Raw genomic sequence first — 559,432 nt, 5'->3', positions numbered from 1 at the left:
CTGTCCTCATGGCAACGGAGAGTGGGCGGGGCCTGTCGTCATGGCAACGGGGAGCGGGCGGGGCTCGCCGCGGTCTGGACCCTGATGGGGGACGCCAGGACCCTCATGTCGCGATACCGGCCCCACAGCAAGCCGCACTGCCCCATACCGTGCCAGCGTGTCCCACAGCAGCTTTAACTGCCCCACATTGCATCCATAGGCTGGGGGTGCTGATGGATGGAGCTGAACGCGAGCAGCTTGTGCCCAGGCAGCCAGGGAGCCCCCAGCATCCTGGCCTGGATCAGCACCACTGCGGCAGCAGGACCAGGGCAGGGATTGTGCCCCTGCACTGGGCACTGGTGAGGCTGCACCTCGGATCCTGGGTTCAGCTCTGGGCCCCTCACTGCAAGAGAGACATTGAGGTGCTGGAGGGGGCCAGAGAAGGGCAGCGGAGCTGGTGCAGGGCCTGGAGCCCAAGTGTGATGGGGAAGGGCTGAGGGACCTGGGGGGTTCAGTGTGGAGAAGAGAAGGCTCAGGGGGGACCTGATGGCTGCCTACAAGTGCCTGAGAGGAGGATGGAGCCAGGAGGGGCTGGGCTCTACTCCCAAGGAACAAGGGATGGGACAAGAGGAAACGGCCTCAAGCTGCACCAGGGCAGGTTTAGATGGAGCTGAGGAACAATTCCTGCCCCAGAGGGTGCTCAGGCATTGGAACAGGCTGCCCAGGGCAGGGCTGCAGTCACCGGCCCTGCAAGTGTTCACAACCCATGGAGATGAAGCCTCAGTGCCATGGGGCAGTGGTGGCCTTAGCAGTGCTGGGGTAAAGGTTGGACTGGATGAGCTTAAAGGGCTTTTCCAGCCCTGTTGATTCTATATGAACCAATCTGCCTCATGTCTACCTGCCTTACACTGTGTCAAGCTGCATCAGGACAAGTCAACCTGTCCCTCAACACATCAACCTGCCCCATATCACACCAGCGTGCCCCACAGCAGACCAATTGGCCCCACATCAGGCCAACCTGCCTCATATCACACCAGCCAGCCCCACAAAAGACCAACCTGCACTATAACAACCCAACTTTCCCCTCTCCATGCCAACCAATCTAGCATTACACTAACGCATCCCACATCACACCAATCCACCCCACACCATGACAACCCATGCCACATCACACCAACCCATCCCACATCACACCAACCTATTCCACATCACACCGACCCACCCCCCCACCATGCCAACCCATCCCACATCACACCGACCCACCCCCCACCATGCCAACCCATTCTACATCACACCAACCCATTCCACATCACACCAACGCACCCCACACCATGCCAACCCATCCCACATCACACCGACCCACTCCACACCATGCCAACCCATCCCACATCACACAAACCCATCCCACATCACACTGACCCACCCCCCACCATGCCAACCCATCCCACATCACACCAACCCATCCCACATCACACCAACGCACCCCACACCATGCCAACCCATCCCACATCACACCAACCCATCCCACATCACACCAACCCACCCCACACCATGCCAACCCACCCCACATCACACCAACCCATCCCACATCACACCAACCCATTCCACATCACACCAACCCACCCCACACCATGCCAACCCATCCCACATCCCACCAGCACGCCCCACATCAGGCCAACCCCACTGCCAACACACACCAAGGTCCAACACAGCCACCCCTCTATCACCCACCTCCACCCCACCCCACATCCCACCAGCACACCCCACATCAAGCCAACCCCAATGGTCCACCCAACCAAGGTCCAGGAGAGCCATCCCTCCATCCCACCTTGTGCAGGCACCGTGCACCCGTTGCAGAAGGCCCGGCCCCACGTACCGTACCGCACTGGGAGCGCCAGTCCCGTCCCTGTGCCCTGCTGCTGCCACCCATCACCGCGACGCCCTGCAGCGCTTGCCCAGCGTAGGTGGCCACACTGGAGACGCTGGTCCCCATCCCACTGCAGCGCAGAGGCACCGGGTCCTGTGCCACCGGGAACGCCCATCCCACCGCCCCGGCACTGGGAACGCCTGCCCCGGCGCGTGCCGCAGCACTGGAAATGCCTGTTCCCACCGGGAGGGGTGGATCTGGAAGGGCTGAGTGCGGTGTGCAGTGCTGGAGAGCGCTGGCTTCCTCTGCTCCTCCTCTTCTTCTTTCTTCCCATCCTCAGCGTCGTGTGCCTTCAACACCATGGAGGTCGTCCCAGCTGGAAGCTTTCATTCACCTGCAGTGCTCATGGGTTTGCAGTATTCGTGCTATGTTGGTGTGTGTTGTACTGGCGTTGTCTATAGCATGCAGTTTGGTCTTGGTTATTCATAGAATCCCAGACTGGTTTGGGGTGGAAGGGACCTTAAAGCTCACCCAGCTCCAGCCCCTACCACGGGCAGGGACCCCTTCCACTGGAGCAGCTTGCTCCAAGCCCCTGTGTCCAACCTGGCCTTGAACACTGCCAGGGATGGGGCAGCCACAGCTTCTCTGGGCACCCTGTGCCAGCGCCTCAGCACCCTCCCAGGGAAGAGCTTCTGCCTAAGAGCTCAGCTCAGTCTCCCCTCGGGCAGGTTAAAGCCATTCCCCTTGGCCTAGCCGTACAGACCCTTGTCCAAAGCCCCTCTCCAGCTTTCTTGTAGGCCACAATCTTGACATTAAGATCTTTTTTGTCATTCTAAATGCATTTTTCACACCTTGGTAGAAAAAAAAAAATGCCCCATATTTCACTTTAAGAAGCAAGGTTCAGTCCTCCAAGCTGAAGATGGAAAGTTCAAAAGGAAGGAGCACGTGTATTGTAATGAAGCAGTAACCAGGAGATGAATCAAACTGCTACAACAAGTCCAAAATGACTACGTTTGAAGCTCGTGATCTCCACAAGGTCTGGTAATAGTACACTGTGCTATTGAAAACACTGCAAGAGTAGGGCTTCTTTTCATCAGAAGGAAAAATGAAGATGTGCTGGTTCCCAGATCTTCCAGTAAAAAAGCTAAATTCAACCACAACTCCAAAATGCACAAAATTTAAGCTCAAAGTGTTGAATTTACTTGGCTCCCACTTACAGGGTGGGTGAAGGTTTGGTGAAGAAGCCCATGTTGATGTGTCACCATGTGTTAAACTGAGGGGAGAAGTTGGGTAGCTCTGTTTCAACCCCTAGGAAGTGCCTTGGAGAAAGGCAGACCATGGTGAGTGGCTGCAGGGGAAGGAGGAGGATAGAAGAGGATGACGTGTTCAAGGATGGCCATCAAACTCCTGGAAACCTGAATTTTCCTCCAATTTTCATTAGTATTTTCATGATTATGAATGAGTTGACCATTGAATGTTTGAGGGTGCTGAGGCGCTGGCACAGGGTGCCCAGAGAAGCTGTGGCTGCCCCATCCCTGGCAGTGTTCAAGGCCAGCTTGGACACAGGGGCTTGGAGCAAGCTGCTCTAGTGGAAGGGGTCCCTGCTTGTAGCAGGGGTTGGAGCTGGAGGAGCTTTAAGTTCCCTTCAACCCAAACCAGGCTGGGATGCTCTGATTTTACAATTAAGATGTTTGGGAATGCTTTCCAAGTGTGAAGCTCTTTAGATAAGCTTAATCTAGTGAGCAAAACTAATTCTAGCTCTGAATTGCATATAAAATCTGAGAGGATCACAGTTGTAAGACACAGGTTTTGCTGAGATAAATCACTAAAATCAGTTTATGGGAAGAATATGAAGATGCCACTGATTTTTCACCCAAAATATCAAAGGATTTTTAAGAAAAAGTTGATTTTTGGATAATACTGACTTTCCCCTGACTAACTTTCCCCCACTCCATCACCTTCCCCTTCTAAACATAGCGTGTTATCAGCATTGTTCTCATCCTAAATCCAAACCACAGCACTGTACCAGCTACTAGGGAGAAAACTAGCTCTATCCCAGCCAAAACCAGGATATTAACATAGTGATTAGGTGAATTTAAGGTCTGTATGACATTACCATAGTAGGAATTCCCTATTTTTCTTCCTTTCTACAGCAGCAGATGGCTATCTGTAATTCTAAGATCTTAAAATACTGCTGTAGGCAAAGTCACGAGTTCCTCATCATAGCAGCTCGCAAGCCCTGTATATGGAGATTACACTTAATTTGCTGCTTAATGAAGGCTAAGAGCTCTAACCTATAATTCAGGGACTAAAAAGCACCATTTTCCCCAGAGGAAAATTCAGATATGACCCCAAATCCCATGCTGATTCATTAATGATTAATGTAGCAGTGGAAGTGATAGAGCTCCACAGAAATCCCTATGGATTTCCTGCTCACGCTAGGTAAGTTTTTTGGCCTCATATTCTACATTTTAGACTTATCTTTGCTTGTTTTGCCATTTAATGTGACAAGGAACAGCTTGCAGTGGCATTAGAAAATAAGGAGTTCATAGGGATAAGGTTTTGGGTTTACATTTGATTTTCATGGCTTTTGAGAAGTCAGCACCATGCCTTGCACAGTTCATCACGGTGACCATTCAACACGATGAGCATCGTTTAATAACCCAGATTGTGCCTAAATTTGAGCAAAATAATCATCTCTTTGGGGGTTTAGAGTAATTACTTAATGAATTAGGATTGGTGGGATAGTTTAAGCAGGGTATATCCAAGATGCAGACATGGAGCAGCTCCTGGTTTATGAACAGTCACTCGAGCAGTGCTGCCGATCTCAGCCATAGACGTGGCATTACGTAGGACATTGTAATTTACTGAGGCCTTAGGAAACTGCCATTTAAATCTTCTAACCACATCAAAAGGCTGGTGTTATCTGTCTGCATCACTTTGAAAATGACAGCATGACCTTCATTATGTCCCTGGGGATGTTTCGGAGGCTGATTATCATAAGAGATGAAATTCCTGTGGCTGCAGCAAGTGCATGGATGCAGGGAGTGCTCCTACATCCATAACCAGCCCAACTGCCCAAGCTATGTGCTGTGGTCAGCACACTGGAGGGAAGGGATGGGATCCAGAGGGACCTGGACAGCCTGGAGAGGTGGGACTGCGTGAACCTCATGGAGATCAAAAAGGCCAAGGGCAAGGCCCTGCCTCTGGGTCAGGGCAACCCCAGCACAAACCCAGGCTGGGGGAGCCTGGATGGAGCAGCCTGAGGAGAAGGACTTGGGGTGCTGGGTGAGGAGAAGCTCCCCATGACCTGGCTTCAGTGTGAGCTTGAGCCCCGAAACCCCCCGTGTGCTGGGCTGCACCCCCAGAGCGTGAGCAGCAGCTCAGGGAGGGGATCCTGCCCCTCTGCTGTGTGAAGGGGAGACCCCCCCCTGCAGCCCTGATCCAGCTCTGGGGCAGCAGCACAAGAGGGACGTGGAGCTGTTGGAGCGAGGCCAGAGGAGGCCATGGAGATGCTGCGAGGGCTGGAGCAGCTCTGCTCTGGAGCCAGGCTGAGAGAGCTGGGCTGGGGCAGCCTGGAGAAGAGAAGGCTCCTGAAGGGGAGACCTGAGAGCAGCTCCAGTGCCTGAAGGTGCTGCAGGAAAGCTGGAGAGGGGCTTGGGACAAGGGATGTAGGGCCAGGCCAAGGGGAATGGCTTTAACCTGCCCGAGGGGAGACTGAGCTGAGCTCTTAGGCAGAAGCTCTTCCCTGGGAGGGTGCTGAGGCGCTGGCACAGGGTGCCCAGAGAAGCTGTGGCTGCCCCATCCCTGGCAGTGTTCAAGGCCAGGTTGGACACAGGGGCTTGGAGCAAGCTGCTCCAGTGGAAGGGGTCCCTGCCCGTAGCAGGGGTTGGAGCTGGAGGAGCTTTAAGGTCCCTTCCAACCCAAACCGGGCTGGGATCCTGTGATCTCAAGTTTTCATGAAGTGAATCCAACAGGAAACAGGGAAAAACCAGAGCTTTCAAACCCACAACCTGATTACTGACCTTGTCTTGTTTTCACATGTGCCCTACACTCACCCCAGCAGCTCCTCACTTTGACCTTATAGCAAGCCCGAAGCAGTTTATTCTGGCCATTTTTTGTGTAAAAGAAAGCCAGAAAATAATGACCGTCAACAGAACTCAAATGCAGCTTTAACCTTGTAGGTTAAACCATCCTGCAGAATAAAGCATGAAATGCCACTCGAGTACCATCCAAAATGCTGTTTGAAGACTTGGACACCATCTCTTGAAGCAGTACTGTGTCATTTCCTTTCTGCCTGGCTGCCCTCAGTTTGAGACCCATGGGCTAGACAACATGTGGTGGTGAGGTACTGCCTGCAGGTCATTCTGCAGCTTATTGAAGAGACCTCACTGGAAGTTTTGGCACGTTAGAACTTTGGGAAAGGAAGCAATGACTTTGTGGCTAACAGTAAGTGCTGCTTCTGCCACGGATCAGGTCAAATATGCTTCTTATTGAGGTATGAGATCATTCCGGAATCACTCAAATGAGCAAACAGGCTTCACTGATGGATGGAAGGATCCCAAGTGCAGCACAAAGTGCCTCCAGTTTGTGAGCTAGTTAAAAAGGAGGAAAGAGCTCAAGTTTTGCCACTGAATGCCTGTTAAAGAATGGAATTATAGGGGGTTAAAAGACTTTGGTTCGCTTTGCCCTTGGAGAGATCAAACTCAAGCTAGAGACTAAGCAAGAGATTGGGTTTGGCGGCACTAAACCCTGGGCCCTTTCACATCCAAGGTGTTTCTGAGTGTCTGCATTTCTAGTTGCAGATGAATACATTTGCTCCATCCCCAGAGGTGGTTTTAATCTGCTTTAAGATACTCGCAGCTACCTAAGGTAGACTTCGTTGCACTTTAGACATCATCATCAAGCTGTTCTGGTCACATTATGAGCACAGTGGAAATCCCTTTTCAGTAGAAGACATCTTCAAGTCAGCTTATAACCATTAGACAACGTCCATGGAGGTTATGGAAGGGGATTCCTGGTGGTTTGGAGTGCAGATGATGCTTAGAATATCTATTACTATCCTGGTGCTAAGAAAAACTATTATTTTCATGGAAGAACTTCTTTCTTATACTGAAATATATATTTTAAACATCTATTTCAAGTGAGATAGGGAAACAAAATCCATTTTAAATGAGATAGAGCTGTGAAGGAAATGAGCAGCGCTAACTCAGAACAAGGTGATCCCCACATTAACCTTTACCAACCAGTTTTATTCACAAACCTAGTAGGTCGTACAAGAAGTAAGTGGTAATTTTGGTCCTTTCTTTAGGCACTGAGGGTCTTTTGCTATGGAAAGCTTCTCATTTGGCACCTGGGCTCTTCCCTGTCGGAGGCTTCATGGCACAATTGCAAATCATGAAGCAACAGCCCATAAACCAAACCTAATTTCTGGGAAAACACTTACACCATATTGCTTTAAAACCATGGGTATGATTTCTTTGAAGCCTCCAATACACTAAACCATTGTGGTTTGGGGGAAAGGGCGGTGTTTGTTTTGCTTGTGTTTCTGGGTAGCTTGAGAAACGTGTTGTTGGACTGAGTCATCCAACCAAAGTAGCCTGATCTCCCATCCACTGAAGCCAACAGATTACATTTAAGCATCTTTGGTGGGGGTTTGATCAAACTTACAGTGAGGTCCTCATCAAGTCATGCTGGGGTGGGATGAGGTTCACCCAATGTTCAGGACACCACAATGGATCTAAGGAAGAAGTTCTTTACAGTGAGGGTGCTGAGGCACTGGAATGTGTTGCCCAGGGAGGTTGTGAATGCTCCATCCCTGGCAGTGTTCAAGGCCAGGTTGGACGAGGCCTTGGGTGCCATGGTTTGGTGTGAGGTGTCCCTGCCCATGGCAGGGGGTTGGAACTGGATGATCTTCAGGTCCTTTCCAATACTAACTGTTCTATGATTCTATGCAACTCAGGTCAGCACTGAATGCCGCAGCAGTAGTTGTACTTCAGTCAGCCTGGACCCACTCTGTTTTCACCCTTTTCTAACCGATTCAGCCTTTTCTAACCAACCGTATCCTGGGCTGCATCCAAAGGAGCGTGACCAGCAGGGCGAAGGAGGTGATCCTGCCCCTCTGCTCTGCTCTTGTGAGACCTCACCTGGAGCATTGTGTGCAGTTCTGGTGTCCTCAACATAAAAAGGACATGGAGCTGTTGGAACAAGTCCAGAGGAGGCCACGAGGATGCTCAGGGGATGGAGCAGCTCCTGTATGGAGCCAGGCTGAGAAAGTTGGGGCTGTTGAGGGTGGAGAAGAGAAGCTGCGTGGAGACCTCAGAGCAGCTTCCAGTGTCTGAAGGGGGCTACAAGGATGCTGGGGAGGGACTCTTCATCATGGACTGAGGCAATAGGACAAGGGGTGATGGGTTCAAACTGACACAGGGGAAGTTTAGATTGGATATAAGGCAGAAGTTCTTCCCTGTGAGGGTGCTGAGGCACTGGAATGGGTTGCCCAGGGAAGTTGTGAATGCTCCATCCCTGGCAGTGTTCAAGGCCAAGTTGGACAGAGCCTTGGGTGCCATGGTTTAGTGTGAGGTGTCCCTGGCCATGGCAGGGGGTTGGAACTGGCTGATCTTAAGGTCCTTTCCAACCCAAACCATTCTATGATTCTATGAACCTGTGATGGAGTTGATCTGTTACAACCTCAACTATCCCAGTATGTTTTTATTTAACAGCAAATACAGTCTTTTCTCCTTCTGCCTCCAAAACCTGTTGTCATTTGCCTTATTTTCAGGCTGTGGTGGATACATGAATCTAAGTTACTGTCAAACTTCAGGGATATTACACTCAGTTTTGCTATGAGAATGTGATTATGGTGGAACCTGACCATGTGAACCTGATTGCTTTCCTTTGTAAGAGGCATTCCAGCATGTTTACTCCTGCGAGGAGCTTGCCAGTGACTTTAGAAGCTGGTTGAATTCGCTTCTTGACCAACGCAAACAAAAGCTGATTGCCCAAAGGAGCTGGAGGGGGGTCAAGTGGCAGGGGGTTGTCAAAACTGCCTTGGGAAGGCTGTTATTACCTCATCACCGGGGCCATAAAGAAAAGCTTTTACCAGGAAAAACTTTAACAAGTTCAATAAACGTTCAAAGAAGCCCACAAAAGCTTCCTGGTTGGGGAACAGCATGAGCCATGTTATGCGTTGTGTCCGGTAAAAGAGGATCCTCGGAGTCCTGCCGTGATCTTCCCGGGGTTCCTAAGCGAAGCCAGGCCAGGATGGTTTGGGATGAGGATGTTTTAAAAGACCTCCTGGAAATGGTCTTTGGGATTAAAGCCATGAGCCCCAGCGTGCTTACCCAGGGACTTGTCTGTACTAAGCACAGGAGGGTTTGACCTCACTACCCGTGAGCTTTGAGTGAGGGACGCTTGCAATCTGCTTAATCGTGGCTTGGCAAGTGCTGCTTTGCCTTCTGAACTGCTGCTGCAGTGCTTGGGACAATGTTGTTTCAGCTCAGACATAAAACCAAAGCCCCCCTGCCGAGTCCTGACCCAGCTCTGGGGCAGCAGCACAAGGGGGACGTGGAGCTGTTGGAGCGAGGCCAGAGGAGGCCATGGAGATGCTGCGAGGGCTGGAGCAGCTCTGCTCTGGAGCCAGGCTGAGAGAGCTGGGCTGGGTGAGCCTGGAGAAGAGAAGGCTCCTGAAGGGGAGACCTGAGAGCAGCTCCAGTGCCTGAAGGGGCTGCAGGAAAGCTGGAGAGGGGCTTGGGACAAGGGATGTAGGGCCAGGCCAAGGGGAATGGCTTGAACCTGCCTGAGGGGAGACTGAGCTGAGGTCTTAGGCAGAAGCTCTTCCCTGTGAGGGTGCTGAGGCGCTGGCACAGGGTGCCCAGAGAAGCTGTGGCTGCCCCATCCCTGGCAGTGTTCAAGGCCAGGTTGGACACAGGGGCTTGGAGCAAGCTGCTCCAGTGGAAGGCGTCCCTGCCCGTGGCAGGGGTTGGAGCTGGAGGAGCTTTAAGTCCCTTCCACCTCAAACCATTCTGGGGTTCTATGATTAAGGTTATCAGACAGCAGTGTTTGCCTTAAGGGATCCACAGTAAGAGTGGTTTAGGGATGCTAAACAGTGGCAGTAGCCACAGAGGCTGATATTTGTCTTGATCAAAGAGAGGAGGGCCACCCTGCCCTATGTAACCTCCATCATATCACAATGGAAAGCAGAGAGGCAAAGCCAGGAAGTATTTTGGGACAATCTAATGAGTGAAAATCAGCCAGCAATGGGAGGGTCAGATCTGCGAGAAAGCATGGAACTGAAAACGATCAGAGCATGGATGGGGATCAGATTCCCACCAAGTTTCTCTTATGGCCTTTTACAGCCTGTTAAAACATCCTCATATCCAGATGTGCCAGCCTAGAAGGCTTAAAGGTAACCACAAAGCTCTGCATCAGCATTTTCTTCTTGCCCTTTCAGCTGCAAAAGGTGGTCCCATAGCAGAAGTAGGCAAGAAACTGCCCATTTGGACGATGCTCTGGATTTTCCTTTAGGGGAAAAACCTCATTTAACTGAACTGTTGCCAAATAGCAGCAGGATTCCAAGGATCATTTTCCAGCGTGAAGCTCAGAAGGATTTGCACTGTAGAAATCCATTTGTTATTCCATGTGGTACAGCTTCTTGGGCCGGATTGACTAAAGATTTACCCAGAGGGTAACACATCCATTACTACTCGTGTTTCCTCCTCCTCGTAAAGGGCTGCTCCAGTCTGGCTTAGTGGTTTCTCCTCTGGCATCTCCCCAAAATGCTTTTCCTACCCTGGAGTTCCTGACAGGCACCTCCTGAGGGCAGCATGGCCTCGCTTTTTATCACCTCTCATTCGGCTTCCAGACTGCATCATAAATCACTGTGCACGTACCACAAATAGCACTGTTCTGCTCATGCTGCTTTAATTAATGAGGGTCTAAAAGCGAGCTGGTGACATCCCACCTCATGACATGCGGGTGCTAGGGGAAATATTGGTGCCCAGCTTTGCACATAGGGAAAAAGCAGCTAAACTTAAATAAACCCAGGTAACAGAATCCCTATAGAATGGTTTGGGTTGAAGGGACCTTAAAGCTCCTCCAGTTCCAACCCCCTGCCACAGGCAGGGACATCTGCCACTAGAGCAGCTTGCTCCAAGCCTCATCCAACCTGGCCTTGAACACTGCCAGGGATGGGGAATCCAATCCCTATGGCTGGCAGTCAAGGAGGACTAAACCATTACAGGGGCCTGCACCCAAATGCCATGCTTTTGCCATCATTTTGGTGATGCACCCTTTTGTTCCAGTTCTGTTTGCCAGAGGGAGAGCTCTGATTTCAGGCAAAGGGGAAGGTGTCCCTGCCCATGGCAGGGGGTTGGAACTGGATGAGCTTTAAGGTCCCTTCCAGCCCAAACCAGCCTGGGATTCTATGGAAATAGAACAGAAACTATGTAAACGCATGAGGAAAAAGGTGACAGTGGAATGTCCCCCTCTTCCAGCCTGTAAGGTGGCCCCAACTGTTAGAAAACCAGGTTGAAAGGCCCCAGAATACTTCCCTTCCCTTTTTAACAGGACACAGGGGTTTGTGAGCCCAGTCCCAGTGAGAAGGGAAGAGAAATGCATCCGTCAAGAAGGGGCAAATAAGAGTACAAGAAGACTGGAATACAGAGGAAGAGACAGATTTGTCAGGACTCTTGCAGGTATAATGAGGAATGTTAGGAGAATAGGGAGATCTTAAAGCACTGGAAAATTGCAAGCACACTTAATACCAAGCTAAGCAACAGAAGAGGAGGGGAGGTTGCTGAGCTAAAGGCAAGACAGGTCAACAGGAAAGCAAAGATGCCCATTTCCCAAAGAGACTGTAAGAACAGCTTTCTCAGACCTTGTCTATCATGGGCAGGAGCCTGCCTCTTATTATGGCCAAGAGAAGATACCTGGACAATAAGGTGACAAGAGCATAGTGATGCCACCCTGAGTGTTCCAGCAACATGGAGCATGGTCGTCACTGAGTCAGAGGTGCTAACTTTAACTTCTATTAACATTTAGGTTAGTTTTACGTTGTCTTCTTGTTCTGGAGGCTGCTGCATCAAAGGCAGCCCCTGTGGTATGGAGTCAAAGGCTTAAGTAGGAAAGCGTAGGTGCAGGAGAATGTACCTACAGTACTAGGACACCCCCAGTGAGTGGGTAATCACAGCCATTGAACACACCACAAGCTACAGATGGATTTTAGGTAAGGCTCTTGCTCCTAATATTGCCAACTGCATTGAAACAGCTCACAAGGGGTCATTTGTATATGGGCTGTGCTCAGATGGGTGGTTGGAACTTGTATGAGTCTGGCATATCCCGGGCTGGTACTTTGGGTACAAGATGAGATCGAAGGAAAAGTCCCCTTTTATAGGTGGTAAATCAGTAAAAAAGGGCAACATTCAGTGGCAACCTCACGTTAGACCTTGATTAAACCAAGAGTTTTGAGCAGAGTCAGTCTGACCTTGCAGTATGGAGCACTACAGGGCATTCATTAGAGCAGTGCTTGGCAGGAATGGATCCTTACTTGAAATAACTCCCTCCATCCTCTGCTTTAGGGGGATTTGCAAGCAGTTTCAATATAAAACTTGATAATTGAAAACAGTGCGAGAGCTGATCTCCAGTTTGTGCCAAGGGTGGTTTCATAGAATGGTTTGAGTTGGAAGGGACCTTAAAATCATCCAGCTCCAACCCCTGCCATGGGCAGGGACACCTGCCACTAGAGCAGCTTGCTCCAAGCCCCTGTGTCCAACCTGGCCTTGAACACTGCCAGGGATGGGGCAGCCACAGCTTCTCTGGGCACTTACCTAGTGTCCAAAGTGCCTTCTCTGGCCACACACTGTCAGAAGCATTCATGGCTTTTCTTGCTGTGCGCTTCCAGACACATCACTGCAAACCCAGCCTTAATATTTACTAGCAGAAAACAGAGGACCAACTAAATTCTAAGCTAAAAGGGGAAGCAAGCAAGACAACACCAGGTTTATCTTCTTTTCAAACTCCGTTAGCCAAGCCTGCAAAGGGCAAAGAATAAGTCTGGCTTTCACCTTGAGGAAGAGCAGTGTGAAAGTCAGCTGCAGCGATGGACCACTGCCGTCGCTCATCGCCCAGCCTGACAGATAACAGGCTAACCCCTCACTTGTTACTGAAGGAGCCCACATGAACTTTTCAACTCGGAGTGCTATTTCTGGAGCACTTTGCACCTCCAGTAGTACAAAGCTGGCGGCTCTGACAAGAGCTGGAAGGATTCATAGCAGTCTTCCAGTGCCTAAAAGCAGCTACAAGAAACCTGGAGAGGAGCTTTAGACAAGGGTCTGTAGGGCCAGGCCAAGGGGAATGGCTTTAACCTGCCCGAGGGGAGACTGAGCTGAGCTCTTAGGCAGAAGCTCTTCCCTGTGAGGGTGCTGAGGCGCTGGCACAGGGTGCCCAGAGAAGCTGTGGCTGCCCCATCCCTGGCAGTGTTCAAGGGCAGGTTGGACACAGGGGCTTGGAGCAAGCTGCTCTAGTGGAAGGTGTCCCTGCCTGTGGCAGGGGTTGGAGCTGGATGAGCTTTAAGTCCCTTCCACTCCAAACCAGACTGATTCCATGATTAAGGCTATTAGACAGCAATGTTTGCATTATGGAATCCACAATAAGAGTGGTTTTGGATGCTATGTAATGGCAATAGGCAGAGACTGATTCTTAGCTTGGTCAAACACAAAAGGGGGGCAATCCTGCACTATGTGTCACCTCCACCACACCACATCAACCCAGACGGGTCTGTTATTCCCTCAGTTGAGGACCAGGAATGGAATCCAGCTCTGTGTGCTCAGCTGCAATGAAACCCAAAGTAACTTGCTAAAAGGAGCAATAGGGCATGAAGTTTTTCTGCTGAGTAAAGCAAGTCCATTAATGTATGATGCCTTAGCTCCTTATATACCCACAGGCAAAACCCCATCCATAAACCACATCTATTGGCTTATCCTGCCCTGGGTGCCCCACAAAGGAACAGGGCAGATCAATGAGAGCCTGCTTTGGACAGACCAATTTTCTCCCCCTAAAACCCAAGGCACATCTATAATAGCAGCCTTCCAGTATCTGAAGGGGGCCTATAAGGATGCTGAAGAAGGACTCTTCATTAGGATCTGTAGCAATAGGACAATGGGTGATGGATTCAAACTGAAACAGGGGACGTTTAGATTGGATATAAGGCAGAAGTTCTTTACTGTGAGGGTGCTGAGGCACTGGAATGGGTTGCCCAAGGAAGCTGTGAATGCTCCATCCCTGGCAGTGTTCAAGGCCAGGTTGGACAGAGCCTTGGGTGCCATGGTTTGGTGTGAGGTGTCCCTGCCCATGGCAGGGGGCTGGAACTGGATGATCTTAAGGTCCTTTCCAACCCAAACCATTCTATGATTCTATAAGCACACAGACAATTGCTCCAACGTGAACTCAGCCCCAGCCCACTGCACCCCCAAAGAGACCATAGCAGCCCCCTGGTTTTGCCCAAGTTTATTTCTATAAATTTGTACAAAAAAACCCAATACTCTGCAATATAATAATCTATCAAATATGACAGATGAACATTTGTCTTTAGAGAGGCAAGACTCCAGGAATGTGAAGTACCATCCTCTTGCTTGGAAGAAAGGCACATTTTGGAGCTCAACCAACCATTGGAAAGGCAGGTCAGACATGCAAGTAGTGCAATGTTTCAGGTTTACACACAAACACGTTGTACTCTGAAGAGATCTCACTACAGGCAGCATTAACAACCAGGTAAACATCTGATAAAACACTTGTAAAAGTCACTCGCTGTCGATCCTACACGAGGCAAGGCTACTTACTCCTTTACATTCACTGGACGGAATAGTTAAAAGCCATCTTTGGGCAGAAGTTACTCTTAGCTTTCCCCAAATGCTTTTGGGATACAAAACTACTTACCCCTATGGGTTTGCAACACCATTGCACCATCCCACTGCTCCCATAGAACTTGCCTTTGGAGTCTTGTGGCTGTGAAGCAGTCCCCTATTTCCAGCTATGTGCAAGCAGCATAGGGGCAGACCTGCTTCTAGCCTGACATTCAAAGTACAAGTGGGGAAGATACAGCCACCAAAGTATCTACCACATAATGAAGGTCCATTGGACTCATACCCTTTGGTTTCCCTGCACCATCCATGGTAGGTGCCACAGCAGGCACCTTCTGCTTGTGCTGTCAGAAAGGGTTTATCCAAAAGCAGAAATACCCTTGTGCAACAGAAGCACATCTCAGCATCACCCTTGTGCAACACGCCTGTAATACATCTGGTCAAGTCAACCAGATGGATTCTACTCTCCCAAAATAGCCTGTGCTAGTGGGGACAGTAGCTGTGGGAATGCTTCTAAACCCATTGCTGGCAATGCAACAGCGCTGTAGAGCAGATGGCAATGGCAATCATTTCCCCCTATCCAAATCCTCACAGCAATGGGGAGTTGTGCTTTTGTCTCTGGATAGAAAGATGTTGGTAATGGGGTTTATCTAAAGTAAAGCCTTTCTTTATTTTTAAAGTGGTCTAGCAATACTTTAAACACTTTCTTGGAAAGACACATACACCCACACATGCTTTCAAGTACACGATGACAGCTTGGATTCCTGGAGAAGATGGGTTGATTCCGAGAGAAGGAGGTGATGCTCAACCAGTCCCTTCAGTTCACTTCCAAGACCTCAGTCTCTGGCAGGCCAAATTTGCTCTTGTACTTGTCAAAGAGTTTGATCAGGGAGTCCACATACATGCTGTGGTAGAAGTCCACTTCCTTCTGGGTTGGATTGCAGATTTTGGGGATGGTGATGGGCTCTCCAACTGATAAAGAAAGGGAAAGAGCCATGTGTTAGGTTGAATGCTCCTGTACAGCCTGGAGGTTTGTCCTGTGGCCACAGCTATGGTGGTTCAGCACGTCCACAGCTGGCCATTACAGGAGATGTTTGCCTGGTTCCTGGTTTTGCTAGGCTCCGAAGCACAACTGCACCACCACCACCACCACCAACCTCGTCACATCTGCAGCGATGCCCAAATCCATTTCAGCTACAGAGCAGAGCCTCTGCTGTGTAAAGGCTTGGGAAGTCCTACTTGCTTCTGTTTACAGTGACAAATCCCTCCTCAGTTAACAGGAACCAAGACCACAAGCTGCAGTTCTTGTGCATTCCCCCGTACCCACCACATAAATCAACCAGCTCTTTTCTCTTTCCCACAAAGCCTTGCTGCTTTGGGTTGGAAGACTCAAAGGCAAGTTATAGCTGACTCTTAAAGCCAGCCCAAAGCATCACAATGCCAGTCCTAGGAGGGAGAAGCAGACAGCTCCTGGCTTTAGGTAGCCAAGAGCAGAGAAGGTGGCAGCTGCAGCATCTTTTCCTCCCCAAAAGAGCTTGCTTATAAATCTGTCTGGCAATAGAGCACAATACAAGGCTTGTAGCCTCTGCAAACTCTTCTAGCTCACTCTCAGCTGTGCTGCAAGGCTTTATATACAAGGGAAAATAGAGTTTCACGGTCAAGACTCAAGCTAGAGCAGGGGTATGGCATAAAGTACGCCACTACCTAAAGAAGAACGCATAGCACATTTATACCAAGAGCTTACCAACAGTGGTGATGGGCTTGGAGTAAGGTAACAACCCCCACGTGTTGGAAGAGAAGAGACCACGGCCATGGAAGATGCATGGAGCAAAACCGATGTGCTTCTGGAACTTCTTCTGAACCCATCTTCCCCAGGAGCCCTCCTCGAAGATCACTTGCTTGTACACTTCGTTCTCCCCGAAGGAGTAGACAGGAACCAGGTCCGCACTAGAAGATGGAAAGATGTTAAGACCATACACCCCTGGTCTGTGGTCAGTACAGCAGCACCTCACTGACTCACGGGTGCTCTTTCAAACTGCAGGTTCTATTGGCCAGAGCTTTGTTTGCAGCACAAGGCACTGACATAAGTCAGACTTGATGTGATACGGTAGATACAAGGCACACAGAAGAACTGAACTGGCGATGGGCACACAAAACACTTCCCAGTCAGATATTGATTATCATAGAATATCATGGGAAATGGTGGAGTTACCATCCCTGGAAGTGTTCAAAAACTCATGTAGATTAGGCCCTCAGTGACATGGGTTAGTGGTGGCCTTGGCAGTGCTGGGGAATGGTTGGACTTGGTGATCTTAAGCATCTCTCCCAACCTGACTGATCCTATGGTTCTATAGGATGGTTTGTGTTGGAAGGGACCTTAAAGCTCATCCAGTTCCAACCCCCTGCCACAGTCAGGGACATCGTCCACCAGACCACACTGCTCAAAACCATGCTTCCCTATATTCTCATGTCTGATTTTTGATGGACATCCCATTTCAGACACATGGGATCTCGGGAGCTGCATCAGCGATGTCCCATGCAGGTTACAGTCACCTTGCTCTGGAAGCCTTCTGCTGTCTTAGGCGTCTTCCTACCCCTGTCCCCTGCTCAGAAGCCAGAGGACAGACTCATGTCTGGTGCTCTGGGCATTTATCCACACAGCACAGCAAGTGCAGAAAGGAGCATCCATCGAAGACACCAGCTGCTTTAGGGGATAAAACCACCTTCCACGTGCTACCAGCACTGCTCTAGCACTGCGGTTGCCTCTTACCCGTGCCGTAGGGCCAGTTTGACAAATCCCTTCCTGTTTTTCAGCGTCACCGAGTTCTTCCCTGGGGTGCAGTTCAGGGACTCTGCTGCTCCTCCAACCACGATGATGATGGCGTTGCCGCTGCCGTTCTTGGACAGGATGTAGTCTATGCTGTCACGGTTCACAGGACATATACCTGCATAGCCAGAAGAGACAGAAGGGTCAAGACACAACATTAAGATGATCCTGAAGCCGTGTGTGTAGCAAGAGCTTTGTGCCTTGGCTGCGAGTTGTTCAATTCCCTATGGCCATCGAGGGTTGGGTGTATGATCATGCAACCTGCTCCTCGGCTAAGCAAGCAGTTAATAGACCTGGACAGCACTAGACTGAGTCAAACTCCAAAACCAACCCTCTAATAGTTGCCTTAACACAAGACTTCCGCAAGGATCTTCTGAGTTTAGTGATGCCAAAGGCAATAAATAGGTTTAAGATAATCTCCCTCCAAGTAAACATTGCAGTAAGAGCTGGTTTATGCTTAGGGGGAAGCAGAGCAGTTGTATTTTGATGAGTAAGAGTCTGAATTTGACTAGTTCCTCAGCAAAACCAAGTAGTGGAATAGGCTGTTTTTTGACTTTAGTGATACAAAGAGTAAATGGACAAATCTATTATGAGATCATTTGGAAGATGATTCATTTTCTTAGATAACACCAAGCTCCTGCATGACAACAGCAGAATCCTTTGCTGTCCTGGGAAGAAAGAGATGTACAGGACAGAGTGCTCAGTAAATCCATACTCTGAGACAAGCGATTGGGAAGGTCTTTCCCTCTATCCCAGACTGGGATAGGGCTGCACTCCCAGTCACAGCACTGCAGCTTTACAAAGCGGTCCCTACCTTAAAGCACCAATCCCCACTCCACGATCTTACCATTCAGCCCAGTGAAAGAAGATGCCTTCAATTTCTGTTCTACTGCTCTCAAAGTGCTAAGAAGTTTGATTCTCTCCTCCTAAAACTTGTGCTTTTACCCTACAGTTATTGTCCGAGCTTGCTCATGCCAGGATAACCCAGGAGAAGCGATGCCATCGCTCCCATTCCCATCCACACAACACGCCCGTGTTGAGCGCTTTCAGGTCATTGCACTAGGAAGGGCAGCATTACTCAATTTAATTTGAGCAGCTGATTGTGCACATCTCCTGGCAGTCATCGCTTGAGCCATGAGCTAAATGATGAATGGCCTCCATGGAATTACACAGAGCAAGCCGGCAGGCCTTCATCTGTATCCAAGCATCAAGGTCACCGCCTAATCCCAGCTCCAGGCTTCCCCTGGGACAGATCAGCTGGATTTGAAGATGAAAAGCCCATTTCTTTCAGCACAGCTACACTTCTGACCGTGCTTCCTTCGGAAGGCTCAGCCTGTGCTTGCTGCTCCATAGGACCACCAGAACCCTTTGGACTTCTCCCATTCTCCACACCAAAGCTCACACTGACTGCATAGCACCATCTTACAGGGCAGCACAGATTTATGTTGAGGCATTTCACACTTGGTAGGAGGAGCTTACTACTGCTCACAGCACTGAAATCCTTCCTCCAGCAAATGCAATGAGACATGGAGCCATTGCTAAGTTATGCTCTTTAGCACATTTACGCAGTATATAGGATTTTCTGGCCATCTAATGGCTTAGAGGGTCCCTGCTGCAGCTTTAATCTCTAGCAGGCTACAAAACATTGTCATATGCAGCAGTACTAAGCCAATTCAGTGATCCTAACACATATGACTGCCCCAATAGACATATTTCAGTGGTTCATCCGTTAAAGAGGATTGAGGAAACTACCAGCACTTCCCAATTGATGTTAAAGCCTTTGCAGTGACATCCTTAAGTTCCAGTAGAGGGAAGTGAAGACAAATTGTGACTTTCAGAAAAGTAACTGTGTCCATGAGATCACTATGAGCAAGATCACTGTTTAAGCAAGATCCTATAGTCTTGCTTCAGTCCTAAGTGCAGAGGAGCCAGAAACTCCCACCGATTCCACTGTAATGCTCAGGACTAGCCAAGCCAGCAATGCTGCTGCTAACAGCTATTCCCACCCTCATTCCAAGAGGAGGGAAGCAGCTCTGGCTGCCCACAAGACTTGGTTTAAGCAGATTGAGCATGGTTTTGTATTTAAATATAGAAAGGCTGATGCTGCAGGGCAACTGAAGCAACACATGGAAGTTCACAGCCAATAGACTGGGAAGCAGATCCCGACTTCTCACCCGCTGCTGTCCTGTGGAATTCCCAAGTGATGGGAACTACAGACTTCACACAGCAAGTTCAGTGCAGGAAGATGGAAACCAGATGGAGATACTGCCCCTCCTAGGGACAAACACCTTTTCTGCCCTAGAACCAGTCAGTTTCCTTCCAAATGAAGGCAGTAATGTTGGAAACAGTCAAACCTACCAAATCAGAGCCAAGTGCAGCCACTCCTATCCCCTCCCTAGCCCGGAGTCAAGATCCAGCCAAAATGTTATAGTAAGATACCTGTTTTAAAGCCATTTATGGGTGAATCTGTTCCAGGAAGAGCAAACAGGGCACTGGGGGGTTCAATTCACCGTCTAGAAATGTTACTCCCCCATCTCTATGTAACCTATGAGCATCCTCGCTCTGAAAAGGAAGCTCAGGTCATGCAAGAACAGTGTTTCTGGAGGCTGTCAACACTCTTTCCTCTGCCCAGTCCTAACATACAAGCCCTCCATCATTAAAATACTGAAATCCTTTAGAACAGACTATTAAGATCATTCAGCAAACTTACATCACTGACTAATCCTTGTCATCTATAGGAGTACATTCAGGGAAGAGGCTCTTCTGAACATCAGAAACTATGTAATACCCCAGACTCTTTGCTCCTGATATGCATCTAAAGATGTGGTTAGATGAAGAGGGTATTTGTCACCACTATAAGACCCTGATGCATGACAGCTCATGTAGTAGTAAGCCCAGGAGCAGAGCTAGCCACAGTATTTACATTTCAAAGGCAACTTGGAATCATAGAATCACAGAATAGTTAGGGTCGGAAAGGACCTTAAGATCATCTACCAGAACTTCTTAACGATAACCAGGACAACTTGCTTCCACATCGCCATCTTCCACACTACAGATGCCAGATAGCTTTACTCTGCCTTTGGCCAGGAGCATCCTTGAGTTAAGAAGGAATGCAGAGGAGCAATGGTCCCCCACAGCTTAAGACAGTCATATCTATTCAGAGCTTCCTCTGGAAGACTATAGGGAAGCAATGTTTGTGATACTACCAGAGTGGTTACATGAGTTTCTGACAGCTTTTCACTTGAAAGCAGGGAAGAGAGCTTAGAGACAAGTCTCTGTTCCCAAGGAACAAGGGATGGGACAAGAGGAAATGACCTCAAGCTGCACCAGGGCAGGTTTAGATGGAGCTGAGGAACAATTCCTGCCCCAGAGGGTGCTCAGGCATTGGAACAGGCTGCCCAGGGCAGGGCTGCAGTCACCATCCCTGCAAGTGCTCACACCCCATGGAGACGAGGCCTCAGTGCCATGGGGCAGTGGTGGCCTTGGCAGTGCTGGGGATGGTTGGACTGGATGAGCTTAAAGGGCTTTTCCAACCTGGTTGATTCTAAGCAGGACCACAGTGCACTTACCACCAGACATGAGGTAGTCCCTCAGAATGGGCATCCTGAAGTTCCCAGCCAGGGTAGCAAGGTATGGCCGGATCCCAGGGAATTTCTGGCCAACACCGGTGGCCTCTGTGCTGAAGTTGCAGAAGGCACCTAAGCCCATGATGCCGTGTGGGTGGTACCCAAAGATGTAATTCCTGGTGGTGAGCAGGTTGTGGGTTTTAACCAGCTGGGAAAGAAAAGAGCTCACATGAAGACAGACATTTACGGGTAAGAAGACCTCAGAGATAATAACAGCTTTAGATAATATGTCTATATAATACATATAATAATAGATAATAAGAGCATAGGCAATAAGAGCTTTAGACCTCATAGAAGCCTTCCAGTATCTGAAGAGGGGCTACAAGGATGCTGGGGAGGAACTCTTCATCAGGGACTGCAGTGATAGGACAAGGGGTGATGGGTTCAAACTGAAACAGGGAAAGTTTAGATTGGATTTAAGGAAGAAGTTCTTTACTGTGAGGGTGCTGAGGCACTGGAATGGGTTGCCCAGGGAGGTTGTGAATGCTCCATCCCTGGCAGTGTTCAAGGCCAGGTTGGACAGAGCCTTGGGTGCCATGGTTTAGTGTGAGGTGTCCCTGCCCACGGTAGGGGGGTTGGAACTGGATGACCTTAAGGTCCTTTCCAACCCTAACTATTCTATGATTCTCTGAATAAGGAAAAGTGGAGATAAAGCCAAATTCCTTAGTTTTTGTTTTTCTTCTCACCAGGAAGAGCAGCCTAAGGGCTGGGATATGAGCTATCCTGGGTTACAGAGGCTGTGGTAAGAGCAGCCACTTCGACTTCAGTCCCCCAAGCAGAGGGAGCAGCATAAACAGGCTGATTTAACCACAAGGCAACTGCCAGCCAAGCAGGAATAAGGGGTTGGGTTGCAGCAGCCTGTGCCCTTTGGTTCCCTATTCCTCCCAAGGGTATTCATCCTCGCAAGCCTCTTCCCCAAACCAACCACGTTCTTCATGGCCCTGTAGCCACAGCTACGCCTCCTTCCAGGCCCTCTCTCTCAATGGCTCTCATCCCAGTACGTGGAAGGAAAAACACCGTAAAAATCAGTGTCCCATAACAAACCTGAGTTTGCTTAACACTTGAAAACAGACCTAACCACTTAATGCTCCTCCTGGGCACCTTCCAAGAGGGAAAGTGTGCTGAAAGGTGGCTTACCACTGGAAACCAGCCCTCCTCTCACAGCAGGTTTTGCTCTGACCTATATGCCAAAGCACCAACAAGACATCTCGAGCAATCCACACAGTGCTTTGATTGCTGCATGGCTCCAGGAACACTGATCATACTGGTTTGGGGTTGTGCAATATTCCTAACCCTTTACTCATCTGTTTCCAAGGCTGTTTTAGCCATGTACAACCCAACCCATGCCTTGGTTCCACTGCTATCAGCGGTTCTTGATGCTGCAAGTAGCAGCACCCCATGCATCAGAGCATCTTCCCCAGCAGCACACACGGATTGCTGCATCACCCTATATAAAGAAGTTGGGACCAACTTTAACTTGTTTCACACTGCAACGGTCCCAGTTTCGCTGCCTACAACACCCCAAAAGATTGGGGCAGCACCTACAAGCCCTTACACGGCACTATTGGGATGAGGTGTTGAACAAGCACACCCCATCCCTCAAACCGCACAGGCAAAGGTCAGTCTGTGCGAGCTCCTATAGGAAAAAGTACAGCTTTCCAAGACATCACATCAGCATTACACACCCCCTGTGCTTTGGCAGCAGGCACTTGTTTGACTCCTGTGCTGTTGAATCACGCCGGAGCAGCATGCCCAGAAACCTGATTCCCTCCTCCCCACGGTCCCAACGCTGTCTTTAGCTGTGCTATTGCAGGCAGCAGCTGCCGGACAGACATGACACAGCAGCGGGTTAAGCAAGTTGACTACCCCATCTTCACCCTTCCCTTGAGGTCTCGTAGAGCTCCAGGAAGCATGTGTGGATGGATGCCTGTGGTTGCAGTGGCTCTTGAGAGCCCCAAGGCTTGTGTCACACCAAGTCATCATTCCTCCCCTTTCCCTTCTTGCCCGATTAATAGTGACTTAGCTTTCACTGCCACAGTGGGAGGGGTGTTCCTCAGCCAGTTCGGACCACAGCTCACAGGATATAGACTGGAAACCATGCTCCAGGTTGGAGAGAAAGAAGCAGCAATATGGAAGCAACCCCTTCATCTGTCAGCTCGACTCAGTTGGAGGAGAAGCTCAAGGCTTGGTGACCACAAACACATGTATTGGATGGATAAGAAGCAACGACGACTCCTTATAGCTCCTTAGGACTACTGAGATCCAGAGAAGGGTAATGGAGGTGGTGCAGGGCCTGGAGCCCAAGTGTGATGGGGAAGGGCTGAGGGAGCTGGGGGGTTCAGTGTGGAGAAGAGAAGACTCAGGGGGGACCTGATGGCTGCCTACAAGTGCCTGAGAGGAGGATGGAGCCAGGAGGGGCTGGGCTCTGCTCCCAAGGAACAAGGGATGGGACAAGAGGAACCAGCCTCAAGCTGCATCAGGGCAGGTTTAGATGGAGCTGAGGAACAATTCCTGCCCCAGAGGGTGCTCAGGCATTGGAACAGGCTGCCCAGGGCAGGGCTGCAGGCACCAGCCCTGCAAGTGTTCACACCCCATGGAGACGAGGCCTCAGTGCCATGGGGCAGTGGTGGCCTTGGCACTGCTGGGAAAGGGTTGGGCTGGATGGGCTTAAAGGGCTTTTCCAACCTCACTGATCCTATGATTCTCCCGTCAGGACAGGGTGGTGGTTTCCAGGCTCCAAGCCTCATCCCTTTACTTGCCCCAAGCACAGTTGCTTCCAAAGGAACGCGACTGAAGCAGAGGGTTTGTCCTTGTCACTGGAGCACGAGGTGCTCGTGAGCCAAGCTTGGCAGAGCCACATCTCCCTCATGCACAAGACACGCTGTTCTACTACCAGCGCCCTGCTCCAGCCCCTCCACCACGTGCCAGGACACCCAGTTCCCAGTGGAGCCCGTTGCTTGCATAACCCGTATGAGCCCAAGCCAAGCTCCAGCCTTATCACTGTGTTTGCTCTCCAAGACCTCCTGTTACGGAGCCACAGGGCTGGTGATGCTCTCCATGCTCATAAGTAGTGTGGGAGCAAGGCAAGGGGTGGGCAGGGAACCAACTCACTACATACTCCCCTTCTGCCCTCCCATGGATGGGGTATCTGAGCATCACTGGAGACTCAGTGAGCAACAAATAGTGGTTTACAGGGATGAGAGTCAGCCTGGTGTGCAGACACATGTGCTTGTACCCAGTTTATCCTATGTAGGCTGAAACTACCCTCCGCAAGCTGTCCCACAGTAGATGAGTTAACAGAAGTCTTCCTCCAGCCAAGTTGAGCCAGAGCAATTGCAGACTACCAGGCATCAGGCAGGTTTGTACACCAAGGTGTGCAGGTCCTGAATCCCTTCCGACCTGGTATTCTGTGATTCTTAGATCTGCTAATGCATAAGCTCATGGTCAGAGCTGACAACAGCAAAGGCAAAGCCTTTACATCTCCCTCAATGTATTTAGAAGGAGGAATTTCAAGTGCTGTAATAGTTTATGGCTGGTCTCAAGTAAGATGGAAGCTTTCCATGGGAAGAAATCACTCTCCACTACTCATAGCATCCCAGACTGGTTTGGGTTGGAAGGGACCTTAAAGCTCCTCCAGCTCCAACCCCTGCCATGGGCAGGGACCCCTTCCACTAGAGCAGCTTGCTCCAAGCCCCTGTGTCCAACCTGGCCTTGAACACTGCCAGGGATGGGGCAGCCACAGCTTCTCTGGGCAGCCTGGGCCACCCTCACAGTGCTCCCCTTGACAAGCACTGAGCTACCTTAGGCTGGACGAAGGAATTGCTGTAGCTGCCATTTGACATCACCTTTGCAACTGTTCTGAGCCTTCCTTTTGCCTTCAAGGTGTCCTCCAGCCCCAGCTCCTCGAAGCCTCAGTGCTCACCCAATGGTTCAGAAGCAGCACATCCCTGCTGCATCCCAGCTGGATGATTACAGTGCTGGGACCAACGCTGGACCTTCACCCCACTGCCTTAACACGTCTGTTCCCAGCTGCTGGCTGCCACCAAGCCTGTTCCAGTGGGAGCAAAGTCCATCTTTGAGCTTGCAATAACGGATTTCTTTTAACAGATATAAACCTGCCAACAGAGGCAATAAAACGGAGCAATGCTGGTAAAACAGCGATACTGAGTGCCACTGTGTCCAAAGAACTGCACTGCCAACTTGATTTGTAGGAACAGGATAAGTAGCACATTCAAGCGTGGAGGAAGGACACTGCTGCTCAGCGCAAGGAGCCAAAGAGCTGGATGGAAGTGAGTGCTCTATGTGGGTGCTCAGCCTCCCTGCAAACAGAAAGTTGGATCTCATCCTGCAGGATCCAAGCAGTGAGCACATAAGCTTGCAAAATTACTGAACAATTGCAATTAGCTGCGTCACACCCAGCTATGGAACAAATTATCTCACCTTCCCTGCAAGGCAGGCCAGGACCTGAAGACCCCTCCGGGCTATCAGTGTTACCACTGTGCTCCATAGAGCCCTAGAATGGTTTGGGGTGGAAAGGACCTTAAAATCATCCAGTTCCAACTCCCTTCCATGGGCAGGGATGCCTTACACTAAACCACATCACTCAAGACTCCAACCTGTTGCCCAAGGCTCCCTCAATCAGGCACAGGAAGCAAAAGCCTCCATTGCCATTCTGTAACTCAGCTACGTTTCCATTCTCTAAGTTATCTACAAGAGCTTCAAGAGAAGCTTGGCCACGAAGGCACAGAGTGCAAGACAAACACTGCACCCAAGTCAGCAGCTTGGAGCAGCACCTGCTCTAACCATCCCCACACCATTAGTGACATGGCTCAGTGATGGGGTAAAGGTTGGACTTGATGAGCTTAAAGGACTTTTCCAACCCAGCCGATTCTATGACCTCAGCATGAGGCTGAGCTCTTACTTTGCACATCTGAGTCGCTTGACAAAGGTGAGCCAAAGGTCTGCAGCCTTCGCTATCTGAAGTGCTATTGCCTGCGGAGATAAGCAGTGTTCACATGCTCAGGTGATGGCTTCTCTACCTAGGAGACCTTTAGATGCCAACATCACACCCGCAGATCAGCAGGGGACCTGGCCTGCCTCTGCGGCAGCCCCATGCAAGAGCTTGGGCTTTATCTGGCACTGCAGCACCAGGATTTAGCTCCCTGGAGGCTTCCTCAGCTGCTTCACGCACTGCTAAGCTTAAAGCACTGTTTTGCAAGGCCAACCACTAAGCAGCAGACACATGTAAGCTGCCAGTGCCCTAAAATAGCTGACCACTGTCAGAGGAGCTGCATGAAGCCCTCTGCCTGTGGATGGCCTGTGCTCAGGCTGAGGAGCTGAGCAACATTCAGGCTGGCTCCCAAATCCACCTGCATTGGCCAGGTTGGATGGGGCTTGGAGCAAGCTGCTCTAGTGGAAGGCATCCCTGCCCATGGCAGGGGGCTGGAGCTGGAGGAGCTTTAAGGTCCCTTCCAGCACAAACCATTCCAGGAGCCTATGAAACGCAGCCACAAGCTCTAGCATATGGCTGAGGTCAGCACTGATGGCATTTCAGTCTGGTCAGAGCCAGCCCTCATCCTCAAGACTGACTCACACCAGCCAGGTACGAGAAGGTACAAGGAGTACAGGTAGAGCTCAGCCAGGTACAAACCTGGCCTTCAGATCTGCAGCCACTGAGGACATTAAACCAAGAGGCCTCCCCTCTCAAGTTGATGGAAAGCTGCAGTCACCCAGTGGGTCCCTCTTGCCGGGAATGTGGCCTTAGGGCTTTGGGAATGACATCTGCAAAACTGCTTCCTATTTCTTTCCAGGAAAAGGAGTAACATCTGAGCTAATGTCCTAACGCAGGTGGCACCTGTGCTGATATGGATGCGAGCAGCACAGCTCTATACACAGAGCTTGAAGAAGCAGAGTTTAGCATTACAAGTGGCACTGGTGAGATTGTCACTGCAGTGATTTGCCCTCACAGTGCCCAGTGGATGCAGCACATGACTACCTTAAACCATGAGCCAGGGACACAAACTGAGCCCTAAGCCATTATAGAGACAGTTCAGGGTACAGTGAAGGTGAATTTTGCAGACAGGTTTAAACAAGTGAACCCCTCTGGACCAGTCTCCCTATTAACCTGATACAGGCCAATAGCTTATCCAAGTTGTTCCCATGCTCTCAGCAAGTTCACGCCCAAGCCATTCCAGTGGTTGGTACCACTCCTTATAGTGATAATATTAATGGATCAACCTGTAAGATCAGTCCCATGACTGCAAACAACCTCCAGCACCTCCCAGTCCCACAATCCCTATAGCAGCTTTTAACCATGCACTCATACCTGAGCCTGGCAGTGTTCAAGGCCAGGTTGGATGAAGCCTTGGGTGAGATGCTTTAGTGCGAGGTGTCCCTGCCCATGACAGGGAGTTGGAACTAGGATGAGCTTAAGGTCCTTTCCAACCCTAACTCTTCCATGATTCCTAGCAGGGGCAGGAGTTATCCATAGGCTGTGAGCCCTCATGTTCTGCTCTCCACTACTTACCAGTGGGCTCTCAACCTTGCACAACTCCACCCCCTTAATGACAAAGGAGTTGCAGCCATAAAGGGTTCTCCTGAATGGACTGCATGAAGTAGCAAGTGTTTACCTGAAACCAGCAGAGAATCTGAGCCTATTTGAATAACCCATTTGTTAAACTTCAATATCATCTACAGTGAGCTGACCCCATGGCTGGTGCACAGCATGAAGACGGGTTAAGACACCAAAGGAGAGGTGAAACAAGGGGACCAGCCATTACTGGGACCCTCTTGAATCAAGCCCCAAGGAAAAGCTCTCCCATTTTAGCCTTAAACATCAAGGCAGGGTTTGTTGCAATACTGAGGACTTTGCACCAGAAGACCCCACATTTGAGACCCGTCGTGGACACTAGAGCACGCTCTCTTCTCCATTAGCTACGAGACCACAGCCACTTGCTGCCCGTGCTGCTGTGGAGCATTTTTCCATGTCCACTTGCCAGGAATTACCTGTTAATAGCAGCAAGTTCACCAACACCATGTTCAGGCACCTTGAAGGCTCCAGTGACTTTGCCAAGGAGGAATGCAGTCTATGCCACTTTGGCTTCCTTTTGGAACTGGATTCCCTGCTGCTTTGAGGCAGGACTATCTTAGGGGTGAGTAGCTCATTACAAGCCCATAGCAAAGTCCCTCCCTGTTGCTCAGGCTGAGTAGGACTTGCCAACAGCTTTATATAATAGTCCTTTTGACTGGTGTCCTTCCAAAGGGGATCGAGTTCCCGCCTCCCTAAATTTGGACCCTGCTCCCTTCCAAGTCCCTCAGCTCATTCTGCAGTCCTCAGCCCTGTGCTTTGTGTGCAGGGAAAATACAAGAGAGACCTGAGAGCAGCTCCAGTGCCTGAAGGGGCTGCAGGAAAGCTGGAGAGGGGCTTGGGACAAGGGCCTGTAGGGACAGGCCAAGGGGAATGGCTTTAACCTGCCCGAGGGGAGACTGAGCTGAGCTCTTAGGCAGAAGCTCTTCCCTGTGAGGGTGCTGAGGCGCTGGCACAGGGTGCCCAGAGAAGCTGTGGCTGCCCCATCCCTGGCAGTGTTGAAGGCCAGGTTGGACACAGGGGCTTGGAGCAAGCTGCTCCAGTGGAAGGGGTCCCTGCCCGTGGCAGGGGTTGGAGCTGGAGGAGATTTAAGGTCCCTTCAACCCAAACCAGGCTGGGGTTCTGTGATGATAGAAGATGGAGAACTAGAGCTATTCCTGCTGCTGGAAACCCCCTTGCCCCAGGCAGCCAGGCTTCAGAGCTGATTTCCCTGCTCCCTACGAAGCGGTAGGACCCTGTGCACAGGGTTCCCAGATATTCCTACCCAATACACTGCTGCCCGAGGGTGTAACTGGAAAGCAGACCAGAACTGAGCTACATTTACAAGAGAGGAACAGAGGTAGGGCCAAACACAGGACTGCTGCAGCACAGCAGCTGGAGAGCTGAACATGGAGCCTCACCGCTCCAGGGCAGATGGCATCCAGAAGCCTGGTGATAAGGCCATCAGAAGTAGGAGCTCCTACAAGGAATGATGCCATCAGTGGTGATGCGTTTCATAACCACAGCTCCAAGCAGTAGTATAGTAATGGTAAGTAAGCCATGCCCTGCTCACAGGTTAGGGTTATGGATAGACTAATACAGGTACATCATCTCCACAGGGGTTATTACAAGTCAGCCTCAAACAGTCCCAACACATCGAGTTAAACTGTTACTTACTCTTATTGGAAAATAATCCCTGAAGTACCTCCATATGGCCCAGTTCCTCACCCATTGGGATCTTCTGCCACCTGAAGGGCAAGAGAAGAACGTGTTTTCCAAGCCCTTTCCACATGGGTGCCCACCAAGAAGCCTAAAGGCTGCCAGATTGTCTGCTGTCTCATTAGAGACCTCAGCAATTCCATTCTTCTGTGTGGAAAACCTGCATCCTTCATTAAAATCAGATGGAAACCTCCATGCTCAGGACTTCAGGGAACTACAGAGTAAAGGTAACATCCGATTTGATCTGTTGCAGTCATGCAAGGGGTAATTCAAGATAGAAACAGCTTGTTGTTAACCTCAGATTCATTCTTTGGGAAAAGGCAAGATCCTGAGTGATTTTAGTGTCTTGGAGCAGTGGAGAACTGGGCTAAACTGGCTATAAAATGAGTTGCCAACACTTATTGCCACTGTTATAGTGGGTTCTCAAAGCTGGTTTCTATAAGGATAGCTTTGCTTCATTTCCAGCAACACTGCTTCCATAGGGGAGCCACATCCTAATAGCCATGCCCTAAACTGAACCTTGCAAGAGCTGGAGAGGTCAGCAAGACCTTGAGTCTTTATGTAGATCTTTCTGACCTAAAGGAAGAACCTAAACCTTTTAATTACGTTGCTAAAATCCACCTATGGTGTGATATTAGTGAATGTTATCCTGTATTACCCTCAGCATCAGTAAAACCTGCAATCAGTGCTTATGCCAAGGGCTGACATTTGTATGCTCCACCGAATTGTTCTGGTCAGTGATGCAGCCAAGTGCCACTAAGAAGGGAAGTCACTCATCATAAGGAAGTCCATCTCAATGTGACAACAGGGACACTTAAACAGCAAGGATCTAGTGAGCAATATTTACCTTTCTTTGGCGTGTTCCAGTCAAATACCAGCCAGGCTAAATATAGAGCAGCAATGGCCCAGCAATCTGTGCACAGTATGTACATGAGGATTAAAGTGCAAGCAATACCTGCATAGGTCCAAGAAAGAGAAGAAAACAAGGCTGCATCAGGCTTTGGTCTGCATTTATACCCCTTGCCTTTTGACCCTTCTATACCACAGTCTTACTCTCAACCTGATGTCATTAATCCCTAATCAAATCGGATTTAGCTGAAAACCCCTTATGGAGGACTGAGGCAGCTTCCTGTAAAGCTTTGAAGTACCCCAGCCTCCCCTTCATGGTATCTCCAGGTCTGTATTCTATATACTAAAGATTGGGTTGGGTTGGAAGGGACCTTAAAGCTCATCCAGTTCCAACCCCGTGCCTTGTCCTGTCCCTACCTCCAGGTTAGAGCAGCTGCTTCCAAGGGCAAGAGCATCAGGGTTTCTTTGTGACCTACACCAAGGGGGTTTCTTCCACAGCTATCCAAATCCTCCACACGTTACAGCAGCCATCCCACCAGGGTGCCAGAGATCCCACATGTTGATTTTAGCACAAACTAACTTGGGAAGGAACAGCAAGACTTGACTGACTGCAACCAGCATCTTCCTCCAGTTTAATTGTCAATACTGTGGAGCAGAGCAGCCTGAGGCTTCAGATAACACAAGCTCCCAGAGACCAGTCTTTACTGTTTCACTGGGTTAACAAATACTTCTTGGAAGGGGACAAAGCCATGAGAAAGGCATGGTTGCCATCAGTTGCATCAGTTGCTTCTAAGCAATCTCTCCTCTGTGGACATTCCCATGAGTGAGTCAAGTAAGAGATTTGCAACTGCTTTAGTCCTATTTGTATGGTAGACACAGACTGAGCTAAACATCAGGAGGTCTTTCCTATGTTTGTCTAGAGCCACATCAAGTCACTAAGTGCCAAAACATCAGTGTCCTTTACAATATCCCCACACCCCCCCAGGAATTAATGCTTATATCAAACACTTTGACTCAATTCCATCCAGAATTAAGGCAAAAATAAAGCTTTGCTTTAGGCCACAAGGTGTTGCTTACCCATGACAAGGAAAGTGAGGACCCATTGCAGCACAGAGATGATCTGGAGTTGTTTCTCCACTTTGGATTTCGATAGCCAGAACAAGTCCTGCAGGGCTGAAAGGATGCTCGATCCTGTGCCTAAGGGAAAGAAATGAAGTTACTGAGCAAAGAGAACCAACAGTTGCCTTTCAGATAGGAGATCTGAAATCAACGCTCACACAGTTTGCTTTTAGGCTTGTCAGAAGCTAATATTTCCCATGGAGTTCAGGCATCCTGGAAAGGGAAGGACTGTCATCCACAAGCATCCTGTTTTCTGGATGCCAGAGGGAATTACTGGGTAGCATCGTTCCCACCTAAGCAAGCCTGTAGTTACTTGACCATAGAAGTGCAGAGCCATTAGCACATCATCCTAACACCCGCCTCCACTTCCAAGTGCCAGTCCTTGGAAGTAAAGAGGGAAACCCATGATTTCACCATGAGATAAAGATCAGCAGCCCCAAAGCACAGGCGAGCTGTTGCTCATCCACCCTTGGCCAGGCCAGTTGCACAACTCCCATGTACGTGCTCCAGCGCTGTACTCCAGCTTTACCCAGAACAGTTAAAGGGCTGGTTGAGCAACACCTCAACCCATGACCCCAAGGATCCACCTCTCCAAGGGTAAGGAAAACTACCAGTGGTTCTAAACCAGCATGTGAGGAAGGTAGAAGCTGAGATCCACTCTTTTAGAAGCTTAAGCTAATGAAGTGGGAAGAAAACCAAGTAAAAATGAAGGGATAGACCTGATTTCTATATGGAACCACCCACTGCAGTCAGGATTTGCCTGTATGCTCAACAACCTCCAGAAAGAAGCACTTGCAAATGGGTTTCCCTTCACTCCGTTATTTTACGAGCACCCTAATAACTGGCTAAAACACAAACCAAGCTGCTGCCCTATGATCAAACCAGGAGGTGTTCAGGTATTTCCTTGTCTGTTGGAGGATCAGCCTGTTATTAGAAGGGGTGTGAAGCTGCTAAGTAGATATTATATCAAATGGGTTCAGTCCTTGGTGGTGTTGGCAAGACACGGCACTGCTAGTGGGAATACCATAGCAAGTGCTCACTCTGAGTCAAGTGAAAACGATGGCAAAGAGCTTTTGCTGTAGATATAGAAAGTACTGGAGGTTTTGGTCGTTTCTACAAAGCAATGTTCACTGCTGCATCCTTCAGACACATGAAGCATCTCCCCACTCTTTGCTAACTGTTGCCCTTGGTGATAGTTGAGGCGATAGCATTCATGTACTGCAGAGATGCTGTGATAGTTTTGCAGCCCCTTTTAAAGGCCATTTACTGTTAAACCTTCACAAGTTCCTACAGTGACAGCTGCATCCCTCCTTGCTGGTAAAGGACATCAACAGGAAGCCACAGAGGAGGCTGCAGCCTTAATCTAGAGCCAGCCCACACAGCTCAGACCCTGCACTGTGCTTAGTCTACATTGACTGCGCAGTCCTAGCAATGGGTTGGGTGTTAGCTACCCCAAAGCAGAGCAAGTTTTGGTCAAGGATATGTCATTGCAACTGCCAGGAAACCGCAACCTACAGCACTGAGAGTCTGAAGCAGAGTTGAAGAGTGAATCCAGCAAGTATCTCTTCCATTTGAGATGAGACAGGAGAATGCATTGAGTTAAACCATCACCGTACACTGACTGCAGCACTAGAGCAGGAAGATACAGAAGTCCCACACTGCCGCTCTTGGGCAGTAAATCCCCAGACTGGGGCAAGCGATGAACTCCATCCCATTCCTTACAGAGTCTGAATCACCCTTACAGGGTTAGGAAAATGCCATCATTCCTGCTGAGAGACAGCCAAGAGACATCTTCCATCGCTGTCCCAAAACCCGGCTTACAGAATTGCACAGGACAGACCTCATATGGTCTGAGGACTCCTAAGATACTAGCTTAAAGGAAGCTTTTAGCGATGTTGGTGTCTATGTCTATATGTCTATGCCTTCAAAACAAGCCAAAAGTCATAGAGCCAATTTGTGATCCACAATAAAAGCCCACCCCCATGTAATTTATCCTTCCTGGACCTACATACACTACCAAAACATCTTTTGGCTGATGAATCCAACATTACAGCCTCGGATCTCCTAACTCCCTATCTTCCTCCCCCACAAAGAACAACTGTTCATCCCTCCCTGCATTTGTACTTCAGCATTTCCTAGATGCTTTAGCACATTGTAGGCATTGTTAGCCCCACAAATAGACTGGCATTGGGTAGCAGGAGTCAACCTGGCAGCTTGTTTCCTGAACCACATGAAAGCTCTTTGTGCTGACATTCAACTCCTGCAGGCAGAAGGAAGGCTCAGGCCTGGCAGACAAGGCAGAGCAGGCAGCTAAACACCTGCCCTTGGACAAGTGGTGTCCTGGGTCAGTTATGTGCTGAAAGCAAAAGCATCCTTCATAGATCAAGATTCTCCAGCACCAAAGCCAATAGTTACCATGGGCTGGGCATTAGCATTTAATTGCCAGTTAAGGACAGAAAGTAGTCAAGGGGCAATGGAAAGGACATAGGAATGGGCAGAGGTGTCACCTACAACTGCATCTGCCTGTGCATGATGTGCCCCTGCACCAACAAGCTGCCCACTCCAGGTGGATCCTGGAGTGCATATAGACTGGAAAGCTACAGATTTTAGTGCTGAAACAGCCATTTCCAGCCTTTCCTGAGCTTCGTGTTTAATAGCACTTTGTGATTGAACCCTCCCCTTGCAAGCCCTGCCTCCTTTCCCCTTCAGCTGAAGCAGGTAGGAGGCATTTTTGGGAAGACCCTCCATGCTCTGCAGAACCAGACGGATTTCTGGTGACACAGAGCAGAAGAGCTTTGATACCCCTCAGAAATATGGGGTCTGGGGGCTCATCCACAGCAGAATAACCCAACAGTGACACTTGGGTTCAGATCTCTAAAGAAAACCCTTCAAGCTCACCTGTGGGCCCACACCAAGCATCATTCACACATTTAAAGCCCAAAGGAGAATTAAGCACAGGAAATGCATTAGCCTAATGATCAAGTTTAATAAGGCCCATTAGGCATGGCTGTGATTACCTTTGAGGCAGGATCCTGTGTACCCCAGCCTTTGGTATCCATTTGTATCAGTGTTTTCCCAAGGAAATAACTTAAATCCTGAAGAAACCCAAACCTCAATCTTCTACTGCTCAAGGCATTTGCTTACCCCATGCTGGCCTCACAGGGAACCTGTTCTAGAGCTGCACAGCCCAGATGTTTGAGGTCACAGCCTTGGCAATCCATTGGGGTAAATACTCCATTTGTGTCAGTGCTCAAGGCCAGGTTGGACACAGGGGCTTGGAGCAAGCTGCTCTAGTGGAAGGGGTCCCTGCCCGTGGCAAGGGGTTGGAACTGGATGAGCTTTAAAGTCCCTCCCAACCCAAACCAGTCTGGGATTCTATGCCTACACAGTAGAGCTCTTAGCAACAGCTTTGCTGATCTCAGATGTGATCCTGAGACCCTCAAGTCCCACTGCACGCTCTGAAGCATCGGTGGTGATGCTCCATGCACTAACCCATGCCTGGCTCTCAAGGATGCTACTTGTCAACACAACCACAGGAGTGACTTCTCCAGGAGACCTCACAGCTGCCCAGTGATAGGAGCCACGTGCAAGCCTCTCAAGGAAGCTCACTGAGATGACCCAGCCCTTCCCAGTAGTGAGCCAGTGATGGGCTCACTATACTTCTATCATCCAATTCCAGCCATCATCAGATGCAGAAGATGCTACCAAGGAGATACTGGAGTCAATGAAGGGCTTCACCGGGCTTTAGACTCATGCCTGCAACACACACTGTGCTGGAACAGCATGTGGTGCACATCCAGCACCGTTTGCTTCAGATGAAGTACTCAGCCACTGTGATTTATCAAGGCACAGAGGCAGAACCAATGGTAGCAGGAGTGGAAGTAAACAGAAAACCCAACTGACAGCATTTAATTAAGCATCAGCCAAATAAATTAGCTGAGGGGGCAGAACAAGTGTTACAGACAGTTAAGATACACTGAAAGCTTGTTAAAGCCAAGCTTCATCGGCCACCTTTTCAAGGCCACCAGTACATTAATTCCTGGCCCAGAATGATACTGCATCACACAGCTTATTCAGAGGAAAAGCAAATGAGATCCTCCAAAGCAGAAGGTTGAAATGGGCATTTTGAGCCTCATATTTGGCAGAGAAGCTGACACTGGAGGCATAACAAAGCTGGATTAGATGCAGACCAACACTAGCAACCTTGTGAGGGCCCAGCCTCCCATGCAAGAGCAGGAGTCTGTGTGACAAGCTGCTACATCCAATGTGACACATGTAAAACCCCCTTGAGCAGCAGCACTTATTCTGTGCCTTGGGTTTAACCAGATGCCCCAGCACAAGCTCTCTTCACTTCCAGTTTTGTTGCTAGTGGTAAGAGATAATGACTCTTATGTGGGAGAATGACAGATTACCAATGTGGGGCATGGCTCTCCTGCCCTGTTTGCTTACACAGCAGTTTGCTCATGCCCCAGGAGGCTACTACTCAGTGATCCCACCTTATCTGTAGTGAGGAATGCCTACAACTGGAGGTCAACAACACAGTTAACAGGGATATGTGACAACAACATCCATTTCAGCCCCTGTAGGGAGAAACTGGGATTGCGCATAGCGAGTAAACAGATTCGATATGATATTTATCTCATGTTGGGTCAGCATTTACTCACAGCACTGAACTTGACCTTTGGACTCAGTCACCAGCAGGTTAAAGTGATGTAACCATGAGTCCAGACCAGCCAGCAGTTTAGATTAAGTCAACAAGGCTGAATAGTGCTCGACATGAGGAAGGGAAGCATCCTACAGCATCCTAGAGAGGCAGGTAGGAGCTCTGAAAGAAGGGTGCAGTCATGAGCAAGTCCAGACCTCTACCTCCTATGTGGTTTTGTCTAGCTGTCACTACAGCTAGAACTGATGTTCTGCTCCCAAAACCAGAGCACCCAAATCCGCCCTCAAAGCAGAAGTGAGGTGTGCCAAGCATCAGGTACAGCGCAAGAGTAGCTACAAGGTAAAGTTAAGCAAATTCATCTTCCTCACCCCAAACTTTGTAAGAATAGAAAAGATACTTCAGCAAAGGACAAACCTTCAATGCTCTGGCCACACTAATAGACCCATAGATTAGAATCATAGAATGGTTTGGGTTGGAAGGGACTTTCAAAGCTCATCTCTTCCAACCCCCAGCCGGGCCTTGAAGGGATGGGGCATCCACCACCTCTCTGGGCAACCTGTGCCAGTGTTTTACCACCCTCATTGTAAAGAATTTCTTCCTTACATCCAGCCTGAATCTCCCTATTTTAGTGTAAACCCATCACCCCTCATCCTATCACAACAAGCACTGCTAAAAAGTCTCTCCCCACCTTTCTTATAGGCCCCTTTTAAGAACTGAAAGGCCACAATAAGGTCTCCCTGGAGCCTCCAGGCTGAACAACCCCAACTCTCTCAGACTGGCTCCATAGGAGGATGTAGTATCCTTAGGACAGTGAAGCACCTTCCCACTGCTCTGCCAAACACAAGAGGAGCGCCTGGACAGCCCATGGCCAAAGTGAGTCAGGTCAGGATGAGGAGACGACAACCCCTCCTACCCAAAGGATCTCGAAGCTTCATCCAGCCTGAGGCACTGGTCCAAGGTCTGCTCTGAATTTGCAGTCCTGGGTTGGTGGCCAAGAAAGCTCCCCCTGCACACACACACACACACAGAGGGATAAAGAGGGGCAGATGCCTCCACCTGGGTTATTTTTAACTAGGAGCAGACTTAGAGCCAAATTCACAAGCCCTGGGACAAATCCAGATGCTAGGAAAGCAAGACCAAAGACACTAAAGGACAGTATGAGCTGGGCAAGCAAGAGTGAAGACACTAAAGGACAGTGTGAGCTGGGCAAGCAAGAGTGAAGACACTAAAGGACAGCGTGAGCTGGGCAAGCAAGAGTGAAGACACTAAAGGACACTATGAGCTGGGCAAGCAAGAGTGAAGACACTAAAGGACAGTATGAGCCATTCACACTCACCCCATTAAAGCCAGCCCTTTGCATAGGCAAAATACTTGGAAAAGACATTCGGGGAGGTAAGAAAACCTAATGGGTTTGTTCTAAATAACCTGTGTAGTAGGGGAAGTTACCTAGCACAGTCAAGCAGCATGTGAGGTCCCATGTGTGAACCACTGCACCATGTCATCTCTGCCCATCTTTGACCTATGGGTTCCCACATCATGAGCCCTAAAGCCCAGCCTGAATGTGAGCTCCTCTGGCTTTTGCTTGGACAAGGCAGGTTTGAAGCTGGCCCTGCCCCGTGTCGCCCATGGCAGGCTGCAGAACCAGCAAGAGGTTGCGTTGGAGCATGCTGCAGTCACCAAGGCAACATCTCCATCTCCCTCAGGCAGAAGCACATGAAGAAATGAGTAAGGGAAGCACAAATATCACTCCAGGATGCCCAGGTGGGGCCTCAGAGGAAAACTGACCTGGGGAGAGCTAAGGCAGCTTTCCATCCCTAAGCAGGATTATCTAGAGATGAGGCCAATCACTGTCCCTAAACCACAGCCCATGTTGAATTATGCACATGGCCTAGATCCATCGCTAACACACCGGTGCCAGCAAGGTGGCCACTGAGGGCCAGCCCTACGTATTTGATAGGCTTCTTGAATCATTTATTCTCCGTGCTTGGCTTGCAGTTAACTCTCCAGAACAGTTCACATGCTGTTAAGTCAAATGACCTCTCTCAGCTCAAAACCTCACTTGTTTTCTGCTAGTTGCATAAGCAAGTTAAGGACCAGATGTGAGCATGGATAAAAACATGTTGATCTTTTCCCTTACTCGGTTCACAACTGACCCCACAGGTCCATCTCTAATATTAGTGCTAATATCTAATGAATCAGTGCATGTCTAATACCCGAGATATGAGCACCAACAGCTCTACACGTGAAAGCAAGAGCTCAGGGGTTAATTCACCACTTCAGGTCCTCTCAGCTCTGCTAATGACTCGCTTGTTCAAGAGCCATTTCACAGGTGTCTCCATCCCAGGAGGAATTCGCAGCTTCCTTTGTCAAGGCAGAAAGCTTTCAGCAAGACACTGGGAGCAATCACTGCAGAGCCCTCCACAGACCGCAGGGTAAACGATTCAGGTTCATTGTCCTGCAGAGCCCCTGCTATTTGCAAGTCCCAAAGCTTCCCAGAGGAGCTTCAGACTTCTTGAACTTACACAAGAACCCTGGTGATGCTCAAGGCCAGGTTGGACACAGGGGCTTGGAGCAAGCTGCTCCAGTGGAAGGGGTCCCTGCCCATAGCAGGGGTTGGAGCTGGATGAGCTTTAAGGTCCCTTCAGCACAAACCATTCCGTGACTCTGTGCCTGATCCCTGGAGCTGCCTTTACACGCACACAATGGAGCAGTTTGGGCTTTCCCATATTGTATCCCCAAGACCTTTAACCTACAAGTTTCAGCCTGCAGCAGGAAGGGTTCAATACCTGAGCAGCTCTGCCCATGATGGGTGTCAGCCACCGACACCCAACCTGCTCCTCCTGGTGAAGGAAGTGACTTTACCATTGCATATAGGGCTGTCAATACAAACCCGGCTGTTCCTCTTCACATAAAACCTTCCTTTCACACCGAATCTCCAACTCCCCGTTGTAAATCAACAAGAACCAGCAGTGATTCCCCCCCCACCCGCTCCGCTGATGCAGATGAGGGGAAACACGGCATTACAAAAGGCGGCTGCAACACCGAATTTCACATGCACACTACCACTGTTTCCTTCCTGCCTCCACAAGGAGATAAAAGAAAGGCTCATTTTAAAGCAAGTGCCACACGCCCACGCTACACCAAGGTGTAAACGCACTGAAGATAAGCCAGACCCGTTTTGCAACAGCCTCAGGAGAGCGGCTCCGACCTCCCGAGCTCGCTCTAAGAGCTGTAATCCTCACCTTTAAAACAAGCTGCAGCAGCCTCCCCGCCATTGCACATCGCTTTCCCCCCCTCTTAAACACCCAATCCTCCAAGCAGGAAGAAGGGGGACATATATATACATATATATATAATAAAGAGGAGCGTTTTGCTGCTGCTCCCACCCCGAATCTTGTATCGCAGGGATGCGGCTCCCCCGCTGCAGCATCCTCCCTGGATCTGGCCCACCGCCCGCCCCGTACCTCGCAGGACCCCGGAGTAGGCAGCGATGATGGTCTTCATTGCGGAGGGGAGGGCTCAGGTCCCGGCCAGGGCCATGTGATGGAAAACGGGACGCGGCTCCGCAGCACCGGTGCAGCGGCGAGTGGGAGAAGCACCGGCCGCGCATCCCTATATAGCCCCGGGAGGAGGAGGAGGAGGAGGGCGGGCAGGGGCGGGACCAGGCAGGGCTCATGGGTCCCACAACCATAGGGATGAGGGGGGGGAAAGTGTGTGTTGATCTTGGCTTCAGTGCTGCTGCTTGCATGGGATGGGGATTTGGGAGGGGAGGACCAGGTAGGGCAATCCCTCCATCATCTGCAAGGTGTTTCCATCCCTGTTTTCCTTCTTCCCATCTCAGGGTGGGGGGAAAAATCCTCCCAGTCGTCACACTGGCAATGGGAGATTTTAAGACACTGTGGTGCCCTTCTTGCTCAAATGCTCTCCCACCCGACTCTTGAGCATCCCCAGTGGGATTTGGGGGATCTGGGTACCTAAAGGCAGCATGAAATCAAGTCAAAATATAGCAAAGGCAAAAGTTTAGGCTGAGAGAGCTGGGCTGGGGCAGCCTGGAGAAGAGAAGGCTCCTGAAGGGGAGACCTGAGAGCAGCTCCAGTGCCTGAAGGGGCTGCAGGAAACCTGGAGAGGGGCTTGGGACAAGGGACAGGCCAGGGGCAATGGCTTTAACCTGCCCGAGGTGAGACTGAGCTGAGCTCTTAGGCAGAAGCTCTTCCCTGTGAGGGTGCTGAGGCGCTGGCACAGGGTGCCCAGAGAAGCTGTGGCTGCCCCATCCCTGGCAGTGTTCAAGGCCAGGTTGGACACAGGGGCTTGGAGCAAGCTGCTCTATGGAAGGGGTCCCTGCCTGTGGCAGGGGTTGGGACTGGAGGAGCTTTAAGGTCCCTTCAACCCAAATCTATGATTCTATGACTTTATTAACAGAAGATTTGATGGCTTCATTAAGTTTCACTTTCATGAAGCTGACCTGCAGTTATGGCCAAACCCCTGACCAAGCCTCATTTTCTCCTCCTAACAAAATGTTTAAGGATCGACTCAAGACATCCCTTAGAAATGCAGAAATGAGGTGTTATTTAGATTTGCATCAAGGTTTTAATGTACCTTAGAAATTTCTATAGATCCTTACATGTGGGTCTGTCCCAGCTTCCTTAGCATTGAACCAGATTCTTTATAACAGTCTCATGTCTGGCCCTATTCAAGGGATGATTTTGCTACACCCCTGGGCAAAGGATCAGGGCTCTGTCCCTTTCCTAGCCTCAGTTTAACCTGCTGGGATTTGGAGAAAGCAGCAAGGGTCTGCCTTTCAGAAGCACTTTGACATCCCTCAAAGCAAAGCCCATTGAAAGCACCAAGCGTGTATTTGCCACATGTAGGTAGGAATCAAACCAAAACCCCCCCAAAAACTGCTTCGACTTTCAGCTGTTTTTCCAGGTGGGAGCAGGATCAGAACTTGCTGAACCAGCATTTTCCCCTGTTGCTCCCAAGGCTGCTGCTGCTGCATCCACTTTTTGGCACAGGGACATACATCTACCAGCGTGTTACGCAAAAGAAAAGTTGTATTTCCAGCTGGGGAGGGCTGAAATCCGGGATTCAGAGGTGAAAGAGGGATTTGTTTTCCTTCCCACTCCCCTGAGGCCTTCCCATTGCCATCCTTTTGAGTCAGACTGGCACCAGCACTCCTTCGCTCCCCATTTGGCCCTGGGGCCGTGTTCCAACTGTTGTAGTGGCCCGTTGAAATAAGTATGGAAGTGGAAAATTGCAAGAGCTTGTCTGAAGGAAGGGTCTTGCCCAACAGCTCTTGGATGAGACCTCCAAAAGGGAGCTTAGAGCAGAGATAAATCAGTGCTGCAGCACTGCTGAGTGAAAGGGGAATGGGCTCCTGCCTGCCTGTGTCCCCTGTTGGCTTGAGTAGAGTTATCTGCAAGTCAGTGTAAGGCCTGAAGTAGCTTTCTTTATCATAAGCAGAATAAAAACTTGAATAAATTTATCCTGCCGGGTTGTGACAGCATAAGATAGCAGATAGAAAGATTTTAGTGTGCTGGGACCATCGCCTGGCCGGATCCATCATCTTTCTATTGATGCATACCCACCTTCTCATGTATTTTGGGTGCAATTGGACTAGATGAGCTTTGAAGGTCCCTTCCAACCCATACTATACTGTGATTCTATGATTTTATGGTTTGAAGTCTCTGAATCCTGATCATCCTCTTGCTCCATGTGCTACAGAAGGGCCCAGCCTTGAAGGATATAGTAATAAAATAATTTTTTATTATTAATAATAATTATTACATTTTATTTTCTTTTTATTGTATTTGATATTATTATTATTATTGTGATGATAATTGAAGCCCCTCAGTGCTTAATGGATTATTACAATATCTAAAGGAGAGGCCTTTTAACACAGGTCTAGTGGAAGATGTCCCTGCCTGTGGCAGGGGGCTGGAACTGGATGAGCTTTAAAGTCCCTTCCAGCACAAACCAGTCTATGAATCTATGATGAAGGTTATCAGGCAGCAATGTTTGCATGAAGGAATCCACACTAAGAGTGGTTTAGGGATGCTATGCAATGGCAATGGGCACAAAGGATGTTATCTGACTTGCTCAGGGCAATCTGTGACCCTATGATTCTACACCTTGCAGGAGTAACAACAGGAGCCCCAGAGCCCCAGCCTGAGCAGCAGGTTTGAACCACGACACCGCCTTCTTGGGAGGAAGGAAAAGTCAAGCCTGGCTCTGTGACAACACACAGAGCCCTGGGACAGCCTCTGCCTTCACCCCATCGTGCAGTGCCAGGGACCTGGCTGCAGCCCAGCTCCCGGCTCACTTGTTCGACCAGAACTTGTCCTGCAGCATTTTTGCTTCCTTCTCCCATTCGGCTCTCTGAAAACGACAAAACGGCCCCAAAGAACGGATTAGCAGGAGCTTGGCTCTGCTCCCCACAAGGACGTTTCTGCCCACTTAAACGCACGCATGGGTAGACAGGTTTGGAACGGGTTTGTTTCCCTCCGTGCTCGCGTTGACGCAAGAGGTACACAACCCTGTCTATTATTAACCCCTGCCTCTGGCACGATCATCCCTGAGCAAAAACGTCCTTCCAAATACCCTACTATTACTTCACCTGAGCCTCAGAAACACAGACTGTGGGCAGGAGGCAGTCGTACAGCTCTCTGCAGCCGAGAGCAATGCACAATAGTTTTACCCTTTATTTCTGCTCTTAAGCAGTAACCGAATCTACAGCAAAGCAGCAACGTGCACTTACACGGTTACATTGGGGGGTTTAATGCATATAATGAACTTTTAGGGCAATCCCTATTAAATAAAGCTCCCAAAGACACATTTCTTTTCCTCTTCCTGCTCCTATTCGGGTGCTTGAGAGCTGTTTGTAAGGTGTGGAGCAGGTTTGCAGTGCTTTGAGTCAGCTGCTGGTGCATAGCTCTGTAGCTTTGCTCCTCTATGGTTATTCATTGTTGGAATCAGATAATCTTTAAGGTCCTTTCTAACCCAAACTATGATTCTATGTTATAGCAGCAGAAAATGCCCTATTTTCAAAGCATCGGTGTTTAGTGTCTTCACCCAGAGGCAGGTGTTTGGATGTATGTATGAATCTGCCTGTATTCAGCATGTTGGGACTCATGTACTTAAGTTGGGGTTATCTGCCTTTGTAATTCTCCTTCTTTGACTTAAAAACACAGAGTCATTTCCTTGCCTGTGGTTAACCCTCTATTTGTGGATTTTTAAGTCTCTTTATTCCAAGCAGTAGTATTTTTAGTTGCTTTTTGTTTCTAGGGGTGATATAAGCGTTAAAAACAGAGGTCTTACAGCTAGCAGGGTTGCCCATTAATCCAGTCACCTATGCAAACCACAGGCCTTTTTTCTCCCCTACTTCTCCTCCTGAGACCACCACAAACCTGATGGGTCCATCTCTATGGTAGAGCCCATAGCTTGGGTACCACAGTGTATATCTTCTGCTGCCTGCAGTGTGATGAATTCAGGCTGGGAATAAGGTCTCCTATCACTGCAGACCACTTATGGTGCATGAGAAGCATCCTCATGGAAAGGGAAAACCCTGTGTTGAGCAGGAGGACTTTGGAAGCACACAAAGCTGGTGCTGCCAAACTGTGCTCCACTGAAGAACTCCCACCAGACCACAGGGACATCCATCCACATCGCTTCTGCTTTCATTCCTGCGTCATCCCTCGGAGCTGCAATCATCCTTGGGCTGGGAGGGGTCGAAGCCTTATCATCAGTGATGTAAGTGACCAACCAGATGATAAGAGCTGTGATTGAACAAGGAGTTTGAACTCAGCCAACCAGCAAGGTTTGCTTTTTGGCAAGAGGCAGAACACAGCAACAAGTCCTTTTCCCACTCCTGCTGCAGTTACTTTGCTACCCTACTTTGTGCTTACATTGCATTGCACATCGCCTATGGTACTCTCTGCTTTCCCTCCAAGGCCTTGTGTTCTCTTCCTTTGCCAGTGAATTCAGCCATGGAAACCCAAGGACTGCTCACATAGGCCAAAAAGGTAACCTGAGTCTCCAAGTGCCATTTGGAGGCACTCACAAGCAGTGATGCTGGCAAAACCTTGCTTGGTCATGTGTGCCCGCTTTGATGAAGGTCCCTCCTTCACCTCCCCATCCATCCATCACCTCCCCACCCATCACCTCCCCATCCATCACCTCCCCAAGGGTATTTTTAACATATGGTACAGAGGCAATGAAAAGTCATCTGTCCTTCCATCTTTTCTCCTGCCTCGATGGGAACAGTTCACATTCCAGGTAATATTTATGGAAATGTGCTGTTGGCTCATGCATCACCCTGGACCTGAATTCCGAGCTAAGGGAGAAGAGGTGTGTTTCCACATCCCCACGCATCACCCGCCTCTCCACAGAGCTTCAAGTAAGCCCAGAAGCTGTGCAAACCCTGGGTATGGAGAGGGGAACTGAGGCATAAGCTTGCTGGGATCTAAGCTGCTGTATCTGTCTGAAGCAGCGTTGTGGGTTTAGGTGGCTGTAGGAATTTCATGCTTGGTCCTTCACCCCTTTCCTTAGTCTTTAATTCATCAGCTTCAAAGCTCCCCTTGGTGTCTCCTGCTTCCTGCTGTGGCTTCTGGTGGAATCCTGCAGGTCCTGTTCCTTAATGGAGTGGGGGGAAATGTTTTGTCACAGCAGCACAGCAGTGCCTGGACTCTCTTTTCTGTCCATGCTTTCGAGTGAGGTGTTTTGATTTCATTGGTCCTTTCCAATGCTCCATACCCTGAGAAGTTTTTTCCTTGGGGGCAGGAACCAGCCGCCTTTCAGACCTGCAGAGTAAGTGTTGAGCAGGATATCTCTGAACCCATCAACAAACTCTCTTCATGGCCCATCCCTCTTTACATAAACAACAACCACAGCTCCTATGTTTCCTAACTAGAGCGTAACAGGACAGTGTGTTACCGATGCATAAAGTCACTCTGGGCAAGGCCATCTGCACGGTCCAGTGACATTGTCTTCCCAAAGGCATCCAGCACCATGTCCAGAGCCAGAAAGAACTGAGTGAGCAGGGAGCACTGGTTGGCTTTTGCATCTAGAGCTGGATCCACCTCATATGGCCAAAGACTTGTCAGACCCTTATCCCACGGCTTGATTTACAGCCAAATCGTGCTTTACGCCCTGCCCAGACCTTGTCACACCAAGCTGTTATCTCATAGGTATTTATCAGGTTTGCCCTTCAAGGAATTTGCTTAGGAAGGGGATGTTTGCAAGGCAGAGCCTCACAAAGCCTTTTGTCCAGAGGGATTTCTGCAGGTAGCATGAGCACCTCAGGCATGCATCAACACATCCCTGGGACTTTTCCCTCTGGATATCCCCTGGAAAGAAACTAAGGAAAAGCAAGCATTCAGCCTGCATTCTTCTTGACCATGGTAATTGAAGAGCAGCCCATAGGTGCAGGGGAGGGAAGAGCACAGGGTTAAACCCCAATGGGCATCTTCTGCCTACCTGTAGGATGCTGGTCCTGTATCCTTTCCGATGGCTCACCATAGTACAGGCACACTCTCGGGTAGGAAAACCTGTGTTGCAAAGCCCCATCTGATGTTCAATGTAGACACAACCACTACTTTTGGTAGCACTGGGATGAAGACTATATGTCTTCTGCAACACACTGGTGAACAGTACAACCACTATGGAGCCCAAAGCCTGGCTCAGCCATTTCCACAACACTTGCTTTTTTGGTCCTGGAGTTAAAAGTGATTTCACATTACAGAGGTCTTGAAATTAAGCCATTTGTCCTCCTTTCCAGCTCCACTTACACCTCCTTTCTTCAAAGGGGAAGCAAAGTTCAGGCCAAGAATGGGAGAGAAGCTTCAGAGTGAGCTTTGTGCTGAGGGCGTGAAACCCAAAATACAACATTTTAAATGCAACATTTTAAAATACAACATTTTAAATGCATTTTCCCAAGGAAAACCTCCATCCTCACTTTCACCCACCCCACAAATAGGAAGATTTAAGTGAGGCACTGAGCCAAGCCAGATTTTGGCTGCTGGCAGCAAGGCAGGGTATAGCTGCTTAGCTACAGGCTAAAATTAGAGCGCCTAAAAATTAACTGTAAGGCTGAAGAACTTTGGTCCCTGTTCTGAGTAAGCACTGGGGAATCAGTAATAGACAGTTACCCCGCTCCTCTTGTATTCTAATGGCAAAGAGGCTGCAAAACAAGGGTAGGAAAGGGGGAAATAGAGGTGGTTGGAGGGATTTCCTCAATTCATTCATTAAGGGTGTGGAGAATGAGACATGGGAAACTGGATATATATAATAGGGGAAAAAAAAGCTTTTCCTTATTGGAAGGTGTGAGACTTCCATGTTCTTTTGGGAAGCATGATGTTAATCTTGTTATACTTCTCCAAACGGAGCATTTTCAGCCCTCCCCCATGATGAAGAGTGCCTTTTCCTCATGTGAGCTCCTCAAACCTCTGTGTTTGCAGCCAGACAGCCTCGAGACAGCACCAGCCTCCAACCACAGCGGGGAAACTGAGGCACGAAGCTTGGAAGTGTGACCATGCAAACCTAGACCATGGATTCGGGGTGAAACCGAAGCTCCTCCTCACCTCCTGCCTCCATCCCAGCTCTCACACTGGATGAATCCATCGCTGAAGTTTTCGCTTCTCTGTGCTACAGAAAGAGCTGAAGGGAAGATTTAGGGGTCATTTCATAGGATCCCAGCTTGGTTTGGGTTGAAGGGAGCTTAAAGCTCATCCAGCTCCAACCCCTGCCACGGGCAGGGACCCCTTCCACTAGAGCAGCTTGCTCCAAGCCCCTGTGTCCAACCTGGCCTTGAACACTGCCAGGGATGGGGCAGCCACAGCTTCTCTGGGCACCCTGTGCCAGCGCCTCAGCACCCTCACAGGGAAGAGCTTCTGCCTAAGAGCTCAGCTCAGTCTCCCCTCAGGCAGGTTAAAGCCATTCCCCTCTTTTCTTGTTGTTGCTTCAGCTCCCCGTGCTCACCAGCCCCCAGCTCTATGGGAGTAACACCCATTAAACTGAGGGTTACTGCAGGGAGGAAAAGAGTTCAGTTCTCACTGACAGAACTGGAAGTGCAGCTGCAAAGAGAAAAGCATAAAACCACCAGAGCAGAGACCTGGGACCTACCTGACGTTCCTCCTCATGCTCTACCTGCTACTGGGGTTTCCACTTGGGCATAGGCTACTAAGAAAGCAGAAGACCCTGCTTGGTAGGGCTCTGCTGTTGAATGTCTCTGGGAGCTTGACTCTTCTGTGTGCTTTGATATTTTATATCGGCTCTTAAATTTCAACGCTCATCTCAGAATCCATGCAGGGTTGGGAATTCCTCTCCCTGATGAATGAAGAAGGAGCTGGGAATAGAATCGTAGAGTCATAGAATGGTTTGGGTTGGAAAGGGCCCTAAGATCATCCAGTTCCAACCCCCTGCCATGGGCAGGGACACCACACACTACACCATGGCACCCAAGGCTCCATCCAACCTGTCCTTGAGCACTGCCAGGGATGGAGCAAAGAATAGAATCGAAATTCCCTTTGGAAACCAGGTAACAAGCCATGCCTACAGCACTCTGCAGGTTGTACAGCAGAAAGGGCTTGTGGACATCCTGCATGAGGTTGTCTTTTGATTGCTCCTGGCCTGGCCAACCTGAGAGATAACCTGAGCCTTCCCATCCGAGGCCATATGAGGTGAAGCAGTGTTAGAATGTATGTGTTACGAAAAGCACACCATTTCTGCAATCTCTTTTACAGTCCTGCAATTACAGATCTCTATGTAGAAATCAGGTATGATGGGTCATCGAATCATGGAACAGTTTGGGTTGGGAGGGTTCTTTAGAGGTCATTTAGTCCAACTCCCAATGGGATCAATGGACTAGAGGTCCCCGTGGTGTTAAACTTAGGGGACAGCATGTTATTTTTGGCATCAGAGCCAAATATAGAACAACTCAGAATGAACAAACAGTGCAGGGGAAAGGTATCAGCCTTGTTTCACCACTCCTATGGCTCCCAGTGGAGCTGTTGCACAGATGCCTGCGAGCAGTTGGCACCGGCTAGTCCCAATCTTGCAACCCTTAGCTCACCATGCGAGTCACGTTGGCTGCTTCTGCAAGTGCTCTCTGTGCACCCCATAACCAGGATCAGGCCAGGAAATGCAGTATGAGAGTGGCACTTGTTGATGGCATCCGCAAACTGAAGGACAAAGCCTGATCTGGACAACTTAGGTTGTCTTTACTCTCTACAGAGCCTCTAAATAGCTCTTTCATCTCATCCTGTGATGCTGGAGTGTCTAGAAAAGGTTTATATGAATCATAGAGTCATGGGATCCCAGCCTGGTTTGGGTTGGAAGGGACCTTAAAGCTCCTCCAGCTCCAGCCCCTGCCACAGGCAGGGACCCCTTCCATAGAGCAGCTTGCTCCAAGCCCCTGTGTCCAACCTGGCCTTGAACACTGCCAGGGATGGGGCAGCCACAGCTTCTCTGGGCACCCTGTGCCAGCACCTCAGCATCCTCACAGGGAAGAGATTTTGCCCATGAGCTCATCTACACCTGTGGCATCTAATCTGAATATCCCCTCTTGCTGTTTAAAGCCATTACCCCTTGTCCGAACACCAGCCCTTAGGGACAGCACTCGTCACTGGTCTCCAGTTGGACATTGAGCCTTTGACTGCAGCTCTCTGAGTGCAACCATTCACCCCATTCCTTCTCCACCAGGTGGTCCATCCATCAGATCCATACCTCTCCAGTTTAGAGACAAGGATATCACACAGGGCAGTGCCAAATGCTTTGTTCAAGGCCAGGTAGATGATGTCAATCACTCTTCCCGTATCCAACTGAATGCAACCGAAGTAGGTGGACCTTTGCTCTGAACCAGTAAAACTGTTCTATCTTCCTAACATGTGGCTGAAGGAGATATGCGAGGGCAGAGTTGAAGCTGGAAATGCTTTGCCTGTGCTGGAGAAACAGCATCTGAATCAATGTGCCCTACCCAAGGCTAATCAGTGTGGGGAGAAAAGAGATTTGGACTCCAGACACATGCTCTGTAGTCTTCAGAGAGATAAAGGCCGTTACATAAGTTTGAAAGCCCTAAGAGAGAAGCATGATTAAGAGTCAAGCATGGTGTTCAAGGCCAGGTAGGACAGAGCCTTGGATGACATTGGGTTTAGTGTGAGGTGTCCCTGCCCATGGCAGCGGGGCTGGAACTGGATGATCTCAAGGTCCTTTCCAACCCTAACTGTTCTATGATTCTATGGAGAAATGACGAGAGCAGTGAGTCCTCAAAGCCAGCTGCCTTCACCTCCTACACTGAAGGCCTGGATTCTGGTCCTCAGTCCACAAATAAGCTTTTCAATATTCATTGACAGGTTTAGTTTGGTAAGAAGGCCTCCTACAACATCACTTCCCTTTCTATTGACCAGCGCAGAGCAACAGAAGCAATGAAACCCAGTAAGGACAAAAACCATTGGACACTGGTGTCAGTAAGAAGGAACAAGTATTGATCACTTCCTAGCAGCTCATCCTAAAGCTGGCCTCGCAAAAGGTCTACTGAAGCCTATTAGCTAAGGCACATCCTGTGGGAAATCCTCTTAGAGCAGTGGAGGTGAGAATGCAGATGATATTGCCATTCCCAGCACTGCAGGCAGAGAGAAAGAGGGCTGGGAAGGGCTATTAAGGGGTCAGCAAGGCCATGCCCTTTATGTCAAGGGAGGATCAAGTCCATCCATGTCATATGTCGCTGGGCAGACACAGTGTTAATGTGCTTTTCAAGACTCTCTATGATGAGGATGGTGCAATCTTTCCAGCTAATCTATTCCTAGCCCAAATCCTGGCTGCAGTTTTGCCAATTGATTTTTTTCCCATGCTGGAATACTGGAGTATGGGCATGAAACAAGATTATTCCCTTCTGTGTATCTGTCTTTATGTCTTCGTGTATCGTGTCTTTGCAATCCATAGTTCTGCAGGCAAATCCACGTTAGTTTCTTTGGCTGGACCCAGCAAAACCTCCACAACCATCTATATTATGATATATAAAACTGCATTATTATATATTATCATTATGTATGAGCACACATGTGCTTGTGTGTTCGCATATACACGCGTGTGCATGTATGTATATTTTGGTGATCATCTCAACTTCTAGACTTGGACAAAATGGGGTTATCAGGGCTGCCACAAGTCTGAAAGTGCTTCCAACATTGAAGAGCTGCTGGAAATTGGACAGTAAAAGGGATATCTCCCTTCTTCCCATTTATACCCCAAAGCTCTTGGTCTGTTCTTGGGCATCCCCAAAACACTGGTCCCTTTTGGCCAAGAAATGTCTCATGTGGCACAGAAAAGACCTTCAATGTGAAAATGGAGATGGCAGATGCAGGAAGTGATGAGGAAAGGATCATCAGGGCACACACACAAGGTATCTTTCTGCTTCTTTCCTTCATATGTGTTTCTGAGCCAAATCCATCCCCATCCTCGCTTAAAGCAGCCCTGAAGTTGTCCTGATTTCCATCCTGTTCTCCCAGTGTCTCCTCCGGGGCTGGGGAAGAGAAGCACTGGAGCACAGGATGCTCCTGCTGCGAGTGTTTGACACCTCAGGGACAACCTGCTACAAGCAGAGACCCATTATTCATCAGATTACTACAAGCTACCCCTCATCCTGGCTCCCTTGGAGTGACAGCCCAGGTTGGACACGGGGGCTTGGAGCAAGCTGCTCTAATGGAAGGTGTCCCTGCCCATGGCAGGGGTTGGAGCTGGATGAGCTTTAACATCCCTTCCAACCCAAACTAGGCTGGGATTCTATGGTTATGGTCACATTTAGCCAATAACATATGTGCAGCTGCTCAATTTTCCAGTAGGATGATGTTTATCCTTGGAGGATTTACAGCGCACTGGCTGGTTGTCCCAAGGGCAGTATCAGGAGCATCCTCTGGGTCTGTAGATGAGAGGTGATGAGTTAATCCAGGCTTTCCAGGGCTGAGCAAGCTCTAGGTGAACACAACACTCTGTTGTGCATATGGAAGGAGCGCATCCTGCTCCGGAGAGATGATTTCTTACTGTCTTGGGGCTGGATGGCCATCTAGCTCAATGGTTAGAGCCCTGTAGCCAAGAGTTGAAGCCGGACTCAAGCTGAGACTAGAAATGGGAATCTAAAGCAGAAGAAAACTGACATCAGTGATAAAATGAGGCAGTGAACAGCACCAGGAGAGGACATCAGGCCTTGAAGCACCAAAGTGACCCAGGGGGAACATCAGGCCCCACTTGCTACAGACTGCAATGAAATGAATACGACTGCATATTTCCTGCCTCCAGCCCTGACTCTATGGGCACGTCCTTGGATCAGTCAAGTGCAGCTGGGCCAGAATAGCCATCCCCGTGTGCAGAGAAAAGGCATCTTCGAAGGACAGGGCTGTTCCCATGGGAAAAGGGGGATTTGCTGATCCTGCTCTACTCAGCTTTACACCCAGGAGCTTGCCTTTATATAGGACTTGCATAAGTGCCTCTAGGCATTATGTCTGCATGTCCATCCCGTCTTTACCCACACTGTGTGGCCTGTAGAGCCACAGGATGATAACTTCAGAAGACAGAAGACATTTTCTGTGTTCCCATATAAAATGCTCCCTGTTTGGCCTGTGTTGTGCAGAGGCTCCTTCTTGCTGACACAATCACTGTTCGGAGATAGAGCAGAAGTGTGTGTTGCGCACTTTGGTCCTAAGGGCAAGTACAGAGGGAGAAGCTCCTCTGATTCAATCAGCTAACGCTGCTATTAGGGCTTACTCATCTACAGATATGTAGGATGTTAACTGGCACTGGCCATGGGTGATTAATAGCTGGAGGAGGAGGAGGTGGTGCTGGTGTGACTGGTGCTAGGGCACAGCATCACTTGCTTGAGTCCTTGAGAGAGGAAACCTCTCTCTGTCTCTTTCATGGCTCCTTAGATCCAGAGATGCACTGGAAAAGTGTTTGTCCCACCCCTCTGGTTTATTTGTCAGGGCTTTGCAGTTGGGTGCCCTTCCCATCCATGATGGGATCCAGGCTGTCTGCCTGGGATGAGACCTTAACGCAGAGCTTGGTCAGGAGCAGCATCGAGCACAGGGCATTTAAAAGGATGCATTGGTTGCAAAAGATGGTTGAGTTGGGTCAGATATCTGCCCCCAGTCTTATCTTCAGAGCTTAACTAAAAGGCGGTGCCATGGTTAAGACCCCAGGGCATGGAATGGGGGATTCAGGTCTTAACCTTGCTATAGACTTCTGACCTGCAGCAAATCAGTTGGATATGGATGCACTGGGGATTTGGGACACAGGGGCATGCTTATTCTTGCTCTGGGTCCCTGTGACATTCATGGTCTCAGGCTGACAGCAGCCCAGCATCAACAGAGGGGTTAAAGGAGCTCCATCTCTCCAGGGATTATGGATTGTATTTACTTACCAAGTGCTTGGCAGCTCTTGGAAGCAAGGCATTATGTGGGATTTGTAGGCAATGCCATGGCTCTAATACAAAACACAGCATGGAAAAACCCATAGCCCAGCTCATTCCCTCACCTGAGGGACACGCTGTGACTCTGAGGGTGATGCTGAGGCTCTCAGGTCAAGATACGGGGTTGCTGATGAATAAAAGGAGGTGCTTACATTTGCCAGGTGATCCCAAACGGCAGCAGCTTAAAGGATCTCCTTTCAGAAGGCAGAAGCTGAGCACTCCGTAAACAGTTCTGAAACCCCTGGCCTTATGGTATCCCCTTGGTGTAAGAATCCTATAGCAGTGATTACGTATTCTGGCAGGGCAGCGTTGTTCTCCCTGTCCAAAGTACTCTGTGATGGGGAGGTGAAATCCTCCAGCATCAACATGTACCCTTGGCCATGAATCATGTGTCTGCAATAAGGAACCGAGCTGTGGGCTTGCTGATAGTGGTGAAGATAAAAGCCCTGCTTGCTTGCATTCGTTCCCCATCATTTTTAGGTGACCAGAAGAGATTAGTAGCACATAAACTGTCTTCCACAATAATTAGGCTTGATTTTTCTTCTGTGCTGCATCATTTTTGCTGTGCATATGTATAGAATGCAGAAGTCCATATGTCCTTCTAGTGCCTAAAGCGGCTGCAGGAAAGCTGGAGAGGGGCTTTGGACAAGGGCCCATAGGGACAGGCCAAGGGGAATGGCTTGAACCTGCCCGAGGGGAGACTGAGCTGAGCTCTTAGGCAGAAGCTCTTCCCTGGGAGGGTGCTGAGGCACTGGCACAGGGTGCCCAGAGAAGCTGTGGCTGCCCCATCCCTGGCAGTGCTCAAGGCCAGGTTGGACACAGGGGCTTGGAGCAAGCTGCTCTAGTGGAAGGTGATTCTGTTTCTGATCCTATGCCTTTTTCTGTACATGCATTTTCTGTAAGCATTTAATAAACCCAAGTGTTTTCAGGTCATTTCCATAATGCTTTCTGCATGCAATTTTCAGTGCATCTTGAGCTCCTCACTGAAAGCATATTTGGGCTGCTTTTTATTGGCCTCTTGCAATCTAATAAACCATGAATCCACTTAGCTCACAGGCATTATTTTGTACCCTGCCATTTAAAACGCTGCCTCATGACCACCCAGTTTTACAGGCATTTCCCCTCCTGATAAACCATGCTGCATGTTGAAGGTCTTGTGCTCTCTGTAGCACATGAGAGCCCTCCATACCCCAGCGATGTGGTGACTTAGAAGGTTGATGTGCCCAAACATGCCCTGTATTTCCTTAAGGCCGATATATACCCCCCTGCCTCATGCAGCCCCTTGGCACTGCAAGTTATTTCTCTTCTGGTGGAGTTTGGTGCCAAAACCCTCTATCAGATGGTTCCTCACAGAAAGACTGTATAAAGAGACGATGGGAGATGCATGAAGCAGCTCATTGGGCTCAAACCACACAGAACTAAAAGATCACCGTAAATAAGTGTCCATATTCCCGGGCAAATCTGTGTTTTTTAAATGCTTTCCATGCTTTTGAAAGCCGAGTGATGGGTTTCAGATGCATCTGCAATTCCACATCCCTTCTTGAAAAGGCAAAGGCTCTGCGGTGCGAGGGAGGGATGTTTAACATACCACATTTGGGGCCTTTATTGAATTAGAAAGAGCAAATATTTCCCTGAATAGAAAAACCACACATTTTTCTAGTTGCAAACAACCTTTTAACCCCATTCCCAGGGCAGGAAAACAATCCTGCAGGACTAGAGCTACAGAAAGGCAAAAATAAGGCATTTTGCTTGGCTTTCCTCCTCTTGGGGAATTAGGGCTTTGTGTTCATCAGTCAACGGAGGTTTCCTTCTGAGCCTCATGATCTGCACCCGCTAAGTAAGGCAAATCCAGATTAGAGCCTCTCACAAGAGAAATACAGGAGAGATCATGAGGGGAGGAGTTGGGGCTTGTTTCTCAAATCAAAGCCAGTCACAGTGGGCATGCTGGAAGGCAACGCACTGCGTTGTGTTAGCTTTCAATGGTCCTTATTTGAGATGAAAGCTTGGACGTCCTCCGCTCCTGTCGTTTTTGCCTCCAACTGAACCAATTCCAAGCTGCAGAGTCCAAATCCAAGTGTAACTTGGATCAGGGCACTCCTCCTTTCTTAAGGTTGCGTTGGAGGAGTTTTAATCCTCTGGACAGCTCGGTGTGAGGCTGAAATAGCACAAAAGCTTCTTGTCTTACGGTGTTTCAGCTCTGGCCTCTCGAGAAGATGAGTCCTCTCATTGCCCTGAGCCCCCTGAGTAGCAGTAAGGATGCCTATGAATTATTATATGTAATGTTATATTGACCACACACCTCTCTGGGTTATAGAGATCCCTGAGGGATCGGGGACATGTTCCAGCCTGAGGGACAACAATGACCTTGAATGAAGCCTGTTTTATATATAGGCAACACTCTCCCATGACCGCTCTTCTCCAGTGCTGCTGTCTTCTTTTGCCTTCGGTCTTGCATGTCCTTGGCCTCTGTGGGCAGTTGGGAATCACAGAATCCCACACTGGTTTGGGTTGGAAGGGACGTTAAAGCTCATCCAGTTCCAACCCCTGCCACAGGCAGGAACACCTTCCACTAGAGCAGCTTGCTCAAATGCAGCTTCTCCATGAGGCTGGGACAGTGTTGTCATTCCTACAGATCCAACCCCTATGGTCTGTACCAGCGCTTGCTACCCTTGCCCATTCTATGCCCTGGACCCTGCATCCTTCTCCCTCCCCATTTTCTACATCCCCACAATATCACTGCATCCATCTGCCTATCTGATGTGCCCCCAAATCGTGTCTCTCTTGCACTGCAGCACCTTTGCTCTGTTTCCCATTGCATCAAGCTCTGAGCTCCTTGTCCTCACCTGCATCCCCAGAGCACCCTGCACTGTCTCCCTGGGGACATCTCCATCACTCCCCTCCAGCAATGACTCCTATCAGGATGCTTGTAGAAGGTCACGGCAGAATTCCTGGGATCTGTGGGTGGCAAATAGCAGGGAAGGCAGAGGAAAGGGTAGGAAAAAGCAACTGGCATCAGGATAAAGCTTGGAATGTGATGAACACCAAAATAAAAAGGGTGTGAGAGAATTATATTCCTGGTGCATAAATCTTCCTCCTGCTTAGGCACCTCCATCCTTAAGGACAAAAGAAAAAGCCTATTTATAGAAAGCAAGAAGAAACCATAGCAGGTGACCTGCTTTATTTGACTGGATTAAGTGTGGGATTACAGCAGCGTTTAGAAATGTCGATAAGGGCTCTGTCAAATTCCTCCCTGTTGTTCCCTTGTTTTCTGGGAATAGCAGGGATTTGCAGCAGGTTATTCAGATTAAGAATCCAGTGGAGTGATTTGATGAGGGCAGGAGGAAAGGGAAAAGGAAACGAAACACAGTGAGGGAGTATTGTCACAATGGGGTATTGCCAGTGGAGAAACAGCTCTGTGTGGTTCCCTTGTTAAATGCAGCTCTCGGGGTAAATCAATCCTGTGTTCTGCAGGATGTTTTGGGGCTTCTTTCAGGTGGAGAATGGGATCTGGGAAGAGAAAGGAATGGAAAGGGAAAAGGTGATGGGGTAAAGGCTCCAAAACTTCCACGTTGCAAAATCCCATGAAGAGCAGAGTTTATTAAAGTTCTGGATATCAAGAAGCAGCAGCTGCTTAAAGCCTTGATCCTCCACCAAATGTGGCTTTATGAGCCATATTTCCTGCCCCAAATCACTTCTCCCATCTCCTGGCCATGCTCCCTCCTTAGGAAATAAGAGAGATGGTGCTTCCATAGCTGGTGACTAATCCAAGGTGTTCCCATGAAGAGGTGTCTGGGGTTAAATGATAAGCAGGAAAAGTGGAGCCCAGGTAGGAAAAACCCTCTGGATGAGCCTTTGCCCTTTATAAATGCTTTACTTCTTTTGCCCTGGTGGGGTACAGCATCGTGATGCTGCTTGTGGGTACCCAGCACCATGCTACAAGTATGAGCTTTGTGATAACTGTGGTTTAGGTGATGGGAAAAGAGCCCAGAGCAACTAAAGACGTGAAGAGCACAAGCAAGCAATGAGTATTTGTTGATGTAGACAAACTGTATTTAAAAAGACAGGTGTACTCAGCAGAAATTATGGCTCATCATTCCATTTCCAGCTGAATATAATGCGAAGGAAACCTTCAGGAATTCCTATTTCCCTGGAGGGAAGCCATACTGGAAGTGGGAGTTTTCTGCTGGAGTGTTTGAGTAGTGCTGGCCACAGATAGGATCCTTTCTTCTTTATATCTTTCATGTGTCCTATAGGGAGAAAAGATGGAAACTCTTTCCCTACACCCATGCAAGTGATGGGAAAATCAAGTCTTTCTCCCTACACTGTACAGACCATATGTTGTTCTGGAGGTAAGGGAAAACTTGGAGCTTGATCTCCATGGTTTCATCTTGCTTGAGGAGCTCTATATGAATTCCAGGTGTCTGTCTTCTGGGATGTTATATTTAGCTTTGTGCTCCTCAAAGAGCTTGCTCAATTCGTTTAGGTATTTCTCATGGACTCGATCCACCTCTTCCTCAGAGGGTTTGCGGTTCCTCTGCACTGGAATTGGTTTCCCAACTGGAAAACAAACACAGGCATTAGGAACAGACAGTGTCAGGTCCCTCTGAAGGGTTTGCACATCTTGGCACAGAGCTGGGGTCTCCAAGGATGCACTGGATGGATTGACAGGACCAGTCATATCCTGGAGTTTGGGGGTAGCACAGCCAAGGAGGTAAGGAGATGGAGGTTCAGATACTGGCTCTGATGTTGGTCTCAAAGGTCTCATCTATCTTTGCCTCAGTTTCCCCATCTGTAAAGCTGCTTAATGCCAAAGACCCTCTGTGTAGCATTATGAAGTAGAAAGTGCTGCATCCCAATGCGGTCCCTCCAGCCTAACATCTCAGATGTGCTGCACATAAAGACAACATCATCCTAATGATGTTTCCATGTGGCCTTGGGAATCTGCATGGCAAATGGGGACACTGAGGCACTGGGGAGCCCCAGACCACTTAAATACACTAGTGATTGGGATGCTTCCACTTTACTCAGATTAAAGATTCTGTGAAACATCTGGTTTTTATTAGTGCCCATATATCTCTATGAAATCGTGCTTTTTTTCAAGGGTAAATCTAATTAATTTGATTCCTATCAATAGAAGAAGCTCCTTCCCACCTCCCAGAGCCACCAGCAGCAGGACCAGGCACCTGCAAAGGACATGAGGTCCAGGTGATGCCTCTCTTGCTCTCCTCTCTTACTCAAACTGTGTTTGTCAAGCGCGGGAGGGTTTCATCATTGAGTAAGGCTGCTCCTCCTCAGGTTAATGAAGAGCCCTTGTGATACTGCACAGCTCATAAACCCCTTGAGACAATCCAAACAGGTTGTAAAGCAATTAGAAGTAATTGCTGGCTGTCAAACCTCATCAGTGGGGCGAGATCTGACCTTTCCAAACCACCTCTTTCATTAGGCTACTTCACACAGCATCAACCGCTCTGATGGGTTCCAACAGCTCCGTGGGGCAAGGATGGAGTTGATGAAACCAGGCAGAAGTGCTTCAAAACCAAAGGCTTGCTTTGAATTTGGTCTCCTATGAGCATGATCTCTGCTGGAAACATCTTGCCATGCAAATAGGTTGAGGGTTGCAGCTGTGTCTGCATGGGACACTGAGCAAACCTGCAAACTGCTTAGGTGTTGCCCTGTTTGTGCTTGTAAAATTGGCTTGGAAGAAGTATAACCCACTGTTATTGCAGTGGTTTTTATTACTGGGTTGTGCTGGGTTTGGCTGCATCCCACACAGATAATGAGATGGATGTGTGTGCTCTGGAGCTTTGCTTTGATGCATAGATGGCCTGGGCTTTGTCTTAAGGCCAAGACAGAGATCCAAATCAGCGTGACACATGAGCAGTTGAGGATGCTTCGTTGCCAGCATGTTTCTAGCCCACCACAGCATGATGCTCCAGCTTGGCATCTCCATCCAGGACAATAACACAGCCCAGGGGATGTCCCTCGTCCCCCCACTGGCCATGCTGAGTGTAGCTGTATTGTGTTGGCCAAGGAAGGACTTACCCACAGTGTAGATAGGCCGACGGTAGGGTACCAACCCGAAGCTGTACTGGAAGATGCCCCTTGCATGGAAGAGGGGAAGGGAGATGCCCATGAACTTCTGGAGCTGGTGCTGGACCCTCCGTAGCCAGGAGCCCTGGGGGTTTCTTACTTGCTCAAAGAGGTCATTCTCCCCAAAGGAAAAGACAGGGACCAGGGGCGTGCTGTGAGGAGTTGAACCCAATATGAGGGCATGAAGATCAGCAAAGCCCACCCCAAAACACCTTCCCCCCTCTCAAATAGTTCTTCTGCAGGGGGTTGGTACTAAATGATCGCAAGGTCCTTTCCAACCCAAACCATTCCATGATTCTATGATTCTCAAACCAGCAGGAACACCCCATGAAGCAGCCACATCCCTCCCCAAGGGCCCCTTGAGCCCATCCCCTGCATCACCCATGCTCGATGGCCAGGCGAACAAATCCCTTCCTCTTCTTCAGCAGCAAGGTGCAGGATCCCGGCCGAGCATCCAGCGCCTCCCGTGCCCCACCGATGATGATGGCCAGCACATTCCCACCCTTTGGGTTCTTCAGCACGTAGGATGCGCTCTCCTTGTCCGAGGAGACAAGGCCTGTGGGGCAGAGAGGAAGAAAGCATCTATATCTGTAAAACCCACATGACTGTGGTTTGCTCTGTACCTTTTCCCCCCATTATCCAGCTCCAAAGGGATGCTGGACACCTTATTGTCAGAGTTTTCCTACACTTTGGCAATCTCAGCCCAGCTGCCCTCAAAGATGCTGGATTCATGGAATGATAGAATGGTTTGGGTTGGAAAGGACCTTAAGATCATCCAGTTCCAACCCCCTGCCATGTCACCCAAGACTTGCATGAACATGCAGTTCTCCCTTTGCTGTCTGGCCTAAGAGTGAGAAACAGGGAAAAATCAGGGAAAAAAGTAAACTGAGGACTAAGTGCTCACAATCCCCAGGGAAAATCTGTTTCGGTTTGTTGTCAAATGAAACCCAGTTCAATCCTGACCAGCTCTAAAGTCAGGGAAGCATTTGCTTTAGGTTAAAAGAAGCACAGATTTCAGTGCATGCTGCTGGAGGGGGCTTGGAGCAATCTGCTCTAGTGGAAGGTGTCCCTGCCCATGGTGAGGGGTTGGAACTGGATGAGCTTTAATGTCCTTTCCAACCCAAACCATTCTATGACTATGGATTTAAAGTGGAATTTTACGCAGAATTTGGTCCCTGGATGTTATTTCCTTGCAAAATCTCAAATCTTTCATTCGGGAAATGACAGAGCAACATGGGTTTGATTCTTTAAAGAAACCCTTGTTTCAGGAGCAATTTAAAACCTCTTTGTCCAAAGGATGCAATGGACCTAAAAATGAGCTCTGCACCCAGCTCCCACATTGCAGTGATTAAACCATCCCTCGCCTGGGCCAGATCTCTCCCATATCTCACTGTTATGATTCCTTGCTCTCCATGTAAATATTTTTCCAGCAGCAGGAGCCAGAGTTTATGTGGAAAACAGGATGATGACAGCCCCGGGGTATCTCAGGAGGACCTGGATGCCTGTGTTTAGTCTATTGAATCCCACATACAGGATGGGCCCATTGAGCTGCAGAAGGGACTGTTTCCCAAGCTCACCGGTGAGAGGAGGAGGTCATCTCTTCCTGGTGTCTATAACTCTCTCCACATTCCTTTCCCCTTCTCTCCATCTATTTTTTACCTATTCCTTTTCATTCCTGCTTCCCCTCCTGCCATGTGGTTTTGCAACAGTGGGAGCTGCTGTTTGCATCCTCTCTTATATGCTTTACAGAATGGGCTGAGATTGGAAGGGACCACTGAATTTTAGTTAGTCTAACCTCAATCAGGGTCACCCACAGCACGTTGCTCAGGATTGTGTCCATAGAGCTCCTAAATATCTCCAGGGAAAGAGGCTCCATAACCTTTCTGAGCAACCTATGTGAGCTGCTGGAGTAGGTTCAAAGAAGGGCAATGGAGCTGATGCAGGGCCTGGAGCCCAAGTGTGATGGGGAAGGGCTGAGGGAGCTGGGGGGTTCAGTGTGGAGAAGAGAAGGCTCAGGGGGGACCTGATGGCTGCCTACAAGTGCCTGAGAGGAGGATGGAGCCAGGAGGGGCTGGGCTCTGCTCCCAAGGAACAAGGGATGGGACAAGAGGAACCGGCCTCAAGCTGCACCAGGGCAGGTTTAGATGGAGCTGAGGAACAATTCCTGCCCCAGAGGGTGCTCAGGCATTGGAACAGGCTGCCCAGGGCAGGGCTGCAGTCACCGGCCCTGCAAGTGTTCACACCCCGTGGAGACGAGGCCTCAGTGCCATGGGGCAGTGGTGGCCTTGGCAGTGCTGGGGAACGGTTGGACTGGATGAGCTTAAAGGGCTTTCCTGACCTCATTGATTCTATGATTCTGTGATTCTATTCTGATGCTCAGAAATTCTTCCTCATGTTCCTGTGGACCTTTCTATGGTTTATGCTTGTTGCCTCTTGTTCAGAGCAAAAATTAAAAGGTATGGCAGCAATTTTCAGTGCTGAATGAAATCTAACCCCATATTTGTATGAAATACAGCAATACAGTCTGAGAATTCTCCTCCCCATAACATGTTTTGCAAATCACAGACCACCAGCAGAGAATCAGTGTTTTTCACTCCCCACAGTTCAGGCACTCACTTTGCACATCACGTGTTAAGTAGATCAGGCAAATCTAAGTACAGGAGAGAGAAGCTCCAAGAAATCCACAAGAAACCCATTCTCAGCCTATTTGTGGCACAAAGACTATTGAGTATCTTAAAAATAAGCCAACAGTTTGTATTTGTTGAAGGTTGGACTGGGCTTGGAGCAAGCTGCTCTAGTGGAAGGCATCCCTGCCCATGGCAGGGAGTTGGAACTGGATGAGCTTTAAGGTCCCTTCCAACCCAAACCAGTCTGGGATTCTGTGATTTTACCATGAACAAGTGTTGCTTAGAATACAGGACATTTCTGACAGTGTATTTACCTTTCCAAGTGCATCAATAAATGATGCAGTAGTTTCTTAGCAAACACAGTAAGTTAATGTCTTCCCACATTCTTTGCAATGGAATCCATAAGGTGCATGGGATCCATCAGCGTAGATAAGGACAAACAGACCCTTGACTCCTCTTCCCCTTGTGGCTTCATCCCCTGTTCCCCCACTCATCCCTGCTTACCTCCACTCATCAGGTAGTCCCTGAAGAAGGGGATGCGAAACCACATGGGGAGGATCATCAGGTGTGGGGTGATGCCCGGGAAGAGCGTGGAAAAGCCCGATGCCTCCGTGCAGAAATTGATAAAGGCTCCTGCTGCCAGGACCCCATGGGGATGAAATCCCATCAGGTAGTTCTGCCTAGGGTCCAGCTCCACCGTCTTCACCAGCTGCAAGCCAGATGGGAGCAAAAAGGGGCCATGAGTTAGTGCTGCTGCCTTACGGGGCTGGAGCATTGGCTATGGGGAGCAGATGGGGGATCCTTGGAAGGGGGTCCATGGCATAGTTTTGTTCCTGCTGTACAAGAAGGATGTGGCTGGGCTGGAGAGGGGCCAGAGAAGGGCCACAAAGATGCTCCAAGGGCTGGGCAGCAGTGAGGAAAGGCTGAGAGAGCTGGGACTGTTCAGCTGGAGAAGAGAAGGCGCAGGGAGACCTGATCCATGTGCCAGGAGGTAAAGGGGGGCTGCAGGGAAGATGGAGGCTCCCTTTGGACAAGGAGTCCCATGGGAGAGCCCAGGGGTGATGGGCACAAGTTACTGCTGGGAGATTCCCAAGAGGGAAACTTTTCCAGTGATAATGACCACCACTGGAATAATGCCCCCAGGGAAGCAGTGACCCCCCAGCGTTGGACACTGTTAAGATGGGGCTGCACAGGGTGCTGGGCATCCAGTCTAGGTCATTCTTTGCCTGGAAAGGTTGGAGCAGATGATCCTTGAGGTCCCTTCAACCTGGGATTCTGCATTTCTATGACTGGACGTCTGCCCAAGTTTTACCAGGAAGAGGGAATGTGGAATGCCTGTGTCCAGTGTATAGGGATGGACAGCACGGATTGCAGGCACAGCCCTTGGAGGCTACCTAAGCAGCTGCATGAAACACTCGGGCAGTCTGCCGCTGGGTTTGAAGCCTGGGAGATCCTACATGGGACAGCAGAGATAAGGCACAACCAGGATGTGGACCCTGTGGGTTACACTCGCTATGGACTCCCCAGAGGAGAGGGGCTGCTGTTGCAAACCCACCCTCCAGCTATGCCGCTGAGAAGACCCTGCCCTGCCAACACCAGCCAACAGGAGCGGTCCAAACTGAGTGATTCCTGTGGATGCCGAGGATGCTCACAGCACCAGGGAAGGATGAACCCTCCCAAGGTTAACCCTAACAGAGCCACCATGAATCTCCATTCAACTCAACAGCCCCTGTGCTCAAGAAGAACCAAAGCCCAGCGCCTTTTACCACGTCACCCCTCCAGCAGCCTGGTCCCATCCTCCCTCGGGAGCAGCTCCTGGTGCCTGTGTTTTCCTAGAAGCAGCCAGAACCACAGGTTAATCACGAGGGTGCATTTTACTTTCTTACATCATGGCTAATTTCCCCTCTGCCCTAAGGCTCTGTTGACTGTACACATGTGCCCATTCAAGCGCCTGCTCCTAATGAGAGGAATGGACAAACAAGGGTTCCACTGCTGCCCGGTGTAGAGGTACCTAAGCAGGAAGAGGGGCAGATGGCTGAGTTACTGAGTGCCTGGGGCCCCTGCCTCCTTTTTGAGTCATTTCAGCTTACATCAATGTTTCCTGCATCCATCTTCTGCTTCCAAACAGCCTTTCATCCCTGGGTGATTTATAGGAGGGAGGTGAGATGCTCGGGTGTGTTGGAAACATGCTGTATGTGTGCAGCATAGAAGAGGGGATGACAGCAGGCTCAGTGCCTGGTTGTAACCCAAGGTCACTGCATCCTCCTTGATAATGAAGAGTTGAGCTCAGGGTACCCACTGAGCTGTGCAGACTGCTTCAGTGGGAGTTCACCTGCGATAAGGCACCTTATAAGACATCCCAATGTGCTGGTGCTCTGGTTAATGTTTCCTGCATTATAACACAAGAGTTGTCCCTGCAATAGCTCTGACAACATCTTAGTGACCAAGTTGAATTCTGTGCCTCTATTAGGTTTGTAAACTGGGCATTTTTCAGGCATAAGGAAAGGATGGAAGAGAAGGTCCTCATTTTGTCATAGTGTCTGCTCCCATTTGGATGACATGGGCAGGACTTGAAGCCAAAGAGCTTGTACAAGGCAACCTGACCTATTTGAAGCTGTCCCTGCTCATTGCAGGGGGGCTGGACATGATGAGCTTTAAAGGTCCCTTTGACCCAAACCATTCTATGATTCTATGATCTGTAGCAGAGGAGAGACTTTGGTCTTGACTTTGGTCAAGCCCTCTGGACTCTAAGCCTGGAAAATCTCCCTCTGGAAACTGTTTAACACAGAAGCTCCATCCTCCCACTTATTGTTCCCAGTGTTGGTTCACTTCTTCCCTGTCTCCATGCCAGAGGTCAACCTCTGTTCCCAGACTGCCAGGGAAGTTAATGCTTGACACCAGACAACCCAACTCTCCTGCAGTGAAGAGCTCAATGGGGCTGGGGTTGAGGTGCAGAGGGCTGTGAATCCCCTCCCTCCTGCCGTGGGTGCGTTGGCATCTCCTCACCCACCGGATGGCATTTGCTGCTTTAGGTTTTCTGGCTGAGTTGAAGCTTTAATCATTGCCAAAGGACTCAAGGGTCCAGCCAGGCTGGTCCGTGAGTAAACAAGGGGTTGAACCAAAGTTTCCTTGGTGAGACAAGGCCAGTTTCTCATCTCAGCATGTCGCATTAATGTGTGCCTCTGCTCTGGAGCCAGGCTGAGAGAGCTGGGCTGGGGCAGCCTGGAGAAGAAAAGGCTCCTGAAGGGGAGACCTGAGAGCAGCTCCAGTGCCTAAAGGGGCTGCAGGAAAGCTGGAGAGGGGCTTGGGACAAGGGCCTGTAGGGCCAGGCCAAGGGGAATGGCTTTAACCTGCCCGAGGGGAGACTGAGCTGAGCTCTTAGGCAGAAGCTCTTCCCTGTGAGGGTGCTGAGGCGCTGGCACAGGGTGCCCAGAGAAGCTGTGGCTGCCCCATCCCTGGCAGTGTTCAAGGGCAGGTTGGACACAGGGGCTTGGAGCAAGCTGCTCCAGTGGAAGGGGTCCAGTTTGGATAGGACTTCACCACCCTCATTCGCAGTTCTGGGTAAGGATGGCAGCTCCAAAAAGCCCAAGTGTTCTCTTGCTCTTGTGCGATGCTGCTTTTGGAGGTCTTTAGGACCTCCTATATCCTTATCCTTACGGTAGGACACAGTCCTGTGGTGGACCTGACCCCAGCCATGGCCTCTTTCTTACTTAAAGTCAAAGAAGAGAGGGTCAAGAGCAGGACAGAGGAGTTCCTCAGGAAGGACACAGTTGTGGCTCTGGGCCATTTGGCCATGGCTTGCTTTTGCCCTAAGGACCTCTCATCTCTCCTTCAGCCAAGAGAAGGAAGCAAAGACCAGCAGTGCTATTTAACATCATGGGCCGTGACACAAAACCCCCAGTCACAAATAACATCATTCTTCTATGAAAAGAAGGAAAACATTCCTGGTCGGGCTGGGTGCACGTGAAGTGGAGCTCTTCCCCCTCCGCAATGCCTTGTACCTCCCCAGAAGCACGATATACCCTCAAACAACCCCGGTCATGGTTCATGCAGTTATGAGAATGAATGAGTTATGGGATGGAGCCATCCCAGATCACAGCTCCTAGGGTTCAACAAGTTCTCTAATAGCTCATTTTAGTTATGCTAACAAAGAAGCCCAATGTAGCCTGTCCCCAGGCGCAATGACACAGGTTGGGACTCTGCCAGTTGCTATAGATGTTAAGGTCCAACTGACACTTAGATAACCCCAAGGCTGGTGAAATGTGTCCTGTGGCTCTTCAGAAGGGAAAAAACAGCGCAGTGAAGGCCACAGGGACCTTGGCCGCATAAAAGACACTTTTGAGGCTGCACTGAATAAAGCTGCTAAGATGGTGCCTGCTGGGGTTGCTTTGAATGATGACAGCACCCAAAGAAAGAATTTGTCCCTCTAAGACCTTAATTTTAGCTTCCAGATGACAGATTTAACTCGTAATCCAGGTTGTGTGATAAAGGTGAAATGTCTTCTCTAAACCAAGCATCCAACCCTAACTTATAGCCACCAAGAAGGATGGTGACTTCTGCTTGGGGACTACAGTAGAGATGGATCTCATCAAGCTTATGCTTTAGAATCACAGAATCATAGAATCGTTTGGGTTGGAAAGGACCTTAAGATCATCCAGTTCCAACCCCCTGCCATGGGCAGGGACACCTCACACTAAACCATGGCACCCAAGGCTCTGTCCAACCTGGCCTTGAACACTGCCAGGGATGGAGCATTCACAACCTCCCTGGGCAACCCATTCCAGTGCCTCAGCACCCTTACAGGAAAGAACTTCTTCCTTAGATCCGACCTGAACTTCCCCTGTTACAGTCTGAACCCACCACTCCTTGTCCTATCACTGCAGTCCCTGATGAAGAGTCCCTCCCCAGCATCCTTGCAGCCCCCTTCACACACTGGAAGCTGCTCTGAGGTCTCCACACAGCTTCTCTTCTCCAGGCTCAACAGCCCCAGTGTTCTCAGCCTGGCTCCATACAGGAGCTGCTCCAGCCCCTGAGCATCCTCGTGGCCTCCTCTGGACTTGTTCCAACAGCTCCATGTCCTTTTTATGTTGAAGACACCAGAACTGCACACAATGCTGCAAGTGGGGTCTCACAAGAGCAGAGCAGAGGGGCAGGATCATTCCCCATTTCACCCTCGTCCTCATCTTCTGCACATCAATGGCTCTCCTCAGCTGAGGGTACCAAAACACCCTGGCTGTGTGAGGGAGGTTGGTGACAGTGGGTTTACAGTATCAGAAGGTGATGGGGCTGGGAAGAAGCAGCAGTGAAGATGTGCATCCCCATGGCCACGAGATGGAGAAGTTTGGTTTGACTGTAATGCTGAGTGCATCCTTCCTAATAAAGATGTGCTGATAAATTATCATGAAAACCATGCAAGTAAACATAAGGGGGTTGACCTGGATGAGCTTTAAGGTCCCTTCAACCCAAGCCATTCCATGATTTTATTAAAAACATAGGGGGATGAAGCAAAGCTAACTTTCCTGTGCAATGCACGGGACTTCACCTGGAATTCTCACTGTTTTCTTGTCCTTTACCTTTCAAAACCACTCAAACTTACTCAGATCCTGCCTGACCCTATAGCAAACCCCTAACTAAAAGCCGTCCATCTCCAAGGGGAATAACCCAAGCAGCAGCGGGATTTGTGCAAGGGTGGCATCAGCAGAGGGTGCTGCTTGCACACACTGAGCGCAGAGCCTGCTCAATCCCATGTGCCCGACACTGCAGCACCGTGCCAATCCGTGCTGCTCAGATCCCTAGGAAACAGATGCTCATCCCAACGTCTCTCTGCTTCCAGGACTGCAAACATGCGCAGGGATCCTTTACAGGCAGCATTTAAAGCCACTTCCTAAACTGAAATAGGCAGCTCCTCCTGTCTCCAATCACTGATGCTTGGCTAGGCTGAGCTCGCTGCTGGGACCTGGAGGATTAGGAGACAAGTTGAATCTTCCCTGGATGACTGATTCTCCAGGGCTGAACAGACTCAATCTGTGCACAAACACAGCCCAGGGAGGCGGGTGCCCATCTGGGTCCATGTCCCCAAATACCACTCCCCTTTTGTCCCTGTGCTGGATGGGGATTTGGGAAGTGGGGTTGTTCGGTCTGGAGAAGAGAAGGCTCCTGAAGGGGAGACCTGAGAGCAGCTCCAGTGCCTAAAGGGGCTGCAGGAAAGCTGGAGAGGGGCTTGGGACAAGGGATGTAGGGCCAGGCCAAGGGGAATGGCTTTAACCTGCCCGAGGGGAGACTGAGCTGAGCTCTTAGGCAGAAGCTCTTCCCTGTGAGGGTGCTGAGGCGCTGGCACAGGGTGCCCAGAGAAGCTGTGGCTGCCCCATCCCTGGCAGTGTTCAAGGCCAGGTTGGACACAGGGGCTTGGAGCAAGCTGCTCCAGTGGAAGGGGACCCTGCCCGGGGCAGGGGTTGGAGCTGGAGGAGCTTTAAGCTCCCTTCCAACCCAAACCATTCTAGGAGTCAGTGATTGTAAAGGCAAGGTCCAGCTGTGCACATTCAGATCGAAAGCTCAGCTTAGTTCACTGTGACAGCAGTGTACAGGATGGTTAAAGCAATGTTTCAAATGCTTAACTTCCACCCCGCTAGGCACAAATCAGCTCATGCCCAGTGCTATGAAATGAAATCCTTTCCATACAAGGAAGCAAACACATTTGGGGTTTTAACTGGGGAAAAAAGCTGGCACATGTGGGATGTAACAGAGTATAAAACCAGGAATGGCCTGGGTATGTGGGGCAGGGTTTGCATGGGCTAACCAGGGAGTTTCGAGTGAAACAAGTAGGGAGCAGGGAGGTGTTCACATTGTGTGGTTCACCCTTGCTGCAGGATGCTGGGGATGCCAAATGGTTTTCCATGATATAGCGGCAAATGCGTTCAGAATGGGCTGCTAAATCTTATATTGTGGCTTAGAAAGTGCAGAAGACTGAGAAGCTGTCTTTGGGAAATAGCATGACGTGATTGCTTGGTTATAATACTCTGGTCATCACGGTTTGGTTTCTGATGTCCTTTTGTGCACCCTCCTCTGACTTCTCCCACCCCAGCCATAAGGAAGGCTCCAGGGAACCTTTCCTGGCCTTCAATCCCAGTAACCACACTCCCTCTATTGGTCTTTAATGGTAAAGGTCTTACTGGTCTTACGGGCCTGCACCCAGGAAAGGAAGGGCAAACACTGCCCCATGGGGTTCATAAGGGGTTCCATGTCCTTACAGAGGGATGGGAGAAGAATTGTTGCTCTGAGCAGGCAGCCAAGATTTAGCAGAGAGGCTGGTTGGACACTGCCCAAGCAGCAGCTTATGGCCAGGAATAATTTAAAGAGCCTATATTGCATATAATCATTACAGCCACATAAATAGCTCAAGGATTCTAGCATCTTCTAAGGCAAAGCTTGAGAATAATTTATCAGGAGCCCATCCTGTGTTTCCTATTAAATGTCATAAAATATAACCTGTCTCTTATGACAAAGCTCCCTGCAAGGTTTCCTGGGATGTGTTCCCATTCCTCCCCATAAAGTCATGATAAACCTTTTGGGAACCTTCATTGAAGCTCATCCAGAAGCCCTTAAATCACAGAATCATGGAATCATCCAGGTTGGAAAAGCCCTTTAAGCTCATCCGCTCCAACTGTTCCCAGCACTGCCAAGGCCACCACTGCCCCATGGCACTGAGGCCTCGTCTCCATGGGGTGTGAACCCTTGCAGGGCCGGTGCCTGCAGCCCTGCCCTGGGCAGCCTGTTCCAATGCCTGAGCACCCTCTGGGGCAGGAATTGTTCCTCAGCTCCATCTAAACCTGCCCTGGTGCAGCTTGAGGCCGGTTCCTCTTGTCCCATCCCTTGTTCCTTGGGAGCAGAGCCCAGCCCCTCCTGGCTCCATCCTCCTCTCAGGCACTTGTAGGCAGCCATCAGGTCCCCCCTGAGCCTTCTCTTCTCCACACTGAACCCCCCAGGTCCTACTCAGCCATTCTTCAAATCATATTTAATCTCAGAGATTTGCCATATATGACCCACAGCAGGTCCTCAGCATCACTTTCTGCCTTGCAAAGAGCAAAGAAACCCAATGGCAGACAATCAAAGGATGTGATTGTGAAAATGATGGTCTTCTTTTATACTGGGTCTTGCAGTAATCTGGGACCTGGGAAGATGATAGAATCATTGAATCATAGAACAGTTTGGGTTGGAAAGGACCTTAAGATCATCCAGTTCCAACCCCCCTGCCATAGGCAGGGACACCTCACACTAAACCATGTCATCCAAGGCTCTATCCAGCCTGGCCTTGAACACTGCCAGGGATGGAGCATTCACAGCTTCCTTGGGCAACCCATTCCAGTGCCTCAGCACCCTCACAGTAAAGAACTTCTGCTTTATATCCAATCTAAACTTCCCCTGTTTCAGTGTGAACTCACCACCCCTTGTCCTATTGCCTCAGTCCCTAATGAAGAGTCCCTCTCCAGCACCCTTCTAGCCCTCTTCAGATGCAGGTTAGAAAATGATGGATACATGATCCTTCAACACTGACCTCCCAGAGCCCCATGCCAGAAGTCCTTGCCCCAAACTGCCTCCAGACACCAAAGACAAAGGTGGTCCTTATGAAATCAGTGCTTATGGAATCGGCGGCACTTACCGTGATGGGGAAATAGTCCCTCATGTACCTCCAGACAACGCTGTTCCGGATGGCATGGATCCGTCTCCCACCTTTGCAGGGCTTCTCCCTGTCTTTGAACCACCACACGGCATAGAGGACACAGAGCAGCCAAAAACGGGTGAAGAAGAGGGCGATGAAGGCAGCTGTGCAGCACTGTGCTGAGGGAAAAGCCAGTGGTGAGGTAGCAGTTGGATCAGGTGGGCTTTGGGAAGGGAATGATCATAGGATCCCGGACTGGTTTGAGTTGGAAGGGACCTTAAAGCTCCTCCAGCTCCAGCCCCTGCCACGGGCAGGGACCCCTTCCACTAGAGCAGCTTGCTCCAAGCCCCTGTGTCCAACCTGGCCTTGAACACTGCCAGGGACGGGGCAGCCACAGCTTCTCTGGGCACCCTGTGCCAGCGCCTCAGCACCCTCACAGGGAAGAGCTTCTGCCTTATTTCCAGCCTAAATCTCCCCTGTTTCAGTTTGAACCCATCACCCCTTGTCCTATCGCTACAGTCCCTGATGAAGAGTCCCTCTCTAACGATGCACTTGGAGGGACTCTGGTGCTGGGACAGAGCCCATCACTGGGCTTGCTGCTGGGTTACTTCATCATTGTGAAGGCATCTTGGATGCAGGGAAGGTTTCTTTCCTATCTATACCCTGGAGAGGAACCAAGCACCACCCTTGCAGCAACCACCTAGTTCTCAAAGCCCACCATGTCTTCCTTTCCCCACAGTTTTCCTTGTGGATCAGAGCTCTGTCCCTTTGCTGTCTGGCCCTTCTCTGGAGTCAGACTGATCCCTGCAATGAAAATGTCCCTGTTTTACCCCAAACCTCCTGTTAATACACTCTGATGACACCCGGCATCTTGCAGTGGCAGCAGAACAGGGCACTGTGCCCTGTCTGTACAGTCCCCAACAGCTTTGTCCTGAGCTAATGAGTCACCATTTTAATTGTCCTTGATTTTTAATGTCATCTGCCCATATGTAAGATTTTACTCTTTATTGAGTTATTTCTTATTGATTTTGGACCTTTTCCTCCACTCCTTGGATTCACTCTCAGCTCTAATCCTGGCCTCTAGAGGATTTTCAGCCTTTTCAGTTCTGTGTCATCACTGATTTTAGAAGAATGATTTATTTCATTCCTTAAGACATTAATGATTTGGGACCTTCCCAAGCCATTAAAGACTTTTCTGAGCTGCTTCCAGTCACTGCTCAGCTTTTTCCTCCACCTTCCACCTCCTTCATGCCCTGTTTTGGCATGGGAACAGGAGAAGAAAAGGGTGTGCAAACAGGAATCACTTGTGGCATCAAATCCCACCAAAGTCTGCAGTGATGGGGAATTGCTGCTGGCCACCCAATGCCAACTTAGCAAAGCAGATGCCCTAAGAAGTGCCTGGGAAGAGCTGTGTCCTCTGGTGCTGTAGACTAAAATACCCCATTGATCAAAGCCCTTTGCTGTCCCCAGCTCATGGGTTACATCATGTGTGGTGGGTTCTATATGATGTTCTTCTCTGGATCTTCATCACAGATCCAGCACTCAGGGCTGAAGGATGTGAGGATGGAGATGCCCTGCTCAGCTTCCAGTTTAGGTAGATACACCCATGCCCTCATCCTCTGAGACCTGGATTGTAATCTTTGGGAGCCACCTGACTCCTGACCTCTCCAGCTCAGCTCGGCTCAGTCCTATGAGGGAAAAGGTACATGATGCTCTCATGTAAGACATCCTTGTACTTCCTGTTTACTTAGGATAAATTAGTAAGTATTTTTTTAGTCTTGGTTTTGGTGACAAGTCCCCCTTATCCCAGAGCTTTGCATGTAAAGATAAATCCCTGTGCCTAAAACCCTGGCATGATCATGGGGAACATAGAATCAGACTGGTTTTGAATGGAAAGGACCTTAAAGCTCATCCAGCTCCAACGCCTCCCACGGGCAGGGGCATCTTCCACTAGAGCAGCTTGCTCCAAGCCCCTGTGTCCAACCTCAGTCTCCCCTCGAGCAGGTTAAAGCCATTCCCCTTGGCCTGTCCCTACATCCCTTGTCCCAAGCCCCTCTCCAGGTTTCCTGCAGCCCCTTTAGGCACTGGAGCTGCTCTAAGGTCTCTTTGGAGCCTTAAACCTCCTTAAAGCTGAAATGGGATCTGATGTCCTCATGTAGGTAGAGACACTGTGCCTGGATCAGCACTAGCACAGAGCATGGGGAATCAGTGCAACAGAGCAACAGGTCCAACCCGTAATGCACCTTCCAGGCCAGCACAAATCACTGCTCATGCCTGGTGCCACTCCTTTCAAAGGCCACAGACACCATCTTTATAACCCTTGAGGAAAACAGCCCAGAGCATGAAACCAAGCTCCAGGGTCCACATGAGTCATGAACTCTGCTTGAGGAGCAATGCAGAGGTTGCACTTTTACTGCACATGGGAGCTGGGTCATCAGGTCTGCTGCAGAAGTGGCTAATAATCTATTCCCTCTTTATTGTAGCGTGCAAAGCTCAAAGAGCACTCTGCAGAATGAAGCACTTATCACCCAAGTGAGGCTTAATCTTGCAATGATAGAATTATCCATTTCTCCCCCATTCATAGGCAACTCAACTTTTGTCTTATTTCAGGGCAGAATTTGCACACAGAGACCTTCCCTCAATATTCAGGTTATTTTGCTTTCTATGCTTATAAAATACTACAAGGATGCTGGAGAGGGACTGCAGTGACAGGACAAGGGGCGATGGGTTCAGACTGAAACAGGGGAAGTTTAGATTGGAGATAAGGAAGAAGTTCTTTACTGTGAGGGTGCTGAGGCACTGGAATGGGTTGCCCAGGGAGGTTGTGAATGCTCCATCCCTGGCAGTGTTCAAGGCCAGGTTGGACAGAGTCTTGGGTGCCATGGTTTAGTGTGAGGTGTCCCTGCCCATGGCAGGGGGTTGGAACTGGATGATCTTAAGGTCCTTTCCATCTCAAACCATTCCATGGTTCTACGCTCCCCGTGATCATTGCTTTCTTCCCTTTGAGTGTAACCCCAAGAGGCAAATGAGGAATAAGGAAGGTTTCTTGCCTGTCCCTCCCTGGCTGGGGACCATTCAGAGCTGCCTGGATGGGAGCCACATTTCCTCAGCATCTGCTTTCCTGCACACCACTCATCATTTTGGGGCTGGCTGCCAGCAAACACTTTAAGGGATATCTTGAGCGTGGCATTAGGCTCCTGGCCAGGGAACCTCAGCAGACACCTCCCCTCTGGGGGCAAAGCCCAGCCTGTGTGCCCGCAAAGGGCTGTTGGATCTCGGAAATGACATGGAAGGGATGGCAGCCTGTGTCAGGATGGGGACGGGGGCAGGCTGCAAGTCATGCATTAGAAGCCCATCCTTGAAGCCCGTCAGCTGCCAGGGCTCTGCACAGCCAGACAAATGCTCCAGCTTAGCATCATGGAATACTTTGGGTTGGAAGGGACTTTAAAGGTCATCCAGTTCCAGCCCCAATTTGCTCATGGGAACAAGTTCTTTGGCGAGGATGGGAATATCAGGCACACAAATGGCAATGAGATGTGGTTATGAGGTGGCTCTGCCTCGCTGCCTTTGCAGTATTCTTTAGGGGACAGGAGGGAGAATAACCTTTACAATTCAGCCATAGCATCACTATAATGTCTACCTTCCACTTTTCTGCCCCCATAATCATAGAATCATGGAATGGTTTGGGTTGGAAAGGGCCTTAAGTTCCAACCCTCTGCCATGGGAAGTGTTCAAGGCCAGGTTGGACACATGGGCTTGGAGCAAGCTGCTCTAGTGGAAGGGGTCCCTGCCCGTGGCAGGGGTTGGAGCTGGATGGGCTTTAAGGTCCCTTCATCCCAAACCAGTTTGGGATTCTGTGATTTTATGTATATGCCACGAGCTCCAAGTGAGCCACAGGCTACAAAGCACGCGGAAGACTTCCCTGGCCAAATCCAAACAGGATTCACATCCCATCCAAGCGCTGCTGGGCCCAGCATTGCTGCTAACCCAGCATTTGCTCATGCAGCCCAAAACAGGGGAAACAGCAGCCTGTGGAGAGAGCTTTTTTGGCATCACAGCAGCCCCAGAGTGAGTCAGGTCCTTATTGCACTTGTCAAAAGGGTTTCCAAGATGCACATTGCTGAGGTCCCCAGTGCCAGCCTTGGCAGTGACAGCGTGCACAGAGGCTGTCCCAGGCTATGGACTACACTCAGCCTTCAAGGAGCTTGACTCCCGCTGGCCCCATGTGCCCTTTGAGCCAACCCTGCTGATGGACAGGGTCCAAAGGCTGTTGTACACTGGGTCTGCAGAGGCGACATGAGCAGGTCTCCTGCCTCTGCACTGGGTTTGTCTGCAGGGGTTCAGCCACACACTGATGCTTCTGCATGGTGCGCCTGGATGGATGCTCTTGGCCAAGCCCATGGAGACCAGGAATGAGAGAGGCCGCAGGTTTGGGCATCACCTGCTGATTTTGGTGCCTTGTAGAGTCATAGAATCACAAAATCCCAGCCTGGTTTGGGCTGGAAGGGACCTTAAAGCTCCTCCAGCTCCAACCCCTGCCACAGGCAGGGACCCCTTCCACTGGAGCAGCTTGCTCCAAGCCCCTGTGTCCAGCCTGGCCTTGAACACTGCCAGGGATGGGGCAGCCACAGCTTCTCTGGGCACCCTGTGCCAGCGCCTCAGCACCCTCACAGGGAAGAGCTTCTGCCTAAGAGCTCAGCTCAGTCTCCCCTCGGGCAGGTTAAAGCCATTCCCCTTGGCCTGGCCCTACAGGCCCTTGTCCCAAGCCCCTCTCCAGGTTTCCTGCAGTCCCTTTAGGCACTGGAATCCTTTAGGTGTTAGAAGCCTGGCTCCTCTGCATTAGGAGGGGGCACTTGTCAGTACTAGGATCCTGCAGCGGGAAGGCAATGTGGTCCCCACTCCATGCCCTGCATCCCATCCTTTCACTATGCACTCTCCTCCAATCAGCCGCCGGCATCTGAAGCCAACATCTCCTTTTGTCTCCGTGCCCTTTACTAGGAGCATCCTCGAGGAAACCAGCTGCAGGGACAATGCCTGTTGCCTGTTGTGAGCTGCTGCTCCCTGCCAGCACCGGGGTCAAGCTGCTCCAGTCATCCAGCACCCTGTGGAGAATGAATGAGCCCCTTACTCTGCTCTTGGCTTCTCAGGGGCTGCATTAGCACAACCATAGCAACGGCAGCCTGCAAGCAGTGCTGCTGGATCCCCAGCCAAAGGGCTGTGCAAAGCTCTGCCTTCACTCTAATGTGTGCTTTCACGAGCCCTGTTCTAGCAGCAGATGCCACAAGTCTGTATGAGGATAAAGGAGAAGCCAGAGGCCAAATCCTGACCATGGAAGGTCTGATCTCTGTGCCTGAGGGTTATAACATAGCGTTTGGCATCTCATGGGATGACATTAAGGGTATCCCATAGGATCGAGCTTCTACTGCTACTAAACTGGGAGCTTTTGGATGAAAACCTCCAGGCTTAAAGAAACTTAATGAAATGGATCAAACCAGCTGGAATCGCTTGGTGGGGTTTGGTTATCACGTCTCTACTGCCTTTCTTATGGCATTTCTTAACTGCTTTGGCTTCAATATCACAAAACCCACCCAAAATCAAAGTAAAACTGTTCCAGAGGTGATAGTAATGTCTGGAAGTGCAGCCATGGAGGAGCTGTGGCTTTGGGTCACATCCCCATTCAGAGCAGGCTGCATTTCCCCACAGGAGGCAGAGCCTGTGTTTCGAGCATCTCCGTGTTACCTTTTCATTCCTCCCTCCTGATCATTTCCTGCTTTTCTGCTGGCTCAGAAGTGATTGCTATCACTGAAAACTCAAGAGACAGCTTGTTCGCAACACCAAGAAGGGAAAAACCTGAAGGACAAGTTGCTTTGCTGGAAAACACTGTAAAAGCTCTGTAAGGCCCAGCTGCACCTGAGCTGGGAGCGGGGATGTTTTGCTGCATCCCTTGTTAACACAGTGGCCGCATCTCTACTGCATCGCATCCCATCCAGGCACCATGGAAGGAGATCTGGGGGCAGGGGCAGAGGGAGCTCCAGAGCACCCCAGAATGTCCCACTATGGAGGGTTGGATCCAAGGCTGCATGGCTTTGGACAGATCTCACGTGCGCTGTTAACAACACCCATGTCTCCTCCTGCAAGGTGTTCTCCAGTGGGTTGAGTACATCTGGGATCAGTTCTGCACTGGAAGAGCCCCAGGGTCTACAATGCAAATCCAGGATGACACCAACTGCTCTGCACTCTCCATGCCATAACTCCTTCGGGGCAGCTCAGCTGGCTGTGCCACTGCTGCAACAGTGGGGTTTCCTCTCCGTCTAGAGAGGGATGCTGTCAGCGCTATCCCAGAGCAGCCCAAGGGGACACACACTGGTTACACCTCTCCAAAGCAACTCGGCAGAGCCATAGGAAGCTCTTCCCTGTGAGGGTGCTGAGGCGCTGGCACAGGGTGCCCAGAGAAGCTGTGGCTGCCCCATCCCTGGCAGTGTTGAAGGCCAGGTTGGACACAGGGGCTTGGAGCAAGCTGCTCCAGTGGAAGGGGTCCCTGCCCGTGGCAGGGGTTGGAGCTGGAGGAGCTTTAAGGTCCCTTCCAACACAAACCACTCTGGGATTCCATGTCCTGCTGAGCCAGTGGGTGAACAGCACTGCCCAGTGATGTCCATGTGATACAGGGTTAACCAATGTACAGGGGGGTTGTACAGGGGGGTTAGAGGAATCTGCTTGCTTAAACAAAAGTATTGTCTGTACCTATCATGCCTACTAAGCAGAACAAAGGCACCAACCATTGATAAGGAAAAGCAGACACCTGGTTCTATCAAGGAAAAGCAGAGCCCTGATTCTACTGATAAGCAGCTATTGATAAGGAAAAGCAGATGCCTGAAGGGAGAGATGCAGGTGGGTTATGGCTGGGACACCGACCAAACCCTAAGGCCATACGTGAAGACTAAAAGGTGAAAAGTGCAAGAAGAGGAAGCCTCATTTACTTCATCTTGAAGACCCCTACCCACAGGAGGAAGACTCAGTTACTTCATCTTGAGACCCTACCCACGACCAGAGGGGGCACTGCGCAGGTGCAGAGGACCTTCTGGCTCATTATAATACGAAGCAGGGATAGGACATGAATATGTATAGGCGTGTTGTGCAACCTTATGAATATATATAACTTTAGAGAATAAATGTAGAGGGAAACAACACTGAAGCACGCATGACTTTGGGGAATTATCCCCGTGCGTCTCAGCGCTGAATAAAAAGCATACCTGCTTTACAACTTGAACGAGTCGTGGAGTCAATCCGCGCATCACATGTTGTTAATTCTCTTCCAAAAGAGGCAGCCTCATCCATCCCAGGTACCAGCAAAGGTCCCTGCTCTCTGCCATTGCCCAAAGTGTGCCAACATGGAATCGCATAGAGTTTGGAAAAGCATTACTTAGCATGGGCTGAACCTATGCCATGAAGCATTCAAACACCTATGGCATCAGGACCAGTATGGCCCAGTGCTCCGGTGCATCAGATACTGGTGCAGAGCTGACCACTCAGCTGCACGTAGCAGTCTCAAAACCTTATCCAGGCTCTGAAGCAGAGCCTATGCCTCTTTGCAGGTATTGTTTTGGACCCATACAGAGACAAAGATCTGCTGCCTCTAAGTATTGGGGTATTCAAAACCTCTCCTGCCACAACAAACTAAAAACTTCACACAGATCCCATCTGAGATTAAGGATTGACATGACAATGGGAAACTCCGGGATGTCACCTTCCAGCTGGGCTCCTGATGGGCTGTAAATGGCCTCAGGCTGTTTGCACTCTGATAGCTTACCTCTGGGCCTCCCATCTCCTTATTTCCCAGTGCATCCTATCCAAAACCCCCTGTCTCTCCTTTCCATCAGCACCCGATGCCTTCCACACAGCAGTTTGTCTGGGTCCCAGTTTGCTAATGTGTCTGTTCCCAAGCCTGCTTGGGTTTCCTTGGAAGAATTCCCTTTTGGGGTGAGCAGGGACATGTGTATAAAGCAAAGTGCCTGTTCCCAGGGCTGCAAAGCAGAGTCCTCCATGCTCCTCCCAGTGTCCCACCCTCAAGCATGGGAATGCCATTCCTGAGGACAGACCCTGAGCAGGGCAGCACTTTAGACCAGGAAAACTGAACTTATGGAGCAAGAGAAGCTGGAACTCCGTGGGTGTAGGTGCTGTATGAGGCATGTTGGTACTCCCATGCGCTTCCCTAGTGCCCCCGTGCTCAGAAACAACAAAGCAACCCAGAAAAGGGGGCAAAAGTTAACTAACTCAATGAGAACAAGCCTCCATCCTCCTCTTCATACAGTGAGACAAGCAGAGATGTGCAAGTGCAATGTCTCCTCCTAATCCCTTGTCCTAACATGGCCTGGGATTCCCTGCAGGCTCCCAGAAGACGCCTCTAATTCCACTTTCCTTCCATCCCAGACCTTTGTACCCATATGTACTTGGGGCTGGGGAGGGAAGGAGCTGGGATAAAGCTATTGTGGCTCCTCAGAAGAGAAGATTTCTCTTACCTAGAGCTAGGAAGCTGAAGACCCAATGAACCACCGATGCCGTCTGAAGCCTCCTGTGCAGCGGCACGGAGAGGGGAGCGAACTCAATCTTCATCTTGGGCTCTGCACCCACGTCTCAGGAGGAGAAGGGAGCTCCACAATTGGTGAATGCAAAGTGCAAAGTCAATATTGACCCAGCCTTACAGGAGAGGGGATTGGGCAATGTACAGTGCTGGTGGTGGTGGTTGCCTGCAGCCACCCTCCCACATGGGGAGGAGAAGGAGGCTGCCGGAGGTGTAACCCGCTTTGTGTCAATGTGACTCAGCATGTGGTTAGAGGGTGAGGAGCTCCTGCTTTACCACTCAAACCCGGGGAATAAACTCCTTTCTGGACCCAACTGTGTCTTCGAATGTCCGAATTCTGCAATATTTGGATGTTCATGGAGAGGATGAAGCATTTGGAGCAAGTCCAGAGGAGGCCACGAGGATGCTCAGGGGCTGGAGCAGCTCCTGTATGGAGCCAGGCTGAGAACACTGGGGCTGTTGAGCCTGGAGAAGAGAAGCTGCGTGGAGACCTCAGAGCAGCTTCCAGTGTGTGAAGGGGGCTGCAAGGATGCTGGGGAGGGACTCTTCATTAGAGACTGGAGTGATAGGACAAGGGGTGATGGGGTCAGACTGAAACAGGGGAAGTTCAGGTTGGAGATAAGGCATTGGAACTGGCTTCCAAGGATGTTGTGACTGCCCCATCCCAGGCAGTGTTCAAGGCCAGGTTGGACACAGGGGCTTGGAGCAAGCTGCTTGAGTGGAAGGAGTCCCTGCCCGTGGAAGGGGTTGGAACTGGATTAGCTTTAAGCTCCTTTCCAACCCAAACCAGGCTGGGATTCTATGATTTGTGTGTGTGAACCAGGCCTTATTTCCCCCATTCCCCTACAAACCACCCTGTGCAGAGCAGGAAGGGACAAGCATGGGCAGTTCAAGTGTATTTGCAAGTGATACGGGGTGAAGGGATTTCAGTCTCAGCCAAGGAGGTGGGGAAACAACACAAAGGGGTTTCACTGAGGGCAGGGATACATGAGCAGCATCACGCCTCTGACAAAGGGATGGATGGATGGATGGATGGATGGATGGATGGATGGATGGAGCAGACAAGTACCCACACACATGTTTCTGTGGTGTATGAGGAAGGCAATGCTGCCTCCAACCGCAATCAGAGCCTCAGCCGAGGCACATACAAAGAGCTGTGATTTACTGAATGGAAAAAACTGCCATTCAGAAATTTTGGGGAAAAAAATCCGCATGGAACAGAGAAAGTGCTCAGGTAAACACAGAAACCATCTTGTGCGAGGCCTGGGAAAACCAAGGGTCTGGTGGTAACCAGGATACAGCATAAGGCTGCTAGGAGGCTGAACTGAACAATGAGCCAGCCCACTGCTAGAGCACCGCCACGCATACAAAGGCATCGGTGAGAAAATGAACATGAGCCGGCTGCAGTGTGCGCTCGCAGCCCAGAAAGCAACCGTATCCTGGGCTGCATCCAAAGGAGCGTGACCAGCAGGGCGAAGGAGGTGATCCTGCCCCTCTGCTCTGCTCTTGTGAGACCTCACCTGCAGCATTGTGTGCAGTTCTGGTGTCCTCAACATAAGAAGGACATGGAACTGTTGGAACGAGTCCAGAGGAGGCCACGAGGATGAGCAGGGGCTGGAGCAGCTCCTGTATGGAGCCAGGCTGAGAACATTGGGGCTGTTCAGCCTGGAGAAGAGAAGCTGCGTGGAGAGCTCAGAGCAGCTTCCAGTGTGTGTGAAGGGGGCTACAAGGATGCTGGGGAGGGACTCTTCATCAGGGACTGCAGTGATAGGACAAGGGGTGATGGGTTCAAACTGAAACAGGGGAAGTTTAGATTGGATATGAGGAAGAAGTTCTTTACTGTGAGGGTGCTGAGGCACTGGAATGGGTTGCCCAGGGAGGTTGTGAATGCTCCATCCCTGGCAGTGTTCAAGGCCAGGTTGGACAGAGCCTTGGGTGCCATGGTTTAGTGTGAGGTGTCCCTGCCCATTGGTATCGGGGGTGGAACTGGATGATCTTAAGGTCGTTTCCAACCCTAACAATTCTATGATTCCATGATTCTATCATTCACTGAGCCAAGGGGCATCTCAGATCCCCAAACCTCCCCACCACCAGAAATTACAGAACAAAATGGAGCACAGCCCTTGGCAAAAGCAAAGCAGAGGTGTTAGGTGGAAAATAACCCCTTATTTTTGTCAGGATATGAGGCATTTACATCTGCTAGACTTCATTTCTGGAGTCACTGCAAACAACAGGGCTCCGGTGTAACCCCAAAGGCTCTCTTCCTAAAGACACCAATTGCTTCAACTGAGCTGAAAGCGGTTTAGGTTTTGCTTGAATCTCTCCCCATCCTTTGTCTTCTGCTGCTCTGAAAGCAAAGAGTCTTTTAACTCTTTCAGCTCTGTTGCTTGGAGATGAGATGTTTCCTATGAGGAACCACCAGCAATGCTGTGGGCAGATCTGCAGGTCCAGAGCTCCTCATCTTCCTGAGCTGTGCAACCCCCAATACAGTCATAGAATCACAGAATGGTTTGGCTTGGAAAGGACCTTAAGATCATCCAGTTCCAACCCCCTGCCATGGCCAGGGACACCTCACACTAAACCATGTCAGGAGGGTCCATGGTGTGTCCAAGGAGGGGACACCCCTGGTCCAGAGGTGATGCTTCAAGGTGTTTTCCATCCTGAAGTCCTGGTTGGTACCAAGCTTTGCCAGGGACCTCTTCAGGTTTACTCTAGTGTAAATGGTCATACCTGAGCTCTGGGTGCTCTGGCACAGTTGAGCACCTCAGACTACAGCCAAGGCACTGATTTCTCTGCAGGAACCCATCCCTGAAGGCCTCGCCTTGCTCTTTGCCAGTCGCATTGTCCTGCTCTGCTCCTTTCCTCTTGCTTTCTCCCCCTGTCACTGTCCAAACTGTGGCAGGGGAACTGCAGATGTGGGTGGCTGTCAGAAAAGGTGCCATCAGCTCTGGCACTGCTTTACAGGTAGGTCCTGGCCTCATGTCATCAACCCCATCCCTACTAACGGGTGTTGCTACTGTTGGAACATCCTTCACAACTCAGTAGTCATGGGATCATCTTAGAGGATTGGAAGGCCAAAACCAAACCCCAAAACCAACCTTATGGAATAGACTAGTATAAACCTATCCGGTCAAAATAGGAAGACGGAGTTTAGCTTTACAGTGACTTCATATGGGTCTAGGATGGAAATGGAGAGGGGAAGAGTCATCTGCTGTGTCTGTGGGGACCAGCACACTTCAGAGTGTCCTAGAAAGGAGCCATGCGATGGTATAACCTTATATCACATCTGTCCTTGTAATACCCCAAACCCCATCTTCCATGCTCTGGGGGAAGTGATTATATGGGATGAGAAGGATTTCTACTGGGAAGTGAGAAGATAGGGATTTATCCCCAGGCTTTCTGTATAATTTTCAGCAAGTCCCTATCTGCGCACAGGTGATGACTTGCAATTTAAAAGCAGTGATAACAGTGCAGAAAACCTCACTTAGACGAACCTCTCCATGGTAGGAACTATCCACCAAAAGGCCCATCCAACTTCTCCTGTAGCCACATGTTTCTCTGGTCACTTACATTCTCCTTCTCTTGTTCTCTTTGCTGACTTGGGTTTCCGTTGCAGATAGGGTGAGGGTGGATGGTCCCCATGGCAGCATCAGAGGCAGATCATAGAATCGTGGAATCCCAAATTGGAAAGGACCTCAAGGATCATCTGCTTCAGCCTTTCTAGGCAAAGCATGACCTAGGCTACATGGCCCAGCACCCTGCGCATCCCAGTATTCAGTAGATCATTGCTGAGCTGTGACTGCAGGGATGGAAGGGACCCCTGGGACCAGCCATGACCACAGTAATCCCTACAATCCCATGTCAGCACCCGTTTAATTTACCCCCATTGCTTAATTCTCACCTCGATGGCTTTTAAACCTCATTATCTGTAATTTTCTTGCCATTTCCCCTTGTTTCCTAACATCCACTCACATACACGTGGCCCCTGAGGTAGCTCCAACTCCATCCTCCTTGGCTTTTCCATTTGCAGGTATTTATAGCCATTTATCCAATTTCTTTTGCTTGCATTTAGCCTGGAACATTAAGTTCCTTTAATCCCTCAATAGGTCGTTCTCTGTAATCCCTTTATCACTGGCCTTTGGACCAATGGATCAATGTCCATCTCTGAGTACAAGGAGGAACCCATAAAGCCCTGAGTCACCCAGCTCTTGGCTTCTGCAAGTCACTGAGCTTTGCAATGCAGCACAGTGGGATGTGCCCATGGGACTTCATGAGTGGAGCAGGCTGCACATGGAGACCTGGCCATGCTCCAGGGTAGGGGCTAAGAAAGCCTAACACGGAGGACATGAAGAGACACATGTAAGGGACAATGCAATGCCAGGAAGGCATAGGTATCCTGCTTTCCCTGCCAGAGGAAGCTGGTCGTGGCTCCTTGTTGAAGGCCCACCACATGTAGACCCTATGGGACTTGATGCTGCAGCACAGGAGATATAAGCACTCTCAAAATCACTGTTCCTCTCTTCAGATCATAGATAACACACTTTTTTTCCCCCTAAAGCCTTTCAGTCATTCCTAGTATCATAGAATCATAGAATCCCAGACTGGTTTGGGTTGGAAGGGACCTTAAAGCTCATGCAGTTCAAACCCCCTGCCATGGGTAGGGACAACTTCCACTAGAGCAGCTTGCTCCAAGCCACCTTCCCCTCCTGTAGGGTCTTGCACTGAGATTTGCCGCTCAGTTCCCACAAGACCATAACATTGTTTCCTACCACAATTGGTGGTTGCATGTGTACAGGGCAAGGGGGAGAGCATGCAGCGACAGCATATGATGAGATGTCAGTTGGGGGGCTGGGAAAACAAGCAGATCCCTCTTGTTGTCCAAGCTCCAGCAGAGAAAGACATAAATCTGGGCAAGCTCTTTCAGTGGCAGCATCAGTTCTCATTGCCTAGCTGGTGAGTATGCTCTTCGTGGTGTCATGAGATGCAGGAGAGACCATTCAATCTGCCTCAGGATGGTCTCCAGTGCCTTAAGCCTGACTGCAGAGCATCCTGGCTTCATCTGAGGATGTCAGAAGGAGATTCACCAGGTCTCCTGTTAATCAACTCCTGAAGCATCCTGCTTGTCACTGCACGAGGGATGCTTGGAGCTATTCCAGATCCCAGCACAGATGGGGCATGGAACCACTGCCTGGGGGTCTCCCCAAAGTCAGTGTTGATTTGGGGGGCTGTGAAATACGGGGCTGGCTCTGGCTTGCAGCCCACCACGGTGCCCTTGGCATCGTGAACCTTTTGAGCAGGGCTGTACTTCAGGATGCTACAGTCTGACACGAGTGGCACCCATGTCCTTGGTCATCCCCAAGACCAGCGTCCCAGCACAGAACCATGGAATCACTTAGGTTGGAAAAGCTCTGTAAGTTCATCAAATCCATCCCTTTCCCAGCACTGCCAAGGCCACCACTGCCCCATGGCACTGAGGCCTCGTCTCCACACTGTGTGAACACTTGCAGGGCCGGTGACTGCAGCCCTGCCCTGGGCAGCCTGTTCCAATGCCTGAGCACCCTCTGGGGCAGGAATTGTTCCTCAGCTCCATCTAAACCTGCCCTGGTGCAGCTTGAGGCCGTTTCCTCTTGTCCCATCCCTTGTTCCTTGGGAGCAGAGCCCAGCCCCTCCTGGCTCCATCCTCCTCTCAGGCACTTGTAGGCAGCCATCAGGTCCCCCCTGAGCCTTCTCTTCTCCACACTGAACCCCCCTGGCCCCTCAGCCATTTCCAGACTCCAGGCCCTTCAGCATGCAGCATCATGCTCAGCTATGGCCTTTTCCCAGAAGCAGCTGGAGAAGGAGGAATCTCTTCCTGCTCTCCCCCATGGTGGTTATTTAAACACTTGTGTCCATTCCCCTCCCATCCTCTCTCGGAGGTTTGCAGCCAGCGAATCAATTTCACTGATGGGAACTGATGGATTTTGCTTGTCTTGCCTATTCCATAGCCAGTTCCTGAAAGTGAGCTAGCATCAGGATTCATATATCACTCAGTATCAACACTCAGCAATTGATCTCCCGTTCCGCAGCGTCTAACTCCATCCAGGTCTGCAGTGAGGAGGCTCCTGACACTGCAAAACCTTGGCCTTTCTTATCAAAAAAAAAAGGGAGAAAAAATATCTGTTAAAACGTGAAATAGGGGGAAAACAGAGAAAATAGAATAATAAACTATCAATAATAAATCAAATAATGGCATGTGTGTGGCTTCATCCTTAAAACCCCAATAGGGAGAGGAAATGAGTTCAGCAGGGTGATGCTGCAACTGCTCACTGAAGGTGTCCATGTGCGTTTGTGCATATGTGTGTGTTTCGGGGTGCCTGGGTCTGTGTGTGTTGGCATAGATGTACATATTTGGGTGTGTATGTGTGTCTGTGCACATGTATGTGTATGTATGCGTGTGCATGTGTGTATGTGTAGGCATCAAAGCGCATGGAAGAACATGTGTGTACCCATGCATGCGTATCTGTGCATGGCAGATGAGCTTCCAACCCAAACACGTCTGTGTTTCTGTGACTCTGTGTGTGTCCCTCTACATGTGTGTTCACGTGTGTGCATGTGCAGCTAAGGGCAGTCAGCTGAACCCATGACAACATGTGTTCTTGCATGTGGGCATGCATGTGCGTGTGTGTGTGTGGGTGAGTTTTTATGGTTGTCCATGTGTATGCATTAGTGCATGCGTGTACAGGTGTGAGTGTGCATGCGTGTGTTTGAGTGTGTGTGCACGCATGTATGTGCATATCTGTTAGTGTGTGTGAGCGTGAATGCGTGTGCACACTTCTGTGAGTGCATACATGTGTGAACATGAGTTTGTGCATGTGTGGTGCATGTCCTGTGTGAGTACACACGTGTTCATGTCCACATGTATGTGCGCAGGTGTTTGCACACAAATGTCTTGCATATGTGTTTGCGTTCATGTGTATGCACATGTCTGTGCAGATGTCAGTGTGCATGCATGTATGTGTGCTGTGCACATACATGCATGTGTGTATGCACGTATGTCTGCATGTGTACTGCGTAACTATGTGCAGGTATGTGAGTGACCATGTACGTGCGTATTTGTGCAGGTATGTATGCATGCATGTGTATGTGTGTAAATGTGTGTGCATGTGTATGTGCTGCCCACGTGTCCATGTCCGCTTCATGCATTTGTATGCATGTGTGTAGGTCTGCATGTGTGCATCCATGTATGTGTGTGTAAGTGTGCACTTAGGTACATGTATGCAGTTGTACATGTATGTGCACATTGCATGTGGTTGGATGTGTGTGACTGTGCTTGCATGCATGGGCATGTCTTGCATGTGTATGTGTGTGTGTCAGCATTCATTCACGGGCTTCTTGCATGTGTTTGTGCCATAGTATGTTACTGTGCATGCATGTTCATGGGTGTGTTTTGCACATGTATGTGTGTACATACATGTGTGCATATTTTACATGTATGTGTCACCGTGTGTGATTGCGCATGTGTTCATGCATGCATGGGTGCATCTCGTGTGTGCAGCGGTGTAACTGCATATGTGTGCATGCATGTATGTGTGTGTCTCGAACATGTGTATGCAGGTGTGTGACACTGCACATATGTGCATGGGGGTGTTTCGCCTGCGTGTGTGCAGGTGTGTGATTGTGCATGCGTGTGTACATATGCATGCGTGTGTGCACGTCAGTGTGGGCACACATGTGCATGAACGTGCCTTGTACACATGCATGCAGCTGCGTGTGCATGTGTGCTTGTGCATGTGTGTGCATGTGCGTGTGCATACGTGCACGGTGTGTGTGCTGTGCATGTGTGTGCATGCAAGGGCGTGACTGCGCACGTGTTCATGTATGCATGTGTGTGTGCAGGTGTGCGCTTGTGCATGTGTGTTCATGCAAGGGCGTGCGTTACATGTATGTGTGACTGTGCACGCGTTCACGTATGCATGTGTGCGTGCAGGTGTGCGCTTGTGCATGTGTGTGCATGCAAGGGCGTGCGTTACATGTATGCGTGACTGTGCATGCGTTCATGTATGCATGTGTGCGTGCAGGTGTGTGCTTGTGCATGTGTGTGCATGCAAGGCCGTGTCTTACATGTATGCGTGACTGTGCACGTGTTCACATATGCATGTGTGCGTGCAGGTGTGCGCTTGTGCATGTGTGTGCATGCAAGGGCGTGCGTTACATGTATGCGTGACTGTGCATGCGTTCATGTATGCATGTGTGCGTGCAGGTGTGTGCTTGTGCATGTGTGTGCATGCAAGGGCGTGTTGTACACGTGACTGCACACGTGTTCATATATGCATGTGTGCGTGCAGGTGTGTGCATGCATGGGCATGCCTTGAACACGCGTGTGCAGCCGTGTGACCTCGCCCACATGCGCATGCACGTCTCACACGTGTGCGCGCCTGGTACATGTATACGCACACACAGCCGAGTCACCGCGCGCGCGTGTGCATGAACACGCCTTGCACATGCATGAACACACGTGTTCACCTCCGCTCCCCCCACCCCACCCAAGCCCCGCCCACTCCGCCCAAGCCCCGCCCCTCTCCCGTTACGTCGTGGGCGTGCCCTGTGCGTGCCGTGCCCTGTCCCCCCCCCCCCTTACCGCGCATCCCTCATCCCTCCGCATCCCTCCCGCATCCCTCCCGCATCCCTCCCGCATCCCTCCCGCATCCCTCCCGCATCCCTCCCGCATCCCGGTTCTCGGCTGCCGTGCGGGGAGGCTGCGGCTCGGGGCCGCCATGGCGTGGCCCTGCATCAGCCGCGCCTGCTGCATCGCCCGCTTCTGGAGCCAGCTGGACAAGGCGGACATCGCCGTCCCGCTCGTCTTCACCAAGTACTCCGAGGCCACCGAGCACCCCGCGGCTCGCCCCGGTCCAGCCGCTCCCATCGATACCCAGCCGGGCGCTGAGGCGGCGGCTGGTGGTGCTGGTGGTGAAGCGGCCCCAGGTGCGGCTCGGCCCGGCCCGGCCCCTCACGGGTCCCCCCCGGCTGACTCGGTGATGCGGCACGACTACAAGCCGTGGAAGGTGCAGCGGCCGGAGCCGAGCTGCAAGCCCAAGAGCGAGTACCAGCCCTCGGATACGCCCTTCGAGAAGGAGACGCAGTACCAGAAGGATTTCCGCGCTTGGCCCATTCCCAAGCGGGGAGATCATCCCTGGATCCCTAAACCGGGACCTTCCCCCGTGCTCGCCCTGGACCGTGGGTCCCCGGAGAAACCGGCTCAGGAGAAGCGGAGGAAGGTGCTGCCCGGCGCCGAGAGGAAGGAGGAGGATGGCGAAGCGGAGGATGAGCATCCCAAAGCGGTGCGGGCCGGGGATGGCAGGGACAAGGCTCGGAAGAAGGTGGAGGAGACGGAGGTGGGCAGGGGCAGGGCGGCTGCTGATGCCCTCAACAGGCAGATCAAGGAGGAGGTGGCAGCGGGGGTCAGCTCGTCATACAGGTGAGACCCCCCCGTACTGATCCTTTATGCCCATCCTTATCCCCGTCTCCATCCTCATCCTCATCCCCTCTTCAGTCCCCTTTGCCCATCTCCAGCAGGGACATCCCCACCTTGGGAGCTGGGTGAATGCAGCTTACAAACACTGTTTTGGGGGATTTGCTCATCTCCCACCCAGGGGACGTCCTTAAAATTCCCCACCTCTCTGGGTGTCAGCGGTGTGTGTTTGCTATTCAGGTACTGAATACATGGGCTCTTTATGTCGGATGGGCTTGCAGCAGGTTCCCCATCACCCATCCCTCTCATATCCCCAAATTCAGATGCACCCCTAGCTTGGCTTTCAGCAGGAGAGGTTTGGGTCACCTCTCTGGGATGTGCAAGTCAACCCTGGTCCTTTCCAAGTGTATCCCTGGCTGTTGTGGGGAAGGATCTGAAGGACCAGCATCCCAAGGGTCAACATTCCTGCATCCCAAGGGTCCCAAGGGCCAGCACCCCTGCATCCTGAGGGTCCCAAGGGCCAGCATCCCTGCATCCTGAGGGTCCTTGGACCAGCATTTCAAGGGTCCCAAGGACTAGTATACCTGCATCCCAGGGGTCCCACAGACCTGCATCCCGGGGGTCTCAAGGACCTGCATCCCAGGGGTCCCAAGGACCAGCATCTCTGCATCCCAAGGGTCCTTGGGACCAGCACCCCTGTATCCTAGGGGTCCCACAGGCAGATGGGGGTCCCACACACGAGTGGGGTGCCCCACACACGGGAGGGTCCCACACATCCCCCTAGGCTGGTGTTATTCCCGAGACAAAGCATCCCAGGGATGCAGCAGGATGCGGGATGCGGTTGACACGCGTCCTAGGCCGCTTGGGTGGGGCAGCCTTCGGATGCTGCCATGTTTAACGCAGCGCGGCGGGGGGTGGCATATCCTTCTGCCCCCCATCCCCATCCGGGGCTTAGAAAGGGGGTGTCCTTATTTCACCCCAGGAAGAGACCCCGTTTGGGATTCAGAGTGGGAAACTCCTCGCTGGGAGATGCTGTTGTTTCTGAAGGGGTTGGTTGGATGCGTTGGGAATGCAAAACAAAAGTGATGGGAGCCGGGAGGAGAGGGGGGGGCTGCTCTGCACGTACGTGTGTGAGGAGGGTTTGCAGTGATTGTGTTTTCCAGAGCTTTCCTTGGCAGATCCCACCGCTGCCGTGGAGGTGGCAGAGAGCAGAGCTGGGGTTTGGGGTGACAAAAGTGGAATCACAGCCTTTACTCCCTGTTTCCATGTGAATGCTACGGGGGTTTTAATGCCTTGGAATGGTTTATTTTCTTCCCTAGGGAGATGCAGAGGTGACTCCCTGCCCTCAAACAGGTAGTAAATTCATACGGATTTAAAACAAAGCTGGGATTTGGCTTCTCTGTCCCGCTAGACATGGTTCCTGCTGGGTGGGAAATGGTTTAAACAGGGAGATTTTGCCCTTTGCCCTTTTCTTGCTGCATTTTGGCATCAGTTCTGGCTCTTACTGGGGATGTGAGATGTGAGTGCTGCTGCGGGCACAGCTCCATCCAGGTGTGATGGTGGTGATTGGGATGTGAGAAAGCAGCCAGGGGTTTTCGGGATCTGTGTTTTTTCAGGGATAGAAGGCGTAAGGAAAGGCTTTTCCAGCAGTGACACAGTCCTTTCATTGGGATCTCAGCTTCCTGTCACCTTGCAAGGTGTGGGCTCAGGGCTGGTGATGGCAGGACTGAAGCAGAAGGCTGTCCTAGAGCTGCAGAGATGTTGTGTTGCTGTCGTATACTGGTGCAAGGGGTAACTACACTTATTTCCATGTGGATTTAAACATGGATTTCTCACCTTCCCATCCCTCCAACCTGCTCCAGCCTATTCATACACCTGCTGTTCCCAAGCAGAGGGGTTGGGTCAGCTCAGATCTTAAACCTAAGAAGGATTCAGGCCTCCCTGTGTTGCCCCTTGGCTGTCAGGACACCCTTGAGGCTTCTCTTTCCCCTTTGGGTGCTCATCTGCTCTCCCACTTATTCTTCCTTGCAGCATATTGGAGGACAAGTGTTTGCCCTGACGCTCAGCCCTAGAGCATAAGCGCCTCTTCATTAATGCAGAAGTGATGTTGTGCTTAATTGTTCTCATTTTCTGTTCAAATGAGGCATCTTTTAAGTGCTGTTTGTTGTTTGGGTTCTTCTTAAAAGCCAAATTCTCCAAATCCTTATTGCTATCAAGGACCTCGCTGCTCACAGGAGTCCCTCCTGGGTGGGTTTCCAACATCTGCAAGGATGGGAGACTCCATGTGGGCAACCTTTGAGACTAAACATCAGCCAAAATCATCTCCTAGTGATGTAGGATGGCTCCAATGCTTGAAGGGTCCTACAAGGAACCTGGAGAGGGGCTTGGGACAAGGGCCTGTAGGGCCAGGCCAAGGGGAATGGCTTTAACCTGCCCGAGGGGAGACTGAGCTGAGCTCTTAGGCAGAAGCTCTTCCCTGGGAGGGTGCTGAGGCGCTGGCACAGGGTGCCCAGAGAAGCTGTGGCTGCCCCATCCCTGGCAGTGTTCAAGGCCAGGTTGGACACAGGGGCTTGGAGCAAGCTGCTCCAGTGGAAGGGGTCTCTGCTCGTGGCAGGGGTTGGAACAGGATGAGCTTTAAGGTCCCTTCAAGCCAAACCAGTCTGGGATTCCATGGCACATATGGGGCTTGTCCTCCATTGCCTTTGCTGGGTTTTGCATGGATGAAGGCTCCCCAGCAGAAGAGACAGGAGGGGATTTCCTTACAGTCCTTTGTTACCACTGCACATCAGTGTAATGTGATGCTCCAAGGCTGGGAAGCAGTTCCTTGGTGAAACCAAAGAGCACACCAGTAATGGGTTTTAAACTCGCTTTATCCGCCTCAGTATTATTTCCAGGTGAGGGAACAGAGATGGGGATAGAGCAAGCCCCTAGCCCAAGGTCATCAGGGAAATCCATGCAAAAGGGAGGGATTCCCCTTTCCAGCCTCTTTATATCATAGAATGGTTCTGTGTCACCCAAGGCTCTGTGTCCAGCCTGGCCTTGAACACTACCAGGGATGGGGCAACCACAGCTACCTGAGCCCACACAATGCATCAGGATCGGGGTAGGGTGAAGCTCTGGGGCATCATCCTCCAGTTTGTTGTTGTTCTTCTGGGGTCGAGGTTCTGGTTGCCACCATTGTGACTGGGGGTGCTTTGGTGTGATGCAGGTCCCAGCACCGAGGTGCTTCTTGCCTCAGTTTCCCTTCCTAAAGCATGTGCTGCTCAAGCAGTGCTATGGGGCAGGTTGCATCTCTCTTCACCCTTATCTTCTCTGCATCCCTTCTCGTGGTGGCCTCTGGACCAAGAAATGACCAAGTTGAGTGGGAACACTAGGTCTGTGTGAATGTCCTGACCTCTAGATAAGGCTCAGGACCCAACCTAGGGGTTTTTCAGCTCCTTGGAAAGCTGTTGCTGCTGGATGAAGCCTTTTTTTGTTCAGTTCTTTGGTGTCCCATAGGAGGATCTGGTGGCATCCTTGAGGGTTTTATCTGGGCACAGAGGTGGCCCTGGTGACCCCAGTTTCCAAGTGATTGGGATTGAACTCCTGGAAGGGATGGGCAGAGCTCTTCTCCCTGTTGCACCTAAGGATGGAGGGGGATGAAGCCATTCTGGGGGTCTGGGACCAGAGGGAATCCATGCTAAAATGGACAGACAGTGGCATTTGCTGCTGGCAGTGGCAAAGAATGCAAGAAAGAATGACTATTTCCCATTTTTCTTTGGAAAAACTGGTAGAATTAGGTGTTTTCTGGGTGTTTTTCTCCCCTCCTCCTTCTCTGTCTTGCACTCTTCTCCTTTTGTTATATTGTTGCCTGAAGAAAAAATATATACAAGGGAAAGGGGGAACTTCACCCCCTTTGCAGTGTTGAAGTGAGTAGCGAAGTGATGAATTTCCCCCCCGAGAAGTAATATTGCAAAGCCAAGGTTTCATGTTCTTCACCCAAAAAAAAGGTCTTTTATGGGCTTTCTTTTAACCAAAGCAATTATTTTTCCCCACCAATCTCCTTTCCTACCAGAGGAAACAAACCAAGCAAGGCTTCAATGGAAGACTTGGGCCTGCCTCTAGCATTAGTTGCCTGTTGTTAATGTTCTTGTCATTCATCTCAAGCTCTGGAGGTACTAAAGATGCGGAGCAAATGAGAGCTTGTAGTAGCTATAGAGATGAATGAGTCAATGCTGGGGACTTGTGTGGTTTCCTGAGCCACAGAGGAGAGAATTTAGGGAGGGATGCCTATAAAGGAAGGCTGGAGCAAGCTACGTGAGGGCAAGGAATTTGTTCTCCATCATTATAACTGAAAATATAGGGATGGAAGGAATTCCTGTGATCCACATCCCATTTCTGGTGAAGGGAATCATGATCTACACCACAGCAGGGTGGTTTTATCTAACCTATTCCTGCAGATCCCCATTAGAGGACATGTCCCATCTTGGTGAGATACTTGGAACACTGCTTATGCTGGCAGTTGTATCAGATTTGGTGGGGATTTTTCCAATGCCTCCTGAAATTTCCAATCAGATCCGTAGGCTGGGTCTGTATTAGTGAATGAAATGGGTCAGGAGGCGTTCCTGAGCATGGGAACACTCTTCAGTTGTTCAAACAGTCCCTAGCCCACTTCCCAAGTTGAGTTTGGGAATGGGTATGAGCCAAGAACTTATCCCAACAAGCAGTTTGGGTGCAACCACCTTGATCTGGGAGCTAAAGGACTTCAATAGTGTGAGTGAAGGGTATCCCATACTTCAGTGCCAGAGAACATTCCTGGGGAGACACCATTTCCCAGTGTATCAGCTCCAAGCAGTGTCATTGAAGTAACCCATGTAGGCAAATGGATCCAGTTTTGCTCTCAGCTGGAAGGGAAGGAGCAGGATGTTTCCTTCCATCCAGAAAGGGCTGTTCAAAGAGCTGTTTGGTGGCTTTAGCTGAGCTCTGGCTCAGCAGTTACTTGATACCTACCTTTAGCAGCAGGAGGAGACACGATGTCTGCTCATACCACAAGGCCCAGTTATATGAGTATGTAATAACCATGTGTGGAGAAAAGCCTTGTATTTACTAAGACAGGAAGAGGATGGGGTGGGTTTTGGAGACAGGCACCTATCCTGCCCTCATCTGCATCTTGATCTCCTCTGGGTATAGTCCACCAGGCTGAGAAAGGCTGGTAGTATCTCCAGGTTGGAGTAGTTGTACTGCAACTACTCGGTAGGATCTCCAAGTTGGAGTAGTTGTACTCCAATTACTCAGTAGTATCTCCAGGTTGGAGTAGTTGTACTGCAACTACTCGGTAGGATCTCCAAGTTGGAGTAGTTGTACTCCAACTGCTCAGTAGTATCTCCAAGTTGGAGTAGTTGTACTCCAACTGCTCAGTAGTATCTCCAAGTTGGAGTGGTAGTATCTCCAAGTTGGAGTAGTTGTACTCCAACTACTCAGTAGTATCTCCAAGTTGGAGTGGTAGTATCTCCAAGTTGGAGTAGTTGTACTCCAACTGCTTGGTAGTATCTCCAAGTTGGAGTAGTTGTACTCCAACTACTCAGTAGTATCTCCAAGTTGGAGTAGTTGTACTCCAACTGCTTGGTAGTATCTCCAAGTTGGAGTAGTCGTACTCCAACTACTCAGTAGTATCTCCAAGTTGGAGTAGTTGTACTCCAACTACTCAGTAGTATCTCCAAGTTGGAGTGGTAGTATCTCCAAGTTGGAGTAGTTGTACTCCAACTGCTTGGTAGTATCTCCAAGTTGGAGTGGTAGTATCTCCAAGTTGGAGTAGTTGTACTCCAACTACTCGGTAGTATCTCCAAGTTGGAGTGGTAGTATCTCCAAGCTGGAGTAGTTGTACTCCAGCTACACGGTAGTATCTCCAAGTTGGAGTAGTTGTACTCCAACTACTCGGTAGTATCTCCAAGTTGGAGTAGTTGTACTCCAACTACTCAGTAGTATCTCCAAATTGGAGGAGTTGTACTCCAGCTACTCGGTAGTATCTCCAAGTTGGAGGAGTTGTACTCCAACTACTCGGTAGTATCTCCAAGTTGGAGTAGTTGTACTCCAACTACTCAGTAGTATCTCCAAGTTGCAGTATTTGCCTGCATATTCGCTGCAGTCACATGAAGGTGGACACTATCCAGCCCCAAAAGTCAGCTGGGGGTTGAGCTGACTGCTCAGCAGTGTAGGCAGCGCTGAGTTTGCTGCTTCAACTGCGTGCAAGCTGGAGCTGGGCTGTGGATGTGCTTAGGATGGGACTGAGCAGGAGGAAGAGATGGAGGTGGCATTCAGGTGATGGAGTCAATGTACTCGAGCAGTTTTTCCTCTGCTCCTGCTCTGCTGTGTCACCTCAGCAGGGGCCTTTAGGCACATGAGACTGGATGGGACCATCTGAACCAGTAAGTCCAGTTTGTTATTTAGTCTCTATGAGGAACACCTGAGGCTCTGTCTTGGAAACAGGGATTTTCAGTTCCATGATGCCGGTTGGAAGGGTGTATCAAGTCCATAGTCTCTTCTGGTTTCCAGCCATCATCCCATATCCAGTCTGAGTCAGTGGATGAGTTATGGTTTGGTCTTTTGTTGGCACTCAGTGCACTTCTCTTATCTGGAGGTCACTGCTCAGTGCCTCCAAGTCCAGCATCCAGCATCCACATCCTTTGGCTCTGTAGCTAGCAAGGCAAAGTGGTTTGGTCTCCTTTTTTGCTCCCTGGATCAACCATTTCTCTCCAGCTCTTCCTAGATGAAATCACTGTTTCCTACAGACAGATGCAGACTGTTGCCTTTTGGAGATGAGGTCCCCATTTCTGCTGAGACACTCATGTCACGTTTGGGCATCACAGGTGCTTTATGAATCCATCACCCTTTGATAACCAGGACCTCCATGTCATTGTCCTCCTTAGGTTGTTACAGCCTTGGAGCTCCCATCCCATAGCAAAAAAAGCCCTAGTGATTAATACCAAGCCTAGAATTCAATACGAATAATTGTCATCCCATGGCATCAAGGTCAATCCCTTTCTTCCTCTGTGATATCCCTGCTCCTCCTCCTCCTTATTGGTGCTGCCGACAACATGTCATTAGGACATTGCCCTACTTATTAGTGCCAAAGTCAACCTTAAAAATGGTAAGCACTGCTAACCTCCTTCCAGGCTGCAGCTCAGCCTTCCAGCACTCATCCATGTCATCTCCCTGCCCCGTTTCCCGTTTCGCTGATGTTCATGCTCACTGGTTTAATTAATAATGTCCCACGTGGCTCTGTATTAAATGCTGTACTGAAAGCAGATGGATTTGCACATTTCTTTTGTCTGCTAAGTCTGTTATCGTACCAAAGGGCATGTCAAACATCTCTTCTTCTCCCCTTCTGGATACTGCTGTGCCCGTTGGGACCACAGCTTGTCCTGGGTGCCAGAGCACATGCTGTAGGTCAAACTCCACTTCAACGTGGTGACTTCAAGCTCTTGCTGTACCAAACAATAAATAAAGAGTAGAGGGATCAGCTAATTTAGACAGCAGGACTTGTGCTGTCCTTCCTTTGCCAAATAAATCACCCACAGCCATTGTAAATTTGCCTTCTTTCACATCTAGAGCATGACCTTTGCTTTTCCTGTCTCCCGCTGCCTGAACAAGCCTTCACTTTCTAAGTACTTCTGCACTCTGTCCTACATCAATCTCACTTCTCTTCGCTCTTAGCTGAGTGTGTTCACAGCACTAATGCTGGTATCTTCAGCCAAGCCACACCGGGGCAAGGGCATGGATGCTTTCCTGTTAGCAGGAGCATCACCAGCCAGGAGGCGAAAGGGAGTTTTAGGGAGGTTTTATAGGATGGAAGTTGTATTTTTCATTGTTTATAGCTCGGCATTTTGGATATATTTCTGATGTCCTTATAGATGTGTATCATAGAAGCACAGAACCCCAGACTGGTTTGGGTTGTTGGAAGGGACCTTAAAGCTCCTCCAGCTCCAGTCCCTGCCACGGGCAGGGACCCCTTCCACTGGAGCAGCTTGCTCCAAGCCCCTGTATCCAACCTGGCCTTGAACACTGCCAGGGATGGGGCAGCCACAGCTTCTCTGGGCACCCTGTGCCAGCGCCTCAGCACCCTCCCAGGGAAGAGCTTCTGCCTAAGAGCTCATCTCAGTCTCCCCTCGGGGAGGTTAAAGCCATTCCTCTTGGCCTGGCCCTACAGGCCCTTGTCCAAAGCCCCTCTCCAGGTTTCTTGTTGGCTCCTTTAGGTATTGGAAGATTGATAAGGACTGCTATGAGACATATGTATATATATATATATATGCACACAAACTGCATTGTTCACCAAGTTACTGCTTTAACCTCCAACCATGTCTCCTCCCCAGGTCGAACATCACGGGTGTTATATAGCAAATACATTTTGCCTCCTATTAATAAACTCCTTTTGCTCCAGCGGTGCCTTCATCTGAAGGGACCCCACAGCACGTTGCAAACACTGTGTGTGTATGGAGAGAGTCCTGGTGCTTTGGGGAGCTGGGCTGTTGAGTATGGAACAGGGGGGGTTTGGTGCTGGGAAGGTGGGGAAGCTGTTTTAGTAGTAGTAATTATAGTAATAATAACTAGTAATTATAATAATATATAATAATATAATAAAATAGTAATTGTAATAATAATGTAAAAATTAGTAGAATAGGTGATGTGAAACAATGGAGCTCATTGCAGAAAAGCAAGGGGCTGGCTTCAGTGCTGCTGCAACCCCTATGACACGACTAGATCTACGTGTAGGTGAGGACACAGCCCTTGGGCATCCCACTGCACAAACCTACCTCGCAATGGAGAATTCACCCGGTGGTCCTGGAGGAGCAGCTTGTTTCATGAAGCACTTTACACTGCTGTGCTGCAGAGCAGGTATTCCTGCTTCACGTCCTGGGGTGCGTGGCTGGGGACAGTGCAAGATGTGGTGATGATGCAGGGATGGGCTGGAATTGGGGTACAGCTCAAGGACCCAGCATCCCCATCTGCAGGGTCTCTCTTTCAGGCTGCAATTCAGGAGCACAAAGTAACATCCCCAGCAGGGGTCTTCATTGTTTTATGATCATGAAAGCATCTCCTTGCTGCCAGCAGATCTGTGAAACCCCGACGTTTGGCTGCTGCATGCTTGCTTAACGCCAAGCTTTACATTGAGCTGGGTTTAACTCTAAAAATACCACCACAGAGCCATAAATGAACCATTTCAGCATCACTCGTTCCACCTCCACCGAGCAGGCAAGGAAAGCCAGGCTGTTGGGAGCTGTGGGCTGGCTCCCAGCAGCTCCGCATCCATCCACAGGACTCCCACTGACTGCAGGCAGCTTCCTCCTGCACGGCAACATCCTCCCCATCTCAATTAGCTCTTGCACGGTGTTTATCTGCCCAGCCTTGCAGGTGCCTGCTTGGGAAGCAGCCAGATTCCTCACTGAAATCCTTTGCAAGGTCACTGGTGCTCTGGTAACGTTGCTTGCCTGCTGCTTTTCTTGTTCTTTAAAAGGGGTGGGGGTGTTTGGGGATGTGCAAGTGTTTTGCTGCTTTATCCGGCTCAGAAAGGGGATAGAAAATGGTGTTTAAAGAAAACAATGATCTGGAGTGGAGCTATGTGTTAATTGCAAATGGCAAGGTTATCCTATAGCATTATTCCCTGGTTCAAGGCCAGGTTGGATGGGGTTCGAGCAGCCTGCTCTAGTGGAAGGTGTCCCTGCCCATGGCAGGGGGTTGGAATTGGGTGAGCCTTAAGGTCCCTTCCACCCCAAACCAGTCTGGGATTCCATGATTCCCAACAGTGACAGTGTTGGCACTAACCTAGCCCGAAGCCCAGATCCAATCTCCTTTCCTTCCCCAAAGCCCTTCAGGATCAGCATGTCCTCTGCCTTCCCATAGGATTAAAAACTCGTGCCCTGGTGTAGGTATCTCAGATCTCCTCCACGCTCATCCCAGTCCTGTTTCCCTTGTGCAAGATACAGACAATGTTCTCCTTGTGGGATTCCTGTGTGTAAGGCCCAGTTGATCATTATTATGATTATGTGAAATGAGTTATTAGATGAGTTAGTTAATATCTTCCTTCACTCTGTCCTTCTCCTCATTCCTTCCCATTAAACCATCTACAGAAGCTATCGTGGCCACATAGATGGAGGGGAAGATGGGCAGAGAGCTCATCTCCCAAAGTAGGGAATCCAATCTATTCCCTCCAAAGCAAAGATGAGCAGGCACCTTTGAAAGCACACATTTATGGGGAGCTGGACAGTTTGGGCTTCCAGAAAGCCAGGCAGACCAGCTAAAAACTTGGCTTTGGGAAGGTTGGGGCTGGTTAGGCTGGAGGGTTGCAGTAAAGAAACCTCAGTGTTGTGTCTGGGTGCTGGGTGAATGGCAAGAGGAGGAGTTATCAGACACAGGAGAGGGATGTTCTTCAGGACCAGCCCTGTTTCTGAGCTTCAGGCTTCCTCCTGCCCTTCACTTTGCCTTTCACCTTGAAGGAGGCTGAGCATCAGCTCTCGAGCAGGCAACTTGGCCAGAAAGAAATCACTGCATCACGCTCCAATGGGCTGGAAAACCAGGCAGGGATGTGAACCCTGACTGATCCCATTCCCAGATTTGGGCAGCAATGGTTGGTTTATTGGCTGAGACGTTCAAGGAGAAGCTGCAGGTGCCGTTTCACTTAAAGAGGGTCCCTTTCCCATCTCCTATCCAATTCGACTATGGAGTTCCATCAACCTGAGACCCAGTGGCAGGTTGAAATGATGCTTGATATCTTGCAAATTCTTGCAGCCTAGGTCACACTTTACTATCAATGCAACAGAACAAACTCCATTGGTGAAGTTCCTAAAATTAAGGGAGGAATTGGCTTCAAAGCTCTAATTTTTCCACTTTGCTGGAGTTTCGGAGGCCAGCATGCTGGGTTGGCCATGCTTTGCTCTCTCATTGTCTTCATATAAAATGGATGTGCAAAGGGCCTGAGATGAAGAAGGAGAGAGGGATTGGAGGTTATCCATGCAACACCCTATGAAAGTATGGAAATTCCTGGGTTGGTTTGCATGGGGCTGATGTGCCATGGCTGCGTGACAGCCTCCCACCAGGTACCCTGTGCATCCAGGGGATGAACACAGCAGTCTCGGCCAAGCAGAAGAGCTTAGAATTACAGAATCGGGTGGGTTGGAAAAGACCTTTAAGTTCATCCAGTCCAACCCTTCACCAGCACTGCCAAGGCCACCACTGCCCCATGGCACTGAGGCCTCCTCTCCACGCTGTGTGAACCCTTGCAGGGCCGGTGACTGCAGCCCTGCCCTGGGCAGCCTGTTCCAATGCCTGAGCACCCTCTGGGGCAGGAATTGTTCCTCAGCTCCATCTAAACCTGCCCTGGTGCAGCTTGAGGCCGTTTCCTCTTGTCCCATCCCTTGTTCCTTGGGAGCAGAGCCCAGCCCCTCCTGGCTCCATCCTCCTCTCAGGCACTTGTAGGCAGTGATCAGGTCCCCCCTGAGCCTTCTCTTCTCCAGACTAAACAACCCCAGTTCCTTCAGCCACTCCTCATAAGGTTGTTGCAGTGTTGACCAGTAGCTATGGCAACTTGCATGGAGGATGCCTGGAGAGGGATGTATTGGCAATCAGCCCGACGGAGGACATGAGGAAGACCACGTGTTCCCTCTGGGGAGCTAGGATGGGTTTTGGCAGCATCGTTGTGCAGAGAGCATGGAGATGCTGTCATTGAAAGTTGTGGTGCTTGGAGCAATCTGGTCCAACGCTGCTGCAATGCCATGGTGCTGCCAGGGGCTTTTACCTATGGAAGAAGAATCATGGAATTGTGGAATAATTTGGGTTAAAGGGACCTTAAAGCTCATCCAGTTCCAAACCCCTGCCATGGGCAGGGACACCTTTCACTAGAGCAGGTCTGCTCAAGCTCACAGCACAGAGCTGTTTCATTACTTCTGTGCAGGCTGCAACCTGCCTTTGATATCCCATAGGCAATTTAAACGTACAGCACTGCTTTATCCCATGGCTGTAACTGAAACCCTATTGCAGGTAAGAGGTTTGTAAGGGGTGTTAGGACCACCCCATCTGAGTGCCTCTACAGCGCCGTATTTCATCCGTGTAATCTTATGTGCAGTCCTCCACTTGTGTCTGGCTAAATCCTTCTGGATGCTGGAACTGGAATCCAAAGGGAGCTTGATCTGGTGGAGAAACAGCCTGAAATAAGTGAGGAGCAGCTCAGGAGAGGTGAGGACAGGGTATGACATCGAGGTAGGAATCAGCAGCAGCACCGGTGCAGATGGAAGCAGCTAGTGCAGGAGTAGTTCTGCAGTGAAGCATAAATCACGTGTCAGCAATGTTAGTTCATTTAAAGTAAAAATTAGCCAACAAACCCATTAAGAAAGTGCTTTTGGGCAAGCAATGTGCTAAGAGGAACTGGGCATGTGAGGTGTGACATCCTTCCATGTTACTAAAGCCTTAGGTAGACTGTTACTCAGGTTTTGGCTTTGGTCTATGGAGCAGAGAAGGTCCTGAGGACACCCATTAGAGAGGTCAGGAGTGTAGGAGATGTGGTCGTTGCAGGAAGCTGGGAAGTATTGAGTGGTTTTGGGTAGAGAACAGGATGACACGGGGAAATGGATACTTGTCTTTGCATGTATGAGATATAATGGTCCATTGGGATGCTCGGAGCTGCTGTAGTCACAGTCAAGAGGAGCAAGCCCTGGATGGTGCAAGTTAAAATGGTACAAAGTGCTTTGCTGGAGCAGATCCGAGGGATATTGTGCATCTCTGGAGATGGCAGCAGGAGGTCTCCACAGCAAGGGGGATAAAAAAAGTCATTACCATTCATTCCCTGCATTGATTTTCTGTCTGCAGTGACCTTGGCGCTGCTACTTTTCTTTATGCTCCCCAGGGCATAGGTGGGATGGAGCAATTACAGTTTTAATGAAAGATGCCTGGGTGTATCTGGGATGGCATTTGATTTATATCATCTTGATGGCTTCTGATCCTCAGTCATTACCCTGCTTGCCCCTCTCCTCCCCACTGTGCTCCTGGTCCTTTATCCCCTGTTGGGGTCCAACTCTTGGAGACTTATTCCATGTTGGGCCTTGTGTGGTGTTGTGACTGAGACCCAGTAGCCTTTTAGTGGGCTTAGAGCCTCCTAACATAGAATCACAGCTTGGTTTGGGTTGAAGGGAGCTTAAAGCCCATCCAGCCCCAACCCCTGCCACGGGCAGGGACCCCTTCCACTAGAGCAGCTTGCTCCAAGCCCCTGTGTCCAACCTGGCCTTGAACACTGCCAGGGATGGGGCAGCCACAGCTTCTCTGGGCACCCTGTCTCAGTCTCCCCTCGGGCAGGTTCAAGCTATTCCCCTTGGCCTGGCCCTACAGGCCCTTGTCCCAAGCCCCTCTCCAGCTTTCCTGCAGCCCCTTCAGGCACTGGAGCTGCTCTCAGGTCTCCCCTTCAGGAGCCTTCTCTTCTCCAGGCTCACCCAGCCCAGCTCTCTCAGCCTGGCTCCAGAGCAGAGCTGCTCCAGCCCTCGCAGCAGCTCCATTCCCTCCTGGACTCGCTCCAGCAGGTCCAACATAGCTGGTGATTTGGAATCAAAAGCAGCATCACTGCTTGATGCCAGAGGTTAGTATGGGACTGCTGACCCTGCCCTGCCTGGCTGAAAACCATGGCATGGGGAGCACATGCACGGACACAAGAGCAGGTTCCATGTAGATATTGATGGAAAAAGCCCTGTTACTGGGGCAGGACCAGGATTTGATCCAACAGAGCACTCAGTGCAGCCCCTTTTCACTGCTTTAGCTGTGTTCTCAGCAGGCATAACCCGATGTGCCAGCTTCAAGGCAGTCATTTTCCCCACCCTCCTTCGGGTTGATTTTCCTCTTGGCTGGAACGTGAGTTACTCTTTTTGTAATGCAATATTTAGTTATTACTTAATATAAACATTTTATGAACTGCTACAAGGGCTGAATTATTGATGGGAGGGGAAGGAATGCTTTTGCTGAGCCTTTCTGCTCTGTCAGCTGCAATAAATACCCATCTAGGAGTGTGCTTAAAACATGCTATGCCTGGGAGACAAGCGCAGTGCCTCCTTCCCTCATCTCTCTCAATTAAATACCTTAATACGTTTGTCCCTAGCATGTCTTCTTTCTTCATTAAGCTTGGAACAGCTCCAGAAGAAGAAGTATTTGCAGATTGTCTCCTTTCTAAACACATATTACTTCCCCACTAGACACAAATGGCTCAGGGAGGCTGTAAACATTTGCTCTGCACACAAAAGTGCTTAGTAATAAGAAATCTAACAAATCCTCCTTTCAGTGCTTTGCAGGACACTTATAAAACCATTGCTTTTAATTTCCATTCCCCTGATTTATTGCCTGGGAGCTTTTGGTTCGGCCTTAGGAAAGGGATTGCAGAGCACATTTCTGTGTGCTGGCAGCTGGGGTTGGGGTCTGGCAGGCAGGGCTGTGATTGCAGCGCTGTGATTGCAGGTAGGGCTGTGATTGCAGATGCTTGCAGTGATTGTGCAGTGAGAGGGATGCTTTTATTCAGTCGTGCATTAACAATATCTTGCTTGGGAAGTGGGTTTCCACGATCAGGTGTATTTTTAGGGCTATTTATGGCCACGTTTTCCTCTAGATTGTGCGTCTCTGGCCCCATGAGCATCCATGCAGCACTGTGTCAAAGCAAGCGGTCCTTTTGCAACCTCCTCCTGATGCTCTAGAGGTACCAAAAGACCCCAGGACATCAGACCCCTGGATGGCAACATCCTATTGGCTTCCAAAACCACACCAATGCAAAATGCTCCTGAAAATGGGAATGGTCTCAGCTCTTCAGGCTTTGTTCCCTGCACACAGCATTTCTAAATCTCCTTTGCTGGCCCATGCAGCCGTGCACATACCCTGGGGTTTTCTTTCATCTCTTCTTGGTTTGAGCTCCTCAGAGCATGTTACACACAGGCTGCTTGCATCTGGAAACAGAAAACCACGTCTCTACTCAGCTTTCTCCTCCAAAGGGAGTAAATCCTACCCTTTGCAAGCTGCTTATTGCCACATGCTGTGCCTTTATGTTCCAGATTCTCCACTTTTAGGGCTTCTTTCAGCTTCACACCTCTCCTTTGGAGCAGAGCACAGCCTTGGGAGCACAGGGCTGAGTGCAGGGTGTGTTTCCCTGCTCATTTCAGTGTGCTTGGGGTGATGGTCTGGATCAAACACACTGTGAGGTCTCTGAACACAAGCACCTTTGCTCTAAGGCCACAGCCCGTTTGGTCTGTGCTTTGCTTTCAGGGCTTTCCACTCCTTAAAAGCACTGGAGAAGCCCTTGAAAAACAACCAATTAATCATAAAGTAACCTTCCAGAACCTGCTTTCTCACTGTTTCCCATACAAAGCTTTCTGACAGCTTCTCCTTACCCTCCTTTATTCATGATGGCTTTCGTGTGGGCAGCGTGGTACCAGCAGTGACCAGTAATTGCTGCATTCACTCCCATCAGTCCCCATTTCACCTAATTAGAAGGAGATTTCACAATGCAGCCATCTGCTCCACTGCCTTGCTCTGTCTCTTTCCCAGACTCCCTAGAGACAGCTTTGATGAGCCCAGGATTTACTGATTCAGTATCATGGGATCAATCCAGTTGTTGGGGAGCCGGAGTCAGCGTTCCCCATTACACTGTTAAGGATGCACAAGTGATGCTGATGGCTTCCCAGGCTCACAGAGGTGGGATGAGGAAATGGAGAGAGTTTCCTATGCTATTTTTCTCATTCCCAACAATTCAATCTATTCTTGTGCCTCCTGCAGGCAGGGGTAGCTTCTAAAGGAAGATGGGCTAACTGGAAGTGGCATGGATTTGGGTATCACGCTGTTAGTGATGCACTTTAATGGACCTCATTCTACTCCTGTTACAGCCGTGTCACTTGTGGTGTGTTTTATGGCTTCCTATAAGGATGCATGGGCATATTAAGCTTTGTCCTCTTCCCAAAGAAGCCTTTCTACCTCCCAGTTCTCCCCCTAAACTGTGCCCATCAGCTCAGCCCAGTTTAGTCCATGGTGCTATTAAAGCATCCTTCCCGCAGCACCCAGGGCAATTTCAGTGTCATTTCCTCCCCAGTCATTCCACATAGATTTGGAGCAGGATTCTCTGCACTTTACCATCCACTGCACAAATCAGATCTACATCTTGATTCTGCAGCCCTTGAAATAGGACAGTATTAAGGGTAAAGGGGAAAATCCAACTCCGCCTTTCATTGCTCAGTAATCCTTTATCTTATAATCCATGCTCTCTTCTTTCATCTCCTTAGTTCCCACCCAGCTCTGTTGTGGTTCTTTCAGTTAGAAAATCATTACAAGCTCTTAATTTCGACTAAATTAGTGTTTCTTTGACTAAAGAAACATTCAGTGGGTACATTGCATGGGAAGGTGTATAATGGAAAGCAGGACTCAGCCCACTGTCAAAGCCAGCAACTGCCTTGTCGCTTTTGTATGTTAAAAGAATACTTTAGCTTCATTATGTATACAAAATCTTGTGATGAAATAGCACGAGCTCAAATACACACACAAAGGCACAGCAGAGGCGATGGGACTAAATGTGGGTTAATCCATATTCATCCGTGTTCTGTATTGCATTATTGGAGGCTGCGTGGCTGTTACTCTTGGGGTACAGTAGAAACGCAGCTGTGAACTGTTCATCCTGCTGGAGCTGGTACCCAGCTGATGGATTCTGAGTGGTTCTTGTAAGAGATAGCTGCACCCATCCCACTGCACAGACCTGTGTGCAGTGGGAATGCCACTCAGACAGGCCTTGTGATGTATAAACTGTTGTGGGTTTGAATTATCCTTCCTTTTCTGAAAATAAGATGCACCCAAAGCATATATAGATATATATATAAAAGACATTTGGTTTTATGCTATTTTCTATGCTTTACTTTGTGTACCAAAATAGGATAAACTCGGGTGTCTCTGGAGCCTGAGCATATGCGTGTGCTTTGCTTTCTGAGGCAATATTTTGGCTGAGCTGTTGAGTGTAAGGTCACTTGGGAGATACCTGCTTGTTACAATACCCCCGTTTCAGTGGTGTAACAGAAAATGAGGCCATCCTCATTGCTGGGTCTCTAAGGTGAGCTGCAGGCTTCTCTATGCTGTAGGCATCTGGGAGATATATCCATTGGTGTGAGCAGCCACTGAGGCTGTGACCTCGCATCAGTATCTCCATCAGCTGTGCAGGATCATTGAAGGTGGAGGGGGGGATGCTGCTAGGAGACCATGGGGTTAAATAATGTATTCACTTGCATGGGCTGTATGTACACAAGAAACCATAGAATCATAGAGTCCCAAAATCCCGGGTTGAAGGGACATCAGGGATCATCTGGTCCAACCTTTCTTGGCAAAGCATGACCTAGACTGGATGCCCAGCACCCTCTGCAGCCCAATCTTAACAGTGTCCAGTGTTGGGGAGTCACCACTTCCCTGGGGACATTATTCCAATGGCTCAGTGTTCTCAGTGGGAACAGTTTTCCTCTTGTGTCCATTGGGAATCTCCCCAGCAGTAACTTGTGCCCGTCACCCCTGGGCTCTCCCATGGGACTCCTTGTCCAAAGGGAGCCTCCATCTTCCCTGCAGCCCCCCTTTACCTCCTGGCACATGGATCAGGTCTCCCTGCGCCTTCTCTTCTCCAGCTGAACAGTCCCAGCTCTCTCAGCCTTTCCTCACTGCTGCCCAGCCCTTGGAGCATCTTTGTGGCCCTTCTCTGGCCCCTCTCCAGCCCAGCCACATCCTTCTTGTACAGCAGGACCAAACCTGAGCACAGTATTCCAGGGATGGCCTGACCAGCACCAAGCAGAGTGGGACAGGGATATCTTTGTCTCTGCTGGTGATGCCCTTACAAAAAGAAACGTGGTATTCAGGAGCTTCTTTGCACTGTGTTGTCAGGAGCATGCTGCAAGGGAAAACTGGAATACCACGTTATCTGGGCACTAACTTTGCCCTTTAGTTCACTTCTACTTAGTGGTCAAAGTGTTTGTTCCTCAATGCTTCCTCCATGGATGGTCATGGGGATCCTGATCCGTGATTTCCTAACATTTGCTTTGCTGCCATTTCAGACATAGAAACCTTTTGAAATCTGCTTACTACATCTCCTATTAAAGCCCACAGCAGAATTGCTTCCACGTATTAACTGAAACTCACTGTGACTAACTCATTGCTTCATTTTTCATGTGTACAATGAAGCTTCAGGACACCTGGTGCCCAATCAGCATAGGGAGGATATTCAGGTATAGTCATATAGTAACTACTACAGCAAGGAGCAAATAATAATGCCCAAAGTGACTAACACGGTGGCAAAACAATAGCTGCTATTTAAGCATCACCATCTTCCTCCTTTACCTCCTTTACTGCTGCATCTATTCCTACTCCTGTGCCAGGATGAGCAATTACACTGTCGCACAGACTAGAAATGAGAGCAAAGAACCATGCTGATTGTGAACTGCTTTAGAAACACAGGAAGAAGGGAAGTGATTCCCTGAAGGGAGGAGAAAATACAGCCAATCAAATAACATTGCTGCAACAGAAAAGCTATTTCATGTCAAGCAGCTATAGCCTGACCTTCCTTTGGGGAGACCCATCCTTCTGCATCCCTGATTTGGATGATCATGGACCACATTAAGACAAAATCTCATCTGTTATCCGCCAGTACCACCCATCTCCATCGTTTGCCTCAAGGGCAAACCTTGCAGTTCCAATGCAGCTGAACTGCAGCATCACTAAAGCATCCCCAGCTTGGAGAAGGGCCAGGATTTAAGGAACAGGAGCTGGCCACGAGTTCCAACAGAGCTTCCAGGAAAGTCAGGTCCCTGCCCAACACTATAAGGGTAAATGGTCTTCATGAACCCCCCCCCCAGCAGTGTGAATGGGGCAATTTGAACCAGAGCTGTGGTGAAGCAGAGCAGGTCAGTGAGATGTGCTGTCCTTCATCTCCTTGGGCAGCAGCTCTTCAGTTCTATAACCATCTGGCCTGCCATTGATGAAAGGTGATGCTTTTATGTTCCCTTCCCACCCTGCTGCTGCTGGTCTGATCGCACTGTGAGTTTGTGACACACAATTGCTTCATTTGACCTAAAAAGCCTCATTTTCCACAGCCTTAGGCAGCACTTCTTGTGCACCAGGTTCCCCTCTTCCCATGGATTCATAGAAGCCCAGCCTGGTTTGGGTTGAAGGGAACTTAAAGCTCATCCAGTTCCAACCCCGTGCCATGAGCAGGGATGCCTCACACTAGACCAGGTCACACAAGGCTCTGTCCAACCTGGCCTTGAGCACGGAGGGATGGAGCACGGATGGTCCTCAACTCTCCTCTTCCTCTGTGCTGAGCCATGAGCTCAGGGCTGTTACTCTTGGGGTTGCTCTCCCACAACTACATTGCTTTTTCAGCTCTCTGGCCCTCTGCAGTGTTCACCATCACCTTCAGTCATGTACTGATGACATTTGAGGTGTGGCGGCATGTGGAATAACTCTGCCTCCTTGGAAGGCCATGCTCTGTGGTCCTCAGGCAATGCAGATCTATGATTTGTGGGCTGCTGATTCAAGCAACTTTAATAAATGGAGCACAGCATGGTTCTGCTCTGCCAAATGGGTTGACTTCATCCTTTTCAGTACATTAATCATGCCTTTCTCATAGCTTGCTGCAGCCAGTGCTAAAGTTGCCCTCCTGAAGGCTCAGCGCTTTCCTCCTCTCTTATGTCAGTGCTGTATGTGATGGGCTCTAACCAGGGATATCCACAGATACTGATCCCTCCCATCCTGCTCATACTTACTCCTTTGTGCATTGTCCAGGTTTCAAATCCAAGCATTAATATATGACATTGTTGTAGTCTTTGCACACAATTAGATGCTGGCTTTGTCCAAACTGACTTGTTCTGTGTATGTAACTATTTGTGTGTGTGTGTGCATGGCTTAGAGGTTGATTCTTAATGTTAGGGAACAAAATAATCTTGGGCACCAGGAGCTTCATTATACCATTCATAGTGCAGACTTACAGTAAATTATTGTGTACAAGATAATAGCATGGGCACTAGAGGATAAAGCTGTCATTAAGCATCCACGTAGAAGTTAGAGACAGCACTTGATGCAGCAGACAATGAGAGGGCACTTCTTGCTCTTGGGGTGGCAAATATTATGTGTTGCAGAGAAGACTGCAATAGGAGTTGGTTGGAATTGAGCTTTTAACCAAAGGGGCTGGGTTGAGTGTGATTCTGGGCAACCTGATCTAGTTGAAGATGCTCCTGCTCATTGCAGGGGGTTTGGAACTGGATGAGCTTTGAAGATCACTTCCAATCCAAATTATTCTGTGCGTCTGTGGGATGAAGTGGTTGAAGCTGGTGTCTTGGGGTGCAGGGGGCATAGCAAGGCAAGGGTGGACACAGGGGCTTGGAGCAAGCTGCTGTAGTGGAAGATGTCCCTGCCTGTGGCAGAGGGATGGAACTGGGTGAGCTTTGAAGTCCTTTCCAACCCAAACCAGTCTGTAATCTATGATTCTGTGTTGCAGTAACATGTCAGCCTGTCAGAAGCAGCAATTTTAGAATGACTGAAACATTTCAGACCAAACATTCTGTAAAGCCTTTTTTTCCCCCACTGAAAAACCTGAATAGTTCTGACTTTAGTTTAAGCCATCATTTTCTGCTGGAAACATCCCTTCTGTGCAGGACTCCTTCATGAAGTTCCTGGTCTCCCTTTTCTGCACCACTCGGATGTGCACATTGGGATGAGGGAGTTGGGCTCAGAGCCTGCACCGCTGCTGTCAGCAGAATACATTTAACATCCTGTGCTGATACTGAATAAACATAACCTCTCTTGAAGTCTTTCAAAGTAGGTATAAGATCTGGCCCTGTCTCCTGTTCCTTCCCCCTCTTGGCTTTGCTGTGGCACCAATAGATGAAGGCAATTAGTGCCTACAGAAGTGCTGGTGAGCCTCTCCAGAGATGGCTGCATGCCATAGCCTGGAGCTCACGTCAACCCCATGTTCCCTGGCTGGGGTGGAGGAGGGTGTTCAGGTCACCTTCCACCTTTAGCAGTCTTCAGCCAAGGGGAAGATGCAATTAAACAACCAGGGTGGATGAAGCCCTGTGCAAGAGCTGTGTGTGGTATCCACTGATGCATGTAGAGAGCAGCTCTTGGCTTTAATGAATATAGATCAGGCCACCACCTCCCCAGGCTGCTGTCATAGATTTGCAGAATGGTTTGGGTTGGAAAGGACCTTAAGATCATCCAGTGCCAACCCCCTGCCATGGGCAGGGACACCTCACATTAAACCACGGCACCCAAGGCTCTGTCCGACCTGGCCTTGAACACTGCCAGGGATGGAGCATTCACCAGTTCTCTGGGCACCCTGTTCCAGCACCTCAGCACCCTCACAGGGAAGAACTTCTTCCTTAGATCCAATCTAAACTTCCCCTGTTTCAGTTTGAACCCATCACCCCTTGTCCTATCGCTACAGTCCCTGATGAAGAGATATATAAGATAATTATAAGACGATCTTCTACCTGTTCATTTGCTAGGCATCTGCCCCATCCTCTGTAGCCCTATGGAGGTCTGTATGGCTAAAATCCCTTTATCTACACTGTATTTTCCCTGTTGGGCTTACAAAAGGTCATCTCATGCCTCATAGATTCCTTTTTGCTGAGTTTCATTTCAATTTCCATTTCAGGTCAGTGCTGGGTTCATGATGGATTCTAATTATTCTTTGTAGGGCTGGGACCAGAGATTTGTTGGTATTTCAGTTCAAGACCTGTGTTTCGTGCCAAGATTGCAATTCTTAACATCTTCCTCAGTGAAATGAAGAGCAATGAAAATACCTTAGATAAAGAATTAAAGAGAGGGCCTAAACTCTGCCTGTTGGGTACATCCATACCGGTTCTGGTCCATGCTCGTGACTCATCTTTGCAGTGTGCGCAAAGGCTTTTGCTTGGTTTTTAGGTGAGTTTGAGGCTGTGCTCTTTTAGGATGGGGTCTGGCAAGCCCCTGAAATACATTCAGAGCTAATTTTGTATTTTATGTTATATGAGCTGTTGTTCTCAAAACAGGGAAAATAAGATTTTCAGGGTTTATTTCAGATTGCAGCCAGAATTTGTAGCCTTTGGGCACCTTGCTGCAAGTTGGCCTTGGGATGTTAAAGGGTAATCATAGAATGGTTTGGGTGGGAAGGGACCTTCAAAGCTCATCTACTCCAACCCCTGCAATGAGCAGGGGCATCTTTAACTATACCAGGTTGCCCAGAACCACATCCAGCCCAGCCTTGAATGTCTCCAGGGATGGCGCATCCACAGCCTCTCGGGGCAATCTGTGCCAATGTTTTATTACCCTCACTGTAAAGGATTTCTTCCTCACATCCAGCCTGAATCTCCCTCTTTTAGTGTAAACCCATCACCCCTCATCCTATCACAACAAGCCCTGCTAAAAAGTCTCTCCCCATCTTTCTTATAGGCCCCTTTTAAGAACTGAAAGGCCACAATAAGGTCTCCTTGGAGTCTTCTCTTCTCCAGGCTGAACAAGCACAACTCTCTCAGCCTTGAGATGAGGGAAGTCTCAGAACCGAAGGGCTTTTCTCCAAAGCAGGAGATAGACTCTCGATGGATGTTCACCAGGCCTGGAAGGGGGATTTAGGTCACCTTCCTGAGGCTTCCCCCTCATCCCTACAGTCAATATTGATGCAGACCTCAAGCAGGGCACCTGCCTCCTCATTCCCACTCATCCCCAGTGTGCCTGGCACTCAGATGTGGGGATCCAGGCTGTGAAGGTGCTTGCACACTGCCTACACTGTGGCTCAGGGTAGCTAGTACTTTTCCAAGCAATTGGGCTGGGTTTAGGAGCTGGCACATTCCAAGGGCAGTTCCCAACGGGCTGTTTTCCCTCATTTATCATGGTGGAGATGAGAGGTTTAGGAATTAGTACTTTTGTGCTATTTAACCATGGAAAGTTGAGTTTCTGGGCCTTGACACAACCAGCACAGAACAGGCTGTGCCTATTCTAGTAACACTTCTGCAGTTTAGGTGTTGACTGGCTATCAAAACCAGGCACTAAGATCAGCTGCTGCACCAGACACAGCCGTAGTAAATGGTCTGAGTTTCTCTCCTCCTTCCATTGCTCTTCATAGCAGATAGCCCATGGCAAGGGGTTGCAACTAGATGATGTTTACCGTGAGATGTGAAATGCATATGTGCCTGAAAGGGGTTTAGAATAGAATCCCACACTGTTTTGTCTTGGAAGGGAGCTTAAAACTCAACCAGTTCCAACCCCCTGCCACGATCAGGGACACCTTCCACTAGAGGAGAATGCTCCAAGCCCCTGTGTCCAGCCCAGCCTTGAACACTGCCAGGGATGGGGCAGCCACAGCAGCATGGGTCCACCTATGAATGGCTGTTAGTCTGTGCTTTGCCTGCAAAGCCAGGCTCATCCTGGCAGGCACAAAGTAGTCAAGGGTCCTGTTGCCCAGTGCAGTGGACCTGAGTAGTCACAGGATTCTTGTATCTGCAGTAAGAGCAGCAAAGCAGGGATGGAGAGGAGCAGAGGAATTTGTGCTCAGTTTTAACAGTCCAATGAGACTGGTTATTGCATCAACAGCCCAGATCCATTGCATGATGGGAGTCCCCACTCACTGATTTTGAGGAGAGGTTGTGATTCTTACCTTTGAGATTTCTACCTCTGCTACAAATACACTAGAGAATAGCTAACGGGTTCCGAAGTTGCTAGGAAGGAATCTGAGTGACAGACAGACATGGGCAAAGAGAATTAGTGCATGATTTTGTTGCCTTTTGGAAAGCAGTTGGAAATAGTCTGATTTGTGGATGTGGAGCCTAGGAAGAAGCCTCTTACCTTCTGCATAACTTAGAATGAACTTTGATTTAGTCAGTGAGGTATTCAAAGCTTTAATTCAGTCCTTTAAAGATGTCTCCTCTTCCTTTGTCTCATCTCTTCATGCAGGAGGGGTGTTTTAACAATGGGCTGCAGAGGCAAGTGGGAGACACTCACTTAACAGGAAAGAAGGGGACACAAATGAGCCCAGTCACGTATTGCTTGTTCAGTACAACAGTTTCATGAAGGATAAAGGATAGCATCCTTCAAACTGGCAGTATCCCTGGGATTTGACAGTGTTATCCAAGGCCAAGAAAGGCTGGATAGTAAAAGAAGGGGGAGAAATGAAGAAATACAGAGACAATAAGAAGTAGATGTAGGTAGAGTCAGTATGAAGGAAGAACGGAGAGTTGAAAACGGGATTTGGCTCATAGACTGGGATACCTGCATTTAGGGATGTATGTGTGAATGTCTTCACATGTGCTAGATGTTTGCATTATCATCAATGGGCATTCAGCTCATCCTAAAGCAGTCACCCATCTCTGCCATACAGAAAGGCTCTCCAGGCCCCACTGACCCCACATTGACAACCACAAGGACACAGACACCCTGCAGATGTGATGAGACCTTAATGTAAGTGTCTTAGGAGGAGAAGCACACCCAGGAGACTGTTGCAAGCAGCAGTTATTTTGGAAGGGAAAGGTCTTTAACATCTATGTGAATGGGTAATGCAGTACTGGGTGGGCACGGAGCTGCCCTCATCCTGCACATGAAGGGATCAGTTATTACTGGTCCTTGAGGACAACAGATGAACTTCTGCAGCCTCCCCATCTAAGCGGGTGCTCTGATGATGAATGAAGGGTGTGTGTCCATGTGAAGCTTTCCTGAGCCCCTGGACTCAGTCCAGCTGCTTATCTTCTTATAAGTAAAAGCTGAATATCTCCATGAGCCTTTGTCCAATTTGGTAGAAGTTGATTAAGATGTTCAAAGCTATTATGGGAAGGGATTGACTGGCAGTACCCTCACACAGAGGTCATTTCCCTCAGAAACCAGGCTGAGGATGAGCAGCACAACCCAAAGGGGTTGATGGAATGGGGCAGGAGGGACAAGGGTCTGCAACTTCAAGGTCCCATTGCTTCACAGGTCCCAAAATTAAGAGAAGGGCTTTGATTTTCAATGAGAATTCAGCCCTTTGAGGAGGGCTTGGTTCACCACTGTTAGGGTAGACACTGGGTTGCATTGGAGTCTTCAAGGATCTCAACACTGCCTGGGGACCATGCCTGAGCACAACCTGTTTAAGGTAGCAGCACCCTTGGGCTTTCTCCATCCCCATTCTAGGGTGAATGGCAATCCTTAGAGAGAAAATGGAATGGTTTGCTTCAGAACTGGTAAGGAGTTGGTGGCTGTGGGGAAGAACTACAAAATGCAGGAGAACGGGTCTGTGAATGGGAACCAGAATGTGTCCAGGTGCTAAAAGCCTTTGAGATGTCTTTGGGTAAAGTTGCAGCTGTGTCCAAAAGAAATGAAAGATGATGTTACTTTTTTTCATTAGCTCAATAATAAAGAGAAGCCAGAGCTCAAACACCTGATAAACTGAATTTTCTGCTCTGCTGGAGTTTGCAGCTAAGACAGTTTTATCTTAAACCGTTCCTTCATGCGGTTAACAAAACTATTGTGCGTAATATAGGCAGAATGATACCATTCACTATTTAAAGGCATGGGTAAGGGAATCTTGGCTCCTTACATTTCTGAGTCACCCAGCTCTCTTGCCTGCAGGGGAGGTTGATGAGAAATGTGTCCTGTGTTGAGTTGCAGAAGATGAATGTTGATATTCCTTCCAATTGTTCTCTTCCAACCTAATTGCAAGAGTCAGGCAGCGGTTGTAGGTAACTTCAGTGCAGAGGTGAAGCTGTAGAGACAAAAAAAGCATCTCAGTCACATCTGAGCCTGGATTTATAGAGGGCACTTGGCCATTGTCACACAACAAGCAGGTTGTCTGGTGCCCAGCACTGGCTGATTTAATAGACCCAATTTCACTTAAACTTCTAATGTGCCAATGGGTTTGGGATGCCAACCTTATGAAGTTTAACCATGCCAAGTGCAAGGTCCTACACCTGGGTGGGAGCAATCCCAGGCACAGCTACAGGTTGGGCAGAGAAGAGATTCAGAGCAGCCCAAGGAGAGGGACTTGGGGGTGTTGGTGGATGAGAAAATGAACATGAGCCGGCTTCAGTGTGTGCTCACAGCCCAGAAAGCAACCGTATCCTGGGCTGCATCAAAAGGAGCGTGACCAGCAGGGCGAAGGAGGTGATCCTGCCCCTCTGCTCTGCTCTCGTGAGACCTCACCTGGAGCACTGTGTGCAGTTCTGGGGTCCTCAACATAAAAAGGACATGGAACTGTTGGAACAAGTCCAGAGGAGGCCACGAGGATGAGCAGGGGCTGGAGCAGCTCCTGTATGGAGCCAGGCTGAGAAAGTTGGGGCTGTTGAGCCTGGAGAAGAGAAACTGCGTGGAGACCTCAGAGCAGCTTCCAGTGTGTGAAGGGGGCTACAAGGATGCTGGGGAGGGACTCTTCATTAGAGAGTGTAGTGATAGGACAAGGGGTAACGGGTTAAAACTGAAACAGGGGAAGTTTAAATTGGATCTAAGGAAGAAGTTCTTTACTGTGAGGGTGCTGAGGCACTGGAATGGGTTGCCCAGGGAGGTTGTGAATGCTCCATCCCTGGCAGTGTTGAAGGCCAGGTTGGACAGAGCCTTGGGTGCCATGGTTTAGTGTGAGGTGTCCCTGGCCATGGCAGGGGGTTGGAACTGGGTGATCTTAAGGTCCTTTCCAACCCAAACCATTCTATGAAGTAAAAAATGAGCTGTTGGGAGCCACTTTTTTTAAACCTGAGTGGATGGAGGCAAAAGCTCTTCCTTGTTCAACAATGGGGGATGCCATTCCCACATTCTACTACTCTCCTGTTGGCTTAACTCCTAAACCTCTTTCTCTTTTGATCCTCAGAAATGAGTTCAGACCCTGGGTAGACGTCAAGCCTGTGAAAGCTATAAAAGCAAAGCCCCAGTACAAGCCACCAGAGGAGAAAATGACCCATGAAACCAGTTACAGCGCTCAGTTCAAGGGGGAAACCAGTAAGCCTGCTCCAGCTGATAACAAATACCTGGAACGCCGAAGGATACGCACTCTCTACAGTGAGCCCTATAAAGAACCTCCTAAGGTGAGAGATATGATGGAAGGGACCCAGGGCCATCACTGCATCACTGTCCAATAGACTAAAGCTGGGGTGAATGCTGCCTGTTGTCACTCCCCTTGTGTGGTATCTTCATTTCCAACCAGTGGGTGCATCTGGGGATCCACCTGGGAGATGGTGGTGGATGGAAAACTGAATATGGGCCAGGATACAAGCACAGGCAGCCCAGAACCCCCCCTTGAGCAGCAGCTCAAGGAGGGCATCCTGCCCCTCTGCTGTGTGAAGGGGAGACCTTAGAGCAGCTCCAGTGCCTAAAGGGGCTGCAAGAAAGCTGGAGAGGGGCTTTGGACAAGGGCCTGTAGGGCCAGGCCAAGGGGAATGGCTTTAACCTGCCAGAGGGGAGACTGAGCTGAGCTCTTAAGGCAGAAGCTCTTTGCTGTGAGGGTGCTGAGGCGCTGGCACAGGGTGCCCAGAGAAGCTGTGGCTGCCCCATCCCTGGCAGTGTTCAAGGCCAGGTTGGACACAGGGGCTTGGAGCAAGCTGCTCCAGTGGAAGGGGTCCCTGCCCGTGGCAGGGGTTGGAGCTGGATGAGCTTTGAGGTCACTTCCAACCCAAACCAATCTGGGATTCTCTGGGCTCTAGTACAGGTTAATGCACGTTGAGGATGGCCATGCGCTGTGAGGGTAGGCTTCTGCATCGTCATTTCCCGTATGGTTATCTAGGTTATCTAGGTTACCTATTTCTCCCTCCAAGACTGTGGGCACCCCACGTTATGCTTTGCCCCAGGAACAACACGCTAAGAGCCAGATCTCCATCTGTAATTAATTCAGAGCCCTCCACAGATTTTGACAGTAAATGCTTTTAGCTTTGGTCAGATCGATGACAAAGGGCCTGAGCTGAAATATGTTCCAGCCTTATTTCCTAGGAACAGTGGAAGATCTGCATGCATATAAAAGGAGTCAGTCTGTTCTGGTTTACACCTAGGACAGTTAGTCCTTCCCTGAGTGCTTATGTTTGTGAGGTGTCAGAAGGATGCCAGGGTCAGCATGGAGGAGCTGAATGCTTCTGTTCCTCCTTAATTTTGAAGCTATCCTCCCTACTTTGGAGCCTGCAGAAATGTGTTGATGCCAGACACTGCTGTGGACTTTGCTCAAGTGCCAGCCAGTGTCCCAGCTATCCCCAAGTAGTTTTACTCCATTGTGGCATTTATTAAGGGGCAAACATGAGGAGTCAAGTCCTGAAAGAGAGGCGGGGATTTGTAGCAGCCTTCTTGTCCTGAGCATCATTTCTCTGCTTCGAATCCAGACAGGGACTATCCCCTGTGGGCTTGCAAAGCCCATCCTGAAGTCAGAGAAAGAGATTGTAGTGACAGGACAAGGGGTGATGGGTTCAAACTGAAGCAAGGGAAGTTCAGGTTGGAGATAAGGAAGAAGTTCTTTACTGTGAGGGTGCTGAGGCACTGGAATGGATTGCCCAGGGAAGTTGTGAATGCTCCATCCCTGGCAGTGTTCAAGGCCAGGTTGGACAGAGCCTTGGGTGCCATGGTTTAGTGTGAGGTGTCCCTGCCCATGGCAGGGGGTTGGAACTGGATGATCTTAAGGTCCTTTCTAACCCAAACCATTCTGTGATTCTATGCATGGATAAAATGACTGATGATATTCCCTCTCCTGCTGTGTCGTGGTCTGGATGCAATGCACTTTGCTGGCTTCAGGGGCATTGTGCCTTGAGGGCATCCACACCAGGAAAACAGTTGGCCATTTGCAACTCAGCATGCCCCCAGCTGCTCCCCTCCCTTTGTAGCAGGGCATAGCTGAGGAAAGAAGTGATTTTCATGCTATTTCTGATCTAAATCCTGTTTTCCACCTGTCCTTGTGTCCCTCTTTCTCTGTCTCTCCATCTCTGTGTTGTTGTTTTGCATGTCGCCCTCCATGCAGGTGGAAAAGCCTAGCGTAAAGCCTTCCAAACCAAAAAAGACCACAACAAGCCATAAACCCCTGAAAAAGGCCAAAGACAAGCAGATTGCATCTGGCCGGGCTGCCAAGAAAAAGAGCGCCGAGACCTCCAACACAGCAAAGCCAGAGGACAAGGAGAAAAGCAAAGAGATGAACAATAAACTGGCTGAGGCAAAAGAGTAAATGTCACTGCACTTTCCTTTCTCTCTCATTTTAGTTTCCTTTCTTTCTCCCCCCCCTTTTTTTTTCCTTTCTTTGATTAAATAAAGGCCACAAAATTAATTAGAGGCTTCTAATCTGCTTTTTGTTCTGATTGTATTAGAAGCTGTTCTGTTTTATTTCCAAGGAGGATTAGGGAATCCTTGTTTCTGAGGTCAGGTTGTTCTGCTTTGCCTGCACAACACGGCTCTGCACAGAGTGAGGGACGTGGGAATGCACAAGTGGGGTGATAGGAGATGAAGGTGATGGATCAGCTGTGATTGTGTCCAACCTTGGCTTGGTCCTTCAATGCTTTGATGGTGTGGAAGTGCCCGTTGAGCCATGGAGAGGCTGTGCTCTCATCCCATGAGGTCCTTTTGGGGTTGGCCTTTATTCGGTCATCTCCCACTGGTGTCATGAGGTGGAAGATTTTGGAGGCAGAGAGAGGAGCAGAGGTTCATTCATGGTGCTGTGGGTCCACTAGAATCAGTGGTGTGGCCAAGGGCCACTTCCCCTGGTGATGCTGGTGGAACTTCTGCTCCAAGAAGCAACAGGAAAGGAGATCCAGTGCAGATAAAGGACCAATCCCGCCCCCTCCAGAGTAGCTGGGGGTAGGTCTAGCTGCATCAAGGCAGCTTCACCCATCAACACCTCTTGAAGTCCTTGATTTAAACAAAAAGGGAGTTGAGGAAAAGCACAGAGAGCAGTGAAGACTTCCCAAGCATGTGGCAGGTCAAGCTAGGTTACCAGCAGGCTGTTCTTCCCTATTGCTTCCCCTAGGTTATGGATCTTTTTGAGTTATTCCTGGTTTGGTTTGAATCTTGATCTGCTTTCTTCACTTCTGGGGTGCCAGTAGACAGAGCTAGGTTTCAGAAAGAGGTTTAGTTTGCAGAGGTGACCTTCCAAAGGGTAGGAAGAAGTGAGTCAAGAAGGTTGGCTAAGAGCTGTCAGCGCCTGTTGTGTTGACTCTACCGTCTGTTGGAGTTCATGTTGGCTTATGCGCATCTGAAGAGGGCCATAAACCCATTGCTGGGATCCCTAGACTCCAGGCAAGATCTCAGGGTTTCAATCCTATTTACTGTGCGCTTCCTCTAGGAAATCCCCACACCCAGCAAGACCAGTTTGGAAGCTCTCAACACAGTGGGACCATTTGTCAGTGAGTATGAATTGGGCCAACAGGCTGACATTGCATCCCCCAGAGAGTGGGTTGTTGAGTCAATGGGCGCTGGAAGAGGTATGGTCCCAAACCAAACTTATGTGCCTAACTTCTGGATTGGGACCTAGATACCTACCTGTCAGTCTTGGTCCCACCAAACTGAGGTGTTGAAGTCTCCTTTAGTGGAGTAGCTGCAAGTGAAGATGAAAGGTTCTTCTTTTCTGCAGCTCAATAATTCCATCCTAACGTACAGTCCAGCTTGAAGCTTTCAGAGAACAGGCAATTGGGAATAAGGAAGAGAGAGATGGGAATTAGGGTAGGAAGATGGTGGTGAAGGAGTAAAGTATCAGAACTGTGTCATTGTAGAGGAGTTTGGATGAGGGAAGTCTTTCTGCTAAGGTATTGTAGAGATGTGAAACTAACAGAAGAAGTGATGGGCCATGAGGGTGAGGAGTCCCATTTTTGGTGCCTCACCCCATTAGAATTGGTTCTTTTGGAAGCATAAAGGAGTAGTGGGCTACAAGGCTGTGAGGAAGTTTCCAAAGAGGAGGAAAGCTCTGTGGTACACAGATAGTGACATTTGCTGGCCTTAGTAATGAATAAATGCCAAGTTCAGTGTGTCGTGTGATGTGTCCTGTTTGCCTTGCGCTAACGGCCTAAACCTTTGAGTATAAAGTAAGTGTAGTGTTCTGAATTCCGTGGTGTACTTCCAAGCTTAGCTGTGTTAGAACTGTGTGCTATGAGCTAGTCAGGTTGTGTATGTGGAAAAGTATATATTCATATCTAGAAATATATATATTTAAAACCTCCGATGTTTAGGAGGAAACCAGGGAAATCCTCCAGGAAGTAAAACTGTGGAACTCTTTGCCAATGTAGTGCATTTTCTCTTGGATGTGCATGCTCCATGGAGACGCTGACCTGTCCATATTGACCATTGCTTTTCTGAGTGCTCAGAAGCCCCTGCAGCAAAGCTCAGCTCTGCCTCCAGAGCAGCTCAATGAAAGGCTTGTGGTTGAGCTGGGTGCACTTCCCACCCCATCGCACAAGGGACAAGTGGCCAGAGAAGCCTGAGCTTCCGAGACTTGGTGTGATTCCTTGGCATTTAGATGCTTCATGCGTCTTCACACTCCTCGGTAACATCCTTTCATGTCACAGGATATAGAAACAGCGTGAAGATGACGTGTCACAGCAGGCAGAACATGTCAGGAAGGCATGTAGACAGATACCAATAGCCCAACACACCAATCTCGCTGCACATAAGGAAAGACCATGCCAAATAATTTTCCCTATTGGGTTTTTTTGGCCCTAAGTTTCACATGGAAAGAGACACCACACCTGCCACCACTTCACCTTAAACTCAATGGGAGTTTAGCCCTTGACTTTAAGGGTGACCAAATTTTGCCCAAGGAACATCATTCAGTGTTCAAGGCCAGGTTGCATGGGGCTTGGAACAACCTCATCTAGTGGAAGGTGTGCCTGCCCATGGCGGGGGGTTGGAACTGGACGAGCTTTAAGATCCCTTCCAACCCAAACCATTCTATGATAATGATTCTCTGATTAGGATGCTCAGACAGACCACATAATCCAAGCATCTCCATGCTACTGGATCAACTGCTTCTCATCCAGGGCTTCAGGATTGCTGCTTCTCTATGAAGAGCATCCATCACTGCCTTGGAATGAAACATGCACAGTGGGTGCTCAGAATATGGCCTTATGTGTCCTTAATACATGAAGGTTTTGGGGGCATCTCACTGCAAAGCTAGGTATGAAGTGGTCTAAATTCCATCTCTAGTGAAGGAACTTCCAAGGGCCATTGAGCTGCCTGTTTTGGACACCTCTTTTTGAGTGGGATGAATGATCCTTGGAAGCTTTCAATCATTGCAGAAAGAGCCTGGGAGACTGGTAGGGCCCTCTCAGACAACAACAACTTAGGGATATAAATCCTGGCCTTTGCTCCCTGTGTACCAAGTGCTCAGCACACATCCAAGCACAGTTTAGCGTTGCATCGAATACCAGGAACTGCAGCAGAGCCAAGCCTCAGGGTGAAATCCTGCATTGCTCTTACCTTCCACAGACTTTATACCCATCCACTCAGGTTTATCAGAAAGGAGACCAAATCCCTGCTGTTTCAAGTTCACTTTGGACTCTGAGCTTGTCGATCCCATTGGGAAAGAGTGCTCTGCTGTTCTGTGTTCAGCTACCACGATGCCGATTCTGTTTCACTGCTGATCTGTAATACGTTTTGCTTTCCTTGTAAAAAGAACAGAAGAAATGGTTTGCTTTTTACGCTGTGACCGTTCCTATGCTGTCTACTGCTTGCTTTTGCATTTTCACTGTATTTCACTGTTTCTCCTTTCTGCAAAATGGTGCTATTTGCTGACTGATGCTCCTGTTCCCTGACCGCTTCGCACACCGATCACCTGCTTCTTCATTCGCAACGCAGCCACTGTGTACGGCTCCCATCAATTCCACAACCTCTTGCCTCTTGGAGGCAGATCAGAAGTGTCTAATTAATCTTTTGTGGCCTGGGTTTGGTTGCATATCACCAACGTGTCTCTTGTAACGTGTTTAAGCACACACGCCTCCCCCGTGGTGCTCTTTTCTTTCCATTCCTGCTGTTCTGATGAGAGTGACACACAGACACACTCACACACACACGGATTAATGTATAGCCAATGGATTGTGATGTGCTTGTGATCTTTGCTTGCTCAAAGGGTCTTTTTTTTTTCCAATGATAAATAAATGCTAAAGACGAATAACCACCTCCTTGAGCTTGTTTTCTCCATAAGAAGCACCCTTCCAACCATGATCAGGTTTGTGATGCTTAAAGCCACCATTTCCCTGCCTGCCGTAGGGACAACTGAGCTATCAAACCTCACTCCCTTTAAATGGCTCCCTTTAGCCTGAGAGCCAAGTGTTTGCAAAGGTGAAGATGGACATGAAGCCATGTAGATGGAGCAGAGAGTTTGCTTTTGTATCCTCTGTCTACAAGTGTCATGAACAGAGGGTGAGTGCTGTGCATGCAGGATGCTGCTGCACCTCACGGTGGACATGAGGACCTTGTGTCCGTGTTGCGCTAGGTCAGGGAGCAGAAGATAAGCCCCATGTTGGAACTGGATGACCTTGAGGTCCTTTCCAACCCTAACTATTCTATGATGCTATGAAGAGCTGGAGGGAGGGGATGTAGATGAGGTTACTTAATCACTTAATCACTCTTTCCCAACTTGCTTTGGTCCCAAACCACCTGAAAGGCCCAATAAGAGGGATCAAGGGACTATAAATCTTTGAAAGGAGTTGGTAAGCTTTTGGGTTGAGCACTCCCGGGGTGCTTGACAGTGACTGTGGAAGTCCAAAGCACTGATTTTGTATTACTGAAGGTGTAGTCTAGTGAATGTATTAATGAAGGTGAAGGCTAATGAATGTATTAATGAAGATGGAGGCTATGTGGAGAAATTATAGTGGAGAAGACAGCAGGGCTGAGGGTGTAATTTCCTTTTAAATGGTGAGCCCTGATCTTAGCTCAACCTCTGTTTTAATTACCTGTAATGCTTATTTTCAATCATGTTTTTTCTCTTCTAATGGGTATTCCAATAACATCCCTACCAGCCCTGGGGAGAGCTGACTGCATTGGGCTTGTATTTTGAAGCCTCTCCTCCAATTGTTGATTCCATGGAGCACCAGCCCTTTTCTGCCTCACCATTTCTCATCCCTGCCTGGTTTCCAAATCACTGCCTGGATTTATTCCACCTCTGACGACATGGTGATGACAAGTGCTGCTTCCTCATGTCCTGCTGTATGCCCCTACCTTCCCTCTCCTTCTCCTACCAGCTCCCATCCATTCAATGATCACACATCACTGTATGGTGTTTAAGGCGTTTCAGCTGGGCTATAGGTACAGGGATTTATCATTTCACCCCTCCACAACTTGATATTGGAGATAATGTTCATTTTTAGTAGATGGGTCCCTGATGGGGCTCATCTGTGACTATCCAGGTTGGCCAACAATGTTTCTTCCCATGACACAAAGGTCTTTTCAGCATGGATGGGTGATCCAGCTGCCCACACTCAGAGCTGGAGAACATGCCTTTGCTTCCCTGTTGCTCTCTGAGGCTGCTCAGCATCACAAAGCCTAAACAGCCAAAGGAGAAGGATGGGACCTGGTGATAGGCAAAGGGACCTGGATCCTCTGGGCTTTAACCATCACTGTCTGAACCTACTGCTCCTAACTCCTTTATAAGTCCTTAGTAACTTGCACTGCCCACCTAATTCCAAGGGCTGTTGTGAGAATCATGACCATGCAAAGCACTGGAGGTGGGTTACTAAACATAAAATGCTTTGTCTCGTAAGAGCATTTAGTGTGGAGGTGCTGGCTCCTGATAGTCAGTATTGGTGTCTGGGTGAGGGGACAAGGAGAGGAGAGAAAATACGGGTGTGTTGAATGTAAAAGGTCAAGTCTGCATCTCAAACTCTTGATAACGGAGCATCTCGGTGCGACTTTGAGGTGTTGCTTTGGCTGCACAGTGTGAGCAGCCCATGAGGAGATCCTGATTTTAATCAGTTGGTTTTGAATACATCTTGCTCTGAGGGCTGCAGCAACACACCCGGGAGCCTTGTGCATGGGTGGATGAAGAGATTCTTGCCTATGGAGAAGAGAAGGCTCAGGGGGGACCTGATGGCTGCCTACAAGTGCCTGACAGGAGGATGGAGCCAGGAGGGGCTGGGCTCTGCTCCCAAGGAACAAGGGATGGGACAAGAGGAACCGGCCTCAAGCTGCACCAGGGCAGGTTTAGATGGAGCTGAGGAACAATTCCTGCCCCAGAGGGTGCTCAGGCATTGGAACAGGCTGCCCAGGGCAGGGCTGCAGGCACCGGCCCTGCAAGGGTTCACACCCCATGGAGACGAGGCCTCAGTGCCATGGGGCAGTGGTGGCCTTGGCAGTGCTGGGAATGGTTGGGCTGGATGAGCTTAAAGGGCTTTTCCAACCTGGTTGATTCCATGATTCTATTCAATGATTCTATGATGTTCTCCGTGTTAGTCCTGTGGCCAAGCCACTTAAGCTTCCATCTGATGCAGGGAATGAGATTTACCAGTTTTGCTACTTCCAAACCTCTGAGCTTCCTTTGGAAGCCTCAGTTATCATTATTGCATCCCTGACTGGTAAAGCCAGGTGATGGCTCCATCAGCTGACATGTGCAGCTTCTTATACCACAATATCCTTTGGATTTAGGGTTTATTTAGGGATGTGCCAGTGCAGGAGAAAAAGGGACCTTTTAAGATGTCTCTGTCATAGCTAGTACCTGCCAGCATCCAAGGAATAACCACCTTCCCTAACAGCAACAGCAAATGCAGAAGAGGAGCTTATAGGAAGAAGAAATACGTCGTATGAACATGATGACATGGGCATGTTCAGCACTAAGAACAGTGTCTTTTGCACAGCTGGAAATAACTGTGATGTTCCAACATGGAACATCATGGGATTCAGCTCCCTCTGCTTCCAGCAGTGTCATGGTAAGTTTGATCCAGTTGGAGATCCACTTCCATTTACCCTTATTCACATGAGCTTCAGGGTTGGGAGCAATTCCATTAATGCCACTGGGTCTGTGATGCAAGGTAACAGCTCTGAGTACTTCAGGATGGTGATTTGTGATGAACTATGGGTTTGCTTGTAAACAGTGTTCATTTCTATTGCAGGGTGCCTTGCAGTTCCCTACCCACGATTGTGGAGGTCCCTAACCATGGTCCCTAACCATGTGGAGGAGATGGGAGCCCAAGAGTTAAAGAAAAGCCTGCTAATGGATTGAAGGCATCTTAATGCTTTCTAAACCACCAGCTTTCCCTGCAGGGAATCTGCTCCACGGACACCAACAGCAAGGACCAGCCACCAGAAAATTACAGATGAGGAGCAGTGACAGCTCTTAGCACAGAGGAATGATAACCCTTAACATTGGCAGTTCATCAGCATGAGAGATGGAAAGGGGGGAATGTTTCTGAACCCCCCTTGTTGTCATCTGCCCACCTCCCACCCCAACCTAGCCTGAGACATGCACCAACCTCAAGCTCCCAAGCAAAGCTGGGTCTTCCCAAGTCTTCCTGGGGATCCATAGACCTGCATTCCCTGTCTGGCTCCGAGAGAGGTCTGGAGAGCTGGGTCACAGCACAGGGTGAGGAGCACCCTGCATGGTACATGGTGGAGGGGATCTCACCGCACCATGGCTGTGGTAGATGGGTCTGTCCTCATCAGTTAACAGCACCCAGGAGCACTTGGTGGTGCCAGTACTCAATGGTCAAGGTAGAGAAATCCTTAGAGTATCCTTTGGCATTGACCTGACCTGCTCCTTGGCCTGGTTCAGGAGTTAGTACCCAAGTGAGGACCAGTGCAGCTGTGGCCACCTTTGAAGCCAAGACTTTTAACATCAGGGATATGAACCACCAATGAAATAGTGCTTTGGAGTCTCAGGGCAGTGGATGTCCTTGTCCCCATTGCCCTGTTCCCTCCACTCCCTATTGCTGACCAGGCTTCTCTGTCCCAATTGGCTCCTTCCCATGCTGTCCTCAGTGCCCCATCAGACCCCATCCACCCACCATGGTGCTATACCTTCTATTGCCTTCTGAATCATTCTCCATCTTCCCTGCCAGCTTTCCCGTGTCCATCCCAACTTCTCCAACCTTTTCCTTTCTCCCACCTGTCCCCCTCCACATCATCCTAAATCCACAGCTCTACCAGGGACCTTCTCCTCCCCATCCTCCCCAAGTCTCTGTCTTGTGTCCTGTCTCTCTTGGACTATAAACCTCGTTCTTTGCCTGTACTGTGTGATAACAATCACTGCTTTGAATAAATAATACCTCACCTCTCAGCTGCCCCTTATCTCTGTCCTTTCTTAGTGTGGCTTCAAGTAGACGTGTCTGCAAATGTGCTATGTGTCTGTCCTGGTGGCCACTTGAGCAGTCGGTCTTGTTGCCACAGCTCTGTCCATGGACTTTTTTGGGATGACTCTGCACATGTTCTTGTTTCCTGGTACTGTTCTTTATTACAGCCACAGATTCAAGCTTTGTTGTCTATGTAGGAGCCTTCCATGACCTTCTGTCCTCTGCCGTTCTGGTGCATCTGATACAGAGGTTGGCCTTTCTCCAGCTTCATGCAGAGATGTCCTTGGCTGGCTCATTAAATGCAGCAATTGAGGAGAATAAAGGACATTACCTTGTAGCCCAGAGCAGAAGCAGCTGATGATGAAGGCCCTGCATTTCCCAATGCAATACAGAAAGCAGTGGGCAGAAGTGTGTCAGTGGAAATCCCAGCAGATGCATCCCTCTGGGGAAGAACCATAGCATCATAGGATAATAGAATGGTTTGAATGGAAAGGACCTTAAGATCATCCGGCTCCAACCCCTGCCACGGGCAGGGACCCCTTCCACTGGAGCAGCTTTCTCCAAGCCCCTGTGTCCAACCTGGCCTCGAACAATGCCAGGGATGGCACATATATATATTCCATATATTCATATATATATATTCCTATTATAAAAATACACTTCTTCCTTTTATCTAACCTGAACTTCCCCCATTTAAACCATTACCCCTTGTCCCATCACTCCGTTGCTAAGGCACCCTGTGATGGCCAAAATCCGATGCTGTACAGACGTTGGCCAAAACACAGGTACCCATCCAAAGGACCTTGAAGGCAAAGCAGGAACTTCAAATTGCCTCAAGCTCCAGAGCCTTGGGTGCCATGGCCTAGTGCAAGGTGTCCCTGCCCATGGCAGGGGGTTGGAACTGGATGATCTTAAGGTCCTTTCCAACCCAAACCATTCTATGTACCCATTGTGGTGAGTTCTCTTTGGCAAGAGGAAGGTTGGGAAGAACCTTAAAGGGATCAAATACAGAGGAATATTTACTGTCAGTTTATGCAAGCCAAGGGAAAATTAGAGTAAATCCAATCACTGAACCATTGCAAAGCACCTCCGAAGAGATGTGAATAGTAACTAATAGAGTATTCAGTACAAAGGCAAGTAGATTACATGGCTCTGAGTAATTACACCGAGTGCGTGTCTCACTCAGTAGCTGAAGGGTCCTTATTACACGTAATTAAGTCATTAACTTTGATTTTATGTATAATTACAATGATTGCACCATTATTAGAGAGGAGCCCGGCCTAAAGCTCAGTGCCAGATGTTGGTGGCCTGCAGGAGGTTTTGGTCCAGATCCATGGAGCTGCTGGTGTTCTATCAGAGAGTGTCTATCGCTCTCTGATGTCTCAGGGCCCATCACTTGTGTCTTAATCAGAAGCACCCATAGGAAAAAGCCACCACAGATGCAGTCAGCCAAGGATCTTGTCTATATGCCATTATTTGTAATAACCCAGATATCCATGATGGAAAACTTGAGGAAAAAGGCTTGTTCTCCCATCGGTAGCTGATCTTCAGGGAGGGGCAGAAAGGCCAACCCTAACACGCACCAAAATACAGCCATTTCTGCCTCTTCAGCTCCCTGAAGCAGCTCAGCACAAGGTGAGAGCAGGAACAAGCAGCCACCAGCTTGCCTTTCACCAGTGGGAACTGAGAGGGAGCGTGCCTGAAGCAGGAAGGTGAAATTTCACAGAGATGGGTTTTGAAGCCACCAAATATTGACCTGAATTGAGACAGAAGAATTTCAGAGAACATTTGTGCAGCTCATAAATAACCACATATTTTCCACCAAACTAGGAATGATATTTCAGACCAAGAAAAAAGAGATTCCTATTTAATTTCATATTGAACTGCAGTGTTCTGATTTCATTCAGCATCTCCCACTTCTCACCTCAACGCTTTCATTTTCATGGAATCATAGGATCCCACACTGGTTTGGGTTGGAAGGGACCCTAAAGCTCCTCCAGCTCCAACCCCTGCCACGGGCAGGGACCCCTTCCACTAGAGCAGCTTGCTCCAAGCCCCTGTGTCCAACCTGGCCTTGAACACTGCCAGGGATGGGGCAGCCACAGCTTCTCTGGGCACCCTGTGCCAGCGCCTCAGCACCCTCCCAGGGAAGAGCTTCTGCCTAAGAGCTCAGCTCAGTCTCCCCTCGGGCAGGTTAAAGCCATTCCCCTTGGCCTGGCCCTATGGGCCCTTGTCCAAAGCCCCTCTCCAGGTTTCTTGCACCTCCCACTCTCAAAGTGAATCAAGTTACTGTTGAATTGCCCACCCATTGTACTGTATATAATTTCCTACCATGCTTCTCTGTTTAGTTTGCAAAGCATTTGTGGCTGGGAGTTTCCCTCATTCTGTTCTGCTCATCTTGAGCTTATCCTGAGGTATTAGTGTAGTAGAAGTGATTAACAGGAATTATCCTCCCACCAGCAAGCTTTAATCAGTGCAGCTGAATTCTGCATGACTGCCTCTACCTGCAGCGTGCTTGGTACATCCTTATGGCCTTGGGTGTGCTCTGTATCAGCAGTGGTTCAGAGCTGTAAGTATGAGGGAGAGAAGGGAATCCCCCTAAGCAAACAAAGATAAAGTTAAAATAGGAGAACACAAGAGACCAGGAAGTAGAGCAAAGAAAAAAAAGGAATATTTCCAGATCAGGAATTAAATGCAATGGAGGGATTTGGAGGCAGGAGGCACAGGTTCCTGCTTACCTCATTCCAAGAGCTGGGTAATAAAACTGGTCCAGGAAGCATCTATCCCCTGGAGAAGAAGAGCAGCAGTGCTAGAAAAGGCTAGGGTGTTCAGTGTTTCAGACTGGATTTCACCCTTTGTAGGTCCTGGTCTTTGAGAAGCAGAGCTGATTTTCAAGGAAAAGCATTGCCCAGGGCTGAAATCATGTGTAGAGTTCATGGGAGATGTTTGCCCACCAGTGGGATTATGGTGGGCATGGATTAATGCTGCAAAACTCCCTATCTGATGGGTTATCTCCATTTAATAAAGCAGTGACTGAAGGAGCTTGGTGGAGGGGGAGAACTTCAGGACTGATCCATCAAGGACCAGGGCAGAACAGGATCTGAGACCAACAGCATCCATAGTGTGAAGGGGCCAAAACTGCTGCATCTGTTGGATTCACCCTTCTGATTTAGGGGCTACTTATCATAGAATCCCAGACTGGCTTGTGTTGGAAGGGACCTTAAAGCTCATCCAGTCCCAACCTTGGGAAGGGACACCTTCCACCAGACCAGATTGCTCCAAGCCCCATCCAACCTGGCCTTGAACACTTCCAAGGATGGGGAAACCACAGCTTCTCAGAAGTGTGTAAATACCCCAACTGCTTTGATTCCTTACTCATTTGCACCAGCAAAGGCCTTTCCAAATGGCATCCAACAGCTCTTTGTGATGCTGTGAATAACATGTTGGGTTTGGCTGCTTCCCTCGCCAGTGATCCCTAGATGACTTATGCTCCCTTGTTCCTTCAGGGCTCTTCCTGACCTGAATTATTTAACCTCTATTCACTCCCCCTTCCCTCCGTTGTCTTTGCTCCTTTGTTTCCTTTACCTTGATGTGTTTCTCTCCCACTCTGTCACTTCAGTAACTCCATTTCTCTTTCTATCATCTCATGCATCTTTCAGTTTACCCCCCTGTGCTCTGGCAAGGGGCAGGGTTCCCATTTGGTGGCAATCAGCTTCTGTGACATATCTAGGTTACTGTCAGGACTCCTCTGTGTAAAATGGCTTTCATTTTTTATGAGTCTGCTTTAATAATTTACCCCCCATCAATGATGGATAATAAAATCACCAGCCTGAAATGGCTTTTCCATGTCGAGGTAATAGAAGAGAGATGGGCTCGAAAGTCCTATCCCCAAATGGTGTTCTGGTACAAGATCAGACATAAGTTTCAGTGGAAGGAGAAAGCTCCTAACTGGGAAGATGCTATTGTTTGGAATGTGGATGGCTTAACACAGCGAAAGACCTGGGGGTATCAAACCAAGGATCCGAAAGATGCAGTTTGTCCCTTCCTGACATTCAGCAAAACCCAACTGCTAGATCCCAATGATCCCAACCAATGGAATAACGTAGCTTTGGATCCATGCTTGGCAGCTGGAGCCCATCCCTCAGAAGGGTCTTAGAACCATGGAATCCCAGACTGGTTTGGGTTGGAAGGGAGCTTAAAGGTCACCCATTCCCAACCCCTGCCACGGGCAGGGACCCCTTCCATAGAGCAGCTTGCTCCAAGCCCCTGTGTCCAACCTGGCCTTGAACACTGCCAGGGATGGGGCAGCCACAGCTTCTCTGGGCACCCTGTGCCAGCGCCTCAGCACCCTCACAGGGAAGAGCTTCTGCCTAAGAGCTCAGCTCAGTCTCCCCTCGGGCAGGTTAAAGCCATTCCCCTTGGCCTGTCCCTACAGGCCCTGATGAAGAATCCCTCTCTTATTCAAAGCACCAAACCCCTGAATAGTGAAACATCTCATCTCCCGCACCCAGAGTTCACAATTACAAACAATCCAATTAAAGCTGATGTTGGATTATTTTCTGTGGTTTCACACTTTATTCTCCAGCCACCTCTTTAAGCTTTCCTCTGTAATCACACTTTGAAACCCATGCAAGCAGAGATATTTACCCCTAGGAGAAAACCACAAAGGAGTATTTTTGTGTAGAGGTAAACATGAAAGGAATGATTCTTTTTTTTGCCTGTTTCCTCATCATTTGCCATGTGAATATATAAATCTTCACAGAGTAAATAAAGCAGCTCAGGAGAACATAATTGATTTTCCTCTGTGTAGCTCATTTCTGATGAGCTATTCCTTGCTTGTATTTCCTCAGCAAGAATGATGAATGTGTATTTACGGAACGACACAACCACAACTCCCAGGCTGCAAACATTGGGCTGGTTTTGTGTTAAGGATAAGTGCATTGCACAGGGCAGTGATGATAGCAGTGATTGCCCCGTAGGAATTAGCATCATGGCAGAAGGACTCAATTATTCATTCATATCCAGCATCCACTGTTTCAGCTTAAACCCACTTCTTCTTACAGTTCTGTTTCTCCCATATTAATGTACATTTCCTTTCTAACTCTGAAGAAACACCAATGCCATAAATATGATGCAAAGTCTGACCTGGAAGCCAGAAACCCCCTAAATCCGTTCCTTATTTTGCCATTCATTTTGTGCCTTGTCTTGGCAGTGTTACTGGATCTTTTTGCTTCAGTAGTCATACATATATACAGCAGACATTATTCCTTTGTTCCTCTCTATTGTGAGATGTTGTTATGAGGATTAATCAGTGTTCAAGACTGATAATTATTCGGAATTATCCATGAGAAAAGCCCAGCATCGGCCGCTGGAGTCTGGGACAAGATTGCATTTCCAGTGATGACAAAAATCACTGCCTGCAGCTGCAGCAATCAGGCAGCAGCACCAGCCCCATCACGGTGCTGACAAACAGCTCTGTCTGCCTTGTTTCCCCTCCATGGATCAGGGAATCATTGAGTAGCTCAATGGGAAGGGACCTAAAAGGATCATCAAGTCCAACAGCCATGTACGTATCCTATACACTCTCCCAAAGTGACACAGGTCCCTAAGGTGGAAAACAAGTTTTGAGCTTGCTTTGAGACTTGGTCCCCCCACACAAAGACTTTGGTGGCAATAACTGTCCCTTGACTCTACCAGTTCACTGTCCCTATCAGTTGAAGCAAATGGATGGCCTCTGTTTGTCTTCTTTTCAGCTGGGAGAGGAAGAAGGGGTGAACTTAGGGAATATTGCTGGTGGAAAGTGGGCGATGTAAAAGCACAGACATGGGAGATTCATGTTTACCATTGGAAGAGCCTGTATTTCTCCTTAGGAAGTGTAGGTAGTTGCATGCACTGGTCTGAGATGGATGAAAACCATAGAACCCACCACTGCCCCATGGCACTGAGGCCTCGTCTCCACGGGGTGTGAACACTTGCAGCCTGTTCCAATGCCTGAGCACCCTCTGGGGCAGGAATTGTTCCTCAGCTCCATCTAAACCTGCCCTGGTGCAGCTTGAGGCCGGTTCCTCTTGTCCCATCCCTTGTTCCTTGGGAGCAGAGCCCAGCCCCTCCTGGCTCCATCCTCCTCTCAGACACTTGTAGGGAGCAATAGGATGACCGTGCCACCTTATTGCTCTTGGCACTGTGACCAAGAGACATGGCAAGACAAAGACATGCCCACCCTGGCCTCAGGTTGGGGTTAATCCTGCTCTAAGCTGGGCTGAAGCTGTTCAGAGGTCCCTTGTCCCATGAGCCTTTTGTAGAGGCCACTCTCATCCATCCTTCTTTAGGAAACAAGGTCTCTAAAGGACACTTCAGTGGTGAGACAAGAACGAGGCAGAGATGGACCCTGCAGTTATTGATAGAAATGAGAGCATGGAACAAGCAGAAGAAGCACCCAGCCTGTCTGTGGAGCAGAAGAGGCCGTTCAGCCTGCTGGCTGCTGCTGCTGCTGGAGCCAGACAGACCCAGGCTGTTCTGGCTGTGATGAATGGAGATGGTTTCACTGATTCACAGCAGGCAGATGCGTTACTGCAGCAAGTGCTCGGCTCTTAACTCTTTCCTCCCTTTCAATCCCCATCTGGAAGCAAGAGGCAGCTGGTGGCTCTTCCTGTGGGGAAAGGCTGGGATGAGGATGATGGACATGTCCGTATGGATTTATGTATATGCATAGACACATGTGAATACACCTATATATATGTATTTATAAGGGACAGCTTTGCCCACCTAGACCCTGCTTTGTCCCTTGTGCACCATGCCCATGAGCTGCAGGCACAGTTGGGTGACTGACATAAAGATGACAGGTCAGCCTGGAGAAGAGAAGGCTCCTGAAGGGGAGACCTGAGGGCAGCTCCAGTGCCTAAAGGGGCTGCAGGAAAGCTGGAGAGGGGCTTGGGACAAGGACCTGTAGGGCCAGGCCAAGGGGAATGGCTTGAACCTGCCCGAGGGGAGACTGAGCTGAGCTCTTAGGCAGAAGCTCTTCCCTGGGAGGGTGCTGAGGCGCTGGCACAGGGTGCCCAGAGAAGCTGTGGCTGCCCCATCTCTGGCAGTGTTCAAGGCCAGGTTGGACACAGGGGCTCATTCAGGTTACTGAGTCCAGCATAAATGTGAACCCATTAAACGTAGCTGTTTCTGGGGAGGAAAAACACAGAGAACAAGCTCATTTTCTCCTCTCTTTTTTCCCCCTTCGATGAAACATGTCAACGGCTTTTATCTATATTTTGCTCAAGAATTCCTTTTCCATTTGGAGAGCTGTTGTTTATTATTCAAAGCCATTAAACAGCCCTAAAACCATAGAACTCACAAATGAAAGAGGAGCTATTAGGCCATGCAGTCTATTCATATCCAAGATTTATTAACCTCTGGTAGAGGTATCAACCATTCAGCCCTATAGGAGAAAGCTTGAACCTGACTTCCCAAATGAGCACATTCATCTCTCTGGCACCAATTTGCACAGGTCTTTGGTGCAGAAGCATTTACAAACCTCTTCTGTGCTCAAAACATGGATGCTCGCACACAGGGTGCTTGCAATTCATTGTGCATTGTTATCGTTGAAGGCTGGGGCTGTGAAGGGGGGCTGGAATAGCTGTTCCATGCAGTAGCTGGAGGATGTCTACATTGTGAAGCCATTCTACCCACTACCCATCCCTCCCAGCCACACAGGGTGACTCTGGAGAACAGCTAAATCCCTGATGGAGATGCTTCACATGCACAGAGCCCACTGTTGCCTTCTGTGAGCGCTGGTGCCTTTCTCTTTCCAGTTCACTGGACCAGGCTGGTTTAATCACAGCAGAACTGCTCATGCCTTTCATTGGGCAGGACTGGAGAGAAGATGGAAGGTTTAGGTAGGCTGGGAAGGAAGAGACATAAAGGACGTCAAGAAGCTGCAGAAGTGTGCAGTGGGATTTGCCCTGGGTTTATCACAACCTAACATCCAGCCACCCATAGAATCATAGAATCCCAGCCTGGTTTTTGTTGGAAGGGACCTTAAAGCCCATCCAGTTCCAACCCCTGCCACGGGCAGGGCCCCTTTCCACTAGAGCAGCTTGCTCCAAGCCCCTGTGTCCAACCTGGCCTTGAACACTGCCAGGGATGGGGCAGCCACAGCTTCTCTGGGCACCCTGAATCTGTGCCTCAGCACCCTCACAGGGAAGAGCTTCTGGCTTGTACCCAACCTGAACTTCCCCTGTTTCAGTTTGAACCCATCACCCCTTGTCCTATCACTGCAGTCCCTGATGAAGAGTCCCTCTCTGTATCCTTGTAGCCCCCTTCACACACTGGAAGCTGCCTTGAGGTCTCCACGCAGCTTCTCTTCTCCAGCCTCAACAGCCCAAATGTTCTCAGCCTGGCTCCATAGAGAAGATGCTCACGTCGAGGTCCAAGTGATTTCTTAAGTCCTCTCAGTCTTTGGTGTGAGGAACCATTAATTAAATGATGCAAATCACAGTTGTGTGAAGCTCAGAGAAAGCCATACCCATGCGAGCTCACAGAGCTGGTAAGAACCCATCAGTAGAGTTTATGAAATCAGAGTTAGTGGTCCTTCTCTTTTGTGCTCCCTGGGACAGCTGGTGAAGATGAATTACCGATTGGAAGCTGATGACTATCTAGGGATGAGGGATATTAACTTGCTTCCATTTCATTTGGGTAAATAGAGGGCAGGCACAGCCAGTATCAGCCTGTGAGGGGGGTTCACCTGCATGTGCTGTACCTCCAATCAGTGTTTCTGCGTGGCTGCTTTCAGAGAAATACTGTGATTTAAACTAGCTGTGTGCAAAACTGCAGGAAAGAAGTGGCTCTTTGAGAGGAGCTGTGCAGATGATCAGAAGAGAGCACTGCACAGTCCAGAAATAGGCTCGTTCTTTGTCAAAACCCATATAAAATAGCTCCAGTTTCAATTGCTAAAGCCACCGAGGTGAATTGTCTGATGAGGGGTGGCGGGATTTATTAGAGGCCTCCCTACATTCCCGGCTCGGATGGAGCTGGGATGCTGTAATGGGAATGAATTGCGACTTAGTTTGACAGCCAATCATGGGTTTAGGGATGAGCAAACATCTGTCCATCCCCTGTCTGACACTCGTCTCCTTCCAGCCTCTGACAGATGCTCTGATGCATAAATTCACTCAATGCTGCTGACAAGACCCGATCCTGGCCCCAAGAGCCGTGACAAAGGGGGACAATTAGGTTGGTTGTGCCAGCACAAATGACCAAACACTCGAGCAGCTGAGACAATCTGAACAGATTTGTGTCAGGGAATGGGGATGGAAAGGCCATATGGTGCACGATCAAAACAGAGGATTTGTTATGTGAGTTGCCACTTGGAATGGGAAGGGGCTGTGTCTGTAAAGGGAAAAACCTCGTAAATACCGGCTTCTGGGGGGAGTGCTCAGCGTGATCTGGTTTTACCCTGGGTTTGTAGCTGTTGGGGATCTGCAGGGTGTGTGCTGGCAGCCCTTGTTCATTTGGAATCATAGAATCACAGATAGAGTGGTTTGGGTTGGAAGGGACCTTAAAGCTCCTCCAGCTCCAACCCCTGCCACAGGCAGGGACCCCTTCCACTAGAGCAGCTTGCTCCAAGCCCCTGTGTCCAACCTGGCCTTGAACGCTGCCAGCGATGGGGCAGCCACAGCTTCTCTGGGCACCCTGTGCCAGCGCCTCGGCACCCTCACAGTAAAGTACTTCTGCCTTATCTCCAACCTGAACTTCCCCTGTTTCAGTCTGAACCCATCACCCCTTGTCCTATCACTGCAGTCCCTGATGAAGAGTCCCTCCCCAGCATCCTTGCAGCCCCCTTCACACACTGGAAGATGCTCTGAGGTCTCCACGCAGCTTCTCTTCTCCAGGCTCAACAGCCCCAATGTTCTCAGCCTGGCTTCATACAGGAGCTGCTCCAGCCCCTGCTCATCCTCGTGGCCTCCTCTGGACTTGTTCCAACAGCTCCATGTCCTTTTTATGCTGAGGACACCAGAACTGCACACAGTGCTGCAAGTGGGGTCTCACCAGAGCAGAATAGAGGGACAATATCACCTCCTTCGCCCTGCTGCTCACTCCATTACTCTTATTTACTCCATGGTTTGACACTTGTAAGGTGCTGGACACACCGACTGGTCACCACCAGCTCCCACCAACCTGGGGTTTCCCAGAGGTATCCCTCTTTGGGTATCCCTGCTCCACTGCTATGGGCAAATCCCACAGTGCTTTCTCATATAATAAACATGTTTCCTTTGGAAAGACTTAGGTATTAGATTCCTGGTTTTCACTAAGCCTCTGCTGGGTCAAGGCTTCCCCTTTGCCTTCTGTTGTGGTGTCAGGAGAAGCAATCCTTAGCCTGAATTTTAACCTCCTCCAAAGGAAGGGAACTCCTGCCTGTAAAAGCAATGACCGTTTCAGTCATTAAAGCTGCAAGCTCTCTGCTCACGAAAGGCCTTGTGAAGATCTCAGCTCTGTTTAATAGCATTTGGAGGTGATTTATGGCTCTGTTCTGAGACACCAGCAAAGAAATTACCCCCAGAAATGAACAGATCTGACCAGAAATGGCTCTGCTGCACTGACGAAGTGTTGACCTGTGGTTCATGGACCACTCATGAGCTATAAAGCCATGAGAAGGTGTTTCACAGAGCAGGAACCAGGTGTGTTGTGCATTAACACAACCCCGTTGCTGAAGGTCTAGGGACATCAGACACTGACAGCCATCAGTGTCTGGAAGCTGATGTGGAATTGTACCAGTTACCTTTATGACTGAATTTTTAACTATGTTTTTATAGTCATCGTTGTAAAATTGTGCTTTCCTAGAGAAATAAACTGATTTCTGCAAAGGGAGAGGATTCTGCTTATTCCTCCCACATCCACACACACTCCTTCATTGGTTGCCAAACAGCAGGTACAAAGTGCAGTGTATTTCATCTTGCTTGAATGCTCTTTAGGTGTCTGGGTAATCTCTAATGCCCTACTCATACACGACCTTTAAATGGAGAAAGCATCTTCTTCCACCCAGTCTGATTGTCACGGGCAGGAGTTAAAAGAGGGGTGAAGAGGGGAGAGATGGAGTCAGTGCCATGAAGTGCCCAAGGGATTTGGTTGTTACATCCAGAGGGGAATGAGCCACGCACATGGAATCACGAGGTGAGTGGGATGTGTCCTTCAAAGATGGCATCTTGGAAGGCTTTAGCAGCCAGATTTTCCCACCAAGCAAAATATGTGAAGCAAATCTTGTGGTTTTGACCCAAATTTAGCCCATCTCCCAGGGTTTCTCCCTGCCCGTGGCAAGGGGTTGGGACTGGATGCTCTTTAAGGTCCCTTCAACCTAAATTAGTCCGTGATTCTGTGAAGAGCAGAGATTTCAGCTGTGAGGTCTGAGCACCAAGATTTAGGTGCACATTGATATCTTGGCGTGCAAGGGAAAGCAGCTCAAGAGATGGTTGCTGGAGCTGTAGGCATCAAGACAGCTCCTTTCTTCTTGTCTCTTCCTCAGAAATGGGTGAAACAGGCTGAAACTGAAAAATAAAGACACTTAAAGGTCCTGGAAATCGCAGCTAAAGGGTTAAAGGCAATACATAAATAGAGGGTTTGGAGCGGAGCAACACAGTTCCTGCAGCACTGAAGGTAGGTGGGTGCACGCGGGGTCAGGGAGCACCAAACTCCGTGTCAAGCTCTGAACATCCCAGTGTTCTCATCTCTTTAAGCAAAGGAAAAGACAAATCTGACTGCAGAGAGCCTTGCTAATAGAAATATGCAATAACAATAACTTGAACTTGGCTTCCGCATAAGATGGAAGTAATTTCCCCTTAATACCAGGAAAATATATGGCCTTTCTTGAGGTAGCAGAAGCACCACATAAATCACGGCTTTAATTGAGTTGAAGCCATTTGCCAGCTTTTCAGATTTGATTTTTTTCTGCTGAGCTGGAGCCAGATTGAAAACAGGGCTGCAAACAGGGAAGCAAAAAGGAAACCTGAACACAAAAGCAGGCAGATCTCAGACAACAGATATTAGTGAATCACAGCAATCAAAAGGAAATGAGTCACAGTCCTAACGCCCTGAGAATCATCCTGCCTGGAGCACAGTTGGATCAGAATCCTCAAGGACCAACTCTCTGGTTTATAGGTGTGAGTTTTCCCAGAATTGTCCGTTTTAACAAATGGATCAAATATGATTAATGCTTGCGATAGATAGGCTGGGAAATGCACAGAAGCCAAGTGTGTGATCATGCAACATCCACTCCATCCCTTAGGGCTGGCTCTAAGCATAGGATCACAGAATGGTTTGGGTTGGAAAGGACCTTAAGATCATCCAGTTCCAACCCCCTGCCATGGGCAGGGACACCTCACACTAGACCAGATTGCCCAAGGCTCTGTCCAACCTGGCCTTGAGCACTGCCAGGGATGGAGCATTCACCACTTCTTTGGACAAGCACCTTTTGAGGGTCTTCAGAAAGGGTTTTCCCAACTGTTACAGATGTTCTGCTTGCAACTGGCTCATAAAAGCCCTGGGGACATGTGGAGGCTCTCCAGGTAGTCTCAAAACCAGGAACACTTACCATAGACCTCAGAGCAGCCTTCCAGTATCTGAAGGGGGCCTATAGGGATGCTGGCGAGGGACTCTTCATTAGGGACTGCAGTGACAGGACAAAGGGTGATGGGTTCAAACTGAAACAGGGGAAGTTTAGATTGGATCTAAGGAAGAAGTTCTTTACTGTGAGGGTGCTGAGGCACTGGAATGGGTTGCCCAGGGAGGTTGTGAATGCTCCATCCCTGGCAATGTTCAAGGCATGGTTGGACAGAGCCTTGGGTGCCATGGTTTAGTGTGAGGTGTCCCTGCCCATGGCAGGGGGTTGGAACTGGATGATCTTAAGGTCCTTTCCAACCCAAACTATTTTGTGATTCTATGATTCTATAAGTAAAAAGGCATTTCTTAGTGCAAAGGACCTGCTTGGACATCTCTGGGCATACATGTGGTCCTCTCCTAAGAGCAGACCTTTGCTGTGATTCTTCTCACCCAGCCTCAAACACCAACGGAGCTTCTGAGCTGGTGATCCCAGAGCTGACAACCCATAATTATTTGGGATGTCAGGATTGCACCACTCTCTTAGCTTTCTAATCTTGTAACTTCACCCCAACATGCTCTTCACCCCATAGACATAATATTGAATGTCTGCACAAGAGCTGAAGCACTGGGTAATATTCCAAGAGTGAAAGCTCTTCACATTCCCATTTGGTAGATGGGGAAACTGGAAATGGCTTCTATGGAAGCCAGTTTCTATGGAAAGACAATCACAGAAGGCAGGAAGAGAGGTGATGTGGGAAAGCAGCACATACACTGGACTGACTGGTGGAGCAGAAACAAGGCACATTTCAGACCATTTTAGTAAGGGACCAGGCGTAAGATACCAGCCACAATTTATGGATGCAGAAATCAGGAGGCTTTTCAGGAAAAATCATGGGGAAACATACATCCAAAGGCTGGAAACTGCAGTCAAGGTGCTCGAACAAGTGTGGCCTTGTTTTGCCTCTGCACAAGTCAGCGGGGAGAGTGAAGAAGCAGATGGCAGGATATGACTCAAAACTTAACAGCTACCAAACCATGCCACATCCTGATGGGGTGGTTGTTCAGGGGTGCGAGGCAAGAACAGTGATCCTTTCAGTATTATTAGATACAGAACAGCCTGAGGCCGGCCCTGCTTAAGTGGATAAGCTGAGAGATAGAAAGTTTTGGTGACTTCCTCATGGCTGTAGTGGAAACTCTCTGTAAAGACTTTGGTAATCACAGAATCCCAGCCTGGTTTGGGTTGGAATGGACCTTAAAGCTGTCCCTACAGGCCCTTGTCCAAAGCCCCTCTCCAGCTTTCCTGCAGCCCCTTTTAGCTACGGTCATTCCCTCCACAAAACTACTTCAGGCACTGGAATGATACCAGAAAAACCACACGTCTGGCCACAGTGTTCACTGTACCAGGAGGAGGTGGTTGGTTGTTCTTCTGATGTCCCTTCCACCTCTTCCAGTGATCCCATGAGGTCTGGTGGTTGCAGTATGTCCCTGCCCAACAAAGCCCATTCAGCCCTCATCAAGGCATCCTCTATGCGTTTAGAGCCCCCTCATCACCTCCTCAGCAAATCCCCCTTCAGTCTGCTCTTAGCAACATCTCCAGCTCTATTGCAGCAAGACCAACTCCCAGCATGAGAAGCCAAACCCTCCTTTGCTCTAACCCCAGTTTCCTTGCAGGGAATGCACCCCCATTCAAAGAGAGGACTTTTGTTCTCTACAATAAATACACTGACAACAACAAGTACAATAAACAAAGTAAAAGCAGACACGATGAAAACATGCTGTTAGTCTCTTTCCCATCTGTCAGTCCATCTGCCATTCCTCAACACACCCTCAGTACCAAACAGCTGCTCACAAACGTCTCCTCCTCAAAGGGAATCCCCCTCAGTTGCTTCAGGATTCCAGGATGGATTTGAAACCAAAGCACCAGTCCAGGCACTTATCTGCCTCATCTCAGTCAAACCAAGAGCAATCTGTACCTGGAATGTGGTGAGAACTTGGTTATATCAGTGTTGGAGATCATGGTCTGCTCCCTGTTTGCTCTCTAAACTCACTTTCACAGATGAGATACCTGTGCTTGTGACCTGGTAGTACTCAAAGAGCTTGTGTAAGCTCCAAGTTACGTTAAAAACATGTAAGGCAAGGATCTGGTGGCCTCTGCGTAGAGATGGTCCCAAAACTGCACACATGACCACGATGCAAGGAGGAGGCCATGGGTTCTCTCATTCATCCTTGGGCATCATAGAATGGTTTGGGTTGGAAAGGACCTTAAGATCACCCAGTTCCAACCCCCCTGCCATGGGCAGGGACACCTCACACTAAACCATGGCACCCAAGGCTCTGTCCAACCTGGCCTTGAACACTGCCAGGGATGGAGCATTCACAACCTCCCTGGGCAACCCATTCCAGTGCCTCAGCACCCTCACAGGAAAGAACTTCCTCCTTAGATCCAATCTAAACTTCCCCTGTTTCAGTTTGAACCCATCACCCCTTGTCCTGTCACTGCAGTCCCTAATGAAGAGTCCCTCCCCAGCGTCCTTATAGGCCCCCTACAAACCCCAGCAACTCGGTGGCTCTATTTCCCCATCACCTGAGATGTGGCTTGGTTTCTGCCCAGTGCTCCTGACTTTTGCAGGCTCTGCCCCAGGAAAGGCCTGGGAGATGAGCTGGAAAACCTCACCTCTGCAGAGCCTTGGTGGAACACAGCCACTCATATGCCATAAGGGATGGGGATGTCCTCGCTGCTGCCTCTACGCTGGAAGCCAGCAACCTCAGCCTCCTGTCTGGGCTCTTCCCTCTCCTTACATACCTGTGGTTAAGTAGCCACAAGGAAGGAGCCTTTTAATCTCTCTCACCCTGCCTATTCCCAAAACATGCCTCCAATTCCCTAGGCTATGTTGATGTCCTCAGCCATCCCCATTATGTGTATGGTACTTTGCATGTTAGCTCATGCCCTAACTACAGCCTCTTACCATCATCTTCTCCCTTATTCTGTATTTAGCACTCCACAAAAATATACACACAGGAGAAGGTAGGGAGCTTGAAGAGAGAGGGAGAGCAACCATTAAGTGAAGGGATAACAATCATATGCACCATGAAGCAGGTGGTAATCATAGAATCCCAGCATGATTTGTGTTGGAAGGGATCTTAAAGCTCCTCCAGCTCCAACCCCTGCCACGGGCAGGGACCCCTTCCATAGAGCAGCTTGCTCCAAGCCCCTGTGTCCAACCTGGCCTTGAACACTGCCAGGGATGGGGCAGCCACAGCTTCTCTGGGCACCCTGTGCCAGCGCCTCAGCACCCTCCCAGGGAAGAGCTTCTGCCCAAGAGCTCAGCTCAGTCTCCCCTCTGGCAGGTTAAAGCCATTCCCCTTAGCCTGGCCCTACAGGCCCTTGTCCCAAGCCCCTTCCAACCACTATGCACAGGGCTAATTCGAGACCAGAGAGCTCATTATGCACCGTGCTCAGCACGGGTAGCTGAGCTGATGGAGAAGGATGGATGCGTGCTGGTGGATGGGAGGAGAGCCGAGAGCCCTCGTCATGAGCAGATGGCAAAAGGAGGGGAGGAAGGGGGAGAATGGTCTGTCAGGGGAGTAAATCTAGCTCAGATGATGTTCATTCTACTCTCTGGCCCAGCCAACTGAATTAATATGAAGTGCAATCGGTCTCTTGCCCATTAATGGCATGCTTTAGAAAGGAAAGAGGAGAGAGGAGTCAATCAGTTGAAGTGTAATTGAGGGGTGAGGGATGCAAAGGCTTAATGCAGGTGCCTAAACCTCATCATTGTGAAATAATACATGGATGAAGCAAATCCCTCCCTTCCCAATGGCTTGGGGAAGCTTCTGAGGACACCAAAACCCCCTCATTTTCTCTAGGGAGGGGTTAGGGACAGCCAGACTGGCAGAACTGAGACCCCGTTGGCATCCTTCTGACAAAAAGCCATTGGTATAACACCCTGCTGCCAATTTAGGTCCTGTATTTGCTCCAGGAATCACCTCTTGGCTGCAAGGGACCAACACGTGCTTTGCTTCCGTGCCAGGTCTGCCACATCCTGCAAGGGCATCTCAGTTACTGCAGAAGGGACTTGGGCATCACCTTTGCCGTACCTGTGGGTTTGGTGGCTGCTGAGCTTTGCTGTGGATGGGGAGGTGAGTCAGCACCCATGATATACAGCTTTGGGTCTTTACGAGGCAAAGATCTGCTGGAGTTGACCCATAGCTGCTTGAACATGGTCTGAGCTGGAGCCTGGGCCAACACACAAGGGAAAGACCATGGGACGGGTCTGTCTCCCAGCCAGAAGGGATCCCCATTGCATTTTACCCCATACAAAACAAGGACCTGCTCTTCACCCAACCCAGCTGCATGGTTTAGTGCTTGTCCAGAGCATGCTCGGGCATTAGCATGGCTGGAAAAGAGGACCAGGCAAAAAGTGTCCCATCGTGGGGATGGATGGGCCCACAGACACAACAGGCACAGGGACAAAGGCTCAGCCTTTCTATGGTGCAGACATCCCCATAAATCCTCATTACAAAATCCAGGAGGTTGGGGGTACCATTTAATGTTATGGAATAAGGGAAGGAAGGGGAAGGAGAACAGCAAGTCAAGGAGGTTTGTTGGTCTAAGGCTCCCAAACATAGACATCCAGGGCTGGCCTAGTGCTTTGCTATAATACTTGGAGGCATCTCAGGACATGGCATCTGCTTCTCCGTTTGTTTTCAGCAGCATCCCACTGCCTCGGGAAGCAGGAGCTCCAGCAGCATCCCACTGTCGCTCGCCATGGAAACAGCAGAGCCAGTCCCAGCAGCAAGCGGGTTAAGCCGTGTGTGATGCTCATACACAGCCCTGGGTGACCAGGTTTGGAAATGGCAATGAAGGTGAGTTTGTTGTGCAGGTTGGGGCTGTAGCTGTTGGGTTGCTGTCTCCGGTAAGGACTGGATGGTTGGAAACCTTTAAATACATATACAATTCCTCCCTTTTTCCTTTTCCTGGGAAAAATAGGCTGGGATGAGGCTGCAATGTAATACTGTTGTTTCTAACCACACACTGCTCACAAGGCCAGCCCAACCATGATCATTCTTGAAAGTGTTCTCAGTGCTTTCCTGTTCCTCAAGCAGCCAAGCATCCTATCTGTGATGAGAGCTTTGTTTTGAACACTTCTTTGGTCCTCTGGCTTTGAAGGAGAGCCCCAATGGGGCTCTGACCCACAGCAGACCATGGACCATCCAGAGCCATCCCTTAAACAGAGAAGATGCTCTGAGCACCTCTTCCTAGAAACAGTGGTAAGAAATAGAGTCCTTCAGGAAGATGAACTTGTGGAACACCTCTACCTCCCCAACGTGCAACCTGTCCCGTCTCAATCCTGAGGGGATTTATCCTTATAAAACCCCTCTCCTAATCAAAATTGAGGGTTTTCCTGGAAAGAAGCTCTGTTAAACAATAGATGGCTTCTCTTTTACAAGGTGCCTATGTGCTGTTGTGGCAGTATCCATTTTGAAGGTGGGGACCCATCAACAGAGAGGCTGAGGGCTTTTTGGCTAAAGGGAGGTGGATGGTTTGTAGTGGAGCTGGATGCTAAGCCTCAGTGTTTCTCCTAGGAGCCTATAAGCCACCCTGATTCCCTATGTACCTTTAGACAGCTGTGACCAGAGGTGAGCTTGAACTGGTTTGGGGAAGGAATCTTGGTCTGTAACCAAACTCCAGCTCTGACTCCTTTTCTCTGTAGCACATCCATGATTTCATTGCACCCCTATGTGCTGCAAAGCAGGGATGTAATTCAGCTCCAGATCTGTCTGCTCAAGGTCTTAAAACGCAGTACAGAGCCCAGAGCTCGTCCAGCTCCAACCCCTGCTACGGGCAGGGCCCCCTTCCACTGGAGCAGCTTGCTCCAAGCCCCTGTGTCCAACCTGGCCTTGAACACTGCCAGGGATGGGGCAGCCACAGCTTCTCTGGGCACCCTGTGCCAGTGCCTCAGCACCCTCACAGGGAAGAGCTTCTGCCTAAGAGCTCATCTCCATCTCCTCTCTTTTAGTTTGAAACCATTGCTCCTTATCCCATCACTACAGGCCCTACAAAATGTCTCTCCTCTTTCTTGTAAGCCCTTTTTAAGTACTGAAAGGCTGCAATAAGGTGTTCCCAGAGCCTTCTCCCCTTTATATTTTACCCATATTCTCACTAAATTTAGACACATTGGACCTAAAGAATCACATCTTCTCTTCTTCATGTACCCCAACCCCATCGTTCTGCATTTGCAAAGCCATATGGTCCTAGCTCCTTCCCTCTGGAAGCAGCACCCAGGTCCAGCAGGACCCAGAGCTGCAGGGCAGGGATAAAAGAGGGAGCTGCAAGGAGGAGATGAGTAAAAACTGGTGTGTGCATGGCCATGTTGTCTTGTTGTTGGCTGCTACCGATCCAACCAGGATGGACAGGGAGAAGAGGACAACATCCTTTCCAGGCTGAGAAAATCCTCCCGGATAACACAGCAAGAGTGGGCTGAAATACAACCTGGATGCAGCCATGAAGGCCAGGACTGGTGGTTCTGAGGTGACACCCGCTGGTGAGGATCAACACTGCAAGAAGGATGAGGTGCCTTGGCCACGCTGCGTTGGAAGAACCTTGAGGTGGGTCTTCAGTCTTGCTAACTGTCCTTATGAGACCAGATTTAGCTAGAACACCAAATAATATACCCCAAAAAAGTGAGCGCACGTTGAACTGCAGCTTATGGGTGGTGTGGGACTGAATGTCCCTCCCACCTTCATAAATGTCCATTTCTGACTATGAAATGTAGACTGCTGTGTGTACCAGCAGAGCATTTAACAGACTTGGGCATAGGCAAGAGTCTTGCTAATGTCCAGTTGTGCTAGGTGGTCGTATATACTCCTCCCACAGACAGCATAGTACATGGGTTCCTGCCCCAGAAAGCTTATGATGAAGAAGAGAACAATTAACGTGGGCAAAAGGGGGAGGAAAAAAGGATGAACCATAGAAAAACATTAACAGGGACAATAGCTCCAGCAGGAGCAGCCGTAACATGTGAGTTCAGGGAAGATTGTCATAGGATCCCAGACTGGTTTGGGTTGGAAGGGAACTTAAAGCTCATCCAGCTCCAACCCCTGCCACGGGCAGGGACCCCTTCCAGTAGAGCAGCTTGCTCCAAGCCCCTGTGTCCAACCTGCCCTTGAACACTGCCAGGGATGGGGCAGCCACAGCTTCTCTGGGCACCCTGTGCCAGCGCCTCAGCACCCTCCCAGGGAAGAGCTTCTGCCTAAGAGCTCAGCTCAGTCTCCCCTCGGGCAGGTTCAAGCCATTCCCCTTGGCCTGGCCCTACAGGCCCTTGTCCCAAGCCCCTCTCCAGCTTTCCTGCAGCCCCTTCAGGCACTGGAGCTGCTCTCAGGTCTCCCCTTCAGGAGCCTTCTCTTCTCCAGGCTGTTCCCTAGAAGCAAAGGTTATTTTGCAGAGATGCCTCATAGCCAGGTCCTGAGTCCCCGTTTCATCCAGGGGACAGGAAAACACTTTCTCCTTCCCCAGGGTTTTCCAAACCTGATGGGGTTGAAGAAAACCTTGGACTTTTTGGCTGGAGCAGCGCTATCTTGCAGCAGATGGCGCTTCTGCCTAGGAAATAGGCTGGGAATAGACTTCTTGGTCCGGTGGGCAATGAGCGGAGCAAGGCGGTGGCTCCCAAGCATCGGTCATTGGATATGGCAAGTGTACCTTGCAAATACCCCGAATTCAGGCTTGCTGGCCAGGGAAGACGGAAGGGGAAAGGGAAGAGGAAAGGGAATGGGAAGAGGAAAGGGAAGGGGAATAGGAAAGGGAAGGAGAAGGAAAAGAGAAAGGGGAAGAGGAAGGGGAAGAGGAAGCTGCCAATGAAATCAGACTATCACATTTGGCTATTAGAGCTGAAAGTAATCTTTTCAAAATTTCAAGGCAAATTAGTTTGGATTGAATTATTAACTGATGAATATAGAATTTGCATGAAAAATACAGCAAAATATTTCTATCTTCCTGAACAACTAAATGCGCTTTCATTAAGAGATTTTTTTACACTTTTTAAGGCCTTTTTGGGGCTTGTCCAATAAAAACATAGGTCAAAAGCAACAGCAAAATCTATATACATTTAGGGGGCTTATATAAGGGTGATGGGGAGAGACTCTTCATTAGGGACTGCAGTGATAGGACAAGGGGTGATGGGTTCAGGCTGAAACAGGGGAAGTTCAGGTTGGAGATAAGGAGGAAGTTCTTTCCTGTGAGGGTGCTGAGGCACTGGAATGGGTTGCCCAGGGAAGTAGTGAATGCTCCATCCCTGGCAGTGTTCAAGGCCAGGTTGGACAGAGCCTTGGGTGCCATGGTTTAGTGTGAGGTGTCCCTGCCCATGGCAGAGGGGTTGCTACTGGATGATCTTAAGGTCCTTTCCAACCCAAACCATTCTATGGTTAGGTTCTATGATTTATATGCACACACACATGAACCCTACATTGATTCCCAAGGCACTGGGAAATAATGTACTGAGGATGCATCAGATGGCAAGCTCATTACTTGACTTAGACAACCGATAGCCATTGCTTGGAGAGAGGAAGAAAAAGTCAGTGCTGTGTGCTGGGGGGATGTGCAGAATTCCAGGGTTGCTCTCAGGATGACTTGTGCATAGTAAGGATTTTCTCCTTAAGGAGAAGAGGGTAAAGTCAGGCACAAGATGGAGTAACCACATAAGAATCTGTCTGCGCAGCGGCAGCTGTATCCAAGCTAACACCAGTGCTGTTGGCAGATCAGGCTGGGTATGAGCAGATGTGCCCAGGCAAATAAACTGCTGCTGCGCCCCGGTGACTCATAAAAATGCATTTTCCTGGCACATTTTTGCTCTTCCTTGAACACTTCTGCATTAGAACTGTGGGGGTTTTCTCCTTTAATTGCTGTTCTTTAAGAGGGGCAAGATTTGCGTTGAACGGCTTTTCTCTTTTCCTGCTTGAACACAAGTGACTTTCATAGAATCACAGAATCCTAAAATCAACCAGGTTGGAAAAGCCCTTTAAGCTCATCCAGCCCAACCATTCCCAGCACTGCCAAGGCCACCACTGCCCCATGGCACTGAGGCCTCGTCTCCACGGGGTGTGAACCCTTGCAGGGACAGTGACTGCAGCCCTGCCCTGGGCAGCCTGTTCCAATGCCTGAGCACCCTCTGGGGCAGGAATTGTTCCTCAGCTCCATCTAAACCTGCCCTGGTGCAGCTTGAGGCCGGTTCCTCTTGTCCCATCCCTTGTTCCTTGGGAGCAGAGCCCAGCCCCTCCTGGCTCCATCCTCCTCTCAGGCACTTGTAGGCAGCCATCAGGTCCCCCCCGAGCCTTCTCTTCTCCACACTGAACCCCCCAGGTCCCTCAGCCCTTCCCCATCACACTTGGGCTCCAGGCCCTGCACCAGCTCCGCTGCCCTTCTCTGGCCCTGCTCCAGCACCTCAATGTCTCTCTTGCAGTGAGGGGCCCAGAGCTGAGCACAGGATCCGAGGTTCAGCCTCACCAGTGCCCAGTACAGGGGCACAATCCCTGCCCTGGTCCTGCTGCCGCACTGGTGCTGATCCAGGCCAGGATGCTGGGGGCTGCCTGGGCACGAGCTGCTCACGTTCAGCTCCATCCATCAGCAGCCCCAGGTCCTTTTCCATGGGCAGTTTCCAGCCACAATTCCCCAAGCCTGGAGCGTTGCATGGGGTTGTTGTGATGCAAGTGCAGGACCCAGCACTGAGCCTTGTTGAACCTCATCCCATCATCCCATTAGCATCAGCTTGTTGGTCCAGCTTGTCCAGATCCCTTTGACAAGTGCATCAGTTTTCCTGCTGCTCAATGGCTTCCAGCTCCTCCTGTTCATTGCCCTTGCTGCCTGCATCTGCGTAGGTGCACTTCAGTTGGGCTGTTGATCCCACCACCTTTTTGGGGGGAGAAGCCCCTAATTCCTATGTGACCATTCTCAGGCACTTCTGTGGTGTTTAACACATAATAACCCTGCACCTTTGCTGCTGCACGGATCTCAATCCCCTACCTCCACTGAGACAGCAGATCAAAGGACCTCACTCGCACATCAGACATTGGCATGCCGTCCCCAGGCTTACCTCTATTAAGCATGGGTTTATCCCTTTCCCCCTTCAAATCTAGTTCAAATCTCTTCTAATGAACCCAGCTAAACTCCTGTACAAAGATCTTTTCTCCCCACTGAGACATGGGTATCCTGTCTGCTACCAACAGGCCTGGTGTCATATAAACCAAACCATGATCAAACACCCCATATCCTGCTGATGGCATCATTCTCGGTGCCAGGTATTGATCTGCTGCTATTCCTGCTTCTTTCCTCCTCATTCCCTGCAAGAAACATGATCAGATATTCATACAGTGGGAGATCCATCTGTTTGGATGAATTCCCAGTGGAGTAGCTCCATTCCCTTCTTATTATTCACTTCGTTTTCCTCACTCCCTCCGTATTTCTTGGAATACATGGGTTAAAGACTGACAAAGGAAGGAATAAATACATCTATTCCTTCTCATCTGGAATACACACATAGGGAATTCTCTCGTTTACTTGCATGTGCCTTTATTTAGCAGCGATCTGGGGACTGGTCTGCACACAAAGAGGCTGTTGCCTCTGACTGTACATGGCTGGGCAATGCTCAGCCCATCAATCACCTCTTCTGACACTTTCCGTGTGTATCAGCTGATGGACAAATAAATGTCATGCTGAGATCCCTGCATTTCCATTTTGACCTCGCTGGCCTTTATGGAAGCAGCATTTCTCCATAGTATCTATGCAATTATAGGGGTAGATAAAGGTTGGGGACATGGATACACGGAGGTGGGGGAAGATTAAACCTCCCGTAGAAGAAAGGCCTTTAAAAGAAGTGAAAATGCATCTGCATTGGAGTGGAATGTGTTAAGGCAGCGTGACTAACAGCAGTAGAACAAAGGCTAGAAAGTGGGAATTCCAGCATGGGATCCATATGTATTTAGGGGCATTTTAACCCCAAGTTGTACCTGCAGATCACTCCTTGGTCTGCAGTGGATGGATGGTCTCCTTTTGCACATTTACATTACCTGGAGGAGGAGAGATGCTCTTCCTGTTGTTTAATAGCTTCTTCTGTCAAACTTCAATGGCAGACCCTTAGGATCACAGTCAAGGGACCTTTGGTGCAGCCTCCTGCTCACAGCTCTGGGGCTTGGATTGAGGGATTTATCCAGCTGTGGCTTGGAAACCTTCAAGGATGGAGCTTGGCCAAACCCTTCCACTAATTCTCTTCCAAACCCACCTCTGCTGAGAGAAGAGCATCCTCCGGCCTTTGCCAGTGTCTCAGTAGATGGGCTGAGCCCTCTTGAAAGAGTCAGCCCTGGACAGAGCAGTTCCTAAGGTGCTGATTATAACACAGCCAGGTTTAAGCATACCCATGTGTCAACACCTAAACCAAAACCAAGCCAAGATCTATTGTCCCCCATCAGGGGGGAACAGGCTGAGATCAAAACCACTCCAGGAAAGGAGTGAGGTTGTATGAAAGCCCTATAGAAAGGTGTTTCATATAATACACTGTGTGCTGATCACGTTCCCATCTGTCTGAGAAGGGCGGCTGGATGCTGACCAAGGCAACATCAGTGCTTCTCTCAGAGGTCACCATCATCCCAGGTTGATGGAGGGGGCATTCCTTTTGGAAACAGAAACACTGCATCAAGGCCTGGCACTGGAGACTGAGCAGGCGACAGGGAAAGGGGGAAGGAATGCCCTGAGCCTCCATCATCTGTTCTATCTACTGTTGACTTGCAGTCAAAGCCATCAGCTCTCCTCTCTGCCCCTCCATTAGAAAGCAAACTGTCTCCAGCCAAGGAACCTTGGTCACAGAGCAAGGGGGATAGTCTCACCAGTTCAGAGCTGGAAAAGCTTCCTTTCCACTATCAAAACCCTCGTCTGCAGCCAAAGCAGATCCAGCCCCATCCTCTTCCCATGTGAGTCTGGATTTACAGGCACGTTCCCACCCCATTAATGAGCTCCGGAGAGCGTCTGCTGCCAGCTTCATTACGGAGGGCTGGAAAAACACTGTTCCGAGGAATCCCCCAGCTGGGCATTAATATTTAGCATGTGATCAGCTGCTCGGTATTCCCCTGGCCTGAATAAATCTGTGTTGTTTACGCTGCATTCAAATCAAAGGGCCATAAGCGGGATCACTCCCCTCACTTCATCTATCCGAGGGGCGCAGTGGAGACAGCTGATTTATATCTCATTGTACACCCCCCATCCCTCTATCTCTGGCAGAAAAGCTGATTAAGGGCACATCATCTCTTCGAGGCAAATTCAGCTCAGCCCAGCAGGACATTACAGTATTCATATTGCACGTAGAGCGAAGGCTGGTGCTGCTCAGCAGCTGAAACAAAGGCTGCTCCGGGTCTTTGGAGCAGCAGTTACATGGGCCCTTGGAAATCTCAGTCTTCAGACCCCAAGAACAGCTATTAGCTTCACTGGTTAATGGCATGAAGGGATGCAGCATAGAATCAACTAGGTTGGAAGAGACCTTTAAGATCATCAAGTATGTTTGTAGCTTCAACCTGGTAATTTAATTACATGACCTCTAGTTTGTGCTTTATGGAAATGACCAAACATTTCTTATTTGCTGTCTTTAAACCACTTCTGGCTGGTTTATTTACCACTTTTAGCCACTACGTTTCTCTTTATAAAGCTAAAAAGCCTTTGCCTGTTTAGTGGTGTCTTTTCCAGGTCCCCCAGCCAGCCTGTGGGTTTGCATTGGAGTCATGCAAAGCCCATTTCAGTTCTCCTTTGCCAAAGCAGTGCAGACAGTGGGAGGGATTGTAACCAGGCAAGCTCGTGTTTGAATGCAAGAAGCAAACTACAAGAGCTGAAAGAATTGAGACTGCGCAAGCCCTGGCACAAACTATGGGAGATGTGCATTGAAATCCATGTTCTGCCACTGACTTGCTGGGCAACCCTGAGCAAACAAAGCAGAACAGCAATCCCTTGGGCACCTATATCCCATCAGGTTCAACGGGAGACAGATATTTCCTGCTATGGAGTTATCATACCCTCATTGCATGGAAGTTGAGCAAACTCCACTAAAAGAGGGGCATTGAGATGTTAAAGGCATTATAAATGTGGGGCAGTGGGTACCTATTTTAATATGATTGATGGGCCTGGTGCAGAGGGGTTAAGGCAACCCCAAAGGCTCACCATACCATCCCCATCATCTACCGTGTCATGGTCTAAATATGAATCTATCCATGTACATTGACAGGTATTTTTCTTCTTCTCTCTTGTGTTATCATGAAAATAAGAGTCAGAAAAAGGCTTTTTAATAACTTTCCTATATTCTGCATTAGGCCTTAAGTGTCATTGAGGGGGTTGAGTTAGTCGTTATGAAGAGCTTTGATACCATTGCTAACACCTCCTGTAATAACTCCTGGAATGCCTTAATTAGAGGAAAAGGGAAGGAATGAGCATAGTGCCTCCCAAAAGCATAAATCTCCTCCAGTATTTGTAGTTTCTTCTTGAAACCAGGGTTCTGGAGTGCACTGACTGGAATGGAAGGAGGAGAAAACCTCTTCCTCTGAGGAACTTGGCTTTGTTTTGCTTGTTTTATGTTTCTTTACAGGTTCTTGGTTCAATCCTGGCTTCTTGCTTAAAAGGGTCCCAGTAATCATAGAATCATAGAATGGTTTGGGTTGGAAGGGAGCTTAAAGTTCATCCAGTTCCAGCCCCTGCCATGGGCAGGGGCGGCTCACACTAGACTGTGTCACCCAAGCCTCTGTCCAACCTGGCCTTGAAATAGTCTTCCTAAAAGGAAAGAAAGGGAGTGAAATAGGGAATATGTAGACTTTCTATAAGAAACTTCTCTTGGTTGATGTTTTTTACTTAGAGCTGAATCTGATGCAGCCTGGTTTGCTTGAGATCAATCCATAGACTTTACAATATACCCAGGTCATGTATTGCAGATTTCTGTTCTTCCAGGGCTAAGGGGACGGGCCCAAAGTGTACAGCATCCAATTTTCATAGCAGATTTAATCTATGTATGTGTGCAGTGATGTACTAAAGATGGACCTGCTTATGAAGAGAAATGGTCCCTGGGAGCAGGATAGATGGTCAAATGTAGTAACACTAAACATCAGATTTGGAATCATAGAATCACAGAATGGTTTGTGTTGAAGGGGCCTTAAAGCTCATCCAGTTCCAACCCCTGCCACGGGCAGGGACCCCTTCCACTGGAGCAGCTTGCTCCAAGCCCCTGTGTCCAACCTGGCCTTGAACACTGCCAGGGATGGGGCAGCCACAGCTTCTCTGGACACCCTGGGCCAGCGCCTCAGCACCCTCACAAGGAAGAGCTTCTGCCTTATCTCCAACCTGAACTTCCCCTGTTTCAGTTTAAACCCATCACCCCTTGTCCTATTGCTACAGACCCTGATGGATGCAGCTGTAAGCAGTGGAGAAATTCTAAGTCATCACCCTATTTGATACTCACACTTTTACACTCAGTGAAGAGACAAAAGTGTCTCCAGAAAGTGATCCAGATATCCTTATTGACTGGGGGGTTTTCCTGCAAGTACCTCTACAAAGTAGCTTAACTCAGGTGGGGAAACTCTTGTTGCATCTCTACTTCCTACCTGAGCCCTTGGACAAGCCACTGTGGCCTTTATCTGGCCTTAGTGACTGAAGAAATACATCAGGGCACCCAAAAGCTTTGTAGAGCTGGGTCTTCACCTGTCTGTTATGCTTCCAATACCATCTCTGACTGGGGTGTTTCCCTATCCCACAGGAGTATTAAAAGGAGCAAAGCATATTTTGACAGTGGAAGTCACTTGTAGTGCTAAGCAGACCTCACTTAATTGCTGAATCAACCACAGTTTAGCTCTTATGCACCTGATGGTACTTTATCACAAAGAATTACCTTCATTTAGCTCCACATCCTGGATTTTACCCTCCTCTTCAGCCTTTGCCTCCAGCTCCTGCAGCTCCTTTGAGCATCCCTGCATGGAGGAGAGGGCTGCCCAAGCAGCTTACGTGGATGGAATAAACTTCTGGAGCAGCGGTGGCTCCTCCATGAGAGCAACCCCTGCTTCCTGCTGCCGGTGGGGCTTGTTGCACACAGGCTTTCAGCCTCCTTTGGTGCCTTGGCAGCTCATTGCAAGCAGGCTCTGCCACCAAAGCAGTGGCACAAAGGCTTTTGGCCACAGCCCAGGCGTGCGTCTGAATCCCCTTTCTGCAGAGATTAATGGGAACCGAACAGAGAGACCCAGCACAGGCCGTCAATGGGCAGTGTTTGCCAAGCCTAGGCTGGGTAGGATCCCAAACAACCTTCCCATGCGGAGCAGTGGGTGCCCTTGGTTGGCTCTGTGAGACAAGAATTACCTTTCTCAGAGATGTTACACCTCTGCCTACCTGTCCCAGTGCGGTCCTTAGGGTCAACCCCAACTCCAACCACCCCTTCTGCTCTGTGGTGGGCTTTTGGGGTGAGTTGGAGCAGCTGAGGGCCCTGGGGGGGGGGGTTCAGTGTGGAGAAGAGGAGGCTCAGGGGGGACCTGATGGCTCCCTACAAGTGCCTGACAGGAGGATACAGCCAGGAGGGGCTGGGCTCTGCTCCCAAGGAACAAGGGATGGGACAAGAGGAAACGGCCTCAAGCTGCGTCAGGGCAGTTGTGGAATCACCATCCCTGAAATGGTCTCCTTTCATTTAGACACGGGCTTGCTCAGGTGCAATTGCACCACATCTGAGATGAAGCGTTTGAGAACTGACAGGCAAAGCCCAACAGCTGGACAACCCCTGCTGAGTATATACACACAAACCAGGGCTCATTCCCATGAAGAGCTGTAGTGTGTGTAAGAGTCTTAAAAGCAGGATTCAATCCTTATCATTATGTCCTGGGTTCAGCAGTAGCAGTCATTTTTCTCCTTCTTAGTAGCTGGTGCAGTGCTGTGGTTTTGACTTTCAGCCTGGGAACAGTGCTGATAACACCGATGCTTTTAGTTGCTGCTTAGTAATGTTTACTCTGACCAAGAACTTTGTGAGTCTCATGCTCTGCCAGGGAGGAGTGGAAACAGGGAGGAAGCAGAGACAGGACACCTGACCCAAACTACCCAAAGAGGTATTCCATACCACAGCACATCATGCCCACTGTATAAACTGGGGGCAGTTACCCTGCAGGGCTGGATCACTGCTCGGTCGGGCTGGGTATCAGTCGGTGGGTGGTGAGCGGTTGTATTCTCTTCCCTTGTTATTTCCCTTATCATTATTATTGGTGGTAGCAGCAGTGGTTTGTGTTATACCTTAGTTATAACCCGTGGGAGCTGCATTCTTTCAATTCTCCTTCCCATCCCTCCTAGAGGAGGGGGAGGAAGAGGAGGGAGTGAGCGAGGGCTGTGTTGCCGAGTTCCCAACTGGGCTTAAACCACGACACATTACAAACACCTTATTCCACATGAAGTGGGAATTCAATGCCAGGTCTGGGTCTGACTGACCCTGCTGTTCCTACCATTATTCGCATCTAATAGGAAATAAATCTGGTCACAATAAATCTGACACAGTTCCCTCCTCCCATTCCTTCTTGCAGGGATATTTAAAGCCAGAGAGACAGCCGCTGAAGCTGCTGTTATCTCTGCTCAGCAGTTCCCAGCTGGCTGATGTGACCCTTAATCTGAGATAATCAGCACTACCTCATCCTTTCAGATGGGACTTGCATCCCTCCTCCTGCCCCAAGACGCTATCATCTCCTGCCAACTGCACAGCTAAATGCAAAGACAGCTTCAGCATCTCCAGGGGCTGGAGAATAGTGATGTGCTGCCACATTCATGCTGGGAAGTTGGGGGTTTTTTTGGCTCTATGCATTAAAAACAATGATTACCATATGAGTAAATAGATTCATTAGAGACAGCACATGCATTGGGATTGAAGTGGTTGGGCAAGAAGGAAAAGGAATAGATTGAACAGCACAGGCCAGGGGGATGTCATGGGGCAAGGGATGTATCTCTGGCAGTCAAGCCTGTATGTGACAAGAGAAAACTAGAGAAGGAAGGTTTGGGGTTAAGAGAGGTGAGAACACAGCATGAGTGAGGGGATGAAATAGTTTCTGTGACCAAGTAGATGGTAAGTCAATGGTGGTCTTAAAACTGGTCTCCATCTGGGTCTGTGGAAGTCACTGGTGGGTTTAGCCCAAGCCAGGCCACGGCAAAACAGTGGGGAACTGTTGTTATCTCCAATAAGTAAGCCTGGAGTAAGCCTCCTGCCTGAATGCAGCTGTCTCAGCCTTGCACTATGTAGGGAGAAGTGGGTGGTGAGAAATGTTCCCTAAGGCACCCACAGCAAAGCACTGATGGCTTTCACCTTCTGCCAAAGCGCATACTAGAGACTGCTCCATGCTCAGTAGACCCGAGCTGGAGGCAGATGGTTTCGCTCCACACAACAGCAGGCTCAAACTTTCTTTAAGACACATGCTAAAATTATCACAGAATTAAAAAGAAAATTGTGATAAAATTATTTAAGACAAGTGTTTCGTTTCTCACAGTTCCCAAGAGTGTGATCATTTGGGTAGAAGTAAAGCATCTCCTTCAAAAATGCCTCTAGCCTTGACGTAAAGGACTTGCAGGGTACGAAAGAGGCTTCATCCTGAAAGAAGCCTTTTCCAACTAAAGGTAGGTACTTCAAAGTGGTCATTAAGGTCTCTCTAGAGTCTATTTTGCTCCAAGAGACATACCTAAAGCAAAGGGCTTGACTTGCTCTTTAGAGGGATCCCTTTTCCATAGTGACTTTGGATGAAGCTCCAGATTCTGTCTCTTCGGAGTACACTGAACTTCCCAATGGCTGAAAGCTGAAGCTTATGGACCTCAGCTCAGGCATACAAACACCTATTTAGATTTACATGACTTGATCTTCCCATGATTGGATTTTGCTTGCTGGGGAGCTAAATGGCCCAGCAGTGTCTGTGAAGGTACTCATGGTCATGACATTCATGGGCAGACTTGGTATCAAATGTGGCTGTGCCTTCTTTCTGCTAAATATCACGATGTAATCCCACTCCTGAATAATTCTTACGGCTCTACTCTGCTCCTCCCAGTTTTCACATGCTCCAGCAAGTGGATCTGGAAGTGTTTGAGGCCAGGTTGGATGGGGCTTGGAGCAAGCTTCTCTAGTGGAAGGTGTCCCTGCCCATGGCAGGGTGTTGGAACTGAATGAGCTTTAAGGTCCCTTCCAACCCAAACCATTCCATGTTTCTATGATCTGCTCCCATGGTCCCTTCTCCTCTTCCATGACAGCAGTGACCCAGGGCCACCCTCTGCACCATCCCTCTACTCACACCTCCCACTATCACTTCTCTTCCAAGTGTCACACTAGAAACTATTTTAGTCGTTTCTCCACTGTAGCCACCAAACCCCCTCTGGACACTGCTTCCCAGGACCCTCCTTTAGCCCTGGGTGGCATTTATTTCTTGCCCAGTTGCATGACAGCGCATTCGCCACCATGAAAAAGGCATTTCTTTATGAGGCAGCAAAGCCTATGAAGCGTTTCAGCTTGCTTTCCACAGCAGCCCTGTCTGCCAGGTTATTTATAACTCGTCTAGTTTGTTTGTCATGGATAAATGTTATCAGGCCCCGAGGATCTTGCTGTCTACACCATGCATGTGATTTGTGCACAGAAAGCTTTTTCTTCGCTCTGGCTCCCATTCAAAATGCAAACGTACCCAAAATAACACAACTGCTGAGACAGGCAGCAGGAAAGAACCCAAAGGAATGGGGAGAGGAAGGGATGGTTTAAATGCTGCTTGGAAGTGATCGACAGTCGCTGCTTTGGAGTGCAAAACGAGTCATTTATTTTGTTTTTAGAAGCTTAAATACACCAAGCTGGAATTCCTGCACATGCTTTGCAGATGATCACTACTTCCTTCTACATCTTTTGCTATACAGAGCACCCCCAGCAGGAAGGTGCATTGCCATAAACACGGCAGGGAGGTGCTTTACATGTGGTCTGAGGAGTGTTGTCTCACACAGAAGCAGATTGTAGGGGCAGACAGGTTCATGCTTTGTGTACTCCTGTCACAACAAGGAAAGCAAGAATCAGCCAAGACAAATCACTTCTCATTTTCTCTGTGAATATTCTTTCTATCATGCCAAAACAAGAATAAGAGTTTCTCCATCCTTCAGCTGAATGGAATGATCGAAGGTTCTCTTTTCTGGTGAGACCCCACTTGCAGCACTGTGTGCACTTCTGGTGCCCTCAACATAAGAAGGACATGGAGCTGTTGGAACAAGTCCAGAGGAGGCCACGAGGATGCTCAGGGGCTGGAGCAGCTCCTGTATGGAGCCAGGCTGAGAACATTGGGGCTGTTGAGCCTGGAGAAGAGAAGCTGCGTGGAGACCTCAGAGCAGCTTCCAGTGTCTGAAGGGGGCTACAAGGATGCTGGGGAGGGACTCTCCATCAGGGACTGCAGTGATAGGACAAGGGGTGATGGGTTCAGACTGAAACAGGGGAAGTTCAGGTTGGAGATAAGGCAGAAGCTCTTCCCTGTGAGGGTGCTGAGGCACTGGCACAGGGTGCCCAGAGAAGCTGTGGCTGCCCCATCCCTGGCAGTGCTCAAGGCCAGGTTGGACACAGGGGCTTGGAGCAAGCTGCTCCAGTGGAAGGGGTCCCTGCCCGTGGCAGGGGTTGGAACTGGATGGGCTTTAAGGTCCCTTCCAACACCAAACATTCTACAATATGAATCATGAGTCAAGGTGGTGATAGGGGGTCCCAAGCCACACACTTTGACAGGGTGCCCATACCAAAGCAGTGAATTGCTTAAGGCACAGGGGAACAGTAAGAGAGGCAAAAATGAGTAGGAAATATGGACTGTGGTCCTTGGAAGATCAGGCTATAGGAGGATAGAGGCCTTTGGCCCTGAGGGCTATCACAGCATGGGTTGATGTACCTTTGCTTTCTTTTGTGCCAATTTAACCAGCTGAGGGAAAGGTGCCAGTTTCTCCCCCTATAACCATTCCCATTAAACACCCCACTGTGAGGGCAATTTGATTGCAATGAAATTGCCTTTTACCAGCACAAATTTCCTTTTCTCCCCTCATGGGAATAACCTATACAAGCACTGATTCTCCTTTATATTGCTTAAGAAACACATTATGCTGCTCAAGACCTGAGAAAAGGGCTAACCCACATGCAAAGGCCTTAAGGAGAATTTGAGGCTGAAAACATCCAGATAGTGCACCTTGATGATCAGAATGAGTCTGATAGCCCTGAGACTTCCCAAATGTGACTATGAAGAGCATAAGGTATGTTTTATGCAGTGAAACACTGTGCTTGTCTCTTGGGCAATGGAAGAACATACGCTTCTTAAAGAGAAGAGGAGATCAGTGTGTCCCATTGCAACCAGTTTAGGTTTTTCAGCAGGGACTTCTGTTTGCCATGTACAGGCAAGCCTCATATCATCACAAAGAAGAGGTGAACATCTCAGAGTTGACACACATACTAAAGAGAACCTCATAGAAACCAGCTATAGGGGGGAACAGTCAAAACCTGATTGAAGACAGCTAAATGGCCCTGAAAGGGGAGCATTTGGGCCAGTGGAGAAAGTCATTTCCTCTGTTTCAGGAAGAAGTCATCGTTGGGGTGAGGAAGGGAAGGTGCAGAGAAGCCAGCAGCCTGCTACAGGGGGTACACCCCACAATGTACACATAATGGGAGTTTAAGAGACCCCACTCTACAATTAGCAGTGACTTGAACAACACGAACATTTACATGGAGCCATCCAAATTTACCACATCCAGTCCTGGAGTAAAGACACTGACACCAAAATCTATGGCTATTCTACCCAATCAGATGTACTCAGGATCATTTCTAGACCCGAGGCCAAGTGGCTTGGAGCAGCACAGTGTGTGTGATTAAAAGCTCACCCTCCAAATGAGCTGCATGTTCTGGCTCCAAAGGATTCTGTATCAAAGCTGTTAAGTGTTGAGTTTATTTTAATACTTGCTAGCATGGTGCAGAGCCAAAATGAGCCAGATGCAATTCTATGGCTACCACGCTTCAGGTCTTAATGCTTCATCCCTACGTGCTAATATTCCCCCTACTTCTGCTTTCTGAAGAAGGAGCTCTTGGCTACATCATCCACTTGTCCTCTCAATGACAAAGACACAGTGAGACAGCAACCCAACCACAAAACATATATGAAAAGAGACAGAAATCTAGGGTTTAAGGGAATAGACCCTCATACAGTACATGCAGAATGGAGCCACTATTTAACCAGGGTTTTGGGGATGGAGTGCAGAGATTTTCTTGGAATATCAGTATTGAAGTCTCAATCTCAGCTTTCCACTGTGATGGGTCTAATTCCTCATCGACATTAATGACCATTTAAATCACCACCGTGGTTTGAACCAGGCTTCTACAGAGATAAATACCTGATAGCTTTAGCTAAAGGGTTGGATCCTGTAACTATAATTTGTTACTGCAACAGTCTTGGCATCAGAAAGCAGCAGTTACATGTCCTTGTAGGACTGTGAGCCTCTGCCACCAACATAAAGGAAAGCTGTCATCTATAGCCACAAAAACCTAAGTAAAGGTCAAATTCAACAGTCCCAAGGGCTGCAAGGATGCTTGAATCCTGCTGTGGCAAGGCCTCCAGTGCAGCTTCACACAGCCCAGCACCTTTTCATCCTCTCACCTAGATCAGCATCAAAGCCATTGGCATCCTCAGGCCATCATCAGGGGCTGGCTGGAGCATCTTCAGTGGCTTCTACTGCCCTTCCCCATACAAAGATGAGGGGTCTGTCCACATGCTGCATGGCCACTGTCTCAAGGGGAAGCTCTGGCTGGGAAGTGGATGCAGTTGAAGCCCCGTGGTCATCTGTTGGTGTGCTGCAGGATGGTCACACAGCCATGGTAACTGGTACAGCGCTGCAGCGGCGGCTGCTGCTCCACACTGCCCGTCACCGGGTCGAAAGTGAATGCCTTGTCCGTGCCTTCCCCATTCTCATCCCGGCCACCCAGGATGTAGATCTTCCCTCCACACACCGTCAGGCCACAGCTCTCCTGGAAAGCAGAAGGAAAGCCCTAGAGATAAGGAGTAAGCCTCAAGCTTTAGGTGATGGGGTTAAGTCATTGCAATGGGCTCAAATCTCACCTGCCCAGAAGAAGGGAAGGGGAAAGGGGAAGGAGGTACGATAAGTGATGTTCTGCTCTTGGGGTGCTGCAGTCCTACTGTTTCAATAAGAATTCAGGTATTTGACATGCCTCGAGACAGTGGTAGGACCACTGCTGTTTCTGGCAGCCCCCCAGGAACAGTACAGACTCATAAGCACAGCAGGAGTCCAGAGAAGCATCCATCACTTCCACATCAAAACCACTTAAAGGGGTGCACCCCGTCACTGCTCTTCACTGTGCCACAGTTCACATTGCAGCATGGCCTTGGAGATCCATGTTTAGTGTCAACCATGATGACACTAAAACAAGATACAGAGCCACCATGACTGTGTGTTCAGTCCATGGACCAGACTAGAGCCAGTATAACCCTCACCCTGAAACACATAGTGAGGTCCTCAACACCAACAGTTTCACCCTACAGATACACTCATCTAGAATTAATAGCTAGTGTAGACCCAGCTTCAGCAAGAAAACGTGGGTTTGCTGTGTGAGAGACCTCCTCCAAGCAGTATGGACACTGATGGTGGATGCATCATGAATACATATACAAATATGCTTGAATTTGCAGGTTGAAGGAGGTGATCCTGCCCCTCTACTCTGCTCTTGTGAGTCCCCACTTGCAGCACTGTGTGCAGTTCTGGTGTCCTCAACATAAAAAGGACATGGAGCTGTTGGAACAAGTCCAGAGGAGGCCACGAGGATGAGCAGGGACCGGAGCAGCTCCTGTATGGAGCCAGGCTGAGGAAGTTGGGGCTGTTGAGCCTGGAGAAGAGAAGCTGTGTGGAGACCTCAGAGCAGCTTCCAGTGTCTGAAGGGAGCCTATAGGGATGCTGGGGAGGGACTCTTCATCAGGGACTGCAGTGACAGGACAAGGGGTAATGGGTTCAAACTGACACAGGGGAAGTTTAGACTGAATATAAGGAAGAAGTTCTTTCCTCTTAGGGTGCTGAGGCACTGGAATGGGTTGCCCAGGGAGGCTGTGAATGCTCCATCCCTGGCAGTGTTCAAGGCCAGGTTGGAGGAAGCCTTGGGTGCCATGGTTTAGTGTGAGGTGTCCCTGCCCATGGCAGGGGGTTGGAACTGGCTGATCTTAAGGTCCTTTCCAACCCAAACCATTCTGTGATTCTGTGATTCTATGAATTGCTCTGCACATTCACATGCTCAGAGTCAAACCCACAATGTATTTTCCTTGCCTTCAATCTCAGCAAAGCCCAAATGGCTGCTATTGTGTATAGAGAGGGAAGGCTTAGAGCTTCTTTCCTGATCTTATTCCTTACCAGAGGCCCAGGGAGGGCGGCCACTTCTCTCCAGCTGTCTTTCCTTGGGTCATAGCTGAAGATTTTACTGAGGAGTCCTCCCACAACATAAATGATGTTGTCCAAGCAGACAGCGCTGATGCACCTCTGGTAGAAAGGGGTGGGAGACAAGAGCGTCCACTTGTTGTCCTCTGGGTCGTAACACTGGACCTGGGAGGAGAAACACAGCTCCAGGAACATGGATTTACCACATCTCCCTGCTCGGATGAAGCTGCTATTCACTAGAACAACAGGGCATAGGGACAGAAACATGGATGGGAGCTTCAGCACCCAGAGAGCAAAGGGATGAGGGGTTCTAGCGTTGCTTCTTGCATCCCAGACAAATGTAAGCCCCTAGAGCAGTTGTTGTCAACCCAGACTGCACACGGTTAAGTGTTCGGAGATGGAGCTGAGGGGCACTTATGGCTCTTCCTGCAGCTCAGGAGACCAGAAGCATCATGTTTGGCTTGCAGAGGTCTCCTCCAGGAAGTTACTGTTGTTGCTGCTTATCTGAATGGATGTCCACACTATTGGAGGTTTGTTCTATGGTGGCTCAGGGATGATCAGGCTCTAGGAAACCATGCCTGATATACTCTAACTCCTGACACCTTCCCTCTCTGATCTGTAAGTCTCATTGGCTTCCATTTAAATGCATGACTTCCCATCTTACTGTAAGGGAGACTTCATTAGTCTTCCAAAAAAGGTGCCCTGGTGGGTTAAGGACAGCCCCATTCCCTTCATGTTCCCTGGCAAACCTTTTCCATGTCCCCATCCATCCTTGATGCCCCAGCAATACCTTGTCGGTGTTAGCGGTGTCATCCACAGCACCTCCCAGCACATAGAGCTTGTTGAGGCAGGAGACCACAGCCGCCGAGCTCACGGCCTGAGGCAGCGGGGCCAAGGTTGACCAAGTGTTGGAGAAGGTGTCATAGCACTCCAGGCTGGAGAGGCGATAAAAGCCATCAAAGCCTCCCACAGCGTAGATCTGCCACATGAGGAGCAAAGCAAGTGGATTAGAAACTCCTGGGCTCACCTATGGGGCTATGCTGTCATGGTGTATGGGAGGAGAGACCAGGACTTGGCCAGAAAGATGGACATCAAGCCATGGTAAAACCTTGGGGTTGGACTAAATGACCTTTAAAGGTTCTTCCCACCCCAAACCATTCTATGGTTCTATGAACAACCCCAAAGTGTAGAGCTTTCACCCAAAGACTTAACACAGCTATCTGTAGAAATCTTGCACCATGATAAATATTAATGCTACAACTCCCTTTGTGGCTACATCAGGTGGCAACACACACAGAGTGACGTCTCCATTATGTCCTAGTTGTTCTCCCATCAAATCCAACTCCAAATGGCCCAGAAGACAAACACACACCAACAGCTTCTCATTGTACTGGGCAGCAGGAGAAGTTGGGGTGCTCCATGTGGCTTCTTCCCACATTCAGGCCATCGCTTACCTTGCCCTGAAGAGCTGCCATTTTGTGCCTCCATCGGCCTTTCTGTAGACAAGCAACCTTGATCCAGACGTTCAACTGGGAGCTCAGCACCCAGACATCGTTGCTGCTGATGTGTCCTCCTGAAAACAGAGGGATGGAGGGTTGGTGTGGTCCCAAGGGCAGTCCCATCACCTCACTACACCACAATATCTCATAGGTTCTCCATGCAATGGAACAACTCAGGCCAGGATGTGGTTATTGGGTTATGGGCATGTAAAATGATCTTCCAAAGAGAGGTACTTTATGGATTTCAAGGCATTTGTTATACAGCTCCATCCTTTATATAGAGCTCATCTGATAGGCATTATATCTAAGTGAGGCAGGAGACTGATGTTTTAGGAAGCCCTGTTTTGATGGCACACACCAAAACCAGCTCATTCCATGGCTAAACACTTTTAATAGATCCCCAACAGGAGGGAAAGGTTTTGTTCATACTGCCATCCTCCAACTCAAAAGTGATATTGTGCCTTTGGATATAATCCAAACCACCTAAGGATAATATTCACCAAGAAGTGGCTTTTCTCCAAAGCTGGATGCATGTGAATGAGTCCTAGTGAATAGACCTAAGGACCAGCATCCAAACAAAGGTGCAACCAGGAAAGCACCATTTGGTGCAGGGTGTCTCACCTGATATGTAAACATCATTCTTCAGTGTGCAGGCAGCAAACTCTGACTTGGTGTAGCCAGGCACGCTGGAGAGGGCTGTCCACTGCCTGCTCTTTGGGTGGTAGAGGTCAGTGAAGGGCAGCTTCAGAAGCCCTTTCTTGTCACAGCCGCCAATGACAATGATGACTTCTGACAGCTCCATGAACCTAGACCACGAAAGGCATGGGTAAGTTTCTGGACCAGATCTTTCCATCATCCCTCCCGTCCTATCCAGGACACCGGTAGAGCAAGATCCTCTCCTGTATCAACTACTGATTTTCTGGGCAAATCATTTCACCACTGCATCTTCCCTTTTATCTGCATGACAAGATCAAAGGCTTAGGTAGGAAGAGGTCCAAACTGCATAGGGGAAGAAAAAGGGAATGACCTTTAAAAACCCCTCATGACATTGCCTCCTGCCACTCACCCTCCCCTTTCCAGCAGAATCCAACCTAGTAATCCTCAAGGCACAGCCACAGGCATGGAAAGCCATTCCTGGCATCCTGCCTGAGCAAGCTCTCTGCCCAGAGAGAGAAATGCTTCCAAGAAATCTTAATCTCTCCCCAGCTCTAACAGCAGTGAGCAGAGGAGGCAGACATGAGAGGAAGGGAAATCCTGCCAAGTAGTAGGTGGCAAGAGAGGAGTGGTTCTGGAGGAGAGAAGGAAGAAGAAGGAAGAGGGTGAAAGAGGATTTGAAAGACTTGGAGCAATCCCCAGCTCTGCCCTGGTTTGTGCAGGTTGAGGCAATTCCCTTGAGACTAAAGCTGTGGAAGGAGGGAGGTAAAATGTGGATGCTGAGGGGTAGGATTTATCCACAGCAGATTTTAGCTGTTTGCATCCTTAAGGATGCAGTGACCCCATTGTTGAGCAATTCTGTATATTATAGAATCCCAGACTGGTTTGGGTTGGAAGGGACCTTAAAGCTCATCCAGTTCCAACCCCTGCCATGGGCAGGGACACCTTCCACTAGAGCAGCTTGCTCCGAGCCCCATCCAACCTGACCTTGAGCTTGTTCTGGTATTAGGCCCAGGGAACATGTGTCAAACCATCTCTTCCACCTGCCAGAAATGTGCTCTAAATGCCAGGTTGGGACTTCTGAGGTGCACTGGGGCAATCTCCATCCTTCTGCCCAGGATGCTCCACTGAGCAACATAAAACCCTGCACTCCTTGGGCTGAAGAATAGGAGAGCACGAGGACCCGGCTCTGCAGCCCCATGGTCCTGGGTGTCCTCTGGAAAAGCATAGGAAGCCTCACAAACCAGCTTGGTTTGATACAACAACCCATCCCAGAGCAGAGGTGTCCGTCAGCACTCTTACCGAGCACATCATAACCTGCAGCACCATGAAGAAACAGCAGAGACCTCAAATGTGGCTGGTCAAGTCCAAACTAAAGAGTCACTAAAAGGCACAGATTTCTACACGCACCCCATGCTAGAAATCACTTTTTCTCTGCCTCCCTGGCCAGCATCTCTTTATCTTCTTGCTGCTCATCAATAAATCAATGCAAAAAACAATAGTTCGGGAATGTCTCAGACAGTAACTGATTTTGATCCCTGGATGTTAGTTCCTGACAGTGCAGCAATGCCTTTGAGCGAGGCACCATGCTGATAGCCAGGAGGACTGGCGTGGTCCGAGCCTTCCTGCAGCATGGAGAAGGTGGGAGAGAAACCAGAAGAGGAGAAATAAGAGGGGAGCAGGGAATGGAAAACAGGTCTCAACCCAGTGCTCTACCCATTGGTGACAGCAGATCAAGAGCTAAAAACAGCCTTTCCTCTCCACAGCCTGAACAGACACCTGGATAGCATCATTGCACACCCAGAGCAGTGTAACTAGAACACTTCTTGCCCTCCAAAAAGTGTCACATGCATTATTATAATTCATAGGAATCCTTAAAGCGAGACAAACATCCCCAGTGCCTTCATTTTGGAAGCAGGGAGACCAAAGTGGTGAGGCACTGGAATGGGTTGCCCAGGGAGGTTGTGAATGCTCCATCCCTGGTGGTGTTCAAGGCCAGGTTAGACAGAGCCTTGGGTGCCATGGTTTAGTGTGAGGTGTCCCTGGCCATGGCAGGGGGTTGGAACTGGATGATCTTAAGGTCCTATCCAACCCTAACTATCCTATGATTCTATTCTATGATTCTAAACAAGAAGCAATCAGAGGAAAAAGAAGATAGCACAACCCAAGAACTCCCCTCAGACTTTAAGATCGATCAGCTGAGGCCATTCTGGTTTAGGGAAGATGATGCTGAGTTTTACCTTCTGGGTCTTGATCGCACCGAGCTGACCTCGTTCCCCAGGATGTAGTACTTGCGGGCCTCATGCAGTAGAGGAATGCACTCCTTAGAGTCCTGGATGAGCCCGTCCATTTCCACCTTCTCCAGGAAGTAGGTGGGGTTGAGGAGGGGCAGACGTACATGCTCAAGGAGGTCCTTCAAGGCTCCCTTCCTGCCAGGTACATCGTGCCGTACCCAGCGCATGACTGCCTCAAAGACCACTTCCTCCTTGGGGACCACCAGCTCCTCATCAGACAGATACTCAACCAGCTCCTTCACATCCATCTCCAGGAACTCCTCATGGCACGACACCTCCACAAAACACTCCAGCATGAACCTCTTGCTCTTCTCTGTCAGAGAAGCAATGGAGAATGAATCGGCAAACTTCATGATGCCCAAGCAATTGCATGGGTGAAGCTGGCCTTCAAGGAAGGTAACACAGGCATCTCTAAGCTTGGAGATCTGCAGCAAGTCAGACAGTTCCAAGATGCTTTCGACATTGTCCTCCTGAATGATGATGCTCCCCCCATACATATAATCAAGGAGGAGAGACATAGTGGAAGCAGGTATCTTCTGGATATTAATGATATCCTGGTGGCCTTCCTTGAGCTTGCCACCAAACATGGCCCGGAAGTAGGTGCTGTTGGCTGACAAAGTGGCACGGTGGCAGGGGAACTCTTGTCCATCGATCAACAGCACCACGTCGGTGAAGATGCCGCTCTGCCTGTAGGAGTTGAGTGTCTGGAGGATCTGCTCGGCGTGGCAGGACCCACTGCAGAGCTTCATGTGCAGCTTTTCTTTGCTCGGGTCCCGCGTCACTTTCTCCAGGCTGCTTGTCCTGAAGCTTGATTCTTCTTTCAGCATTCGATGCATCCTGATGGGGAAGCAGGGAAGGAGACACGAGAACAGAGCACTATTAAAACACCTGACTGAGATGTCCAGCAAAACAAGTAGGTCACAGGGCCTTGGAGCAAGCTGCTCTAGTGGAAGGGGTCCCTGCCTGTGGCAGGGGGTTGGAACTGCATGAGCTTTAAGAGCCCTTCAACTCAAACCAGTCCATGATTCTATGATGTTCAACACCAGAATCCCAAACTGGTTTGTGTTGGAAGGGACCTTAAAGCTCATCCAGTTCCAACCCCTGCTGTCTAGGGACACCTTCCACTAAAGCAGCTTGCTCCAAGCCCCTGTGTCCAACCTGGCCTTGAACACTGACAGGGATGGGGCATTTGCCACTTCTCTGAGCACCCTGTGCCAGCGCCTCAGCACCCTCACAGGGAAGAGCTTCTGCCTTATCTCCAACCTGAACTTCCCCTGTTTCAGTTTGAACCCATCACCCCTTGTCCTATCACTGCAGTCCCTGATGAAGAGTCCCTCCCCAGCATCCTTGTAGCCCTCTTCACACACTGGAAGCTGCTCTGAGCTCTCCACGCAGCTTCTCTTCTCCAGGCTCAACAGCCCCAATGTTCTCAGCCTGGCTCCATACTTGAGATGCTCTAGCATTTATTTATGTTGAAGGAGCACAGCAGTGCCACAGCTCATGCTCTGAAAGCATGACAGAGTCAGCACCACTCATTAAGTGAAGAGGGGTGCCAGTGAGGACCATCAGAGCACACCTGATCACAGCTTCTACCACGGCCATGTAGGTTTTGGCTTGCTTTTCTGAGGCTCTGTAACAGCAAAGAGACATCTGGGGGGTGTTCAGGCTCTGCTCTTAAGGACCCCTTAAGTCAGGTTCTGGAGCATCTCACCATGAGCCTCTGGCAGGAACATGAGTCCCCATTGGGGTGACAAGGTGCTGGACACCAATGGCTTCGTGGTGTTCATACACTCCCCTGCAGGAAGGCAGGCAGCACACCCCTTGAGGAGGTTTACATTGATGTTCTCATGAGCCAAACCCTGTCTCTTAGCTGTACTTCTTCATCTCTTTCCCTACACCTGCATTTCCCATTGAGTCCTTGCATCTGACCACAGACCCCAAAGATGCTCAGATTGGCTCCAGAGGACACCTTCTGCCTGTGTGTGGAACAACCAAACCTAGTCCTGAGGATCTTCACCCCACCATATCCCTTGTGCCTCCAGAATCCCCCAGCAGTGGGAAAACACCTCTGCCAATACCATAGGGATGCTGCAGAGACCTAAAGAGCAGGGAAGCAGAGTGACAACCCCTAATGACATGTCTAAGGAATCCCATAGGAGTGGGTGAAGGCTCTAAACATCCCAAACTCTTCTTATGGATGCTCAGGCCTGCGTAAAGAAGGGACCAGCTGATGGTTGGTTCAAAGTGCTTTAGAGAAATCCCAACAAAGACAGGTCTCTAGAGATGCCTTTGCAAAGAGTGGGATGGACTCATTTCCTAACACATACAGCTCCAACCAGGAAAGAAACAAACATTGCTATCCCCACTTCTCTCCCTGATCCGCACACATTCCAATCCATCTGCTCACGCATAGCTCCATGCTGGGAAGAAGCAGCTTAAGTTTACAAAGAGACATTCCCCCCTTCCCTCCCCAGTTAATCCAAATGCTTTTTCCCAGCTCACATCCCTCCAGCCTACCCATGAGAGAGATGATGCCAATGCCAAAGAAAGAGTGGGTTTGCCCCTTTACCATCACCCATACTCCTCTTTAGGACACCCTCTCCATCCGAGTAATACATACAAGCAAATCCTACATTACTTACATATGTGTATATATATATACTTTGCAAGACTCCCCAATGCAAGAACTCCAACATTACCTTGCTCACAAGTTGTGTTCTCCAGGTCGGACCTAGCAAAGACTCAACCTCATTCCCGGAGCGCTCCCATCCACGTTAGGACTCTGAACAGAGCCAGATCCCCTCTGCAAAGCACACTGAGCCCTTCTGCAGGGGAAGCACAAAAGCATCCCCTTTATCCTCACTGCTGCGGGCTGGCGGGGGGAGAAATCTGCTTTTGTTTCTCCTGAATGACATGCCAGAGAGCTACAGGGCATTAGCCATGCATCTGTCAGTAACAGCCAGGCAGGGAGGAGCCGGGATGCAGGGAAAACCCATCCCAGCGCAGGGAAAATGCATCACACCAGGGCAGCTTAAGAGGGGCTGAGCCATCTGGAGAGCACATTGCGGTCCAGGTGGAGCGATTCATTGGATAGAGGCTCCGTGTCACTTGGAAAGCACACTAAAGATGATAAAATACGGCTCTATGAGCAAAAAAAAGGCTCCTGGAGCAGGAACGGAGCGGCTCAGGGAGGAGCTGCAGTGCCCCTCATTAATGTAGCATAATTAAGTCCTTGAGGCTGATGAGAGCAGAAGGAGAGGTTGATCCCATGTGGTTTTCTGCACCCTCCCCTCTCACTCCATCCCATTTTGAAGCGCCCATAGCAGGGATCAAAGCAGCCCTGGGGAAGCTCCACGCAGTAACCCTTGTCGGCTCTAACGTGATTGCAGCCAGCCCTCCCTCCACTGCCCAGCATCACTTGGAGTATTCCTCACTAGATAGAAGAGAAACACTAACAATAACCAGCCCTCTGAAATCACCTTTCTGCGGGGCACCACCATCACATTTGCTTGCTGGCTCCTTTCTGCTCTTCTCCCATCGCTGGGATGCAGGGCACAAGCTGGCATCCGGCTCGCTCCCACCATTTGCATATGAATCACTGGCAACCTGGAAAGGACTGGTTTCCCAGCCTGTGCAGAGGGCTGGGAGGATTGGGGTATTTGTTCTTAGCACCTTCCACCCTGATAGAGCTGGCACTGTGACCATGCCTGTGCTTGGATGTGGATAGAGAGGATCAGGACACAGTGGGGCAGCACGGCACTGATCCTGCCCTGCGGAGCACAACAAAAAAGGTGTCCAGAGGGTTGGAATCTCTTCAGCAAGGTTGCAAAGCTGTCATCTCCTTGCAGCCATAAAGCATGGGCTACCAACCCCAGCTTCAAGCAGTGTGTGCACCCCAAGGGTGGGGGGAACCGGCTACTAAGAGCTGCAAACCCACAGTTACCACAATGAGACGGTTTTGCAGGGTGCAGATGCCCCCATGACCATGCCAAGCTACTTATGGAGGAGATTTCTACAGCCAGATTGCACTGCAGTTGGCCCTGGGTATCCCCACGTGTGCACGAAGTGGTTGTCACTGTGCAAAGGCTGTGCTACAACCCATATTTGTGGAACAAAAAGCATGAAGTACCCCATAGCTGCAGGACATAGGAGGGATAAAAGGACGCTAGGGGTGAAAGGGATGCTGGCCAACATCAGAGGAAGGACACCTTATACAGGGGCAGGGCTTGACCTCTCCTTTCCTCCCAGTGCTCTGGGTCTGGTCTCAAGGTAGACACAGACACCAGAACCAGTGATCTGACAGTGAATTAGGACTCTAAAATCCTTTATTCGCGTTGAAAATACTCAGCCCCTGGCACATAGAAGCCAAAAGGCAGAAAGCCAGGAGAACTAAAGAGATGCAAAACAGGAATTACAAGTATGTAAGAGCAGAACTCCAGGCATCTGCTGGGGAAAGCTCTATGTGAATGTAGGACTGAAGCTGCCCAAAGGAGCAGTGTGCATGTATGAGGAGAAAGCAATAGGAAGGAGAAGGATCACAGAATTAACCAGGTTAGAAAAGACCTTTAAGGTCATCAACTCCAACCGTTCCCCAGCACTGCCAAGGCCACCACTAACCCATGGCACTAACCTATCACTAGATTCAGTTTTAAGCATTAATACCCAACAGGGTGCACTAATACAGTTGCCCTGTGGTGTCATTTTGTTCTTCCAATCTTGCTGAATTATTTCTGGATTGGTTTGGGTTGCAAGGGACCTTAAAGCTCCTCCAGTTCCAAACCCTGCCACAGGCAGGGACACCTTCCACTAGAGCAGCTTGCTCTAAGCCCTGCTTTTATTCAAGTAATAAGCATCCATTTACACCTAATCTCAGTACTGCAGGGGAAAACAGCTTCATTTTTAACTGGCAGTGCTCTACCACAAAGAACAGAAATGACTTTAACTACAGCAGAGCACTGTTAAACGGGTAGGTAAAATAATCACACAAATGGAAATTATAAAGAGTAACTTGGAGATGTCCAACTGTGATGCAGCTAAACTGAAAACAAGGAAAAAAAGAATGGCAAAGATAAGAGGAAACGTAGAATAGAGGTTTGGGTAAATGAAGTAAAGGATGCTATGGAAACATCTCGATGGAGATGATCAGGCTTTGGCCTGTACCTCCCCACCACATGCCCGAGAGAAGGAAACACATCCTATCCAGGACAGCTGTCTGTGCACTCCTGGCATCACCACCCAAGGCTCCACCTTGCCATGGAGAGAGTCTGGAGACCCTCTTCTGGCCATCAGCCAGGCAGCAGACGTGAAAGGCAGGCACCAGTCTCCGGGGGAAGATGGTGAAGCAGGACAGCCAAGTAGATGAGTAAGGGCAGAGAAGTAACTAGAACACAAACAGGGTCCAGAAGGAAGAGAGGAAGAAAACAAAGAGGTTTAAGAGAGGGAAAAAGCTCAGCTTAGTTTCCTGTTTCACCTGAGGTTAATACTCACACTGAGGGTGAAACCTGGTCAGGAGCTTCAGCCAAGAAGAGGTTGCTTGAACCAAGAGTCCAGAAGAGGAGCCAGCCTCCAGCCTCATGCTGCTGCTCACATCATGACTACACATTTCACATTGCATTGGAACTTTGAAAGCTCCTACCCACTGCATCATGCTAAGGCTTTAGCAGAGATAGAATCATAGAATGACCAGAGCAGAAATAGAATGGTTTGGATTGGAAAGGACCTTAAGATCATCCAGTTCCAACCCCTGCCCTGGACAGGGACACCTTCCACTGGAGCAGCTTGCTCCAAGCCCCTGTGTCCAACCTGGCCTTGAACACTGCCAGGGATGGGGCAGCCACAGCTTCTCTGAGCACCCTGTGCCAGTGCCTCAGCACCCTCACAGGGAAGAGCTTCTGCCTTATCTCCAACCTGAACTTCCCCTGTTTCAGTTTGAACCCATCACCCCTTGTCCTATCACTGCAGTCCCTGATGAAGAGTCCCTCCCCAGCATCCTTGCAGTGCCACTTCAGACACTGGAAGCTGCTCTGAGCTCTCCACACAGCTTCTCTTCTCCAGACTGAACAGCCCCACTGTCCTCAGCCTATCTTCCTATGGACAGGATATTCATAAGATGGATAGATATATATATATATTCATAAGATCCTTCTGATGGCAGATAACTGTGTATGCCTAGGGTATGGTCACGTCAGCATCACCTCGCAGACCCCAGCACTGCAACTGCCAAATGTAAGGGGCTGGAAAGGTTCCCAGACACCACGAGAACTATCCCAGCTGCACCACTAAGCTCTTACAAATAAGGGCAGGTTCAGAAAGGAAGAAAAAAAGAGTTCAAGACCACAATGTTGGCTGTCCCAAGCCATGTGGGCTTCAAGCCAGCAACCAATCCTCAGCTCCTTTATTTGAGCAGCAGACACAGCTCTCATTTCCCTCCTCTCAGCTTCTCAGTATCTTTCCCTAGGGTACAGCAACCACAGCCCCCAGTTAGGGATTATTCAATAGTGTTGATGTCAGGAGCTGTACCCCTTCCCCTAGGGCACTTTCATATGTAACACCCCAATGATAGCCCCAAAGCCAGTCAAATTCCTGACACACTACTGAGTACCCATCATCAACCAGCGAGATAGCTGAAAGGGATTAAGGCAAATCCAAGCCTATCAGTCAAATGCAGCCATTGAGGGGCTGGAGGAAACAGATGCTTAACAAAGAACAACCCCATACTGACCCAGACATGATCCCCTTCTCACCCAAAGCACCCTCTGCGTGCAGCTGGGAGCAGATACTGGGGAAAGAATAGGCCAAAGAGAGCAAAAGGTCCCATAATATCCATAATTAGCAAAGAACTGCTCAGGGAATTCCCAAGCAGGGCCCTGCATCCGGACTCCGGTGTTTAATAAGTGCTAATGGATGGATGAGCCATTTATTGCGCCATGAACTTGCTTATGGTTTGTGGCTCCCACTGCACCCTGGGGCCATGACTTGCATAATGTGTGTTAGAAATAAATTGCTTCCCATTTTTAAGCCAGTTTTGGGTTTAAAACTGCTGCCTGATGAGTTCTGTGGGTGCGTCATTGTCCCCATGTGGCCACAGACACTGAAAACGTGTTCTGCATTTACTGTTCACAGCTCAGGTCTGCAGTTGTCTCCTCTCTACATGACTGCTTTACAGTTACTGTCCTAAAGAACCGGGAGGAGAGAGAACCAGAGAATCCCAGCCTGGTTTGGGTTGGAAGGGAACTTAAAGCTCCTCCAGCCCCAACCCCTGCCACGGGCAGGGACCCCTTCCACTGGAGCAGCTTGCTCCAAGCCCCTGTGTCCAACCTGGCCTTGAACACTGCCAGGGATGGGGCAGCCACAGCTTCTCTGGGCACCCTCCCAGGGAAGAGCTTCTGCCTAAGAGCTCAGCTCAGTCTCCCCTCGGGCAGGTTCAAGCCATTCCCCTTGGCCTGTCCCTACAGGCCCTTGTCCCAAGCCCCTCTCCAGCTTTCCTGCAGCCCCTTTAGGCACTGGAGCTGCTCTCAGGTCTCCCCTTCACACAGCAGAGGGTCAGGATCCCCTCCCTGAGCTGCTGCTCACGCTCTGGGGGTGCAGCCCAGCACACGGGGGGGGGGGTCTGGGCTCAAGCGCACCCTGAAGCCGGGTCATGGGGAGCTTCTCCTCACCCAACACCCCAAGTCCTTCTCCTCAGTGCTGCTTTCAATTCCTTCATCCCACAGCCTGCATGGATACCAGCATCTGCCAGGTGCAGGACCCTGCGCTTGGCCTTGCTGAACCTCATGATGTTCACGTGGACCCATTTCTCAAGCTCGTCCAGGTCCATCTGGAGGGGATCCTGTTCCTCAGGCACGTTAACTGCACAGCTCAGCTCTGTGCCACCAGGAAAAGATGCAACATAACTGTACCACCACTCACAGTGCATCGCCACCCCTCCCTCCGGCCACACCTTTATGAAGGTCTCCTGAAGCAGAACCAACAGCATGAAGATCAAGGCATCACCATGTTACAAGCGATCCCAGAACACAAAACATCACCACAGGCTGGCAGGGGAATACTGACAGTTTATTTCACAGAGCATTGCAGAATTTATTTTGGTCTAGCTCTATTTTCATCCCAAAAGAATCATCCTTTTTTGTTAAAAAGAAAAGGTAGCAAATACTAAGGATGATAATGGCAACGGTCAGTGCATCACGCATGAAGTTTGGGTCTTGTCCTTAGAATAAGGAAAGAAACCAGTGAATTTAAGTCTTTGTTGGATTGCTTTTAACACTTCCAAGCTTCGAAGCACTTCTCAATAACGTCATCTCCAAGGATAAAAACAGAACATGCAGGTGATTATCAACAGATGCTGAGATTGAACATCTCTCACTTGGCAATGACAATCCACTGGGAATGTTTCGGACAGCACCACATTAAAGGGAGAAGCAGCTTTGTTCTCAACCACCTTCAAAGCCACCAAAACCTTGTAGTTGTGCAGAAGAAAACCACACTGGTTTTCAGAGTACCACAGAGAAGGAAGGTATCTGGGGAACGTAAGAGCATGGACCAGGGTCTTACTCCACTTATATTCAGGTAAACCCAGGGGAGATGCAAGAGAATCAAAGTCTTGATTTGCATTGCTTACTAAAGCATCACAATCCATATTTATCCATTATCTATAGGGGTATTTTTCTTTTACATAAAGAAGTTGGCCACTTTTGCCCCCAGTTCTTACACACTAAACCCAAGACTTCAGGGTTTCAAAACGCTACTTGAATACAGCTTAAGATAGAGCAGTTCAGTGCTGCCAAAACTGCTCAAAGCTGCTTTTATTGTGGTTTATTCTTACCCCTTCCAAGCCTGCTTTGGGTATCAAACGTGATGCACATCAGCATCCCCAAGACCACCTTCTCCTCTGCAAGGTGACTTCTCCCAGCTTGGCCAGCACCCGAAGGCTCAGCTCCCATTCCCCCCATGGTGAATGGCATTGATGGTCCCATTGCTTTCAAGGCAGAGCACGCCAAGCTTCAAAGGAAGCTTGACCTCAAGTGAGATTTCTCACATTGCTTCGATCAAGATCCAGCGAGGAAGGAAGCAACCCGAGACCAAAAGGCCACGGGGACTGAGCCAAGACCCATTCAGAGCTCCAGCAGCCTTCCGGCTGGCTTCAGCTGCCTTGGGAACCGGCTCTGTGTGAACAGCAAAGTGACCCAAAAACGGGCTCTTCTCCATGAGGACTTGAAGGTCTCCAAGAGCTGAAGCTGCCCTTCAGTTGTCATTTACTTGGTTTCTAAGCTTTTCTTTTAACCTCTAGTTTAGGAGTTTGGTTTAAAGCCTTTTGCATTGGAAACACGCTGATGAGGGCTCTCACCTTCCTGAGCCTGTCAGTATCTGCTGCAAGACCATCGCTCCTTTGGAGGACAAGAACATGCAGCTCTAAAGATCCTGCTTGTAAAGCAAGGAGGAAAGGTCTCCTTGCAGGAACAAGTTGCATTCTGGGGCTGCTTCACCTTCCAAACTGGATACAGCTCCTTCATCCATGGGCATCTCCTTGGCCTGGAGAAGGGGAAGCTCGCACTGCACCGTCACCTCCTATTCCTATGTGGGTGCAAGGACAGGGAAGCAAAGAGCGACTGCAGGTGCCACTTGGAGTGGCAGGCACTTCAGCCAGATCCGAGTGGTGATGGTGCCCATGGCATTGCTTATTGCAAGCCATCATTGAACATCCAGGCTTTGGGGAAAGGAGGATGGGATAAGGAGAAGGTGTCCAAGTGACGGAGCCAGTGCAACCCCTTCCCTGGCTCTGAGTGCTATCTCCTCTCCTAGGAAAGCTCTCTCCAAACAGCTTCTTGTTGCATTAGAGCTAAAACTTCATTGCCCAGGAAAGGGGGAAAGGGAAGGAAATCAAGAGAAAACCCATAACAAAACGACACTTCACAAGAACATCACAACATTCAGCTACACAGTCGCTGCACCAAGGGAAGGAAAGGAGCAGGGCAATGGGGAGAAAGGAGAGACACGTCCAACGTGGGTTTCCCAGAGCCCCTGCCCCCCCCCCCCCCCCAAGAGGATTTAGGCTGTCGGGTCAAGATTCAAGGTTGAGGATTTAATGAACACAGAATTTCCACTCATGCCCTGGAAAACTTACACTCAAAAACCCAAAAGAGAGACACAAAAATGTCCGGATTTTCTACATATTTACAAAAAAGGAGCCCCCCAACCTCACAACCAGGGAGGTGGAGCAGCGAGTGAGGGGGTATGGGAAGGGGTCTCTGCCCAACCAGCAGTTCCTCACAGGTTCCCATCCCGCAGCGAGCAGGAGAGCACGGCTCTCGCTGCCGGAGTGAGCACAGGGGATGCCGCGTGCCAAGGGCTGGACCGGAGCCCCTCAGTTCATCCGCAGCTTGGTGGCCCGGTGGTCCGTGGGGGTGAGCATCTCGTTGGCGTAGCCGTTCTCGGAGCAGAGAGACAGCTCGTCCGTGGTCTCCACACCGCTGTTGATCTCTGGGGAGGCAATGAGAAAGCAGGGACGTGGTCAGAGAGATGCAAATCCCACCCACCAGGTCACACCAAGTGACCACAGCCGGGAGGTACCCCATGGTGGGGAAGCTGAGGCATCGAGCAGCGACGCTATTCCAACACATGGGATCCATCTGATCATAGAATCATAGAACGGTTTGGGTTGGAAAGGACCTTAAGATCATTCAGTACCAACCCCTCTGCCATGGGCAGGGACACTAAACCATGGCACCCAAGGCTCCATCCAACCTGGCCTTGAACGCTGCCAGGGATGGAGCATTCACAACTTCCCTGGGCACCCCATTCCAGTGCCTCAGCACCCTCACAGTAAAGAACTTCTTCCTTATCTCCAACCTGAACTTCCCCTGTTTCAGTTTGAACCCATCACCCCTTGTCCTATCACTGCAGTCCCTAATGAAGAGTCCCTCCCCAGCATCCCTATAGCCCCCCTTCAGATACTGGAAGGCTGCTATGAGGTCTCCATGCAGCTTCTCCAGGCTGAACAGCCCCAACTTTCTCAGCCTAAAATGATCCTAGAGAGATTTAACCCCAGGTTTAATTACACTGCACCCATTCGAAACCAGTTCTGAACAGGGTCTGCCTCCAAATTGGAGCCTACCTCTGCATTTTCTTTACCAAAAGGGTGGACAGGCATTGGAACAGGCTTCCCAAGGAAGCGGTGGACTCACCATCCCTAGAAGTGTTCAAAAGCCATGTAGATGAGGCCCGTAGTGACACTGGTTAATGGTGGCCTTGGCAGTGCTGGGGTTAAGGCTGGACTTGATGATCTTTAAAGGTCTTTTCCAACCTGGTTGGTTCTGATTTCAGACCTTGCAAGAGCTGTATGGCATAACTTAGGAATTAAAATGCAGGATTTAGAGCAAATCAGGGCTCAGACCTGAACTAGTTTGGAATGACCATGGCCATAACCCACGAGTGGCTCAGCGCAGCAGGGTCAGTCCAGTCTCCCCGTCTTCATCAGGAGATGACACCCGTATCAAGACCACCTCCTCCACCAGCAGAGAGCAGGGTGTCAGCTGAGTGATGGAGCAAAGGGCTCTGACCAGCCCCATCCATACCTGAGAAGATCAGCTTCTCCTTCATGATCTTGACGTCCCGGCTGGACCGGCGGACAGCAGCGCTGAGCATGATCTGCTCTGGGTTGTAGGTCCTGATGCTTCCGAAGCGCCACCTGCAAGACAAGAGGGAGATATCAGAGACTGGTCGTCCCCCCCCAACCACAGGAGCATCCTCAGTAGATGGCCACCAACGTAGAGACCAACAAGTCCCCCAGACCCCTCGCTCCCTTGCACCTACACAACCCCGCGTGGTAGGAGGGTGTTTAGAGATGAGGATGTTATCTCAGAGGGGTACAGACATACAAGCAGGTCATCTTTAACCACCTTGAGCACCCTAATTCCACCAAGGACTGCAGATGCCCCAAACCCCTACTGCATCAGCTATCCATCTGCCCAAAGGAAGGAGGGCTACTTTGACTCTTAGGGTTGGAAAACGGGAAGAGAACAAGGCACCAAACCAAGAAACCATAATGTTTTCCTCACCGAGTGACATACCCATGGGCAAGGGGTTGGAACTGGATGATCTTAAGGTCCTTTCCAACCCAAACAATTCTATGCAGAAGAGAGCTCATAGACAAGTTAAGGTCTCAAACCTGAGGCACAGCAGAGACACCATCACGAGCTGCTCTGCAGGGAAGTACAAGCAGTCCCAATGCAGGGAGCTGGTCACATACAGTGACTTTAAGTATCACTTAAGTGTCCCCAAATGTTAAGCCTTTACTTCAATGTTGCTACACAAACCTGCCACTTTTTAAGCCTTGAGGAAACCCAGCATCACCTGAAGTTTCCACCACATGAGCAATACGAGGCTGGTGGGAACTTGGCTGGACTTAACATTAGCCAGACTTTATTCTCGTTACTGAATGTGTGTAAAGAGCATTACTGATAGCAACAAGAAATGGCACCAAATGTAAGGGAATTTTGCTTTTAAAGCTGTTTTTCAGCCTGAGAGCACCCCTGTAGCAGACCCTCGGCTGCAGATCCTGAGGAGCATAAGCTGCTGCAATAGGGGACAACAGGGCTTGGTGGGCTCAGACAACACAGCTATTCCCCAGATCCCATTGCAAAGGGATGCTGTTTAAGGCAGGCTTTCATAGCCCACACCCTACCAACTCATCCTCCTTCCACCGAGGAAGGCTTTCAGGTAAACCCCATTCTCCTTGCCACAGCCAGGGATGCTATGAGGCTGTTTGACGAAGAAACAGCAGGGTTTTAAGGTGGTTTAAGGGGTTTCTGATCTTCTGGCACCATCTAGTGGCTTCCCCATATAAAAGGAGGTGATTTGTCAAACTAGTTCGACTTATTTATTTAAAGGGTCACAACCACCTTCTCAAGTTCTAACTCCCTCCCCAGCCTCCAGGAGCAGAGGGTTTGAGAAACCCCACACATCTCCAGTCTGGATCCACAGCATCAGCCTGACAAAGCAACAGCCACAAAAGAGGGTCTGCACTTTCTCTAGGAAGACCCAGCTGGCATCAATTCCATGGGGTTTCCATCCCCTTCCCAAATCCCACGGGTGACACTGCACCATCAGGCTTTGAGTGGGGTACAGATGAAGGCGGATGCTCCGCTACAGAGAAAAGAAGGGGTGGGATGGCAACACAACACAAGTCACAGACCCACAGACAGAAGCAACACAGAGGAAGCACAAGGAGGCAAAGACATTAAAGTATAACTAAAAATACCCCCCCCCCCCCCCCAATATTTGTCTTCTATTGTCATCATCTAAACTGAGCCACTCTGACCTGGAAGACCACTTTTACCCTTACTGTCCCATGCAGGTAGATCCCTCTAAGATTAACGTGGTTGCAAGTGCATAGGACCTCACAGGATAAGACCTTCCTTAAACTATAATTGGGGTCAAGCCATATTGCTATGAGTCTTTGCCCACCGCATCAGGGTTTTCAGCATTAGGCTGGGTTGCATTGCCCAAAGGCACGATGATCTCCTGCCCACAGGTCCTAGACACCCCATGGAGAACATGGGCCTTTTTGAGGCTCAAACAGCCCAGCCTCAAAGGGGTGCAGGGACCAAGGGCTTTTCTCCTCCTCTCCTTCTCCCATGGTGGCTGCAGTGAGACCCAGGGCAGTTAAATACATACAAGGGGCCAATGACTTCTCATAGGGATGTGTTGCTCTGATTGACCAAGCTAGGAGAGGGTAACCCCATGGTAGTTCAAAACACTACCTTAGAATTGGCACCAGTACGTTTAACCACAACGCAACTCCGATCAACACCATCCGAAATACCCTCTGCTGTGCTCGGTAGCCTTTGGGTCTCCAAGAAAGCTTGTTTAAGAGAAAACAGCACCTCTCCTACCCCCTTGGGCTGTGTTGTGATGGACCACGTTTAGGACAGCAGCGTGCAAAAAGGCCAGACAGACAGACAGCAGGTAGGTCTTGCTCTGGGAGGTTGGCGTCAAAGCGGACCAGACGGACACGGGGTGGGAACAGACTAAAAAATACTGGGACAACAACACAGAGACAGCACACACTGTGTTAGGGCCACGGCTGGACCCTTGCTTTGGAGGGGAGATGCTAAATGGGGTGGGAAAGAGGGGAGAAAATGGGGTTGTTTGGTACCAAGGTGATAAGATGGAGCGAGCAAAGAGCCAAGCCAGCTGCAACCAGAGTCCCCATCCTGCAATGCTCTTGCCTAAAGCCCAACTCTTCCATGCCTGTCTTCTCCTTATCCATAAGCCAGGGAGCAAAGAGGAGGAGAACAGGGGAAAACACCCAACCTCCCTGTACCCATAGAAGGGCTCAGCTCAGCCCCATAGCCAGGTCCTGCTTTGGGGAGACGCTTTGAGGACATAACGCTGAGTCCAAGGAACCTCGTGGAGCAGGCAATGCAGATGGCCAACCCCAACCCCCGAGGCAATGGGTGGGCAGAAGGAAAGGGGCAGATAAGCACGAAGCCACGTCCTCAGGAACCCAACCCCATGGCACACAGCAGAAGGAATGGAGAAGGAAACACGTGAAGAGTTTGCTCCCAGTATGGACACGGTGAAGGCTTTACTGCAGGAAAGTGACAGCGCTTCCCTCCAAGGGGAGGAGAAAAGTCAAACATCGGGGGAGAAAACAGCCAATACCAGGAGAAATCTGGTTTTCCAATTGGTGACACTTCCAATCCACCATCCCAGGCCCATTCTCTTCCTTTTCCTATTTATTTTCACACTGAATTCCCAGTTTCACAGTGGTATAACTTGAAAGAGACTCAAAGATCCCAAATTCCAAGTGCAGCAATTGATGAGCCAAACCCTTCCAGCTATTAGCCTTATCAATTCATTCCCAGGGCTAGAGAAGTGCTACTTCATGTATTGAACAAGTTATATTATTTTCTTTGGAAGTGGCCAATTTAGAAGAGGTTGGTGCCAAAACCCACTGGTAAATGCAGGAAGGAAGGGGATGTTTTGCATGGGATCATTTCCATGGAGAGAGCATTATATCCAATGGGATTTTCTCAGTCATAACATGCTGCAGGACCTCAGAATAGGGCTGTTTTAAAAGGCAGCAACTTAGATCACTGCATCAGGTCAGACTGCCTTCAAAACATCCACCAGCTTCATGGCTATGGGCTATGCAACGTTCAGACACCTATGGTCCCCGATGTGAAGGTAGATGCCTGAAAGCATCATAAAAACTGTGTCCATCTGCAGTGAAGCCATAGAAAAGAGGGAGAAAGAAAGAGAGAAAGGAAGGTTGAATGGAAAAGAGAAAGAGGAGGAAAGCACCAGAATTACCTGATCATGTGATAGCTGTGAGATGCCAGAATGCAGCAGAGAGAGAAAGAGGAGGAACATGCACAACAGTCAGAGCAGTAAGAAAATAACCAAGGCAAAGAGGCAAAAAGAGATCAGTTAGAAGTCTTCACAGTTGGTATTCCCCCTTCGGAGAGGCTGCCCCGATCCTGTCACTGGGGCTGAAGCAGAGGAGCAGGAGCAATCCCTACCCATGGCTACAGAGAAGAGCCAAGCCATGCGTAGGAGAGAGGACGAGCACATCGAAGCGGTGGCTCTGCTCCCACCCACCCCCTCCATCCTTGCATGAAGGAAGCAGCTCTGGTTTGCCCCAAAATTGACTTGGAATAACACGACAGAACAAGAAACCACAACACTGAAGGCCAAATGCCAAACCCCATTTCCCGGAGCTGAATCACATCAGCAGGTAGTAGTTGGGCAACTCTCTGTGATTTGTTTTTGATAGATCCCCAATACTGCTACCAATGCTTTCATGTGGTGGAGAAACTGCAATGGCATGGAAATGGGTCTGCCCTGCACAAGGCTCTTGGAAGAGCAAGCCCTTTGCTGCAGAAAGTCCAGCTTCTAGTACTAGAGTTTCTCCTTCTTCCTCCTACTACTTGAGGTTGAGTTCATAGAACTGTCTGGGTTGGAAGGGACCTTTCAAAGGTCCTCTAGTGCAACCCTCAAGAGTTTCAAGGCCAGGTTGGATGGGGCTTGGAGCAAGCTGCTTTAGTGGAAGGTGTCCCTGCTCATGGCAGGGGTTGGAACTGGATGAGCTTTAAGGTCCTTTCCAACCCAAACCAGTCTATGATTTATTCTATGAGTTGTCCTACGGCAGAGATCCAAAATACGACATTCAGCCCTGCTATGATGGACACGGCCAGACCTCTCTGAACTACTGCCTTTCCATGTGAGGTCCAGAGGCTGGGAGCTCAGTGGTTCTGATGGACCCTGAGGAAAGCTGGGGGTGATTTCCAGCTCTTCTCACACGCTGAAGGTGGAAGAGAAATCCTGCAATAATAGCTCCCCTTCCTTACCCTGCTTCCTCTTGCCCTGCTCCATCAAACCTTTTCCATACTGGAAGAAATTATATATGTATAGAGAAGAAAAGACCAACTATTGCAAAGTCCATAGAGCTGTGTCTGCTCCCTCTCTGAGCATGCATCATTTCACTGTGCTCTGAGACCTATAGCTCCCATTCATGAGGTTGAATCAGGTTAATTCCTTCAGCTGTGCTCTCCTGGGTCCCATTCAGGAAACCCTTCTAAAACTGACTATGGGAGGTGATGGAAACGGCTGCAAATATCAACTTGGCCTTCAAATCCTGCTCTTCAGAGAGGTCATTCCCTGCCTCCAGGCTCCTCCCTGCATTTATGCATCTGACAGAGAAACACAGGGTCTAAAGAACAGGGACATCTCTTATTAAACCAACTGATGTATTTGAGGGAGTGGAGGAAGCTTCCAGACAACACAGCCACAATGAACTTCTGGAGGAGAGGTTTAATGGGCCACAATTCAGATCACAAGACTACTTAGGAAAGTTTTGATCTCATCTTAGTCAGTGGTTTCATTAACTGCTGGGAAACGTAATCTAATCTGAGTTATGAATCTGCTGCTCACTCTATTACCACACGCTGGAAGTGGGGACCTGCTGGGTACAGGTAACAGCGTTGGACTGTGCATTTAGACACCATTATAAACAGATCCAACGTGTGCCCTGAAGTCAAACTCATAGAAGGTGCTGGCAGGAGCAATAGCCTGCTGTAACACAGCAAAAATACATGGGTAATTTTGTACCCAGGGAAGGAATGAGATTGCTGAGAGCAAATGAACTGGGACAACATGACAGCAAAATCACTAGCTCGGGAGGCTGGAGCAAATTAAACTGCTGCTCCTAACGTGAAGGCAGTTTGGATCTCAAGGCAGAAGGGAAGCAGAGGTCCCTTGATGTCTTCAGGACAGTTGTTTGTGCATGCCAAAGCAGATGAGATTATAGAGCCGGGGGAATAAGGGATGCAATTTCAGAGTGACAGGGACTGCGTCTCTGAGCTCACACTTCTTCCCAGAGAGGGTTATTACCCTGTCACCACTGACAGCTAAAATGCCTCCCTGGGAGAAAAGGCACATCACTGGTAGGAACACTGTGGACTCCTCCAGTGCAATCAGGAGGAGAGCAGCTTTGCCATCGCTGTTATTAGGAAGTTGATTTACCTCCTCCTGATTTATCAGGGTCTGAACTTGTTCTGCCTCTAGGCTTTATGCTCCACATTGGTTTTCAAGGGTCCCTGGCTAACAGAGAGGCTTCTGCAAGGCCCTCATCAAACCCTTGCTGTCCCTTTTCTATGGAAAATGGAGAGACTTTCTCTAGGCATCAAACTAAGCAACTGACTTGATTTGCTAAATCATAGTTGTATTTCTTCACCCAAAAAGGAACAAACTGATGTAAGAAAATTGTAGCATGTTCTTTTTGAAGACTATAATGGTGGAATCTCAGAACATCACCTCTTCATCAGGGAGTGGAGCTATAGGACAAGGGGTGATGGGTTCAAACTGAAACAGAGGAAGTTTAGATTGGATATAAGGAAGAAGCTCTTTACTGTAAGGGTGGTGAGGCACTGGAATGGGTTGCCCAGGGAAGCTGTGAATGCTCCATCCCTGGCAGTGTTCAAGGCCAGGTTGGACAGAGCCTTGGGTGACAGTGTCTAGAGTGAGGCATTCCTGCCCATGGCAGGGGGTTGGAACTGGATGATCTTAAGGTCCTTTCCAACCCAACTCAACCCATTCTACGATTCTATGACTCTTCCTTTAATACATTTTAATCTCTTTCTTAATGTCTATTACCGTAAAGCATTTCATTTCTCTCCCACAAGTATTTATGAGTAAAGCAAAGTGCCTATCACAGCTACCTTGAGATCTCTCTCTTCTCACAAAGTAGCAACTACATCCAATTCAATGCCACATCTCAGAATGGAATTACCATTTGCAGTCACTGTAAGGGGTTATAACAAAGAGTTTCCCTGCTGTTGCAATCCAAGCACCTTTGGAGCACGCTGCTCCTCTCTCCCACCTCCACCCCATGCTCTGAACAAAAGCACATGTCACCAATAACACGACAATCGAGCTGTAACAATGCTACTTACTTCTGGAATATAAAAACTCCTACAATTATGATAAATGAAATGAGATCAGACGTGATCCAGATCAGGCGGTACTCGTCTGGAGGCTGGAAGACAAAGAACAGAGGCAGAACTCGTACCTTCTGGTTTGTTCAATCAGAGGCAGACCACACAATGGCAAAGTTAGCACCAGGGCAGAAAGAGCTGCAGGAGTCGCATATAAATCACAACGTTTATGACATTTCTAAAATGCATCATCTAAAAATGAAGTTATCAGGAAAAGCCACAAACAGGAACAATTTTAAACGCTCCCTCCTTTCATGGGCTGACACTTAAAGATCTTGGAGGGCTGAAAGTTTCTATCTCAGCTGTTGCTTCAGGTGAGGGTAAGATGCTGTTGGGAAATTGAAGTCTGTCAGAAAACACGGATGGATACAGACAGTGCACACTGAATCACAGAATCAACCAGGTTGGAAAAGACCCTTAAGATCATTGAGTCCAACTCCTGCCCTGCACTGCCAAGGCCACCACTGCCCCATGGCACTGAGGCCTCGTCTCCATGGGGTGTGAACACTTGCAAGGCCGGTGCCTGCAGCCCTGCCCTGGGCAGCCTGTTCCAATGCCTGAGCATCCTCACAGGGAGGAGCTTCTGCCTAAGAGCTCAGCTCAGTCTCCCCTCGGGCAGGTTAAAGCCATTCCCCTTGGCCTGTCCCTACAGGCCCTTGTCCCAAGCCCCTCTCCAGCTTTCCTGCAGCCCCTTCAGGCACTGGAGCTGCTCTCAGGTCTCCCCTTCAGGAGCCTTCTCTTCTCCAGGCTGCCCCAGCCCAGCTCTCTCAGCCTGGCTCCAGAGCAGAGCTGCTCCAGCCCTCGCAGCATCTCCATGGCCTCCTCCGGCCTCGCTCCAACAGCTCCACGTCCCTCTTGTGCTGCTGCCCCAGAGCTGGATCAGGGCTGCAGGAGGGGTCTCCCCTTCACACAGCAGGGGGGCAGGATCCCCTCCCTGAGCTGCTGCTCACGCTCTGGGGGTGCAGCCCAGCACAGGGGTGATGCGGTATCATGAGAGTGATGCTAATGAATTTCTCCTATCCCAAACCTGAACTATTCCCAGCCAGGAAAAGGTTACTGACAGATCCATCCTAACCACCACCACCACTAAAGCACACAGTAATATTTCAGTACAGACAAGGAATACATAATGCATAAAGATGAATTCACACAATGGCAGCGTGATATGGATAAAACCAGTTGGGAGCCATCAACTCCTCTATGTCTGTCTCCCAGCAGAGATCAATGTGGGTTTTTCCCCCCCCTCAGCGAATCTTTGTGTGTCTCAATTTATCCTGTGGAAGTGTACCATGGAATTAGCATGACAATGGTTTAATTAGCCAGTGCTGCTGATGAAGATTTAATACTTGTATTTTCCAGCTGAATTACAGAAGGGTGACATTAAACGTTACATTTATTGGATGTATTAAGATGAGCAGACACAAAACTGATGTCTCCTGACATTTTCTAGGCAGGAAAGTGCCATCAGAACTATTTTGAATGAAAGCTCCGGAGTTTTAAGTTAAAACAAAACCTACCCATCTACATCTTTCATTTATGCAACCATTGGTATTTTGCAACTCAAGAGCCCAAACAGCAGGTTTTCCTGGGGGGTAGAAGTTGGGCTTCCTATGACATAGCCCAAGCAATAGGCAGACATGAGTTTGCTGGGCAGACTCCAACATCTGGTTCCATGTATACATTTTAAAGTCCTGCAGCAATCTCAAAGTTAGAAGGTTTTGGTACCAAACCGAGGTTTTGTAAGTGACAAAAAAAAGGAATTTCAAGGCGATCAAACGAGGAAAACCAAAGACATTCACCCTGCGCACATCACTACTGAGTGCCCAGTGAGCAGATGCCTCCCTGGTCCTGCAGAGGGAGCACGGGTCAGCGAGCATCTATTGAGGAGGCAACTCGTCCTGGTCCATCCAAAGCAAGACCTGCTCTGGAGTCTGTTATATTTGGAATATAACATATATTCTATCTGGAATATATAACATAATATATCTGGAATCCTGCACTTCCTCTTCTTTAAACAAGGCTGTTCCAGGGGGATTACGTTGGGGCTTTTATAAGCTTTACCCAGTATAAATCCTACTTCTGTAATCCTCCCCTTTGCAGCCCATCAAACCCTTCATCCATTCAGTGCAACTGGGCAGAGAGCAACCCAAACCCCAGCTCTGAGAGACTCTCAGAGGGGGTCCCATGCTGGGTACTTGCTTTAAGAACAGCAGACTGGGGGCTGAACTCCAGCTCAAGCTTTACAAAGCCCTGCTCTAATGCCATGTTTGATGCTCTCTTCTTGCCAGCAGCTTTCCATCAAGAATGGAGGGAAAAGAGACTCTTTCGCTTCAATTTTCCCTCTTGTTTAACCGCAACACAAGTTAAATGTATTTTTGCCATTGCAAATGGGCCCTGGGTGAGGGAAGCAGAACAGCTTTGCACTGTTCAGCTGGTGATAAAGGCCAGCAAAGCCCCTGAGGGCGCTGGCCATACAAAACCTGGAAGGAGCAATGCTCTGTTCCAGCTCCCAAGCCATGTCCCATATGGAAGCGGCTCAGATGGCAAAGTCGGTTACATTACAGCACCCAGGCACTTCAGTAAGCAGGAAATCAAGGGATCTTCATGCTGCTGGCGATGTAAGAGCGTGCACTTGCAGCTGAGGGATGAGCTGGTGGGAAACCCCTTAGAGGAGGGTTCCAAGTATCATCAGTGAGGCTGCCAGCTGTGGTGGAGAACAGATGTTTGCAGCAGCACCATTCACATTATGATAATCTCTGCTGCCAACAGATTCAGCCTTTATAAAGCCATTTCCAACCTCTAGCTTCAGCACACGCCGGTGTGAGTTTGTGGAGCACAAACACAGCAGTAGGTTAAGCTGAACATCACGCATAGATGTTCACCACCTTGCGATCCTTCCTCCAGCTAAAGATGCACATAGCTCATCAACATTAAACCGTCCTTATGCTCACCTTATTCTCCTCTTTCCCAAGCAGATTTGCCAGAGCAGCCTTGTCTCCTACTCCTGATAGGATCTGTCAGCAGAAAATATCCCCTCCATCACACACACTTACTCCTCTGCAGCTGAGCTCTTGTTTTGGGAATGCTTTGATGCAACTATTCCATCATTCTCTCTCCTGTCCAACATGAACACTAGTTTTGATTCAGAGACCCAAAGTGCTAGGGGTGTTTTCAAAGCATTTACTGGCAATATGACAGCCCTTTTGTCTCTGTTTTTATCTTGTCCAGCAATGGGGTAGCCAGAGGTAAGACCTGGCCTCATTTTGTATTAAAACCAGGTAAAAAAGCTGGTTTTGCAGCCTCACCAAGACACAGAAGCCAGCTTTGCTGGTTCACCACTATGTCTGATTCTGCTGCAACTCTAACAGCTGCTCAACACACCTGGAAAGATGCTCTTCCATCAGGAGCAAATGGAAAAACCACGGGGGTTAAATGGGGCATGCAACACGATCTCCAAGAATCCCACCCAAACCCTGCACGAGGCCATCGGACAAGAAAGGGTTGTGGAAGAGGAGCTTGATCTGTTACCACCTTGGGGCTCAAGCATACAGAGGGGGAACATTCAAGCACAAAGGCACATTGAACCCAACCAAACCTTTCTGAACAAACCCAACGGAGATGTGGCTGCAGAGGTCAGTGACCACCTCCACACCCCTCCAGTGCATCCCATCATTCTTACCATCAGCCAGGTGGGGAAAGGCACCTTGCGAAGGATGTGGGAGCTGTCGGAGGTGACCGACTGGACACCAGCACACCACAGGATGGAGTACAGCCAGGGCTCGTTCACAGTGTAGAGATTCACACTCAGGTTTGCCATGGTGTAGTCCCTGCCAGGAGACAGACAATGGTGAGATGCGAGTCCCCCAGCAAACATCAGGCCCTAGTCTCTAAGAGTAGAGCCGTTGCCATCAGCCACTGCTGTTATCACACATGTATTGGGTTTGGATTGCTTGGAATAGATTTATAACAGAGCAGAGTCACTTCATAAGCAACCCAAGGGCATTACAAGCAAATGGTTTGAACTTGAGAGGTTTCTTCACCACCTGGATGCTCTCCAACCCAAGCCACAAACCATCAGATACTTCCTTATGAATGATGGAGAGAAGGCTGCATGGAGACCTCAGAGCAGCCTTCCAGTATCTGAAGGAGGCCTATAAGGATGCTGGGGAGGGACTCTTCATTAGGGACTGGAGTGATAGGACAAGGGGTAACGGGTTCAAACTGAAACAGGGGAAGTTCAGGTTGGATCTAAGGAAGAAGTTCTTTACTGTGAGGGTGCTGAGGCACTGGAATGGGTTGCCCAGGGAAGCTGTGAATGCTCCATCCCTGGCAGTGTTCAAGGCCAGGTTGGACAGAGCCTTGGGTGCCATGATTTAGCGTGAGGTGTCCCTGCCCATGGCAGGGGGTTGCTACTGGATGATCTTAAGGTCCTTTCCAACCCTAACTATTCTATGATTCTATGGAGCAGCGCGTTCGTGTACCAAGCGCCTCATCACGTTGATGTAAAATCCACATCTGGCTCAGATACCTGTAACACTTCATTGGCAGTTTGCTTAATTAAAAACTGAGAGATGTGTTTCCAACATCAATTCCTACAACTTCCATGCCCTTGTTTTGAGGACAGTTGCAGAGTTTCCAGCTTCCTGAGGTCATTTTCCAAGCAGCTGAAACCCCAAGCTGCAGTACAGGAGCTGTCAGCAGCAAAACAAGCACTGACAGTGGACTCCTTGTACCCATACAATTTGCATTAATTACTCTGTCTCCCTCTCTATGCAGCAGAAGCATCACTAATCTCCCTCACATGGACAGTACAGAGATTAATCCTTGCAGTTTAATATCAGGAAAGCACTTTGAGGTGGAAGGGCACTGTATAAGATGTGGACATCTCAATGCTCACAACATGATCAAGCTGCTTCAAAGGCTAAGGGATGCTCAAGGGTGGTTGTAGCAATGTTACATCTAGAGGCTGATGTCTGGGGGACTGAAAGAACTGTGTTAAACCAGGGCTTGTTGAGCTCCCTCTGGCTTGCACTGCAGGACTGCAGCAATGCTGATGGGCACCACAAGGCCTTCAGAATGATAGAAACAATCAGGTTGGAAAAGCCCTTTTAGCTCATCCAGTCCAACCATCACCCCAGCACTGCCAAGGCCACCACTAAGCCATGTCCCTAAGTGCCACATCTATTCATCTGTTAAATACCTCCAGGGCTGGTGACTGCAGCCCTGCCCTGGGCAGCCTGTTCCAATGCCTGAGCACCCTCTGGGGCAGGAATTGTTCCTCAGCTCCATCTAAACCTGCCCTGGTGCAGCTTGAGGCTGGTTCCTCTTGTCCCATCCCTTGTTCCTTGGGAGCAGAGCCCAGCCCCTCCTGGCTCCATCCTCCTCTCAGGCACTTGTAGGCAGCCATCAGGTCCCCCCTGAGCCTTCTCTTCTCCACACTGAACCCCCCAGCTCCCTCAGCCCTTCCCCATCACGTCTGGGCTCCAGGCCCTGCACCACCTCCATTCCCCTTCTCTGGCCCTGCTCCAGCACCTCAATATAGTCCTCTCCATGAAACAGGATGAAAACCAGGCAGGCACTACCCTGCAGTTAAAGCACAGCATTAGTTTTAAAGGTGAAAAGCTAGACTGATTGCAGACAGCCATGGGAAAACACCACTGGGTGACACTGGATAGGAGCACACACCCAAACAGCTGCAGGCTCAGCTCTTCCCTACTTCCAGCCCAAACATGCTCCCAAATAAACCAGCTCCTTTGGAGATACTGGGAGGAACCCCACAATGTGCCAATCTCATTAAAGAGGAGACTGGAGCAGTCTCAATAGATGCCACAGGACAGTAATGAAATGGATGGATAATCTGCGATAAGAAATTCCTGAAAGCATACCCAGACTTTGGAGTAATCAAGATGCTGTGATAGTAACTCTGGAGCAGATGAAGCCAAGCAAAGGTCAGGAGCTAATGGGGATGAAACAGCACTGGGAGGTACTTTGTGTGAAAAGCCTTCACTTTTCCCCAGAGCTGACAGGGTACTAAGAACCAGACAATTCCTATGTTTTATTTCAAACAGGATCATCACATAATGAATTCAAATCAGCTCCTGGGAACATTCTAGGAGATGGGTAGGGATAAGCTTGCACAGCTCAAGCTTTCGACAGCAAAATCATCTGAAAAGGTAACTCTGTGCAGATAAAACAGCCTGGGACGAGCAGAGAAGATGCTGCGGGGCCAGGGATGCAGGAGGATGCTCAGAGCTGTGAACACCCACTGTGGAGCACATGGGCTATGCCACGAGAGGGGCTGTACCTGACATCCTCATTCGTGACCTTGGTGTAACGCAAGTTGAGCTTGACGATGCCCTTCTCCCTCATGCGCTCTGCATCCAGCTTGAGGCCAGAAGTCTGCTGGAAGCCCGGTGCTATGTGTCTGACCAGCTGCCTCTCCGCGTCCGGCAGCCACATCACCTGCAACACAGAGCATGGTAGAGGTGGTTCACACGAGGCAGCACTGCAGGCAGCCAGGTTACACCAAGCCAGAAGCTAAATCACAAGAGGGACTGCCTCGTTTGTCAGGCAAATGGTGTCGGAGACGATTACAGCCCCCACATCTTGAATCAAATGTGTTTCAGGTTTATTCTTGAGCACAAAGGATGTGCAAAACTCACTTGGAGGTAAAAAGGGTTGAGGTATGAAGGGATTACACTAAAGGCTCATGAGGAGACATGAAGCATCCTTAAATCCTGATTTTCCTGTCCAGTTCAGGGCACGAAGAGAACTAAGGACACAAGGCTAAAACTGACAGTGTAGACATGATGCACACGAGAAACTTTTCATAACCCCGTCGTTACAACTAGTTTTATTCACCCTCTTTCATCAGGGTCTATGTCTACCGCAGCCCAGGGCAAGGATGTCTCTAAGCTCATACCATGCTTTGAAAGTGTGTCAAATGAATTACTGCTCACAAGCTCAGCTGACGGATGTGAAGTGGATGCAGGAAACAAGCTGGGCAGTGCCGGTGATCAAGGCCGGGTTGGACAGAGCCTTGGGTGCCATGGTTTAGTGTGAGGTGTCCCTGCCCATGGCAGGGGGGTTGGAACCGGATGATCTTAAGGTCCTTTCCAACCCAAACCATTCTATGATTCTATGGCTTGTGCCATGCAGAGGCTGGGCCCAACCTGATGATCTCTGCAGAATCACTGTGCACTGCATTGCTTGTTTAATAATCTAGTGACACTCATCACAGAATCATCATAGAATGGTTTGGGTTGAAGGGACCTTAAAGCTCCTCCAGCTCCAACCCCTGCCACAGGCAGGGACCCCTTCCACTAGAGCAGCTTGCTCCAAGCCCCTGTGTCCAACCTGGCCTTGAACACTGCCAGGGATGGGGCAGCCACAGCTTCTCTGGGCACCCTGTGCCAGCACCCTCACAGGGAAGAGCTTCTGCCTTCTATCCAGCTAATGTCTAGTTGGGTCTCTCGGGGCCCCTCTCAACACTTGCCTGCCCTCACAGGGAAAGCTCATTTCCTTATACACAGCAGGAACACCTCCCATTGCAGTTTATGACCACTGCCTCCCATCCTGACATGCAGCTCGGTGAAGAGCTTCAGTTCAGCTTCCCAACAACCTCCTTGCTGGTGCTGGAGAGACCTAATAGCAGCTCTTCAAAGTCTTGTCTTTTCCAGGATGAAGAGACTCAGTTCCCTCAGCACTTCTTGCTATATCCAGCCCCCTAACCCAGCTGGTGGCCTCCGCAGGTCTCACCCCAGCTTATCTGCCATGTATCAGCGAGCCCCACATTGAACATGATTGTTGAGTAAGGGGAATAATCACTTCCCTCCATCTACCAGCTATACTAACATTAGTACAACACTCTCTCAGGGCTTCTCACTACCAGGGTATACTGCTGCATCAGCAGTCACCTTGGGTAGCTTTCAGAGGTCTATGGTAACCCCAGCCTCTAGGGCCACCAGCCTGGAGTCGCAGTCTTTTCCAGCATGACTTCCTGGAACAGAGTGGCATTTCCAATTAAGTCTTCAAAATGGATCCCACCAGACTTGATACCCAAATGAAGACACTCAAGGATTCAGGGAAACCCATAAGGAGGGCAATTTTGGGACCATACCCAACCTCACGGAACTCACAGCCTGCTGCTGAATTCCCGATGCCAGGATGGTTTCCAGGGTGACGTTGATGTAAGTGCTGTAGTAGGGATGAGCTGATGGCAGGTTCTGGAAGTTCAGGATGAGCGATGTGTTGTCCTTGATCACCTCCAGCATATCTGCCAGCTTGCAGACCGACTGGTTGGCAGCTTCCAAGTAGTCAGACCTTGAGAGAGACCCGGCCGTCCAGAAAGGGTCGTTCTGGAAGCAAAGCACATCCCAGTCTTAGTGCCATGAACTCCACACTACCCCAATACAGGTGAAGACCCTTTTCTACCCCACCTTGGCAACACTGGGGCACGTGGACAGCTACTGTTGGTGATCATATTGCAGCTCACTCAAGTGTTTCTCTGTGCCCCAGTTCCCCTACTTAAGGAGAAGCGGCAGATCCTTACTGAAAGCAAGGTGTTCTGGACAGGTCACCCCATTTCCAGAGGAAGAGCAGAGCTATAGGGTAAGTAATGTCATTTTCCATGGTAGTGAACTCACACTGTACTTTCTCACACCATGTTCACAATCACCAAGTGACCAGAGAGCAGCTAAGGGCTGTTAGAAGAGATGGGCTCCTCACTTAAGGACATTCAGGAACATCAACATCAAAGCACATCCCAAAAAGTATCCTTCCAGAGGGTGTTTGGGCTCTTCTCATTTGGCAAGGAGCAGTTTCCCTGCATTCCCACAACCACATGTGCAAGTTTCTGCGTAACATACCATACAGACATCCCCATCACACCTCCAGATCAGCTCAGATCAGAATGGCGATGAAGCCATGGTGGATTCAGGTTTCCACCGAGCAAGAACCCAAGCAAGCATAGAAAACCAGTACCTGCAGCAATGCCTCAGCAAGCCATGTTCAAGCTTATATTGGAGGGGACCTTAAAGCTCATCCAGCTCCAACCCCCGAGCTTTAAGGTCCCTTCCATCCCAAACCAGTCAAGGAGTCCATGATACTTGGCTCCAAGGACACCCTCGCCATGGCCATACGCACCCGTAGGAACCACTCTCCAGCATTGAGCTTTTCCAGGTCAGTCCAGTTGAACATGGAGGAGTGCTCGTAGGCCCGCTCTGGAAACACTTCCTCCACGTTCGTTGTTCTCCTGAGTGTCTTGTCGTGCATCAGAAATGGCACTCCATCATAGCTGCAAAGACAGGCAGAAGGCCCTATTTACAAGGTCAGAAGACACAACCATGTACACGGTACTGCATAAATGCCTGTTCCCACTCCAGCTTCTCGCACAGCTTCACATCACACTCGTTGTGAAGACCTCAACCAGCTTAACACATCCCCAGCAGCCTCAATATCCTTTGATGCACCCAGAGGGCAAAGTCTCTTAGATACCTGCTAGGTGTTTGCAGTCAATTCATACACTGACTGACCCCATCCATCTCTAGATGGCTACTAGAGTGCCAAACTCTAGTAGCTTGGACAAGAACATCCACTTTGAAAGCTCACACAAACCAAAGCTTTCTGCAGGATCTGTAGCTCCCAATATCAGAGGTTTTCCATATCCTGCTTGAGGTTTTCCATACCCCAAACTATTCCCAAATTGCTAATAGTAGATGATGAGAAAGATTCCAAGGGCTCTCAGACTACAGAGAACAAAGTGGTGACAGGCTTTCAGCAAGATGCAAGGGTTCCAAGGTACCAAAATTGTTCTGAAATTGCCTCTTCCCAGTTGAAAATGGATTTCAGGAAGCAGCCACGCTCACACGAGTCCATGCATCTGAAAGAAATCCCACCTTTCAGGTGGAACTAAAGAGCCAAATGCATGTCCTGTGGTTTATAAGCCATGCAGATGGCTTAAAAATAGTTCTGGGAAGCCAAAAGTGCTCTTTAAGCTTTCTTCCACTCCATTTTCTGTGATTGAATCAGTGATAACACCACACAAGGCAGTGATGGTTTCTATCCAGTGCAGGGGAATATTGTCTGCACTCAGGAATCAAGATAAACCCAGCCTGATTACAAGGACATTTTCCTAAGCAAGGAACCCGTCTTCATCATGGGAGATTCAGATAAGGTCTGGAAATGAGATGAGGTTTCAATACAAACCCCATCTGAATGAGGAGCCAAGTCACAGCACTCACCCCGAGAGCCAGAGGGAAAACCTCACTTGTAGATGATGGAGCAAATGCTGCCTCTGCTTCACCATTGCCTGCAGAAGTCCCTTATCACAAAGGCCACTGGCATCTTTGTTTGCTATTTCTAGCATGCACTGTGCCAACGACTTCCTCCCCAACCCACAGCACCACGCTGACACAGCAATACCATGCTCAGCAGCACACTGCGCTGCTGCAGTCACAAGGGGCTTTAATAAATACAGTTAAAAAGAAGAAAATAAGCTAAGCAACTGCAGAATTAAAAGTGTGGAGTGTTTAAGGGAGATAGGAGCTCAAGTCTTAACATCTCATAGCACAGCATCATCAGATACTGTTAAGCCTTAACCGCAGCGTGGAAAACCTATGGGGGCACTTCACATTTGCTCCTTTCCTTTCTAATCCTTCCCTTTACAGTCACTCAGCGCTACTCAAGTCTAACCACAACCTATTACAGGCACAGGCTGGCTAAAAGTACTTCAGAGACAGAAGTCAGAGCTTTAGAAGAGATGCGAGGGGAGGTAGGGGATGAGAGGAACACACAGGGAGACTGTGCTGCTGCTTGAAGCGAAGTTGGCTTTATAACCAGGGCCACCCCGTTTAGGGTCTGTGATGGGTAAGGAGCAGGGTGTGATGGGTCTGAGTGCATGTCCAAGCAGCTCACCCATGGCAAATACATGCCTAGAAGAACATGAAGACATCCCAGGAGGGATATCCTGGACCCATCGAGACACAGGCACAAAGAGCATCTCTCAATGGGATAAGGAGAGCAATAGGTCTTGTGCACAAACCCTTCCCAAAGCTGCTGCCAGCTGTATGGATAACTCACTTTTTGGTCTGAAGGTCAATGGAGTCCTCTTTTTATAGAGTTCTCCTTGAGAGGGCCTCAGATAAGTGGGCCATCAAGGGCATTAAGCTATGGATGCTTGGAGTGCTCCTCTGGGATAGCTGATGAGTGGCAACAGGGAAAGTTCTTGGAGCTTTTCCAGCTCTCCTCCTCCCAAAAGTCCACTTTTCTCCTTGGCCTGTGCTAATAGAAGCAACTGATTCAGCCATGTGAGCGAAGTGCTTGTCTGGGCAGGCAAGCAGTTGTCCCTTCACAACTGTTAATGAACTAACTTTGGAAAGAACAGGAATTGCATCACATACATCCCAATTCACACTTCATCTTTCCACAAGGACCTTCCGCTCCCAAGTGGGAAGAAACTACTTTAGCTTTTGTTCTCAAACAATTATACAAAGATAAAAATAAGCCCTGTAACATTTAACCTTCAGAAGCCCATCTTCCACCAGGCAAAAAGATCTTTCCATCAACACCAACCTCTAACGTGGTCAGGGAAAAATAGGAGCTCTGAGTCTTTCTTGTGTTTATAACTGGAACTGAAAGAAACTGAGGGATCAAGGGGCGATGGGCTCAGACTGAAACAGGGGACGTTCTGGTTGGATACAAGGAAGAAGTTCTTCCCTGTGCGGGTGGTGAGGTGCTGGAACAGGGTGCCCAGAGAACTGGTGAATGCTCCATCCCTGGCAGTGCTCAAGGCCAGGTTGGACAGAGTCTTGGGTGCCATGGTCTAGTGTGAGGTGTCCCTGCCCATGGCAGGAGGTTGGAACTGGATGATCCTGAGGTCCTTTCCAACCCAAAGCAGTCTGGAATTCTGTGATCACCAAGATATGGCATTACAGCTCCCTTTGTGCCACTTATGCCCTCTTGCACATCTATGTAATTCATGCAAAAAACACAGCTCAGAGAAGGAATAAGAGTATTAAAGAATTATCAAGCTCCTGGAACAATGAACAGATCTTGAAATAACCCCCTCTAAATGTCACTAAATTGGTCTTGTCTTCCTGCAAACGAAGATGAGTTTCACAGCAAAGGTGTCCAGGCTCTTCCACCTGGACAACTTCACCTTCAATCATCATCTCAAGGAAACCATTAGCATCCTCTGTGCATTACAAATGGAGACACAGCTAGGAGTTATCAGAGGTGTTGACCACGAGAGCCCTTTTTCAATGGGAAAAAGCAGCAGTAACCAGACACACACCAGATAGGAAAGACCCATCTGCATGGATTGGGCCATCCACTGAGAGCCTCAGACTGAAGACCACACTGGCTTACCTCAGTACAACATCAGCTTGGACTCCATACATCTTCTGCTCCACTGCCTTCTGGAAGGACATCAGAGTGTTTTCTGGTGCCAGCTATGGGGGGAAATAAAAAACAATGAGAGATTAATACTCAGTGAAGAGTTTATGAAGTAGTGGATGCTGAGAGGAAGATTTAGACATATTAGGGAGCCAAGACAATCTTGGTTTGCAGACTCCATAGCAGCCAGTTACACTGGAGTACCAGCATCCCTCAGGCAGGATTGCATCTTACTGAAGTCTGAAGATGACCAGTGCATTTAACTCCATTGATGGTCTTCTCACACAGAGAGTTCAATGCAGAGCTATTATGACCTGCAATACCAGAAACCCATGAGCTCAAGGTCTGGTGCAATATTAGTGTATGAGAGATTTGCTCACCAGCGTGGTTCCCAAACAGTGGCTTGCTGGAGATCCCCATGAAGCAGTTGTTAATGTGATGCCAATTCTCTATCCATGGGTTATATCTACAGCTATTAAAATACCTTAACAGTTCTTCATTCTCCTACTGTTCTAAGTAAACAGCGATTACAACATCATTATAGCAAGAAGAAAGCCCATAAACCAGAGTATTATCCATACCATGGAGAACAACTGCAACAAAGGTTCTGTAGCACATTTTATTTCCACATCTACTCATTCAATCAAGTCATCTATTGCTCAGACTCAAAATCAGATCATTCCTCTAGTAACAAATTGTCTAGTTAGTTTAGCAACTAGAAAAATATCTTTAAGCCTTGAAAATGTATCCCCATGGCTATTGTGGATGAGGACTCATAACTTACCTCATATTTCATTCTGTGGAATGGAGCAGATGGTAACAAGATTTGGGTTTGTTTAAAAGCAACACAGCGTGAAAGCAAACACTTTGGTTTTCTACAAACCAATACAGTAGCTAGCCCCAAAATAGCCATAAACCAATACCGGGCACACCAGATACAAACCACCACAACTATGGAGGAAATACTGCCAAGTTTTCTGCACTGAAACACAAGCACATCAAAATAAAGCTAGTTTTAAAGCTTTTCTGGTTTCCAATTTGCTTTCAGGCTTGGGGCACCTCTAACCCCATTTTCCACCCATCTCTGCACCACCAGCATCAGTAGGTTCCCATCAAGACGCAAGGAGCATTCACAAGCCGTGATTTTCATGGCGTTCGGAAGAGGAATAATTACAACTAAGGCCTAAATACACCATGAAATAAGCACAATAAACACCTGCTCGAGAGTTTAAGGTGTCTCTGAAAATCACTTGCTTTTTATAAGCTGATCACCTTCAGTGCTTGGGTCAGCAGAGCTTTAGGGTACAATCATCAGAGCTAATGTCAGCAACAGCCTTCGCATAGCTCCGGTATCTCTCCACTCAACTCCTCCGGCTCAAGCCACCATCAATACTGGTTCATTTCTGTTTGTTCTAAGGAGACACAGAGCCACGTTATCCTCTCAAAAAGGCTCCCAGTCAAAGCCTGGCTTGTCTAGGTGAAGGCAGAGTCAACACCCCCATCACACACACTGGTACAACCCAGCGCTGGGTCACACAAGGTCGGGCTAAAAGAGCTTGTTGCAGTAGCTGCACGATGCTCAGAGCTGTCAGCAGGGAGCAGCAGGCACAAAGATCTGAAGATCCCATCGGATTTGCTCTATCTCCTTGGGTGGCTTTCAGCATCTTGGGTTTCCTCTCCCAAGGGGAACAGGGCAAGGTGATGCCCTTTCCACAGGGTAATGCTCAATGTTTGCTTACGGAGACAGCAGCAATCACAGGGCAATAAAGTGAGTAGTCTTTAAACAATAGATAGCTGAGCTAGAGAAACCAAAGGGCAACACAAGACCACCAGCCTGTCAGGATGATGCTGGGTAGATGCAACACAAGTCCATAGACTCACAGAATCGATCAGGTTGGGAAAGCCCTTTAAGCTCATCCAGTCCAACCATTGCCCACCACTGCCAAGGCCACCACTGCCCCATGGCACTGAGGCCTCGTCTCCATGGGGTGTGAACACTGCAGCCCTGCCCTGGGCAGCCTCTTCCAATGCCTGAGCACCATCTCTTTACGTGACTTAATGATCTATCAGGTCTTTTCCAGCCTAGTTGATTATATGATCCTATAGTAGTGATGTTCATGCATATAACGCTATAATACAGCCTGCGGGGAGTTTTAAAACTCAGTGCACTATAACAGTTCCATCATCCTCAGCATTCAAGTCAGTTGCTACTGAGCTTAACCCCATGGAGTTAAAGTGATCCCAGCCCCAGGAGTGGAGTATTCCATTCCTGCCTCATCTCTAGCCCCTACAGAGATTGCAGACTAAGCTTCACTCTTCAGTAAGGGTGAAACTTAACTGGATCCCATTGAGGACTGCGTGTGGCTGGTCATTTATGAGGCACATCTATTCCTTTCCCAGGAATATAACCCTAATGAGAGATAGATAAACCTACAAAACTCTGGTCAGCCCTGGGTTGAAAATGCAGCTGTGCAAAGGAAACAACATTTGAGACTGTTCTATAGGAATACACACTTTGAAGCTGTAACATCACAGAACCCCAGCCTGGTTTGGTTTGGAAGGGACCTTAAAGCTCCTCCAGGTCCGACCCCTGCCACGGCCAGGGACCCCTTCCATAGAGCAGCTTGCTCCAAGCCCCTGTGTCCAACCTGGCCTTGAGCACTGCCAGGGATGGGGCAGCCACAGCTTCTCTGGGCACCCTGTGCCAGCGCCTCAGCACCCTCACAGGGAAGAGCTTCTGCCTAAGAGCTCAGCTCAGTCTCCCCTTGGGCAGGTTAAAGCCATTCCCCTTGGCCTGGCCCTACAGGCCCTTGGCCAAAGCCTCTCTCCAGGTCTCTTGTAACCCCCCTTTAGGTATTGGAAAGCTGCTATATATAAAACATATAACATGTTTATATTGCACCTGAAGTTTCCCTTTTCCCTCCCTTTAGGTTTTTATGTATATAACTTCAACTATGAATTGCATAAACTTCCAGCACGTATCTATGACCATTTCTGATGACACAGTACTGATCTTGCATTAATAGCTTAGATATCACACTTGAACTGCAAACTTCCACATATGGCTGGCTCATCTTCATCACAAGACCACTGGAAGTGAAGAGCATCACGGATGGATGAACATCTCTCCCTGCTCTGAATCAGCAAACAGCACGGATGTCAGCAGAAGAGCTCTCCATAACGCCATGCCCTATGTGTGCTGGGCAGTCTCTATAACACCACAATGCTATTACTCGGCAGCCTGATTCCCCGTGTGTCACAAGCTTTTGAAAAGTAGATTATACGTAAGCCTCGCAGGCAAAGATGTCATCTTCCTGTGAGCACGTGGTGGGTAAGCTCCTAACCTGGCCAGAGCCACTTATCTTGATATAAATAATAGCACCTCCAAATGAGTCCATCAGTGATGCAGAAAGCTGCCCTCCCTGGTTTCCAAGCCTCTTGGTCAATCCTAGCCTTGAAGGGACTGAACAAGCCACTCACCAATGAGTGAGTAACCTAGTAAAGGTCAAGCAGAAAGCAAGGAAAGCAGTTTTAACCCTGTCCCTATTCCCAAAGGCTCTCCTGGCACTACTTTGGAGGCAGGCTTTTTTTTTGTGTGTGTGGGGTTCATATCCCCTGCAATATGAATCTATTGTGAAAAGGGAAAATCTGAGATGTATTTCCATCATCCCACCCTGTTTCCCTACAAGAAGGGGGGAGTGAAGCCCCAAATCAGCATGTTTTAAGTAGAGATGCAGCCAAGTGGGACAGTTGCTGGCACAGGAATTACTTGGTGAATGCTAAGCTTTTGTTAAAAGGCTTCACAGCAAAACTGCAATAACTATAAATAAATGCATAATTTTCCTGCTTAGATTACTCTCTGGCTCTGTCCAGTTTGTTGTATAAGTTTCCTCCTTGATCCAATACATTCTAGTGTCCAAAATCTAAACCCAGGTTTGCATCCGTGCATTGATGGGATGCAATCAATTACTAAAGTAACCCAGTGCTAAAGTAAAGGCAGCCCTGGGACACAATGCAAGGATTTCACCCCCAAACCTCTCTCCTATATACACCACACCAACACCCACTGCAAGCCAGACAGACCCTGTGCAAGGTTTCAAGTGGCTGTTCACACTTGGTTTGATAGGCTCATCCCTTGCAAAACTCGGGTTACTTCCATTGCTTTCTGCTCACAGAGACACAGCAAGTGATTCCTAGAGAGCTACCCATGAATTGACTCATTCTGACTATTTTTATGCTTAGAAGTCAATGGCAAGTGTGTTCAAATGGAGTCGAGAGCTTTGGACCTTCCTTAATGAAGATTATAGCAGCGTGCTAGTCAAGGCAGGGTAGCCCTGCCAGAGGTGGACATCACTACACTGCGTTTCTCCTTTAATTAGCCAGGTCTCCAGAAACCACCATCACAAATCACTGCATCATTTGCATGTTGGGGATGCTACCGAAGAAGCTTGCACAGGAGAACTGAAGTCATTCCCCTGCACTGTGCGCTGAGCTGCACTAAAGGATTGGATGCTTGCTCCATCAATAGGCTTTAAAGATACTTTCTCATCTTTCTGTAAACATGAGCATCATTTTTGGTGTTTTCATGTTCTTTATCTCTCCTTTCCAGTCTCAATCTCCTCATGAGACAATAACTGGGCTGATAACACAAGGTAATACCTGGAAAACTGTATTTTCCTTCCATAAAAAGACACCCTTTGGTGTTCCTTGTATGGGGTGGGATCTGCCAGGACGTTGGATTTCAGCATTCGTGCCCCATTGTATCAGGTCACTAGGAGGCAATAACAATACTGTTTAAAACAGAAAATGAAATATGTCTTTAATCCCCATGAATTCAAGGTATTTTAGAGGAAATCCGCATCTGCCATCTCTGGGAACAGCTCAAGTAGATCAAAAGGAAGTGACAAGAGCACAAGACAAAAAGAGAAAATGAAAAAGGATTGCTTTGGCCAACCGGATAAATTCATAAGCAGAAATCACAGAATGGATTGAGTTGGAAGGGACCTTAAAGCTCATCCAGCTCCAACCCCTGCCACAGGCAGGGACCTTCCACCAGAGCAGCTTGCTCCAAGCCCCTGTGTCCAACCTGGCCTTGAACACTGCCAGGGATGGGGCAGCCACAGCTTCTCTGGGCACCCTGTGCCAGCGCCTCAGCACCCTCACAGGGAAGAGCTTCTGCCTTATCTCCAACCTGAACTTCCCCTGTTTCAGTTTGAACCCATCACCCTTTGTCCTATCCCTACAGTCCCTGATGAAGAGTCCCTCCCCAGCATCCTTGTAGCCACCTTCAGATATACCTACATGCAGGAGATAACACATTACTGTTGTACTGCACACACAAAAAGCTGCAGTTTGATTTAATGAAAGACTTCCTGACCTTAGGCAGTTGCATATCAATGAACACAAGCCTTTCTCCAGGTCTGACAGAAGATGCTAATTGTGATTGTTACTATGGATTAGACCAACAGACAGGTTAACTGGCCATATTTCTAGTAGGTGGCTGTGCACAAGATATACAGCAAAGCAAATGCTTTTCAGCAGCACAAACAGTACAAACCAAAGTACTTCAGAGCCCTCAAAGTCATCCCAAAGAGGTGGCAGCAAAGTTTTGGCACCCAAAATAAGACGAAATAAAGGCCCTCAAAACCATCAAGAAGAAAATCTCCTCTCAAATGATAGAAAGAAATAACCAGCTCTTCTTCAACAGTTGAAAGCTCTCCAATAAGCCATGATCTGAACCAGAAGTATTCATTACTGTTTCTATCTATAGTTGGCACCACAAGATGACAAAAAGGCATCTCTGGGAGAACACCAACGTATATTGGAGGCTTTGGTTCAGGTGTCAAAAAGTCCCAAAACCAAAACAAGTTTGCCTGGAGAAGAGAAGGCTCCAGGGAGAACTTGGAGTAGCTCCCAGTGCCTAACGGGGCTGCAGGAAAGCTGGAAGAGGGGCTTTGGACAAGGGCCTGTAGGGCCAGGCCAAGGGGAATGGCTTTAACCTGCCCGAGGGGAGACTGAGCTGAGCTCTCAGGCAGAAGCTCTTCCCTGTGAGGGTGCTGAGGCGCTGGCACAGGGTGCCCAGAGAAGCTGTGGCTGCCCAATCCCTGGCAGTGTTCAAGGGCAGGTTGGACACAGGGGCTTGGAGCAAGCTGCTCCAGTGGAAGGGGTCCCTGCCCGTGGCAGGGGCTGGAGCTTGAGGAGCTTTAAGGTCCCTTCAGCCCAAACCAGGCTGGGATTCTGTGAACTCCACATGTGCAAGACCATATTTGCTGGAGTTTTCCCAGGAACAGCAGGACACGCTCCCTGTTGAGGCAAAACATTCCCATGCAATAACCCAACAGGCAACCCTCAGCGCAATTAAATGCTGGCTTCCCACCAACATGCTTTGTCCTATTGCAATGGGTACTTTTCCACTCTGGAACTGTGCAAAGCCAATGAGTCAGTATGGCTGAAAACCCTCCTCCCAGCACAGTGTCCATGCTCAGCAAGGAGATGGGCATCATGTGTCGTGCAGGAAGGAGCTCAACAGCATGAGCACCGCATCCGTCGCTGTTAAGACATGCCAAAACCCAGCTGTACGTGTGGTTTGCCAAAAGACTTCATTCTGATGCTATTTGTAGCCTCGAGCTCTGAAATCAAGAGCTGGTCTTACCTCTGACACGTCTGAATGGTTTGCACAGGTTTTGGACCAACCACCACCTCTCTGGTCCCAGTAAAGGGATGAGTTTCCACACTTCGTGAAGGTTTCCAAGGAGATAGATGCAGCTCTTGCTCAACTAAGTCCTTGCTATCATTAATCCTTTGGGTGATTTACCTACCGTTTGAAATCAAAGGCCATCATGAGGAGCCTAATGATTTTTATATGGAATGCATATAGGACTAACAACCTAAAAGCAAGTAGGAATCAACACTTTGGACACCACCTTCAGATCTCAAAAGCAAAGACAACGTGCCTCAACCTGAAGCACCATGTGAAGAAAGACACTTGGGAGAAGACTTTAAATGGCAAATGACAGTTCCTCATTCCCATATCAGATTCAGTCCCAGCTTTTACCTTCTACCCTTGTTTTACCTATTCTCAGCATAAAGACAACATGTGTCAGCACAGGGAGAACACAGTCAAGTCTGTTTGTCATTGGAGACAAAAAGGAATTAGATATCTGGAGGAAGAATAAAAAAAAGGTGGAAGACCAAAGACAACAGATACCTGCTTATGAAATCACCAGAAAAGTTCAACATATTAATGTGCAAAAATACATATTTCATGTTTTGGGGTGTCAGACGATTGCTGTACCCATCAGGACAAGACCCTTTCCAACCAACACACACCAAGTGATGGATGGAACCCTCAATTCCAAGCACATTCCTGCTACAACCTTGATGCTCTCCTCATGGGAGTCCAGAAGGGCAAAAATGGATCTGGAGGATGAATAATTCATTCTAAAAGAGCCTTTGAAAAGAAGCTGATTGATTAACTAAGCACCTGCTAGGAGAAAGGTTTTTCAGCTAGCACCCTGCTGGCAATGGACATTAGCATAGCGAACAGTGGCCAGGACAGGATGACATTTAGGCAAGGGAAGGTAGGAGGAGTCAAGCAGAAGAGCCTTTCTAACAGAGAATTAAAGCTTGGGAGGGGGAATAGGATGATAGTGAAGGGATGTGGCTTGGAGGAGTGGTACTGCTACAACAAAGGGTCAGCCAGTGTGGGACCAGCAGCTCTCCTGCACCACAAAGACACGCTTCATCTGGGTACGGATGCCAGGATGGCTTCCTATTTTCATAGAAGAGTTCGGGTTGGAAATGACTTTAAGATCATCCAGTTCCAACCCTCCTGCCATGGGCAGGGATACCTCACACTAAACCATGGCACCCAAGGCTCTGTCCAGCCTGGCCTTGAACACTGCCAGGGATGGAGCATTCACAACCTCCCTGGGCAACCCATTCCAGCGCCTCAGCACCCTCACAGGAAAGAACTTCTTCCTTAGATCCAGTCTAAACTTCCCCTGTTTCAGTTTGAACCCATCACCCCTTGTCCTATCACTCCAGTCCCTAATGAAGAGTCCCTCCCCAGCATCCCTACAGGCCCCCTTCAGACACTGGAAGCTGCTCTGAGGTCTCCACGCAGCTTCTCTTCTCCAGGCTGAACAGCCCCAACTTTCTCAGCCTAACTTCATATGGGAGGTATTTTCTCTTGCCACTTCAAATGCAAGGGCTTTTTCCCTCCTCTAGTGCTCCAAGACAAATTCTATGAGCCGTATGGCCTCTGCTCCTCACTTCTTTCCTCCACAGAACAAGAACAGCAGTTGAGTTGCATTCACAGACACCATGAATGATGCTTTTAAATACCTTAAAGAACAAGAGAAGAGAGACAGGGTGTGTGCATGCATGGAGGGAAGCAGAGAGGAGCACAGAGGAATATCATTGCCCCTGTTTGAGGAGCAGACTGCATGCACTGATGGATCACTATCCACAGCTTTCCTAGGAAACTCCATTTCACCACTTTTTGCCTCATGTACCCCAAACCCCCTTTATTTCAGGACAGCAAGCATCTTCAGCCAGGCCATGCATCTCCTTCAGTGGCTTTTGTCGGAAGAGCAGTCAGCTGTACTCGTGTCTTTCTAGTACAAGAACATTGGATGTACAAACGCAACATAAACTCCCTTCCAATGCAAACCAGTCTATGATGCTATTCTGGACCCCGTCCTGCCAGACGGGTGAAGCAGCCAGCTACCAGGCTCTATCAGAGCGCGTTTGCCTGCACAGAGAATCACATTTGCCTTGCTTCAGGGGATTTGAAGGCAAATACTGCACTGCTTTTTATCCTCTCCAGTCCCACCAGATCTAACTTCACCTCAGGCCCCAAACTCCCAGGCGCTGCAGACATTGCCCAAGGCAGGTCTGTGTCCTATAGCCCAGACTCCAGACTCTTCTCTAGGCTATTTCCTCCTCTCCAGCTTGACTTGGCTCCATTTCTCCAAACACAATCTGCAGACAGTTGGGCTCAACAGCAAAAGCAAAGCAAGAAGCCCTGTGAAACGAGACTGAACGAGCAGAAATGCTTTCTGGCAAGGCTTGAAAATCACTAGTTTCCAAGCAAATATGACTTAGTACCACCTGAGGACTATGTACCGCAGCTGGAGCTCTTCAAACTCAAGCTGTCATTTGCTACAGGGAAAAGCTGAGCATAGACGGAAGTAGAAGGAAGCTTTGACCATCTGTGGGCTTCATCTCTCTCATCCCACCTCAGCTTTGCTACTCAAGAGCACTCACCACACATGCAGCAAAGGCAAAGCAGTTGGATAAACCCATTGCCAACTCATCGTGGGACACGCAGAGTATTGCTTGGAGGTTGGAACAAGACTTGGTAGTCTCCAATCTTGCTTCTTGTGGGTGTCAGAGCAAACCATCTGCTGCTAATGGACAACTGGCTCTGTGTATTGGGAATGCTGAAGGGGAAGTTCAGCACCCTGATGAATGACACAGTTGCACACCCAGCACTGACTGCTCTCCACCCCGGCTCTTGATCAGCCTATGCAACTCAGTACCCCGACATGCAGGCAGCATCTTCCTATGTAGGTTTGTTCCACCCTGCAAGGAGTGCTTGCTGGCTCCGAAGAACATGAAGCAAAGCAAAGGGCCAAACTCTGCTGGGATTCTAACTCCAGATAAGGTTTATGTAAACTAGCTGGAAGATAGAAACTAAACTGCAGAAGAAATCCTTCTTTAGAAGGCTATGAGGGGCACACAAGCCTGGAAGCTGCACTGGAACCATAGGATCCCATAGTGGTTTGGGTTGGAAGGGACCTTAAAGCTCCTCCAGGTCCGACCCCTGCCACGGGCAGGGACCCCTTCCACTGGAGCAGCTTGCTCCAAGCCCCTGTGTCCAACCTGGCCTTGAGCACTGCCAGGGATGGGGCAGCCACAGCTTCTCTGGGCACCCTGTGCCAGCGCCTCAGCACCCTCACAGGGAAGAGCTTCTGCCTCAGAGCTCATCTAACAGCTTTTGTGACTTCCTAATGCACAGGAAGCATGCGGACCCCAGGTTCTCACTTGGCTGCTTCTGGCCTTCATGGTAGGTACAAACCATGCATGGAAAAACCATTTCCCATGCCTAGAACTTCATTCCACCACCCAGGGGCAATGTAGTAAAGAGTGACACAAATTAAGCTGGCATTTCAAGGGACTGCTTAAAGAAAGTCATCATTAAAGTGAACTAAAATACTTGTGTCGTGATAGGCATTTATGTCCCCTAGCAAACTCTTTGCACGCACTCTTGAGCTTGGAGAGCAGCTCAAGAACATCCCAACATGCCAAATAGCTTCTGACAGTCCATACAGTTATTTTTACTGCTTTGAATGTCAGCAAAAAAATTAGTTAGGCATCTTAAAATATACATATATAAAGTACATTTGCCTACTCTACAGTAGGCTGTCTAGTCTGAAGGCAATCAACCAGCAGAAAGAGACAGAGGTGCAACCATTCAACACACCTCAGTACAGAAGCACCCAAACTGGAGACCTAAACTCCACAGGACAGCCTTATCCCAGCCAGTACACTCCATATTTAGTCTGCACATGTCCAGAAGCTTCAGAGAAGAACTCTATGATTACAATTTTAAGCTCTACCCGGAGGCAGATGACAGGAATGTTTCATCACCTCACCCTGTCTCATGATGGCCTGCAATGCAAGAGCACCATGCAGTCATGCAGGGTCAAGCCCAGCTTGTTTGTATCTTATTGCACACTGCCACATACTCGAGGCATCTTGCTGGGAGCTGAGTTTAACCATGGCTGGTGAGGTCCTGCAAAGGACATGGAGGCAGAGCCCTCGAGCTCTAAAGTAATAAAGAATACCACGAACTTCTCCTGCTGCAGCTCGAGGGCCAAGCATGGAGAGCAAAAACCAGCAGAACCAGCAGCCAGAAAGATGCAGTGGCACAAACCACCCTTAGCAAAGCCTTTTGTTTGAAAGGCATCTGGAACAGCTGGGGCGTGACTCGACTCTGGGCTCATGCACTGCATTACCACCACTGTAATCCTAGCCAGGAGGGGTGCCTCAAAGCTGTATTTGTCATATATATTCTCTGGAGAGCAGCCTGGAGACCATCAGATCCAGTTCTGCCTGTGCAAAGGATGGTAGAACCAGACAACAAGTACTAACAATATCAGACTACTCACCATTGGTGCTCCGCGGTGACCTATGATGGCTGGCTTTGGTCCCAGAGCCTTCTTCTCCATTATGCAAGGGGATGAGATGGTGAGGGGGACGAGGTAAAGTGCAACTACAACTGCGAGGTATGCCGTGAACATCAGCATCTGAGAAGCTGAGACAGAAAGAGGGAGAAAGAGCTGGTGAAAACCTTGGTCCTGACCTTCTCACACCACAGGAGAGAAGTCAATGCACCTTCATCTTCCTCCACACAAGAGATCTTTTTGCTCATCAAGTCCTGAGGGAGTTTTTCACTTCATTTTGTATTGGAGAAACAAGTTAAGTGAATTGCTTAAAGTCACAGAATCATGGAAGGGTTTGGGTTGGAAAGGACCTTAAGATCACCCAGTCCCATGCCCCCTCCCATGGTCCTTGCAATGTAGCCCAAACCACTGCTGATTTCCAGCCCATCGGGTGGAACAGCACCAAGTGTTGCCCTTCCTGACAGCAGAAATAGAGCACCAGGTAAACACACCTATAAATAAGCCATGGTATCATGTTGGTGCATTTATCACTTGCGTTTACACCACCTGTGTCTCCATTGGTGGTTCACCAACACCACCCATTTCAGGCAGGGTAGAGCCACTTTAACTGCTTCTGCATTAAGATCTGTGCCAGCAGAGCTGCTTTTAATTTGCAATAATAATTTACTGAATAAAATGGATAGTTTAAAGAAATCCTTGGGGTGTGATGGTGCTGCTCTACCCAGGGTCTCCACAATCAACTGTATTACAGCACCAGCAAATGCAGCTAAGAAGGTATCAGCTGCAATGCTTGGGGCTAGATGAAGAGCTCTGTCTCCCATCTCCCAGCTACCAGCGACTTCCCACAAGGTCCAAAGTCTCTGGGAATCTCTCAAAGGTGCTGACAGTGCAACAGAGACACCCTTGTACCCCACAGACGTGAGTTCCTTATAAAGAACAGGCACCTTTGAACTCCTGAGCTATTTGGAGTCACTTGAAACCACAGATATTAAAGCAAAAAACTTGAATTCTTATTTTAATAATTATGATTTTTTTTGAAAACTCATTCAGGCATTGGAACTTGAGGGAAAGCCTCCAAAATATCCTTTAAATCAAATTCTTGCAATGGGTACATGATGGAGAAGGTGGGGTTTTAAAGGGGAAGGACAGAGTCTGGTCCTGACCACAACTGATCTGGTTTCACCCATAAACAAGGTGGGTTTGCTTCCACCACCTGATAGCCTCATTCAAACATGTTCCTATGAGGCAGAAAGTAACACGAGTAACTTTGCCAGCTAATCTTTCCCCCTCTGTGGAAAGGAGGTCAATCACCCAGAGAGCATTCAAGGCACTCAATGGCATCGTGCTAAGTGAGCTCATGCTGTGTCCTGCACCATAAAGGCACGGTACCCTGGAGTTGTGCTCTACCAGCATCAAAACCTCCAGATGGACACAGGATGTGGTCCTGACCCTATTTCTGCTCACCCCAAGAACACCACGCACCAAACAGGCTTTGAAAAGAACCAACCTCATTGTCAGCAACTCTCAGCTGTGCAAAGACTCTGGTTCCTTCCATCCTAGTACTGAAACTAAGGGATTAAACAGCTCGTAGAATCATAAAATAGTTTGGGTTGGAAGGAACCTTAAAGCTTATCCAGTTCCAACCTTCATGCCATGGGCACCTTCCACTAGAGCAGCTTGCTCCAAGCCAATGTGTCCAACCTGTCTCAGATTCAGACTAAAGGCAAGCACCATGTGAAATGCATGGGCTTCCAAAAACTGTGATCACTGGACTGCACTCACAAGGAGAGGATGCCCCAGCATGGGTCATGTTAAAATGACCAGGATGAACAGGGCCTTTGAGTAACCTGTTCTAGTGGAAGATGTCCTTGCCTTTGGCAGGGGGTTGGAACTGGATGGGCTTTAAGGTCCCTTCAACCCAAACCAGTCTGGGATTGTATGATTAAAATGGAGCTGAAGACTCACCCAGCCACACATATGTGGCAACTGAGATCATCCACAGAAAACCCCCCCAGAATGAAATACACGCATCATATATACAATTTGATGGTCTGTATGGAAAAAGCTCTCTTGGTGACCACCAAGCAAGCAGGGCAGATAAATCTCCCACTCTCTACAACTTGACAACCCCAATACTTAGATGCAAGCCTTCTTTCCCCACTCCTCCTGCTCCTAGTTACCATTTCAACCTAGTCTGGGCTCCAAGAAAAGCAGGTTTCTCACGCTCACATTTGTTACTCAAGGCTTCAAGGGCTGCTTTGAGTACAATGTTTTCTATTCGACCTCAGAAGCAAGCTTTTGAAAACAAGCTACTATCATAGAATCATAGAATAATTTGGGTTGGAAAGGACCTTAAGATCATCCAGTTCCAATGCCCTGCCATGGGCAGGGACACCTCAAACCATGGCAGCCAAGGCTCTGTCCAACCTGGCCTTGAACACTGCCAGGGATGGAGCATTCACAACTTCCTTGGGCAACCCATTCCAGTGCATACTACCTTTGAAAAGACTTTTAAAGCATCTATTCTCCAGGTTGAGAATAAAGTAGCATAGAGGAAATGAACATAAATTAGAAGAAAATTGAGGAATTTGCCCAGAAAAGATGGTTGCTCATGACTGTCACACGCCTCAAAGAAATGAGACTTGATGCAAGAACAGACTTACACCAATGCAGCTGCCCCAGCTATTTCCAGGGGATTGCACTTAGTGAATGAAACTGTATTTTCCCATTACAAGTGACTGTGGGTTCTCACAGAGACTTCAGTTCTTCTCTTCCGTTTTCAACACCGCCACATCAAGTGTATCTGCACCAAAAAGCCTGCGAACTCCTCCAGGTAAGACGCGCTTCACAAGTAAAATGACCCCCAAATGACTTCAAGATCAAGTGGTTTCCTCAAACACCAAAGCCCACAAAACCAGGAGCAGAAGAAGAGAAGGGGAAACAGCTTCCTGGCTTAGTTAAAAAGCAGAAGGAATTCAGAAGGAGCACATGCAATCTTTGCTGTAGGCATCACCACAAATCCTCCCCTCAACTGGCAGCCTAATTACATGCTAGGCCATACTTAAGAAGAGCTGGGTACAACTTCATTGGCATATTTATAAATCAAGGCAGAGCAATTCTTGCTTAAAAAGGTCTCTCTGCCGAGCAAAATCTTTCCATCTTCAGACACCGTTTCCTCATTCTTCACTCCCACTTCTTGGAAGTCTCTCAAGTGCTGCCAAATCCTTCCAGGGCTTGTTTTTCACTGGGGGTTAAATACCCATTCAAATGCATTGTTCCCGAGCTGGCACTAATGCCTGGGAAGATCCATGGATGCCCTGAAGAAAACACTTCTGAGGGCACAGGGATCAAGTTATTTCACATGAAAACCTGGAGGAGCAGCTGAGGCTTGGGAGAGCCCCAGGCAATGAGGTGGGACAAGGGAGATGCACAGAAGAGCTTCAGTGGAGAGAAGCATCAACAAGAAGAGCTGGGCTCAGTGTGACCTTCACAGCTCTTCTCCCTTAGACCTTTGACCATGTTTATATGCATTTAAGTAAGCACCTAACCATCAGAGGACCAGATCTCTACCGAGCCCTCTGGGTGCTACTGTACCACAAGCAACAAGTCCATTAAGACTTTCAAAAGCCAGAAATGCAGATGAACAAGAAGCCAGGGGAAGGAAGAAGAGCTTATGAGATAGAGAGAATATTGCATGTTAGCTGCAGAGGGTGCATTTATGTTTTGTAAAACAGACTGATCGAAATCTCAATGCTTTTATTCACTTCATCATTTAAAATAGCCCTTTTGTCTCCAGCCCAGGTGTGCTTCTGACTACAGACTGACAGCCATGGGATCTGGATGCATTCCAAGGAAGTTATGAGTGCTCCATCCTCAACAGTGTTCAAGGCCAGGTTAGACAGAGCTTGGAGCAACATGGTCTAGTGGAAGGTGTCCCTCCCCATGGCAGGGGGCTGGAACTGGATGAGCTTTAAGGCCCCTTCAACCCAAACCATTCTATTATTCTATTCCTAGACCAGATGCACCAATCCAGTTTCACACAGATTACTCTAGCAGAGCATGCACCTCCCCATCGTGGCTGAGGTGTAGGATGCTGAGCCCTGGGAAGGAACCAGTGCTGCCCCCCCCAAGGAGAGGACCCAATGCCCCACCAGCCCCCAAGCATCATGCAAGGACACGAGTGGTACTCACTGGCTTTCTCCGTGCGTGCAAACTGCCCCGCTACCAACCACGACAGGGCTGTGACTGCTGCAAGTGCTCCTATATGCAAGAAAGGGGCTGTGGCCTGCAGGATACAAGAACAGGAGAGAAAAAAAGGTATTGCAAACACAACACCACCTTGGAAATCCACTGATCTCTCAGGTTCCAGAGGGCATCAGACCATTCCGTTTCCAGTTGGATGTTGCACCATTCCCACATTAGGCTCCTGCATCCTACTTGGGTATCTCTTCTTCCAAATCCTACCTTTGCCTTTGGTACTCAAGCCTCTAAGAATCATAGAATGGTTTGGGTTGGAAGGGACTTTCAAAGCTCACCTCTCCAACCCCCATGCAACAAGCAGAGGTATCTTCATCTAGATCAGGTTGCCCAGAAGTCAAAGCAGGAGGAGACATGGAGCTGTTGGAGTGAGTTCAGAGGAGGCTACAGAGATGCTGCAAGGGCTGGAGCAGCTCTGCTCTGGAGCCAGGCTGGGTCAGTAACAAAAATCTTCTTAGGAAGGTCTCAGAGCAAGCTGCTCTATAGTGGAAGGTGCCCCTGCCCATAGCAGGGGGTTGGAACTGGATGAGCTTTAAGGTCCCTTCAACCCAAACCATTCTATGAACACACTATACTGTGTATCATCACATTGTATCACCATGAGAGAAAGCTTGAGAAGCATCCTCTGAGTAATGCTTTTGTTCTCCAATTGTCTGTCTAAATCTTAAAACAACAACAGGAGCCAACCAAGGAAGAGAAGCACTTCTCAGACGCATTAGTCACTCGTGTCAGTGCTGTTCTTCCCCACCCCACAGGACAAGAACACAGCAGCTGCGTCCATTTTTAGATCTATACAAACTTATACGTGATGTGAAAACAAACCCAGAGTACTCCTCCCACGAGCCTGGGATGAGCATAACGCTCCAGGCTGGACACCAACATCCCGAGCACTGCTAGCCAAAACAAGGGGAGGAACTGCCCTCTCCCTCCAGCAGCTATGAGTCACACTCAGTGTTTTCCACCTCAAAGTCTGCAGCCAAGCCCTGGTTTGAGTTTATGAGCCCAGGAGATGGAGACAAAGTGATAGTGGCCTTGAGGACTCCATGGGAGTTCTGCTGCCACCTTTCTCATTGCCAAGACTTCACTATTGGAAGTGACAAACATCAAGACAGGGTTTTATAGAGTAGAAAGCTGCACGTGGCCCATTTCTCCTCTTGAGAAGCATCCTTGCAGATAACTTACTTGTAGTGAAATAAATACCATCTCCCATTCGTCATCCCAGAGCTGTGCTATGGATGACATGGTCACCACGGTAGTTATCAAGGTTGTCACCAGGCCAATCTGTAACAAATGAGAGTATTTACACATCCTGCAGCCTATCATTATCATCTCATAATAAAATCTAATAGTAAAATAAAACCTAATAATAATAAAAGGTCTAAAACCAACTAGCCTTAAGACCCACAAGGAAAGAGGTCAGGCTTGTGTGCTGTCCCAGCATAACCTCCCCTTTTCCACCACTGGAGCTGTAACACTGGGCTGAACAGTCCCAGGAGGACACAGTTCATGGATGGTCCCTTACTCTGGCCAGTAGTATGGAAAGATCAGGTGATTTCCTTTGACAACGAGCTGGATCAAAACCAGCTTAAATAGAGACTGGGTTCTGCTGGGCAACTTGAGGAGGTGGTCACAGACTCTCTTGCCCCTCTTACAGCAGTCCTTGATGCACGAGGGCTATGGGAGGTTGGTGGACTTTGCTCAGCTTGACTGCCCAACACTTCTGTTCAGACATAGAGCTTGAGCACACCCAGCACAACAAACACTGCGCATCGGTAAAGGGTGAGCATATGAGTTAAACAAGGCTGTGCATCTCCATCACTAAATCGTCTAGAGATGGTTCAAGCACAGCTTTGTGAATGGATGTGGCTTCACCTGCATCTGTGCAGACAGCATCCAAGCCATGTTGACAGAGGAGTTACAACAGGTATTGTGGCTTAAGAAGAGGTGGTGGGTGAGACAGTGGCTGAACCGAGATGCAAACCCAGCCTATCAGCCTCCTTCTCCCAGCCTCCCTCTCCTTCCACGTGGAAGCATACAGAGCCTGAGCAAAGCAGTCAAAAAGAAAATGTCATCCCCGTTTTGAAGGTAAAAAGTTCAAGCTGTCAAGAGCTGCCATCGAAATAACTCCAGCTGTAAAGACCCAAAATCTGGGCTGTCTATCAAGAAACAGTTCACCGTCTGGTATCTCAGTCTCTACTGTACCACACGCCTCCCGGATTCAAAGGATGCTGCTGCTCTATGCCTCTGTCTCATGTAGTGCCTAGATCCCAAATCTGTGTGGGAGACTTGGGCAGAACAGGCTGGCTGACACACAGCGATGAACTGATCAGCTAGGATGCATAGGACATCTCTACATCAATTTCAGACTGGGTTAATACCTTTGGCAAGCAAATAAACCCCCCACCCCCATCCCGAACATCTACAGAAATCACTTTTGTACACGAGGATAGGAATTCTCTTTCTAGTTTAGCATCAGTTCATACCTGCTGTTCCTTTCCTAAATGCCCATATCTGAAGCGGGGCTATAGGGATGCTGGACATGGACTCTTCATTAGGGACTGGAGTGACAGGACAAGGGGTGGTGGGTTAAAACTGAAACAGGGGAAGTTTAGATTGAATCTAAGGAAGAAGTTCTTTCCTGTGAGGGTGCTGAGGCACTGGAATGGGTTGTGCAGGGAGGTTGTGAATGCTCCATCCCTGGCAGTGTTCAAGGCCAGGTTGGACAGAGCCTTGGGTGCCATGGTTTAGTGTGAGGTGTCCCTGCCCATGGCAGGGGGGTTGGAACTTGATGATCCTAAGGTCTTTTCCAACCCTAATTATTCTATGATTCTATAAGCAAACTTGCCAACAGCAAAAGAGGTGTCCAAAGGACAGCAGTAGCTTGCTCTGAGCCTACAGCTTCTGGGGAATATGAACAAAGCACATGGGGCAGCAGAAGGGTCCAAGAGAGCAACTGCAATGGGTAGGAGAGGATCCCTGAGCTAAGAGGCTGCATTCAAGGCACCTTCTGACCCTATTCTTCCCCTCTACTCATGATATCCCCCTTGCAGTCGTGATCCAGCTCTGAGGGCAGCAGCACAAGAGGGATGTGGAGCTGATGGAGCGAGGCCAGAGGAGGCCTTGGAGATGCCAGATCATAAAGTACCAGCACACAACCTGTATTGAATCTACTTTTGGTCGATTTTATATCCCCCTAAAGCTGAACTCCAAATTCAGCAGCAAGAAAAGACTTTGCCTACCAGATTTCTTCAGTACAGCCCTAATTCCCCTTGGTATTACTGCCCTGTGAGGCACAGAGGGGTCAGGACAGAAGTGTCTCCATTCCATCATTTCCTCCTCCCATCAGCTCCTATTTATTGCTTTTATTTTCGCTTGTGTTTCTCCACCTTGGTTTACAATCCTCAGCTCTTTTTTGCAGGATTCCAGGAGAAAAATGGGAGGAATTGTGTGGTTTGCACATACCAGCCTTTCCCACAGGCTTTATTCTATATTTGAAGGTAACTCAGCACAGTTGCAGGGAAGAATATTAACTTATTCCAGTTTCTCATCTCAACCTCTTTAGAAAGCAGAGGGAAGTGTGGGGAAGGGAAGAGAGAGCTGCAATGAAAGTGGACTTATTTGGAAGAAGGGAAGGAAAGGTGGGTTTCTGTAGGCAAGAACTAACTGATCTCCACCAACACATTCCTCTTTGGGACTTACTCATCCAAACCCACCCGCCACCTGGAGCGTGTCTGAAAAATACCACTTCTCCCAATGAGGAAACATATGTCAGGCTCAAGAACCAGCAATTTCTTCTCCAGACAGTCCCTGCTCCCTCTCTGCACCCCCTCCTCCAGAGGAAGCACAATTCCTATTGTTTCTAGGCAAAAGAAAGGAGCAGGTGGGGATGTCGGTGCTCTCCCTGTCCCTGTGTACTGGATAGAGCTGGTACATCTGTTCAGGCTCTGATCCTGCAAGACCTTGTCACGTGCAGAACAAGCAGTTTCAGGAGGAGCTGTGTAATCAGCACATTCAGGACTGGTCCCTTAATTACCTCTTATAGCAGACTGCCAGTTACTATGGAATGCTGCCAAGCCGTTTTCTTTGGCACCATGTCTCCCTGCAGCTTGCTACATACCCTTCCTCTCCCCTTCTGCGCTCCTAACAGCAGACCTGCATCCTAGAATGGTTTGGGTTGGAAAGGACCTTAAGATCATCCAGTTCCACCCCCCCTGCCATGGGCAGGGACACCTCACAGCAATGCTTTTCAAGCTGCTTTACACACAAATCAGGACCTTGGGTTCCACCAAACCACAACCTGCACGTTGCACACCCCCAGTTTAAACACCTACTTCTTCTCCCAAGGCTTTTCCACTCAGTTCCTCCAAGCACAACCTCAACAGCTTCACATCCGGTCAGCCCCTCATCCAGGGCTGAGTTCAGCACAGAAAGGAGCACCAGAGAGGTTCAGAATGGAGAACCACACCAAGCTGAGACTAAGGTCAGGCTGACCTGATGACTCAGTGTGTATCCATCTCCAAAAGCAGCCCTCTGTCTGTCAGCAGGGACCCCAAAGCACTTCACCAAAGTCTTTGACTGATCCAACTGTGCAATTTGCTTTGAGATGAGGACACATGAACCAAAGACATCTACAATATATGCTCTTCTCAAGACCATGACAGTGAGTGCCACATACTCCTGAGACTCCTGTTTTATAGAGCTCCAACTCACTTCCAAGCTGAAAAGAGCTCATTTACCTTGTGAAGCCAGTGCAGGTTCATTTGCTGTCCCACAGCTATGTGACATAGTGCTAGTATCTGGGAGGAAGAAACCAAGAGTCAGACATAGGCACATCACAGCCTTCAAGGGTTTGAACATGTAGGAACATATCAGCATCCATAAAAATAACCCAACAGGCCAGGACAGAAAGCAGGGCTAGCACGAGGATGGCTGAGAAGACACCATCTAGCTCAGCTGTACAAAGAGATCCTTTACAAAACCAAGGATGTGGAGGGAAACACTTAGACCTCCAAGAGGCAGGGATTTGGGATGCTGGTCCATGGGTCCACAGGGAGCAGTGCCTGAATAGGGCCAGGTACCAGCATGGTACTTGAATGGACATCACCTCAAAGATCAGTGCCTACATGGGGCCGGGTACCAGGATGCTGCCTGCATGGACATCACCTGGGAGGTGCCAGCACCCTCTGGATGCTGGGATGAGGGGAGACAACTTGCACTTGTGACTGGCAGACACCAGAGTGGAAACTGGGCCATACTAAGGGGAACAAGAGCTCTATTTCTCCTCAGGCCAACTGTACCACTGGTATGAGGGTCTCTGTCTTTGCTCCTGATCATCTGAGGTCAAGGTGTGTATTTTTCACTTTCCACTGATTTTAGGTAACTTAAGGCAAAGAGAGGAGGAGAAATCACTTCTGAAAGGAAAATTGCTCAAGGTGGAGAATTGGACAGAGAAGTTTGTGTGCATTTAACAACAAGGACCCAGTTCTCTAGGAAACATTTCCTTCTACTCACCAATAACACTGTAATGTAAGTAAAGCCAGCAGCAGTTGTCACAAGTATTGGAATGGACCAGTCACTCCAATATCCCATTCGGTTATATAAAAACCTGAAAGAGAAATGTGAAGGACAGGTTAAGAAGAGATTCAACACCACAGCAACTTCACCAGGGTTTAGGTAAACCTTTAGAAAATGGGTCTTTTTGCTCCCACTCTACAGAGGAGAAATAGGCAGCAAAAAGCTTAAGTCACTCTGAAATAAAAGCCAGGGTTTGTGCTTTGATTCCTCATGGTAAATTAACTCTGCAAAGAGGAATTGGACAAATCTGTCAAAACACAGCAACAAGGATATGTTGGTAAAAGGAAAAACCACCATGAAACAACAATAAAACCTCCACACGGAATCAAGGCTTGAGTTTTCCCACAAATATTCCCTACAAACAAGAGGAAAAATAACCCCATGCACGGCCTAAACAATAGGTCCAACACTGTCCCATGTGCTTTTAGACTAATAAATACAATATAGAGATGGTGGCAAGGGCAGGGGAGGAAAGTTAATATTGCTGTGCAAAGCTGTGCTGTATCATCAAGGTGAGAGCTCTTTGTAGAGGGACAAAGTGAAGGAAGAAACTGGTCCTCTTGGACTTATTGGAGGTGGTGTTTCTTACTCCAGTGGGCTGTAGAGAAGGTCCACGGGGCTCGTTGGAGGAAATGCATCTTCTTCATAGAATCAGCCAGGATGGAAAAGCCCTTTAAGCTCATCCAGTCCAACCATTCCCAGCACTGCCAAGGCCACCACTGCCCCATGGCACTGAGGCCTCGTCTCCATGGGGTGTGAGGTGACTGCAGCCCTGCCCTGGGCAGCCTGTTCCAATGCCTGAGCACCCTCTGGGGCAGGAATTGTTCCTCAGCTCCATCTAAACCTGCCCTGGTGCAGCTTGAGGCCGGTTCCTCTTGTCCCATCCCTTGTTCCTTGGGAGCAGAGCCCAGCCCCTCCTGGCTCCATCCTCCTCTCAGGCACTTGTAGGGAGGTCACATCTTCAATTGACCAAAGGGTTCAATCTGCCCATCCTGAAGGATGCTTGTGGGGGTTTTTGGCTCAGTGGGTTCCCTTCTCGTGGTCCTTGTGTTTATCTTAAAGCTTTAAGTAAGACATGGACCATTCAATGGACCTGTGGTCCAACCTCAGCAAGAGGTAGCAGCCATGTCCTGATGCACTGGACGGTCAGAGCAGGAACTTAGGAACAGTTAAAGCAATACCGAAGCATAGATGACATCCTACAGGTGTATCTCCACAGCATGTACCTCCAAAACAGCTTCTTTGGTTCCTCTAGGCCATCCCTCCCCAGTGAATTCCCCAGGTTCCCTGCACACAGGTAAGAACAGTTGCCACCTCAAAGCTTAGCAGCAGCAAACCATAGAAGCCAAATGCTTTTCCTATAGCTTGGTGGTCACAGCACTGCTCTAGGAACAGAGAAACCCACATTCACTCCCCACCTTAGCTTTTGGGATCGCAAGGCTCTTCCCCCACCAACTCTTCAACCCACAGGCAAAGAAATAGGCTTCATCCTCCTGCTAATGGGGTTTTTTCTTCCCTCCTGTCCTCTATTTATCCTCCCCACTCTCAGCTACCAGGTTTCCCAACCCTATATTCAGAAGGCAGGTTCAGCTCAGCATCCTGCCTCTCATCATTTCCTTGAAGCCAATAGGCAGTAAAAGCTTTATGAACAGGAGCACCAGGTATCACAGCAGCAACACTGTCCTTTGTGCCTAGCACTGGGTCTCAAATGTCAGATCTGCATGTGAATAGCAATACACTTCCCAGTAAAACTGTTCTGGAGATGGATTAAAAAGACATTAAAGCACATTAGAGCAAAGCAAGATGCAGGAGACTCAGTCAACTACCTTCCCTGGCCAGAAATGCAGAAGGGCACCCAGGCCCCACCACACCAGGAGAGAGGCAGCCAAACCCAAAAACCTTTATTGCAACTTCTTAGAGTTCAAGCCTGACCTGGATTAAACTTTTTTCCCCTGGATTTTTAGAGAAAACATCACTGGGTTGACTTGAATTGGGTTAACTTCATCTCCATGCTAATCCTCTTGTACAGCAAGGGCAGGATGGCTACAGGGTGGATGATGCAGCAGGACTGGTTGGGATGGAATGGACCTTAAAGCCCATCCAGTCCCAACCCCTGCCACAGGCAGGGACCCCTTCCACTGGAGCAGCTTGCTCCAAGCCCCTGTGTCCAACCTGGCCTTGAACACTGCCAGGGATGGGGCAGCCACAGCTTCTCTGGGCACCCTGTGCCAGCGCCTCAGCACCCTCACAGTAAATGTGGGGCTCAGGTCCCACTGGCCTTCCTCAACCCCACTCATCAGTGAGGGGTCATGAACAGACCAAGGTGAGCACCCAGGGTTTTCATTGCCTTTCTTTGGTTACAATAGATTAATGCTGTGTGTGAGCATATTGAAGACTCAACCTCCACCCCACTACTCAAATCCAGCATCATTCATCAGCCACAGACTCTGGCCTGGCAACTGCTCCATCTACTCTGTCCAAGAGCAATGCTCTCACATAGCACCTACAGAGCAAATCCGTGGGTCCAAAGGTGGCCATCATCCAGGTTCTGCTTAGGGACTCAAAGAGCCATAATAAAAGGGATCTGGAGGGATTCAGACATGCTATAACTAAACAAGAGGGAAGAAAGAGAACAGGGTTCCTCTGAAGTCTTTGCTTATGACACCACTAAAAGCTTCCTTAGCTCAACTTCAGTACATTTAAGTTTTTGCTCTGATGTCCCTTCAAGCGGCCCTCTGATGTGTCAGGTCTTCACTTGATGTGGAAATGACTGCTTTAAAACGCTGTTTCCATGGCAGTTATGAAGCACATGAGCCTTCTCCGTGACTAAGGAACAAGGTATTTGCTACACAGACTTGTATTTGTAGTCCTGTTCCAGAGGGAACACAGCCAGGTTCCCAAATGCAGCATCTCCATTAATCCCTCCATCTCCCCACATCCTCCATTAATCAATGCTGAGCTTCCCGTTGCAGTACATCACTTGCACACTGGAGAGCTGAAGTACAATGCAATTAAATGCAGACATCAAAAAGATGAGGCAGTGAATTAAAAAAAGAAGATATTTACCTAAATTTCAGAGCCACAAGAACCTCTTTGCATGTTCAGCTTCACAGGGAAAGGTTAAAGCCTGCAGCAATACATGCCAGGCTATAATTTTCCTTGTCTTATAAAGCCCATTTCAATCGCAGAATATTCCCTTAAGTCTTTACAAGTTGGAAGGCCAAATCTCCATCTTTATGTAGCTAAATCACTGCCACAGTTTAATTAGGCCAAATTGGTTTTATAGGGATAGGTGCATCCACTGTTGGACACCGAACCTGCTGCCTGAATCACAGGCAGTGATTGCTGTGTTCAGTTGCAGGGTTGGAACTGGATGATCTTAAGGCCCCTTCCAACCCAAACCAGTCTGGGATTCTGTGATTTCAAAGCCCAAATACCTCCTGCATCCAGACCAGACCTGCACATCTCCTCCTACTCTGGCGTGAGTATTTGGGAACCCAAACCTTTGCAGCACTGCAGCTGCAATGCCCAGTCACAGCATCCCCACATGATTTTATTTAGCCCTCTCTCCACTTTAAGCTCAGACAGATTTGGCTTTGCACTGGAGTGGACTAGAAGCATTCACATCTTTACTGTTGGTATAAACTGGAAGAGAAAGAAGTTCCAAAATGCCCTTTAAAATAAAGGGTTTTTCCTTCTAGTCTTAAAAATAACCAAGAGCAATGGTGATGGCTTCAGTTCTAAGACTGTGGGTCTGAGCAAAGAGGAAAACCACACTCCTAGGAGAAGCCAGCTCACATCACTGAGTTGGTGAACACCCTCCCTCCCACAACGTCAGCATCTAAAGCATGTGATGTATTTAAGGGATCAACTACCCACTGCGGTGCAAACCACAGTTTACACGCTATAGCCCACAAGAGGATGATGTCAGGGCAGTCTGGTTAGAAGAGAGCCCAAGGTACTGTCAAAGTGGTTTAAAGATGCTGCCGAGACAGTGAAAGGGAGGATCATTTCCAGCACTGGAGGGAGCTGGTAACACCCGAACTGCCCAGCACATCCCTCTGGAAAACTCGTTTTCAGCTCCTTCCAACGTTGCCAAGTTTTCCACACCCATGTCTGCTTGAGGCTGAGCTTTTTGCCATTTATGTTCTGCAGAAAGTTGCAGCCAAATTGCTCAGGATCCTCCCAAAACAGCAGGCCAGAGAAAGAAACAAACTGAACGCAACCAAATGCTTCGACGTGATTCCAGCCCCAACTTTGGTTTCTTATGGAAGATGATCTTAAGGTCCTTTCCAACCCAAGCCATTCTATGATTCTATCACTGAAGATAAGCAATAGATGCTCTCCTGCAGACTCACTTCCTACCTCACTTTCCCTTACCATCATTAACAACTCCATCTGAAAGACTCAAATGCATCCAAGGCAATGTCAAACAACCCTTAAAGGAGTCTGATGGCAGCCAAAATTGTTAAGGGCTTGCTCCTCTGCAATGGGGAAGCTCTACTCACCAGTTGATTTCATTGTAGTCATTGTGAACTTCCCACCAGAAGTAAAACCAAACCAGGGTCAGGAAGAAGGATGAGGTGAGGATGAGGAACCAGAGCCGCTCCCACTGTGGATAGAAAGAGAAATGAGCATTAATACTGGCCCATTGCAGGGCCAGTGCCCCCATATTGTCCAACATTCCATCTAGAAGCTGTGGAGGTTGGATGGAGTTAACTAGGTATTTCCAAGGGTAGATTTGGGACCTTTTTCACCTGGGGGAGTTAGGAGATGCCACCCTGGTCCCCAGCCCTGGACAAAGAGGTCCATTATGTAGATCCATGTTATGTAGTGCTGGTTCAGCATTTCTCCAGCTCTTTAGGCACGTGCAATGAGGGAACATTTTGGATACAGAGCTGGGTTTTTTTGGCTTGTTTGTGTTTGGGGTATTTTATAGGCAATTGTTGAATTAACTTTTCCATTCACATGTGAGAGGTGCAACTTCACATCTTAATCTCAGCCTAAATGACCGAGTAGCTATCAAACGGCAAAGTCTACATAGCAGGTTATGGATGCTGCTACTACACACACATATACAAACCCTTCCTTACTCCTTCCCTAGGGCACTCAGATCCTGCAAAGCCAACCACCCATCCACAACATTCATCCATTCCCACCACCACCACATATACAAGTGTTTTCCAGGAGGAGAGACCACAGCAGCATTGCTTAATGGAGATTTACACCACCATTCAGCTCGGATGCATGTTCCAAATAATACTCTACACACACAGAGGAAAAAACATATGGTCAGTGACCTAATCCAAAAGCATGACTGAAATCCCAAAACACAAAGACATCCATGAAGAGAACAGTGCTGCAAACTCTCCCTAAGCAGCCCCATTTCCACGTTCTACTTGTTGGTTTTACTCTGCAGGCATTCAATAGTCCACACATGTTTCTGTTCCCAACCAGCATCCAGTCTGATTGGAACAAACCACTGAAACACATCCTTTATGGAAAATATGAAGCTTCTCTTCCCAGAATGAGCAAGAAGGGATGAAAACTGACAAAGTGAATGAGTAACTCCACTACTATAATTTCCTTCCAGACCCCGAGCACAACATTAATCTCTTTGGAAAATGCCCTTTTCTCTACTCTCATGGCTTTTCAATTATGCAGAACAACGTAACCAATGCAAACACTGCTTTGGTGATATATGAAATACTACTAGTTTTTGCCTTCCTTTTCCATCTTAAGGGCTGAAGCTATTTACTTAACTGTATATTGACTGTTTTCCATCATGCATCACCCTGGATACCTATCTTGTGATACAGCTCTTCCTTGGATGCTCTGTTTTATAAGAAGTGCCAAGAGAAAAAAAGAAAGCAATAAAAAGGCTTGGAATTATTTCATTTTTGCTGTGCCAAAAGTGATGTCTTCTGCTAGAAATTCCCAATTCTTGGCTGGGGTTGTGGTTAAAACATCTTTTTCAACTCAGCTCAAGTTTATAAGCCAACTTCTATCAAACCTCCATACCAGCTCCATCCCATGAGGGTCTTCATGTTCCAGATAAATGGGAAGAAAGGGACCAGAAGGAGGTAAAATGGGAATTGCACAGGGCAACAACTAGGTGCATTCAAAACCACATGGCCAAACTGCTCTGCCATACTTGCAAAAACTATACTCTCTCCACCTTATCCATAGATCTGCACCTATGCACACAAGTGACCAGCAGGTCAGAGGAGGTGATTCTACCCCTCTACTCTGCTCTGGTGAGACCCCACTTGCAGCACTGTGTGCAGTTCTGGTGTCCTCAACATAAAGAGGACATGGAGCTGTTGGAACAAGTCCAGAGGAGGCCACGAGGATGAGCAGGGGCTGGAGCAGCTCCTGTATGGAGACAGGCTGAGAACATTGGGGCTGTTGAGCCTGGAGAAGAGAAGCTGCGTGGAGACCTCAGAGCAGCTTCCAGTGTCTGAAGGGGGCTGCAAGGATGCTGGAGAGGGACTCTTCATCAGGGACTGCAGTGATAGGACAAGGGGTGATGGGTTCAAACTGAAACAGGGGAAGTTCAGGTTGGATACAAGGCAGAAGCTCTTCCCTGTGAGGGTGCTGAGGCGCTGGCCCAGGGTGCCCAGAGAAGCTGTGGCTGCCCCATCCCTGGCAGTGTTCAAGGCCAGGTTGGACACAGGGGCTTGGAGCAAGCTGCTCTAGTGGAAGGTGTCCCTGCCTGTGGCAGGGGTTGGAGCTGGAGGAGCTTTAAGGTCCCTTCCATCCCAAACCAGCCTGGGATGTTACGATTCTCTAAGTAACCTCCTGGAAGGAAAGCGCTGTGGTTGGAACGTGGAGTTTCCCCAGAACCCCCACCTTTGGTAGCAGGATGCCATCTACAGCACCTATGTTACCTCCAACCAACACTAGCTTTCCCCAGTCCCAAATCCAACAGCAAGGCTGCAACATCTCCCCATGACGAACCTCCTCCACATCAACCACCAGTGCACAGCTGAGCCAACCCTTTGCAACCCAGGAGTTCCAGATTATAATCCACCCATGGAACGTCTGGATTATATAAACACTCCAACCTAAAACCACTCACACCTTCACTCCATCCCAGCAAAATTCCCCAGGAAGAAGCAATTCCTAACGCTTTCAGCAGATCATGACTATTTTCTCCTGGTGCCTTCCACAGTCTATGGTTCTCCAAGCTTTCAAACCTCACTTTCCCCTATTGTTAGCTGGTTTTTTGTCTCCCCATTTGGGTCTAACACCTTGCACGGATCAGCAACACTGCTGAATCAGTTAACTGGACAGGTTTTGCAAGGTGAGTGAGGTTTCAAGCATCTCAAATGCTGGACCAATATTGCTATATAAAACATAGTAATCCTCCAGCTTTTTAAAGGTCATTATGGGATAAGCTTGGCCAGTTTTCATGCACTGGATGACAGTGATTTGATAAGCCAAGGGAAAACATTTCAGAACATGTTTGGGCTTTATGTTTCATATATCTATTTTTTGTGTGTGTTTTCTCCTTCATTTACATGCAAGTAGCAGAGCCTGTGTCAAAGCTCTCCAAAAGCTATTTTAGGTCTCTCCTTGATGCTGCACTTGCCAGATATATTTGCCTGGCTGATTTTGTGTAAACCCAGTCCAATCCCTTAAGGGTTGGCATACTTCAGTGAGGTCAAGAATAGGGAACATCTTCCCAGCACCACTGATGCTATTCAGCACAGACTGAGCCCGAATCAACCTGACCTACGTATACAACATATTGGATGTAGCCTGTCTCCTCTACAACCTCCCTCCAACCACCCCTCATCAGAAGAGCTTTAGAGGCCCCTGCTTCACAAGCTTCCATATGCTTTAAAGCAAGGTGAAATCTGCACCGTTCAACAGCTTCGAGCCTCTACTGCTAAAAGCGGAGTCATCCTGATCACTCAATCACAGCTTCAAGCAGGAGGTGCCACCTCACCTATGGAAGCTCAAGCAGAACCACTAGAAGGTTTGAAGGTGCTTGCAGAAGACGTCCATATTCAGCTCCATGAGGTTTGATAGGAATGTCAGCACTGAGATTTTGGCACTTCTAGAAAACCTTCCCTCCTTCTCTTTCAGTTTATCCCTCTTCACACCAGGATATGATGGATGTGCTCACTAGTTACCACTTACTTGCATTAAGCTTAAACATGCTCAGCTCACACTGCACTCAGTGTTGTCATGCAAATGAACCTGACCAAGTACAGGTATTAGCACCTTCATTCCTACCAGGAGGTAATTTGGAAGTAGCTTCATGTTTTGTCCTGTTTTCTATACTCTGGTTCACACCACTAAAGGGCTTCGGGTGAAGCAAAACCAGATGTGCTCCAGGAGTGAACTCAGTGTACATCAACTACCAATGGGCACTCCAGACTGGAGCGAATCCTAAATGACTACACCACCACCTCCAAAACGTTGGGAACTAGGTTCAGGTCCTTTCCCAACCTAACTACTCTACGGACATCAGGACTTCAGCACCAACTATTTCCCTCCACAAACCTCTTCTCTTGGGCCATACCACTTGCTATGAAGACACAGCCATGTCTTAAAGAATGGTATTAAATGGTGTTAACCTCATTGTATCAACACTTAACTTTAAAGGAAAAATCAATAAATGAAGAGTCACCTTTATCCTTCAGCTAAATGTCTACAGAGGACAAGCTCTATGCACTCAGTTAACCTCAGAAAGAGCTAACTGGTGCACTCATGAAGCCTTTGTGGAGCACCCTCAATGAGATGGCCACAGCCCAAAGAAGAATGGAGAGAATATCAATTAAAGTAAGAAAAAAGTGATCTTGAAATGAGAATATTTAAAAGGATCAGGCCCAAGCTGAATTTTTTTGGGCTGCAGAAGAGCTACCAAAACCAGGCATCTTACATGTACCACTGTGCTTGTGACCTCAGGTCTGGTGTGGGGCCACTTCTAGCAATGGAAATATGATTTCTTATTCCAAGATTATCTAAAGATTTAATCAGAAGAGCCCCAAAAGGAAGCAAATGAAGACGGAGACCTGTTGCCAAGTTTCAGTTTGTCAGCAATTTCTTGATGCATTAAAATCACAGGATCCGTAAAAAATAAGAATTAAAAAGAATCAGCATTTCAGCCACATTTTCCACCACTTTTGTGCATTCCCAATTCCCACCTGTGGGAGCATAACCAATTCTCAAAGTAAGGGATAATGGCAAAAAAAACCCACCCCAAATTAAAGGAATTTACCACACAACGACCCAGTTTGTGACTCATTGTGAAGGTGGCTCATGCGTTTTACCTGCTTTTGTGATGCAGGTTTTAATCTGACCTCTTTGAAACAGCCACAAAAGTCACATCACAGAGCACAGATGAGATTTCCCTATCTGGGGATTAGTTTTGGACCAGCCTCTTTAGCTGCAACTCCCCAACCCAGATGGAGTTTGTAGCATTATTTACAACCTGGTACTGGTAGCAGGAGAGCAGAGGTTTAGGAGGATTATTTTCTTTCCTGTAGGATCTGCAGGAGGGATTATGGAGTTCGTTCGCATGCACATTGCCACCTACAAGGGCTATTTCATAGAATCACAGCATGGTTTGTGTTGAAAGGGACCTTAAAGCTCCTCCAGCTCCAACCCCTGCCATGGGCAGGGACCCCTTCCACTGGAGCAGCTTGCTCCAAGCCCCTGTGTCCAACCTGCCCTTGAACACTGCCAGGTCGACACCTCTTTGTACAATAGCATTTGTAAACCAAAGAAGTTCTTTAACCACCAAATCCATTGCTTTAAATAGGTTCCTTTAGAGGAGGTTCTCTGGCTGTCACTAGAAAATCAAACCTCTGCCAAAACCAGCCACACACAGAGCTAATGCACATTTGCCTGCTCCAGTCATTCCCCGTTGAATTATGGGGTGAACTCAACTCGATGCTGTGCCGTTCTAAAGAAGCCAGAACCATGTCCATTTGATGATTTACTTGAGTCCTTAGCAAGCCCACAGATCATCAAATTGCCCATTATCTTCCCAAAAAGCAGATCAGCACAGCATCAGGATGTAAACAGAGTGTGATTTGCACATAGAACTGAGAAAGAGCATTTAAGCTCTTAAAGTCAAGATTGCCCACGGTGCGACACCACTGATCAGAAGTGGCTATCACTACATTCACACATGGCCCTGGTCATGAGGTTTAACCATTGTTATAATTAAGATGGGTCTATCAGTATGTCCCAAACCCTGTCTGGGGCATGGATGCAAAACAAAGGGATACAACATGTGAGACTACATTAAATTGCTTATTTCCTAACATAGATATTCCCAAAAGCCACTGAAATGCTGGTCAATGAGCTAAGCTGCCCCTTTTACTCTTTCTTTGCACCCAGCTGGAGGAGGAGGCTGCATTTTCAGAAGGGGCAGAGCACTGTTGGCTCAAGGGCTGCTCCATTCAAGCCAAGGCTGGAGCCAGCTCATTTCCTGGCAGCCTGCAGATGGGTGAAGCAGAGCATAAACATTTTGCTTCACAGACATTGCTGGAGTCACCCCAGTCAACCCTAGCCCTGAAATGCCCTCGTCCACCTACGGTGGTTGCTGAGATCTGTCAGCTCATCCCAAGCTAACAGCAGGGTTTGCATCCTTGAGATGCTTCTACACCTTCTGGCCTTGGGATACAACTGCAAGACCCCCCCTAAAGCAAACCCAGCATCCTCCCTGGCAACCTGAAGCAACGTCAAGCTTCAAAGTGAACTGGAAAGAGAGAAGCCTGCTTTGAACTGCGACTGGGTAAGAGGAAATGCTAGCACTGCACAGATTAGAGCTCCATTCCTACCCGGATTAGCTCATAGCAAACAACACTCCAGCAATCAGTCAACGTGGGTGAAGCCGGGTCCTTTCCAACTCACGCATCCCTAGAAGCTTTCCGAGGAAGGAAATCAAATGCCAATGCTGCAACGTTGCTGCAAGCTCACTCCAGTTTATACCAGTAGAGCTAATCATGGCAGCCCACAGATGGAAACAGATGGGTTTTACAGTCCCCCTTTTGATTCCCATCCAACTGTGAGGATAGTGCCAACGTTCACATCAAACCCTCTGTGGCATTTGGTCCCCAAGGCAGCTGAAACCACAGCGAGCAAAATATCACCCCAAGGGCCTTAAATATAGAGGTGAGGATGTGGTTGATTGGAAATGGAGATGCATTAAAAAAAAGCAGGTTTCTTTTCCTGATTAAAATATGTTCTCCTTTAAAGGGTAAAAGCCAGAAAACAGGAACAACTTCACACTAAGCCACCACTAAGACCAGCCAGAGGGAACAACCTACTGTTTCATGGAAGAAGTTTAAGTCAGATGAGTGGAGCAAGTGGGGTACCATGACCTTTTTCACAGTGCCCCATGAAAGCCCTCCAGAGAGCACAAAGGGGCTTAAAAGAAGACAAGAACAAACATATATTCACAACCTGAGTGAGTTTCCTTTTTGGGTTCATGTGAGACCCCCACTTGCAGCACTGTGTGCAGTTCTGGGGTCCTCAACATAAGAAGGACATGGAGCTGTTGGAGCAAGTCCAGAGGAGGCCACGAGGATGAGCAGGGGCTGGAGCAGCTCCTGTATGGAGCCAGGCTGAGAACATTGGGGCTGTTGAGCCTGGAGAAGAGAAGCTGTGTGGAGACCTCAGAGCAGCTTCCAGTGTGTGAAGGGGGCTACAAGGATGCTGGAGAGGGACTCTTCATTAGGGACTGGAGTGATAGGACAAGGGGTGAAGGGTTCAGACTGAAACAGGGGAAGTTCAGGTTAGATTTAAGGGTGAAGTCCTTCCCTGTGAGGGTGCTGAGGCGCTGGCACAGGGTGCCCAGAGAAGCTGTGGCTGTCCCATTCCTGGCAGTGTTCAAGGCCTTGGTCAACATGGTTTAGTGTGAGGTGTCCCTGCCCATGCAGGGGGTTGGAACTGAATGTTCTTAAGGTCCTTTCCAACCCAAATCACTCTGGGATTCTATGGTTATGGGTACACCTTGGTCTTTTAGTAACAGAAGACATTTCTTCGAAAGAGGAACTTGAACTTTGACAGTTTTCAACTCAAACAGTTAAAAAGAAGACAAAGAGAAAACTACACAACTATTGATTCCCTTCAGACTCAAAGCTTCCTTAGCCCAGAGGGATTTACATCAAGAAACACCACAAAGAGAAGCCCAAAACCCTCAACCACAGAGCAAAGGGGAAAAATAGCTTTTCACCACAGACCACGATGTGAAGACCCAGCCTTCATTTGAAGAGCAAAGACAGGAAAGACAGGTAGCATTTGCTCCCAACCAGAAAGGCAGCGTGACAGTGGGGAGGCTGAAGGGCAAAAGATCAGAGGAGCCACTGAAATCAATAGAAAAACTCCAGCTCTCTTCCCTGCACTCTGGCTTTGAACCAAGAAACCTTTTATTGCTTGATTCATTATTTCAGAACAGCGGATAAACCAAGCTCCCTTCAATTCGGTTTTCCTCAATTCTGTTAACTTCTATACTATGGTGCACCAGGGAATCACTCAGCATTAAATGTTATTGGTAGACTGGACTCCCCCCTTGTCTCGTCGCTACTTCGAGCAGAACCAAGGTTTATTCTGCCAAAACTGTTCAGAGATCCTCTTCTTCAGGCTGAGAGAGCTGGGCTGGGTGAGCCTGGAGAAGAGAAGGCTCCTGAAGGGGAGACCTGAGAGCAGCTCCAGTGCCTGAAGGGACTGCAGGAAAGCTGGAGAGGGGCTTGGGACAAGGGCCTGTAGGGCCAGGCCAAGGGGAATGGCTTTAACCTGCCCGAGGGGAGACTGAGCTGAGCTCTTAGGCAGAAGCTCTTCCCTGTGAGGGTGCTGAGGCGCTGGCACAGGGTGCCCAGAGAAGCTGTGGCTGCCCCATCCCTGGCAGTGTTCAAGGCCAGGTTGGACACAGGGGCTTGGAGCAAGCTGCTCCAGTGGAAGGGGTCCCTGCCCATGGAAGGGTTGAAGCTGGAGGAGCTTTAAGGCCCCTTCAAAGCAAACCAGTCTGGGATTCCTCCTTTCAAACACCCGTACTTTCAACCTCTTAAACCAGTCAGCTTTCCAGATCCAAAACCTGAGTGCTCTACAGTCCCATGCCTAGAACAAGCCATAAAAACATCTGACTCACTTCTCCAAATTAACACCGAACTGTAATGAAAATTGGGCAGAATAATCCAACCTAACAAGCTAGTTAAAACTGGTTCTCCATTTCACCCCCTGATGGGATCTGTGCTCTCGTCAGAGGTTTCTGAGATCAGAGACATTAAGCCTATTTCTTAGAACTAGTTACTGAAAAAACACAGCGGGAAATCACCCCTCACTATTAAAACCAGGAACTGTATTTATCCATAGCTACCCTGGCCAAGAATATTATCTACACATACATCTAAGGCTACAGTGGTCTCCATGTACACTCAACCAGAGGCTTGCTCCAAACAAAGGTTTGGATTTAATGACCTAAATTTGCTCTGGAGGAAGCTGTTCCTCTTTTTGGCTATATAAAGAGCCTCTGAAGCCATCTTCTCACTTTCAACACCTTCCACTAGACAGTGTGAATATCTCCTCACCATCCACCCCATGGGTCTCTTGCTGTCAACATTAGTAGAAACATGTTCCACCTCCAGCCCCCATGATTTTCACAGTAACTCGGTGTACAAGGGGTGTTAACAACCTCAACTTCCACTCTGCTCCCTCCAGCATCTCTGCAAGTACCACCACTCAAACCAGGACCACAGCATGCCATGTAAGGTGGGCGATGTGCCTCCTGGAGAACCTCTCCCAAGCATAGCTTGTGTTCCCCAGCTAGAAATAAAGGAGCAATTGGAAGGACAGACTGGGTTTAGGAATTGTCATTCATCCCCCATGAAGAGGGCTCTTGTTCAAGTCGAAGTGCCTCTAGGAATCCATGGCTTTCAGTCTTTGCGGCGACCCCTACCCATTCTCTGCCTCCTGAGCACAGTAACCCTCCTGTTCAGTCATTCAAAATAATTAAATAAGTAAATAAAAGTCAAGCTTGGGCAGGAAGAAGCTTTTTGACAATGTCTTCCCTCCCCCCCTTTCCCCTTTTTCTTGTCAGAAAATTCCACTTGTGAAAGAAACAGAAGCCTTTCATAGGAAATACCATATTTTAAAGCAATTTCTTGCTAAAGGGCATCTCAACTTGAGGCTGTTGGAATTTCTGGTCAGAGGAAACAGGAGAGAGGCTGAGCCTTTGCAAAAGCTGGCAGTAGATTGGTCAGGATGTGCACAGGCAGATGGAGAGCAACAGCACATATATCTGACCATACATACACACAAAGAAATCAATTCCACCCATTCAGCCATGGGACCAGAACAAATGAAGCTGCAGACTGGGTGGTATGGAAAAGTCAAAAGGGATAACACAGAAGTCTGGAGGGGTGATGTGACATGTTAGACTGGAGCTGGAGCTGAGGAGCAATTCCTGCCCCAAAGGGTGCTCAGGCATTGGAACAGGCTGCCCAGGGCAGGGCTGCAGTCAGCATCCCTGCAAGTGTCACACACCGTGGAGATGAGGCCTCAGTGCCATGGGGCAGTGGTGGCCTTGGCAGTGCTGGGGAATGCTTGGACTGGATGATCTTGAAGGTCTTTTCCAACCTCATTGATTCCATGATTCAATGTTGAGGACAGGGACAAGTGCCAGGACAGACCTCAGCCTCTCAAACTGACTCCTACCATAATCCTTGCCACCAACCTCATTGGGTTTTTATTTGCACACAACTCAACGTTGGGTCCATGCTCTGTTGGCTTCAGTCTTCTCCCCACCACAGGTCACACGCACAGCTGAAGAAAACCATCTTGCATCACTTCTGCCCTGCCAGAGCTAGGATCTCTGGACAACAGCTATTTTAGACTGCTTGGCTGATTTGATACACCCTGGGCAGATCCGCTTACTTAAGGATATCATCCTATTGCCTAAGGATCACAGAATCAGAGAGTTGTTCGGTTTGGAAGGGACCTTAAAACTCATCTAGTTCCAATCCCCCTGCCATAGGCAGGGACATATCCATGTGCATGGCACGGATACCCGTATTATTTAAGGATAACATGCAGGAGCAAATCAGAGTTACAGCAAAACCACTACAGCAAGCAGTAACTTGAGCCAAGTTACATTAGTACCTCCATAGCTCCACACAGATCAGATGTAGCGATGCCCCTTGGCTTCCTCTTGGGCTACAGTGAGGCCTTCCTGAATCCCTCCCTCTGTCCTTGGCCCCATCATTATACACCTAAACACTTCTCCCACCACTCCTTTTAAATTCAAGCCTTCATCTCTTGAAGGACCTACCAGATAAAATGCAGAGCTTTCAGAGGAGCTAAGCTCTATTAACCAGAGCAGCTAAGCAGCTGCTGTGGATGAACCTCATCTCCATCTCCCTGCCACAATGTATTTATCCTTTTCCCTTAAGACACTGTAAGTCTCCATGCTGAAGGCTTTAATTCAGACAGCATTCACAGACACATCCAAAACTTGCAACTGCAGCAAGAGAGAACAGCTATTTTATCTTCCTGCAGAGCATACATCCTCGAGTCCCTAAATATCCACCAGCCCGAGCACTTGCCTTAGGAAATGAATGGATTTTGTCAAAGGAGCAAGGCCACATAGTCCTAAATAACCTCTCTTTACCTCAAGAGCAAACACAAGAGCTGGACTCAAACTGAGCACCACCATTACTCAAGTGTGTTTTCAGGTTGTCTAAATTCAGCCCCGGATACAATGAGGAGTTTACTAAGGAGTCTTCCCTACCCTCTTCTGACATTTTCAAGACTCAATTCCCTGCAGGCATTTGTCAGCATTAGTTTGTCTCCTTTCTCCTCTAAGCTAACATTTATCCAGTGAATACAAAAGGAAAACTGATGGCTTGATTCCTCATTTCCAGATTACCCAACTGGACTTCATTCAAACAAACAGCAGAGCGTCATCGCCAAGCAAGTTATTAAATCAACTCTGAAGATGAAAGATGACTGCATCTCCCAGCTGTGCCCCTTAGAACCAGGAACTGAGGATAAACAAGAACAAAGATCAGCTGGAACTGTGTGCAGTTCTGGTGTTCTCAATATAAGAAGGACATGGAGCTGCTGGAGCAAGTCCAGAGGAGGCCACGAGGATGCTCAGGGGCTGGAAAAGCTCCTGTATGGAGCCAGGCTGAAAACATTGGGGCTGTTGAGCCTGGAGAAGAGAAGCTGCGTGGAGACCTCAGAGCAGCTTCCAGTGTGTGAAGGGGGCTACAAGGATGCTGCTCTGCATCAGGGACTGCAGTGATAGGACAAGGGGTGATGGGTTCAAACTGAAACAGGGGAAGTTCAGGTTGGAGATAAGGAAGAAGTTCTTTACTGTGAGGGTGTTGAGGCGCTGGCACAGAGAAGTGGTGAATGCTCCATCCCTGGCAGTGCTCAAGGCCAGGTTGGACAGAGCCTTGGGTGCCATGGTTTAGCGTGAGGTGTCTAATCAGTGTCAAAGCTGAAATGCAAGCCCCAATAAACATTTAGGGATGTTTAAAGCCTCTGGCAGGCTCTGCCCTAAACTCCCACTCAAAGCAAAGCCAACTCAGGTTGTGCAGGGCAACGTCCCAGCAAGCTCTGAATGTCTCCAAGAACAGAAATTCCCACTTTCTCCTTGGTTTGGACACCCTCGTGGGGAGAAACTTTCCTGCTAACAGGAATTTCCCTTGATGGGGCTTACGTCCATTGCCTTTGCCAAGAGCCATCATCTTCTCTACGGCCACTCCTAGATAGCTCCAAAGAGCAGCAAGATCTTCCCTTCCCTTCTCCTGGTGCACAACCCCATCTCTCAGCCTCTCCCCATACACCCCAGTTGGCCCCACTGGCCTCACTTCAGTCTGTTATTGCCTGCCTTGGTTTTATGGAGCCCCAAACCAGACTCGGATGTGATCTCTCAGTGTCAGTAAAAAGGAAAACCCACATCTCTCTAGTCGCTGTCACTATTACAGCTGAGGATGTAATTGGTTTCACTGTCAAAAGTACACCTAATGGCTGAAACTTGTTTTGCAAAGAGATATAATGAAGGGAAAGTACTTTGCACTGCAAGGATTTAAAGCATTTCAGTGAGAAAATCAATATCCTTGACTAGCAGATGTTGACCTACCAGCCCTTACATACATCAGGAGCAGAAGCAAGGCGCCTGTGTTGCAATTCCTACACCAGTTTGTGCTGCATCACTCAGCTCTCACAGGACTTTGTATCCTGCCAAAGGCTTCATTATCTCTCCATCTAACAACCAAGACAATGAACATCTGGTGTTAAACTCCACTTGAACACACCCTCAGCTTTCTCTCTTCTCCTTGTCAGTGCTTAGAACTTCAAATCTCATGAGGTATGGAGGCACTAGCACAGCTTGCCCAAAGAAGTGGTGAATGCCCCATCCCTGGCAGTGTTCAAGGCCAGGCTGGACAGAGCCTTGGGTGCCATGGTTTAGTGTGAGGTGTCCCTGCCCATGGCAGGGGGTTGGAACTGGATGATTTTAAGGTCCTTTCCAACCCAAACCACTGTATGATTCTATGGGGCTCTTCCTTCCATTTGGTGCAGCCTTCTCCAAGCAGGAGATGGACTGATTGGAAGGCAACATTAGTCAACATAACTGATTTGAGCCAGTTTGGCCACTTCAGAAACACCACAAGGGTTTTGGCTGATGCAGCACTCCTCAGTAACACAATGTGGTCTTGCAGAAGAGGCATAGAATCATAGAATAATTAGGGTTGGAAACAACTAGTTCCTTTCCATCTTCCATCCAGTTCCAACCCCTCTGCTATGGGCAGGGAAACCACACACTAGACCATGTCACCCAAGGCTCTGTCCAACCTGGCCTTGAACACTGCCAGGGATGGAGCACTTACCACTCCTTTGGGCAACGTGTTGCAGGGCCTCACCACCCTCACAGGGAAGAACTTCTGCCTTATATCTGCCCATAAATACATCTGCATCTGCCAATAAATAAATAAATGGGAAGAAAAAGGAAGAAATTTGGCCTAACGTATAACGGGTCTGAAGAATCAAGACTAAATACACCTGCCCTTGTGGCTGCTGAGGCTTCAACAGCTAACCAGGTGCTTCCTGAAGCAAGTCATTGCATATTGTAGACAAATCTCATTTGATTACGGTACAGAATCAGCTAATAGCTCCCTGCACACCTTGTTAGAGAAGGCCATGAATGAGGCTGCTGAGCTGTGACATGCTCCATTTACAATTCAATTTAGCAGGTCAAAGAACGTGGCAGGGACCATATTACTGAAATACGGGCTCCTACTGGGGCTGCCGTCATGCAGATGACAGATGTAACAGAGAGAGCCAAAGCTCTATAAATAACATTATTACACTGGGTAAAACACCTCCCAGCCTCCAAAACCACCACCACAAACGGCAGCCAGGCAGGAGCACTAATTCCCTGCAGGATTCAGAGCTTGCAGCCTCGCAAAGCTGAGGAGCAATGGGGCAGCTTTGCTTGCAAGCAAAGGGATGAAGGCATCCAGACTAAGGGGTGACACATACTTGCCTGTCCCTCCTTCCCCCTTTGTTCTTCACAGAGGACCAGTTTCTCTCTAGGTGTGCCTCACTGAACAGAAACAACATCTAAGTGCCCCCCAGCAGCTTTATTCATCACAGAAACAACACTGGCAACTCCTGATGGTGCTACAATGGGAATTCCTGTGCCATTCCAGAGGCAGTTCACAGCTGCAGCCAGGGCTGTTTGTGGCTACTAATGGACCCAAGGGACTTCCTGCAGGAATAATAATGTCCTGGACCAGCTCTGCCTCCTGCAATTATATCCTCCCTCATTTATTCAGCACAGAGGTGAGCAGAAATCCCTTAGGGAGCCTCCTATTCATGGGAAAACAGGGCAGAGCAATAGGGGCTCCCCCAATCTACCCCCCACAGCATGATTTACTCTTCTTCCACAGCTCCTGACAATGTGGTTTTAATCTACTGGATCCTTCCCAAACAACACATCCAGTGCTTCTGGCCATACTAATGGAAGGATTCAAGTATTACAAACCTATTACTGATGCTAATGATGCACTATTCCCTTCCTCTTTACCAAATTCTGACTATATGGAAGCCAAGGGGAGGCAGCTATCTTTTCTAGTCTAAATAGGACCAGCTCTTTCAGTCTCTACTGATAAGCCTCATCTAGGAAAAACAAACTAATACAGCCTATCACTTCTGCACAGCCCAACTGGATGAGGTCCAAGCTCCACCTGAAGTGAGCACCTTGCTGGGCACAGCATCCCTGCTGAGCCCTCATCAGCGTCAAGCAGCAGGACTGCATCCTCAGTGTCTCCTGAGGATGTTATTTCTGCCAGCCTCATGATAGCCCTTTTCACAGGCACATGATGCTGTTGAATTGCTTATTCAGCTTATGATTCACTTTTTAATTAAAGCACCAATATCCTGAGGCAATGGGTTTTAAGATTAAAAATGGGCTGAATGAAAGCAGGTTTCATAATCAGAAGGACCATGTAAGTTAACTAAGAATAGAGACAATGAAGACCATTCCATGCAATGGCCTCAGTACCATCTCTTACTCAAGAAATCTCAGAAACACAGATTAGCAGAATGAGGACCGTTTTGGGCCCATCCTGGGGGTTCTGGAAGGTCTTTTCCTACCGGTTTGCTTCTGGCCCTGGTTGGAAATGAGCCATTTGGCTAGATGGCTCCTATACCAGGCCTAGAAAGGCTGCAGTCATTAAAACCCCAGACACCTCCAAGCACCCTCATCCCAACAGATCATTCAACACCAGGGGAAATAGCTGTGCATTTACCTTTGCTGACCCTATTTCAGCTGACCCAGACTGCTTTTGCAGTTTGATCAGATCAGACTAATCCCAGGCTCTGATGTGCCTCCAGCTCATTTCTGTTCGGTATTTATGAGTTTAATAAGCATGGTTTTCATTGGGAAGAATGGTGGAGAGGAGAAATACTGAATATTTATCCCTATTTAAAGAGAATGACTGTGTTTCAGGAGCATTTACAGGAATTCTGTTGTAAAACGTTCTGGTTCAGAGCAAAGTCCTATCCCAAATAGTCTGCAACAGATGGCAAACAGACTCGAGGGCAAAGGATTGGACTAGGAGAAAAAGCAGCCACTAAGCTTATTCCTCGGACAGTTTATTTCTCCCGTGTCTTACCCTTAGCAGCAAGTGTCTGCAAACCAAAATCTAACCCTGCTGCTTTGTCATGGTGCTTGGCACAAACGCCCCTCTCCAAGGATTTCTTTGCTAGCTGAGAAGGTGATAACATCACCAGCCAGTGCTGGAAGAGAATCTGCAAAGTAAAGGAGGCAGTGAGTGACACTCTTGATACCAGTGAGGTCTCTTCACCTTTGAATCACAGAATGGTTTGGGTTGGAAGGGACCTTAAAGCCCATCCAGTTCCAACCCCTGCCACGGGCAGGGCCCCTTCCATAGAGCAGCTTGCTCCAAGCCCCTGTGTCCAACCTGGCCTTGAACACTGCCAGGGCTGGGGCAGCCACAGCTTCTCTGGGCACCCTGTGCCAGCGCCTCAGCACCCTCACAGTGATCATTTTTATGACCATCACTCTCACAGGGGTCATTTGCTCCACCTGCCGAGCCCAGGCCCACACCAGCAGACACAGAGGGGGAAAACTAAACCCAGAGCATCAATAAAAGTGGTCCCGAAAGGCAAACCAGAACAATTCCCCATGTGCAAATCCACATGGGCTCTTCCTCCTTTCTCAATCAGTGTCACAAATGACAAGCAATGACAGCTTAAAAGGGCATTTGCAAGGGCTGACTATCCAGCTGTGCTGCTTGGACTCCACGACCAAGGGAAGCCATAAAGCAGTAGGTATCTTAATGCTTCTGATATTCAGAAACCACTATCTGGAAGGCACAGAAATGAGGATGACAGGAAGCAAAAAGTACTGGCTAATAAAAGCTGCAGCAAAGAAACTGAAGATCTGACTTACACAAGGTCCCCTTTCTGCTTTCCAGCATCCCTGACAAATCATGCTTCGCGTTTGTTGCGAACAGGCGTTTTCTGTGATGTTTATAACTGGCATAGCCAAGTCGAATCATGTAAGAACAACTCTGTCATGCTTGTCTAGAGGGAAGCCAAGAGATCCCCATGCAGCTGTATGCTTTCAGTACCCATCACAATGACTAAAATGCAAGCAGGCAACTTGCAGATCAGAGAAGTCAGTCACATCCGTCCTGTTCCATGCAGGAACAAAAGCCCGACTGCTCTATGAACATGCTGAAAAAGCATTGCAACCGCTTTGTTTCCTAGTGTTTGCCAATGGTAGGGTCAGCACGTGAGCTGTTAAATGCCCAAATAAAGGTAATGCCCAATTAAATCTGATTTTACTCATTTACTGCATGACCAACGGCAGCAAAAAGCACAAAGACAAGCAACAAGGTGGGGACATCACGAGTGAGCTGAGATGCAGAGCCCCCAGTGGGGGGACATTCCTCATTCACCATTCCAGAAACCATTCCAAGTCAAACTTAACGTTTCTGGCCCTGGAGGGGGACCTATAGCACCCTGGGAGGATGCTCTCTGGAGAGAAAGCTCAGTTGGTTTCCTTGCCATAAAACAGTTTGCAGCGTCAGAAAAGGCATTTGAATCTCTCATTCTCAACTCTGTAAAAGTGGGAATAATTATCCCTCTCATCAAGAGCTGCACGTTGATTAAAGCATTTCAGTTCCTCCAATGGAAGGTGGTACAGAAATAGCACTTCTACCATTACCGCTGTTTCTGCAGCTTGCTGTAGTTGAGAGGGTTTTCATGGCAGCATCGCAGCCAGCCTGACTTTCCTTTCTCCTTTAGGAAGCTGACCTGAAGAGGACATTTCCTGGACAGTCAAAAGAGCTCGCATTGAAAACAACCCAGAGAATCAAAGTTGAGGATTTCTCCTGGTTCACCACTCACTGGTTGTAAAATACATCTTGCACCTCTCCTACATGACATAGGTGGTAAGGCACAGGGTGCCCAGAGAAGCTGTGGTTGCCCCATCCCTGGCAGTGTTCAAGGCCAGGTTGGACACAGGGGCTTGGAGCAAGCTGCTCTAGTGGAAGGGGTCCCAGTTGGAATTGGAGGTGCTTTAAGGCTCCTTCCAGCCCAAATCATTCTATGACATGGGACACGTTCCATGAGCAACCTGCTTTCACATTATCCATAACATTGGTATTTATCAAGCTTCAGACAAAGCCAGTTTTGGCCAGGATATGGATGGACCAGAGAGATACAACACATGGGAAAAACAGCTTGGGGAAGTATGCAAGGAAAGAATTCCCAAAGCATCATTGTTTTGCAGCCTGGGATTTTATAGATGACAAACAACATGGCTTTTGGCTTCCCATCTAGGACACATGCTAATAAATATTTCCAAGCACAGGAATAGATCATGACAGCCACTGCCCACAGTGTCAACAAGACCATCCCAAAGGTACTCTGATCAGAACCACACACAACCCCTCTCCTGCTGTGGGAAAGACTCAGGGAGTTATTTGCTTAGAGCCCCAAATTAGGCACAAACTTCACTGTACCAAGCTATAAAGCCTGCATTCAACGATCCTTCACCAGCTTTCTCATGGAGCAAAGGAATGTCTTTCTTTGACACTGGGTGACACGGTCTAGCTTGAGATGGCCTTGCCCATGGCAGCAGATTGGAACTTGATGATCTCAAGGTCCTTTCCAACCCAACCCATCCTATGAGTTTCTATAAATAACAGCAGAGTTTGAGCTCTTCCCAAACCTAGCACACATTTAACATGCCCAGAGAACTTTTATATAGATACATGTATATCCATTACTCACGTCACCAATTATCCACTTGGGAGCTCACAAAGTAGCCTTATTGGCATAAAAACAAGATCATTTATAGAGGAGCCTAAATGCCACCAGCACCAGAGCATGACAAACAGCTCAGTAAGAGCAGGAGTGGCCTCCTTGGGGGTAAATACTGATCTTTGCAGCTAAGGGATAAAGGGCACAACTGCAGAGGCAGAGACTTCAGGGCTTTGCATGCATTAGTGCTCTGTGGATGTGCCGACTCATCCTTGCACAGAGTGAAGTGGGAAAGAAGACCAATTATTTCCCCTTTATATTGGTTTTCATCAACCAGGCACCATGTTGCAACCCATAAACCCAACCTGCAATTCACGGATGAACCAGACAGGTAGGGAATGGCGCTTTCCCCATCATTTAGTTCCTTGCAATGAATCAGAGATGCAGGAGAACCCAACCCATGAAGCTATATAAACAACAGGCAGAAAAGGAGAGAACATCCCAGCAACATCCCAGCCCTGCAGTGCAGATCCTGGTATATCATCTTCTCTCTCATCTTCTAGAAAGCTCTACCAGGCAATTTATCTGGCTGGTCTTTCATTAGAGCTTCCCATGATGATTAATGGGCATAAACTTTCCCCTTGGGCTATTGCTTGCATGGCACTAATCTATTCTCATGTCTTACTGGACATGGAATCATAGAATCAAACAGGTTGGAAAAGACCTTTCAGATCATCAAGACCAAGCCTCCTACCCTGCAGCACATCAAAACTCCCACCCAACTTGGTGTCATCTGCAAACATACTGAGGAAGCACTTGATCCCCCTGTGTAGATCCAGAATTGCCAGGTAAGAAGCAAGGATGCAAACCCCATCCAGGCATTAATACCTCAGTACCTGGATACCCTGCAAGGTACCTTCCTCAAGTGAAAGAGCATTACAGAGAGGCAAAGCATCCAGCTTGGTCATCCAGGTTGCTACAGGCAGATTTTCCCCTTCAGGATACTAAAAGCAGCTCTTCAAGCGATTTCTTGTTACACGGTGGATGGGAACCTTGGCAGACTCTCAAGATGCTCTAAGGCCTACTGACCACATTGCTATCAGAAGCAGTTTTTTCTCCTCCTATTCTGTTCAGACCATGACAAATATCTTGGACCTGAAGGAATAACAAGAGGAGATAAATGCACGGCAAAGAGAAAAAAAAAATTTGGATTTTCATTTAAGATTTGCCTACCCCAATAAACCTTTCCAAAGTATTTCTCTTCCTCTTCTTGCACAATTATAATTGCTTGTGCAACAAAACCTGCAGCAGGGAAGTTATTTCCAGAGCCACTGAAAAGGCACAGAATCATAGAATGGTTTGGGTTGGAAAGGACCTTAAGCTCACCCAGTTCCAACCTCCTGCCATGGGCAGGGACACCTCACACTAAACCATGGCACCCAAGGCTCTGTCCAACCTGGCCTTGAACACTGCCAGGGATGGAGCATTCACCACTTCTCTGGGCACCCTGTGCCAGCGCCTCAGCACCCTCACAAGAAAGAACTTCACCCTTATCCCCAACCTGAACTTCCCCTGTTTCATTCTGAACCCATCACCCCTTGTCCTATCACTCCAGTCCCTGATGAAGAGTCCCTCCCCAGCATCCTTCACACACTGGAAGCTGCTCTGAGGTCTCCACACAGCTTCTCTTCTCCAGGCTCAACAGCCCCAATTTTCTCAGCCTGGCTCCATACAGGAGCTGCTCCAGCCCCTGCTCATCCTTGTGGCCTCCTCTGGACTTGTTCCAACAGCTCCATGTCCTTCTTATGTTGAGGACACCAGAAGTGTGCACAATACTCCAAGTGGGGTCTCAGCAGAGCCTGCTGCTCACACTGCTTTTGATACAGCCCACTATACAGTTGGCTGTCTGGGCTGTGAGTGCACACTGTCATCTCTGTGGTCTTTGATGTCAAACCCCCTATATAGAAGATTGTATTGTTGAAGAAGATGCTTTGGGTGATGAATGCTCTACAGCGGGCCATAGGTTTGGCTTTACTCTTTAGCTGGGCCTTTTCAGGCCCTGAGGTCTTCAGTGCAGCTCAGAGCATCCAAGTTCTTCCAGCAAGAACAAGTTGGTGTGGAAAGTATGCCTGATATTTCAGCTAATAGCTACAGCAGCCACGGTTCTTAATTACAACTATTTATATCAAAGCATGTCAGGTGGAAGACATCTGCTTATTGTTCATACCGGCAACAGAGTCAACATTGCCTACACAAAGAGTAGGGCAATGGAAAGGTAAAGCCTGATTTACCAACCCGCAGCCAAACACGAGGTTGGCAACTGCCTGCAGGATGCCTGTCCAAACAATCCAGGTTTCTTTGTCACAGGAAATATCAGGATTATCTGTGGCACCTCAGCTCCCGTTTCAGTGGGACTGATGGAACCTCTAAATATAGCACGTGCAAAGCCATATTTCTGACTTCTTTAATAGAAGTGATAAAAATCACTCTCCAGCAGTCAGGTTATTAATGTTTCCAATCTGCTAAGAGATTAGCACGGGTGTTTTGTGGAGATGTATAAGGACTCTTTGTTCCTTCCTATCTAAAAAACAGGCAAGGAAGCTCAGAGGTAGGAGGTGCATCTGCTGTTTAAGTCTACAAGCTCAAGAGACTTGCCTTGGACTTACTCCAGTACCAAACATGCTGCAACCACTAAAAGAGGCTACTAAAAGGAAAGGCAATAACTCTAGAGCTAAGTACAAACAGCATCTCCTGACTCGAAGGGATGCAATCTTCTCATCACATTTAATGAGACACAAACTGGTCATGTTCCATTAGGAAACTCATGACAAAGACAAAACAAAGATAGATTGAAGGGTGAGCTTTGGTCGCTGAAGCAAGGTGGCCCCAAACCCCATCTCCTTGGGCACACCAATCACATGCATGTAGACTGTCATCTCCAGTAAGACAGGATTATTCCCCACTGGTCTTCATTCAGATTTTGCCTGAATTATTCAAGCAAAGGCTCTTCCATCATCTCCCTTGACATCCTAGCCCCAGATGATCGCCATTAGATGCTGAAAGTCCAAGTACTGCCAGCACCATCAACCTGCACCTAAAAGACAGCTGAATATTCAATTACCTGCCTCATATCTAAGGGCTCATTTCCCAAAGCATTTGATAGCTGCGGCCAGTAGCCCTGGGAGCAACACAAAGGATAAAAAGATGCAGTCAACTCCTGCCTGGCATTAGAAACATCATTTCCATCAGCAAAAGTGCATGAAACTTTGATGAGCTTTTCTGTCTAAGGTTAATGCATTAAAGAAACAAAATCAGAACTAATTTCTCCAGCCAAGGATGCCTACAAAAGTCCCACCCAAGGAAATGATTGCACTATGCCATTCAAACCTAAATAACAAACAGTGTTGCTAATAAATCACTGCTAATAAATCACTGCCAGTAAATCACAGAGCAGCAGCCTGGAAGCAGGCTGTGACCACAGCCCAGCCTAATTTACAGTTGAGCTTGCAGGAGGTGAGACAGGAAAAGGTGGAATGTGACCCCCCAGCACGGTCAAACCTTAAATTAGGAAGCTGCATATGGATATTAGGGAGAACTGCATATGGATGTTAGTATTCCCAAGAAAAGAACTGTGGTCAGAGATGGGTACTTAAATAACCGGTTTAGCCAAGATTCCACTTTAACTGATGATGGACCATTAAAATGAGCAGATCAGGCTTTCTCGTCCTTTGTATGACTCATATCATGTTCTTGGGTACACTTTGGAGTACATCTTCCTTTGGCTTGACACATCCATGCCTGAAAAATGCAACAAGGGAATGGAAAGGTCCCTTTCTGCTTTGAAATACCCAGAGGCATAGGTTGCTTGAATGGGAAACTACAAACCAAATGAACGGGAAATAACGAGCCAAATTCCCTCACCTCTCAGCCAAAGCCCAGGGGTGAATCCAGTTTTAGGAACAGAACCAGCCTAGACCAATTTTGCATTCAATTATACCCAGCACTAATGGACTATTCACTGGATTTATCCAGTAATCATTTGAATGCCTGGCAAAACAGTGCCCCAAGGGCTTTCTCCTTGCTGGTGGTGGTCCTCCAACTCCTGTCAGGAAGTTTGGGTCGTACTCATTAGACAGACTGAAGCTCTCTCCTTGCGAATTGCCTGCGTTATAGAATCATAGAATGGTTTGGCTTGGAAAGGACCTTAAGATCATCCAGTTCCAACCCCCCTGCCATGGGCAGGGACACCTCACACTAAACCATGGCACCCAAATCTCTGTCCAACCTGGCCTTGAACACTGCCAGGGATGGAGCATTTACCACTTCCCTGGACACCCTGCACCAAGGCCTCAGCACCCTCACAGTAAAGAACTTCTCCCTTCCATCCAACCTCAACTTCCCCTGTTATGAGTTTGAACCCATCACTCCTTGTCCTATCACTAGTCTGTGATGAAGAGTCCCTCTCCAGCATCCTTGCAGCCCCCTTCAGATACCAGTAGGCTGCATTAGAAGGTTTCCAGTGAACAAGTTGGACTTCGGAGGAACTGGCAGATTTATTCTTGTGGCCAAAACTTTATCTTCTTGATATACTTAATGCTGTTTGCGAAACCGAGTTATTAGCACACAGCGTTCCCCAGTGACTGCCGTTTCACACAGCAGATGTGTATGCAGGAAACAGGCAGATGCAGTAGCTGTCTGGGGTCATGCAAGGAAGACCATAAAATAAACATGTCAGAATCACACAATAGAATCACAGAATCCCAGACTGGTTTGGGTTAGAAAGGACCTTAAAGCTCATCCAGTTCCAAACCCTTGCCATGGAATGATGGAGTCAAGAGTTAAGCACCTCACTATTCCACCATTCCATGCAGGGATGTCAAGGCTCAGAGTTAAATGTGAACTCTTCCAGCTGAGACAAAGCATCCCTTAGATGGATTAGGAAGGGCTCAGAATGATGAGCCCATCTTTCTTCCAAGCACTTCAGCTTCACCTTTTCAGTAGGCACCACTATGTCTACACCTCGACCAAGCATCGCTTGGTTGGCGTCCTAGGTTAGACACTAAACTCTTGCTAATAAAGGAGGGACAGATCTTGGATTTGGGGCAAAGCAGCCTCTATAAAGAGCACAACTCTATTTCTACGCCAGCTACAGACTTGGAAACAGCAAGGCTCACAGAGATACTTTGCAGAAAGCTTGTTTGCAAGGGTTAAGTATTCCCAAACACCTCTGAAAGTAACAGGACATGACTTTAGGGCAAGCTTCATGCCTTCCTATATCGATGGTCAGACAATCTAGTCCAATCCTTCTCCGGATTTCAGGTCATTCAAGGACTTCATTCCTCAAACCTAACTCACACATCTTCACTATGCTGGACTGTGAACAGCACAAGCATCATCTCCAGACTCTCAGAGTAGAGCTATGTGGTCAGGGTGACCGAAAGCTTTGGCTGTGCTCCCTATGGAGCATAAGAACTCCTGTCCTCGGAACAAAACGTTCCAAGAGTTTCTTCCACCAAGCTACTTCCCAGAAAGCACCCAAGAGCATCAAAGGAAGCTGTGCTCTGTCCGCCAATTTACAGAGTAAAAGGATGTACAAAAGCTACAGATCAAGGCAGAAATCAGCCCTGAAGAGTGCACAGCATCCCTTTCATCACTGTCATCTCACACCTATTCCCAAGAGTCACCTCTCTCCAGCACAAAGATGTTGGAAAGCCAGTCATAGCACCAGGCAGACAGGCTCATTTCTCCCCATCAAGTGAAAGCAGGCAAGCTATTCTTGGGTTGTGGCAATACATTCAGAGCACAGCAGCACACTGGGAACAAACAAGGTAGTGCCAAATGGGGTAAACCAGCCCATAAAAGCAGTTGTGCCGAAGATGTTATTGAGCTTACTAAACCCTTTAGTCTAGAAAATAACATACCCACCTGCCTTGAGCACCTATCAAATAGGTTTATGGGGTTATAAATTATGGGGTTATAAATTAAAGTCAACAACCCTAGCAAGGTACAAATTAAAACTCTGCTTTGGAAGTATAATTACCTTGATGTCATAAACAGTGACACTGGCACCTCCCTTGCTTTATTCTTTATTACACTGAGATTTGCTTTCAGCTTTACTTTAAAAGAGCTATGCTACAATTAGTTGTAGGCAGCCATCAGGTCCCCCCTGAGCCTCCTCTTCTCCACACTGAACCCCCCAGCTCCCTCAGCCCTTCCCCATCACACTTGGGCTCCAGGCCCTGCACCAGCTCCGCTGCCCTTCTCTGGCCCCCTCCAGCACCTCAATGTCTCTCTTGCAGTGAGGGGCCCAGAGCTTGAACACAGGATCCGAGGTGCGGCCTCACCAGTGCCCAGTGCAGGGGCACAATCCCTGCCCTGGCCCTGCTGCCGCCCTGGTGCTGATCCAGGCCAGGATGCTGGGGGCTCCCTGGCTGCCTGGGCACAAGCTGCTCATGTCCAGCTCCATCCATCAGCACCCCCAGGGCCTTTTCCATGGGCAGTTTCCAGCCACAATTCCCCAAGCCTGGAGCATTGCATGGGGTTGTTGTGATGCAAGTGCAGGACCCAGCACTGAGCCTTGTTGAACCTCATACAGTCGGCCTTGTCACAGGGGACATTGGAAGGATATTAACTGCTTGCTTAGTCCACAACCGGGCCAGCTCTAAAATCCTTTTATAAGCACCCCCCAATACTTCAGTTCATCTAACCTCCCATCACCATGGGTACCTGCTCCAGCAGGTTTGTATTCTTCAACCACAGGTGTTTTAGCATAACATTTAGATTGGATATAAGGAGGAAATTCTTTCCTGTGAGGGTGCTGAGGCACTGGAATGGGTTGCCCAGGAAAGCTGTGAATGCTCCATCCCTGACAGTGTTCAAGGCTAGGCTGGACAAGGCCTTGGGTGTCATGGTTTAGTGTGAGGTGTCCATGCCCATGGCAGGGGGGTTGGAACTGGATGATCTTAAGGTCCTTTCCAACCCTAACCATTCTGATTCTATAACATTCGATGAAAGCAATTGAGCCTTTCCCGAGGATGAACCAGCATCAGATGCTTGAGAGGGGAAATCACAGAAAGGGCAAAGGAATCTATAAACCTGGATCAAGGTTCAAATAGCAGCCAATAAGTAATAAAAGCATCCTAAAAACGACTGCATTGATCATCTCTGCACACCAAGTGAGGAGAAGGAAAACCAGCACACTAACAACACACTGAACTGTGATCTCCAGCACAGCAGAATGCCCAGGAGCAATACCTTGATGATGTTTTGTTTGGACCACGCACAAGTCCTGGATGAACCCCCCCGCTTTCTGCAGAAGATCTTATCCTCTTCTTTCCCTGTTTCTTAGGGATGTGAAAGGAGACCATGCTTGCCTCCAGCCACGAAGAAATGCTGCTCAACAGCCAAGACAAAGGCTGTGCCTGCAGCAAGGAAGCCCAGCAAACTTCCTAAGATATAACCTGATCCCCTTGCACTTGGTTTCTCCTCCTCATGCACAAAAGGCAACACATAGTACAAGCATTGATTCCGTACAACCTGATCCCTCTGTACTTCGTTTCTCCTCATCTGCAAACAGGGAGGACCATGAAGTACAAGGACTCATTCCCAGCCATAACTACTCTTGCTTAATGAGTGCAGTAGGAACAGCAAACCCAGATTTGGCATTTAAGTAAAATGCAATAACAGGAGATGAAGGGAACACGGGTAAATAGTACAACTGATTATAGAATCACAGAATAGTTTGGGTTGGAAAGGACCTCAAGATCATCCAGTTCCAACCCCCTGCCATGGGCAGGGACACCTCACACTAAACCATGGCACCCAAGGCTCTGTCCAACCTGGCCTTGAACACTGCCAGGGATGGAGCATTCACAACCTCCCTGGGCAACCCATTCCAGTGCCTCAGCACCCTCACAGGAAAGAGCTTTTTCCTTATATCCAATCTAAATACAAATACAAATGATACAAATGCAGCCCATTTTCCCTAAAAGTCAATGCCAGGAAAGCTTTTCCAGAGGACTCAGAACTAGCAACTTCATGTAAAAAACAAGCAGATCTCCACTGCATCTCTATTTGATTTTTGTCCCTACCTGCAACTCAGGAACAGGGGTACAAGAGGTGGACTCCTGAAAACTTCCAGGTGTAACACCCTGAACACGTCTTTGCTCACAAAGGCACGACATTGCTTGGGAGATCTGAAAGCTGTTAGAAATATTTGCTTCTCACACCAAGCCTATTACCAGATACCTGCACTCGTTTGGCTCTCTGATGACAGCAGTAGGTACATTTTATAGGCACAAGTAGTTGCATCAAGATCATAGAATCCCAGACTGGTTTGGGTTGGAAGGGACCTTAAAGCTCCTCCAGCCCCAACCCCTGCCACAGGCAGGGACCCCTTCCACTAGAGCAGCTTGCTCCAAGCCCCTGTGTCCAACCTGGCTTTGAGCACTGCCAAGGATGGCACATTCACAGTAGATAACCAACACATTCCATTTTCCCCACTGCCTTCCCAATGTTTCTACAGGATTAACAACATTTTCCAGAAGAGATTGATCTGGATAACTTGGTTTTCAATGCTCACCAAGCCTTTGAAAAGATAGAGTGGGCCAGAAGTTGTCTCTCAAGCTTACAGCCCACAGAAGTCTCTATTCACAGGCAGCAAATCAATCCCAAAGCCCTCTCTGGACCTCTGAGTAAATTAGGATCATTTTTAAACTCCAGCAAATTCTGACATCTGGAATTGGACTGCAACAGGATCCCAAGGAGGATAAATCACTGCAGTCCTGCAGACAGGAATGATAGAGCACGCAGCAATGGAGGACTCCTTCCCTACCACTGCAGATAATTAGGTGCATATGTATATAACCCTCCTGCCACCAACACCAAAATGGTGTTTTCAAACACCATTTGTTTGCAAACAAATCTACTGTAGAAAGCTAGAACACATCTAAAGCAGTAGCCAAACACACAAGCAGCACATGAATTATTTCACAAGCTTTCATCATCGATGTTAGTGTCCTTAGACAGTAAATAGGGCTTAATAACAGAGCTAAAATCCTCCTTAAGCAAAATTCCAGGAAGGCAAGAAAAACAACCCATTATCCTATTTCAGGCCAGCACGATGATCAGAGACAAAAGTGTTTAAACAAAGCTTGAGATGGTAATACATGAATTACTAAGACTGAAATAGGGGAATTTTAGATTGGATACAAGGAAGAAGTTCTTTACTGTGAGGGTGCTGAGGCACTGGAATGGGTTGCCCAGGGAGGTTGTGAATGCTCCATCCCTGGCGGTGTTCAAGGCCAGGTTGGACAGAGCCTTGGGTGCCATGGTTTAGTGTGAGGTGTCCCTGCCCATGGCAGGGGGTTTGGAACTGGATGATCTTAAGGTCCTTTCCAACCCTAACTGTTCCATGATTCTACGACCTCTTCTCTATACACCATGCTCTTCAGGAGGATGGGCATTGGCTCATTCTCTCCAATCTATGCAAATTCACCCAAAAAGGCAAGGTCTGATTCTAGGAATAATACTTCTTAAAATAAAACCCAAAACTCCAAACTGAGATGTAGGGCTGGAAAACAAAACTCTGGGTTCCCAAGTTCCTTTTTCAAGGCAGATTCTTCCTAGAACCCCACAGAAAAGTATCTTTCACACTTTGTATTCTCTTCTCTGAACTTGAGATGTTATTTTACTTCTCCAGAGTTACCAGAATGACCACTGTTGCATATTCAAGAGGTTATAATAATCATAGCTACTTTATCATGATGAATTCTTGTCTAAACATCTATCATTTCCCTCTACCAATTCTCAAAACCTGAAGTATTTTGGGAGATTTAGCTGCATTTTCCCACTCTAACCAAGACCAAGGAGAAAGACTGACACAAAGCCAGTGCTACACAAGAATCCACTTCCCATTACGTGATATTCTGAGCAGCTACATCCGAAGTTAAGAGGCTTGCAAGCTGTATCTGGACTTTACCTAATGCACTCAATTTTGATCCATCAGGGTATAAAGCAGCACAATTTGAGACTAAAATGCAGTGCCGTGATTGCAGTTATAGGTACATTTACTTCAGCTGCCTTCATGCATTTGTTAAACTACCATGATCCCTACTTCAAAATAGAAAAGATTTTGGTCTTCATCAGATAGGAAATGATTAAATTAGTCTTTTCAACTATTTACTGCCCTGCTTTCTGAAGGATGCCTGATTATTTTGAGTGCATCTTAATCCGTGTGCCCCAGCTGGATGCACCCAGCTGATCCCGTGCCAATCCATTCACCAGCTCCAGCACTGGGGGCATGGTGACAAGTCAAGGGCACTGCTTTTACTCAGGGGCACCTTTGGTTTTGAAGGTGTCTTTGCTCCTCTCCGTGTATTTGGACCACACCGACTTGGCTCAGCATCCAGGCAGGCTGTGCACAAGTGCTTCCAGTGAATACATGGCACCAACTGAAGGCAGGTACATTTGCACTTGTGGTTTTAAACACACCTCTGGTTATCATCATCTCTTTTAGACATCTAGTCCCAGTGTCCAACGTGGCATTTGTCAGCTCAATCTGATACATGCTTCTCTACCCGATGCCTGCAACTGGTATCCCATTAAGATAAGCCATATACAAGAAGCAGTTCTGCAACTGTGATTAGGCCAATACAGAATAAAAATCCCAGTAAATTTAGGCTACTTACCTCTTCTGTTTGTCTGTGATACTGAGACCTGGCCTTCGGATTTCTGGCATTTTCCCCTACCACTTGGAACCCGTTTACTTTAACCAAGAAATTGCAATGGAAATTTTATGAAGTTAGGCTCAAAGATGACATCTTTCTCCATAGACAACTGGAAGAGGGAAGCCAAAAAAAACCCCCTAGAAGTCCTAAATAAGAGCTGGGGTTCTTCTTTAAGGCTGTTTATTAATGCAGCTTCCACAGTATCTCTTCCAAGTTTTACCCCACAGCACAGAAGTGGGAAAAGTGGGAACTTGTTCCACACATGGGAAGTGAAACCATCATCCAAATCCATACAAGAAGCAACCCACTTTTCAGAAGCAAGCAGGCATCCTAACATCTTCCTGAAGCCACAATGAGCTGTGGGTTACCTTAAATTAGGATGCAACCTCAGATGCTTGGGAATGCCCCAATGTCTTTGGAGTATGAGGATCTAACCCTTGAAATCAGTGCAATCTTGTGCCATTTAGTGTTATACAGTCCTGTGAGGAACAAGGAGTTGGACTCGATGATTATGGGTCCCTTCCAACTCTAGGTACTACATGATTCTACCGTAGGGTGAGACAAACACGTTCCCCAGACTCCAACCTGGTGTCTAGAGTCCATCCTATGTCTCATAGGAGAGGCTATTGGCATAGACAACCAAGCTTACACCCAGACAACCCAGGAGCCTAACCTGCAAACTCATACACATGTTAACTCTCTTTAGCCAAATGACCCCCTTTGAGGGCTCAGATCATCCATCGCTGCTCAACTCATCCAAAAAAGAACTTATTACTGTCTTGTCTTTGGAGAAGACAGCCCATGCATGATAAAACTTGCCCCCATCACCTTTCAAGCACGCACTGGTGATATTCAGCGAAGGACAATACAGCAAGGTCTTTATGGAGCAATAAGCTACTTACAGCACTAATACTTATAACTCAGCTCAGACAGCTGAAGTCTTACGACATCAGGAGAGGGAGATGTGTCTATATAGAGAGAAAAGCCAAAAAGTGTTAAAAACCACCAGGATCTGTGTCCTGCCTTCTTCACACAACACACAAGCCAGCATTCACGTTGCTAGAGACTGCTCATTGATAACCCCAAACCACCCTGTTAAATTAAAACACCGCAGTCAATCAGCTAGGCAGAACACAGAAGTCCTCTTGTATGAGTCAAGAATGAGTCAATGCACAGGAAGAAGCAAATCCCATATATTCTGCAAGATTTTTGCCTTCATAAAACCATAAGGGCAAAAAATGGTTCACTGGGAGCCTTTTACCTTGAATATTTGTTGCAGGTCTGGCAGATCTGACCCTGTGCACTCAAAGGGTGACACTAGATCCATCAACCATGGGAAAAGCAGAGTGAACACCAACAAAGGGTGTGAAAGCTGCACTTCCAACAGCCTTGGCCACACATCAGATGAGAAAAGCTGCAGAAGAGGCCTTTACAGACTGATACGTCATTCATGCTTCCCCCCAGAGCACAGACACTACAGGAAAGGAGAAACTTGGTAAAGAAAGAGGAAGGAAGGAGGAAGAAATCCTCTTGCAATTAAAAAGGGGGCAGGCTGGATGTACAGACAAGCACTGAGGTACATCAACACTCTTTGATGACAAGAGGTTGCCCAGAAAGCAACCGTATCCTGGGCTGCATCCAAAGGAGCGTGACCAGCAGGGCGAAGGAGGTGATCCTGCCCCTCTACTCTGCTCTTGTGAGACCTCACCTGGAGCACTGTGTGCAGTTCTGGTGTCCTCAACATAAAAAGGACATGGAGCTGTTGGAACAAGTCCAGAGGAGGCCACGAGGATGAGCAGGGACTGGAGCAGCTCCTGTATGGAGCCAGGCTGAGAACACTGGGGCTGTTGAGCCTGGAGAAGAGAAGCTGCGTGGAGACCTCAGAGCAGCTTCCAGTGTCTGAAGGGGGCTGCAAGGATGCTGGAGAGGGACTCTTCATCAGGGACTGCAGTGATAGGACAAGGGGTGATGGGTTCAAACTGAAACAGGGGAAGTTTAGATTGGATCTAAGGAAGAAGTTCTTTCCTGTGAGGGTGCTGAGGCACTGGAATGGGTTGCCCAGGGAGGTTGTGAATGCTCCATCCCTGGCAGTGTTCAAGGCCAGGTTGGACAGAGCCTTGGTCAACATGGTCTAGTGTGAGGTGTCCCTGCCCATGGCACGGAGGTTGGAACTGGATGATCTTAAGGTCCTTTCCAACCCTAACTATTCTATGATTCTATTCTAAGAGCAGTGACAAATCAGGAGCTAAGGACCAGACCCACCAGCCAGCACAGTGCAGCTAACAAACAGCAGCATTTTCATGATGCTCATTGGCCCTTTTCCAGAAAAGCCAGAGCTTTTAGCTACTAAAACATAGGTCAGTCAACACATTATTGAGCATAAGCCTATTTGGCAGAAGACATGAATTAGGCAGGGCTGGGATGCAGAGAACAGCACAGAATAGAGCTTATTTAAGCCTGGGATTTTGAACCCAGCCATTGTGGGCTGGGACAACACTCGATCCCTGTTCACACAGAGGAAAAGAACACAGCTTTTACCCAGATGTTATCGTGCACCAGCCCAGGAGATACGTTTTGCACAGCTGCATGCAAAGACCATGTTATCCTAGGGCAGAACAGGACAAGAACTCTGGTATTGACCATCCAGCCCCATGCCTGGAATAGGCCTTAAAGCTCATCCAGTTCCAACCCCCTGCCATGGGCAGGAACATCTTCCACCAGAGCAGCTTGCTCCAAGCCCCCCCTGTGTCCAATGTGGCCTTGAACACTGCCAGGGATGGGGCAGCCACAGCTTCTTCCTTTATAAAGGAGATGAACAATTCCCAGCTAGCTCCAGGGAGAGGGTGGACATTGTGCAACGCTCCTATTTTCCTATGCTGAACCAGACCCTGGGCTCTCCATCCAGGCATGTGGCTCAGCCTCCTCCCTTGGCCAGGGACACACACCTCAGATAGCCAAGAAACAGGCAACACACTACAATTCCTCTATATATGTTCCTGAACAGCCATACGGTACCAAAGACTGTGAGTACCGCAGGCAGCCTCCAACCAAACACCTCTCACAACCCTCTGAACAGTCCTAGCAGCCTGTAAAGCAGCCTCAAGCTTGTAGGAGGTATCAGAGGAACCTTCCAAGATCAAAGCCTCCATTACAAAAGCATCATCATTCCCATCCTTCAAAAGATATCAATTTCTCACCTAGGAACTTACTTCCAGAGGTATCTGAGTGGCTTTTAATGCATCTGCTGATCACGCATCTCAAAGGCCTCATCCATCAACAGGAGAGACATGATGCTGAAGACCATTACTTGCAAATGTCCCCTTTCAGCTCCACATTTAGAGCCCTCTCCTGATCCCAAACCCCCCTCCTTTTCCAAGATGTCCTTACATGCATTGTTTTGCCACTGCTCTCTGTATCTCATGCATTTCTTCATGGAGAAGAGCGGATTTTAAAAGGTCCAATTGCCATTTGTAAAATGAACTTGATACTCCATTCTGCTGAGCGGACAGCCTTGGGTTTATAAGCTTTTTATTCCTCATACAAGCATTTCAGCATACAGACATCATTACCCCCATCTCTTTTGAAACCTCCAAGGCTCTTTTGGGAAGTGCAGCCATTCAAATGTGCCAAACATCCAAAAGATGACATGGGACATCCAGTGTCCTTGACCTCCCCGCACACTGCGATGGACTGGCTCGCTCTCACTGCTGGCCTATGTGGGAAGCAAACGCAGTTCTCAACTGACAGTCACACATTTAGCAGGAGGGAAAAGGGGAATTTCCTCTGTGGGCGCTGATTGGGGGTGGTATGACAAAGAGGGACGTGCTCATCTTTAGATACCACTGCTATAATTAAACCTGGGCACAAACAGCAGCTGCACAGACAGGCCTAGAAATGATGGGGGTGGCAATACCCACTCTATAATATCCACTATAATATTTATAATACAACAGCTGGACTTATTGCTGTCACAGGTCATGAAAGAGCCCCCATTTGGCACAGCTACCCCTGACCCTTCCAAATGTACAGCTGCCCAAAGCCAACCCCTGCATTCACTGCAGCAACACAGCCCTCAGCAGGAACAACCCACTCTCTGTGCCCTGCAGCTCCATTTATGCAAGAGCTCAGGCCGTTTAATACCTACAGAAGTCTAACACCATATTAATCACTTCAATTCACTTGTACCCCTCGAGCTGTATTTGCTAAATCTTGTCTTTCCTCTGGTTCCTGACACAGGGGGGGTTTAATGCTGTTATCAGCATTTCCCTTCACCGTGGATAAAGAGATACACAGGGAGAGGGGAAGCTGGAACTGCAGAGCTCAGATTGGTTTTAATCTGCTCCAAAGAGGGCCCACAAACATAGACAGAAGAAACAATGGCAACCTATTTAATCTATCTTCTTCAGGACTTTCCACCCAATTTCAACACCTATTGACAGCAGCATCTGAGTAAGTTGGGCCTGAAGAAGTTGCTCATACACTTAAAATAGAAAAATATGAATAGCACTTTGCCTGTTTGTGAGAAGAACCATCAATGTCAAAGTGCTTTTCTTTACAGAGCTCAAAGCAGGGGAAAAAACACGCTTAGTTTGGTGGTGTCTGAAAATTAGCATCATCAGGTAGAAGAGAACAAGAACTCATTGTCCCCAGCAGCTCCAGTGCAAATGAGGTATCGGAGTTAAAGGGTTTGCATTTGAGCAGCCTGATGTTACTCGCGTTGCAGGTCTTACAGGAGAGATTTTGGCTATTTTTCTCCTTGTAAGCAAGAAACAATGAAAGAAGAGCATAGAAAGAGGGAGAAAAACAGAGCAAGGAAGAAGGGAGGGGAATTAGTAGTGTAGGGTTCCAAGGGGTTGTTCCCAGCAGAGACAATGTCCCCTCATCCACAGCCATCCCTGCAGAAGGTACCACTGCCCATCAGCACTGGGGCTGGAGACCTGTTCTCCTGCACCACATTCACCCTATCAATAACACTGGAGACCTCTGAAAAGCCACAGAATCATGGAAACCCAGGTTGAAGGGACCTTAAGGATCATCTGCTCCAACCTTTCCAGGCACAGCATGACCCAGACTGGATGCCCAGCACCCTGTGCAGCCCAGTCTTAACAGTGTCCAGTGCTGGGGAGTCACCACTTCCCTGGGGACATTATTCCAATGGCTGCTTGTTCTCATTGGGAAAAGTTTCCCTCTATGTGTCCACTGGGAATCTCCCCAGCAGTAACTTGTGCCCATCTCCCCTCGGCTTTTCCATGGAGCTCCTTGTAAAAAGGACTCACCCATCATCTTTGTAGCCCCCCTTTAACTCCTGGCACATGGGATCAGGTCTCCCCAAGGCTTCTCTTCTCCAGGCTGAACAGTCCCACCTCTCTCAGCCTTTCCTCACATGTCAGGAAGGAGGAAAGCCCAGAAGTTGCTTGAAAACCCATTATAGCCAATCACTGCTTTTTGTTTGCTTTATTAAGCCCTTACACTCAGCATTACAAGGCACCTCTGAAACCACTTCAATCAGTGGTAAGGATAATAATGGGGGCTTTCGCAGTCATTTCAGCCTCCTCTGACTCTCTAATAGCTTTAAACATTGTTTGCAAGTGTTGAGAAGCTCAAATTTAATTTGTTTTCAAGGCACAAAGGCCCTGGACTAATAAAAAGTTGGGTGCTGGCCTCTCATAATGCACTCTCAGCACTGACTGCTCATAAACCAGTTAATGCACAAACACCAGCAGATGCTTCCACAATTCACCCTCCAGTGCTGCTGATGGGAGTCATTTACAAAGCAAAGATAAAGCAACACCCTTAAGAGCAGCATCTTAAGGGCACGATGACTATCCCCCTTTGCAGACAAGTCAGAATGAGTGAAGGGAGGAGAGGAAGAGAGGTCTTCATCTCCAAAGATGTCCTAGAATGCTTTATAAGACAGCCCTCAATAAGCCGAAGGGGTGAGAGTCAGGTAACCCTGACAACAAAACAGGTCCAAGAGCATCTCATGCACAGAAAAATGAACACTGAAAGGTCATAGAAAAACAACCAGCAATTCACATTGTCACCCTAATACCTGCAGTGACAGATTGCCACCATCCATCACGTTTAATATGCTTGCCCAGCATCATTTTAAAGGAAGCAGCAGGAGTATTTCTAGCCCACACCCAACTCGAGGTGAACCCATCCATCACTGTTGGCAGCCTCGGAGGCAAACACGTTCCCCTGGGGAAGCCCAGCTTCCAACCCATGTAATGACAGGCTGCAAAACAAGTGGTAATTGATAAGGAAGACAATTTGGGAGCACAGACAGTGAATTATCTCATGAATCACACCTAGACAGAGAGGGTGGAGAGCTCTCCTGAACCTTAACCCTGTTGTGAAATAGAATGGTTTAGCTCCAGCTGTCTTAAAACACCCTGACAGATCAATACAGACAGGGACTAAAACACACCTAGCATCAGTATAGATGAGCCTTCCAACACACTGATCCCTTTAGCAGTGGTCCAGGACTAAAAAAGAACATCCTCCCAACTCATTTCAAGCTGAAATTGCTGAAACACAAGGAGGATGCAACACTAGGAGCAAAACTGAAGGAGAAACATGCTAAATGGATGCAAGCTGGCTAAAAACCCTCAGCAAAAGGAAGATTTGAAGCAAGACAACAGCAGGGAGCCTCAGCCAGAGCTTTCCCCACTCCTAGACCCTGTTCCAGCAAACCACCACCACATATTTGCAATGGCAATGTTAATGAGGACAGGCTCTCACAATCAAGGACTCTCATTTAGACCCAAGAGCTTGTGCTTTGCCAAAGAGACAATAAATATAATTGGAGCATCCTGTTCTCCAAGGCTGGTGCAGGTTTGCAAGTGAGTCACAAGATGCATTTGCCTCCAGGGAGCATCTGCCATAAACCAAGCTGGGAGCTTGGTGCACCCCATGCACCAGACACCTTGTCCTCAGCCAGAGCTCCCAATCCAACTCCTTACCTGGCAAAGCCAGGGCAGACTAAGAAAGCCACTTATGCTTCGATCAATCTAGAACATGGAGAGAAAAGGGAGGGAGATGGTCCCTTCTTCATTGCTCTTCCCCAGCTGTGACTGCTGAGATGCTCTCACATCAATCTGCTTCTAAGGAGCAAGCTCAGCATGGGAAAGCTTTGATTCCCAGAGCAGGAAAATGCCCTTCCGTGAATTTTGCAGAATTTTCCAGGAAAGGGGAAATGGAATCACAGATAGCTTTAAATAATATAGCCAGGCTGCTCCACAGAGATATTTATCCATTGATCCCTCTATCTGAGAGCAGCAATTCAACCACAGCATCTCCCCAGAGGGCATTTGTTCTCTGTCTCTGTGAAGACATCAGGCCTGGAAAGTTGCTCCAGGACATATCACAGCCCTTTAGTACACTGTATCCCATATGTCACACATAAGTGCATTTACACATCAGCATCCTCCTGCAGCCACTCTGTTCTCCAACAGCCTTTGAAGAGCCTTTGCAGCATCCTGCATTATTGTCATGTTCAGAGACAGAACATATCACTTCTCCCTGCTGCTCTGTATCGACATCTACTCCCTTTTATGCGCCAGGAGGGTTTTGAACACTTCCATTACAAGAACCCAAGAGGAAGAAGCTTATTTGGCCACATGCTACATGAAGAAGCAGAAGGAATCCTCATAAACTTCCATGTATGCACGCATTTGGTGAGATACATTCTACTTCAAATATTAGAAAAGCCAAAAGAACTCAATAGGTGTTGATTTCTTAGGTGTTCAATAGTGCATACAACCTGCTTACTGACAGTTAGACAGGTTATATGCATTCCTAACTTGTTTTCCAGCCTCACCATGGGTGGCATAGAACACAGCCAGTTACAGCTTCAATTCATACAATCACAGAAACAACCAGGTTGGAAAAGACCTATAAGACCATAAAGTCCAACCACTGCTCAGCACTGCCAAGGCCGCCACGAAGCCATGGCACTGAGGGCCTCGTCTACACGGTGTGTGAACACTTCCAGGGATGGAATGCATGCAAAAAACACACCCTTTTGGCCACTGCAACATTTATTCCCCAAGCACGCATTCACCAGCTCACCACCACCTCAGCACCTTCACAGTTATATCTGCAGAGCACTGACAGTGTTAAACATCACTTCATTGATATCAGGCCAGTGTTGCCCATCAGCAGATGAAAAAGAAACAGTACATTTATACCTTGAAAGACTGGTAAGACAAGGGCCAGACCCCAGGCCCCATCATATCCATCACTGAGGGCTTTTATTTTATTACAGTAATGACTATTTCCCAGGTTGGCTGGAAGTTTTAAAGGGATATTGCTGAGACCAAGAGTTGTATTCCAGAATCAGAAACAGAGATTAAAAAGGAAAAAGATGAATAACCAAGTCTATGACTTTGGAGGGAATTTCTACTGCAAGGGAGAAACGGGCTGGTCACTCTTGGAGGAGTCAAGCTGCCCACATCACACATTTGATGGTGCCTTGTGATGTTTTCCATGCCAAGCATTGCAAAGATGACCCAGGCCAGCAGACACCGCTCATCTCTGCTTCTAAATGTGTTGATGCTATCAGCCTCTTGGGAGCTATTCAGCTACCAAATTCTCCTGCATGATCCAAGCCATTGCTGCTATTAACCAGCACTTCCACTGAAAACAGACCTATAAATACTCAGAAGCTCTTGGTGCCTCTGCATTGGTCATGCCCTGGAGTCAACCTCTCCCACTGTCTCATGACACTTTCCCCTCAACACAGCTGTTTTACACCAGACTTGTGGCATCCCTAAGGAATCAGGATGGATGCATGAGCAGCCTTCCCCTACACTTATAAAACATGGGAAAAATCATAGAATCATAGAATAGTTAGGGTTGGAAAGGACCTTAAGAGTATCTAGACTATATATATAGTCTCAGGACATCAGAGCATTATATCCTTTGGGTATGGACAAATGTGGGTGCAGAAAACAGGTCAAAAGGAGAACTGATCCAGACCCAAAATCTCAACCAGCTGGGCAAATCCATCATGAAATAAGCATTTTAGGCTTATTTCATATAATTTGCACATTACAGCACCAACAACCTTATCCTTTTTACCTACACTATCTCTCTTAGAACACGAAGTCAAACCACTCACAAGCAGCTTACAGCTTGGGTATAGGCTGGGTGTGAGCTGCACTGATTTAGATGAGGGCACCTGCAGCTTGGGTGCCCAGTTCATGCTTCTGAGCAAAGAAGATGCAAAGATCAGACCGAGCCACATGTGAACAAGAAGTTGGAAGAAAAAGCACTTTATCCACAAGTTCAAACTCAATAAGACACGTGCTCCCTAGAAGCATTATGAAGATATTTCAGCATGGCCCCCCTGAGCAGAGCTAAAAACTACTCGTAGCAGAAATCCAGCAAAAACACAGCCAAGAGGTGATGATCCTGAACCTCTTTCTACTCCCATGTAAGCTCTGCCAGAGTTGCACAGCACAGGAAGGCTCAGAGCAGCAGAACAATATCCTACCCTGAGACATATGTGAAAACACAGCCTATTGAAGGAGATCCCTGGGACCATCTCCAACCACTCATTTGATTCTCCAGTCCTCAGAAATCACCCTAATACCATTTTATTACTCTAAGAAGTCTGTGTGTCCATCCAAAGCAATCTCAATAGGAAACATCAGGGGGGTTATAAGTTTTAAGAGATGGTCAAGCAATATCTATTCATTGGGAAAGGTTTTTCCACTCACTTTCCAGGCAAGTTGATGGACATCAGATAATTAAAGTCAAAAAGTGCAGCCAACTATTGGATCAGTCACATCCCTCCTCACTACTGTTTTATTTCCTTGCCCTTCATCCACCCTTTCCTCTTCCCCAGGCTTTGCCTTGAGGTTTTACAAGTCTCAGTTCATCAGGACAGCAAGCACATAGAAAAGAAAAGCAATCTCACGAGCGCAAGAAAAAGAACTGGAAGTTCAAGCCAACCATATAGGTAAAAACTGCTATAAAGGAGCAAAAAGAGAGCCACAAAGGGAAGGAGGGAGTGAAACCTCAGACCAGCACTCATCCCCCTATCAAACAGACCACCACACAACCCATGCTCCCTTAGCCAACTGCCCATGCCTTGGTTACAGAACTCATGTTAAGGACTACATGGCCCAAGGCTGATGCTCAGCTCTATGTGGACAGCCTGTAGCTCCTTCATCCTTCTGTGATCTATTAATTCCCATAGCTGTCAAATAGAAAACTCCTTTGCTAAGGACACAAATTAACCAAGTGAATTTCCCATCACCTGCACTCAAACTCCAACCCCTCTCTTGCTGGATTCTGGGGTGTTTTGGGTTGGTCAGGAGGGTTTTGGGTTGGTTTGGGGTTTTTAGATTAATGGATCTCAATTCTGATCTTTAATCAGATTTTTTGTGGAACACTGTTCATAACACCCTTAAAACTCCCACCCCTATTTATCCTTCCTACCCAAGGCCCTGTTTGTCTTGCTGGCATCTTCCTCTTGGATGAACTGACCATCCACTGTACCAGGAAGCGGAAGATGCCCAAGGTTCATATCTCATCCCATGTACTCATCACTGCACAGCATCCCTAAAGGGACCAGTGGGTAGTGACAGATGCTTGTGCTCCTTTCCAGTTACTCTGAAAGCCTGGTCACCAGCAGAAGAGGCCTGACCTCTGGTTTTATCATTTGCCATTAAGGAAGAGATACCAGGCTGGAAAGCAACACCCTAGCCCCTTGCAAGCCCTATGAGCAGAAGCACATCCACTAACAAAAGACCCCAGTTCAGGCATAGAATGGTAGAATCATGGAAGAGTTAGGGTTGGAAAGGACCTTAAGATCATCCAGTTCCAACCCCCTGCCGTGGGCAGGGACACCTCACACTAAACCATGGCACCCAAGGCTCTGTCCAACCTGGCCTTGAACACTGCCAGGGATGGAGCATTCACAACTTCCCTGGGCAACCCATTCCAGTGCCTCAGCACCCTCACAGGAAAGAACTTCTTCCTTATCTCCAATCTAAACTTCCCCTATTTCAGTTTGAACCCATCACCCCTTGTCCTATCACTACAGTCCCTAATGAAGAGTCCCTCCCCAGCATCCCTATAGGCCCCCTTTCAGATACTGAAAGGCTGCTATGAGGTCTCCATCTTCCAGGTTTCCAGGAGTTCTTCACTGAAAGACTCCTAAGCCAGCTTCCAGTGTCCCAGGAAACCTTCAAGATGATGCAGTATTCATTTTTCATATCACAAGCCATTTTCTGTTTCACAGCATTTCTGGAGCAAGCTGCTGGCACAAGGTCCCTCCTGATGAGCACAGGCAGCCTCAAGGAGTGATGAAGGGTTTATCGTTCAACTATGGCTCGCTAGAAGGCAGGAGAGAGAAGAAGGGGGCACAGAGCACAAACAGGATGATGCCTTGCTCTTCTCAAACAGGATGCTCTCTTGTTCTTCCCAAACACCTATTGCTGGGCCCTTGCAGAGACAGGATGCTGAGCAAGATGACCTTTTGTCTGACCCAGTAGGCAAGTCCTATGTGCTTGCACTTTGCTCCATGAGACATTGCCCATCAATACACAGGCTTATTTATCCCACGTGATGAGATCCAGAGGGCAAAGACACGTCTGTTAACAAAAGCTATTGAGCAGGCTAATAGGCTTCTCCCCTATCCTTTGGCAGCAACCCAGTGACCTGAAGGACTATAACAGACAGATTTAGAGCAGGGTAAAACTGAAGCCTCTCTTTTAAGGGGAAAATCAATAAGATCAGGGTTCTCCCCAGCCTCCACATACCCAGCTAATGTGAACAGACTATCTGAAACAGCGGACAGTGACATGTCAGATCTATCAGCATGAGGTTAGAGCTTGGCTTCCCCAGAAACAAGGGTGCGCTTGTTTCTGTATCTGCCAGACAACGGGACACTTTGTGCAAGTCAAAGAAACCATGTCTTTTTCTAATGCTTGACATATGGAAGGGATTTACCTATTTTTCCTTGTAAAAGACTGAAATGGGTTCAGTGCACTGCCAAAGGGAAACCAAATGAAGTTACAAGCTGCAGAAGCAGCCGAGTTATCAAAGCCAGCATCCGTGCGCAGAGGAAGCAGACGTTTTCCTTGCAGGATTTAAGGATTTAATATTTTTACCTCTCAAGGGCTGAGTGTTAGGAAAAATAAGAAAAATTCTATCAGCCATCATGGGAGTAATTTAAGTGCTGGAATTTGCTCATCACACAATAGCTTATTCAAGGCCTTGTATCCTCAGCAGTGCCATACTTAAAGCAGAGATAAAACACACTGGAGAATAACACAGCAGCATCCAGGCAGGTTTCACTTCGTGTTTTGCCATTTATCACTTCCTGCTGAAGAAGCAGGAGCCCCTGATGGCTGCAGAGCACTGCAGCAGAAGAGCTTGCTCAGGCTTGGGTGCGTTGTTGATAGCTCTTGCAAACACACACAGATTCACATCAACCTCGGGAAGAGAAGCAATGAAACGAAACATCCTTTCCAGGTATCACTCAGCTAAAAGCTACATCACCCCACACAATTCAACTTCAGGTTTTGACCTCACTGGGGAAGGAAAGCCCCAAAACAACAAGGCGCAGCTCGCAGCAGTGAGGTTTGCTCAGGATATGTGGGTTAGGTGGTTACAAACTAAGCAAGCCCTAAAGTAAGGCACAGTAACGTGTTCTGTGTTAGAGGAAGCAGGAGGTGGCTTGTTTTGCCAGGAGGACCAGCACAGCTACATCAAAAAATGTAAAGCATGAAGAGAGAGCAGCTAGCAAGAACGAAACTGCAGTCATGGGGTGAAACCAGCATCTGGGACCAAGAGAAGGGTTGGTTTCACCTGCAATGGATTAGAAGAGAAGCTGGCTCTACCTCCTCTCCCTTTTGCTAAGCACCCAACTGGTTTGATCCCATTAAATGGTTGAGTTTTCCATCACTGTTGGAATTTCAGCCCAGAAAGAAGACTTGCACATAAGGTGAGGTTAAAGTCACCAGCCATCTTCCAGTCACATCACCCTCAAGTCAAGAGCTGGCTATGACAGCATGACCCCAGCAACCACAGACACCCAACTGATGGGTAGGGAGGTAAGAGCTACTCTCCTTAGAGCAGGGCACAACTTTGGATCATATGAAAGGATTTGAACAAGTCATATTTGATGGCAACTGGGGTTTGTCACCCAAAAGTAAACTTCAACTTCACAACTGGCCACCGAGGCCTCAGCAAAGCACACAAGGAAGTTGACTCAACTTCTACGCATTGCAACGCTCCAAGTTTAGAAGACCTCAAACAAGGCCTCCCTTGATTCATTTTTCTTTTCCATAACTGTCCCTGAAAAAGGGCCTCTTTTGACTGCACTGAAGTCAATTGATTCTCAAGTGCTGGCTGACGTCAACTGCAAATAAGCCTGCTGCCAAATAAAGGCTCAAAACTACACGTCAAGGAGAACACGACAAATGATGGGTCCAGACCAGTTCAGCAGCTCCTCTCCTTTAACAGCTCACTGGAGAGGTGGCACAAAGCAAAAGACTGATTTTCAGGGATGAGCTACAAGGACCAGCCGCCAAATAAACCCCTTAAAACCTCCAGCCACACACAAGCACAGCTTCTCTTTGCCCATCTTCAGCTGCCACTTATAGCCTTAAAATCACACTACGGAGCACAGCAGTAGTTCTTCTGGAAACAATCTGGAGAAAAAGGCTGAATCAAAACCCTCAAATTCAAGGCCCCTTTTCCAGGTGGACTCATAGAATGCTTTGGGTTGAAGGGACCTTAAAGCTCATCCTGTTCCAAGCCCCTGCCACGGGCAGGGACACCTTCCACTAGAGCAGCTTGCTCCAAGCCCCTGTGTCCAACCTGGCCTTGAACACTGCCAGGGATGGGGCATTCACAACACCCTTGGGCAGCCTGTTCCAGCACCTCAAAAGACGGTGAAAGCAGACAAAAAATGTAGATCAACTTCACAGCCAACAATGAAGAACACTCATTATATTTTTCAGCTTTCTTCATTGATTTTGCTAATAAAGGCAACACACCAGTAGCACAGAGGTTCCCAGTTCATAAAGACACAGGCATTGCAGAAACTCGAGTCTCACACCTCAGTGTTGATGTAGTCTGAATCTCCACCAAGGTCCCACATGCAGCCAAGTAATCCCTAAAACAATACAGGCAGTGTTCAAGGCCAGGTTGGACAGAGACTTGGGTGCCACAGTTTAGTGTGAGGTGTCCCTGCCCACGGCAGGGGGGTTGGAACTGGATGACCTTAAGGTCCTTTCCAACCCAAACCATTCTGTGATTCTAAGTTGGCAGGTTACAATGCCTTGTGCTGGATGCCAGGAGGGCCAAATCTCCATGTATCTTCATGCTGCTCTCCACTAACCGCTGAATGCTGTAGAGGTACCTACCAGAAACCAAACCCTCCATGTACACGTGGTCACAGTGCAGAGCATCATTCTACCCACACCCCAGCAACACTTCTGAAAGCATCGGAAACCTGCGTGCACCGCAAGACACCCAATCATAGAATGGTTTGGGTTGGAAAGGACCTTCAAAGGTGCTCTAATCCACCCTCCTGCAACAAGCAGGGACACCCAAGCACCAAACAAGGTGTAACTCAGACATCCACATGGCTCTTGGGCTTTTACATCACATTAGCAAGCTGAGGCAGAGATCTGTCTGCGCTCCACCACGGTGTAACCAGCTCCAATCCTGCTTGCAGGACTATATGAAGGACCTTTCTACAGGCCAAGGATTCAACATCATCAGTCACATTTGCACATCAATATCTCCTCTCCTCACTTCACTGATGTATTTATTAGACTGAGAATTGAATTGCAGATGGCACCTCAGAAAACAGGCAGCCAACAGCATTGCACAACACTGGCATCACGGTTTACTAGCAGAGCCCAGTGGAAATGAGGTTGCAGCAACTCCATGTTGTAATATCTAATATCAAGATTTCACATGTGCACACACATACAGTCAAGCTCACAGGCCTTTAGGTCAGGAGACAGAGCTGGTGTGGCAGCCATCCTGGGTGTTTGCTCAATCTCCATCAAGCGCAGCTTGAAAGAACAACTCCCAAAACATCACCATAAACCCAATTTGTGCTCCCAAGTCCTTCCTATGAGTTTTCCAGCCTCACAGAATCCCAGAATGGTTTATGCTGGAAGAGACCATAAAGCTCATCTAGTTCCAAACCCCTGCCACGGGCAAGGACACCTTCCACTAGAGCAGCTTGCTCCAAGCCCCATTTAACCTGGCCCTGAACACTGCCAGGGATGGGGCAGCCACAACTGCTTGCAATTAGCACATGTATGAAACACGTCTGCTGAGCTGTTACAGCCTTTTTCTGGTGAAGAGGAAGGCAGAGCCACAGCCATCAGATTCAATCCCACACACGAGCTGCAAGAAAGCTGCAGCGTTTCAGTTTGCGGTGGCTGTCTTAATTTAATGAGATTTACTTAAACTCCAAAGAGCAATTGCCCCATAGGGAAACATGCCTTCTGCCCCCTTTAATGCAAACCCAACCACGTGCCTGAAACAGCTCATAGTTTGAGTTATTAATAAATGGATTGGAAACTCCAGCCAGGAAATTAATCTTGGGCTGTACCTGTTGTGGGATGCTGTTGGGGTGAAGGGCAAGACCAGGAGCTATGTGCAATTCCTCTACTTAGAAACTTGGCCAGACTCCCAGAATAGAACCATGACTGTGAATATCTGTATTAAAAGATATTATTATGCATTTCTGCTTCCAAGCCTTTCCGTTCCAGGACTTCCAGCAGCTTCCCCATCCAAATGAGGATGAGCAGCTGCAATGTATTTGGCAATGTAACCTCTGCCCTCGATTTAGAAGCTTTTTACATCATGAAATGAAACACATGCAACGTTTGGTTTAAAAAGCAAAGGGACCATTAAGTCATCTAGCTTGACTTCTGTACACGAAAGGCCACTGTGTGTCACCTGCTTTAATACTGTGCTGCACCTAAACATGGTTTCTAGGCAGCCTTTCCAGGAAGCCATGTGATGGCTTTGGAGATGAAGAATCCTCAATATTGCCTGCAGTAAAACAAGAAATAGATGCAAGTAATCCACTTTTGCAAGTTGTTAGGTCCTACTCAAGCCAAATTGTGTCCATCAGTGCAATTAAAGATGGATTCTGCAGACTTGAAACCATCCCTGCAGTATTTATGTGGCACAATCCACTCTCTAAAACAGCAGGTCAAAAATGGTGTGAGACTATCCTGTTATACAAAATAGCATCAAGACCATTGAGGACCACTCAACAACATAGCACCAGAAGCTACAAGTTAATCCTTAATACGTCCACGTCTGTAGCAGGATGCAGATGCCACTCGTCTTTAGACATGGCAAGATGTGCCTCATTTAGAGCTACAGCCCACAAACACCTTGTGAGAACCTGCATGCTCACCTGCCAAGAGACTCAGTGTAACCATGAAAATAAATCAAAGCTTAAAAGAAAGCAGCAAATCAGGACTTTTCAGTGAAACCATCCAAAAAAAAAAAGGTGCCAAAACCAGGGAGTTTGGGGAAAAAGCAAGATCTTTCAGCATGAGATTTCTTAAATCCAGGATGCAACTTCTGGTCTAAGCCAGAGAGCACTGAGATAGACCAGTCCTTGTGCTGGACAAGAGGAAGAAAATCCTATGGCTATTTGGGTGTAGCATTGGATGAAATGAGTGCATATCCACCCCTTGCTACCTGAGTTTATGCTCATGGGCTAGAAGCCAGACAGATGAGTATTCTCCTCACTGCAGGCTCTCTCATATGGGTACCATACCTTGCCCTCTTCTCAGATGCTCATTTCCAACATCTGTAGGAACTCAAGGGCTCCAAAACCTGCTGCTTCTGCCGAGTTTTCCAAGCAAGGCTCATTGCATGGCTCCATTAATCACAATTCGACAGTCCTGCAAAAGGACTTGGTTTTTCCCTGCCATTTTTAGCCAAAGGACCTTCCCACATGCAGACCAGCACAGGATCTTCCCACATGCAAACCAGCATGTTCTGCAAAGGAGCTCGAAGCTGTCGCAGCACCTCTAAATCAGTTACCAGCAGCAGAGATGGGACTTTTATGAAAGAGATGGGAGAAAAAGTATTGGTGTAGGCCTTCTCCTTCCCATTATATTGACATTTCTCCCCTTCCATAAACACACAGGATAGCAGCAGCTGCTAAAATCAGCTACTTATTCAACTGTAATTCACTGAAAATTTACTCTTCTCAAGTCTTCTTCTCAATCCTGCATTAATCCAATAACAAAGGGATGAGGTTGAAGGACAACGCATATCTTTGGGCAGAGAAACCAGCAGAAATAAACGCTATGCAGGCTCAAATCTGTGCCTTTCTGCAGCCTCCAGCAAGTATTCCACTATTTCACTCGAGCACCCTTGTAGAGTTGCACTGAGCTTCCAAAAAGCTTTTTAGCACAGCAGACACTTAGGTTTCTCCCTGATGATAAAGGACATGGAAGCATCTCTCCTACATCAAGCCTCACCTTGTCCCACTAATTCTCCCTTTTCACCCCCCCAAAGCATGCTCTTCTCCCCAACTTTTGGCAGCCCATCACTGTTCTGAAGCCTTCCCACCCTAAGCTTGCTCTGTCTCCCCACAGCAGCAACCTATACGTCAGCTTATCATCATCTTCAAAGGAGCATCTCCCACCCATCACATCTGGCAAGAACTGAGCTCTCCACCACTGCATCTTTCCTTCTGCTGGCAAAATACCAGCACCCCCATGGAGCACTCAAACCCACTCACACATCCCCACTGGAAACCAATATGCATCTCCAAAAAGAGCTATAGATGAAGGACACCACTTATCTTGGACCATTCATGCTCCACTCGTGGCTTCAAGAGCTCAACCTCTTCATCACAGAGATGTCTTTACTCTGTTTTTCCCCTTCCCTAGAGGCTGCTATTCACAGCCACTTAAAACTAACACTAAAGTGGTGCCAAGTCTAAATTGTTCTTACAAATATCAAAGGCAGGGCTGAAAACAGAGAGGACACCCGGGGAGGCTGTTTGTGAAGCGCAGCTCATCAGCAGTCCCCAAGCAGGGCCCTGTGGGAACACAGCCTTTTAGTTTCCATCAACATCTCACATGCTGCTTTGCAGCCATTCACAGTTTTGATGGGAACAGCTGGCTGGGAGCTGGGATGGAGCCAAACAGTAGTGAAATGGAGAAGGAGGCTGTGTCCCAAGTTACAGGATGCAGGCTGGGGAAGGCAGGAAACCACATCTACTAAGACTGTTGCTTGTGTAACTTCCCTCTGCACACACTTAGCAAAGGAGCATCCTCACAAGCTCATCCTGCTCCTTCTTATATCCTCCAGTTCAATCATTTACTCCCATTGGTGCCAGGTTTCCTTCTCATCAAATTAATTTTGGTGATCATTTTGGACCCATGAGCATCCTTGATCAACTTCCACAGAGAGTGGGTTGCCCAGAGAAGCTGTGGCTGCCCCATCCCTGGCAGTGTTCAAGGCCAGGTTGGACACAGGGGCTTGGAGCAAGCTGCTCTATGGAAGGGGTCCCTGCCCGTGACAGGGGTTGGAGCTGGAGGAGCTTTAAGGTCCCTTCCAACACAAACCAGGCTGGGATCCTACAACTGTACCATTTTCCACTACCTTTGTTGAGATTAGAGGACTTCAGACACCAGAACAGACAAGTCAAACATTCATGGTGTTAATATTTCACTCATGTCATTTGCTGCCTTCAAACTTCACACTCTTATGGCTCTAGACATGGTAAAAAACTAAATATCTAAGTAAACAGCAACACACCGAAGTAATCTGTGCTAGCGCAGCTACTAACAATGGAGTTTACACTGGCAAGAGTACAGGTTCCCACTGCCTCTTTTGTAACAGGATTTATACAATTCAATAGAGAAAATCTAACTCCAGTGCTAACACCAACTAGGCAGGCGAGAGGGAAAACATTTGTTTTGGAAAGCAAGCAGAAATACAACCTCTCCCCCATTTTTAGAAGGGATTCGGTAAATATTCTACCTTGATGTGTTGTAAGCATTCTTCACCTAAAAAATCCTTTTATTATTAACATTGGCCTGATCACAGACCCAAAACATAGAATCACAGAATAGTTAGGGTTAGAAAAGACCTTAAGATCATCCAGTTCCAACCCCCTGCCATGGGCAGGGACACCTCACACTAAACCATGGCACCCAAGGCTCTGTCCAACCTGGCATTGAACACTGCCAGGGATGGAGCATTCACAACCTCCCTGGGCAACCCATTCCAGTGCCTCACCATGCTCACAAGGAAGAACTTCTGCCTTATATCTAATCTGAACTTCCCCTGTTTCAGTTTGAACCCATCACCCCTTGTCCTATCACTGCAGTCCCTGATGAAGAGTCCCTCCCCAGCATCCTTGTAGCCCCCTTCACACACTGGAAGCTGCTCTGAGGTCTCCACGCAGCTTCTCTTCTCCAGGCTCAACAGCCCCAATGTTCTCAGCCTGGCTCCATAAGGGAGCTGCTCCATCTCCTGATGACCCTCGTGGCCTCCTCTGGACTTGCTCCTACAGCTCCATGTCCTTCTTACGTTGAGGACCACAGAACTGCACACATAGCCCTGTACCAGCTACTATGCAGAAAATTACCTCTATCCCAGCCAAAAACAGTACAAGGGGACTCATGGGACAGCCTGGAAAGGCTCTACCACATGGAGCAACACGTTAAACCACGAGCTGATTGAGCATCCAAGTCTCATCTCTCACCCAGTGTCTCTCAAGGTGTCGACTTTAGAACAGTGGTTGCACCACTGTCTGTAGACTAGAAAGACATTGCTGTACCCATATACCCAGGGAAAACCTGACAGAGCCACCAGCTCTTGTTCACAAAGCCCAGGGCTGAATCTAAGGGTCCATGGCCCAAAATCCCCCTTTTCTCCCTCTTTTTCCATGTTTGCCTGCCTCCCCCATTTTCCCCAGCTCAATGCTGGCTATTTATAGCCTGAAACACATTGAGCAGATGCTCTGCAGTAAAAGCCTTTGACACCTCTAAAGCATTATAAATCCCAGGGCACGTTAATCACCCAGTCTGAGCCCCTAATCCTAACCCAGGCACAACAACTAATGGGTTCTGCAGACTCCCTCCCACAGGCATTTTGCCTACATCAGGACTAAGCTAAAGGACATAGCATCCAACATCCTCACCCTGACAGCGTCAGGCTGCACCAGGCAGCCCAGTTATCAAACACCACGGATTTCCTGGGGTTTCAAGCACTTGGGATTTCCCCATCTTTCAAACAAGCATTAATGAAGTAGGAAACATCTTTCACATGGAGCAAGTGGGGATTTATGGAGGCCACAATACCTGCAGTCAACAGCCGACTATATTGAAGAATGGCTTTGGAGGAAAAACACAATCCAAACCCATTAAGGCTGAAACTGTATTTATTGAATAGGGTGTAATTTATAATGCTGGCCTTTTGGTCAAGCAGTCATGAAGCAAACAGCTTTCTGGGCTTGTAACACCATGGTAGGATCTAGAGGTGACCAGGAATGACTTCAGCATCGCCCTGTGGCAGGTTCATCCTAACCTTCCTAGAGCTGTCTGAGGATGTGGGTCTCAATGATAAGCAAGTTCCTTGGAGGTTAAGCCCAGTTTCTCAGGCTAACACACCTCTCTGCTCCTTGCCAGCCTACCATGGGACTCCTGCCCAGCCTATGAGAGGTCCTGCTCCTCTCATAGAGGACCAAACCACTCCCAGATAGACCCAGTAACACTCCTTGCAAAGCCTGGTCCTATGGCACCATGCCCAGCAAATGCAGTTCTTGCCTGGCTCAGCTGTCACATGCAGCTACAAGCATCTTTAACACTCTCCCTCCACAATCACTCACAGCCCCTCTGTAAAATGAAGGCCTCAAAGGTGAATGTAAAGGATGCTTAAGTGATGTGTAAAGCCCTGGAAACAGGGTAGATCTGCTTTCAATGGAGGAAAATGAAAAAGAACATAAATCAATATTTAATCTGATGATTGGATTTGCCTGCATTCAGCCCATCACTCCTATAAATCAGACACATCCATTCATGGGGATTCAGCTCATGTCCAGCATGCAGCATCGAATGCCTTGGCGCCCAACCTTAAATCAAACAGGCTTTTCTGAAAGAGCCTCTTTCCATTAAGAAAACCCAGTACTGTGGTTATGAACATTAACAAATCAAAACTGCATAGAAACGGGCAAATTAACCCATCCTTTAATAGCGGTTTTCAGCAAAGCAAGCAATTTCTGTGACCAGTGACCTTTGGCTGTCTGGGGATTAGCAACGAAGACCCACCTCCAAAGCCTATAGCCACCCAGATAAATCACCCCAACGTGGCTTAGATCATCTGCTCAGGTCATTGAGCAGCTCTTGCCAAGTGGGAATTACAAGAGTAATTCACTATGAAGTGAATTAACACACATATCACAGCACTGCAATCCATTATGTCGATGGATCACAGCTCCTCATTTGCCTTTTCACAAAGGGACCCAAGAAAGCCATCAGAACCCCAGCTCAAGGCTATGTGGTGCTTTATAACCAGATGGACCATCTCGAATCATTCACGTTCCACTTGAAGGGAGTAAATTCTCCACAGCAAATGCCCAATGCATTATGAAGGGTTTGATATCTCATTTACGCTGGCTTGTAGCTACATGAGCAGCAGCAGATACTTTAAAGGCAGGGAGAAGCATTACAAGTAGTAGATATTCCCCCCATCTCCCCTTCTGTATCTATCCAGTTCAGACAACCTGCATTTATTTAAACATAGGATTAGGAGATGGATGATGTAAAAACACCATCTCCAGAAGAGCAACAGTGATGCAGCAACTCCAACGATGCTGCTGCTTTCCAGTGAGCATCGTCAACTGCCCCATAGGCCATAACAAAGAGACAGCCTTCACCTCTCATACCACATGCCAACCAGGGCATCTGCATGAAACATTGATTTAAACCATCAGGGGCAATTTGGTTTTCAATCTCCATTACAGCAGCTCTCCAATATCTCCTGCTAAGTGAGCACCACCAATACTTAAATGATGCTGCCTGCAGACAGGACAGATGCATCTGGCTCTGGGCACTGCTGTATTTCTCCACTGCTCTCACATGTTCCAATAGCCCCCATCTCTTTGCTGTGACCACAACATGCCCATAAAAGAACATGTTTTGGTATCTCAACAGCAGCAGATACGTGCCATAACACTACCTACAACATTTATCATGTACCAGTTATACTGGCGTCATCACCCTCTACAACCCAGCACCAGTACTGTGAGCAGAGACTAGAGGTAGCTCTGTTCCTCCCTGGGTTGCTTTAACTGCTCTGTTCCACCACTTGTCTAGTGGTAAGAAGTAGTAGAGGGATGGATGAATCAACTGAAGTATCTTCTGCCTTAAACATGTCTGTAGCTGGTCAATGGACTAAGACAGGAGGCAATAGATCCATCAAGCCTTTTCTTCTCCAAGTACTAAAACTGTCATGGAAACACTTCCATAGCCATAAACATCCAAGAAGGAACACAGAGAGAAAAGCCTACATTATCAAGGTGAACATACCCAGAAGCACCTGAGGCCACTTTTGGATGCTGTTTTGGCAACAGCCACAACTTCCAAGTCTCAGCTCAGCCTTCCCAGCACGGAGCACAGAGCAGCAGGCTGCAGTTTCCCATCTCTTCCCATCAGCCACCCCTGGAAACCATCAAGCTCTGAGCCCTCTCCCCCTCCACAAGCTCACTCCAGTAATAGAGCAGAAGCCAGTACCCTCATAGCCAGCTATCTGAGCCTTTAGTTCCTTCCTAGAGCAATGCTTATCTTCAAGAGCTTCGAGACACCCACCCTATCTGCTCTCAGCCTTTCTTCTTCCCCAGGCTGAGCACGGCAAGGTTGAAGTCATCTCTTTCCAAATACTCTCTAGGAAAGGCTTTGCTACACCCCCTGATAACGTGCAATGGGTTTCCTGGGAAGCACAGGCAGCCTACACTTCTGTCTGGAAACCAAAGATAAAGGGAGGAGGGTGGTGGGGAATACAAGAGCCACCTCCTCAGGCTGCTGCTGCTGGAATAAAGACAAAAGAAACATGGAATATCACTAACAGGACAAGTCCAGCTATGTCCTGGCTTGTCTGGGGCTCTGTAAAGGGTTTGAAGGTCCCATGTATCCCTATATCCTTCTCTAAATTTCAGGTGCCATTCTGCTTTTCTTCCCCCATCCCATCCTCAGTAGCCCAAAGCCTCTTTGTCCCGCACAGTCAGTGCTTGGCCATCAGATCTGCTTGCCTACACAGATTACAGACACCAGTTATTCAGGCCTGGTTTAAGCTGTTAATTCCAGGTTGGTTTTCACTGGGACCCAAGATGAAACTGGGGGGTTGGGGGGGGATAAAGACCCATCCCTACAATCTCCTTTTGATCTGCTATTCTGAATTTGGAGCTTCACGGGCCTCACACTGGAGCAGCTTGCTCCAAGCCCCTGTGTGCAACCTGGCCTTGAACACTGCCAGGGATGGGGCAGCCACAGCTTCTCTGGGCACCCTGTGCCAGCGCCTCAGCACCCTCACAGGGAAGAGCTTCTGCCTTACATCCAATGTAAACTTCTCCTGTTCCAGTTTGACCCCATCACCCCTTGTCCCATCACTGCAGTCCCTAATGAAGAGTCCCTCTCCAGCATCCTTGCAGCCCCCTTCACACACTGGAAGCTGCTCTGAGGTCTCCACGCAGCTTCTCTTCTCCAGGCTCAACAGCCCCAATGTTCTCAGCTTGGCTCCATACAGGAGCTGCTCCAGCCCCTGAGCATCCTCGTGGCCTCCTCTGCGCTTGCTCCAACAGCTCCATGTCCTTCTTATGTTGGGAACACCAGAACTGAACACAGTGCTGCAAGTAAGTAGGCTTCTTTAGGCAAACAACCTACTGACATCAGTAACACTGAGCTCACCTTCCTCAATTACACTTTAGGGCAACACAGTCGCTTCAAGGAGAACAGGAAAAGCAGCATTTGCTGTATCCTCCTGTAAGGGTGCAAGAGTGAACAGGAAGCAGGATGATGGGCTGCAGTGATGCAGTTTTTCACCCAGATGATTAGTGAAACACATAAAGAAAAGCAGTTGGAGGGAGCACATCTGGCAGCTCCAGCAAGGAAATGCCACACTTGGAATAAAACCCAGGAGACCCACGATGTTGGAAAAGCCACAGGGCACCTTTGTGTCTGTAAGGGGGGTTGGTCTGGCCGTTTATCACCAGGAGCTTGCACGTGGATTGCTTCAAAGGTTCTGGATGAAGTAGTAATGACAAAGCATTAGAAACTCTGTGGGTTATTGCTGTAGGAGCTACTCAATCACCTGTAGAAAGGTCAGCCCTGCCGTAACAGGTTAAAACTTAAACAGGGGACGTTTAGATTGGATACAAGGAAGAAGTTCTTTCCTGTTAGGGTGGTGAGGCACTGGAATGGGTTGCCCAGGGAAGCTGTGAATGCTCCATCCCTGGCAGTGTTCAAGGCCAGGTTGGACAGAGCCTTGGGTGCCATGGTTTAGTGTGAGGTGTCCCTGCCCATGGCAGGGGGGTTGGAACTGGATGATCGTAAGGTCCTTTCCAACCCAAACCATTCTATGATTCTATGATTCTATAATATTACCCAGAGCTTGAATAAGCAGGCAGACAAGTTAAAGCTGCAAGAACACAACTGAGACCCACCAAGTTAAATGCAATTCCTGGTGGCACTGGCCACAGTGCCATAGGAGACACTGATCCTAGCTCCTCACCTCCAAACCAAGGGTCAAGAGACAGTGCCATCAGGAAACCCCTAAGTGCATTCACATGTACCAAAGAGAAGCATCTGTGTTAGGATGACTCCTGGCATTCCAAACTCAGTGGTGGCCACCACCAAGTCACCTCAACAGCTTGATTTCTGTGCCTCAGTTTACCCAGTTATAGGGAGAAAACCAACAAGGTGACAGATGAGGGTTGGAATTGGATCATCTTAAGGTCCTTTCCAACCCTAACTATCCTCAGATTCTATGGCACTTCACACGCTGCAAGATAAATATGGGAGGCTGCGTTGATCACGGGCTTTTGTATGTCACCAGCAGCAGTCCCATTTATTAACATGAGTGTGGACCCCCCTCTAGTGGGACACCCTCCCCGCTCCGGTACCTTCAGTCATCTGGGATCCAGTCCTGCCAGTTTTCTTCCAAGAGAAGTGGTGGAATCATCATGCTTAGAAGTGTTCCACACCATGTAGACGAGGCTCTCAGTGCCATGGGTTAGTGGTGGCCTCGGCAGTGCTGGGGCAAAGGTTGAACTTGATCTTAAAGGTCTTTTCCAACCTGGTTGATTCTATTGTTCTGGGCTCATTCCCAGGTGGTGATGGCCCTTCCTACCATGTGTAACCAAAGCAGGCACCTATCCTGGCCTATTCTTGGCAATTTTATGGAAGGAAAAGGTACTTTTGTGAAGATAAAAAGCTTCCAAGGGAAGTGGAGGAGACAAAAAGAGATCCCAGTTACATTTTGTCTGCCTCAACCTCTATCTCAGAAGGGTTCATGCTGGGAAGCACGGCAGCAGCCATGCCTTTCACTAAGCAGAGAAGCCAAGTCCTTGGTAAATGGTGATAGTATTTTATCCCGTATGGCAGGGAACTGAATAAGATGAAGATCCCATGAGTTTACAATACACAGTAACTGCAAAAACCCAACAGCCAGAGAGCCTATACATAGAGATGGATAGAGAAAAAACATCATGGCAATTTTCTTCCATGCAACATCTCTTTCCCCACTCCCACCCAGGCTGATTTCCCAAGTGGGGTATTTACTGTGTACAGACAACACAGTTTGGGAAGCAATAAAAGAAAACCCCTGCAATAAGAGCTAGTTGATAGATTCAACTTCATGTTTATATAATGCAACCCATCAACATCTTCCACGTGGATACTGATCTTGCAGCATCTCTGGATGGATGCTTAGGAGGCTGCAGCCAGCCCTAGACTCTACCCCAGGGGCAAGAGCTCTTGTGGTCTTGCAATCCCCAGCAGCAGCTTATTCGGGGTGAGGGCATGCAAACTGTGTGCAGAGCACTGTGCTTATACACTGCAATTAGCAGTGCTGTGCTTTAATTGCTGCCAATCCAGCAACAGGCTCTAGGAGGTACCTTGGAAGCTGCCACCTGAACTTCATTCAGACCATTAACAGAGCATATGGCAACGACATGCCAAAGCTTATTGTCCCTCAGTTTGTGTTCAGGGCAATAAGGCTCTGCTAAGATGATGCACTGATTTCATAACAACTTCTTTGGTTGAATACTTGTAGTTAGATCAGGAATTGCTTCCTCATACCAGATACAGAGATTATAATGGTTTGAACCTCAGCAAGACCACGTCTTTTTTATATGCCTTCCATTAAAACAGATTAACCCCAAATAAACCACATTAAAGATTCAAAAAACATGGGACTCTTGCCATTAAAGCTGAAGGCACACAATAAGCAAAGGAATTCTGCAGCTCTCCAAATGCAACGAGGAGACCAAGCGTGCAGGTTGGGTGCCTTCAGCCCCCTCTTTCATCCTCAAAAGGAGAGAGGAAAGCCAAAGATAATTACAATTCTAGCAAGCATCCTCTTGAAGAAACGGAGAGCTCGAGTTTACAATTACAATTCTCATTGTCATGGAAATTTAACACACAGTAGAAAGCCTGACCTGCATATATCTGGGGGGAAAAGGAAAGGAATCATTAAAACTGGCTGTTGAGCCGGAGCACAAGTCAGAAAACAAGCATTCACATACAGAAGGTTTCAAGGATGCAAAGTTGGCTCAAACCCCAGATTTAGGGGAAAGCCTTTTGTTCTAGAAAGTCTGATCTTTTAAAAAGAAAGATAACAACCATGCTGTAGCCTACACTGAAAAAGCTGCTCTTTGAATGCATGCCATGTTCTCTGATAATTAAATTGTAGAAACATAACATGTGCATGCCTTATTCATAGAATCATGGAGTGGTTTGGGTTGGAAGGGACCTTCAAGCTCATCCAGTTCCAAACCCCTGCCACGGGCAGGGACACCTTCCACTAGAGCAGCTTGCTCCAAGCCCCATCCAACCTGGCCTTGAACACTGCCAGGGATGGAGCATTTAGCACTTCTTTGGGCAATGTATTCCTTCCTTCTCAGGAAACTCTGGCTTTTGCAAGCCTTAAAACCTCTCAGATGCCATACCCCCTTTTTATGGTACCCACGCACAGGAAAACATGTATTATACTACAATGGCCTCTACTCCTGGCTTGCAGTGGCTGAGCTAGATACAGGGCAATACAACAGGTATTATCAACACACCACTGCCTTTGTGTAGAGCAAATAGGCACCTAAGTTATGGAATGGTATTTTCCTCTTTTACCCTTTATAGACATACCCAAGTGCTGTAGCTGGATATATATCAGCTGGAGACAATTAGCGTGTTAAACTTCCCATCTCCATCTAATACCTTGGGATCTTGGCAAGTGCTCTCACACATTCCATAAGTCCTCTGATGCAGAGCAGAGATCACTCAACACCAATACTGGGAGTACCCTCTACATTGGGGTATGCCCATCAATGCTTCAGAGCTTCACTCAATAGCAGAGATTGGAGTTTGCAGGACAAGTGGTCCTGAATGAGTGATACCATGAAACTCCCTCCCACCAGAGAGAGGCAAAGGGATGCCAAATACTGATGGGCAGCCTATAGAAGTTACCTGCTTGCTCAAACAGCCACAGACTATTTTGCAACATATTTAAAATAATAATTAAAAAAATAGCCAAAAAGTAAAACTCAAATTCAACAAGAATAAAAATCTAAAGAGTTCCAAATTAATTTAATAAAAATAAAACTGAAATTTAAAATATAAGAAATTGAAAATAACTAAAGGAAAAGGTCTCTCACTCATCTTACACATAATCTAGAGTTCCCACCCATGCTCTGCAGTACTCAATGTTTGTCATTGAGTACATGCCAATAGACATGTCCAGAGGACAATTAGCCTTCTTTTGCATCTTTCCCCTCCAAATACAGTGCTAGAACCACTCATTCCAGCATCAATACCTGCAAGGCACTTTATTGACAGCAAGATGGGAAGAGATTCTTCATACCTTGGTTTCACACAGCTTGGAGCTAATTATAGACTTCCTTCTCTTGCTCCTGCAAACAGCTTTTATCTCCCTTTCTCTGCTCAACAAAGTGGACACTGAGGCCTCATGGTCTTCAATAGACAACCTCAGAGACTACACATATTTTTAAGCCTAGATCAGGCACCTTTAAACACACAAATATTTGAACACTAGAAAAACAATTGGAATTCTAAGCAGAACTGGAAGGCTGCCACCGGTGAAATAAATCAGTGCAAGTGGAGGCAGCCTTCACTGACACATTGAGTCAATGGTAATTTTACTATGGATTTTTATCTAAGAAGCACAGTGTTCTGGTTCATAAGGCACATTGGATTGGGCATTTTGAGCACTGAAGTTAGTACAGGCACAGATGCCAAGACATTACGTCCCACTGTTTTCCTGACAAAGCCTTTAAACCCCATTTATTCCCTCTATTATGGCTGTACCCGGGTGTTTGCCCAAAGGAAGCTTCCTCTGGCTCCGAAGTGGACACAGACTGAGCTGGCCAGAGTGGAAGCAGAGGAAAACCAGCACAAACACTTCTACTTTGCAAAAGGAAATGTGTTTTACGCTGCACAAACACAAGCCATGACTCCTCAACCCACACGGGAGCTCCCGGCCAAGCTGCGCCACCAGCAGTCAATGCAATTCGGAACCAGGAGCGTTTCTGGCATGGGATCTGCTGCCTAGAAGTGTTTTCTCCTTAACAGCCTCTTTCCCAGAGGAAAAGCACTCCACAGACAGGAAGATCTCTGGTTATAGGCTTAAAAACAAAGCAGAGAAGGTGTCACCGGAGCAAAACTAACCCTCAAAACCAATGAAGGGATCTCTGGAAGCATTGCTAGAAGAAATGAGCTAAGTTTTGGCTTTGGGTTTTTTTCTTCTTCTTTAAGTAATAAGCACACTGAATAAGAACAAAACAGACAAGGGTGCAAGTGTCCAAGGCCAGGTTGGACACAGGGGCTTGGAGCAAGCTGCTCTAGTGAAAGGGGTCTTGCCACTGCAGGGACTTGGAGCTGGATGAGCTTTAAGGTCTCTTCCAACCCAAACCATTTCATGATTATATGAACGAGAGAACACAGAAGAACAGTAGAACGCAACCGTTACCCAAAAGATGTAACAGGGCAGCTTTGACAGCATACTTTTCATGCCTCTTCCTATAAACACATCAGGTCTCATGAAACCCCATCTCACAGCCTCAAACAAGAGGGAAGGTCCAAGTCCAGCCCCGCTGTCCAAATTCCCTCTACCAGATCTCGTTAAAACTGCATTTATCCAGAGGAGGGAAGAGCACTCGGTAACATCTCCCCCATTTATCCCTAGCGAATTCTCACCTCCTTCTGCCTTTCCCTACCGACAAAACTCATTTCACACACAGAAGCTAGAGGCACTGCAGCAATGCAGGTCCTACATATTCAAAGAAACTGCAAGTACATCAGTAAGATACAAGCAAAACAGAAGTCCCTGCTAGTACCAAAAGGAAAATACAGACAGATGTAACCACACCATTCAATCCCTTTGATCACCGTGCCCATCATCAACCGCATGGTGATGGTCTCTCATAGACCTCCATCCATTCACCCAATGGTCTATACAAGCCAACAAACAATCAAATACCAACCAAGACCAAAACCCATCCACAACCCAAAGTCACCAAGAAGAGGTCACCTCAACATCAACTACCCACCTTGGTGGTGTCATCATGTGACCGCTGGTACCGTTTCCAGCGGCAGCCGTAGATCCCGGTCAGACAGGACAAACATAGCTGTGGCTCGTAGTACTGCAGCGGCTGGTGTTTAACCATGCTCCTTCCAGCCCCTCAGGAGCGGGGTATCAGAAATCCATCAGGTCCTGGGAGCGCCCTGCAAGAGGAGAAAATAAAAGGGGGGAAAAAAAGGAGGGGATTTAAGATGCTAAAGTAATATCTCAATGCATTAGAAAAGCAATTTAATAATTAACCGTGTCCTCTGGCTATGGAATGATCATCATTTCCAGCCCTGTCACCATCGCTGGTTTGTTACTCAACAAGAGGAGAATTATAGAATCACAGACTGGCTTGGGTTGGAAAGGACCTTAAGCTCATCCAGTTCCAACCCCCTGCCATGGGCAGGGACACCTCACACTAAACCATGGCACCGAAGGCTCTGTCCAACCTGGCCTTGAACACTGCCAGGGATGGAACATTCACAACCTCCCTGGGCAACCCATTCCAGTGCCTCACCGCCCTCACAGTAAAGAACTTCTTCCTTATATCCAATCTAAACTTCCCCTGTTTCAGTTTGAACCCATCACCCCTTGTCCTGTCACTGCAGTCCCTGATGAAGAGTCCCTCCCCAGCATCCTTGTAGCCCCCTTCACACACTGGAAGCTGCTCTGAGGTCTCCACGCAGCTTCTCTTCTCCAGGCTCAACAGCCCCAATGTTCTCAGCCTGTTTCAATTTGCAAGTTTCATTTCCTTGTGCAGTTTCCCCCACAGCACTAAAAGGAAATGGATTCACAGGAGGTATCAGTGGGGAAAGCCACAGCAGGACAAGAGCAGTAAGCTGGTAATTTGTAGCCCGGATGATTAGATTTTTATGAGTGACTGAAAAGTAAAGAACCAGAGCTCCTGCAAGCGCAACCTGAAAGTGGATTCAGAGACTTCTGCAAAGCTGAAACCCAGCCCAGCTAAGTCAATTTATCTTGAGCATCCTACGAAGCCTGCAAAACAGTCCCAGATGATGAACTCGCACTCCTGTGCGCGCTGGAAAAGGCAGATATTCCCTTCTCCCTTCACAAGCGCATCAAACTAGCACTCAGAGGGATGCAGAGCTGGATGCAGCCTTTACCCTGGCGAAAGATTCCCTCTCCACTAAATAGCATTCACTCCCAAAAGACCAGGCTGACCGCAGTGCAAGTGCTCCATTTGCCACGTGTGGAAACACGAGTTAATTTGCAGAGAACACCAAGTTGGGCAAGAGCATCGATCTACGGGAGGATATGAAGGCTTTACAGAGGCATCTGGACAGGCTGGATCAATGGGCCCCTCACTGCAAGAGAGACATTGAGGTGCTGGAGCAGGGCCAGAGAAGGGCAGCGGAGCTGGTGCAGGGCCTGGAGCCCAAGTGTGATGGGGAAGGGCTGAGGGAGCTGGGGGGTTCAGTGTGGAGAAGAGAAGGCTCAGGGGGGACCTGATGGCTGCCTACAAGTGCCTGAGAGGAGGATGGAGCCAGGAGGGGCTGGGCTCTGCTCCCAAGGAACAAGGGATGGGACAAGAGGAAACGGCCTCAAGCTGCACCAGGGCAGGTTTAGATGGGGCTGAGGAACAATTCCTGCCCCAGAGGGTGCTCAGGCATTGGAACAGGCTGCCCAGGGCAGGGCTGCAGTCACCAGCCCTGCAAGGGTTCACACCCCGTGGAGACGAGGCCTCAGTGCCATGGGGCAGTGGTGGCCTTGGCAGTGCTGGGAACGGTTGGACTGGATGAGCTTAAAGGGCTTTTCCAACCTGGTTGATTCTGTGATTCTATCACTATTTCAAGGGAAGGTACTTGGCTCCATCAATTACATGCTTTGTGCGTCAGAAGGCTTTTTATATACGTATATATATAGTTAGATGCTTGCTTTGTCTCCGCTGAGATTCATATCAAGAACAGACCAAGTAGTTGTGTGCTCTTACTAATTCATAGTCAGTGTGTGGGGATGGCAACCTCAAAGCAGATGTTTGCCTCTCTGATGGCATCACACAGCTCTCAGCTGCCCTCAACTCCTACCAGGGGTTTTCCACAGGTTCCTGGTACACATGAGTACACCCACAGCTGTGGTGGGGATAATCAGTGCGTTGTGAGTGATGCTCAACAGCAGCTTAGCTTGCAAAGCACTTGGCTTCCTTTCTAGAGCATGCATGATCTGTGGGCAGTAAGACAATTGCATCCTGTCTAGGGGAATCACTTCATTTCCTTTATATACAGCACCCCCAATGGGAAGGTCTTACGTAAAGCTATGAGTAACAACACCCTCACTGCATCAGCAAAGCAGGACAGGGCTTAAGGAGGTAGCCTAGCCACCTAAGAGCCTGTAATGGCCATGTCATAGAATCATGGAATTGGTTGGAAGGAACCTTAAAGCTCATCCAGTTCCAGCCCCCTGCCATGAGCAGGGACCCCTTCCACTAAAGCAGCTTGCTCCAAGCCCCTGGGTCCAACCTGGCCTTGAACACTGCCAGGGATGGGGCAGCCATATCCCATGGAAGGAAGCACCCAAGAATGGGGTTGACCATACCTTTCATTACAGCCCATGCGTAAGGGGATGCTGTGGGCATTGCAATCACTGTGGCTGAGGCTAGAAACGCCAGGGAGGACACAGACAGCTCAATCCTTCCAGTGTCCTTCCTTGTATCCATTTACACTCAGTGCTTCATGCTGACAGCTTAGGACAGCCTTGCCCTGACTTGCTCTATTCAGGACTCGGCATCCTCAAGGCAGACAGATCTTGCTACTTGGCAGTTATAGTTTCAAAGCCCACAGGACCATTACCAGAGCCCAAAACCCTCAGGTCCTCTGCTTTCCTCTAACACAAGCACACATAACACTGCTTTATCCTTCCAGCAAACCTCTCTATAATGCTTTTGGTGCTGCTCGAGGCCTTGACCCAGGCAGAAGACACGAGATGCACAGGACTTGCACATCAGCTCATTGCTGATCCACATCCCTACGTGGCTTTGCTCAGCTCATTGCTGATCCACATCCCTACGTGGCTTTGCTCAGCCCCTCAGGGAGAACATGCAGGACAGAGTCACAAGCACATCCAGTCTGAAGCCAGAGCTGTTTGCTGATCACATCGCCCCATGCTCTCCCAGCTCATCTGCCCCTAAGCGTTGCTGTACCACCTCCGTGGCCTCATGCTTGAGGACACCTCCCCGCCCGTGGTTCATCCCTTCTCATGCTATTTATAAAGCTCAGCATTAGTCACTGCACAAGTTGCTTCCTATCTTCAGCTTGTGTCTGCTTCAAGGTTGTCCCTACAAGATGAGTTTCCTGGTTTGCCTTCCCCATGTGCCGGCAGCACGCTACAGGCAGGAACAACTGTCAGTTAGAATAGGTCAGAAACACCGAGGCCATGCAAAGTTCGGTGCTATTTAAGGGTCTTGGACAAAGCTATTCTCTGCCTTGAAGATCCTAAGTGATGTCCAAGATGTTGTGGGATGTAAGTATGATGTAGAAGTTATTCAGATCCTATTAACAACTGCACTGCCAAGCCCCGTATCACCAACCTGCAAAGCTAGCCAAGCTACAGGCATTACAAGCAATTCTTCATGAACTGAACTCCAAAAGACAGCATCTCTCCTGATTCCCACCTCTTTATGAGAGCAGACAAACCATCTCTATGTGTAAAAGCTTTGACAATGTACTTGTTAGCCTACAAGAACTGTCTTGCAAGCTCAAACACCAGGAGCACACTCAAGCATCTTACCACTCCATTCTTCTGGGAAGGCCTTAGCTATAGTTCAAACACCTGGAGAAGCAATCCCATACACCAGCCACATGCATACAGGATGTCAAAGCCTGCAAACCCTGACTTTTCAAACCAAAATCCAATTCATCTGAAGTGCCAGGAGCCTGGAGCAGAGGCTGCCCTTCAGATATAATAAACCTGTGTTATAGATCCATCATCCCATTAACAAAGTTGATGCTCCAGCACTTTAGTCCCTAGCCGAAACTTCACAGCACAACTCACAGGAGGCCACTGGTAAGGCTGGGAAGAGAATAGGGTGAGTTTGGGCAAGCCCCACAAGTTAGGAGGTACATGAAGAGCTCTCTTCTTAGGGCTACCACCAGGATCCCTAAATCAACTTGTTCCAGATACCAACATCCCTCTCACAACTGCATATCCAAGGCTATCAGCTAAAGGCACGAACTTTGCTGCGCAACCAGAGATAGTGCAGGCACCAAAGCCTTTTCAAACAGCACTGCTTTAATAAGGTACAAACGCACTTCAGAATGGAGGGGGACCAGCAATTACTCTTCACCCTGAAGGTGAATCCCACCAAGAACACCAACAGCCAGGGTCGAGGCAAAAGCCTTGAGCTTGTTGTCCAGTTCTGAAGAGCCTCCCACAGCAGCATCTCCCAAACTCCTCGCAGCATGAAGGAGGGACATAAGTGTCCCCAGTACAAAAGGGCAACCAAACCAAAAGCACGCCTGCCCCCCAACGTGATCACCAGAAGGCACTGCTGGGAGGCTTTAAGAGCAGCTTAAAACAGCTAAACCACTAAAAACAACCAAGGGAAAACAGAGCTGAGAAGGCTCCATAAGCTAACAAGTGAAGCTCCCACCCAGGTTCCTCTCACTGAACCCCAACACAGGCCGATGCTAAGGGAACCTGTAGATTCAGGCTGCTCTCCATGGAAGCAGTCAGGAGAAGCACAAAGAGAAGAAATCCAAGATGACCTTAAAAGACCAGAACATTCCGAAACACAGTTGAATTGCAGGAGCCACAACCTGGAAGCCTAAAATCATTCCCTCTTCTCCATAAGGATCATAAGCAGATGCTTAGAAGCCCACAACGGAAAGGAAAGCACACAGAGCACCCATCCTCCCCACCGCTCGCACAGACACCTGAGTAGTAACAGGAGATGAAGGAAGAGACTGAAGCACAGCAAGGCAAGATGCTGCTCGAGAGAAACCCCACTGATACCATCTGCCTAGAGGTCCTTGCATGGCTTAGATGCTGGACTGAATACTTACTTCTCCTGCTTCCAGAAACAGATTTAACGGTGAGAAGCAGAAAGCCTGTGCCACCTTAGAATCACTGTTCCCATGACATCTACAGCTTTGAGGTGGAGAGAGCAGGCTATGAATGATTCAAGCCTCTGCTGGTTAGCATTACATACAGAAATGAAAACAGGAAGCAAGACAACATACATTAATTATTCACATTCAGCACCACGCACCAGAAGGGAGGGGAGGGATAAAACCCACACAAGCAGTCAACCTTGGCTTCAAAGACGCATCATCCACCAACGGCTACAGGCTTCTCCGAGCTGAATAACTGAGCTTGCCAGATAGTGTGGCCAGAAAGGAGGAGCAGGGTAGAATCCATCTGCAAATACAATGGGAGCATTTCCTGAAGGCTCCAGGATGCCTAATTAGCACACGCTGCATTCCTGAGATACTGGGCTGTAGGTATCCCTTACAGCCCCGTGACACGTTATTCCTTTCCAAAGGGCATCAGAGAGAAGAGAGACGAGGGAATTCAATTGCCAGATCTAAAAGGGAAGCTCTCTGGGGAGATTTGGCCTAAAAAACGTTGGGTTTTGTCTGGGTTAACTCCTCCAGCCCTGTAGCCTTAGAGCAATGTTCAAACCTGGAGTGGAGAGGGAACAGAGCAATCGGGACCGTTGTTAAACCACCTCAGTGCTATCATTTTAAGCAAGGGGAAGAGCAACAGCACAAGGCCTGAAGTGTTCTGAGTGAATAATGTGAATGAAGCCATGGAACAGCAGGTTTAAAAGCATCCAACCCTTCCATAAGGCTTGGTACAGTCTAAGCCATTCCCTCTGGGTTTTTATTCCTATCAACCCAGTTTAACGCAGGCCACACTGAGCTCACTCAGGATCCTGGGATAAGTCTTTTAATAGCCCAGAGACAAGCAGAGTAAAGCACATCCAGTGACACCATCCACAGCGCTGTTCTGAATACCCACACGGTGTGGTCAGCATGGTTTGGAGAAGCTGGAAGGAGATACAAGAGCTACAGGCTCCTGCCTGCCTTACCTTGACCTGCTGCCTTCAGCCATCTCCCAGATACTTTAGTTGGTTTGGTACAATGAGCACATAACTTCTTACTTGAGCCTGCAAACTACTCCTAAACTGGATCAGCACATCCAAGAAAGAGCTAAAACACAGCCAAGGATGCTTTGATTTCTGAAGTCTATGGAGATGCTGGGAAGTGCAAACCCAAGCACTTGGGAAGAGGAAGACGCCTCCTACATCTCCATCCATTGATATGTGGAGGACATTCATGGTCTTCCTACATCTCCATCTATCAAGACATGGCTGGAAAGACCCACCAAATGGAAAGCTTTGGCTTTCCATGGGGAGGCTCCCATGGTTTCAGAGGCATATTTGTTGGGAGAGTGAGGCAGATAACAGAAACACCATCACATGGGCAACCCCCATATTTAGAGAGGCCAAATGCCACTGCAGCAGCAGGCACACAAAACCAAGGTATCCCATAAAACCAGGCGCAAGGCAACTTACCCCACTTGCAATGCAAATAAATGCAGAAAATAGAGACCCTGAGGCTGTTTGAGATTTATCTTTTTTAGCTACCCCATTTTAACAGAGCTTTGACAAATTCGGCTGATTTCCACATTAAAAGAAGCTTTTTTTCCTCCAGGGGTGACTCATGGGATCACTCTCAGGCATCTCTGTACAACTTCTAAATCTCCATCCCTATTAAATCTTCCATCAAGCTAGTTATGCTTCAAACCTTGTTAAGCAAATAATTACCTATACCCATTAGGTGAGAACATCACTGCTAACCCATTATCCCTTCTGGTGTTCTTGTAAGCCTTCTTGTCAATTGTTTCATTAATTATACTGGAAAATCCTGATTTTCCTTAAGTACTTTCTAAACAATAGAAGTTAAGCGCTTCCAGAGCAAACCCTCTGGTTCTACACACAGAAAAAGAACTTCAAGGATCCTTTATTGCCAGAGCTAAAGAGATTTAAAGTATTAGAAGGAACTGATGTAAACTCTCGTGACTTCCATGGACTCTTCATGGTTCTCATAATCTTTAATATACTGAGCTCATCCCAAGTAACTCAATTTCACTTCCCCTGACTTGGAAGATGAAAATGGAAGAGGGACAATGTTTGCATCTGTTTAATAACAGAACAGCTCTTGCAGAGGGATGTTTGCTCCAGCCATTCCCACAGGAGGAAATCAAAATGCACACTCGCACACTGAGCAGTACTTTCCACAGTTTGTTGGCCCAAACCCAGAGCATCTCAACTTCCAAGATGAAGATTTCATTTCAAGGCAGGAGCGGTCTGAGAACACCCCAAAGCCATAAACAGCCTCATTGCTGAGATGATGCATTTCAGTGGTGGAAGGTGCCCAAGCGATGACCCCCCGACCACAGAATACCTCTGGATGACCCAACAGAGTTATTCTCTCACTGGGCTTATTCTTTCCAATGCCTTGTTATTTCCCACTGGAAACTGGGTTGGGTTAGAGCTCTCCCACTCACTTTTCCCAGGCTAAAACCATTCAGGTTTATATTGATAACACTGCAGAATCTCTGCACAAATACAAGCAGAAGATGGGTTAAAAGGCAAGTTGCCATTGTCTGGCAAACAGACAAAGATAATGTGCAGCAAAGTGTTCCTTGCTATGTGCATATAGAGTCATGGAATGGGTTGGGTTGGAAGGGACCTTAAAGCTCCTCCAGCTCCAACTCCTGCCACGGGCAGGGACCCCTTCCACTGGAGCAGCTTGCTCCAAGCCCTGTGTCCAACCTGGCCTTGAACACTGCCAGAGATGGGGCAGCCACAGCTTCTCTGGGCACCCTGTGCCAGCGCCTCAGCACCCTCCCAGGGAAGAGCTTCTGCCTAAGAGCTCAGCTCAGTCTCCCCTCGGGCAGGTTCAAGCCATTCCCCTTGGCCTGGCCCTACAGGCCCTTGGCCAAAGCCCCTCTCCAGCTTCCCTGAAGCCTCTTTAGGCACTGGAAGTGTATATACATGTAATACATAAGTGGAGTCTTTTGGCTGAGAATTGAGACAGGAGAGCACACATTGGCAAAACACCCTTGTCCTAAAGGCCAAGTGCTGCTGCCCCAGTGACAGAAAATAATGAGAAACATTAATAAAGTAAAAAAGCAAGTTAGGTTTACAGGCCATGTCTTGATCTACCACCTCCAAAGGGGAACATCGCTTTCACCCTGATGCCTGTTGTTGCCAAAACCCTATGACTACATCCTAATCCAGAGAGACAGCCCGCAGAGCCACTTTGATTCACAAAGTGGCAAGTGATGACCCAAATACTCAGGATCTGGCTGACGTGTAGCCCCTATGGGTCTGCCCTGTTGTTTATTGTTCTTCAAGTTCTCTTTCTTCCATTGAATGCTTTGAAACTAGGGCATGGTGTAGTTGGAGGGGTTGTATGCTTCCAGTTGATGAAAATTCAGACTTCAAAAGATAAACACTTCAAAGGGATTACAAAAGGGAAACTTAGACTTTAATCTCCCTAAATAAATAAGCAGTGTGTACTAAAGCCTTCTGCAATCCAACTCCTTAACGTTTTCCACGGGCTAAGGGGGTATATTGGCTGCCCAGCGTTTTGGAAGGGTTGAAAAGCAGAACAGGACACTGCAAAAACCTGTACAAGCATCTTATAGAGCAATAACCAAATGCAATCTCTGCTTTTGCTGTAAAACCTTGCAAGTCAAGGCCTCAATACAGCTCTGAAAAGCCAGCATAGGAGCATGGAAAGGTTTGGGTTGAAGGGACCTTAAGGCTCATCCAGTTCCAACCCCTGCCACGGGCAGGGACCCCTTCCACTGGAGCAGCTTGCTCCAAGCCCCTGTGTCCAACCTGGCCTTGAACACTGCCAGGGATGGGGCAGCCACAGCTTCTCTGGGCACCCTGTGCCAGCGCCTCAGCACCCTCCCAGGGAAGAGCTTCTGCCTTACATCCAACCTAAATCTCTCCTCTTTAACACCTGTGACAGTCAAAGCCATTGAGAAGGGAAAGGTTCTTGCCTCCCCTGATGCAGGGAAGCAACAAGTACCCATTAACACAGATCTCAACATTACTACTAACATGCTCCATTTTTGTCTGTGATGGCTGTGATGTTGGTCACACATTGCCTAACTTCAGGTTGTAACTGCACTTGCACATCACAGCACACTTATCCCACAGGCATGTCCTCAAGGAGATGATGCTGCAAGCTTAGAGCATTCCCCATTTAGTTCCATTTCTACCTAAAGAGCTTGCATTCGTGCATCCTCAAAAGACAGTGGGAATAAGGTTCTGCCATAACCCCAACTGCCAGATGTGATGTCCAAGAAGACAACCAAGCTGCTTGGTTTGTCTTGGCAGACCTCTAGAGACGGAAAGGGCACAAAATCCAGCTCACAGTCAGTTCCTATCCTTCCTAGAGAGATCTTCAGAAATGAAGACCCAGCAGATAACCAATGAGCGCTGACAAACACGTGCAAGGAACCCCATGAGCCTTGCCTGCCTGTTGACTGGAAATCAGTGCAACCAGTTGAAATGAGTTCCACTTCATGCCCAGCAGTTAGAAAGCCAGCAGAACGCTGGATGTAGATAGAAAAACCATGAGGATGCTCCACATGCTCTTACCTGGGGTGCTGGCTTGTCTAGAGAGCCCGAGAGTCACAGAAACAAGTAGTAATGCAGACCAAAGATTTCCCCTCAAAGGAGGCTAAAGTCACTTGGGACTGGGATGATAAGATGTCCAACATCTCCCAGGCTTCCCTAGCTGGAAAAGTCCACAGAGTCCACGCTATTTGCTTTGGAGTTGAATGGTTGATGACCTGAAGCACAACAGCTCTGAAAGCAGGATAATGCAGCAGAAGAGACCATCTTCCCAACCTCAGCTTCACGGTTAGCCCCAAGTGACCAAAACACAAACCGGGCTCAAAGCTTTTCCTTCTGTAGGAGTGGTTCTTGTGCAATAAACCTCTGTGGCTCACCAAGAGAGGGCTCAAAACATCGCTTCCCTTTTGCCTTGTTTGGCTCATTTCCTCTATTTTTAACAAGCCTTGTGAGCTTATCTCACACCTCCACTGTTCTTAAACGTAAGTAATAGCATAAAGAATCAGGTGAAACCACAAACAGGTTCTGAAGTTACTGGAAGAAGGAGGCAAAACACAGATGGAACATGAGGGCTCTTCATTAAGAGGAAACATGGGATACTTTTGGTCCCCTCTGCCAAAGACTTCCTGGCAACCCCAGTATGAAGGGAGTTTGATCTTCTGGGGGCTGATGAAAAGATGGGCAACAACTCATGAATCGCTCACATCTGCAAGTCTAAAGAGGTTCTTGGCTTTTAGAAGTAGCAAAGAGGAGTTTTAAGCAGCTCAAGAGATGTAAAACCCTGCTCTTCCTGGAAGAAAAAGCCAGCTATTAACTGCTACAGAGACAGATGGTTGGGGGAGTCCACAGTACCCAAAAGAAGCTAGAAAAATGCATTAAGGGGCATGGATAGAGCTGATTGCACCTTAGGGTAACTGGTAGGTCTGTAAAAACCTGCTTCCATCTCTGAGTCTATGTCATAGGGGAGGCCCAAGTTGGAGTACCCATAGAATAGCTTTGATTGGAAAGGACCTTAAGATCATCCAGTTCCAACCCCTGCCATGGGCAGGGACACCTCACATTAAACCATGGCACCCAAGGCTCTGTCCAACCCAGCCTTGAACACTACCAGGGATGGAGTGTTCACAGCTTCCTTGGGCAACCCATTCCAGTGTCATAGGAGAGCATCTCTTGTGCTTGACAGGAAAGGTCAGCAAACATTAGGCAAGATAAGCTCGCGTTCAGCAGGCACAGAAACATTTATGTTACAGCAATGGAATGATGATGAATCCAGTTGTAAGCAAAGCTGGAATGAAGCTCCCAGAGAACAGGGGGCAGGAGAGGAATATAGGAAAGAAAAAAAAAGAAGAAAGTTTGGAGGCCACATTAACAAGTTCACTCAGGCATCAGGAGGTGCTGATGCCTTAAATAGTAAAGTGATGAGGACATCCCAGCGCTGCTCAAAACAAGGTCTCTGAAACCCTAAGCTAAATCAACCACAAGGGATGCCAGTCACTCTGCTAAGGATTCCCTGCATTCAAGCAGCATTCCAGCCAGCAGGGATGGTGATGTTTGGGAAGAGGGAGGGCAGCAGTCAGGCGTTTCCATGTTGCAACAGTCAACTGTTTATGCCATTGCCGGTAACCGGTGGAGAGACCACAGGGAGGAACCTCTGGGTTCCAGCCAACACCAATGACAGAAATAGGCTGGGTGCAGAGGGTTTTTACCAGGCACCATCCTAAGTGCCTCCGACTTCCCCAGGCGCAGTGGCTCCAGTACATGTCTGGTCCTGAACGATCAGCGAAGCCAAGGAGGAAGACACGCGGCCGACGCTAAATCATCGCAGCACAGCCCTTCAGAGCAGTGATGAGCATTGCCTTGGCACCATGCCTGGTGGAGTCGCAGCAGGCCAGAAACATCCCGACCAGCACGCTTTGCTCAGCTCCTTTCCATCTCACTCTATCCCCAAGGAGCTCATGACCTAGTGGGAGGTGAGCAACCTGCTCTAGTGGAAGGTGTCCCTGTCCACGGCAGTGGGTTGGAACAGGACGAGCTTTAAGGTGTCTCCAACCCAACCCAATCTGGGATAATTCTATGACAATTCTATGATAAGAACACACCAATTAAAAGCTGGGGTAAGACAATGCAAGGGCCCAGACAACACCAGGAATGGCTGTTGATCTTATCAGAAGACATGGAAGAGGACGTAGCTGAACCACAGAAGCAGAGAGACATGTAGAAGAGCACCAAATACATCTGGGAGGAACTGGAAGGGTAGAGAGGCTGTGTCTGGACTAAAAGACCTCATGTGCAACCTCTGTTGCCTAAAGATCATATAAAGGAGAATGCACTGCGATGCTGGCATGGTCTGGGTGATGAAATCACATCAGCAGGGATGAGAACAGAGACAGCCAAGGCAAGAGAAGAAAGGAAAAGCCATCAGTGGAAGGAGACAGCAAGACCTAGGAAAGCACAGCTGGAGGCTGAAGGGGCTCAAACACAGACAAGATTGCAAGATGCGTAAGAAATTAAAAGGATTGCATAATATTTTTCCTCCCCACAGACTCCTTCACCAAGCTGTGAAACAGAAGTTTACCCCGAGCCTGATGCCTTTTTAGCGTGTGGTTTTGCTGAGGAATTAAGTGGAAACAGAGCTGGTTTTCAACATGCACACGCTGACAAGCAGTTTCCTTTACAGACAAGCTTCTCTCCCCTCCACCTCCCCGATGACCCTTTTCCTACACACACCCCTGAAGAGCTCACTGTAAGCACACATGAATTCTATCAGCTGGCCCTCCAAGGGGCAGGTTTAGTCCTCTCTGGAAGGCATTAGCAGCTAAAGCAGAAGTCTGTCCAACACGTTGCTGTAGAGGGCTTGTCATCTGCTTTCCCTAAGACGCATTCCGTGCTTCACTGCTGTAAACTTGGCTCAGGCCAGCAAGAAAAGGAGACCTGCATGAGCCACACCAACAGCACTCATCTCCAAAGGAGCAAAATGCCTCCACACCCCCTGCACACGCTAATTGAAACAGTAAGAGCGGGGAAAACACAACCAGCAAGCCTCACTTTACAATCGATACCCTGCACATCTGCTGTGCAACCGCTATCCCGAGAATTAAGCATGAATGTCTCCAGCTTAATGAGAGGTGGAAAGTCCTAGTTAAATGCATTACAAGCTTTTTATTTCCTATGATTGATTCCTTCCATACGGCTGCAAGACGAAACCAAGCTTCACTAAAAATTGCTCTTAAGCCAAATTAATGAAGGAGTAAAACTTGCTTTCACATACTTGCCGCTACCTCCCATTCTGCACACAGCCAGCACATGCAGCACCGAAGTACAATCACTGATCACATCCACAACAAGGCCTCCACATCTTCCAAGATGTCATTTCTCCTTCCGTTTCCAAAGCAAATATTCACTGCTCCGTAAGGGTTCGCAGGTCCTCTGTACCTCCCTTGTTCTACAAGCCAGACACCGTTTTGGCTTCCTACATTGAGGATGCATGAATCCATTTGATAAGACTCTAATCACACAGTAAACTCCTTCCTACTATAAGCACACTGGATGTGCTGTGGCCAAAGTAATCAAAAAGACGACAGGCAGCAGGATCTGGTGATGTGAAAGAGCAAGAAATCAATTCTGTCTCCATGATTTCAGAGATATTCTGACTCGTGGTTTTGTTTCCTTCTCATTGCAACTGGGCTGATTCAGAGCAATCAAAACAGATTACCTGACACTGGGAAGGCATTATAGGTATTCCCTTTTGGATAGAGCACACTCAAAAGCTATGAGCTTACTGAAGCAGCCCAGGAGAGCTCAATAATCAAAGATGGCCTGGGTTAGGAGATAAAAGGACCTAAAGGGGCTGCAGGAAAGCTGGAGAGGGGCTTGGGACAAGGGCCTGTAGGGCCAGGCCAAGGGGAATGGCTTGAACCTGCCCGAGGGGAGACTGAGATGAGCTCTTAGGCAGAAGCTCTTCCCTGGGAGGGTGCTGAGGCGCTGGCACAGGGTGCCCAGAGAAGCTGTGGCTGCCCCATCCCTGGCAGTGTTCAAGGCCAGGTTGGACACAGGGGCTTGGAGCAAGCTGCTCCAGTGGAAGGGGTCCCTGCCTGTGGCAGGGGTTGGAACTGGATGATCTTAAGGTCCCTTCAACTCAAACCACTCTGATTCTATCAACACCAGATGTGACATGAGCGCTGAAAGCAGAGGTACACGGTGGACCCATGCACCGCATCCCCCAAACCTGAAGACACCACTTCTGACTCAGGAAGGCTCTCAATGGCAGAGGCATCTCTGAAAGGCTGCACAAAGCCCACCCTTGGAGGTTTTGAAGACAAAGCTCTGAGAAAGCTGGTCTGAGCTCAGTGCTGACCCTGCTTTGAGCAGGGTGAGATGGAGCAGAGTCTTCCTGAGCTCCCCTCCCACCCAGGCAACCTGATGGGTCTAAGATGCAATGAAATATCAAGTGCCACCCACCGCAGGAGCCTCAGCTCCACAATGACAGGAACATCTGTTTGTGTTCAAGCAAGCAGCTACAGCACATCCTGGAAGCCCTTCCCATAAAGTGATTCCAACTTGAACGTGTTACCCCCCACAGCTATTCCAGTCTGAGAAGATAATCCCCTTCTCACGAGCTGTCAGGGCAGACGGATACAACTGGCTGTTTCCATTTCATCGCCTTCACTGCAGCTTTCTGATCACTTGAAAAACATGGCAACAAAAGGAATGATACATACACGACCCCCATCCCTTCCTCCATCCCTATTGCACAGCAAATACTGTGACTTCTGACCAAGGAAAGGCTAACACATCCAGTTTACCCCCTCCTCTCTTACAAAGATGCTCAACACTGATTTGTCTCGCTTTCCTAAAGCCTCCTTCCAGGTATTACTGGATTCTTTCCAGTTCTGGATGAATCTGTGTGTTCAATGCAAGGAGGGAGACAGGAGAGTTTCCTTCCCAGAGGGTTTACAAGCTCAGCCTCGGCACTGAGCAGTGAATGAAAACTGCATCTGAGGGAAGAAGTTGGTAACAAGAGGCAGGTTACAGCCACCCCATCACACAGGTACTCAACGCCAGGTAAATACTTGTCTTGACTGCTGATGTGCGTATTCTTTCACCACGTGGCATTGATCTTCAGTCCGACGTGAATAAGGATGAAGGGATTTTACTCTGTTTGCAGCAGCATAAACCTTACAGGAAAAGGGAATTTGCCCCAATTGACTTGGCAAGTGGTTGCAAGTCTCAAATGCTCCTGGCTTTCCAATGAGCATCTCAAAACACTGGCCAAGGTCACTGTGACTCTGACATTAGAAGTGGCACGTCAAAGGAAGGGGAGAGGGCAAAGGCAGGAAGGAAACTGCCCCTCTGTAGGTTGACTCCCACAGTTAACAGAGGATTCAGCCATTTCAAACCATTGCCTGGAGAGCCCTGTTCTAATCAAAACAAAACCCCTCCATCTGCCAGTTACATCAGCTACTATCTTGTTTTCCTTATAAAAGGGACCGGTCACAAGGGATTCATAAACTCATTTAGTGATGCAAATCCAAGACCTATTTGTCAAAGTGCTTTCAATCATTTTAGAGGGCTTTTAATACAATGAGCATTAACCCACTCCATCCCAGCACCCCCAGAATATAATCATCATTAGAGTGAAACAGGGACAGCTGTAGCCACGTTCCCTCCGCCCAGCCTCCAGTGAAACTCTACTCAAAGTTAAACAGGAGTTATTCAGGTAGTAAATCATAAAGAGGAGGGGTATCCTGTAACTTGTGCTGTCAGCCTCCCAGTATCTGAATCAGCCTTCCAGTACCTGAAGGGGGCTACAAGGATGCTGGAGAGGGACTCTTCATCAGGGACTGCAGTGATAGGACAAGGGGTGATGGGTTCAGACTGAAACAGGGGAAGTTCAGGTTGGAGATAAGGAAGTTCCTCCCTGTGAGGGTGCTGAGGTGCTGGCACAGGGTGCCCAGAGAAGCTGTGGCTGCCCCATCCCTGGCAGTGTTCAAGGCCAGGTTGGACACAGGGGCTTGGAGCAAGCTGCTCTAGTGGAAGGGGTCCCTGCCCGTGGTAGGGGTTGGAGCTGGAGGAGCTTTAATCTTCCTCCCAACCCAGACCATTCTATGAAATGCTGAGCATCACTGCTCATCCTTACAGCCATTGCTACATCTTTCCCCTTCCTTATTCACATCCATCTGGTGATTGATATCAGTCAGGCTAAAGTATTCAAAGCAAATTTGTGGCCAGGTCACGATGAGCCTGGGGTGTCAGGGGATGCTGGCTCTAAGTCCTCCATTGGGCATGCCTCAAAGCACTAATGCCCATTTAGGTCATTGAATATAATCCTCAGCCTCATGCTATAGAGACCATGCTCTTGAGGAAAGACCCCAAGGGGTCTATTAATACATAGCTATGCAATTTGTGGGCACTGCTTCCAGCCCAGAGCAGCTTATCCAAACATCTGGAGCAGCTGAGCACGAGCCCCACAGGAGCCCAGGATGAAAACAGCCCCAATGTTTCCCTTCCCCTTGCCGTAAAACATTCAGCTTTCTAGGAAAAGGCCTCAGAAAAAGGAGAGGCTGAAAGTTCATTTTTCTTAAGCACCTCTGTGACATGGCAGGGGGGGAAATAAGCAGGTTTTTAGCAGTGCAGAGTGCTCAGCAGTACAGACTGGATGTCATGTATGCGAACGTTCAGCTGGGGACAGTAAGATGTGTGATGTCAGGTCTACCTGCCACCACCATGTATAAGAAAACACAGGAAGCAAATAGAACAAACCACTGCTGAGGGGCCAAGGTGACAAAAAAAGGCTTTCCAGAACCTGAAAACCTGGAAGTGTTGCATTCCTTTCACGGATCCATGCCAAGGCAGCTTCCATACAGGAAAGGAGCTTTGGAGTGGTGCCTCTGCCTCCTGGCTATGGAGAGCACATCCCAAGGACCTGGCAAAAGGTGATGCTGTGTTCAGAAGCGACTTGGAAATAGGGCTCAGGAGAATGGAACATTTTTCCCTTTTCCCTCTCTTTCTAAAGGAATGCTTCCATGAAAGAAACCAAGCGCTTCACCACGTTGTAAAACAGCCTGAGGTTTACAGCCAAAATATGAGCTCCAAAAGAGTGTGGCTGCTCTAGAAGTGTCCTTTCCAGCATAAACCCCTCAGCTAGCGATGCTGGCCAAGCTGCTGTAAATAACCATTTTCTCCCTCTTTAACCCTGGTTATTAACTTTCAGCTTTCTAAGCAATTTTAGATATTCCAGCAAGTTGGGGGTTTGGATCACGCTGCTTTCCAGGACTGCCTGTTTAGCCCTGAGCAGCAGGGCAACTGAAAGCTGCTGAGCAGTCTGTGAGACTTGAAAAAGTCCTTTTGCCTCGGCTTGGAAAGCCTTTCATTAGGCTAGAATCCCAGCCTGGTTTGGGTTGGAAGGGAACTTAAAGCTCATCCAGCTCCAACCCCTGCCACGGGCAGGGACCCCTTCCACTAGAGCAGCTTGCTCCAAGCCCCTGTGTCCAACCTGGCCTTGAACACTGCCAGGGATGGGGCAGCCACAGCTTCTCTGGGCACCCTGTGCCAGCGCCTCAGCACCCTCACAGGAAAGAGCTTCTGCCTAAGAGCTCAGCTCAGTCTCCCCTCGGGCAGGTTAAAGCCATTCCCCTTGGCCTGGCCCTACAGGCCCTTGTCCCAAGCCCCTCTCCAGCTTTCCTGCAGCCCCTTTAGGCACTGGAGCTGCTCTCAGGTCTCCCCTTCAGGAGCCTTCTCTTCTCCAGGCTGCCCCAGCCCAGCTCTCTCAGCCTGGCTCCAGAGCAGAGCTGCTCTGGCCCTCACAGCATCATAGAAAACACAGTCCCAGTCACAGAATGATTTGGGTTGGAAGAGACCTTAAAGCTCATCCAGTTCCAAACCCTGCCATAGGCAGGGACACCTTCCACTAGAGCAGCTTGCTCCAAGCCCTAGATCTTCCCAATATCTCATAAAATCAACTTGAATTTCAAGCATTTTCAGTTTGATTTGTTTGCTGTTCAGTGTTCTGCCAAGCCCTCAAGAACTCCACATTTCCTCCTTTATCCCTTCCCTTGAGTACTGATTGACCAAAGCCTCTTAAAACCTTCCCTTATTTTTGCCAACAGCCGATACCACCTGCTTCCAGCACCAGGGATGAGAGCAGAGCATCACACATCCGTTTCTATTCCGGTGACGTTACGCAAGTGCCTTCTTCACACACCACCTACGCTGCGGTCCTCAATCTGTTTGGCTTCACAGCATCCCTCTCGAGGGAGAACACAAAGGCAACTCCGTGTCTCGTCTAGCTCCGGCTTTCAATGGGCTGTTCATGTTTCTTTTATCAGCTTAATAAGGTTTTGTTCCCTTTGCTGCAGAAGCATCGTTGCCGCTTAGGACTGGGTTTGAACCCAGCATATGCAGCTTGCTCGGCACACCCAAGCTCAAGAGCTCTCTCTACAACACGTTGCTCAGTCTTTATGGAGATGTAATTGCGATTTCTTTTCAATCTCTCCTTCAGCTCACAGTAGACATTTAAACATAGGCGCTGAGAAGCCCTTGGGTTTTCTCCTTAACTGACATGGCAAAGCTGTTGTGTTTCAAGCCTGCAGATGAAATGCCAGGCTCTATACTTAAAACATCTGCAAGCCCAACAGCGTGCCTGGAGGCCAAGCACCAAAATGACCACACGTACAGACACAAAGCGATCACAGATACAGACACGTTTTAGACATGGCTGAGAGGGGTAGAGCCAGTTCTTTGGTAATAGGGTGCTCAGTAAGCAGCAACTTTCCCTAGCATGGGATCTTTCCCAATAGGGCTCCAGGGAAGTTGTTTCTGCAGCTCTTAAGCTTCATAGAAAATCATTAAGTTTTGCCTAAAACAATTTAGCCACATGGCAAGAGGAACCTGCTCTAGTGGAAGGTGTCCCTGCCCATAGCAGGGGGTTGGAACTGGATGAGCTTTAAGGTCCCTTCCTACACAAACCATTCTATAAGGACATAATCCTGGCGGGCAGATTGGTCATGGCTACAAGAGCTCCGCAGCCAGCACATAGCTAGATTACACCCAGCTTCAAGATGAGTACAACTCAACACTACTCTGCTATCTACAGCCCAGACCCAGGGTAAACCCAGCCTTACATCCAGCCAATTCAAAACAAGCTGCTTGAGGGCCCATTATAAAGTCACTGCACAGGCAACTCCCTGCTGTGCGCTGGATTAAGGCGAACTCAATCCAACTACCCCGCTATGGCAGCAGAGGTCAAAACACAGCTGGATGCCATAGGATGTATTTAATGCTCACAACACTGGCTTGGTCTCTCCACACCTTGAGTCCCTGCCTCCACATTTATCTATGAGAGTTTCCAAGACATGAGACTGCTCACTTGCAGATGGGAACAGACTCAGTGGTGGTGCCACGAAGCTCGCACCACCCTGTTAAGGCAAGAAGCACAGAGGGGAACATGCCATATTTCAGACACTATTTCATACAGGGAAACAGTTTTGCTTTCTTCTGTAACTCCAAAGAGTTTTGCCTGTCCCAGGAGACTTCTATAGGGAAGAATGACACCAAAACACATCCATCCCATAGCAACACAGTAGGGTTCTCATAGTAAATGAGAGAATCCCCTCCGGCAGGCTAAAGCTATCCCCCCTTGGCCTGTCCTTACAGGCTTTGTTGAAGAGCCAAATAAAACCCATCTACTAAACCTGATCACTTCACCATAGAGCTAAAAGGCAGGTACAGGATCAGCGCCAGGAGATCCAGTGCAAACACCCACCAGACATTCCCAGCTTCAACAACACCATTAAAACACGTCTGAATTTAGTTTCAGGAGGCAAATATGTCATCCTTCTCCCCTATCAGCTCTACTGCATTAACCTCTGTCACTGCTATGACAGGTAACTCTCCTGCCACATCCCCAGTGCAACACTCGTGAGAAGCACAAGGAAATGAGAGCTTTTAAAGGGAGAGTCAATAACCCTGGCAAGGAGGCTGAGATTTGTGTCTTTTAACTGCACATTCACTCTTTGTAATGAAGACCCTCTGCTGTGGAGGCTGAAGCACTTGCTCCTCAAAGACAGGAGCTGTCAGCAGCTTTTCTCCTCCTTTATGGAACAAGTACTCTTCAGAATAGCTTCCCACTGTCGAGTTCTTTATGTTTAGCTTGGCAGCCATAAGCTGTATTCCTGATGGTCTCCATCTTTGTATTATGACAGCCCTAAAGATTTGCTTTAATTTATAATGCAGTTTATTAGCTAAAAGGATTTCCAGGGGCAGTTATTACCTACAAGGAGCTGAAATGGGATCCATTCATCACCCCCCTACTTACAAACAAGACAGCCCAACAAAGCCAAAGCTCATCATCGCCTTCCTGTTAAATCAGGTCCTGGAGGTAGAAGAAACTCGTCGGATCTTTTAATCTTGCAGAGCTTTGAAATCCTCTCCCAAGATGGTTTAAACTAACACAATGTGGAAACTTGCTGCAAAACTAGGAACAGGAGGTGGCCAAGACTTCACCTACACAACAGCTCAAACGTTTTGCCTGTCATTATCCATGCAACGTGGAGAAGAGACTCCAGATCTAGGCAAAGGATGGCAGGTTCATGCGGAGATTCCTCAGTCATTCGTTGCAGCAATCTGTGTGGTATTGATCGAATGTACAAATACCACTTGGGCATCAGCAGCTGAACAGAGCCAAGTGAGGAGTTTAGCTCGGAATAATATTGGTTTATTTAGAATCAAAGTGGTTTGGGTTGGAAGGGACCTTAAAGCTCATCCAGCTCCAACCCCTGCCACGGGCAGGGACCCCTTCCACTGGAGCAGCTTGCTCCAAGCCCCTGTGTCCAACCTGGCCTTGAACACTGCCAGGGATGGGGCAGCCACAGCTTCTCTGGGCACCCTGTGCCAGCGCCTCAGCACCCTCACAGGGAAGAGCTTTTTCCTTATATCCAACCTGAACTTCCCCTGTTTCAGTCTGAACCCATCACCCCTTGTCCTATCACTGCAGTCCCTGATGAAGAGTCCCTCCCCAGCATCCTTGCAGCCCCCTTCACACACTGGAAGCTGCTCTGAGGTCTCCACACAGCTTCTTCCCCAGGCTCAACAGCACCAATGTTCTCAGCCTGGCTCCATACAGGAGCTGCTCCAGCCCCTGCTCATCCTCGTGGCCTCCTCTGGACTTGCTCCAACAGTTCCATGTCCTTCTTGTGTTGAGGACACCAGAACTGTGGACCACAACTGGTTGTGAATTTGTCAGATGCAACATAACACGGAGAGAAAAGCTCCCTATAGACACAAGGACGTCGAGCAAAGGGTAATAAGACCTTTGCAGCACTCTTACTTGACCACAGCATCATCCAGAGACTACAGCCACATCCCACTGCTGCAAAACCAACACACAACCCCACCTTTGCGTGCTGGAAACAGGAACACATGACGGAGGAGGCATATTAGGGCCTCAAAACCAAGTTTCCTTGACAAGGCATACAAATCAGGCCGGATGAGTGACCTGAGTGGGCAGGATTAGCTGTGTTCATGCACGCACAAGTGCAGGATGTGATTCGTCTCTGAGGGTATTCCAAGCAGAAGACAATAGCTCCTTTCTGCAACACCTCTCCTCCCCAAATGATCTCCCACACACCCACGTGCCACACAACACTGAATTGCAGTTCCCAGCAGGTAGACACGCTGCTTTCAAAAGACAACAGCACTATCAAAAACCTAATGCCCAGAGGGAGCAACAGGACATCCGTATGGATTAACACCAAGAGCAGGCTGGATGGCAGCTATGAGTGGGAACAACGAAATCAAAGGTGCTTTCATTGCAATCACTGCAATTCCCAAACCCACCCTCAAACTAAGCTCTTCCAACCCTGTAAAAAGACTCAGACTCTATCTTGTATTCATATTTAAGCAGCCTTCTTCCTATCAAGCCTTGGACATGCAAAAGCCCCAAGGAGAGAGATCAAGCAGCAAGGCAGGATGGAGAGAAGTTCAACTCCCAAAAGGTTGCTCCGGTGCAGAAACATCTCCAAGCTGCTGACACTTCTTGGCAGCTGAACATTAGCAAAGGGGGGCACAAATAGGAAGAGACTTGACATCGGCTGCTATTTGCACAAGCCCCAGGCAGATTCAGGTGGCAGTTTCACTTGCATAAAGCATATACAGCAGGTAAACCACCCTGAAGCTTCCTTGGGTTATTTTTTGGCTAGATGTGCAAAAGACACAAAGCTGAAGTCTCAGTGAAGTATTATCCCTACTTACAATGAAAATCCATTATAACAATTAGGTTGCATTAATACAGTTTCTATGACTTTTACCCATACATCTGTCCTCAGGCCACACCAGCGGCTTTATTTCACACTGACCAAAAGCTAACAAGGCCTCTAGAGACTACAACCACAGGAGTCCACAGCATAAATCACCTACACAGATGAAGAGAGACCAGAAGCATGCAGCAGGTTTTTCTTTCCACTGTAGGCTGAAACCTTCCCCTATGAAAAAAAAACCCACCCGATTTCAGCACATTCCATTCTTTGTTTTCAGCAGGTTACTGAAGAATCCCAGCCTCGTTTGGGTTGAAGGGAGCTTAAAGCTCATCCAGCTCCAACCCCTGCCACGAGCAGGGACACCTTCCACTAGAGCAGCTTGCTCCAAGCCCCTGTGTCCAACCTGGCCTTCAACACTGCCAGGGATGGAGCATTCACATTCACAACTTCCCTGGGCAACCCATTCCAGTGCCTCACCACCCTTACAGTAAAGAACTTCTGCCTTGTATCCAATCTAAACTTCCCCTGCTTCAGTTTGAAGCCATCACCCCTTGTCCTATCACTCCAGTCCCTGATGAGGAGTCCCTCCCCAGCATCCTTGTAGCCCCCTTCACACACTGGAAGCTGCTCTGAGGTCTCCACGCAGCTTCTCTTCTCCAGGCTCAACAGCCCCAGTTTTCACTCCAGGATGCTCCCCACCATGCAGACCATGAGCCAACCCCTCTCCTGTCCCAGCCTCTGCACTAGGTGCCCCATCACCATCAGCCCAAGCACACCTATTATATCAGGGTGCTGTTGCCACAAAGCTCTCCCAGTGCACAAAGCCACAACAAAATAGCCCTTTGACTGCCCTGCAGCACTTCAGGTGCTTCTCTCATTGCCACAATCCTGCTGCACTCCATCTTTTTCCCCCACCATCAGGATGCCGCAAACCAGCACTAAACCACACAGGGAAGCGCTGAAAAGCGAATCTCACTGTCACATTTGCAGCACAGATGATTTCATCCCAATTACTTGCTCTTGTCATGCAAAAAGAGCTACAGGAGGACGTTCAAATCCTGATCCAGGCAATACAAGAGCCAGAAAGGAAGACACTGCCCTAAGCACTTATTTCAGATCTTTACATGCTGGAATCAGCCCTTCGGAGTCTCCCAGAAGTGCTCTTGGAGCAAAGACAGACATTAAAACCCAATTATACATTAAAGCTCAATTACACATCTGAATCTAAGTCTTTGCCCTCCGATTCAGGGGAGCCCAAGGAACACGCACGTACAGGAATGGCTTGTTTCAAAAGAGGACCTAAAAAGACAAAAGTGTGGAAGTTATGCAGAGAAACCAGGCAGAGAATGCAAATCCTGACCTACTTCTCCCTCCTGGCTGGGAAAGGGCACGAGGCAGCTGCTATTGCTGCTCTGCAAGCACAGGAGATGAGCCTGCCAAAACCTCTGCAGTGATGCCTCTTCCAGACACAGGCGGCTCCCTACAGGGACCATGGTCCTTCTGCCCAGGCAATGAGACCACAAGGAGATGGAGTCAGGGTCTCTGAAGGACCTGGATTCAGCTCTAATACCAATAGTATTTCCCACTGGATTCCTCTGCCAGCACCTGCTTCAGTTCTGCTTCAGGCAGGATGGGGAAGAGCAGCATCTTCCTGATACGTCAGATGCCTTCGTAAAGCCTTCCTCAAAACCAGCCTCCAAGATGGGAAGGGGGACAGGGACAAAGCCATTGGGGAGATAGGCACATTGGCTTGACTACACCACCAACTGGACACCCATAGACAGCAGTGTCTCCTCTGACCAAGATCCACATGAAAGCCATCTGCTCTCCCAGTGTAACAGGGCAATGATGCAAGGAAACTACCAGAGGAGAGGAGCAGGGAGTCAGAACAGGAAGAGTTTCACTCAGCACTGGAGGAACTTCCTCACTCTTACTATGCAAGATAAGGCTCTCAGATCAGGTCTTCATGCTGGGCTACCTACCCAAGAGCCACTGACCTCTAGCCACTTCTCACCCCAGTTACTGCAACCAGAGGTGAAGAGGAAGCAGTGGCATTTATGCAAGACCCACTCTCCAGCCCTTTCCATCTCAGAAGGTTCAAGTTTCCTGTGTACCTGCAGAAAAACTGAGCAGGACCTTTGAGAGTCATGAGAAGCCTTCCTCCCAGGCTATTCCATGTACCTTTCTATGGGAGAACACCTTTCAGGTGAAAGAAAACCACCAGATCTCACACAGACACGAGCCGATCGACCATCAGCATAGGTTAGATGAGTCTGAGATGTGTTAGTGTAAATTATATTCATTAAAGGATTAAGCTCATTCAGCACAAGGTGGTACAGAATAAATGCAACCATGAAGCAAGAGCTAGACATCTTACATCAGAGGTCCAGCTCATCTTAATCACACGGGGCACACGATGGCTTTTGCCAATGATCCACATTTGATGCTAGTGCTGCTAGAGCAAGGCTTGGGTGCAGGTTATCGGATGGTCCTGCTTATTGCAGCCAGCTGGAAAGAACTTGGGACAAGCAGAGAAGCACCGAGAGTCACAGGTCTCTAACAGCTTCAAGTCTCAGCACATTGCAGTGCTAGCACTAGTACATGGTGCCTACGAGGGGGTTAAAGATGCTCCCAGATTTCAAGCAATGGGAACATGAGAGGCATTGACAGTCCCACATCACAGCAGCCTAAAAGGCAGGTTGGATGGGGCTTGGAGCAAGCTGCTCCTGTGGAAGTGTCCCTACCCATGGCAGGGGGTTGGAACTGGATGAGCTTTTAGGTCCCTTCCAAACCAAACGGGTCTGGGATTCTAAAACTGCATCCAGTGATGCCTCCCCAGAACTGCACTGGTTTCTAATCAGTTATTTCAAACTGAATCATATATTATACTATCATATTTTATACACATTAATCTCTTCACAAGGTTTATTACTAGGCATCTCCCAAACCTCCTGCTTGCCATAAATGTGGCTATAGACAGAGCCATAAAACCCTTGCTGTACTGGCCAGCAATCACAGTTTCTGACCAAAGCCTACTGCAAACTCCCATCATAGAGAAGGCTTTGTTCAGCCAATCTCCTGCCTTTCCCTCGGGAAACCTCTGTGTCAAAAGACCAATAAATGCTGGGAATTTATTATGTGGAAAGCCAGCCGTGCAGCTAAGAGGAAGAGAGGACCCAGAGCTAAGCCAAGTTTATGTTTGAAATGGTCACAGAGGCCCGCAGTGGCAAGTCAGATTTGTTGCTCCTCTGTTTATATGCACATAAATAACTGGGGGTGAAGGGCTATAAACTAGAGGAGGATTATCAGCATCACGGGAGCATTGAGCAGAAAGGGGCAGTTGAGATTTAAAGGTTGTTCAGGAATTGTGTTACAGGAAAACAGAGGAAGGAAACCATTTACGAGGAATTGGATAACTCTGATGTGAAGAAAGAGTCTGTTCATCAGCACCGATTAAGGAGAGATTGGTTTCATCCTGAAGGACAGCAGGTGAAGCAGCACAAGTCCTTAGAGTTCTCATCCCTCATTAATAGATGCGGCTACCCTGGGCTCTGGAAGCACCCCTGGTATAATTCAGAGGTTTAAATAAACAAGAACTACAGACACGGTATTTGGGGTCCTTCCAGCCTCCCAAGCATCCGAACACCACATCCTGTCTGCTGGAGGGTTATCCTGCTCCTCACCACCTATGAGAGCACCTGAAGCACAACCTGCCAGCCAATCCATCATTTCTCTCTGGCCTCTTCCCCAGGGATCAGAACAGTCAAACACCACCTGGATAAATTCACTTGCCCATCTCTTTCCTGTAGGGCTGCAGGCAGGGATGTTTGGCTGTGTTTCAGTTCAGCACACCAAGCAGAACAGCTTTCTTTAGCTTCATGGGATGCAGCTTGCAAATATCTCCCTCTCCCACCCCACAGAAGAAAAAGCTGGGATCACTCAATCTTCCCCACCAAAAGCAGTCTGTAAAGAGGCTACAGGTTTAGGCAGGTACCTGGGATGTGCAAGAGACTTCCAAACCTGTGTTGTCTTCCTCCCACAACACATATGAGCCTCTTGCTTGGTCCAGCAACAGCACTTCTACTCGAACCAAGAGCCAGAGATCTCTCAGCGCCAGGATGCAGTCACCAAGCACATTCTGCCCCTGTTGCTTTGGGTTTAGGTAGCAAGAGGATGTTAGAAGAGCTCCCAAGGGCTTCCCTCATCTGAACCAATAGCACAGGGACAGCGAGCTTGGGAATACTTCAGCACTCAAAAGTGTTTGTCCCCAGCATCACTACTGCCCTGCCAGCCACCTGCCAAACCCATTTGGCCATGTAACCTAACCAGGAGCATCCCATCAGGTTTGTTGGCTGCTGTTGGCTGTTCTTCACATGGATGCAAGGGTTTGGCAGGTCCTTCAAGGTTGCTGGCAGGACACTGCTGCCTCTGCTGTCACATACATGCAGCAAGGTCTCAAGCCAGACCTGAGCAAGTCAATGCAGCTAATGAGATGCTTTAATCAGGGTCTAAGTAGTTAAACCTGAAAGGAATCCAGCACTAGGTGGACACCTCTGTTTCAGAGATGTTCAGCATGGTGCTCCCATGGAGATCTATTGGGCAATAAAGACCTTTAAGTCTGGTATTCTTTAGGCTGGAGGAATTTAAGATACCCAAGTTATGGATAAAGAGGAATGGGAGGGGGGAAAGTGTAACATAAGCAGTCAAGGGATTTGGACATGGCAGATACCACATGGGAATAGGAGAGCACTTGACAAATGAAGCAGTTGGCCTAAGTCTTAGCATGGCCAGTCAAAAAGCAGACATTCAAAAGAAACAAGTATGTTCTGCTGCCTCCATTTCCAAGGAGATGGTGGGAGATCCACAGGGGTAAGAAGTAGAGACATTCCTGATCACATATCAACAGGAACTGGTCAAGGAACCCAATTCTCAACTCTGACACTGCACTGTGTTTGTGAAGGGCATGATGGGCAGCAGGAAAATCAGGCAGGATCTCTCCTGCACCACTTTCTACCTTTTATCAGCCCCAAGCACAGCTTCACATCAGCTCCTGGACCCAGTCCCAGTCTTCAGCAGATCACTTGTAGGCTGTGGATGAGGAAGAATGGCCTTTCTGTGTGTGCATGCAGAGGGCCCAGCAGAGGTACTTTAGTTTTCTATGCTGCAGAGTGGTAGAAACGTACCTTAACTTAGAGGGGCTTTTCTCTTGTAACAGCAATAGCTACTGCAGGAATACAACAGACAACCCGGGAGCACGCAAACCGAGTTTATGCTGACCCTGCTCTCCATCCTTCATAGAATCGTAGAGTGGTTTGGGTTGGAAAGGACCTTAAAATCATCCAGTTCCAAACCCCTGCCATGGGCAGGGACACCTCACACTAAACCATGGCACCCAAGGCTCTGACCAACCTGGCCTTGAACACTGCCAAGGATGGAACATTCACAACTTCTCTGGGCAACCCATTCCAGTGCCTCAGCACACTCACAAGGAAGAACTTCTGCCTTATATCTAATCTGAACTTCCCCTGTTTCAGTTTGAACCCATCACCCCTTGTCCTATTGCCTCAGTCCCTGATGAAGAGTCCCTCCCCAGCATCCTTGCAGCCCCCTTCACACACTGGAAGCCGCTCTGAGGTCTCCACACAGCTTCTCTTCTCCAGGCTCAACAGCCCCAGTGTTCTCAGCCTGGCTCCATACAGGAGCTGCTCCAGCCCCTGAGCATCCTCATGGCCTCCTCTGGACTTGCTCCAACAGCTCCATGTCCTTCTTACGTTGAGGACACCAGAACTGCACCCAGTGCTGCAAGTGAGGTCTCAAAATCCTCATCCTTTGAGGAACATGGCAATTCTAGGAAAGGCACAGGAAATCCAATATACCAGCTCTGCTGCCAACTGAACAAAGCACTGCTGGTACCATGGGTCACTTTGCTCTACTGATGTCCTCAAGCTTTTCCTCATAACTGAAGGCAAAGCTTTTACTGAAGACAGAAATCCCAGGCTACTGTGGACTTCAGACTGGGGATGTCAGAATACCCCAACAGCTACCCATCAGGCTCAAAGGGGCACTGGTAGGTGGAAATTAGAGCTATGAGCACATTGCAATCTGTCCCAAAAGGCTGGACACTCAATCCTCCTTTCATATCACCCCTGGCCTCTCTTCCAGCAATGCCATGCTGGCAATGCAAATAGTTAGCTGAGAAATAAGATCTTGGTCATAGAATCACAGAACAGTTAGGGTTGGAAAGGACCTTAAGGTCATCTAGTTCCAACCCCCTGCCATGGGCAGGGACACCTCACACTAAACCGTATCACCCAATGCATTGAATATATACGGGCTCATGCACTAATGCCCATGGGCTACCTTTGGGGCATCATCCCAAAACCTCACAGCACAAGCTACCAACAACCTCTTCCATGGATGTCCTGTACCACCTTCAGTGGCACGAGTCACATAGACCCTTGCAAGCAGGACTCCTGAGTGGCTTCAACGCTGCCCTACCACCCAGCTTCTGGACTAGAACCTGCTTCCTCTTCAGCACTGTGGGACATGAGGGTGCATCAACCCTTCCATAACCTTTTTAATGAGATAAGGGTATAAATTAGCTCCCCAACATATTTGGGTAAGTGTTCATTCATTGCATCTCTACTCTTACAGACCTAGCTGGTTTAGGAGGCTTAACCACCTCTGGTTTTAACAAGATCACTTCTATATTGCTAGAAAAGAAGTAATTTGCTCCTCACCACCTCTTTTTAGACTCACAATTAAAGTCTTAATACACAGCTTAGAGATGAAAGAGAGTGCATGGATTTCTCTTCACCTCCAGGGAGGGTTACCAGCGATCAATCAAAACAAGAGAGCAAAGCACACAAATAGGGTTTAAATCTTCACATCAGCAAAGTCATCCTCACAGCAAAGGCAGACCCGCTTCTAAGAGCGGCCAGTGGTATCTAACAGTGTCTGGGATTCACATAGGATTGAGGGAGCCCAGGGATATCTTGGGTCCACATTCTGCAGTGCACGCAATGGAAAAGCGGATCTCAAGTCATCATCACCATTTGCCTTCCTCCATCCCTCTGTGAAATACAATAACTGCATCCTCTGAATGCTTAATCTGAATTAAACCAGGCAGGGCCAACGCTCTGTTTTGCAACCTTAATGGCATTCACTAAACAAGAGACAGTGGCAGGGGGGAATCAATCCATCACAAACACTTCCTGCTTTGCAAGTTTAATCACACCAGCAAGCCATTAACGCATTTCAAAACACAGTTACAGGCCCAATATTAGACTGTGGGCTGCACTGAACAGTAATTAAGATCCTCAAGTCCACGAGAGTCAAAGAAATGCTTGTGCAACCTCCCAAGGTCTCAGCTTGGCTTCCTGTGAGCAGCTCTGATGTCCCACCAAGCACCGGCTTGCACAGAGATGCTGTGTTCAAGGCCCTACCTCTAAATGTGCCTTAATCTGCCTCCCAGGTCCAGGTACTATAAAGAAAAACCACAGTGTTGGAGAAATCTTGTTTTCCAAGAGGCCAAAGAGGAGGAAGAAATTAAAGTCAAAGCACTGATTTATAAAGATGTTGATTTATACACTGCAAACATATGCTGGAAAGGGGGAAGGAGGAGGAGGAGGCATTAGCACAGACAGTCCAAGTCAACACGTCTTTGTTCTTAGCCTCCCGTCATCCCCGGGACAGGCATCCAACCACATCCAGCGTCTCCAGGTCTGCCAGCGCCGGTAATTAACTGCACAGATGTTAATTACAGGATGTAACCAGTGCCCTGGCCTGACCCCCAACTTGACGTCAGGCATTTACAGCTCAGGAGGCGCTCTGGGGAGCCAGGCAGCCGTACAGCGTGGGTACACACGTGGGCTGCCCCTTCTGAAGGCACTGTAGTGCCTTCCTACCATCCTCCTCCCAGTCTGGGGACATCAAGCGTGACACCTCTCTATCTCCAGCCCCAGTTCTCCATTCACAGGGTAAAAACAAGTCTTAGATGCTGACAGCTCCCAGCGCTTCTATGACAAGTAATAGACAGGATTGCCCCTCTGCTCTGCTGGGACGCCACTTGCAGCACTGTGTGCAGTTCTGGGGTCCTCAACGCAAGAAGGACATGGAGCTGTTGGAGCAAGTCCAGAGGAGGCCACGAGGATGAGCAGGGCCTGGAGCAGCTCCTGTATGGAGCCAGGCTGAGAACATTGGGGCTGTTGAGCCTGGAGAAGAGAAGCTGCGTGGAGACCTCAGAGCAGCTTCCAGTGTGTGAAGGGGGCTACAAGAATGCTGGAGAGGGGACTCTTCATCAGGGACTGGAGTGATAGGACAAGGGGTGATGGGTTCAAACTGAAACAGGGGAAGTTCAGGTTGGAGATAAGGCAGAAGCTCTTCCCTGTGAGGGTGCTGAGGCGCTGGCACAGGGTGCCCATAGAAGCTGTGGCTGCCCCATCCCTGGCAGTGTTCAAGGCCAGGTTGGACACAGGGGCTTGGAGCAAGCTGCTCTAGGGGAAAGGGTCCCTGCCCGTGGCAGGGGTTGAGACTGGATGAGCTTTAAGGTCCCTTCCAACCCAAACCATTCTATGATTCCATGATTAAAGCATCACATCAGCCCAAGCATCCAGGAAACATTTGAGGTGTACATATCGGTACTTTCCAACGTATCCCTGGACCAGCACCTGCCTAGAGCATCCACAGAAGCCAGTTCACTCATGATAAGCACCGCAGCAAGATCCTTAAACACATCCAAAATTCCCTTTGCCACAAAGGCATCACTGCTGTCACAGCAGCATGTAGCCATAAAGGACTCCTCAAGGCATCAGCCTCCAAGGACTGTGCCACCAAGACACAGGATGGCTGGCATCTTAATACATGTCACCGTGACCTTCTGCTGCCGCAGGAATAAGCAGAGGCAGAACAAGGTAACAGAAAGGCAGGAGCACCAGGGAATAAAGCCGTTATTCCTGATGAATACTCATCCATTTCTTTCCTTGCTCTAATCCTCCCATTTTATTTCTCCAAACACCTAGGAAAGCAGACGAGCGAGATCCCACCAGCACAGGAGATGTCTGACTCTATTAGTTAATAAAACCAACACACAGCTTTACAAACACATTCAGATCCTTTCCACCAAAGGAAAAGCAGAAGCAAACACTCTCCCATCTCTCAAAGCCTGCCCTCATGTTAGCTTTCTTCCCAGTATTTCCATAAGCAGCTTTTGAACCCTCTGAAAAGCACCATTTCGTGCTAAATTCATACCCGGAAGGCACAGGTACTGAAAGAACACATGGAGCACTGGAGGCGCTTAGGAGAGCAGATGACTCAGGTGCAGAGAGCTGGTGTTAATGAGAAGTCAACATCAGCCTTTCATTTGGGTATTCCCTTTTAAATACATAGTGTTGGATGCTGAGCATCAGCTCTTCCCCACAAAGGGGGCAAAGAGCTGCCTATGCATGGTGTTTTCAAGCATCAGTGTTTAGTGTGTAGTATAGAGGCTAAATCATGTCATTCTGCACAACAAAACAGTTTCTGTCCCTCTACCCATTCATCTGGGCAACACAGGAACCCCTCATCCCACAGGGATCAATGCAGAAGAACACACAGGACCAGCAGCTTGTTTCTGCTTAAAATGAACAGGACTCTACAGTGCAGCCTCTGATGCAGAGCAACCTAAAAGACAAGGGGGTTTGTTACCATCCATTTTGGCCAACACAGCCCCAAAGCAGAGATTCATTTCTTCACTGAGGTCCCACTGTGATGCAGAGAATCAAGCCCATGTCACATCACCATCATCCATCCCAAAGGGGTGAGAAAGTCCCAAGGGGGGCAGGACTTGGGCCAGCACAAGCCACCATGGCATTTCAGTGGTGCTTCCAGCTGTGCCATACCCACCCTTAAGCATCCCTAAGCATCCTTAAGCAGCCCTTCCCTTCCAAATGTTCCTCCTGTCGTTTAAAACCTTTATTTCCTCTCCTCATTCCACATAGGGGCTGAAACACAAGCTGAAGGCAAGCACCCCTCAGGCCAAAGGCGATGGGCACAGATAAGGTCAGTGTGGTGCTTATCTCCCACAAAGCTGCCTATTATTAGCAAGCCAGGCTCGACTCTACAAACAGAGCATTAGCATGGATCAGCAGGAGCAGCACACACAGCCCGGCCACCCCATAGCTGTCACCTCAAAGGCACCCAGTCTGCCCCAGCATGAAGGGCCAGCAGTGAAACCAAGTGATTTACTTAGGGATGAAGGAGTCCTTCTATTAGATATCCCTTGAGGCAGCTCTCCCCAGTAGCTGGTACAGACACAAAGCTCAAAGCAAGAACTTGGGGGTAAGTTTTAGCTCTGGAAAGCCTCTCATTTTCTCCCACATGTTTTTGCAGGCAGACTCGTTCATCCGCTGCTAATCTCTGCTCAGACACTGGCTGTTGACACCGATTTGAATAAGTAAAGGGATTAAATGGGGTGATTCAGACAAGCAAGGTCAGGATGAACGGGAGCTGAAGCCAGGCTTGCGGCAGCAGCACGCACCAACCGCATCCATGCCATACACAGTCCCTATCCTAAGGGACGTGGGTTTATGGGTTCAAACTTTAACGAGGGGGGGTCAGGTTAGATATAAGGCAGAAGTTCTTTCCTGTGAGGGTGCTGAGGCACTGGCAACAGGGTGCCCAGAGAAGCTGTGGCTGCCCCATCCCTGGCAGTGTTCAAGGCCAGGTTGGACACAGGGGCTTGGAGCAAGCTGTTCTAGTGGAAGGGGTCCCTGCCCATGGCAGGGGCTTGCAACTTGATGGTCTTAAGGTCCTTTCCAACTCAAACCATTCTATGATTCCATGCCATGACACAAAGGTCATCCACAGCTGCATCCACAGCAGCACAAATCTATGGCTGGTGCTTTTGCACATGGTCCCTCTGGGGACCAAAACACAGATGTAGCAGTGCAAAGCTCACCCAAGGAGGTAAAAAGCCTCCAGGGCTCTTTACAATATGGTTCTACCAACACGAAGTGATCATCACCAAACAACTCGCCTGCAAAACTCCTTACCATAGATCTCAATGGGCTTTTCCAACCTAAATGAGACTACAGTAGGATACTGGGGTGTCTGAGCTTCCAGCTGGGTTTAAAACACAACAAGGGGAGACCAAGTTCATAGACTTTCAAGGGAGATACTTTTAAGAGCAAATTCCACCAAGACCTGTTGTAATCAATAAATAAACCAGCTGTATTTAAACAGGAATATAAGTTTTATCCAACTACTGCAAGAGGTATCCAAGCAACAAGCGTGGAGGCTGGAAATGTGTATCTCATATTGACATGACGCATTGACTCTGTTCCTCTGCTCTTTCCTATGCCCCTGGATCCGCTTTGCACTGAAGGCTTTCCAAAAGGACCTTCCCTAGGGCCAAAATTCCAGGGACAAGCTAAGGAACAAGGAAAGGACACAGGAGAAGAGCAAACGACTCATGCAGAGTCAGCAGCGTATCTGGAACCTACATCAACTGCCTTGTTTTCTTTTGAGGAGCTGGGAAGGAAGGAAGGAAGCGGCTCAGCACTTTGGAACAACACCACTACCACAGCTGTACCCACGGAGCACTGCTGACTCAAACCAGGCTCCAGCGATCCAAGCACCGCTGCAGATGACACAGGAGCTTGTCTTGGACACTGACTTAGAAGAGAGCCCAAGGTGATCCCTATAGGGCTTCTCCCATCCACCTCCAGCAAGGGATGCCATAAACACCATGTAATCACCTCCTAAGAGGAGGGAGATCTCAGCCCACCTCCAAAAGGAAGTCAAACAAGGGCGTCTTGAGCCCCAGACACTCCAGCTTGGCCAGCACCAGGTCAATGCAAGAACCAGTGAGGTTCTCTAGCTCAGAACCAAGCACCTGCAGAGATCCTCACTATGCATTTCATAGAATCACAGAATCCCAGCCTGGTTTGGGTTGGAAGGGACCTTAAAGCTGATCCAGCTCCAACCCCTGCCACGGGCAGGGACCCCTTCCACTGGAGCAGCTTGCTCCAAGCCCCTGTGTCCAACCTGCCCTTGAACACTGCCAGGGATGGGGCAGCCACAGCTTCTCTGGGCACCCTGTGCCAGCGCCTCAGCACCCTCCCAGGGAAGAGCTTCTGCCTAAGAGCTCAGCTCAGTCTCCCCTCGGGCAGGTTCAAGCCATTCCCCTTGGCCTGGCCCTACAGGCCCTTGTCCCAAGCCCCTCTCCAGCTTTCCTGCAGCCCCTTCAGGCACTGGAGCTGCTCTCAGGTCTCCCCTTCAGGAGCCTTCTCTTCTCCAGGCTCACCCAGCCCAGCTCTCTCAGCCTGGCTCCAGAGCAGAGCTGCTCCAGCCCTCGCAGCAGCTCCGTGGCCCCCTCTGGCCCCACTCCAACAGCTCCATGCTCTGTATTTAATTAAAAGCAGTGATAAGGAACCAAAGAACAACCCAACATCTTTGCTCAGCACCATCAAGACTAGCATTTTAGGTGCTGCCGCCACCACAGTCCCAGTTCCCATCGCATCAGCATCCCCTCTGTGCTTCCCACACTGCCCAAATGAGCTCTCAGTACAACAGCAAAGTCCTCTGTGCAACCACTCCTGTCCCCATGAGACAGCACTAAACAGCTCTGACAATGCCTATTTAAATACTGTCTAAAAATACATCTGGCTTTCGACCACTGCAGATTCAGGTAAAGCCTCGCAGTGACTGTGACATGGCAAGGACAGATCCTTAGGTACAGCTTAGGCTGCACTGTTTCAGGGGCCTATCTGTCAAGTCAGCAGAGAGCATCATTTCCAAGCAATTCCCAGTCAATAATCGTCTCAGAGGATTACTTGCAATTCCTAATCCCCACGTGCTTTGAGAAGGGCACAAAAAGGTCTTTCTTTCCCCTTTATTCTTTAAATAAATAGGAACAAAACCAGATGCCTCATTAACAGCTCACAGGAGAAGTCAGAGGGAGAATCTGCATTGGTTCGAATTCTTTACGACACAACAACCTCAATTCCTATGCATGTAGGAGGGAGGTCATCTGCACCTCATGGTACCCTTGGCCAGCTAGGCAAGCAGCCAAAGGAGAAATAAGACAGTAAGAAACACCTTGGCCAGAGCAAGCGTTGGATTTAGTCTGTAGGACTTCTACAACATAAATTTAACCCAATATTTTGGGGGCAAAACACGTGTTGGGATGTAATTTCCACTCCCATGGGCCCAGAAAGACTTAGAGATGCTCTCGCCTCCCTACAGCCTGCCCCATGCAGCATCCATCCATTGATATCTCCCACAAGCAAAATCTCCTCACCATTCCCAAAATCCAGGGTGCTTGGGAGTGAGCTTGGCCACAACCTGGGGCATGAGAAAGAACATGATCAGGGATGGGAAACTACTACAGTTCATTCAGGAGTCTTTACACTCATCTTTATGGCCTGGGCAAGTCCAGTCTCTTGTCCTCTACTCATGTAGAAAGTCACATTAGGGCCAGGCAACATTTTACACCCCTATAAGCTTTTATCTGCTTCTCTAAAGATATTAATCATGTTTAGGTGAGGTTCCACCTTACCTGGACTGCCCAATGCCTTGGTTAGTGCCTTGGCATTTCAATTCCCCCCCCCAGCCTTTTCATGTGTGAAGAAAGGAGGTTAAAGAGAACCATTTTAAATCAAACCCCAAAATTCCTTTAGAAATACTAGAACTGATGACTCCACAAATACAGAGTTAAATGTACATACACCACACCACTGCTCTGCCACGGTTGGGTTTTGATGGCTCTTCATTAGTAGTCACCCCACTGCTCCCCACTTTTCATTAGCTGCATTGGCTTTGGCAGGGCATCCATGAGACCAAAGCGATCTAGAAACAATTCAACCAAGCCATTAGTAATGCCACTGAAGGCAGAAAACAGGAATTGCACATTCCTTGTCAAAGTAAGAGCTTTGCAGTGGTAACTGCATCCCAGACTCACCCTCTGGACTGTACTGGAAGCAGGAGCTGGTGATTAAGTTCACAGATGTGGCTGATTATTTGTTACAGCTCTATCACAGTCCTCACCACGTGTTATAACATTGAGATCTGCTGTAGGATCCAAGCCAGATCCTAACAACTTCCAGAAGAACTGGCCTCATCCTCCACATTAGTGCATGAGGTATTTTCCTTAGAGGACCACATTCCCATAGAGCATCCAGCAGTGCAAACCTCCACCGCAGAAACCCCCAGTTCAAATCAACGCATAAATCTGAGGTTTCCAAGAGAAACCCTTCTCCAAAACCATAGCTATGGCACTAACCAGTCCCATGATGACGAGTTGCTGCAGCAGGGCTGGACTAAACCACCTGCAGTGGAATACTCACCCACCCCACCAGATAACTTCATCTCCAGCTCTGCCAAGGGGAAGGCTTTCAGATGCTCATCAGCTTTGCACTCCAGGGAGACAACACCCTCTCCTCCCCTGCACTAGTGATTTTCAGCAGGGAAGTAAAGATGTGCTCTCACTTTCCACTTGCTTCTTCCTTATGAATTCCAACCCCAAGGCTCTCATTTACTAGAAGTGGTGGTTTTTGCACCAAACGGGCCTTGCAGCTGCAGCGTTTTGCTCCTGCTCTGCAAACTGATGAATGAGAACACAAAGCAAGCCATCAATTGCACGAGGTCAACATCGAGCTCCAAAACGTGCATGCAAAAAGACAGATCAACACCATCCCGAAGTCTTTAACGCACAAATACATCATTCCATTGCATACAAGCTGCAACTGAAAGGATTTAGGTTCACCTCTCTCCATAAAAGTACCCCACAGAATGGTTTGTGATGGAAGGGACCTTAAAGCTTACCCAGTTCCAACCCATGCCATGGACACCTCACACCCCAAGCCCCTGTGTCCAACCTGGCCTTGAACACTGCCAGGGATGGGGCAGCCACAGCTCCTCTGGGCACCCTGTGCCAGCTCCTCAGCACCCTCACAGGGAGGAGCTTCCTTATATCTAACCTAAGGAACATACAAGGTATTTTATCACTGCCATTAAACACCCACCAGGGCTCCTCAGAGCTTCTTGCTTATTTGCAGCCTCCCATTAGAGCACTTCACACAGGCTCAGACTGTTGAAAACCCTGTTTACAGTGGGTGTTGGCCTTACCACCCGGATGAATGCGTCCTGGATGCTCTGCTGAAACACGATATAATCCCTCCAAACGCATTATCAAGGACTGCTGTTGCTTAATGAGCCCATGTGATTTCCACCTGGCAGGAGAGGGCAAACCCCACCAGTTTGCCTTTCCTAGCTCACCCCATGAGCCGAGCAAACCAAAGCCTATCATGAAGCAGTCACACCAGCCACCTTTCCTCTTCCTTCCCACTAAAAAATCACAGCAGCTCCCTGCAGGACGCTCTTCTGATAAATGCTGAAAGGACCTGGAAGTCCTTATCTGCTGTGTCATGGAGTTCAGGGGATATTTGGAAAAAGAATTAGGTCATAGCAAAGTAACTGCATAATCAGGGGGTTATTTGCATCCTTCAGCCTGTAATAGCCAAGGGTTTATTATGTCTGCCTATGGCACTGAATTGCTCAGGTTCAAGTCAATCAATGCACCCGCAGTGAAGTCTTGGTGAACAGATCAGCATCTTCTCATGCCGCTCTGTCAAGGCCCGATTGATGGCAGCTTTTCCTTGGGAAACAAATGCAGTATTCACTGATGGCCTTAAGGGCTTTTCCAACCCAAACCATTCTGTGATTCTATTAAATAATGGCTTGGGTTGAAAGGACCTCTAAAGCTCATCTGGTCAAATCACCCTGGTGATAAGCAGGGACATCGTCAACTGGACCAAGCTTGCTCCAAGCCCCTGTGTCCAACCTGGCCTTGAACACTGCCAGGGATGGGGCAGCCACAGCTTCTCTGGGCACCCTGTGCCAGCGCCTCAGCACCCTCACAGGGAAGAGCTTCTGCCTAAGAGCTCAGCTCAGTCTCCCCTCGGGCAGGTTCAAGCCATTCCCCTTGGCCTGCCCCTAAAGGCCCTTGTCCCAAGCCCCTCTCTGGGTTTCCTGCAGCCCCTTTAGGCACTGGAGCTGCTCTCAGGTCTCCCCTTCAGGAGCCTTCTCTTCTCCAGGCTGCCCCAGCCCAGCTCTCTCAGCCTGGCTCCAGAGCAGAGCTGCTCCAGCCCTCGCAGCATCTCTATGGCCTCCTCTAGACTCGCTCCAACAGCTCCATATCTTTCTTATCAACAGTATTCAAGGCAATTCCACTAGGTTTTGCTACAGCAGATGGTTTATGGAATCGATATACTTCAGAAGTAGAGGTTTGCTATGGGCAGGGATGCTTCACACTTGACCACGTTGCCCAAGACTGTCCAGCCTGGCCTTAAGCACTGCCAGGGATGGAGCATTCACTCCTGCATCTGTTTTTGTGGACCCTGCGATGAGGATCCAGACAGCAATTATACAATGATAAAGAGGGAACTGAGCAGGACAAAGGAAAGTAAACCAGAGACTAAAGCTGAAAGCTGAGCCCATACATCATCAGGAGAGCGCTTCCCACGATGGAGAGGAAGGGGAAGGAAGGAAGTCAGGCGCACAGGGAACAATTGCTCCAAGGAAGAGGAAGCAGCATTGTTTGAGAGATTGAACAGAAAAGCACACACATTAATCCCCCAACCCTCAAATAAAGGAGGAAAAGCCCCACAACACAGGCTTTGGGAAGGCTCAGCTCCACCTTGACATCACTCCCCCCCCGGCTCTGAGCCAGGAGGGAAGAGAAGCCGCTTTGTTTGATTTTTCCCAAGCTGTATTCCCAGCCCTTTTCCCCAGGAAGGAAACCTTCCCCGCTCCCCTTCCCCTCCAATTTGAACCTGGCTCTTTATTCCACCTCCCGTAGCAAAACAGGCCGCAGGACAACGGGGTCATGCTTTTTCTCCATTGCTCAATAGCTCCCAAGAGCCCTGGTGGTGTGAGGGAACAGGAGCAAAACGCAGCAGCTCATTGCTGGGTCATGAATCCAAACCCAATGTGGGGTAGCAGGATACCCACAAGCTTTTCAGGAGCTGTAGTGGGGAAACCTGCACACCCAATGCACTCCTTGCCATTCCATGGGGCTGGAACTAGATGATTTGAAGATCCTTTCCGACCCTAACTATCCTATGATTGCATGATTCCCCATTTCATTGAGATCTCCCTCTTCCCAGCATGGAAGACCCCAAGGATATCTACACCGGCAGGAGAAACAGGGCTGTGCACATCCCATTTAGCAATGGTAAAGCTCATTGCTCCAGCTCAGTTAACTCCCTGCTGTAACATAATCACAACTGAATTTCATTCCACTTAAGCCTTTCCCAAAATACCTGTGGGCCCTTTGAGGTACTTTTTCTTCCCCTCGCATCAAAAGCTTTGCAGAAATTAAATCCTATTAGCACATAACAACCACGCCATAACCGTAACGTTTGGGGCTCCTTTTCTTACTGACACTCAGCAAAGACATTACCACACCTTCTCCTTCAAATGTAAGTTCAAAGCATCTGAAACCTCAAAGCAGCCTTCTGTGCACAGCATTTAGTGCTAATCCCACCTAAGCAACCCTGCCTTTTACTACCAGTAAGACACTGGCACTGGTTGCCCAGAAAGGTGGTGGATGCTCCATCTCTAGAGACATTCATATGGCTCTGGGCAACCCGATTTAGTTGACAGTGTCCCTGCTCATTGCAGGGGGTTGGAACTGGATGAGCTTTGAAGGTCCCTTCCAACCCAAACTATTCTATGATTCTACTAACAGTGTAATAACCCACTGTTGGATCTCAGCTCTCTGCCCTGTCCTGCCCCACCAACCAGGAATGCACAGCTTCACAAGGCTGGATCATTCCTAATCCCTCTCAAATCACAGTTCAGGGCAACCTTTAACTGATGGTTAAAGCCCATGGTGGCTGGCAGAGGCAAAGCACTTGTGTGCTTGGACTTTAAATGATCTCAAATGGTGCAAAAGCCTCAAAGCACCCTTCTCCATCCCCTATTTTAGTGCTAGACACATTACATCTTTACACCTCTTCCCAAAGGAAGCTGTTACCATTCACATGCCCCATTATCTTTAAGCTTTTCCCTACAAATATCCCCGTGCGTTTCAATGCTACAGAAGCAATAAGAGGTCCTTCCTCAATGATATCTTCTCACAGGTTCCTATAGGCACTCTGGACACGAGATGTCACAGAATGCTTTAGGTTGGATGTTAAGGATCATCTGACTCCATCTCCCCTGCAGAAGGTGCCAGCAGTCACCAGATGGGTGGACTTATCTAAGCTGTCCTGGCAGCATCAAGGAGAGGGATGCATCTGAAGCACCGTGCTGGGGAGACCATGGAGATGTCACCCACCTCTGTGTAGGGGATTAATTTGTCAGTCATGCATAAGGCTTGTCCAAGTGGCTCTCAAAACCTGGAGTGTTGCTGAGGCCCCACAGCCGTGACCCAGCACACCACTACCAATGCAAAGATGTTCTGTAACTGAACCTAAATCACCTTATCTCTAAATGAAGATAAAAATCCTTCCTCTTCTTTTCTGTAGCTCTCCAAGACTTCAGCCCAAAACTGGGAGTGCAAAAGCCTGCTAGGAAACAATCATATTCCCTTTGGTCTTTGGGGTCCTGCAGCCAGGTATCAGCCACGTTACCACCTTCTTCACCTAGGTAACCCCTCGTTTCACCCCGTATCTTGCCAGTGCAAATCACAATCAACAAGGTTGGAAAAAAACTCAAGGTTTTAAAACCTGCCAGGGATGGGGCAGCCACAGCTTCTCTGGGCACCCTGTGCCAGCGCCTCAGCACCCTCAGAGTAAAGAACTCTTTATATCCAACCTAAACCTCCCGTTTCAGTTTGAACCCATCACCCCTTGTCCCATCACTACAGTCCCCAATGAAAAGTCCCTCTCCAGCATCCAGTTACCTCCACCCAAGTTACCAACAGACACTTGCATTTAAAAGCTATTCCTGCAGCACACACACATAACCCAAACCCAGGAGCAACAGAGCTGCCCCAGAAGCTGCTCTCCAACAGCCACTGCTCCAAGTTAGAGTTGTGTGACCAGGGTGATTCCTAGAGGTATTTAAGGATCCCGTTATAGCAACCAGCTTCCCATGCAAGCAAACACTGCCCAGGTCTGGGGTTATAGAGGCTGACAACCGAGGTTTGAAAATGAAAGACAAAATACTCTCCGCTTCTTTGACCTGCAGTTTTTCATTGCCGTCTCCCACAGAGCCAGAGACTGGTATGAAGGGAACACTTTGAACCCAAACGCTAAGGGAAGAAGCTCCTTTATGGAGCCAGGCTGAGAACACTGGGGCTGTTGAGCCTGGAGAAGAGAAGCTGCGTGGAGACCTCAGAGCAGCTTCCAGTGTGTGAAGGGGGCTGCAGGGATGCTGGGGAGGGACTCTTCATCAGGGACTGGAGTGATAGGACAAGGGGTGATGGGTTCAAACTGAAACAGGGGAAGTTTAGATTGGATCAAAGGAGGAAATTATTTCCTGTTAGGGTGCTGAGGCACTGGAATGGGTTGCCCAGGGAGGTTGTGAATGCTCCATCCCTGGCAGTGTTCAAGGCCAGGTTGGACAGAGCCTTGGGTGCCATGGTTTAGTGTGAGGTGTCCCTGCCCATGGCAGGGGGTTGGAACTGGATGATCTTAAGGTCCTTTCCAACCCAAACCATTCTATTATTCTATGAATTGAACCCTGACATCTGCTTTCCAAGGGTATTTTCTCTTCTGAAAGCTCAAAGGATGACAAAACAATTATAAAGCATAACAGGAACTCTTACAACAACTTTGGGAGGCAAAAGTTCTATAAAGGCAGACCTTTTCTGCCCATTATCACAAACATCTTCCTAGGCTTCATTAAGCACATTACAGTTTTACTTCAGTCAGTGGAAGCACAGATGCCATTTGATCTAGAGATTAGGATCACATTTCCTTCCTCTAAGGCAAAAGGCAAACATTAGCAGGATTACTGGGGTTAAACATTAATTATTGCTTGGGAGAGGCCCACACTTGCTGATGCAGGAGACCTGGGTTTAATACTAGTTAATAGTTGCAACATATTAAGGGGCTATTAAGATCCAGGCACATGTGGTAGCAATCTTCAAGTCATGCCTTTATTTCATAGAATCACAGAAGGGTTTGTGTTGGAAAGAAGCTTAAAGCCCATCCAGTTCCAACCCCTGCCACGGGCAGGGACACCTTCCACTGGAGCAGCTTGCTCCAAGCCCCTGTGTCCAACCTGGCCTTGAGCACTGCCAGGGATGGTGACTACGAAGACGATGGAGACTCCCTTTGGATGAGGAGTCCCATGGGAAAGCCAAGGGGTGATGGGCACAAGTTACTCCTGGGGAGATTGCCACTGGACACAAGAGGAAAATGTTTCCCAATAAGAATAACCAGGCACTGGAATTATGTCCCCAGGGAAGTGGTGACTCCCCAGCGTTGGACACTGTTGAGACTGGGCTGCACAGGGTGCTGAGCATCCAGTCTAGGTCATGCTGTGCCTGGAGAGGTTGGAACAGATGATCCTCAAGGTCCTTTCCAACCTGGTGTTTTGTGATTAAATAGCAACAGGCAGCTTTCTGGCCACAGTACAATCAAATGGATGGATTGCCACTAACCATGACCCAAAGCACTGTGATCCTTCACCCAGGCATAAAGCTGAGACCTCTGAAGACCACTGGAGTCCAAGTGACTGCTGGATGCCCTGGATGCAATGGTGCTCTGAAGAGCCAAGCTCTGACCCTTCTGCAAAACAAACTTCATTCATCAAGCACAGAAAAGAAGGGGAGAGACTGGAAATTATGGGGGGAAGTGGTACAAAGGGGCTAAATAGAGCCAGTAGTGACTGTGTGAGCACTCCAGAACCCCCCTGTCCAAAATACACAGTGAGCAGAATGCCCAAACTCTGCAGGAATTGAAAGGACAAAGAGACCCCATGAAATAAACCCAATCCCAAAGAGACAACTGGCCAAGTGCTGTGCATGAATAGCGAGCAAGTGACATGGGAAGAGGGGACCTCTTAAGGCTCTTATCCTTTAGATCCTCACTCATACCCTAGCTGCGACATCCCTTCTCCAAGGGAAGCCTTCAGCTATGGGATCTGTCACCAGGCAGACATTCATTAAGATGCTTTATAATGCCCTGCTTAGCACATTCCCCAATGGATGCCTAGGCAGTGCATGACATGTGCAGCTTTCTCATGGCCAAGCATCTCAAGTGTGGAAGTAGTCAAGGTACGTGCCAGGCATGGCTCTCCTCCGAGCTCAATTCCTGCTCATGGCAGCGCTGGACATTTCCACTTCCTCTGCTGTGGAACCGAGTTATTCCAGTCTCATCATTAAAACTAAGTCAAACTCCATCTGTTTGCACTCGGATAAAGACTCCTCTGAGGTCGCTCTGCTCAGTACCTGTGACTCTGCTGCTCTGCCTTCGCAGCACAGCTCTCCCACACCACGAGCAGGGAGGCGAGTGGTGCCAAAGTCAATGCCTGGATTTGCTCAGGGTTATTCTGAGCTGGGTGCAAGGCAATATCCTTGTGCTATTTAGGTGCTCAGACCCATGCAGCAAGTCCAATGTGATCCACAGCACCATAGAAGCAATCAGGTTGGAAAAGACCTTTAAGATCATTAAGTCCAACCATTACCCCAGGACTGCCAGGTCCGTCACTAACCCGTGTCACTAAGGGTCTCATCACTAAGTAAGAGTCAAACATCTGGAATAAAGAGGGAAATTCAACCATCTACAACTAACATCCAGGGTGGGAGAACAAAAGCCACAGCAGCATTGATCCTTTCACCCAAAAAGAAGTGCTATTAGAAAGACTAGAGCACTATCAGTAGTCTTAAGGAAGAGAGGCTGCATTAGTGAGCTGGAGGAGGATGGAAAGCCAAACATGAAGCAAGCAGGCCTGCAGGAAATCAGAAATGTGATATTCAACACTGTAATTACGAGTGATTAAGCTCCTGGGTGACAAATCTGCTCGTGCTGAATAAAGGCTGTGGAGCCAAGTTACCCCACTGCCAAAAGTAGCACCAGGAGGCCAGTGACTGACTGCAGAGTGATTGTGCTGAGTGACAGCTTGGATGCAGTTTGATGCTGCTCCCATTACAGCCAATGGGCAGGAACAGTGCCACTAAGACTGGAATGGTCACCAGCATCTTCCTCAGCCCCACTCAACCAGGCAAACACTGCATGGGAAGTTGTGTTGGACACTTGATTCTTCCAAGCCAGAATAACCAGTGACATTTGTAACCATGTTTTCAGCAGCCACCCCATTTAGGTAACCACTGTCCCATCAACTGGCTTTAGCCTGTGAGCTGTGCAGCATCAGACCCAGGATACAGGGACAGAATCATGGAAACCCAGGTCGGAATAGACCTCAAACATCATCTGCTCCAACCTTTCCATGCAAAGCATGACCCAGACTGGATGTCCCAGCACCCTGTCCAGCCCAATCTAAACAGAGTCCAATGAAGGGGAGTCACCACTTCCATGGGGAGATTATTCCAGTGCCTGGTTATTGTTAATAGGAAACATTTCCCCCTTGTGTCCCTTGGGAATCTCCCCAGCAGTAACTTGTGCCCATCACCCCTCGCCTTTCCCATAAAAGGGCTGAGGTATCAGCAATGCAAGCTCTTCTATTGCCAGAAAACCACAAGTCTGAGTAACAAAGTTCCCCATATCTCACAGCAGAGAAATCCCACTAACGTCCCGTGTGCCAGCACATCCATCCCTGAACAAGGAGACCCTTGGAAAATAGCATCTTAGAGAAGATTTACTTTCTCCACCCCTTTTGCTCCAGAGGGACCAAGTACTTTGAGGACTTTGAATATTCCCTCAGCAGCCCCTCACCTCCCATTCTCATCCTACCCATCAGCATCACATTGTATTTTACAACACTGTGTGTTATGCTATGGGGTTACTCACCAGGTTCGCAGCCCCTTCAGGTCAGTAGCAATGGGTCAAGGTGAGGGCACAGAACTGCCTCAAACTCTCTCCTGATTGAACCCGTTCTCCCTTTGTCCTGTGTTTTACCCCATCACAGCTCAGGAGCTGTCCTAAAACGACCCGTGTTTAGTCTGAAAACCACTCTTCTGCCAGCAGCACTGGGAGAAACCAAGTCATACCATTCACAGCAACCCCCGGGCTGCTCCCACCTCCGCCGGGAACGTGTGTGAATAAGCACCATGAACACGATGCTTTACAGTTTAGCATCAACCTTAAGATCCGCCCATGCAGTGACATCCCCCACGGATTCCCACCTCCACATGGGAAAGTGCCATTTCCATATCGCACACAAGGAGCCAACACATTCCCTGCTGCCCTCCTTCCGTATTATTCACGGAGCAACCCACAGAGTCTCTTTACGCCAGGCTGGTGGGGGTGAAACCGAGACAGGTTCAGCTGCCAGACACTTCTGCACCATGTGCAAATGCTTCTCAAGGGGAAAAGCAGCTAAAGATAGCTCACGTCCTGTAATCAGACCCATACGACTGGGAACTTACTCCCGCCCCAGCTGATGTTACTGGGATAGATGCCTCGAAATCATCACAAGCTGCTTTTGAAAGGAGCTGCTGGGGTTGAAGACCTCTGTTACATTCCCAGTCCAATCCCTGCGTACCAAAAAGCACTTGGAATGCAAAGCTTGGGGTAATGGGTTGCAGCCTCAAACCATGAGCATCCCACGAGGAGATGAAACAGTCCCTGTGTCACTGTGGCAGCAGCAGCAAGGTTTTCCCGTTACCACCTTTGCACCCTACTGACTCCAAAGATGCTCTGTGACCTCATCCCACTGCCACGATCGGGATAAAGTGAGCAGAGCCCTTTGCCAAGTAGGAGCACCCTCAGAGCTCCCAGCTATTTTGGGCAGGTTCTGTCCAAAGCTGAAGGTATTTATGGTATCCAGTTACCATCCATCACTGGGGTGGCTGTGAATCACCAATCAAGTACTCATTATTTGGCTGTTGCACTGGAGAAAAACCATTAGAAAGGAAAAGAGAAGGAGAAAAAAAAACCCATTGCAGATTCCCTTTTCTTGTCCCGTCCCACATATTCCATTCTTTCTATCAGAACTGTACAGCTGCTCGTGTGAAACAGTGACATTACACCGAGGTTACCATCACAGTGGAACAAAAACTATGCACTAAAATGATGGAGCCAGGCGAAAGTTCCTACACAGCATTTCCCAGTCCCTCTCTCACTGTAATGGTTGGGTTCGATGATCATAAAGGCCTTTTCCCACTAGTTGATTCTATGATCTCAGCCTACAGCACTTCCCACCTCCCAGGCATGCCTCACCACCTCCATTGCAAGCACTGCCGCCTACCCATTCCAGCCCATCACCAAAGATGAACCTCCATCAAGTCGCCTCCATCCCCACAAAGGCCACCCAGATCCTTCTATAGGGTCTTTCAACCACCCTCCAAGCTCTCCATGTCAGCTCTTGGAGAACATTTGTGCTTAATGGAAGAAGAAAGCATACCTGCAGAGTGTATTTGGGGACAGGGATTGCAAGACAAGGCTTTAAATCTCAGTTTCATCACAAGCTCAGTGGTACAGATACTTGCTTTAGACATCTCACCCCAACAAAGAGGATGCTCTGTGGTTGAGTGCCATGTGTCTGCAACCAGAAAGGCACCCACATCTGAAGGGCTGCCAACAGTGAGCTGCAGCTCTGCTCTGCAGGAGGGGCTGTTGCCTTCCCATCAGTTGACCTGCTAAAAGGACCGGGAACTTGTCATTGGAGTTAGATTCCCACCCAATAGAGCAGGCACTGGAAAAGTTGAGCTTACTGAAATGCAGCTGTGGATGGCTATGAACCCATCAGAAGGGACAGGCAAGGAAAGAGAGGTGGTGGGGTACCCCTGTGTGTTAGAGAGTGCTTTGATTGTCTACAGCTTAGTGATGGCTGAAGGAGGTGATCCTGCCCCTCTGCTCTGCTCTCATAAGCATCCACTTGCAGCACTGTGTGCAGTGCTGGGGTCCTCAACATAAGAAGGACATGGAGCTCTTGGAACAAGTCCAGAGGAGGCCACGAGGATGATCAGGGGCTGCAGCAGCTCCTGTATGGAGCCAGGCTGAGAACATTGGGGCTGTTGAGCCTGGAGAAGAGAAGCTGCGTGGAGACCTCAGAGCAGCTTCCAGTGTGTGAAGGGGGCTACAAGGATGCTGGGGAGGGACTCTTCATTAGGGACTGTAGTGACAGGACAAGGGGTGATGGGTTCAAACTGAAACAGGGGAAGTTTAGATTGGATATAAGGAAGAAGTTCTTTCCTGTGAGGGTGCTGAGGCACTGGAATGGGTTGCCCAGGGAGGTTGTGAATGCTCCATCCCTGGCAGTGTTCAAGGCCAGGTTGGACAGGGTGCCATGGTTTAGTGTGAGGTGTCCCTGCCCATGGCAGGCGGGTTGGAACTGGATGATCTTGAGGTCCTTTCCAACCCCAACTGTTCTATGATTCCAAGTACTATATAAGCACCCCAGGCCCAGTCAGCATGGGTTAATGGAAAGCAGTTGGTGGCCAGTCATAAGTGGTGTTCTCAGGGATCAGCAGTGGGACCAAATTCCCAAACATCCCAAGTAACAATGAGCCCCTGGGGAACCCAAACACCTCAGCAATCCCTGCAGACCCACTCAAGCAGCCACAGCCTGATTTACCTCCAAGCTCAGCCACCTGCAGCTGTATTTATTCTTTTAATACCAGCTACATTGCCTCGGCCCAATGATTTCTCTCCACAGCTCTGCCATGTAACAAGCATTAAACCTGATGGTGCATGAGACACAACAGGGTTTTATTCACACCCCTGTCCAAGAGCTGGCTCAGGAGAGCTGGCAGCCACAAGTGGTTTAGGCAATGTTTGTTTCATACCTTCCTGGCCCAAACAAACTATGGGGTCCAAACTATGGGGCCCAAACTATGGGGCCCAAACTATGGGGCCCAAACTATGGGGCCCAAAACTAGGGGGCCAAAACTAGGGGGCCAAAACTAGGGGGGCCAAAACTAGGGGGGCCAAAACTAGGGGGTCTGTCAGTAAAAAATGCCAGTTTGGCTGCAGAACATCTCATCAGCTTCAGGCAATGCTGAAACAGAGCAGTAATCATGGAATGGTTTGGGTTGAAGGGGCCTTAGGATCATCCAGCTCCAACCCCTGCCACAGGCAGGGACCCCTTCCACTGGAGCAGCTTGCTCCAAGCCCCTGTGTCCAACCTGGCCTTGAACACTGCCAGGGATGGGGCAGCCACAGCTTCTCTGGGCACCCTGTGCCAGCGCCTCAGCACCCTCCCAGGGAAGAGCTTCTGCCTAAGAGCTCAGCTCAGTCTCCCCTCGGGCAGGTTCAAGCCATTCCCCTTGGCTTACCCCTACCAGTAAGATTTAGGTGGCCAGGCAAAAGCAGCCAGAAGGCAGCAGTGGCTGGGACATGTACACGGAGGACACAACATTGAGCTTGACCAAGCACTTGGAGCAGTTTTCCTCTCTCCCAGATGTCCCTCTTGCCTTCATAAACCATCATCTGGTGCCTAACAAAGGGTTGGAAAAACAACCCCACATCAGCAATTAAACGAGCACGAGGTCCAGAGCTGATGCCAGGGACTGAAGGGTTAAAGGGGGGATGGCACACGTGGAACAGGATTTAAGCTGTTCTTGCTGCCTCCTCCTACTAGCACTCGCTTCGTTTTCATTCCTCCCAGATCTAACCCCAGGCCCCACCATGGTTGTATTTCACTTGCAACTTGAAGCAGAGAACTTCTTATAAGTAGTATGAAATGGGTCAGGGATCCCGATAACAGCTCTCGAGGTAAAAAGAGGGTTTGAAATCACTGCAATCACATTCTCTCAGTGCAAAAGGCTGGTCTGTGTTTCCCACCTCCAGTATTTAACCAAGAGAAGCTTCACAGGAGACACTGCCTCAAGCACAACGTGTTTGAGCCATAATCAGTACCAAGAGATGCTCCTTCTCCCCAGCTTCACAACATTGAGTGAATTCAGGTACACTGATTAGGGTATCAACTCTGGTAGGAGCCAGATGGCTTTGCTACATGAAGTACTGCAATTGGATAACCCCAGGAAGTCCCATTTCCACTTACTTTAGCTCTGGCTTCTTTGGATGAGGTTGCTATCACAAAGCCAAGCTCGGAGCACTGGATGCTGTGTTTAATCCTATTAGCTGATTACACGGCTGAGCAGCAGCAATTGTTTGCTCAAAGAGTGAGCCCAACTGCCCAGTTTGGGAGCCAGACGGTCACAGTGACCTTGTGTACAGCAGCACGTAACAGCAATGGGTGTTTGCTCCCACTCCTGTCCAAAGCCATCTCTTTCAACGGCTCAGCCTATCTGCAGCACAACCAGGGCTGATGTTCCTCGTGCCAACCCTGGTTCAACCAGGCTAAACCCTCGAGCATGGCTTTGCAGAGGGTGGACATGTTTCTGCTATATATCATGCTATACGAGCATCCCTCTCGCCAAGTCCCAGCTCCTTCCTCCTCCATCACCTGCCAGGCCATCACTTGGCCTAATACACATGGCAAGAATGAGGACCAATTTGTCCTGTGTTCGCAGCAGAGGGGGCACTCGTGCAAGAAGGCAGCAACCTCAAAGGACCTTCCTGCCATGACCAAAGCAGATGAACATCAGGTTTGAGCCTCTTTTCCCATGACTTTCTGCATGTTTCTGGCAGGAGTCATGAATAACCACAAGGAAGCAAGCAAGGAATGTCCCTTCCCATCCTGGCTCCACTTCCTAGTGGGAGCAGCCAAAGAAACAGGTTCCCTTTCCAGGTCCCTTGACTTCTTGTTGGCTGCCTGGTTTCAACCTCCACACTGCATCCCTTATGGGGAAGGAGCTTTATAGAGGGTGAAGATTCCATTCCATGGAGATTCATTTCCTCATGCCAAAAGGAAAGGCAGTTTCTGATCCCACCACCCTCCTGTGAAGCAGGTATCACCACATCTCTCTCCTGGGGAGTTCAGCACAACAAACCCTGGTCACACTTTCAGACAGAAGCTGTGGGCATCCATCCTCTGGAGAAGGCTCCGTGTTGCAGATCCCAAGAGGATGGAGATGTCTGCATAAGCATGGAGGCAGCTGCCCCAATTTGAGGGGAACAAGACATGCCCACACTCAGACTGGAGCATGCCCCCCATTCCTCTCAGTGCATTCAGGTAACACATGGGAGCTCCTGGGAATCACACCCATCCAAATTAAGATGATTCCTGGCCCAGATCTATACCACTGCACCCTTTACCACTTTCAACCCATGGTTTTGCCATCCTTCCAAAAGCCAGTGCCCTAAAAGAGCATCAATGAGAACTGTCCTCCCTGCCCTGGTGTTCAATAGCTACATAGAAGCTCCAAGAACCCTTTCTCCAAGCCAAGAGCAACCTGCAGAGATGCAAGAAGGCAGACCCCTCCATTTCAAGCCAAGCTGAGACCAGCTACCATCCCCAGCTCATTACACGCACACTCATACAGCACAGAAGCATTTCAGACACTTGCTCGACCGGTTCACAAGCCCCAAATTGCCCATTTCCTTTATGAAAAGCCCATTTGAGAGGGACTTACGGAGCAGCAGCACTTCCAGCACCGTTCCCTGCTGGATGTTTCCGCACTGAAGGACCCAAACCACCCCTATCTCTCCGGCTTTCTGATGGTTTCAATGGTGCTGATGAGCTCCCAGCTGGAACGGCTCTTGCACACAGTCGGTTTTATCTGCAGCAGAGCACACTTGTGTGCTCTGAACCTCCCTTATCACGGCTGCAAATATCAGCAGAGATAGGGAGAAGCACGTAATGCCTGCGGAGGGAGGGCGCGCAAACACAAGTGGGCACGTCATCTTCTGACCCCATTTGACCAAGCTTGTGACCTCAGGGGCTCCCTGTTCATCACCCCACGTACCCTCCACGGCCCCTAGACAAGGGCAGCCGTACATCCAGCCCATAAACTGCGCCAGGAGCGGAGCCGACTCCAGACCTTCAGTGGGTCAGCCCGATACGTCCCTCCAGGGAACACGCAGCCACGATACAAAGTTCATGGAAATAGGGAAAAAAGCCAATGTTTTGCCTGAGCTGGGGGGAGAAGCCAAGAGAGCAGAGTGATGCCTCATGGGTCCGATACAGCACACGCTACAGTCAGACTGTTACACAAGAAGCTTGGATTTAAGGACTGGAGAGAGAAGATTCCTTAAGGGGAGGCCGTAGAGCAGCTCCAGTGCCTAAAGGGGCTGCAGGAAAGCTGGAGAGGGGCTTGGGACAAGGAGAATGGCTTTAACCATGGCAGGGGTCAGAACTGGATGAGCTTTAAGCTCCCTTCCAACACAAACCACTCTGATTCTGCAATCTCACTTCAGACAATGCTCACAGCTTCCAGCTGCTTCAGTTACATGCTTCTGCCTTAAGCAAAGCACAAGAAAGGGGTCGGTGGATGCTAAACCCCAGTCACTAAAACAAGGTGCTCTGGGTGGACTACTCAGTTTGGGGTTTAAAGGTTCCAAGTTAGAGGTGTCGAACACACTAACAGCATCAGGTCCCTGCCTTCACGCTGCTCCTGTGACAGCAGGAGAGATGCCCACCCTCCCCAGAGGGGCTTTCTGGAATGGTTTGCACCAAGACCCTCTTGCATCCAGAGCCTCCCTTCCAGCCCTAGAGGCCTAGCAAACCACAGGGTAAGTTTTAAGCTCCTCACTACCCGTCTTAATTCCCATACCCCATGCAAGCTCAAGAGCAGAGCTCAAATCAGAGCACGCTGCAGGGCTGCTACGCGCCTGGGTACCAACTCAAGGAAAGACATTTCTTCCCCAATGGCCTTCAGCAGCATCGCTCCTGCCCGGGTTCTCAGGGACAGCATCTCTGTTGCTATAAACACACAAGCAGCTTTGTTTCCCTTTGCAAAGCAAAGCTGTATAAGGAGAACCCACACAGTTTGTGTTTCAGCAACAAGCATCCACGCAGCAGCGCGACCTTGCAAGGCAAAAGGGCTTTCCTGATAGCACAAGAGACACCAGAGCCCACCTATTCCCATCACATTAACGTTTTAACATATACAGCTGTCTTCCCCACAGATACACCACATTCCTTTAACACACAGCAAGAGGCTGGAGATCCACACACACACAGAATCCTTATGCAAAGGAGACAGATTAGGAAACACTTGTGATAAGGGAAACTATCTCCAGCCCAGCTCTCAACCTTGTGCTTTAAATTAGGCTTTTAATGAGGGCCGCAAGCACTCTGCGTTCCAGTGATTAACTTGGAGCTAAATGAGTTTAGCTGCTTCTTTAACACCCATTCTGCTTCCAAGTTTCAGGCAGGAGCAGAAACAGGAGACAAGAACTACAAGGAGCTTGCAGGCTCTCAGGCACCAGCAACTCTTGAGGCTAATGCTCAAGAATTGGGGTAACCCACCCCTAAGATAAGAGCCACCCACCACTATATACTTAGAGAGCATCAAATGCAACACGTGGTTGCAAGTGGTTCAGGAGCTCGCAGGACTCAGCTTGGGAGCATAGGGAAAGATGAGACATTGCCATCTGTGTGAAAGCCGGAAAACAGCTCCCAAGTTCAGGGTATGAAGTGCAGAGCAGTCCTTCATGATAAACATCATTTGCATGTGAACAGGAACACGGCTAAAAATAGACCTTTTGAGAAGCCACAAGTCTCACCTTACCTCTTGGCTTGATGGATTCCAGGGCTCCAAAACCAGCCGTGGATTACAAAGCCTGCTTAGCCGTTATTACAGTGCGAATCTCTACGCTCAAGCAATAGCCACAGATGGAAAAATCATAACCCAAAGAGATAAAGAGAAATGGAGCGAATCACTCAGCTGGATTCCTGCCTGGACACCCAGCCCAAGCCGCAATCACTGCCTGTTTGCTCCCTTTCCATCTGCAATAGGTTTAACTGCCATTTAAAAGCCTCATTGACGAGATCCATGGATAATTAGTGGGTAGATTGACATCAAAATGCCCACACCACCTGCAAACAATCACTGCTGTATCAGGCCACTGCCTATAAGAGATCACAGCCTCAAGGAACTTCTTTATGGGGCTTCTTCCTACAAGGAAGTAGTGGGGCAAGGAAGAGAGGCTGGGTTTGTGCATAGACCTCTTCTCCAAAAGGCCTTTTTTGTCTCCAAGAAAGGTCAAAGGGTTGGATGACTCCTTCCTACATCAGCAGCTGAGGCATGCAGGAAGCATTTCAATCCCAAGGAAAGCATTAATTACCTCTTAAATAAAAAGCAAACATGCTAAATCCACCCAAATACCCAAGAGTGACCTCACCACCATGGTAAGTCCCTGTAAACAAGCCTCAACCCTCCCCATCCCTCTCAGAGACAGAGTTTAGGCACCAGTAGAACCTCCAGTTACTGTGATCTGGGAAGCTCCCAGACCTCAGCTCCATCTAAACCTGCCCTGGTGCAGCTTGAGGCCGGTTCCTCTTGTCCCATCCCTTGTTCCTTGGGAGCAGAGCCCAGCCCCTCCTGGCTCCATCCTCCTCTCAGGCACTTGTAGGCAGCCATCAGGTCCCCCCTGAGCCTTCTCTTCTCCACACTGAACCCCCCAGGTCCCTCAGCCCTTCCCCATCACACTTGGGCTCCAGGCCCTGCACCAGCTCCATTACCCTTCTCTGGCCCTGCTCCAGCACCTCAATGTCTCTCTTGGAGTGAAGGACCCAGAGCTGAACACAGGATTCAAGAAGGAATCCTAGGCACAAGCCTCAAATCCTCCCCATGCTCTTCAATGACCTACTCCACATTACACCTTCCTCCCAACACCCTCATAGAGCCCTCAGTGCATCACCCTATCACCTTTGGGTACCAGCTCCCAACCGGCATCCACGGTGCTGTAGCCATCTCCACGCCTGAAAACCTAATCTATTTTATCTGCTTTGCTGCAATTCTGCAGTAGGCAACAGGCCCATTGACTTGATTTTAGACTCAGGCAATCTGATTTATGATGAGGGGACTGTCAACTCAAGAGATTCATCAATAGGAGGTTAAGTGGCCCAAGATATAATCTATTAGAGTGGCTCAGAACAACACTTGGACATTGAAGGGTACAGCCAGTCCATTACATCCTTTTAAATGCTACACCCAAAATACCTACTAAAGGAAATGCTGATCTTCACCTTGTGCTATTTAAGTCAGATGCGAGATGCTTCCCCTGAGCAAGCTGTGTAAATAGGAGCCCAAAACTGCATCTAACCTCAGGCTGAGGGAGGGAGAAGTTTCATTTCAGCTCAGAAAGGGGGGAAGGGAGGCAAAAGTGTGGGGATGAGACATTTATAAAGAGGTTGTACAAGTTACAGCAGAGTTTTAAGGAAAAAATGGCAAGATATAAAGAAAATAAAGATTAAAAATTAAAGGCAAGCTTGCTTGAAGGGGGAAAAGCACAAGATAAAAGCTGCTTTAGCACAGTGCCACACGGTAAATCTGAAAGCGAAACACATCCTTCTGAGCCTTCCCAGCCAACAGCAGCAGAAACTTGCAGCCCATCACCTCCAAGTACTCTGGGATCCAGCAGCCTGGACCCAAAAGCTGGCTCCCAAGCAGCCAGAGACGCAGTGGTTCGGGAACAGGAGGATTCAGTTCTGTCATGACTAAGGAATTACAGTAAAAGCAGGACAAGCTATTTCCAAGACAGAGATCAGCTGCCAGCAGCACAGATGTGGGAGCCCAGATTTGTGCATCACCCAAAGAAAGGGGCTTTTTGCCTCCCTCCTATCCCCATCCCACCCTTTATCCAGCGGGAAGGAAATAACAGCCCACACCAGCAACACCTGGACCAGCAGCCACAAATCCCAATAAATCAGTGCAAGGAATACCCACCAAACCCCATAGTTTTAGAAAGCTGAATCTGCCCAAAGATTCAGAGCTGAATCATGATGCGCAACAGATTCAGTATGTGACAACACACGATGCATGGAGATAGACATGAGCATGGAAGAACTCCCCTCTAGCACCCCAAGAGGGTCCTGTTTGCACTGAATACCCTTCAGGGGAGCACTCTGGACCTTGAAACCACTCCTTGGCAGAAAGCTTCCCCAACTGTTTCATTCCCTATAAAACCAAGGCTTTTCTCTGAGGTTATTGAGCAACGATGAGCTATTTAACCAACACACAGGCAGCAGCCTGCCACTATCTGGGGGTATTTTGGGGGGAAGTGAGGAGGACGCAGTGGTGAGCTAAAGAGGGAGAAGCAGCCAAGGCAAAACCACCAGCATTCAGCTTCTTCATAGACTTGGAAAGTCAAGGCATGCATTAAAGTAGCTGTATCTAATCACTGTTTATAGAGGGGCTGGCAGGCAAAAGCAACTGCTATAAACAGCCTTTTAAATCCCTTTTCCCAGCATCACTCTTACAGTATCCCTACCAAGGTCTGTTAAACACCAGTAGCATACTCAGGGTAAGGGAGAACCATCAGGGAGAAGAGCTGGAAGAGGAATCTTTGGCTTGAGGAGGGATGGAGAAGGACTGAGGTGCCTGGGTCCCACATACACACTAACACTGCACCCTTACAAGACCCTCTTGGACCCCTAGGTGGGCAAAGCTTTTCCCCTCCATGTATTCCAGCGTGGGTAAGGAAGCACTCGTTGGTGTGACACTGCCCTCTCCTGAGCAGAAGGAGCTGCTCAGCTTCACACCAGCTCCATACAATGATTACTGAAGAGCAAGAAACAGCCCAGAGCAAACGGTTTGTTGTAAACCAGAACATCACTCACCCCACAACCGGCACCAGCAGAGCCCAAAGCAGCCTCCTCACACCAAAAGGACTTAGCTCACAAGGGTGAGCAACCACCACTTGGTCTCCTTAAAGCTTAATTACCAGCTGCTGCAGCCTACCAAAGCCTCTTTATGGACACAGCCAAGCGGCTCCCAGGTGGATCCCATTCCTTCATCTCAATATCAAGAAGGTGCAAAGCATCCCATTAAAGGGGTTGTGGATAGGGCAATAGCCTTTCTGGATGCACCTTCCCAAGAGAAAGGAGCTCCAAACCAGCCTCCAGGGAAAGCAAGCTCCTACACCCCATGTTTGTAGGAAAGCTGCTCTCAGGAGGAGCCCTAAGCACCCATCTTCACCCAACCACAACACCCTTAATGTCAGTGATAACCGCACCTTCCCACACCAGCCCGTAGCTCTACAGCAGCAATGCCATGAGGATTTCAAAGGTACAACCACATCCTTTCATCATCACCCTCAGGAAGCCTTCCAGAGTGAGTTAAAGGACAATCTTCCCTGCAGGTGTGGCTGTTAAAAGGGGACCCAGCTCTAACTTCCACCACCTGTGAGCATCAAAGTGCCTCGTAGCAAACAACAGGGTGAAGGAGCCATCTGCTACCAGCATCTTCAGCTCAACCTGGGAGACCATTTGCAACTGAGTTACTGTCACCCACACCTGAAGAAAACACACAACAAAACCCTAAATATACTGATATGGGCATTGAGCAGCATGAAAAACTACAGCAGTTTTAATGCAGGATCGAATTCCCATGGCAGCTCATGGATAAAACTACAACAAATAGTCCCTGGCCTCCGCAACCGCCTCAGTATCTTGTTAGAATCTCCCTGCTTCATAAAAGCAATTTGTTGCCTTGCAAAACCAAGCCCCCTTATCATTAATTCCAAGCCAGCAGCCGCTGAACCTACAACTTGACACCAAATAGATGGATCCAAGCAGAACTCGTTTCATTGGCGCTGCTCGTTGGCATGCTTCGCATTCAAGCACGGGATTCATCCCAGGGAAGAGAGGAACATGCTTATTTGACAGAGAAAGTACAGCTTGACAGAGACACCCACTCTAACATTAACTCTGCCTTAAAGCAGAGCTTATATTTGACACCTTCTAAAGCAAAGAGAGATATTCCGGAGCTAAACAGTGCTGGGATACTGGTGTGAAGACGTCATGATGGAGGAAAAGAGGTTAAAACAGCAGGATTAAGGATTCAGGATGCATCACTGCTTCAGGTGGATGAAGGCTGTATAATGTATTAATGGACCACTTCCCGTAGCAATCATGACTGGTGAACACAGGCAAAATGCAAGGCAGGAAATCCATTTAGTTCAGCTTTTCCCCAGCCACACCTGCCAAGTGCAAGCTGGCAATATGTATGGAGGAACAAAGGCAAAAGGCACTTATCCCTCCCCACCTTGCGATTCCAACCCCTAAAAAAGCTCTTTAGGAATAACTTTGCTCCCTAATACACGAGTCGAAATGTCCTGGCTGCTGGGAGCACCCCAATGAGAACACAGCATCCGAGCAGCGCAATAGGGTTTAACGTTCTCCACACAGAGCCTAACTTTCTAACAGAGGAAAACCCACACGGGCTTACTGAGCAAACACTCATTTCCCTTCGTAGAGGGACAAAGAGAACCATAACTCAATATTTGCTTCGTTTCACATGCAGCACGGTCACCACCGTGCCGATTATCTACCCGTAATCCCTTCCCAGCCCCAAAACAACCCGTAAGCCAGCACGATGAGCAGCAATAACACAGACCCACCCCTAAACACCCGGTACATGGGGAGTTTGACAAAGGCAGGTTTTCAGCCTGGCTGAAGAACCCCCGTTTCCATCTCGCCAGGGGTGAAATTTCACAGCTTCCAACATCAGGAATTGCTACACCAGACCTTTTCCAGAGGAAAGGCTCACATTTCCACTGCAACTCCTCCAAGCCCAGTTTTCCAAGCAGTGGATAGACAGGACTTGGGAGAGAGCTTCTATAAAACAGCAATGAGATTGATTCTTTTTTCCCCCCCCTTCTTTTTCCTGAATGATTCCTTTTTCCAAGCAATTCCTTTGCCAAGCATCCAGACAAAATAATACCCTTTATATTCACCTTCTCTGCTCAGGGCTGGGAAGAAATAGGGGACCTTAACATGGGGCTTTGTCCCTAAGAGCCATCCAGGACATCCCTAACGCATCCTCGGAGCGTGCCAGGGGAGTTTGGGTGCTGGATAGGCACAGGGTGCTCACGCAGCGGGGCAAGGAACAATAAATTCCTTTGGGATTTTGCTGTCTCAGGGTTTTACAGCGCTGGACAATCCCAGTGGAAAGCCCTGGGGCTGTGGGACACTGCAGATGCCATTCTTTTGAAAGCCATGTATAAAAATGAAGCATTACCTGTAAAACAAGCAGGGTTTAATGGGGAGAAAGGGGGTGGCTGGATCCATACCCTGGCAACTTGGGGGGGCCTGGAGCCCCAAGGGAGTACCCTGAGACCTGTCCTTAGGGTGGGTGCCCACTCATATCCCCCATCACACAGCAGCATCCCACCACACCATAACTTTGCTTGGGATGCTCCCTGTTAGGGGTGCCACCCATGATGGTGGGGAGCGCCTTTTTTTGGGGGGGGGGGGGCACAGAGCGCAAAGAACCACCTTTTGGGGTAAAGAATCACCTTTTCGGACAACAGAGCACCTTTTGGGGGTCAAACCCGGAATATCACAATACACACAAGCCCCGGCTCAGCATCACCCCCCCCCTCACCACCACCACCACCACCACCCCACCGCGGGGACAGGGGGGATGCAGGATGCTAAGGGCCACCCCTTCCTCCCCTTCCAACCGGTCCAACCCTTTACCTGCCGCCGCTGGGAAAGCCTCCAGGTCGCTAAGCCCCGGGATGGGATCGGGGCGGAGGGGGACACCCCTGCTGCTCCCCCTCCCCACCACCACCACCACCACCACCACCCCCTTCCTCCCCCGGTGGCAGGGGTGCGATAGGGACAGCGAAGGGAGCTGGCACCACCGGGTCCGGGTCCCCGTCCCCCGCAGCCCGGCTCGGCTCGGCTCGGCTCTGCCGCCCGCTCCCCGGTGCGGGGCGGGGGATCGGGCGGGCGGCTCCGCCCCGGAGAGCCGGCGGCAGGAGGAAGAGGAGGAGGAGGAGGAGGAAGGGAAGCAGGAGGCACCCAAAGAGGAGCCCGTGTGTCCTGGGGTGTCCCTGCAAGCAAGCAAAGCCGCAAGGGTTCGGGTCTGGGGGTTACACTGGTAAGGGAAAGGTTGGGGCATCGCTGCCAAGGGGGTAACTGAGCTACATGGGGGTGATGCCCCAAAGCTGGGCTCTGGGAGCCCTGAAGGGCTGGGAAAGCCGTGGGGGGCTTGGTAATGTACTGTGGGGTTTGGAAACGATGAGCCCCAAAAGGGCAGCGAACCCCCGGCTGCATCACACATAGAGGCAGAGAATGGTTTGGGTTGGAAGGGACCTTAAAGCTCCTCCAGTTCCAACCCCTGCCATGGGCAGGGACCCCTTCCACTAGAGCAGCTTGCTCCAAGCCCCTGTGTCCAACCTGGCCTTCGTCACACATCACCAACGTCTTCCTCCTCTGAACCATGATGTCTGGAAGTTGTTCACCCCGGGGAGCAACATGTGCATACACACACACATAGGATGTACATACACACACACAGGGTGTACATATTCACACATAGGATGTACACACACACATAGGATGTACATACACACAGGGTGTACATATTCACACATAGGATGTACACACACACATAGGATGTACACACACACATAGGATGTACATACACACATAGGATGTACATACACACAGGGTGTACATATTCACACATAGGATGTACACACACACATAGGATGTGCATACACACACACAGGGTGTACATATTCACACATAGGATGTACACACACACATAGGATGTACATACACACATAGGATGTACACACACACATATTCACACACACATAGGATGTACACACACACATAGGATGTACACACACACATAGGATGTACATACACACATAGGATGTACATACACACAGGGTGTACATATTCACACATAGGATGTACACACACACATAGGATGTACATACACACAGGGTGTACACACACACATAGGATGTACACACACACATAGAATGTACACACACACATAGGATGTACACACACACAAGGTGTAGCTGAAATAAAAAGCCAACCTGGAAATCTCCACAAGTGAATATATGGCTCTGTACACCCCGAGCTGCTCCTAACCGGGCACCAGTAAATCCCTGCTTGGCAGCAGGGAGCAGAGTGGTCACGAGGGTAAATACATCATTCACATTTCTAGTTTTGGGGTACTTATATCGAAGGCGATTGTGTCTCAAAGCCAGCTAGGAGGGATGTTTTGCACAGCAGAGGTTCCCACTTGGATGGATGGGACCCCTGGACCTGTTCTGCACGCTGTGGCCATCCTGGTGCAGGGTCCTTGAGTTGTAGCAGCTTCATAGAATCATAGGATGGGTTGTGTTGGAAGGGAGCTTAAAGCTCATCCAGTTCCAACCCCTACCATGAGCAGGGACCCCTTCCACTAGAGCAGCTTGCTCCAAGCCCCTGTGGGGAAAGGTGGGGAGGGGGGAAAGATGGGACAAAGGAAAGCTTGGAAAGTTTGGGTAAAAGGATGAGTGTTTTGTTGTGTCTACACCACGCTCAGGGCCTGTTTTCTGCACACTGACATCATGGGTGAATCAGGGCACGAAGGACGTCCAGGGCCACCCAGCACCATGGGCAAAACTGAACTGTACCCCGGACATGAATCTTTTGCCCTTCGTGATGCAAGGTGGCAAAACAGTCACCTCAGAGCAATAAATCCCTTCTTTTCCATGGAAACTGGCCATTTTCCACCCTTTGGGCCTATGCATGGAGCCAGCCCTGAGATGGGTGAAAAGGAGGGGATGTGCTGTCAAAATCACAAGCAAGAGAAAGACAGATCCAGGCTCATCCTTACCCGGATAAAGCCAACAGCTCGCTGTCTCTCTTTTCCTAAGAGACATAGAAACAACCCAAGAAACGGCACCCACCAGCAGGAAAACCTCCCCTGAAGGAAAAGACTGGAGCTGAAAAATCAATGTATAAAGCCTAATCTGAAGCAGGGATTCCCATCCTTAAGCAGAAGAGATGCAGGGCTGCCTTACAGGCAGCGGTGCTGGTAGCTGCTTTTCCTTACAGTGCTGCTGACAGCAGGCATTTCAAACTCCAAAGTCCCTCAGAGCTGTGGTTATCTGAAATCCTGATGGAAATACATCCCATGGGAGCATTTTAGTTGCTTGCCTGCTTGCTGGGGCCATGGCAGAGCTTCAGGCACTGTTTTCCCATAGGCTTAAAGGTGGATGTACGGAGGGGGGAGGTATGGGCCTGATGCACATAACAAAGTCATGACTGTCCTTGTGACTTTAGACAGCAGGGATGAAATTGTACAGGCTCGGGTGTCTGCCTAGGGATCGTCTCCTTTTCATTCCAAGCAGAAATAGTCCAGCCATTGGGAATATCAAGGGAAAAATAACTTCTTCTGGCACCGGGAGGAAATCCTCCTCTAAGTCGTGAGGTTCCAGAAGCACGGAAGTCAGGCAGTGATTTGCTTTTTAGCATCCATTTGCTGAGCAAAATGCCTCCAAAAAGGAGCAGAGTTTGCACATTTGCAGCGTATTTCTTCCACTTGGCCTGTTGAATCCCACGCAGGCTCCTGCAGGGATGCAGGGATGGGGATGGTTTCCTTTTCAAGCCACCTCCAAGCAGCTGTGAGGAGAGGAATGAAGAGCAGACTGTCTATGCCCCCTGCTAAAGGCTGTGCAGGCGATGGAGATAGTCATGGAGCAGCCCATGGAAGGAAATTCCATAGGAATTTTGAGGCAGCTTCTAGGAAAACAGATGGAATTTTGGATTGGGAATGTTGTTTTCAGGTTTAAAAGCGCCTTATCCTGCTTAGAGCCTTGAATGCTCAAAGCTGTTCTAAATGCCTCCGTCTGGCAGAGCTGGGATTTCTGCTGTGCTCATTCCTCACTGTATATCCCCAGCCACGTTCAATGCACCTCTAAAACCCTCCTTAAACCCCTTTGTACTCCTGTGACATTCCCAGTGTGTGATCACTTTCGAAGCCGCTCCATTAGGACCCAGCTCAGTGCTGCTGCTTCAAACCAGGCGTAGGCAGATTTCACACCCCGTCCTGAAAGCGTTTTTCGTTACACACTTATGGAAAGGAGAAATCGGTGCAGAAGGGAATATTTTTGTGCTCTGGCAGGGAAATACGAGGCTGGAGATGTGGGAATGCAAAGGGCATCACGTACAGGGTCTTAGAGGAGGTGGTGTGGTGCTATTTGGGGTGTGGGGATGGTGAAGGAGATGCTGCAGGGAGTGGAAACAGAGGGAAGGGGATGAATGGTCTTTGACCACAGCATCACCCTCCTCTAAGAAAAAGTGGGGTTTCACCTCTTCTGTAGGTAGGGGAAACCTCCTTTTCCTACTTCCAGGCTCATAGGAGGGACGTGTTCCCTGGAGAAACACTTGCCTAAGGCCATCTGATGACCCATCCATGGATCTTTCTCACTGTCACAGATTATCTCATTCCTCCCCAATACATCAGAGCAGTTTGGATGTTGGTTTCTTGCGTTTCATAGAATCCCAGCCTGGTTTGGGTTGGAAGGGACCTTAAACCTCATCCAGTTCCAACCCCCAGGGACCCCTTCCACTGGAGCAGCTTGCTCCAAGCCCCTGTGTCCAACCTGGCCTTGAACACTGCCAGGGATGGGGCAGCCACAGCTTCTCTGCTCAGGGTTGGGGAGGTCTGGAAAACGAGACAGGGTATTGCAAAAGCACAACAGATTCCCCCATAGCTGGCTTTTGGGGGAAGAGCAAGGAACACCTAATTCATCAGTGATGAAACCAGTGCTGCACCTGGATGGAGGGCACTGAGCAAGGATGGGGCAGTTGCAATGCTGTCTATCGTTCAGAAGAAGAACATGAAGCATGAGAAAAGCAAGGCCAAATTTACCCAGGCAGGAAGTGAGCCAAGACCTGTCTGTCTGCCTGTGCAGGGCTGGTGGGAGGTAAATCCCCATCGCGCCTGCCCCACAGGTAGCCCTGGGCAAGGGGAAGGAAGCGGTAAGGGACATGCTATTGTTTTCCATGCAAATACTCAAGGAATGCAGGGCAAACAGGAGGGAGAGCTGTGCCTTCCTGTGTTTGTGCTGCCAGTATTTTCATTAAGGTGCTTTGCCCTAACTCCTCTTTCTCCGAGGCCTTTGTGCCTCTAATAAGTGCAAGGAGGGTGCTGACTGCAAGCGTCCCCTTAGGCACAATTATTTCACCATAATAACACTTACAGGGAGAACATGCAGAGCTATTTTGCTATTACATCCTCTGTATTTCAACCCCTCCTTCATTTATTTTGCTCATTACAAGGCCATGCAAGGTATCCATTGCAGCAGGGGCAGTGGTGGGCTGGTGAGCCCTGAAGAGATCACTGAGGATGAATATAGAATCCCAGCGGGGTTTGGGTTGGAAGGGAGCTTAAAGCTCATCCAGCTCCAACCCATGCCATGGGCAGGGACACCTTCCACTAGAGCAGCTTGCTCCAAGCCCCACTGCCAGGGATGGGGCAGCCACAGCTTCTCTGGGCACCCTGTGATAGCACCTCAGCACCCTCACAGGGAAGAGCTTCCTTATACCTAACCCATGTGAATGGTGTTACCCAGCAACTCGAGATGGAGACACTGTTTGTCCACTAAGGCAGGAAACACTTGGCCTGTTTGCACAATAGCTTTGTTTGCCTGCTCTGTGGTAGGTTAACCAGCAGCCCCACAGCCCTTCCAGGAGATAAGATGAATGCACTTAAATAGTTGGAAAGCCACCGGCATGAATTATTGCTGCAGGTAAATCAGATCCCAGCCACCCTTATTCTCCTCTAATCACTGCACTGGAGTCTTCCAGCGTGGAAGCTTCTCGCTGTGACTATATTGATGGTCCCTATAGGCATGGATAAAACCAAGAAGGACTAATTTTGTCCTGGCATAGTCTGGAAGAGGGAATTACAGTCAGCTCCTGCATCCCTTCCCCACCGTCGGAATAAAATGCTTTGTGGCATGTCATCAGGACAAAATTAGCCCTGAGCACATCTTCGCATAGAGCGAGCGGCAGGAAGTCAACAACAAAGTCAGATGAGAAGACAAACAAGCATTTTATTTTAGCTGTTAGGAGAAATGAGTGGGGAAAGCGACAGACAGCAGCCGAAGTCTCCCCGTTTGATGTCTTCGATGGAAACTAGGTGCTGCTCTGCTGCAGGATGGCAGTTAAATATAGGCTCTCTCGCTTAAATAGAGGCAGAACAGGACTGAAGGTGTGTTATCAGGTCAGTCACATGAGGCATTTTCTCTTCTGTCCTATCTGAAAGGTGCAGTTGAGCCCTTGAACAGGCAAGTGGAGCACACCTGAGCAAAGGTTAACCAGGGTTTGATCTTCTTGGCTGCCCCAGCCCCATCTCCCCACGTGGCGGCCTCTCCACCACCAGCCCCCAGATCGATTCCTCAGGAGCAAAGTATGAACTTCATCAGCAAGTGACCCTGTGAGCCCCATAGAAAAGAGTCAGGATAAAGCTGGCAAGGTCCAAACAGGGGGTTGCAGGCAGCATCGGCTGTGAGGATGTAAGGATGGAGGAAGGGGAGAAGTTGGCTGTCAAAAGAGAGATCTGAAGGAGCCAGGAGGAGTCTTTGTGATGATGATGGCCCAGTGACAAGGGATGTCTGTCTCCATCAAGATTCCTCAGGATGAAGACCTCCTTGTGTTCTCCTTTCCCTCTAGAAACCCTAAGGGATCCTGCCCTATACCAATATCTTATGGTAACAGCGCCTGGATTGGCACCACAGCCCTTCAAAGGGCTTGGAAGGAGAAACATGGGTCCGATCAGTCTATCCATGGCCCCCTGGATGGAGGTGAGGTGGAAAGTGCTGAATGACTTTGTGCAGACAACTGACAAGGGTCACAAAGGGTACCCACAGCCAAGTGGTGGCAAGTCTGGAAAAAGGGAAAAAGGTGGCATGACTGGAAAAAGGGAAAAGGGAAATATAACCCCCATTTTCCAGAAGGGGAAAATGGATGACCCGGGGAATTACAGAGCAGTCAGTCTCACCTCTGAGCCTGGCAAAATCCTGGAGCAGATTCTCCTGGAAGGCATGCTAAGGCACATGGAAATCAACAAGGTGCTTGGTGACAGCCAGCATGGCTTCACTGAGGGGAAATCCTGCCTGACCAATGTGGTGGCCTTCTATGATGGGGCTACAGAACTGATGGACAGGGGTAGAGCAGTTGATGTCATCTACCTGGACTTGTGCAAAGCGTTCGACACTGTCCCACACGACATCCTTGTCTCTAAATTGGAGAGACATCAATTTGATGGATGGACCACTGGGTGGATAAAGAACTGGCTGGATGGCCGCACACAAAGAGTTGTGGTTAACGGCTCAATGTCCGGCTGGGGACCAGTAACGAGTGGTGTCCCTCAGGGATCGGGGTTGGGACCGGTCTTGTTCAACATCTTCGTCGCTGACATGGACAGTGGGATTGAGTGCGCCCTCAGCAAGTTTGCCGATGACACCGAGCTGTGTGGTTCGGTTGATACCCTGGAGGGAAGGAATGCCATCCAGAGGCACCTCGACACGCTTGTGAGGTGGGCTGATGCCAACCTCATGGAGTTTAACCATGCCAAGTGCAAGGTCCTGCACCTGGGTGGGAGCAATCCCAGGCACAGCTACAGGTTGGGCAGAGAAGAGATTCAGAGCAGCCCAAGGAGAAGGACTTGGGGGTGTTGGTTGATGAGAAAATGAACATGAGCCGGCTTCAGTGTGCGCTCGCAGCCCAGAAAGCAACCGTATCCTGGGCTGCATCAAAAGGAGCGTGACCAGCAGGGCGAAGGAGGTGATCCTGCCCCTCTGCTCTGCTCTGGTGAGACCTCACCTGGAGCATTGTGTGCAGTTCTGGTGTCCTCAACATAAAAAGGACATGGAGCTGTTGGAACAAGTCCAGAGGAGGCCACGAGGATGAGCAGAGGCTGGAGCAGCTCCTGTATGGAGCCAGGCTGAGAAAGCTGGGGCTGTTGAGCCTGGAGAAGAGAAGCTGCGTGGAGACCTCAGAGCAGCTTCCAGTGTGTGTGAAGGGGGCCTATAGGGATGCTGGAGAGGGACTCTTCATCAGGGACTGCAGTGACAGGACAAGGGGTGATGGGTTCAATGTGAAATAAGGGAAGTTCAGGTTGGAGATAAGGAGGAAATTCTTTCCTGTGAGGGTGCTGAGGCACTGGAATGGGTTGCCCAGGGAGGTTGTGAATGCTCCATCCCTGGCAGTGTTCAAGGCCAGGTTGGACAGAGCCTTGGGTGCCATGGTTTAGTGTGAGGTGTCCCTGCCCATGGCAGGGGGTTGGAACTGGATGATCTCAAGGTCCTTTCCAACCCTAACGATTCTATGATTCTATGAAGTCACAGTCCTGTATCTCAAGCTTTTGCCCTTTTATTAGTTGCCATTTTCTCCCCACATTAAATACACGATTAGAAGTAATGAACCCATCTGTAACCCTCAGCTCCTGCTCTAACTGTGAAGCTTAGGATAAATACAGGTCTGCTCCAGGGGAAAAACAATAGGCAGGCATTAGCACAACATCCCACGTAGCCTCCCACATCAACCTTCATTACCAAAGGCCTATGAGTGCTGGAGACGTTCATGGCTGTGTTCTATTAGTGGAGCAGTAAAATCAGTATCTGGGTTTAAATCTGGACCGGTGGGTCCCAGCTCAGCTGAGGGGCAGGAGCTAGAGCAGGCATCTCACCCCCATCCAGCTATGGCCTGCAGCTGGCCTCACTCATGAAACACGTGCCTGTTGACTACAGCCACATGCTGTTAGCAGAGGGAATACATCTGGTGTGCACACGATGGTGTTTGAAGGAGGGAGGTATCTTCTCTAGTGGACAGTGACTGAGCACACTGAGCCAGCCAGCAGCACTCGTCACTGGATGCGATGCACGGCATCCCTAAGACCCACCTGAGCATCTTCTTGGTACCAAGGAGCAGTCGCCATCTCCTTTCCTCCCCTCTAGCCACACAAACCAGCATCAAGCAATGACTATACGGATGGGGCAGGTCTTTTGTCCTGCTCTTCCACCCTCAGTGCTCAAGGCTCAGGAGGACACAGCACTCAAAGATGGTTATACACCATGTCATCTATGAAAAGAGATGAACTAAGATCACATTGAAGCTCTTTGCTCCCGGAAGGGAACATCTAGGCATCACCGAGGATCCTTTTCCTCCCTTTTTTAACGCCATTTAACCATCACCTTCCCCACTGTCTGGTGATTCCCTGAATGAAGGCGGTTTAAGGGAGGAAAATCCAGTCCTGAATACATAACTGGTGGCAAATGAGACAATTTCAAGCCTGCAACTCCTCTTTCAAAACATGAGTTTAGGTGTAGGTGGGAATAACTACCCACCCACTGCCAGACTGCGTTCAGATGCATTGTGAGAACTGGAGGGCACGTAGGTAAAGCTGTCTCTGAGCTGATGAGTCAAAATGACTGTGTTTAACAGTGTTTCCTAGATGTGGTCCACTTGCTAAACAAACGCAGCTGAAACAGCAAGGAAAGAAATCTCTTTGTCATTGTGTGAAGCAAGATTCCCCTGCCCTTGTGAGGAGGAGCCTTGCCAAAAATGCTTCTGATACCATCTGGCCCAAAGAGGCAGAGAGGATGAGTGTGAAGGCCAAGCCTGCATTGAAATCCCAGTGGGTTTTGCTGGAGGAGCTCCCAACGCATCCATCCTAAAGCAAACTCCCACTTGGCCTATGGAAGGTGTCCTTGCCCCCAGGAGGGGATCAGAACTGAATAAGCTTTAAGGTCCTTTCCTACCCAAAGCATTCTATGAGCTCCCGCATGCAAACAGGGCTGCATTGTTCCCTTCTGCTCCCTGCCTGCCCTCCCCTTCTTTTCTCTTAGCTGAACCATTAATCAGAGGCTGCTCGATGATGCCTTTGCTGTGCAGCCGCATCCCCCAGCATGGGAAGGTCTGAGCTTAGGGCTCATCCTCCTTGGGCCAGCACTGGAACCTGTCACTATTGACAACAACACTGACTTTGGAGGTGCTGTTTCCATATACACACAGATAGGCACACAATCGAACCTTTCACAGATGTGCACTGGGCCAGTTAATATTAAACACCTTTGGGAGATAGCTCTCCATTGCTGCAGGCCGAGAGGAACCTGCCACATTCTTCTCATAGCTTCATTGCAGGTAGATGAAATAATATCTCTTGCAAGTGGCTGTGCCACAGACCTGACCTGTATCCCTGCATCCCTGAACAAAGCCTCTCTTATTCAGCAAGGCAAAGGGAGAACATCAGTTTTCTGATTCTCTGCATCCCGGAGATGCGGGGTTTGAAGGTCTCTGTTCTGTGACCCCATAACAAGGGCTTTATCTGCAGGCTGTAATGAAAGACCCATCAGAGCCTCTGGCTAAAGCTGTCTGTGCTGCAGCGTGTTTGCACAAACAGTGCTGAAATTAAACCCCCCGAGTTCAAACCCTCATTGTGCGCAAAACACGATGTGAATCCATTCCTTCACCACCACCTAATGAAGCAGCAATGTGGTTTCTTCCTGATACCATATAATGTGTCTTTACATGATGCTGTTGCAGAGGCTTATAGAAATTCCATCTGGAAATTGCTTTTTGATGGGTGAAATACAGCTTGTGTGTGTGTGCATCTCATTTCAGTTGTCCGAGCATCACTAGCAATGCACAAGCAAACTCCCCTACTAAAGTAAGATTGGCATTTTGGGGACTATTTGGCCTATCAGGGCCTTGATATAAGATCTTGGAAAGATTTTTCCTTCCAGAACAGCACCAGCATTTGGTGGCCTGCGCTCATGAAGAGGATTTTAAGCAGAGTGGAGGGGTCAGCGTCAGAGCTGCAGGTTGGGTGGACTTGAAAACTTCAACATCCCCCCCAAAAAGCCCCACTAGAAAACCGGGACCAGTCTCCATCTCTGGTGCACAGCATTACATAGGGTCACAGAATGGTTTGGGACAATGGGACCTTAAAGCTGATCCAGTTCCAACCCCTGCCACGGGCAGGGACCCCTTCCACTAGAGCAGCTTGCTCCAAGCCCCTGTGTCCAACCTGCCCTTGAACACTGCCAGGGATGGGGCAGCCACAGCTTCTCTGGGCACCCTGTGCCAGCGCCTCGGCACCCTCACTGTAAAGAATGCCTTATATCACATCTATATCTACCCTCTTTCATTTTATAACTGTTACCTCTCATCCCATCCCTACGTTCCCTGATGAAGAGCCCCTCTCCAGCTTTCCTGCAGCCCCTTCAGGCACTGGAGCTGCTCTCAGGTCTCCCCTTAAGGAGCCTTCTCTTGTCCAGGCTCACCCAGCCCAGCTGTCTCAGCCTGGCTCCAGAGCAGAGCTGCTCCAGCCCTCGCAGCATCCCCATGGCCTCCTCTGGACTCTCTCCAATAGCTCCACATCCAATCCCCCAGGAAGACCTTTCCCAGGAGATTTCTAGCACCACGTTAAATACCGAGGCCACACGGCTCTTCCCATTGCCTTGCTGCTCTGCTTGCATCACTGATGTGCCACACTCACTACTAGACGAGTTCACCTTAGCGTTCAAGCCTGGAGTCCTTAGGCAGCATCTCTACTCCACGAGATGAAATCAAAGCCATAGGTGTGAAATAGCAGGAGGAGGCAAAAGGCCTGGACACAGCAAGGAATCCACTCCCTCAACCCAAGCTCTGCTGGCAGCACTCCTGCTACCTCCTCACGGTCACCAGCAGCGAAACAGTCCCTTAGAACTGGGAGCACTGGTTGGGCAAGGGCTGAGCCAGCACTTAGCTCCAAGGGCTCCTTGTCCGTGGGGTCCTGTGGTGCTAGGTGCAGAGTGAAACCCAAGGGAGTTTCAGCAATTACCACCAAATTCCTAGGGGTGCAAGACAGGAAGGATGGGTAGGGCCGAGGAGAGCAGCAATGACTGTTCCCAGCCTGTGGTCAGAACAGGGTTGGGCGAAGCAGTGTCAGAGCATCCCATGTTCCAGGGCCGGGAGCATGGGCTGCACCCCCGGCTGCAGGGACAGGCCAGTGTCTTATGGATGGGTTTTGCTAGCATCAGAGAGGGAAGGCATTTTGCCTTCATCCCCTGTGATGTGCCTGGGACACTGGGACACTTCCTGCCATCCCCAGTGGGAAGGAGATAATGATGCAGGAGCAGCATCCTTCTCTCCAGCCAACTCCTGCTGGGCTCCATGGAGGAAACATGAGCTGAGTCATAGAATCCCAGCCTGGTTTGGGTTGGAATGGACCTTAAAGCTGATCCAGTTCCAATCCCTGCCACGGGCAGGGACCCCTTCCATAGTGCAGCTTGCTCCAAGCCCCTGTGTCCAGCCTGGCCTTGAACACTGCCAGGGATGGGGCAGCCACAGCTTCTCTGGGCACCCTGTGCCAGCGCCTCAGCACCCTCACAGGGAAGAGCTTCTGCTTAAGAGCTCAGCTCAGTCTCCCCTCGGGCAGGTTAAAGCCATTCCCCTTGGCCTGGCCCTGCAGGCCCTTGGAAAAAAGGTTAAATCCTGGTAGATTGAAATGACTTGGGGGTCCCCACTCTCAACGCAGCAGCTCTCCTAGAGGGATAAGCAGGAAGCCACTGTAAGCAAGACCTACAGCTCCTGTCATTACTTGTGTAAATGAGTCCAAACGTTTCCCAAGCAAGGTCTGGACTCACTGTGAGGATGTCCTGGCTACTCAGACACCCACCGAAGTCCTTCTTCAAGCCAGGTCTGTAAAAGCCCCTAAAAGTGCTCTTTTTGCCCCATTCATGCGCAGCCAGCTCCGCTCAGTGCCTCACTCTTGAGCAGGGGGTGGATCCCAGGCCAGGTTTGTAGCTGCTCGCTGAGAGGCTCTGGCAGCACTGGCAGCATGGAGAACCTGTTGGTCCCGTCTCGCTTCCAGCTTCCTGCTCAACCTGCCAAGAGCTGATCCCAGGAGGAGGCATCTCAGCCCCCTCGCCTGCCGGGAGCACGGTGAGAGCAGGGACACTCATTCAGCCTCTCCTCCTTGCCTCCCAGGACCAGACCTGCCCTGTCTTCAGTTGGTTTCATCTTGAGTTCCTTCTGGTCTTGGGTTTTCCTTGTCTTCAGTTTTCCTTCCTGGGCTAGGAGGCTTTTTGCAGCATCTCCGGTGCTGTAAACACCCCTCTTTATCCTCCTATTACCAACCAGCCAAGCCAGAACCAGTTCCATTCCACTGCCAAACATCCCAAACCCACATCGGGTTAGCAACCACTGCAGCAATCACTGCGGTTCTCTCTCTCTCTCTCTCTATATATATATATGGTGTGAATACACTCATGCTCCATCAAGGCCAGGTTGGACAGAGCCTTGGGTGCCATGGGTTAGTGTGAGTTGTCCCTGCCCATGGCAGAGGGCTTGGAACTGGGTGATCTTAAGGTCCTTTCCAACCCAAACCATTCTGTGTTTCTATGATTTCCAGCAGCTGCAGAGCAAGGCCGTTTCCCCTCTTTGGGGCAGATTTCCCCTCCTGCTTTGCAGGACAGGTTGGAAAGGCCACGAGATATTTGCTTGGAACATGAGGTAACGTCTGGGGTGGAAAGGTTATAACAAAGAGGCTTCCAGTATTTACACTGCGGGACCAGCAGCCACCAGCAAGCTGTGCCGGGCAGCGGTGTTGTAATGAGGAGAGCAAATATTATGTTATATAGGTGTAATGAGCTGCTGCTGCTGTTTAATGCTGGGCTCCTAAGGAGAGTAAAGCCTCCTTAAATAGTTGGGATTCCTCTGAGCAGCATAGGGATGAGAGGAATAATATTTGGGAGAGGAACACACCCTGCATACCAGCATCTGCGTGCTGGGTGGGAAGCAGAGAGCAGCCGGCATCTCCCGGCCACAGATGGTTCCCATCAGGATGGATTTTTTTTCTCCTGCTAATCCCAAAACAAGCTTGAGATGTGTTTTTATTTCAGAGTGAAGTGAAGGGGAAAAAGGAATCTCCAACACGACCCCTTGTTTTTCCAGCCTCACTCCCTGCTTGGCCTCTGCTCTGAGCAAGAACAGTAAATGCATTTCCTGTTAAAGGCAATAGAGACCCTAAGACCAGAAACTCCTGGGGTGGCTCTTCCAGCTCTTCCTGACCTGGAATTTTATCCCATTCAAGCTGGAGATGGAGGTGAAAATATAACACCAGGACTACCTGGTTCTATTACTGACCTGAGCCAGAACAGGGGGCGTGATGAGAGCATTGAACTTTGATGAGAGCAGAAGTCTAAAACCTCTTTGGGGTTTGTACCCCTGTCTTGCATCCTTGTCCTGCCTGTGGCCTGATTTGCAGCAATAGGAGAGGATGAAGGGAAAGGAAGCCACATCTGGAGAACCAAATAGGTTAACTCCTAGGTAGGATGAAAGGGGGAAGGTCTTCTGGAGGAAGATCTGGCTCTGCCATGGTGTGGATGAGCTCCCATCATACCTGTGATGGGAAAGGCTCCCCTCACTGTTCCTCCTGAACCTAGGAGCTCATTTTGTTCCCATTTTATGGCTGAAATAAAGGGGAGGGAATCAAGAGCGTGATAGAAATGACCAGGACTCCTTCAGGCTCTTAGGAGCATCCCTGCCACCAGCAAGTGCTTGGCAAGAGAGCAGGTGATTTAGGGATGTATATTTAAAGCATCCTCCTGTCCACTCGGTGCTGTTCATCGAGGGATGGATGGTATTAGGGTGCAGGGGGTGTCAGCAAGGGTACCTGGCATGGAGGACCTGCCCATGCTGCAACTCTCACCTTGAAATCTTAAACCTGCTTTGAGAACCAGGGATGAAGTCCTGAGCTAACCCGTGCCTGAAGCCATCACACGCGCCCAGCGAGATCTTCACCTAAGGAAGAGTGATCCAGACTGCATCAGTGGGGGACTGGGAGTCAGTTACACTCAAAAGGCATCCCAAAAACCCTGCTTTGTGGACCTGAGCCTTCTCTTCTCCAGCTGAACAGTCCCATCTCTCTCAGCCTTTCCTCACTGCTTGGATCATCCTTGTGGTCCCTTCTCTGGACCCTCTCCAGCCCATCCACAGCTTTGCTGTGCAGCAGGACCCAAACTGAACCCAGTATTCCAGGAGTGGCCTTACCAGCACTGAGCACAGTGGGACAGTGACACCTTTATCCCTGTGGTGATGCCCTTGTTGATGTTCCCCAGCACCCTGGTGGGTTTCTCTGCTGCAGCCGCTCACTGTTCACTCCTATGGAGCTGGTTCCTCCATGTCCCTTTCCCAGAGCTGCTCCAGTCAGGCACATCCCAGCCTGTGCTGCTCCAGGATTGGGTTTGCCCAGGGGCAGGACCTGACACTTGTCCTGTTGAGCTCCATCAGGTTCTTCCCAGCCTGTCCAGCTCACCCTGCAGGGTGGCTTCCCCTTCCCAAGTGTCCACTTCCCCACTGAGTTTGGTGCCATCAGCAAACTTCATCAGGCTACATCTGATCCCATTATCTAGTATTGACACGCTCTTTGTTTCCCCTGCTCCCACAGACACCTACCCAGCTTGGTACTGCACTGGGAGCGTGGACACGAAGCAGGCTCACAAGGTGGTGCCCTGCCCTTGACAGCTCCATGGGTTTCATCAATAGGAAGCTGGTTTCAGATAGATCCTCCTGGGGCATTGACACTTCCCATGAGGTTGGGCATCCCCCCTCCCTGCTCTCTGCACCTCCCTGCAGTGATTCAGCATGTCCAAACGCTGACTCATCACAACCTCTCAGCTGTGATGGACTTCTCACGTGCTCCAGGACTGAGTGGTAGGAGGAAGAAAGCGCTCCCTTCATCCTTCCCTGGGCCTCGAGGACACGTCAGAGGGTATTGCACACACATCAGCAGGGTGGGGAAGCTGGGGCAGGCTGGGGTAATGCAAGGGCTCAGTTTTGGTGTGCTCAGCATCAGAAGGACTTGGAGCTGTTGGAACAAGTCCAGAGGAGGCCACGAGGATGAGCAGGGGCTGGAGCAGCTCCTGTATGGAGCCAGGCTGAGAACCTTGGGGATGTTGAGCCTGGAGAAGAGAAGCTGTGTGGAGACCTCAGAGCAGCTTCCAGTGTGTGAAGGGGGCTACAAGGATGCTGGGGAGGGACTCTTCATTAGGGACTGTAGTGATAGGACAAGGGGTAAAGGGTTCAAACTGAAACAGGGGAAGTTCAGGTTGGAGATAAGGCAGAAGCTCTTCCCTGTGAGGGAGCTGAGGCACTGGCACAGGGTGCCCAGAGAAGCTGTGGCTGCCCCATCCCTGGCAGTGTTCAAGGCCAGGTTGGACACAGGGGCTTGGAGCAAGCTGCTCTAGTGGAAGGGGTCCCTGTCCGTGGCAGGGGTTGGAACTGGATGAGCTTTAAGGTCCCTTCCAACCCAAACCAGTCTGGGATTCTATGACTCTTCTTCTGGATAGGGATGTACAGAGAGATAAGATGACCTGGTCTGGGAATTGCTGCCCAGCATGGGAATTGCCATCACCCAACACCCAGTGGGACCTGGCCTCCAGGACATGCTCTTCTGGCTGAGTAGAAGGAGTGGGGATAGGTTTAGGAAGAAGGATTCACAGAGGTGAGGAAGAGGATGTGTAATGCTGGGGTTGGTGTCTTGCTTTGGGGTCTGCAAAGGATGGTGGCAGCACAGACCTTGTGAAGTCAGGGATCTTGGCTGTCCCAGTCACAGATCTCAGCACAGACATCAGGAGATGATTATTGCATACAGGGATAAAAATAAGTGCTTTCTGCAGCAAACAGCACCACTGAAAAGGCTGCCAAGCTCCTGAGTGTGTGACCACCCACTGCAAGTCCTATGGGAAATGATGGAGAAACCTGCATTCCCTCCCCAGGGATGAGGGGTGATGGGTTCAAACTGAAATGGGAAGTTCAGGTTGAATATAGAATCATAGAATCACAGAACAGTTTGGGTTGGAAAGGACCTTAAGATCATCCAGTTCCAACCCCCCTGCCATGGGCAGGGACACCTCACACTAAACCATGGCACCCAAGGCTCTGTCCAACCTGGCCTTGAACACTGCCAGGGATGGAGCATTCACAACCTCCCTGGGCAACCCATTCCAGTGCCTCAGCACCCTCACAGGGAAGAGCTTCTTCCTTAGATCCAATCTAAACTTCCCCTGTTTCAGTTTGAACCCATCACCCCTTGTCCTATCACTGCAGTCCCTGATGAAGAGTCCCTCCCCAGCATCCTTGTAGCCCCCTTCACACACTGGAAGCTGCTCTGAGGTCTCCACGCAGCTTCTCTTCTCCAGGCTCAACAGCCCCAATGTTCTCAGCCTGGCTCCATACAGGAGCTGCTCCAGCCCCTGCTCATCCTCATGGCCTCCTCTGGACTTGTTCCAACAGCTCCATGTCCTTTTTATGTTGAGGACCCCAGAACTGCACACAGTGCTCCAGGTGAGGTCTCACAAGAGCAGAGCAGAGGGGCAGGATCACCTCCTTCGACCTGCTGGTCACGCTCCTTTGGATGCAGCCCAGGATACGGTTGCTTTCTGGGCTGCGAGCGCACACTGAAGCCGGCTCATGTTCATTTTCTCATCAACCAACACCCCCAAGTCCTTCTCCTTGGGCTGCTCTGAATCTCTTCTCTGCCCAACCTGTAGCTGTGCCTGGGATTGCTCCCACCCAGGTGTAGGACCTTGCACTTGGCATGGTTAAACTCCATGAGGTTGGCATCAGCCCACCTCACAAGCGTGTCCAGGTCCCTCTGGATGGCATTCCTTCCCTCCAGGGTATCAACCGAACCACACAGCTCGGTGTCATCGGCAAACTTGCTGAGGGCGCGCTCAATCCCACTGTCAAGTATAAGGAAGGAGTTCTTCCCTGTGAGGGTGCTGAGGCCATCCAGATAGATAACTGGTCATCCCGAAAAAGATATTCCCTCATGCCATTGCAAGCCGAGGGGGGGACAACACTCTCTGACCTGTTCTGTGCGTGAGTCAGAGCAGAGGAACAAGATGTTCCCTTCCAGCTGGAACAAAGAAGCTTTAAAAAGCATCCCAGGTATTTCAGCCAAAAGATCCCATGATGAGGGTGCCTTTGTGTGGCTGCAATCCAGGTGTCTGCCACGCTTCTTGTACGGGCAGATGGACAACGTCAGAGAGATGCACCCAGTCTCAAGTTCCTCCACGGCCAGGGCTGTTTCTTATTTACATCACATTTGGCTTTCCTGCTGCTCAATGGTCTGGAAATCATGGCCTGGGGCTATGGAGCAGCTACAGCGATGGGTCCATCACCCTTCTTCTCTTCCATGACCCACCCTCAGCACCCATTCCCTCCTTCGCTGTCTCACATGGGCTTCAAACAGGACAGGAGAAACTGGAGAGAGGCCTGGACACAATGCAGCAAGAGAGAGGGGATGCCTGGAGCTGGGATGTGTCTCCAGATGGAGCTACCACGTTACCTGCTCAGCACCAGACTGAGCTGCCTGCGCTGGATGGATGGATGGATGGATGGATGGATGGATGGATGGATGGATGGATGGATGTGATTTCTTCAGCAGGGTGATTTCTAAACACTGAGAGCCTTTTTCTGCCTTTGGCTTTCCTGCCTCATTGGATGACTGTTAATAAAGCTCTTCTGAATTAATGACCCCATTAGGAACTGCAGTGTCTCACCTGGAGGTGAAGCCTCCACCTTTACTCATCTAGAACCATCCTTTCAATAGCATCTCTGGAGCATTCTTCTTCCACCACGGGCTCAGCAGCACATTGGACTCTATTTAGAGTGAGGGATGTTCTGGACCCGTGGTATAACTGTGTCAAAACAGGACAGGCTCTGGCCATAGGGGCTTTCTGCGATGTGGGTTCTCTAGTGTCTCATCAAGGGTTGTGCTCCTATTCAAGCCTTTCCCTTAGGTGCCATTTAGAACTCCTCTCTACCTGCCCAGCTTCACAAGGCTCAGAGGCTGTTACTACCTATAGAGCGGGCCTGAAGCTGGGGCCAAAACTGGTTGGATGAGACAAACCAGCAGAAAATGAGCCCCCCTAAACCTTGCTTTCCCTTCACGGAAAGGATGTGCCGCAACGCAGCGCCCGTGCCCATCGCTGGCCACTAAAGCTTCCAGCCTAGTCCAGAGCAGAGGGATTGTAGGAGTCAATCCCGTTTAAGCCTTTCTATTTAAAGAAATAAACTCCCCAAGCAAAGCAGCCTAAGATTAGAAACTCACAGGATTTCCTCAAGTTCCAGCCACCAGCCCCAGCTTCAGCCCTTGGGGGTGGTTCATTACCCTCCTGGTGCACGAATCCTGCGCCCCAGTGGAGTTAAGCACAGATTATGCTCTGCAGCTCCATCACAGAACCAAAACTCATGCTCAAAGCTGGTTTAATGCTGCTCCCTCTCTGCCTAAACCATCCCAGGTATTGGCTGGTTGACAAAGGGAGGGTTTAGGCTTCTATGGTATCACAAGTGCTGCATCCAGGCCATGAGGATGCTTCAAGACGCAGCAGCACAGATAAACCTTTGTGCTTGGCTATCAGTGGTTGAGAGCAAACAGTTTGAGTGTTGTGTCTATGGAATGAGGCCGTCTCTTCCTACAAGATAGGAAGGAAAACAAGTGTTTGCCATGGTGCAAAGTGCTGAGGAATGGGGCAGTTATCTGGGATTTGATCCCAGCTCTGCTGCTCCCCCACAAACAGGCTGAGAGAGCTGGGCTGGAGAAGAGAAGGCTCCTGAAGGGGAGACCTTAGAGCAGCTCCAGTGCCTAAAGGGGCTGCAGGAAACCTGGAGAGGGGTTTTGGGCAATGGATGTAGGGCCAGACCAAGGGGAATGGCTTTAATCACATAATGGCTTGGGTCCCTACAGCCCTTTGTCCAAAGCCCCTCTCAGCCTCCCAGGGAACGCTCAGCCCTGCCGTGCATCCCATTAAACACAAAGCAAGCCAACAACTAAAAAGCGATCCCAAAGGAACTGGCGAGCCCTTCTCCCCTCCCAAGCACTGCAGCAGGATGGGAAGCAGTTGCCAGTGGTTGCTTTTTCCAGGCACGCGGAGCGTGACTCATTCCCAGCAGGAATTTCCATCTCACCCCATCACCTCCATGGGAGCGCTCCAGCTCCAGCCCCAGGGAAAGCAACAAGGAGGAATCACAGGCACTTGGCAAGAGCAGCCAAGAAGCAGAGACCTCCTCTGGTCCCAGATGTCAGGAGCTGTGCAGGGATGTGTCTCAAGAGTCCCTGTTTCTGCCCTGCTGCCAAATGGATGCTTTGGAAAGGAGGAGAGGTGAAATCCTGCAGCACTGGGGAGAGCTGCTCCATCACGAGGGTTGGGGGACTGGGCATCGAGAGAAGAACATCTCATGGACACACTGTCTTGGTGATGGTCACCACCGATGGGTAAGTCATGGCGAGGGACCTCAAGTCTATTTGCAAGCTCAGATGAGCTGCGTGTGCACAGCCAACGGGTCCAGCCATGTGTTAAGAAGGAGACATCCAGGGATGACCACAGTGCCACAGCCCATGACTCATGGGATAGAGTCATATCATAGAATAACAGACTGGTTTGGGTTGGAAGGGATCTTAAAGCTCACCCAGTTCCAACCCCTGCCATGGGCTGGGACACCTTCACATATATCCAAGCTTCGGGGCAAGCTTTGATTCCTCAGGTGCAGAACCTGAAAGGAGATCTCAGAAAGCTGGAGGTGGAAGGAAAGAGTGCAGATGTGACCTCGTTGGCAGCAAAGTACCACGGAGGTCACAAACATACAGGGATACAGCAGCCATCTGCAGCAGGATGGTCCTGTCTGAGCTGGACCAGGTGCTTGCAGCCCCAGTCGTGGCTTGTGCTGGTTGGGTTGTGTGTGATTGAATGCTCACTAGGAGGCATCTTCCACTGTCACAGCAAGCCTGAGCTATGTCAAAACCCTAATCCTATGCTGAAACCATACAAAATTCAAGGACTTCCATGGTTTCATCAGATGTTTGCCCTAAGCTTCATTGAGGGCTCAATGGGAGCTTGGAAACCTGGGTGCATCCCCCGGTTGCACTGGGGCACGTAACCTCACCCAGAGACTGCGGAGCTGCCTCAGTGAGGGGTTTCCTCACTTTGGGAGGCGGAGAAGATGCTAGTGCCATGCCTGGGACCTTCGGATGCTCAGAGCCATCACCCAGACTCATCCATCCCATCCCAAAGTCCCTTTATTTCCTCTCCAATGCGTATACTCCACCTTCCCTCTCCAGACTCCCTGTAGGGTTATAGACGGTGCTGTCTCCTCCTTAGTCCCTAGACTAAACAAACCATATTCACCCGGAACCACACAGCCCTCAAAAAGCCACGGAGACATCCCTTGCCTCAGGCAGGCCCAGCTATGGTATGGGCATAGCTACCATGTGCTTCAAGACCTCCAGTGATGGGAAGCGCAAGCCCTCTCCAGCCTCCTCCCTCTTCATCCTTATATTTTTTCCCTACTATCTGACCTTACTTGGTAGGATTTAACCTGTGACAGCTCCTCCTGTGCATCCTGGGCATGGAAAAGTTTATTCCGTTCCTCTTTGTACCAGTTTTTCTATGCGTTTGAAGTCTCCACTTGGTTTCTTCTGGCTAAAAATCCCATTTCCATCCATCTTTCCCTAGAAATTCCACTTTCCTGATTGCCAATATTCCCTATCATTTTCTTTCCCTCCCCTGTTTTGGTATCTTCACTGGGCTGCAAACAGCTCAACAGCCAAAGGTTCCCCAACATTACATCCCCAAGTACATGAGTGCAGGAGGACTACGTGCAGGACAAGCATCCCAAGACAACACTGACCTTTTCTTCCTACCAACAGCATCACCTTTGCCTGGTGTTTAGCAAGTGATTGATCAATGCTCCCTCTCCAAACCTGCCATGCCTTGAAGAACCCATCAATAGCACTCACTACAGGTTGACTTGATTCTTCGTGACCCAGGAATTGTGAGTGGCATGTCAAGGGAACTTCAGCAGGGCTTGAGTATTTCCCCATCCCTTTACAAATACTCTTTGGGCAAGTTATAGACTTCAAGGCTGCAGATTACAGTGAGGCAACTCAGTGTCAATTCAACCCAAATGAGAGCATCCATCTGGGGCAATCAAAAGAGACTGAAACATCTCTGAGCTCAGGCAGCTGGGAAATGAACCCAAGAATGCATCTACTACACAACCAACTGGGCTTGCTTTCTAGTGTGCATCTTCTGGAAGAGCTTTAGAATCACAGAATCATGGAAAGCTTTGGGACCTTAAAGCTCATCCAGCTCCAACCCCTGCCATGGGGAGTTCTGCCTAAGAGCTCATTTTAGGCAGGTTAAAGCCATTCCCCTTGTCCCTACAGGCCCTGATAAGGAGTGTACCAGGCAGTGATGTAGGTATGACAAAGACGTGCCCCGGACTGCTGTGCTTTTCATTCACCAGCTATTGAACACATCCCAGCTCCCCCTTTTCCTGCCCCCATCCCTGTGCAGACACAGATTGAAGGTCAGTGGAAAATAATTCCTTTAATGAGTGTGCTGGGATAGATCATCTGACTGGGTTTGCTTCAATCCGTCCCGTGGTCACACAGCCCGAAATGGGCAGCGGTGTCTGTCTAAGCCTTTCCGTTTATAGGACAGAGATGGGAGAGCCAAGAGGATGGAAATAAAGTGTTTGCAAGCAAAAGGCCATAAGGTTTAGAGGGGGAACAAGACTTCCCAAGGGAAACGGGCTCGCAGGGTGGGTATGCCCTGGTGCCGGGTCCTTTGGGAAGGCAGAGCCTCAGTGGGTTGGGTTGGGGACGCAGTGCTGGAGTGGCTACAGGAGGGATGCTGAAGTGGGAAAGCACACCCTGGCGCATCTCCCCAACCTCATATCCCACCTCCCTGCGGCACAGAAGCAGGAATCCGGCTCCGGAATACATCCCAGCTGTCTCCAAGGCAGGGCACAGCATTGCCTTTCCCTGGGCAAGCTGCCACCTCACGGTAAAGCAGATCCCCCCCCTCTGGAAGGCGAGCCCTGTTGCTCCTTGGGAAGCCAGCGTGCTGCTGAGCTGTGTCAGTGAATACCATGTGCCTTTAATTCCCTCTTCCTGCAGCACATCCCTGCGGGAAGCACCGTGTCCTTAAGGAAGGGGAGCGTGAGGCACCCAGAGATGTGCTCATAGGCACTCGGATGCAGGGTAAATCACCATAGACAAGCTGTAATAATGCTGACAGGCTCGAATGGCTCTGTCCTGGATATACATATAGTGGGAAACATACGGTTTCAGTTGGTTATCCCAATGCAAGGGGTTGTTAGAGCAGGTCTGAGTTACTCCACAGGGATTTTCCTAACCTCTGGCAGAGTCAGGAGAGGAGGGGACGTGAGCAGGAGCTGCTCCTGCTGTTTCATTTCAAATATCCATTCCCTGAGCACGAAATGCTTCGTGTCAGAGCTGAAGGGGTTTTTCAGGTCAGGCAGGAGGTTTTGCTGGCATTTGCACCACCACCACTGGGGCTGGCAGCTCAGATCATGCACTGCAGAGCTCAGGGCTTGAGGGGCATTGAGGAACCCAAGGCAGGGGGTTGGAACTGGGTGATCTTAAGGACTTTTCCAACCCAAGCCATTCTGTGAGTCGATGATGCTATAAAATGTTTGGTCTCCACAGAATCCCAGCCTGGTTTGGGTTGAAGGGACCTTAAAGCTCCTCCAGCTCCAACCCCTGCCACTGGAGCAGCTTGCTCCAAGCCCCTGTGTCCAACCTGGCCTTGAACACTGCCAGGGATGGGGCAGCCACAGCTTCTCTGGGCACCCTGTGCCAGCGCCTCAGCACCCTCCCAGGGAAGAGCTTCTGCCTAAGAGCTCAGCTCAGTCTCCCCTCGGGCAGGTTCAAGCCATTCCCCTTGGCCTGGCCCTACAGGCCCTTGTCCCAAGCCCCTCTCCAGCTTTCCTGCAGCCCCTTCAGGCACTGGAGCTGCTCTCAGGTCTCCCCTTCAGGAGCCTTCTCTTCTCCAGGCTCACCCAGCCCAGCTCTCTCAGCCTGGCTCCATCCCATTCAGATCAAACCAATCAAAGAAAATTAAACACTTCCCTACAAGCCCAAACCCTTTCTGGTTGGTGTTTGATGTGAGACTGCAGGTTTGGATCAGACCTAGGTGGGAGACCACAAACAAGCCCCTTTGGATGCCTCCAGCCCTTTTTATTCCTGATTCCTAGTGCCTTATAGGGAGCCAGCTCTTCCCATTCCCTGCTAAAGGCATTGATGGCTGTTTGGGTTGGGCTCTGCACCCTGGCACATCCCTCAAGGAGACATGGATGTGCTGCAGAAGCAGGAGGTCTGGCACTCCATGGCATGGTGACTAACAGCTACAGCAAAGGAGGGCTGCACATCCATCTTTCAATACATCCACTGATTTTGAAGCACATCGTGATACACAGAAGATGCTCAGGCCATGATTTTTACGCCCCAAAAGATTATGGAAAAGGGTGAAAAGGTGGGAAGAGAGAAAACATTGAACACAGATGGATTCAAAAATAGCGGAGATGGAAGGGATGGGCTGGATGAGACCCAGCAGCCAACAGAGAGATGGGAACACAGAGACCGAGTTAGCGCACTGCAGGATTGACTTACACCCTGTTCCTATATGGCGGGTGAGACATCAGCCTCTGCACAGCCTCCCCCATGCCCATGGCACTGCTGCCTCTATCCCAAGCGTTTCCCTATGGAGCAGGGTCCAAACACGGCTCGCACCCGACATCCCCTTTCCGTGGGGCACTCGCTGCGGGACTGATGCTCCTCCAGGTCAGTCCTGCCCGGGGCAAGGAGGAGAGCAAAGAGCAGCTGGGGCTGGGCAGCAAATGGGGCAGGAACCGGAGCTCAGGGGCTCATGGATGTGCACTGATCCCTTCTTGGCCCTGGTATCGCTCTGTAGAGGGGCTGTTACTGCTCTCACCCATGGATTGTAGTGATAGGACAAGGGGTGATGGGTTCAAACTGAAACAGGGGAAGTTTAGATTGGATATAAGGAAGAAGTTCTTTCCTGTGAGGGTGCTGAGGCACTGGAATGGGTTGCCCAGGGAAGTTGTGAATGCTCCATCCCTGGCAGTGTTCAAGGCCAGGTTGGAGGAAGCCTTGGGTGCCATGGTTTAATGTGAGGTGTCCCTGCCCATGGCAGGGGTTGGAACTGGATGATCTTAAGGTCCTTTCCAACCCAAACCATTCTGTGATCATTCTATATTATATGAGAGCTGCTCCTGATCCCTCCTGTATCACACTCTTCCTGCAAGGTTCTCCTGCAGATCCATGTTGTTTCCTCCTTCCTCCCCTCCTTGCATGGGAAAAAGAAGAGGGGTTCAGAGAGCTCTCCTGGAATTTGGGATTTCGGGAGTCTCGGGAACCCTCGTCAAGTGGAAAGGATCCTGCAGTTGCTTCCGAGAGAAGGAGAAGGACTCCCTCTCTCTGCCCTCTCGCGGAACAGCAGCACTGACCTGAAAAGACATCTAGGATCTCCCGGCGCGCTGCGTGCTGGTGTTGCATCCATTCATGCTGCACAGTTCAGGGTGCTCAGCATCTCGAGGGGCATGGGGTAATCTGCACTGTCATTGCTTCTAGTGGTAACCCTAATAAATCCCATTTGAAATGATACGTTGCAGGGTCTCGGTGTCTTCCTTACCACGATGAATGAGGAAAGAAGAGGAATGCAGAGCCCCAGGGCATCGCTGACATCTGTGCCCCCCTCTGCTAGATGCTGGGCAGAAGTAACCCTCATTCATGGAGACCCACGGGTGATTTTGGGGCTGCCTGGCTGGAGCCAGGCTGGGAGAGCTGGGCTGGGTGAGCCTGGAGAAGAGAAGGCTCCTGAAGGGGAGACCTTACCCCATGTGCCAGGAGTTAAACAGTGGTTACAAAGAAGATGGAGATTCCCTTTTGACAAGGAGTCCCGTGCGGAAGCCGAGGGGTGATGGGCACAAGTTACTGCTGGGGAGGTTCCAAATGGACACAAGAGGAGAACTCTTCCCAATAAGAACAATCAGCCCCTCTGCAGAAGCTCCTCCAGTTCCAACCCCCAGCTATGGACAGGAACACCTCCCACTAGAGCAGCTTGCTCCAAGCAACTGGGCCTTGAAGAGAAACATATTGCCTTCATCCTTGACCCCTACCAAAACCACAGAGGCTTCGTGCTGGGTCCCTGATGATGCCCCCATGGCAAAGGGTGATGCACTGGGGTCAGACAGCAGGAGCTGCGCAGGAGCCAAAGCACAATCCATGGGTGAGAGCAGTAACAGCCCCTCTACAGAGCGATACCAGCGCCGAGACGGGACCAGTGCACATCCATGAGCCCTTGAGCTCCGGTTCCTGCACCAGGAAGGTCAAACCCATCTGCTGCCCGGCCCCGGCTGCTCTTTGCTTCCACTGGCTGAGGGAATGATGCTCCTCCAGGTCAGTCCTGCCCGGGGCAAGGAGGAGAGCAAAGCAGAGCCCCCTCTCCCTGCCGATGGGCGCTCCCAGCTCCTCACCCCGCCGCACGCTGCGTCCCGCAGGCACCTGTGCGGTGCAACCCGAGATGCGGAGCTCGTCCCGCTCGGTCCCGGCCCCACAGCGGTGCGGGTTGGGGCACGGTGTGTGGGGGGGGAAAAGGCCCGGGCCGGAGCCGCGGTGCAGGAGCCGGGCAGTGGGGGGAGCAGCGAGAGCGGGGTACGGAGCAGTGAGGGTCCCGCAGCCCCGAGCTCCGCACGCAGGGGCAGGGATGCGCTGAGATGGGAGCAGAATGGGGATGGAGGGAGCGAGCCGTGTTTGGGCACCGCTCCATGGGGAACCCCTCGGGATAGAAGCAGCAGTGCCACGGGCATGGGGAGGGGAGTGCGTGCAGGGGAAAGCCCTGCCCAGGGCTGGTGTCTCACCCGCCGTATAGGAGCAGGGTGTGAATCAGTCCTGCAGGGCGCTAACTCGGTCCCTGTGTTCCCATCCCTACGCCGAGTCTCACCCAGCCCATCTCCTCTGGCTCTGCTATTTTTAACCCCTTCTATTTCCGCCTCGGCGCAGCTTTTCCCATGGTGACACGCACAGCCTGGAGCGTTCTCCTAAGGAAAACTGTTCTCCCAAGTGGAGGCACCAGCTCCAGCAGGGATCGGGCCGGGGGGGGGGAGCTCAGAGACAGCAGCACAGGGATGCTGGTGCTGGTTCTTGTGGCTTTACGGCACTCCTTGAAGCATGGGAAGCTGTCAGCTGTGGCCACACGCAGCCAGGAGTGTATTCCCAGAGCAGGATTCAGGGTGTGGGATTGGCCAAGAGAAAGGCTGGGAGAGGGTTTTAACTGACCTGACCCCTGAGGACAGTGATGATGTGGGTCCACAGACGCAGGGGTGACACCAAAGCATGCGATGTTTTCTTTATCTTAAGCAAGAGCACTGGGGTTCTCCAGCTAATGGGGAAACACAGGTAAAGAGGCCCTACAGGACTTGCTGGAGAGCATATCCTGGGATCACAGGACCACAGCATCATGGAACAGTTTGGGTTGGAAGGGACCTGAAAGCTCCTCCAGTTCCAGGGACCCCTTCCACTAGAGCAGCTTGCTCCAAGCCCCTGTGTCCAACCTGGCCTTGAACACTGCCAGGGATGGGGCAGCCACAGCTTCTCTGGGCACCCTGTGCCAGCGCCTCAGCACCCTCCCAGGGAAGAGCTTCTGCCTAAGAGCTCAGCTCAGTCTCCCCTCGGGCAGGTTCAAGCCATCCCCCCTTGTACTATCACTATCCCATGGTGCCATGATGCCTGGCTCTTCCCATGCCCACAAGGTTTTTGCACCGCTTTACATCAGCTCTGTGGTACCCAAGATGGATCCTGCAGGGCTTTCTGGGTATCTCCCCACCCAGTGACCCACCTCCCACTTCACAGCCCCTTCCTTAGTGCCCACAGACCCTCCTGGGCTCATCCTGCCATCCTCATTGCGGCAGTGGGGAATTGATTCAGAGGTAGGTGGTGGTGACTCAGTGGATTCACAACATTGCCCCCAGCAGATCCAATTGTTCTATGAGCTGCCATTAGGGAGAAAACCACAGTTAAACAGTTAATTCCCCAGGGTAGGTGCTGCCACAGGGGCTGATGATAGCCCTGGAGTTGGGATGTGCTTGGAAAATGGATGGGGGAAAACAAACAGGCAGTTTGTTTCCATCTCCTTCACCTGTTTCCTGCTGCTTTGTCTGAACACGGTCACCGAGGCTCCATTAAACCCTTTCCCACTGCAGAAGAACGAAACAAATACAGACCCAAAATGTTTCCTTCACATTAAGTGCCATGGATTTCTCCTTTGGCAAGGAAACTGCCCCTTCTGACCTCATTTGTCCTCAATGAGCAATGAACTCCATCTCCTGGAATGGCCCCGGGGACAAAACCTCCGCTTCTCCCAAAGCCGTGCCTGTAACGTTGCAATGGGTTTGTGCACCTCCCTCTCCATCAACAGAGCTCCACTTCCAGCAGGTCACTCCTCCCACCATAGAATCACAAAATCCTTAGGGTTGGAAAGGACCTTAAGATCATCCAGTTCCAGCCCCCTGCCTTAGGCAGGGACACCTCACACTAAACCATGGCACCCGAGGCTCTGTGCAACCTGGCCTTGAACACTGCCAGGGATGGAGCATTCACAACCTCCCTGGGCAACCCATTCCAGTGCCTCAGCACCCTCACAGGAAAGAACTTCTTCCTTAGATCCAATCTAAACTTCCCCTGTTTCAGTTTGAACCCATCACCCCTTGTCCAGACTTAACCATGAGCACATAGGAAACATCTCATGCTTTGTTTTGGAATCCACATGCATCGCATAGGAAGTTGGGGCTGTTCAGCCTGGAGAAGAGAAGCTGCGTGGAGACCTCAGAGCAGCTTCCAGTGTGTGTGAAGGGGGCTGCAAGGATGCTGGGGAGGGACTCTTCATCAGGGACTGCAGTGATAGGACAAGGGGTAACGGGTTAAAACTTAAAGCTCAGGAGCTGCCTTTCATTCCTTGCTGCTTCTTTGCTACGTTCAGGCAGCAAAGGAGCTTGAAATAAATCCCACCTGGATGGGGCTGAGCCAGACCCATGCAGGAGAAGGGCATCAGTAAGGCTTCGATTCACACGTGTCTTTCTAACCACAGCATCCCCCTGGGTACCACACCAGGAGTGAGCGCACGGAGATACAGGTCTTGCTGGCAAAGCCACCAGAGTCCAGAAGTGCAAATGGTTTTAAGGACTGAATCCAAGCTGTGCATGGCTGGGAAAGATCCAGCATTCCCTGAAGGAATGAAACAACGCTCCCCATTCATCTAACCCTCCTACCCCACCTCTCCCACACCAAGCACCTCTGCCCCAGGCTGAACAAGAGACCTTGTGTGCAAACCCAAATCCATCAGCACCGAGGCCTCCTCCAGCCTGTCAGACCCTGGGTGCTGCACAAGAGATGCTGAATGCTGTGTGCTGGGCTGAGAGCAGGGACTGCCTTTGGGCAGCCCCATGGCTGGAGGTGCAAAGAGAGGCGGTTTGTGCATCTCCTCCCACTGTGGGAATCAGATAGTGCCTTGGCTACAACAAAACGTAGGCGTCCCCATTGGAGAAGGATGCCCAAAGGACCATCGATCACGGCCCTGTGCTGCAAGGGGCTACAAAGACACAAAGCAAGAGCCTGCTCCTGCTTGGGGTTTATAACAGAATAGCCAGAAACAGGGAGAGGAGATAAGGATAGAGAGGGCTGCTCTGGGGTTGTGAGGACCACAAAGCCTGCCTGGCCATGAGATCCATCTCTGTTGGGTGAGATTTGAGCTGGGGTAATCACAGGGGTGCTTAGTACAAGTGGCAAAGAGCAGAGCAGCATCCTGGGTACCAGCCCTCCAGGCAGAATATCCGTCCAGGGAGTGAGAAGATGCCTCTATGAACCCCTAGGAAGTGCTCAGCATCATTCAGGAGAGGGAAAGCAGTGCAAACCAGTGGTGCAGGATGCCTGCCTCTGCCCCTCACTTGCTCTCTGTGCCTCAGTTTCCCCAAGTCTTAAACCAGATCAATCGGCCTTGCACAACTTCATCAAATGCTTAGATCCATGGAATGGTTTGGGTTGGAAGGGACCTTAAAGCTCATCCAGTTCCAACCCCTGCCATGGCAGGGACCCCTTCCACTAGAGCAGCTTGCTCCAAGCCCCTGTGTCCAACCTGGCCTTGAGCACTGCCAGGGATGGGGCAGCCCCAGCTTCCCCAGTCAGATCACAAACACTTGGACATCTGTGGATGGGATGAGTCAGATCTTCCCTCGTGTGACAGCACCCGGATGCTGAGCCCTGCATCGCCGTGGCCATCTCCCATTGAACAGCTACAGAGCTCCCCCTGCTCCAGGACCCTTATTTGCTGTTCTTACTGCAGCAATGCAGCCACAGACATCTCCTGCATGCCTGACTATGCCCACAACTAAATACTCCTGTGAGCTGCTAGACCTATACGGGAAGACCAGGACAAAAACCCTTTCTAGACTAAATTCCGTTCTAGGAATACAGGCCTCATCCCTGTGGTTAATTCCAAAATGGGAAACAGAGAAAATTCATTGGCTGATTAACAGCTCTCCTCCCTGTGGGTTATAAAAGAAGGAAAAATGGAACGCTAAGAGTGGCTTTTGCTTCTCAAATGAACATAATTCCTCCTGGAGCACGAATGTGCTCTGCAATAGAATCGCAGACGGGTTTGGCTTGGGAAGGACCTTAAAGCTCATCCAGTTTTCCAGCCCTCCTGCCATGGCAGCACAAACCCTGGCGCTCTGGCAGGCTGGAGATTTGACCTTGGAAAAGTCTTTTGTGCGTGGAGGGATGCAGCCCGTTGACATCTGGATGCTCTGGCCCTTGTAAAGATGACACCAGCAGGCGTCGCTCCGCAAGAATGCGTCAGGGTTGCATCATGTGGGCTCCTTGCACTCTCATAAATCCTGCTTTCCACCTCTTCCCTGCCAAGTTTTCCCTGCGAATCCATGCAGGAGCTGGAAAACACATCCTGCAGCTCCCTGCTGGCATACTAAGGGGGGTTTGGTGCATCGGGACGTATAAAAGGCATCCCTTTTTGCTAATGGTCCTGCCTGCAGAACCAGTATTCTGGGATGAAGGAAGTTCAAACATGCAGAAACACATGGTTAAACGTATGAAACACTTTGTGTGATCCCAGGTACCCATCACACATCGGAAGTGGCACTAAAGTTGCTAAGAAAGGACCAAAAATGCTTTGGCTCAACCGGGGAGCCTTCAATTGAGTAGGACACAGGGAGCAAAGAACCCCTCAGGTGTCTCCTCCCTGTCCCCAGCAGTGCCCAATCCTCCCCTGAAAAGAAGGCTCAGGGAGACCTTATCCCCATGTGCCAGGAGTTAAAGGGGGGCTATAAAGATGGAGATTCCCTTTTGACAAGGGAAAAGCCAAGGGGTGATGGGCACAAGTTACTGCTGGGGAGATTCCCACTGGACACAAGAGGGAAACTTTTCCCATTGAGAACAAGCAGCTATTGGAATAATGTCCCCAGGGAAGTGGGGACTCTCCAGCGTTGGACACTGTTAAGATGGGGCTGCACAGGATGCTGGGCATCCAGTCTGGGTCATGCCTTGCATGGAAAGGTTGGAGCAGATGATCCTTGAGGTCCCTTCAACCTGGGATTCAATGATCCTCTGAGTCCCTTTGTCTTGGAGACTGGATACATCCTAAACTGCCATGAGGGCCATGGTCCTGGACCCAATTTTGACCTATGTGAAGGGACCTGACCGGTGTGCCATTGGCCTCCCAACCAAAGGCACAGCAACCCAGATGTAGGCACGAAACCAGTTCGGTCCCACCAGATCAGCACAGCGAGGTGGTTGGATCAGCAACCAAGAGCCCTGGCCACTGGCAAGGAGGAACCCCTTCTCCTATTGTCCATCTCTGATCAGCTTCTCTGTTGCCTCTGGGGGAGCAGGAAGACAAAGAGGCCGTCAAAGCCCCTTCCTCAGCATCCCTTTGCTTCCGCATCCGCAGCGTGCGGGCGATGAGAACCGCACATGCCATTTGCTCCTGCTGGCCCTGTGCCTCGTGTCTGTGCTCAGACTCCGCTCTCCCCTCCTCCTTTCCTGCCTTAGAACTGCTGCATCCAGCACGTCCAAAGTCCAAACCACAGCAAACCCCCCCCCGCCCCATCCCAGCTCCGGCCCTGTCCTGCATTCAGCTCCCGCATCCCATCCCCATGCCCAGTTTGGGGATGGTTTCCAACGGTGAGGAACAGCAGTAAGAGGGGTGAGGCAGGCAGCGGCGTGCTTTGTGTGCTGCATACAAGTGTGACCGCACATGCGTGCACATCAGCACATGCTGAACCCACCCCGCTGCCCGCCCCTGCTCTGCTCTGTGCTGGAAGAGGATCTCTCGCCAAGAAACGAGTCCATTTGAGGGGTGTTTCTGCTCCGTCAGAACTGGCTTCCTTTTACATCCCTTCTTCCTCAGAAGAAGGCCAAAACGGCGCTGCTCTGTGGGAGGGGATGCGGTTCTGCTCCTTCTCTCAGCTCCCTGACAGCTTCAACTCAGTTTAAAGGAGAAGCAGAGAGCTCAGCCCTTTAAAGTCCCCATACGCAGCTAGCCAGGAACGGCTTTAACATCGCACAGGAGGAAAGCTCAGCTTTAACGAGACATCAGAGATTCCCCCTCGCAGCCTCGCTCCATGCATGATGCTGAGCAGATCAGTCTCCCACTCCTGGGCTTTCTCTGCTCATATCTGGTAATAAAGGGTTAAAAACTCCGAACAGGACATTCCTTGCTGCCCACCTCAGCTCCTTATAGTGGGGAAACTGAAGCTACAGCATCCCACATCCCTGGGCTCCCCCTGCTCTCGCAGCCTACCCTTGAGGTGACCTTGGGTGCTCATGGTGATGACGTGGCTGGAAAAGTCACCACTTCCCTTTCTCTTTAAGTTAACTTTTGGATAGCTCCAGATGGTCCCAGTCACTGTGGGGCAGAAGGGAGGAGTGTGCAGCTCACCCAGCCAGCCTGGAAAGGGTTCCCTGTAGTCATGAGTCCTCTTGGTTCAGCATGACCCCAAAGCAGAGCTCCTGTATCAGTGCAGAAAGAGCATGGGAGCCAGGGGCCGTGTGGGTCCTCCCAGCTTGTTGTCTGATGGATCATAGAATACACCCAACCTAAATCTCCCCTGTTTCAGTTTGAACCCATCACCCCTTGTCCTATCACTGCAGTCCCTGATGAAGAGTCCCTCCCCAGCATCCTTGTAGCCCCCTTCACACACTGGAAGCTGCTCTGAGGCCTCCACACAGCTTCTCTTCTCCAGGCTCAACAGCCCCAGTGTTCTCAGCCTGGCTCCATACAGGAGCTGCTCCAGCCCCTGAGCATCCTCGTGGCCTCCTCTGGATTTGCTCCAACAGCTCCATGTCCTTCTCATGCTGGGGACACCAGACAGCAAACTCCTGCCTGTCCACAAGGACCCCTTCTCCCCTCCCCATATCCCATCCCCATGGGGATGCTGGGGTTGCGATCCGACCTCCCATCACCCACCCTGGCTCTCCCCCAGGGCCATGCCGATGTCATTCTTTCCACCCGAAAGCACCAGAGGAATTCCTCCCCTCTGCCTCGTGCTGGCTGCAGAGCCTGTGGATTTTGAACTCTGGGAGCATGACAAACTGGGATCAAGGGAGTCTCCCTGCTCTGTGCCTTGTGGGAAAGCTGAAGCTGTGGCCCCACTGAGCTCCCCTTCCTCGTTGCTGCATCACTGCACACCTGTGGGATACCACGGCTGGAGAATTCCCCCCTTTCCAGAGCAATCACAGTGGGCTTCCCTGCTCCTTATTCTCCTCCATCACATCGACTGAAGCTTTGCAGAGGGTTTGTGCATCCATAAGCTGGATTTGCACCTTCAGGGTATACAAACCCACCCTGTGGCTGCCCAAAAAGCCATGGACCAGCATCCCCAGCTCTGGGAACAGCAGAGATGAGTTTGGCTCATTGCTGCTGCAGCCCAAACAGGCCAGGGCATGGATCCATGGGACATTTGGCCTTTCAGCTTCATTGCCATCCTTTGCGTGCTGCCTATTCAAAGCTGGTCCCTTCCTGCTCCAGCCAAATTGGGACCCGGACACAGCTGCAAGCCAGAAGGGGGGAAAAGGGCTGTGATTCTGCCTGACTCACTGCCTGCAAAGACATCCTCATCCTGTGAGGCCTTGAGCTGAGCAAGCGGCAAAGGAGGATGCTGCAAAGGGAAGATTAAAGCATCAACCCTGAAGTTGCCCTCGAGCTCAGCAGAGGAGCACAATCCACCCCAAAGCCTTTGTACGTGGGTACCCAGAGAACCAGGGGAGGTCTGACTGGCTCTGCATGGAGAACCCCTCATCCAACACAAGGGATGTGCCTGCAGGTGAGGCCATGGTGTTTGACTGCTATTGGGAACTCACCTGCCACCGGAGTCGTGATGCTGGCTGGTTCCTGTGGCTCTTCACATGCCTCTGGGAGGTGATCTCAGACTGGTCCCTCAGGCTGACCTACACTGGTTCACCTTCACTGCCCACTCCTGCTCATTAGGTAAGAAGAAGATCATGGGATGGAACGGTTTGGGTTGAAGGGACCTTAAAGCCCATCCAGCTCCAACCCCTGCCACGGGCAGGGATCCCTTCCACTGGAGCAGCCCTCATAGGGAAGAGCTTCTGCCTTATCTCCAACCTGAACTTCCCCTGTTCCAGTTTGAACCCATCACTCCTTCTCCTACCCCTACAGTCCCTGATGACAAGTACATCCCCATTAGTATCTCCTTCTGGAACTAATTAGTCTAATTTGCCTTTTAGATTGGACCCATCTGCCTCCTGTGGATGCAACTGCATGAGAAAGCACTGGGTTAAAGTCCTTCAAACCAGGGATCTGGTTCAGAGTGAGCTCCTGAGAGCTTCATGCTCCTAAGTGTGGGATCTGATGAGCAGCTTCAGTCCCCTGCCCCGTTAAAGCTGAGAGGTACAAGAAGGGATTGAGGTTCTGTGCCCTACAGATTGCCTCCATTGCTACCACAGACCACGCTTGATCCTGGGAAGCAGAAATCCTGCTGTTTCCTGGCAACTTAAGAGATGACACAGTGCCACTGAGCAGCCTGCTCTACAGTGGAAGGGGTCCCTGCCCATGGCAGGGGTTGGAACAGGAGGGATGAGCTTTAAGGTCCCTTCAACCCAAACCAGGCTGGGATTCCATGAAACCAAGGGCCAGTGCCCTGGGTCACTGCAGCCTACAGGAAAGGGTGCATGTGTTTAAGGAGTTCTCTCCAAAGAGCCTGTTAGACTGCAGGGTTTGCCTCTGTAGAAGTCAATTGCTCCTTTAATATATAATCAAGTGAATTAGTAACCCTCTATGCTTTAAACAAGAGAAGCCAACCAACCACAACAGCACGCCCAGATGTTTCACAGCTGGGCACGGAGCTGGCGGTAGGACACCCAATACCACTCACATCTCACTGCCCTCCACCCCAGCAGCTCCCACACACCCGGCCCAAGCACTGGGACAAGGCTGCAAATCCCAGTCTGCTTTGTCCAGGGATATCAGAGCATGGAATGGTTTGGGATGGAAGGGACCTTAAAGCTCCTCCAGCTCCAACCTTGCCATGGGCAGGGACACCTTCCACTAGCGAGCAGCTTGCTCCAAGCCCCATCCAACGATGTTTTGGGGGGGATTTAAATCAAAGTACGTTATAACTCAATAGATCTGCTCCCCCCCCCCCGAACCCAAAAGCTCCCCAGGGAGCAAAACCACGCTGGAAATAGCTCCCAACAAAAGAAATCCAAGTCTTTCCCTATGCACGAGTGCGGTTTGGAGCTGGGCGGCTGGAGGGGAGGAGCCGTGGATGTGTCTTTTGGCAGCCGGGCTCTCTCATTACAGGAGCAGTGGAGACGGAAGAAGGCAACTCCCAGCGCTGCTCCCCCTTCCCGGTCCTCTTCCCGCATCCCATTGCTGTAGGATCTCCGACGTGGCACTGTGGGGGCAGGGAGCGCCTGCAAAGCCCTATTGCGCTTGGAAATCACTCGAGAGCAACTAAGCTCCCCCCCCCCCCCATAGTGCAGATCAGCCCCATTCCCAGCACTTTTTTCCCTGGAAAAAGATCTTTACGGTCCAGATGAAGCTGTTTGCTGATGGCTTTGTGGGGAGTCACTCGTTTGCTGCATCTGAATCAGTGTCTGCATCTAAATCAGTGCCGATTTACTGCGGCTGAGCTGCAGCAATGCACTGAGGATTGAGTTCCCTGGGGGGGGTGAATGAGTAGTGTGGGGTGTTTGGTGATAGAAAGGAAGAAATCGGAATAAACACTCAAAAATCAGGCCAAAAGCTGCAATATCCTAATGCTTAATCTAATTTTATCCAACTCCAAATTCCTGGGTTTGAGATGGAGCCGTTTAAAGGACCGAAGCACAGAGCCCTGCACCAAAGGGGTTTGGTGCTGGGAGGCATCGAAAGACATGAAGAGTAAAAGCTTAAGAGTTTATGTTACTCATAGGAAGAGAAAGGAATCTTACATGGGAAGTAGTTACAGGGAAGGGTTTGAAGGTGGAGCAAGGCAGAGCTTGGCAATGGAAACCAGCTGACGCTGGAATTTAAAGGAGCTTTTCCCATTCCTCAGCTCTGGTCCATGCTGTTGCTGCACAACAGTGAGGTGTCACCGGGTATTGATTGCTCACCATCAGCAAATTCACTTTTATACTGTGGCAATGTACTAATAAAGCACCAAACGTGCAGTTAAAACCCTGAGGCCACGTTCTGATCATTTATGTACATACAAAGATAGAAAACTGCTGCAAATACACACAAAATAGGATGCTTAAGGTACTTTAACCTCTCCTTCACACTGAATCACTCCCAGATGGAAGCAGACCCCTGAACATCAGGGTTCTGAGGCCATTAGGCACATTACCATTAAAGACTGCAGCATAAGGTGCCTGCCTGAATGCGGAATGCCCAGGGAGGATGCCAGCTGGAAACATTCCCCTTGTCCTGGCCCTACATCCATTGCCCAAAGCCCCTCTCCAGCTTTCCTGCAGCCCCTTTAGGCACTGGAGCTGCTCTAAGGTCTCCCCTTAAGGAGCCCTCACAGCATCTCCATGGCCTCCTCTGGCCTCGCTCCAACAGCTCCATGTCCCTCCTGTGTTCCTGCCCCAGAGCTGGATGTGGGGCTGTTGGGAATGGTTGGATGGGATAACCTTTCTCCCAGGCAGGATGAAACACGCAGTGAGCAGAACAAACCTCCCGCTATCTGCTCCCGCTGTTATCAAGGTCTCAGTGCTGCAAACTGTGCTGTGAGTGAAACCAGCATAGGAACACACACAGAAGCACACACACTGTGTTGCTCTTTGGGTGCTGGGGAGCTGGTTTCTTGCAGCTGGTGGAAAACTCTGGTTAAAGACCTCTCCTCCTTGGAGTCTCTGCTCACCCGGCATCATCTGAATGGTTTGGGAGGAAAATGTCCCTTTTTGATGCCACCTTCTAGAATCCATGGACTGGAGTTGTGTGGGAGATGATGAGATGATCCTGATGCAAGGTGCTTGCAAGACAAGAACCCAGGTTTAAGGACAGAATATCCCAAGCCAGAAGACACAATCAGATGCTGGTTTCTATATAGCAACAAGGGGAAGTAACCTGCTGGTACCCATCTTCCAAGGGAAGTGGAGAAACTTGGAAAGCCAAAGTATGAGGAAGGGTGAATGAGATTACATGGTGAACAGAAGCAAGGGAAGACACAGACATCAGTTAAACACAATGCTGCAGCATCCTGCTAACATAACCATCGACGAGGACGGTGCTTATCTAATGGGCGGTATCTGGATTACTTCTGTATCCCAGACTGCCATTAAAAACATCCCATGCTGGCTTAGAATGTGCCAGGGTTAAATGCAAGTGGGGCTCAGGACTTGTGACTCAGCACAGAAACTCTCTATGGCACATACTTTGCTGTAAGCTCTCAGCCAGGCAGTCTGCCGCTGGGCAGCACGAGCATTTAACTCCTTCAGCATCCCTTTGGGGCTGGATTTGCTGCCCTAATGCCTTTCTAAACTGCCTCATTGGCCAGGCAGGAGGACTGTGCCACTGTGTTATGATACAGTGAAAAACACACCGTAAGCGACCTGCTCATCGCATGCCTAAAGTACAAGGGGAAATGTGGAACTGGGGAAGATGTGGGGGGAAGATGTTCATTGGAAAGGAGAAGTGGGTGTTAATGCTCATGGAGAGATGGATGGAAAACCAGCCTCTGGGGATACAGTAATATGAGGAAGGTCCCCAGCTGCTGGTAACTTGGATATCAGATCACAGCAAAGCATCAGGGCAACCTGAGCCTGTTGACGATGTCCCTGCTCATTGCAAGGGGCTGGACTAGATAAGCTCTGAAGGTACCTTCTAACCCAAACCATTCTGATTCTATGACTGCAGGTCCTCTGGGGTATCACCAAATCGGGGAGCACCTGAGAGATGGGAAGATGTGGTTTGAATGAGGTGGAGGTGTTAAACATTTGCTGCCTGTGACTGCTCAGGCTCAGGTCACCCCCCTCACGTGCCAACAACCAGGCAGCTTCAGGAGGTGCTGGGAGCAGGGGGATGCCCATAGAATCATAGAACCCCAGCCTGGTTTGGGTTGAAGGGGTCTTAAAGCTCCTCCAGCTCCAACCCCTGCCACGGGCAGGGACCCCTTCCACTGGAGCAGCTTGCTCCAAGCCCCTGTGTCCAACCTGGCCTTGAACACTGCCAGGGATGGGGCAGCCACAGCTTCTCTGGGCACCCTGTGCCAGCGCCTCAGCACCCTCACAGGGAAGAGCTTCTGCCTAAGAGCTCAGCTCAGTCTCCCCTCGGGCAGGTTCAAGCCATTCCCCTTGGCCTGGCCCTACAGGCCCTTGTCCCAAGCCCCTCTCCAGCTTCCCTGCAGCCCCTTTAGGCACTGGAGCTGCTCTCAGGTCTCCCCTTCAGGAGCCTTCTCTTCCCCAGGCTGCCCCAGCCCAGCTCTCTCAGCCTGGCTCCAGAGCAGAGCTGCTCCAGCCCTCGGATACAACAATAAGACACCGATACCAGGGGCCACAGCCCCGTACCCCCGCACAAACACGGCTTCATCTCGGGAACGCTGCTCCCGTTCAGCTCCGGGCGGGCGGGCGGGCGGGCAGAAGGACCGCACGTCCCGCAGCCCCCCCTCCTCGCCTCGGCTCCCCTCCATTGGCTCCCGGCCTGGCTCCTCTCCCTGATCCTCCCCTTCCTCCCGGGGCGCTTTTGAAGAGGCTTTTCCCAACTTTCCAGAAGTTTCTTCCCGACCCCTTATATACCCCCGCCGTTGGGACCGCGAGGTGCACAGGGAGCCGCGCAGGGCAGCGCCCCAGCCCGCAGGTAAGGGAACGGGGTACGCTAGGGTAGGGCTGATGCCAGGCAGGGATGCGGTCGCGTCGGGGTCCTGGCTCCCCCCATAGGGCAGGGAAGTTGGGGGTGCATGGGGTGTGATTGCACAGAGGTGCATCGCGGATAGGTTGTGTTGGAGTTGAGGGGGGGTAGGGGATAGGCTGCCCCACAAACTGGGTGTATTTAGTGAAAACGCATTAAAAGATCCCCCCCCCATCACCATTTTTACGTGGTCAGAGAGGGTGGCAGAGGCTGCACCCTGGAGAAGCTTTTGAAAGGTGAAAAAGGAGGTGAAGGAAGCGCTGGCTTGGGCCAAAGGGTCCCAGAGCATTCCTGGTTAGAGGACGGCTCCGGCTCCAGTTACAGCTCAGCCTGGGAGCCTCCGGGACCCTGGGCACCAGCCCAGCGCATGATGAGAGCTCCCTGCAGGACCAGTGCTGGCCTTTGCCTGCCTTAAAGTGTCACATCCCTGGCCCTCTGCTCTCTTGCATGCATTGCTCTATCCTGCTCGTGGGTGAAACACAGCCCTCGCAGGGCTTTGTGCCTCTGGGTGGCTGTCATGGGCGATGACCCCTCCAAATCCCACCAGCAGAGCAAGCCCCTGACATCCCGAGGAGGTCTGTGGAATGCCACGTTGGCACAGGGCGTCCTATCCACAGGCTGCACACACTGGAGAGAGGATGTTATCGGCCGTGAATTCCCCCCTCATTCCCTCTGTTTCCAGCCTTGGTAATGGATCCACCGCTAATCCCAGCCGTAATCCAAGGATGGGCAGCAGTTCTCTTGGTGCCACTGCACTGCATCACCCATTGCTGGCTGGTCTCGGAAGTAATGAACCCTTCTTTAAGCTGGTGATAGAAGCGGTGTGGGCCGCCCATTCCTTATAGGAACTACTCCATGTATCTGTTCTCTTTCAGAATGAAAAAGGCAAACGTTGGCTTCACTAGGAAACACTTCCAAGGTATCCTTAGAAAGAAAAAGGACCAAAGAAAAACCTTGAAGTGCTTATTCTGCACCTTGAAAGTGCAGCTTTGAGCCTGTTGCACAAATCTCTGCTCTTCGGTAGCCGGGATGGCTCCTTCCTTCAACAGAAGGCTTGCTCCTAAAAGGAGTTTAGGATATGAGTCTCTGAGGATACATAATCCCTGCGCTGGCAAAGGGTCCCTGGTGCAACTGCGCACTCGCTTTCCTTCGGGCTACGTGCGTGTTTCCTTCCATATGTAATCCCAGCGGGCCCTTCGCTTCCTCTGCTGCCTTTAACCCTGACGCTGCCCCGGGAGAGCCCGTTCTTGTCCCTGCATGCAAAAGGCAGCCTGGAGCAGGGTGGGAGGAGAGGAGCAAGGAGAGCTCAGCACAGCCTTGGGTCTGAGGCAGGCTGTGGGAGGAGAAGGTCATCCAAAGGCTCGCTTTGGGAATGAAGGAGGAATTTAAGCCCTTAGGAGGTGCTGTGGGGAAGGGTTGCTGTGAGCAGTGTGGAGGGAGGGAAGGGAAGGGCTGGGGACACGTTACGGCCTTGCAGGTAAGCGGGGTGAGCTCCAGAGAGCTTTTGGACACGGCATTTAGGACTGGTCACTCTGGAGATCATCAAAGCTCCCACTGGAGCAAGTGCAGAGGAGGCAACGAGGATGCTCAGGGGCTGGAGCAGCTCCTGTATGGAGCCAGGCTGAGAACATTGGGGCTGTTGAGCCTGGAGAAGAGAAGCTGCGTGGAGACCTCAGAGCAGCTTCCAGTGTGTGAAGGGGGCTGCAAGGATGCTGGGGAGGGACTCTTCATTAGGGACTGCAGTGATAGGACAAGGGGTGATGGGTTCAAACTGAAACAGGGGAAGTTCAGGTTGGATTTAAGGCACTAGAACTGGCTCCCAAGGATGTTGTGGCTGCCCCATCCCTGGCAGTGTTCAAGGCCAGGTTGGACACAGGGGCTTGGAGCAAGCTGCTCCAGTGGAAGGGGTCCCTGCCCGTGGCAGGGGTTGGAGCTGGAGGAGCTTTAAGGTCCTTTCAACACAAACTGTTCTATGATTCTATGAAGCTGGTAGCTCTGAGCCCTCACGGGGATGCAGCACATCTGATAAGATGAATCTACCTAATGCATGAACGTATTGAGATGGGGCTCTGCTGGGGGAAAGGAGGGGTCCACCCCATTCAGCTGCCTCAGTGCCTCCCTTGCAGAGCTGTACAGGCAAAACTTTAGTGGGATGGAGCTGATCCTACAGTGTTGGCGCTTCTCAAGGCTCCCCACCTCTGCCTTAGCTTGGTGGAAGCTCATGTACTCCATCTAGTGTCTAGAAAGCTGAGTACTTTGGGTACCAAGCTCAGGTCCCCGAAGAGGACAATCCCTGCTGTGCACTGACCAGAGTAGCCTCTGGACTGATGGGCTGCACTATGCTGTGTGGTCCTGGGCAGCAGAACCATCCCAATTCTAGCTGCTGACCAGGACAAAGGTTTGACTTGCTACTGTTGGGACAATCCCAGAGTGGTTTGGGTTGAAGGGACCTTAAAGCTCCTCCAGCTCCAACCCCTGCCACGGGCAGGGACCCCTTCCACTGGAGCAGCTTGCTCCAAGCCCCTGTGTCCAACCTGCCCTTGAACACTGCCAGGGATGGGGCAGCCACAGCTTCTCTGGGCACCCTGTGCCAGCGCCTCAGCACCCTCCCAGGGAAGAGCTTCTGCCTAAGAGCTCAGCTCAGTCTCCCGTCGGGCAGGTTAAAGCCATTCCCCTTGGCCTAGCAAGACCATATCAGACCTGTTCCTTCCATTCCCTTGCCCCTCTTTAAATCCTTTACTGCCCATGAACATAGAGTGATAAAGTCAAATAGCTTAAAAATGAAGCTGTCATTCAGAACGCATAGGCTGTGCATGCCAGAGCACAGCCTGCACTCTTTTAGGTTAACTCTTGCTATGGGGAAAGCCCAGGGAGGACTTGGCATGACTGCACCCCAAGTGAAGCGTTGCTGCAGATGCTCTGGTTATCGCTTCGGGTTGCACTGGAAGAGCCTGTGAATGCTGAGGAAGGGCTTGAATTGTGTTGACAACGAGCTCTTCTTGCCCAGCAGGTCCTCGGAGGCGCCGCTGAAGCCATGTGGGTTCTCCTGGTCCTTGCTCTCTGCGGCCTCGCTGCCGCCGTGCCCTCGGAGGACAGGAAGCTGAGCGACAAGGCAACAACACTGGCTGACCGCAGCACAACGCTGGCCTTCAACCTCTACCATGCCATGGCGAAGGACAAGAACACGGAGAACATCCTCCTGTCCCCCGTGGTCGTGGCCTCTTCCCTCGGGCTCGTGTCCCTCGGGGGCAAGGCCGCAACCGCATCCCAAGCCAAGGCGGTGCTCAGTGCGGACAAGCTGAACGATGACTATGTCCACAGCGGGTTATCCGAGCTCCTGAACGAGGTGAGCAACAGCACAGCCCGGAACGTCACCTGGAAGATCGGGAACCGCTTGTATGGCCCGGCCTCCATCAACTTTGCTGATGACTTTGTGAAGAACAGCAAGAAACACTACAACTACGAGCACTCCAAGATCAACTTCCGAGACAAGAGGAGCGCCCTGAAATCCATTAACGAGTGGGCAGCCCAGACCACGGATGGGAAACTCCCAGAGGTCACCAAGGATGTGGAGAAGACTGATGGAGCCCTCATCGTCAATGCCATGTTCTTCAAGCGTAAGTTCTACCTTCTGTTCTTGATCCAAGTGACCCAGAACCTAAGGCAATAGAGAGGAGCCCAAGTCCTGCGTCCACTGGAGGCGTGTTCTCTTTCAGAGCAAGTAGTTAGCAACTGTGCATGCAACTGCCACCCGTTTCCTGTTCTTACACGCTGAATTTCTCCCTCCTGTAGCTCACTGGGATGAGAAGTTCCATCATAAGATGGTGGACAACCGTGGCTTCATGGTGTCCCGTTCCTACACCGTTGGGGTCCCCATGATGCACCGTACAGGTGAGTTGCAAACCTCCATCCCCGTGTCAAGACCAACAGGAGTTAAGGTTTCTGCTCTGTTACTTGGTTTTCCATCAACTGCTTCCAGTGTTGTTTTCCTCATGGGTAGTGTGAGAGGACAAAGCTGGGTGTGCTTGTTCTGCTGACTCAGTGTCTCTGTGGGCAGAGATAATCCATGTTTACTATTGGGTGCTTGGCTGTTAGGAGTAAATCCCAGCTCACTGCACAAATGAGATGCAGTTTGGAGTTGTTGCCAACTCAAATAACAGTGGACCAGTTCCCAAAACAGTGTTCACACTCACTTCCCTACCTGTCCAGGGGGAATTCACACCAGGGTTGTGGGGAGCTTTGCTCCTGCTCCACATCTCACCATTTCCTGCTTTTCTGATTTCAAGGTCTCTACAATTACTATGATGATGAGACTGAGAAGCTCCAGGTGGTGGAGATGCCACTGGCTCACAAGCTCTCCAGCATGATCTTCATCATGCCAAACCATGTGGAGCCTCTGGAGAGGGTTGAGAAGCTGCTGAACAGGGAGCAGCTGAAGACCTGGGCTGGCAAGATGAAGAAGAGATCAGTGGCCATCTCACTGCCTAAAGTTGTCCTGGAAGTCAGCCATGACCTTCAGGTAAAAGAGGTCCTTAAGAAAATAGTTGGGACTTGAGAGTTCTTTGGCTTGGGAGAGAAGATAATGGGATGATGGGCTCTGTATGCCTGTCATCTGGGGGCTGGGGTAACCATGGCTGGAGTGGATTGCACTGTGTCATCTCTGACCTCTTTCCTCCTCCTAGAAACACTTGGCTGATCTGGGTCTGACAGAAGCCATTGACAAAACCAAGGCTGACTTATCAAAGATCTCTGGCAAGAAAGACCTTTACCTGTCCAATGTCTTCCATGCTGCTGCTCTGGAATGGGACACGGAAGGGAACCCCTACGATGCTGACATCTATGGCCGAGAGGAGATGAGGAACCCCAAGCTCTTCTATGCTGACCACCCCTTCATCTTCATGATCAAGGACAGTAAAACCAACTCCATCCTCTTCATTGGCAGGCTCGTGAGGCCCAAAGGAGACAAGATGCGTGATGAGTTGTAGTTGGGTTGGGTTTATCCCCAAGAGCTTTGGTTTGTGTGTTTTTTAGTGGGGGGATTTCAAAAAAGGGGAAACACTATTTTGTATCCTTCTCGAACTATGGGTGCTATTCAGACCAGGGTGCATTGTGATGAGAAACCAGCATACACTTTACCTCACCCCAGAATACCCATTGCACAGACCCACCTCCAGAGAGGAGCCTGCCACAAGAGGGTCACCAGGAGTGGAAAGGAACTGGCATGCACCATCCCAGCTGCGATGTTGAGGCTGATGCCTACCTCCTCCTTGCATTAGTTAAGCCTCCTGCTAAGTACCTTGCTGCTACCACCAGCTCTACAAAGGCACAAGCCCTTCACGCTTCCATCTCAAATGCTCCTGCACATTGAGCTCTCCTGCTTGCTTTTCTCCTCCTTTGCCATGTGGCACCACACCAAAGCTGCTCAGGTTGCTCTGCAGTTGTTCCTTGCTTCTCTCTTCTATCCTCAGTGGTATGTAACAGAGCACAAAGGGGCAGTTCTAAGGTCCAGCCTCTTCTGTGGTCCTGGGAGCTGAGCAGGACCGTGACAGCATGTAAGAATGGAGACTGCATGGAGCTGTGCCTTTCTGTCCTGCCTAACCCTGCTCTGGATGACTCCAGCTGCAATAGCTATCAGCTCCATAGCTAGAACACTCACTGCAAAGCCAAGCACAGCTTTGCTTAATGCTTCACGGAGAAGTAAGTGGCTTTGGTGTCTGCTGACACCCTTAAGAGCAGAGCTAGGTCCCTTCAGCACTCCTGCATCCCATGGGGATCACCAGGGGGGCTCTTGGGCTAGCATCTGGAATTGAACATCCTGTACCATGCAGACAGAGGAACTCCACTCCTCTTGGTGCTTCTGCATCAGCAGATGAGGCTGGGAAAGAGTTACCACTGCAAAGGGTATCCCAGTTACAAGCAGGGCTGGTGGCTGTCAGCTCCTGTTGCAGGTCAGGGGACTCTGCTGGCTTCTCCCAGGGAGCTGGAGGAGGTTCACTTCCACATAAATACAAAGCTTTAGAGCTGCCAGTGCCTGACCCTTTTCTGAAGCTCCTCCTCTGCATGATGCTTTAGCTCCCTGATGGCTGTCCTGGGTAACAGCATGCTGAAAACCAAATGTATTTATAGTTCTACTCTTATTTATGTCTGATAAAGAGCATGTTTCATAGCCTACTCCAGCCTAGACTTGGAGGCTGTTCCTATCTTCTTAAGGGATATCAGGTTAATACTTAAGGAAGTAACTGATACAATCCCATGAGCATTGAAGTTGCTATGCACTGAGACACACTGCAAACAAACCGTGACAAGATGACTGGGAGAAATCCATCACAATCCAAGTGCCAGTTAACTCAAACCAGCAAGGAGCACCACTGCATTGCTTTTCTCTCCCTTTTATTTCCCTGCCAATGTGCTTGCTGTCAGGTTCCTACACAGAAGCCCAATACTGCATTCTCCGACCATAAACAGGACTATTTCCACTTATTTATTAAGTTAAAACCAGCAACTCTCTTATTAGGTGCTTCCTGCAAGCAAAAATTGAGCAGCTCATGCCCCCAAGTTGGACCTGGCCATGCATGCTCCAGGTTTGCAAGCTTACACAAGCTTATCTGCCTTAATTCCTATCCAAGCCAGCCAGAATGGGAGATTCTTGCCCTTAAGCCCCTTCCCAGCTCATATTCCCAGGTGCTTTTTTGGGAGGTAGGAAGCAATCCACAAGGATATACCCAAATGCACAGCAAGCCTAAAGCCCAGGGTGCATGGTAGATGCTACCTGGTGAGAAGCAGCGCACTGAAACCCACATGCTGGAGGATTGGGATTGGAGGGGGGGTAAAGGGGTGGGTAAGGCAGGAACACACTGTGGGATGTTGTGAATAATGTGCATCATGTGGATGCAGGCGTCTGATGGCTTTTGTTGTCTCTTCTTGTACCACACAGTGACTGTTGTCTAATTTTGCAATAAAACTTTTTCAATGAAGCCCTGGCAGCCTCAGTCACTTGAAGGGCTTGGATGGAGACAAAATACTCCTAAAAAAGGCTTGGAGAGGCTCTTTGCCATCCTTAAATCCAATTCACTTGGCTTAATCTAGTGGTTAGGGACAAAAAAATACACTAATACCCAACATGTCAATCAAGGGAAATGAATAGTATTAGGTGGTCAGCTTTTCTTACAATCATGGACTGGTTTGGGTTGAAGGGACCTTAAAGCTCATCCAGCTCCAACCCCTGCCACGAGCAGGGACCCCTTCCACTGGAGCAGCTTGCCCCAAGCCCCTGTGTCCAACCTGCCCTTGAACACTGCCAGGGATGGGGCAGCCACAGCTTCTCTGGGCACCCTGTGGCAGTGCCTCAGCACCCTCACAGGGAAGAGCTTCTGCCTAAGAGCTCAGCTCAGTCTCCCCTCGGGAAGGTTAAAGCCATTCCCCTTGGCCTGGCCCTACAGGCCCTTGTCCCAAGCCCCTCTCCAGCTTTCCTGCAGCCCCTTTAGGCACTGGAGCTGCTCTCAGGTCTCCCCTTCAGGAGCCTTCTCTTCTCCAGGCTGCCCCAGCCCAGCTCTCTCAGCCTGGCTCCAGAGCAGAGCTGCTCCAGCCCTCACAGCATCTCTACGGCCTCCGGACTCACTCCAACAGCTCCACATCCCTCTTGCATTGTTGCCCCAGAGCTGGACACAGTACTCCAGAGGGGAATCCCACCAGAGCAATAAATCCTTGATGTTGTCCTCAACTTCTCACATGACTTATCTAGCAAGAAAAGAAGTACACAATCCTAACTCTTAAGCTCACTACTTGCACATCCCTTGATCTTACAAGCAACTGAACATCTTAATGCTACCAGTGATCAGCACCATGAGACTAAGTTGGAGTCTCATACTCTCCAGGAGCCAGCCCTCACTGGAGGACTGCAGGAGAAACCCCTAGCTGATCATCATCTCACATATTGGGATGTATTAGAATTTAGACACAACGTGCAAATCCTTGCACTCTTCTCTTGCTTCCAGCTTTCACGCATTTCCTGCTCCTATAATGTGACAAAACTGGTCTGTCATCTTGCCTTTTGGAATTGCTTTCCAAATCCACGTTGCTATTTAGAAAGTCAAAATTTGATGCTGGCATTGCTTAACTCTAACACTTAGAGTAACTTCTAAAAGCTTCCCATGGAAAGATGTGCACAGAAATCTGCTATCACTTTCCCTTACACCCTGAGGAAGCACAACTGTTTGACAGGAGACCTGCCAGAGAAGCTGGGAACAGGCAGGCTGAGGCTCACATACCCACACTCGCTGCCAGACAGCATTTCCTGACACTGTCACTTTGGAGTTCCAGTTGCCTGCAGAGAAGCCTGCCCAAAATGGCAATCTGGCTGTCAAAGCCATTCCCAAGCAACACAGTTTGCAGATTTGTAGGTTCTGATGCAGCAAATAGGTTCTGAATTTCCCAAATGGGGACAGGAAGTCTTGATCTTGCACACAACATGATCTCTAAGGGGGTGTGTAACAGCCTCTTCCCATTACTGCACTGCAGTCTGAGAAACACACTGGGGAAGGAGCTGACAGAACCAGAATCTCTGCCTGAAACTTAACCAAATGCTCAGTCTCATTGCTTTAAACTACAGGCTTTAGCTTCACCACGACAGACAGGAACAGGTACATTCATACAGCAATAGAACAGAGGTGGAAACACATCCCTGCATACAGACTATACATTTCAACAGCTTAGGTAGCCTTGTCATCTCTTATCAGCTTCAGGATGTCATCCTACAGCTTATTAAAGCCAGTTATTAATACAGTGAGAAGCCTCAAAGGAAGACAAGTGTTTTCCCAACTGCTTCAATCTATTTCCATCTCAAAGCTTAGGATAGGTTTGAAACTCAGGAGTGTACACTCACTTCTCCCCAGCTATTGTGTAAAACACCTACTCAGGAGTTTGTCTCACTCCCCATCTCTACCAGCAAAGGTTACTTGACCCTAACAGGAGCCATAAGGTTCCTGTGTGGTCTATAGGCCTGAAAGTCGCACACTGAACATCCTTTCAGTGCCAAGGGAAATAAATGGATGTACAGAGGTGCAAAAAGCATTCAGCAGAATACAGTAACACTTCAGTTTACACTTACATTGAAGCCACAAAGGTGTAAACCACCACTTTGGACACTGCTAAAGAAGCTCCCCCTTCTGGAAACCTCGGAGTAAGGGACTGGTATGGAAGAGAAGAGTTCGAAGCACTACTCTAGTTCATGTTATTGATGACCCTCTTAATACCAGCCTGCTTGGCTCCAACTCTACCAGATATCAGCATTTTGTCCCCACTTTTAGATCAGGATCTCCTAAGTTCACTCCAAAAGGGTAACACGACCTGGAAGAAATGCAACAGAATTCCTTCCATACCAAAGGCGGAGCAAGGCTTTCCTGGAATACATCTTGGAAAACAAGTAAAGGACCTCCACAAACACTGTCTTTTGTGATTTTATTAAGAGATGTTTTCAGGACAGTCAAGCTTCTGGTTGCAGATGTTACAAACCCTACAACAAAAAACAGAATACTGAGTGAGATGGTGGCAAGCTATTTCCCATAACCATTCTCCTACCCCAAACACTGAACAAACACGATTCCATGTTTGTTCCATGATTTCCAATCTCTCACTTCCTGCATTTTAGCCAATGATCCCCTTTTCCCCACAGGAGCCCTGCAAACTCCCTGAACTCCGCCTGTTCACACAAAGCCAGCTTCATAGAATCACAGAGGTTAGAAGGGACCTTAAAGCTCCTCCAGCTCCAACCCCTGCCACGGGCAGGGACCCCTTCCACTAGAGCAGCTTGCTCCAAGCCCCTGTGTCCAACCTGGCCTTGAACACTGCCAGGGATGGGGCAGCCACAGCTTCTCTGGGCACCCTGTGCCAGCGCCTCAGCACCCTCACAGGGAAGAAATTCTTGCCTTATCTCCAACCTAAATCTCCCCTGTTTCAGTTTGAACCCATCACCCCTGTCCTATCACTGCAGTGCCTGATGAAGAGTCCCTCTCCAGCATCTTTGTAGGCTCCCATCAGATACTGGAAGGGGCCTGCAAGGACACCAGAGAGGGACTCTTCATCAGGGGTTTAAAATGAAGATGAGCTCCTCATTCAGTCAGAGACCACCACAGCCTTGCTTTCAACAGCAGCTGAGGAACCTGGAAGCAACCTTAGGCCCTCTCCTTCCTGCTGCTCTCAGAGAAAGCCAGCAAACTGCACATGTTCACTGGGAACAACTCAGAGAAGCTCTTAAGACAATTTCAAGCTATCTATTTCCATCTTAGAAGCTCCTCATTCAGAGAGGGTTTCAAACTTGCCATTATTTACTTACAAAACTAGCCTAAGCATTGTGCTCAATGTTACTGGCTTCCAAGTATACCCCCCATGGGATCCAGTTCGGGACAGATACCCTGTGCTGTCAACTGCACGTTGGTAGCAGTGGCATAACATGAAAACACCCGAGGCACTGAACCCTTCTCAGACAAATGCCTCTAAGTCAATCAAATTGTGACCCAAGGTCCCCAAATTCATGCTGCAGGACGCAACGTGAAAACAGGGCACTTGCACAAGGATATTTCCTTTCAGACTCGTCATCTCATCTTCACTGAAGGGTGTGCTTAGCTGGTTTGCAGCCTGCCTTGAACCATGCCCTCTTCATGCAGGGCAATGCTCTAAACCGAGTCCAACTGAACACTCTGCTTGGTTCAAGGCAGCACCTTTTTCCCCCCAGCAGCCTTTCTTGGGTGACATGACACCCTTTCCACATGGACCCTCCCCAAACCTGCCTCCCACCACACAGAGAGAGGCACTTACCCCTCAGGCAGTGGGAACCGGCTGAGGCATGGCTGGCTGTTCTGGTTTGCCACCTTTCTGCTCTGAAATGGGGGTGGTGGGCAAGATCTCTTCTTTGGGTTCCACGATGCTGACATGGTCTGGAAGAGGCTTTTTGGGGCCAATCTTTCCACTTGGGTCCCAGGGCAACATAATCTTTACTTTGATTCCCAGTACTCCTGTAAAGAGTGACGGGACAATACAAAATATCAAGCACCCATTCAGCAGGGACAAACCCCACAAAACATGCTTTCTGCACCAAAACCATCCTGACAACACTAAGATGCAAGATGATTAACACAAACCATAAAATGGCTTGGGATGGAAAGGACCTTCAGATCATCTAGTCCTAACCCCCTACCACAGGCAGGGACACCATCCACTGGACCAGGTGGCCCCAAGCCCTGTCCAACCTGGCCTTGAATGTGCTAAAGCCTAGAAATCCCATTACTCTGAATTTAAATCAGCATGTTTTATCTTTATCTAGTTCATTGCCTTTGCTAACTTCAGCCTGGGACTAGGATGAAAACATGCCCTATCCCTCAGTCATGCCTGCCCTGGTTTAAACCCTGTCCTCCCTGGGGTAACTCACTTTCCTATAGGAAGCTGCACTGAGGGTTTTTGCATCCCTTCTCAGACAAATGCCTCAAAATCATCCAATGAACGGGACATCCTGCCCAAGGCAGCCTCAGCCCAGCACCACAGAACATGGCACTGAACAGGCTGCAATGACACAAGGACATCCCTTCTGACTCGTCATCGGATCATCACTGAAGGGAAGGTGAAGAGCTTTGTCTGTGCTATTACCCCTACATCAATTAAGCAACAACTCAAACTAAGATGCATTAGTTGTGTATTCTACCAGGCAGAAGGACAAGTGTAAGCAGGCCTGGCTGGTTGAGCTGGGAAGACTCGCCAGGGCACAGCTATAGGGGAAGACTGCCTGCATTTGGTCTTGTGGCTCCCATGTTCTGTCTGCCTACCCCTAGGAGCCAAGAAAGCCAGAATTCAAACTGCCAACAGTTCAAGTTCAGTCAACCTGTGTTTCATGTAAGCTGTCCTACTACCAGCCTCACAGGCCACAGGATACAAGTGACAGTATGTGAAAAAGCTAAAGCCACATGCTCAACTGGAAACATTCAAACTCCACCACTGCAAAACTGGATGTGGGATGAATACCCAAGCCTGTTTGTCTGCTGAAGGCCACTTCTCCATTTCCCATCCCCAAACACAAATTAAGTTCCACTTCAGATGTCACGTGCAAACTCCACACCACAAGCTTAGTTGCAAAAGGCCAGGAAAACAGTAGGTTTTTGGAGTCTGAACAATGAACACAACTGAACTGCTCTGCCAGACCAGTGGTGCATCAAAACCACGCGAGCTCCCACCCCGCAGGTGAGAGGGAAACCTCCAACCTGCAGGCATGGGATACCAGCAGCTGACATCTTCTGGTTCTGAAGTCCAACACAAGGAACCACCACGGCTACAAAAGGGATCTGCACGCCATGCACTCACCCTGCCGGAGAAGGACGTGACGCACGGCTGTGTCAACGTAGTAGTTCACTGGGTCTCCACTGTGGATCATCAAACCATCCACAAACTTCATGGACTTGGCTCGCTGACCTCGGAGCTTGCCAGACACCACCACCTCGCAGCCCTTGGCACCGCTCTCCATGATGAAGCGGAGGACACCATAGCAGGCTCTGCAGGCAGAGAGCAACAGGCCAAGTCCAAACGGCTCCATGGAGCTGTTTTATGCCAGTTTCAAGCACAGGCAATGGCACTTCTACTTTTGTTGGTAGAAAGCCCTCTGAACGTAACCCTCTGCACCCCAAGTTCTGCCACTGCTACACAAAGCAGCAAAACTCTCCACATTGTTTTAGCACTGTCAAACACAGCTCTTCTGACTTACGGTCCCTGTAAGGTTGTGGGAACAGTGACAAGCATGTTTTTAGTGACACATGAAAAGCTGCACTGCTGAGGCAGCTAATACAGCCACATCAGGAGTGCAGCTTCCCATCCCTTCTCAGACAAATGCCTCTAAATCAACCAATGATGACAGGATGCTCCTGCTGAAGAACCACATGCAGCATCACAGAACATGACGCTGCAGAGATACCACATCAAGAGGCACCCACTTCTGACTCGTCATCTTATCATCACCGAAGGGATCTAAGCAGCAAGGCCAAGTGTCACCTGCACCATAATTCAGCCAGAAGGCTTGCGATTGTGTTTCACTCCTCCACCCATTTATCCACAAATAAGTAACTGCAAGCTTTAGGCACACTTCCTCACTGTGCCATCACGCTCGGCTTGCTCCACTCACCGACGCACTGCTAAGCCTCCCAGAAGCTTGTACCGCAGGGACTCTGCCTGAGCGATTGCACACAGACCTCTCGTGGCCACCTTCTCTGCATAGAGCTACAAAGGAAGAGAAGTAAACTCAGAAACAGGGCTGTTATCTCAAGATACTTTTAATTCATAACACAGGAGAGCTTCATACTACTCTATTCCTCCATCCTCTACACACAGTTCAGTTAGTCTTTCCACAGCTTAATCCTTGGATCTACACACCCTTAACTCCTTTGGTGCCAGACTCGTACTCCTGGCAGAGCTGAAACACACCAGCAAGACTCCACTGAAAGTCAGGGGACTATTTAAACCACCATGGTGCAGGGTCAAAGAGCTGCTGCTTCAAACAGCTCCAAAACACGTGGGATCGTGGGGCAGAGGTATCCAGACAATCACAAGCACAGTTCTTACAACACCTCAATTACATTAAGTCTGCTTCAGGTTTAAAACCCAACTCCAGAAACAGTTTGACTTTTGACAGCTTTGAGCGTGAGGTGTATTTAATCCAACATCTCCAAGAGCCCAAAACCGGATACTTCACAAGAAGCAAACATGCAAACTCATGCACACGATACTCCTAGAGCTGACAAATCATGATGTGCTCTGTGAGGGTTTGTGCCATACAGTCTATTTAAGCAATTGCTGGAGATAATCAGCAACGTTCACTGTATAATGTGATCCAGCAACGCTGGCCCAGCAGGAATAAATGTGAGCACCACGCCAGACAACACATTCCCCCCTGCCACTAATCCGTGTTAGAGGAAAGTATTGGTAAGGGCACCAAACTTCAGACATTAGAAGACCAGTCAATGGTCTGGTGTCACTTTAAAGTCTATTTTATTACAGTACCATACTCAAATCTCAGAGATACTTCTGCACCAGAACAGTATAAAGACAAAAGCATTATGAATTCAGTAAGGGTGATGGTAACACACAACCATCAAACATTATGCTGTTAGACTAGTTCTCACCTCAATACTGGGACAACAACATTCTGTAACATATTTAGAGGTAAATTTAGAAGGCTTTATCTGCACCCTTGCTGGGAAATCAGAGAAACCCAGCCAAAGTGACAGCACTCAAAGCACCCCAACCAGCAAAGCATTTGTGAGAGCACGTAAAACACCATCCAAGTTACCTTTAAGTCAACCCCCCTTTCAGCTGACACCATCCAGACACTGCACAAAGCAAACTGCACAACCCGCTTAACACTGCTACAACAGAGACAGTTTTACCTCAACGCTTCCTTCAGGGAATCCAAACCTCTTCTGCACGACAGCTGTCAGCTCCCGGATGCGGCGGCCCTTCTCTCCCAGGACATTCTGAGTTCTGGGAAAGAAAGGACAGAATGCCTGAGAAAAGTCTCCAAGTCAGAGCCTGTAACCATCCCAAAGAGCTTCCACACTGAGCATCTAAGTCCAGGGCTTGCAACACTCCTGTAGCACTACAGATCACTTCAGGATCTGCTTCCCAGTGATCACTTTAAGCTCCAGCCTGCAGCAACGTCCCCTACAGAGCCTTGCACAGGACCCATGTGTCAACAGCAGGATCTCAGTTACCTGGTAGCAAGTATGATGATCTCGGTCCTGGTTGGAGTGACCCGGACTTCAACTCCCGAGTACCCATCTTCAGCCAGTTCACGAGTCAGGAACTCATTCAGCTCAGCTTTGAAGATGCCGTCAGCCACAAACTGAAAACCAAACAGATCAAGTCAAGCTCTTTTCAAGTGCTCAGCCTGAACACAACATCTTCCCATTTGGAGCAATTCATCCATCCATGGGATCATCCTGCAGACCAGCTGCCTCTCCCCCAGTGGAAAGGAAGCAGCAGAGGGGAGAGATAGAAGCATTTTCCCTGAAATTCCCATAGACAAGTCACTTCTTCCAGTATCTGAAGAGGGCTACAAGGATGCTGAGAGGGGCTCTTCATCAGGGACTGGAGTGACAGGACAAGGGGTGATGGGTTCAAACAGAAACAGGGGAAGTTCAGGTTGGAGATAAGGCAGAAGCTCTTCCCTGTGAGGGTGCTGAGGCGCTGGCACAGGGTGCCCAGAGAAGCTGTGGCTGCCCCATCCCTGGCAGTGTTCAAGGCCAGGTTGGACACAGGGGCTTGGAGCAAGCTGCTCCAGTGGAAGGGGTCCCTGCCTGTGGCAGGGGTTGGAGCTGGATGAGCTTTAAGTTCCCTTCCAACCCAAACCAGTCCGGGATTCTGAGTCCAGCAGTAACCTACCCCACTGCCTCGCTACAGGCACACTTCACGCTGAAGGCTGACATCACACCTCACTGCCGTGTCCTGCAATGGTGCTTTGATTCCGTATAAATAAAGAACTAAAAAGGTCCGTCCCTCCACCAGCCCCACAGGGCCCTCGCGCTTCCAAGGCCTCCCTCCCTCTCCGGAACCGGCACAGCCCCGCACTCTCCCGGCTCCTCTGACCCACAGAAGCCGGGGGTCCCTTAACTCCCAACGCTTCCCACTACGGAACAGGGAAAGCTAAGGGAGCCCCCCAGCCCCACCCCGGCCTGCCTGCGCTGTGCCCACAAGCCCAGAGCCCTGCTAAAGCCCCCCCCCGTGTGGGGCACGGCGGCTGAACCCCCTCACACCGGCACCCGCGCACGGCCTCCCTCCGCCGCCATGTTCCCCGCGGGGCCTCCGCGCCGCATCCGCCGCCATCCTCCCGCATCGGCCGCCATCCCCACCCACGCCGCCGCCCCGGCGAGGCCCGCGGCCGCCCCCGACCAGACCCCGCCGCTATGGAGGCGCCGGGCAGCCGCGGCGAGCCCGGGCAGCCGCCCTCACCTTGCGCTTCTTGGAGATCTGCACCGCCATCTTGAGCCGCGCCGCCCGGCGGAAAGGAGGGAGCGGGCCCCGGGGGCGGGCTATAGCGGCCTTCCGCCGCTCTCCATTGGCCAGCCTGGATCACGTGGGCCTGCGGGCGGGGGCCGATGGGAAATGTAGTCCTCCTGGTGCACCGGAGCGCCGCCATGTTGGGGGGGGTTAACCCTATCGCTGCCGTAGGGGGGGGTCCGTCTCCACCAGGCCGGTGTGAACGCACACAGGCGGCGTTAAACCGGCTCTAAACCGGTATAAACGGGCGCAGGGTGATAAACGGGAGCGATATGGAGGGCTTGGTGTCTGCACGGACAACGGTGGTAAGTGGTGTCCCTCAGGGGTCCGAACTGGGGCCGCTACCTCACGAGGCTCAGCGGGGCCAAGGGCAACGTCCGGCCCCGGCCCCGGGCTGGGGCAATCCCCGGTGTTTTGAGCCCAGAACCCAGAGGAGGCCACGAGGATGCTCAGGGGCTGGAGCAGCTCCTGTATGGAGCCAGGCTGAGAACATTGGGGCTGTTGAGCCTGGAGAAGAGAAGCTGCGTGGAGACCTCAGAGCAGCTTCCAGTGTGTGAAGGGGGCTGCAAGGATGCTGGAGAGGGACTCTTCATCAGGGACTGGAGTGACAGGACAAGGGGTGATGGGTTCAAACCGAAACAGGGGAAGTTTAGATTGGATCTAAGGAAGAAGTTCTTTCCTGTGAGGGTGCTGAGGCACTGGAATGGGTTGCCCGGGGAGGTTGTGAATGCTCCATCCCTGGCAGTGTTCAAGGCCAGGTTGGACAGAGCCTTGGGTGCCATGGTTTAGTGTGAGGTGTCCCTGCCCATGGCAGGGGGTTGGAACTGGGTGATCTTAAGGTCCTTTCCAACCCAAACTGTTCTATGATTCTATGACATTAGAAGGTTGATGGCCACCATGTCCCACCAAGGGGCATTGCCACTGGTGGTGGCACTGATGGCCTGGCCACCACCTCTGGTTTTGGGCTGGACTGCTCAGGCCACGCGGAGTTGATGAGCTCCTCCTAAACATGCTGGGAAGCAATCGGAATTGCTTTGGGAACAGCATGGCTCTGCTCTGGAGCTGGTCCCAGCCCTTGAGGGAAGGACAGAGGGCACTGGGACCTCCACCACCAGCTCTGAATCCATGGTCCAGCCGTTTAATGTCTCTCTTGAATGGGATAGCCACATCCACACCCCCGCTGAGCTTTGCCTCCTGCTATCTCTTTGTCTAAACCCCACCAGGGCCCCATTAACACCAAGGATGGGGTTCTGGGGCTCGTGTTTTCCAGCCACACTGAGATGCAGGCAGGCAAACCACGCAGGGGATTCCAGTATAACCAGTACAGCACCGGTAAAACACATCTTCAAACACCCATACCGGTATTGCCTACGGGAGCAACGGAGAGGCAAGCAGCGTCTGAGGACACAGCTTCCCTCCTCACCTTGTTTTGCCACTAGATGTCAGTGGAGACGGTTGCCAGGGTGGGGAAAGCTTCGTTTCATTCCTCTCTTCCCCAGGGATTCATTCATCCAGGATTTGAGGGCTGGTGGAGCACCGGTGAGACAGAGCCTGTCTGGAGCAGCCCATGGAGCAGACACATTTAGTGTCCCCTCTGAACGCTCTTCTTGCACTTGGAGTGAGTCCAACCATCATATCCTTCCCTCGAGCAACTCCTTCCCCTCTCTGGGCTGATCCAAGCTGGTCATTCCCACACCATCCACCCTTCAACCTCCCTGTGATCTCTCCAGAGGGAAGGGACACTCTGTTCCTCACCCCCATCTCCCTCTCCAGCTCCTGTTGTTCCTGCTGTCCTTTGCTCCCACTATCGGGCTGCCAAAACACACCAACCCCAGTGGTGGCCCCATCCTTCTCTCTCCTTTTACCCCCATGCTCCTCAAGGGCCAGTTACTGCCTGTAGACCCCATCAGTGCTGTTCCCAATGGAAAATTCCTCTTGGCCAAAATTAGGAGCCACAGCTCCATCAATCTCTTCCCATCTCTTCCCCAGGGACTGTGGCTGTGGCCAGGCTGACCAGGGATGGATTTAAGGAGCCCTGAGGGTCCAGGGCTCAGGCTGGGCTGGTTTAATACTTGCTTAAGCACTCTGTGGGCTCCTGGTGCTCTTCTCCATCTGCATCCCTGGGCATGATGAGACAAAACCAGCTCATGTCCAGATGGTGGAATAGATGCTGATCCTTCCCAGTGCTGTAGAAATCACCACTTAAGGCTTCATCTAGGTCTATATTTGCAATAAATCGACCTGGGTGTAAGGCACCCGAATTTCTGTGCCCCCATTTCAGCCTGCAGGTTGCTGCTCATCTCGTTTTCTGAACTCACCCCTCAGAGGGACCCCCTGAGCCTCATCCTCCAGAGGAGCTTTGGGCTGCATGGAGCTGTGGAAGCTCGGAAGGATGCCCAGGAGGAAAGCAGGTAGGAAAAGGGGATGGAGTAGCCACATTATGAGGAGACAGTAAAGCAAACAGGCCTGGGATGTACCTCAAACATCCTTAATCCATCTGGATGGCCCATAGGACTGACCAACACAGCAAGAGTGTGTGACCTTTCCCCAGCCCATCGCCGAGACCCAAAGCAAGCAGGAGACATCTCATCTCCAAGGAAAGCTTCCCTTTTTCCTCCAGCATGGTGCAGGACCACACTTTCCTTGCAACAGAGGCTATGAGGAGCTCCCTCCCTCCTTCCCCCCTTCCCTGGCCCATCCTGCTGTTCCTGGAGCCCGGCTGTCAACCAGCTCCCAGGAACCATCCAATACAAACACATATATATTCTGGAGGAGGTTATTTAAAGCCCTGCTCTTTCCCTGTCCCAGCCCAGCTCCACAGCAGCCTGTGAGCACCGAAGAGAGGGCAGGGGCATGGGGATGGGGATGGGGCTAGGGAGGAACACCTTGCTCAAAAGACCATGGAGATGGTGAGGTTTGGGGTGGCATTTGGGGAACCCACGGTCCCAGCAGCGTGCCAGGTTGGATCATAAAATCATGGAATGGTTTGGGTTGAAGGGACCTTAAAGCTCATCCAGCCCCAACCCCTGCCACGGGCAGGGACCCCTTCCATAGAGCAGCTTGCTCCAAGCCCCTGTGTCCAACCTGGCCTTGAACACTGCCAGGGATGGGGCAGCCACAGCTTCTCTGGGCACCCTCCCAGGGAAGAGCTTCTGCCTTACATCCAACCTAAATCTCCCTTATTTAAGTTTAAACCCATTCCCCCTTGTCCTATCATTACAGTGAGGGGATATCTGCGTTTGAGGTCACAGCAGCCCATGAGGCCAGGAGCTGGGGATGTCTCTGTGAAGGGATCTGAACAGATTAACCAGGATCTCAAACCGTTCTGAAGGAAAGACCCTTCTAACCTCCACAAACCCCACTCTGCTTGCTGGTTTCCAGCTTGGGACCATGATACTTGCAGAGCAGGAAGTATCTGGCCCAAGATCACCTCGTATTTTTAGGCTAAGTTTACCCAGGAGAGGCTCAACCAATGTATTTCTGGATCACATAAAGACAGGGAAAGGCACAACATGAGCAAAAAAGCCTGGCCTTGACGTGCATCCCCTTTTCCATGCCCTATTAAGGAGAAACTATGTGTTGTATCAGCGTTTCAGGGTCAGCATCGACACCCAGAGCCGGGGTCAAGCTGCACCCTGGTACAAAGCAGGGACCTCGGTGGCGTTAGGCAGCAGGGGAATGTCCCTGTTCCCCCCCCCCCCCCCCAGACATGGCCCAGCTAAGCCAGTGGGCTCCAAACTGCAGCCTTTGGAGCCGGGAACATTTCAGTCCCTTCCACAAATAGCAACGTGGGATTCCTCCCTCCGCTCCGCTCCATCCATCCCTGGCTCCAGCCGGCTCCCAGGGATACATGGTGATGCTCCGAGATGCTGTTTGCAGCCAGAAGGGGATGAATTCCTCCCTGCTCCATCCCTGCTGAAAGGGAGACCGGCAGCATCCCAAAAAGCTGGGATGTGCCTATATCCCTCACCTCGGAGAGCTCAAATCAAGTCTGGAAAATCAAAGGATCCCAATGGCCTCCCGGCCCCAGTAAGGCTTGGATCTGCAGGAGTATCCATAAATCCCATGGTAGGTGGCTGTCGCTCAGGTTTGTGGGGCCAGACAGAGGTTCCCTTTGTTCCAAGTGGATGGAAAACCCTCTGGGATTGCTGCAGCAAAGGCAAAGAAGTGGGGATATTACCCCCTGACATGGCATTTGGTGGCACCAGGGAACCACTGCAGGTGCCGTGGGGTTAGCAGCAGGTTTCCTCGCTGTGGGAATGCCAGCTTGGAGCAGGTTTGGGAATCAGGAGCTGTCCTGCCTCCCCGCAGCCCCTTTCATTGCCCAGACAGCAACATGGTTTATGGCAGCCCAAGGCCATTGCACAGGCTCAATTAAACCCACATCCCAGTGTTTTCTCCCCGGGAATCTGGCTCCCGTTCAGAGCATCCAGGAGGGGCTGGCAGCCCTTTGCAGTGAAGGGGCCAGGGAAGAGAGCGGCTTTCCTGGCTTGCAGGAATGCTGGATTTTGGGATACCCTGTGTTTGCTGTGGGTAACAGTGAAAGGGCATTAGGAGCAAATGTCCTGGCTGGGAATGTCCCCAGCTGTCATTGCTGCTGCTGTTTTCACATGGCAAAATCATCCCAAGGGAGATCCTGTACTACCTAAGGACTGTGGGGGCTCTGCAAGGGAATGAAGCATCAGGGAACAGCCTGAGGGTCACCCCAACCACACCAGGACCCATGGGTACAGGCACAAACACAGGACCTGCCCTTCCCACTGCACCAACACAGCCATTCCCCAGTGAGGCAGGGCTGCTGCATCCCGGTCCAGCCTCTTCCTCCTGCACAAGGAGCAAGATGCGAACTGAATTCCATGGCAGGCAGGGAGGTGAGGTCAAGCTTCATCCCTGTGATCCCTGGAGCTCAGACACCCGTGGGATTTGGGGATACAAAGCTGGTACCCACCAGGATGGGACAGCAGCATCCCATTCCTTCTGATTCTGTCCCTGTGAGAGCCTTTGGGGCCATGCTATGGGGGGATTTTGACAGGCTCAGCACAGACCTTGTCTCCATCTACACTCAGAGAGCCCCTTGAGTCCTCACTACGGCCTCTCTTCCAAGCTCTGTCTCTGAGGATGCACCTCCTTCCCCAAAAAGCTTTCTGGGGTGTTAGAGGAATGTCATTCCTGCCTCTGAAATCACCCCTTTCACAGCAGATGAGCTGTTCCCCCTGCAGCTACGGGTGGCAGGAGATGGAGGAAAGGTTGCTGCTCAAGGGATCTGTCTGCATATAAAGCTTCTGACTGAGGCTGATAGATGGTCTCCTAGGGATAGGATTCCCAAGGCTATTCCCAAGCAGGATGATGTACCACAACCCTGTGCTGTCAGGGCAGGGACTCCTGCATCTGTGATGCCAGGCCAAGGGCCACTATGGGCTCAGCAGATCACCCACAGGCCTGAGGAATGGGAATGGCAAGGAGGAAACTGAGATGGTCTCTGCTAGGACAGAGCTGCCCCCAGCAGCAGGAAAGCTGCTGCTCACTCTTACAGGAACAACCAAACCATCCATATAAAGGAGGGGGAAAAGAAATGCACTTCATGCCAGTCAGCTCCCAGCCACATTTCCCAGCAGTGAGGAAGCTCCCCTGCAATGGGATGCTCCCAGGGGAGGGTGTCTGCTATGGGAAACAGAGCTTGGAGCAGGAATCTCAGCCCAAGCTGAGGCCCTGCTGCGGGCTGGGAGCTGCATCACGGCCCTGCCAGGACCAGAGGAGGGAACCAGGATCACAGATACAGGAAGCCAAGGGCAGAAACTCTTCTGGGCAGCCACAGCTTCTCTGGGCACCCTGTGCCAGCGCCTCAGCACCCTCCCAGGGAAGAGCTTCTGCCTAAGAGCTCAGCTCAGTCTCCCCTCGGGCAGGTTCAAGCCATTCCCCTTGTCCTGTCCCTACAGGCCCTTGTCCCAAGCCCCTCTCCAGCTTTCCTGCAGCCCCTTCAGGCACTGGAGCTGCTCTCAGGTCTCCCCTTCAGGAGCCTTCTCTTCTCCAGGGTGAACCAGCCCAGCTCTCTCAGCTTGGCCCCATAGGACACATCATTCAGACTTGTCTCCATCAGCTCTGCCTATCCAGGATGAGGGCACAAGACACAGCAGCTTAATGCACATTCCCAGCCTTGTATCTGCAGGATGCTGCTGCCTGCACGGCCTGGACCATCGCCATCCTCCGAGGCACAGGCTGCCTGTGCCCCCCTCCCAAGAGCCAAACCCCCATCCAAAGCTCCCAGGCAAGGAAGTCCATCCCATCCCCACCCCTACAACCAGCACCAGGCACAGCACAGAGGCAATGAATGCACCCAGCAATCACCAGTGGAAAATGCAACCCGGGGCAGAGATGGACCGGATGAGAGACGCTGCATTAAACGAATGGAGACTGCTCCTGGAATGTAATTCAAGTAGAGATATGATGGATTGCAAGCCCCTGGTTGTAAAGCATGTGTAAAGCCTGCCTCTGATGGGAGGTTTAATGCACGGGCTGGAGGATCAGAGTTTAGTGCTGCACTTGGAGCAGCTGCTCCCGTTCGAGTTGAATTGCATCGTCTGGTGCTCCTGGAGCGACTCCCGACTCTCCAGCAGCTTGGGAAAGCCCCTGAGGAACATCTCCTGCCCCTTTGGCCTCACGGGGAGCCCAAACCCTGCTTGGTGAGCCCCTTCCCACCTGGAGCAGCACGAGGAAGCTGTAAGAGCGGGGTGGGATGGAGTGGGAAAACACTTGGGAGGAGCAGGACTCAGAGCCACGTTTAAAGGCCCTTTGCAAACACCTCACACACAGGGTTCACTGTTCCTTGGCTTGGCAAGAACATGCGGAACCAAGGCCAGGAAAGCTTCCAGCAGCAGAGGGAAGGTGGCATGATCCTGCGGGATGGGAGGGGAGAGGGCGCTGGGGTTGCAGGCAGAGGTGGCAAATCCCATCTCCTTCCCTGCAGCGAAAGGAACCCAAGAGCAGGATGGAAAGCGGGGCAGGAACAGCTCAGGTCTATGCTAAGGGTGCAATGGGGCTCTGGAAACATGTGTGTGGAGCTCAGGAGGAGAGCCTTGGGTGCCATGGGCTAGTGGAAGGTGTCCCTGCCTGTGGCTGGGGCTTGGAACTGGATGAGCTTTAAGGTCCTTTCCAACCCAAACCAGTCTGGGATTCTATGATGTGAGAACATGGTTAAAGCTTCTGAGGGACAAGGCCTGAAAATGAGCCCCCTTAAACTTAGAAATGGGCAAAGGCAGAAGTTCTGCACCAGAAATTGTCTGGATTTAAGCCACCAATTGCAGCAATCACCAAGTCATTACTTGGTATGGAGTAACTCAGGAGCAGGGTCTGACCCACGAGAGCAGGGTCTGACCCACGAGAGCAGGGTCTGACCCACCAGAGCAGGGTCTGACCCACGAGAGCAGGGTCTGACCCACGAGAGCAGGGTCTGACCCATCAGAGCAGGGTCTGACCCATCAGAGCAGGGCCTGACCCATCAGAGCAGGGCCTGACCCACCAGAGCAGGGTCTGACCCACCAGAGCAGGGCCTGACCCACCAGAGCAGGGCCTGACCCATTAGAGCAGGGCCTGACCCACGAGAGCAGGGTCTGACCCACGAGAGCAGGGTCTGACCCATCAGAGCAGGATCTGACCCATTAGAGCAGGACCTGACCCATTAGAGCAGGACCTGACCCATCAGAGCAGGGTCTGACCCATTAGAGCAGGACCTGACCCATTAGAGCAGGGTCTGACCCACCAGAGCAGGGTCTGACCCATTAGAGCAGGGCCTGACCCACCAGAGCAGGGCCTGACCCACCAGAGCAGGGCCTGACCCACCAGAGCAGGGTCTGACCCACCAGAGCAGGGTCTGACCCACGAGAGCAGGGTCTGACCCATTAGAGCAGGATCTGACCCATTAGAGCAGGATCTGACCCATTAGAGCAGGGTCTGACCCACGAGAGCAGGGCCTGACCCATCAGAGCAGGGTCTGACCCATCAGAGCAGGGCCTGACCCATCAGAGCAGGGTCTGACCCATTAGAGCAGGGTCTGACCCACGAGAGCAGGGTCTGACCCACCAGAGCAGGGCCTGACCCATCAGAGCAGGATCTGACCCATTAGAGCAGGGTCTGACCCATCAGAGCAGGATCTGACCCACCAGAGCAGGGTCTGACCCACCAGAGCAGGGTCTGACCCACCAGAGCAGCACCTGAGCCTCCATCTAACCCCATCACCTCCCTTAGATCTGATAAAGCCCTGGCAGTGTCTGAACGGCTGCTCACAGCCGTGTCCATCACTGGGACCCTTCCCTTTGGGCACCTGCCCTGGTAAACAAGGTTTTGCTTCACTGCTTGGATCCACTTCAAGGCCTTGAAGCACAGCAGTAAATAAGTGATACTTCCTTTAAGACCAGGAAATGGAACGAGGATCTCGGTGTGCTCTTCACTTCAGCTCTTCACTATTTAATGAAGCCCCTGGCTGCTAGCAGAGGTCATTCCAGCAGCTCACACCCCAGCACCAGGGCTCTGAGCAAGGCAGGGAAATTGAAACCTTAATGGGCACTTCCAAGAGAGCCGTTTGCCCTTGGCAGCATCACTTGAAACCCATCAGCTTAAGTAAGCGCTTCTTAATCAGCCCTGGAGCTCCAGGAAAGCAGCAGAGGGCAGGAGGTGGCTGCTTTCCCCTGTGTAATGCATCTTATGATGATTTGTGGGTGCATCTGCATCAGAGGCACCGAGATAAGGCCATTACCTGCCCTTCCATGCACTCCTCCAGCAGGAGCTTGTGGTTTAACTGCCCGCTGTGGTTATGTGACACAGGAGGAGGATGTGGGGAGCTCAGGATGCTGTAACACGGATGTGGGAGCGCACACAGGGAGCAGTGCACTCGGTATGGGGAGAGAGCAGGGAAATGGGTTTGGGTTTGCTCCTGTGGCTGCCAAGCGAGGAGCAGCACAGAGGATGCTGAGAACACTGGGGCTGTTGAGCCTGGAGAGGAGAAGCTGTGTGGAGACCTCAGAGGAGCTTCCAGTGTGTGAAGGGAGCTACAAGGATGCTGGGGAGGGGAGTGACAGGACAAGGGGTGATGGGCTCAAACTGAAGCAGGGGAAGGTCAGGTTGGAGATAAGGAAGAACAGGGGAGGAGCAGGGCTCATCCCAGCCTGACTGTGACACGGTGAATGACAGCAGACATGATGGTGAAAGACTGCAGGTGGGGAGCAACAACACACAAGGCCTGAAAGGGACAGAAATCAGCAACCTTTGGAGACATCCATCAGGAATGGTGACACCTTAAAACACAGAGAACTGGAGGCAAGCACCAACAAAGTGCCTTGATAAAGCTGCAGCAGTCACTGAAGGGCAGATCTCGATGCCCAGACCCTTGGTCCCTCAGAAGCTTTCAGCTCTGTCACCTCTTTCTTTGTTCTAGGGGCAGCCAAACTCCTTTGCAATGCAGAGAATGGAGATGAAGGCCTCAAAGCAGCATCCTCCTCACTTGTAATCCAACCCCAGGGCTCCTTTGGGAAGCTTTCAGATCCAGCAGTGGCTGACCTCCACCCTGCGCTTCCTTCTAATGGCTGTTGGCACGAGGACAGCCCCAGGTCTAATGGAGCAGAACACTCTGTGAGGTGCCAGCACCAGCTGGGTCTCGGGCTGAGCCTGCCCTGTGTATCTGATGTGTGGAGCTGGTGCTTTGCCAGGCTCAGGTCCAAGCCCAAATCATCCAGACGAGGTGGGCAGGATGCTTCAGGCCAGGGAGCGATGCTGCTCGTGAGCAGCCTGGCAATAATCTGGTCCTTGCTTTTGTCTCCACCTCCAAGGAGCAGCAAGAGAGCAGCAGTGATAAAAGGGCCCTTAGCACAAGGTTATTTTCTAGGGCATTAATCAGCCTTGTAAGAGACCCATTGAGAGCAAAAAGACACCAGACCAGAATGCAAAAGCAGAGCTTAAACTCAACACCTTCCCCCCCCCCCTTTTTCAATATATCTTTAAGGAAAGGGTGAACTCAAACCAGTGTTTGCAGTGTGGGGGCTATTTGCTTTAGAAAACAAGCTATCAGCAAACACACCAAGTGACTGGCATCAGGGAGCTCTGGTTTTCAGCATCTCAGCTATTCGCATCTCTCCATAAACCACCCCAGCTGCAACACAACACAATTGTCTAAAGGGGCTATAGATAAATGAAGTCTTTACTGATGCTGTTGTTCTGTTGGATTAACACCCCCAGCACCCCAGAATTACCTCTGCCTCCGTCTGCTTAGGACTTGGAATCAATGAATCGTCTCCTCACCCTCGGCTGAGCTCAGTCAGATGATTCCCAAAGCAGCAGCAGCAGCAGCACTTCCCTGCTGGATGCACATGAGTTATCCCACTCGTTATCCCAGAACAACCCCACTCTGCCGGTGTCCTTGGGTAATAACTCACACTGACCTCAGGAACACTTGGTGGTAGGCTGAGAATGGATGGGATGTGGGTTTGCTCTCCCAGGAACATGAAGTGGATTGGCATTGGGCTTCCTCGCACCCAGCGTGGCTCCCTGCTGCAGGAGCTGGGATGCAGGAGCATCACTTGAGCGAAGCAGCAGTGATTTATGGTGCAGGGAGACCTTGAGGAGCCAACAGCAATGGAAAGCCAAGGGGTACAGGACATTCCAGAGGGGAGGGCTGGGTTAAAGATCACAACAGCAGATTTACTGAGGCACTGCTTGGTCTGGCCACCTCCCTCCTCTGCTCCCATCCCTCAAATGTCACTGTAGGTGGAGAATTCAGCACTTGGAGACTTACAACCACGCAGCTCCTGTGTGGTGGTGGGCTCCTGCTGCAGATCTGTGCAGGCTTTTCACCAGGGGGATGCTCAAAACGTGGTTATCTCTAAGTGAACACATCAAAAATCCATGTTTATAATGGATATAATATTATAATGTTAATGATGTTTATATAGTTTATATTTGGAATTAAATTTCTGTGGAAATTCTGGCAAAAAAAAATCCCCGCTATTTCAGAAACCCTGGATGGAAAGCTCTGAACCTTGGATGCCATGACCCAAAAGAGGGTCCCCATTAGGGCAAAGAAGCCCAAAGAGGCACTGAGGACTTCTTGGCTCCATACACAGAAGATCTTCATCTCTACGTGTTGTCCATGGCCTCCAGCTCCCCACAGGCAGCCTGGAGCTGCAGTATTCCCTGTCCCTGGCTCCAGGGGGAAATGGGAGTCCCCAGGGGGGTTCATGAGCCTCAGATCCATGGGGAGACAGAACCTTCCAGCAATGCTCATGAGGGTTTGGGGTGGTCCCCTCCCAAGCTTCCACCCAACTCATGGAAGAGGTGAAGTGTTCTGGTTTTCTCCTGGCCTTTCATATTATGGCAGTGTTCAAGGGCAGGTTGGACACAGGGGCTTGGGGCAAGCTGCTCCAGTGGAAGGGGTTCCTGCCAAAGGTATCCAACCCAAACCAGGCTGGGATTCCAAGACCTGGCCCCAATGTCCACCAAGACAACGCTGCACCAGCCCCAGCACTGGTTCCTCTCGACTGAACCAGCCCCAACCCACGGCACAGACTCACACCAGGCTGCCAGCAAGGGGATGTGCAAGCCCTGGTTTGATGTGTTAGAGCAACACAGGCACATAAACCCCATTCTGCTGGCACAGAACTGAGCCCATTGAAGCTCTGTGGACACATGTGAGCTGGCAGAGGGAGTCTGTTCAGGAGCAGCCTCCATCTGACGGTGCCACAGCATTCCTGCATTAGCACAAGGTGCCCTGCACCTGGATTTACTGTCACTGAACCCTGGTCCCAGAGGCCTCCTTCACTTTCATGCCTGAACAAGTGACTGTTATCTGGCTTAGACTCAGCTCTGAGGGCTCAAGCACCTCAGGAGAGCTCAGATCCTTCCACTGATGACCCTGGAAGTCTGAGCACTTCCTGCTTCCCTCAGCCTTTCTTCCAAAGCTCTGCTTCTGGGGAGTCCTCCTCTGGAATCAGAGCACATTGCCTGGGTAAGTGCTGGGACCAGCCAGTGCTGGGACCGGATGGCACCCTCCCAGGGAAGAGCTTCTGCCTAAGAGCCCAGCTCAGTCAGGTTAAAGCCATTCCTCTTTGTCCTATCGAGACCATATCAGAAATACCCTTCCCTGCCCCCTTAAATCATTTACTGTACATGAACATAGAGCAATACAGCAAGATTGCTTCAAAAAGAAGCCATGACAAAGGATGTGAAATTAAGACTGGAATACTCATTATTTTCAATGCTGTATCCTTATTTTTCATCACCCAGCCTCTCAATTCTCCTTATGCATGCTTACTCCTTGTTACCCAGAGAAGCTGTGGCTGCCCCATCCCTGGCAGTGTTCAAGGCCAGGTTGGACACAGGGGCTTGGAGCAGCCTGCTCTAGTGGAAGGGGTCCCTGCCTGTGGCAGGGGTTTGGAGCTGGAGGAGCTTTAAGGTCCTCTCCAATCCAAACTATTCTATGATTCCACTCAGCAAGTTAATCCCAGGTTGTTGTTGTCTCCTGTCCACACCCGGTGCCTGCAGACTGCATCCCACCTCTCCATCATTCCCTATGGTAAGCAGGAAGGAGTCAAGGTGATGAATGGATGCAGTCCTTTGCCCAGGACACAGAGGTGAAGCTGGAGCTGGCCCATTCTGCAGGATTCAGCTCAGTAAAGAAGACAAATGGCTGTGCTGTGGGATTTACAGGAGCTGCTCTCAGCGTTCCCAATGCAATCAGACCTGGAAATCCATTCCTTTCTATATAAACAATGGAAAAAGGAGAAGCATTACAGGAGGCAAAAGTAACTGCACTAGAGCAGGAGCAACTGCTCTTGGGTCTGCTTTGGGAAAAGGAAATTCTACACCAAAACTCATTAATAAAAGGGAAAAATTTGGGATTGGGAGAAAAGGCATTTCATGTCTTGTTTGGGCAGAGAAGAGATTCAGAGCAGCCCTGTGGAGAGGGACCTGGGGGTGTTGGTCCATGAGAAAATGAACATGAGCCGGCTTCAGTGTGCGCTCGCAGCCCAGAAAGCAACCGTATCCTGGGCTGCATCAAAAGGAGCGTGACCAGCAGGGCGAAGGAGGTGATCCTGCCCCTCTGCTCTGCTCTTGTGAGACCTCACCTGGAGCATTGTGTGCAGTTCTGGTGTCCTCAACATGAAAAGGACATGGAACTGTTGGAACAAATCCAGAGGAGGCCACGAGGATGAGCAGGGGCTGGAGCAGCTCCTGTATGGAGCCAGGCTGAGAACATTGGGGCTGTTGAGCCTGGAGAAGAGAAGCTGCGTGGAGACCTCAGAGCAGCTTCCAGTGTGTGAAGGGGGCTGCAAGGATGCTGGAGAGGGACTCTTCATCAGGGGCTGTAGTGATAGGACAAGGGGTGATGGGTTCAGACTGAAACAGGGGAAGTTTAGATTGGATCTAAGGAAGGAGTTCTTTCCTGTGAGGGTGGTGAGGCACTGGAATGGGTTGCCCAGGGAGGTTGTGAATGCTCCATCCCTGGCAGTGTTCAAGGCCAGGTTTGACAGAGCCTTGGGTGCCATGGTTTAGTGTGAGGTGTCCCTGCCTATGGCAGGGGGTTGGAACTGGGTGATCTTAAGGCCCTTTCCAACCTAACTGTTCTGATTCTATGATTCTATGATAGAAGATACTTCATTATGCAGTGTGATAAGGCACAGATTTATCTCAGGTGATGCTGGCACTGCTTTGTAAGCAGGATGCAAGGGCACAGAGAATTATAGAACCATGGAATCCCAGCCTGGTTTGGGTTGAAGGGACCTTAAAGCTCCTCCAGCTCCAACCCCTGCCACGGGCAGGGACCCCTTCCACTGGAGCAGCTTGCTCCAAGCCCCTGTGTCCAACCTGGCCTTGAACACTGCCAGGGATGGGGCAGCCACAGCTTCTCTGGGCACCCTGTGCCAGCGCCTCAGCACCCTCACAGGGAAGAGCTTCTGGAATCCTGAACATCTGAGACTAGAGGTCCAGGTTATGGAGGTAACTTCTTGTTTCTCAGCCCATCTCTATTCCACCCCTGGCTGGCTCTGCTCTGTGATATAAACTAAATCATGGTCTGCTCAAGAGGGTAATTCCAGGTTGTATTTCGGAAGGGGGGAAGGACTGTGATTTCCCTTGGGATGCCAAGCACATTCCAGGCTGTTAACCAGCAGCCTGGCTACCTGCTGCCTGCCCTGCTGCAGCTTCAGTTCAGCCTGTGTCGGGAAGCAGCGCTGTAACACAACCGGAGCAGCTCCACACACAAATGCTGCCGTGTTCAATCGGCCTCTGCCTGTACTGAACTCAACCCAGCATCCATCACCCTCCCCTTGCCGGGAACAGAGGGCTCTGTTCCAGTTCGACTCCAGTCACCACAGAGCTTTCCCACCTTCCCCAGTCCAGCCCCGAGCGCTGCAGTGCTTTGATTTACCGGCTGAGCTGCCCTGCAATGCAGAGGCACGCTCGCTACACTGATCCTCCTCCTGCATCTCTAATCCTCAATGCCCCCAGGGGAATGCCTGGAGTAGGGCACTAACGGTACAGTGAGCACGCCAGCATCTTCCCAGCTGCGTTTTTCAGCGGCTCATGTGCTGCATCCCTCAGTTCTGTGACGTTTCCTTTCCTTTTACCCCTTTCTCCACCCTCCCCCTGTGTCTTGAAGTGAGGTCTCAGCATCCCCGAGCTCACCTCCTGACGCAGGACAGAGGGAGCAGCTACTTCCCCCATCCCTCCCATCAGCCTTATGCAGGCCAACAGAGTACACACAGGCAGAAAGGGCTCTTCCCATGGCAGCAGCTCCTCTCCCAAGCTCCACGGGGAGCTCAGCATAAAGAAGGGCGGATGAAGGGAGCTATCCTCTGCCATGCTGAGAGCTGCAGGCGTTGCAGAGTAGCCATTGCTCTGTTATATAGAACAGTTAGGGTTGGAAAGGACCTTAAGATCATCCAGTTCCAACCCCCCTGCCATTGGAGAAGAAGGTGAGGGGTTTGTTTTCCTTCTGAATTGCTGTTAACAGCGAGAGATACCTGTGCTATAAGGGAAGGAGAATTCACCTGCGTGCCTGGGTTTCTTTAAACGTCCCCATGGAACAAACAGACAGCAACCCTGGCCCAATTAATCTGTAGTGAATTTTATCACAAAGCCCCATCACTTCCATCCAATTCTCGTTTTCCCTTTTGAAAGTCTGGGAAGCAGAGCCATTGGAGAAGAGAAGGCTCCTGAAGGGGAGACCTTAGAGCAGCTCCAGTGCCTGAAGGGGCTGCAGGAAAGCTGGAGAGGGGCTTGGGACAAGGGCCTGTAGGGAAAAAAAAAGGGACCCTAATGCTAAAGGGCTGTGGGCTGCAGCAGGAATTCTCCTCACACAATTAGGCGAATCAAGCCTATTAAAGGACAATCACACTGAAGAGTTATCATCAATCCCTCTCTTTCGTTATGCAATTACCCTAATTGCATCAAGGCAATTGAACAATTCTTTTGCTAAGTGGAGCTTTGTTACAGGCTCTTCATTCAGGGCATCGTTTCAGTCCCTCATATAAATACCACCTGAAAGGGATGGTTAAAGACCACTCTAAGTGGTGCAGAAGGGTTTTTCTGAGCAGAAGATTCACATTTCTACGTAAAAGCATAAAGCACAGAAGCAACAGCCAAGAAAATGTCTGTTTTCATCCCCAAATTCCTGGTTTTCCCCGTGGATTGATGGCCAAACCTTGCGTAACGGCTCCTGCGTCATGGATTTACTTCCACTTTTTTATTATTCAACTTTTTATACATAATAAATACAAACTTTTTACAGCCCATATAAAGAAAGCATCTTGCACCTATGCTTTCAGTGTACTGACGCTGTACACGATGAGACGTCCAATACATGCCCTGTATGAAGAAATCATAGGTAAAAAGGAGGCGTCTTTGTACAACTTCTCTTCCTTTTTTTTTTGTCTGTTTTTCTTTTTTAAATAAAATTAGCAGCTCTTACAGAAAATATCTTAAAATACAACTAAAAGAGACTTTAAATAACGCTTTCTGCTGTTTGGAAAGTCCAGGGATGAAGGACACAAGGAAAAACTGGCCAAAGAAAGCGAAGGTGAACGTTACGATGGCAATAGTTGTTCTTCTGCGTGGTGAAGCTTTCCAAATGGTTTGCAAACAGTTAAATCCTTTTTTTTTTTTTCTCTTTAAAAACTTCTTTTTCTTCTTTAAACTTAAGAATAAGTTTGATAAAACACATAAAAAGACCTCAAACAGATCAACAGGACAAGAGGTGCAAAAGAACGACGCGTATGGGAAAGACTTCATTGGACAGGCACTGATTTCAGCACTGATCCATGACTGGGTTTCTTCAACCAGCTCCGCTCTAGGTTCGAGATCCCACTGGGAAAGGAGGTTGGCAAACAGCCTGGGTTGGGATTGACAAGTATGTGTGAAGTGTATGGTAAAACCCGGTTAGATGGGTTGGTTTTTATTCTGTTTTCTGTAAATGCAGCCTCAAAAAATAGCCCTTGTTAATAAAGTAAAGGTAGAGAATGTACTGGCTTAGGAAAGAAAATGAAGACACAAAAGCAACAGAACCCTTACAACAGCTGAGAAACCCCTACCTTGTGATGATGCCTTTGATCTGATGGAGATTGCTGAAAATCATTGAGTTCATAAAGAAAACCCCTTTTCCTCCAGTTTTCCCCTCTCCTCCGACCATTTCAAGAACAAAAAGGATCCTTTTTCAGAGATCTCAATTGAGAAGTGGTTGGGAAGTTCTTTTACTCTCTATTTCTTGCCTATAAGAGCAATTGGAGACTGTGGTCTTGGCCACCACGGTGGCCTGAAGGCTTCACAGGAGCCAGAGGTTCTCCTGGCTCCCTGGCTTTGGCTAATGAATGGGTGTCCATGTGGGAATATGCTACAGGACCATCCAATGCCAAAACTAACTAATGCATGTAAATACTCTAAATGTAACTCCTAAGATGTCCTGATGCCAAAGATACACTGCTAATGATGGATAATAAAGCACACGGCAATAACTGGGAGAAGAGTGACCCAAATACTTGGGCAACAAGAACCCAAACCAAAACCCCCCCAAAATCTGCTAAGAAAAGAAAAAAAGAAGCTCAATTTCCAGATCTAGACAAAAATCTCACTTAACTTTTCTACCAGTTGGTTTATGCTATGAAACAAGATGTTGCTACTAATTCAGCACCTCCAGATTAGATACTCTATTCCTAAATGTACTGCATAAATATGAATACAAAGGACGTAACAGTTGAACTGTTCATCATTGAAGAGGTGTGCATTAACGTATGGTCTGCATCAGTTTGCCTCATCTAGAAGATTCTTTGCCTGTTTCTTCCTTTCTGCAAGGGGATTGAAGAGGAGCCAGCCTCTATTTATACTTATTTCAGTTCCCTTTCTTTTCGTTCTGCAAATCTGATTAATCCCTAATCAGACAAAGTAAATGCTACTTGAAGAATGGACAATCTTTTAACACATTCCTATGGCAACAGTAATATACTGTACTAATGCACGTGGTCGAAGGACGTTATGACTAAGTTGCATGAAGGAGGCTCTTTCTCTTCAGCCTCCATATAAAAACTGACCATCTTCAGCCAAGAGAGAAACCTGCTCCAAGGCAATCCTCTGCTCGCTGTTTGGCCTGTCTTGCTTTGTGCTAAGAGAGGAAGAATGACTTATATAAATCAAAGCAACAAACTCAAAAGGCACAAAATAGTCATGACTGCGGGAAGGAGTCCACCAGGTCACTGCCACATAAAATCCTCCCTATCTCTTGTTCTAGTCAAAGTCTTCATCATGCAAAGGTGCCTAAAAACTGAGATTCGACCAAATACCACGTTTGGTCTTGATTGTAGCACTACTACTTAACTAGTCCCATCGTTACACCAGGGTGATTTCCACGTCCTCTATCTTCTCTGTGGTCCGGCGGTGATGCTGTGTTGGGGGTGGCGGTGCTGCTCGTACCTGAAACAGCCAGAACCAGCCTGTAACTATCAGAGTATTTCAGAGCTTGTATAGACTAAACCAGCATTTTTAGGCTCGTACCTCCAGATGAAGCAAAGGTGCAGGTTATGTATGAAGATCAACAGAACTACAGCGAGAAACCAGGTGAATTCAGGTCCAGCCATCCCCAGTTAAGCCATCAAGGCTCTCCTCTATAACTTGTCATTACTCTTAGGTGGCTTTCCTCCAGGATAACTAGCACTCCCAGCAGTGAAGTATCCCACTTATTCTGCATGCACCCATGGATAATTCAGTACCTAAACCTGGGATACACTTTGGATCTTACATCAAAGGCTGAAACCTGATGATGCCCTTGCCTGGAACTCACGTGGACTGGGAGCTACAACAATGTCTTGCTGCATCTAAGTGGCTTATTGGTATTTACTCAATCCCTGACCTGAACGATACACACCTGAAATCTGATGCTATATTTACACACTCTGCCACATCAATAAAGTTATTACTGCTCCTGAGAGAGCTTATCTTAAGTGCTAACAGCATTGCATGGCAGGAGTTTTGGCACGTGATTGCAGAATACACTGGAGTGACTTGCTATGGAAAACATAAACTGTGGAGCAATAACATAATAAACTACACAGTATTTTCAAACCAGGCATATTTCAAATGCAAAACTAACAGAAATCCTCCCAGTTAAGGCATGACACTGGAGTAACATCCTGAAAAGACACTAAACTGCAAGAAACTCATGAAATATAAAGCTGTTACATGGGAAAGCTGAATCAGCATCTTTTTGCAAGGGAATATGAAACTTCTCCGTTGAATAGCTAAATGCTAAACGATGCAGCACTACCTCTGCCTTGTGGATAAAGGTAACTCACTGACTAACTGGAATAATGAGAATATAACTTATGAATAGTCCAAAACACTCTTTTTTGTGCAACCGGTGAGGATGCCAGGACAATGCAACTGAATATGATTTGATTTAGGACTTTGAAACCATCCCAACCTTGATTGCAAAGTTAATCCTAGGAGATGGAGTTTGCAAGTCTTAAAGGGATTAAATTCTTCCTTTCCTTTTCTGGCAAAATCTCTCTTTTGAGGCAGCAAAGACAAAACAGAATATATAGATGTTATAATTCAGACTTTTAAACCCAAACCTCTCAAATCAAGGGGTCTGGAAGTAAATTTAACCCTAAATGCAATGGAGTCCACACATTACCACAAACTGCTTGCAAGCAGATGTGTCTGCTGGCACACTGGAGGAGAACTGTACGAATGATAGAATTAAATGGTTCTGGCATTTATTCACCCCCTTTTCTAGCTCTTTTAAGGGGTTATTCTATGTGTCAAGGCCAGAAATAACCTCCCGATGCCTGCAAAGGCACTCTGAGTTTATCACCTCCCACCTATTTTGCTCTCACTATAGATGCAATTTCCCCACAGGTTAGATTTCACAATCTACATGCCTCATGCAGAGACACAGAGGTATCACACCTATAAAGGCAGAGGCGGAAGAGCAGCTTAGGTGAAGGAGAGGGGATGGGTAAGATTCAAGGGCATCTTTAAACACAATGAGGAAGTGTTTAAACAAGTGCAGCTTTGTTTTGTTCTAGTGTTTACTTCATCTCCAAGAGCTCTTGTGTCCTCCAGCTTTTGGGCACAGTTTTGCTATTATCAAAGGGGAGTGAACAGACCTTCCCCTGCAGTCTTCATCTGAGATAACATGCTTTAATACACAGTAATTGCATCCGCAGAACACAGATCATCAGCGCTGCATCACCCCCCTGCTTTGAACGCACGCATCCTGCTTCACCTAAACTTGGCTTTTATACCTTCCTAGCTTCAAGAGAACATCAGGATTAGGTTTTAACTCACAGGTCGCAGTTTTCCATAGGAACTTTCAGGAGGAACTCGTGGAGGCTGTGAGAATCCAGGGGACTCTGAGCTGAAGCTGTTTTCTGAAGGGGGAAGGAAGAACCCATCAAAACCAAGCCCCTCAATATCACTGAATGAACTTCAGGTGGCAAAAAAAGCTTCTTCCCCCACCCCCAAGTATGAAACAGGAACATTCAAACTGAAGCATAGAATCATGGAATGGTTTGGGTTGGAAAGGACCTTAAGACCATCCAGTTCCAACCCCCTGCCATGGGCAGGGACACCTCACACTAAACCATGGCACCCAAGGCTCTGTCCAACCTGGCCTTGAACACTGCCAGGGATGGAGCATTCACAACCTCCCTGGGCAACCCATTCCAGTGCCTCAGCACCCTCACAGGAAAGAACTTCTTCCTTAGATCCAATCTAAACTTCCCCTGTTTCAGTTTGAACCCATCAGCATCTTGCTGAGCCATTTCTTTGGCCATCCCCAAATCTCTTACCGTTAGTTGAGGGTGATCTGGGGAAGTACTGAGAACCTCGTTTATCCGGACTGTGGTAGGGGCTAGTGGGAGGCTGGTCATACAGGGGCAGCGGTGGAAGGGCATGGTTAGGCTTTGGAGTTGGGGATACCTGTGGGAAGAAGAAACAGGGCTTGCAGCAAACCTCACTCACTCCTTAACAGCTTTCATCTACCCCTCGAGGCACAGCCAGTTGTGTGCCGCATCCCTGCACTAGAAGTGACACATCAGTACACAAAAGCTGTCCCCTGGAGGAGAATTACGTGTTCGAAAGTGCTGTCAGGTAGGGTTTTGAGGAGCAAAACCAAGCTACCCAACAGTGATTGCTGTGTGTTAAATCACAGGTTGCCACTGAGCAGCGATCTTCATCCTCTCCCAGGTAATGCAGACGCTGGGAAGGTCAGCTGCAAAGTCACTTGGCCAAGTGTGCCTCTCACACAAAAGCTCCAAGATGATAGTGAGTTTTATCATATGTATCATGTAAAAGTGAAGTTTTCGTGATCTGCCTCAATCAAAGACTAAAAGTACCAGAGAAATTACCTTGTAGGGAACACAAAGATCCAGTTTCTAGCCCAGTTACACAGGAGAATGTGTCTGATTTTTCTAACATTAAGAAAAAAAATAAGAAATGAGGCCGTTTTGGCAAAAAACACTGTAATTCACTATTTGACAGCGCTCTGCCCTTCCAGATTGAGAGGATACAGAACAGATTTCAGTATGAAAACATTAAATGAGGGCTGAGGCAGCCTGTAATTCTTTCTGCCAGCCTGCATTTGATGTCTCAGTCAATGCCATAAATTCATTACAGGAAGTAGACTGGGAATTTCCTCCTTGGCTTCATTTCCTTTCCACCCAACTAATTGCCTTTATCCACAGATCCATTACATTTGCTAAAATACATCAGTTGGGCACTATTAGGTTGGGAAAGAAACTCAAAGTGAAGCACTCAAGGTTTGGGTTTTTCATTTTATCCTGGTTCTGATTTGATTTTTTTTTCCTTAAATTGGTTCTGATTTATTTTGCTTGAATTATTTAGGGGGTTTCGTTCTTAACTTGGTCCCAATTTGGTTTTTTTTTTCCCCTCCCAAAGAAGCAAATCTTTGAGCACTGCAAAACCACCCTAACAAACTCATACCCCCCATTCACCCCAACCCCTCAACTCTTTACATACCTGAATATCTCCAATCCACTGAGTCTCTCCGTTTTCTGAGGCCGTCAGCTCCTCAACTAAGACGGACGGGAACACCCCAGCGCGCCCGTTGAATTCTCCTTCCCAAAAGCCATCATCATCCTGATTTTCCTTGTTCAAGATGCGGATGATGGCTCCTTCCGGAAAGGACAGCTCGTCATCCGTCTGGCCCTCGTAATCGTAAAGTGCTTTCACAAAACACACTGAAGGATGGAAGAGGAAGAATAAAAGCGGAATTGGGAGAGGCATAAAAAAAAACAATACTATAGATACAGCTAAGGTTGGACTTAATGATTTTAAAGGGGTTTTCCAAGCAACATCATTCTATAATTGCTGAATCAAATGATTTTGGCTCCAAGGAGACCTGAGAGCAGCTCCAGTGCCTGAAGGGGCTGCAGGAAAGCTGGAGAGGGGCTTGGGCACAAGGGCCTGTAGCAACAGAACAAGGGGAATGGCTTTAACCTGCCCCAGGGGAGACTGAGCTGAGCTCTTAGGCAGAAGCTCTTCCCTGGGAGGGTGCTGAGGCGCTGGCACAGGGTGCCCAGAGAAGCTGTGGCTGCCCCATCCCTGGCAGTGTTCAAGGCCAGGTTGGACACAGGGGCTTGGAGCAAGCTGCTCCAGTGGAAGGGGTCCCTGCCTGTGGCAGGGGTTGAAGCTGAATGAGCTTTAAGGTCCCTTCAACCCAAACCAGGCTGGGATTCTGGTTTTGGTTTTCCTTAATTTTAGTTAATCTCAACTCTGAGAGACAGATAAATTACGCAGGTTTGATATGAGACTGGTAAATACTGAGAAGAGTTGTACTCAGAAACTGGTCAAATAGGAGACACTCTCATATGCAGCATCCAACCTCAACATGCAGAATCCTTTGAGAACAAGGCTGACATAGACTTTAGTTGTTTACTGGTATTTACCACTGGAGTCTCCATTCAGGGTGCCTGAGACCAAGTCAGCCTCCGTGGAGTTATTTGAGGTGTGTGATCTGTTATCCAGTGCGGCGAGGGACTGCAGCATGCTCAGCAGACTGCTGGACGTTGGGAACTGCAGGTACTTCTCTGGCACATAGCCCACATGACCTGCTTTATTCCGTGCCTGTGAAAAGAGGGGCATAAAAGATTCTCTGGTTTTGCTTATGGCTCTGAAAAGAGTCCAAATGTTTCTCCTGGCCCGAGTTCTGTTTTTAAAAGTAACAGTGAAATTATTGATGGCAGCCCCAGGGAGAAGGACTTGGGCTGTTGGGTGAGGAGAAGCTCCCCACGACCCGGCTTCAGTGTGCGCTTGAGCCCAGAACCCCCCCGTGTGCTGGGCTGCACCCCCAGAGCGTGAGCAGCAGCTCAGGGAGGGGATCCTGCCCCTCTGCTGTGTGAAGGGGAGACCCCCCCTGCAGCCCTGATCCAGCTCTGGGGCAGCAGCACAAGAGGGACGTGGAGCTGTTGGAGCAAGGCCAGAGGAGGCCATGGAGCTGCTGCGAGGGCTGGAGCAGCTCTGCTCTGGAGCCAGGCTGAGAGAGCTGGGCTGGGGCAGCCTGGAGAAGAGAAGGCTCCTGAAGGGGAGACCTGAGAGCAGCTCCAGTGCCTGAAGGGGCTGCAGGAAAGCTGGAGAGGGGCTTGGGACAAGGGCCTGTAGCAACAGAACAAGGGGAATGGCTTTAACCTGCCTGAGGGGAGACTGAGATGAGCTCTTAGGCAGAAGCTCTTCCCTGGGTTGGAACTGAGCCCTAAGGTCCTTTCCAACCCAAACCATTCTGTTATGACTCTACGAAAAGAAAACAATCTCAGAAAAACAATACCTTTACCCAGTCTTCCATATCTCCATCTTCTATCACCTCCAACACCTCATGTTCCTCTATGGTCAATTCATCTGGCTGAGAAGCCTGAAGTGTATTACAGGAAGATTACAAAATCAAAGTGTGCAGGCCAGGCAGTGTAAAGAACATTCTCATCCAGACTTTTATTGAAGCTTATGTGGTTTCAAGAATTGAAAATTCTATGATATAGCATAGTTTAAAACATAGTATAAGTCTTCTTCTATACACTTACTGATGTTCACAAGGCCCTATTTCATTTCGGATAGACAGAAGCACCCTGCATAGCATCAACGTGTCAAACCCTATTTACTTTGGGATCTCTAATTACTCTGTACTCTAGGTCCATGTCTGCCACTGGCTTTGGCTCCACAATGGTGTGATTTACAACTGACCTAGCAGTGCTAGCAGACGTAACCAGCCTGAATGCAGTTTGTCAGCAAAGCCTGCACTCATGAATGGTGGTTTCACTATTACAGGACAAAGAGGGGCTTTGTCACGCAGCCTGACACTGAGAAGGCATCTCTACTACAGCCCCACCGGCTCAGCAAGAGGAATTACAACAGGTTGTAACAGCACACACACATCTGCTGGCCCTGAAGCCAGGCAGGGACATCTCTGCAAGCTGCAAATAGGGAACAGACGTCAGGACTGTGCTGAAGTGTAGTTTAAATGTGTTTCACGATGGCATGGAATTTACTGCTGCAGATAGTCACAACTAGGTGCTACATATATTTAATTACTGAGCCAAACGCTGACACCAGATGGGGCTTGGAGCAAGCCGCTCCAGTGGAAGGTGTCCCTGCCTATGGCAGGGGGTTGGAACTGGATGAGCTTTAAGGTCCTTTCAACCCAAAGCAGTCTATTACTCTGTGGTGATTCTATTCAAGTGCCATAAGCACCGTTACATCTATTATGTTTGCTGCATAATTCAGTTTTCTGATCAAATCGACACAAAAAGATAACTCACAAACCTTGTATGAATAAACAACTTTGCAGGTGAGAGGGTAATTCCTTAGAGTACCAGAAGGACTAGAACTACTGTCATCAAACACATCCATGCTGTCTTCAAACTCTTCACCTTCTTCCTTCTCTGCATCAGCATTTCCCTGTTCAAACAAATGAAATTGGGCATCAGACCCTCAAATGAAAAGGGAATAACAATGGAAATGAATTGATCATTATCCTTCAACGTGTTTTTTTACTATTTATGATCATTCAAACTGGACAAAGCCCCCAATAACTAAATAATATCCAACATGATTCCCAAATAATGTGAGGAAGGTCATCAAACAAAGCAAATGCAGGGAAAGAAAAGAGTAAGAGCTGTCACCAAACTACATCTTTGCCTAACTCAGATGCATTTCCTCATTCAAGCACTGTGGATTTAAGAACCAGAGAAGACTTTGGAAGCTCTAACCGCACTGATGGGCAGTTATTTATTCCCTATAAGCTATAAAGAGGGACTCGTGTCCTTTGGAGATGCAATTTGAGAGGCACAGCAAAGAGTTGAATGAGAAAAGGAGTCACTGACTGAGAGTTTCTGCTGCTAAGGCTGAATGCACTTGTGAGGAGGAGTCTGAAGTGAAGCCTCAATGGAAATACTTGAAGTCACAAAAATAAGAGCTGAAGAATTGAAAAATCAGCTTCTCACTGGTGTGTTCTGCACAATGGGCTTGGTGCAAGAAACAACAATCCTTAGAGAAAGAATGATTAAAAACTAGGGGTAAAAGCTGAAACAGAACCTCAAGTCGAGACACTGGAAACATCCAAGTTTCCATAAGGGCAGCTGGGGCAGCAGTGCCATGAGCTGTGCTCTGGCCTCCTGCCTGGATGACATCCTGAATAAACACTTTCTCTCATGTGAAAGCAGGCCAGTCCTTCCAACCAAAGGCAATGCTGTGGGGTATTTGTGTTTGCCATCTTCCCTCTATGTATTCCTTTAAATTTGGGAGTGCATTTGGTTTTCCTCACGGAGGGCTCATAAATCAGCACAAAGTTAGGCTGAGACTAAAGGCAGCCTCCCTAAGCCAGGTGATGCTGTACCTCTGCTCTGCAGCATCTTTGCTCTTCTAGACCTGGGGTGGAAGAGCACAAAACTTCATCATTTCCCAACTCAGATGAATTTGTAGTGTTGCAGTTTTTAGGCTAAAATCTGGCAATTCAGATGATTATTTCCCCCTCACATTCTCAATGAGGCCTTTAGTGACACGGTTTAGTGATGGGCTTGGCAATGCTGGGTAAAGGCTGGACCTGAAGTTCTTTTCCAACCTATCTGATTCTATGATTCAAGCTTGATTTGTTGCTGCTTGAATGTGTTGATGGATGTTGCTGTAACAGCAAATCACTGCCCTGCCTCGTGCTTTGATGTATTCCCAACCAAGCAGAAACTATGGCAAATGTAAGGTTTCCCTCTCTGGTTTCTAACTGCCTTTTGCTGTGCATGGTCTATGTCCCAGCAGCAGGAGCTGATCCAGCTGACAGCCACAAGAAACATCATGGAAATGAGTGTATCATGTCTAGAAAGAGTCCTTCAGAAAACATCTGTTCCTGGTTTCCTAACACGAGGCAGAAAATGACAGTTTCATTTTCAGTGTGGGGGCTGCTCAACCTCCTTGAATGGATTTGTTTGCAAAGAGGGAAAACAGCAGCAATGAGACAGAAAATGAAGCAGCTTGTTTCCTAAAACTCATCTTTCAACACATTAGTGATGAGAGACAGCATAGGCAAAGAATAAGTACATGAGACAATTACACTGAAGGTATGAGACAGCACAGACAAGAAGAAATGCAGGTAGAAAGTGATGACATAGTTTGATTATACACATGAAAAAAGGTACGAAAATAGATATAAGATCAAGATCACTATATATATATATATGGACTTAAAGGTCTTTTCTAGCCTCCATGATTCTATGATCCTATAATTGCTGCTGAGTCAAATGATTTTAGCTCCAGGGAGACCTTAGAGCAGCTCCAGTACCTAAAGGGGCTGCAGGAAAGCTGGAGAGGGGCTTTGGACAAGGGCCTGTAGGGCCAGGCCAAGGGGAATGGCTTGAACCTGCCCGAGGGGAGACTGAGCTGAGCTCTTAGGCAGAAGCTCTTCCCTGGGAGGGTGCTGAGGCGCTGGCACAGGGTGCCCAGAGAAGCTGTGGCTGCCCCATCCCTGGCAGTGTTCAAGGCCAGGTTGGACACAGGGGCTTGGAGCAAGATGCTCCAGTGGAAGGGGTCCCTGCCCGTGGCAAGAGGCTTGGAACTGGATGAGCTTTAAGGTCCTTTCAACCCAAACCAGGCTGTGGATCCATAATTCTATCACAAAATCAGCCCACTGGAGAGGCAATGGGATATTAACTCCTTCAGCTCATTATATTACTGTAGTAATGTAGGCATTGACCTTCCTTTCTCCTTTTTCACTCTTTACAAGGAAACACATGGAGAGCTTTGCTGAACAGACTCCCTGGATCAAAGAGCAAAGCTGGGTACCACGTACAGGAGGTGGGTACCTGGTTTCTGAGCAGTGAACACTGATCCCTCTTCAAAGCTGAAGAGAAACTGCTGCTTGTGACACGCTGCAGTAATTCCTCTAATAATTGCAAGCAGCGTAATTTTGGCCTTTGGCCTTCTAAGAATTCCATCTCCTGCTGTCCTCAGCTGGCTGCCAAGGTCAACAGCATCCTTGTTTTCACACAGGAGCGTATGTAAGTGTAAAAGGGGAAAATAAGGCTCAGAGTTTAGCCTCCCACTCTGTGGCATCTGCTGGCTCACCAGGGACTAGCGCAGGGCTTGGCTCCAGGGCTGGCTCTTGGCGTGTGTGATGAGACAGAGAACAAGGCATTGGGCACATTCCAGCGTGCATGAGGGCAAGTAAAGGAGGTGGAGTACAAGAAGAAAGGGAAAAAAGGCACTGTTAAACACAGCTATGTAACATCTCCTCATGTAGAAAGGATCTGAAAGGAATCTCAGTACAAGAACTCCTCTGGGATTTGGGAAGACTGGAGCATGGATCTGCATACTACAGCTTTAATCTCTAATTATACCACTCACCATGGGAATAAAGCAGAGACAGACTACACTGAGGAGTGCCTACACCAACCTTTCCTGCATATCACTGTCACTGTGTCTGAGTTCTGTATAAGGTCCCTGGAGAGACATCCCAACAGCCTGAAGGCAACAAAGTGAGGATACGGGAAGCATGTGCTCAGACTCCATTCAGCGCTCACTTCTTTGAACTAAAGCTGACATAGATGATAACACCTCTACATCCCAAACCCCCTTTTCCCTCTATGGCTTTGCCACCATTATCGAGAGGACACTAAAGAAGCACAAAGAAACACAGGAATGAGCAGGAATTTTGTGTGTAGATTCCACATTCTTGCTGAAAGGGAGATGTTGTTTCTTTTAGGTGGTCAGCAAAAGGAAGCAAATCATCTGCAGTGCAAAGAAAAACCACATCCCTGCTCCCCCTGCAAGTTCTGCTCTTCAGAACATACATTCTGGGTGTCCAAAGATGAAGATTAATCTGAAGGGGAGATAAAGTATGAATGAAGTCATTTTTAACCCAGTATGAAGGCTATAGTTAGGGAAGTATCTAGATGAAAACCAAGACTTTGAAAAAGCCTCTGAATTTTGTTAAATATTAAAAGCATGAAAATCAGAAAAGTTAAGATTTATTTGAGGCAAATTGACCTTCAGGAATTTTATTTTGCTTGGTTATTGGTGAAGAGCAACACATGGGTTTGGTTCTAGTGCCAAAGGTGACAGCTCAGCATTGCCAGGCATGGAAGGGATGAAAGAAAATAAACACATTGTGAGGTCTTATAGCAGTTTCTCTTCTCCTTGTTGGTACTGGCAGCTCCAGAGGAGGCCATGGAGCTGCTCGAGGGCTGGAGCAGCTCTGCTCTGGAGCCAGGCTGAGAGAGCTGGGCTGGGTCAGCCTGGAGAAGAGAAGGCTCCTGAAGGGGAGACCTGAGAGCAGCTCCAGTGCCTGAAGGGGCTGCAGGAAAGCTGCAGAGGGGCTTGGGACAAGGGCCTGTAGGGCCAGGCCAAGGGGAATGGCTTTAACCTGCCCGAGGGGAGACTGAGCTGAGCTCTGGGGCAGAAGCTCTTCCCTGTGAGGGTGCTGAGGCACTGGCACAGGGTGCCCAGAGAAGCTGTGGCTGCCCCATCCCTGGCAGTGTTCAAGGCCAGGTTGGACACAGGGGCTTGGAGCAAGCTGCTCCAGTGGAAGGGGTCCCTGCCTGTGGCAGGGGTTGGAGCTGGAGGAGCTTTAAGCTCCCTTCCAACCCAAACCCTTCCCCAATTCAATGATTTATGATGAATTCTGGTTTATATTCAATATTAAGTTAGGAATTGCTACTAGGAAAGAGCCACATGGAACCAAGGTGAGGTTGAGACGACGGAGGCCCTACCAGGTGTGAAGAGCCGTTGTTGGTCACCGAGGGCAGGCTGGCCCAGCGCTCGTTTTCCAGTTCCTCCATCACTTGGTTCATGGCGCTCTTGAGCCACGTATCCACGGACACCCCGATCTGCTTGAGCAGGTCCAGACGAGCCTCTGCTTTCAGCTTTATTATCTGAGGAAACACAGACAGCAGTCAGAGCTCTGTCAAGATCCCAACGTGTTATTGCCTGATCCCCACATCACTCCTGCGGCTCCGAAAGCTGCTCCATGCAGAGTAAAGTCTGGTTCTTCATTTCCTTGCCTGCAGGAACGTGGAGTGAGCCAAGAGGCAGGGGATCTTGCTCTAGAGATGTAAAACCACAGGCACAGCCAATTTCACCAGTGGGAACTGGATGATCCTAAGGTCCCTTCCAACCCAAATCATTCTACGATCCCATCTGTTAGTTCAGGCTAAGTTTCTACTCCTATGTTCTAGTGGTTGGTGAAGTGCAGACCATTTCCAAAGGGCAAGAAAGCAGACCAAGCCCCAGCATTTCACAGTGCTTTTAAAATCAGGGATACTCCTGGGCTTCAGACCCTGGATGCTCTTTCAGCTGGTGACTAAACTGGCTATCACAGAATCATAGAACAATTTGGGTTGGAAAGGACCTTAAGATCACCCAGTTCCAACCCCCCTGCCATGGGCTATGATACACAAGGCAAGCCAATGTGATACATAGAACCCCAAAATGTGGCTCTTTTCCACCAGCACTTCCCAGAGATGACAGGAAGCTCATTTGTTATGGAAACAGAGTATTATAACAACTCTAGAATGAAGTCTCCCACTGCAATGAACAGCTCCATGAGTTTTGTCTTTGGAACGGAATGAAAATGCAGGTTTGCCAACAGCTGGGTGCACTTCAGCATCCTGGCATACTTCTGTGCTGCTGGAGCCAAGGCTTTCCCTAACTTGTGAGAAACCACCACCCTGATCCACATTATTAACAACCTAAGGAGGAGGAAGGGCAAGGGTAGCATGAAGAAATCCAGGACTTCAAGAGAAGCAAAGGAGAATTCCAAAGAGCAAGTAAAGAAGTGGGGGGCAAACCTAGGAATAAAATGGAGGTTATTTATGACCATTGTCATCATGATCATCATCATCATCCTGTTCCTCCCTCTCTTGCACTTGCTTACCAGAGGAACAAAAACCAAGTGATTTTGTCCTTCAGTGAGTCACTGGTGGAGGCAACCACAGGAACCCACTGAACCACCCTTGAGCCTTCCCTGCACTTCCTTTCAGTGTTCTTCCTTCTGAGCATGTTACTGAGCAAGCAGGAAAGTTTCATGTCCTTCCTCACCCTTCCAGCCTCTTCCACAGGGATCAGAAGCACTTTACTACAGCATTGCTACCTGCAGTGACCCATCAAGTTAACAGCAGCTTGAAACCAAGCAAACTCAGCAAAGATAGATGGGTCTAAGCAGAAATTAGAGGGGAAGTGCTTTTCCTGTAGTGCCTGAAGCACAGTAGACTATGTAGGGTATGTGTACAGTGGGTTTGATGGATGGACCACTCGTGGATAAGGAACTGAATTGGCTGGATGGTTGCACTCAAAGAGTTGTGGTCAACGGCTCGATGTCCAAGTGGAGACCAGTGATGAGTGGTGTCCTCAGGGGTTGGTGTTGGGACTGATCCTGTTCAACATCTTTGTTGGTGCCATGGACAGTGGGATCCAGCACCCTCAGCAGGTTTGCTGATGGCACCGAGCTCTGTGGTGCAGTGACACTGGAGGGAAGGGATGGGATCCAGAGGGACCTGGCCAGGCTGGAGAGGTGGGACCGTGTGGATCTCATGGAGCTCAACCAGGCCAAGGGCAAGGTCCTGCCCATGGGTTGGGGCAATCCCAGCACAAACCCAGGCTGGGGGAGACTGGATGGAGCAGCCTGAGGAGAAGGACTTGGGGTGCTGGGTGAGGAGAAGCTCCCCATGACCCAGCTTCAGTGTGCGCTTGAGCCCAGAACCCCCCCCGTGTGCTGGGCTGCACCCCCAGAGCGTGAGCAGCAGCTCAGGGAGGGGATCCTGCCCCTCTGCTGTGTGAAGGGGAGACCCCCCCTGCAGTCATGATCCAGCTCTGGGGCAGCAGCACAAGAGGGACATGGAGCTGTTGGAACGCAACCATCCCATGACTACAAACTAAAACACCAACTGGTGTTACATGGATTTTTCTCCCTCTCAACTCACATCCTTACTCTATACAGAAGTTTGTCTGAGGTGAACTGATAGAATCATAGAATAGTTAGGGTTGAAAAGGACCTTAAGATCATCCAGGTCCAACCCCCCTGCCATGGGCAGGGACACCTCACACTAAACCATGGCACCCAAGGCTCTGTCCAACCTGGCCTTGAACACTGCCAGGGATGGAGCATTCACAACCTCCCTGGGCAACCCATTCCAGTGCCTCAGCACCCTCACAGTAAAGAATTTCCTCCTTCTATCCAATCTAACCTCCCCCCCTTTCAGTTTGAACCCATCACTCCTTGTCCTGTCACTACAGTCCCTAATGAAGAGTCCCTCCCCAGTGGTGGTTTTCTTGTTCTCAACATGCTCCTGCATTTCAATATCATGTTTATATTAAGAAGATAAGTCAGAAAAGAAACGACTATAATGTTCATTCAGGCAAACCCTGAAACACGGATCTGTTTTCATCTGAAAGCTATCTGCAAGGATGTCTTTAAACCTGTTTCAAACAACAGAACTACTTTTGAGAGGCGTTACTTTTAATTCCCTTTAGAAGACAGGTGATTCTTTAAAGCAGGAAGGTTTTAGAGTGGAATTTGTCACTTAAAAGGTATCTCCCTACGGGCACTGGTGCATGCACACACTCCCCCACATAATTAGGTACAGAGACTGAAGGAATGGATGAGCTTGGGAAGTATTTCCCATGGGAAAAGCCAAAGCTACTTAGCCAAGTGAAGTTCCCACTTCTCCTTACAAGTGGTCTTCAGGTGAATGATTAACGTGTGCTGTGAACACTGTTCACAGAGCTGAGGAAAGGAGGAAAAGAAGTAAGATACAGTTATCTGCATTGCAGTACTGCAGCCAAGATTCACAAAACACTGCTTCAGAATGAATACAAAGGCCAAAGATGGAGCCACGCATGAGGATTCCCATCTGAAAGGCAGATCCTTCCAACTCAGCTGCAGCACCGAGTGGACACATCATCCTTTCCTTGTGCTTGTTTTCTGAGACTCGCATAGATGGACTTCATGCAGCTCAACACAAGTCATTTGTTTTACCTTGTCAATGAGAAACATTACTAAGCTGAGCTGCCTCCATGTATACATCTGCTTGTGGAGTAAGGTGCTGTCTCCTAATTCATCTTTATGTTCTGACATTACTGGAGCAAGTCCAGAGGAGGCCACGAGGATGAGCAGGGGCTGGAGCAGCTCCTGTACGGAGCCAGGCTGAGAACATTGGGGCTGTTGAGCCTGGAGAAGAGAAGCTGCGTGGAGACCTCAGAGCAGCTTCCAGTGTGTGAAGGGGGCTGCAAGGATGCTGGGGAGGGACTCTTCATCAGGGACTGGAGTGATAGGACAAGGGGTGATGGGTTCAGACTGAAACAGGGGAAGTTCAGGTTGGAGATAAGGAAGAAGCTCTTCCCTGTGAGGGTGTGGAAGCCCTGGCACAGGGTGCCATGGTTTAGTGTGAGGTGTCCCTGCCCATGGCAGGGGGTTGGAACTGGATGAGCTTTAAGGTCCTTTCCAACCCAAACTATTCCATGATACTACAAGACCTTTCCATGTGCCTTCCCCAGGCCAGGGTCAGCCTCGTTGTTTCCCTGTCTTACCTCATTATGCAATTCCCAATTAGCCTAAGTTACACAACAGCACCAAACATCAGCCCAGGCATGCCAGAAACATTTGTGCTTCGTGTTAGTACCCTGTTGCAAAGCGTGTTGTTTGTACTAAGTTGTTAACTAGAATAAACAAGCTGCTCCAGGATCCTTGACTGGACTTGCTAAGGAGTTTTCAATCCAAGGTACCAAGCCAATCCAAGGAATTACCCCCCTCTATTTACACATAGTAGCCTTCATACTTAACAAATGTTTGTTCCAAACCACAATTGTTTTGAGTTTCATTCCACTGCACACAAGCCATAAAACTCCTTAACAGTGATAGGTCAGGCCTGCACTTGAAAGATGTAAAACACTATTAACAAGCACACATATATACTGTAACCTAAATCATACTGCTGGTAGACCAGGATTAACAGCTTCCTACCTACAAGAATGCAAGAAACCCCAACCAGACAGTAGCATAACTTTATTCTCACACAGGAACAGCTACCTATGGATTTAATCCACTCTATTCGGTGCTGTCAGGCCATCACTGGAATACTGTGCTCAGGTTTGGTCCTGCTGTACAAGAAAGCTGTGGCTGGGCTGGAGAGGGGCCAGAGAAGGGCCTCAAAGATGCTCCAAGGGCTGGGCAGCAGTGAGGAAAGGCTGAGAGAGCTGGGACTGCTCAGCTGGAGAAGAGAAGGCGCAGGGAGACCTGATCCGTGTGCCAGGAGGTAAAGGGGGGCTGCAGGGAAGATGGAGGCTCCCTTTGGACAAGGAGTCCCATGGGAAAGCTGAGGGGTGATGGGCACAAGTTACTGCTGGGAGATTCCCACTGGACATAAGAGGAAAATGCCTCCCAATGAGAGCAAGCAGCCATTGGAATAATGTCCCCAGGGAAGTGGTGACTCCCCAGTGTTGGACACTGTTAAGATGGGGCTGCACAGGGTGCTGGGCATCCAGTCTGGGTCATGCTGTGCCTGGAAAGGTTGGAGCAGATGACCCTTGATGTCCCTTCAACCTGGGATTCCATGATTCTATGATTAAAACTACAAGCCCTTCATTCAACTATCACTGTGTCTAAGTTGTGACTTCATCAAGAGGGACCCACCATGCACAAGAATGCCAAGTCTGGCTTGCCAGTCTATGGATTTCTGAAGTCTATGGATTTCTGAAGCCAGGAAGTCATGCATTGAGATGGGAAGAGACACGGTGTACTCTGGGCCACACCACAGCTTTCATTACAATGTAAAACCACACACCGCTGCAAGACCCTTAGGAAAGGATGCACAAGCTCTCAAAGCCTTGTTCCCTCATAATACATTGCAAATAAAAACTAAATAAGGCTTTAATCTTTGATTTCTCCCTCTCAACCAAACGGATTCCAGCAGCCCCACGTGCCACGCTTCCTGACGGAGTGACCTCCACTGCCAGAAGCTCATAGACTTGCAAATAGGACCACAGAATGAACTAGGTTGGAAAAGACCTTGAAGATCATCAAGTCCAACATGTTAAGTCAAGTCAGCACTTACATTCCCAGCAGTATTAAGTACCTCCAGGAAGGCAGCTGAGTTTTGAAAGCTCAGGAATGCTGGAATTCAGCGCTCGCTCCACAATCTGGGTGCTGCCCAAATCTCACTGTTATTAAAGCCTCACTGTAGGACAAATATTTTCCTATTTACTAGTGAAATTCCTATTTACAGTTCCTATTTACCCATTCCTATTCCATCGCTAAGGACTTAACACTGATTGAAAACACCTCAGCCACCCACGGAATTTACAGTGTTCTGGGTGGTTCCTGCTCTTCTACTGCCTTAGTTGATGGTAGGTTATAAGCAGATGAAAGGGAAACCCCCCAATATCTTCAAAGATATAAATACTGTTATCTATTTCTCACATACCTATGGTTGCTCTACATGGAAGAAGGAATAGCTATGTTTATTTACTGCTCCAGGCTTCATTAAGCAAAGGTTTTAGACCTACAGCTTGCACAACTGCTTTGGAAGCCCTGCAAATGAAACCCAGCAAGAACACATTACATAGCTGGTCTCTGCTCCCAGAGAGAAAAGGGCCTCCAAGAAACCAATGGTTCATTCACATCCCACAAACACCTCATTACAAGCCTTTTAAAGTCAGTTATAAAAGTGTTGGGCTAAAAAGCAAACAGAGAAATCCAGCAAAGCTCAGCTAATGTGGCCCCTTCGGTGCTCTGGGTGGTGATTGTTAAGGTCAGTGTTCAATGGGTTTTAATGAAAAGAGAGTTCTTTTATTTTCCATGATTTTCCAAGGTGCAGAACATGACCAGGACCAACATGTGCCCAGTCAGTGAGTGCATCTCTTCCTGCTGCATGTTCCCTGGGCTTTGGGATCTATAATAAAGCCACTTGAACCCCACTACCCTGCCCATTTTTCCATAGAATCCCAGACTGGTTTGGGTTGAAGGGACCTTAGAGCTCATCCAGGTCCAACCCCTGCCACGACCAGGGACCCCTTCCACTGGAGCAGCTTGCTCCAAGCCCCTGTGTCCAACCTGGCCTTGAACACTGCCAGGGATGGGGCAGCCACAGCTTCTCTGGGCACCCTGTGCCAGCACCTCAGCACCCTCACAGGGAAGAGCTTCTGCCTAAGAGCTCAGCTCAGTCTCCCCTCTGGCAGGTTAAAGCCATTCCCCTTGGCCTGGCCCTACAGGCCCTTGTCCCAAGCCCCTCTCCAGCTTTCCTGCAGCCCCTTCAGGCACTGGAGCTGCTCTCAGGTCTCCCCTTCAGGAGCCTTCTCTTCTCCAGGCTCACCCAGCCCAGCTCTCTCAGCCTGGCTCCAGAGCAGAGCTGCTCCAGCCCTCGCAGCAGCTCCATGGCCTCCTCTGGCCTCGCTCCAACAGCTCCACGTCCCTCTTGTGCTGCTGCCCCAGAGCTGGATCAGGGCTGCAGGGGGGGTCTCCCCTTCACACAGCAGAGGGGCAGGATCCCCTCCCTGAGCTGCTGCTCACGCTCTGGGGGTGCAGCCCAGCACATGGGGGGGTTCTGGGCTGAAGCGCACACTGAAGCCGGGTCATGGGGAGCTTTTCTCTTAAAGTATCCAGAATTATTTCTTTTAGACAAAGGTCACATTTATAAGCACGTTCAGATATTAAAACCACATTAAATTGGGATTATAAGTAGATCTAAACCATCTTTTCTGAGAAATACATTATTTCACTGCAGTGTTTTTCTAGTGGCAGGAACATAACCATTAAGTGGGTCAGAGAGGCTCATTTGGCAAATTGTTTTACCTAAGAAGAAAGGAACATGGAAAGGTTCTGGCAAAACGTGCTGAAAAGATAGAAATCATTCTTTTTATTCCATTTAGAAACATTCCCACTTAAATTCTAGGCTTCTTAAGATTAAAAGTGTATTAAAATGAAATAATTCTCTTACAGAAAAATACTGTACCATTCAAATTTGGGGCGAGCAGAAGTATTTGCTCAGTGACAGAAGGAACTACCAGTCCAGTAAAAACAAGCACTGGAATGCCAAAAATGTCTCAGAAGGCAATGCAAGCCCCCCCCAGTGCAAACCGGTTTTAAATCACAGCCCAGTGCTATTCCAGTAGGGATGCACTAAATAATCCATGAAATTCAGCTTTCAGTGCCTTGTGGATGTTTGGGAGATGCCGAACCCACCCCAGTTTAAAAGAGAAATTCAGTGCAACACAGCTCACCTAAAACTTTGATGCCTGAGGCACAAACTTGAGCTCAGCCTTGGCACGGGAGACCTGCAGTGATTTCAGTTGGGCAGCGTTTGACTGCAGTACTGTAAATCAAGGCCATAGGATGCCAGAACAAAGAAGCAGCTAAGGATGCTCTTCCTGCTCTACCCTACGTTTGCTTTGTCTTCTCTACAGCCAGGAGAAAATCACTTACTTCTGGGCTGCAGAGGAAGCTCAGTCACTGCTTGTGACTGCAGCGAGTCCTGCAGCAGCCTGGAAACAACCAGGCTATGAACTCATCAGGTTGGGACCAGAACCACAGAAAGCTGAGAGAGCTGGGCTGGGTCAGCCTGGGGAAGAGAAGGCTCCTGAAGGGGAGACCTGAGAGCAGCTCCAGTGCCTGAAGGGGCTGCAGGAAAGCTGGAGAGGGGCTTGGGACAAGGGTCTGTAGGGCCAGGCCAAGGGGAATGGCTTTAACCTGCCCGAGGGGAGACTGAGCTGAGCTCTTAGGCAGAAGCTCTTCCCTGGGAGGGCGCTGAGGCGCTGGCACAGGGTGCCCAGAGAAGCTGTGGCTGCCCCATCCCTGGCAGCGTTCAAGGCCAGGTTGGACACAGGGGCTTGGAGCAAGCTGCTCTAGTGGAAGGGGTCCCTGCCTGTGGCAGGGGTTTGAGCTGGATGAGCTTCAAAGCCCCTTCCAACCCAAACCAATCTGACGCCATGATAATCCCCAAACCCAACACTTCCTGTGCACCAACAAGGGAATTAGCTAATAAATGACATTTTTCAACAATTTGTAGGGTTTTTAAGTGGGAGGATGGGCAGGAAGGTTCTACACATATTACAACAAACTCAGTTAATTTATATGCTAAATATTCCACATGGACTGAAATCAAACGAGTCTGTTGGGGTGAAGCAAACAGGAAATGAAACACTGACACAGATAACGTGTCTCAAAAGTGAATGCCAAGGTTAAGAATGCAGAGGTGAAGCTGTTCATGGAGAAGGACCCACCTGCATAGCTCCAGCCCATCTGGCTGAGTCTGACCAAGCCCAAGCATACAGAAACATCAGAAATTCCTAAACAAAGAAAGCAGTTGGTTGGGAAGGAGATGGAGAATAGAGAAGAGCAGTATTGAAGCATTTAGTGTTTACGAAGTTATTCCCACACTACTGGTAGTGGGACTGAATATAAAGTACCCAAACTCTGTAGGCAGAGAATGAAATGTACATAAAATATATGTATTCAAACCTACCCCTAACCCTCAGCAGGTTTGCTGATGACACCGAGCTCTGTGGTGCAGTGACACTGGAGGGAAGGGATGGGATCCAGAGGGACCTGGGCAGGCTGAGAGCTGGGACCATGTGAACCTCATGGAGCTCAACCAGGCCAAGGGCAAGGTCCTGCTCCTGGGTTGGGGCAATCCCAGCACAAACCCAGGCTGGGGGAGACCGGATGGAGCAGCCTGAGGAGAAGGACTTGGGGTGTTGGGTGAGGAGAAGCTCCCCATGACCCAGCTTCAGGGTGCACTTGAGCCCAGAACCCCCCCGTGTGCTGGGCTGCACCCCCAGAGCGTGAGCAGCAGCTCAGGGAGGGGATCCTGACCCTCTGCTGTGCTCTGGGGAGACCCCCCTGCAGCCCTGATCCAGCTCTGGGGCAGCAGCACAAGAGGGACGTGGAGCTGCTGGAGCGAGGCCAGAGGAGGCCATGGAGCTGCTGCGAGGGCTGGAGCAGCTCTGCTCTGGAGCCAGGCTGAGAGAGCTGGGCTGGGTAAGCCTGGAGAAGGCCCTTGTAAAAAGCCCACCTCCAGCCTAAAGTGCTTCTTTAGGCACTGGAAGCTGCTCCATGGTCTTGCTGAAGCCTTCTCTCCATGTTCAGTGATTGGATGTCGCTGATGAAGTACAAAGACTTACACATCCTCGTAATACCACAGACTCTGATGATGTCCCTCTCAACAACGACATTCTCTTCTCACTAAACTGCTTTTTACCTTAAGAGTTGAAAATTCCTGACCTGTGGATTTTGGTGGCGTTTTTCCAACCTATTCCCAACCTTCTTAGCCGGAAAGATGAACGGCTCCAACAGCTCTCATATGGAGAAGGCAATCTGTTTACCCAGCACAGCTCTCCCAAGCATATGTTTCCAGAGCAAAGCCATAGATAGCAGCAAGTGACATTTCACATATTCAGCTTTCTGGGGGTTGGCAGCCTTATTCCACACCATGGAGCATATGGAATTAGCTTTTCTCACATTGCTTAGGAACAGAGGACAGCACTCCTGAAGGGTTCAACTGGAAGAACATGTAACAGGCTGAAACGTAGCTACGTCCACTTGAGATGAGGTAGGACCACATGCAACACATGATTAATAGATTACATCCTAAGATAGAACAGGAGCCCAGCCAGCAAACACAACTGTTATCACAGCAGAGTGATAAATATTCATAGCCAAATACAAAGGGAGGGAGAAAAGAGCCCTCCTCTTACAATTAAAAATGGACCTAAGCTTCTGAACTCATCAAACCAAGTAAACAGCATCATAATGAGTCTTAATCAAATCTTATCTGGTACAAAGACTCTCTTGAGAGTTGTAGATATCCTAATGAGGAGACAAAATGCATCCCCCTATAATTAAGTGGAAATAGGATTAATTGCTGTAGAGGCCCCAAGACCTTCCTTGAGCACAGACCTGAGCACAAATGGGAAATCTCCCATCATCGTTGAGAAGAATTATGTCAGCTTTGGGACCAACTTTACTGCCTGGGAGACTCCCACTGGGCTATCAAAGCATCAGAGTCTTTACTTTGATAGAGACAGAGTAAGATGAGAGGAAGAATTCGAGTAACTCAGCCTAAGCATCCAGGATGCAGGCTGAAGGAAGGATACAGAAACAAGAACGTAACTTCAACTTTGGTTTTCCCTTATTTCTGCAACACAGACCAGTGGAGACAGTAGCTTTTTGTCTCCACTGGTTTAAAGATAAAGGGATAGAGGCAGTGGAGAAACAAAAAGCTACTTCAAGGCAAATTAGATCTATCCAATTGATTGAACCTTCCTTATTCTTCATTAGGGACCGTAGGGATAGGACAAGGGGTGATGGGTTCAAACTGAAACAGGGGAAGTTTAGACTGGATCTAAGGAAGAAGTTCTTTACTGTGAGGGTGCTGAGGCACTGGAATGGGTTGCCCAGGGAAGCTGGGAATGCTCCATCCCTGGCCAGGTTGGACAGAGCCTTGGGTGCCATGGTTTAGCGTGAGGTGTCCCTGCCCATGGCAGTTGGAACTGGATGATCTTAAGGTCCTTTCCAACCCTGTTCTATGATTCTATGATTCTACTTGTTTCAAAAATGAAAGCTTAAAATGCAGGAGTTGTAGTTCAGTTACGTGAACCGGCTGAGTAAGCGCAAAGGAGCTACACCAACAGCTGATGTTCTCAACTCACTGACTTCCAAAGGTGATCTCCTGGTGCTTGAATTGTGCCCCCCTTCATTGAAACAAGCATCCACTGCTCTCAGTGCTTGTCTTCATCAAGATCCAGCCCTGACACAGTGGTGGTGAAACACTGTTCTGCCAAGGATGGAGCTCCTCTGCATCTAAACTCCGTGGTGGAGCATTAAGCACAGTCAGGTGTGGCGCTCTGCCAGTGTCAGAGGTATTATCAGTTGTAGTCTAACACTTTCTTTAAAGCCAAGTGAGTTTTGGGCTGGGATAACTTGCACTAGAGCAGGTGGTGTCCTCATGGTAGGGGGTTGGACCTGGATGAGCTTTAAGGTTGCTTCCCACCCAAACCACTCTGTGATTCCATGATTCCATGACATCAACTAATACTTGTTGCAGTTGCAAGCGAAGCTGTGCTGATACCTTCCCAATAAAATAGTTTGTTTTCTTGTAACAACATTTGTGTTATCATTAAACACCTCTAGACATGGCACAAGAACAAAGCTACTCTCCAGTTTCAACCACAGCAGCACACACAGGGTTTTGCAGATGCTAAGATTTAATGTGACAAGGTGATAACGAACTAACTAACGTTAAAGGGCAGATTACTTTGTACTGTTCACAGAGGGTGCAACCACGGATGGTGTCAGGCAACCATAAAATACCATATCCTCAGTAACAGCAGTAAATGTAAACCCAGTAAATGGGTCTTTGCACGTTCTGGGACTTGTTTCTTCCTGTCTCACTTTATAAATGACATACATCAAACAGCTTCAGAAAAGACAAAATGAAGTCTATGAAATGGTTCCTTTTCCGCTTTCCACCTGGATGAGCTTTAAGGTCCCATCCAACCCAAACCTGTCTGTGATTCTAGGATTCCTAAGCCAGGTCCTTCCAACAACTGATCACTGGCTCCTGCCAGCATTCCAGACACCCTCTTCCCCCACTTGCTACTACGAGAAGGACCTCTTTGAAGCTCTGACCTAAATCAGGGGGCTCTTTGCTTTGTTTCATTTACCAGCTGCAGCTCCATGACCCAAATGCAGTGCAGTGGGTCAAGGAAAGGGCAATTCCATGGCTCCCCTATAGCCTAAATAAGTGACTGTAACTTCTAGCACAAATTCCATTCCCCCAACCCAACCATCAGTAATTCCAACTTAATCACTCGCACTTAAATATGCAGGAATGCTGCAAATGTTTGGTGTTCACACACTGGAAAGAATTATAATTGCATTACCAAGGAAAATGTTTGTGCTCAAAGCTTACACCGTTTGTTCTTCTAGAGATTAGATGTGTGCAGAAACCTCCTGTCTAATTAATGGCCCTGAAATTACTGAATGGGGCCACTTAGGGGAGTAGGGACAAAGAAGGGGTGAAGCCGAAAGAAATTACTAACCCCAAGGAAAAAGCTTATAGAATTCACTTACTGGTTACTCTTACAAACAATGAATTCTATATTATAACTTATGGCAATATATAAAAGTCACCAAGTGGTTCAAACACCTACAGAAGAGGCCATGGAGATGCTGCGAGGGCTGGAGCAGCTCTGCTCTGGAGCCAGGCTGAGAGCTGGGCTGGGTGAGCCTGGAGAAGAGAAGGCTCCTGAAGGGGAGACCTGAGAGCAGCTCCAGTGCCTGAAGGGGCTGCAGGGAAGCTGGAGAGGGGCTTGGGACAAGGGGTAATGGCTTGGAAGGGGCTTGGAGCAAGCTGCTCTAGTGGAAGGGGCCCCTGCCCGTGGCAGGGTTGGAGCTGGATGACCTTTAAGCTCCCTTCCAACACAAACCAGGCTGGGATTCTGTGATCCATACAGGGCCAAAGCCTATTTTGTACTGTGGACATCCTCCTTGGTCATTACTATTGCAGCACCTCCTATCAAAGCTTTACCTTCGATGACGGACTCGATTATCTTAAAGGTTTTTTCCAATCCAGTTGTTTCTATGGCTCTTTCCAGAATGTAACAAATAAAAATCACCCCTGTCTGTTTTCCTCTCCACCACCTCCCCCAGGAAACGTGTCATCTCTCTGCTCACTTTTCCACTGATTTATTGGGTCTCATTAATCATACATTCCTAAGACTTGCAATCACTTAAGGTCCAGACTGATTTCATTTGTTACTCTTATAATATTCTTTGTGCAAATCTTCTCCTCTGCAACTTCTTATCCTGATTTGATTTCTTTCTGCTGCTGCTTTTATCTTTCATTCTCATTCCCTCTGTCCTTACATATTTAATCATTAACTCTGTATACACTGGAGTACAGTCTATTTGAAACAGTGTAGTCAAAAAGGCTATTACATTTAAAGCACTTTTATAAGAGAATATAGTCTGGATTTGTTTTAAAGGAACACCTAACATTTATCACAGCAGCAGAAGTAATTTCACTCTCTATTTTCTAACCTCTTGAACTGTAAATCACATCCTAATTACATCAGGTACTCTGCATAGCTGGTGCTATGAGAAGCACTTGACTGAAACAATTAGTTACTCTACAGTTTTAATTAAGCAACTCAGCTGAAAACTTACAGCTCAGTTCCTGTTGCTTGCAATACGTTTCTTGACTCACTGGCCATGAAACCAGTTCAGTTTTACCAACCCGACACCAGCAGTCAAGTATGAAGCTGGTTTATCTCTTCCTGAATCTTTACCCCAAAACAGGCCTCATAAATCACTCTAGTCTTCTGAAAGGTACCTCACAGTAGGAGTAGAAAGAGATTTAAAGGTTATTTCACATGTTTTCCCATTGACATTACAAATTACTATGTGTATCAAAAAATGCTAGTACAGAAGCACAGCACCACGTGGCAGTTGCTTCTAGAAGCCAGAAAGCATCAAGGTAAGAGATATCATCACTGTTTTCTGATATCGATTCCTTCAAGCAGAAGGAAACCAGTAAACTTGAGATTGCTTTATGTCTATTTAAGACAAAGCCCCTAAATTCAGAGATTCTTGACCTTTACACAAGAGCAGAAAGGGGAGCGAGTTTAATCACAGCTCATTAGGAGGGCTTTTTAACATCCCTCTTCTAATCCCGAGTGTTTCATGAAGTTGATTCTGTGATTTGAGAAGTACAAAAATCAAGGAGGGAAAAAAAAACCATCTTAAAATTCCCTGATTTTTGATGCTAAAAGCTTACATTTCCCTGAACACAAGGAAGTTTCCTGTGCTCAAGGAAGCTGTGGCTGCCCCATCCCTGGCAGTGTTCAAGTCCAGGTTGGACAAGGGCCTGGAGCAAGCTGCTCTAGTGGAAGGGGTCCCTGCCTGTGGCAGGGGTTGGAGCTGGAAGAGCTTTAAGATCCCTTTAACCCAAACCAGTTTGGGATCCTATGACTCTAAACAAAACTAAAGAGCTGTAACATAAATCCTTCTGTTGTAGGAAGCTGAACATGGCAAAACCTTTTCCTTCTTACCTCAGCTTTGCGAATACTCTCTCTGGCTTCATCTATTTTCTGCTCCAGTTCTGCTCGGGTTTGCTCGGACATCACAGGCCCATGGCATTCCAGCTCTTCAAGTGTCTGTCAGGAGCAAGAAAACACATCCCACATGCAGTCAAGGCCAGCACACCATTTACGTGATAAATATTAATGAGATGTCAAGGAAATCATTGTTTGACTAGCTGCTGAGTTGACCATTGATGGTCCCTTCCAGGAAAACAAGATGATGAACAAGGCAAAATATCACTTAAATACAGTATTTCACATGGAAATTCCACTTAGAGGAACACCTCAGCATCTTCACAAAAACACAGCATCGTGGTTATGAATCCACTCATCTACATGTTGATAATTCCACATTTAAATTGCTCTAGATTCATGTCTGGATGAAGAAGAGCAGCTTAAACATGGAGAGGGTCGTTGCTAATGGAAGCCCTGTTGTAGAGGAAGCCAAGTGGGTTTGCTGCATGTGCAGGAATGTTGTGTCCTGAGGAGGATTTGCTGGAGCACAGAAGACATGTTGGAGGTTTCTTAGGTTCATGTACATGGATGCTGACTGTAGAACAGCACATGTGACTGCACAAACTGTCACCAAGTACATGCAAATCTGCTTCCGTGACTGTTTATACACTTTGTGTTAAAGAGTCTTTGGGGAAAGAGCAGAAGGAGAATGAGGTGCTAGGGCCAGAATCGAGGATGCCCTCTCCTTCCTCTGAGGAGAGTTTGGCCCATCGTATTTTGGTTAACACCCTCTGCCTGCAGCTACAACTGCTGTTTTCTGCTATGGAGTGACATAAGTGAGGGCCTATAAGGATGCTGGGGAGGGACTCTTCATCAGGGACTGCAGTGATAGGACAAGGGGTAATGGGTTAAAACTGAAATAGGGGAAGTTCAGGTTGGAGATAAGGAGGAAATTTTTTACTGTGAGGGTGCTGAGGCACTGGAATGGGTTGCCCAGGGAGGTCGTGAATGCTCCATCCCTGGCAGTGTTCAAGGCCAGGTTGGACAGAGCCTCGGGTGCCACGGTTTAGTGTGAGGTGTCCCTTCCCATGGCAGAGGGGTTGGAACTGGATGATCTTAAGGTCCTTTCCAACCCAAACCATTCCAGGATTCTATGATTCTACAGGTTCAGCAGAAGACAGGTAAGATGGTAAACACCTTCCCTGGTCCTGCTTCTTCCACAGTATATTCTCCTGGGTGGTTTGAGGAATAGCTCAAATTTTTCCCAATGAGAACAAGCAGCCACTGGAATAATGTCCCCAGGGAAGTGGTGATTCCCCAGTGCTGGACACTGTTAAGTTTGGATTGCACAGGGTGCTGGGACATTTAGTCTAGCTCATGCTTTGCCTGGAAAGGTTGGACCAGATGGTCCCTGAGATCCCTTCAACCTGGGATTCAGTGTTCAAGGAAGTGGCATTTATGTTTCAGAACGGGACTGTAGCAATAAGACAAGGGTCAAGGAGTTTAAACATAAACAGGGGAAGTTCAGGTTGGAGATAAGGCAGAAGCTCTTCCTTGTGAGGGTGCTGAGGCGCTGGCACAGGGTGCCCAGAGAAGCTGTGGCTGCCCCATCCCTGGCAGTGTTCAAGGTCAGGTTGGACACAGGGGCTTGGAGCAAGCTGCTCCAGTGGAAGGGGTCCCTGCCCGTGGCAGGGATTGGAGCTGGAGGAGCTTTAAGATCCTTTCCAACCAAACCAATCTGGGATTCTATGAACCAAAATGAGCGAGGAGCTGCTGACCTGGCAGTGTGAGTGGATCGTATCAAGAAAGGCTACGATGAAAATGGCAGAGATAACAGACAAAAAGAACTCCTTAGGGCTTGCAGCATCTCCTCTTCCACGCATTGGGGAACTGCAAGAAACCCCACTGGTAAAGGAATGTTCTCCCAACCTACCCGCTGACTGTGGATGATGTTTTTATGCTCCCGGGCCACTCGGGTTGCCCATTTCCGAGCCTCCTTGTTGAGGCTGTGCTCTTCAGTTGTTCCAGTTTCCGATTCCAGTTGTCGGCTCTGGAACAGAGAACAAGAGAACACGTCATGACACAGACTCAGGGCTACCTCTGTAGAGAAGATGATAGTTATGGGATAACTTTATATTGCATTTATCAGCCTGGGATCTTGTTTCATACTCAACAAGACTCCACGAACACAACTCTGCTCCTTATGAACTTTGTGTGGTGCCATGTTGTGAAAAGCCAACAGTGAAACCAAATCAAAGCTCACTGGAGTCCACAACTCACATAGCCTCAGGACAAGCCGAGTGACACTGAACACCAAAGACAATTGTACTGCAATGGAAGCCACTTATGACGAACAAAGCCAAACCAGTTTCACCCATACAGTGAATACATGCATGATAGGAAGCAGAGATGGAAGGTTACATGGGACCCAATGGGCCATTTAGGCTTGTTCGTTGTAATTTGGGATTCAATCTCAACGCCACCAAATATTTAGAACAGCAATTTCTGCTCCAAAATTTTGTCTACAAAACATCAACTTCAATTTCAAATCACATTCTTGATACTGTTTCATCTTATGCTTGCTTTTACTGTGTGTTCCATTATTCTCCCCTTCAATAAACGCCAGCTAAAGCAAGATAAAGTAGTCCTCCACTGTCTCCCGGTTGAACAGAACCCATTTGAAACTCTGAAGACAGACTTCCCAGCATTTATTTACTGAAATCATTCCAAATCTCTCTGCAGTTTCCATTAGTGCACTGCCCAGTGCATTGATCAGAGAAGCATTTAGGTTGGAAAAGACTTTTAAAGTCATTAAGTCCATCCATTCCCAGCACTGCCAAGGCCACCACTGCCCCATGGCACTGAGGCCTCATCTCCACCATGTGTGAACCCTTGCAGGGCCGGTGCCTGCAGCCCTGCCCTGGGCAGCCTGTTCCAATGCCTGAGCACCCTCTGGGGCAGGAATTGTTCCTCAGCTCCATCTAAACCTGCCCTGGTGCAGCTTGAGGCCGTTTCCTCTTGTCCCATCCCTTGTTACCTGAGGGAAGACAGGCTTGGAGCAAGCTGCTCTAGTGGAAGGTGTCCCTTCCCGTGGCAGGGGTTGGAAATGGATGAGCTTTAAGACCCCTTTCATCCCAAACCAGTCTGGGATTCTATGATCCAAAAAGCTGTTTAGGAAGGAGAAATGCAAGGTGAGCCAGCAGGAGAAGGGTAAGAGAACGAAAGACAAGGAATACTTTTCAGGCTAGGTGCAAAGCCTCCAGCCATGCAGAAGGGATGGATGGTGGTATCAGGTATTTGAGAAGGTGAAGTGCTTTGATTTGGTGTCAAGGAAGGCAGACAGTTTTATTTGGAATAGACTGTTGTAAAGGCTGCAAACCGAAGTGATACCAAATGGGAGATTTTTATGCCTTCAGATTATACTGTCCTCATGGGAGAGGCAGTAATACCAACTTTTGTGAACATCCTATCAGAGGATTTAATTGAAAATGAGGCAAAAATTAGTTCAGCTTATTTTGTTCAGCTAAGCTCCTTTTCATCAAAATTGAATACAGCTTTTATTCTTCCTCATCCTCTTCTTGTCAGAGAGCTCAGGGTAGCAGAGTTGAGGGGCTGTAAAAGAGATGATTTCCAATGGCAGAAGCAAGCAAAAGAAAGGTGGCTTTAGGATCTCTGAGGCCCTCAGCATAAAAAGGATGTGGAGCTGTTGAAGCAAGTCCAGAGGAGGTCATGGGGATGCTGTGAGGGCTGGAGCAGCTCCGCTCTGGAGCCAGGCTGAGAGAGCTGGGCTGGGTCAGCCTGGAGAAGAGAAGGCTCCTGAAGGGGAGACCTGAGAGCAGCTCCAGTGCCTGAAGGGGCTGCAGGAAAGCTGGAGAGGAGCTTGGGACAAGGGATGTAGGGCCAGGCCAAGGGGAATGGCTTGAACCTGCCCGAGGGGAGACTGAGCTGAGCTCTTAGGCAGAAGCTCTTCCCTGTGAGGGTGCTGAGGCGCTGGCACAGGGTGCCCAGAGAAGCTGTGGCTGCCCCATCCCTGGCAGTGTTCAAGGCCAGGTTGGACACAGGGGCTTGGAGCAAGCTGCTCCAGTGGAAGGGGTCCCTGCCTGTGGCAGGGGTTGGAGCTGGAGGAGCTTTAAGGTCCCTTCCCAGTCCAAACCATTCTATGATTCACTGCTATTTGACCTCTTTAATTACCTACATGAAGCTACTCCACCAGGTCACTGCAAAACGTAGAGGCCAAACACATGGATCCATTTAGACAGATCCAATCCGTAAGATAACATTAGACCTCAGTTTTCCCTCAGCTTATTGGAGTGAGCACATTCAGCTCCTTCCAGAGCTTCCAGCTGAGTCTTAGCAGCTGCACATCTGAGCAGAATGGGTTGACATTGCCTCTCCTCTGTAAGACATCTCATGATGAATTTTCAGTGTTCCCACTAGTCTTGGTCCTTCCCAGCATCTCATTTTCATTAAGCAACAATACAGACTTCAGTCACTTGATAACCTTCTGCATTACCCCACATGTGTTTTGGGGTTTTAATCTATTTATCAAAAGCACTTGACCAGAAAGAATGAATGCAAGCTTTGTGGCTGCTCCTAAGGGCGTACTAAACCAGAAGAGGATTGTTACTGGATCAGACTGGTTCTATTAGTTATTCATAAAGCAGAACTGCAACCAAAGAGACCTCACCCTTGCTTCAAGGTCTAAAAATAACATAAAACTGGAGAGAAACCTAGAGCTGTGGTCTGTGTGGAAACCAAAAGTACAAGGAGGAGACAAGGTCTAGAGGCAAATAGAGTCTTCTGGGGAAGAAGATGAAAACAAGGGCTCCTGAGCTGGACAAGAGCAGAGCGCGTGGTGGATACACATGGTCTGAAATACCTGCCTGAGAAGACAGTGCAAGGAGAAAGGTTTTCATCCCAGCAGGACCTGGAGTGCTTCCTGAATAACTGGAGCTGGTATGGTGGGGAGAGCCTTCAGTGCCCTGTGAAGAACCAGTTGCAGGCACTTAAGGTGGCTCTGAAGGAACTTGTAAGCGGAGGAGCTTATAAGCAGCCAGATGAGTGGCACAGAAGAGCATGTGCTTCAGGAGGACTTCAAGGAGGACCCAAGAAGTCTGCGACCTCAGGTAAAGACAGGATAGAGAGGTGCATGAAGTGAGAAATGAGAAACCAACTGCCACTTAAATAGGGATGAAGAAAGGAGCTAGAAGCAGAGACTCTTCATTAGAGACTGTAGTGACAGGACAAGGGGTAACGGGTTCAAACAGGGGAAGTTTAGATTGGATATAAGGAAGTTCTTTCCTGTGAGGGTGCTGAGGCACTGGAATGGGTTTCCCAGGGAGGTTGTGAATGCTCCATCCCTGGCCGTGTTCAAGGCCAGGTTGGACGAGGCCTTGGGTGCCATGGTTTAGTGTGAGGTGTCCCTGCCCATGGCAGGGGGTTGGAACTGGATGATCTTAAGGTCCTTTCCAACCCAAACCATTCTGTGATTCTATGATTCTAAGCACTTGCTTAAGTGTTTTCAGGGCTGGAACTTGGTGGTGGCAAGATATCCAGCTGTCCAGTGACTCAATCTAACCTCTTCCCCCAAAAAGTGGGAAAGCAAAGCCACTTACTATGGCCAAGGAATGAAGGAAGAGGCAAAATAACCCCGAGCTAAACATAGATGGACCTTGTGCTGTTCTCTCAGGGTTTGGATTACAGTGAAAGCAGCGTTTAGTGCTATAAATTCAATCAGGAAACCAAGAGAAAGTTCAAGATGACTCCATCTTAGAGAGCAGTGATGCTGTTTCTTAAATTAACAGATGCATTTAGGTTGTAGACACACGTTGCTTCTCCATTGTGGTCTGAAATGTTGCAGGTGCAGAAGATGCCTTAAGACAGGGTCAAACACACCATTGCTCTTATTTAAGCTGTTATATCTGGATGTTGTTGGCACATGTACAGCTTTAAGAGCAAAAAAGAAGTTGGATCTTGAGCCTAAAAGCTCCTTAATTTTGTAGCTGTAGACTAAAATAGTTCAACCCAGGGGAAAAAAGGAGTGAACATTTACTGCATGCAAATCACTGGCACAAAACACACCTAAAACTCACAGTCATTTCTTTTACAGAGCTGAAAGTAAGGGGTTAGCATGTCAGTGGTGCAAAGCAAGTTCAACCTCATGGTCAACACTGCTCGAGGGGAGGAAGGACTATGCATGATGTATTTCACACTACTCATAGCTAAAAAGCAGTAGTAAGAGTCAAGTTTGGTGCTCCCAAATGGGAGCCCCCACTTGCAGCACTGTGTGCAGTACTGGAGTCCTCAATATAAGAAGGACATGGAGCTGTTGGAGCAAGTCCAGAGGAGGCCACGAGGATGCTCAGGGGTTGGAGCAGTTCCTGTATGGAGCCAGGCTGAGAACACTGGGGCTGTTGAGCCTGGAGAAGAGAAGCTGTGTGGAGACCTCAGAGCAGCTTCCAGTGTGTGAAGGGGGCTGCAAGGATGCTGGAGAGGGACTCTTCATCAGGGACTGCAGTGATAGGACAAGGGGTGATGGGTTCAAACTGAAACAGGGGAAGTTCAGGTTAGATATAAGGCAGAAGCTCCTCCCTGGGAGGGTGCTGAGGCACTGGCACAGGGTGCCCAGAGAAGCTGTGGCTGCCCCATCCCTGGCAGTGTTCAAGGCCAGGTTGGACACAGGGGCTTGGAGCAAGCTGCTCTAGTGGAAGGGGTCCCTGCCCGTGGCAGGGGTTGGAGCTGGAGGAGCTTTAAAGTCCTTTCAACCTAAACCAGGCTGGGATTCTATGATACTCACTGCAATTAATTTTGTATGTGTATTTTCAATAGTGCACTTCCATTCTCACCCTCATAATTAAACTCCTTCCCCTCAGCTATCACAGCAGCTCCAGCCACATCCACCTTATCCAAATGCTCTTTAATGGGTTCTATTATAACTAGAAACACAGAAAAACTGCTGCCATTAGGGATCCAAAGGGACAAAGGAATACCTTTAGAATCAACTTTGACACGGAGAAATGGATATCATAGATCTTTTCAATGTGATATACACAAAGATCTATTACTTAAGTGGCCACTTCTTTCACATATCACTTCTGCTCTCTGCTGTGTTAGAAATGATGCAGAGCTTTGCTTCAACAGTGTTTCCTGACTCTAAAAAAAGTGAATACTAACACAGTGGTCTCTAAATTCCAATAAAATCCATTTGGTATGAGCCAATTTCAGCTCATTATACTTGAAACCAATCAGAAATGGGGCTAACGTTCGAACCACAGTAAGACAGACATTAACTCTATGGCACGGACTTCCCCCTTTTCTTCCAATTAAACCTTCAATATCAACCTCAAATACGAGTATTATACCTCAGTCCTCCTTGTAACAACAATTGGGGCATGGGGGAATGAAGTAAAACCAGTTTTAGTTGTGCTGTCCACACACAAGATGTATCAAATCATACAGGGAACGTATTGCTCTGCTGAGCATTTCCTTACCTCAATGACTGCATTTCTCCTCTTCAGTAATTCCTAATGCTTTATACACTGATTAAATTAAATCTTCCTTTTTATATATCTATATATATTTAGCTTCAACAAAGCTGTAATTAAAACCAGCCACCTTCCTCTGGTCTGGTATTGAAAGCACAGACTTCTCTAAATACAGAGAAATCAGTGCATCCTCTGAACTTGTTAGGCTGGGCTTACTTGGGTGAGGGATTAATTCTTACTAGCAGTTTACATTTCATAAGCCTTTTGTATTTAAATATTTCTATTGAACATATTTATATGCAATAATTAGATAAGGAAAAGTAAAATAATCATAATGCATATATGTATAATATGATCTAAATATATAGAATACGAATACTAAATAAGCCTTAAATCTCTTTTAAACATGGAAATACATTCAATAGTAAATGCTGACCCGTGTAAACATCTCTGTCTGTGCACAGAAACCTGCTGAAAGCGAAGTCTGACAAAGCACAGCCTGATTTCCACTTGGGCAGTGATTTCCATTCACTTTCCAAGCCCTGAACACTTGCAGAGCTGAGGAGACAAGTCTGGGCACAAGCAAGACTGATGCCCTTCTGTAAGTATAGGTTACATAGCTTCTATCACATAGCCTGATACAAGCTGCTCAGAAATACAAGATATTCTGCATATGATAATGAAAATCATCCTTATTGTCCCAGTTTATCCATTAAACTTCCCATACCCAAAGACCAAGGGGTGAAACACCAAAAACTTTCCACTGAACGTGCCGAGATGTTGTTTTTCTGCAGCTTCAGTGAGAAACCCCCATTTATTCATGTGAGAAGCTGCCACACACATCAGATCTGGCTCCGGTTTGTACTTGCGTGCTCAAAGAGGATGAAGGCATCAGTTAACGTCCAGGGGAAGCTACGGTCACAGGCAATGTGGATAAAACAACAGGAAAAGGGCCTCAAAAGTTTAGTGTCAGCTTCTTGTTGCCATTATCCCCCTCACCGTGGACAGGCTTTTTGTCATGGGGCTGCTTTTCTCACACGATAACAGGCAGTTCAAGGAAAAAAAACCTCTTTTCCAAACAGGAAACAGAGAAAAGCTGGCTCATTTCCTTTGGATTTTGCCCTGTTCTTATGGCCAGGGCTTATCAGCGAGGCATGGGGACAGCACGCTTCAACACAAGAGATTCCTGTGGACTTAATACTTGCCTTGTGGGAGGATGCTGGGTGGTTAAGTTGTCACTACACTGAGTATAGCAGCAGCCCCAGTGTGCCAGTGTGTGCTGAATGGTTTGTCTTGTGAGGCTAAAGGGGGTACAAGAGACTCCTCTCTGTTCTCCACCTTGCTGCAGTGGCCCAGCCTGATTTGTCAATTCATTTATTGACAGTATTAGATTTAAATGGGAGTTAATGAATGATTTCTTGCTGAACACTTCTGAAGCAAACCATTCCCTTGTAGAGGGACCTGCACAAGCTGGAGAGGTGGGACCATGTGAACCTCATGGAGCTCAACCAGGCCAAGGGCAAGGTCCTGCCCATGGGCTGGGGCAATCCCAGCACAGGCCCAGGCTGGGAGAGACTGGATGGAGCAGCCTGAGGAGCAGGACTTGGGGTGCTGGGTGAGGAGAAGCTCCCCATGGCCCTGCTTCAGTGTGCGCTTGAGCCCAGAACCCCCCCGTGTGCTGGGCTGCACCCCCAGAGCGTGAGCAGCAGCTCAGGGAGGGGATCCTGCCCCTCTGCTGTGTGAAGGGGAGACCCCCCCCTGCAGCCCTGATCCAGCTCTGGGGCAGCAGCACAAGAGGGACATGGAATTGTTGGAGCAATCTGTACCTGAGTCGAGGATTTCATGGCCATCCAGTCAACATTAGCTTTTAGCCACAGCTCTAAATGCAGATTTGAGGTGGAAAATGTAAAACTAGAAGGTACAACAGCATTCAGAGCTTTGCACTGAATTGAGTTCCACATCCACATTGCTTATTCCTCTTGCCTACAATACTCACAATCCCAGTCAAGTGCCATGAAATGCTCCAAACTTTGACCCCAGTCACAGTGATCAGGTATTCAGCCTGCAGAGTGGCCAGGATTTGCTCTTGGAAAGGATGTGATTAGATGTATTCATCACTCTACTTACATTCCTTTGAGTGCTAGTCCTCAGTGGGAAAATTATCATGCATAACCCACACAAACTAAAAGCAACTGAATCTCAGCAGATCATCTACAAACAGAATAGGTGGCAAAAGAATGCTTGATCAATGGAACACAATGACTTAAGAATTCATAGCCTGAGCAAATCCCTCATTCCCTTGTACTTATTGATTAATAGTGGTGAATGTCGAAGTCGAACCTGCTGGTGCTCAGCTAGAACCCTGTTAGCTGAGCATAATTCCAGGGATCATAAAGAAGCCTGCAGAGCTTCTTTCTTGCTGTGAGAACTGGTTACAGCACAAGCAGCTGGAAGCTCAGAAACATGCAGGGCCATAAAGAAATGCAGTCATTCTGCAGCCCAAGTGGGTCAGCCAAGTGAAGAAGTCACTGAAGGTGAAGAGGTACTGAGAGTCCTAGAGACATAGAATCATAGAATGGTTTAAATTGCGTGGGATGGGGCAGCCACAGCTTCTCTGGGCACCCTGTGCCAGCGCCTCAGCACCCTCACAGGGAAGAGCTTCTGCCTAAGAGCTCAGCTCAGGCTCCCCTCGGGCAGGTTCAAGCCATTCCCCTTGGCCTGGCCCTACAGACCCTTGGCCAAAGCCCCTCTCCAGCTTTCCTGCAGCCCCTTTAGGTATTGGAAGACTGTTATAAAGTTTTCCTGGAGCCTCCTCTTGTCTGGGCTGCACAAGCCCAGCTCTTTCTGTCGCACACCCCATCCCTGGCAGTGTTCAAGGCCAGCTTGGACACAGGGGCTTGGAGCAAGCTGCTCTAGTGAAAGGGGTCCCTGCCCATGGCAGGGGTTAGAACTGGATGAGCTTTAAGCTCCCTTCCAACTCAACCCATTCTATGATTATCCTATGAACAACCCATTCACTGCTTTCCAGTCTCCTGAAGTCAAGCAGTACATGCAGCTCACGTGTCTGCTCTCAGACCACACAAGCACCATGTCAAAGAATCATGTAATTTTCAATGTTGAAGAGTTTAAACAAGATGAATTACATCTCTGTTTGACATGGGGAGAGCTCTCTGGATGAAGAACAGGATTAAATTAGTAATAGGGCTGCATTTCATCAGCATGTACTAATAGCTGCCAGTTGTTCTACAACTTCCCTATTCACATTAGAGAAGGAACCAATTACACACACCACTATCTGGAGCTGTGAAATTTTAATTCATGCCCCCAAAAGATTAGAATAGCAATTACAAAGTGCTGTGTGAGTGCAAAAGGGAAGTGTGCGGCTGATCCCCACAAATAACCCCATTAAATTGCTTTTTCCTCCTTTAACTTAAAGTCTCATTGTGGAAAAAGCTTTTTATTTTCATTTGATGTGTCTATCTATATATTATGCATTATTATATTATGAATGATGGAGGTCTGTCAACCTGTTTCCCCAGGTCTAAAATGGAGTCCTAAAAGGATAACGGAGGTGCTCATCCACATCAAGGCCACACTGGATGGGGTAGGACCAGGCTGGATGGGGAGCTTGGAGCAAGCTGCTCTATGGAAGGTGTCCCTGCCCGTGGCAGGGGGTTGGAAGTGGATGAGCTTTAAGGTCCCTTCCAACACAAACCATTCCATGATTCAATGGTTCTATGGATTATACATATCTTATGCATTCTGTTGCCACCTCTATATGAGTGTTAATCCAGCAACCCAAGCTTCATGCAACAAGGACACAAAGGTTAATCATAAATACTACATATACCTCTGCTATTGTCATTCTCATAGCACTGACAGGTGAGGGCTCAATATCCACCAGTTGAACTGCATTAAAACTCTAGATGCAGAGATGGCACAAGGAGGAAAACACACAGCAGTGAAGGTTAGACAGCAGGGCAAAGACAGTTAGAAGGGTTCTGCTCACTGTGTTAAGGACAAGGTTAAACTGTAGGGAAATAACTGATTCTATACAAAGGAGCTGGAAGAAAAATCAAACTCACAGTCTGTTACAATGGAAAGACAAAGGAAATTGTGTTATAGATGTGAGGATGTCTGGAAAAATCACTCTTATGTATCTGTTCAGAGGGTTCTTGAAGTTAATCACCTGGAGATCAAGACACTGCTCTCCAACTCCTACTAATGAATTCATGTAATAAAAAGCTGCACAAGTTGAACTTTTTCATAAAGATCCAGCCTTATTTTCAGCTGTGATTTCTTAAAATAACTTCAGTAATGTGAGTGGGACATCAACAACCCACTTGTATTAAAGTACGAGCTGGAAATGTATTTATATACTAAGATTTACACTGTTTTAATGGCATTTGGGGGCAGCACTTACACCAAAACAGTGTTTTCTGAGGGTATTTTGGAATGCAATGCTTTAACAGTGTGCTTTCTGTATCAGCTACTTCTGCTATGTGTTGGTAGGTATTCCTTGAGTAATTTAGAGGTATATGGACACTTAGTTGGCACAGCATCACACATGATGTAAAACAGCATTAGTGAGCACTAGGAGAACCTCACCAACATGATAATAAGGTAACAAAATGTAGTAGGAATTACACTGAAAGCAGAGGAACACAGGACTGGCAGGCACAATCTGGAAGCACAAAAAGATCCTGCTCTTCTGTGGATGACAGGGAGCCTGCTTGATGCTTCTGTTACAATGACCCACCTACTGCCAGCAGAGCCGCTGGACTCAAGGTCACCTTCCTTTTCTTTCCCATAAATACAGATGAGGTTAAACGAGAGGGGAACACCAGTGAGCGTTATTCCTGTACTCATTTATAACAGCATTCATCAAAACAGAGCAAGAACAAAGAACTGAAGGAATCCAGGAGGGTTCTTACAGTGTCGCTGTCGCTTGGTTGGAACTGGAAAGGCTGCGGTTTGTGAAACACTGAGTTCTCCTGGAGGAAGAGCTGGAGATTGTAATCCCTCACCACCTGCAAACAAAAAGTGACATTTAGATTCATTCTGTAAATTTAAAAACATGCTGTACAGTGAAATGAGGAAGTGTTTCCCATAGAGCTCAAATCTGCAAAACCCTGAATGCACTAAAAGATTCCAGCGGGACCTGAGAGCAGCTCCAGTGCCTGAAGGAGCTGCAGGAAAGCTGCAGAGGGGCTTGGGACAAGGGCCTGTAGGGCCAGGCCAAGGGGAATGGCTTGAACCTGCCCAAGGGGAGACTGAGCTGAGCTCTTAGGCAGAAGCTCTTCCCTGGGAGGGTGCTGAGGCGCTGGCACAGGGTGCCCAGAGAAGCTGTGGCTGCCCCATCCCTGGCAGTGCTCAAGGCCAGGTTGGACACAGGGGCTTGGAGCAAGCTGCTCCAGTGGAAGGGGTCCCTGCCTGTGGCAGGGGTTGGAACTGGATGAGCTTTAAGGTCCCTTCAACCCAAACCATTCCATGATTCTGGTGTCCTCAAAATAAAAAGGACATAGAACTGTTGGAACAAGTCCAGAGGAGGCCACAAGGATGAGGAGGGGCTGGAGCAGCCCCTGTATGGAGCCAGGCTGAGAACACCGGGGCTGTTGAGCCTGGAGAAGAGAAACTGCGTGGAGACCTCAGAGCAGCTTCCAGTGTGTGAAAGGGGCTGCAAGGATGCTGGAGAGGGACTCTTCATCAGGGACTGAAGTGATAGGACAAGGGGTGATGGGTTCAGCTGAAACTGGGGAAGTTTAGATTGAATCTAAGGAAGAAGTTCTTTACTGTGAGGGTGCTGAGGCACTGGAATGGGTTGCCCAGGGAGGTTGTGAATGCTCCATCCCTGGCAGTGTTCAAGGCCAGGTTGGACAGAGCCTTGGGTGCCATGGTTTAGTGTGAGGTGTCCCTGCCCATGGCAGGGGGGTTGGAACTGGATGATCTTAAGGTCCTTTCCAACCCAAACCATTCTATGATTCTATGATTCTGTATCGGCCATTAACCCATGAAAAATACAAAGTCAAACTGGGGGAAAGCCGCAACTCTGGAGTAAAGACTATGTGGTGTCACTGCTGTAAATATTTTTCCCTCCTCTTGTGGATAATTTTGTGTGCACAGCTCTCTTATACAGCTGAAATGTCTGATTTTCACACAAATTATTAGTTGCCAGAGCTGAAAAGCCTCTTTGCAGTAAGGCATACAAAATCAGTTATCAAATTCATCTCTTAGGCAATTGCTTTCAGAGGAAACTCTCAAAGCTGCGTTTTGCCGACCCAAAACTCCTTCAGCTCCCAAATTTCTTTAATGATCCATTCCAGACAGAGTGACATGTATCCCCAAACACTCTCTTATGTCACAATTTACACATGTTTACAAAGAAAACCTCAGTGATGGCAGCGTGAAAATAGAGCAGTGCTGCTTGAAGAACTCTACAGAGTATTTCCTGCTTCAGTTGCTGGAAATACAGAAATAACAGCATGAAATTATAAATAGCTATTAGCAAAGTGAGGGTTTAAATGTACAGAAGTATATAATAAGGATGGTGTTTATCCCAAAATAGCAGCGTTGTGTACGAGCACGGATTCTGATTATACTCTATGTGCAGTGGTAAATACAACTTGTTCTCCAACGCAGCACAATGCTGATGCTTGTGCTGCTGGAAAACTGAACTGTAAGAAATGATCTTCAGTTAAAGAAAGTACATGGTCCTCCAGGGTCAATAATGCTCTCATGTGAAACAGTGAAGTACATAATTACTGCACCCATTTGAGCAGTTGGACACAAACACATTCAAATGTATGGAAAACACACAGGGAAGGTCCACAGGGCGTCTACACTGGGAATTCCCATAGAGAGAAATTCAGAACGTGCTAAAGGAGGAACCATCTGCAGCTTCAGATGACTCTCAGCACTGACCAGGGCGTGATGATCATCCATGTCATCTCCAGTCATACAACCACGGGGTGGTTTGTGGTGAAGGGAGCTTAAAACTCATCCAGCTCCAACCCCTGCCACAGGCAGGGACCCCTTCCACTAGAGCAGCTTGCTCCAAGCCCCTGTGTCCAACCTGGCCTTGAGCACTGCCAGGGATGGGGCAGCCACAGCTTCTCTGGGCACCCTGTGCCAGCGCCTCAGCACCCACACAGGGAAGAGCTTCTCTGACACTCAGCATATGAAAATCACAGAATGGTTTGGATTGGAAAGGGCCTTGAGATCATCCAGTTCCAACCCCCTGCCATGGGCAGGGACACCTCACACTAAACCATGGCACCCAAGGCTCTGTCCAACCTGGCCTTGAACACTACCAGGGATGGAGCATTCACAACTTCCCTTGGCACCCAGTGCCAGTGCCTCAGCACCCTCTCAGTAAAGAACTTCTGCCTTAGATCCAATCTAAACTTGCCCTGTTTCAGTTTGAACCCATCACCCCTTGTCCTATCACTGCAGTCCCTGATGAAGAGTCCCTCTCCAGCATCCTTGCAGCCCCCTTCACACACTGGAAGCTGCTCTGAGGTCTCCACGCAGCTTCTCTTCTCCAGGCTCAACAGCCCCAACGTTCTCAGCCTGGCTTCCCTGCACAAATGAGCCCTGTTTCTGTGTGGGTGGTTCTGGTAAACACAGAAAGGAATATTATGACTGCACCACAGTGGGAGCCCAATGGCTATTACATGTATTTGGGGGTTTTTCAGCCTTGCAGATGAATTATCCAAGTATCAAAACCATCCTGGAAGTGATCATGTATTTCTGATTCTGGTTGCTTGACAAAGCAAACAAACCATGCTCACGACAAGGCTCTGATCTGTTTTCTCTGTCATGACTAATTCAAAGGAGAATAAATCCCCTAATATTGTGGTATTGAAGTTGACAGCCAATGATTAAGAGATGATCCAAACTGTTTCACCGGGATTTGATGGGAGGGATGACTAACATGGGTCCACATCCTACAGTGCACAACTCTCAGCTGCCATTTCTCTTTCCAAAGCTGCGTAGTGAGTATAACTGAACATCTCTTGAGAGCTGTTCTATAAAGAATGGGAACTGTGTAAATGCACTCCGGAGAATATAACCTGGGTGGCAATAGGAAAAATTCCCACCAGGAAAACCAGCTCGTTTCTTTTAACTGAATACCACTCACAAGCAACCAAAACTAATGAGCCTTCAGGCTTGTCCTTATTCTGGAAGAAAATCCTAAGCCTGGCAATGACATATATGCTCCAAGTATTCAGTTACGAAGGATCATGCAGTTCCAACTTACCCTGCTGGAAGTCTCCAGTAGAAATTGGAATGTGTTTTGTACAGCTTGGCATGTCTCTAGTTCAGTCCTGCTGAATGCCATTAAATAATCCTTAAGGTGATCATATACATTCCCATCAAGAGCCTGCAGGAGGGGAAGAATTTAAGAGAATTAAAAAGAATACTTTTATATGTGATTTATTAGGATTCATATTTTGAGATTTAAGATGACCATACAATTTATTTCAAACCCATTTTCTGGTTTAAACCCAGTCAGGGAATTCGTTCCTCACTCCCCGCACTTCTTTCCCTCCCCCTAACCCTTAAACCTAACCCTAACCGTCACCACTAACCCTAACCCTAACACTAGCTCTAACACTAACCCTAATCCTCACGCTAACAATAACCTGTAACCCTAAACCTAACACACCACCAGAACCATAACACTAACCCTAAACCTTACCCAAAACCCTAACCATAAACCTAACCCAAATATTTAACCCTAAAGCCTAACCCTAACACTACCCCTAACTCCTAACACTAACGCTAACCCTAACCCTAACTTGTAAAATTAAACCTAACACTTAACCCTAACCATAATACTAATCCTAAACCTTACGCTACCCCCTAACCATAACCCCTAACCCTAACACTTAACCCTAACCCTAACTCCTAACCCTAACCCTAACGCTAACCCTAACCCTAACCTGTAAACCTAACCGTAACCCTAACCCTAAACCTTACGCTACCCCCTAACCATAACCTCTAACCCTAACCCTTAACCCTAACCCTAACCCTTAAACCTAACCCTAACCCTAACCCCTAACCCCTAGGTTAACCCTTAACCCTAACCCAGGACACCCATGCACCTATACTTATTAGCCTTGGATAGTGTCTGGCGGACGGCATTCATTTTTGACAAGCAGGAATGACAGTGCTTCAGTTCCATTAGATGGCACCACAGAGCATTGTAGTATCACCTCCTATGAAATGATTTCCCTCCAGTTGTGTAATATAGCCATAGCAGAACAGTGAAGTCAGGTCTGGAGAAGAGGAGATGTGATTTATGTCAAGGAAGGCACGTAGTAACTATAAGGATACGTATGAGGCTTCTCCTCAAAGCACTTCCTCGCTCCAAATGACATCTCCAAGATGCCCAACATCTTTATCATTCAAATACAGTTATTTGCTGTTAAAACCCACTGATAACAGCTGCCATTTCACATCAGCACAACAGAACTCTTCTGTACACAGAAATCCCCAATACATCACAAAAAGTTATCATAAATTGAACAGTTATAGCAAAGTTCAAGCTCAAAAGCCCTGTTCCAAACCAGAGCTGGAAAATCACATCGCAGGGCCTGGGTTACACATTGGTTTAATGCAAGTTCTGCCTTAAACCTGCAAAACTGTAAGTGAAATGATAATTCCATTTAAATGCTCAACTCTGGATATAGTTATCTACACTGTCTCTATATATTTAATGATACCAGATTTCACAGATATCCATTGGAGTGGTATACTCAGTGAAAGAGTGTACATCAGATTTCAACAGAGTCAAGAATGCATTTCTATATAACACTGCATTTGCCTATTTAAATCATCTTGAAAACTCAGGGAGAGAAAAAGGGTGAAATTGTGGAAGCCTACAGCAAAGTCAAGCCCAATGTTAAAAACCAGGCTAATAGACACATGTGAATCAGACACAAATCAGAGAATCCCAGCCTGGTTTGGGTTGGAAGGGACCTTAAAGCTCCTCCAGCTCCAACCCCTGCCACGGGCAGGGACACCTTCCACTAGAGCAGCTTGCTCCAAGCCCGTGTCCAACCTGGCCTTGAACACTGCCATCACCCCTCGTCCTATCACTACAGGCCCTGAAGACAACTAACTAACCATTATGAACTAACGAGGAACAAAAGAGGTTGTCCTTCTGCAACAGAAGTTCCCCCCATCAGCACAGAGCCACAGCAACCACCTGATTACATTAACTGACACACAGACATCCTCACTAAAGGATGCTTGGAGGAAAATAATAGAATTGATTGACTGGAATTCTCGCATCCAAAGAAGTTTTATATCCAAAATCCACTTCATGCTATAGAATTTTCCCCATCCTCCACCTCCCGAGTATAAAGTCCTACCTAGCAAAGGCTGGTTTTTTTCCCCTTCAAGTCTTAGACATTAAACCTGCCTGTAACATGCCGGTACACAAAATTCCAGAGGTCAGGAAAGAGCCAGCCAGGCCACAGTGCCAAACCAGCAGCAAACATGGGAATTTCCTCCAAGTCCCCCAGTGTCAGCAGCTCACTCAGCCCTAAGCCATCAGCAACCCGTATCCAAGCCCAGCTTGAAGGGTCAGCAGCCAGGGCGGATCCATGAGGCCCCAGCCATGGAAAGGCTCCATGAAGGGAAGGGAGAAGCAGCGTATGGCTGGGAAAGAGCTATAGGTTTACTTCTCCAGGGTGTTTTAAGTGATGGCAGCTTCATCAAATGCTCTTTTCAGCATCACATATTTAAAAAGAATAATGAAATATGAGCTTATGACTGGGATGTTCTATTGATAAAAATGCCAAGAAATTCCATGAAAAACCTACTGCGACATATATGCAGGTTCATGGAATCCCAGACTGGTTTGGGTTGAAGGGATCTTAAAGCTCCTCCAGCTCCAACCCCTGCCACGAGCAGGGACCCCTTCCACTAGAGCAGCTTGCTCCAAGCCCCTGTGTCCAACCTGGCCTTGAACACTGCCAGCGATGGGGCAGATGTTCAGCTCTTCCCTGTCTTGGTATAAGACACCTCTACCTGAATTCATCCTGCTAATCCATAAGGCACACTCCAAGGTTAGCCCAAGTATTGTTAACACTTCATGAGCTTTTACAAAGCTGGAGGGATGAGCCCACAGCATCACTGTTATAGGAGTGCCCAAGTTACCATCCCATCTCAAGAACATTTGATATCACATCAAACACACACTGTCCCAACAGCACGGCTGTCTTATACACAGGGGCACGGAGCAAGCTGCTCTAGTGGAAGGTGTCTGTGTCCATGACAGGGGCTGGAAACGGATGAGCTTTAAGGTCCCTTCCAACCCAAACCAGGCTGGGATTCTATGATTTTATGGTAAAAATGCCAAGATTGGTTGTGCTTCCCCAAAAACCACAATTTGAAGATTTTATGACAGGGCATATCTGCTTCTGAAGCTTTTCAGCCCAAACACCAGGCTCGAGTTGTGCTAATACATGTAAATAAATAGCTGAAGCTTGGCAAAGCAATTCTAAACGCTGTTTTGCAAAGCAGCTGTGATTTTTGCCTTCCAGTGTGCTATAAACCCGTATTCCAGAGCTCGCCCCCACCTTCCTATAAAGCCCATATGTTCATTTTATGTTAAACCAGCAGGAGGGTTCACAGCATTTAACTTGAGCCTTCTACAGCCCTGATGCATACGCTGGAGTTTGTCACTCTCGGTTCTTTACAGTGGAGAGAAGTTGGTACTTGTGTGGTGTGATTCAGAGAATCCCAGCCTGGTTTGGGTTGGAAGGGACCTTGAAGCTCCTCCAGCCCCAACCCCTTGCCATGGGCAGGGACCCCTTCCACTAGAGCAGCTTGCTCCAAGCCCCTGTGTCCAACCTGGCCTTGAACACTGCCAGGGATGGGGCAGCCACAGCTTCTCTGGGCACCCTGTGCCAGCGCCTCAGCACCCTCACAGGGAAGAGCTTCTGCCTAAGAGCTCAGCTCAGTCTCCCCTCTGGCAGGTTAAAGCCATTCCCCTTGGCCTGGCCCTACAGGCCCTTGTCCAAAGCCCCTCTCCAGCTTTCCTGCAGCCCCTTTAGATACATAAGAAAAACCATCAAAGAAAAGCATGTCAAAGCACCAGGAACCCCCCCCATCTGTCAGCATGTGGAAAGTGTGTCACAGCCTTTCTCCCTTCATTAATTAAAAGCGGTTTCAATATGATGAAGTTCTTAATTACTGTTAAGAGCTGCCAGATTTGAACTCAGTAAAGGCCACACAATGCAGGTGTGGTTGGGAGCCAGGAGAAGCCAGGGCTGCATGTGCAGCTCCAACACACAGAGAGCATTCACTGCACAGCAAACGTAACATCCCACCAGTTACAGGGCACAGAGCTACCTGCTTACACATTGCTTTCAGTGATAATGTGGTTATTCCTTCTAGAAATGGCGATTATTGTATGAAGCCGCATATGTTAGTATTAAAACACAAGATCTGACTCGCTGAACTATGTGATATAAAGACATTTCCTCTGGGATCTCATCACCTGAATCTCATTCACTTACAAACACCCTGACCCAAACCTCTGAACATCACCATTCATGTTGCAAATACAAAGTCTTTTCAGGTTTTTTGATCAAACAGCTTGAAGGGGGAACTGGAAAAAGAAGGATTTCAAGAAGCCCAGCCCATATTATTCCTCTACAATGGCTTTTGTTCTCTCTCTGAATCTCCAAAGATTAGTAAATCACTCACTGGGTTACAATCACACTGAAATCCCATCTATTTTTCAACCTCAAAAGGAAATCAAGGTTTTCTTCTTTATTAAAACCCAGATCTGACATCAGTACCAAGACAATACAAAGCACCACACAATTACAACGTCCAAGGGTAGATAAAAGTCAATGATTTATAACAAATAATGTCTTTACAATGGAACTGTCGAGGTAAAGGTGCAAAAATCCTTCCTCACCTGAGTCCAAGCTTTAGAAAATACTGGATGAAATCAGGACTGGGAAGAACTGATACTTAACAGCACTGGATACACAAGCAAATTAAAGTGTATTTCTACAGGAAACCCTACACATTAACTCTAATTCACCCTGGGAGGGTGCTGAGGCGCTGGCACAGGGTGCCCAGAGAAGCTGTTGCTGCCCCATCCCTGGCAGTGTTCAAGGCCAGGTTGGACAGGGCTTGGAACTGGATGAGCTTTAAGGTCCCTTCAACCCAACCATTCTCTGATTCTATGATTGCCTAGAAATATATATTTCTAGAAATATATATATAAATATATACAAATATATAGAGAAATATATATAGAAATATCTAGAAATATATATATATTTCTATAGTCAATATATTTTATATATTCAAACATAGGCATTTATGTTCTTGTATGTTTCTGAACTCCCTAACCCTCTGTGGAACCTCGTTCCTTCCATGACACAACCATCATGGATCAAACCAAGTATCCATGTGAAAACACCCTTCCCTGCATGGGCTGATACAACTCAACAGTTCACTTGAGCTGATTTTGCCTGTGCTGAAGCATGAAAAACCTTGGTAACTGCTTCATAACCTGCCACCACGGCTCTGCCGGAAACAATAGAGCTGATGTTGATGGCAAAGAATTTCCTTACATGGGTGGAGGTCACATAACAAAGTTAGAGCTGACCTTACCCTACCCAGCCCAGAGCCTGAAACTGGGAAGATAAGGAGAAGTTTTAACTGAAGTGAACAAAAATCATTGTGTCTGGGCAGTGCTAACGGTGCTGTGCAGTCAATGGCATTGCAGGAGGGTAACGGGACTTATTTCCCTCTTCAATCAAAGCAAATCCCTATATGAGAAGGGAGATCCCTATCACAGATGTTACCTTCTCTCTATTGCACCTTATTAAAAATGAATATTACATTCTTATACCACCCTGTTCTCATTTGCATCAGAAACCCTGTTTTATCTGTCCCTGATCTGTGGTGGGTTGAAATCAACCTGTAACCCAGTTACAACAGGGACTCGATATTCTACCCTGTATTTCTTTAACACCACTCAAAACATAAATCAGATATCAGGCATGGTGAGAGGAGCTTTTGGAGTGGTTGTGTTTAAAACTTCTCCCTATAATCCATTAACTAAACAGCGTGAGCTCACGGATGGGACAGTCTGGGAATATTCCGTTGGAGGATTTTGGGAAATGAGCCTCCAAGTGTTTGAATTTTCACATGCAAATGCATCCTTCATTCAAAAGGAATGAAAAAGGAAAGGTTGGGGTACAAAGAGTAACAGGCATATTTTTAATAGGAACTCTTACTGTTAAGACATCCTTCTGGATCTAGGAGAGGCGAAGCACACAAGTAGTTTGCATGCATTTTATCCCAAGCATAGCAACAGATCATAGAGTCATGGAATAGTTTGCGCTGGAAGGGACCTTAAAGCTCCTCCAGTTCCAACCCCTGCCACAGGCAGGGACACCTTCCACTAGAGCAGCTTGCTCCAAGCCCCTGTGTCCAACCTGCCCCAGGGATGGGGCAGCCACAGCTTCTCTGGGCACCCTGTGCCAGCGCCTCAGCACCCTCCCAGGGAAGAGCTTCTGCCTAAGAGCTCAGCTCAGTCTCCCCTCGGGCAGGTTAAAGCCATTCCCCTTGGCCTGTCCCTACAGGCCCTTGTCCCAAGCCCCTCTCCAGCTTTCCTGCAGCCCCTTTAGGCACTGGAGCTGCTCTCAGGTCTCCCCTTCAGGAGCCTTCTCTTCTCCAGGCTGCCCCAGCCCAGCTCTCTCAGCCTGGCTCCAGAGCAGAGCTGCTCCAGCCCTCGCAGCATCTCCATGGCCTCCTGTGGCCTCGCTCCAACAGCTCCACATCCCTCTTGTGCTGCTGCCCCAGGGCTGGATCAGGACTGCAGGGGGGTCTCAAGAGAGTGGGGCAGATAGCAAGAATCATCTCATGTTATTTGACAATGAAGGATGGAGCATTTTAAAAACTCATCGAAACCCCAGAAGTAATAAAGTCAACAGCTCGAGTCAGCTGCCTTTGCCAAACTCAGCAGTATTCAGATCAGTGATACAGAACTGCATTTCCCAAGGACATCAAGAAAGAAAGGAAGGAAGGTCAGGAAAACCCATCCTTTTCAGTTAACAGTTACGTGCCATAGTCATTTTCCCTTCAAAATGCTGACTCCTGGTAGTAATTTATTCTAGGCATCAGTATGTCTGAATAGAGAGGAAGAGCTTGCTGCCTTCAAGTCTTTTTCTGCTTAGATTCTCCCATCACTGCAGTTGTTGTCACTGCTGAACAACCTTGTTTTCTCCATTAGAACATCGTAACATAAATCAGGCCTGATTTTGTCAACAAAATGGGACTACTATATATAAATCACCACCAAACCCAAGATCAAAGCACCAGAAGCATCCCCAGACATCAGCCCTGCAGCAGGCACCTCTATGCTGATGGGAACCTAGTGCAAGCTTCTGCATTTCTCAGTCTCTGCAGCCCTGTAGGAACAACCCTGTAGTGTCTGCACCGATGACAACACTGAAGTATGAAGTTAAGGAATCCCAGATAGGTTTGGGTTGGAAGGGAGCTTAAAGCTCCTCCAGCTCCAACCCCTGCCACGGGCAGGGACCCCTTCCACTGGAGCAGCTTGCTCCAAGCCCCTGTGTCCAACCTGGCCTTGAGCACTGCCAGGGATGGGGCAGCCACAGCTTCTCTGGGCACCCTGTGCCAGCGCCTCAGCACCCTCACGGGGAAGAGCTTCTGCCTAAGAGCTCAGCTCAGTCTCCCCTGGGGCAGGTTCAAGCCATTCCCCTTGGCCTGGCCCTACAGGCCCTTGGCCAAAGCCCTTGTAACATAAGGAAAAAGGCTTCAAGACGTACAAAGTGTCCATTTAAATGCACAATGGTTGAATAAACTCTGCAAGTTTCCTCCTCTTCTCCCTGAACCTGGGGAAGGAGCTTTCATCACAGCAAACTTGGGAACAATAAACACTAGAAGGCAGCAAGGGCCCTGCCTTCTGTTTGCTCACATTCCCATTTGGGGCTCATAAACACATGCTGCACTTTACCCTACCCCAGAGCTTTGTATTTTCTAGTGTCAATGGTTTTGGGCTTGTTTGCAAGTTCTTTGTTTGGTCTCATTAGTCCCTTGGTGATTGTTCTGCACATCATTTTGTTCCTTTCCATTAGGGCAGGGTCATTGTTTTTAATGACACAAAACCTTTGTTGCTGGTGAACTGAAGCCTACTCTGAGCACAGAAGACTACAGAATGGCCATCAGGAGATGGACATCACCCTCTCCCAATCCAAAATCCCTTTAAGAAAAGCATTAATACAATTAATGACAGTATTAACAGAATCATAGTGTAATAGAGATGTGTTGGAAGGGACTTTAAAGCTCCTCCAGTTCCAACCCCTGCCATGGGCAGGGACCCCTTCCACTGGAGCAGCTTGCTCCAAGCCCCTGTGTCCAACCTGGCCTTGAACACTGCCAGGGATGGGGCAGCCACAGCTTCTCTGGGCACCCTGTGCCAGCGCCTCAGCACCCTCACAGGGAAGAGCTTCTGCCTTGTATCCAACCTGAACTTCCCCTGTTTAATCATGATATAACAGGGGGAGAGGAGGGGAAATGAATCAGGTCAAGCTCAAGAAGTGATTTAATTAAAAGACAGTTTAACATCACCAGAGTTCATTGTGTTCACTTTTCTGTGGAGTTTTTTTGCTCATCGCTGTTAGCTTCTGGTGAGAACGATACAATCCCTAAACCCATCAATACTGGTTCAGGAATACTGCTTGGAATGTGGGGGGTTTGGTGCCAAGCTTTGTGCTGGGGGTGAGGGGAATCTGTTTAAAAGGAACAAACCTGTCACAGCATTTTTAATTACAGCATCCAGACTAAAAGCCATCCTTCTCCTCCCCCATTGGTGCTAATAGGACTGCATCCCTAAACCGTCAGCACGATTCCTCTGGGAACCAATAAGAACAGACGACTGAAGTAATAAAGCCCAGTTGGCATGTGGAATTCCCGAGTGGTATTTGGGAAACACGGATTAATCTTCAGTGCTGCAATGCAGCTGCCCTACCTTTGGCACAGTCCTGTGATGGTTTTTCCCTGCATTGTTCCAGAGACTTTCTCTCATTGTTGCGTGATTCTATAACGATGACAGTAATCACAGCGCTGTGACTCGCAGCCATTTGCCTTTTCAGGACATGGGGCTCATTGGTGCGGATGACAACAATGCCCTAAAATAGTTTCACTTGTTTTGGTCCGTAAATGTTAGGATGACTGGCAAAGAGTCTTGGTAATCCTTTAGTAAAGTGCCTTGTTAGGACTGAAGGGTTCACTCTATGGAACATGCTCTGCCCTTTGCACAGTATCACAGAACAGGGTTGGAAAGGACCTTAAGATCATCCAGTTCCAACCCCCTGCCACGGGCAGGGACACCTCACACTAAACCATGGCACCCAAGGCTCTGTCCAACCTGGCCTTGAACACTGCCAGGGATGGAGCATTCACAACCTCCCTGGGCAACCCATTCCAGTGCCTCAGCACCCTCACAGGAAAGAACTTCTCCAACCTGAACTTCCCCTGTTTCAGTTTGAACCCATCACCCCTTGTCCTATCAGTCCAGTTCCTAATGAAGAGTCCCTCTCCAGCATCCTTGTAGCCCCCTTCACACACTGGAAGCTGCTCTGAGGTCTCCACGCAGCTTCTCTTCTCCAGGCTCAACAGCCCCAACTTTTCTGAATGGAGGGCTCACTCTACGAACCATGCTCTGCCCTTTTCCTCCTCTAATTCATATCTTAACATCAAACTGGAACAGTTTTTAATTTCAGTTGGAAAATAACTTCATTAGTCTGAATAATGAATAATATTTGTGGTGTGGATTGGCCAGTGCAATGTTACCTCTGTAGGACCACATCAAACTTACATCTGTTTGGGGGTAACAATCTCAAATCATAGAATCACAGAATGGTTTGGGTTGGAAAGGACCTTAAGATCATCCAGTTCCAACCCCTTGCCATGGGCAGGGACACCTCACACTAAACCATGGCACCCAAGGCTCTGTCCAACCTGGCCTCGAACACTGCCAGGGATGGAGCATTCACAGCTTCTCTGGGCAATGCTCAGTTATAGATTAAACTTACTGGAGTCTTTAGTATTGTCATCACTAAAGGTATGCTGTGAGCATCTTTGAACAGCCTGGTCACTGAATAGGTTGCTGGAAGTGAAAGGTAACTTTAAGCCCATGTAGAGAAAAAGAAAACCATATGGCAGTGATAAATCCAAAGAGCAACTGGGGACAACAGCCTGTGGTGGAGCAGGAAAGGGTTCGGTCAACAGATTTATTTGATGGAGTAAATGAAAATCACACTAGACCTCATAGCAGCCTTCCAGTATCTGAAAGGGGGCTATAGGGATGCTGGGGGGGGCATTAGGGACTGGAGTGATAGGACAAGGGGTGATGGGTTCAAACTGAAACAGGGGAAGTTTAGATTGTATCTAAGGAAGAAGTTTTTCCCTGTGAGGGTGCTGAGGCACTGGAATGGGTTGCCCAGGGAGGTTGTGAATGCTCCATCCCTGGCAGTGTTCAAGGCCAGGTTGGACAGAGCCTTGGGTGCCATGGTTTAGTGTGAGGTGTCCCTGCCCATGGCAGGGGGTTGGAACTGGATGATCTTAAGGTCCTTTCCAACCCAAACCATTCTGTGATTCTATAACTGATGTTAAACTGATAATCCGACAATCCCAGACTGGTTTGGGTTGGAAGGGACCTGCAAGCTCATCATACACGGGCCCTGGTCCAAAGTCACTGAATAAATGCCCATGGGGAAGAGTGAAACATGACAGAAGTGGGTCATTTCTTAAAACCTGAATTATTTGGCCATACACAGCCACGAATGTTTGTGAAGCTGTCACTTAGAACAAAGCTGCTTTTCCCTCAGATCTGCCATCATCTTTTCATCCAGCTCTTCCTTAGGACTCTCTATCTCCCTTAAATATCTCTTATTAAACTGAATTCTTATCTATTAAATTGAACCACTCTAGGGTCTAATAAAGCACTGAACAACTTGATTAATAGAAGCAATTAAGAAACTTTAGTTCTAATATTCTTTAGCTTGAATTAGAAACCTGATTCCTACCCAGCTCCACATACGTGGGGCTATACGTCAGTCGAAAGGAGCTCCTCCAAATAACCTGAGGCACCCAAAAACCAGATTATTGCCTTGATTCGTTCAGATGTATTTTCTTCAGGCATCTTTACTCATTTTCAGCTCTTGTAACTTTGAGTTATAGGAGATTAAAAGCCTTGAACATCAGCATTGAGACCCTCCTGAAGGTTTTGAAAGCCCACTCTCAACACTGTCCAACGCTGGGGAGTCACCACTTCCCTGGGGACATTATTCCAATGGCTCAGTGTTCTCATTGGGAAAAGCTTTCCTCTTGTGTCCATTGGGAATCTCCCAGCAGTAACTTGTGCCCATCACCCCTGGGCTTTCCCATGGGACTCCTTGTCCAAAGGGAGCCTCCATCTTCCCTGCAGCCCCCCTTTACCTCCTGGCACATGGATCAGGTCTCCCTGAGCCTTCTCTTCTCCAGCTGAGCAGTCCCAGCTCTCTCAGCCTTTCCTCACTGCTGCCCAGCCCTTGGAGCATCTTTGTGACCCTTCTCTGGAGCCTCTCCAGCCCAGCCACATCCTTCTTGTACAGCAGGACCAAACCTGAGCACAGTATTCCAGTGATGGCCTGACCAGCACCAAGCAGAGTGGGATAATGACATCTTCATCTGGTAGGGAATATCTGTTTCCCTTGCATGACAAGGATGTTTATCCTGCTATAAAGCCTTTTTAGCAGAGATGACAACTTGAACAGATGGGAATTTATCATCTCTATGAAAACCAGCAGGTAGGTGCAGAAATCATACTGCAGGATCCCCCCTCCTCCTCATCTGGCTGAGCTTTGAGCCATCTTTCCAATCACTTGTCTCTCTAGCAATCCGTAAGTGCTAAACAGGAATTTCTCGCTCCTAATGCTCTTCTGTGGCCTAATTCCACATGGACCAGCTCCATTCACTTCCTTTCAGTGAAGCGCACACTGAAGGAATAGTTCTTCTTCTTCTGATACTTACTGGACACCCATTTATTGCCGATGGAGGCCTGACCTGCCCAAAGAAGCTGAAACCTGAGGTTGTGTGATGCCTTTGGAGCACACGGCACCATAAAGGCTGATAAGCAGGAGGCCTGAATTCCACTTCAGGAAGGAATTCCAAGGCAAGGAAGTTTTCTGCGGACTGTGCCAAAAATACAGCTCAAACAGCCGCTACCCAAGGCTGACACTGATGACAGCTCCTCACCTCCGTCCATCCACCTATGCTGTGACCTCCACCGTCACCAAAGGGACTTCCATTGAGAAAGAAAAGCAAAGATTTTGAAGCATCTCATTCTTTGACAGCCACATGCCACGAAAACACTCTCAATTTGGGGTTCAAACTGAAACAGGGGAGATTTAGGTTGGAGATAAGGCAGAAGCTCTTCCCTGTGAGGGTGCTGAGGCGCTGGCACAGGGTGCCCAGAGAAGCTGTGGCTGCCCCATCCCTGGCAGTGTTCAAGGCCAGGTTGGACACAGGGGCTTGGAGCAAGCTGCTCCAGTGGAAGGGGTCCCTGCCCATGGCAGGGGTTGGAACTGGAGGAGCTTTAAGATCCCTTCACCCCAAACCAGTCTTAGACTCTATGAATGCGGAGCTGCTAAAACCAAACCCCTGTGATGATCTGTTCGGGATGCGTGTCCATGAGTGCTAACCTTGGAATGTCGCATGTTTCCAGTTGCTCCACCTGCCTCCCCACCAGCGCTCCCCAGGTGCTTCCTGAGCTTGCCTTTTGCCTCCGGGAGCCGCGCCGGCTGCTTCTGCCACAGCCAAGTATTTCGGGAACCGCTCTTATTGTATTAGAGAGCGGCTTGGAAACACGATGGCAAAGTTTCATTTCCTGTTCAAAATGAGCACGTTTATGACATTGGACAGAAAAAGCCTGATCCAAACCCTCAACGGCTTCGATATGAAATCCTTAAAGAGCCCCAAAGAAGTAAATACTGAAATGAAAGGGTTAGAAAGTTTTCCATTAACTCCTTCAATGAGGTGTCTTGATGAGACCGCCCAGATTCGGGAGTAGCTCCATCCCCTTCTTAACCCTTCCTTGTGCCCTCTTCCTAGCAGTGACTTTGGGTTTCTTGTAGCTTTCCATTAATTCTCCTTGTTCTTGTGCTTTACATCCCCCTTCCATCACTGACAGAATCACAGAATGTTTTGGGGTGGAAAGGGCCTTAAGCTCATCCAGTTCCAACCCCCTGCCATGGGCAGGGACACCTCACACTAAACCATCTCACCCAAGGCTCTGGCCTTGAACACTGCCAGGGATGGAGCATTCACAATTTCCCTGGGCAACCCATTCCGGTGCCTCAGCACCCTCACAGGGAAAAACTTCTTCCTTAGATCCAATCTAAACTTCCCCTGTTTCAGTTTGAACCCGTTACCCCTTGTTCTATCACTACAGTCCCTAGTGAAGAGTCCTCCTCCAGCATCCTGATGATTTCCCTTTGTCCCTTCCCAAGCCTCCTCCAATCACTGCCTCCTGTGAACCATCTCATGTAAATACACCCCTGACTCTCCTACCCAGGAAATACCTTTCATGAGCATCTCTAAAATCACACCACATTTCTTCACCATCAAGCCATTCCTGAAGTTGTTTCTGTCAAAATGCCAAAAGAAACCTCGCTGACAAGGCCGAAGCATTATCAAGAAATAGCTTTATTATCCCATGAAAAATGATCCTTGTTTTAGGATAATTAAGTGGCCCTGATTTATGCATCAGGCTCTGTCTTTCACTACACAATCCCCACTCATGGAGGAACAAATACTCAGCCCCCAGGAAATAAACAGCCTTTCTGGACTAAATGCTTAAACAGGGAATTGGTTAAACCACATTTAACAGTGGTTCAACATGAGGTGAGACAGAGCAGACTGTCATCAGGGAAACGGGACCACTGCTCAGTTCTCATCTGTACAACAGAAAGAGTTGTGATCCAGACACGGTCTTTTGTCTTGAGTTAGCTTGGAAAGGCTATGTGATGGATGCTGATATTAACTGCTTCCATAGCTAGAGGTGGCAGTGCCGCTTATTGTTCAGGGCATCTCAACTTCCCCTGCTTGTGGTTTCACCAAAAATACCACCAGAAGTGGTTGTGTTCTGCTGGGAAGCTGCTTTTCACTTCCCTGTAAATGCTTCCTCACAGTCAGCTGGTAAATGCTCTGGAGCCAGGCTGAGAGCTGGCCTGGGTCAGCCTGGAGAAGAGAAGGCTCCTGAAGGGGAGACCTGAGAGCAGCTCCAGTGCCTGAAGGGGCTGCAGGAAAGCTGGAGAGGGGCTTGGGACAAGGGCCTGTAGGGCCAGGCCAAGGGGAATGGCTTTAACCTGCCCGAGGGGAGACTGAGCTGAGCTCTTAGGCAGAAGCTCTTCCCTGTGAGGGTGCTGAGGCACTGGCACAGGGTGCCCAGAGAAGCTGTGGCTGCCCCATCCCTGGCAGTGTTCAAGGCCAGGTTGGACACAGGGGCTTGGAGCAAGCTGCTCCAGTGGAAGGGGTCCCTGCCCGTGGCAGGGGTTGGAGCTGGAGGAGCTTTAAGGTCCCTTCAACCCAAACCAGTTTGGGATTCTATGAATGTAAATGGTCAAAACTGCAGTTAGCATACATTCAAGAGACTATGAAGGAGCTAAAGTTCTCCAAAGCAGATCTTAGGTATCAACTGAAAAGTGTGATACAAAAGCATTTAAGAAAAACCCTAAACAAAAGAGCACTATTTTGTACTAATCATTCAACGATTTACATGGATGGATAATGACACTACAGACAGAGCCTTATAAAAGGATTTCATCTCCCCAGGGCTTCACGTACATGTGTATGTATGCACACACACTGATGGTCCTGGCAGGTATCAGCTGCTGTGGAGCTACAATGAGCATCTTCTGGAACACTCATATCGTGTGTTGGGCCAGAGCCTCCCTTCACTCATCCTGCATTCATAGGAATGAACATGAGAAAGCAACACACGCTCCTCAACTGTAAAAGAAAGTAGCTGGGCCCATCTGATACTGTAGATAAAGCAATCTCTGGCTGGTTTAATTGTAATTACAGTATATTTGTGGCTCGCAGCTGACAAGAAGGGGAAGTGAAACAATAGTTCTTTCACTTACAGAAGTTCCCCCTGCATTTTAAAAGGGAGCATGACAGGATCTGAAAAGAATAGCTGAATTAAGAAAAGAGATTTATAGAAGTAAATGGAAACCTCCAGTGACTTCAAACTTATTTTCTCTTAATGCTATTTCTTCTTTGGGACAGAATCTCTGTTATAACCAAGTAAGCCCCTGGGTGCTTCTAAATCACTCTAAAGAGCAGAAAACAATAACGTGCACGTCAAATGATTTACTTACAGTGATAATGGTGGTTCTGCTTGTTCTGCAGGCTACACAAATATGGAGCCATGCAAATGTTACCCTCTTATTTATATAGGGGACAGTGGCCAGCTACTGCTAGGGTAACATTGCTGAGACGTCCAGCTACCATGCCAAGTTACTTTTCAAGTCAGTCACCACAGGAAAGAACCATTTGCCATACACACCTGATTATTTTCTGGGCATAAATCAAATTATTATTATGAACCACCTAGTCCTTAATCTTGGATCAACTGTATCTTGAGCTGCAACAAAAGCAGCATGAGCACCAGGCTGAAGAAGGTGATCCTGCCCCTCTGCTCTACTCTAGTGAGACCCCACTTGCAGCACCAGGTGCAGTGCTGGGGTCCCCAACATCAGAAGGACATGGAGCTGCTGGAGCAAGTGCAGAGGAGGCCACGAGGATGAGCAGGAGCTGGAGCAGCTCCTGTATGGAGCCAGGCTGAGAACATTGGGGCTGTTGAGCCTGGAGAAGAGAAGCTGTGTGGAGACCTCAGAGCAGCTTCCAGTGTGTGAAGGGGGCTACAAGGATGCTGGGGAGGGACTCCTCATCAGGGACTGCAGTGATAGGACAAGGGGTGATGGGTTCAAACTGAAACAGGGGCTGATCCATCTCTGGCACTGTTCAAGGCCAGGTTGGACACAGGGGCTTGGAGCAAGCTGCTCTAGTGGAAGGCGTCCCTGCCCGTGGCAGGGGTTGGAACTGGATGAGCTTTAAGGTCCCTTCCAACCCAAATCCCACAGTCTGGGATTCTGTGACTCTTACAAACACTGCCAGCTTCAGCTGAATCCCATTTGTACAAGTCATGTTTGGAGCCTGTAGTTACATTTGTTTTAAATGATCATTAAAAGTGCTTGGTAAAAGTGATGGATGACGGTGCTGAAAACACAGATGTCATCTCGGCTTCATAAAAACTCCCAACAATGCTCATATAGAGAAAACAGGGTTCATCACAACATAACTATTCTGGTGCTGTTGGCTCATACAGTTACTCCAGCTAATGGCAGAAACCAACCAGAAACTGTGGACCTGTCATTAGTGGAGTCCCCCAGGGATCAATACTGGGCCCAGTATCTTAAGTGATGTGGGTGATGGGATCAAGTGCTCCCTGATGAAGTTTGCCAATGGCACCAAACTGAGTGGGAAATGGACACTTGGGAAGGGGAAGCCACCCTGCAGGGTGAGCTGGACAGGCTGGGAAGAACCTGATGGAGCTCAACAGGACAAGTGTCAGGTCCTGCCCCTGGGCAAACCCAATCCTGGAGCAGCTCAGGCTGGGATGTGCCTGACTGGAGCAGCTCTGGGAAAGGGACATGGAAGAACCAGCTCCATAGGAGTGAACAGTGAGCGGCTGCAGCAAAGAAACCCACCAGGGTGCTGGGGAACATCAACAAGGGCATCACCACAGGGATAAAGGTGTCACTGTCCCACTGTGCTCAGTGCTGGTAAGGCCACTCCTGGAATACTGGGTTCAGTTTGGGTCCTGCTACACAGCAAAGCTGTGGATGGGCTGGAGAGGGTCCAGAGAAGGGACCACAAGGATGATCCAAGGACTGGGCAGCAGTGAGGAAAGGCTGAGAGAGATGGGACTGGAGAAGTCTCAGGGAGACCTGATCCCCATGTCCCTTCCACCTGGGATTCTGTGATTCCAAGTTAGGGGTTCCCAAGCAGAATCTTCCTAACAGAAAATGTTATTTCACAGAGAATAAATCAGGTTGAAAGAGAGACATGGTCCAACTGCTACTCAGAGCAGGGCCAAGCCGATCAGCCTGTGTACAGTCAAGTTCTGAATGTCTCCAAGGTAGGACATTCTTCCCCTCCCCAAGCCCCTGTTTCTCTCTGACCACCTTCATGGCACAACTTCTTCCTTGTATTTAAATCAGAATTACCTGGGTTTCAATTAGGTTGCCTCCAGGCTTCAAAAAACACCCCCAAGCCCAGCCTGGAACAGTCTTGTCCATATGAGGCTTCTCCCGTATGGAGACAGGCTGGGAAAGCTGGGGCTGTTGAGCCTGGAGAAGAGAAGCTGCGTGGAGACCTCAGAGCTGATTCCAGTGTGTGAAGGGGGCTACAAGGATGCTGGGGAGGGACTCTTCATTAGGGACTGCAGTGACAGGACAAGGGGTGATGGGTTCAGACTGAAACAGGGGAAGTTTAGATTGAAGATAAGGAAGAAGTTCTTTACTGTGAGGCACTGGAATGGGTTGCCCAGGGAAGCTGTGAATGCTCCATCCCTGGCAGTGTTCAAGGCCAGGTTGGACAGAGCCTTGGGTGCCATGGTTTAGTGTGAGGTGTCCCTGCCCATGGCAGGGGGTTGGAAGTGGATGATCTTAAGGTCCTTTCCAACCCAAACTGTTCTGTGATTCTATAAATATAGACTATATAGACTATAAATATATACACTAGGCAGCTGTAGATCATTAAGACTGTTACTACCCCTTCTTCTCCCAGTTTTCTCAGTGTCTATTTCTTGCATCATGTGCTCCAGGTACTACACTCACTCTCCACGTTCCCTTGCAACAGCTCAACCACCTCTCACATGAATCCCCATGACAGCCAGCTCATTACTCAGAAGGCAGACAGATGCCTTCCTCTATGAAAACCCTTTCAGACAGTGCTCAAACCCAGCTGAGGATGTGAAAACATCGCACATCACCTGTAACTTTACAGCCTGATGTCTCAGTGCTCTAACATGTCTCGGTATCATCACCCACGTGGAAGGAAAGAGTTGTTCCAGGGCAATTAGATAACATGGAGTTTCTATTTAAACCTGCCATATCAGCAAGAGAACTCTGATCAAGAGCAGGAGCCCAGGCACTCAGCTGCACTTCCTCATGTCAAGCAAGCTGGAAAGTACAGAAAATACAGAAAAGATGACTGAAACAATATAAACCCCCCCTTTGTGAAACCGCAAAGGCAAAAAAGAGAGCAAAGTGCAACAGCTTTTGATGCTGCTCCTCCAACGCAGCCCTCAAACCCCACAGACCACACTAGGTGCGATATGAAATACATGCTTTAAAAGCGGAGAGTTTTAGAAATACTTGGGTTAGTGTTTGCCATCTTATAGAGTTTTTCATTGTGCATAGAAAAAACACATCACTGCCTGTAAAGATGGTCTCGTTCAGGCTGAAGAAAAGGCTTCTTAAGGAGCTTTAGAGCAGTTCCCAGTGCCTAAAGGGGCTGCAGGAAAGCTGGAGAGGGGCCTGGGACAAGGGCCTGTAGGGCCAGGCCAAGGGGAATGGCTTTAACCTGCCCGAGGGGAGACTGAGCTGAGCTCTTAGGCAGAAGCTCTTCCCTGGGAGGGTGCTGAGGCGCTGGCACAGGGTGCCCAGAGAAGCTGTGGCTGCCCCATCCCTGGCAGTGTTCAAGGCCAGGTTGGACACAGGGGCTTGGAGCAAGCTGCTCCAGTGGAAGGGGCCCCTGCCCGTGGCAGGGGTTGGAGCTGGAGGAGCTTTAAGGTCCTTTCAATCTAAACCAGTCTGGGATTCCGTGGTTCTATATATAGGGGAAAAGGCAGTAGGATTAAAATCTTTCCTAAAGGGAGATCTAGAATGGTTTTGCTTCTTATCTACCTGTGCAATGAATAAACTAGGATGGCACTACAGAAGCAATTCTTTAAAAGATGCTGGAAGATTTAATGTTTTCTTTCCAAGCATCCCTGTTTTGAGTGATGCCTTCACAGTTGCAAACCCAGCAGAGTGAATCATTTTCTTCTTCTCTGCATAAAAATGCTTTCAAATAAACATCTTCCCAATGAGTGAAAACTCTCAGAATCTGCATGTCCCCAGGAACCCTGCCAATGACAGTGTTTAGTTGTTGCCTCTTACAGAACACTAAATTGGGCTATAATGTATATTTGTGATTCATTTGTCACGGGACAGCACAATGCGGTATTTCCCACTCAGATACAAGGAACAAAACCAATGCTGGCTTCTGAACATGAAGGAACCCAAAGTGTCTCCAGCCCAATGCTTTCCCAACAGCAGCTTTACAAATAGGAGCAGAGGGGCAGGATCCCCTCCCTGAGCTGCTGCTCACGCTCTGGGGGTGCAGCCCAGCACACAGGGGGGTTCTGGGCTCAAGCACACACTGAAGCCGGGTCATGGGGAGCTTCTCCTCACCCAGCACCCCAAGTCCTTCTCCTCAGGCTGCTCCATCCAGTCTCCCCCAGCCTGGGTTTGTGCTGGGGTTGCCCTGACCCAGGGGCAGGACCTTGCCCTTGGCCTGGTTGAGCTCCATGAGGTTCACACGGTCCCACCTCTCCAGCCTGGCCAGGTCCCTCTGGATCCCATCCCTTCCCTCCAGTGTCAGTGCACCACAGAGCTCGGTGTCATCAGCAAACCTGCTGAGGGTGCTGGATCCCACTGTCCGTGTGACCAACAAAGACATTGAACAGGATCAGTCCCAACACCAACCCTTGAGGACACCCCTCAATAAACACAGAAAGCTTTGACCCTTCAGTGAAATCCACACTGATGCACCCCAAAGGAGCAGTACCAACCAACCGGCCACCGTTTTATACCTAAATGCCATTTAAACAACTGCTCTAGACAAAGGATGTAGAAGATCTGTCTTCGAAAGCAGAACATTACTATCTCCCCATTTTCCACACGATTTCTAATAGCTCTGTGCTAAAAGTGGCATTTAAGCTGAGGAGCAGGGAGTTTTTCAAGGCAGGGGAGGTGGGAGAGGTTGTTTTTCCACTTGAAGGTGACAATATTAAACAAGCAACCTTCTGAAGTACTGTTTAGAGAAAGGGTTTATGTGCAGGTTAGTGAAGAACTGAAAACCAGCATGAAAATCATTTAAAATGTAGACATATGGTGCATACAACATCAGTTTTCCTGATCTCAATGTTGGGGTAATGCACGTGATTTCAAAGTAACTGAACTGAAAATGAAACTGGACCTCGAGCTTCATCTTGCTGTGGAGATGGTGCTTATAGAAACCTCACCTTGTCTACAGAGTGGAGCTAACCACCACTTCCCAGAACTCCTCCTGGAAGAGCAGACACCAAATAACTAAGGGTTATGATGTCTGAGATGCTGCTGATTCCACTCAGCAACCCCAACCTGCTCCACACAGAAGTCACAGAATCATAGAATAGCTTGGGTTGGAAAGGGCCTTAAGATGATCCAGTTCCAACCCCCTGCCATGGGCAGGGACACCTCACACTAAACCATGGCACCTAAGGCTCTGTCCAACCTGGCCTTCAACACTGCCTGGGATGGAGCATTCACAACTTCCTTGGGCAACCCATTCCAGTGCCTCAGCACCCTCACAGGAAAGAACTTCTCCTTAGATCCAATCTAAACTTCCCCTGTTTCAGTTTGAACCCGTTACCCCGTATCCTATCACTGCAGTCCCTGATGAAGAGTCCCTCTCCAGCATCCTTGTAGCCCCCTTTAGACAGTGGAAGCTGCTCTGAGGTCTCCACACAGCTTCTCTTCTCCACCCTCAACAGCCCCAACTTTCTCAGCCTGGCTCCATACAGGAGCTGCTCCAGCCCCTGCTCATCCTCGTGGCCTCCTCTGGACTTGTTCCAACAGCTCCATGTCCTTTTTATGTTGAAGACACCAGAACTGCACACAGTGCTGCAAGTGGGGTCTCACCAGAGCAGAGCAGAGGGCCCTGCTGGTCACGCTCCTTTGGATGCAGCCCAGGACACGGTTGCTTTCTGGGCTGCGAGCGCACACTGAAGCCGGCTCATGTTCATTTTCTCACCAACCAACACCCCCAAGTCCTTCTCCTTGGGCTGCTCTGAATCTCTTCTCTGCCCAACCTGTAGCTGTGCCTGGGATTGCTCCCACCCAGGTGCAGGACCCTGCACTTGGCATGGTTAAGTCAGTCTTCCAGTCTGCTTTACGTGGGGCAGCTGGAATGAGAAGGGAATGTTTCAGGAATGCTTAGCTCTGTCTGAGAGCCTCACTCAAAGAGAACCAAGAGAAGCTGTTGAGCATCTGCAATAAGGCAACATCTCCAAAGGGGCTGGAAGAGAGACGAAATGTGAGGAGTTTATGGAAGCACTTGATATGAAGTAAAGGTGTGGAGAGGCCTGCAGAGGTCCAACAGAAGAAGGGGTGTCAGCTCCACTGCAGCTAAATGGAGAAATACTTAGAGATAGCAAGGTGGCCACTATCACAAGAATACCTGAGGGCTTACTAATAGGAAGATAAAAGGTGCATTTTTAGACTGTTAATCACAATACATAAAGGAACAGTTTCGTTTGGATACAACTGGATTACAGCATGTATGAGGTCCCCACCACTCAAGGTACTAAAACAAGAACTGTGCTGCTCAGAACAGGTTTAATCCCCTTCCAAAATACCTCCTTCCCAGGGATGTTGTCTAGAGGAAGGATTAGAAACATTTAAGAGACAAAGTCTCCATTTCCTTATCCTTTGGTCCATTTTCCAGTTCTATTAACTCCTTCATAATGGTAATGGCTATTCAGTGGTCTTTATTCTGCAGGCAGCAATCTCCTCCCCAGCTGACTGCTTTTCTCCTTCTAACATTAATTTCATGTGCTATTTTTTTGCCTGGTCAACACTCGTTGAGACATCCCTGTATCTCTTGCTCATAAGCTTTATATTTGGTTATAGAGAACAACACTGAATGACTGGGCAGCACAGGCTTGAACCCAGAACCCCCCCCCCGTGTGCTGGGCTGCACCCCTAGAGAGTGAGCAGCAGCTCAGGGAGGGGATCCTGCCCCTCTGCTGCGTGAAGGGGAGACCCCCCCCTGCAGCCCTGATCCAGCTCTGGGGCAGCAGCAAAAGGGGGGACGTGGAGCTGTTGGAGGGAGGCCAGTGGAGGCCATGGAGCTCCTGTAAGGGTTGGAGCAGCTCTGCTCTGGAGCCAGGCTGAGAGAGCTGGGCTGGGTGAGCCTGGAGAAGAGAAGGCTCCTGAAGGGGAGACCTGAGAGCAGCTCCAGTGCCTGAAGGGGCTGCAGGAAAGCTGCAGAGGGGCTTGGGACAAGGGCCTGTAGGGCCAGGCCAAGGGGAATGGCTTGAACCTGCCGAGGGGAGACTGAGCTGAGCTCTGGGGCAGAAGCTCTTCCCTGGGAGGGTGCTGAGGCGCTGGCACAGGGTGCCCAGAGAAGCTGTGGCTGCCCCATCCCTGGCAGTGTTCAAGGCCAGGTTGGACACAGGGGCTTGGAGCAAGCTGCTCTAGTGGAAGGGGTCCCTGCCCGTGGCAGGGGTTGGAACTGGAGGAGCTTTAAGGTCTCTTCCAACACAAACCACTCTGTGATTGTGTTTCTTCACCATCTTCAAATCATCACCTCTCTCTTCAGTTCCTTCTCCATGCTGTTTATGTTAAATCCTTATGGTAAATAACATAATCACTCTCTCAGTGCTTTAAGAAGGGTGGTTCCCACACTTCAGGAGGAGAAGACAGGTAAGAGAGAAACCAGGACCTTGCCAGCCATTCTCCTTCCCTGATAAAGCTCAAGTATTTACTTTAATCCCACATCTTCTGTATCTCTTCATCAGTTATTAACCTAGGAGAAAACCCTCACCACCCTGCTGCAATGTCCTTTTACATAAGCAGAGACTGAGTGGGAAGTTTGTTGAGGCCGCCCAGCACATCCAAGACATTAAAGCAGATGAATCACCCTTATCCCCTCTTTTTGAAGGACATTTTCCCTCTTAGGAAGAAAATGATGTTGATTATTCCCACCACATCATATCTGTCTATGTGTGAATTGCCTCCATTCATCACTGCACTTGTCTTATCAGCCTCATAGGGATATAGGGTTTCTTCATCTCTAATAGCCAGGGCCCCTCCTGAAGCCCTTTTCAAAGGCTGGGCCACACTGAGGTGGGTTTTAGCACCAGATTACACACCGCTGTTTACATTCAAGCAGTTTACATTTGAATTTACATTAAAGCTCTTGGCTGAATGCAGCTGGAGCCCAGTTCCACAGGACATGATACTAGAAATGTCTGAGAGATGTAGAAAAAGACCCCTGAAGGTGATCCTTCTAAAGTAATATGGGTCACCGAAAGCACTTACACCTTTGCTTTTCAGTAAACCACAATTATTTATACAGAAGACCAGGTTGGTTTCCTTAGGAAATAAAGAAAGGTTCAGTTTGAATAAAGCTTCAAAAGAAGTCCCTTCAAGGACTGGATAAGAGGGAAAGCAGTAACTGGGTAAAGAAACCACCACAGATCAGCACTGACTTCAGGAACTGGACCCTGTGCACATAGAACACGGACAACAGCACGTACACAGGTGAATGGCACCAGCATGACTTCTTCCATTGGTTTTCCATGGCTGCACTTCTCAGTCTTTCAGAAACAATGAAATCATTTTTAGTTTGAGGTTTTATAGCAGCTTATTAAAACCCCACGTTCCTGCGGTATCTGCAGGTTTCTAATGTCACACTACAGAAGGCTCACACCATCCAAAAGACAGAAGTGTTTATGGAAACTCAAAAGAGATGAAGATCCCACCTAGTTTACCACACACTCGGTTTGTAGTGCATACAAAATGTAGCCAGACATAGAGGAAACAGGAATGCCTTTGCAGGGATTATCTTGGAATGCCCTGGGATGAGAGCACCCATAACCCACCCGAGCCTGGCAGGACTTTACCCAGGCTATCTGCTCACCTTTTGATTATGTCAAATGTCCTTTTTGCTTGTTTTGTTGTGAAAATCTAAATTCACTTCTGGCATTACATCCAAATAAGAGCATTAAAGGATGCCAACAAACCATGCACCTAAGGCTGGAATTCTGTAGGCATCAGTGAGTAACTTCACCTTGTCTATGAGAAGGAAATACTTTATAACCATTTTCATGCACTAAACATTTAGTCAGCACAAATATTTGTGGTTTACTAAGAGAAAAGCACAACCACATACACACACAGAGCAAAGACAGGATGATGCTTCAAGAACTACCAGCCCTGCATTGCCTCTGTGATACCCAGATCTGGTTAAGCCTTCTGAGAAGTCACGTAGTAGGCTGATAAATGAATTTGTACCACAGACTAGGATTTACTCTAGGTGGCATTGTGCTTAAATTAGTCAAGATATAATGGAATTACATATAAAAGTCCCTTGGAAGCTCCTTTTTGGTGCTCTCGTTTTCTCCTTCGGTTACCTGCTTTTCCTATCACCATTTTTTTCCCCCAGGATGCAGAAAGATGCTGATAATACAGGGATTTATTAAAACACACTGATAGTTACTCAATAAAGCAATTTGAAATGCAAATTATAGGCTTTGAAGTGCTGTGTCTGATTGCATCACCTGGAAATAGTGTGCAGAGAGCAACCTGAAATCAACTTTGCAAATGGCAACGTATGAAGTGCAACTACAGAGAGGATGAACTGGCTTTAAAGAGCTAATTTTGTAGATTTTACAGGTTTCCCGTCACTATCTCATTTTAAGATATGTGCATTTAAGTAATTTTAGGATGATATTAAAAAAAGAAAGGGTAAGCAATCATATTTGAGCTTTTCAAGTATGTAGTTTCCTATGGGTTCAAGTATCTTGGCTTGACTTTGTGACACCGCCAATGTTGATTTGCTATTCTCTACAATTCATGGTTTGAAACCAAGATACAATGGTTGTATTTTCATTAATCATGCCATAAAGAAATGTTCTGATCAGATATGGGGACACTTAAAAGGATTATGGGATATGTTATTGAGCAACTAAACCATTTCCAGCTTACTTGAGGTCAACCACAATAGGCAAATACAGGTCTTAGTTATACAAACCTGATTCCTTTATCCAAGGGAGTTTTCAGGAATTCAGTATAAAGGTGAGTGCTTAGTTTTGGGTTTGATAACAGGTACCAAATACCCTGCACACTACTGCAGGATCCATCTCCTGCACTGCATTCATCCATTCCAGCCTATTGGAAAACTCAACAAAGCAACCCAGGAGTTTGCACTTCCAGACCCACTCTGCTTTCCATAGTTTCACACTTCCCAACTCCCATACATAAAAATTATCTTCCTTACCTTCATAATGTTTACTAGGTCTGTTTGATAATAGCGATCTTGGTGTGCATTAGCAGCTGCTAACGTGAGGAGATAATCATTCCTTGCATGGATTGCCTTGGAATTACACTCGGATCTCCGTGCTTTTAACTACAACAAGAAATAGAAGTTAAAAGGTATTAATGAGAAGTTAAATGAGCAAAAGTGTATGAACAGTAAATTAACATGCATATGTATGTATTAATACAGTCAAAGCTTTAAAGGATTGGTAGTTTAGCAGCTTTGTTAATGGTTATGGGATTTCTAATGCATCTTGCCTTCATGCAGTTGTAATTTCACATGCGATCTGTAAAGAACAGTTACAACTCCCACTAGAAAGAGTGTCCTTATGGACATAGGCAATTCTGCACTCTGACTGCTTAAAGAGTCTTCTCTCATGACCTTCTCTAAAGATACACCTTCCAAACAGTCACTCATCTAAGATGCAAGACAGCTTTGGTCCCACACCTCGTGAAATTAGCAGCAAAACCACTGTTTCTTCTACTCACCTTTACACTTGCCTTCTGCAAGCTTATTCTTGACTGAAAAAGACTAAGTTTGGACCTGAAACAGAAATGAAGAGAGGATATTACTGACTAATGTCATCACTACAAATGTGCAGGATAAACAACCACTGCACCTCACTTAAAATGTTAATTTAAATGACTTCTTAAGCCTTCAGTTTTATTTGCATAGATTTAAGTGGGGCTTAAGGATCAAAGAAAATACTACAAAGTACACTGAACTACACCAATAAAGGGCATTCTGCCCCTCTGCTCTGCCCTGGTGAGACCCCACTTGCAGCACTGGGTGCAGTTCTGGTGTCTCCAACATCAGAAGGACATGGAGTTGTAAGAGCAAGACCAGAGGAGGCCACGAGGATGAGCAGGGGCTGGAGCAGCTCCTGTATGGAGCCAGGCTGAGAACATTGGGGCTGTTGAGCCTGGAGAAGAGAAGCTGTGTGGAGACCTCAGAGCAGCTTCCAGTGTGTGAAGGGGGCTACAAGGATGCTGGGGAGGGACTCTTCATCAGGGACTGGAGCGACAGGACAAGGGGCAAGGAGTTTAAATGCAAACAGGGGAAGTTCAGGTTGGAGGTAAGGCAGAAGCTCTTCTCTGTGAGGGTGCTGAGGCGCTGGCACAGGGTGCCCAGAGAAGCTGTGGCTGCCCCATCCCTGGCAGTGTTCAAGGCCAGGTTGGACACAGGAGCTTGGAGCAAGCTGCTCCAGTGGAAGGGGTCCCTGCCCGTGGCAGGGGTTGGAACTGGAGGAGCTTTAAACTCTCTTCCAACCCAAATCAGTCTGGGATTCTATGATTCTATGTTCCAGTATTTAAGGAGTGGTTACAGAGAAGATGGAGCCTCCCCTTTTACAAGGAGTCCCATGGAAAAGATGAGGAGTGATGGGCACAAGTTACTTCTGGGAATGCAAGAGTAAAAAGTTTCCCAATGAGAACAAGCAGCCACTGGAATAATCTCTCCAGGGAAGTGATGACTTCCCAGAGTTGGACACTGTTAAGGTTGGGCTGCACAGGGCACTGGGCATCCAGTCTAGGTCATGCTTTGCCTGGAAAGGTTGGAGCAGATGATCCTTGAGGTCCTTCCAACCTGGGTTTCTATGATTCTATGAAATGGTTCCAGAAATAGCAGAAAGCAAACAACCTGGCCCAAGCTCATTGAAAACAATTACCTTCTAAAACTAATACAAGTCCCAGTTTGCTTGATATGCATGCAATTATTGATACATATGCTATTAGAACAACATACTTGGCCTCAATATCCGCTTTCTCCCGCACGGCTTGAGCCATCTGCTCCGTCTCAAAATATTTCTTCTTGCCTTTAGCTAAATCTTTGACTGTCTCCTGTAACTCAGCCTGGATCCTCGTCAACTGGTCCACACACTGGAAAAAAGCAGGCAGGAAACAAAGCATTAATGGGTTTTTGCATCCAAATCATGCCATCATCCTGGTTTTACTGCTCTTGATTACATTTTCTAAGAGTCACTCCTGGTCAATCATTCAGGTCGTTTTTAAAGCTGATCAGTGCATAAACCCCACGTTTCTTTCTTTCTTTCTTTGTGCTCTTCTTTAACTACTGAAATTCAATGATAACTCACAAATGAAATATTCAACTTGTGAAAGCTCTGGATGAGGCAATGAGTTGAAATAAGTGGAATGTAACTGGGGAAAATCCAATGGCAAGCTATCGGAGGTGGTAAAGAAAATGGTTAATCCTTCCTTCTCTGCAGTATAAAGTGTAAGAGAAAAGCTGCCACATAAAACACACCAGAGCAACAAGAATAATCTGAAAAATGTTATTTTAAGAGCCTATTTTTCTCTATTTTGAGGGGTTTCCAACAAATAGGGATGTATCAGAAATCAGTGTCATTCATTTAAAGGCTTAAAATGCGGAATGGGTGAGTGAAGGAGGGAAAATAACTCCAACCTTTTCCATCCAAGCCAAGCAATGTTACAAGACACATTTTAATGTCACAATAGAATAATCAAAGGAATAGCAGAAAAACCACTGTACTGGTTCTGACTGAGAGGATGTGAACTTTGAGTGCGGTAGCTGGTACAGGGCTGTGGGTTAGATTTGGAACCAAAACTGTGGGAATAACCCAGGGATGCTTTTCCATCCAAGCCAAGCAATGTTACAAGACACAATTTAATGTCACAATAGAATAATCAAAGGAATAGCAGAAAAACCACTGTACTGGTTTTTCTGTCTGGATCTGTGGTATGCAGAAAGGACCTTGCTAACAAACCAAATGTGAATTATCAATGTCTTGAACTAGACTATCTTCAAAAGAGATTTGTAAAGATTTTCTTGTACCCAAATGAGCTTAAGTACATGTAAGAGTGATAGTTCAATGCATTTATATTTAATTATAGATATTACAGACTGGATGTGGTCCATGAAGGCTCCAGGCAAAACTCAGAGGCAGAGCCTCAAGCAAGCTTAAGGAAAGCAATTTGTCTTTTAAGTTGCCTCTTTTGTCCTTCAAAGACCAGACCCAAGCTCTCACCTCTTTTCACACCATTATCACATACCCAGCTGGGTGGATCTGGAGGTTCTCAGGGTCACCACCTCCATAGGAATCAACAGTGAGTGGCTGGGGCAGAGAAACCCAACAGGGTTCTGGGGAACATCAACAAGGGCATCACCAGCAGAGATAAAGATGTCACTGTCCTGCTCTGCTCAGTGCTGGTCAGGCCACCCCTGGAATATGGGTTCAGTTTTGGTCCTGCTGTACAAGAGATGTGGCCGGGCTGAAGATGGTCCAGAGAAGGGCCACAAGGATAATCCAAGGGCTGGGCAGCAGAGAGAGCTGAGACTGTTCAGCTGGAGAAGAGAAGACTCAGGGAGACCTGATCCATGTGCCAGGACTTAAAGGGGAGCTGCAGAGAAGATGGAGACTTCTTTTGGACAAGGAGTCCCATGGGAGAGCTGAGGGGTGATGGGCACAAGCTACTGCTGGGAGATTCCCAATGGACACAAGAGGAAAACTTTCCCCAGTGAGAACAACCAGACACTGGAATAGTCTCCCCAGGGAAGTGGGGACTCCCCAGTGTTGGACACTGTTAAGATGGGGCTGCACAGGGTGCTGGGCATCCCATCTAGGTAATGCTGTGCCTGGAAAGGTTGGACTGCATGATCCTTGAGGTCCCTTCAGCCTGGGATTCTGTGCCTGTATTATTCTTCCAGTGCAGTTGCTTTACATTGCTCTCTTATTGAACACCCCCTCTAAACACCTCAGGTTTTTCATTACAGTACTTATTAATACATGCAACCTCTTTTACAAGCATTTTGAGAAGAATAAGGTGATGTAATCCAACATCATCACTTTGATTTCACAGCATTCAACAATTGTTAATAATCATAATATCCAGCCCATAAAGAAAGCAGCTTTTTGTTTGAGGCAACAGAAATCACTCCTCACCACACAATTCTGCTCTCACTCGAAACGTCACACTCCTTTCTGGCTATAAAGTCCATAAAAATTCATGCAGGTTCACACTAAACCCAGTGTTTGATGTGTGCAGACCAATAAAGCACCAGGCTCCATGAGGTAACTCCGTGGTGGGTGGTTTGGGGAATGGTGGGGGGGTTTCTGAGGACCTCCAAGGGTAGGATAGAGAAATGAAAGGTGGAAAGATCTGTGTATGTTGGAGAGCTGACAGAGACCTAAAATCACTGCAAAACGAGGGGGGGAGGGTTGCTGCATCAGTTGGTATTTTGATCCCTGAAGTCTCCTGCTGGCATCAAGAAATTAAAGTATCAAATAACCCCGGTTGTTAACATGATGGTTTTAAAAGCATAAAAGCATCTTGGCTGCTGCATCTCCGAAGATGGTGTTAGGAGACTGGATGCTGTTCAGTGGTTTGGGGTTGTGCAGACACTGTAAAAAGCTGTTTCAGAGGTGACAGAGATGGTTTCTTGTTGCATTCCCTCCACACACAGTGGTTTTACTCTATTTGCCTTCAGTCCTCCGATAGAGATCCATGCAAATGTCTTCAGTGGTGGCTACATCATCTCTATAGAGATACCTGATGAACAGAACATCTTCCAAGGCCAACAGCTGAAATCACACATCACTTATGGGGTGAGCTGACAAGGTCTCTAGGGAAGGATAACGGCAGGGGGTGGGCTGCTGCCCCCTAAACAGCCTTTTGTCTGTATCCTGGGAGGGCAGGGGATCAGTTTGCTTACAAGGCTGGATGTGGTCCACAGGAGACACATTTATACCCTGCTCCAGAGTCACCCTGTGATTCATCCATGTTTTTCAGCCAGTTATGATGAGGTTTTCTGAACTGGTTCCAGTTTACTATTAAAAGGGGTGATAAAATGAAGTTTCTGTATCCTACCAAGTGGAAGATGGAAAGGTTTACAGCAACATCTGGAAAATGAGGATGGGAACTCATCGAGATCAACACAATACCTGCCGCAACCTTGGAAGGAGATGCTGCTTTTAATAGCACCTTGATTTCAGATGGGCATTCCAGTGTGATGGGACAAGTATTTTACTGACTCAGCAATTCAGCACTTATAAGCTGTTGCCTGCATGGAGGTCAGCATAATCTATTATTTATTCCTTGGGAAATCCAAAGGAAAGGGTGAGGAAAGGTGAAATTTAGACAGCAATGTATAAAAAACTACATTTTTTGTGGAGGAAAATGAATGCTTCCATGTTGTAGGAAAACTGTACCGCTGTTAGAATCCTTTGGACCACAAGTACTGTCCTGATAACTGCAATAACTTGTTCTGCTGATTTAAAAGTGTAGGGAAACCAGGAATTTCTATCATTTGCATAAATTTAAAGAAGTGGCCCCAAGAAGTGGTTCATCTGATCCAACCATTAACCCATCAGTGCCAAGGCCACCACTGCCCCATGGCACTGAGGCCTCGTCTCCATGGGGTGTGAACCTTTGCAGGGCCGGTGCCTGCAGCCCTGCCCTGGGCAGCCTGTTCCAATGCCTGAGCACCCTCTGGGGCAGGAATTGTTCCTCAGCTCCATCTAAACCTGCCCTGGTGCAGCTTGAGGCCGGTTCCTCTTGTCCCATCCCTTGTTCCTTGGGAGCAGAGCCCAGCCCCTCCTGGCTCCATCCTCCTCTCAGGCACTTGTAGGCAGCCATCAGGTCCCCCCCTGAGCCTTCTCTTCTCCACACTGAACCCCCCAGCTCCCTCAGCCCTTCCCCATCACACTTGGGCTCTGTATGACATCCTCTGCTTCTAATGTGCACTTTGGAAAGCTCTGGCCTGTTTCTTGATGCACTGGACATGTCATGCAATTCCATGGGCACATTTAGCTAAGGGATTTCTTAGGAAAGCAGCTTACAAGCTCACTTCTTTCCTAAGAACCTTTAGTCACCATCCCCTAAAAACCACGGGATAAAACTCTGCTGCTCTGCACTTCAGTTCTATTGCAATTTTCTTTATAAATAGGAATTCATGGAGAAGTGAGGCTCCCTATTGCAGAGTAGATTTCTTGTACAAGTGGGAACAAGTTGTATGATCAAGTTGTGCATGATGGAAGCTCACACAGCAAAGACTTGGTAGTCAACTGATATCTGAAAGAGGGGCTGCCCCTCTTAGAAGATCCAGAATAACTCCAGTTCTATGACTCCACCAGTCATTCCTTCAGGTTTAAGCTATGCCTGTCCTCAAAATCAGAACCCATTCGAACAAAACCCACTTGGAATTGTCACTACAAACCCCATTGCCACAGCAGGATGTTAGATTTGCAGAGATACCTCTGACCCAGGGTGTACCCCATTTGAGAAGACTCATTTCCAAGCAGTTTTAATCTCTGCTCTGAATTGTGACCCCTCTGACAAACTGGCTATTTCCTTCTGGAACAGCATGCACAGGAAGAGACTGAAAGTACAGGTTACAGAAGTGCCATAGGAAAAGATTCCCAATCACCGAGTGGAAATAACAGGAGTTGAAAGGAGTTTAAAGCACAAGTACCTTCTTCAACTGCTGCTCCTTAAAGCACCGCACAGTCCGGGCTGGCTCTGAAATCAGGTTCTTATAGTTCTCACAGATATTGAGGCGGGATTGAGCCACCTGCATCGTGCCTTCTAAAAGGGACTTCCATACGGAGTACATGCTCCTGAAACAGCGAAACACAGAAAGGTTGTGGGAAGAAGGGAAGGGAAGGAGAAGAAAGAAGAGGAAGGAGAAAAGGGGGAAAAGGGGAGGGCAGGGCTGGGGAAGGTTACAGTGAGCATAGGGTGAGGGTGCTGAGGCGCTGGCACACAGTGCCCAGAGAAGCTGTGGCTGCCCCATCCCTGGCAGTGTTCAAGGCCAGGTTGGACACAGGGGTTTGGAGCAAGCTGCTCCAGTGGAAGGGGTCCCTGCCCGTGGCAGGGGGCTGGAAACGGATGAGCTTTAAGGTCCCTTCTAACCCAAAGCATTCCATGATTCTATGATTTTTGGTCAAAGCTGGTGCTGCAGTGGAACAGACCCTACATACCCCAGCAGGCAAAGCCAGATGGCACCTTAACAATCCTCTATAAGATCATGGAATTTGTGATTTGGGCATCTTGCCATCAAGCAAACATTCACAGACTGCTCATCCATTTTATCTCTGCTACCTGTAGTTCCTTCATCATGTGTAACAAGATAACACCCACAGATGTGTAGTGAGCTTTGCATGGCCCTGGTATCTCACCACTAAAGCTCAGAAGTGCCCAAGAGGGTGGAGTAGGGTGAGAGGGGGAAAAGACCTCCCCTTGGCTCACATGGGGAAAGGTTGGTGGAGCCCACAGAGCCCAAGCACCTGGTGATGAGGAGCACGGGGGTGGCAGGTACTTGAAGAAGACCTCTGGGCATTATGGCATTTCATAATGGCATGAAAGGCTTGTGAGTGGGGAGCAAACTGTAGGTAGGAGGGGTCTGTGTGATATGGGAGCATTTTCTACACACTTCAGACTGATAATGCAGTTTGCTACTCACACACAAGTGGTGTGAAGGTACTGACAGTCCAAAGCAAATTCCATCAACAATTTCATCCTGTTAGCAATAAAACTTGTCAGAATTAAGAACAGATTAAAATGGAGTATCTTAAGAGATTTAAGAGGTCCCATTCAAAGGGGGGGAGGCTTTTACCAACTGAGTCACTTCTGCTTTCATGTTCTGATCCACCCCTCATGTTAATGGAACTAAGTTTTGTAAACAAGTGGTTCTTGCTCTGCCTCCTCCCTGCTGTCAGATGGGATCTGCATGAAGAATGGTCTCCTAAAGAGGAATGTCTTGCTGCTTTTCCGATGAAGAGATCCCCACATTTATCACTGTAACCTTTAAGCTATTTGCTAGAATACAGAGAATCACAGAATCAACCAGGTTGGAAAAGACCTTTAAGATCATCAATTCCAACTGTTCCCCAGCACTGCCAAGGCCGCCACTAACCCATGGCACTAAGCCACCACTAGATTCAGTTTTAAGCATTAATACCCAACAGGGTGCACTAATACAGTTGCCCTGTGGTGTCATTTTGTTCTTCCAATCTTCCTGAATTATTTCTAGACTGGTTTGGGTTGGAAGGGAGCTTAAAGCTCCTCCAGTTCCAACCCCTGCCATGGGCAGGGACACCTTCCACTAGAGCAGCTTGCTCTAAGCCCTGCTTTTATTCAAGTAATAAGCATCCATTTAAACCTAATCTCAGTACTTCAGGGGAAAACAGCTTCATTTTTAACTGGCAATGCTCTACCACAAAGAACAGAAATGACTTTAACTACAGCAGAGCACTGTTAAATGGGTAGGTAAAATAATCACACAAATGGAAATTATAAAGAGTAATTTCAAGATGTCCAACTGTGAAATTACCTATAATCACTTCTCTCATCAGCTTTTATTCCAAGCCAGTCCTTCTTCAAGTATTGGCTGGCCAGCTTCTGAATGCTCTGTTAAAAGAAGGAAAAACAAGTTAACAGAGGTACATTTTTGCTCTTGAATCAGACGTTTTGCTCCTATATCTTTATATGTCTGATAATATGACATATAAAGAAGCGGTCAACCTGTATTAGTAGCAAACTATACTGTGCAAGGTTGCTATTTCCACTCCCTTTTTATGCTTTGCCTTTAGTTCCTCTTGAGAACAATAAGGAGTTTCAGGTTAATAGCTGAGACCAGAAGGACTCTGAGACCCACACAGAGAATCATAGAACATGCACACCTCAGCTTTCTGGGCTGCGAGCTGCATCAAAAGGAGCGTGACCAACAGGTCCAAGGAGGTGATCCTGCCCCTCTGCTCTGCTCTTGTGAGAGCTCACTTGCAGCACTGTGTGCAGTGCTGGGGTCCTCAATATAAAAAGGACATGGAGCTGTTGGAACAAGTCCAGAGGAGGCCACGAGGATGAGCAGGGACTGGAGCAGCTCCTGTATGGAGCCAGGCTGAGAAAGTTGGGGCTGTTGAGCCTGGAGAAGAGAAGCTGCGTGGAGACCTCAGAGCAGCTTCCAGTGTGTGAAGGGGGCTGCAAGGATGCTGGGGAGGGACTCTTCATTAGGGACTGCAGTGATAGGACAAGGGGTGATGGGTTCAAACTGAAACAGGGGAAGTTCAGGCTGGAGATAAGGAAGAAGTTCTTTACTGTGAGGGTGCTGAGGCACTGGAATGGGTTGCCCAGGGAAGCTGTGAATGCTCCATCCCAGGCAGTGTTCAAGGCCAGGCTGGACAGAGCCTTGGTTTAGTGTGAGGTGTCCCTGCCCATGGCAGGGGGTTGGAACTGGATGATCTTAAGGTCCTTTCCAACCCAAACCATTCCATGATTCTATGAATCTATAACTAAGATCAAGCCATGAAATGACATTTATATGCCCACAATGGAATGCCCAACTTTGATCATTCAAGGTTGCACGGTCATCAGTGAACTACAGAAGTTCTCTTGCGCCTGGGATTAAGCAGTCACCCAGTTACAGTAGCCATGAGATTGAAAAATGTAGCACACTTTTAATTATTAATGTTAATTCTGCTCTTTAGTCCCTGTGTTTCTCTCTGCACGGTGTCAGGCAACTGGATGGTTTTGCATCAGCCCAGCCCAGCAGCTTTGCTTTCTTAGGCTTGATGCTGAATGTAACTTTTCCCTGTGAGCTCGTCCTTGTTCTGTTCTCAATAACACTTCTTGTTTTGCTCCAGCGAAACAAAGCCCACCACTGTTGGGCTCAGGCAGGGAAGTCAACTGGTTGTTTAACCTTTGGCAACACCCGACTTCACCCACAGCAGTGGAGCACGATCCCTTCCACGCACATCAATCACGTTGTACAGGCTTGAGATGGTGATGTTTCAATGCAGTATGTTTCTAGAGAGCCAGGAACAGAACTCCATGCAAACGCTCTCCTGATTTCCATATGGTTTGAGGACATGCTTCCTTGATACTCATTGAAAAGTCACCTGGTGAGGAACTGGCACAGGGTGCCCAGAGAAGCTGGGGCTGCCCCATCCCTGGCAGTGTTCAAGGCCAGGTTGGACACAGGGGCTTGGAGCAAGCTGCTCCAGTGGAAGGGGTCCCTGCCCGTGGCAGGGGGTTTGGAAGTGGATGAGCTTAAAGGTCCCTTCCAAGCCACATAATCAAGGATTCTACAGAACAGGACAGAGATTCACTGAGTAATTACTGATAGCTTTACTTCCAATAATTACAACATAAATCCCCAGCCCAAGTTGAGTAAATCCATAAAACCTCTCCTTCCTCTCAGTTTCACTGACAGGTGCAGTGTCATGACTAAAAATCCCATTTCAGGAGAAGCAATACTGGCTGCACCTGCATCCCCAGCCACCGTAAGCCCTGTCGCCCCTACTGTGCTGGGCACCTCCATGTACCAAACAAAGGAAAGGACCTGTCTTATGAAGACAGGCTGAGAAAGTTGGGCTGTTGAGCCTGGAGAAGAGAAGCTGCGTGGAGACCTCAGAGCAGCTTCCAGTGCCTGAAGGGGGCTGCAAGGATGCTGGGGAGGGACTCTTCATCAGGGACTGCAGTGATAGGACAAGGGGTGATGGGTTCAAACTGAAACAGGGGAAGTTTAGATTGGATCTAAGGAAGAAGTTCTTTCCTGTGAGGGTGCTGAGGCACTGGAATGGGTTGCCCAGAGAAGCTGTGAATGCTCCATCCCTGGCAGTGTTCAAGGCCAGGTTGGACAAAGCCTTGGGTGCCATGGTTTAGTGTGAGGTGTCCCTGCCCATGGCAGGGGGTTGGAACTGGATGATCTTAAGGTCCTTTCCAACCCAAACCATTCTGTGATTCAAACCTGTGATAGGTGAGCAAACACTGAACCAACTTTTAGTCTAAATATGCAAAACCCCAGCTCACCAGAACTACGAGACCAGTCTGCTCTCTGATGGCTGTCAAACAAGAGGTTTGGATTTACCTTTCCCCTTCATTCTGAGATGTAAATCACTGAATTGAAGAGGAAGTTCAATGAATACTTCCTGAATGGTAATAACCGATCCACTGATTTAAAAGTACACTGCTTTTAATCAATTCTTATTGGAAGAAGAGGTCAGAAATGTCTGGAAACCCCTTCAAGCACTGTGCAACCTCTGCTCACCAGCTGTCAAAGAGATGTACTTCACAACTCCATTTGTTATTAACACATTAAGCAAGACTTAGAAAGAGCAAATATATCATAAAGAGCTTGGCTGTCACATAAACCCAATTGTAACTCATGTGAAGATTCCTCCATGTCTTGGTTTTCCCTTCCTCCACCCCAAACCCCACATGTTGTGTTGCTGTGCTATAAAAAAAGGAGCATTTCACACTGATGGGGGTATAACTCTTTGCCAATCTGCCTGGCAGATGGATGGCTGGGACATAAAACTGTGGCAATCCCTCACCCAAGGAATCAACACCTACAGATGAAGCTGTGTTCAATGGAAGGACCATAAAAGAGCAGCAAAGCTTCATGGGTGCTCAAATCCTGGAGCAAGAGAAGAAAATTCTGGAGAGCAGAAGCTGCGTGGAGACCTCAGAGCAGCTTCCAGTGTGTGGAGGGGGCTACAAGGATGCTGGGCAGGGACTCTTCATCAGGGACTGCAGTGATAGGACAAGGGGTGATGGGTTCAAACTGAAACAGGGGAAGTTTAGATTGGATATAAGGAGGAAATTCTTTCCTGTGAGGGTGCTGAGGCACTGGAATGGGTTGCCCAGGGAGGTTGTGAATGCTCCATCCCTGGCAGTGTTCAAGGCCAGGCTGGACAGAGCCTTGGGTGCCATGGTTTAGTGTGAGGTGTCCCTGCCCATGGCAGGGGGGTTGGAACTGGATGATCTTAAGGTCCTTTCCAACCCTAACTATTCTATGATTCAATGATTCTAATCCCTGTTTCCAGGCTGCAGCTTCTATCTGAAGTTCCCTATTATCAAACTTTACCTCCTATTTAACAGAATTTTCCAATGTTGCCAGTTGTAACAGACACTGGGGGAGGAAAAACATATCTATACACACACTATATTAACAAACAGGAACTACCAATGGAAAAGGAAAGAGAAAGACATCCCAAACCAGAAGATCACTAATAGAAAAGCAAGTAGCTTTTAAAAAGACGTATTAATGATGGTTTTCAAAGCAGCCCTATGAACCCCAGACTGGTTTGGGTTGAAAGGACCTTAAAGCTCATCTAATTCCAACCCCTCTGCTATGGTCAGAGAGATCTTTAATAACGGAGTGGTACTGATAAAGGCCAGGTCCCCACAAACCTATTATCAGTTGCAGAAAGCATGATAGGCATAGCTGATGTAACACTGAGGTTTGGAAAGTATCTACCAAGTGGCCAAATTTAGTGTTCTTTCGGATTTAGGTGGTTTCAGTATCTTGCATCATTTGGATCACTTCTCTTTATCAGAGTAAAAAGCACCCCCCCTTATACCTTTCATTTCTACAAATATTTCTACACTCTGCTATTGTTGTTGCGCCACAAAACCCTTGGGATTGAAAAGGACAGAGAAATCAGAGAACCCATAGATTGGTTTAGGTTGGAAGGGACCTTAAAGCTTCTCCAGCTCCAACCCCTGCCACGGGCAGGGGCACCTTCCACTGGAGCAGCTTGCTCCAAGCCCCTGTGTCCAACCTGGTCTTGAACACTGCCAGGGATGGGGCAGCCACAGCTTCTCTGGGCACCCTGTGCCAGCGCCTCAGCACCCTCACAGGGAAGAGCTTCTGCCCCAGAGCTCAGCTCAGTCTCCCCTCGGGCAGGTTCAAGCCATTCCCCTTGGCCTGGCCCTACAGGCCCTTGGCCAAAGCCCCTCTCCAGCTTTCTTAAACTTCATGTTGGATGTAACTCTTTTCTATGAGATCCTCCTTGTTCTGTTCTCAGTAACACTTCTTTTGCTCTACAGAAACAAAGACCCCTGACCCTCCAGATCACTGTCTATGTGGTATGTGCCACCACAGCAGCTTTCTGACAGTATTTTCTTTACTAAGTGACATTATTTTGTCTGCTAAGTGCTCTCCTGGCAGGAAAAACCTCCACAGGGAAGAGGATTTTAGCATCTCTTCAGCATCTCTCTCTTTCCCTGACTTCCGTCCCTGGCAGTGTTCAAGACCAGGTTGGACACAGGGGCTTGAAGCAAGCTGCTCCAGTGGAAGGTGTCCCTGCCCATGGCAGGGGCTGGAACTGGATGAGCTTTAAGGTCCCTTCAACCCAAACCAGTCTGGGATTCTATGAGTTTAGCTGTAGCAGAGTAAGAGTGGTTGAGAACAAAGAGAAACCGCCATGCACAGAGAACCCTCCAAAAAGAGAAGAAAAATCCCCCAAGCAACTGAGTAACATGACATTTCTCCATGCTGAACAACAATTCTGCTGCAAAAATGGAAAAATAAGTGAGGTGAACCCAAACAAGTGATTCTGGACGCTCCTGCTTCCCTGATGCTTTGCAATCACTGCGATCTTACACGTCTTCAGCTGCTTCAATGAGCCCGACTCACTGCAACTCAACGCGCTCGGTGCCAACCCTGCAGCAGACGGTTTGATCGCTCATACAGATGTTTCATTTCACAAGCCTGGAGAGGAACGTGGAACATATTCCACTCCCTTGCCAATCTCTTCCAAACATTTGGACAGGGAGCAGGGAACGTGTGGGAGCAGGAGACACGGCGCAGGATGCGTGGGGAGGACTCCAGCTGCTGAATGCAGCAGAACCATTTAGGCTCGGTATTAAATTCCGAGATAGTGATCAAGTGTTCACAGGGATTATTTAAAGTGGTATTTTATTTACTAGAGCTACATTCAATAAACCCTTTAATGGTTTAATGTGAATGAAGCCCAGCACGGGCTCAGCGCAGGGGTTCCACGCAGGATGTGACTTGCTCCCATTTACATTAGAAGCTGATGACAAAACCACTGTTGGACACAATCAGTTTGCTCAGAGCTTACACAGGGCCTTAGGCAATGAGAGCAGGACTACAGAGGTGCTGCAGCACAAATACAACTGCAAACAAACCATATAACAGGCAACACATGGGCTTCTACAGCTCAGTCTAACACGTAATAAAAGGTGCAGCTCAAACCGATGCTGGGGCTGTTTATCTGCATTGCCTCTACTGTGGTTAAACCAGGGATGAAAGAGGGTTTCATGTGCCTGCAGCATTAACTGCAGAACTCCCTAGAAACAACCTGAAAGGTTGGTTATCAGAGAATGATAATCACAGACTGGTTTGTGTTGAAGGGACCTTAAAGCTCAACCAGTTCCAATCCCCTGCCATGGGCAGGGACACCTTCCACTAGAGCAGGATGCTCCAAGCCCCATCCAACCTGGCCTTGGGCAATGCCAGGGATGGGGCATCTAAAAGCTGCATCTAAAGCTGGATCTCTAATCACGTTGTTTTTCCTTCCTGGAGATGGGGTATTCCTCCCTATCATTAGATGATACCAGTTCCAGAAAACACCATTACATTCTTTCATTTCTTTCCAAGCTGCTTCATTTTATATATATGAAGCATGAAAAGAGAGCAAAGGAAAACAAAGGGAAAAAGCTGAAAAAGTCATTTACAGCAGCTAAATATCACCTATGACATCCTTGCAATCATGTTTAGCAAAGAAAATGTCAAATCTCTACTTCTAAATAGGTTTTGTTCATATGTTAACTTAAGGTTAGGAGTTAAACCCATTACCGTATTGCAAGTGTGTTGAGAAGGCTCCTGAAGGGGAGACCTGAGAGCAGCTCCCAGTGCCTGAAGGGGCTGCAGGAAAGCTGGAGAGGGGCTTGGGACAAGGGCTTGTAGGGCCAGGCCAAGGGGAATGGCTTGAACCTGCCCGAGGGGAGACTGAGCTGAGCTCTTAGGCAGAAGCTCTTCCCTGTGAGGGTGCTGAGGCACTGGCACAGGGTGCCCAGAGAAGCTGTGGCTGCCCCATCCCTGGCAGTGTTCAAGGCCAGGTTGGACACAGGGGCTTGGAGCAAGCTGCTCCAGTGGAAGGGGTCCCTGCCCGTGGCAGGGGTTGGAGCTGGATGAGCTTTAAGGTCCCTTCAACCCAAACCAGTTTGGGATTCTATGATTTACTCTAAGCTCAACTTTCCACTCTTAGTTTGTAAGCTGCTTCTTCTCTTTCCCTTGATTTCCACTGCTCTCCTCTGGCATCTCTCCAGCTGGTCCACGTTTATTAGGAATACAGCAGCCAGCACTTGAAAGACAGCACCCTGAGTTTTCCAACTGATTTCAACCACTGCTGGCACTCACCTGCTGCCCATCCCCAGTCACTATCAGTAAATCCAATGAGAATACACCTTACTCCCTCCTCCAGCCTTGTAGTGGTAACACTATTACCAGGTTAAGGATGGGCCCTAAGAAACCTCATTCATTTTACCAAAGAACTAGTTGATAGCTACATGATTTCCCTTCTGGTTTTCATCATGGTTTTGTCCTTTTACCCAATCCACACTTCCCTAGGATGCATTTCAGACCACCACAAGAAAGAATCAATAGCCTCCCTAAAGAGAAGATACCCAGCACCTTCTGTATTTACAGACCTGTTACCCTGTAATAGCAAAAAAGAAGTCAAAGAATTTAACCCAACTGGGGTTAAGTGCTTTTTCTTATCACTTCCATTTATTGCTGTGATGCTTTTCTAGGAATTTAAGCTAACCTGAGTGATCTATAACTGAATTCTTCCGCTTTCAGCACTCTTTTATATAAACCAGCACTAAATTTGCCCCTTTATTCAAAGGTTTTGGAGTTTTCAAAGGCAAAACGCACAGCTTTCAGATGGGAAATCATCAGAGACTAAATCCTCTGCAGCCAAGCTGGCTGGACCTCGAGCCAAGTCACATTTATTCAGCAAAATATCCTCTAACCTATTATATTCCTGATCTTTCATTAGGCCAGGATAGATACCTAACCCAGGGATTACCACAGCACTCTACATCCCTTGGCAAAAAGTAACTGTTGGAAGTTTCTTTATCTGCAGATCTCTGTTATTAAGAGTATCCTGACAGATCAGTTCAACGAATTTGAAGTAACAGAATCATGGAATGGTTTGGGTTGGAAGGGAGCGTAAAGCTCCTCCAGATCCAACCCCCTCCCATGGGCAGGGACATCTTCCACTAGAGCAGCTTGCTCCAAGCCCCTGTGTCCAACCTGGCCTTGAACACAGATGGGGCACCTATGTGAAATATAACCCAAATACCCCGTGTAAAAGTGATAGTAAGAAAGGAGTTGTAGCATTCAGTCAGCAAAGGAACTACCTGCACACTTCCTGGACCCACGAGTCTCACATGGGCTCTGTGAAACAACCACCACATCCTTCTTTCATCTCAAACGGGCTGTGTGCACAAGGCGTACCCGAGCACAGAGTGCTGGTGAAGGAGGAGATGGGAGAGATCTGTATCACTTCCTCACCATCACTTTCTGCTGGTTTGAGGGATACAAGCTAAAACCACCAATACAAGATGACTTTGAAGGCACCAGATGTGGGGTTGGCGCTAACACTGCTGTCAGGCCGAGGTATTTTTCTTCTTTGCACACCTTTCTCTTTGAACTGCTGAGAAAAATCACTTGCAACAAGTCAAAACGAGCTCTATGAACTCCTCAAACGCTGAGCATCTCCCTCCCACCATCAGAGTGGGAGATCCATGCTGGTGGAGAGAAAGACAGACAAGGATGATGAGCCAGTGCTGTGGGAAATAGCAAAGCACCAGTCTGGAGCAAAACCACCCAACACCAACAGCTTCGCAGCTTCTCACTTTCCTATCTTTATCTCCACAAGTACCGGTTTGCTGAGTGAAACCAGAACCTGGCACTCCCCTGATTTGGAATGTGTTAGGATGTACAACACTGCTGAATTCCAAACTTCTTGGAATTCAGAGCCGGGGTGGCTGCTGAAGTTTCATCTCCTGCAACATTTCTGGCTGGTTGAATACGTGACAACCGCTCCTCTACAACGCAGAACACAGACAAGATCTCACAGGAGAAGACTGAACTAGGGATGCACGCTGACATTAACAGTTCACTTGCCTGATGGAAGAACTTGAAAGAGAAAAATCTTTATCATCCCTTCACTGGAACAGCTCTAACAGCATCAGCCTGCAGTAGTGAGGAGCCCCGCATGAGCGCCTTCCACTGAGCACACAACCAGTTTCTGGTTCAATTCATTTCATCATTTAAGGAGGTGATCCTGCCCCTCTGCTCTGCTCTTGTGACACTTCACCTGGAGCATTGTGTGCAGTTCTGGTGTCCTCAACATAAAAAGGACATGGAGCTGTTGGAGCAAGTCCAGAGGAGGCCACGAGGATGAGCAGGGACTGGAGCACCTCCTGTATGGAGCCAGGCTGAGGACACTGGGGCTGTTGAGCCTGGAGAAGAGAAGCTGTGTGGAGACCTCAGAGCAGCTTCCAGTGTCTGAAGGGGGCTACAAGGATGCTGGAGAGGGACTCTTCATTAGGGACTGCAGTGACAGGACAAGGGGTGATGGGTTCAAACTGAAACAGGGGAAGTTCAGGTTGGATATAAAGCAGAAGTTCTTTACTGTGAGAGTGCTGAGGCACTGGAATGGGTTGCCCAGGGAAGTTGTGAATGCTCCATCCCTGGCAGTGTTCAAGGCCAGGCTGGACAGAGCCTTGGGTGCCATGGTTTAGTGTGAGGTGACCCTGCCCATGGCAGAGGGTTTGGAACTAAATGATCTTAAGGTCCTTTCCAATACTAAGTATTCTATGATTCTGTAGAATCACAGAATCCCAGCCTGGCTTGGGTTGAAGGGACCATAAAGCTCCTCCAGCTCCAACCCCTGCCACAGGCAGGGGCACCTTCCACTAGAGCAGCTTGCTCCAAGTCCCTGTGTCCAACCTGGCCTTGAACACTGCCAGGGATGGGGCAGCCACAGCTTCTCTGGGCACCCTGTGCCAGCGCCTCAGCGCCCTCACAGGGAAGAGCTTCTTCCTTATCTCCAACCTGAACTTCCCCTGTTTCAGTTTGAACCCATCACCCCTTGTCCTGTCACTCCAGTCCCCAATGAAGAGCCCCTCTCCAGCATCCTTGTAGCCCCCTTCAGACACTGGAAGGGTGAAGAAAGGAAAAGAGAGTGTAAACTCCAAATAAAACCTGGGAATTGTCTGAAAATACAAAGATAAGATTATGTATCAGATCAGTCACCTGCAAAGACAGAATTAGTGACAATAAAATCAGGATCTTTCAAAGCAGGCATTAACAGAGATGGTAGGAAAGGGGATTTTAACAGAACATGAAAAACACATATGAGAGCAGAAGGAGGATGTTAAACTGAGGATGCTCAGTTAAAGAAAATTCCACAGCCCAATGTTACTTCCACTTGATCACAAGGTTATAAATACATGCAGCTGAGTTTTGATGGTTTGAAATAAGAGTTTTAGGAACGAATTAAAGAAATGGGAAGTTGAAATTAAAACCAGTTTTAAAAACATGCAGCAGTGGCACAGGAAAATGAAGACAGTCTAATAACTGCAGGCACTGATTGAGAGTATTAATAAATGCAGAATTAGGAACTGAGCAGTGTCAGAACTCTACCAAATTAAATGTGTTCATCTTCAGTTTATTTAAGGAAAACAGATGTGTGTGGAAGGAGCAAAGGATTAAGAACAAGAGTTTAAAAGGCTCAGGATAGGAGATGGAGGATAATAATTCATGTTAAAACTACGTATTTCTATCAGCAAATACAGCTGAAACCCACCACAGAATCAGCAGCTACAACGTGAAGACAGCAAATGTCCAGCAACAGGCAAGTTATGTGATGTAAGTATTGAAACCACCACAGATATCAACATGTAAAAGGGTGGCAGAGACAAATGAAACATGACAGTGTTCTCCAGTGTAAGCCAAAACATGGTACGAAATGTCCTTAAAAACACTTCTAATTCAATAGCTGCCACTGATACAAGTTAATGTTAATGGTCAGCCTGAAAGTATTTAGTGGAGTGCCAGAAGGACTTACACAAATGAATACTGGGGTAAACACTGAACAGAGAACTTAGGAGTATCAACAAGGAGGATAAAAAATGTAGCTCATAGAATCACAGAATGGTTTGGCTTGGAAAGGACCTTGAGATCATCCAGTTCCAACCCCCTGCCACGGGCAGGGACACCTCACACTAAACCATGGCATCCAAGGCTCTGTCCAGCCTGGCCTTGAACACCACCAGCGATGGAGCATTCACAGCTTCCCTGGGCAGCCCATTCCAGTGCCTCAGCACCTTTACGGTAAAGAATTCCTTCCTTTCCTAGATAAACTCAGTGAAGATTGTATAAAGCTATTTCTATAACTTCAGGAGCCTGACTATGCCAAGAGGAGCTCTCTGGCTTTAGTGACAGCAGCAACAGCATCTCAGCCACCAAACTGATTTGTAAAGCTACACAGCTTACAGAATCCCAGCCTGGTTTGGGTTGAAGGGACCTTAAAGCTCATCCAGCCCCAACCCCTGCCACAGGCAGGGACCCCTTCCACTGGAGCAGCTTGCTCCAAGCCCCTGTGTCCAACCTGGCCTTGAACACTGCCAGGGATGGGGCAGCCACAGCTTCTCTGGGCACCCTGTGCCAGCGCCTCAGCACCCTCACAGGGAAGAGCTTCTGCCTAAGAGCTCAGCTCAGTCTCCCCTCAGGCAGGTTAAAGCCATTCCCCTTGGCCTGGCCCTACAGGCCCTTGTCCAAAGCCCTCTCATCCACTCGTCCAGCCTGCACTTCCTGAGCTTGCCTATGAGGATGGCATGGGAGTATCTAAAGCCCTAGTGAAGCAATGATCATCTCCAAGTCTTGCTCATATCCTCTTCCCTTCCTCCATCTCCCAGCTTATTCTCCTCCAACTTATACAACAGCCAAGGAGGAGAAAAACTTCGCCACTGCTTTCTGGTTCTGCACAGATTCACTGCTACAGCCAGTAGATTTGTCTCCAGAGTGATAGTTTTGGTATGTTCTGAACAAACAAATCTGCATGAAAACTACAGTTACAAAAGTTAAGGGTAGAAGACAAAGAGAGAAAGTTCTGTATATTCCTACAAAGTCAGATGCTTCACCTTGGCTGCACAACTGTGTCAGCTGAACAAACAACCCCGCTGTTTGCTGGGAATGAGAAAGAAAACTCTGCAGGCTGACATCTGCAATGAAATTTTGGCATCATCATCCTGATGATGGGAAACAAAGCTTTAGACTTCAAAAGGAAAACAGCCGGATGATCCAGACAGCACGAGGAGGAGGTAAAATGAGTCCAGTCGTACACAGCACTATCTTCAACATCCGAGGCCAGCAGACACCAAGGCTCCTTTCTTCTGCTGGTTACAGAGGTTTGAAAATCGATGCAGGGAAAGGGACTGGGGAGCTATTTCTAGGTGAGGTTGTTGTGAGGGTGCTGAGGCGCTGGCACAGGGTGCCCAGAGAAGCTGTGGCTGCCCCATCCCTGGCAGTGTTCAAGGGCAGGTTGGACACAGGGGCTTGGAGCAAGCTGCTCTAGTGGAAGGGGTCCCTGCCCATGGCAGGGGTTGGAGGTGGAGGAGCTTTAAGGTCCTTTCCATTAGGCCCTGCACCAGCTCCGCTGCCCTTCTCTGGCCTCCCTCCAGCACCTCAATGTCTCTCTTGCAGTGAGGGGCCCAGAGCTGAACTCAGGATTCGAGGTGCGGCCTCACCAGGGCCCAGTGCAGGGGCACAATCCCTGCCCTGGCCCTGCTGCCGCACTGGTGCTGATCCAGGCCAGGATGCTGCCTGGGCACACTGCTGGGTTTCTGCAGTCCCAGCTACGTGCAACTTTAGGCAGTTAGTTCTTTGGTGTACCCTAAAGAGACTTACGTATGTTCAACCGTGCAAAGGTCTGAGTGCACAGGTTCAATTGTGTTTTGCAACATCTCCCACTCTATCCCTGTAAATAAACTGTGGCAGGGATTTTTCTCACAGCAGAATTGATTTTTGCTGGGTTTTTTTTAGAGAAACAATTAAAATAAATCCACTTTAGGTCCATGAAAACCATGACTCCTGCTCACTAAAGACCTTTGGGGGCTTTTGGACATAGAGCAGTAAAGGCAGCAGCACTCTTATTACTTGTGAAGCTGCAGAAAGTCCGCTGTGAGAAGGTCCCAGATGAATGTACCACGTCAACACCATTGCAAATCCTTAAATAAGGTCTACAGGAGATCACTGACCTCAGATTCCCTAAGCGAGGTGGCTCCAAAGCTCCCACCAAGCTCACATCCAGAGAGTTGGATGGGGCTCGAAGCAAGCTGCTCTAGTGGAAGGTGTCCCTGCTTGTGGCAGTGGCTTGGAACTGGAGGAGCTTGAAGGTCCCTTCCAACCCAAAGCAATGTATGATTTGAAAGAGTACAGTGATTTTCAGGGTTCACAGTGAAGGATCTTTACATCAAATTTCCCACCTTCCAAAGACTCCGTATCAACTGTGAGTGGAAGCAGAATGTAAGTTAACAGTTGCATTACTCAGTGCAAAGCACTCTCCTGCAACACTTCCCTCAAGCATCCTACAGGTCATGTACTAACCTTGTGAGATGGTACCTCCATTCCTTTACCTGGTTTTTAAAAGCCCCAGTTTATATTTCAGGGGGGTTACTGTGGTTTCGTTTTGTCCTTTCTACAATCAAACAGTAGCAGGGACACGATGAGAGGCTCTAGAACACAGACATACAAACTATGTGCAATTCTAAGTAAGGTTTGCATAGCCTTCGACTGCCTTTACTAGTTTTAAGTTTTCCAAGGGTAAAGTTGCTCTCCTGATGTATGCTGATGCCTTAAATTAAGGGATATCTGTTTTGCACAGGACAGAAGAGCCGGCAGTTGCAATTACTGCAGAGATGTCAAAGGTTGTGTTCACGTTCAAACATCTGTAGCAAGAAAACCTCTTCCACAGCCCAGGCTACAGGTGCCAAAGCACTCACTGAGGGGAAAAACAGTCTATTAGAAAGCGGTTTTGCTCTGAAGTTACAAAGCAAGCCAAGTCTTACAAGGGCTGCCAAGAGCATCCGAGTCCAGCTCAGTTGGACTTCATTCAGATGAAAGAAAAATCATTTCCTTCCTGCTCATTGAAGAAAGAATTTCACAGGAACAGAGGAAAAAAAAATGAGTAAATAAAATCACCAGTTAATCTCTGCACAGAAAACAAACGGGAGAGGAGGAAAAAGCCCCAAGAGAAGGAAAGCTTCGCTTTGGGTATTTACAACACGAATTCCTTCGGTCTCAATCACTGCAAAGCACAGGTCCACTCACAAGACCTTTTATCTATATATCTCTATGTATTCTTCTATCTCCCTATAGACTTCACACATGAAACTCAGGGATTTGGTATTATCAGACAAACAGGACAACTAAGAATAGCAAGAAGATGCCTGGCGCTGGGGGAAAGGAACCATCTGGTCTCTCCCGCACCAACACAATAGGGAAGGAGTGAGTTTGGCAGCTAAGGGCTGGGAAGCATATGGCACCTTTCCTCTTTTCCACCAGAAAATGGGGCATTTTGTGGCTTTTCTCAGTTTGTGTCAGACCCTGAACAGCTCTCGCGTAGTTTGGGGGAAGTTTCCTCACAGTGAGAAGTAAAATACAGATAATCTCAGGGGCTTTGCTTTGGGTAAGTCTGAAGTAGAGGAAGCAGGAAAAAAAGGACAAAACTCTCTGAAATCCTTCAATATTCATAGAATCACAAAATGGTTTGGGTTGGGAAGGACCTTAAGATCATCCAGTTCCAACCCCCTGCCACAGGCAGGGACACCTCACACTAAACCATGGCACCCAAGCCCCTGTGTCCAGCCTGGCCTTGAACACTGCCAGGGATGGGGCAGCCACAGCTTCTCTGGGCACCCTGTGCCAGCGCCTCAGCACCCTCACAGGGAAGAGCTTCTGCCTAAGAGCTCAGCTCAGTCTCCTCAACCTCCCCTATATGAAGCATGTGTCTCAACAGAGAGCAGTAAAGGGGCAGGATCCCCTCCCTGAGCTGCTGCTCACGCTCTAGGGGTGCAGCCCAGCACACACTGGGGTTCTGGGCTCAAGAGCACACTGAAGTGGGGTCATGGGGAGCTTCTCCTCACACAACACCCCCTATAAAACGCACATCTACATCTTGAATAATATTCTTGCAACAACTGGAATAAGCCAAAGAAACAGCTACTGAATATGGTCACCACAATGTCTGTATGATTTCAGTGTTAGAGTCACAGCAGCACCAACCCTGAGCTACACAACGACTGCAGATGCAACCACCACATCCAAGAACATCAGCAATGCGCTTTGTAAGCATTTCTTCTCTAGAGAAATGCTTGAGAAACTGTAAGTTTTTAACTTTATAGCATTTTTAGACATGGAAAAAGCTCACAGAAAACCTCTTTTACTTACGACGATGGAGATGTTGTTTGCAAACAGTATTTTACACAATTAGCTATTAGGTTGCACCTATCACGTACAATTAGGTTGTACCTGTGGTTCTCTTCACTTTCGTATGATCTTCAGGCAACTGGGTCTAAACAGCTTCATTCCCTGCACCTGAACACCCATGTGAGCTTTTCTTTCCTTCATGCAGCAGAAGTTTGGAATAAGCATTTTGTTAAATATTAAACTACTAGAAATTACTTTGCTATGAGGTGTCTGTATCATTTCCTACAACAACCCCTTATAGAAACAGGATTTATGACCTACCAGATAGGCAATTCCTTTCCTCCCTTCCCCAGCATTACATGTTTTTCCAGTTTAATGTAATATTGAAGTTTATGGAACATGAGAAACATCACAAAATTCCGAGCAAATTCAACAGAAGGGCCTTTAGCACATGTATGTGACACGATTTGCTTGCCCCCTTCCTGCTTCATCAGGTTTTTATGTATTCACAATCCAGCGCAGCTCGATGAGCTCTGAGCAAACTGTTATATTTCGATGGGAAGACAAAGGATTAATTAATAGATGCCAAAAGTCATCAGGTTTTATATTCTCCGCTGTTCTTCAAAGGGAAATCATGTCTAACCTCAAGATAAGGCTTCACAGAAAGCCCTGAAAGGTTAAACCAAACCCCCTTCAGTCAAACTGCTGAGGACTCTTCAGACAGGGAGCTATAAATTATTAAGTAGCTTGTCTAATTGCTTCATGATGGCATCTAAAGATCCCAGTTCTCCCTCCCCCCCATCCCAAGGCGCAATTCCAGCTGGATGCACTTTCACCACAGCCCATTATTCACCGGAGTCCGCTCTAATGTTAAAACGAGGTACCAGAGGTCAGGCTCCTAATAGGAAAACAAAGAGTAAGATTCCCATAGCCACATCACATCCTAAATCTTGAAGCCCCATCAGCAAGCTGACAACTGGAAAACCTAGGAAACCTCATCAATAAGGACTGGAGAAAGGAACTGGACTGCACTGAACAGGCAGGTTTTAAATCCTCCAAACGGAGTCATAGATGGAGAACTGCTCCCTTTAAACGCTGCTCTGAACCCCACAAAGTGGAAACATCAACTAAGAATTAGAGAACTTTGAGGTCTTCGGAGGACAGAGGTAGAAAAGGTGAAAGCAATTTCTACTTGCTAGGGAAGAAATAGGCACACCAAGAAGGAACAGCACAAGATCTAAACTGAATTATGTCCAATTCATCAACAGGCGCAGCTTTTCCAACTCACTAGTTTGTTGCGTTTTAAATAACACATTTCAGGCAGAGAAAACACAATGTAATGACTCAGGGTTTACAAATTACAGCAAATTAAACAAAATAGCTCTTTTTTTTTTTTTGTTACTGGGTAATAGTAAGGAACAGAATTCATGGGTTTCTAGAGTACATAAATAAATCATCTATTCACACAGAATCAAAAGGTAAATGGGAACTGCTGAAGCAGTTAAATCCTGGCTTGAAGCTCCTTGTTGTCTTACTTTACAGATGTTAAATATTTATTCCTTCCTTCTGCCATCATTCCCTGGCAGTGTTCAAGGCCAGGTTGGACACAGGGGCTTGGAGCAAGCTGCTCTAGTGGAAGGTGGCCCTGCCCGTGGCAGGGGGATGGGGCTCGATGGGCTTTAAGCTCCCTTCAACCCAAATCAGTCCATGATTCTATGACCTTTCACTGTAATGAAACTGGGTTATAGCATAGCAAAGCGCAATGGAGTGATGCTAGCAGCCTCTCTTGGAAAAAGAAACGTGTAATCACAGAATCACTACTTTGGGTTGGAAGCCCAACCTTAAAACCCATCCAGCCCCAACCCCCTGCCATAGGCAGGGACCCCTTCCACTAGAGCAGCTTGCTCCAAACCCCTGTGTCCAACCTGGCCTTGAACACTGCCAGGGATGGGGCAGCCACAGCTTCTCTTGGCACCCTGTGCCAAAGCCTCATCATTCTCATAGCTAAAAGATTTCATACCAAAGTCCACCATAACTCACACGCTGCACAGCTGATACTACCAACACGTAAGTCATCTGTAAATAGGAATGTGCAGTGTCCACTGGAAGCGTACCAATGATTACCAAATGATTTACTAACTGAAGTACAAGAGTGGGAACAGCTCTGCACCCATCCACACAGTGGTACAGGTGTTATCAGGAACAAGACAGAAGCAAACAAGGTAGTAAAATGTACATGGTGTACATCGTGTCTCAAGGACGTAACTGCAAGAGCAGTTGCTGATCGATAGAATCTTCCTGTCCTCTCATCCGCTGCCAGCAAACAGCGATCAGAAATCCCATGGATACTGCAAAGTGTTGAGTAAGGGCTCAAAAAGAGAGACAGTAATGTTCTACTGGTTCAATGCATCTCCTACCTTCAAGTGCTACTGGAATGGAAAAAAAAAGAAAGAGAAGAAAAAGCTCATGTCCTTCCTATATGTAACTTAGTAATCATCACTTAGACAAAATGTCACAGAATCAGAGAATGATTTGAGTTGGAAGGGACCTTAAAGCTCCTCCAGCTCCAGCCCCTGCCATGGGCAGGGACCCCTTCCACTAGAGCAGCTTGCTCCAAGCCCCTGTGTCCAACCTGGCCTTGAGCACTGCCAGCAATGGGGCATCCAGGAGTAAAAGATCCACGTCTTCAAGTAAAGAAGCACTATGGAAATCTTATTACCTGGGTTAACCTACATGCCATTTATAGCCAAAAAAAAAAGTATGGGAGGGTTTGGTTTGCTTTATAATGCAGCAATCGAAATGCAATCTCTGTACACCGAAACACTCTTGGGGCAAAGGTTGATGGACAATAAAACGTGGCACCAGGAGTTTGTCCTTCCAACACCTTGGCTGGCAGAAGCACCAACCCCACGTGAAATAACTCATTGTATATTTCACCTCTTAAAAGGGGAAATTAAAATGGGTTTGTCACCATGTGGTAAGGCCCTGGCACAGGGTGCCCAGAGAAGCTGTGGCTGCCCCATCCTTGGCAGTGTTCAAGGCCACGTTGGACGCAGGGGCTTGGAGCAAGCTGCTCTAGTGGAAGGGGTCCCTGCCCGTGGCAGGGGTTGGAGCTGGATGGGCTTTAAGGTCCCTTTCAACACAAACCAAACTACAGTAAAGTCTATAGTCTAAAACCATACAGTGATTCTATATGTTTTCAGTCACAGGGGTACAAAAGACCAAGAAGTAACATTCATCCATGCAAAAGTCAAGAAGACGTGTGCAGTGAGCAAGTTTAACTCTTGTGATGAAGCTCTAGTGGGGTCCTCAGCACCATCCCTTCCATCCTCCTCCTCCTTCACTCAGAACTCACTCGTTTCACGTAGGTGAAGCACACCATTAGAAAACATGAGACAACACTTAACGTATCGTTTACCCAAGGACAAATGCAAATCATTTTGAGGTTTGGGGTGGCTTTTTTCCTCCTTCCCACCCCCCTGATTAATATTCATGAGGATCATGTCACAAAAGCAGTTATAAAACTACGGCAGAGCCAGCCTGAAAATATACTTGTGTTTAAGAGAGAAAGAAGAAATTCCCTCCCTTGCTCCTGGAAAGGGGGGGGGGATGAAACCCAAACCAAACACACCCTGAACGATGGGGGTTTATAATATTTCAATTGAGTTATTCATTACCCAAAAGTAACAGTGTGGAGAAGCAGATAAGGTTCCACAAAAGCTAAGTTCATTTGTTCTGGACAGGTGGCCAGGCTGCAGCTCCGTGCAGGCATCCAAAGCCCGCCCACAATAGCACTAAAGACGATTATGCAAATGCTCCCTATTCCCTGCTATTTTCCCAGGAATAGGAGAAGGGCTCCATGTGGAAGAAGCAATTGTTTCCCACTCATGTGGAAAACAAACCAAGAGAAAGAAGGGAGGGAATGTGAACGGGAGATAGCAACACATCCCCTCTCACCAGGCTGCTCTTCTGCTCTGTGTGGCTGAGCAGCGCTTGAAATGATCCCAACGGTAACGTGATTTCCATACGGGAGCGCGGATCCAGGGGTCAGACACGGAGTTCAGAGCCCAGGAAATGTATTCTTCATACACAGCTATTCTACATTTTCCCTTGTATTCTACTGAGGGACAAAGCCCTTTAAAGGTGGGAACTCTCCTTGTTGTAATACATCACTTCAATGTGAAGGCTGGGGCTGCGGGATGCTTTACTACGAGGAGGAGGAGGTTTGTAAAAAGATGGGCAGCAGATCATCTTATCTGGGAGGCTGAATTTTGTCTCACTTCATGCTGTGGAGGGATTGATTCCTACTTCCACAGCTTGATCATAGAGTAATTAAAAACCAAATGTAAAGGCATTTGCTTCACTTCATTCCTTCAGTGAATTAAACCAATCATGTTTTACCAAAGCACACCACCTTGTTGCAGTGTGTAATCTATAGCGTACCACAATATAGACTAGGTTAAAGGTATATGTAATTTATTGGTAAAAAGCACCAGAATGTTTCTTAGATTTCCAACACAGCTTTTCCAAACCCAAGCTTTAAATCACTCATTTCTACATAAAATGCTTTTCACCTCTCCCACCTTTCAATTTTCCACCTAAGTACTCATCTAAATCAGTTATCCTTCTGCCTAGGTGATAACTGTCTCCTAGAGCATTCAGCAGGACACAAAAAAGGCTGTAGGCAAAGGAATGTGATGAAACTAACCAGCAGCCACAATGTTAATTCTAAGTTAGACATAACTAATTGTAAGGGCAAGATTGTTCCTTCCAACAAAGCACCAGGTACAGGGGCAACTGCGTTATCAGGGGCAGATTCCCCATCCAGCACATCCACGAGAGCCAAGCTATCTCCATCCCACTGTGATTTATAGCACTAACAGGTTTCATACAAGCAGGGCAACCACCACAGGTTGTGCTACTTGATTTAATAATCACTATTTTGCCTTCAGTTGGCTATTATTCTTTACTCTTCCTATTGTAAAGGCACCAGGTTTCTACAACTGGTATCAGGGGACTCAAAGAAGAAATGATCATCTAGTTAACGTTGCTCAAATGAAACATAGTAAAACCTTCCTTCATTCCCCCCCCCCCAAAAGACACAGCAATCAGAGTTACAGTGAGCCTTGAAGTTGGTTGAGTATAACTGATAGAGGCAGTGTTAAGGATAACCCATATTTGGGGATTTAAAGGCCAAAACCTCTTCCACTTGCAGTAAAGCGACATGGGTTTTCAGCCTGGAATTTGACTTATGAAAGATAAAAGCTGCCTCCTGCACATTTTGTTCACTTTTAAAAGTCTAGCTTTCCAGAACTTCGTTCTGTAGGCTTTTTGCTTCACCTCAACACTACCTGATCCCTGAGCCAGGCTTCCAAAGCACGCAAGCTTTACTTCTGTTTCCAACCCTTTCCTCTTCCCCATTCACATCCCAACAACTGAAAGACTTCACACTGACCATCAATCCAGAATTCCTTGGTAGTTTCTGCCATTGCTTGAAATAAACGAGTAAAATCCTCCTTGTCACTGATACAATTCCTATTTTCCTCATCCAAGAGACTTCACAAGCACAAGGGTAAGGGAAGGCTCTTGCCCATGTGTTCATCAGATGCACGCTGCCTTCACCATTGTCTCCTGCCTGTCTGGATTTACTCACTGGTTATTTTGATGCTCTAAAGTAGAACTTAAATTCTTCCTTTCCCCAGTCTATCAAGTGCTTTATGTTTCCACTAACTCCACTCTTCTCTCTCCTTCTTCCTTGTAGGAAGCTCCTCCAGGACAAGCCTACCTATTGGCTTCTGAACACCTATAGACCTTCCAAAGATCTTTCAACTACCTCTTTAGGTGTGCTTGCTTGTGCTCCATTACTGCCTGTCTTTCAGCACCAACATCTTTAATTCAAATGCTCCACTTCCGAGTTCTCTTTGACACAACTCACTTCAGGTTTCTCTCTTCACACTCTTCTGACCCTTCTTCCCCAAATCAGGCATTGTTATAGCATCATTTTCAACACCAACTATCTGATCCATCCCTTAAATCTCTTTTTTTCCTTCTAACCCAGCACCTTCTAACACTTCTCAGCTCAGCAACTCCTCATTTACAGACTTCTATTTCTTTTCTTTGGCTTGGTTACACTAAACTTGATCAGCCATTCCATTCCTATAATCTCATTCTTTATGCTGTTCCACAGCTCTTCACCATTCATTCCTTCTTTCACCCCCCAACTCCTTTGTTGTCTTTCCTGTATCTGGCTCTTTCCATCTGTGCTTACTGTAGATCTTCTTTCTTGACACTTTTTTGGTTGCATTTAGCATCACCGATGCCAGCACTAACTGCAGCTCTGGAGGGAATCCACAGAGAGAGGAAAACCTTCAACAGCCTTAGGAACTTAGCCTGATTTACTGCAAACTCCCCCTGGAGTTATCAATTCTTGGTCAGTGTCATGTGCAATTCACTGACTCTTTACAGGACAGGGATTATTCTGAGACTTGCCTCTATACATGCAAATAATCAGGAGTTTCGGAGTTAAAACCATATGTGCAAGCATGGCTAAACCATCACACACGTCCCCTGTTGTAATTAAAGCATGCCTGCAGGTCATGGCAGCACTTGCATTGCTTTGGGGGTTATTCTGCATATGAGAATACCCCGATCGGCTCCAAGTATCTGACTGCACAGAAGTGGATTTTACTGAAAGTTCTGCTCTAGCTTTCATTTAGGAGATTTTATGTATTAATTATTATGGGTCTTTTAGGTGTACAGAAAAAGTGTTGACAAAGGGACAAAAAGCATTCAGAACACAAAAAGAGGTTATCAGCAAATCCCAGAGTGGTTTGGGTTGGAAAGGACCTTAAAGCTCACCCAGCCCCAACCCCTGCCACAGGCAGGGACCCCTTCCACTAGAGCAGCTTGCTCCAAGCCCCTGTGTCCAACCTGGCCTTGAACACTGCCAGGGATGGGGCAGCCACAGCTTCTCTGGGCACCCTGTGCCAGCGCCTCAGCACCCTCTCAGGGAAGAGCTTCTGCCTAAGAGCTCAGCTCAGTCTCCCCTCGGGCAGGTTAAAGCCATCCCCCTTGGCCTGGCCCTACAGGCCCTTGTCCCAAGCCCCTCTCCAGCTTTCCTGCAGCCCTTTCAGGCACTGGAGCTGCTCTAAGGTGTCCCCTTCAGGAGCCTTCTCTTCCCCAGGCTGAGAAAAATTGGTAGGAGTGCACTCAAACAAATAGTAAAGACATGCTAATAATATATATATATATATCTCAAATTCCCTTTTAAATTGAGATCCAAAAAGCCACTTTCTCTTATTCACATCATTATCCACATACCTGAGAGGAAAGAAAACACACTTCCCCCTTTTATGGCATACAAACCCCAGATGATTAACTGAACATATCATTAACATAAGTTTGTCAACTCCTTGTTTCACTGCAGGCCTCCAGCCCAGTATTTTCTACCCAGCTAAACAGATAGTGCCACTATTCATTATGCAAGGGTCTCTGCTGCAAACCAAAGACGTGCCAGTAAATACCAGTGCTGGACTCAGTACGAGGTGAGTCATGTTTGAGTTTCAGGTCATTACAGGTAACTGAGCTCTTCGTTCCTCAAATATTTTTCCTCTTTGGATATTATTTGGAGTTGTGTAAAGGGAGAAAGCCTTCCCCTATGAGCCATAGGGAGAAGAGGGAAAAGAAATGCATTGTAAATAATCAGCTGCTCCTGGGAGACAGAGACATTGCAGCGTGCCAAAGCAAATGAATCCCAGACACAAAGATGCGAAGCAAGCTTTAAAAGTGAGATGAAGCAGGGAAATTAAAGAGAAATAAAACCACCTTCATTCAGGACTGTATGTGACACACTGCGGCCAATGTGTGCCTAAAATCCCAAGTTTCTGCAAAGGAAAATGCTCGTCACACGAATGCTCGGAGGGGAAAAGAGATCTCTGTCTATAGAGGTGGGGGAACGCAGATGGGTTTTGCAAAGCCTGGTTTTCAGCAACTGCATCCAGACCAACTTTCGGTGAAGGAAAGCCAAGAAAATCTGGTTTTCAAAGATCTCAACTAGAATCAGAACCCAAGTGAATTGCATTCATATTGAAATCAGCGCTGCTAGATAATGGATTGCAGCAGAACAACTTCTCTTCAGCCAAGGGCAAGCTCCCCATTTGCAGTCTGGTCTCATCTCTCCACTCAAACCTTCCTTTATCGCATCTTTCACTTGGACTCGGTGGAATAAGCGGTGTGTTTCTGAACACAAGATGTCAAAGGCAGCTCTGCTGGGACTCAATTGGCTTCCACGGGGTTTGGGTCATTAGGAAGCATTTAGATATTGTTGCAAACTTACATAGTGCTGTGCAAACACAGAACGAAACAGATTTCCTACCTGGAAGCACTTGCAACACAAATACATACACCAACAACCAGGGTAAACAGATATGTTGTGGTCTGCCAGATGCAGGAATTCAGTGGTGGCTCAGGGGCATGCAATGGGATCACTGAAGGCAAAATAAGGCAAAAGAGAGAGAAGAGAATAAAACCAGAATCACAGAATCCCAGCCTGGTTTGGGTTGAAGGGACCTTAAAGCTCATCCTGTTCCAACCCCTGCCACGAGCAGGGACCCCTTCCACTGGAGCAGCTTGCTCCAAGCCCGTGTCCAACCTGGCCTTGAACACTGCCAGGGATGGGGCAGCCACAGCTTCTCTGGGCACCCTGTGCCAGCGCCTCAGCACCCTCCCAGGGAAGAGCTTCTGCCGAAGAGCTCATCTCAATCTCCCCTCTTTAAGCTTAACACACAAAGGCTCAACACTTCAGAGCTTCACAAACAAGGAGCCGAACTTTAACACAGCAAAGGACAGAAAAGCGCTTGTGCACACAAGGAAAGCACAGGAACCCGGATCAAATAATTCCATGAATGTTGAACGGAAGATTTTGCTCAAGTCACTTCAGTTGCTATACAAGGGATGTCAGTATTTCGAAGACTGCCAAAGACATTCTGGCAGTAATAAAGAGGCACAAATGAATCGAGACATATGTTAAATATAAAGAAAACATCATTGAGCAAGATGGGATCTCATTGCTTTCAGAATTAGAATTTTATTAGTATGATAAACAGATGAAAAGGCAGATTTGAAAATTAAAGGCAAATATAGTGCTGGTTCACAGCAGGGAAGATCTACCTAAAATGGGACTGAAATCCCAGCACTGCACACTGCAGTATTATACCTTCACAGAATCTTAGACTGCCTTGGGTTGGAAGGGACCTTAAAGCTCATCAAGTTCCAACCCCCTACCATGGGCAGGGATACCTTCCACTAGAACAGCTTGCTCCAAGCCCCATATATAGTAAGAATAGCTCCAATACAGCAAGAGAGGATTCACTAAAACCACTCCCTCACACGCTGAGATATTCAACACGTGGGCAAGAAAACCCAGAGAGGACCAAAAACTGACTCACCTATGGAAAAGCCTTCAGATAAATCAAGCACCATAAAGACAAAGACTGTAACAACCACCTCCTAAATACATACAATAAAACATCCTTAGCAGCAGCACAAAGATGACTGAATGAGTCCACATGCAAACGGGAATGATTAAAATATCTCTATCACGGGATCTTGATATAAATGAGGAGCAATTCATGGCACCAAACTGCTTAAACCCTACCCTAAAACCTGGCATGACTTTTCTTCATGTATTTCTGTACCCCAATTCTTCTCTAGTATGGGCCTTCTGTATTTGATCACACTGGTACCGAGATTACAAACCCCACATACACACAGGCTTCTCAACGCTGTCCCTGCTCTGAGTATTAGTGTTTTTCACAGGATTAGGTATTTTATCTGCACATAAAAGCAACTCCATCTCCCAGACACGCTGAAGGGCAGCGGTGGTGGTTCTTCAGTTTGATTTTCATTCCCTGCTCCCACAGCAGTGAATTGTGGGCACTTCTCCGCATGATATTTAATTAAAAGCTGCTCTGCTTCTGATTCTTTAGTCCCTTGGATACCAGCTCCATTGACCATTTATGCAGTGAAAGGAAATTCATAGAAAACTGGGCTTTTATTGTGTATCCAGAGCTGATGACAGTGTGATTTTGAGCAGGGAGACAGCCGGAGGTGCAGTTTGCTCTAAAAACACAGAAAGGTGAAATGTAAAAACACCTGAGAGAGGAAAAAGCCTGAATCAAGGAGTATTATATAGATTAACGCTGTACAAATACCATTTAATATAGCTTAAGGTATGTCAAACCCTTGATTTCTCTGGCACAGAGGCAGCTCTCCAGTGGCACCTCACTGATGCCAAAGCAGGACCCACTCCTACGTTAAAGCCTGGTATCAAAAAGAAGGGTTAAAAAGGGATCTTTGATTGCAACTACATCTCTTGCAGTCGGAGAGGGCTGATTAAACCACATCGTGTACAGGGATACACCCCAGTGCATGTATAAACACGGCTGGGATAATACAGGGATAAAAGCGGCTGGCTGAAGCATGCACCAGGGCTTTTTACATTGAGGTTATTCTATTTTAAAAGGTAGAAAAATACCTGTGATCCTATCAGTAGCCTCTGGCCATGGGTCTAAAGAGCTGAAATCATATCTTAGCCTCAGCAAACTCATTACTGGCCTTTCTGATAACCTGAGTAGAGCAGCATTTATAACCCAGCCCATATAACCACTGAGGAAAAACTCACTCCAGGTGTTTCTCAGCATAGGAGCCAAGGACAAGCTCCTGAGGACAACTGGTGATTTGTGCACAAACTGGGAAGGAAAAGTAGATTTCAATATCAGAAACCTGAGCAAAATAAAGAGGAGTGATGGGGTGATACCTACAGAAGAGCTGACACTGCATTGTCAAACCTCACTATAAAAAAAGGCAAAGAAGACAATACTACATGAGCAGGGCTGGACACATGCACACAGCAGAACAACCCCAGATGCTCTCCCATCTTTACTGGAAAATACTCTCCATTTAAACACACTGAATGCTTTAAAACTGCACAAAATGAGAAGCTCCTCAAACCGGCTTCAGTGTGCACTTGAGTCCAGACACCCCCCCATGTGCTGGGCTGCACCCCCAGAGCGTGAGCAGCAGCTCAGGGAGGGGATCCTGCCCCTCTGCTGTGTGAAGGGGAGACCCCCCCTGCAGTCCTGATCCAGCTCTGGGGCAGCAGCACAAGAGGGACGTGGAGCTGTTGGAGCGAGGCCAGAGGAGGCCATGGAGATGCTGCAAGGGCTGGAGCAGCTCTGCTCTGGAGCCAGGCTGAGAGAGCTGGGCTGGGTGAGCCTGGAGAAGAGAAGGCTCCTGAAGGGGAGACCTGAGAGCAGCTCCAGTGCCTAAAGGGGCTGCAGGAAAGCTGGAGAGGGGCTTGGGACAAGGGCCTGTAGGGACAGGCCAAGGGCAATGGCTTGAACCTGCCCAAGGGGAGACTGAGCTGAGCTCTTAGGCAGAAGCTCTTCCCTGGGAGGGTGCTGAGGCGCTGGCACAGGGTGCCCAGAGAAGCTGTGGCTGCCCCATCCCTGGCAGTGTTCAAGGCCAGGTGGGACACAGGGGCTTGGAGCAAGCTGCTCCAGTGGAAGGGGTCCCTGCCCGTGGCAGGGGTTGGGACTGGATGAGCTTTAAGCTCCCTTCCAACACAAACCAATCTGGGATTCTATTATCCTATGATCCTGTGACTCAGTTTCATTAAAATCCTTTCCCTGATATCAGCCCTTAAATTCACCCCTCTGAATAGCTGTCATCAGCAGATACCAGCTCTTTGCTCCTCACCTTCTCTGGGCAGTTCATACACATCCCCACCAGCTGAGCCCCAGAGCAAAGTCCTGCCTGTCCCTGCAGCTCAGCCCCCTCATCTCTACTTTGGATCTTGGAACCAGTTATCTTTTACAGTGACCTTCATGCCATGACTGCTTAGTTTCTTTAAGTGCATGGTGAGAAGGGTTGCTGCTGTGTGTGAGTAAATTGATCTTGATTCCAAGCCCGCAGCTGTATCTTAGTGCTTTGCTCTGCAGATTTGCACCGCTTATCTCAGGTTTTTGTTTGCTTTCTTCCCTTCTGTGTCCCAGCCATTAGGAAGTTACACCAAGGTAAGGTGTAAGCGCTGAAAACCACCTCCTGAAATACTTCCTCAGTTTCTGGTATTCGTGCTCTTTCTGGTAAGCCACAGAGCTGAAGGTAGGTGTAACTTCCAAATTGAGACAGTAAATGTAGCTAAATTCAAGACATAGACTAAGTTACAAATGAAATACTCTCAGGCTTACAAACCTCTCTTTACACTAGACAGTGATGAGATTCCCTTCACTAAAACTGTCCACTAAAACTTCACTGGGGCTGTTGAGCCTGGAGAAGAGAAGCTGCGTGGAGACCTCAGAGCAGCTTCCAGTGTCTGAAGGGGGCCTATAGGGATGCTGGAGAGGGACTCTTCATTAGGGACTGGAGTGACAGGACAAGGGGTGATGGGTTCAGACTGAAACAGGGGAAGTTCAGGTTGGAGATAAGGAAGAAGTTCTTTCCTGTGAGGGTGCTGAGGCACTGGAATGGGTTGCCCAGGGAGGTTGTGAATGCTCCATCCCTGGCAGTGTTCAAGGCCAGGTTGGACAGAGCCTTGGGTGCCATGGTTTAGTGTGAGGTGTCCCTGCCCGTGGCACTGGGGTTGGAACTGGATGATCTTAAGGTCCTTTCCAACCCTAACTATTCTATGATTCTATGACTCTAAAACCATTTCCTAAGCAAGCTGTAAAATTCCACCTCCAGCCCTCACAGGGTTGTACATAACAGGAATAAAGAGGGATTTACTCTTTCAACCAGCTTCTAATGTTGTGTTTCACAAAGTTTCTCCCTGATTATTCTTGGAGTTTATCCAGGTTCAGGATCGTGAAATGCTGCTGATTCATAGCAGGATTAGGATGTGCTGAGGAAGCATCGCTGGAATTTAGACTTGGTGTGAGCACGAGCGCAGCCTGGCTGATGGTATCAGCTTGTGTGTTCAGCACTGTGGGCTGCAGGAATAGGCACTATGTTAAATTCCATTCTTTAGCTGTATTTAGTGTTTTTTCATAGAATCACAGACTGGTTTCCTATAGCCCCTTTAGGCACTGGAGCTGCTCTCAGGTCTCCCCTTCGGGAGCCTTCTCTTCTCCAGGCTCACCCAGCCCAGCTCTCTCAGCCTGGCTCCAGAGCAGAGCTGCTCCAGCCCTCACAGCAGCTCCATGGCCTCCTCTGGCCTCGCTCCAACAGGATCATACAATGGCTTGGAGCAAGCTGCTCTAGTGGAAGGTGTTCCTGTCCATGGCAGGGGGTTAGAACTGGGTGAGCTTTAAGGTCTCTTCCAACCCCAGCTGCTCTGTGATTCCATGATTTCTGAAAGCACAGGTACCCAACTGTGTCTGGACAACTGTAGAACAGAAGTATTCTCATCCATAACCTGGAGCAGAGGCATTAATGGAGACAGCCTACATAGAAAGGAGACGGAGCGCAGAAGGACAATATAACTGATCCAAATGTCTTCCACCATTTGTAGTTTTAGAGAGAGGAACAAGAAGAAGTAATTTGTGTTTGTATTGAAACTTAGAAGAAAATACGCTTATACAATTGATGCTTTATGTATCCTGATGGCTGGTGCCATTATTGTCCCTTCCTTCACAGATGTCCCAATGGACAATCAAAAAGGGTTTCACACTGTCAGTTTTTCCACTGCCATCACTCATAGTATGAAATAACAGCTCCAGAGAAACAAAAGGCTGGAAGAGAAGGAAGTGAAAAGCTCATCCTTAGGTTTTACAAAGCAGTCCCCACCTATTCCAGCAGCCAGTTAAGTACCATCACCTCCCTTTGCAATCAAACCCCTTTCTCTCTCTCTGGAGCCTACTGCAGGAACAGAATTGAACAACCCTCTTCTGCAATTGAAGACTTTGCTTCAGAGCACAGGGTGTGAATTGAAGGTGATGCAATGAATAGAGACCAGGGCAAAAGTAAGAGCACTAATACCAGCAATTAATCCTGCAGCACTGAGGAAGCCCCTAGCTAGCAGCTGCTTTGCCTTCAAACAGAAAGACCTCTGTGTGTGTCCCCTGGTTTCCACACCTGCAAAAATACCTTGGTGGTTATATGAAATCTTACTGCATCAGCAGTGTGAAAATGCTTATTTAGAGGTATTACAGTACCAGAATAATTCATTTCTATGAAAACAAAAGGGGGGGGAGGCATTTGAAACACTGCACGCTTCATGAAAGCACATTTTACCGTAGTGCACGAAGTTAAAACAAAGAGGATCTATCCAATCCCACATCGTAGGCTGTATTTTATATTGCTCTTAGGGAAAATAAAAGGGCAGCTGAATTCTCCTTGTCTATTCCCCTTTGTAAAATAAAAGGGAAGCTGAATCTTCACAGAATCACAGCAATCTCCACAATCTTCAATGGATTCATTTAAATCTACTGTATAATAGAACAAAGCACAGGGTCCATGCCAACTTCCGTAGATGACCTGCACAACCTCAACTTGTCAGCCTCCTAATTGTAAAAACCAAGTTTCAAAGCATTAAAAACATATTGCCCCATTCCTTGAGGCTCTGGAGGTACCAAAACAGCCAGTAAGACACGTCTGCACAAACCATATCAGGCAGAAGCTTCACTCAAACTCTGAAATAGCTCAAGCTGTTTGAAAGAGGGACATGAAAATATAACACAGCTCATTTCGCTATTAAATCCCTAATATTTTAATTGCTTAGAAATAAAACCACAGAATGGCTGAGGTTGAAAGGGAGCTCTGGAGATCAACAGATCTAACCCGGGTCCTAACAGCCACGTGTACAGCACCAGAAATGCACTTCGAAATTCCTACAAATAACTTCCATAAAGTGGCCAACTAAGGAACAACTCTTGAGGATGAACAGCTTCAACTGAAACAAGGGGATGGAGAAGAGGTAGCTCAAGTCTTCCACCATTATAAAGCCCTGCTATTATAAACACACAACTAAACCCAGCAATTTCTACCTTTTATTGATATGCAATTATTGCTGGAGTGCAGGAGATCAGCTCTGAAGCTAAGAATCCCAGACTGGTTTGGGTTGGAATGGACCTTAAAGATCATCCAGCTCCAACCCCTGCCACAGGCAGGGACCCCTTCCACTAGAGCAGCTTGCTCCAAGCCCCTGTGTCCAACCTGGCCTTGAACACTGCCAGGGATGGGGCAGCCACAGCTTCTCTGGGCACCCTGTGCCAGCGCCTCAGCACCCTCACAGGGAAGAGCTTCTGCCTAAGAGCTCAGCTCAGTCTCCCCTCGGGCAGGTTCAAGCCATTCCCCTTGGCCTGGCCCTACAGGCCCTTGTCCCAAGCCCCTCTCCAGCTTTCCTGCAGCCCCTTTAGGCACTGGAGCTGCTCTCAGGTCTCCCCTTCAGGAGCCTTCTCTTCTCCAGGCTGCCCCAGCCCAGCTCTCTCAGCCTGGCTCCAGAGCAGAGCTGCTCCAGCCCTCGCAGCATCTCCATGGCCTCCTCTGGCCTCGCTCCAACAGCTCCACGTCTCTCTTGCACTGGGGGATATCTTCAGGTGTCACACATGTTCACTTCTCTGACTTCAGATATAAGAGTAGAGGTGAATGATGATTTTTCACAAAGGGGATGTTCATTTACTCTTTTACGTATATGAACTGCTCTAGGGAAAGTTTAGGTTAGCTTTACAGAGGTACACACCATTCTAGTTTCATTCATGTTCCGTCACAGCCTCCGCAGCCTGGATGAATTAGTTCAGCTTTCTCCTGTATCATTTTCTATCCATCTAACAGCAGCACGTGCAGGTTTAACAGCAGGTTTTCATAACCAAAGCCCTGAAACATGGGCACATCATCCCAGAAGTCTGCTTTCCATAAAAGATTCTTACAGAAGTAAAAATTGTATCATCCTTATACCTGATTATAGTTGCATATTTTTATACAGGTAGATAGTGCATTATCCTTCTCATAGAATCAATGAGGTCAGAAAAGACCTTTAAGATCATCACATCCAACTGTTCCCCCAGGACTGCCAAGTCCATCCCTAAACCATGTCACTAAGAGCAAACCCATCTCCCCTCATGGCTGGCCTTCCCCTCACGACTTACCCCTTACCCCTCATGGCCACTCCTCCTCTCTCCTCATGACTACCCCTTACCCCTTATGGTTGCCCCTCTCCCATTGTCTGACATCTCTGATGCATCCCCAGCACTGGTGGAATCCTTCTTATCCAGAAGACAACTCTTCCATAAGCACACAGAAGAATTCCCATTCCCAAATCCCACCTCCAGCCATATTCACCGGAGGCAATCACACTGATGCTCTCTTCTACCTTGATCGAACAGAAATTACCAGCAAAACTCAAACCCATTAAACCAACCCCAGACAGAAAATGCCTTTCAAGACACTACTATAAAGAGAAGAAACAGGATTTGATGGGAAAAGTGCAAGTTTCAAGCTAGGCTGTTTGGACAGACAATCAAAAAGCAAACACAGATGTACTTGGCATCCTGAGCAGAAATAAATCCAGGAAACCTGGGACCTCCCAAATTTCTCATCCCAGAAAGTATGCGACCAGCCCTTGCTAAGTGTTCTTTATAGTTTAAATCCCCTCTTTATGGTTTGTGAAAGTAAAAAAGAAACGCTTCAAGCCACATTTGTACACAATCAGAGCTAAGAAAACCAGAGCTGAGGGGGGGCTTCATAAACCTCCAGTCTTCCTCCTACTCAATTAGTTTCTGTTTGCAACCAAGATGGAATCTGCTTTTCTTCGGGTTGAAAATATGACAAACTACCCTGGAAACGGCAAAAAAGGCAGAACATTGAGCGTATTGCCAGTGAAAGGAACAGCAGTGGGAGTACGGCAGGCAGAAAATACAGGATAATGAATTAAGTCCATGCACTCATCAGAACTATTTTGGTGACTGAAAGGAACGTTTTACATAGAGAAATTAAAATGCAAATCAATGCACAGGGTTTGCTCCTGCACTGTACTTACCCTGGATTTCCAATTCCTGTGTGATATTCATTTTGATGATGATATCGATGATGGTGATGTCCCTAACTTACCAAACTCTATTTTATGATATAACCATGGAATCCCAGACTGGTTTGGATGGAAGGGAGCTTAAAGCTCATCCAGTTCCAGTCCCTTGCCACAGGCAGGGATACCTTCCACTAGAGCAGCTTGCTCCAAGCCCCAGAGTTAATTCCTTTTAATAGACATGGATATCTCCCACCATAAAGCTCATTGAACAGACTGATCTCACTTTTCATGGGAAACACTGAAAAACGATCATCCAGTTGCTCAGATGCAACCAACAGGATGCAGACCTGTGAACACCACTACATTAAGTCGCAATAGTTTCTGAGACCAAGAAGCCAAACCACTGTGACCACTTACACTGGAATTGCAACACCCCAACTGCCCAAGTATGTCTTGACTATTTCACACTTGTAATTAGGACGGTCATTTGCATGCATGAATTCTAGGGAATTATAATGGATACCATCACACAAATTTCTTCCACATTCTGGCTTCAATTCAGAATTGTACTTAGGAAATGTACTTGCATCTCTCCCGGTGTTTTACAGCAAAGGGAATCACAGAATGCTTTGGGTTGGAAAGGACCTTGAAATCATCCAGTTCCGAGCCCCTGGAAATAACAGTTCTGTTGAATTCCCCCACAAACTTCATTATTTGGTTGAAAACTTTCACCTTGGCAGCAAACAAATGTGGAATTACACCGAAATGTCACCGAGTGCTCTGGAAAATGCTTGAGGAGGGTTTATTACTTCAGTGGTAGAACCAATCCAGTAAGCAAGTGGAGGACGACATCCTCAAGAAACCTGGAGAGGGGCTTGGGACAAGGGCCTGTAGGGCCAGGCCAAGGGGAATGGCTTTAACCTGCCCGAGGGGAGACTGAGCTGAGCTCTTAGGCAGAAGCTCTTCCCTGGGAGGGTGCTGAGGCGCTGGCACAGGGTGCCCAGAGAAGCTGTGGCTGCCCCATCCCTGGCAGTGTTCAAGGCCAGGTTGGACACAGGGGCTTGGAGCAAGCTGCTCCAGTGGAAGGGGTCCCTGCCTGTGGCAGGGGTTGGAGCTGGATGAGCTTTAATGTCCCTTCCAACCCAAACCACCCTGGGATCCTATGATTTCCACACTATGAGACTAAATCCTAGCAATTTAGTTATATATTTACCAAAGGAGTAAGCCATACAAACACCAGCAGTACCCACTTCCTTAGCTCATGCAGACTTCTTTGCTTGTAGAATATATTTATCACGTTAGCACCACATCTTTTACTACTTTGCAGCTACCACTTGGATTCTTCTCCTGCATTGGCCTCAGTAACCTCGCATTCCCCTTCTCCCGTCTCTTCCTTGAGAGAAGAGACAGGACTGGTTGATAAAAGGCCTTTTATCTGTCTAAAACTGAACAAATCTCCTACTGTGTATATAAGGTCTTACACTGAATCATCATTCATGGCAGATTTGACTTAAACATTCTCTCTCTGCGGGGTTTTTTTAGCTGTCAACATGGTCTGGTTTGTAGAGGTCTGGTTGCAGGGTTGCAAAGGGGAAGAAGGAATTATAGCTTTTAAAAATAGGTAAGAACATGTCTACTGTACCCTTTCAAGTAAACCCTTTTATGATAAAACAGTAGCCAAGAATCACTGCCCAGTTTACCTGACGTCCATCTAACACAATGCTAGGTGTTAAGTGAACTGCTGGGATCAGTACTGCTGAGAACTGGAGACCTTATCCTTAGTAAAGGTATAATAACCAGAGAGATGTGAAGAGTGCTCAGAAACATTACTACCTATAATACAAGGAGTCACACAGAGTCCAAAACTGCTGTATAGAAGGCGCAAACAAACATTTCTTTGTAGCCCCATAGAAGAAAGTAGTAACACCTCTTACGGATTACCTTGGTCTGCCTAAGAATCAAAACCCAGCTGAACTGCAGAAAACTTCCTCAGCTGAATTAGCTACCTGAACTTCAGGGTGAAACAAGGGATGCAATTCTACATCCCTTTATCTATCCAGGACTTATTTTCTTTAAACAAACCTTTTCTTTATAATCCCACTCTCCAGAGCATCCTTCCCAGACAACGCAGGAATTGCTGGTTGGACCCTAAATTGTGGCCTTTGGATTGTAACAGAGAAGGTGCTCATTTGGGAAAGCAGCAGTGTTATCCTGGAATACAAAAAAAGTTTTACTTTAAATTTAGGGCTCCAGAATAAATGCAGGACTAAGAAAGCTCAGAAATGCAACAGGAAACCAGAAGAAGGCTAAAAGACAAATGGCTTTTGAACTTCTTATGGTGTGCTAGAAAATAGGAGGAAGGGATGCAGGTGATGCTCATCTGCCAAATATTGGCCCGTTTCCTAGAAGCTTTGGGGATTTAAAACAAAACACAATGCACATAAAGAGTATATGAGGGTGCTGAGGCGCTGGCACAGGGTGCCCAGAGAAGCTGTGGCTGCCCCATCCCTGGCAGTGTTCAAGGCCAGGTTGGACACAGGGGCTTGGAGCAAGCTGCTCTAGTGGAAGGGGTCCCTGCCCATGGCAGGGGTTGGAACTGGATGTGCTGTAAGGTCCCTTCCAACCCAAACCCTTCTATGGTTGTATGAACTCCACAGACTGAAGGATACACGGCCCAGTTCACTAAATCTTAACGACTGAGTAAAAAATGAATACCTTTTAAGACTAAAGCTCTTCATCTGAAAGCAGAACCACTCACATGCATCAGAACTGCAGGCAGTGGATGCTTATGAGTGCAGTAATTGGAAAGAAAAATAAGGGCTAAAAGCAGGCAAAGAGAAATTCGCTTGCATCAGTTCAGCAAAACCTGCAGTTTCTTTCTGAAGGGCTTTCTTTGTAGGAATAGTGTAAGTTGAAGCTTAGCAACCCCTTTCGAAGGAACTCGATGTTTTCAGTGAAAACAGGAGCTGACAGTCCACCTCTGTTCTTAGGGCAATATTATTTTAACCTAAAGAATTCCATAAAGCCTGCAGCAGAGAGCTGCGCAGTTTCTAAAGGCTGCCTTTGAACACGCCTTTTAAATGGACAAGTATTTCAGTTAAAGGCATTTTCGTTTTCCACCTAAGAGAACATGTTGTCAGTGAGACAAGCCCTAAATCAGATACCTGATACTCCCCCCCCCCCATCCCTGCTTTAAATGCTGACATGGGTTTCTTGGGGAAAGAAAAACTACACCAACAACTGAATGCAAAATCTACATAAAAAGAGAAGGGCACTGATAATATTGTTTGGAATGTCACACGTAGACCCACAGCCTTTGTTCCAGGCCAAGTATATTATATTAAATGTTAAAGGGACATTTAATAGAGAGAATTCTAAAGAGCTTCTTGTTTGGGGGGGGGAAAGGGTAACGTGCACTAAGGGGTTGAGCTGTGACAAGTGCAGAATTGTATCGATAATCCCATTAGAACACCTGATTTGTCCAACTTGTCTCTACAAGTTATTCTAAAATCCACAATAGTCTATTTAAGCATTTATGAAATGAGGCAGATCATGTCTTTGTAGCATTCAGGGCCACTGATTCTCCATGCTTTGTTGGAAAGAATGGGGTGAATAGCTCCTAAAGTCTTACACTTCATTTTCTTCAACCTCTGCTTGATATCCTGGTGTTCTGAATAGTGTTGGGCTATAGGAGAGGATAATACAAAGGTGGGATCAAGCAGGTGTTTGCTTTCTGGAAGCAGCAAGTTCTGCTGATGTATTATTCTTCAGCATCACGGCTTAAAGGACCAAGGCAGGTCATCAATATGCATGATCTCTGCATCAGGCAGTGACTGGGAAGCTGTATGGATCCTCTCCTGGAAAAGGGAAAGCCTGCCAAGCTGAGATTTCAGGCAAGCCAATAAAACAGTCCAGGCTCCAGAGGTATCTGACATCATGTACACACATTCCATGCCAAAGAGGAGATTATTTAGGAAAATGGAAAGGAATAAAGACACTTATTTAAAGCAATTATTCATTAATGAATACATACTGCCCATAATCCAGGTTGAAAATCAAGTTTTCCTCTTGGTTTTGTACCCTAAGTGCATGAATCCGAACCTCTTTTGAGAGATGACCACTTATTGATGTGATTCTCTCCCTCTGCTGCACTCTGGGGAGACCCCCCTGCAGCCTTGATCCAGCTCTGGGGCAGCAGCACAAGAGGGACGTGGAGCTGTTGGAGCGAGGCCAGAGGAGGCCATGGAGCTGCTGTGAGGGCTGGAGCAGCTCTGCTCTGGAGCCAGGCTGAGAGAGCTGGGCTGGGTGAGCCTGGAGAAGAGAAGGCTCCTGAAGGGGAGACCTTAGAGCAGCTCCAGTGCCTGAAGGGGCTGCAGGAAACCTGGAGAGGGGCTTGGGACAAGGGCCTGTAGGGCCAGGCCAAGGGGAATGGCTTGAACCTGCCCGAGGGGAGACTGAGCTGAGCTCTTAGGCAGAAGCTCTTCCCTGGGAGGGTGCTGAGGCGCTGGCACAGGGTGCCCAGAGAAGCTGTGGCTGCCCCATCCCTGGCAGTGTTCAAGGCCAGGTTGGACACAGGGGCTTGGAGCAAGCTGCTCCAGTGGAAGGGGTCCCTGCCTGTGGCAAGGGTTGGAGCTGGGTGAGCTTCAAGGTCCCTTCCAACCCAAACCAGTCTGGGATTCTGTGACTCCTGAAGTTCTGTGCAATACTACTGATTAAATAGAATGAAGCTGCCTCCAAACTACTGACAGGTTTCTGAGTAATGACCATCGAGCCTCTGAAGCATCAGGGATCAGCCATGAAGCCAGTAGGAGCCAGGCTGGATGCGGCTTTATAAAGAGATCTAAAACAGTGCACTAAAGACATTGAAAATCAAAAGAGAAAGACTATACTGAGAGATTTCAGAGATATAAAGGGCTTTTTTAATGATTTTTTTGTCTGCTCTTAAACTAGACAGCAAAGATACAGCCGCCACCTGCAGACATGAGGAAGCTCATGGATGGAAAGGTTTCCCTCTGGATTTCTCCTAACATTCTCTACAGAAAGCTTGCAAATTCAACAAATCCAGAGCTGGATTTCAAAGGCATTCGCTGTCTCCAAACCAACTGCTATCAAGTACATCCACATATAGCAATCATTCATCTCCCTGCCCAGCACGGAAATCTCTACATAGTCTCCTCATTTACTACAAGAGGAAGTTTCTCTGCAGAGGAACCATGGAATGAAAGCCAAGTTTCATCAAAAGATAAGCCTGAGAAATAACTCCTTTCTGTATGTGTGCTTACTACCAACTAAATCCTTCCTCACATGATCTGGAATACAGAAGTCCCTTAATTCCCTAAAAGATAAAGTCCTAAAAATACATCTTTTCCCCACCCTGAGGGCTTATTTCACTGATAGCTTTGACTGGTTGATTAGAGAAGTCACTGGTTTCAGGCACAAATCAAACCCCAGACAAACATCGTCAGTAGTACAGCAATACTCTAGAGGGAGATTTGCCACAGCAGTAAAGCTAACATCCTCCTCCAAGGAAGAAAGAAGTCAGTCAGGTTCATGGGTTAACAAAACAGGCTATTGACCAGTCAACCTATGGCTGCCTTGTGTTTGTCACCAAGGCAGGGACCCACCCTTAAAGTCCACAATCTCTTCCTGCTCTCCCTGAGGCCACAGTAACCTTCTGTATCCTCCAGGCTGAAAAGAACGCCAGCTTTCTGTCCAGACGACAGGGAATGAGCTAATAAGCACAGACCCAGGCTGGGGGAGCCTGGATGGAGCAGCCTGAGGAGAAGGACTTGGGGTGCTGGGTGAGGAGAAGCTCCCCATGACCCGGCTTCAGTGTGCGCTTGAGCCCAGAACCCCCCTGTGTGCTGGGCTGCACCCCCAGAGCGTGAGCAGCAGCTCAGGAAGGGGATCCTGCCCCTCTGCTGTGTGAAGGGGAGACCTGAGAGCAGCTCCAGTGCCTAAAGGGGCTGCAGGAAAGCTGGAGAGGGGCTTTGGACAAGGGCCTCTAGGGCCAGGCCAAGGGGGAATGAATGAGCTTTAACGTCCCTTCAAAAACAAACCATTTGTGAGTCTATGATATAATCACAGAACATTCAGGATACTTGGTTTTCACAGAACCTGGATATGGAGCTCTGTATTTCACCATGAGGGCTCCCCCCCTCCTCATGAAAAACAAATTCTACTTAAATTAACAGCATAACAACAAATACCTTTTACCTTGGCAGCAAACAAATGTGGAATTACACCAAAATGTCACTGAGTGCTCTGGAAAACACTTGAGGAGGGTTTATTACTTCAGTGGTAGAACCAATCCAGTAAGCAAGTGGAGGACAACAGCCTCAAGAAACCTGGAGAGGGGCTTGGGACAAGGGCCTGTAGGGCAGGACAAGGGGAATGGCTTTAACCTGCCCGAGGGGAGACTGAGCTGAGCTCTTAGGCAGAAGCTCTTCCCTGTCAGGGTGCTGAGGCGCTGGCACAGGGTGCCCAGAGAAGCTGTGGCTGCCCCATCCCTGGCAGTGTTCAAGGCCAGGTTGGACACAGGGGCTTGGAGCAAGCTGCTCCAGTGGAAGGGGTCCCTGCCTGTGGCAGGGGTTGGAGCTGGATGAGCTTTAAGGTCCCAAACCAGTCTGGGATCCTGTGATAGGCTGCACTTCACTCACAGCTGCCAACAGGAATGTGTGGGTACAAACTGTACCACCTTCTATTCCTCCATACTTTAAAGTGGTTTAAATGTCTCAAGTTTCATTGCAACAGGAACCAACACCAGTGACCTGTCCACTCTCAGATCACAGATCAGATAGCTGCTTCTCCTGAGCTCACACATCTCTTCAACATTCATCTGACCACCCGAAAGGCAGGCAGGAACAGAAATCGTAAGTCAGTGGCTTTTTCCTTTCTTTCAGCTCAACAGAAGCTCCTTCTTGCTCCTCAGCCTAAATCCAAAGCTCTAATATAGCTGATAGAATGAACTTTCCCACTTGGTTTCCTCAGTGCCCTCAGCTGACGTATTACAGTTAGCAATTGATTAGCATGCACTGAAACGGGGAGCATGTTTCACAGCTCAACCTCTTTGAGATGACTTGTACACTCATAGAGGTGGACCATGCTGATTGCCTGGAGTCACGTTTTACTCCAACACAGTGAGAGCCAAAGATGGACCAAAACCAAAGCATGACAAAACAGGACATGGAATCATAGAATCCCAGACTGGTTTGGGTTAACAGAACCTTAAGCTCCTCCAGCTCCAACCCCTGCCACGGGCAGGGACCCCTTCCACTGGAGCAGCTTGCTCCAAGCCCCTGTGTCCAACCTGCCCTTGAACACTGCCAGGGATGGGGCAGCCACAGCTTCTCTGGGCACCCTGTGCCAGCGCCTCAGCACCCTCACAGGGAAGAGCTTCTGCCTAAGAGCTCATCTTCATCTCCCCTCTGTGTGTTCCCAGCGTGGGACACAGACTGCGAAAGGCTCCTGTTGTGTTAAAACTGTTAAAGAATAATACAAAGTACAGCAGAGGTGCAATTACAACCTGAAACGAAGTAACAACACCATTTTACCTCCTTCACAAGCTCAGGAAAACAGTGTTTTATCAGGCATTCACTAAGTTGCTCTTTCAGCTAACAAAAGAGTATTCCTGCCTCCTGATTTCAGCCAGCTTATTAATCATGAGCACAGCTAATAATACTCTATAAAACTGCAATTTAAATGCTATTAACTAGGAATCCTGCTAATGGGAAATGAAAGCCTGTTCAAGCTCTCAATTTCTGAATATTAAGGTGAGCCTCAAATGTCTATTTAATGATGCAGTACTGAAAATACCACTGAAACCTCTCCATGCATATCCACAACAGAGCCAGAAAGGCCTTCGCAACGGGAGGGCTGATGCATCAAATGCTTCTCTCATTTATACCATGGCACAGCCAAAAAAGCCAGGGAAGAAGCCACCAGAGGCAGGTAATAAGCACTGGAACCAGCTTGAAATCACTTCAACAGGTACAATATGGTGAAGAGACCGAGTAAAACCAACTGCCTTGGTAAAAGGAGCCATAGCATAACTTACATACAGGTTCTGATACATCATATGCATTCAAGATACCTGAGGAAATTATCAACACTGCCCCATGTGTTTCATGAGCATCTGTATAGGTATTACTCCAAACAAAAGCACTTTGTGCAGTGAAACTTGGCACCAAGCACTGGGCAGCAGAACACAACTTCTTTTAACCAACAAAGCATTCAGTTCTGGGCAATTGGTTTTCACTGTCCACCACTATTTATCTCTTTCACTTGCCAAAAAGTCCTAAGTAAGAATATTCTGAGTCCTCTGAGAGTGACAAGAGGCTTTTGGACAGAGCCTGTGAAAAGATGTCGAAATCCTGCTTCAGAAACCTCCAGTTTCCTTTAGACCAGGTTCAAAAGGAAGATTCCCCCATTGATGAATCCGACTTCACATTTCTTTTGCAGCACAATTCCTCTCCCCCCCCCAAAACCAAGGCTTGATGTGGAATTTTATTACCATCTCCAACACAGAAATCCTTTTCACAGGCCCAAGAAGAAACATCCAACGTTGTTCCTGAACTGGGCACTTATCAGCAAACCAAGGAAGCGAGCCCAAAGCCCTCATTCATAGAAGCAGGCATTGAAGGGATGTCAAATGATGCAGCTGGATTGCTGGAAAGCTGAGGGGGGGGGGGTGTTTAAATGCAAGGACTTGAAAGCCTCAGTTGTTAAGACTGAGCCTTCTGAATCCGAGAATGTAATTATTTTTCCAGCTTATCCAGACTATTCCCTAAAAGCAGCGACTGCTGCATATAAAACACAGTCCTGGTGCAGAATGGATAAATGTATCAAGAACGAACTTAAATTCAATGTCATTACAAAAAATCCTTACAAAACTCACTAAAGAACACATACTTTTAATCAAAGGTTCAGGAGGCATCTATTGATTCTGTCAATGAAAAATTGTTGCTCTGAATCAAATCAAGTGCAACTGCCAATGGAATCGATAGATGCTGATGCCAGTCCGCGTACAGCGGAGGAAGAGGAGCAGCAGTAACTGCAGATCCTCAGAGCACTACTGTCAACATCTGGATTGAATTCAGTGCAAATTTCATGTGATTTACAAAGTGGTTTCAGCTGAGTTTGAGGGCTCAGACTCCCTACAGGAGATGTAGGGCTAGAAAAAGCATTTGGCACAGACACCAAAATCTTCTTTCATCATAGAATCATAGAATAGTTAGGGTTGGAAAGGACCTTCAGATCATCCAGCTCCAACCCCCCTACCATAGGCAGGGATACCTCACACTAAACCATGGCACCCAAGGCTCTGTCCAACCTGGCCTTGAACACTGCCAGGGATGGAGCATTCACAACCTCCCTGGGCAACCCATTCCAGTGCCTCAGCACCCTCACAGGAAAGAATTTCTTCCTTATCTCCAACCTGAACTTCCCCTGTGTCAGTTTGAACCCATCACCCCTTGTCCTATCACTGCAGTCCCTGATGAAGAGTCCCTCCCCAGCATCCTTGTAGCCCCCTTCACACACTGGAAGCTGCTCTGAGGTCTCCACGCAGCTTCTCTTCTCCAGGCTCAACAGCCACAACTTCCTCAGCCTGGCTCCATACAGGAGCTGCTCCAGCCCCTGCTCATCCTCGTGGCCTCCTCTGGATTTGTTCCAACAGTTCCATGTCCTTTTTATGCTGAGGACACCAGAACTGCACACAACACTCCAGGTGAGGTCTCACGAGAGCAGAGTAGCAAAGCCAGGCCAGCAGCGATGTTTGCTCTGGGCAGACCTGGGGGTGATGCAGCACTAACAGGAGGCTTAACCCAACAAGTCACAAACTACAGGTAGGGACACCCAAGCAACAGCTTCCCTTTTCACATCACTCTGTCCCTGCCCCAACACCAACAACTGTAACATCAGGCACATCCCCAGTTGTATTTATTGTATATTGAGCTCCACAAGCTCCTTTGCTTCTATTTGATTCAACTTCTAATCTGTTTTAAAATAAATTAATGTCTTTTTAAGCTGTTGGACTTGGACTTAAGCTCCAAGAGCCTCCCCTGTAAATGAAGGAGGCAGCTGTACCCTTATGAGATGCGTTCTAATTTTGGAAGCAGGGAGGGAAAAAAAAAAAATCAATCCTCCCTCCTTTCTCCCAAACAAATCAGAATTCATTCCACTCCCTATCACCAGCACGAGGCCAAATCTGGCTGCTTTTATTGCAGATGAATGGGAAGCTGCTCCTCCTGAAGAATGGGAATGTAAATTTACATTGGCCCGAGGATGCCACAACCCATTTCCTCTCCCTCCAGTTGACCTGATTTTACTTTTTTTTGCTCAGGTTTCACACTAACTTCTGAGAAAACCTCAAAGAGGTCCCTGACTTTGTAACGCTTTGAAAAGAATAATATGAAAAATGGTTTCTGTACACAGGAACTTCCTCGAGTCAAAACATCCATGCAAACACGGAACAGGTCTAAGTCCTGCATAGGCCAAACTGTCAAAACTGGAGCTTCAAGAGGTACTTTCATAGTGACTTACAGAAAGGGTAAATGAAAAACCCTACAGACCTAATGAATAAATTACATCAAGAGAACGCCATAGACAATAAAATTACTCTAGAACCTACCTGTGCATATTCCTTCTCGATTGCTGCTCTTTTCTGACTGAATGCTCTGAAAAAGAAGAAGAAAAGAAATCCATTAATATATAAATCAATATACTAAAAATTCAATTATTTAATTAAAAAGATTTGGACTTGGGGTGCTGGGTGAAGAGAAGCTCCCCATGACCCGGCTTCAGTGTGCGCTTGAGCCCAGAACCCCGCCATGTGCTGGGCTGCACCCCCAGAGCGTGAGCAGCAGCTCAGGGAGGGGATCCTGCCCCTCTGCTGTGTGAAGGGGAGACCCCCCCCTGCAGCCCTGATCCAGCTCTGGGGCAGCAGCACAAGAGGGACATGGAGCTGTTGGAGTGAGGCCAGAGGAGGCCATGGAGCTGCTGTGAGGGCTGGAGCAGCTCTGCTCTGGAGCCAGGCTGAGAGAGCTGGGCTGGGGCAGCCTGGAGAAGAGAAGGCTCCTGAAGGGGAGACCTGAGAGCAGCTCCAGTGCCTGAAGAGGCTGCAGGAAACCTGGAGAGGGGCTTGGGCCAAGGGCCTGTAGGGACAGGCCAAGGGGGAATGGATGAGCTTTAACGCCCCTTCAAAAACAAACCATTTGTGATTCTATGATATAATCACAGAACGTTCAGGATACTTGGTTTTCACAGAACCTGGATATGGAGCTCTGTATTTCACCATGAGGGCTCCCCCCCTCCTCATGCAAAACAAATTCCACTTAAATTAACAGCATAACAACAAATATCACAAGCTGGAAGCCTGAGATATCCCCTAAAAACCTGCTACATTGAAAGGTTTACACTGGAGAAGAGAAACAAAAGCATCCAACTGGCCTTACTGTACTACTACAAAACACCCTGCAAAGCAAATCTGCTTGCAAACCCAACCAAGATCTTGGACCTGGCAGGACTGCAAGCTCCAGCATGAAGAACATGTCTTGTACAGTAGCACCTCCCTCAATTAGAAACGTTTCGAGTTGGTTCTGTGCTCTAAATGGGGGTTTGGAATGAAAACTGGCAAGGCAGCACATCATTTGACTTATACAATACTTGAATTGGTGTTTGATCTGTGTTTTGGTGAATTAATATAATGGTAAATCCTGAAGGAGCAGCAGGATGAGGCACCGCATCCCTTGAAGCCGGTGTTCTCCGCTGCTTTGTGACTGCATTTCCCTCCATTAGCCAAACACAAAGCTGGATTTAACCTCGGGACAGTTTAGACAGGAATCCTTTTATGACAGCTATAAATATATTACAAAACATGATGAAATATGAGGCTCAAGTAGCCACATTTCCCAGGAGAAAATTCTTTGGGGCAAGGGAACTAAAAACAAAAGTCTGACTAAGAAATGCATCATCGTTCCTTAACCTGGGAAACCTGAACACTTTCATGGGTATCCTGATTTTATGGGCAAAGATGGGATATTCTTAACCTTACTGTTGTTCCAGATGGAATTTCAAGTTTATTCATATAAGGAAACATTTGGTTCCACGAGCTAATAAAATGTTCTCTAACTGCTACTGAAAAAGCTTGTAAGAAATGAATTAGTGGCTCTGCAGGGAAGCAGGAATGGTATTTAGGGATCCTTTAAACTGGGAAGTATTAATATCTGCTATTGCAGCCCTTCACAAATTAAGCATTAGTTAGTGCAGAGAACAGCAGAACTGGACAGCCAAATAAGAATCCTAGATTAGTTTCTGGAAAGCAGATCCTAAACATCATCTTTATCCTGCAAACTGTGAATTCCCTTTGCCCCCTTAAAAATCATTTTTAAGCATTTAAAGACTTTGACTGCTTAAAAAGAGGGTGAGAAAGAATAAATGCAGTCATAGAATCCCAGCCTGGTTTGGGTTGGAAGGGACCTTAAAGCTCCTCCAGCTCCAACCCCTGCCACGGGCAGGGACCCCTTCCACTGGAGCAGCTTGCTCCAAGCCCCTGTGTCCAACCTGGCCTTGAACACTGCCAGGGATGGGGCAGCCACAGCTTCTCTGGGCACCCTGTGCCAGCGCATCAGCACCCTCACAGGGAAGAGCTTCTGCCTTATCTCCAACCTAAACTTTCCCTGTTTCAGTCTGAACCCATCACCCCTTGTCCTATCACTGCAGTCCCTAATGAAGAGTCCCTCTCCAGTATCCTTGTAACCCCCTTCAGACACTGGAAGCTGCTCTGAGGTCTCCACACAGCTTCTCTTCTCCAGGCTCAACAGCCCCAGTGTTCTCAGCCTGTCAAGAAAATATTCAACAATATTTGGTGTCTATAAGTTGTAAGCATTTTCCATCTAAGTCTAATACTGCGCACAATCCTCAAACTGCAGGAAAATCCTGATTTAAGTTCTCCAAAACCAAGAAACCCAATAAAAATAAACTTATTCTCACCATCAGGACAAAAAGCTGCAATGTAAAAGGAACTCTGCTTTATTGCCAATCCAGAGAGTGACCAAGCACCTATCTTTAAAAGACCCTGGTGTCTGGGCAGTCTGCTACGAGCCTGAAGGAAAAGTCACACTCAGGAGAATTATTCCAATGGTTTCAACATAGGTGATTTAACTCCAGCCACCCACAGCATCTCTTCACACTGCTGCCTGCAGCTCCTTCCATGGCTCACAGCTCCGTGTGACTAGAATGAGTCTAATCCTGGAGGGATTACAAAGGAATGTTCGTTCTGAAGGCCAAGCAGCCAGAGAAGCTCTGCAGAGGACGGCTGTCTTCCTTTGAAATGTCAGGAGTTGAGAGAGCTGGGCTGGGTCAGCCTGGACAAGAGAAGGCTCCTGAAGGGGAGACCTGAGAGCAGCTCCAGTGCCTAAAGGGGCTGCAGGGAAGCTGGAGAGGGGCTTGGGACAAGGGCCTGTAGGGCCAGGCCAAGGGGAATGGCTTTAACCTGCCCAAGGGGAGACTGAGCTGAGCTCTTAGGCAGAAGCTCTTCCCTGGGAGGGTGCTGAGGCGCTGGCACAGGGTGCCCCATCCCTGGCAGTGCTCAAGGCCAGGTTGGACACAGGGGCTTGGAGCAAGCTGCTCTAGTGGACATTCAGACTAATTCCTTAGAAACTGTAATTAAAAGAGTATTATACAACTGCGCAAAGCAGCAGAAAATGTACAAAACAATATAAAATCCAAACCATCTGGAACTGTTACACTACAGAAAAGCACCTGTTTTAACTGACCTTGACCTAAGGCAGTCCCCAACTGCCACACTAACAAAGCAAGGAGCAGGGAAATGAGCAAACACCACACTCAGCTCTACAGAGAGTGGATTTCCCACATCAGCAGAACACACAGCAACAGAACCAATGCTTTCAGTGCTATCTGACAGATGATGAAAGGAGAGGGGGGAATTTCACTTACACACACTGCATGGTGATGATAACTAAACCCATTGTTTAAACGCTTTTAATACACACTCCTGTATCTGTAACAGAATCATTTTCTCAGCATCATTCAGTCAGTATAATTTACTCTTTGCTTTACCAAATGCACACATCCCCAAGTCAACAGAAGTGAAAGCCACATGAAGCGCAGCAGATCTGTACAGCCCCAATGCCATGAGAACAGGAACGGGGGAAAAGGAGCAGGAATTAGATGATTTTCCATTGGTTTTATGTTATGAGCTATTAAGGCAATCTCAAAATTGAGTCTAAAAATGAGTTCACCCCATGAAGAATTCCTGAAGTAAATCCACTTCAGAGTTGCAGAGCAGATTGCGACTGATTTTAAAGTGACTCAATCCCCCAGCACTCAAGGAGGTGAATCAGTGAATTAGGAAATATCCCAAATTTCCAGCTTCCCATAAAGCAGATCAATTCCTGACAGCTGGAACATCTGCCAGTGGAAAATGATGACGCTGCAACTCCTGCTTCTGATGTACACTGGGAGCGCACACACTGTGCGAGGATATCCAAGCTAATACTAAACTGGTTTTCTTTATGATGGAATCAGACGCTCACTCCACAACCTTCCATTAAAAACATTAAAACAGAGCTCTCATTTCTGGGAGTAATCCCAGAACACTCAAACCCCAACGTCATGTATCAAGTTAGGATCACAGACTGGGATTGTTCACCTTTTTTGTCCCATTCTGAGACAAAAATCACGACTGAACAACCTAAACCCCATTTATCTATCAGGGAATAACTGCACGGATACAGTTTAGCCCCCTCCAAAATATCCCAACCTACATTTGAAACCAAAACCTGCATGCAGCAACTTAAAATGCAGTGTTAAATATCAATTCCCCACCTCCCTGAACAGCCAAACAGATCTGAAATGGCTTTTACAGTGATGAGATGGATTTATTCTAAGCAAGGGAAAGAGATTCTAATCCATGAGCAGCAGAGGAGGCACCCGATGGTGAACTGTTCACTTCTGGGATATTCATGTACAAGATGGCATTGAAATTCCCAACTGGCTGCCCCAGCCTGACCTGTTGCTCAAGGTTGGAGTGTTCCAGGGCTGGACTTGGCATTCGCCTTTGTTGACCTTCATGAGGTTCCTGCCAGCCTACGTCACCCATCGAATCATGGAACGGTTTGTGTTGGAAAGGACCTTAAGATCATCCAGTTCCAACCCCCTGCCATGGGCAGGGACACCTCACACTAGAGCAGGCTGCTCCAAGCCCCTGTGTCCAACCTGCCCTTGAACACTGCCAGGGATGGGGCAGCCACAACTCATCCCACTTTCCCCACTAACCTGAAAATGCACCATCATGAATCTGTATCATACAAGCGAATTTCTACCTGGTTTTTAATTCCAGGACAGGTATGACACTGACAAAGACCCAACCCTGAATTCAGAAGCACTTCAGCTAACATCAGGCATCACTGTAGCTCGGTGTAGGCCAGCGGTTGGCAATAAATGCTGAGTTAACAGCACAGCAGCAGCTCTGTGCCTAATTAGGTACTTCAGGAACACCCATACACACAGGAACAACCTGCATTAATATTCCCTTTCCATGTCCAGCAGAGACAAAGACAACCTACTTGGAACAATAATTCATCTACAGAAATGATCCCTCAGGACAAGACTGGCAAAAGCTGTGTGCAAGAGGCTCCTCTTTGTGTTTTCCTGTTTATCCTAAATAGAATTACCCCTAGAAAAGCATTTTGAAAGATAAGCATAAAATTCTGAGTGTCTAAAGGATGTTATAGGACAGAAAAGCGCTGATTTCTACAGTTACCCAGAGACAGCCTTCAGAAGCTGGAGTACAACAAACCAGGTTAGTAAAATTAGAAACCCTTGTAACAAGAAGGGGTCTCCTGTTGGCTCCTTTCCACCAGGTAAGCACACATGTGGTTCTTCAAAGGCAAGAGCAAGCAATGTGCCACTTCAAAGGGGCAATTTTAACACTACATAGACCTAACAACAGAGGCTGAGTGATCAGAAGTGATTTTCATCACAAAGCGGCCACAGCTTCAAATTCAGGGCCTGTTGCAGGCTGGGGAGTTGACATAATTACACTAAAAAATGGCTTTTCCTTTGCCAAGCACAACTCCTGTGAGTATAGAAAATGTAATAATGCAATAGCCTTGCCTGGAACGCAGTCACTGAACCATTTCACTGCCTATAGGATGTAAAAGCATCACCATTAGCTCTGGGGTTCAACACAAGTAGCTGACAGGCAGCTGGAAAGCTCTCGAAGCTTCCTTAGGTGTATATTAAGTTCAAACACAGCATTGGTAGGGAAGAAGGGAAAGGAACAGTAGCTTCCAGTATCTGAATGGGGATACAGTGATGCTGGAGAGAGACTCTTCTGTAGTGATAGGACAAGGGGTGATGGGTTCAAACTGAAACAGGGGAAGTTCAGGTTGGAGATAAGGCAGAAGCTCTTCCCTGTGAGGGTGCTGAGGCGCTGGCACAGGGTGCCCAGAGAAGCTGTGGCTGCCCCATCCCTGGCAGTGTGGTTGGACACAGGGGCTTGGAGCAAGCTGCTCTAGTGACTTTGTACCACCCATTCAATAAACTCCAGAGTAAGTTACTGCTCTGCACTGAGCATTTAATAGCACTGTTCAACCACAGTTCTGCTGCTTAGATTTTGGGTTGGCTTCATTTGTCTGCTCTTGAGCTCAACTTGCTGTCTCATAGATTAGCACAAGATCATCAACCATGCCCTTTTGCGTGGAGACATTTATGTGCAATTCTTCCCCCCCAGGTCTTGCAGAAAGATGTTCATCAACATTCATGTCAGAGCATTATCCTGGCTCTTCTTTCCAAATGCTGTGTTAAACACTGAAGTCTAAGTGAAGATTTTGGCTTCAAAGACTGAGGGGAGAAGAAACTAATGTTGAGCACTGCAGTCATTTCCCTCGAGGCCACCACACATCTTCCCCTATTGCCTCTGAAAGTGTTCTGCTGCCACCATTCCCATAGTGCTCCCTGTATGTCCCTGACCAGCTGTAGGTGTAAGTGATATCCTTCAGCAGTGAAGGAAAGCTTTAACACTCCTTTGCTGCCCATCATTTTCACTCACTGTATCCTGTCTTTTCACTCCTAGCTCAACCTTGAGGGGCTTCTGCTGACACTCCTCATCTTCCCACACAACGGGATGATTTGCTCCTTTCCTCCTCAGAAAACCTAAGCTAAAGCCATCAATCCAGGCATATTTCCCCTTCCTGGCTGCTTCCCAGGAGATTCTGCCCACCAACTGCATGAACAAGCTGGATTCTGCTCTCATGGCAGCATGTCCGCAGGTCCTTAAGTCGATTTGTGGTCATGCAAGCTCAAGTCTGGACAGGACTCCTAAGAGCAATCCCAGCCTTCCTCCCACGACAAGCATGGATAGTTTGCAGCTCTTACACCACAAACATCTCGATGCAGTGTGAATGTGGCCTCCAGGCCAAGGCTTTGAACAAGAGCACACTCATAGGCCAAGCTCCATCAGCTGGGAAAGCACACAAGCCAGAAGGCCAAACTCGAAACCACTCTCCTGAGGTCACCCACAGCCTAAACTCCTGCCCACAGTGGAGCTCTATGAGCCACCATGAGAAGCCAGTGACATTTCCTGCTTGTGAATCAACTCCACGTTTGCCTCATCTCAGCAGATGTGCGAAGGGCATCTTTACAACTCTTAAAGCACAAGTATTTGTAACATCAAGAAGCTTTTCGCTTGCTGAGTCAAGAAGTTCAGCTGGTTTTCCTGTAGGGAAGCTCGCTGCAAGTCCAGTTCTCTGGCAAGCATAAAAGATGATTTTCTTGAAACCTGATTTTGATTTACAGACTGTTTGTACTACCTCATCTCTAGTCTTAAAGCAGTTCTGCATAAGCTTCCTAAAGTTCTTGCAGAAAGGCATGAACTGACAATTCAAACACACATCCTGCAATGTATCAGAGCTCTTCCCTCCTCTATAAATCCCTTACTACAACACACATCATTTTCAAACTGCAGTTTTCTCTAAGGAAATAAAAGATACAATATCCTAGTAACCTACGCCAGTGATCTGGGTGATGGGATCAACTGTACCATGACACAGTTTGCCAATGGCACCAAACTGAGTGGGGAAGTGGACATTTGGGAAGGTGAAGCCACCCTGCAGGGTGAGCTGGACAGGCTGGGAAGAAACTGATGGAGCTCAACAGGACAAGTGTCAGGTCCTGCCCCTGGGCAAACCCAATCCTGGAGCAGCACAGGCTGGGATGTGCCTGACTGGAGCAGCTCTGGGAAAGGGACATGGAAGAACCAGCTCCATAGGAGTGAACAGTGAGCAGCTGCAGCAAAGAGACCCACCAGGGTGCTGGGGAACATCAACAAGGGCATCACCACAGGGATAAAGGTGTCACTGTCCCACTGTGCTCAGTGCTGGTAAGGCCACTCCTGGAATACTGGGTTCAGTTTGGGTCCTGCTGCACAGCAAAGTTGTGGATAGGCTGGAGAGGGTCCAGAGAAGGGACCACAAGGATGATCCAAGGACTGGGCAGCAGTGAGGAAAGGCTGAGAGAAATGGGACTGGAGAAGTCTCAGGGAGACCTGATCCCCATGTGCCCAGCCCTGTGATGCCCATATGTAAAACACACTCAGTGAAATTTATCCAATTAAAAGAAAACTATTAATATATATGCAAAATATTCTGTGTGACACTGCAAACCCACATGGAAACTGGAGTTTAAACAGAAGACATCTGTGGTTTGGATCAGCACAAGCTTCCAGTGAAACAAAAGCTTCTCCTTCACAAACCTCTCATAAATGACAAAGCAATTTTCTCCCAAATTTCACTTTTAAGCATATTTTTGAGCTCAGATTTTATACATCATTAAAAACACTGAGTCCACGCCACCTACAATAAACTACTTCTATTGTAAGCCATGAAGTATCTTTACCTGGTGCCTGAACAATGACCCTCCAGCAACGCATAGAGAAAACAATTCCAGACAACATAAACTCCCCATAAATCACAGCACTGAACAGTTTGGGATTAGGATGAGTTGCCACTAGCAACAGAGCCAAAAAGAATCAATTCTGTCACTACAGAGAGAGAACTCCTGTAACCTCAAACCTAGGCAATGTTTTCAGCTATTTGTCTCGGCAAAGTATGAGCAGTTGTGGATGTGAGCAGAGAAACATGACAACCTAACACAAAACAATGCTGAAACACGGGTTTTCCATTTAGGGGAATACAAAAAGGAATCAAAACCAGGAAGCTGCAGGGGACTGTGAATGTTTCATCAGCCCTTCTCAAACCAAAGGCATTCACTATTAAATATATCTTTATATCATTAGTCAATAGGAAGATTGGGTTTGAAGCTTAAGCGTATTTACAATGAGCACTAATCAGGTTTTGTTTTAAAATGGGAAACAAAGCAAAAACAGGCACAGGGTGCCCAGAGAAGCTGTGGCTGCCCCATCGCTGGCAGTGTTCAAGACCAGGCTGGAAACAGGGGCTTGGAGCAAGCTGCTCTAGTAGAAGGCGTCCCTGCCCATGGCAGGGGGTTGGAACTGGATGAGCTTAAGGTCCTTTCCTACCCAAACCAGTCTGGGACTCTGTGATTCTATGAGATACAACAATGGTACTTTTCCGTGGCTTATCCAAACCAGATGCAAAATATTCAAGGTATTTCCTATCTAGAAACACAGCAGCACATGGTAATTCACACAGTCTACCAGGACTATTTAGGAAAGAGGAATACAAGGAGTGTCTTTGATCCCCGTTTGCTTCTGAAGAAGCCAAGACACATTCCATCACTCACACAGCTTCTTAAATCCTGGAGCTAACAACACGATCTGAAGCAGGAAACAACCCCGGAGGTTTTCCCTCACTCATCTGTTGCATTTTAGGAATCTTGACAGTGTCACCCAGGTTTCACAGAATAACAGAATCCCAGACTGGTTTTGGTTGGAAAGGACCTTGAAGCTCATCCAGCTCCAAACCCCTGCCACAGGCAGGGACACCTTCCACTAGAGCAGCTTGCTCCAAGCCCCTGTGTCCAACCTGGCCTTGAACACTGCCAGGGATGGGGCAGCCACAGCTTCTCTGGGCACCCTGTGCCAGCGCCTCAGCACCCTCACAGGGAAGAGCTTCTGCCTAAGAGCTCAGCTCAGTCTCCCCTTGGGCAGGTTAAAGCCATTCCCCTTGGCCTGGCCCTACAGGCCCTTGGCCCAAGCCCCTCTCCAGCTTTCCTGCAGCCCCTTCAGGCACTGGAGCTGCTCTCAGGTCTCCCCTTCAGGAGCCTTCTCTTCTCCAGGCTGACCCAGCCCAGCTCTCTCAGCCTGGCTCCAGAGCAGAGCTGCTCCAGCCCTCGCAGCATCTCCATGGCCTCCTCTGGCCTCGCTCCAACAGCTCCACGTCCCTCTTGTGCTGCTGCCCCAGAGCTGGATCAGGGCTGCAGGGGGGGTCTCCCCTTCACACAGCAGAGAGGCAGGATCCCCTCCCTCAACACACCATTTACACCCCAATCACAGCACTCTGAGATCATCCCAACCCATTTGTACCTTCAGGAAAAGCTGTTGCTGGTTAAGGAACAGCTGCTGTCTGTTGCACATCTCTCCAGACACCACCATATGTCCAACAGGCAGTGGGAATGTGCCCACACCTCAGCCACTTCAGTGCAAAGTCTCCTAACTGTCCCAAAGCAGGTTTAAGCTGTTTAAGGATGGTTGTCACCCCACAAGCCAGGTGAAATAACCTATCTGCTTACCTAGAGTTTACTCAACACACAGGTCTGCTAACAGGGAAGCACATGCCTGCTCTCCATAGAGCTTTCTTTAAACAATACTGCTCACAGCTTTCCTCCAGAGGATATTTCTGTACCGTGCATGCAGGAATGGGATCCATCCATCACCTAGAACTGTGAAATGTACATGTTTTCCCATCACCATCTTCTAATTTCCCTGCCAGAATAACCCCGTGCTACATTATTATTAGGGGGTGTGGTCCACATACCATAGAAAACCAAGTGGTGCCACCACCAAAAACACCTGCTCCAAACAAGCCATGGAAAGCTTGCCCCATTCCCTGGTATTCAGCTCACATACGTTATCCACAGGACATACAGGACTAAGACAAAAAAACAGGGGAGACACTGAAAACAGAATTGAGCTTCCTGAATCTGGTGTCCTTCGAGATAGTGAGAAAAGGAGTGAAGGCTGCCCAGTTCTGTAGGTAGAGCATCAGCTGGGTGGAAAAAAGGAAGGAAAAGTACTCTGATATTCACCTATGCCTGCTGCTTGTCACTAGGGCACTGCCAGTCCTTGAAGTGTTTCTCGCCCAGTTCAGCTCATAGAATCCCAGAATGGTTTGGGTTTGAAGGGACTTTAAAGCTCATCCAGCTCCAACCCCTGCCACGGGCAGGGACCCCTTCCACTAGAGCAGCTTGCTCCAAGCCCCTGTGTCCAACCTGGCCTTGAACACTGCCAGGGATGGGGCAGCCACAGCTTCTCTCGGCACCCTGTGCCAGCGCCTCAGCACCCTCACAGGGAAGAGCTTGTGCCTTACATCCAACCTGAACTTCCCCTGTTTCAGTCTGAACCCATCACCCCTTGTCCTATCACTCCAGTCCCTGATGAAGAGTCCCTCCCCAGCATCCTTGTAGCCCCCTTCACACACTGGAAGCTGCTCTGAGGTCTCCACACAGCTTCTCTTCTCCAGGCTCAACAGCCCAAATGTTCTCAGCCTGGCTCCATACAGGAGCTGCTCCAGTCCCTGAGCATCCTCGTGGCCTCCTCTGGACTTGTTCCAACAGCTCCATGTCCTTCTTATGTTGAAGACACCAGAACTGCACACAGTGCTGCAAGTGGGGTCTCATAAGAGCAGATTTGAGGGGCAGGATCACCTCCTTCAACCTGTTCTGAAATGGTGGCATTCCTCTACCTCTATCCACTTCATCTGGAAAGGTTCTTCTCAGTACAACCAGTCATTTCCAGTTCTTCTTCTATCATTTCCTAGCCCAGGGAGAGAAAAGCCAGAGTCCCACACCATCCTTTTCCCAAAAAAGCAGCAATTTCATTCTACTGCCAACCAGCCTCCTGGAAAAGAGACTTCAAGGAGTAAGAGAAGTCTTTTCTTCTTGCCACCAGCTTCTCTTGGTCTTGCTCACTACCGGCAGTACCATCAGATGCTACTAACACCTTGGAACAGGAAACCCAACAGAGGATAATCTTTCCCAAGGGCAAACACAGCTCAGCTGCTTAAGTGGGAATTAAGAAGCAGTTTTTAATACAACTAAATTGGAAATTCACTTATGAAAACAGCACTTTTGGAGGGGGGAGCAGGAGTGTTGTATAGTAATATTTTCTGTTGTATATATTTTCTGAATGAAACTAAAAGCTATAGTAAAGTAGAACAGTTGCTGACACAGGCTGCCTCTGCCCTGGCAGTTCACTAGCACAGTGAGGTGAAGGTAAGGCAGAACATTTCTAACATCTACCCAGCTCTGCCAGCAAAACAGAGCCCAGCCCCATCCAGCCTAACACTGAACTGACCTGCTGAACCTAGAGGGAAAAGAGAACTCAAAATCATAGAATCCCAGACTGATTTGGGTTGGAAGGGACCTTAAAACTCCTCCAGCTCCAACCCCTGCCACAGGCAGGGACACCTTCCACTACAGCAGCTTGCTCCAAGCCCCTGTGCCCAACCTGCCCTTGAACACTGCCAGGGATGGGGCAGCCACAGCTTCTCTGGGCACCCTGGGCCAGCGCCTCAGCACCCCCACAGGGAACAGCTTCTGCCTAAGAGCTCAGCTCAGTCTCCCCTCGGGCAGGTTCAAGGCATTCCCCTCGGCCTGTCCCTACATCCCTTGTCCCAAGCCCCTCTCCAGCTTTCCTGCAGCCCCTTTAGGCACTGGAGCTGCTCTCAGGTCTCCCCTTCAGGAGCCTTCTCTTCTCCAGGCTCACCCAGCCCAGCTCTCTCAGCCTGGCTCCAGAGCAGAGCTGCTCCAGCCCTCGCAGCATCTCCATGGCCTCCTCTGGCCTCGCTCCAACAGCTCCACGTCCCTCTTGTGCTGCTGCCCCAGAGCTGGATCAGGGCTGCAGGGGGGGTCTCCCCTTGACGCAGCAGAGGGGCAGGGTCCCCCTGTTGACCTTTTCAACAGATAAATTTGTACAGCACAGAGGTGCATTTGCTCACTTGAGTGCAGTAAAGTATTTGGATGTGGCTGGATTCACAAGAACATTCCTCTGGCGGAAAAGATCTGGTCTCAGCTATTAACTGGATGGAGCACTGCACCTCCGCGGTGAAGGACTTGGCATTCATCAGCTTCAGCAAGTAGAGAACATCAAAGCACCCCTGCTAAGGGAAACGAACTTTCTGGGGAAGATCAAAGCCCAACGTGCTCCACAATCCTGGCCTGGGGTGTTTAAAAGACTACCCCAAACCCCAGAACAAAGACCACTGTCAACAGCCGCATTCCTCTGGCACACAGAGCTCTGCGGTAAGGGTGACTTGGCTGCAGGACACACAATACAAGTGGTCAGAAGTCCAAGTCCCCGCAGGAAATCAGGAATAACAACATCACCATCCTTGATGTCAAGTAAAAGAAACATATCTTCACTCCTACTTGCACTCAGGCACATTTGTAAAGGCAAAAAGGAAGAGAGCAATCTCTCACCGAAAGAAAAGGGAGGACAAATGGGAATCATGTGCAGAAGAAAGAATTAAAGAACCCTTTGATCAAGCTTCAGCCACACACTAGATGATGCTCAAGATCTATCTTTCCGTAGATTTTATACTATTTCTTGAGTGCCTACAGCCCAGTAGTGGCTACAGAGCAATAGAAAATAGAGGATTTAATCAACCTGCGTTAGAGATAGCGAAGCCACTTCACTCCTGCCACAGGTAGGTTAAACACCAACTTGAACCAGTCTTTGGATACTGGCCTCAAAATTCTGCAAGCTTACAGATGAAAGACTCATGTAATAACATGGATTATGTTCTCCTCCTCAGCAGAAAAGCCTGAGCTTCAAATCATAGGCTCATGGAATGGTTTGGGTTGGAAAGGACTTTGAAGATCAACCAGTCCCAACCCCTGCCATGGTCAGGAACACCTTCCACTAGAGCAGGCTGCTCCAAGCCCCTGTGTCCAACCTGGCCTTGAGCACTGCCAGGGATGGGGCAGCCACAGCTTCTCTGGGCACCCTGTGCCAGCGCCTCAGCACCCTCACAAGGAAGAGCTTCTGCCTTATCTCCAACCTGAACTTCCCCTGTTTCAGTTTGAACCCATCACCCCCTGTCCTATAGATACAGTCCCTGATGAAGAGCCGCTCTCCAGCAATCTCACACCCACACAAACATAAAAACACTATAGCAGATCTTGTATGGAAAATGTGAACACTTGTGCCCTGCACCTCTCACACAGTTCTGTGGACTAACAGCCTTGAAAAAAGGGCAAGAAGGAGAAGAGGAACTTCAAAAGCAGGATCTGTTTCAAGTTAGGTGTTACTAAGCAGCTATATTTACTTGTCCTTTTCTTTAGGCAGCTCAGATCTCACAGAGATAGAAACAATCACACAAAATCAATGAACATGAAAGAAAACTTTCTAAGAACCAAGCGCATTACAGCAAGGTGTAAAGCTGCTGCCATCAACACCCTTTCTCACAAGTGGCAACACAGCTGGAAAGGAGCAAAGTACAGACAGAGGTAAGACTGGCTAAAACCAGGCTGGGGAGACAGCACTGGTATGAAAAGCAGCTGCTGGAACTCAACACACCCTCATTCTGCTTATTGTTGCTTTTATAAAGGTTATGGTTAATTCACAACTCATAGAATCCCAGACTGGTTTGGGCTGGAAGGGACCTTAAAGCTCATCCAGTTCCAAACCCTGCCATGGGCAGGGACCCCTTCCACTGGAGCAGCTTGCTCCAAGCCCCTGTGTCCAACCTGGCCTTGAACACTGCCAGGGATGGGGCAGCCACAGCTTCTCTGGGCACCCTGTGCCAGCGCCTCAGCACCCTCACAGGGAAGAGCTTCTGCCTTATCTCCAACCTGAACTTCCCCTGTTTCAGTCTGAACCCATCACCCCCTGTCCTATCACTGCAGTCCTTGATGAAGAGTCCCTCCCCAGCATCCCTGTAGCCCCCTTCAGACACTGGAAGCTGCTCCGAGGTCTCCACGCAGCTTCTCTTCTCCAGGCTCAACAGCCCCAAGTCATTCCAGCACCTCTCCTCTGCCTCTGCCTGGTTTTAGGATGGACAAACTTTGATTTGACATAAAGCATGAACAGGAATTCGACATATGGTGATGTTTCAAGGTAGGAATTCTCAATTCCGAAAACAACTATTTCACTATGTTGTTAAAAGTCTGAAAAATATTTGGGCATTTGGGTCCATTTTATTTAATAAAACATTCAGGCCCTCATCACTGTCATTCTCAAGCTCTCAATTCCAACCACAGTTCTTCTGCTTTTCTACCCTTAGGAAGTAATTCCAAGTAATTCTTCAAATCTCCAGCCTTCCCAAATATTGCCAGGAATTCCTCACAAAATGCACAAATTAATTTCTTTTTATTCAAACATCTTTAAAAGCCCTTTTGATCTAAGACCAGCTTAGAGTATCATACCCTCAAGAAAAAATGTGGATTGTTTGGTTCTTTGCCTTCTCCCCTTTTATTCCTCTAAACATGCAAACAGAATACAGCGGAGGCCAAAACCTAACTCCTTTATGCTCAATATTGTATGGAGGTGAGCCTGGGCCTCTATTCTGCTCTCCTGAGCCCCCATCTGCAGCACTGTGTGCAGTTCTAGTGTCCTCAACATAAAAAGGACATGGAACTGTTGGAACAAATCCAGAGGAGGCCACGAAGATGATCAGGGGCTGGAGCAGCTCCTGTATGGAGCCAGGCTGAGAACACTGGGGCTGTTGAGCCTGGAGAAGAGAAGATGCGTGGAGACCTCAGAGCAGCTTCCAGTGTGTGAAAGGGGCTACAAGGATGCTGGGGAGGGACTCTTCATCAGGGACTGGAGTGATAGGACAAGGGGTGATGGGTTCAGACTGAAATAGGGGAAGTTCAGGTTGGATGTAAGGCAGAAGCTCTTCCTTGTGAGGGTGCTGAGGCACAGGGTGCCCAGAGAAGCTGTGGCTGCCCCATCTCTGGCAGTGTTCAAGGCCAGGTTGGACACAAGCACTTGGAGCAAGCTGCTCCAGTGGAAGGTGTCCCTGCCCATGGCAGGAGGTTGCAACTGGATGATCTTAAGGTCCTTTCTAACCCGAACCATTCCAAGATTCTACAATTCTAAATAATTCTATTTAGTGGCTTTACCACCATAAATCTTTAAAACCTCACGAATGACTGAGCTCTTCTCATCAAAGCAGACACTGACATGTTTTATCCCTCTCATTAACAGAGGTTGTTGGAGGAAGTACACAGGGACAGAGATGCGAGTGAATAACCTGCTTGGGGCCACTGGAGACGGGATTTGACCATGTTCTCACAAGCATGAAGAATGGAACACTTCAGGTAACTCAACAGACTGTGACAAGGGACATCTCTGAACATTAAGAACAAGATTCAAAACAGAATAGAATCTAGATGCTGACGAAAGGGAAAAACTACAATTCAATACATTAGGCTTTAGTTACTTTTCCTCTCATTCCTCAATTATTGATTGGAAAATCTGTTTATTTCAGACAGAAACACAACCACTTACAAACATGAATCCAATAAAAAGCCTTTAACTTAACAGGTTCTTATAATGTGCTCTGGAAAAAAGTTATTAAAGTTTTAAAGGCTGCAATAAAAAATACCCAAGCAGCAAAGCACCACGTTCAGCTATTACACACCACTTCTGTTTACCGCAAGTACTTGACTGGAATGACTATGGGTTGATTAGGTTTTGCCCTTTTTAAAATATATAAATGTAGAACCCCCTTTTTTTGCATTCTTTCCTAATGAAGTAAGTGCCTTAGAAGATTCAACAAGCTCACTGAGTTTAGAAGATAAACGTATACTGGTTTGGTTTGGAAGGAACCTTAAAGATCATCCAATTCCAACCCCTGCCACAGGCAGGGACCCCTTCCACTGGAGCAGCTTGCTCCAAGCCCCTGTGTCCAACCTGGCCTTGAGCACTGCCAGGGATGGGGCAGCCACAGCTTCTCTGGGCACCCTGTGCCAGCGCCTCAGCACCCTCACAGGGAAGAGCTTCTGCCTAAGAGCTCAGCTCAATCAGATGCACACGGATCATAAAATGAAAATCACCAACGGAAACAGAAGATAACAGCCAGGTTAAGAGTCTAGTGAGAGCAGGAGAAACTGATCCCAATGATCAACACAGTAACACAGGTCTCTGCATCTGCAGTCCAGATAACCACACTACACAGGCCTCTATAAATCCCACCTGAACCCCATTTTACCTCCGCCTCCCCTACGAAAAGTAGCTACATGAGCTGTGATCTGCTAATGTCCTTCCCCTCATTTGTGAGGACAAACATCCCACTCACCAGCACTGAAAAGGCACAAAGTTCTCAAGGTCTCCTGAGGGGAGATGAGACCGGCCATCCGTTGTTGACTGTGAAGCCAGACTTGACCTGAACTCAGAAAATTGGATATTAAAAGGAACTGTGCACAATGCACCATCAAAGGACTGGCCAAAAGGTCTCTAACATATATTGTGTTTCTGAAGATACCTTTTGTAAGAGCAAACAGTGACAGGCCAAAGGGAATGGCTTTAACCTGCCCGAGGGGAGACTGAGCTGAGCTCTTAGGCAGAAGCTCTTCCCTGGGAGGGTGCTGAGGCACTGGCACAGGGTGCCCAGAGAAGCTGTGGCTGCCCCATCCCTGGCAGTGTTCAAGGCCAGGTTGGACACAGGGGCTTGGAGCAAGCTGCTCTAGTGGAAGGTGGCCCTGCCCATGGCAGGGGGTTAGAACTGATGAGCTTTAAGGTCCCTTCCAACCCAATCCACTCTGGGAATTCTGATTCTCTATGAGGTTCAAGTGACCTTTATGAGATGCAAAATACACACAGGTCTCAATTATAACATTAAAGTAAAAATATGAAAACCACTTATTACAACAACAACCATCATACTCTCCAAGTCACATCATCTTCTATGAAGAACAGCATCTTCTTTCATATTATTATGCCTTAGAAACACCAGCCTGTGACACCCCTCACATGAGGGACCACAGACAAGTTTTTACTTCCTGATTTAACTCCAGTTCTGTGGCACAAACATCAGCATTGCCAACACTCAGTGTTCACAACGTGCCAGAGGGTATTTTCAGCGTGGCATAAATGGAACTTGTTCTGAGCCAGCTTGACACACGGTCAAAAACACTTCAGTGAAGCCAGGTCTGGTGGTGTAATACTGTCTCCTGCTATTCACCACACCCTCCTTGCAGAGGCAAGAGCCGAAAATCTGTGCCCGCAAGACAGAATGTAATGGACCATGAACCAGACTAAAACAGAATCAGCTTCACTAGCAGAGGAACAGAGACTCATAAAACACCAGACTGGTTTGGGTTGGAAGGGACCTTAAAGCTCATCAAGCTCAAACCCCAAGCTCTAACCACCTTCCATAGAGCAGCTTGCTCCAAGCCCCTGGGTCCAACCTGGCCTTGAACACTGCCAGGGATGGGGCAGCCACAGCTTCTCTGGGCACCCTGTGCCAGCACCTCAGCACCCTCACAGGGAAGAGCTTCTGCCTAAGAGCTCAGCTCAGTCTCCCCTCGGGCAGGTTCAAGCCATTCCCCTTGGCCTGGCCCTACAGGCCCTTGTCCCAAGCCCCTCTCCAGCTTTCCTGCAGCCCCTTCAGGCACTGGAGCTGCTCTCAGGTCTCCCCTTCAGGAGCCTTCTCTTCTCCAGGCTGCCCCAGCCCAGCTCTCTCAGCCTGGCTCCAGAGCAGAGCTGCTCCAGCCCTCGCAGCAGCTCCATGGCCTCCTCTGGCCTCGCTCCAACAGCTCCACGTCCCTCTTGTGCTGCTGCCCCAGAGCTGGATCAGGACTGCAGGGGGGGTCTCCCCTTCACACAGCAGAGGGGCAGGATCCCCTCCCTGAGTTGCTGCTCATACTCTGGGGGTGCAGCCCAGCAAGCAGGGGGGTTCTGGGCTCAAGTGCACACTGAAGCCAGGTCATGGGGAACTCCATGTTCACCTGTGAATGTCTAAACCTCCAGAGGAAAGACAAGGCTGGCATGCAGGGGAGGGGGAGAAACATCTTCTGTCCTGAAGCCAGATGAAAAAGGCAGAGTGCCCTCTATCAATAGCCTCCCTGTCCCAAGCCACCACAGGTACTGCTTGCAATACTTTGTGTAGGTTACACTGAAAATGCTGACAGCACCGTCTGCAGAAGATGCTAAAAGCACTACTGGCAAAGGATGCAAAACCTGCAAACTAAACCCTTTTCCTATCAAACAAGATGAACCATCCAACACAGCACCATGGGAAGTTAAGCCAGGCTACACTAATTGTGTCTGGAATGATAACAATTCTCCTCCTCTTCCCAATACAGCTTATCATGACATTTGTGATATGTCCTGAAGATCTTCAATTCCCCTGACATATGGGGTTTTGGAAGTAAGAGTATGAGATTATAAATACTTAGAGCCTCCAAGGGAACTCCTTTCCTACAGGATCAGGCTCGGGTTTGATCAAGCAGATCAAAGGAAAAGCTTTTTGTTCCTTTAAAATAAGCCTGTGCCATGTGTTCTGATATCCAAACCTCATTTGATTGGCTGTCAGCTACACCCAGCAATTGTCACCATAAAGATCTGTAACAAAGGCAACTTTATAGGACTGCATTCCAACTGCTGGTTTTCCAAAGCTCTGCCAAGTAACACTGTGGTGAAAAATGATACTTAGCTCCAGGAAAGGCCATACTCAGATAGTCATAGAATCAGACAAGAGTTTGGGTTGAAGGGACCTTTAAAGCTCCTCCATTCCCAACTCCCTGCTACAGGCAGGGACACCTTCCACTAGAGCAGCTTGCTCCAAGCCCCTGTGTCCACCCTGGCCTTGAACACTGCCAGGGATGGGGCAGCCACAGCTTCTCTGGGCACCCTGTGCCAGCACCTCAGCACCCTCACAGGGAAGAGCTTCTGCCTAAGAGCTCAGCTCAGTCTCCCCTCGGGCAGGTTAAAGCCATTCCCCTTGGCCTGGCCCTACAGGCCCTTGTCCCAAGCCCCTCTCCAGCTTTCCTGCAGCCCCTTTAGGCACTGGAGCTGCTCTCAGGTCTCCCCTTCAGGAGCCTTCTCTTCTCCAGGCTCACCCAGCCCAGCTCTCTCAGCCTGGCTCCAGAGCAGAGCTGCTCCAGCCCTCGCAGCAGCTCCGTGGCCTCCTCTGGCCTCGCTCCAGCAGCTCCACGTCCCTCTTGTGTTTGGGGCCCCAGAGCTGGACACAGGACTCAGAAAACAGAATCAGAAACAAATAAAACCCCACACAGCTCTCTGCAGCTAAAGAATTGATTCTTAAAAAGGGAGCAGAGGCAAGACTGAAAAATGCAACTTTTGGCAAAGCAAGTGCGTGTTGTACCTCAAACCAGAATCCTCCTTTTCCTGTCTTCCACGACAAATGCACACCACAGCACAGTGCTCACAGCTAATGCAAGAAGCCTGAATTCTCCTGAAAGCTCTTAAAAAAAAAAACACAAGCCCTTAAAGAAATCAGACTTCCATGGCATGTGCTGGAATTGCTTTAATAAACAAAAGCTCATTCAAATGCAACCTTGAAGCTAAAATGGAGAGAAGAAATTCCGTTTCTTTCTGATGTGAGAAATGGTTTGTTGGAGGGTTTTTACACTATTAAAAAACCTCAGAACAATCATCTTTTGACGATTTCCCCTTCATCAGTTCACCCGACACTGTAAAGCTACTTGGAAAGAGTGAAACAAAAGCTGTATTGCGTTTTATGTGTCAGAGATAAAACAAATACTGAAGGAGTGTGGCCCATTTCTCAATGTCACTGTGCCAAGACAGGCCTGAAGCATTACACTGGGGCTGTGTTTATACTGAAACCTGGGTTTTTCTGCTCAAAACTTGGACTTCCACACCCAGTAGCAACAGTTTTTTTAGGTACATTCCAAGCTTCCCTCAAACAGTTCCAGTCAAAACATCCCCAGATTTTAATTCCATCAAGAATGTGAGCATCTCATTAAAGCGCTGCCTAATTATAGGTAACGTGCCCAGACCACAGAGCCTGTGGTAGCTTTATATGGAATATTATTCAGAGTAACACCACTGAGTTCTCTCCAAAGTTCTGAGATTTATACATATTTAGTGTTCTAGCAAAGAGTTATGCTCTCTGCTCAGCTACTGAACTGAGCTTTGCAAGAGGGATAAATAAGGAACTTACAATACTCACTAGAAGCGAGAAAGAACAAGCCAAGAGGGAAGAAACAGCACCAATTCCTAAGAAAATGGAAAGCTTTAAAGTAAGAAATTAAGCTTTTAGATCCACTGGTTGTACAAAGACATCCTCTTCAAGCCTGACTCAAACAACACTGTACATAAGTTTCCATGAGTCTCCCTAATTCTGTTTTCCACTTTGGCAGGTTGAAGGTTTCAGAAGCTGGAAGCACAGAAAAATCCCTCTGCTCCTGTTGAAATAAAGCCACCAACACCAGAGGCAAGCACTGCATCTGTGAATGGACTGAATGACCTTGAAGGAAAAAGGAACTGTGGTGATGAAGGACAAGCTTCTGAGCAGTATAAAGGATAACAGAGGCTGCGGCTGCCCCATCCCTCTCAGTGTTTAAGGCCTCGTTGGACCAGGCTTGGAGCAACCTGGTCTCATGAAAAATAGGGCCCTGTCAGATACCAGCCTGAGGCAAACAGGCTCTGGAGCATAGTACAGGGTTCAAGAACATCCAAACAAACTGCATTCCCTGCAACTGGAGGAAGAACAGGAAGAAAGGGAAACTCCTCACCACCACTTTGCCTCAGGGCAGGAAAAGTAAAGCTTTCTCTTCAATTTTCAGCACCCTAATATATACGGCTATATATGTATCTAAAGAAATGCTCTTCTACAGTTTTCTTTCCCAGTTACTGATCCTCCTGCAGCACTATCCATACTGTGATGAGACTATTCCCTAACGCAATTACCTGTTAAGTGATCTGTGTTGTAGCTGCTCTATTAGATTTGCTGTATTTAAAACTGGAACTGCAGTTAGTTTCTACTTCAGTAGCTTGACTCACAGCCAGCGTCGCTGTAAACCTTATCACGAACCTACCAACATCATCAGCGAGGTTACAGAAGCACAGCTGAATTCCAGCAGAGAGTACAAAGTTTATTCATACCAAAAGCTTACTATTAAGTGGAGCGTAACTCAATGCATAAAATGACATGTTAAAACTAGCAGCAACCAGCTATTTGCAGATATATATTCATTCATACTTCTTTTTCCTTATCTGTACTGTTCATTCAGGCTTGTTATGACAAGAATGAGACACCAAGTTAGAGACCTTGAAGAAGTACTTTGTCCTCATCCTGAACACAAACACAAATCCCCAGTAAGTTCCTTGTTCCTTCACACACACACTTCACATCTATCCTGCTATGTCTAAGCTGAGCAGAGGGAAGTGACAGCCCAGCTGACAAGGAAACAGCATCTGAGATCAGAGAGGGCTCAGACTGTTAAGGAAGACCCAAGAAGTTTTCCCCACTTAGGAAGTAAACTGAGGCTTAACAGCCCTAGCAGGCAGAAGTGGTACTGCTGAAAGTGATACACAAAAGCACCTTGGAAACAGCGGTGATGCCCAAGAATTAAAGTTCACAAAGAAGAACTGGATCAAGGAAGGATCAGGGAAGAGATTAAGTATCTGGGAAGAAAAACAAAAAGACAAGTTGACTAATCAGCAGGAGGATGCAATCATCAGAGGATGGAAGACAGAAAACACACGCTGTGCAGAGACTGGATGGAACAGCCCTGAGAAGGACTTGAGGTGTTGGGTGAGGAGAAGCTCCCCATGACCCAGCTTCAGGGTGCACTTGAGCCCAGAACCCCCCCGTGTGCTGGGCTGCACCCCCAGAGTGTGAGCAGCAGCTCAGGGAGGGGATCCTGCCCCTCTGCTGTGTGAAGGGGAGACCCCCCCCTGCAGCCCTGATCCAGCTCTGGGGCAGCAGCACAAGAGCGACGTGGAGCTGTTGGAGAGAGGCCAGTGGAGACCACAGAGATGTTCTGATGCATCCAGATCATTAGCACACAAAGGTGAGGAGCTTACAGGAATTCTGGCAATTCCTTTTCCACTCTGAATTTTGTTGAATGTTGAAAAGTTAAATTCAGGACCCACCAAATGCAAGGACTGTACTGCTAATCCATCTCAGCCAGAAATCACAGAATCTTCTTATCTATTTTCAACACACTACGCAGTCAACAGACTTAAAATAATGAAGCAAAATAGATCAACTCATCCAGACAGCAAAAAATAGCCAAGACTCAAATAAAGAGGCCTTTATAGCTCTGTAGTTCCCAAAGCAGCAGCAGGAATTGGGAGCAGGAGGCTGGGGTTACACAGTGACTTCAATGCTACTGTACAACATTGCTTTCCCTCTCCTTCCTCACGTACTCTTCCTCGTACCCCTCACGGTAGCAGCAGCACTTGTGCAGCCACACAGGAAGCTGGAACAGATTTATCCAAAGAATACCCTTTTTGGACAGAAAAGTCAGGAAAGGTTTGACTTCAGGTGGGTGAGCTCCCTTAATCCACATGGCTCACCCATCCTTGTGCTGCTACAGGGAGACAGGAGAAACACTTGGCAAGCAGAGCTGCCCCTTCAGCAGCAATCCAGGCTTCAGAACAGATTAAACTACACACTCACTCTCTCTGGCAAAACATGAAAGCAAGCAAGCTTTTAAAAAGCCATTTTCACAGACTCACAGACTGGTTTGGGTTGAAGGAACCTTAAAGCTCATCCAGCTCCAACCCCTGCCACGGGCAGGGACCCCTTCCTCTAGAGCAGCTTGCTCCAAGCCCCTGTGTCCAACCTGGCCTTGAACACTGCCAAGGATGGGGCACCCACAGTTTCTCTGGGCACCCTGTGCCAGCGCCTCAGCACCCTCCCAGGGAAGAGCTTCTGCCTAAAATCTAATCTAAATCTAGCAAAAACTGTAAAGGCACACGAAACAGACCTTGAGATACCCTTCAAGGTAAAGCAACTACCACCTAGCAAGTTTCTAAAGTCCACAGCATATAATAGATAAAAATACATTACAGAAATACCAAATTGAATTAAAATAGGGATTATACAGCCTTAAAATATGGACTATCTGCTTTACACTTTTGCAGACACATGCACACACCCAAAAGGAAAGCATGCCAATGTCCCAGCAAACCATGGGCAACTTCAGACTACTATGTGTGACTTATTTGCTACCACCATACAAAGCAAACTTTAAAACCAAAAGAAAACCTATGAAAAATGCCAACACCTCTGTTAAATTCAGCTATTCAGAACACAGTTTGCCCCTGGAAAAGAAATATACTGAAAAAACTTGCTGGCTAAAAGCAGGCAGGTGTGGAGAGTGAAGCAGTAACTTCTAGACATAGAGAAACCTGGAAGGATTTCTGGTTGACAGCAACAAAACCTACATTTACCTTTTGGGGGGAAAAACCTCCTTTTGCAGCACAGTTGCAGAAAGACAACCTTGTTATAGCAATGCCAGCACATATCTACCACATGAAAGGGGATTGGAGCTTCAGTGAGCTCCAGAAGATAAACATATGTCATGCCTAAAACAGAGCCAGTGAGCCTACAAGCATCCTGAATCACTTGTTCCACAAATTCCCCAGTCACTAAGTCTGAAGCAATGTAACACCAAAAGCCAAATCGAGATCCTAAAGACAGAGATGTATTTTTAAACTGATCTGCTAACACATTTCAAAACACATTTTGTATTATAGTCTTGTCAAGTCATGAAAAGATAATTCAGCGTTACTGCTACTGAGCTTCCACAAAGAAGAGAAACACAACGGAGTTTGTTAAGACTGCAATGGGTATTTTTCTTGTTAAATAGATACTGTGTTGTGTCAAAAGTTGTTCAACTCCCACTAAAGCTTTCCACTCAACCAGCACACAGTTGTGTCAAGTCCCAGGTATGCTTTCCACAAGCAAAGTATGTTGCCTTTTCTTCCCAGCCTCCAGGACCTACATCATAGAATCACAGACTGGTTTGGTTTGGAAAAGACATTAAGATCATCTAGTTCCAAACCCCTGCCATGGGCAGGGACACCTCACCCTAGAACATGTTGCTGCAGGCTATGTTCAACCTGGCCTTGAATACTGCCAGGCATTTACCACAGGTTCTTTGGGAAACCTGTGCCAGTGCCTCAGCATCCTCACAGTAAAGAACTTCTTCCTTGTATCCAACCTAAATCTCCCGTTTCAGTCTGAACCCATCACCCCTTGTCCTATCACTCCAGTCCCTGATGAAGAGTCCATCTCCAGCATCCTTGTAGCCCCCTTCAGATACTGGAACCTGCTCTGAGGTCTCCATGAAGCTTCTCCTCTCCAGGCTGAACAGCCCCAACCTTCTCAGCCTGTCAAATCTACACCCCTGCATACAAAACACTGCATTATCATTCAAAAAGATGACATATTTTAAATAAACAGGGTGGTTTTGGTTATGTGCAGCCCTCAAGGCTATGAAATATCTGCAAAGGGGCTGGAGAAAAGGTAGTTACACCTATAAAGATGAGCCTTCTATGATAAGCCACAACCCTGACCAAGAAGAATCCTGTTTGGAATAAACAGTAGTTGAGTCTTCATCCTCTCCAAATGACATAGTTTAAGCCTTCAAACCACAAACATTTAAAGCAGTGCTCAGTTTTGCATAAAGATATCAAAGCTACTGGAATGGCAAGTATGCTTATGATGTGGGGGGCTGCCAAAAATCATCTGTTAATACACTACATAATGGCTGTGTTCTTCTAGAATTCATAAGAGAACTTTCTGATCTTTGCCTTGTGTCCTTTCTTTTTAGCTGTATACAAAACTGAACTCAAATGATAGAAAAAATGTAATTAAGAGTTTTAAATCCCATACAAACCATATGGTTTAAAGGTTGTCTGTGTGATTTGAATGCTTGCATTTATATGCTAATAAATACAGAAAGTGTTTTAATTATTTACCACTTTTAAACGTGAATTTTAAATGCATTCTTAATCACTAGCTTGCAAGCCACGCATTCAGACTTCCCTGTTGCCACTGCGACAGTTGAGTTTGTAGAATTCCGAACAGTACAACTCAAAGAGTATAAAGTCCAACTCCTGCAGTGCCCAAAAGCTCCAACAGTGTTATGAAAGGACCCAAACTCTCCCAAGCCTTGATAAATAAACAGTTTTCAGTTAGAATTTAATACTTTGGGATAACAGCAGGGTGCTTTCCACAAAAATCATTCTCTGTTCCAGAGACAAAAAGATCCTGTGTGTGGTTCCAGGGAGCATTGCTTTCTGGAACATTCCGGAATCACGGTGGCTGCATATTCTGAATACAGTCATAAACACACCAGTAATGGGATGATGAGGTTGACACCCAACGTCTCACACGAGTGTCACACACCAGCCAGCGCAGCATCAACACCACCAAGTCCTCAAAGCCCAGCTCCCCCTTCCCAGCAAGATGCAATTTAAAGGGCTCTGCATCACAAAGCAAGTTTGCATTAATTTTAAGCAAAAATTCTCTTGTTCTCTCTTATTCTGTTATCTGATGTTTGAATAAATCATTGACGCAACAGAGCTGTCCTATCCTATCACATCATTCCATGTTTAAGGAATGTTTAATCTGTAAATCCAGGCAGCGATTCTGCAAAGGCAGATTGCTTGCAGCAAGACTGCTGGTCAGACTATGCACATTTAGTGACTGTGGTAGTGAATTAAATATATTAACCCAGTTTCTTAATCCATAACATCCAAATTTATAAACTAACTGTAGAAAAACCAAATTACATGAAAGAAAACTATTTTTCAGCTGGCATTTTCACATGTTTTCCTGGCTTTGTAACCACAGGCCAATAATGCCTGTGACATCTTTCAGCAGAGCACAGACTGAAGTGATTATATGCGCCTGAAAAATAGGAAATGCCAATAAAACCTGGACTAGAACAGCAGTACCTGATCTGGATGTTCTAAAAATATGTTTCCATCCAGGGGGAAAAGAATTCCTTGGCTCAGTCTGTTACTTATTACTCAGCATTTGGTAGTTAAACACTGCACAGCCACTCATTTGAATCGAAGGAAATGAATGCTGTGATCTTGCCCAGACAAAAAAGTGTCTCAACACCCACAGAAGAAAAACAGGGGAGAGAAGGTTCAAGCCTCCACAGTGTGATTTATGAAGAGAGCACACTGGGAGAGCGAGACAAACAGCCCAGCAGCTGTCAAAGGCAACACATTTGCATTTTATATACAAATATAGAGCAAGGCATCTTGTTTAAATAAGTAATGGGTGGACTATACACTGCCAGACAGAGCAGGATGGCACAGAACTTACTGCTGAATACTCGACAGAAGAGCCATCCTAGAAATTGATTCTCCAAATGGAATGATTAAGCTTCCGTATAAAGCAATAACCCAACCACTGTGTTTTCCTAAAAGCAAACTTTTAACTTCAAAAGGAGCAATCACATCAGGTAAAATGAAGACTAAAACCCCCACAATTATGTCCTGTTTCCCTACTGATCTTCACCTGGGCAGAGTTTTAAATTCTACATGGAAATACCTGAGTTTCTTATGGTAAAAAATAGAATCTATTTAAAGGTGTTTTTTAAAAGGAGACATAAATCATGAGTGGGTTTAAGATATTTGCATCATTTTAGCAGCCTCTTACAACTGGTAAATCAAAATCTGGGTCCATTTTACACTGCTGAAAAGACCAATGCTTTCTGCATGCTGTTTGTGACAGGGGCTTTTTTTCTACCATTTCCCCCATTGAAGAGGAGAAAAAAATGGTTTGCATTGTGTTAGCTCCAGTTATAATTTCCAGCTGTGTCAAAACTTTAACAGCCTAAAAGCAGGAAATCCAAAGAGGAAATTCCATCGTCAGTTCCTGGAGTTTTGTAACTCCAATGTTTTTCTAAAAACTGGACCTTAAAGGAATTTTTGGTAGCATTTGCTGTAACCTTACCTGATATCTTCAAGTAGCTCACATTCTGCCTGGTGCTTGGCCTGAAGTTTTGTCATCTGCTCAACCTGAATGTTTTTTAGCTCCTGTGTAACTTTCACCTACAAAACAAACCACAGACCACATATATTTGCTGGAGAGTTTAAATGATTTCAACAAGAAAAAGACACAGTTTGTGTCCTCCACCTATTCTGAAATAGCACATTTCAAACACGGAGTTAAGAGTGCAGTTTAACATTCAAAAAGGCTGATTTCAAGAAGTGCTGTCACCCCAGCAGGCTTACACTGCACACAGCAAGAACCTCATGCTTAGGGCCCAACCATGACCAAAAGGTGCAATTTTATTCCAAAACCTTGAAGCTTGTGTGCATTAGAAAGAGTTTTGCCCACCAAAACCAGGAAAAACAGGCCATGGGGGGTGAAATTACATTATAATATACATATTTAGCACTTCAGTGCAAGTCAGGCCCATTTTGAAATGTACTGAACTGTCCTACACTTGCTATCATTTAAAGAGAGCTTAAACACCAAGTTGGATTTTGGTTGCGCATCACATCAAAAGAGCCTTTCTAAAAGGCTTCAGAAGGTCAACCTTTTGTTTTTCGTATTGGTGTCATTTCCCTTTGAACCTTGTGATCACAAAGCTAAGATTTCAGTACTTTGGGAACCAACCTGATAACTGGCAGCACCATTGGCACAGGTACAGGGAATGACTGGATTCTGGAAGGGAATCTGGGGCTTGTTTTGCTGTTGGTTTTATAGAACAAGAGGTCTTGGCATTTAAGCCCTCTAGTTATCACAGGGAATCCATATATCGGCCTAAAAAATGACCTGAAGACATTATGCATTCAGGAGGGCAGAAATGCCAGTTACTGTAGTGCAGGAAGAGGTGAAGAATTCACAGAGGAAGAAGATACAAAATTCCCTCTTTTTCAGTAGCAGGGCAAAAAGCCCTTAGATCTCATCAACCAGCGAAAGCCTCCTCAATTTTAACACTGAAAACAAGCCCCAGCAACCAGCACCCTTCAGCCAACATTATCTAAAGACACATTTTTCACATGATACCAAAATAGTTAAAAATCACATGTATGTGACTTCAATCAGAAAAAAAAAAGGCTATTTTTAACATGAACTTTCAGCATTTGGGGGTTTTATCTGTATATGAAAAAGAAAACCCTACTCCAAATAAATAAACCCACACAAGATGACCCATGTAATGGAAATAATCTCGAGTAATATAGGCAAAGAATGCCACACATGGAGAATAAATAAGCCACCAAATGCAAACTGAAATAGAAATGAGAACTGGTTCAACCAAAGCAGAGTCCACCCGCAAAACAAGAGGTCGAGAGGAAGGAACGAGCCAGGGAGAGATGCTCCCTGCAGTGACTGCCAGGGCTACTGGAGATGACAAGGGATTTCTGTCTATGCTTCCTCCCTTCCCAAGCTCTCCCAGTCACTATTATACGGGTCTCCACCCGGCAAACCCCTGCAATGTCTTCACCAAGAAACCTCCGTCTCACATCCGAGATCTCAAACAACCCCATCGAGCTACAACAAATCAGGCTGCGAATGCTTACAGCCCTTATCAGGCAGCAGAGAATATCTAACACACACCAAGCTCAAAGCCACAGAACTCCCTTCCACGGCGCCTGTAAAAGAGCAGCTTCTCCATCCTGTGACCTGCTCCTCCGGCTGCAGCTCTCCCTTTCTCCCCACACCACTGCATAACTAACCACTAAATCTCCATGGATCAGCACTTGCACACAGCTCAAGACCCCACTACGGCTCAAGTCGCCCAGAGAACAACCTGCACACAGAGAAGCCGCACCAGCAACAGTCTTTATTCCAAATCTACATTTCTTCTTACACCCCTTCCCACAGCAGCCCCCCATAAAGCAAAGCACCCTGTATTCTCATGGACACAAAAAAGCCTCACCCCCCCTCCCCGGTGCATCTGCAGGTTGTTCCCATCACACCGATGTTGCCCATTTCTGGTCGCTCCTGAGCCATGCCGGGATACCCTGCATCCTTGCATCAACTCCAGACGTGACCTTCTCCGCCAAGCCAACCGACCCACCGCCGCCGGCAGCAATGCACCGTAGCACCCCAACACAGCTGAGCCCCCAGAACACAGCCCATAGCACCCCACAGTCTCCTGACCACCCCTGCAGTCATTGCCCCCCTTCCAGCCCTGCCCAGCCATTTCTCGCCTCCATCTGGAGCACCACCACCGGGTATCGGGGGTACCCCAAAACCCACGAGCCAACCATTGCCCACCCCTTTCCTCACCAGCCTTCCCCATACCCACAGAGCTCCCCTCCATACCAAACCCCCCTTCCCTTTTCTAACCCCCCCCCCCCAAAGCCCCACAACCCCCAGTTCACCCCCCTTGTCCCTCCTAACACTTGTTTTCCCTCACCCGACCTCCCTCCATGCTCCACCATAGCACAGCCCAACCTGCGGCCCCCCCTCCCCACCGGCGCCCTCAAACCCCCTCATCCCCCCTCCCCTTACACCCCCAGAACCCCCCCACTCTGCCCTAAACACATCCTATCGCTACCAGCACCCCCAAATCAGCCTCCAGCCCCATTTACCCCCCCCAAATACACACACATAGAGCCCTCAACACACACAGAGCCCCCCCCCCCCCCGGCCCGGGAGGGCCCTCACCTTCCTCGGCGGCGGCTGCATGGTGCTGCGCTGGGTCTCCACATCAATTCCCTCCCCCCGGCAGCAGGATGCGGCCCCCGCTGCAGGAGGAGGAGAAGGAGGAGAAGGAGGAGCGGGCAGCGATCGTCTCCCTCCCGGTGCAGGGCGAGTCCCGGTCGGGGAGGGAAAAGGGGAGGGAATGTCGGGGGGGGGGGGGGGGGGGGGGAAGGCCGCCTCTTCCTCACGGGCAGCGACCGAGCAGCGTCCCGAGTCCCGGCCCTCGGGAGCGGGGAGGGAAAGGAGGCGGCAGCGGGAAGGCGGGGACGAGAAGGGGGAGAAGGAGGAGAAGGAGGAGAAGGAGGAGAAGGAGGAGAAGGAGCAGAAGGAGCGCGGCTCGGGAGCGCCCCGCTGAGGGGACGCGCGCCCGCCTAAGGCGAGGCCTCCGGAGGCGGGAGCGGCCACCACAGAGCGGGGCGGGGGGGGGGGGGAACGCCCCCTGCAGGCTCCGCTGCTGCCGCTGGAGGGCGCCCGTGGGCAGAGCGGGAGGCGGCGGGGGGGAGGAGGAGAGGGCGCGGGGTGAGGGGAGCGCAAGGGGGTGCAGGGGGTGTAAGGGGGGTGCAGGGGGTACACAAGGGGGTGCACAAGGGGGTGTGCAAGGGGGTGCACGGGGGTGTAAGGGGGGTGCACAAGGGGGAGCACAAGGGGGTGCAGGGGGTGTAAGGGGGGTGCAGGGGGTGCACAAGGGGGTGCGCACGGGGGTGC

At 48.7% G+C, this 559,432-nt stretch overlaps 8 protein-coding genes and 3 non-coding genes across 19 annotated transcripts; 2 read left to right on the top strand and 9 right to left on the bottom strand.

Moving 5' to 3' along the window:
• Nucleotides 1-14,332: 14,332 nt before the first annotated feature.
• Nucleotides 14,333-39,691, bottom strand: DGAT2 (diacylglycerol O-acyltransferase 2). The gene is made up of 8 exons (XM_062639200.1): nt 39,533-39,691; nt 31,364-31,483; nt 30,285-30,392; nt 29,396-29,466; nt 21,097-21,301; nt 17,471-17,645; nt 16,445-16,647; nt 14,333-15,672 (listed from the first exon to the last, which is right to left on the bottom strand). Exons 1-8 carry the CDS (start codon nt 39,570-39,572, stop codon nt 15,518-15,520), a joined length of 1,077 nt encoding a protein of 358 aa, XP_062495184.1. The 5' UTR covers nt 39,573-39,691; the 3' UTR covers nt 14,333-15,517.
• Nucleotides 39,692-56,847: 17,156 nt separating this feature from the next.
• MOGAT2 (monoacylglycerol O-acyltransferase 2) lies at nt 56,848-78,537 on the bottom strand. Its single transcript, XM_062639247.1, has 6 exons — nt 78,405-78,537; nt 69,889-70,067; nt 61,737-61,941; nt 58,987-59,161; nt 58,558-58,757; nt 56,848-57,072 (listed from the first exon to the last, which is right to left on the bottom strand). The coding sequence occupies exons 1-6, from the start codon at nt 78,496-78,498 to the stop codon at nt 56,918-56,920; spliced, it is 1,008 nt and encodes a 335-aa protein (XP_062495231.1). The 5' UTR covers nt 78,499-78,537; the 3' UTR covers nt 56,848-56,917.
• An 8,601-nt stretch (nt 78,538-87,138) lies between these two features.
• MAP6 (microtubule associated protein 6) lies at nt 87,139-125,067 on the top strand. The gene is made up of 4 exons (XM_062639198.1): nt 87,139-87,920; nt 114,721-114,934; nt 116,842-117,038; nt 123,905-125,067. Exons 1-4 carry the CDS (start codon nt 87,220-87,222, stop codon nt 123,957-123,959), a joined length of 1,167 nt encoding a protein of 388 aa, XP_062495182.1. The 5' UTR covers nt 87,139-87,219; the 3' UTR covers nt 123,960-125,067.
• Nucleotides 125,068-156,448: 31,381 nt separating this feature from the next.
• Nucleotides 156,449-168,680, bottom strand: KLHL35 (kelch like family member 35). The gene is made up of 7 exons (XM_062639246.1): nt 168,240-168,680; nt 165,487-166,377; nt 163,214-163,398; nt 162,548-162,666; nt 161,884-162,072; nt 161,070-161,258; nt 156,449-159,681 (listed from the first exon to the last, which is right to left on the bottom strand). Exons 2-7 carry the CDS (start codon nt 166,374-166,376, stop codon nt 159,493-159,495), a joined length of 1,761 nt encoding a protein of 586 aa, XP_062495230.1. The 5' UTR covers nt 166,377; nt 168,240-168,680; the 3' UTR covers nt 156,449-159,492.
• Nucleotides 168,681-175,603: 6,923 nt separating this feature from the next.
• On the bottom strand, nt 175,604-339,245 carry GDPD5 (glycerophosphodiester phosphodiesterase domain containing 5). Of its 7 annotated transcripts, none has more exons than XM_062639166.1 (17): nt 339,178-339,245; nt 280,748-280,922; nt 221,959-222,062; nt 217,388-217,481; nt 216,613-216,672; nt 213,059-213,157; nt 211,811-211,904; nt 207,605-207,750; nt 196,401-196,483; nt 193,179-193,329; nt 192,173-192,391; nt 190,339-190,496; nt 187,714-187,861; nt 183,993-184,075; nt 180,853-180,867; nt 177,096-177,223; nt 175,604-176,016 (listed from the first exon to the last, which is right to left on the bottom strand). In XM_062639166.1, exons 2-17 carry the CDS (start codon nt 280,862-280,864, stop codon nt 175,901-175,903), a joined length of 1,815 nt encoding a protein of 604 aa, XP_062495150.1. In that variant the 5' UTR covers nt 280,865-280,922; nt 339,178-339,245; the 3' UTR covers nt 175,604-175,900. The 7 variants fall into 7 exon arrangements, with proteins under 7 accessions (XP_062495150.1, XP_062495152.1, XP_062495151.1 ...); XM_062639168.1 differs by lacking the exon at nt 339,178-339,245 and adding an exon at nt 336,711-336,811; XM_062639167.1 differs by lacking the exon at nt 339,178-339,245 and adding an exon at nt 336,316-336,398.
• SERPINH1 (serpin family H member 1) lies at nt 293,803-384,706 on the top strand. Of its 2 annotated transcripts, none has more exons than XM_062639197.1 (5): nt 293,803-293,808; nt 380,743-381,349; nt 381,525-381,623; nt 382,019-382,251; nt 382,415-384,706. In XM_062639197.1, exons 2-5 carry the CDS (start codon nt 380,767-380,769, stop codon nt 382,715-382,717), a joined length of 1,218 nt encoding a protein of 405 aa, XP_062495181.1. In that variant the 5' UTR covers nt 293,803-293,808; nt 380,743-380,766; the 3' UTR covers nt 382,718-384,706. The 2 variants fall into 2 exon arrangements, with proteins under 2 accessions (XP_062495181.1, XP_062495180.1); XM_062639196.1 differs by lacking the exon at nt 293,803-293,808 and adding an exon at nt 377,538-377,681.
• Nucleotides 384,707-387,174: 2,468 nt separating this feature from the next.
• RPS3 (ribosomal protein S3) lies at nt 387,175-393,853 on the bottom strand. Its single transcript, XM_062639213.1, has 7 exons — nt 393,711-393,853; nt 392,474-392,604; nt 392,150-392,243; nt 390,889-390,983; nt 390,078-390,265; nt 388,545-388,741; nt 387,175-387,243 (listed from the first exon to the last, which is right to left on the bottom strand). Exons 1-6 carry the CDS (start codon nt 393,738-393,740, stop codon nt 388,548-388,550), a joined length of 732 nt encoding a protein of 243 aa, XP_062495197.1. The 5' UTR covers nt 393,741-393,853; the 3' UTR covers nt 387,175-387,243; nt 388,545-388,547.
• LOC134174423 (small nucleolar RNA SNORD15) lies at nt 388,204-388,341 on the bottom strand. Its single transcript, XR_009968639.1, has one exon. It is a non-coding gene; the product is annotated as a small nucleolar RNA SNORD15 (small nucleolar RNA).
• On the bottom strand, nt 389,191-389,338 carry LOC134174422 (small nucleolar RNA SNORD15). Its single transcript, XR_009968638.1, has one exon. It is a non-coding gene; the product is annotated as a small nucleolar RNA SNORD15 (small nucleolar RNA).
• LOC134174414 (small nucleolar RNA SNORD15) lies at nt 390,584-390,730 on the bottom strand. The gene has a single exon (XR_009968630.1). It is a non-coding gene; the product is annotated as a small nucleolar RNA SNORD15 (small nucleolar RNA).
• A 15,617-nt stretch (nt 393,854-409,470) lies between the features above and the next one.
• Nucleotides 409,471-558,965, bottom strand: FCHSD2 (FCH and double SH3 domains 2). 2 transcript variants are annotated; one of them, XM_062639140.1, is made up of 21 exons: nt 558,692-558,965; nt 556,022-556,119; nt 528,574-528,619; nt 486,065-486,141; nt 484,205-484,349; nt 479,501-479,634; nt 478,246-478,300; nt 477,719-477,847; nt 452,553-452,675; nt 449,227-449,322; nt 448,143-448,214; nt 438,742-438,858; nt 436,824-436,928; nt 422,495-422,656; nt 418,062-418,196; nt 417,073-417,156; nt 416,198-416,375; nt 415,269-415,489; nt 414,080-414,209; nt 413,577-413,659; nt 409,471-411,701 (listed from the first exon to the last, which is right to left on the bottom strand). In XM_062639140.1, the coding sequence occupies exons 1-21, from the start codon at nt 558,710-558,712 to the stop codon at nt 411,618-411,620; spliced, it is 2,295 nt and encodes a 764-aa protein (XP_062495124.1). In that variant the 5' UTR covers nt 558,713-558,965; the 3' UTR covers nt 409,471-411,617. The 2 variants fall into 2 exon arrangements, with proteins under 2 accessions (XP_062495124.1, XP_062495125.1); XM_062639141.1 differs by lacking the exon at nt 448,143-448,214 and having other exon boundaries at nt 558,692-558,963.
• Nucleotides 558,966-559,432: the final 467 nt, after the last annotated feature.

This window comes from Pezoporus occidentalis, unplaced genomic scaffold (genome assembly GCF_034315485.1).
Source record: "Pezoporus occidentalis ecotype Australia unplaced genomic scaffold, CSIRO_AGI_Poc_V1 ctg6, whole genome shotgun sequence".
Taxonomy (NCBI): Eukaryota; Metazoa; Chordata; class Aves; order Psittaciformes; family Psittacidae; genus Pezoporus; species Pezoporus occidentalis.
Note: the sequence above shows the minus strand (reverse complement) of the source record. Positions and strands in the feature narration are given on the sequence as shown.

Bases quoted from the DNA above. Each gene is read 5' to 3' on its own strand.
- DGAT2 (XM_062639200.1), bottom strand. From the start codon at position 39,572: ATGAAGACCATCATCGCTGCCTACTCCGGGGTCCTGCGAG. The intron at 31,484-39,532 runs GTACGGGGCGGG...TCTTTCCCTTAG, and splicing joins CTACTCCGGGGTCCTGCGAG to GCACAGGATCGAGCATCCTT. The intron at 21,302-29,395 runs GTAAGTAACAGT...TTTCTTTCCCAG, and splicing joins GGGATTATTTTCCAATAAGA to CTGGTTAAAACCCACAACCT.
- MOGAT2 (XM_062639247.1), bottom strand. From the start codon at position 78,498: ATGAAGATTGAGTTCGCTCCCCTCTCCGTGCCGCTGCACAGGAGGCTT. The intron at 58,758-58,986 runs GTGATGCAGGGG...AACTCCTCACAG, and splicing joins CGCCTGGCCATCGAGCATGG to CACGCCCCTGGTCCCTGTCT. The intron at 57,073-58,557 runs GTAAGTCCTTCC...TTTGTTTTCCAG, and splicing joins TCGGCCTATCTACACTGTGG to TTGGGAAACCAATTCCAGTG.
- MAP6 (XM_062639198.1), top strand. From the start codon at position 87,220: ATGGCGTGGCCCTGCATCAGCCGCGCCTGCTGCATCGCCCGCTTCTGG. The intron at 87,921-114,720 runs GTGAGACCCCCC...TTTGATCCTCAG, and splicing joins GGGGTCAGCTCGTCATACAG to AAATGAGTTCAGACCCTGGG. The intron at 114,935-116,841 runs GTGAGAGATATG...CCCTCCATGCAG, and splicing joins CCTATAAAGAACCTCCTAAG to GTGGAAAAGCCTAGCGTAAA.
- KLHL35 (XM_062639246.1), bottom strand. From the start codon at position 166,376: ATGCATCGAATGCTGAAAGAAGAATCAAGCTTCAGGACAAGCAGCCTG. The intron at 162,667-163,213 runs GTGAGACACCCT...CTCTGTTTTCAG, and splicing joins GAATGATGTTTACATATCAG to GAGGACACATCAGCAGCAAC. The intron at 162,073-162,547 runs GTAAGCGATGGC...CTCATGTGGCAG, and splicing joins TGGCAGCTCTTCAGGGCAAG to ATCTACGCTGTGGGAGGCTT.
- GDPD5 (XM_062639166.1), bottom strand. From the start codon at position 280,864: ATGGTTAAACACCAGCCGCTGCAGTACTACGAGCCACAGCTATGTTTG. The intron at 213,158-216,612 runs GTAAATGAGCTC...CATTTGTTACAG, and splicing joins ACCTGCACTGGCTTCACAAG to ATTGGCCTGGTGACAACCTT. The intron at 176,017-177,095 runs GTCAGAGCCCTT...TTGCCTCCCCAG, and splicing joins CTCAGGTATGGATGGGGCTG to AGATCAACAGCGGTGTGGAG.
- SERPINH1 (XM_062639197.1), top strand. From the start codon at position 380,767: ATGTGGGTTCTCCTGGTCCTTGCTCTCTGCGGCCTCGCTGCCGCCGTG. The intron at 381,350-381,524 runs GTAAGTTCTACC...TCCCTCCTGTAG, and splicing joins CAATGCCATGTTCTTCAAGC to CTCACTGGGATGAGAAGTTC. The intron at 382,252-382,414 runs GTAAAAGAGGTC...TCCTCCTCCTAG, and splicing joins AAGTCAGCCATGACCTTCAG to AAACACTTGGCTGATCTGGG.
- RPS3 (XM_062639213.1), bottom strand. From the start codon at position 393,740: ATGGCGGTGCAGATCTCCAAGAAGCGCAAG. The intron at 390,984-392,149 runs GTAAAACTGTCT...CTTCCTTTGTAG, and splicing joins TCCCTGAAGGAAGCGTTGAG to CTCTATGCAGAGAAGGTGGC. The intron at 390,266-390,888 runs GTGAGTGGAGCA...CTCTGCCTGCAG, and splicing joins GGAGGCTTAGCAGTGCGTCG to AGCCTGCTATGGTGTCCTCC.
- FCHSD2 (XM_062639140.1), bottom strand. From the start codon at position 558,712: ATGCAGCCGCCGCCGAGGAAG. The intron at 418,197-422,494 runs GTAGGGCCTCCG...TTGTTTGAACAG, and splicing joins ACAACGGCTCTTCACACCTG to GGAAATGCTGATGCAGAGAA. The intron at 414,210-415,268 runs GTATGTAAAGAG...TTCTTCCCACAG, and splicing joins AGTGGATTGGAGATATTCAG to GTATCCCCAACTCCAAAGCC.